General features: G+C 36.3%; 5 protein-coding genes, 1 long non-coding RNA gene and 1 pseudogene across 13 annotated transcripts; 3 read left to right on the top strand and 4 right to left on the bottom strand.

The window, feature by feature from the left end:
- Positions 1-19,923: 19,923 nt before the first annotated feature.
- dnai1.2 (dynein, axonemal, intermediate chain 1, paralog 2) lies at positions 19,924-44,357 on the bottom strand. Its single transcript, XM_056446580.1, has 18 exons — positions 44,166-44,357; positions 43,899-43,964; positions 43,716-43,811; positions 43,509-43,589; positions 43,173-43,421; positions 42,939-42,998; positions 42,685-42,813; positions 42,438-42,522; positions 42,241-42,358; positions 42,110-42,153; positions 40,798-41,045; positions 39,125-39,214; positions 38,959-39,040; positions 38,401-38,477; positions 36,371-36,519; positions 34,846-34,945; positions 29,428-29,610; positions 19,924-20,285 (listed from the first exon to the last, which is right to left on the bottom strand). Exons 1-18 carry the CDS (start codon positions 44,205-44,207, stop codon positions 20,205-20,207), a joined length of 1,980 nt encoding a protein of 659 aa, XP_056302555.1. The 5' UTR covers positions 44,208-44,357; the 3' UTR covers positions 19,924-20,204.
- Positions 44,358-44,567: 210 nt separating this feature from the next.
- Positions 44,568-56,485, top strand: stx2a (syntaxin 2a). The gene is made up of 9 exons (XM_056446581.1): positions 44,568-44,817; positions 45,090-45,152; positions 45,874-45,973; positions 46,223-46,297; positions 47,116-47,189; positions 47,282-47,390; positions 47,969-48,042; positions 48,133-48,270; positions 55,048-56,485. The coding sequence occupies exons 1-9, from the start codon at positions 44,788-44,790 to the stop codon at positions 55,231-55,233; spliced, it is 849 nt and encodes a 282-aa protein (XP_056302556.1). The 5' UTR covers positions 44,568-44,787; the 3' UTR covers positions 55,234-56,485.
- A 30,830-nt stretch (positions 56,486-87,315) lies between these two features.
- Positions 87,316-107,571, bottom strand: LOC130215046 (retinoic acid receptor RXR-alpha-A-like; annotated as a pseudogene).
- Positions 107,572-116,479: 8,908 nt separating this feature from the next.
- Positions 116,480-143,528, top strand: LOC130215259 (uncharacterized). Its single transcript, XR_008835680.1, has 3 exons — positions 116,480-116,553; positions 139,562-139,695; positions 143,217-143,528. It is a non-coding gene; the product is annotated as an uncharacterized LOC130215259 (long non-coding RNA).
- LOC130215257 (retinoic acid receptor RXR-alpha-A) lies at positions 121,548-423,513 on the bottom strand. Of its 4 annotated transcripts, none has more exons than XM_056447175.1 (12): positions 423,276-423,513; positions 409,565-409,687; positions 250,652-250,762; positions 186,775-187,013; positions 157,604-157,754; positions 155,160-155,339; positions 148,484-148,668; positions 135,311-135,440; positions 132,399-132,531; positions 127,710-127,801; positions 125,329-125,434; positions 121,548-122,687 (listed from the first exon to the last, which is right to left on the bottom strand). In XM_056447175.1, exons 2-12 carry the CDS (start codon positions 409,593-409,595, stop codon positions 122,540-122,542), a joined length of 1,506 nt encoding a protein of 501 aa, XP_056303150.1. In that variant the 5' UTR covers positions 409,596-409,687; positions 423,276-423,513; the 3' UTR covers positions 121,548-122,539. The 4 variants fall into 4 exon arrangements, with proteins under 4 accessions (XP_056303150.1, XP_056303154.1, XP_056303151.1 ...); XM_056447179.1 differs by having other exon boundaries at positions 148,484-148,653; positions 423,276-423,511; XM_056447176.1 differs by lacking the exon at positions 423,276-423,513 and having other exon boundaries at positions 409,565-409,811.
- Positions 423,514-480,516: 57,003 nt separating this feature from the next.
- Positions 480,517-506,503, top strand: gsna (gelsolin a). 2 transcript variants are annotated; one of them, XM_056446343.1, is made up of 17 exons: positions 480,517-480,625; positions 491,030-491,227; positions 491,371-491,525; positions 493,434-493,595; positions 493,683-493,832; positions 493,912-494,001; positions 496,330-496,462; positions 496,550-496,854; positions 496,946-497,079; positions 497,173-497,263; positions 498,248-498,274; positions 500,322-500,492; positions 501,559-501,733; positions 502,263-502,384; positions 502,489-502,566; positions 505,583-505,643; positions 506,005-506,503. In XM_056446343.1, the coding sequence occupies exons 2-17, from the start codon at positions 491,035-491,037 to the stop codon at positions 506,172-506,174; spliced, it is 2,217 nt and encodes a 738-aa protein (XP_056302318.1). In that variant the 5' UTR covers positions 480,517-480,625; positions 491,030-491,034; the 3' UTR covers positions 506,175-506,503. The 2 variants fall into 2 exon arrangements, with proteins under 2 accessions (XP_056302318.1, XP_056302319.1); XM_056446344.1 differs by lacking the exon at positions 498,248-498,274.
- A 4,032-nt stretch (positions 506,504-510,535) lies between these two features.
- Positions 510,536-532,461, bottom strand: stom (stomatin). Of its 4 annotated transcripts, XM_056446345.1 has the most exons (9): positions 532,265-532,461; positions 531,856-531,885; positions 529,115-529,147; positions 528,684-528,793; positions 526,193-526,265; positions 523,060-523,142; positions 521,373-521,576; positions 518,335-518,469; positions 510,536-512,279 (listed from the first exon to the last, which is right to left on the bottom strand). In XM_056446345.1, the coding sequence occupies exons 1-9, from the start codon at positions 532,323-532,325 to the stop codon at positions 512,091-512,093; spliced, it is 918 nt and encodes a 305-aa protein (XP_056302320.1). In that variant the 5' UTR covers positions 532,326-532,461; the 3' UTR covers positions 510,536-512,090. The 4 variants fall into 4 exon arrangements, with proteins under 4 accessions (XP_056302320.1, XP_056302321.1, XP_056302322.1 ...); XM_056446346.1 differs by lacking the exon at positions 531,856-531,885; XM_056446347.1 differs by lacking the exon at positions 529,115-529,147.
- Positions 532,462-576,716: the final 44,255 nt, after the last annotated feature.

Below are 576,716 nucleotides of genomic sequence, written 5' to 3' on the forward strand. Positions count from 1 at the left end.
TCTTAGCCCTTGTGCACTGTGCAAATGTACTAACCTTTCGTTATATTCAGGATGAATCATCCGCTAAATTAATCTGCTGTAAAAATGCATCAGATCAATATTTTGGCATAAATCTGTTAATCAACCTCAGTCCTGATCAAAACTACTAAATGTTGTTTTGTTTTTTAAATTAGAGGATTTTAACTTTTTAATTTCCAAATTCATAAATGATGTCACTGATTTGGTGAAAAAGTCCAAATCATTATAGGGGTCTGACTCCCCTAATTAACACTTGATCTCTAACACACACACACACACACCCAAAAGTACATCAAAACAAGTTGTATGGGGGTCTGCCCTTTAATAGTTCAACATTTCACCACCCTTATACTGGTTCATACCATTGTAAATGTATGTATAAATATTAATTCATTGGTTTGAAACCAGCAAATCTAGAGCACCAACACAGTGTAAGAGTTCACAAAACATGTTTGTTCAAAAAAAACCTTTGTAGGTGTCTGTAAAACTAGACGCATAGTTTGTATTTTATTATATACTGGCTCGCACAAGTTCAACAGTAAGATAAAAATATGTCCAGTCTTTCATAGTCATCCATTAGTAGGTGCAGGAAAGCGGACCTGTCACTTATTTAATAGCACAGATGTCATTGAGAACCACCAGTTTCATTAATACATTAGATGTAATTGAATTAAACATATCAATTTGGTTCATTGACACATATTACCGAACATAACCGAAAAACCTGACCCCCAATCCCCCCTAATTTTGTAAACAATTTAGTAGTTTTAAACAGGACTGAGGGTGATTAACATTTATGCAAAAATTAAAGACAAAAAAAATTATCTGATGTATTTTTCTCCCCAGAGTGGATGATAACATCTCCAACTGTACATAAGGGTTAAAATTTTGCTCCACCAGTTTTTCTCATATTTTGATGGGTTAACTCAGCTAATAACTCAGCAAATATTGTACAAAGTGATATCCGGACGCTGTATGCTATAAAAACTTCACCGTCTCCGTTTTGCGCGCTAATCATAGAAAGTGCCTTGCGTATTGTTGACATCATTAAAGAGCGAACGGCTACATTTAGGCACGGACGCTGCTGTATCGCACACTATTCGACAACAATTACTCTCTTCACAGTGATGTAGAGTTTGGTGATTGCGGTCATTTGTATCACTAACAGCGATCTATTTTTATCGTAGAGTGTTGAGTCTTCCAATCGCTTTCTCCGTATCGCCTCATGCGTCCTGTGTTTGGAGATCCGCGCGCGTCACTGAAGCAGGAGCTCATGTCATCTCCTCAGCTTCTGCTGCTGGTGTCTCACTCTCATTGACCATCACATCCAGACAGCTGCTGGACCCCCTGTAGCCCTGTCAACGTCGCGTCTGTGTGTCGGTGAGTGTTTAAAGTGCTTATTTCCAGCATAATGGACGGAGTTTTAATGTGAACTGAGGGGGAGTCTCGAATGCTTTGACCAGCTTTTTGGGGGTAATGTATTTGCGCATTTTTGTCTTGCATTATAATATCGTTTTAAAAGGTTCGCTATAAAGGTCATTTTATTCCCAACTCAACTAAAAAAGTGTAAACCGACATGCGTTTTGAATATGCATATTCATTTTTGTATTTGAGAAAATAAATCAATCAGTGGCGGTATTCAAAACCTAGTTGGCTGTCTATTTAGGGTACATTCAAAGGGCTCGTTCTGTCTGCGTTTTTTCTGTTATTTGTCTTGTATACTGTAGCTATCCGTGTCTCATCTTTGCGTCGCCTCTCGCGCGCCATAAGCATGGCGTTTTAAAGTACTTAAACTTGGGTCTTGAGACTGTTGTGTTCAGTTCCAACACTGTGTGCAGGTCTAGCTGATTTTAAACGCAAGAACTCATCCACTATGCACGTTTGCCAGATGACATATTTGGGGGTCCTCGGGCACGCCTCAAAATATGCTTTTGCGGTTTACTTGTCCTTGTGCAGACTTATGTATGTATTTGATCTAACTTTTTCAGCAACACACAATGATAGTTAAATATTTTTATATTGTTCCTTCAATGAAAGTCAATTTGGTTCATTTTTACTTCTTATCATGGTTTGGCAAAAATACATTGAAATGTATTTTAAAAGAAAATACCAAATACCTTATAGGTTTAAGTGCATCAAAATAAACTACAAAATAAAGCAGTCGCACAATGTATCAAAATAAAAGAGTGTTTTTGTATTTTAAAAATACTTTCATAAAGGAGCACGACATCAGTCCCTTTACCATTAAACTGACTCTTAAACACTGATCATTTCTGAAAACTTAAACATACTTATGTATACTTACACATGTGTATAATGAATTACAGCAATTCACTTCAGATTCACTTCATCAGCACAGCCGCATGTCAGAACAATTGTAAAAGAAGACGCTTCAATCTCGGTTTGTGGACATTAAATCAGGTTTATTTTGTACATTAACATAACAGATATCCATACAGCAGTGGATATTAACCTGTATCCTGTCACATTTGCATGTGTAAAAAGAGTGCAAAGCTAAACGGGCGCTCTGTCTGTCTGTGTGTGTGCGTGTCCGTGCTGTGTGTGTGTGTGTGCGTGTGCGTGTGCGTGTGTGTGCGTGTGCGTGTGCGTGTGTGTGTGTGTATCTGTGTGTGTGCATGAACTTTGCAACGACATTGTGTGTGACTCATCATTGCAACAAAAATGCATCAAATACTCATTGGTAAAGTTCTTACTGTTGGATTTCTCACAAACGTTACGTGAGATCTGCTTCCTTCATGTCTGTCTGTCTGATGGGTGTTTTGAGCTGAAACTTTACAGACACATTCTGGAGACACAAAAGACTTAAACCTGGAAAAAGGGGTAACCTAGGTGCCCATTAAAACTGTCAATGAAGTATTGCAGGAATTGCCACTGTAGGACTCGTTTTTATGTAGTTTGTTTTAAAGACAAACATTTGGCATCAGCAATCCATCCAGAACTACTTTTATTTGACTACACTCTTTCTCCAAATATTTAATATACTTTTTTTGGTTATTCTTTTAATGTAAGGGTTAATAATGTCCAAAGCCCCAATCAGAGGGTGCATTTATATGATGCCATCATGTAGACTTCTGACAAAGTATTTTAAAAATACAAGACACTAAAGTATTTTGATAAAATAATGAGCCATTTCCATCAACCGGATCAAATACAAATGACTAAACACTATTTTGCATTTAAAATACAGATTTGAAATAGATGTATCATAAATACTGCTCATCCCTGATTATTATTATAAATCTGACAGTTTACCAAAAATGACAATTTGCTGTTAAAGTGACCAAAAATCTAAATATTCTCGCTTACATTCAAGTGGTTCCAAAAATGTAATGGTTTCTTTCTTCTGGTGAACACAATATTTTGAACAAAGCTGAAAACTGGTAACCGTTGACTTTAATAGTAAAGAAAACAAATACCATAAAAGTCAATGGTTTCAGGTTTCCAGCTTTCCCCAGAATATCTTCTTTTGTGTTCAGCAGAAGAAATTCAACCAGTTTGTGAGGAGTGAAGGGTGAGTAAATGATGACAGGATTTTCAGTTGTTGAACTATCTCTGTAAACAAACTTGTTATATGGTGCCTCAGGCCATCAAATATGTAGATCAGGGGTGCTCAACGCTGTTCCTGGAGATCGACCTTCCTGCAGAGTTCAGCTCCAACCCTGATTAAACACACCTGAACCAATTAATTAAGACCTCAACAGCACTTGATAATTACAGGCAGGTGTGTTTGATATGGGTTGGAACTGAAATCTGCAGGAAGGAAGCTGTAGATAATGGCTGTTTCTCAATTCGACGAACGCAGAGAACAGACTTGCGTTCTTTAGAAGACTGGTCTTGCTAGGTTACCTCGGAAGAACGAACTCGGGAGACCGCGAAAACACCGAACGCATCCTCTGAAAAATTAGTTTTTACTGATGGTCATGTCACCTTCACGTATTTTTAATGGGAAATGATTTAAATGTTACAGCATTCATACACAGATCTATTGTTTTTTTCTCTTTTCAGTATATATAAGATGCACTAAAGCCTTACGAATAACGTTGCACAATACAAATCAAAGTTCAGCAAATGAACACCCCTAATTTGTTTATGCCTTTATTAAGATTTTCATGGTAATGTTTACTTTCACCGTCTCATTTCGAGAATAAATAAGTAATATCTCTGAACTTTAATAATAAATCTATATTAAATGCTGTGCTTCCCACCTTGTTTATTCAGCCACAATGACTTCTGGGACTTCTCGAGTGAGTTTTGCTCTCAAGTCTGCATCAGTGCGTCCTCGATACAAAGAACACATCCGGGAACTTTCACGCGTCCTCCGTTCTTGCGGCCTTGAGTTTCGGAACTGAACTTTGGCAGTTGATGATGACGTTACATGAGAACACAAGGACGCAAGAGCACTAGAATATTGAGAAACAGCCCATGACTTTCAGATTTACTTCAGAAGAACATATGCACGCACACACACACACACACACAACTAAATTAATTGGCTTCTGGCATTTTATGAAGTGAAACAATCTGTCTAGATGCCACAATCTACAGTATTTAAGAAGTGTGATTATTTCCATATAGCGTATCAGAATATCTGGAGATGCTGTTTGAAAAGCTCTGCTCTGATTCACAGTCCCTCGATTGAGCCTCTGAGACTGCTGTCTGTGTTCAGAGCACAATTAATAAACCCAGCTCCTCTAAAGCGGCTCTCAGAAAGCTGCTAGGGGACCTGACTTTTATCGCCGCCACCCATGAGGCTCTGCCACCAAAACAGAACGTGTGGGTTACCAGGGAACAATAGTGATATGATGTGGCATTTCGATGCGGTTCATCACTCTACGTTTAATGCCACGCTTTGGCCTTTCCTCACTTTGGTTCCCATTTGCTTGATCTTCATGTCAGTTCCTCTTTCTAAATGTCAGGACTCGTTTACTAATTGCAATAGTCTCACTGATGACCATGACAGCAGGGATGTGTGTGTTTTTGTGTGAATCTCAGGCTATACTGGAATAAATCATCTGTTGTTATTTGTTAAGAAAACATTCATTAGTAATACAATTGATCACTTGAGCGGGAATGTGACGTTTGTGTTGAAAACAAAACAACATTTCACACTCATTTCAGGGGAGGAGCATAATAATGTATGCCGGTTACGTTATCAATCACATAAATGTAAAAAATCTGCATAATGGAACCTATTAGGATAACTTTAAACAGAACTCATCAGTGACGTCCACATTTAGGAAGTTCTTTCATTATGATCTCCACTATAAATGAAGTAAAGCATCATCTACATCTAGCCAATAAAGCCCTACATGCTGATCAGACTGAAGGGATTCATTCTGCTAAAACAACCACCTAGATGTACATTATCACAGTTATTACATGGCTGCTTGCCACAAAACTAAACACTTAGAGGAAAAACATTTGAGTTGTAATAATTTATAAAGCATTTAATTAAATGTAAAGCTGACAGAAGCAAAAATGGTCGAATGCAGCCTACACTGACTAAACTACTTCATATTCAGCTGCAAGATGATGCCAAACAGTCAAGAACAGCAGTGTAAAAGATACAGTAAGCTGTATATATTTAAACGATGAGTTAAAGCACTCGGTGGAGCCTGTGTTATTACTTTCAGCAGTTGTTATCTGGGATTAACATCCCTTGGAATGTCTTGATTGACCAATTAGTATCCAATATTCCAGAGAGCCATGTAATAATAACACTTAATGACTATACATGTTAGTATAGTCCAGCTCTAAATGACAGTCTCTACACTGTCATCATCCTGGTTTATCACTCATAAAGCTGTGGTTACACTAGAGTTTGAGCATGCGATATTCTGTCATATGGTGCTGCAAAATGAGGCAGGATAAAACAAGATGATTCGACATTGATAAAGCAAGCGATTGCTCCATATTTAAAAACTCTGTACAGAGAGCTCATATTTTGATCTTTTCGGTCTCACACAATCACGTGATGAGATATTGCAGGTCAGAGTTTCCCAAGCTTGAACTTTGGAAAACATGCAAAACTTGTCACACGAGCTGGTGTTTCCAGTCTGTCTCATTTGCGTGCTTATGAATGGAAGTCTGTGAGGCAAAAAGTGCAGTGTGACCGCAGCTTTACACATGCCATTTACTTAAATCAGCAGCTACTACAGTGCACATACATTCAAAGGCCACTTTATTAGGTACACCTTACTAGTACCGGCTTGGACCACCTTTTGCCTTCAGAATTTCCTTAATCTTTCATGGCATAGATTCAATAAGGTGCTGGAAATATTTGGTCCATATTGACATGGTAGCATCATGCAGTTGCTGCAGATTTGTCAGCTGCACATTCATGATGAAAATCTCCCATTCTACCACACCCCAAAGGTGCTCTATTGGATTGAGATCTGGTGGCTGTGGAGGCCTCGGATGTAATGAGTGGTTATTTGAGTTACTGTTGCCTTTCTATCAGCTTGAACCAGTCTGGCCTGCAAAACCTACCGCTCACTAGATATTTTCTATTTTTTGGACCATTCTCTGTAAACCCTAGAGATGGTTGTGCGTGAAAATCCCAGTAGATCAGCAGTTTCTGAAATACTCCGACCAGCCCATCTGGCACCAACAACCAAGCCACGTTCAAAGTCACTTAAATCACCTTTCTTTCCCCATTCTGATGCTCGCTTTGAACTGCAGCAGATGGTCTTGATCATAATTGCATGCCTAAATGAATGTATAATTGCTGCCATGTAATTGGCTAATTAGACATTTGCTTTAACGAGCAGTTGGGCAGGTGTACCTAATAAAGTGGCCGGTGAGTGTATATATTTAAATCCCCCTATATGATTGATTGCAAATACAGGAGACCATTTTTTGTTTACATGCATGTATTTTGTACTGCATGTACAGTACACATAGTCAAGCCCGATATTAGTAGCCGAGGCAAATTCGGACTTACTGTTACTTTAATTTGTTCATCAAGTTTTTTTTAAGGAAATGACACAGGCTTCTCCAAACATATAAGATGACAATGAACAAGCGGCATCATTGTGGAGAAAAAAATCTGAGCTTTAAGTCAGTCTAAACTATTTACCTTTAAGTCAGAATTTGCCAGGGTTATGAATAATTCCGGGCTTGACTGTATAAATTATGCATGTCGATTGATTTAAAAAATGTTTACACATTAATTGCTAATGTTGCCTGATTATTCTAGAATAATTAAAAAATGTAAATATATGATTTCCCTGTAAATATCCAGTGTTATAAAAAATGCATGGCAGTATAGTTTAAGGAAACTTATCTGCTAGTTTTATTATCTTGATATTCTTATAGCACATTAGTTTTTAACAGGCCCAAGGAGAATAATGCAGATGTCAGTGGTTATCGGTTAGCTGTGCTGTTACACTGAGGTAGTTTTAGTTACTTACTCATGTCCAGTGGTCTCCAGTAAGTGCAATGGAAGTGACTTATGCAAACTGACTCTTTTTTTTAGCTTTTCCAGTACTGTACTATTCATGTATTATTGAACAAATGTTCCTGTCGATCGTAACTGATATGGTCCTGAAAAACGTTGATAAGTCTGCAGTCAGTGGTGATCGTTTTAGTGATGGAATGAGTTTGTTTAGCAGTTGCTGTTGCACTCATCCGTGCTATAATGTGCATGACTGGTTTACTCTGCCATGGCACTGGCATTTTGCTAACGTCTGCAGAAATATGTTGGACCTGAAGATGGTACTTCAAACTTGTTGTGCTTTGGTGGAAGGACAGTTCATCACTACAATAAGTTTACACAACCTCCATCTGGAAGCTTTTTATAATGATTCTTGCCATTCAGCATTGTGTCTTGAATCTTCATTATCATATTATCCTTCACACAATGATATGGCTGCAATGATGGCAAGAATCCGGGGTCAATCCTTATCAAACAATTCATTTGAGTTAAAGAAATAATAACATGTGCTAATGCCTTAACACTGACAGCTCTAATACAGATGCATGTATGTTGCACTGTACAGAGGTTTATTGCTCAGATGGTCAATGGTGGCTGGAGGGTTGATGTTAGTCCCTGAATATGGGTGCCAATCCCACGTCTGTTCGGATCTGTGTGTCCTATGAGAGGAGAAATCAGGGATCAGGCCTAGCAGCACAGGGTGACTGACTCATCTGAAAATCATCTCAGTTGGATGACCACCCAGTCATGCATTGAGATCTGAATGAGCCACTCTGCTTCTCCCACACGGCTGAATGTAATGGCAGAGCTACAGTAAATCCCAGTGGTCAGAGGGATGGACGGTGAATGGTTGTATTGGTGAGGTGGTTTGTTTGTTTATTCAGTGACTCGGGTTCACAAGTTGATGTTTTTCTTCAATTCATCATGTTTTGATTCTCTGTCTTGCACCAGCAGCACTGGGTGTTCTGCATCTTCTTGAATTATTACTGAATCAACACATGAGTGGTCTCCTGATAACTGCATTAAGCAGCTAGTATTGCATTCATTTGCATTGATGCAGTGAGTTCAGTAAGTCATGTTGCCTTCTAATGAATTCATTACTCGTAATTCAGCAAAATGTCTAATATCTGGAGCTCTTGTAGCCCTGAGCAGTTCATTCCAGGATTTCTGTTAATGACATGCCACACACAAGCTCATTTCACATTGCTTAAGAGACACGTGTGGTGGTAAAATGTCAGGAAGACTGAAGCAAGTTCTCTTCATTGTGACCTCTAATTCAAGCAGTGCAGGTGAAATGATTAGAAGAGCTCCCGATTTCCAGTAGACAGTTCCAACCCGTCTCTTATGGCTTTACTATGAGCTATAATAACAATCAAGGGGAAGCACGCCTCATGAGGTGCACAAATACTGACAGTTATATTATACACCACGGCTGTGCTGTACGTCATGATAACAATAGGGTCCAGATGAATGGCTGCATACTGTAGGAAGCCTTTACATGCTTCATGTGTAAGTTCATTGTAATGTAAGGCATTATTTTTAAAGCTTTGTTTGATTTCTCACATACTCACACACACACACACACCACTATGCCCGTGGCAATTTCCATCTGGCTTTGGAGAGATGGCATTCTGGGTAGCAATCTGTGTGCATTTGTGTTCCTCTACTAAGGGACATCTAATTCCTGTTCTGCAGTCATTCAGACTCTGGTTTGTTTTTCCATTTGGATTATAATAGTGATTTAGCATATCCTTACTAGAGGTTGTCCACACAAATGCCATTGACACTTGTGTTATTTCTGTATTTATTTTTGAATTCAAATGTTTTCCCAAAATGTTGCTAATCATTCAACAGTTTAATCCCTTAAAATAAAATCAAACAATTCCATTTATGTTTTGCAAAATAATTTGCTATACAACAGATATTTAGACACATATTAAATAACAGTTATTCTTTTTTTTTTGTTTGTTTGTTTAAAAAAAAAAATAAAAATTTAGCTGCGTTCCAAATGGCAGACTATACATTATGCACTACGTACTTATGCATTTACACACTCAACAGCATAGCATATGAATGCAGTGTCGTCTCAAATTGAACACTAAAGGTTTTTTTACTAAGCCGAAATTCAAACCGTTTCCTAGATGATGTTTGACGGTTGCCAAAGTAGTGAAATAAGTTACCAAAATACCAAATATACCATGAGTATAACTAGATTGGCCATTGGGCGGCGCTATAATGACTGTCGTAGGAGAATTTTGCTTTCACAATTTAAATTAAATGAAGTAATCCAACATCAGTGCAATAAAGTAAATAAAGTGCACTTATTATTGCACTTACTACTCAAAATTGAGTAGAGTAGTGCATAAGTCAGACCCCCTAGTTTTTCACAATTTCTTTTGTGAATTAATTTTTTTTGTGAAAAAAATGACTGATTTTGTGGTGGTGTGTGTATATATATATATATAATTCTAAGAAAACTATAAGTGTTTTATCTTTATTGCTTTTCTGTCTGTTCCATTGCTCCGTTTGTTAGATGCTTGCTTCCTCTTTCTTTTGCAGTCTGAAGTGCGCCAAATGCACAAAACGCTCAATTCGCGCCGTGTTATTCACTCGATTTGCACCACAGGATGTCTAATCGATCGTATCTTTGCATTGACTTCACAAGTAAATCACTCGTGCTTCATCGGCCAACTGCATTATTATTTTTTTTGCATTTAAGTAAAAAAATTGTGACTTTTTGTTGATTTTGCCTTGGATTTAGCAATCCAGGAATCGTGAAAAACTAGGGGGTCTGATAAGTATGTGATTTGGGATGCATCTTTAGTTTTTTTATGAAATTCATTCCATTGTACAATAGTAGCCTATTTCTGTCACCGTTTCTTCAAATGAAACTGAACTTTTTTCTGACAGGTTGTTGTGAAAACACTTGAGTTTCAGTGTGTGCAGTAAACACAGCTGTAGGGGTTTTTTCCTGTTGGAAAATGCTTGTTCATAAAGTTCATATATGTGTTTATGTCCTCAGTGAGATAAAAGCCACCAGGAAACTGCTCATGTTTGTACATTATAGTTTATAGTATATTAGTATATTAAAATGCTAGATTGGCAGTTTAGTATCCACTTGTTAAGTCGTGACACATGGAATACTGTTTCTGGATCCAAGCCGCTACTCATTTGAATTGAGAAAATATTCAGTTATATTAATATATTATATTATTATGTTAATATTCATTCTTTTAAGTCGTATCACACATTAAAGTCAATTTCATATAAAATCATGGTGTACACAACATTCTCTTGACTTCCTGCATCTCAGACACCAATATTTGAACAGTTTATAAAAATGAAACAGTTTCTGGCCATCAGATATTAGACATAGAAATATTTATATTGCGATTGTGATTTTCAAAAGTTATAAAGCGCTTTGTAAATGTTTATTACCACCATTTGTTAAGTTTCCCCATACAGTTTGATAGAGCGCTTGGACGTGGAAGCAGCTTCGTGTGACATCACACTTAACAAGCAAATTGAAAGACTGTAGTCCATTTCACAGTTTGATTAAGTATGCAGTGCTCTTCCTGATTCATTCATCCAAAATTAGTAAAACTGTGATGTTCTGTTCTACTGTAAATAGAACATGTTTGTGTTTTTGTGTCATGAAATCATGGGGGTCTATAAATTTGAATTTGCCGACCCTTGGCTACTGGTTACCGATCCCTTCTGGAGAGCCTCTGCTTTAGACTCTGGCTAAAAATGATCACAGTTGCAAAAAATGCATCCATGAAGAATTTCATCTGATATCATCTCATGCGCACCAGTTACCCAATAAGCACATCAACATAAAGTGAGCCGAAATGCTCAAATTGACTTTGCTTCTTTTTAATGAGTCTACATTTACAGTCTGACATTCACTCATGTGTTAGTAATGTCAATTGTTCACTGAACTGCAGGTCATTTTTATCTACTGTATGCTTCCTTTTATTAAACCATAGCCAAATATGTTAGAAGTGTGTCAAAAAAAGGTTTAAAATAAAAAAGTATTGTCATTTATTAGACAAATAAAAAATGCAAATAACTAAATACTTAAAGCGGTGGTCCAGAGTGTATTTTTAAAGCTTGGATGTGTTTATAAGATGCAAAGCAATGTGTGCTCATGCTTCAAATCTATGTTACTTTTTTTAAACTTTAATTATATACAGCTACTCAGCTAACATAAAAACAACTGTCATATTTCCTAGTTCTATTTCCTAGTTGGCAGTTCCAAAAGGCCGCCCTCAAGAGGCTCTGATTGGTCAGCTAACATAATGTGGAAAAGCTTCACCCCTCTAATAGCATGCTCAGTGCTTCTGCTGTGTATACTGTCAGTCAGAGTAGCTGTTAGCCGTTTCAGTTTGAGCCTGAATCAGAGAGAAAATAAAGAGCACACAGCTGAACCTCATGCCTGCTCTCTAAAATAAAATCTGACAAGTGTCGTTCATATATATTCAGAATAAGCATGTGTAAGTAGTATGAAGCGTTCACATGTGTTTTGCGAGTTGGTTATTTGAGATGTAGAACGCAGGGAAAGCGGCTGCATAAAGAGACACTGCAGCATTGCTGATAACTGTGGCCGTTTACAGGGGTTTATTGGATAAATATGAATTCATAGCAAAATTGTTAACGGTGCCAAACAGCATTTCCCGTTGTTTACATTCTTGTTTACGTCCTTGCTACAACATACAGTTAACGCTAGACACTATGCATGTAATAGATCAACATCAGCATCTTCTATTATGGTTGGAGCTGGTCCTTCTTTGAGGAGATTTTAGCTGAATCAGCACTGAACTAAGAGAGATTCTGGAAGCTCTTCTTTGTCAAATGTTAGCTATATATGTTTTATAATTCTCTGGAAAATAATTCAAATTAAACTGTAAGCACTTCTCTCTTTGTGTCGTGTCCTTTGGAAGCCCAAATACAGAAACAGAAGCAGCTCTGTGGGAGTAGCATTTGGACAGCATTTTAGCTTTCTCTGCTATAACATTACTGCGCCTCTGGCTGTGCTCCTTCACTGCGCGGGTTGTCTTCGCATGGTGAATGCGCGTAACCTGAAGCATTTGTGATCACTATCCAGGATGTATTTTTTTGTAGTCCCCAAATTCGTTTGCTGTAGGCTTTACTAAGCTAACTGTGTAAAAGCCAATGAGCATATTACATTCAGAGATGTTTATGTTCACACAGCTACATTACACATCAACTAAAGTTTAAAATATCATATCGTAGTGGACCACCCCGTTAAGAATTAATTTTTAAAGCCAAATTTGAGCTGCTACATTCAGCTTCTCTCAGACGTCAGAAATTAATCAAGCAAAACAATCTGCCATTAAAACTTAATTTAAAGTTTCTGTTAAGGGCTACACTGAGCAGCATCTCTCACAGTGCAGGTATGTTTTACATTGTAAAACAGCATCATCCCGCTTAATCTGTTTGATTTCAGCAAACAAACCCCTATGATAAGAGCGCTAAAGGAAGTTAAGCGCACCTTTCATATTTAGTGACTTGAGGCAATTTGAGAAATATTAATAAATAAACACTCCGCACGGAGACCCTTAGGAGGTTTGCACAGTTATTGTGGAAGCCACCCACCACTTCCAGAAAGAAATGAGTTCAGGATAACACACTGGCAGCACACACACACATTTCCGCTCAAATGACACCCAGAATAGTACTGCTATTCCCTCGAAGCATCTCAGTTTTAATATGCTGGCTGAGAGTGTGTGTGTGAGGCATGTCGAGGGTGGGTTTATGGCTAAAAGTCATTGTGTACGGCTGACAAGCACTTTTGTAACAGACTCGTTATGGGGCCTGTGTAATTACACACTGTACGTTACATTCGCCCCTGACAGCTTTTTAGCATGACCCCTCCTTCCCTTTCTCTTCCTCCTTGTCTGGAAACGAGACCTCCAGCATCCCCCCATTATTTCCCTACAGCGACGCAGCAAAGCCTCCTTGTGGCATTGTAAACAAACACAGGCAGATGATTCATGGCTGTCTCAAAACCAATCTGGGATGATTAAAGGGAAGGTAGAGCTCTGTTGTTCTGATTGGGAGGATAAAAGCTACGTGTTGTCGGAAGCATTTTGACATTTGCTTGTGTCAAAAACAGCAGACATTGGCGGGTCTCCACCCCTTCTGTTGGGACCTTGCTGTTGTTTTCTTTGCTCACGGCCGGAAGGTTGACTCAGTTTAGTTGGATTTGGGTCTTGTGAAAAAGTATGCTAATCTTTTGAGTGTCCCCTATTTAGACACACTTCCATCTGAGATGGGCTCGCTGGGGCATGAAGGGAAGCATGAGCTGTATCAGTCTTGACTTCCGTGTGGGTGTTTGTGTGTATTTACATTTAGTCATTTAGCAGACGCTTTTATCCAAAGCAACTTACAAATGAGGACAAGGAAGCAATTTACACAACTATAAGAGCAGCAGTGAACAAGTGCTATAGACAAGTTTCAGGTGTGTAAAGTCTAAGAAGCAAAGCATTAGAATTTTTTATTTTTTATTTTTATTTTTTGAGAGAGAGTACAGTTAGTGGTATAGCCAGAGAGGCAGTTACAGATTAGGAGGGAAAGTGGAGACTAAACAGTTGAGTTTTTAGTCGTTTCTTGAAGACAGCAAGTGACTCTGCCGTTCTGATGCAGTTAGGGAGTTCATTCCACCAACTGGGCAGATTGAATGCGAGAGTTCGGGAAAGTGATTTCTTCCCTCTTAGAGATGGAACCACGAGGCGACGTTCATTCACAGAACGCAAGTTTCTGGAGGGCACATAAATCTGCAGAAGTGAGAGCAGATACGAAGGAGCAAAGCCAGAGGTCGCTTTGTAAGCAAACATCAGAGCTTTGAATTTGATGCGGGCAGCAATTGGCAGCCAGTGCAAACGGGTGAGTAGCGGAGTGATGTGCTCTTTTGGGTTCATCAAAGACCACTCGTGCTGCTGCGTTCTGAAGCAGCTGAAGAGGTTTGATAGAATTAGCTGGAAGCCCGGCTAGTAGAGAGTTGCAATAATCCAGTTTGGAGAGAACAAGAGCTTGAACAATAACTTGAGCTGCATGTTCAGATAGGAAGGGTCGGACCTTTCTGATGTTATAGAGTGCGAGTCTGCAAGATCGAGCAGTTCTAGAAATGTGGTCAGAGAAGTTTAGTTGGTCATCAATCGTTACTCCAAGGCTTTTTACCATTTTGGATGCAGTAATGGTTGCCCCATCCATCTGGATTGAAAAGTTATGGTGTAGAGTCGGGTTGGCAGAAACTTCAAGCATTTCCGTTTTCGCGAGGTTAAGCTGAAGATGATGATCTTTCATCCAGTGTGAAATGTCTGACAGGCAGGCTGAATTGCGAGCTGGAACCGAGGGATCATCAGGGTGAAAAGAGAGGTATAGCTGTGTATCATCAGCATAGCAGTGGTAGGAAAATCCATGTTTCCGGATGACTGTTCCTAAAGATGTTGTGTAATTTAAGGGACAGTTCTCCCAAAACTGGAAATTCTGTCTTCATTTACTGTAATGTGTATTTATATAGCACATTTATCGTGTATGGTCAAACACCCAAAGCGCTTTACAATCATGAGGGGGAGCTGCACACCACCACCACTGTGCAGCATCCACTTGGATGCTGTGATGGCAGCCACAGGACAACAGCGCAAGTGCACTTACTACACACCAGCTATAGCTGAAGTGCAGAGACAGTAGCCCTTTTCACACAGTAATAACGATAAATATCCTGAAAATTACCAGAATGACTTTACTGGTAAATTCAAAAAAGTGCTGTTCACACAGGCGAGGACATTCTGTCATTTTTCCGCAAAGGACTGTTCACACATCTATTCCAAATTACAGGTCAATTCTGACATCATTAACTAGAAATGGCCTCGAAACGGATGTGCTTCGATGAAAACATATGAAAGAACACTTTCGCGTGTCATGCACTTGTGTCAAGTAACTGAAGCAGAGCTAGAAGGTAAACAAACAGCGGTTTATCATAAGCATTTTATCGATCATTTTTTACACAGTTGGCATTAAAAAGGAACACAGAAGCTGACTAACATCTAGCAGCTAAATGTGTCTGGAAAAATATTCAAAGGCTTTTATTTTCATAAACAGCGCGGATGTGAATGCGTCTGAATGTTCTGATTGGCTGGATGAGACGTCTCTAAACGTGAACGTGCTCTTTCCGTCTATTTTCCTTCTGCGTTCACCCAGAGCAGCATTCCGGCAAATTACTGGTAATGTTACAACTTCTCTTTCCGGAAAATTGCCGGAACGAATTTACCAGTATTTTTGAAAAGGGCCTGTTCACACACACAGACCTTTCCGGAAAACTGCCCGTAATTTTCCGGAAAGGTCTGTATGTGTGAAAGGGGCTATTGATAGAACCAATTCGGTGGATGGGGATGATTGGGAGGCCATGATGGGTAAGGGCCAATAGAGGAAATTTGTCTCCAACAGTACAGAATGCGTTCAGCTTGCCAAATTTAGATGAATCTTCACACACTAGCAGTGTGACTCTGAAGTGCTGTACTGTATTTTTGCAAGTTTTCTCCCCAACAAACACCACAATGTCAATGAAATATTCTGCACCCTCAAAGGCACCTACAGTAGCACTCAAAAGGCAGAGGAAAATGCTAACCATCGCACAAAAAGTTGGACATGCCAAAGGAAGGTAAAAGTTATGTGGCTGTAGGGTGCCATTACGGAATGAATCTTCAGTTTGTTCTCTAATAATCTCTAATAATTGAAAAAATAAAGCTGACTACTTTGCGGATTTCGCCTATTGCAGGTTATTTACGTAAATCCTGTAATTAAAGGGGGGCCACTGTACAGATTAAAATATTTATAATTTAATTTTTCAGTTTTAAAAATGTATCATTTATGTGATATCTATAGAAGTACAATTATTTTCTGCATGATTAATGTCAAATCAACACTGACATTGGCCCTGTGGAGCCTCACACAATACAGTATGTTATACTAGGTCCCCAGTAACATTGCAAAACATTGTCTGTTTTGTTCCATGGGAGAAATAAAAACGGTCTAGAAAGAGACGAGAGTGAGTAAACCCTGACAGAATTTTCATTACTTTGACAATAACATTATTTTGATATAATACTTCTTATTGTTTTCAGAGTGCTTAAAGTGAAGGGAATGAATTATTCATGTAACTGCATGTGTGTAAATGTGCTTGTGGAGGAGGAGCCCCTCTTCAGAGACACACAGTGCACAGTTCTGTGGCCCTCTCTACACAGCTGAACTGTGGAGGAGTGGGCCTGCTAGGACTTCCCACTTCAATGTATCAGCAGCACAGAAGAGAAATCATTTCCAGGCTCAACGCATCCTCTCGTATGTTATTTGTTATTTCATCAGGACTGACTTGAGAATGAGTTTTTCAAGTAGAGCATGAGCATGTATTCTTTGTGTGCGTGTGCGTGTGTGTGTCTGCATGCGATGCTAAATCCATTGTGCATTCAGACGGGAGTTTCGGAGAGAGACAGTAACCAGGCAGAGGCTTGTGAAGGCTTCATTGAGCACACCAGGAAAGGAATGAGATTTTTAGGCAGTTTCTTTCTCGCGCCACTGACTCCTTTGTGAATAATACCACCTCTAATAGAAACCTGGACCAAAATCAAAACGCTGAGGACTTCAGTGTGTGTGTGTGTGTGTGTGCGTTTGGCACATAAAGCACTTTCATCCTGCAAGTTTTATGAAATACAGTATTGTGATACCTGTTTAAATGTCCTTGTTCTCTCTTTCAGATAAGAAAAATGAATGTCAGTGACAAAATTCAAGACCTCATCCACAAGAAAAACACCCTGCTGTCCATTGTCACCTACTTCTCAGAACAAAAACCAAGGAAATAGCAAAAAAGAAAAGGAAAAAAAGTCCACAAGGGAACGACAGCTATGTTGAACAGTTGTTAAAAGTAAGAGCTGTTCAAACTGTTCAGGCTTCACTCTTAATCCATCTTCAGAACAGTTTCAAAGTCTTCTGAACCACAGCACGTCCTTGATGTGTGAACATAAGAGATGTGAAAAGTAGGACACACTTGTTCACACAGGATCAGCCGATCAGCAGGACCCCTGGGAGACTAATAATGACAGCAGACTGATGGTGACAACAACAAGCTGAGCTTCACAGGTCACAGATCAGAACGGTGTGTGACAGCTGATCTGAGGGTGGCTGTCTCTGTGTCAGCGATGCAGCTATGTGACCATGAAGACTCCGTCTCTGCCACTGGACTGTCCACCGCCGCAGTGGTGGCAATAGTGTGCAACATCCTGGTAGCTCTGCTCATACTAGTACTCATATTGATCCTCTGCAAAGCATGCAAGGTTCCCTCCAGCCAGGAGAGCGTCCCGGTGTTGACTTTAGAGAATGCACGGCAGAGCAATGAGCAGAGGTACTTGCTGACGGCATGAAGGCAAAAAAAAAAAACTGGAATTTTGTCATGAATTAGTATTGTTTTGAAAACATGATTTGATGGACGTGTCTTTGCTATTCATAGAGGCCCGTGTAATTGGGGCGGCATGTAAAAAATAACCAGAGGATGAGGAGAGAGTTGGCTGAGCGTGGGCTGCCGGGACTCTACCTGAGCTCTCTTGTACTGTACCACTCTGCCTGAGTGTTTTATGTAAAGGTAAAGAGACTCTCCATGCCCTCTTCACAGTCATTGAGTAGTGCCATGACAGCATTGGTGAAACCCCACACCTGCAGCTAACCAACTAGTAATCAGCACTATGCTAATTAGCATGCACAAACAAACAAAAGCTCAAGTGCAGGAATGAAATTTTAATAAGAGCACAATTGTGCTGCTTTGTGTCTGAAGGAGGAGTTTAAATATGGAATGCATGTTTTATTGTGCTGGTTTGCATATGCAACAGGCCAGAGGGATCAGTCAACTAATAACATGCTAGCATCTTTTCCTGAGAACATCAGAGGACATTAAATGGTAGATGATTAATAAATATACTGAAATATCCATACCAAGTCTTGGTTTTTTCTTTTCTTTTAATTTTCCTTTATTGTGACAGGACAGTATGTAGATAGGAAGTGAAGCTGGAGAGAGAGGGCGGTGATTGGGAAAGATCCGTGAGCCAGGACTTAACTTGTGATGTCTCAAGCACACTGCCCATGAGGCTATTAGCATCAACATCTTGGTCTTTTTAAATGTGTAATAAAATTATGATCAACTTGATTGGTATTTTTGGCTACTCTCACAATTCAGACAATTTTAAAGGAATTGTTCCCACAGAAATGATCATTTTGTCATCATTACTCACTCTTGACCAGTTTGTGATTTCTTTTTGTTCTGTTTAGCACAAAAGGAGATACTCTATCTGGAAGAATGTTGTAAACCTGTAACCATTGACAGCCATAGTAGAAATAAAAAATAATATGGAAGTCAACGCTTACAGCATTCTTCAGCGTCTGCTTTTGTGTTCGACAGAAAAAGAAAAAACAAACCTCAAAATGGTTTTAAACAATTCAAGGATGAGTAAGTAGCTATGTTTCCATTCAGCTATTTTTATGCACATATTGGACATGCGCATAAAAAAACAGTTGATGGAAATTCCAAGATGCACATCAATTTTTAAAAATGCGCATAAAAAAAACGTATATGCATAACTTGATAGGATGAACTTTTTATTTGATTAGAAAATAAACTACGATGAAAACACTTTTACCGAATAAATTCCAGTGTGCGCATTAAAAAGGACATGTGATTTTGTTATAAGAGATCATGTGGTGATAAAAATATGTGCGAATGGACAAGCCAGCAGGCTGAGCACACTGTAAAACATCTGAAATGTTGTTTTGGTCATTCTAAAACGGCTTAATTTTAGTATTAGTGTTATTACATTATTAATTACTTACAGGAGTGTAAAGAGTGTCTGTGCTCCACGTCTCACGCCTTCAAATGTGTTCATTACATGTCGGCATCTTCTTCTGAGATGCAAATCATTTATTAAATAAAGAAAAGATTCATGCAGATTCTCCTACTGCAGCAAATTCTGGTTTTACTGTTGATATTTGGCACCAGTTAATCAGGAATTGACGATTTTGTTCTCTGTGACTGTTTAAATGGAAACACTGCTTCATTCGCATGTCTTTTATGCGAAAATTCCCACACGGAATCTGCGCGTGCAGAATTCCGCAGATTTTTAGCCCATCATTGATTCCGTTTATTTACGTGTGTAAATGTGTCTAAACTTATATTCATTCAGTTTTTTAATTAATTTCAGTGATATTATTGACTAATATGAAAAAATTCAAATGATTTATTTACAATACAGTGTGTAAAGTAATATTTTCTGTCTTTTAGCAGATATTTTATATTGCTTTGTTTACCAAATAAAGTGGATCTAATTGGATTTTCATTGTAAACATTAAATAAAAGTGAAAAAGGTTAGTTATGATTCTCCCAAAATCATTCCACATAAATCCGCAGATTTTTAACACAATTCTGCGCAGAAATAGCAAAAAAAATGTCCGCAGATTCCATCTGGCCCTAGTGATAATCCAGTTTTGCTCATAAATTTAATTGCCATTTTTGAATGGAAACATAGCTAATGATGGCAGGATTCTCATTTTTGAGTGAACTATCCATTTAAAATCCAGGCCATGATGAATATTGTATATTGACTGTTTTTAGTGAATTTGTGCAGTGGTCCTGGTCTTACTGTGCCTCAGTCAGCTGTCTGTACCCAGGCTATCTCAGCGAGCTCAAGAGTTGCTCCATCTTCGCTATCTCCACCTCCGGCCCCTTCGGAAGCTCCTGACCCTTCTTCTCCTGCAGAGCCAAAGAGAGAAATGGAGAGAAGGAGATGAGTCACCGCTGCTAGAGAGAGGACTGACCTAGGGGTGCCACTAACAATCACAAACACTTCTCGGTGTGAAGCTCCCATTTAAACGGCTCCATCTCCACTGACGGAGGTAATGAGAAAGGTGTTAGCAAGCCGTTATTTCCTCTCTGTGCTGCGGTGGAACAAAACCGCCAATGTCACCGTCAGAGACTCTAATCTCACATGACATTTGTTTGAGATGATTACACTGACACATTGTTTCCTCCAGGGAGAATAGCCAAAGATCACTATGGTTACTGACCGTACTGATGCTGTAATCAACTAAACCAGACCAGACAAACTTCTCAGCAGAAAAACTCACTTGCACCAATTAAACACTCCACTGTTCCTGTCAATCATTAGACAGATTCATGAGTCTGGTAATCGCTCAGAGAACATCTGCTAAATGTGCTCAGCAGAATGCTAATGTTCAGATATCCACAAAGCTGCAGCGGAGGATTCTTCAATCAGCTCTAATAAGTAGCTCAAGGTTACAGCTATTCATAGAATCCCAACCAGGGAGTGCAGCTAGGGAAATAAATTTGGAAGAGCGAGAAATGTCAATCAAAGGGATTTATAAACAATTCAATTTCACCTCTTTAAAATCAAATGCTGGTTTTTGCCTTTTAGTTTGGCTTAAAAAAAAAAACCTTCAGATAATCTCTATTAGCTTTATTACGTAGCTTGGACAATTCAAACCCTTAAGGCAGGGGTGTCCAAACTCGGTCCTGAAGGGCCGATGTCCTGGAGAGTTTAGCTCCAACCCTAATCAAACACACCTGAATCAGCTAATCAAGCTCTTACTAGACGAGCTCAACTCAGTAGGACACTGGACCTGCAGGACCGAGTTTGGACACCCCTGCCTTAAAGGGACCTAATTTGCAAAATTAACTTATATAAGGAAAGTAATTTTTACATGTAAAAAATTAGTCTATGATACTAAAAAGTCACCTAGTTCATTTTTATAATCCCCAGAAATCATAAATAGTCTTTCCAAATACCCTGGCTATGACCAGTGATAATCACTTAAGTTAACAGAAACCGCTGCAGCAGCTAAAGATTGACTGTGACTACGTTTACATGGACATTAGTAATCTAATTATTTGCCTTAATCTGAATAAGACAATAATATGATTGAGCTTGAATGTTCCCTGGCATGTTCCCTTTTTACACGTTATAGCACATAGATCGATTAACGTCATTGCATTGCGTCACCAGGCTATCCAACGTTTCCTCCGGAGTTTCATGTAATTACGGGTGTTTCATTTTCAATGTTTTGACAGTTTCAATGTTTGCAGTTTGGCAGTTTCACTTTCATTCAGGAACATTTCATTCATGCCACCTTGACAAACTGAGGTATCGGATGTGATTGCGGGTATGAAGTAAGAACTGGTGGAAGAGTGTTGTTATAATTAATTTGGTACCCGCACGCCAAATGGAAACAAATTTGGAATGTGTGTCTGTGGTCCTTTACTGACTCGATATGTGCAGATAATTGTGTTAATAGTGTCAACAAACAGCCGTGTGTGTATGAAATATCCTGTCGCCAACTATGGCGAAAAGTCCTATATGATGGTAATAGTCTGATTAAGATGTTTACATGTCTGCACTTGGCATGGGACGATAACTGTTTTCAAAGTTTACCATGGTTTGGAAAAGTCAAGGTTTTAAAACTGGCAAAATGTTCTGCTATACAGTTCCTACGGTATATGTAAGATTTTTGTTTTTAGGACAAGAGTATCTTTAGCTGAAAAGATCTCCAAAGATGCAGTTTTAAATTGTAAAGAAATCTGTGTTTTTGAAACTAATGAAGACAGCAGAAGTCAATGATTGATTTGAATTATTTAGCCTGATATGTTTACTGCTTCAAAACACTTTAAATGTTTTTCAAAATAACATATATTGTGTTCTACGGGGGAATTTGTTTTTGTTTTTTTACCCAGACATTTAAAAAGAATATATTTCACAATACTGTGAAACCATGATATTTTATCCAAGGTTATCATATCGTCAGAATCATATACCGGCCCATGCCTAGTCTATACTGCACTTCAGTAATGTGAAGTGAACTCCACATGTCTTAATTCGATTTCTGTTTAGTTTGATTATGACTTTAGCCGCATTAAGGTAATCAAAAATCATTGTTTACATGGTGAACTTTTAATCAGAGTATTGTCTTAATCATATTAAAATCTGAGAATTGGTGTCCTTGTAAACACGCGCAGTGTGTACACCCCAACCCCCCCCCCCCCCCCCCCCCATCCCCCCCCCCCCCCCCCCCCAACCCCCCCGCCCGCCCGCCGCCAAAAAAAAAAAAAAAAAAAATTGTGCTCAGCTTATATAAGTACACCACTCACAAATCTATCTTTTAAATTCATAATTTTAATAGGAAGCTTTACAATATTATATTTGTGCAAATACATTAGATTAGGCAGTACAAAAAGCAAAATCTGGAGCTTATCTAACTAAACTTACAATACCGGTCCAAAAACTAGTACACTCAAATTTATTCATTTGTTATAGAAAAATATTAAATACAAATTTAAAAAGAGAAGAAAAAAATCAAGAGAAGAAAAAAAAAGGAAAAATTTTGTTGAAATTTTGTAGGTTGTAATTGTTTTTTTGCAATATTATGCTGAGCGCTGTATGTACCTTTGTAGACTTTTGACATGCGAGCTACAGAGAACACCATCTTTTAATGTTATTTCAGTAGAAAATGTGCTGAAGTGCTGTACATTTGTACAATATATATATATATAATGTCATGCAGAGAATGTACAGATTGTCATGGAGCGAGGACGGCTGAAGTATGCTGAATGGCTGGTCTTTTTTTTTTTAAATGATTGGCATTTTATCACGACATTTGGGACACTATGTAGGCATACAGCTCTATAATATTTCAAATACAGCACAAAATGAGTTCTGAAGTTATGCAAAGTCTCATTTCCTAACGTCTGCAGTAGATGACTGTGAATCAGCAGAAAGTTCTTACGTAAGTGAAGAGGAAGATTTTAATGCGTTTAAAGTGGCTCCCTTGCCAAGAGGACTTTTAATGTTTCTTGTAATTGCGATCGGTGTTGTGTTGTTTATTTGAGAAGTTGCTGACTGTTGAGAATGATATAACTTATAATGAAATAGATGACAAAATAAATCAGCTGCTGAGGTGGCAAACCGAGGGCTCGGGAAAGAAAGTGGACCCGACTGTTCATGCAGTGAATCTAAAAGAGTCAGTAAAAAGAGGACCGGCTACGGGATTAATATGGAAGGCGTGATTGATGAGTCACAGGCACAGAGAGACCGGCTGGAAGTTAAAAAGCATTTTAAAGGCTCACGGGAGGTGAGATGTGTGTCGGTGTCATGTCCCAAGCTTGAAAACCGCTGACCGTTTCTATTGAGTTTGGAACATGCTGTTTTCAGACGCCACCCCATGGGTCCCACAGCTTTAATATATAACTCTAGACAGGTACATGTCTGCTTTCAGCCTGCATTGACGTACACTCACTTTAGCACAACTGGAAACCTGCAAAGGTCAAGCACTTGATCCAAAATCAATGTAATCCTAGTTCTTCATAAAGGTCTGTATTATAGAAGCTGTTGTTGATTCCATTGCTTTGTTATGCTGTTTTGAAATATCTGAAGTAATGCTGTAAATAATGAGCTTGCCGTCTAAAGACTGCTTCACTATTATCTTGTTAAGTGACTTCCCTCGCATCACTAAGTGGTTCCACTAGAGCACCGTGCTTTGATTCTTCTAACAAATGACATATTCAGAATACATTTTTTACATGTAAAGAATCAAAGTAGATTGTACTACAAGTTAATAAATATGGAAACAAATATTCAGTAAACAGAACTTGATGGCTACCAATGCTTTAGAGAGAATGGGTAAATAATGTGTATAATGAAGGTACAGTTTTATGCAAAAGTTTGGGCACCCCTGATGATTTTCAGAATTGCAAGCCATAGCCTGCTGGCCTTTCAGATGAGCAATTTCATTTGAATATATTTCATACCCTAGGGAAAAAGCAACATTTCGGCTCTGACATAACATTTATTTTATCAACAGATGCAGTGCAATTTATATCATAACAAAACAGAAAGGTGTAAAAATTTGGGCACCCCAACAGAATAATACTATTTTTCACTTTTTGCTGAAATAACAGCCTGTATATGCTTTTTATAAGTCCCTAAATGTTTACTGAAGACATTTAGGACCATTCTTCCTTGCAAAATGTCTCCAGTTCAGTCACATTTGATAGGTGCAGAGTGTGAATGACCTTTTTCCAAATCAATCCATAGATTTTCAATGATGTCTGGGGATTGCCATTTTAGAACATTGTATCATGTCTGAGCATGAATTCCTTGGTAGATCTGGAACTGTGGTCTGGGTCATTGTCCTGCTGAAACATCCAACCCTGTCATAACTTTTCTTGACTAATTCCTGAACATTGTTCTTCAGAATATGCTGACATTGAAAGAAATCCATGCCACCTTTAACTCTGACAAGGTTTCCAGTACCTGTGTTTGCTACACATCTCCACAGCATGATAGACCCTCCACTTTTTTAATAGTAGGTGATCTATGGTTAGATGGTGACCATTCTAACCATTATTCGCCTTTGCCTTTCAGAAATTTTTCTTGGCCTACCATATCTTTCCTTCACCAGAACTGTTCCTGTGGCCATCCATTTCCTTACTATATTTCTGACTGTGAAGATAGAGACTTTGTGATAGCTTTTTGCATCCTTCTCCTAAATCATGTTGGTTAATTATCCTAGTTTTTAGGTCAGTAGGAAGTTTTTTTTTAGGTTCCCATGTTGCTACTTTCTAGTTCACAATAAAGAGAAGCACAACTAGCAATCAGCTATCTTAAATATCCTTTGTTGTGATTGGTTGCACCTGTGTTGGGATTGTTAAGGTTCACTGAGTCATTCAAATCAATTTTGTGTTGTAATCAATCAGCATTACAGTAAGTGAATACAGGTTTTGAAATCCACACAAAAAGAGGGAGCCCAAACTTTTGCACAGCCTATTTTTCAGTTTCAATTTAACTTCACACATCTCAATACTGCTACACTGCGTATTTCTGTCTGAAAAACATAACATCATCTAGCTTTCACTAGAAACCAAATGGCATTTCACAGTGATCTCTTATGAAGAAAGAGCACAATAATATGCGGCCACAGAGGGGTCCCCAAACTTCTGCATAAAACTGTATTACCATTTGTAAATTGGTAGGAAACAGAGTAGTTTGTCTGAACAATGGAAAAACTGATTGCAAAAAAAGCATGATTTTTGCAGTAAAAAGAACATGACATTTTTTAATAGCCTCATTTAATATCCTCATCAGTAAAACCATTGAGTTTTATTGTCTTTGAGTCCATTCAGCTGACCGGGAGCACTTTAGCTTAGCTTAGCATAGATCACTGAATCAGATTAGACCATTAGCATCTCACTAAAAATTATTAAAGAGCCATGGTAAAGCAGCAAATTCCTTAATTATTTCGTCGGAATGAAAGCCTAGTTCCTAGCCAAATTAGCCTGGGAAATACCAACTTTTAATTTTACATCTGTCTTAGTACATGACGATGTAACTACAGAAGAGTCAAGCCTTAAAAAATAGCAGAATGATCAAAACTCTTCTGTAATTTTTGAGCAAGATGCTAATGGTTTAATCCGTTTTAATTGAATAATAAACTTTAACTGCATAACTCCAGGGCAGTTGTCTAGGGGAACCTATTTTTTTTAAAAAAAGTGGACTGTTCCTTTAAATTCTGTGCAAAAACTCACACCTTTTTAATGAATATAAGGTGCAAACACCCCACTCGATGAGGCAAACCAGGAAGCTATGTTAGTTTTAAATTGATTAGCCACTGCATCAGGAGAGTAAGTGTGCTCTTTCAGAGATAATAATGACATTAGATTGTGGAACGCTTGTGATTAATGACTTGAGGAGACAGTGAATGTGTTGCATTGCTGACTCTCATCAGTCATATTAAAACCCATTACACTACAGCAGTTTTCTTCTTCTCCTTCTCTCTAAGGTAAACAGCCACAGCTGCAATAACACAGCTTCTTGCTAATCAAAAGCATTAGTGGACACAGTGGCTCAACCTGTGACACTATGCGTCATAAGATTCAGTCAATCAGATATAATGACTATCACCAACATAATGTGTCCACACTGAGCAATGGCATCCACTGAGATCTCCAAACAACAACTTCACCATTTCACAAGTCCAGCTGTAAAAGACAGCAACTTGTCTGTGAGGCCAAGAGGTTTTAATTATGTGCTGCCATTGTTATTTACTACCTGACCGTAAACGAAGGGCTTGATACATAATCAATCAGTGGGCTGGTTTCTCAAGATGCAGAAAGAAAAGTTTAATACTGATTGCCATTAACAAGATTAACAAAAGGAAAACCTTATAAAGCACTGACTAATTCAAATCATGTGAATAGATATTAAGAAAAATAAAGCATGCATAACAGGGTTTCTGCGGGGTCTTAAAAAGTCTCAGAATGTCTTCATGGTTTACGATACGTTCATTCGTCAATTGCAGGGCACCCCACCAAAATTCATCCCGCCACGGCAACATTACAGCTTCTCATTCAAAACATTTAGTCGTTTTTTTAAAATAGTGGGTTATAATCGCACCAAAACGCATTAAAAAGTAAGTGAATTATAACAGAGCAAACTTTTCTGTAATCGTAGTAGTGCTGTGCGTCATTTGTTTAACCCTTTAAGGTGATGTGCTGACAAACTGACTGATAGGGCTGTGTGATGCATGAGGCTACCAAACACGACGTAGCTTTTAGTTAAGCTGTACAGTTTCCATAATTATATTTTATTTATAGATAAAAGTCTGTGGCTCTGCATACAATGACTTTATCTTGCTGGAGTTTATAGCCATTTCACTTTACTTCAGGACGCATTAATGCTGCTCTGTAGGTCTATTGGAGACATTCATAAATATTCATAGCAAATCTAATAAATGTTGGAAACATACTCGTTTCATAAACGCGCAAAATCGCACTTCAGCAGCTTTATTTGAGAGCGCACAAGAAAATCTGCACTTGAGCAGCGTGTATTTGAGGGCGTGCAAGAAGTTTTGTGCACGAGCAGAGGAAATTGGTGCTCGAGCACAGAGATTGACATGCTCGTAGGCTATTACACGAATGCGATCTCGACTTAATACTGCACTCAATGAAATAACGCCACATGTATTTGGTAGATCTGTGTAAAATGCCCAACAGAGTCTGCCGCCACAGCTGGAAAACATCCTAGAGGAAACACTGGTCTTAATTCCAAAATCCAAATTTTAGGCCTTAAAAGGGCTTAAATCTACTGAAATAGTGTTGTAGGTCATAAATCTTTTTTAAACGGGTCTTAATTTTCCCTTGTTCATGTATTGCTACCCAATCTGGCCAAAACCCATACAATCACCAACAATCCATCTCAATACAACTTTAAACTTTTATTTGAAAAGGTAATTTTTAACTATTTATCATAATGATTTAATTATTTTCCTTACAATAACATTTGTTTAAAGTGCTTCATGTATTTACTGCTGGAGGACCAACCTGGACAGATTGTTGTGTGTAGATTCATTTTATTATAGTTTTTAAAACTTTTAAAACATTTGTTCATTATTTTTATGTTCATAAGTTTATGTTGAAAAAAAAGTGTATGGATACAAGTAGAGCTTGCTTGTTTATACACACTATTTAAAATATTTTGCTAAGAAAGATCTAAAATATTTTAATTGGTTATTATTAATTTATTATTGTATTATTAAATGTGTTAAATTATAATAAATTGTTTGATTGGGCAAATGAAAATCTTTTCCATCTAAGCCATTTGAAAAATTCCTTAGCCCTTTATGAGTCTAAAATTTCACTCAAAATGGTTTAAAAATGTCTTTAAACCTGCAAAAAAAAACCTGCATAAGGATGCTACAGTGTTTTACAGTGAATTTTAAAAAGTCTTCTTTCAAAACATTATAGGCAATTATTCAGTCATGCCATGCAACTGATGAATCACAAAACTTTACAAAATTGATTAACTGATTTGAAGTATATGAAAATTGTACAAAATAAATGGGTACAAAATTGTGAAATAATCACTGTGTATTAAAAAATCTACATTCACTAAAGCTAAAGCTTCCTTTTGATGGTTGGTGAGATTATTTTGTTGCAATTTATGCTAACAGATGGGTTCAACAAAAGCATATGCAATCAATTAACAATCTCATAGCTCATAACTGTCTTTAAAGGTTTAGCAGTTGTGTTGAAATGAAATGTTTTTCATTTTTCCTTTCAGAAGCACACTGACACAGTGTACATTTAAAATCTCTAATTCAGCCAGTGCTGCTAGTGCTACTGGTTTTAGGCCATCAAATTAATAACTGTAAATGGACAAAAGCTAGCATTACCAGATACAAAAAACCCATTGAGATCAAGATCACATTTACAAGGGTGGCCTGGCCAAGAGGTCCGCAGCACACAACTTATGTAAAATAATAATAAATAAAAAGTAAAGATAATTGAAAATACAGTTTAGTTATGAAGCTATACCACATTACAATATATTAAAAAATCTATTTCGGTAGTAAAACCCAAGCTAACTCTCAATTTGCTAACCAAATTTGCTACATTTGCCACCATTTCGCCCCTTCAGAATTAGTATGCGAACCTAAATTGTACACAAAATTTGACACTTTGGAAGAACTTCAAGTTCCTTCAGTCTTGTCATTTGTTACTCAGCATCAGCTTCTTCTGAACGCACATTTCCACTGCTTTATGTCTTAAAATGATTGTTTTAATATGCAGAAAGAAAAATCCCATTTACATTCAATATTCTACGTTAATGTGTTAGCAAGACATTTTCATCCAGTGTCACTTAGCTAAATTGAGGCGTTCGATAACTGACAACAAATGCAGTGGGATCTGTGTGCTGTAAATTCGCAAAGATGCCGATGCAGCAGTGGAACACATGAAGTATGGAGCAGCTCAGTGGCTGAAACAGTGCTGATCAATGAAGCATGTGATTTTACTGGAGGCCTGTACAGAACAGAAGTACATCTCTCACCTTAGGCTTCTTGCGGAGGTTGGGTGAGAGCTTGAGGCTGATGACACGGCCGCGGTCGTCGCCCACGATGATGATGGGATGGACAGGGTTGAATTCAATATGCAAAAGCCTGGTCTTCTTGGACACTACTTTTTGCTGGCAAAGAGCCTCATATTTGTTGATGCTGAGGTCAAACACGTGAACCTGAGAGAGAAAAGAAGTTTTAGTCAGTCATTATTCTGTTTTGCAGAAGTTTTGATGTTTTCAGTGTAAAGGAGACTTTAGCCCCACTGTAATGTCTTCTTCTGCTTTGTCTCTGAGTGTTAGTAAGCCTAAGATTCATTTGTGTTTGTATCTTTGTGCACTTGCATTTCAATATATTCAAATGTATGAGCACAAGAATGCATGTGACTGTGGAGGTGTAGGAATTCAGACCATCTGCTAGCGAGGATTGTATCATTTTAGAAATCTACAGCAAGTTTGTATGCAGTATGTATTTTAGTACAGATCAACTTAACACACCTTATAACAGTCTTATGCAAAAGTGTGGGCACCCCTGATAATTTTCATAATTGCAAGCCATAGCCTGCTGGCCTTTTAGATCAGCAATTTCATTTAGATTTGTGTTATTCCCTTGGGAAAAAGCAACATTTCGATTGTGACATAACATTTATTTAATCAACAGGTGCAATGCAAATTAAGTCTAAACAAAACCGGACAGGTGCAAAAATTTGGGCACCCCTACAGAATAATGACATCAGTCTTAAAGCGAGTGAAAAGGCGTACAGCCACCTTTTGCTGAAATTACAGCCTGTAGATGCTACAGCCAAGGATAAGTTCCTGAATTCTTGCTGAAGGCATTTTGGGCCATTCTTCTTTCTCCAGTTCAATTTCTCCAGTTCAGTCAGGTTTGATGGGTGCCAAGCGTGAACGACCCTTTTTAAATAAATCCATATATATTTTTTATTGATGTTCAAGTCTGGGGACTGGGATGGCCATTCCTTGGTAGATTTGGAACTGTGGTTTGAGTCATTGTCCTGCCGAAACATCCAACGCTGTCATAACTTTAGCTTCTAGACTGATTTCTTGTTCTGGTTGTGGCATCTGTCCACGGTATATTTTTCCAAAATGATTCAAGCTTGTCCAGATGAGCCTTACCTCAAATGACTCTTCTCATTGCCAGAATGCAGAAAAGGCTTCATCTGCATCACCTTCCATTAAGCTGTTCTTTGTGAAGAATGCACTGGACTGTGGAACGATGTACAATGACATTATTAGCAGCAAGATGTTCCTGGTGCTCTTTGAAGGTGGTCTGTGGTTTGTCTGTTACCATTCTAAACATTGTTCGCCTTTGCCTTTCAGATATTTTTCTTGGTCTAGCACATCTTTTCTTCAACAGAACTGTTCCTGTGACCTTCCATTTTCTTACTATATTTCTGACTGTGGAGATAGAGACTTTAAATCTTTGTCATAGCGTTTGCCATCCTTCTCCTAATTCATGTTGATGAATTATCCTAGTTTTTAGGTCACTATGGAGTTCTTTTGAGGTTCCCATGTTGCTACTTTCTGGTTCACAATAAGGAGAAGCACAACTAGCAATCATCTATCTTAAATATCCTTTATCGTGATTGGTTGCACCTGTGTTGGGATTGTTAAGGTTCACTGAGTCATTTAAATCAATTTTGTGTTGTAATCAATCAGCATTACAGTAAGTGACTACAGGTTTTGAAATACACACTAAAAAGGGTGCCCAAACATTTGCATAGCCTTTTTTAGTTTCAATTTAATTTTCAATTTAATATAATTAATCTTAATACTGCTACACTGCAGATATCTGTCTGAAAAACATGACATTATCTAGCTTTCCCTAGAAACCAAATGGCATTTCACTGTGATCTTCTCTTCTAAGGAAAAAGCATATTATTGTGCATCCACAGAGGGGTGCCCAAATTTTTGCATAAAACTGTATATATACAGTTTGTGGATAATTTGAATTGTGTTTAAGTGCCTGTCAGAAACACAGATTAAGAATGAGTCTCTCTGAGAATGACAGAGCCCAGGGCGACAGATTTTCAGTTTGTGGATGACAGTATTTCATCTACTGCATTCAGTCGGAAAAATCCAAATGATACAGCAGGAGAGAGGAGTGAGGGATGGGTGATTATAATTCCCATCATCCTCATTGTCATTCATGCTGCCCACCTAAGCATGGTCTCTGCTTTGACAGATGAAAGACAGAGATGGAAGATGGGAGACACAGGATACAGGCTTGGATAGTCATTAGTAAATATTTGTCAAGCAGCACGGCTCATAATTAGTCAGCGAGTGTGAATCTATCTTAACAGACCGATGATATTCTGGGCAGCTGACGCAGCGATGCACCACGTCAGGACTAATGATGCCATCTGTAACTGCAGGAGTAACACCACATGTAACACAACATCTTTAGAGCTCAAAAGCTTGACGGAAGGAAGTCCCTTTAATTAGGATTAGCAATTGAGCAGTTTTGTCTATCTGCTTTTATTTTTGTGGGTTTGTCTGCAATGAATTTCTTCGTGGCATTTAGAAATAGCTGAGGCAGCCAAGCTGGCAGCAGAGAGAGACCTGGACACAATCCAACCAATTGGAGTGCAATACTGGTACACATCAAATCACGTTGTGTCCCCCGTTTACTGAGATACTAAAGCAAGCCACATTGAGTATGGTGATCTTTATGGTTGATGTCAGACAATTTTTCAAGACATTTATAACGAGCTTTGTGCAATCAGGAAATCACGTCATGTCATTTGTGATATACTAAGATTTTCACATAACCATATCTAGGATTTTCAGAGAATGATCCTAGAAATATTGCCAGTGATCCCAGCTCTGTTCTGATCCACATGGTTCCCACTCAAAGCAAAACAATAAATTACCAGATTGTCTATAAATTCCACTGTCTAAAAAGACATTTCCATGACTGAAAACAGCCCATAGTTGTGCTTTGCATATTAAAATGGTTTTAGCTTGAATATAATTTTGCAGCACTTTAATAGCCACTATAATGACATGGATAATTTACCGCAAATCTAGGGTACTTACAATTTTTGTGGCTACTATGTGCTCTCTTTAAAAGCTCCTAAAATGTATATTATCCTGAGATGTCAGACTTAGTTAAGAGATAAAGTGTGGTGACTGCATTTGACTTAAAGAGCACCTATGATAATAATCAACTTTTGTAAGCTGTATAGACAGAACTTTGTGTAGTTATAGTGTGTCCACTGTCATACTGGAGTGATAGAAACATAAGTCTCTTTTTTTTTATTTCTTTTTAGGATCCAAATTCCTCCCATTTTGAGGCCCACGACAACGTGACGTAGGAGTGCGGTTTTCCCGCCCACCGAATTGATTGACAGACGCGTATTAACATGTCTCCGTAGTTATGAGTATAATCATATCAACAAGACAGGACGTGTGCAGTAACTGGGATTAAAAGATCTGTTCAGCTCTCTCTACAGTTACGAAAGAAGACGCTTCAATCCTGGTTTGTGGACTTTGATCTGTCCACAAACACAAACCGTCCACAGATTTGTTTTGTACATTAGCATAACTGATATCTATACAGCAGTGGATATTAACGTGTATCCTGTCACATTTGCAGTGCAAAAACAGTGCAAAGGCTTAACCTGTGCGTGCGTGCGTGCGTGCGTGCGTGTGTGTAACGACATTATGTGTGACTCATCATTGCAGAAAGGCTCAATTTAACTTCACACCAAATTTAACAAATAATCATTGGGAAAAATCTTACTGTAGTAAGGGAGATCTGTTTCACTGTTGTCTGTCACTGTGCTGTTTGTCTATGTGAAGGCTACGTCTTTGACAGGCACGTGGGAATGGTGGGCGAGGAGAACCAGCTCATTCGCATTAAAGGCACAGGCTACAAAAACAGCTACAATGTTCCAGATTTATTTAATGTTCCAGAATAAACAGCTCAAATTTTCCAGATTTAAAAAGGTAATAATAAATAATCTGATGTGTATATTGAGCTAAAACTTTACAGACACATTCTGGAGACACAAAAGATTTCTATTAATTATTGAAAAAAGATTAAAATAGGTGCCCTTTACAGACAATTGATTATCGGATGAAAGGAATAAAATGGAGCTAGAAATGGGCTAATCTTAACACCAGACATGAACCAATTTAATAAAAAATGGAATAGAAAGCATTCCATTTTATGAAAAATTAATGCTAAAATTGAGAGCGGCAAAAAAATCCCTGATATTCCATGATTTGTACAAAAATATTGACTTTAAATTTCTGGAATATACCTTTTAAAACTCCATCATATTTCAGAAATTCACTGACCCTGTGGGAACCCTAGTTCCAGTTCAAAAATACCTTGTTGATGCTAGAAGTGAAGGTTTGAGCTGATAGAAAGGCAACTCAAAATACAGTGCTTACAGAAGAGCATCTCTGAAAATGCAACAGGTCAAACCTTGAAGCAGATGAACTACAGCAACAGAAGAACACTCCTGTCAACTGAGAACAGCAAACTGAGGCTTCAATTCACACAGGCTCAAACAATCGACAGCAGAAAATTGGAAGTAAGTTGCCTTTCTGTAGTGACATTTGTAAAAAGAATCTAAAGAGTTGTTTGGTTTTGTTAGAGAATAGAGTGTGGTCTTTATTGGATCACACTGTAATGGTTTCCTGTAAAGAGCAGGTGTAATTTAGCTTGTCAGAGTTACGGTGTTAGCAAATAACAGCAATAGCTGCCACTGCACGACAGTTCAAACTGACTGAAACTGCAAGACTGACAGGTGATGCCTAAAGCAGCCTTAGACAAGTGCTTGAGACCAGCTGTGTGATTTGAAACTAATCTCTAACGACGGGCCACAGGATGGATGTCATAGCTCTTGACTTGAGGAGAAAGTGAGTTTGTATTTGTGTGTGTGTGTGTGTGTGTGTGTTTCTGCAGCTTACAGGTGCAATCAAACACTGCTGGAAAGACGTCCTGCTGTCTGGCAGCTACTGTGTTTCATTAGCAATCATTACACTGTTCATAAGGGTGTATGTGTGTGTGTCTATTTGTGGCTTTGTGCATGTGTGTTTAAATATATGGTGTGTGTGAATCATACTCCAAAACATACACCAAGGTTGATTGTTGACTTTCATGCACAAAAGACAATTAGTGGACTGTGTGTCATGACAGTTGCTATGTTTAATGCAGCCGCGAGCAGCAGCTCTTGATTGTTTACTCGCTGAAGCTCAGAGCGCCTGCTGAAATAGGTTGTAGCTGGAGGAGGTGTTGTTGAAAGGACCGTTCAATAATTATTATAATTACGAAAATGAGTTTGAAAAATGTATGGATGGATAATTATTACTTTTTGTTATTATTATGAAAATAGACTTTGAAGCCACTTCCTTAAAGAGAAAGAAGAGTAAAAATCTGTTTACCTTTCCATCAGCAGTGACAGCAGCAAACACAGTGGAGGAATATGGAGACCAGGCTACATCCGTCACAGAGGATTTCAGCTCAAAGGTGAATACTGCAGAGCTTTGAGAGACACACATTGTATACTTGTATATTAGTATTATTTCATTCAAAACATCTAATCTGGGCACTTCCATGTTTTCTCTTTATCGTCACATTTAATATATTTTCTGAGGTAGAGTAAGAACATTGAAAACAATACACATTTAATCCCTGCAACATCTTGCCCAAAACTGTAAACATAACATGATTTTACAAGCTCAGGCAGAACTTAAAACTGTTTTCAGTTAAAAGCATGGTTTTATGTAATTACAACTCATTACACGAACACATTTCTTATTTTGCCGTTACAGATCCGTCAATTTTTTTAAGGAGGTAAAGCTACAAGGCAGGAAACCAACTCTGCAGAGAGATCTACCTTATAAGACCTGTTGCAAAGCACAAGAGCTCTCTGCTGGCGGTGTAAGGATACTGCGTCTATAAACACTACTTAACGCATCACTACTAGCACACACACACACTGAAAATGTCCAGTGACAAATTAATTCATTACTATTTACCCAAGGGTGTCTTTTTTGTAGCATAGAGACAGCCTAATTGATTTGTCAAACAAATGCACTGACAAGCCAATTGTGCTTATTTTAATTGGAAGAGAAATGCATGTAGAAATAAATGAAGATAACCAGAGTTATCGCAGATGTTTTACATCATTTTGTTCATTACTATAATAGTATAAAATGTTCATTTTGTTGATGTGCTCATTTTGTTCATATTTTTTTTAATGCTATGAAATGGACAAGATTAATGTTTAGAAAAGAAAGAGCCAACCCAACACTGGGTGTAGCAAGAGCTGCAACCCAACACTGGGAAAATTCCAATGTTTTGAAATGGTATAAAATGTTGAAATCATGCTAGAATCAGAAAGAAAATCGCATCAAACGGATATTGTTATACTATATTATGGTACACTGTTGGTAAAAAAAAAATGGCAGCTGTGGTTATGGGAATTTTACAGTGAAAAATACAGTAAGTTACTATTTTTCATTGGGTTTTTTTTTTGTCATACACCAATGTTTTGAAGTACTAACATCTACATAACGTAGCAATGTTACAGATAAAAACACAATCATAAGCATGTACAGTATGGATGAGAAAGTCATATGCGAACCAATGCTCATCACAAACAACTTTATGGATTTGTACTGTAGCATCTTTCTTTTTCTTTTTTTTTTTACCTTCAAAATCAATGACATTTTTACAGTGTATATTATGTAATTATTAATTAAAATAAGAACTCACTGAATTAGAACCTAAACACATTCCTCAGCTACATGATTTTTCAAGTACACACTTTATCTGTCCGTTCATAACCATTTTAATATAATTCCTCTCAAGCCCTGCAAGCTGAAGAATAAGTAAGAGTGTGCTTTTTTTAGAACCTGGAAAAGGTTGCTCTGGATATTGCGCTGTAGGAAATGGTGGTCATACTTAATTGTGTGATCCCAAATTTTGACCATCCAGTCCCAGCCACAGGAGATGAAGACATTGGGATGGAAGGGATTCCACCTAACACGGCTGACAGTCATGAAGTGGGCATCATACATCTCTAAGAACTTGCTCGAATAGTATTTGGAGCCCTGTCAAACACAAGCATAGACCCGTTAATGGTTACATTTAGCAAAACAGCACTCTTAATCCTTTTTATAATGCTTCATATTTACTGGAGTTTGTAAATAACATTCGAAGATGCAGACATGTAAACATTCCTCTCAAAAAGATCCACACAATTTGTCTGGTTTTGTTTGCCTCGTGCAGCTTAGGAGAATTGTTTGATGGATCGAATTTCTTGTTCTCTGGGCAGCGCATCATAAACAGAAGGGCTTTGAGTTTAATCTGAGAGATGAATCTAAAGACACAGAGCTCAGAGTCGGCTGTCAGTCTTTAGGGAGACTGGGGCCATTTTTTATCCAGCAGTATGTTTTCTAGCCTTCTGCATTAAATGAGCCTCAAACACAGCTGCACAACATCTTTACAGATATGTCAGAGCAGGGTAGGCTTTGCATTTTGTGTAGTTTACCTTGAATAAGCCTATTACAGCAAGAGAAAATGGGCTACTATACATTTAGTAAAATATGCCTAAAACAGAGCAATTATCCGTCTCATCATGACACTTGGACAGCTTGATGTTGTAAAAGTTAGATGCTTTCCTTGAGTCATTCACGATTCTTGATTAAACAGTTTGTTTTAGGTCAAGAAGCATAGGCAATGTGATAACGTGTGATAGAGCTGTCTGCTTCCAGACGGGCAGGTCTGCTAATATCAGCCAGGAGATAAAAGCATCAATTCTGCAGCATCTGTTTCGCTTTACGGGCTGTTCCATAAGCATGGCACATAGATGCTCATAGATCATTTTGGCACATGCCAAATGCCTGTTTTGATAAGAGGAATTAACAGTGCTGTGTGTATGTGTAGTATACTTAAATGTTTTAACTGGTTTGTGCACAGAAGTGAGCTAAATCTGTCAAAACCATCCTCATTTCTAAATACAGTGTTAAAATTTAATTAAATTAAATTAGGGCAGCATAGTGGCTAAGTGGTTAGCCCTGTCACCTCACAGCAACAAGGTCACTGGTTTAAGTCCCGGCTGGGTCAATTGGCATTTCTATGTGGAGTTTGCATGTTCTCCCTGTGTTCACGTGGGTTTCCTCCGGGTGCTCCGGTTTCCCCCACAGTCCAAAGACATGCACTATAGGTGAATTGAATAAACTAAATTGGCTGTAGTGTATGTGTGTGAATGTAAGAGTGTATGGGTGTTTCCCATACAGTACTGGGTTGCAGCTGGAAGGACAATGGGAGGAAATTAAATTAAATTAATCCTTTAAAAAACTTGTAATAAACGAACAAATGCAGATTGTTTTTTTTTTAATTAGGGAGCTGGTTAAAAATAATTTCTGTAATTTATAAGTAATTGTGCATGCATGCAATGAAAAGTATGCAGGATGTCTTTTTAGATAGATTAGTAAACTTGTGTTTTGTATAATTGGAGGGGTGTTGAAATGAGCATTTAAAAAGAGAGCCTGTGTTTATACGTGAATATGTCATTTAGAACAAAACAAAGTAAAGCACAGCAGCATACAGATGAGAAACAAAACTAAGAGTGGTCTGTCAAAATGAATGGTTTGAATGCTAGTGAACCCCTGGCTGGCGGAATAAAAAGGTAAATAAAGAAAGGGTGAAGGAATATCATTAGCTGATGCTACCTTGTGCTCCTGTGATAGCAGTGCAGACAGTTAATAAGAAGACTTCCTCTCTGTTTGATGGCAAGGATATTATATAAACAGAGACAACCTCCGCAGACACAACAAGATATCACTGCCAGATTCAAACACAAGAATAATACGATGACTCAAGACTGCAGATCTTCAGACAGCAGGATGTTCACAAGGCATGTGTTGATGGATTTTAAGACTGGCCTTTGGGTAAAGTGATCATCTTGGCTGTGAAAGTACATGACTGACCTTGTGAATCTTTCCAGCTTCAGTGCCAACCAGAAAATGGTGGTCCTTTTGTTTATGAAAATCCAAAGATGTTCCAGCTAGATCCATAGGGAAAGTGCTATCAGTGAGTATAATATATATTAATATATTAAAGCATGCAATTATCTACACCTCTGAAAGGTTTATTCACTTTTATAGTACATTATAACTCTTTCTGTCTGATTTCTGTTGTGTGATTTCTGAACAAAATAATTGAAATTGATCAGATCCCTTGAGAAGCATACATGACAATAAACCTGACCATTAAAAGCATAATTTGTGTTGAATCGCAATAGAATCTCTTCAATAAATCACAATAAATCATAATCCTAGAAACAGCTGAGGCCTAATAAGTACATGAACTTCAGCAGTTAAAACATTTTTACTATCTTTTACTTATCTATAATATATTCATAAATTATAAGCACAGTATTTTTGGTTAAATTATTGGAAATTAATATTTTACGCACCATATTGTAAATATAGTCACAGCTGAAAGGGATAAATGTACAAAACACATCAAAGTGGTTCATACAGTACCTGTTGCAACTACATTCTTAAGGTCATCAGGTACTTTGTCCACTGGTGGGAGCTTAATGATGTCTGTGAAGACTATTTCATGCTGAAATCCAGATGATTGACATTGGTTAACCTCATACAATAATGACTTTCTTTACAATTGACCACTAAATATTTCCTTTTGTACCTTCACCAGAGTCCAAGACACCACTCGTCCATCAGCGGACACAGAGAAGAAGTTGTGATTACTGTCCAAATCATCTTTTTGCCACTTCACCTGTAACAAACACAATGAACACGCAAAACATAAATAACTTGAATACTACATAAAAATCTGTTTCATTTGAAGTACACTATTATATATATATATTTTTTTTAATGAGGTTTGTAAAATATTTTATTGTAGAAAGAAAGCTCTATGCTTTTGGTTGCATTTATTCTATAAAAAATATGGCAAAATGTTTATACTGTTAAACATTTTTATACTGTATGTAAATAGCTATTAATAGAATTACTTAAATTTTCCATGTTACATTATTTTTCTTTTACATAACTATATCTAGTATAGTTCACTCAAAACTGAAAATTCTGACTCACCCCTCACTCATCACAAACCTGTTTGAGTTCTTGTTTTTGTTCTTTTGAACAAAAAAGGAAGATATTTTGAAACCACTGGAGACTGAGTAAATTGTAAGTACATTTTCATTTTAGTGTGAACTAAATCATTCTAGCTAAATCATTTTAATATGCTGATTTGGATATCAAGAATCATTTCTCATCATAATCGATGTTGGAAACACTTAGTTGTGAAACTACGTATTTTTTCTCAAATTGTTTATTTTATTTATTTTATTTTATACATAAAACAAATGATGTTTAACAGAGCAAGGACATTTTCACAGTTTGTCAGACAATATTTTTTCTTCTGGAGAATTATTATTTGTTTTATTATAAGCTAGAATAAAAGAAGGTTTTATTTTTTAAAAAGCAGGTCAAAATTATTAGCCCCTTTAAGCTATATATTTTTTCAATTTTTTCTACAGAACAAACCCTCGTTATACAATAACTTGCCTAATTACCCTAACCTGCCTAGTTAACCTAATTAACCTTTAAATGTCACTTTAAGCTGTATGGAAGTGTGTTGAAAAATATCTAGCAAAATATTATTTACTGTCATTAGGGCAAAGATAAAACAAATCAGTTATTAGAGATGAGTTATTAAAACTATTATGTTCAGAAATGGGTTGATTAAAATAAATAAACGAGGGGGGGGGGTAATAATTCTGACTTCAACTGTGTGTGTGTGTGTGTGTGTGTGTGTGTGTGTGTGTGTATATATATATATATATATATATATATATATATATATATATATATATATATAGATAGATAGATAGATAGATAGATAGATAGATAGATAGATAGATAGATAGATAGATAGATAGATAGATAGATAGATAGATAGATAGATAGATAGATAGGGCTCAGCATATATAAGTACACTCCTTACAAATCTGTTTTAAATTCATGTTTTTAATAGGAAGCTGTACAATATTATATTTGTGCATATACATTAGTTTAGTTAGTACTGAAGCCAGATCTGGAGCTTATCTAATAAAATAACTTATGATAACGGTCCAAAAACTAGTACACCTAAATGTATATGTCATAGAAAAATATTAAATACAAATTTAAAAAAGAGGAAAAATCAAGAGAAGAAAAATTTATTTGAAATTTTGTAGGTTGTAATTTTTTTGCAATATTTTGCTTGAATTGAATTGAATAAAAATATCTGTTTAATAAATCTATTTTGTTTAAATGCATTAAAATAAATCATCATGGTCACATCGTCACCCATACCTGCCACACAGCGCCTGTGTGTTTCCCAGAGCTGGCTATGCTGTTATAAACGGGCTGCTCGCTCTTTTTCCTCAGGTCATAAACGGACACACAGCCATCATATAAACCCACAGCCACCAGGTAGGACAGCTGTTCATGAATATCCACGCACATTACACCTGATTCTGTGTTGAAGATGAATTCAGGAAAGCTGGGATTTTTTAGGGTGTAAAAGAGAAGCATGCCACGCTCCTGTTGAGTAAATTCATCTAGAGGGGTAAGATGAATCACATTGTTAGAATCATAAACTGTGGTCATTGTTAGAATGAACTTACAAGCAATTCCATATATATATAGTTTTCTTTCATAGTAAATTTAGCAATTTAGCATGGCACATAGATGCTTATTTCTATCATTTAGGCACATGCCAAATGCCGGTTTTGAAAGGAGAAATTAACAGTGCTGTGTGTCTGTGTATATAATTAATCATATAGACAGGTTTGTGCCCAGAAGTGAGCTAAATCTGACAAAATCATATTTGGAGACATCATTATTTAAAAAAAAAAAAAAACTATATAAAAGTCTATGTAAATAGTCTCTATTTTAGAGGAATGAACCGCCAACTTATCCAGCATATGTTTTACACAGCAGATGCCCTTCCAGTAGCAACCCAATACTGGAAAACACCCATACACACTCATTCATACACACACACACACACACACACACACACACACACACACACACACACACACACACACACTCATACACTACGGCCAATTTAGTTTATCCAATTCACCTATAGTGCATGTCTTTGGACTGTGGGGGAAAGAGGAAACCCACACTAACATGGGGAGAACATACAAACTCCACACAGACTCGAACCAGCAACCTACTTGCTGTGAGATGACAATGCTAACCACTGAGCCACCGTGCTGCCCCTAGGTTAGTATATATAATTAAGTGTACATGCAAACAATAGAAGTGTAAAGAATGTATATTTAGATAGCCAAGTAAATCTGTGTGTGTTTTTGTATAAGTTAACAAGTGTCAGACTGAAAATTAAAAAAAAAAGAGCCTGTGTTTGCATGAGATATCTGTAATTAAGAACAAAACAAATCAGGCAAAGCACAGCATACAGATGAGAAACTAAACCATGAGTGGCCTGTCAAAATTAATAGATTGAATGGTAGTCAGCCCAATTCTGGCAGAATAAAAGAAGGAGGGAATGTCACTAGCTGATGCCGCCCTGTGTTCTTGAGATAGATGTGCACACACAGACAGTTAAAAAGATGTATAAAGTTTTCTTTGAGAGTAAATATAGTAAACTTACACGACCCAAGACCAACAGCAAACAAATCACTGTATATATGATTCCTAGAAATACACAAGTGTGATTGTCATTATTATTTACTCAAAGAAAGTAAATAAATGTATTTTACTGTAGTCCAGTGTGAGACTCACCAGCAGAGGGCAGTCACAGACAGACCTTTAGCTTTATCATACTGGAATTTCCACAGTGGGAGAAGAGTCCCCTTCTCTCCTCGAAATTCATCTGCTGCATCCTCAAAGTACATGAAATCTGAGGTTTGGAAATAAAGGTGGTTACACATCTTTTTGATGAAAAAGAGCAAAAATTGATCATTTTGGCAAAAAATTACCTTGTGCAACTTCATCAAATATGTTTTGGTTCACCATACGTTCAATGATCTTGGCCGGCTTAGCTAGCTGGGATATGTCATCACTCTATAAGCACATAAGAAGATTTTTTTTTACCATTAACTGCATTAACTTGCTTTCTTTTTTTTTTAACCTAACCCCTTTTGAACTAATTAATTGCACTTTTGTAAATAGGATAATAGTGTCTGGAGTCATTTACAATGTGCACCAGATTTGTTTTCTAGCCACCTGAGTCTCTGCTTGAACCATCTTTTTCTTGTATTTGTCCTCCTCTTTATTTGGGAATTGGCTTTCTTGCTTCTCCTTGCTTTTCTCTCGCCTCTGAAGTTCCTCTACATAAAAGTCATAGATCTCCCACTGTAGAAAGAGTACAGTTTCCTAACATCGTACATATATTCCTTATAATCCGAGCATTATGTGGATTAATAGTGCCAAAATGTTAATCAAAATAATTTAAAGAAAAAAGACTAAAATCATCTTACCTGATTGGCTGTAGCTGAGAAGTTTGCACGAGGGGGTGGCTCAGTTTGACAACTAATTTCCTGCAAAACATTGTTTAGTTGAAAAATAAAATGAAATAATGTGGATAAGTCATGAAATGTGCAAAAAACCTACAAAAGCATTTGTGCAATCACTGTCAATTATTGTTTATTTTTAATGAATAATAAATACATGAGATATAAAGGTTCAGTAATGTAATCCATAGATCTTCTCACTCTTGGAAGGTTGTTTAATGTTTGTGAGGCTCTATCAATGAAGTTGAACTGGTTGGTGACTTTCTGTTCTCTCTTTCCAGTTTTGATCGCCACATTTTCTAATCTCTCATCTCCGCCACCATCTTCCCTTTCAGTATGTTTAGCCATCAGTCTTCGCCCTTCATCTGATTCCTTGTGCACAAGATTCCCTTCTAGTTCAAAGTGAATAGCCATCTGATCCACAAAGACAATAGTTTTATAGCAGCCCTCCTGAAAAGACAAATTAGTTTTAGTGATTTAAATCATCCTCATTAAGGAGCATCATTTTGATAAGCTATAGAGTTCTTTTTTTTTTACTTTGAAACTGTATCTGACAACATTCTGAGGAGCATTTGGGTTGTTTGCTGTTAATACTCTGGTAATCTCTTCCTTCAGCTCCTTTTGAACAGAAGACATAGAAAAAATATATATAATCAAAATTAAAAATATAATCATCCCAGCATCATTATAATGTGACAAGATAAATGCAGAGTCAGATCACAGCTTCTATCCAGGTTTACACACTTCTTCAGTTAAGTCCAGCTGGTCTGGAGGCTTCACAAGGGTTTTTCCTTGCATCCATTCTTCTCCGTCAGCTGTGTCTATCCCTTCCTCTTCATCCTATGTGACAAAAAATGCCTTTTGAAATATCTGACAAAGAATTAATTAATTATGAATATGAAAAGTCGTGTTGAACGCTAACATTACCTTCTTCTTTCCAGTAGTTTTGACACCTTTTACCACAGGAGCCTTTGGCTGGATGTTAACAGGAGCCTTAATTGAGAAAATAAGAATACTTGCCAGCAGTGCATTACAATCATTAGGTAAATTAATGTTCGTTAAATTAACATTGGCTAATCAGAAAGCAAAAGTCACTAAAACCATAGGTGCCAAAACGTGTTAGATAACGTTAGTTAGAAATTATTAATTTACGATTGTATTAATTCTGCGTTCGTTCTAATGTTATTTACATACCTGTTTACTTTTCACTGTCCCAACTTTATAAGAAACTGACATTTTAACGCTTTGAAAAAAACGTTAATGCAACTTTCTTTGAGTGTCTCCTCTCTTTGCAACTGCTCTCACAGTGTTTGTGCGTTTTAGACGTTGTCATGGCAGCGGCACCCGTCGGACTGGCGAGACATTACCGCGCATGCGCGTGGTTGGAGTCCCTCACCTGTTCCTCCTCGCTGCACAATATATATAAAGACATGTTTTGTGTTGGGAAAAGTAACTTCTGCTCACGCTAATTTAAATTTAGTTAACCTTAACGTTTTGTGAAAACAAATATGCAAGCACGTACAATAAAAAACAGAATGACGATGTTTGTTTATGGTGTCTGAATTTACGGAAGTAAGACGGCGCGGCTTTGTTTTATGTCCTTGATAGTGTTGGAAAGTCCGAGTCATTTTACAGCGAGTCGGTTCTTTTGAATAGTACCTATCTATACATATCAACGTTTTCAAATGAGCTGTTCATACCGATATTGATTCATCAAAAAGATTCAACTCAAAGGGCGGTTTGTTCAGGTTATTGTTTAACCGACTCATTCTGTAATATTGTAGTGTAGCGGGTGAGAAACTTACCTAGAGCTAAAATGAAGGATCGTCTGGGCGAATTATCAACCGTAAGACAACATTATCTTCCTAATTTATGTTATTTAGGCGTAAAAATATTGATAATGATTTCGGTTTTAGTACAGATAAGATAACGTTACCTGCTTTCACTATAGACAAGAACATTTGCCTTAATGCTTTTTACTTACTCAGTATTGCCTTGCTATCTTGTTTACTGATAATACAAAGTTTTCTGTTTTATTCAAGCTGTTTATAAAGATTTCAGTGACTGCTTTTTTATTATCAGTATTTGTTTTGACTAACCTTGGCTTTCCCCGATCAGCACTGCAATGACATCACCATCCTTGTTGAGTCCGACGCTTTCCTAGAGGGGTTCCTGCCCAAGGTTTGTGTACTTATACCGTATTGTTTGAACATCTACTTGTTTTGTTTATTTTGTAAAACGGTCTCTATTCTACATTAATCTTACAAAAGAGAAGTATACTTTTGTTAATTTATGTGTAGGCTACTTGAAAGTTCAAGTATAATTTAAGTATACTTTACTGTTTTTTTTAGCTGTAGGCTATACTATAGTAATTTACCATTTCAATACTACTGGCTTGTGTCAAGTTAGCCCTTTTAGTTCTTCTTTTTTATTTCATTATAGTGCATGTGAACATTTATAGCTTAAACTTGTAGCCATTTTTAGCTTAAAAGTAGACATTGTAGGCTATTCTCTTAGCTTGTAGTTTTTATTTTGCAAACAAACTTAAAAATATTTTGTAAATATAACTTTTAACAGCTATTTATATTTAATCAACTAAGTTATTAATTTTATAAGTATGTTATGTGGAAGTATATAAAACTACGTGGGAACAATATTTAATAGGCTACTCAATTTCATGCAAAATACGTATACACGTAACTTCAACAAAAGATTGGGTAAGAATAGGCAGACTTCTGTGAGTGTAAGTACACAAAGTGTTATTTTAAGTGTAGTTTATGTAAGTCACTTTTCAGACAAAGTATTGTTTTTTTCTTCTAGTTTTAAAAAGTATACTTTCTGTTAGGATATAACTGAAAACCAAATAATTTCTATCGTCGTGCATGTTACTGTATATGTACAGGTTGATGAGGCTCAAAAACTTTTAGAAAGACTTTCCTTCCTTGTGGAAGAAGTGAAGCTGAGACATAGTACAATTTTGACAGAAATCAACCCACAGGCCTGTGAGTATGTTGCATTTTGTGTTTTAGCAGTCTTGTCTGCATTAAGCACCTGTGGTACAAATATTGAACAAAAAATATAAATTAATTTGAAGAAATACTAATCCATTAAGCATGAAAGTTATGGAAATAGACTGTTTAAATGGTGCGAGGAGCCTGAATACTTTCAATAATAAACAAAGTTGTTTTGTGCAGGCACTTCTCTTTTTCTTTGTTCTTCTCTACCATGTTTGTGTCTGTTTTTACTAAAAGATGTGAGAGATGAACTTGAGCTGTTTGGCAATGACATCAAGCAGGTAGCAGATGCAATCAGAGTTAAACTAAAAGGTAAGTGAATTAAAATGTGTTTATTTATTGTTAGTTTATATATATATATATATATATATATATATATATATATATATATATATATATATATATATATACACACACACATACATACATACATACTGGTTCATTCCTGATAGGAGAAAAACATAGTCACTTTTCTACAGATTCTTTTTCTAGTTTTTTTCATTTTTCATCAAAGCCAGTCTTGATGTGGAGGACAATTTGTTTTAGTACAATGTATAAACAAATAAGATACTAAACAAATTCTAGGTCTAATTCTAATAATAATTTCAAAGACAAAAGCTAATATTTTTAAATGTAGTTACTCTTACCATTTTCATTTCTGCATCCTAGCTCACAACCAGTTTTTATACTGTCAAACATGGATTCATTTATGCTGTAATATATTAATTCTGCATTTACAGTATATTCAATATTATAATTTGTACAGACAGGAAAACATGGACAGGCTACACTATATTTGTCCAGTGCTGAGTGTCAGCCCAGTCCAGCTCCACAATTGAGGAATAAAAGGGATGATTTGACTTGCAAATAGAGATGTTTGTCTGTGCCAGTTTGTAGTGGAAATTAATTTTTTTTTAACTAGGAAATGTGTCCCTAGTAAATTCTCAGCTTTATCCTTTTCAATAAACTTTCTTCTAAATGTGGCTTTATATCTGCCTGGAAAAAAATAACCTCAACTTTGGTATACAATGTCTCCAACACTGTAAATGTCAACATTTTTGTCACAACTTTTGACATTTACAATCTTTTGTGTTACGTTTAAAAGCTTTAGTGTTTGATTGTTAATACAGATATGGAAGAACATTTTTCACAATATGGGAATGCAAACAGCAGCTCGGTGTACTGCCGTATACACACTACTCAGGTAAGAATCACCCTCTGCTCTATATATTCAATGCTGTTCTTTAGATGCTAGTTTTAGTATTTCTTCCTTTGTCTTTCTGTGTTGTTCCATAGCACACAGTTCTTTCACTGAGGTTTGCAGAAATAATAAGTTTGTACAACCAAGAGCTGTTATATTTTCGTGCAAAGAGTAAAGAGCGGATACAAAGACAGCTGGAGATCAGTAAGTGAACTAATACGTTTATTAACACATCATGGTAAAATGTCTTTGACCACCACTGCCTATTGTTATTAGTATTTGCCTTCTGTAATTGCACAGTAGTCTGTAGAATTGCTGTCATCTTGAGGATGATTATAAGTTAATGGGAAAGTTCATCCAAAAAGGAAAATTTGCAGTTAATTTATTCACCCTCAGGCAGTAGGAACAGTAGGTGACTATTTTCAATAGATCATTAAAGAACATTTTTAGCTGAAACCTTAGTACGTCTTGGTGATTTTATTAAAAAACACACACAGGCTAAACAAAATGAATCCTTGTAGCTCCTGAGGATATGCTTAGGTCTGAAGTGAAGTAAAAGAAAATGAACGTTATTACCTATCATTACCTTTAATCAGCAGCCTCTGCAAACATTTCTGAGTGCATTCACCATAGCAGTAAATTAACAGCAAACTTTTAGTTTTGGGTGAACTAAACTTCTTTTCTTAAAGTTGACAAAAGTAAATTAAATCATATTTACCATATTACATTATAATGTAGAATCAAACACTATTGGAAGATCAAGGATATTTTTTCTATTTAAGGTGGCAATGTAATGACTGAAGAGGAGACAGAGGATTTACTACAAAATAAAAGTCCTGCTGTTTTTACCTCAAATGTAAGTTTCAATGTTTACAGAAAGCTTCATTCTTTCCCACATAAAGTCCAGTAAGCTTCCTGAAATGTTAAGATACGTTTTTGTGTGTAGGTCAGCTCTGGCTCCAGCATCACAGGGCAAGCGTTGAATGAGATTGAGTCACGACACAAGGACATTCTCTGTCTGGAGGCCAGCATTCGAGAGCTGCATAACATGTTTACGGATATCACCATGCTAGTCAACAGTCAGGTACTACACGCTCGCTAGAAAGTTCAGTGAATAGACAGGAATAAATGGTGAAGCTTTAATATAGAGTTTGTAAAATTAATGATTTGGTCCATTATCTAATATGAGTAAACGAAAAAAAAAGTTTAGTTGATCAGTTGAAAAAGTCAATAAACCCACTGCCTTAAAATGATTAATTAAAGTTAATGATTTATTTGCAAAATTATACAAAATTACTTGAACTTACGTTAATGGGTTTACTGACTTTAATGGGTCACAACTTGTACAGTCAGCTTGTCGCTTTAAAGGCAGGGGCTGCGTCCGAAACCGCCTACTACTCAGTAGGTACTGCATTAGAATTTAAACGTACTACTCAACCATTAGAAAAGTAAAATCTATACAGTATAAATGTGAGACGTATGAATGGATTCGGACGTACTACATCCACCATTTTGTCATGGTCACGTGACCTACCTGCATCAGTTGTGTCACTTCAGTCCCATTCATGAATTCTCTCATGGGGCATCATGGTATAGTGCAGCGTGCATGGGATACGCACTTCAGAATCTCGCTGGAAATAGTCGGTCATACGGGTAGTTCTTGCATACTGATTTTTGAATTCTACGAATTCGGACATACTACTCAGCTCCCATACTGATTTTAGCCTACTATATAGTATGGAAGTATGCGGTTTCGGACGCAACCAGCATGTTTACTCACATTTATAGGGGAGTTAAAAAAAACAAACATTTTTAACTAATTGTTTTTTACAGTGTGTTTGAATGCTTCAAGTGTATTATAGTCGTTATAAATTTGGTTTGATGGATGTTGTTTTAATAATTCAGTGTATTTTTATTTTATTTTTGTAAAACTTTGAGATGCATACTTTAAAGGGCACCTGTGAGGAAAATCATCTTTTTGAAGCTGTTTGGACAGAACTTTGTGTAGGTATAGTGTGTCCACTGTCATATTGGAGTGATAGAAAGACAATAAGTCTCTTTTTTTAATTTCCTGATGTCAAAATCCAAATCCCTCCCATTTTGAGGCCCACTGTAACGTGATGTAGGAGTGTTGTTTCCCCGCCCACCAAATTGATTGACGGTGAAGTCTTGATCGGATACGAGGCCGGCTGGAAGTGCAATATGCACATTAATATAGCAGCATTTTTTAATGACACTGTATAACAATTATGAATATTTTTACAGTACTGTGACGGTTGGGTTTAGGGGTGGGGGTAAGCTTTGAAAAATACAATTTATTGGTATCAGGTTTATTTTGCACATTAGCATAATGGATATTCAATTTAATTCAATTCATCTTTATTTGTATAGCGCTTATACAATGTAGATTGTGTCAAAGCAGCTTCACATAAAAGATCACAGTAAATAGGAACAGTGTAGTTCAGTTTGTAGTATTTAAGTTCAGTTCAGTTGAGCTCAGTTCAGTGTGGTTTAATAATCACTACTGAGAGTCCAAATATTGAAGGGCAAATCCAACGATGCGCAGCTCTACAGATCCCGAACCATGCAAGCCAGTGGCGACAGCGGAGAGGGAAAAAAAACTTCACTAATGGCGGAAGTGAAGGAAAAAACCTTGAGAGAACCATGCTCAATTGGGCACGACCATTTTAATTTCTCCGCTGGCCAAACGTCTTTTGCAGAGCTGCAGTCTCAGTGGCGGAGGCTGGAAGCTGGCCTCAGCGAAGACTTGTCTGTCTCTGGAGCGTCACAGGAATCAGTCTCATGTTCTCCACTCTTCCATGACCATCACAGTAGCTGCTCAGGATTCAGCCAGGTCCAGGATATGGAAACCTTGGGATCATCTCGTCGTTGGTCTTGGATCGAATCAGTGACTCTGCATAGTCTGAGGGCCTCGGGAAGAGTATCCCCAGGTGGAAATGGAGAATAAAGAAAATAATTAGCGTAGCTGATGTTCACAGTGTATATCAACAAGACGCATAACCTGTGTGGAAGCCCCCTAAGTGGTGCACTAAGTGTATGCTTTACTGAACAGATAGGTCTTTAATCTAGTTTTGAATTGGGAGAGTGTGTCTGAGCCTCGGACGTTATCAGGAAGGCTATTCCAGAGTTTAGGAGCTATAAATGAGAAGGCTCGACCTCCTTTACTCGACTTTGCTATTTTAGGTACTACCAGAAGCCCTGAGTTTTGAGACCTTAAAGAGCGAGTTGGATTGTAGCGAGACAGAAGATTGGTTAGATAAACAGGAGCTAGATTATTTAAAGCTTTATATGTAAGAAGCAATATTTTAAATTCAATACGAAACTTAACAGGCAGCCAGTGTAAGGAGGATAAAATTGGGGTGATGTGATCAAATTTTCTAGACCTGGTAAGAACTCTGGCAGCTGCATTTTGTACTAATTGAAGTTTGTTAATAGTGGATGCTGGGCAGCCAGCAAACAGTGCATTACAGTAGTCCAGCCTAGAAGTCATAAAAGCATGGACTAGCTTTTCTGCATCTGAGATGGATAGAATACTTCGTAACTTAGCGATATTTCTCAGATGAAAGAAAGCAGTTTTTGTGACATGGGATATATGATTTTTTAAAGTTAAATTGCTGTCTAATATGACACCCAGATCTTTTATAGTAGAGCTAACGCTAACTTTGTATCCCTCTAATTGTAGGTCGAGTTGTGAGATCTGCTGTGTACAGGATTTAGGCCCAATAAGTAATAATTCTGTTTTGTCTGAGTTTAAGAGAAGATAATTGTTGGTCATCCAGTCTTTAACATCTTTAATACACTCAGTTAGCTTGGACAGATTAGACGTCTCGTCAGGTTTAGATGAAATATATAATTGAGTATCATCTGCATAGCAGTGAAAGCTGATCCCATGTCTTCTAATAATGTCTCCCAGGGGTAGCATGTATATTGTAAACAGCAAAGGGCCTAGAACTGATCCTTGAGGCACCCCGTATTTTACTGGGCTGATTTGTGAAGGCTGTCTATTAATATTCACAAACTGGTAACGGTCAGATAAGTATGACTTAAACCATTGTAGGGCCTGTCCCTGGACACCTGTAGACTTTAAGCGATTAATAAGGATACCATGGTCAATGGTGTCAAATGCCGCACTAAGATCGAGTAGAACTAATAGCGAGATGCACCCTTGGTCAGCAGCTAAGAGTAAATCGTTGGTTATTTTCACTAATGCAGTTTCTGTACTGTGATGAGCTCTGAAACCTGACTGAAACACTTCGAAAACATTGTTGGTCTGCAGAAAAGAGCATAATTGAGCAGAAACAACTTTTTCTAGTATTTTAGATATAAATGGAAGGTTTGAAATAGGCCTATAATTAGCTAAGTTGCTGGGGTCCAGTTGTGGTTTCCTAATAATAGGTTTAATAACAGCTAACTTGTAAGGATTTGGAACATGGCCTAAAGATAAAGAAGAGTTGATAATGTTAAGAAGAGGTTCTCCTATAACAGGTAGCAATTCTTTCAGTAACTTTGTTGGAATTGGGTCCAATATACACGTAGCTGATTTAGAGCTATTTATAATTTTGTCTAGCTCTTCCTGTTCTATGATTTTAAAGCACTGTAGGTTATTTAGATTCAGAGGCGTGTTTACTGGATCTGAAGTATAAGGCGGTGCAGAAAGTTTAATATCTCCTATTTTCTGTCTAAAGCCTTCTATTTTATCACTGAAAAAATTCATGAAGTCATCACTACTATTTTGCGGTGGAACGTTTTGTTCCAAAGATGACCGATTATTTGTTCATTTAGCAATGGTGTTAAATAAGAATCTAGGATTGTTATGATTATTTTCTATCAGTTTGCGGAGGTGCTCAGCCCTGGCAGATTTTAAAGCCCTCCTATAGCTGGACATACTGTCTTTGAATGCAATTCTAAAGACTTCTAAATTAGTTTTCTTCCATTTACGTTCCAGGGCACGGGTTGCTGTTTTGAGAGCGCGGGTATGACTATTATACCATGGTGTAGTTTTATTCTCTCTAGCCTTTTTTAGTTTGATGGGTGCCACAGTATTTAGAGTGCTAGTAAAGATGGCATCCATACTGCTGGTTACTACATCAAGGTCATTTGCGTTTGCGGGTGCATTTCGAAGTAGAGAAAGATCAGGTAAGTTATTTATAAATTCATCTTTAGTGGATGGAACAATAGTTCTACTAGGGCGATATATCGGAGCGGATCTGCTAATTTCAGGTAAACACAGCTTATATAGTAAGAGGTAGTGGTCTGTAATATCATCACTTTGTGGTATAATGTCTACATCAATGACCTCAATTCCATAAGACAGAATTAGAACTAGTGTATGCTTTAGGCGATGGGTTGGACCAATAACATTTTGCTTTATTCCTAGTGAGACCAGCAAGTCCATAAACGCGAGCCCTAATGTGTTGTTAGCGTCATCTATGTGGATGTTAAAGTCTCCTACAATTAGTATTTTATCAGTTTTAACTAGTAAGTCAGAGATAAAATCAGAAAACTCTTTTAGAAAATTGACATAGGGTCCTGGGGGTCTATATAGGGTGATTAGAGCGAGAGATAACAGGTTTTTGCATAGTGTTTGGAAGGACAACATTAAGCGCTAGTACTTCAAAGGAGCTAAACATAAGTCCGTTTCTCTGATTAACATTAAGAATATCACTAAAGATTGACGCGACTCCACCACCACGACCAGTTTGACGAGCCTCATGCTTATATAAGAATCCTGGAGGAGTTGCCTCATTTAAACTAATATAGTCATTTTGTTTCAGCCAGGTTTTAGTGAGACAGAGTGCATTAAGATTGTTATCTGTTATTATTTCATTTATGATAGGTGCGTTAGGTGCTAGTGACCTGATGTTTAGGAGACCAAGCTTCATGAAATTTGTATTTTCACTTTTTAGTGTTTTTTCTGGTTTAATTCTTAATAGATTATTTCTGGAGCACACAGTACGTTTGTTTCTTGATCTAATAGTGTGAGGAACAGACACAGTCTCTATGGGGTAAGCTAGGTATGCATTACTGTTATTTATGTGGGACGAATAGGACTCTGTATGGCTAAATTGTGAATTTTGTGAGTTTTTACTTACTAGTCAGATAGAGTGAAGTATTCTGGAGATGTTGTCTGACAGGAGTTCAGCTCCAGCTCGACTGGGGTGCAGCCCGTCAGCGCGGAAAAGCCTAGGACGCTCCCAGAAAAGATTCCAGTTATTGGCAAAGAGCAATTTCTGTTCTTCACACCATGTTAATAGCCATTCATTCAGAGCAAAAAGTCTACTGAACCTTTCATTTCCTCGGCGGTAGGTAGGAAGCGGTCCAGAAACAATGATCTGCGTGGCGGGCGAGGTGCGTCGAACCGTCTTGATCAGGCTCCTGAAGTCCTTCTTTAGGATCTCCGTCTGCCGGAGCCCGGTGTCGTTCGTCCCCACGTGGAGGACGATGGCACCGAGGCTCTCGGCAGCGCTCAGGATAGTAGGTATCTGTGCAGAAATATTCTTAACTCGGGCACCAGGGAAGCAGAACGTGCATACTTTGTTACCTTTGGAGGAAGTGGAGCGGACGTGGCGCACGATTGAGTCGCCAATGATGGCAACATCGCGACCCGTCTTGTGGAGAGGGGCGAAGCGGTTCTCCGTGGGGATCTCGAACACCGGAGGAGGAGACGTTCTGGCCCGGGAACTGGTAAGCACCTTACGCGGCTGCACCCAGGGGCCGTGGTAGCCGGGAGTCTGCGTGAACGACGCCTGGGTGAACCGCGTCCTCGGTGCGCTGGGCCTGGACAGAGAAGCACACGGGGTTGAGGAAGCAGGGAGATTGTCGTTGTATCGAACACTTACCTCAGACGAGCGAGTACGGGTTAAGAGCTTAGCCCTGATGCCCTCTCGCTTCGTCTCCAGCGAGCGAATCTGGGACTCCACCGCTTCCAGCTCCAGCGCCTCCATCGATGGCTCTCCTGCACTCAAGGACAGACACGCAAGCGACATTGTACAAGGTGAAGAGCAAAGCCAGAAAGTGAGAAAATAAGTGAGTGAAAGAGGTTGGTAGCTTTAGCTGACCAGCGGTGCTAGCAGGCTAAAGCTACAAACACCAAGCAGATGCTCGAAAGACAGAACGTTTAAAAGTAGATTTGTTTGTATGAGTGTGTTAAGGGATTGTTCACCCGAAGTAGGAGAGATAAATATTTAGTGAATGAGGAGGTATTTTATGATAAAAATGTATATTGCGAATCTAAACTCCAAACAAACGCAGCGAAGCTACCGTCCGGTGACAGTGACAGTGACGTCACTCGAGCATGCGCCTGGGGTTATCAATACAGTAGTGCATATTAACGTGTATCCTGTCACATTTGGCATGAAAAAACTGTGCAAAGTTAAACGTGCACCGTGTGTGTGTGCATCCGTGAACTTCGTGGGAAAGTTCTTACTGTAGTGTTTCTATGTTACGTGAGATCGGCTTCCTTCATGTCTGTCACTGTGCTGTTTATCTGATGCAGCCAAGGTGGAGATTGAAGCACACTCTGACAGGCACGTGGGAACGGTGGGCGGGGAGAACTAGCATTAAGGCACAGGCAACAAAAACAGCTGGTGTCCGGAGCAAAAAATTCCAATATTCTGAAAGGTATAATAAATAATCTGATGGATGTTTTGAGCTGAAACTTTACAGACACTTTCTGGACACACAAATAACTTATCTTAAATCTTGAAAAAGGGGTAAAATAGGTGCCCTTTAAAGCTATTATAAAAAGTTCATTATTATTGCGACATAAGTTTACATGAAAGTGCAATGAGACTTCTAAAATAACCATTATTTAAAAGGTGTTTCCTTTTTTGTTTTATAGGGTGAAATGGCAAACAACATAGCAAAGACTGTAATGAAAACTGGGAACTATGTAGATCAAGGGAAAGAGAACATCAAACATGCTATTGAATATAAGAAATCCTGGCGGATTAGACTACCTCCCTTGCCTTCATTCATGCGCAAAGCAAAGCCAGTAACCAAAGAGGGGCTCTTGAATGAATCTTGAATATTAAACATATTCTACTTTAAGGTGTTTTTTTTTTTTTTGCGGTCTGTGAAATTGATGGATTTGTGAATATGCCGGTTGACACTGATCTGTCTATTGGGTTTTCTCAATCCATTTACAAACATACACTTCTCATTTGTGTCTGCTTCCATGTTTAATGGTTAAGCTTGCTCTCAGATAGGCAGCACGGCAGCATTTTCTGTTGTAACATGACAAATCAGGTATCTTGTGAGTATCAGTGAATGTTTATATGCACTAATTTTCATTATTTAAAACGAAGCCAGCAAGCATTTTTTGACAGACATGTCAAGCAGCTAAAGCCCAACTTTATTTTTATTTTTTTTAAATAATCAAAAAGGATTGTAGCTTGCCAGACTGCACAAGCATAATGTCACACTTTACGATTTCCGATGTCATTTCAGACTAAACGACAATCAAGCCGCGCCAACACAGATATGCAAGAAAACTCACGTGGGGTTTGACTTTGTCCATCCATGACACATTTGTTTGTACAATTTTTTTAATACCTCAAAGCAAATGTAAATAATCTGTAGTGTTATTTTGTGCACAACATGCTTTACTAATAAACTCAGAAAAAAAAAACTGTTTTGATATTTCCCCACGGTGGTTTGAAGTTGTCTCGCTGATTGCATCATTAGTAGATTCTCCTCTTGGTTCTTGGTTTGACGTTCATCGTAGCTGAAGTTGCACTGCAGAAAATTGCCTCAAGTCAGAGGGCAAATTTGATCACAACAGTCATTAAGACAAATCATACTACAAAATCATGGCTGAAATTGTAGTGTAAACAGGGTTTAACATTAAGACCAAGGTTTAACATTAAGACCAAGACATCTAACAATTGTAGAAAAATAGACTTACATTAATGACTACACATTTGTCTGACAACTTGTCTATTTTCAGACTATTATTAGATGTCTATTAGAATTCATTTTAAAATGTTAAAAATTACAGACTTGTCTGACTGACCTAGAGAACTGCACTCACAGAACTTGATGAATCCAGGACAAGATTTCATAAGTAAGATAATACTTATAATGAGAAGTAGCTGGTGGGGGAGTTACCTTGCTTAAAATAATCAATGAAACTCCTGTGAAATGGATATGTAAAGATAATAGAATATAAAATAAACTGGTATTTATCTAGCTCAAAGAACCAACAAGGAAACAACCCATTAGAATGAATGCACTGAGACCTTGTTAAGCACTTTATATTTGACAAATGGCTGACTAAAATGTGGAACAAGTGATTCCCTGAATTTAAATTACATATAAAATAAAGACATTATATTGCAATGTGTTGTAGTTGTGTTTTCATTAAGGGTCCAAAGAACATATACAATATTAAAGGCAGAATTCATTTAAGTTAGATGCAGTTTCAGGTTTTGTTTTAGGCTTGGTAATGTCCTGCATTGTCACACAAAGAAAGCATATTGTGCAGACTAGTCAGTCTGGGCAATAATGGGGTGCCGCAACATTTTTTCTTTGCTGTTTTAAACAGGCAGTCATCCCCGAATTGTTCGAGATGCATAAAATGCTATTTTTACAAAAATGCTCTAAAGGTGCTCTAAAGGACGGACAACAATAACTTGGGCTCAAACAATTGTGATTTATTTACAAGTGGTGATGGTGAAACAGTGAGTGAGTTATTTACAAATTTAAAACAATGAACAGAACTTTTAGAAGGACTGGCTATGGGTGGCACTAAGGAGAAGAACCAATCAGAACCAAAACAGTCTTACTAATTTTCAAGAATAATCCCCTCTAATCTAATCTAGTAAACAATATATATGAAAAATAAATCTTCAACGTCAATGACGTCCTACCGCATCTACAATAACTACAATGTTACAACAACTAACTTGACCAAAAATACAAGGGTTGGCGCACACCCTCTTACCTAATGTATCTAGACAGCTGTAAACCTACCTGTTGAGATTTATGTCATGTGACTTAGCCTTTCTAACCTCTCTGACACACATGAGGGTAGGAAAGGAATGGAAACACAAGGGTATATGAACAGACAGCAACAAAATTCAAACAACAACAACACAGTAAAAAATAAATTAAGATGAAAATTATCAACAAATGGGGATACCAAAGCTAGCAAAAACACAAAAAAGTGGTCATTAATGGTCTGTGGTCATTAAAAATCCCATGGAACTTCTCGTAAAGAGTAGGGGTGTAGCCCCGGTGTCTTAGTCAAATTCCATCTCGGCCTTAACCATCATGGCCTCCCAATCATCCCCATTCACTGAATTGGCTCTATCACTGTCTATCCACTCCACCTATAGCTGGTGTGTGGTAAGTGCACTTGTGCCGTTGACCTGTGGCTGCCGTCACATCATCCAAGTTCACATCATAACCCACCACCCCCCAGCCCCCCATAATTGTGAAGCGCTTTGGTTGTATGGCCATACACGATACATGCGCTATATAAATACACACATTATATTTTTTATGTTGAAGGGGCCTTCATAACCTCCTCCTTCCAACTGATGCCAGTTCTCTGCATGCAGACTATTACAGACTGCACCATGGGCACATAACTAGTCAGTTCCACCCAGAGTGTTGCACTGGAGCTAGGATCCAATCAGACATAAAGGCCAATCAGCCACACATTTTTTGTTTAATTTTATATCAAAAACAGTAAAAAATAATTATTGTCATTTTTTGGCAGCTTAGGGTGTGCCCTCTGTCCCACCCACCACAACCTTAGAGGACACACCCTAATCCTATCTCCAGCTGTTTACCAGGGGTGAAACGACAGTCGTTCCCATATTATACAGATGGCCAAGGTACACAATTACAGAGTTTCCTTTTGAGCCTTTGATAGTCATCCAGTCAAGAAAGAAATGCCCCAACATTTTACTGTCTTACATGAACAGTCATATCCTGATTGTTCAGTTGCTTGCAGGTTTTTTTAGTTGCACAATATAACAAACTGCACAAAGGGCACACAACTACTCATTCTGGGCAATAATGCAGTGCCACAACATTTCTTTCTTTGCTGTTTTGAACAGGCAGTCATCCCCTGATTGTTCAGGATGCATAATATGCTACGGAATGGAAGTTTTACAGTGTTGGTCCATGGCATTTGTGTCTTTTGACAGTCATCCTGCATAAATGCAGTGCCATAACTTTCCTTTTTCCATGTTGAAGGGGCCTTCATAACCTGATCCTTCCGACTGATGCCAGTTCTCTGCATGCAGACTATTACAGACTGCACCAAGGGCACATAACTAGTCAGTTCCACCCAGAGTGTTGCACTGGAGCTAGGATCCAATCAGACATAATGGCCAGTCAGCCATACATTTTTTGTTTAATTTTATATCAAAAACAGTAAAAAATAACTATTGTCATTTTTTGGCAGCTTAGGGTGTGCCCTCTGTCCCACCCACCGCAGCCTTAGAGGACACACCCTAATCCTATCTCCAGCTGTTTACCAGGGGTGAAACGACAGTCGTTCCCATATTGTCCAGATGGCCAAGGTACACAATTACAGAGTTTCCTCTTGAGCCCTTGATAGTCATCCAGTTTAGAAAGAAATGCCCTAACATTTTAGTGTCTTACATGAACAGTCATATCCTGATTGTTCAGTTGCTTGCAGGTTTTTTTAGTTGCACAATATAACAAACTGCACAAAGGGCACACAACTACTCATTCTGGGCAATAATGCAGTGCCACAACATTTCTTTCTTTGCTGTTTTGAACAGGCAGTCATCCCCTGATTGTTCAGGATGCATAATATGCTACAGAATGGAAATTTTACAATGTTGGTCCATGGCATTTGTGTCTTTTGACAGTTCTCCTGCATAAATGCAATGCCATAACTTTCCTTTTTCCATGTTGAAGGGGCCTTCATAACCTGATCCTTCCGACTGATGCCAGTTCTCTGCATGCAGACTATTACATACTGCACCATGGGCACATAACTAGTCAGTTCCACCCAGAGTGTTGCACTGGAGCTAGGATCCAATCAGACATAAAGGCCAGTCAGCCATACATTTTTTGTTTCATTTTATATCAAAAACAGTAAAAAATAATTATTGTCATTTTTTGGCAGCTTAGGGTGTGCCCTCTGTCCCACCCACCGCAGCCTTCGAGGACACACCCTAATCCTATCTCCAGCTGTTTACCAGGGGTGAAACAACAGCCGTTCCCATATTATACAGATGGCCAAGGTACACAATTACAGAGTTTCCTTTTGAGCCTTTGATAGTCATCCAGTCAAGAAAGAAATGCCCTAACATTTTACTGTCTTACATGAACAGTCATATCCTGATTGTTCAGTTGCTTGCAGGTTTTTTTAGTTGCACAATATAACAAACTGCACAAAGGGCACACAACTACTCATTCTGGGCAATAATGCAGTGCCACAACATTTCTTTCTTTGCTGTTTTGAACAGGCAGTCATCCCCTGATTGTTCAGGATGCATAATATGCTACGGAATGGAAATTTTACAATGTTGGTCCATGGCATTTGTGTCTTTTGACAGTCATCCTGCATAAATGCAGTGCCATAACTTTCCTTTTTCCATGTTGAAGGGGCCTTCATAACCTCATACTTCCGACTGATGCCAGTTCTCTGCATGCAGACTATTACAGACTGCACCATGGGCACATAACTAGTCAGTTCCACCCAGAGTGTTGCACTGGAGCTAGGATCCAATCAGACATAAAGGCCAATCAGCCACACATTTTTTGTTTAATTTTATATCAAAAACAGTAAAAAATAATTATTGTCATTTTTTGGCAGCTTAGGGTGTGCCCTCTGTCCCACCCACCGCAGCCTTAGAGGACACACCCTAATCCTATCTCCAGCTGTTTACCAGGGGTGAAACGACAGTCGTTCCCATATTATACAGATGGCCAAGGTACACAATTACAGAGTTTCCTTTTGAGCCTTTGATAGTCATCCAGTCAAGAAAGAAATGCCCCAACATTTTACTGTCTTACATGAACAGTCATATCCTGATTGTTCAGTTGCTTGCAGGTTTTTTTAGTTGCACAATATAACAAACTGCACAAAGGGCACACAACTACTCATTCTGGGCAATAATGCAGTGCCACAACATTTCTTTCTTTGCTGTTTTGAACAGGCAGTCATCCCCTGATTGTTCAGGATGCATAATGTGCTACGGAATGGAAGTTTTACAATGTTGGTCCATGGCATTTGTGTCTTTTGACAGTCATCCTGCATAAATGCAGTGCCATAACTTTCCTTTTTCCATGTTGAAGGGGCCTTCATAACCTGATACTTCCGACTGATGCCAGTTCTCTGCATGCAGACTATTACAGACTGCACCATGGGCACATAACTAGTCAGTTCCACCCAGAGTGTTGCACTGGAGCTAGGATCCAATCAGACATAAAGGCCAATCAGCCACACATTTTTTGTTTATTTTTATATCAAAAACAGTAAAAAATAATTGTTGTCATTTTTTGGCAGCTTAGGGGGCGCCCTCTGTCCCACCCACCGCAGCCTTAGAGGACACACCCTAATCCTATCTCCAGCTGTTTACCAGGGGTGAAACGACAGACGTTCCCATATTGTCCAGATGGCCAAGGTACGCAATAACAGAGTTTCCTTTTGAGCCTTTGATAGTCATCCAGTCAAGAAAGAAATGCCCCAACATTTTACTGTCTTACATGAACAGTCATATCCTGATTGTTCAGTTGCTTGCAGGTTTTTTTAGTTGCACAATATAACAAACTGCACAAAGGGCACACAACTACTCATTCTGGGCAATAATGCAGTGTCACAACATTTCTTTCTTTGCTGTTTTGAACAGGCAGTCATCCCCTGATTGTTCAGGATGCATAATGTGCTACGGAATGGAAGTTTTACAATGTTGGTCCATGGCATTTGTGTCTTTTGACAGTCATCCTGCATAAATGCAGTGCCATAACTTTCCTTTTTCCATGTTGAAGGGGCTTTCATAACCTGATACTTCCGACTGATGCCAGTTCTCTGCATGCAGACTATTACATTCTGCACCATGGGCACATAACTAGTCAGTTCCACCCAGAGTGCTGCACTGGAGCTAGGATCCAATCAGACATAAAGGCCAATCAGCCACACATTTTTTGTTTAATTTAATATCAAAAACAGTAAAAAATAATTAGTGTCATTTTTTGGCAGCTTAGGGTGTGCCCTCTGTCCCACCCACCGCAGCCTTAGAGGACACACCCTAATCCTATCTCCAGCTGTTTACCAGGGGTGAAACGACAGTCGTTCCCATATTGTCCAGATGGCCAAGGTACACAATTACGGAGTTTCCTTTTGAGCCTTTGATAGTCATCCAGTCAAGAAAGAAATGCCCTAACATTTTACTGTCTTACATGGACAGTCATATCCTGATTGATTAGTTGCTTGCAGGTTTTTTTAGTTGCACAATATAACAAACTGCACAAAGGGCACACAACTACTCATTCTGGGCAATAATGCAGTGCCACAACATTTCTTTCTTTGCTGTTTTGAACAGGCAGTCATCCCCTGATTGTTCAGGATGCATAATATGCTACGGAATGGAAGTTTTACAATGTTGGTCCATGGCATTTGTGTCTTTTGACAGTCATCCTGCATAAATGCAGTGCCATAACTTTCCTTTTTCCATGTTGAAGGGGCCTTCATAACCTGATACTTCCGACTGATGCCAGTTCTCTGCATGCAGACTATTACAGACTGCACCATGGGCACATAACTAGTCAGTTCCACCCAGAGTGTTGCACTGGAGCTAGGATCCAATCAGACATAAAGGCCAATCAGCCACACATTTTTTGTTTATTTTTATATCAAAAACAGTAAAAAATAATTGTTGTCATTTTTTGGCAGCTTAGGGGGCGCCCTCTGTCCCACCCACCGCAGCCTTAGAGGACACACCCTAATCCTATCTCCAGCTGTTTACCAGGGGTGAAACGACAGTCGTTCCCATATTGTCCAGATGGCCAAGGTACGCAATAACAGAGTTTCCTTTTGAGCCTTTGATAGTCATCCAGTCAAGAAAGAAATGCCCTAACATTTTACTGTCTTACATGAACAGTCATATCCTGATTGTTCAGTTGCTTGCAGGTTTTTTAGTTGCACAATATAACAAACTGCACAAAGGGCACACAACTACTCATTCTGGGCAATAATGCAGTGCCACAACATTTCTTTCTTTGCTGTTTTGAACAGGCAGTCATCCCCTGATTGTTCAGGATGCATAATATGCTACGGAATGGAAATTTTACAATGTTGGTCCATGGCATTTGTGTCTTTTGACAGTTACCTGCATAAATGCAGTGCCATAACTTTCCTTTTTCCATGTTGAAGGGGCTTTCATAACCTCATACTTCCGACTGATGCCAGTTCTCTGCATGCAGACTATTACATTCTGCACCATGGGCACATAACTAGTCAGTTCCACCCAGAGTGTTGCACTGGAGCTAGGATCCAATCAGACAAAAAGGCCAGTCAGCCATACATTTTTTGTTTAATTTTATATCAAAAACAGTAAAAAATAACTATTGTCATTTTTTGGCAGCTTAGGGTGTGCCCTCTGTCCCACCCACCACAGCCTTAGAGGACACACCCTAATCCTATCTCCAGCTGTTTACCAGGGGTGAAACGACAGTCGTTCCCATATTGTCCAGATGGCCAAGGTACACAATTACAGAGTTTCCTTTTGAGCCTTTGATAGTCATCCAGTCAAGAAAGAAATGCCCTAACATTTTACTGTCTTACATGGACAGTCATATCCTGATTGATTAGTTGCTTGCAGGTTTTTTTAGTTGCACAATATAACAAACTGCACAAAGGGCAAACAACTAGTCATTCTGGGCAATAATGCAGTGCCACAACATTTCTTTCTTTGCTGTTTTGAACAGGCAGTCATCCCCTGATTGTTCAGGATGCATAATATGCTACGGAATGGAAGTTTTACAATGTTGGTCCATGGCATTTGTGTCTTTTGACAGTCATCCTGCATAAATGCAGTGCCATAACTTTCCTTTTTCTATGTTGAAGGGGCCTTCATAACCTGATCCTTCCGACTGATGCCAGTTCTCTGCATGCAGACTATTACAGACTGCACCAAGGGCACATAACTAGTCAGTTCCACCCAGAGTGTTGCACTGGAGCTAGGATCCAATCAGACATAAAGGCCAGTCAGCCATACATTTTTTGTTTAATTTTATATCAAAAACAGTAAAAAATAACTATTGTCATTTTTTGGCAGCTTAGGGTGTGCCCTCTGTCCCACCCACCGCAGCCTTAGAGGACACACCCTAATCCTATCTCCAGCTGTTTACCAGGAGTGAAACGACAGTCGTTCCCATATTGTCCAGATGGCCAAGGTACACAATTACAGAGTTTCCTCTTGAGCCCTTGATAGTCATCCAGTCAAGAAAGAAATGCCCCAACATTTTACTGTCTTACATAAACAGTCATATCCTGATTGTTCAGTTGCTTGCAGGTTTTTTAGTTGCACAATATAACAAACTGCACAAAGGGCACACAACTAGTCATTCTGGGCAATAATGCAGTGCCACAACATTTCTTTCTTTGCTGTTTTGAACAGGCAGTCATCCCCTGATTGTTCAGGATGCATAATATGCTACGGAATGGAAGTTTTACAATGTTGGTCCATGGCATTTGTGTCTTTTGACAGTCATCCTGCATAAATGCAGTGCCATAACTTTCCTTTTTCCATGTTGAAGGGGCTTTCATAACCTCATACTTCCGACTGATGCCAGTTCTCTGCATGCAGACTATTACAGACTGCACCATGGGCACATAACTAGTCAGTTCCACCTAGAGAGTTGCACTGGAGCTAGGATCCAATCAGACATAAAGGCCAATCAGCCACACATTTTTTTTGTTTAATTTTATATCATAAACAGTAAAAAATAATTATTGTCATTTTTTGGCAACTTAGGGTGTGCCCTCTGTCCCACCCACCGCAGCCTTAGAGAACACACCCTAATCCTATCTCCAGCTGTTTACCAGGGGTGAAACGACAGTTGTTCCCATATTGTCCAGATGGCCAAGGTACACAATAACAGTTTCCTCTTGAGCCCTTGATAGTCATCCAGTCAAGAAAGAAATGCCCCAACATTTTACTGTCTTACATGAACAGTCATATCCTGATTGTTCAGTTGCTTGCTGGTTTTTTAGTTGCAAAATATAACAAACTCCACAAAGGCCACACAACTAGTCATTTTGGGCAATAATGCAGTGCCACAACATTTCTTTCTTTGCTGTTTTGAACAGGCAGTCATCCCCTGATTATTCAGGATGCATAATATGCTATGGAATGGAAAGTTTTACAATGTTGGTCCATGGCATTTGTGTCTTTTGACAGTCATCCTGCATAAATGCAGTGCCATAACTTTCCTTTTTCCATGTTGAAGGGGCCTTCATAACCTGATACTTCCGACTGATGCCAGTTCTCTGCATGCAGACTATTACAGACTGCACCATGGGCACATAACTAGTCAGTTCCACCCAGAGTGTTGCACTGGAGCTAGGATCCAATCAGACATAAAGGCCAATCAGCCACACATTTTTTGTTTAATTTTATATCAAAAACAGTAAAAAATAATTATTGTCATTTTTTGGCAACTTAGGGTGTGCCCTCTGTCCCACCCACCGCAGCCTTAGAGGACACACCCTAATCCTATCTCCAGCTGTTTACCAGGGGTGAAACTACAGTCGTTCCCATATTGTCCTGATGGCCAAGGTACACAATAACAGAGTTTCCTCTTGAGCCCTTGATAGTCATCCAGTCAAGAAAGAAATGCCCCAACATTTTACTGTCTTACATGAACAGTCATATCCTGATTGTTCAGTTGCTTGCTGGTTTTTTAGTTGCAAAATATAACAAACTCCACAAAGGCCACACAACTAGTCATTCTGGGCAATAATGCAGTGCCACAACATTTCTTTCTTTGCTGTTTTGAACAGGCAGTCATCCCCTGATTATTCAGGATGCATAATATGCTATGGAATGGAAAGTTTTACAATGTTGGTCCATGGCATTTGTGTCTTTTGACAGTCATCCTGCATAAATGCAGTGCCATAACTTTCCTTTTTCCATGTTGAAGGGGCCTTCATAACCTGATACTTCCGACTGATGCCAGTTCTCTGCATGCAGACTATTACAGACTGCACCATGGGCACATAACTAGTCAGTTCCACCCAGAGTGTTGCACTGGAGCTAGAATCCAATCAGACATAAAGGCCAATCAGCCACACATTTTTTGTTTAATTTTATATCAAAAACAGTAAAAAATAATTATTGTCATTTTTTGGCAACTTAGGGTGTGCCCTCTGTCCCACCCACCGCAGCCTTAGAGGACACACCCTAATCCTATCTCCAGCTGTTTACCAGGGTTGAAACGACAGTCGTTCCCATATTGTCCAGATGGCCAAGGTACACAATTACAGAGTTTCCTCTTGAGCCCTTGATAGTCATCCAGTCAAGAAAGAAATGCCCCAACATTTTACTGTCTTACATAAACAGTCATATCCTGATTGTTCAGTTGCTTGCAGGTTTTTTAGTTGCACAATATAACAAACTGCACAAAGGGCACACAACTAGTCATTCTGGGCAATAATGCAGTGCCACAACATTTCTTTCTTTGCTGTTTTGAACAGGCAGTCATCCCCTGATTGTTCAGGATGCATAATATGCTACGGAATGGAAGTTTTACAATGTTGGTCCATGGCATTTGTGTCTTTTGACAGTCATCCTGCATAAATGCAGTGCCATAACTTTCCTTTTTCCATGTTGAAGGGGCTTTCATAACCTCATACTTCCGACTGATGCCAGTTCTCTGCATGCAGACTATTACAGACTGCACCATGGGCACATAACTAGTCAGTTCCACCTAGAGAGTTGCACTGGAGCTAGGATCCAATCAGACATCAAGGCCAATCAGCCACACATTTTTTTTGTTTAATTTTATATCAAAAACAGTAAAAAATAATTATTGTCATTTTTTGGCAACTTAGGGTGTGCCCTCTGTCCCACCCACCGCAGCCTTAGAGAACACACCCTAATCCTATCTCCAGCTGTTTACCAGGGGTGAAACGACAGTTGTTCCCATATTGTCCAGATGGCCAAGGTACACAATAACAGTTTCCTCTTGAGCCCTTGATAGTCATCCAGTCAAGAAAGAAATGCCCCAACATTTTACTGTCTTACATGAACAGTCATATCCTGATTGTTCAGTTGCTTGCTGGTTTTTTAGTTGCAAAATATAACAAACTCCACAAAGGCCACACAACTAGTCATTCTGGGCAATAATGCAGTGCCACAACATTTCTTTCTTTGCTGTTTTGAACAGGCAGTCATCCCCTGATTATTCAGGATGCATAATATGCTATGGAATGGAAAGTTTTACAATGTTGGTCCATGGCATTTGTGTCTTTTGACAGTCATCCTGCATAAATGCAGTGCCATAACTTTCCTTTTTCCATGTTGAAGGGGCCTTCATAACCTGATACTTCCGACTGATGCCAGTTCTCTGCATGCAGACTATTACAGACTGCACCATGGGCACATAACTAGTCAGTTCCACCCAGAGTGTTGCACTGGAGCTAGGATCCAATCAGACATAAAGGCCAATCAGCCACACATTTTTTGTTTAATTTTATATCAAAAACAGTAAAAAATAATTATTGTCATTTTTTGGCAACTTAGGGTGTGCCCTCTGTCCCACCCACCGCAGCCTTAGAGGACACACCCTAATCCTATCTCCAGCTGTTTACCAGGGGTGAAACTACAGTCGTTCCCATATTGTCCTGATGGCCAAGGTACACAATAACAGAGTTTCCTCTTGAGCCCTTGATAGTCATCCAGTCAAGAAAGAAATGCCCCAACATTTTACTGTCTTACATGAACAGTCATATCCTGATTGTTCAGTTGCTTGCTGGTTTTTTAGTTGCAAAATATAACAAACTCCACAAAGGCCACACAACTAGTCATTCTGGGCAATAATGCAGTGCCACAACATTTCTTTCTTTGCTGTTTTGAACAGGCAGTCATCCCCTGATTATTCAGGATGCATAATATGCTATGGAATGGAAAGTTTTACAATGTTGGTCCATGGCATTTGTGTCTTTTGACAGTCATCCTGCATAAATGCAGTGCCATAACTTTCCTTTTTCCATGTTGAAGGGGCCTTCATAACCTGATACTTCCGACTGATGCCAGTTCTCTGCATGCAGACTATTACAGACTGCACCATGGGCACATAACTAGTCAGTTCCACCCAGAGTGTTGCACTGGAGCTAGAATCCAATCAGACATAAAGGCCAATCAGCCACACATTTTTTGTTTAATTTTATATCAAAAACAGTAAAAAATAATTATTGTCATTTTTTGGCAACTTAGGGTGTGCCCTCTGTCCCACCCACCGCAGCCTTAGAGGACACACCCTAATCCTATCTCCAGCTGTTTACCAGGGTTGAAACGACAGTCGTTCCCATATTGTCCAGATGGCCAAGGTACACAATTACAGAGTTTCCTCTTGAGCCCTTGATAGTCATCCAGTCAAGAAAGAAATGCCCCAACATTTTACTGTCTTACATAAACAGTCATATCCTGATTGTTCAGTTGCTTGCAGGTTTTTTAGTTGCACAATATAACAAACTGCACAAAGGGCACACAACTAGTCATTCTGGGCAATAATGCAGTGCCACAACATTTCTTTCTTTGCTGTTTTGAACAGGCAGTCATCCCCTGATTGTTCAGGATGCATAATATGCTACGGAATGGAAGTTTTACAATGTTGGTCCATGGCATTTGTGTCTTTTGACAGTCATCCTGCATAAATGCAGTGCCATAACTTTCCTTTTTCCATGTTGAAGGGGCCTTCATAACCTCATACCTCAGACTGATGCCAGTTCTCTGCATGCAGACTATTACATTCTGCACCATGGGCACATAACTAGTCAGTTCCACCCAGAGTGTTGCACTGGAGCTAGGATCCAATCAGACATAAAGGCCAATCAGCCACACATTTTTTTTGTTTAATTTTATATCAAAAACAGTAAAAAATAACTATTGTCATTTTTTGGCAACTTAGGGTGTGCCCTCTTTCCCACCCACCGCAGCCTTAGAGGACACACCCTAATCCTATCTCCAGCTGTTTACCAGGGGTGAAACGACAGTCGTTCCCATATTGTCCAGATGGCCAAGGTACACAATTACAGAGTTTCCTTTTGAGCCTTTGATAGTCATCCAGTCAAGAAAGAAATGCCCTAACATTTTACTGTCTTACATGGACAGTCATATCCTGATTGTTTAGTTGCTTGCTGGTTTTTTAGTTGCACAATATAACAAACTGCACAAAGGGCACACAACTACTCATTCTGGGCAATAATGCAGTGCCACAACATTTCTTTCTTTGCTGTTTTGAACAGGCAGTCATCCCCTGATTGTTCAGGATGCATAATATGCTACAGAATGGAAATTTTACAATGTTGGTCCATGGCATTTGTGTCTTTTGACAGTCATCCTGCATAAATGCAGTGCCATAACTTTCCTTTTTCCATGTTGAAGGGGCTTTCATAACCTCATACTTCCGACTGATGCCAGTTCTCTGCATGCAGACTATTACATTCTGCACCATGGGCACATAACTAGTCAGTTCCACCCAGAGTGTTGCACTGGAGCTAGGATCCAATCAGACATAAAGGCCAATCAGCCACACATTTTTTGTTTATTTTTATATCAAAAACAGTAAAAAATAATTGTTGTCATTTTTTGGCAGCTTAGGGGGCGCCCTCTGTCCCACCCACCGCAGCCTTAGAGGACACACCCTAATCCTATCTCCAGCTGTTTACCAGGGGTGAAACGACAGTCGTTCCCATATTGTCCAGATGGCCAAGGTACGCAATAACAGAGTTTCCTTTTGAGCCTTTGATAGTCATCCAGTCAAGAAAGAAATGCCCTAACATTTTACTGTCTTACATGAACAGTCATATCCTGATTGTTCAGTTGCTTGCAGGTTTTTTAGTTGCACAATATAACAAACTGCACAAAGGGCACACAACTACTCATTCTTGGCAATAATGCAGTGCCACAACATTTCTTTCTTTGCTGTTTTGAACAGGCAGTCATCCCCTGATTGTTCAGGATGCATAATATGCTACGGAATGGAAATTTTACAATGTTGGTCCATGGCATTTGTGTCTTTTGACAGTCATCCTGCATAAATGCAGTGCCATAACTTTCCTTTTTCCATGTTGAAGGGGCCTTCATAACCTGATCCTTCCGACTGATGCCAGTTCTCTGCATGCAGACTATTACATACTGCACCATGGGCACATAACTAGTCAGTTCCACCCAGAGTGTTGCACTGGAGCTAGGATCCAATCAGACATAAAGGCCAATCAGCCACACATTTTTTGTTTAATTTTATATCAAAAACAGTAAAAAATAATTATTGTCATTTTTTGGCAGCTTAGGGTGTGCCCTCTGTCCCACCCACCGCAGCCTTAGAGGACACACCCTAATCCTATCTCCAGCTGTTTACCAGGGGTGAAACGACAGTCGTTCCCATATTGTCCAGATGGCCAAGGTACACAATTACAGAGTTTCCTCTTGAGCCCTTGATAGTCATCCAGTCAAGAAAGAAATGCCCCAACATTTTACTGTCTTACATAAACAGTCATATCCTGATTGTTCAGTTGCTTGCAGGTTTTTTAGTTGCACAATATAACAAACTGCACAAAGGGCACACAACTAGTCATTCTGGGCAATAATGCAGTGCCACAACATTTCTTTCTTTGCTGTTTTGAACAGGCAGTCATCCCCTGATTGTTCAGGATGCATAATATGCTACGGAATGGAAGTTTTACAATGTTGGTCCATGGCATTTGTGTCTTTTGACAGTCATCCTGCATAAATGCAGTGCCATAACTTTCCTTTTTCCATGTTGAAGGGGCCTTCATAACCTCATACTTCAGACTGATGCCAGTTCTCTGCATGCAGACTATTACATTCTGCACCATGGGCACATAACTAGTCAGTTCCACCCAGAGTGTTGCACTGGAGCTAGGATCCAATCAGACATAAAGGCCAATCAGCCACACATTTTTTTGTTTAATTTTATATCAAAAACAGTAAAAAATAACTATTGTCATTTTTTGGCAACTTAGGGTGTGCCCTCTGTCCCACCCACCGCAGCCTTAGAGGACACACCCTAATCCTATCTCCAGCTGTTTACCAAGGGTGAAACGACAGTCGTTCCCATATTGTCCAGATGGCCAAGGTACACAATTACAGAGTTTCCTTTTGAGCCTTTGATAGTCATCCAGTCAAGAAAGAAATGCCCCAACATTTTACTGTCTTACATGGACAGTCATATCCTGATTGTTTAGTTGCTTGCTGGTTTTTTAGTTGCACAATATAACAAACTGCACAAAGGGCACACAACTAGTCATTCTGGGCAATAATGCAGTGCAACAACATTTCTTTCTTTGCTGTTTTGAACAGGCAGTCATCCCCTGATTGTTCAGGATGCATAATATGCTACGGAATGGAAATTTTACAATGTTGGTCCATGGCATTTGTGTCTTTTGACAGTTACCTGCATAAATGCAGTGCCATAACTTTCCTTTTTCCATGTTGAAGGGGCTTTCATAACCTCATACTTCCGACTGATGCCAGTTCTCTGCATGCAGACTATTACATTCTGCACCATGGGCACATAACTAGTCAGTTCCACCCAGAGTGTTGCACTGGAGCTAGGATCCAATCAGACATAAAGGCCAATCAGCCACACATTTTTTGTTTATTTTTATATCAAAAACAGTAAAAAATAATTGTTGTCATTTTTTGGCAGCTTAGGGGGCGCCCTCTGTCCCACCCACCGCAGCCTTAGAGGACACACCCTAATCCTATCTCCAGCTGTTTACCAGGGGTGAAACGACAGTTGTTCCCATATTGTCCAGATGGCCAAGGTACGCAATAACAGAGTTTCCTTTTGAGCCTTTGATAGTCATCCAGTCAAGAAAGAAATGCCCTAACATTTTACTGTCTTACATGAACAGTCATATCCTGATTGTTCAGTTGCTTGCAGGTTTTTTAGTTGCACAATATAACAAACTGCACAAAGGGCACACAACTACTCATTCTGGGCAATAATGCAGTGCCACAACATTTCTTTCTTTGCTGTTTTGAACAGGCAGTCATCCCCTGATTATTCAGGATGCATAATATGCTATGGAATGGAAAGTTTTACAATGTTGGTCCATGGCATTTGTGTCTTTTGACAGTCATCCTGCATAAATGCAGTGCCATAACTTTCCTTTTTCCATGTTGAAGGGGCCTTCATAACCTGATACTTCCGACTGATGCCAGTTCTCTGCATGCAGACTATTACAGACTGCACCATGGGCACATAACTGATCAGTTCCACCCAGAGTGTTGCACTGGAGCTAGGATCCAATCAGACATAAAGGCCAATCAGCCACACATTTTTTGTTTAATTTTATATCAAAAACAGTAAAAAATAATTATTGTCATTTTTTGGCAACTTAGGGTGTGCCCTCTGTCCCACCCACCGCAGCCTTAGAGGACACACCCTAATCCTATCTCCAGCTGTTTACCAGGGGTGAAACGACAGTCGTTCCCATATTGTCCAGATGGCCAAGGTACACAATTACAGAGTTTCCTCTTGAGCCCTTGATAGTCATCCAGTCAAGAAAGAAATGCCCCAACATTTTACTGTCTTACATAAACAGTCATATCCTGATTGTTCAGTTGCTTGCAGGTTTTTTAGTTGCACAATATAACAAACTGCACAAAGGGCACACAACTAGTCATTCTGGGCAATAATGCAGTGCCACAACATTTCTTTCTTTGCTGTTTTGAACAGGCAGTCATCCCCTGATTGTTCAGGATGCATAATATGCTACGGAATGGAAGTTTTACAATGTTGGTCCATGGCATTTGTGTCTTTTGACAGTCATCCTGCATAAATGCAGTGCCATAACTTTCCTTTTTCCATGTTGAAGGGGCCTTCATAACCTCATACTTCAGACTGATGCCAGTTCTCTGCATGCAGACTATTACATTCTGCACCATGGGCACATAACTAGTCAGTTCCACCCAGAGTGTTGCACTGGAGCTAGGATCCAATCAGACATAAAGGCCAATCAGCCACACATTTTTTGTTTAATTTTATATCAAAAACAGTAAAAAATAACTATTGTCATTTTTTGGCAGCTTAGGGTGTGCCCTCTGTCCCACCCACCGCAGCCTTAGAGGACACACCCTAATCCTATCTCCAGCTGTTTACCAGGAGTGAAACGACAGTCGTTCCCATATTGTCCAGATGGCCAAGGTACACAATTACAGAGTTTCCTCTTGAGCCCTTGATAGTCATCCAGTCAAGAAAGAAATGCCCCAACATTTTACTGTCTTACATAAACAGTCATATCCTGATTGTTCAGTTGCTTGCAGGTTTTTTAGTTGCACAATATAACAAACTGCACAAAGGGCACACAACTAGTCATTCTGGGCAATAATGCAGTGCCACAACATTTCTTTCTTTGCTGTTTTGAACAGGCAGTCATCCCCTGATTGTTCAGGATGCATAATATGCTACGGAATGGAAGTTTTACAATGTTGGTCCATGGCATTTGTGTCTTTTGACAGTCATCCTGCATAAATGCAGTGCCATAACTTTCCTTTTTCCATGTTGAAGGGGCCTTCATAACCTCATACTTCAGACTGATGCCAGTTCTCTGCATGCAGACTATTACATTCTGCACCATGGGCACATAACTAGTCAGTTCCACCCAGAGTGTTGCACTGGAGCTAGGATCCAATCAGACATAAAGGCCAATCAGCCACACATTTTTTTGTTTAATTTTATATCAAAAACAGTAAAAAATAACTATTGTCATTTTTTGGCAACTTAGGGTGTGCCCTCTGTCCCACCCACCGCAGCCTTAGAGGACACACCCTAATCCTATCTCCAGCTGTTTACCAAGGGTGAAACGACAGTCGTTCCCATATTATACAGATGGCCAAGGTACACAATTACAGAGTTTCCTTTTGAGCCTTTGATAGTCATCCAGTCAAGAAAGAAATGCCCCAACATTTTACTGTCTTACATGGACAGTCATATCCTGATTGTTTAGTTGCTTGCTGGTTTTTTAGTTGCACAATATAACAAACTGCACAAAGGGCACACAACTAGTCATTCTGGGCAATAATGCAGTGCCACAACATTTCTTTCTTTGCTGTTTTGAACAGGCAGTCATCCCCTGATTGTTCAGGATGCATAATATGCTACGGAATGGAAATTTTACAATGTTGGTCCATGGCATTTGTGTCTTTTGACAGTCATCCTGCATAAATGCAGTGCCATAACTTTCCTTTTTCCATGTTGAAGGGGCTTTCATAACCTCATACTTCCGACTGATGCCAGTTCTCTGCATGCAGACTATTACATTCTGCACCATGGGCACATAACTAGTCAGTTCCACCCAGAGTGTTGCACTGGAGCTAGGATCCAATCAGACATAAAGGCCAATCAGCCACACATTTTTTGTTTATTTTTATATCAAAAACAGTAAAAAATAATTGTTGTCATTTTTTGGCAGCTTAGGGGGCGCCCTCTGTCCCACCCACCGCAGCCTTAGAGGACACACCTTAATCCTATCTCCAGCTGTTTACCAGGGGTGAAACGACAGTCGTTCCCATATTGTCCAGATGGCCAAGGTACGCAATAACAGAGTTTCCTTTTGAGCCTTTGATAGTCATCCAGTCAAGAAAGAAATGCCCTAACATTTTACTGTCTTACATGAACAGTCATATCCTGATTGTTCAGTTGCTTGCAGGTTGTTTAGTTGCACAATATAACAAACTGCACAAAGGGCACACAACTACTCATTCTGGGCAATAATGCAGTGCCACAACATTTCTTTCTTTGCTGTTTTGAACAGGCAGTCATCCCCTGATTGTTCAGGATGCATAATATGCTACGGAATGGAAGTTTTACAATGTTGGTCCATGGCATTTGTGTCTTTTGACAGTCATCCTGCATAAATGCAGTGCCATAACTTTCCTTTTTCCATGTTGAAGGGGCCTTCATAACCTCATACTTCAGACTGATGCCAGTTCTCTGCATGCAGACTATTACATTCTGCACCATGGGCACATAACTAGTCAGTTCCACCCAGAGTGTTGCACTGGAGCTAGGATCCAATCAGACATAAAGGCCAATCAGCCACACATTTTTTTTTGTTTAATTTTATATCAAAAACAGTAAAAAATAACTATTGTCATTTTTTGGCAACTTAGGGTGTGCCCTCTTTCCCACCCACCGCAGCCTTAGAGGACACACCCTAATCCTATCTCCAGCTGTTTACCAGGGGTGAAACGACAGTCGTTCCCATATTGTCCAGATGGCCAAGGTACACAATTACAGAGTTTCCTTTTGAGCCTTTGATAGTCATCCAGTCAAGAAAGAAATGCCCTAACATTTTACTGTCTTACATGGACAGTCATATCCTGATTGTTTAGTTGCTTGCTGGTTTTTTAGTTGCACAATATAACAAACTGCACAAAGGGCACACAACTACTCATTCTGGGCAATAATGCAGTGCCACAACATTTCTTTCTTTGCTGTTTTGAACAGGCAGTCATCCCCTGATTATTCAGGATGCATAATATGCTACGGAATGGAAGTTTTACAATGTTGGTCCATGGCATTTGTGTCTTTTGACAGTCATCCTGCATAAATGCAGTGCCATAACTTTCCTTTTTCCATGTTGAAGGGGCCTTCATAACCTCATACTTCAGACTGATGCCAGTTCTCTGCATGCAGACTATTACATTCTGCACCATGGGCACATAACTAGTCAGTTCCACCCAGAGTGTTGCACTGGAGCTAGGATCCAATCAGACATAAAGGCCAATCAGCCACACATTTTTTTTTGTTTAATTTTATATCAAAAACAGTAAAAAATAACTATTGTCATTTTTTGGCAACTTAGGGTGTGCCCTCTTTCCCACCCACCGCAGCCTTAGAGGACACACCCTAATCCTATCTCCAGCTGTTTACCAGGGGTGAAACGACAGTCGTTCCCATATTGTCCAGATGGCCAAGGTACACAATTACAGAGTTTCCTTTTGAGCCTTTGATAGTCATCCAGTCAAGAAAGAAATGCCCTAACATTTTACTGTCTTACATGGACAGTCATATCCTGATTGTTTAGTTGCTTGCTGGTTTTTTAGTTGCACAATATAACAAACTGCACAAAGGGCACACAACTACTCATTCTGGGCAATAATGCAGTGCCACAACATTTCTTTCTTTGCTGTTTTGAACAGGCAGTCATCCCCTGATTATTCAGGATGCATAATATGCTACGGAATGGAAGTTTTACAATGTTGGTCCATGGCATTTGTGTCTTTTGACAGTCATCCTGCATAAATGCAGTGCCATAACTTTCCTTTTTCCATGTTGAAGGGGCCTTCATAACCTCATACTTCAGACTGATGCCAGTTCTCTGCATGCAGACTATTACATTCTGCACCATGGGCACATAACTAGTCAGTTCCACCCAGAGTGTTGCACTGGAGCTAGGATCCAATCAGACATAAAGGCCAATCAGCCACACATTTTTTGTTTAATTTTATATCAAAAACAGTAAAAAATAATTGTTGTCATTTTTTGGCAGCTTAGGGGGCGCCCTCTGTCCCACCCACCGCAGCCTTAGAGGACACACCCTAATCCTATCTCCAGCTGTTTACCAGGGGTGAAACAACAGTCGTTCCCATATTGTCCAGATGGCCAAGGTACGCAATAACAGAGTTTCCTTTTGAGCCTTTGATAGTCATCCAGTCAAGAAAGAAATGCCCTAACATTTTACTGTCTTACATGGACAGTCATATCCTTATTGTTTAGTTGCTTGCTGGTTTTTTAGTTGCACAATATAACAAACTGCACAAAGGGCACACAACTACTCATTCTGGGCAATAATGCAGTGCCACAATATTTCTTTCTTTGCTGTTTTGAACAGGCAGTCATCCCCTGATTGTTCAGGATGCATAATATGCTACGGAATGGAAGTTTTAGAATGTTGGTCCATGGCATTTGTGTCTTTTGACAGTTACCTGCATAAATGCAGTGCCATAACTTTCCTTTTTCCATGTTGAAGGGGCTTTCATAACCTCATACTTCCGACTGATGCCAGTTCTCTGCATGCAGACTATTACAGACTGCACCATGGGCACATAACTAGTCAGTTCCACCCAGAGTGTTGCACTGGAGCTAGGATCCAATCAGACATAAAGGCCAGTCAGCCATACATTTTTTGTTTAATTTTATATCAAAAACAGTAAAAAATAACTATTGTCATTTTTTGGCAGCTTAGGGTGTGCCCTCTGTCCCACCCACCACAGCCTTAGAGGACACACCCTAATCCTATCTCCAGCTGTTTACCAGGGGTGAAACGACAGTCGTTCCCATATTGTCCAGATGGCCAAGGTACACAATTACAGAGTTTCCTTTTGAGCCTTTGATAGTCATCCAGTCAAGAAAGAAATGCCCTAACATTTTACTGTCTTACATGGACAGTCATATCCTGATTGATTAGTTGCTTGCAGGTTTTTTTAGTTGCACAATATAACAAACTGCACAAAGGGCACACAACTAGTCATTCTGGGCAATAATGCAGTGCCACAACATTTCTTTCTTTGCTGTTTTGAACAGGCAGTCATCCCCTGATTGTTCAGGATGCATAATATGCTACAGAATGGTAGTTTTACAATGTTGGTCCATGGCATTTGTGTCTTTTGACAGTCATCCTGCATAAATGCAGTGCCATAACTTTCCTTTTTCCATGTTGAAGGGGCCTTCATAACCTGATACTTCCGACTGATGCCAGTTCTCTGCATGCAGACTATTACAGACTGCACCATGGGCACATAACTAGTCAGTTCCACCCAGAGTGTTGCACTGGAGCTAGGATCCAATCAGACATAAAGGCCAATCAGCCACACATTTTTTGTTTAATTTTATATCAAAAACAGTAAAAAATAATTGTTGTCATTTTTTGGCAGCTTAGGGGGCGCCCTCTGTCCCACCCACCGCAGCCTTAGAGGACACACCCTAATCCTATCTCCAGCTGTTTACCAGGGGTGAAACAACAGTCGTTCCCATATTGTCCAGATGGCCAAGGTACGCAATAACAGAGTTTCCTTTTGAGCCTTTGATAGTCATCCAGTCAAGAAAGAAATGCCCTAACATTTTACTGTCTTACATGGACAGTCATATCCTTATTGTTTAGTTGCTTGCTGGTTTTTTAGTTGCACAATATAACAAACTGCACAAAGGGCACACAACTACTCATTCTGGGCAATAATGCAGTGCCACAATATTTCTTTCTTTGCTGTTTTGAACAGGCAGTCATCCCCTGATTGTTCAGGATGCATAATATGCTACAGAATGGAAGTTTTAGAATGTTGGTCCATGGCATTTGTGTCTTTTGACAGTTACCTGCATAAATGCAGTGCCATAACTTTCCTTTTTCCATGTTGAAGGGGCTTTCATAACCTCATACTTCCGACTGATGCCAGTTCTCTGCATGCAGACTATTACAGACTGCACCATGGGCACATAACTAGTCAGTTCCACCCAGAGTGTTGCACTGGAGCTAGGATCCAATCAGACATAAAGGCCAATCAGCCACACATTTTTTTTGTTTAATTTTATATCAAAAACAGTAAAAAATAATTATTGTCATTTTTTGGCAACTTAGGGTGTGCCCTCTGTCTCACCCACCGCAGCCTTAGAGAACACACCCTAATCCTATCTCCAGCTGTTTACCAGGGGTGAAACGACAGTTGTTCCCATATTGTCCAGATGGCCAAGGTACACAATAACAGAGTTTCCACTTGAGCCCTTGATAGTCATCCAGTCAAGAAAGAAATGCCCCAACATTTTACTGTCTTACATGAACAGTCATATCCTGATTGTTCAGTTGCTTGCTGGTTTTTTAGTTGCAAAATATAACAAACTCCACAAAGGCCACACAACTAGTCATTCTGGGCAATAATGCAGTGCCACAACATTTCTTTCTTTGCTGTTTTGAACAGGCAGTCATCCCCTGATTATTCAGGATGCATAATATGCTATGGAATGGAAAGTTTTACAATGTTGGTCCATGGCATTTGTGTCTTTTGACAGTCATCCTGCATAAATGCAGTGCCATAACTTTCCTTTTCCATGTTGAAGGGGCCTTCATAACCTGATACTTCCGACTGATGCCAGTTCTCTGCATGCAGACTATTACAGACTGCACCATGGGCACATAACTGATCAGTTCCACCCAGAGTGTTGCACTGGAGCTAGGATCCAATCAGACATAAAGGCCAATCAGCCACACATTTTTTGTTTAATTTTATATCAAAAACAGTAAAAAATAATTATTGTCATTTTTTGGCAACTTAGGGTGTGCCCTCTGTCCCACCCACCGCAGCCTTAGAGGACACACCCTAATCCTATCTCCAGCTGTTTACCAGGGGTGAAACGACAGTCGTTCCCATATTGTCCAGATGGCCAAGGTACACAATTACAGAGTTTCCTCTTGAGCCCTTGATAGTCATCCAGTCAAGAAAGAAATGCCCCAACATTTTACTGTCTTACATAAACAGTCATATCCTGATTGTTCAGTTGCTTGCAGGTTTTTTAGTTGCACAATATAACAAACTGCACAAAGGGCACACAACTAGTCATTCTGGGCAATAATGCAGTGCCACAACATTTCTTTCTTTGCTGTTTTGAACAGGCAGTCATCCCCTGATTGTTCAGGATGCATAATATGCTACGGAATGGAAGTTTTACAATGTTGGTCCATGGCATTTGTGTCTTTTGACAGTCATCCTGCATAAATGCAGTGCCATAACTTTCCTTTTTCCATGTTGAAGGGGCCTTCATAACCTCATACTTCAGACTGATGCCAGTTCTCTGCATGCAGACTATTACATTCTGCACCATGGGCACATAACTAGTCAGTTCCACCCAGAGTGTTGCACTGGAGCTAGGATCCAATCAGACATAAAGGCCAATCAGCCACACATTTTTTTGTTTAATTTTATTTTAAAAAACAGTAAAAAATAACTATTGTCATTTTTTGGCAACTTAGGGTGTGCCCTCTGTCCCACCCACCGCAGCCTTAGAGGACACACCCTAATCCTATCTCCAGCTGTTTACCAGGGGTGAAACGACAGTCGTTCCCATATTGTCCAGATGGCCAAGGTACACAATTACAGAGTTTCCTTTTGAGCCTTTGATAGTCATCCAGTCAAGAAAGAAATGCCCTAACATTTTACTGTCTTACATGGACAGTCATATCCTGATTGTTTAGTTGCTTGCTGGTTTTTTAGTTGCACAATATAACAAACTGCACAAAGGGCACACAACTACTCATTCTGGGCAATAATGCAGTGCCACAACATTTCTTTCTTTGCTGTTTTGAACAGGCAGTCATCCCCTGATTGTTCAGGATGCATAATATGCTACGGAATGGAAATTTTACAATGTTGGTCCATGGCATTTGTGTCTTTTGACAGTCATCCTGCATAAATGCAGTGCCATAACTTTCCTTTTTCCATGTTGAAGGGGCCTTCATAACCTGATCCTTCCGACTGATGCCAGTTCTCTGCATGCAGACTATTACAGACTGCACCATGGGCACATAACTAGTCAGTTCCACCTAGAGAGTTGCACTGGAGCTAGGATCCAATCAGACATAAAGGCCAATCAGCCACACATTTTTTGTTTAATTTTATATCAAAAACAGTAAAAAATAATTGTTGTCATTTTTTGGCAGCTTAGGGTGTGCCCTCTGTCCCACCCACCGCAGCCTTAGAGAACACACCCTAATCCTATCTCCAGCTGTTTACCAGGGGTGAAACGACAGTTGTTCCCATATTGTCCAGATGGCCAAGGTACGCAATAACAGAGTTTCCTCTTGAGCCCTTGATAGTCATCCAGTCAAGAAAGAAATGCCCCAACATTTTACTGTCTTACATGAACAGTCATATCCTGATTGTTCAGTTGCTTGCTGGTTTTTTAGTTGCAAAATATAACAAACTCCACAAAGGCCACACAACTAGTCATTTTGGGCAATAATGCAGTGCCACAACATTTCTTTCTTTGCTGTTTTGAACAGGCAGTCATCCCCTGATTATTCAGGATGCATAATATGTTATGGAATGGAAAGTTTTACAATGTTGGTCCATGGCATTTGTGTCTTTTGACAGTCATCCTGCATAAATGCAGTGCCATAACTTTCCTTTTTCCATGTTGAAGGGGCCTTCATAACCTGATCCTTCCGACTGATGCCAGTTCTCTGGATGCAGACTATTACAGACTGCACCATGGGCACATAACTAGTCAGTTCCACCCAGAGTGTTGCACTGGAGCTAGGATCCAATCAGACATAAAGGCCAATCAGCCACACATTTTTTTGTTTAATTTTATATCAAAAACAGTAAAAAATAATTATTGTCATTTTTTGGCAGCTTAGGGTGTGCCCTCTGTCCCACCCACCTCAGCCTTAGAGGACACACCCTAATCCTATCTCCAGCTGTTTACCAGGGGTGAAGCGACTGTCGTTCCCATATTGTCCAGATGGCCAAGGTACGTAATAACAGAGTATCCTCTTCAGCCCTTGATAGTCATCCAGTCAAGAAAGAAGTGCCCCAACATTTTACCGTCTTACATGGACAGTCATATGCTGATTGTTCAGCTGCTTGCCAATATAAATGCGATATAGATGTTTTTTATGCTTTTTGACATCAACTAGTTGCGCTGTGCAGATCACGTGTTTTTTTTTTCTTTTTTTTTACCTAAACTAAATGCCAGCCTTACACGAATCTGCTCTCGGATTATTGAAATTAATTTGAATGTTATTTTTTCTATGTCAGCGTCAATGATTCACATGAAGTTTAATTCGTCACACAGGTGTCAGCCAGATTAGATCAGATTGCACAATGCACCTACCCTCAAGCAGATGCTAGCCAATCACATTTACACAACACTAGAAAATTAATGTGATTGGTTGTTGTACACTGTGATGCGTTGACGATGACATGTCTTGTGAATGATTCGTGCAGTGCAAAAAAAAAAAAAGAACAAGTGTGGCAAATTTCATGTGTACATATCATCTCAGGTGCACAGTGAAGATTCACGCCTTGAGAGGAGATTCTGAAAACAAAGATGAGCAGTAACAATGAAAAATGCCTGACTTGAGCAAGATTTTGAGCATCTTTTCGACCCGCACTGTTATAGCATTAAAATCTGCATCTTATCAAGACTCTGACAGAGTCTGCTTATAGCCTGTCTTTCCTGCATTATGTTGTTATGAAATAACTTTCCATGAATTTGGTTTTCGATGTGTGTACTGTGTTCTGACAATGTATTTTAGGTATTCTGACAATTACTTTTGCACTACACATATCTGTTATTGTAACATTCTTAGTAGTACAAGCAATGATCAATGTATAGACTGCATTTGTAACCTGTGCTAATGTTGCTTAATTAATGAAATGAACAGTTATTGTTTTGCTGTAAAAGAACAAAATTAGTCATATTAGTCATAGTTTCATAAGGTAATGTTGCGTTGTTGTATTTTTGAGCTGTCAAACGGCATGTGTATAATTTTTCCTGAACATAAATAGCAAATTTGGCCGTGTTGCAAAACATTTGCATCATGTGTTTTATTGATGATGTCATCAGCGACTAGTCAACTCGACTTTAATAACATAAAGCTTGACTTTAAAAAATCTAAAGTCATTCAAGCCCTGAAGAATAGTATGTGCTTTTCAACTTAATTCATCTTTGTAAATAAAAACAAGACGTTGTCTGACAACTGTACCAATTAATTACAATCATGATTGTACTTTAAAATAGTTTAACATCTTACCTGTTGGTGACTTCTGGCATAGGTGTAGTTTCTTTCTTCTAAAGATGCTCACATGCATGAAGAAATCTTGTCTTGATATGTAATTTCACATTTTCTACTTACCTGAAGTCATCAGAGCTATGCAGCATTTCACAACAGATTAGATTAGCTTTTGCTGTTTATTTGATATTGTAACTTCTGCAATTTAGCTTTGCATATTTTATAATGTGTTTGTCAGTTTGTAATATATAATGCTCACCTGTGGTCTAACTATTGAGCATCTAGCTTAATGAAGCACCAAGTTGCTTATGATGCTTTGAGAATTTTATTAAGGAGATCTAGATGGAATTTTATGCATTAATTGATCTCCTGAATTAATGCTTCCAACAACAAGATTATTGTGGGATTATCAAACATAGAGGTTAGTAGTACATGCTATCAATCAGAGCTGTGAAGACATTGTTGCTGTATTTTGCAAATTATTTGATTTCTTATGTTATGGAATATGTTTTTTTATTTATTGAACTTTGAGTATGTAATAAATGAATATAATGTAAACATATTTTAATGTACATGTAATAGTGTGCATGTAGGTAAACAAATGTGTGTGTGTGTGTGCGTGCGTGCGTGCGTGCGTGCGTGTGTGTGTGTGTGACAGGAGTATGTGCAAAGTTAGTTTAAATTCATACAGGGCTTCACAATTAATTCACTTTGAAAATAATGTAGAATCTGTCTGAAAAGGTATTAGCATTCATTTAAACCAGAGGCGGTTCTAGGATTTTTATTCTTTGAGGGGCTTAGTCTTGAAAGGTTTTGAAAAAAAAAAAAACATTTGCTGCAATGTGTGGTAGTATATTGTCAATATACTACATAACATATATTTAATACTATATCATTTAAATTCATATGTTTAAATCTCATTTTCTTTTAATGATTCAAAAAACGCGTACGAAGATTTCATGTTTAATTACTAGATGATTTTTTTTTTAAGAATTAGATTGTCAGTGACACATTTAGATGGTTGTTTGTCGCCACTTTTTGGCGTAATTTCTACAACCGTCATTTGAAGCATTAAGTGTCTTTGCATAAAGACATTGTATTTGATTGTTTGTGACTCAAATGATTACACTGGTTAAAGACTATACTAATCGAGATCATTTAGTAAAAAGCGAGATCGCCATTTCAGTTAAACAAAACACAAAAATGATTACGACTTGATAGTTTTGACGTTCATTCTTTTACGACAGTCTAAAAGGTGGGGGGATTCTAAAACCGCTCCTGGTTTAAGCTTTTAACTTTTGTGTTTGTGATTTAGCTTGTGCTGTTACTTGTTGTTGACTCCTCCGGCATCTGTCATGGCTTCTTTTTATCGAAATTCAGAATATGCTGCAGAAATCTGTCCCTGGTGCTGTAAAGCTTAAACTGTAAAAGCTCGACTTTTCTCTCTTTTTCCCCTTCAGCTCTGCTTCTTCCAGCCCAGGTTTAAATGGAACGCAATCTAAATGGAAGGATGAGGTTCCATGATGTCATCAAGGGTGGATTCATCTGATTGGCTGTGAGTGTCAAACGGCTGAATTTACATTATAATGTACAAAGTATGTTAGTTTTTGTTTTTTGACTGATGATTTTTTCATGTAATACAAATTTATTCCTAAACATTTGGAATTATGGCCTGTTAAAACATGTACTGCACGTTTCCACCATCTTTTAGTGGCTTTTTTTCCATTGACTGTTGTTGCTCACTGATTCTCAGTGTGTAAATACATATGAACTTTCCGTTTAAATCATCCCCGACTCTACACTAACCCAACACAGTAGATTCTCTTAGCTCTGTTTGATTGTGTTTTTGTCTGTTTTCCACTAGAGAGCGCAATAGATCTGTACAAGACAGAGGTGCCCAAACTTTTTCTTACCCCTTTGACTCGCTCTACGAAGTAGTTGACCTTGTTAACTTGTAGCCTATTATTGTCGGCTAAGTGAACGAGGCGTTCATAACAGAGATTTATTCACAAACGAATCACTCCATCCGTTAGAATGAGAAGTGAAAGCGCGAGAGAGGGTGTGTTTCAGGACACGGATTAGATCAAATTTTACAGGGAGGGAGGATCCATTTTCATGCACACAAACACATCTTTGTCGGCGGTCACTTATCCATAAATATAGAAAAGTGATGTAAAATTATAACCCTGCTGAAAAATCCATCTTAAACCAACCTAGGCTGGTTGGCTGGATTTAGCTGTTTGACCAGCCTTTTAGAGGGGTTTTGACCATTTCCAGGCTGGTTTTCCCCCCCACCCCCGGTTGCTAAGCCCCTGCCGTCGAGTGACAGTGTTTAGTTTAAAAAATCAGATTCATTTACAACCTTTAACTGAAACATTTAATTTCAGTTTGCCTTTGTGTAGCTCAGCAATAAAACTAACAAAAAGATTACGTCAAATAAGAAATGATTATCTCTTGTTTAAGTCATTCACCAAAACCCTCCATCATTCTCTCCTCTCAGATGAGACGGTGGACCAAATCAAACGGGCCAACTTTGGCCCACGTGGCCTTTGGGCATCTATGCTCTAAAATAATAAACCTGACTGTACTTATATCGACCTCTACGCATAAAAAAAATGTATAACCAAAATAAGTTAAGCAAATACAAAAATATATGCATAAAATGGACAAAATGAGTAGAAATAGAGGCTAATAAATGTATAAAATCCCATTGCTAAAATAGGATATCTATGGTAAATGAAAAGAACTGGCATTTACATTTAAAAAGCTAAGGCTAAGCTCTGACATTTCTTTATTAACATTGCAAAACGTATACAAACGTGTGCAGGAATTAATAAAAAAATTGAATATTTACAGTAATGCAGATGCAGGCGCCCCATGAAGTAATATGCAATAATAATAATAATAATCATGCTTTTAGTACACCTCTCCAAACCCAAGGTCATGTAGGAAAGAAAACAAGGAGGATAAAAACACATGCAACTCAAAGAATAAACAAGGTTTAGAAACCAACAGCTGTTCAGTTTTTTACCTGGACAAATTATTATAGGATCAAGATTTATTATGACAATGTGGATCTGATTTGAATTGAACAGAAGTTTCATATATTGACATGGCCCTAGTTATTTGTAGTTAGTTGAATGTGTATATTCTTAGCTTAATATTTATTTGCTTACATTTTTATCTTCAGAACAACAGAACATTCTGGAGCTGATATTTGCCTACATAAACACAATACTTTATTGGTAAAAGTGAATCTACTGCTTATTGCAAATTATTTGAATACCGTTTAAAAAATTACATAATTTTCTGGCAAAAACTAGTAAAATCACCAATCTTTTAGGTATTACATTTCAGGTGCTCTGCCGTAGCACTGATATGATTTGAGAAAAAAGAAAATAGTATTTATTATAACATCTATTGCTAATATACACAGAGCTCCTGTGGTATGACATTCGAAAGAGTAAAAAGTGCGCACACATTTTAAGTGATTTCATTATCTTCCATATTGACAGCAGCTTCCCCATAACTGCACATTACAGGACTACACAATATTATTATATTATATGCACAGTAACCTGCATCTCAGACAAATGGGAAAATCTGTCATTATGCCAATGACAATGCTAATTCACAATACATCATCTTATAAAAATGATGCTAAAAGCACAAAATTTCAATTCTAATATTGTAACAAATGAGCCAAATCACTCAAATAATTTTTGTCATAAAACACATTCAGGTCAATTCACATTTCAAACATGTACACTACTTGACAAAAGTCTTGTTGTTGATCCCAGTTGTAAGAGCAACAAATAATAACTTGACTTCTAGTTGATCATTTGGAAAAGTGGCAGGAGATCGATTTTTCTGATGAATCATCTGTTGAACTGCATCCCAATCATTACAAATACTGCAGAAGACCAATTGGAACCCACATGGACCCAAGATTCTCATTGAAATCAGTCAAGTTTGGTAAAGGAAAAATTATAATTTGGGGTTACATTCAATATGGGGCATGTGGGAGATCTGCAGAGTGGATGGCAACCCCTGTCATGACAAACCATAGGAGAGGGCAAATTCTTCAGCAGGATAGTGCTCCTTATACTTCAGCCGCAACATCAAAGTTCCTGAAAGTAAAGAAGTTCAAGGTTCTCTAGGATAGGACAGCCCAGTCACCAAACAAGAACATTATTGAGCATGTCTGGGGTAAGATGGAGGAGGCATTGAAAATGAATCCAACAAATCTTGATGATTTCTGGGAGTCCTGCAAGAATGCTTTCCCTGCCATTTCAGATGACTTTATTAATAAGTTATTTGAGTCATTGCAGAGATGTATGGATGCAGTCCTCCAAGCTTATGGGAGTCGTACACAATATTAATTCTTTTTTTTACCGCACCAGGACTATATTCTATACTGTATGCTATTTCTGTTAAGTGACAAGACTTTTGTCTGAGCAAAGTCAGACCTTACTGTCCTAATTAAATAATTAAAAATCAAGACATGATCATATTTTATTTTGGTCAAATAAGCGTAACCTAGAGGCCTTTGCCTTTTTATATAAGCCACTTCTGATACCAAATGATCCACTAGAAGTCAAGTTATTATTTGCTGTTCCTAAAACTTGCATAGACGACAATACTCCACAACACATACTCTCAACAGCCTTAGAATTGAATTGGGCTATAGTTTTAATATCTCAGCACTGCAATATATTAACTTTAATTCATTTGTCTACATCAATTACATTTGCTGTTTTTATTTTTTGCAAAACTGTAAATGTTGTTCCAAGTAGTTAAATGAAGACACAACACATATCATATTTTGAATTAGACGTTTAATTTGATTGAAAGACAAAACATCAAAGAACAACCCACAAAGTAGAACAGATGACTTCTTTTTTTTTTTCCATTTCCTTAAAAATAAAACAAAATATGATTAAAGGACAATCCTTCTCTTTGAGACGGCAAAGTGGAGTTTGACAGGGTTCAGGTGTGGATGCTGACATCCTCCCCTTTAGAAGCTCCACTACCAATGCTCTGATTTGAACTTTTCCACTTCAAACCAACAGTTACACAATGTCTACAACAGCCCACAGAAAGATGAAGGAAGGGAGGATATAATAAGCAAGGGATAAATTACATTTGTACAAAAATAGATTTCTCCTATTATTTTCTAAACATTTTTTAAAGGTCCTGTGTCTGTGATGACCCTGTGCCAGAGTCAAAGTTGATCTTCACTAGTTTAAAGGGGAGAAAAAGGTGGTTACGTTTCTTTAGGTCTATTCACTAAGCAGACACTGAGGTTTTGTAAATGAAAAACAAACGATCGATCGGTCGAGGAGCTGGTGTACTGTATTGTCTTAGGGCTCTGAACTGCTGGTATCGATCTATAAATTTAGCTTTTTCAATATTTTTTTCAAGGCTGAACACAAAAGCTTCAGCAATTAAAAACATTTCTAGTATCTGAGAATGTAACAGTGCAATTAGGCCTGGTTTAGTCAATTAAAAAAAACTCCTTTACTAACATTGTGTGGAAACATTTAAAGAATGGATTTATATACTTTCATATTTAGAAATATACACACATTTACATATAGACAAAATAGAGCTTTATGTTATAAAGCATTTGTTTATGTATTAATTCTACCTAGTTTTTCATTTCTGCTCCATTTGCTTCAGGAGAAAGTTTTTTCCTTTTCATTTTGATCTCATGAACCTGCATATGGCTTCAAAACACCAGTGATTCATCTGGTGAAGCCAATAAAATTCATTTGCCATGCAAAGAACATGAGGGTAAGAGGACGAAAAGCTGATTTTCACAAACGCAGTCATAGAGAGGCATCATCATTAACAGCATTGACTGAAGCTGTTGCAGCTATAAACCATCTCCAATGATCTTAATCATACTACTGCCAAAGAGCCTTGTGAGACTGCACTCAAACAAAAACAAACATTCATAATATTTCACGTAAAAGTGCCATTTTTTCATCCGATTAAATACTTGTACAAAATTCAAGTAATGTTGCAGTGCTGCATCTCCACCACTAGGTGGAAGTCTCAGCTCTCCCACTGCCTCAGTACTGCTCCACTCTCCTAATATCTCTCTAACGGCTGCTGGACGCCTCAATCTTGGTCCTGGTGGTCTAAACTTGATCAAATGCGGTCTTTATATTTTACTGCCAGAGTTAAACAAAAAAAAAAAATTAAAATCAACCTCACTATGGACAGTCTTTGGGAAAAAAATGCTAAATGCATAGTTCAGCAGCAGCAGCAGCAAACAGAGAGAGAAAAATGCTGAAGATGGCAAATTACACACTCGAAAACAGATGACAGCTTTAAAAAAAGGCCCCAAAATCTCTCAATATAACACAACAGTGGGACTTGAAACATGAGGTTAAGTGCTTAGAAACATCCTAATGATAATGCACACTTGCGAGACTTGACTGCATGACACGGCTTGTGCGAACAGGAGTGAACGGGGATACATTTAATAGCAAAAGTGACTGAAAGAGAGGTAACGGCACACGTTTGGAAAAAAAATCATTCAAAAAAATAAAGGATACCAATACTGAATTGGTTGTAATAAACTGTACAAGTGTCGCGCTCGCTTGGAAAACCACTTGAGGTGAATTGGTATACAGACGAGTCGCACAATGGAACAAATGCGGGTGGTATACAGATGGCTGGATGTCCACTAGAAGACTCCTTAGTTCACGTTTCAGCATCATGGGCTCATTAAGAACAGGCAGATTGGATTTGTAAAAGCTGATGAAAAAGTGTAAATGATCATAATCCAAACCTCCGACAGCGACCTCAGACGTCCTGTGTCCTAATCCTGAAGTTACGTCCATATTGTGTCTCCAAGCCACCGCTGATGATGATGGTGAGTTGGGAGAATCAGCATGGTTGTTCGTAATTACAGGAACATTCTATCAGGAACAGCTCACTTGAGGTGGAGGGGGAGAAATGGTAATTGCAGCAGGATTGTAATCGCAAAAAGTCCCATCAAGGGCTGAAAACACAATGTTTGTGTTAGAACCCCGAATCATTACCCGCATTATCATCTCCCAAATAAGTCTTTATGCGCTCAGACATGCCAGCCCAGCCTTAATCCTGAATGCAAGACTAGTAAAGTCGGCCCATCCGTCAGCCACATGAGGCCGATTACAGCTCTGGATCCCTCCCACAAGACCCATTATATCCCAACGTACAACACATTCCTGCAATTACTGGACCTCCAACAAATCTTTTTTTTTTTTCAAAATATATACCCATTGCAGGATAGTTTGGTACACCCGTGTTGTTCACTGTTGTCTGGGCGCGTGAAGTCTGTTGTCTCTCTTTTTTAATGTGTTTTATATATATATATATATTTTATATATATTTATATCTTTATACAAAGTATAAACAGACCCATGGACGCCATGACTGAATTGGAAATGCTGAGTTGAGTGGCAGTTCTGAACGTCTCTCTGCTCTGGCAAATGGTGTCAGAAAGGATCTTTGTGGTGGCCGACCCTTCTTTCCCCGTCCCGGAGACAGGAGGTCGTTGTGTCATTATGTCATTTGGTGTGGAGCTTCTAGCATCTCCATGAGGAAGGTGTCGATGGGTGTGTCGCCTATGAGCTTGAAGAAGAACAGATGCTCCAAACACTTGAGTCCGATCGAGCGCAGTGCAGGGAGCCGCAGCAACAGCTTCGCAAACCTGCACACAACATCACAAAATCAAGTCACATCTACAGCTAACCCATCGCTCTTGATATGGCTCTCTGACAACCTTTGAAGTCAGGCATGACCGGAGACGTGTGAAGCTATGAGTTTAGTTTTCTTTTCTTCTTTTTAAAAAAGTAAACCTCTTTTTGATCTTATCTCAAATATAATTACCGGCCACTTTATTAGGTACATGTTTAACTCCATGTTAGTGCAAATATATACATTGCATCAATCAAGCAGTGACATCAGCTCAATGCAGTTAGTCATGTATAGTAGATACAGTGTGATAAAGATGATCTGCTGAAGTTCAAACCAACCATCAGAATGGGGAAGAAATGGGGTTTAAGAGACTTTAGCTGTATCTAGTGTTGCCAGATATAGCAGACTTTTTCCAGCCAAAAAAATGGCCAAAATATTCGAATAATATTTAATTAATTTTGGTTGATTTAAGTCGAAATTAACCTAGTTACTTTAACTGTATAACTTTTAACCATACACCAACACCAGCAGTGACAGAACCATAACATAACTGGATCACTTCCAAATCCCCCTCTCACCCACACACTGCACTTATTGTTGTGTAGATTACACTACCTATTAGAGTATGTTTTACTTTCAAAATGGGGTATAAACTCGCCCCATTTGGCGATTTAAATTCTTTTGAACATAATTAGGTGCTGCTTGTCAATCAGGCAATGCTTCTATGTTTGTTTTGCGGGATTGTGGGAAAAAAAAAAATCTATAAAAGTGTCATATTAAACCAGTGTGAGTTTAACTGCAGGCGCTGTGTGATGTGCATGCACGCGAAGGGGAGTCAGTACGAGTCAGATTTGTCTGGGGAGTCAGATTTTGATCCTACAACATTCCTTTACATCCTCTTGTGGATAGGCCCACACGTTTTGCACTATGCAGTGGTCACTACTAAATAAATGAAGCAGGAGCACACAGTTAGTTTTATTAGATAAGCTGCATATAAAATTTACATTTCAAAACCGGCCGACCTTGCCAATACCATTTTTTTACCTGCAAAATCAATTCAAAACCACCCAATTGTGCTGAAAAACCGTCCAATCTGGCAACACTGGCTGCATCCAAAATAGCCCCCTATACCCTCATTCACTATTCCTTATACATTAATACAGTCCACTTGAAAAAGTGAATGAAACTGAGTGAGTGGTTTGGAGCCCTAAGTTTTGTTTGTGCTTTGCTTGGTGATGAATCTCTCAGATGGATTAGATTATTACATCTTGACCAGGACCCTGTGATAATTATGTAACACTTTGTAAGTTGTATATTAGTAATCAAACCAAGTACTTTAATTTCTGTCATGTATACAAATGTTAATTTAACGGTTTAATAATACTTTAATTAGAAAATCACATAGGATTCTGCCATCTTTTGGTCAGAAACTGAAATTCATTCATCGTGTGAACTTACTGTGCATTATGGGTATTTTCTAGATGTTCAGTTTACACTCATTATGTTGAATTGTGGGATTGACTGAGAGCACTTCAGAACTTCCACTATGGTTTCAGAAACCACAAGAAATGTCTGCTCCCACAATTAGTGGTTAAATAATATTTAAGTGTATATGGGGCGATTTCGGATACAGCCTTTGGATTTCGCTTGGCTGAGTATTTTAGAAGCTGATGATCTACTAAGATTTTTGTGGAAAAAATATCTGGAAAATACCTAGTGAGCACTGAGTGGCAGGGAAAACAAACTCATTCATTCATTTTCCTTCGGTTTAGTCCCTATTCATCAGGGGGAGCCACAGCAGAATGAACAGTCAACTAATCCGGCATATGTTTACACAGCGGATAACCTTTCAGCTGCAACCCAGTGTTGGGAAACACCTATACAATCGCACATCCACACACATTCATACACTTCTGCCTATTTAGCTTATCCAATTCACCTATACGCATGTCTTTGAACTGTGGTGGAAACCATGGTTCAGACTGCTAGTCATTTAAATGTGTGAGGAATATTTTTTGGCATATCCAGAAATATTTAGCAATTTTTCTTGGCCTCCTTAATACCAGCTGACCATTGTTAAGTATTGTTGCTTACCACATCAATCCCTTTATGACCACAGTGTGTCCCTCTAACAGTATGATGGCTGCTCCCAGCAGAATAACACATCATGTCACAAAGCTTAAACCTTCTCAAGCTGATTTCCTTAACATGACAGTTCACTAACTTAAATAGCCTCTGCAGCCACTACTGTAGATTTCAATCCAATAGGAGACCTTTGGAATGTGATGAAACTGGATATTTGCATCATGTGGATATGTTCTTCTGACAAATCTGCAGCAATTACATTTTTAACATGTCAAAGAACAAATCTGTATGTAATCTTACCAGCATCTTGCTGAGCATATGCTGAAAAGTCCTAAGGCAGTTTGTTAAAAAATGTAAAGCGTTGTCAAGGTGTATCTAATTAAGTGGACCGTGAATGAACTCGCATATACTGACATTCGCTGACAAAAAAAAAGAACTAAAAAATAACTAAAACAGTGTAAGAAAATTGTTATCAGCGACTCGTGAAAGTACAAAATGTGCTGTCATTTTGCAATCAGGTCATTACTGCAGTGGTGTAAAAACACGGAGTGGTTCCTGTACCTTCCAGTTGTTCAGGGTACTTATGTTTGCAGTAAGCTTCCAGAGAGGCGTAGACCTTCTCTCTCAGTGCTTCCACTTCACCAGGGTTTGACAGGCCTTTGGAGTCTGAAACAGTAGAAGATGCATAACAGAATTAAGTTTTAGAGTAGGAACTGTTCCATCCTGCTCCAGCACATCCTCAGGGCATACAAAGTCCCCAACAGAACAAGAAATGTTAATAAAACCCTAGCAATGTTCAAAAAAAAAAAGTGAGCTGTTTTAAATAAGCAACGGTTCTTGATTCTCAACACTAATCCTCTCTCATCTCAATCTGCTAAGTTTACAGGCTTCTGAGAGCCTCTAATTGGGGAAAATGAGAGTAGCCTCCCCCCCACTGTCTGTAATGTGAAGGGAACAGAAGAGAGGTCTGTCCTCTGAGAAAGAGCTGGACTCTTCCTCATTAATGATGGGACACGCTTTGTGCCAGTGATTGGGGTTACATTTACTCTGGGGTACAAAGGCCAGTGTTCAGAAAAACCTAAAACCATGGAAAGAGATTGTGAGTGGGAATTGTTAAGTGGAGAGAGAGGAAATGGGATCAAAAATCATTGCAGACTGGACACTGTTTGGACGCTGTTCCTTGCTTACGAAACTAATTTCAACAACATTAAGTTATGTTATGTTCACTTCTTTAGGCATTGTTATGGAAGTTGTGATAATGTTTTTTGCCTATTCTCACATATATCTCAGTGAATTGACTTCTCACACAAGACAAACACAACATCAGAGAAATATGCAGTTTGAAGTAAGAGAAAATCAAATTTTTGCCATGTTTGTTTTAAGTTGGGCTGTAGAGCTCAGTTCTCTGCTTTAGTGTAATTATAAGTATATTATAAAATGATGTAATTATAAATATGTATATGTATTGTTATGGACGACTATGTGTGTTTTGTTAGAGCACCCTGAGAATTTATAAGTATGTGTATGGTAGTGTTTTTTAATTGTTCCTGCACAAAAACTATAAAGCATCAAAATATATTTTTATAATCATTGAATAAGATTAATAATTTTAAAAAGGCAGCGTACATTTTTGTGAACAGAAATATAGCATATTAAAAACTGCATATATACAACAACAGTGGCATTATGTTAACATGCTATACTGTGTTTTAAAGGGTTAAAATATGTTAAATAAAATAAAAATAAAAAGTTAGAAGTTATCACCAGGACTGATGATGATAAAATCTATATCAGTAAAATAAAACAAAAACACACACACATGCAACACTCACTCACCGGCCACTTTATTAGTTACACCTGTCCAACTGCACGTTAACACAAATTCTAATCAGCCAATCTCATGGCAGCAACTCAATGCATTAGGCATGTAGACATGGTCAAGATGATGTGCTGCAGTTCAAACAGAGCATCAGAATGAGGAAGAAAGGTGATTTAAGTGACTTTGAACGTGACATGGTTGTTGGTGCCCGATAGGCTGGTCTGAGTATTTCAGGAACTGCTGATCTACTGGGATTTTCACACACAACCATCTCCAGAGTTTAGAGAGAATGGCCAGAAAAAGAGAAAAAGTCCAGTGAGCAGCAGTTCTGTGGGTGCAAATTCCCTTGTTGATTGCAAAGGTCAGAGGAGAATAGCAGACTGGTTGAGCTGATAGAAAGGCAAACGTAACCAAATAACCACTCGCCAGAGCAACCTGTGCTCTCACTGCCTTCGGTGTGAATGCATAGTAATGGTGTGGAGGATATTTTCCTGGCACACTTTGGACCCATTAGTAATCAATTAGCATTGTGTCAATGCCACAGCATACCTGAGTATTGTTGCTGACCATGTCCATCCCTTTATGACCACAGTATAGTCATCTTTGATGGCTAATTCCAGCAGGATAAAGCGCCATGTCATAAAGGGCAAATCAGCTTAGACTGGTTTCTTGAACATGACAATGAGTTCACTGTACTAAATGGCCTCCACAGTACCAGAAACTAAATCCAATAGCACCTTTGAGATGTGGTGGAATGGGAGATTAGCATCATGGATGTGCAGCCGACAAATCTGCAGCAACTGTGTGTTGCTCTACCATGTCAATAGGGACCAAAATCTCTGAGGAACATTTCCAGTAACTTGTTGAATCTATGACATGAATGATTAAGCAGTTCTGAAGGCAAAAGTGGGTCCAAACCGGGTACTAGTAAGGGGTACCTAATAAAGTGGCCGGTGAGTGTATATATAACAATACATATGTTTTTAGACACATTTTTGCCCTCTATGGACTTGAGGGTTTACAAGAAAAATCAGAAGTGCAAGACATAAGCCACAATTACTTTTTTATTTTTGCATTAAAAAGCTTCTATAAAAATGAAAATACCAAGTGTTACCTGGGTTGAATAGTACAATGGCTCGAAGACACCCAAGCTCTGTTTATATCCATCTGCATGTCTCTCATCTTTGATACCAACTTCCGTCAGCACTCTGCATATAAGAGAAAACACAGAGGTAAAGACAAAAAGCCACAATAGATCTTTATAAATGAAACACACTCCTAACACAATCAGCTGTTGGGAAAGTGGCAAGATATTACTCCATTCAGGCTTTGATGTGCATCAACTGTCAAAATCAATAAAACATCTCCACTGGCATCACTTCCTCTGATCTAGAGGGTAACATCGCCTCTGACTGTGTTGGCCTTTGCATGACCGGGTGACGACATACACACACACAACATGGTTCCCACTCTTAACGCACTGTAATTGAATTGGCCTGCTGGAACAATAATAGGAGGGGTGTGGAACTTCAGCTCAGTGTTTAAGTCCACCATCCACTTCATTTGTAGCGCGGCTGTCACTTATAGAAGACCTGATAAAGAACATTATCAGTGCAGTGCATCTTAATGCAAGCGGCATTAACACTGAGGCTCATTCTTCCATTCTGCGTATTCTAATCGCTGAAGCCTTCGGGCGGTGAGAGTGGAGTGGAGACTTGATCTTGAACCATGAAGCTGTAGGTTTAAGTGAATCAGGTGGCACTGCTGCTGGGGAAGGTAATGCCCCAATTAAACTTAATACAGTTTTTTAAAATCAGTTGTGACTTTCTTAATCAGCATTTCTGTCTTGGGTTATTTTGTGCAATTATTCTGGAGAGTTCATCAAAAAAAAAGAATATTTGATTTTTTTAATTCAGTTTCTTTTATTCTATAAGCATTAAATTTATATATATATTAAAAAATCCTGGCATTTTCAAAATTATTTCTTTTGTTTTGAGCAAACCTAAATACATAGGATGATGTCAGTTTTTTGAACACACCATGTTAAGCATGAATAAAAAACATATTTTCAATAACAGACTATAACTATTTTTAAGGCGACGCAGTGGCGCAGTAGGTAGTGCTGTCACCTCACAGCAAGAAGGCCGCTGGTTCGAGCCTCGGCTGGGTCAGTTGGCGTTTCTGTGTGGAGTTTGCATGCTCCCCCTGCGTTTGCGTGGGTTTCCTCCGGTGCTCTGGTTTCCCCCACAGTCCAAGTACATGCGGCACAGATAAATTGGGTAGGTTTAATTGTCCGTAGTGTATGAGTGTGAATGAGTGTGCATGGATGTTTCCCAGAGATGGGTTGCGGCTGGAAAGACATCTGCTGCATAAAACATGTGCTGGATAAGTTGGCGGTTCATTCCACTGTGGCGACCCTGGATTAATAAAGGGACTAAGCCGAAAAGAAAATGAATGAATGAATAACTATTTAAATTTTTTTAAAACATACATATAGTAGAATTTAGCGTATTTTAATTATTTTAATATCGGCATGTTTTAAAAATCTACAAAATATATTATATAAACATTTTACATTACATTCAAACTTTTAAAAGCTTTTTAAGTTATTCTATATTTTTAAAAACATTTCCTTATTAAAAATGCATTATATTGCCTTTAGTTTTTACAATACTTCAATGGGCTAGTTGCTCAAGATGGCACCTATGAGCTTCCCAGACGCAAGTGTGTGCGCATTTACTTCGGGTTGTATAGAACCATGAAGGAAGAGGTGAAGATTTCCAAATTTTCGTTACCAAAAATGAGTATGTTTAATATAAAAACAAAGTAGTTTATCAGCGACAGGAGAGAACATCTTCACAACATTGCTGCATACCTCAGTGCACTTTTGCTTTCATTTTTTCCCTGTTGGTGCTAAAGTTCCTGCTCAGTGGTTACTCAAATACCGTTGGGAACATGTCTTTTTTTGTAGCAAGTTGTTTCTCTGCGTTGTGTTCTAATTATTCTTTTTTAATTATTAAAAGTAGTTCCACACAAATATGGTAATGCTAAGGTGATTTTATTTTGCTTCTGCATAACACTATCTGTAAATATGAGTTTTTTTTAACCCTCTTCTCTCAACAGACATAAGTCAAGAGCACAAGCTCTCAATATACACTCACACTTTACAACATACATACATATGATGTTTAATATATCACAGATTGCAATCAGAAATAATAGTAATATAGTAATAATACAATAAATAATATTCCAGAGATATCAATGGAGCATCTGTGTCGATGATCCCAAACTCTCGGTGTGGGAAGAGTATAGTTGTTCCATGCAAAAGACTTTTCTCAGTCCATCAGGTGTCAAAACAATATTATCTTTAGGATGTACACTACACACTAGTAGTTTTTGTATCACTGAAGTGATTCCAACTGACTTTGAGTAACCACTGAGCACAAACTTTAGCATAGACAGTGAAATAATGAAAGCAAAAGTGCACTGAGGTAAGCAGCAATGTAGTGAGACTGTTTATTTCCTGTCACTAATAAACTACTTTGTTGTTTTTGAACATGCTCATTTTTGGTAACAGAAATGAGAAATCTTCTCTTCTTCCTTCATAGTTCTATACAATCGGAAGTAAATGCGCACACACGTTGCGTCTCGAAAGCTCACGGCTGCCATCTTGTGCTACTAACCCATGCTATTCTTAAATGATTCTTTTCTGTTAAAGTCTTCCTCAAAACACTTGACAACCAACAAGGCTCTCTTCAACCCTTATTCTGACTAAGATCTGGACAAAGAAAATTAAAATGTTGGCAGCTTTATTGCACATTGTTCTAGCTTGTGAAGCCTTTGGCGACATTAGCTGTATCAGCCATATTTTTTGATTCCATCATAAATGACACACAAATGGATTTCCTTTAACATTTTCTGTCTGAACACCCGACCACTTCTGCATGACCTCTGTTTCTAGCACGGCTGCATATTTAATGAATATTGATGTAAATCGATAGAACGCTCGCTCCTCCCTGTCTTTGCCTCAGAGTTGGGCTGGCAGAAATGTCAAGGTTCCTCTTCTACCCTTGAAATGCCCATGAAAATCTTCCATATTGTATAAGCCTCTAAATTATATTGTACATAGAAAGAAAGTGTATCAAAACACATTTTATACATTATGATTTTTAAAAACCTATTTCATTAATTTTTATTTGTATGTAAGGGATCGTACAGATCAAAGACAAGCCATCCTAATTTTGTGTCTGCATCAAATTACATTTAGAAGTGATTTTGTATACATAGAAAGCATTTTAAATGCAAGTTAAGCATCTACATTTGTATTTCAATTGACTTGTAAAAATACAGTGCCAAATAAAGGGTTAAATGAAGTTTCATCAACATGAGACAGACATGTAGAAATGAAACAACAAACTTATTTTGTTTTATTTGTACTTTACCTGTAGAAATTAAAACATATCAAAGAAAAGAGCCATCACAAAACTTTATTGTTCTTTAAATTATTAAAATATACTTGATGACAAATGAATACACTCACTGGCCACTTTATTAGGTACACTTTTCTAGTACTGGGTAGGACTCATTTTTGCCTTCAGAATTGCCTTAATCCTTTGTACTGGATTACTACTATGTATAATTCAACATAGTACTGGAAATGTTCCTTAGAGATTTTGGCCCATATTGACTTGATAGCATCACGCAGTTGCTGCAGATTTGTCGGCTGCACATCCGTGATGCAAATCTCCTGTTACACCACATCCCATTACTTTATTGGATTGAGTTCTGGTGACAGTGAAGGCCGTTTGAGTATAGTAAACTTATTGTCATATTCAAGAAACCAGTCTGAGATGATTCGCAAATTATGACATGGCGCGTAATCCTGCTGCAATTAGCCATCAGAAGATGACTATACTGTAGTCATATAGGGATGGACATGGTAAGCAACCAATACTCAAGTAGGCTGTGGCGTTAACACAATGCTCAATTGGTACTAACGGGCCCAAAATGTGTCAAGAAAATATCCCCCACACCATTACACCACCACCACTAGCCTGAACTGTTGATACAAGATAGGATGGATCCATACTTTCATGTTGTTGATGCCAAACTCTCACCCTACCATCCGAATGTTGCAGCAGAAATCGAGATTCATCAGACCAGGCAACGTTTTTCCAATCTTCTATTGTCAAATTTTGGTGAGCCTGTGCAAATTGTAGCCTCAGTTTCCTGATCTTGATGACAGGAGTGGCCTAATAATAGTACCTAATAGTAATAGTACCTAATAAAGTGGCCGGTGAGTTTATGTACTATCTATATGAAAGATATTGGCAAAATATAAAACATATCATACACAATGTTATTAGTATTTTTTGTAGCATAATACTTTTTATTCAAATGATTATTCTTCTAATTTAGGTTAACTTTAACTAATTTTAGTAGTTTTTATTCAGTAAATCATGGTAAAAATGTGTGGCAGAAAAAAATGCTCTTGATTGACCCCTTCCTGTCTCTGACGCATCGATAAACACAAAATTTGTATATTATATTTTCTAAAGTAAACACACACACATAAGTATTTTATTATTATTATTATTATATATTATTATTATAGTATAATTATTATAAAACGAATATATTCTGTTATATTATATATAATTATTAAACATTATATATTTGTATCCCTTAAAAGTTTCAGTCAAACTGAAATAGTTTGGTACCCCAATTTTCATTGTACCAAATTCATTAAAAAAAATAAATAAATAAAAATGTTCACCCTGTCAAATATGGCTCCTACTCCGGCACTGTGGGCGCTGTTTCGGTGCACATGTAATCCTGTGGCCAACAGTATTCCATCTTTCACTGCTATGGATCGGTGCGAAAATGACGCAATGAGGAGCTCATTCCATCCTGAAAGAGATGGACAAAATCACCATACCTCATTGCACACAGTGAGGGGAAATTAAGCAAGCGTGTGAGTGACAGGGCTCCTTTAACTAGTCTGCCTAGCAACTACCCCTCATTTCCCCAGAGTTGAGCTTGGAAAAACTGAGATGCTTTCATCTGTGAGACAGCAGAACTAAAGCGGTTATTTATAGACAACCTGAGAGCTCGCCGAGAAGGCCCTCTCCAAATGCTCTTCAGCTTCTTCTGAGAACATCAGAACATCTTGCTAATGCAATGAGCCACGCAGGAAATTAAAAAAAACTGTTTGTTTGTAAAATGCTGGTCTACAGAGCATCTTTCTATAGGAGTCAAACTTGGTCAACTTCTAAAAAACTCACTTATAAATCTGATGTTGTAAATATAAACGATTGTGTCAAAACGTTCTTTTCTACTGCCATTTCATAACTAGTGAGGACACAACACACATTTCAGCAACTATAATATTGACCATGGACACCATATTTTACATTTATAAGTCCGCCGCCTCCTCCCACACCAGTCTAGGCATGGGCCTTTATATGGTTCTGACAGTATGATAACCTTGGAAAAAAATATTGTGGTTTTACGGTATTGTGATTACTGCTCTAAAATATATTCTCTTAAAATGTCTGGGTAAAAAAAACTAAATCTTTTCCCCTTTGAACACAATATATGTTATTTTAAGAAACATTTAAAGTATTTTGGAGCAGTAAACACGTCAAGCTAAATAATTTTCCAAACCGCTGTATACCTTAAAACGGTTATTGTCCCATGCCTATACTAGTCATGTTAATCACCTCAACAATGTCTCAAAACCATTCAAATATCCAATAAGTGATCTGGGGTTCTGTCGATAATTGTATTCACAAGGTAAAGATTAAGGGTGCTTTCACACTAGCACTTTTTGTTTGCACCCGAGTTCGGTTGATCATTCAGAGTTTGGTACGTTTAGCTAGTGTGAACGTTGTCTTCTGAACTCTGGTGCGCACCTGTGAACTGTACCTGAGTCTGCCTGAAAGAGGTGGTCTGGGGTACGGTTCACGCAAACTCTGTACCTTGATGACAAGCGGGACTGAGCCAGGGCAAACACAGTGATAATGTCTGCCTGTCTCCTCCAAAAACAGCTTCTGCAGACATCGTGTTATGTTCATTTACAATATTTTTTTGGGGCAGATGGACGCGAGTTGCTTTTTGTATGTTACCAAAATGAAAAGATTCAGTTAAAAGCAGAACGATCGCGATGTGGTCGGAAGACACAGTTGTATTTATTAACAAACCATTTGAGTAACAAATAAGGTTGTATTAGCAAATAATTTGAATTAATGCAAAAAGATACATAAGTTCAGAAGCTCAGAACTTTCAACATGTCTTTTTTAAAAGTAAATAATTTTGGTAAGATTTTGTTCTGTTTTCGTCCAAAAGTGGAAAATTAGTTAATTAACAATAATGAGCCTAATAAGGGGCTATGCTACACCACTATGCTATGCTACAGTGTTCAGTATGCTGGTTTCACTCTCTCTCCAGCGCTAATCACTACACAGTCTGAAATGGCTTTCACACTTAATGTGGAACATGCACTGTCAACTAGCTGGCAAGCATGTCACAGTCACAGTTCAAATAGCTTAACAATCCATCTACCCATATGCTGGTACACTGTCAATAAATGTTACAGTCAATAAAATGTGGTTATTATATTCAACTGTATTTTTTAATTAGCACATTTTAAGATTTTTTTAAATGGAAAGTTATTTACAATTACTTTATTAAATAAAATAACATATAATTATTACAAAGTATTTTCAGTTTTGATTTATGCCAAGTGCATCGAGCATTTTAAATTTTCGGCTCAGAATATACATTGCAGTGCATAACTATATTTTGTTCATCAGTTTTAAAACCTAGAAGCCCTTGTAAGGACAATGTTTATTTACTTGTATTTATTTATTTGTTTGGGAGTGACATTACTTGGGGAGATTTGTGCATTTTAGAGTTCAAATATACATGTGAATTACAGCTGCAGGATATTGGAAAAGTCTGACATTGCGATATTTTGTTTCTCTGCGATATATATTGAGATATGAAAACAATTTCACCAGATGGCTTGAATCGCTCTATTTGTAAAAAAAAAAAAAAATCTTGAATTTAGCTTGATTAGGGTGATTTTGTAAGAGTGTGAATTGTGTATAAATATAATAAACAAATTGCAAGCAAGAATAATTACAATAGAGCAACGGAAAAAGGAAAAAAATGGGAGAATTAAACAGTATTCAGGTACAGAAATTGAATAATGAAGTGTAAAATACCACTGTATAGAATTCATTGTAGTAATTCAGTAAAATTATTCTTCATTAAAGTAACAAATGTTCTACTTTTTTGTGCACGAATGCTTTAAACGCTATTGAAATGCCTTTAAAACACATTCGAATGATAAGTTATAGTTATACTTTGCACAAATCTTGTGTATTCTAAATTGTTGATCAACTATAAACCCAACTCAACCATGCATATCCTGCAATATGACTATTGCAGACACACATGCTGCGATATCAATACTGAAACGATATATTGTGCAGCCCTAATGTGAAACTTTGCATTTTTTTGGTTTTGAGATGCCTCTAATAATAGTAACAGCCACATTACTTTAATATAAACACTCTTGCTTCTGAGTTTTACATATAAATTAACTGGTCCTGTTTCTAGCTGAGCAATCTGTCTTATAGGAGTGCATCTGTCTGGTTGTGCTCTTAAACTCACCTGCTCGTAGTAGAATGACCTGGTCGTCAAGCGGGAGCTCAGAAAAGTGTGGAATCCTCTTCGCCCACTCCACCAGAGTAAAGAGCTGCTTGTCTGCGGCCTGACAAATGTTGGTGACTGGATCATTGGGCTGTGGAGAAAACAAGAACACAGCTGTTATACATGCTCTCAGTCCAAACATCTAGCAAGTTTGAACACAGTGCTGTTTTGAAATGTGTAAGAACACAGTCCAAGTACACACTATAATAACTGGTGACATTCACACCGGGCAGTTACAGAAACTCAGTTATAAGACCTTATCATCAGGTTGGCTCCTCATGAAAACTAAATTCCTAACTAATTTAGACCTCTAAAATATTTCCTAGAACTAAAACTATTCCCAGTCCTTACTATGTGAACACACCAAAATCGGGGTACTAGTTTAGGAAGTGGGTAAGATCTCCCGAGGAGCAAAAGCACCCTATAGTCAGCTTGAACATAGCCTGTGTTTGTTTCCAGTGAGTTTCCCCTATTGTTCAGATCATAATATGCTACGGAATGGAAGTTTTTAGAATGTTGGTCCATGGCATTTGTGTCTTTTGACAGTTACCTGCATAAATGCAGTGCCATAACTTTTCTTTTTCCATGTTGAAGGGGCTTCATAACCTCATACTTCAGACTGATGCCGTTCTCTGCATGCAGACTATTACAGACTGCACCATGGGCACATAACTAGTCAGTTCCACCCAGAGTGTTGCACTGGAGCTAGGATCCAATCAGACATAAAGGCCAGTCGCCATACAATTTTTTTGTTTAATTTTATATCAAAAACAGTAAAAATAACTATTGTCATTTTTTGGCACTTAGGGTGTGCCCTCTGTCCCACCCACCGCAGCCTTAGAGACACCCCTAATCCTATCTCCAGCTGTTTACCAGGTGAAACGACAGTCGTTCCCATATTGTCCAGATGGCCAAGGTACACAATTACAGAGTTTCCTCTTGAGCCTTTGATAGTCCATCCAGTCAAGAAAGAAATGCCCCAACATTTTACTGTCTTACATAAACAGTCATATCCTGATTGTTCAGTTTGCTTGCAGGTTTTTGTTGCACAATATAACAAACTGCACAAAGGGCACACAACTAGTCATTCTGGGCAATAATGCAGTGCCACAACATTTCTTTCTTTGCTGTTTTGAACAGTCATCCCCTGATTGTTCAGGATGCATATATGCTACGGAATGGAAATTTTACAATGTTGGTCCATGGCATTTGTGTCTTTTGACAGTCATCCTGCATAAATGCAGTGCCATAACTTTCCTTTTTCCATGTTGAAGGGGCTTTCATACCTCATACTTCCGACTGATGCCAGTTCTCTGCATGCAGACTATTACATTGCACCATGGGCACATAACTAGTCAGTTCCACCCAGAGTGTTGCACTGGAGCTAGGATCCAATCAGACATAAAGGCCAATCAGCCACACATTTTTTGTTTTTTTATATCAAAACAGTAAAAAATAATTGTTGTCATTTTTTGGCAGCTTAGGGGGCGCCCTCTGTCCCACCCACCGCAGCCTTAGAGGACACACCCTAATCCTAGCTCCAGCTGTTTACCAGGGGTGAAACGACAGTCGTTCCCATATTGTCCAGATGGCCAAGGTACGCAATAACAGAGTTTCCTTTTGAGCCTTTGATAGTCATCCAGTCAAGAAAAAATGCCCTAACATTTTACTGTCTTACATGAACAGTCATATCCTGATTGTTCAGTTGCTTGCAGGTTTTTTAGTTGCACAATATAACAAACTGCACAAAGGCACACAACTACTCATTCTGGGCAATAATGCAGTGCCACAACATTTCTTTCTTTGCTGTTTTGAACAGGCAGTCATCCCCTGATTGTTCAGGATGCATAATATGCTACGGAATGGAAATTTTACAATGTTGGTCCATGGCATTTGTGTCTTTTGACAGTCATCCTGCATAAATGCAGTGCCATACTTTCCTTTTTTCCATGTTGAAGGGGCCTTCATAACCTGATCACTTCCGACTGATGCCAGTTCTCTGCATGCAGAGACTATTACATACTGCACCATGGGCACATAACTAGTCAGTTCCACCCAGAGTGTTGCACTGGAGCTAGGATCCAATCAGACATAAAGGCCAATCAGCCATACATTTTTTGTTTAATTTTATATCAAAACAGTAAAAAATAACTATTGTCATTTTTTGGCAGCTTAGGGTGTGCCCTCTGTCCCACCCCACCGCAGCCTTAGAGGACACACCCTAATCCTATCTCCAGCTGTTTACCAGGGGTGAAACGACAGTCGTTCCCATATTGTCCAGATGGCCAAAGTACACAATTACAGAGTTTCCTCTTGAGCCCTTGATAGTCATCCAGTCAAGAAAGAAATGCCCAACATTTTACTGTCTTACATAAACAGTCATATCCTGATTGTTCAGTTGCTTGCAGGTTTTTTAGTTGCACAATATAACAAACTGCACAAAGGGCACACAACTACTCATTCTGGGCAATAATGCAGTGCCACAACATTTCTTTCTTTGCTGTTTTGAACAGGCAGTCATCCCCTGATTGTTCAGGATGCATATAGCTACGGAATGGAAGTTTTACAATGTTGGTCCATGGCATTTGTGTCTTTTGACAGTCATCCTGCATAAATGCAGTGCCATAACTTTCCTTTTTCCATGTTGAAGGGGCCTTCATAACCTGATCTTCAGACTGATGCCAGTTCTCTGCATGCAGACTATTACATTCTGCACCATGGGCACATAACTAGTCAGTTCCACCCAGAGTGTTGCACTGGAGCTAGGATCCAATCAGACATAAAGGCCAATCAGCCACACATTTTTTGTTTAATTTTATATCAAAAACAGTAAAAAATAATTATTGTCATTTTTTGGCAGCTTAGGGTGTGCCCTCTGTCCCACCCACCGCAGCCTTAGAGGACACACCCTAATCCTATCTCCAGCTGTTTACCAGGGTGAAACGACAGTCGTTCCCATATTGTCCAGATGGCCAAGGTACACAATTACAGAGTTTCCTTTGAGCCTTGATAGTCATCCAGTCAAGAAGAAATGCCCAACATTTTACTGTCTTACATGGACAGTCATATCCTTATTGTTTAGTTGCTTGCTGGTTTTTTAGTTGCACAATATAACAAACTCACAAAGGGCACACAACTAGTCATTTGGGCAATAATGCAGTGCCACAACATTTCTTTCTTTCTTTCTGTTTTGAACAGGCAGTCATCCCCTGATTAGGATGCATAATATGCTATGGAATGGAAAGTTTTACAATGTTGGTCCATGGCATTTGTGTCTTTTGACAATCATCCTGCATAAATGCAGTGCCATAACTTTCCTTTTTCCATGTTGAAGGGGCCTTCATAACCTCATACTTCCGACTGATGCCAGTTCTCTGCATGCAGACTATTACAGACTGCACCATGGGCACATAACTAGTCAGTTCCACCCAGAGTGTTGCACTGGAGCTAGGATCCAATCAGACATAAAGGCCAGTCAGCCACACATTTTTTGTTTAATTTTATATCAAAAACAGTAAAAAATAACTATTGTCATTTTTTGGCAGCTTAGGGTGTGCCCTCTGTCCCACCCACCACAGCCTTAGAGGACACACCCTAATCCTATCTCCAGCTGTTTACCAGGGGTGAAACGACAGTCGTTCCCATATTGTCCAGATGGCCAAGGTACACAATTACAGAGTTTCCTTTTGAGCCTTTGATAGTCATCCAGTCAAGAAAGAAATGCCCTAACATTTTACTGTCTTACATGGACAGTCATATCCTGATTGTTAGTTGCTTTGGTTTTTTAGTTGCACAATATACAAACTGCACAAAGGGCACACAACTAGTCATTCTGGGCAATAATGCAGTGCCACAACATTTCTTTCTTTGCTGTTTTGAACAGGCAGTCATCCCCTGATTGTTCAGGATGCATAATATGCTACAGAATGGAATTTTACAATGTTGGTCCATGGCATTTGTGTCTTTTGACAGTCATCCTGCATAAATGCAGTGCCATAACTTTCCTTTTTCCATGTTGAAGGGGCCTTCATAACCTGATACTTCCGACTGATGCCAGTTCTCTGCATGCAGACTATTACAGACTGCACCATGGGCACATAACTAGTCAGTTCCACCCAGAGTGTTGCACTGGAGCTAGGATCCAATCAGACATAAAGGCCAATCAGCCACACATTTTTTTTGTTTAATTTTATATCAAAACAGTAAAAAATAATTATTGTCATTTTTGGCAACTTAGGTGTGCCCTCTGTCCCACCCACCGCAGCCTTAGAGGACACACCCTAATCCTATCTCCAGCTGTTTACCAGGGGTGAAACGACAGTCGTTCCCATATTGTCCAGATGGCCAAGGTACCAATAACAGAGTTTCCTTGAGCCCTTGATAGTCATCCAGTCAAGAAAGAAATGCCCCAACATTTTACTGTCTTACATGAACAGTCATATCCTGATTGTTCAGTTGCTTGCTGGTTTTTTAGTTGCAAATATAACAAACTGCACAAAGGGCCACACAACTATCATTCTGGGCAATAATGCAGTGCCACACATTTCTTTCTTTGCTGTTTTGAACAGGCAGTCATCCCCTGATTATTCAGGATGCATAATATGCTACGGAATGGAAGTTTTACAATGTTGGTCCATGGCATTTGTGTCTTTTGACAGTCATCCTGCATAAATGCAGTGCCATAACTTTCCTTTTTCCATGTTGAAGGGGCCTTCATAACCTGATACTTCCGACTGATGCCAGTTCTCTGCATGCAGACTATTACAGACTGCACCATGGGCACATAACTGATCAGTTCCACCCAGAGTGTTGCACTGGAGCTAGGATCCAATCAGACATAAAGGCCAATCAGCCACACATTTTTTTGTTTAATTTTATATCAAAACAGTAAAAAATAATTATTGTCATTTTTTGGCAACTTAGGGTGTGCCCTCTGTCCCACCCACCGCAGCCTTAGAGGACACACCCTAATCCTATCTCCAGCTGTTTACCAGGGGTGAAACGACAGTCGTTCCCATATTGTCCAGATGGCCAAGGTACACAATTACAGAGTTTCCTTTTGAGCCTTTGATAGTCATTCCGTCAAGAGAAATGCCCTAACATTTTACTGTCTTACATGGACAGTCATATCCTGATTGTTTGTTGCTTGCTGGTTTTTTAGTTGCACAATATAACAAACTGCACAAAGGGCACACAACTAGTCATTCTGGGCAATAATGCAGTGCCACAACATTTCTTTCTTTGCTGTTTTGAACAGGCAGTCATCCCCTGATTATTCAGGATGCATAATATGCTACGGAATGGAAGTTTTACAATGTTGGTCCATGGCATTTGTGTCTTTTGACAGTCATCCTGCATAAATGCAGTGCCATAACTTTCCTTTTTCCATGTTGAAGGGGCCTTCATAACCTCATACTTCAGACTGATGCCAGTTCTCTGCATGCAGACTATTACATTCTGCACCATGGGCACATAACTATCAGTTCCCCCAGAGTGTTGCACTGGAGCTAGGATCCAATCAGACATAAAGGCCAATCAGCCACACATTTTTTTGTTTAATTTTATATCAAAAACAGTAAAAAATAACTATTGTCATTTTTTGGCAACTTAGGGTGTGCCCTCTTCCCACCCACCGCAGCCTTAGAGGACACACCCTAATCCTATCTCCAGCTGTTTACCAGGGGTGAAACGACAGTCGTTCCCATATTGTCCAGATGGCCAAGGTACACAATTACAGAGTTTCCTTTGAGCCTTTAGTCATCCAGTCAAGAAAGAAATGCCCTAACATTTTACTGTCTTACATACAGTCATATCCTGATGTTTAGTTGCTTGCTGGTTTTTTAGTTGCACAATATAACAAACTGCACAAAGGGCACACAACTACTCATTCTGGGCAATAATGCAGTGCCACAACATTTCTTTCTTTGCTGTTTTGAACAGGCAGTCATCCCCTGATTATTCAGGATGCATAATATGCTACGGAATGGAAAGTTTTACAATGTTGGTCCATGGCATTTGTGTCTTTTGACAGTCATCCTGCATAAATGCAGTGCCATAACTTTCCTTTTTCCATGTTGAAGGGGCCTTCATAACCTCATACTTCAGACTGATGCCAGTTCTCTGCATGCAGACTATTACATTCGCACCATGGGCACATAACTATCAGTTCCACCCAGAGTGTTGCACTGGAGCTAGGATCCAATCAGACATAAAGGCCAATCAGCCACACATTTTTTTTTTAATTTTATATCAAAAACAGTAAAAATAATTGTTGTCATTTTTTGGCAACTTAGGGGGCGCCTCTGTCCCACCCACCGCAGCCTTAGAGGACACACCCTAATCCTATCTCCAGCTGTTTACCAGGGGTGAAACACAGTCGTTCCCATATTGTCCAGATGGCCAAGGTACGCAATAACAGAGTTTCCTTTGAGCCTTGATAGTCATCCAGTCAAGAAAGAAATGCCCTAACATTTTACTGTCTTACATACAGTCATATCCTTTTTTTAGTTGTTGCTTGCAGGTTTTTTAGTTGCACAATATAACAAACTGCACAAAGGGCACACAACTACTCATTCTGGGCAATAATGCAGTGCCACAATATTTCTTTCTTTGCTGTTTTGAACAGGCAGTCATCCCCTGATTGTTCAGGATGCATAATATGCTACGGAATGGAAGTTTTAGAATGTTGGTCCATGGCATTTGTGTCTTTTGACAGTTCCTGCATAAATGCAGTGCCATAACTTTCCTTTTTCCATGTTGAAGGGGCTTTCATAACCTCATACTTCCGACTGATGCCAGTTCTCTGCATGCAGACTATTACACTGCACCATGGGCACATAACTAGTCAGTTCCACCCAGAGTGTTGCACTGGAGCTAGGATCCAATCAGACATAAAGGCCAGTCAGCCATACATTTTTTGTTTATTTTATATCAAAAACAGTAAAAAATATATTGTCATTTTTTGGCAGCTTAGGGGGCCCTCTGTCCCACCCACCACAGCCTTAGAGGACACACCCTAATCCTATCTCCAGCTGTTTACCAGGGGTGAAACGACAGTCGTTCCCATATTGTCCAGATGGCCAAGGTACACAATACAGAGTTTCCTTTTGAGCCTTTGATAGTCATCCAGTCAAGAAAGAAATGCCCTAACATTTTACTGTCTTACATGGACAGTCATATCCTTATTGTTAGTTGCTTGCAGGTTTTTTAGTTGCACAATATAACAAACTCACAAAGGCACACAACTAGTCATTTGGGCAATAATGCAGTGCCACAACATTTCTTTCTTTGCTGTTTTGAACAGGCAGTCATCCCCTGATTGTTCAGGATGCATAATATGCTATGAATGGAGTTTTACAATGTTGGTCCATGGCATTTGTGTCTTTTGACAATCATCCTGCATAAATGCAGTGCCATAACTTTCCTTTTTCCATGTTGAAGGGGCCTTCATAACCTGATACTTTCCGACTGATGCCAGTTCTCTGCATGCAGACTATTACAGACTGCACCATGGGCACATAACTAGTCAGTTCCACCCAGAGTGTTGCACTGGAGCTAGGATCCAATCAGACATAAAGGCCAGTCAGCCACACATTTTTTGTTTAATTTTATATCAAAAACAGTAAAAAATAATTGTTGTCATTTTTTGGCAGCTTAGGGTGTGCCCTCTGTCCCACCCACCGCAGCCTTAGAGGACACACCCTAATCCTATCTCCAGCTGTTTACCAGGGGTGAAACACAGTCGTTCCCATATTGTCCAGATGGCCAAGGTACGCAATACAGAGTTTCCTTTTGAGCCTTTGATAGTCATCCAGTCAAGAAAGAAATGCCCTAACATTTTACTGTCTTACATGGACAGTCATATCCTGATTGTTAGTTGCTTGCTGGTTTTTTAGTTGCACAATATAACAAACTGCACAAAGGGCACACAACTAGTCATTCTGGGCAATAATGCAGTGCCACATTTCTTTCTTTGCTGTTTTGAACAGGCAGTCATCCCCTGATTGTTCAGGATGCATAATATGCTACAGAATGGAAGTTTTACAATGTTGGTCCATGGCATTTGTGTCTTTTGACAGTTACCTGCATAAATGCAGTGCCATAACTTTCCTTTTTCCATGTTGAAGGGGCTTCATAACCTGATACTTCCGACTGATGCCAGTTCTCTGCATGCAGACTATTACAGACTGCACCATGGGCACATAACTAGTCAGTTCCACCCAGAGTGTTGCACTGGAGCTAGGATCCAATCAGACATAAAGGCCAATCAGCCACACATTTTTTTTGTTTAATTTTATATCAAAAACAGTAAAAATAATTATTGTCATTTTTTGGCAACTTAGGGTGTGCCCTCTGTCCACCCACCGCAGCCTTAGAGAACACACCCTAATCCTATCTCCAGCTGTTTACCAGGGGTGAAACGACAGTTGTTCCCATATTGTCCAGATGGCCAAGGTACACAATAACAGAGTTTCCACTTGAGCCCTTGATAGTCATCCAGTCAAGAAAGAAATGCCCCAACATTTTACTGTCTTACATGAACAGTCATATCCTGATTGTTCAGTTGCTTGCTGGTTTTTTAGTTGCAAAATAAACAACTCCACAAAGGCCACACAACTAGTCATTCTGGGCAATAATGCAGTGCCACAACATTTCTTTCTTTGCTGTTTTGAACAGGCAGTCATCCCCTGATTATTCAGGATGCATAATATGCTATGGAATGGAAAGTTTTACAATGTTGGTCCATGGCATTTGTGTCTTTTGACAGTCATCCTGCATAAATGCAGTGCCATAACTTTCCTTTTTCCATGTTGAAGGGGCCTTCATAACCTGATACTTCCGACTGATGCCAGTTCTCTGCATGCAGACTATTACAGACTGCACCATGGGCACATAACTGATCAGTTCCACCCAGAGTGTTGCACTGGAGCTAGGATCCAATCAGACATAAAGGCCAATCAGCCACACATTTTTTGTTTAATTTTATATCAAAAACAGTAAAAAAATAATTATTGTCATTTTTTGGCAACTTAGGGTGTGCCCTCTGTCCCACCCACCGCAGCCTTAGAGGACACACCCTAATCCTATCTCCAGCTGTTTACCAGGAGTGAAACGACAGTCGTTCCCATATTGTCCAGATGGCCAAGGTACACAATTACAGAGTTTCCTCTTGAGCCCTTGATAGTCATCCAGTCAAGAAAGAAATGCCCCAACATTTTACTGTCTTACATAAACAGTCATATCCTGATTGTTCAGTTGCTTGCAGGATTTTAGTTGCACAATATAACAAACTGCACAAAGGGCACACAACTAGTCATTCTGGGCAATAATGCAGTGCCACAACATTTCTTTCTTTGCTGTTTTGAACAGGCAGTCATCCCCTGATTGTTCAGGATGCATAATATGCTACGGAATGGAAGTTTTACAATGTTGGTCCATGGCATTTGTGTCTTTTGACAGTCATCCTGCATAAATGCAGTGCCATAACTTTCCTTTTTCCATGTTGAAGGGGCCTTCATAACCTCATACTTCAGACTGATGCCAGTTCTCTGCATGCAGACTATTACATTCTGCACCATGGGCACATAACTAGTCAGTTCCACCCAGAGTGTTGCACTGGAGCTAGGATCCAATCAGACATAAAGGCCAATCAGCCACACATTTTTTTGTTTAATTTTATTTTAAAAAACAGTAAAAAATAACTATTGTCATTTTTTGGCAACTTAGGGTGTGCCCTCTGTCCCACCCACCGCAGCCTTAGAGGACACACCCTAATCCTATCTCCAGCTGTTTACCAGGGGTGAAACGACAGTCGTTCCCATATTGTCCAGATGGCCAAGGTACACAATTACAGAGTTTCCTTTTGAGCCTTTGATAGTCATCCAGTCAAGAAAGAATGCCCTAACATTTTACTGTCTTACATGGACAGTCATATCCTGATTGTTTAGTTGCTTGCTGGTTTTTTAGTTGCACAATATAACAAACTGCACAAAGGGCACACAACTACTCATTCTGGGCAATAATGCAGTGCCACAACATTTCTTTCTTTGCTGTTTTGAACAGGCAGTCATCCCCTGATTGTTCAGGATGCATAATATGCTACGGAATGGAAATTTTACACATGTTGGTCCATGGCATTTGTGTCTTTTGACAGTCATCCTGCATAAATGCAGTGCCATAACTTTCCTTTTTCCATGTTGAAGGGGCCTTCATAACCTGATCCTTCCGACTGATGCCAGTTCTCTGCATGCAGACTATTACAGACTGCACCATGGGCACATAACTAGTCAGTTCCACCTAGAGAGTTGCACTGGAGCTAGGATCCAATCAGACATAAAGGCCAATCAGCCACACATTTTTTGTTTAATTTTATATCAAAAACAGTAAAAAATAATTGTTGTCATTTTTTGGCAGCTTAGGGGTGTGCCCTCTGTCCCACCCACCGCAGCCTTAGAGAACACACCCTAATCCTATCTCCAGCTGTTTACCAGGGGTGAAACGACAGTTGTTCCCATATTGTCCAGATGGCCAAGGTACGCAATAACAGAGTTTCCTCTTGAGCCCTTGATAGTCATCCAGTCAAGAAAGAAATGCCCCAACATTTTTACTGTCTTACATGAACAGTCATATCCTGATTGTTCAGTTGCTTGCTGGTTTTTTAGTTGCCAAAATATAACAAACTCCACAAAGGCCACACAACTAGTCATTTTGGGCAATAATGCAGTGCCACAACATTTCTTTCTTTGCTGTTTTGAACAGGCAGTCATCCCCTGATTATTCAGGATGCATAATATGTTATGGAATGGAAAGTTTTACAATGTTGGTCCATGGCATTTGTGTCTTTTGACAGTCATCCTGCATAAATGCAGTGCCATAACTTTCCTTTTTCCATGTGAAGGGGCCTTCATAACCTGATCCTTCCGACTGATTGCCAGTTCTCTGGATGCAGACTATTACAGAACTGCACCATGGGCACATAACTAGTCAGTTCCACCCAGAGTGTTGCCACTGGAGCTAGGATCCAATCAGACATAAAGGCCAATCAGCCCACACTATTTTTTGTTTAATTTTTATATCAAAAACAGTAAAAAAATAATTATTGTCATTTTTGGCAGCTTAGGGGTGTGCCCTCTGTCCCACCCACCTCAGCCTTAGAGGACACACCCTAATCCTATCTCCAGCTGTTTACCAGGGGTGAAGCGACTGTCCGTTCCCATATTGTCCAGATGGCCAAGGTACGTAATAAACAGAGTATCCTCTTCAGCCCGTTGATAGGTCATCCAGTCAAGAAAGAAGTGCCCCAACATTTTACCGTCTTACATGGGACAGTCCATATGCTGATTGTTCAGCTGCTTGCCAATATAAATGCGATATAGATGTTTTTATGCTTTTTGACATCAACTAGTTGCGCTGTGCAGATCACGTGTTTTTTTTTTCTTTTTTTTTACCTAACTAAATGCCAGCCTTACACGAATCTGCTCTCGGATTAGTGAAATTAATTTGAATGTTATTTTTTCTATGTCAGCGTCAATGATTCACATGAAGTTTAATTCGTCACACAGGTGTCAGCCAGATTAGATCAGATTGCACAATGCACCTACCCTCAAGCAGATGCTAGCCAATCACATTTACACAACACTAGAAAATTAATGTGATTGGTTGTTGTACACTGTGATGCCGTTGACGATGACATGTCTTGTGAATGATTCGTGCAGTGCAAAAAAAAAAAAGAACAAGTGTGGCAAATTTCATGTGTACATATCATCTCAGGTGCACAGTGAAGATTCCACGCCTTGAGAGGAGATTCTGAAAACAAAGATGAGCAGTAACAATGAAAAATGCCGGACTTGAGCAAGATTTTGAGCATCTTTTCGACCCGCACTGTTATAGCATTAAAATCTGCATCTTATCAAGACTCTGACAGAGTCTGCTTATAGCCTGTCTTCCTGCATATGTTGTTATGAAATAACTTTCCATGAATTTGGTTTTCGATGTGTGTACTGTGTTCTGACAATGTATTTTAGGTATTCTGACAATTACTTTTGCACTACACATATCTGTTATTGTAACATTCTTAGTAGTACAAGCAATGATCAATGTATAGACTGCATTTGTAACCTGTGCTAATGTTGCTTAATTAATGAAATGAACAGTTATTGTTTTGCTGTAAAAAGAACAAAATTAGTCATATTAGTCATAGTTTCATAAGGTAATGTTGCGTTGTTGTATTTTTGAGCTGTCAAACGGCATGTGTATAATTTTTCCTGAACATAAATAGCAAATTTGGCCGTGTTGCAAAACATTTGCATCATGTGTTTTATTGATGATGTCATCAGCGGACTAGTCAACTCGACTTTAATAACATAAAGCTTGACTTTAAAAAAATCTAAAGTCATTCAAGCCCTGAAGAATAGTATGTGCTTTTCAACTTAATTCATCTTTGTAAATAAAAACAAGACGTTGTCTGACAACTGTACCAATTAATTACAATCATGATTGTACTTTAAAATAGTTTAAACATCTTACCTGTTGGTGACTTCTGGCATAGGTGTAGTTTCTTTCTTCTAAAGATGCTCACATGCATGAAGAAATCTTGTCTTGATATGTAATTTCACATTTTCTACTTACCTGAAGTCATCAGAGCTATGCAGCATTTCACAACAGATTAGATTAGCTTTTGCTGTTTATTTGATATTGTAACTTCTGCAATTTAGCTTTGCATATTTTATAATGTGTTTGTCAGTTTGTAATATATAATGCTCACCTGTGGTCTAACTATTGAGCATCTAGCTTAATGAAGCACCAAGTTGCTTATGATGCTTTGAGAATTTTATTAAGGAGATCTAGATGGAATTTTATGCATTAATTGATCTCCTGAATTAATGCTTCCAACAACAAGATTATTGTGGGATTATCAAACATAGAGGTTAGTAGTACATGCTATCAATCAGAGCTGTGAAGACATTGTTGCTGTATTTTGCAAATTATTTGATTTCTTATGTTATGGAATATGTTTTTTTTATTTATTGAACTTTGAGTATGTAATAAATGAATATAATGTAAACATATTTAATGTACATGTAATAGTGTGCATGTAGGTAAAACAAATAGTGTGTGTGTGTGTGCGTGCGTGCGTGCGTGCGTGCGTGTGTGTGTGTGTGACAGGAGTATGTGCAAAGTTAGTTTAAATTCATACAGGGCTTCACAATTAATTCACTTGAAAATAATGTAGAATCTGTCTGAAAAGGTATTAGCATTCATTTAAACCAGAGGCGGTTTCTAGGATTTTATTCTTGAGGGGCTTAGTCTTGAAAGGTTTTGAAAAAAAAAAAACATTTGCTGCAATGTGTGGTAGTATATTGTCAATATACTACATAACATATATTTAATACTATATCATTTAAATTCATATGTTTAAATCTCATTTTCTTTTAATGATTCAGAAAACGCGTACGAAGATTTCATGTTTAATTACTAGATGATTTTTTTTTTTAAGAATTAGATTGTCAGTGACACATTTAGATGGTTGTTTGTCGCCACTTTTTGGCGGAATTTCTACAACCGTCATTGGAAGCATTAAGTGGTCTTTGCATAAAGACATTGTATTTGATTGTTTGTGACTCAAATGATTACACTGGTTAAAGACTATACTAATCGAGATCATTTAGTAAAAAGCGAGATCGCCATTTCAGTTAAACAAAACACAAAAATGATTACGACTTGATAGTTTTGACGTTCATTCTTTTACGACAGTCTAAAAGGTGGGGGGATTCTAAAACCGCTCCTGGTTTAAGCTTTTAACTTTTGTGTTTGTGATTTAGCTTGTGCTGTTACTTGTTGTTGACTCCTCCGGCATCTGTCATGGCTTCTTTTTATCGAAATTCAGAATATGCTGCAGAAATCTGTCCCTGGTGCTGTAAAGCTTAAACTGTAAAAGCTCGACTTTTCTCTCTTTTTCCCCTTCAGCTCTGCTTCTTCCAGCCCAGGTTTAAATGGAACGCAATCTAAATGGAAGGATGAGGTTCCATGATGTCATCAAGGGTGGATTCATCTGATTGGCTGTGAGTGTCAAACGGCTGAATTTACATTATAATGTACAAAGTATGTTAGTTTTTGTTTTTTGACTGATGATTTTTTCATGTAATACAAATTTATTCCTAAACATTTGGAATTATGGCCTGTTAAAACATGTACTGCACGTTTCCACCATCTTTTAGTGGCTTTTTTTCCCATTGACTGTTGTTGCTCACTGATTCTCAGTGTGTAAATACATATGAACTTTCCGTTTAAATCATCCCCGACTCTACACTAACCCAACACAGTAGATTCTCTTAGCTCTGTTTGATTGTGTTTTTGTCTGTTTTCCACTAGAGAGCGCAATAGATCTGTACAAGACAGAGGTGCCCAAACTTTTTCTTACCCCTTTGACTCGCTCTACGAAGTAGTTGACCTTGTTAACTTGTAGCCTATTATTGTCGGCTAAGTGAACGAGGCGTTCATAACAGAGATTTATTCACAAACGAATCACTCCATCCGTTAGAATGAGAAGTGAAAGCGCGAGAGAGGGTGTGTTTCAGGACACGGATTAGATCAAATTTTACAGGGAGGGAGGATCCATTTTCATGCACACAAACACATCTTTGTCGGCGGTCACTTATCCATAAATATAGAAAAGTGATGTAAAATTATAACCCTGCTGAAAAATCCATCTTAAACCAACCTAGGCTGGTTGGCTGGATTTAGCTGTTTGACCAGCCTTTTAGAGGGGTTTTGACCATTTCCAGGCTGGTTTTCCCCCCCACCCCCGGTTGCTAAGCCCCTGCCGTCGAGTGACAGTGTTTAGTTTAAAAAATCAGATTCATTTACAACCTTTAACTGAAACATTTAATTTCAGTTTGCCTTTGTGTAGCTCAGCAATAAAACTAACAAAAAAGATTACGTCAAATAAGAAATGATTATCTCTTTGTTTAAGTCATTCACCAAAACCCTCCATCATTCTCTCCTCTCAGATGAGACGGTGGACCAAATCAAACGGGCCAACTTTGGCCCACGTGGCCTTTGGGCATCTATGCTCTAAAATAATAAACCTGACTGTACTTATATCGACCTCTACGCATAAAAAAAATGTATAACCAAAATAAGTTAAGCAAATACAAAAATATATGCATAAAATGGACAAAATGAGTAGAAATAGAGGCTAATAAATGTATAAAATCCCATTGCTAAAATAGGATATCTATGGTAAATGAAAAGAACTGGCATTTACATTTAAAAAGCTAAGGCTAAGCTCTGACATTTCTTTATTAACATTGCAAAACGTATACAAACGTGTGCAGGAATTAATAAAAAAATTGAATATTTACAGTAATGCAGATGCAGGCGCCCCATGAAGTAATATGCATAATATAATAATAATCATGCTTTTAGTACACCTCTCCAAACCCAAGGTCATGTAGGAAAGAAAACAAGGAGGATAAAACACATGCAACTCAAAGAATAAACAAGGTTTAGAAACCACAGCTGTTCAGTTTTTTACCTGGACAAATTATTATAGGATCAAGATTTATTATGACAATGTGGATCTGATTTGAATTGAACAGAAGTTTCATATTGACATGGCCCTAGTTATTTGTAGTTAGTTGAATGTGTATATTCTTAGCTTAATATTTATTTGCTTACATTTTTATCTTCAGAACAACAGAACATTCTGGAGCTGATATTTGCCTACATAAACACAATACTTTATTGGTAAAAGTGAATCTACTGCTTATTGCAAATTATTTGAATACCGTTTAAAAAATTACATAATTTTCTGGCAAAAACTAGTAAAATCACCAATCTTTTAGGTATTACATTTCAGGTGCTCTGCCGTAGCACTGATATGATTTGAGAAAAAGAAAATAGTATTTATTATAACATCTATTGCTAATATACACAGAGCTCCTGTGGTATGACATTCGAAAGAGTAAAAAGTGCGCACACATTTTAAGTGATTTCATTATCTTCCATAATGACAGCAGCTTCCCCATAACTGCACATTACAGGACTACACAATATTATATTATATGCACAGTAACCTGCATCTCAGACAAATGGGAAAATCTGTCATTATGCCAATGACAATGCTAATTCACAATACATCATCTTATAAAAATGATGCTAAAAGCACAAAATTTCAATTCTAATATTGTAACAAATGAGCCAAATCACTCAAATAATTTTTGTCATAAAACACATTCAGGTCAATTCACATTTCAAACATGTACACTACTTGACAAAAGTCTTGTTGTTGATCCCAGTTGTAAGAGCAACAAATAATAACTTGACTTCTAGTTGATCATTTGGAAAAGTGGCAGGAGATCGATTTTTCTGATGAATCATCTGTTGAACTGCATCCCAATCATTACAAATACTGCAGAAGACCAATTGGAACCCACATGGACCCAAGATTCTCATTGAAATCAGTCAAGTTTGGTAAAGGAAAAATTATAATTTGGGGTTACATTCAATATGGGGCATGTGGGAGATCTGCAGAGTGGATGGCAACCCCTGTCATGACAAACCATAGGAGAGGGCAAATTCTTCAGCAGGATAGTGCTCCTTATACTTCAGCCGCAACATCAAAGTTCCTGAAAGTAAAGAAGTTCAAGGTTCTCTAGGATAGGACAGCCCAGTCACCAAACAAGAACATTATTGAGCATGTCTGGGGTAAGATGGAGGAGGCATTGAAAATGAATCCAACAAATCTTGATGATTTCTGGGAGTCCTGCAAGAATGCTTTCCCTGCCATTTCAGATGACTTTATTAATAAGTTATTTGAGTCATTGCAGAGATGTATGGATGCAGTCCTCCAAGCTTATGGGAGTCGTACACAATATTAATTCTTTTTTTTACCGCACCAGGACTATATTCTATACTGTATGCTATTTGTGTTAAGTGACAAGACTTTTGTCTGAGCAAAGTCAGACCTTACTGTCCTAATTAAATAATTAAAAATCAAGACATGATCATATTTTATTTTGGTCAAATAAGCGTAACCTAGAGGCCTTTGCCTTTTTATATAAGCCACTTCTGATACCAAATGATCCACTAGAAGTCAAGTTATTATTGCTGTTCCTAAAACTTGCATAGACGACAATACTCCACAACACATACTCTCAACAGCCTTAGAATTGAATTGGGCTATAGTTTTAATATCTCAGCACTGCAATATATTAACTTTAATTCATTTGTCTACATCAATTACATTTGCTGTTTTTATTTTTTGCAAAACTGTAAATGTTGTTCCAAGTAGTTAAATGAAGACACAACACATATCATATTTTGAATTAGACGTTTAATTTGATTGAAAGACAAAACATCAAAGAACAACCCACAAAGTAGAACAGATGACTTCTTTTTTTTTTCCATTTCCTTAAAAATAAAACAAAATATGATTAAAGGACAATCCTTCTCTTTGAGACGGCAAAGTGGAGTTTGACAGGGTTCAGGTGTGGATGCTGACATCCTCCCCTTTAGAAGCTCCACTACCAATGCTCTGATTTGAACTTTTCCCACTTCAAACCAACAGTTACACAATGTCTACAACAGCCCACAGAAAGATGAAGGAAGGGAGGATATATAAGCAAGGGATAAAATTACATTTGTACAAAAATAGATTTCTCCTATTATTTTCTAAACATTTTTTAAAGGTCCTGTGTCTGTGATGACCCTGTGCCAGAGTCAAAGTTGATCTTCACTAGTTTAAAGGGGAGAAAAGGTGGTTACGTTTCTTTAGGTCTATTCACTAAGCAGACACTGAGGTTTTGTAAATGAAAAACAAACGATCGATCGGTCGAGGAGCTGGTGTACTGTATTGTCTTAGGGCTCTGAACTGCTGGTATCGATCTATAAATTTAGCTTTTTCAATATTTTTTTCAAGGCTGAACACAAAAGCTTCAGCAATTAAAACACTTCTAGTATCTGAGAATGTAACAGTGCAATTAGGCCTGGTTTAGGCAATTAAAAAAAAATCCTTTACTAACATTGTGTGAAACATTTAAAGAATGGATTTATATACTTTCATATTTAGAAATATACACACATTTACATATAGACAAAATAGAGCTTTATGTTATAAAGCATTGTTTATGTATTAATTCTACCTAGTTTTCATTTCTGCTCCATTTGCTTCAGGAGAAAGTTTTTTCCTTTTCATTTTGATCTCATGAACCTGCATATGGCTTCAAAACACCAGTGGATTCATCTGGTGAAGCCAATAAAATTCATTGCCATGCAAAGAACATGAGGGTAAGAGGACGAAAAGCTGATTTTCACAACGCAGTCATAGAGAGGCATCATCATTACCAGCATTGACTGAAGCTGTTGCAGCTATAAACCATCTCCAATGATCTTAATCATACTACTGACCAAAGAGCCTTGTGAGACTGCACTCAAACAAAAACAACATTCATAATATTTCACGTAAAGTGCCATTTTTTCATCCGATTAAATACTTGTACAAAATTCAAGTAATGTTGCAGTGCTGCATCTCCACCACTAGGTGGAAGTCTCAGCTCTCCCACTGCCTCAGTACTGCTCCACTCTCCTAATATCTCTCTAACGGCTGCTGGAAGCCTCAATCTTGGTCCTGTGGTCTAAACTTGATCAAATGCGGTCTTTATATTTTACTGCCAGAGGTTAAACAAAAAAAAAAAATTAAAATCAACCTCACTATGGACCAGTCTTTGGGAAAAAATGCTAAATGCATAGTTCAGCAGCAGCAGCAGCAAACAGAGAGAGAAAACTGCTGAAGATGGCAAATTACACACTCGAAAACGATGACAGCTTTAAAAAAAAGGCCCAAAATCTCTCATATAACACAACAGTGGGACTTGAAACATGAGGTTAAGTGCTTAGAAAACATCCTAATGATAATGCACACTTGCGAGACTTGACTGCATGACACGGCTTGTGCGAACAGGAGTGAACGGGGATACATTTAATAGCAAAAGTGACTGAAAGAGAGGTAACGGCACACGTTTGGAAAAAAAATCATTCAAAAAATAAGGATACCAATACTGAATTGGTTGTAATAAACTGTACAAGTGTCGCGCTCGCTTGGAAAACCACTTGAGGTGAATTGGTATACAGACGAGTCGCACAATGGAACAAATGCGGGTGGTATACAGATGGCTGGATGTCCACTAGAAGACTCCTTAGTTCACGTTTCAGCATCATGGGCTCATTAAGAACAGGCAGATTGGATTTGTAAAAGCTGATGAAAAAGTGTAAATGATCATAATCCAAACCTCCGACAGCGACCTCAGACGTCCTGTGTCCTAATCCTGAAGTTACGTCCATATTGTGTCTCCAAGCCACCGCTGATGATGATGGTGAGTTGGGAGAATCAGCATGGTTGTTCGTAATTACAGGAACATTCTATCAGGAACAGCTCACTTGAGGTGGAGGGGGAGAAATGGTAATTGCAGCAGGATTGTAATCGCAAAAAGTCCCATCAAGGGCTGAAAACACAATGTTTGTGTTAGAACCCCGAATCATTACCCGCATTATCATCTCCCAAATAAGTCTTTATGCGCTCAGACATGCCAGCCCAGCCTTAATCCTGAATGCAAGACTAGTAAAGTCGGCCCATCCGTCAGCCACATGAGGCCGATTACAGCTCTGGATCCCTCCCACAAGACCCATTATATCCCAACGTACAACACATTCCTGCAATTACTGGACCTCCAACAAATCTTTTTTTTTTTCAAAATATATACCCATTGCAGGATAGTTTGGTACACCCGTGTTGTTCACTGTTGTCTGGGCGCGTGAAGTCTGTTGTCTCTCTTTTTTAATGTGTTTTATATATATATATATATTTTATATATATTTATATCTTTATACAAAGTATAAACAGACCCATGGACGCCATGACTGAATTGGAAATGCTGAGTTGAGTGGCAGTTCTGAACGTCTCTCTGCTCTGGCAAATGGTGTCAGAAAGGATCTTTGTGGTGGCCGACCCTTCTTTCCCCGTCCCGGAGACAGGAGGTCGTTGTGTCATTATGTCATTTGGTGTGGAGCTTCTAGCATCTCCATGAGGAAGGTGTCGATGGGTGTGTCGCCTATGAGCTTGAAGAAGAACAGATGCTCCAAACACTTGAGTCCGATCGAGCGCAGTGCAGGGAGCCGCAGCAACAGCTTCGCAAACCTGCACACAACATCACAAAATCAAGTCACATCTACAGCTAAACCCATCGCTCTTGATATGGCTCTCTGACAACCTTTGAAGTCAGGCATGACCGGAGACGTGTGAAGCTATGAGTTTTAGTTTTCTTTTCTTCTTTTTTAAAAAAGTAAACCTCTTTTTGATCTTATCTCAAATATAATTACCGGCCACTTTATTAGGTACATGTTTAACTCCATGTTAGTGCAAATATATACATTGCATCAATCAAGCAGTGACATCAGCTCAATGCAGTTAGTCATGTATAGTAGATACAGTGTGATAAAGATGATCTGCTGAAGTTCAAACCAACCATCAGAATGGGGAAGAAATGGGTTTTAAGAGACTTTAGCTGTATCTAGTGTTGCCAGATATAGCAGACTTTTTCCAGCCAAAAAAATGGCCAAAATATTCGAATAATATTTAATTAATTTTGGTTGATTTAAGTCGAAATTAACCTAGTTACTTTAACTGTAATAACTTTTAACCATACACCAACACCAGCAGTGACAGAACCATAACATAACTGGATCACTTCCAAATCCCCCTCTCACCCACACACTGCACTTATTGTTGTGTAGATTACACTACCTATTAGAGTATGTTTTACTTTCAAAATGGGGTATAAACTCGCCCCATTTGGCGATTTAAATTCTTTTGAACATAATTAGGTGCTGCTTGTCAATCAGGCAATGCTTCTATGTTTGTTTTGCGGGATTGTGGGAAAAAAAAAATCTATAAAAGTGTCATATTAAACCAGTGTGAGTTTAACTGCAGGCGCTGTGTGATGTGCATGCACGCGAAGGGGAGTCAGTACGAGTCAGATTTGTCTGGGGAGTCAGATTTTGATCCTACAACATTCCTTTACATCCTCTTGTGGATAGGCCCACACGTTTTGCACTATGCAGTGGTCACTACTAAATAAATGAAGCAGGAGCACACAGTTAAGTTTTATTAGATAAGCTGCATATAAAATTTACATTTCAAAACCGGCCGACCTTGCCAATACCATTTTTTTACCTGCAAAATCAAATTCAAAACCACCCAATTGTGCTGAAAACCGTCCAATCTGGCAACACTGGCTGCATCCAAAATAGCCCCCTATACCCTCATTCACTATTCCTTATACATTAATACAGTCCACTTGAAAAAGTGAATGAAACTGAGTGAGTGGTTTGGAGCCCTAAGTTTTGTTTGTGCTTTGCTTGGTGATGAATCTCTCAGATGGATTAGATTATTACATCTTGACCAGACCCTGTGATAATTATGTAACACTTTGTAAGTTGTATATTAGTAATCAAACCAAGTACTTTAATTTCTGTCATGTATACAAATGTTAATTTAACGGTTTAATAATACTTTAATTAGAAAATCACATAGGATTCTGCCATCTTTTGGTCAGAAACTGAAATTCATTCATCGTGTGAACTTACTGTGCATTATGGGTATTTTCTAGATGTTCAGTTTACACTCATTATGTTGAATTGTGGGATTGACTGAGAGCACTTCAGAACTTCCACTATGGTTTCAGAAACCACAAGAAATGTCTGCTCCCACAATTAGTGGTTAAATAATATTTAAGTGTATATGGGGCGATTTCGGATACAGCCTTTGGATTTCGCTTGGCTGAGTATTTTAGAAGCTGATGATCTACTAAGATTTTTGTGGAAAAAAATATCTGGAAAATACCTAGTGAGCACTGAGTGGCAGGGAAAACAAACTCATTCATTCATTTTCCTTCGGTTTAGTCCCTTATTCATCAGGGGGAGCCACAGCAGAATGAACAGTCAACTAATCCGGCATATGTTTTACACAGCGGATAACCTTTCAGCTGCAACCCAGTGTTGGGAAACACCTATACAATCGCACATCCACACACATTCATACACTTCTGCCTATTTAGCTTATCCAATTCACCTATACGCATGTCTTTGAACTGTGGTGGAAACCATGGTTCAGACTGCTAGTCATTTAAATGTGTGAGGAATATTTTTTGGCATATCCAGAAATATTTAGCAATTTTTCTTGGCCTCCTTAATACCAGCTGACCATTGTTAAGTATTGTTGCTTACCACATCAATCCCTTTATGACCACAGTGTGTCCCTCTAACAGTATGATGGCTGCTCCCAGCAGAATAACACATCATGTCACAAAGCTTAAACCTTCTCAAGCTGATTTCCTTAACATGACAGTTCACTAACTTAAATAGCCTCTGCAGCCACTACTGTAGATTTCAATCCAATAGGAGACCTTTGGAATGTGATGAAACTGGATATTTGCATCATGTGGATATGTGCTTCTGACAAATCTGCAGCAATTACATTTTTAACATGTCAAAGAAACAAATCTGTATGTAATCTTACCAGCATCTTGCTGAGCATATGCTGAAAAGTCCTAAGGCAGTTTGTTAAAAAATGTAAAGCGTTGTCAAGGTGTATCTAATTAAGTGGACCGTGAATGAACTCGCATATACTGACATTCGCTGACAAAAAAAAAGAACTAAAAAATAACTAAAACAGTGTAAGAAAATTGTTATCAGCGACTCGTGAAAGTACAAAAATGTGCTGTCATTTTGCAATCAGGTCATTACTGCAGTGGTGTAAAAACACGGAGTGGTTCCTGTACCTTCCAGGTTGTTCAGGGTACTTATGTTTGCAGTAAGCTTCCAGAGAGGCGTAGACCTTCTCTCTCAGTGCTTCCACTTCACCAGGGTTTGACAGGCCTTTGGAGTCTGAAACAGTAGAAGATGCATAACAGAATTAAGTTTTAGAGTAGGAACTGTTCCATCCTGCTCCAGCACATCCTCAGGGCATACAAAGTCCCAACAGAACAAGAACTGTTAATAAAACCCTAGCAATGTTCAAAAAAAAAAAGTGAGCTGTTTTAAATAAGCAACGGTTCTTGATTCTCAACACTAATCCTCTCTCATCTCAATCTGCTAAGTTTACAGGCTTCTGAGAGCCTCTAATTGGGGAAAATGAGAGTAGCCTCCCCCCCACTGTCTGTAATGTGAAGGGAACAGAAGAGAGGTCTGTCCTCTGAGAAAGAGCTGGACTCTTCCTCATTAATGAATGGGACACGCTTTGTGCCAGTGATTGGGGTTACATTTACTCTGGGGTACAAAGGCCAGTGTTCAGAAAAACCTAAAACATTGGAAAGAGATTGTGAGTGGGAATTGTTAAGTGGAGAGAGAGGAAATGGGATCAAAAATCATTGCAGACTTGGACACTGTTTGGACGCTGTTCCTTGCTTACGAAACTAATTTCAACAACATTAAGTTATGTTATGTTCACTTCTTTAGGCATGTTATGGAAGTTGTGATAATGTTTTTGCCTATTCTCACATATATCTCAGTGAATTGACTTCTCACACAAGACAAACACAACATCAGAGAAATATGCAGTTTGAAGTAAGAGAAAAATCAAATTTTTGCCATGTTTGTTTTTAAGTTTGGGCTGTAGAGCTCAGTTCTCTGCTTTAGTGTAATTATAAGTATATTATAAAATGATGTAATTATAAATATGTATATGTATTGTATGGACGACTATGTGTGTTTTGTTAGAGCACCCTGAGAATTTATAAGTATGTGTATGGTAGTGTTTTTTAATTGTTCCTGCACAAAAACTAATAAAGCATCAAAATATATTTTTATAATCATTGAATAAGATTAATAATTTTAAAAAGGCAGCGTACATTTTTGTGAACAGAAAATAATAGCATATTAAAAACTGCATATATACAACAACAGTGGCATTATGTTAACATGCTATACTGTGTTTTAAAGGGTTAAAATATGTTAAATAAAATAAAAATAAAAAGTTAGAAGTTATCACCAGGACTGATGATGATAAAATCTATATCAGTAAAATAAAAACAAAAACACACACACATGCACACACTCACTCACCGGCCACTTTATTAGTTACACCTGTCCAACTGCACGTTAACACAAATTTCTAATCAGCCAATCTCATGGCAGCAACTCAATGCATTTAGGCATGTAGACATGGTCAAGATGATGTGCTGCAGTTCAAACAGAGCATCAGAATGAGGAAGAAAGGTGATTTAAGTGACTTTGAACGTGACATGGTTGTTGGTGCCCGATAGGCTGGTCTGAGTATTTCAGGAACTGCTGATCTACTGGGATTTTCACACACAACCATCTCCAGAGTTTAGAGAGAATGGCCAGAAAAAGAGAAAAAGTCCAGTGAGCAGCAGTTCTGTGGGTGCAAATTCCTTGTTGATGCAAAGGTCAGAGGAGAATAGCCAGACTGGTTTGAGCTGATAGAAAGGCAACAGTAACCAAATAACCACTCGCCAGAGCAACCTGTGCTCTCACTGCCTTCGGTGTGAATGCATAGTAATGGTGTGGAGGATATTTTCCTGGCACACTTTGGACCCATTAGTATCAATTAAGCATTGTGTCAATGCCACAGCATACCTGAGTATTGTTGCTGACCATGTCCATCCCTTTATGACCACAGTATAGTCATCTTTTGATGGCTAATTCCAGCAGGATAAAGCGCCATGTCATAAAGGGCAAATCATCTTAGACTGGTTTCTTGAACATGACAATGAGTTCACTGTACTAAAATGGCCTCCACAGTTACCAGAACTAAATCCAATAGCACCTTTGAGATGTGGTGGAATGGGAGATTAGCATCATGGATGTGCAGCCGACAAATCTGCAGCAACTGTGTGTTGCTACCATGTCAATATGGACCAAAATCTCTGAGGAACATTTCCAGTAACTTGTTGAATCTATGACATGAATGATTAAGCAGTTCTGAAGGCAAAAGTGGGTCCAACCGGGTACTAGTAAGGTGTACCTAATAAAGTGGCCGGTGAGTGTATATATACAATACATATGTTTTTAGACACATTTTTGCCCTCTATGGACTTGAGGGTTTACAAGAAAAATCAGAAGTGCAAGACATAAAGCCACAATTACTTTTTTATTTTTGCATTAAAAAGCTTCTATAAAAATGAAAATACACAAGTGTTACCTGGGTTGAATAGTACAATGGCTCGAAGACACCCAAGCTCTGTTTTATCCATCTGCATGTCTCTCATCTTTGATACCAACTCCGTCAGCACTCTGCATATAAGAGAAAACACAGAGGTAAAGACAAAAAAGCCACAATAGATCTTTATAAATGAAACACACTCCTAACACAATCAGCTGTTGGGAAAGTGGCAAGATATTACTCCATTCAGGCTTTGATGTGCATCAACTGTCAAATATCAATAAAACATCTCCACTGGCATCACTTCCTCTGATCTAGAGGGTAACATCGCCTCTGACTGTGTTGGCCTTTGCATGACCGGGTGACGACATACACACACACAACATGGTTCCCACTCTTAACGCACTGTAATTGAATTGGCCTGCTGGAACAATAATAGGAGGGGTGTGGAACTTCAGCTCAGTGTTTAAGTCCACCATCCACTTCATTTGTAGCGCGGCTGTCACTTATAGAAGACCTGATAAAGAAACATTATCAGTGCAGTGCATCTTAATGCAAGCGGCATTAACACTGAGGCTCATTCTTCCATTCTGCGTATTCTAATCGCTGAAGCCTTCGGGCGGTGAGAGTGGAGTGGAGACTTGATCTTGAACCATGAAGCTGTAGGTTTAAGTGAATCAGGTGGCACTGCTGCTGGGGAAGGTAATGCCCCAATTAAACTTAATACAGTTTTTTAAAATCAGTTGTGACTTTCTTAATCAGCATTTCTGTCTTGGGTTATTTTGTGCAATTATTCTGGAGAGTTCATCAAAAAAAAGAATATTTGATTTTTTTAATTCAGTTTCTTTTATTCTATAAGCATTAAATTTATATATATATTAAAAAATCCTGGCATTTTCAAAATTATTTCTTTTGTTTTGAGCAAACCTAAATACATAGGATGATGTCAGTTTTTTGAACACACCATGTTAAGCATGAATAAAAAAACATATTTTCAATAACAGACTATAACTATTTTTAAGGCGACGCAGTGGCGCAGTAGGTAGTGCTGTCACCTCACAGCAAGAAGGCCGCTGGTTCGAGCCTCGGCTGGGTCAGTTGGCGTTTCTGTGTGGAGTTTGCATGCTCCCCCTGCGTTTGCGTGGGTTTCCTCCGGGTGCTCTGGTTTCCCCCACAGTCCAAGTACATGCGGCACAGATAAATTGGGTAGGTTTAATTGTCCGTAGTGTATGAGTGTGAATGAGTGTGCATGGATGTTTCCCAGAGATGGGTTGCGGCTGGAAAGACATCTGCTGCATAAAACATGTGCTGGATAAGTTGGCGGTTCATTCCACTGTGGCGACCCTGGATTAATAAAGGGACTAAGCCGAAAAGAAAATGAATGAATGAATAACTATTTAAATTTTTTTTAAAACATACATATAGTAGAATTTAGCGTATTTTAATTATTTTAATATCGGCATGTTTTAAAAATCTACAAAATATATTATATAAACATTTTACATTACATTCAAACTTTTAAAAGCTTTTTAAGTTATTCTATATTTTTAAAAACATTTCCTTATTAAAAATGCATTATATTGCCTTTAGTTTTTACAATACTTCAATGGGCTAGTTGCTCAAGATGGCACCTATGAGCTTCCCAGACGCAAGTGTGTGCGCATTTACTTCGGGTTGTATAGAACCATGAAGGAAGAGGTGAAGATTTCCAAATTTTCGTTACCAAAAATGAGTATGTTTAATATAAAATACAAAGTAGTTTATCAGCGACAGGAGAGAACATCTTCACAACATTGCTGCATACCTCAGTGCACTTTTGCTTTCATTTTTTCCCTGTTGGTGCTAAAGTTCCTGCTCAGTGGTTACTCAAATACCGTTGGGAACATGTCTTTTTTTGTAGCAAGTTGTTTCTCTGCGTTGTGTTCTAATTATTCTTTTTTTAATTATTAAAAAGTAGTTCCACACAAATATGGTAATGCTAAGGTGATTTTATTTTGCTTCTGCATAACACTATCTGTAAATATGAGTTTTTTTTAACCCTCTTCTCTCAACAGACATAAGTCAAGAGCACAAGCTCTCAATATACACTCACACTTTACAACATACATACATATGATGTTTAATATATCACAGATTGCAATCAGAAATAATAGTAATATAGTAATAATACAATAAATAATATTCCAGAGATATCAATGGAGCATCTGTGTCGATGATCCCAAACTCTCGGTGTGGGAAGAGTATAGTTGTTCCATGCAAAAGACTTTTCTCAGTCCATCAGGTGTCAAAACAATATTATCTTTAGGATGTACACTACACACTAGTAGTTTTTGTATCACTGAAGTGATTCCAACTGACTTTGAGTAACCACTGAGCACAAACTTTAGCATAGACAGTGAAATAATGAAAGCAAAAGTGCACTGAGGTAAGCAGCAATGTAGTGAGACTGTTTATTTCCTGTCACTAATAAACTACTTTGTTGTTTTTGAACATGCTCATTTTTGGTAACAGAAATGAGAAATCTTCTCTTCTTCCTTCATAGTTCTATACAATCGGAAGTAAATGCGCACACACGTGCGTCTCGAAAGCTCACGGCTGCCATCTTGTGCTACTAACCCATGCTATTCTTAAATGATTCTTTTCTGTTAAAGTCTTCCTCAAAACACTTGACAACCAACAAGGCTCTCTTCAACCCTTATTCTGACTAAGATCTGGACAAAGAAAATTAAAATGTTGGCAGCTTTATTGCACATTGTTCTAGCTTGTGAAGCCTTTGGCGACATTAGCTGTATCAGCCATATTTTTTGATTCCATCATAAATGACACACAAATGGATTTCCTTTAACATTTTCTGTCTGAACACCCGACCACTTCTGCATGACCTCTGTTTCTAGCACGGCTGCATATTTAATGAATATTGATGTAAATCGATAGAACGCTCGCTCCTCCCTGTCTTTGCCTCAGAGTTGGGCTGGCAGAAATGTCAAGGTTCCTCTTCTACCCTTGAAATGCCCATGAAAATCTTCCATATTGTATAAGCCTCTAAATTATATTGTACATAGAAAGAAAGTGTATCAAAACACATTTTATACATTTATGATTTTTAAAAACCTATTTCATTAATTTTTATATTTGTATGTAAGGGATCGTACAGATCAAAGACAAGCCATCCTAATTTTGTGTCTGCATCAAATTACATTTAGAAGTGATTTTGTATACATAGAAAGCATTTTAAATGCAAGTTAAGCATCTACATTTGTATTTCAATTGACTTGTAAAAATACAGTGCCAAATAAAGGGTTAAATGAAGTTTCATCAACATGAGACAGACATGTAGAAATGAAACAACAAACTTATTTTGTTTTATTTGTACTTTACCTGTAGAAATTAAAACATATCAAAGAAAAGAGCCATCACAAAACACTTTATTGTTCTTTAAATTATTAAAATATACTTGATGACAAATGAATACACTCACTGGCCACTTTATTAGGTACACTTTTCTAGTACTGGGTAGGACTCATTTTTGCCTTCAGAATTGCCTTAATCCTTTGTACTGGATTACTACTATGTATAATTCAACATAGTACTGGAAATGTTCCTTAGAGATTTTGGCCCATATTGACTTGATAGCATCACGCAGTTGCTGCAGATTTGTCGGCTGCACATCCGTGATGCAAATCTCCTGTTACACCACATCCCATTACTTTATTGGATTGAGTTCTGGTGACAGTGAAGGCCGTTTGAGTATAGTAAACTTATTGTCATATTCAAGAAAACCAGTCTGAGATGATTCGCAAATTATGACATGGCGCGTAATCCTGCTGCAATTAGCCATCAGAAGATGACTATACTGTAGTCATATAGGGATGGACATGGTAAGCAACCAATACTCAAGTAGGCTGTGGCGTTAACACAATGCTCAATTGGTACTAACGGGCCCAAAATGTGTCAAGAAAATATCCCCCACACCATTACACCACCACCACTAGCCTGAACTGTTGATACAAGATAGGATGGATCCATACTTTCATGTTGTTGATGCCAAACTCTCACCCTACCATCCGAATGTTGCAGCAGAAATCGAGATTCATCAGACCAGGCAACGTTTTTTCCAATCTTCTATTGTCAAATTTTGGTGAGCCTGTGCAAATTGTAGCCTCAGTTTCCTGATCTTGATGACAGGAGTGGCCTAATAATAGTACCTAATAGTAATAGTACCTAATAAAGTGGCCGGTGAGTTTATGTACTATCTATATGAAAGATATTGGCAAAATATAAATAACATATCATACACAATGTTATTAGTATTTTTTGTAGCATAATACTTTTTATTCAAATGATTATTCTTCTAATTTAGGTTAACTTTAACTAATTTTAGTAGTTTTTATTCAGTAAATCATGGTAAAAATGTGTGGCAGAAAAAAATGCTCTTGATTGACCCCTTCCTGTCTCTGACGCATCGATAAATAACACAAAATTTGTATATTATATATTTCTAAAGTAAACACACACACATAAGTATTTTATTATTATTATTATTATTATTATTATTATTATTAGTATAATTATTATAAAACGAATATATTCTGTTATATTATATATAATTATTAAACATTATATATTTGTATCCCTTAAAAGTTTCAGTCAAACTGAAATAGTTTGGTACCCCAATTTTCATTGTACCAAAATTCATTAAAAAAAATAAATAAATAAAAATGTTCACACCTGTCAAATATGGCTCCTACTCCGGCACTGTGGGCGCTGTTTCGGTGCACATGTAATCCTGTGGCCAACAGTATTCCATCTTTCACTGCTATGGATCGGTGCGAAAATGACGCAATGAGGAGCTCATTCCATCCTGAAAGAGATGGACAAAATCACCATACCTCATTGCACACAGTGAGGGGAAATTAAGCAAGCGTGTGAGTGACAGGGCTCCTTTAACTAGTCTGCCTAGCAACTACCCCTCATTTCCCCAGAGTTGAGCTTGGAAAAACTGAGATGCTTTCATCTGTGAGACAGCAGAACTAAAGCGGTTATTTATAGACAACCTGAGAGCTCGCCGAGAAGGCCCTCTCCAAATGCTCTTCAGCTTCTTCTGAGAACATCAGAACATCTTGCTAATGCAATGAGCCACGCAGGAAATTAAAAGCAAAACTGTTTGTTTGTAAAATGCTGGTCTACAGAGCATCTTTCTATAGGAGTCAAACTTGGTCAACTTCTAAAAAACTCACTTATAAATCTGATGTTGTAAATATAAACGATTGTGTCAAAACGTTCTTTTCTACTGCCATTTCATAACTAGTGAGGACACAACACACATTTCAGCAACTATAATATTGACCATGGACACCATATTTTACATTTATAAGTCCGCCGCCTCCTCCCACACCAGTCTAGGCATGGGCCTTTATATGGTTCTGACAGTATGATAACCTTGGAAAAAAATATTGTGGTTTTACGGTATTGTGATTACTGCTCTAAAATATATTCTCTTAAAATGTCTGGGTAAAAAAAACTAAATCTTTTCCCCTTTGAACACAATATATGTTATTTTAAGAAACATTTAAAGTATTTTGGAGCAGTAAACACGTCAAGCTAAATAATTTTCCAAAACCGCTGTATACCTTAAAACGGTTATTGTCCCATGCCTATACTAGTCATGTTAATCACCTCAACAATGTCTCAAAACCATTCAAATATCCAATAAGTGATCTGGGGTTCTGTCGATAATTGTATTCACAAGGTAAAGATTAAGGGTGCTTTCACACTAGCACTTTTTGTTTGCACCCGAGTTCGGTTGATCATTCAGAGTTTGGTACGTTTAGCTAGTGTGAACGTTGTCTTCTGAACTCTGGTGCGCACCTGTGAACTGTACCTGAGTCTGCCTGAAAGAGGTGGTCTGGGGTACGGTTCACGCAAACTCTGTACCTTGATGACAAGCGGGACTGAGCCAGGGCAAACACAGTGATAATGTCTGCCTGTCTCCTCCAAAAACAGCTTCTGCAGACATCGTGTTATGTTCATTTACAATATTTTTTTGGGGCAGATGGACGCGAGTTGCTTTTTGTATGTTACCAAAATGAAAAGATTCAGTTAAAAGCAGAACGATCGCGATGTGGTCGGAAGACACAGTTGTATTTATTAACAAACCATTTGAGTAACAAATAAGGTTGTATTAGCAAATAATTTGAATTAATGCAAAAAGATACATAAGTTCAGAAGCTCAGAACTTTCAACATGTCTTTTTTTAAAAGTAAATAATTTTGGTAAGATTTTGTTCTGTTTTCGTCCAAAAGTGGAAAATTAGTTAATTAACAATAATGAGCCTAATAAGGGGCTATGCTACACCACTATGCTATGCTACAGTGTTCAGTATGCTGGTTTCACTCTCTCTCCAGCGCTAATCACTACACAGTCTGAAATGGCTTTCACACTTAATGTGGAACATGCACTGTCAACTAGCTGGCAAGCATGTCACAGTCACAGTTCAAAATAGCTTAACAATCCATCTACCCATATGCTGGTACACTGTCAATAAAATGTTACAGTCAATAAAATGTGGTTATTATATTCAACTGTATTTTTTAATTAGCACATTTTAAGATTTTTTTAAATGGAAAGTTATTTACAATTACTTTATTAAATAAAATAACATATAATTATTACAAAGTATTTTCAGTTTTGATTTATGCCAAGTGCATCGAGCATTTTAAATTTTCGGCTCAGAATATACATTGCAGTGCATAACTATATTTTGTTCATAGGCGGTTTTAAAACCTAGAAGCCCTTGTAAGGACAATGTTTATTTACTTGTATTTATTTATTTGTTTGGGAGTGACATTACTTGGGGAGATTTGTGCATTTTAGAGTTCAAATATACATGTGAATTACAGCTGCAGGATATTGGAAAAGTCTGACATTGCGATATTTTGTTTCTCTGCGATATATATTGAGATATGAAAACAATTTCACCAGATGGCTTGAATCGCTCTATTTGTAAAAAAAAAAAAAAATCTTGAATTTAGCTTGATTAGGGTGATTTTGTAAGAGTGTGAATTGTGTATAAATATAATAAACAAATTGCAAGCAAGAATAATTACAATAGAGCAACGGAAAAAGGAAAAAAATGGGAGAATTAAACAGTATTCAGGTACAGAAATTGAATAATGAAGTGTAAAATACCACTGTATAGAATTCATTGTAGTAATTCAGTAAAATTATTCTTCATTAAAGTAACAAATGTTCTACTTTTTTGTGCACGAATGCTTTAAACGCTATTGAAATGCCTTTAAAACACATTCAAATGATGAAGTTATAGTTATACTTTGCACAAATCTTGTGTATTCTAAATTGTTGATCAACTATAAACCCAACTCAACCATGCATATCCTGCAATGTGACTATTGCAGACACACATGCTGCGATATCAATACTGAAACGATATATTGTGCAGCCCTAATGTGAAACTTTGCATTTTTTAGGTTTTGAGATGCCTCTAATAATAGTAACAGCCACATTACTTTAATATAAACACTCTTGCTTCTGAGTTTTACATATAAATGAACTGGTCCTGTTTCTAGCTGAGCAATCTGTCTTATAGGAGTGCATCTGTCTGGTTGTGCTCTTAAACTCACCTGCTCGTAGTAGAATGACCTGGTCGTCAAGCGGGAGCTCAGAAAAGTGTGGAATCCTCTTCGCCCACTCCACCAGAGTAAAGAGCTGCTTGTCTGCGGCCTGACAAATGTTGGTGACTGGATCATTGGGCTGTTGGAGAAAACAAGAACACAGCTGTTATACATGCTCTCAGTCCAAACATCTAGCAAGTTTGAACACAGTGCTGTTTTGAAAAATGCAAGGACACAGTTCACACCAAGTACACACTATAATAACTGGTGACATTCACATCGGGCAGTTACAGAAACTCAGTTATAAGACCTTATCATCAGGTTGGCTCCTCATGAAAACTAAATTCCTAACTAATTTAGACCCCTAAAATATCATTCCTAGAACTAAAACTATTCCCAGTCCTTACTATGTGAACACACCAAAATCTGGCTACTAGTTTTAGGAAGTGGGTAAGATCTCCCGAGGAGCAAAAGCACCCTATAGTCAGCTTGAACATAGCCTGTGTTTGTTTCCAGTGAGTTTTGTGTTCAGGTCAACTTCTAGGGCATGGTTAGTTAAAGTTTACTAAGCTGTTGACAAGTTTATAGCTGGCTGAATTATAACCCAGAGAAAGACATCTGAGAGCAACCTTATCACCATCTTGAACACTTGAGGTTTGATTAGCCCCACACAAAAGCGAACAGGAAGGCAAAACAAACAGTGTTTTTGCCCCGGCCTGTCGAGGAAATACCTGCAGAGATCTGGTGCTAAAAAATGACTCTTTTCCAAGCAGGCGTTTCCTGCAGGAAGCTCCCTAGAATGAATTTCACTTTGACATATTTGCTCATTCCCAAACATTTACAGAATAGCGCTAAACATTTAAAGGAGCCAGAGAAGGACGTGTAATTAACTGTCTGACAATGTGTTGTGTTCAAAACACGCATGCATTGTTCTTGGAAATGCTTTTGTGTTGAACGTCACATGTGGGGTAGAGTGTGCTTTAAACAGCTCCTGGAGAATTGAGTCTATTAGCATGTCTCAATGCGTAACGCTCCGACTCCATCAAAGAGACAGGACAAATGAAAGAAAACTGATAAATGGCCTGGATGACTCCAGCTTCACGTCGCGTGACGCCAGGGGATGGACAGATATGCAGCTTTGTTTTATTAGATGAAAGAGCGAGTCTGTGGAGTTCAGGAGAGAGAGGGAGAATGAACTCATGGAAGCAGCAGGAGCGGGGTTTATGAAAGGACGAGGACAAATAGACACTGAGTACCGTTTTTCAACTTGAGTGTCAAAAAGGAGAATTATTAGAAAACATCAACAGTTCATGCAATGGGTGAAAGGACAAATAGTTTTTAAGAAAACAAACAGAGGGGGAGAACAATCTAATTCGTATTTATCGAAATTATGGGTGGGAGGGGGGTGTGCATTCCTGGAAAATCTTGACCTCACTTTGGCAGCCTGCTAGATGGTGCAATGCAGGAAGTTTATTAATAGGTTTGACATAATGACACCAAAATTATGAGTCAAGAGCTTTGGAAATGGTCAATATTTCAGCCACAGTCACTGAAGCAGCCCCTTATAACAGTCCATTAAGTAACGCATTCACTCAAATAACACTTGTAATGCATTGGAGAAATATGAGTAAATTCAAAAGGTCACCTTGTTTTTTTAGAAAGTAACTCAATTTTGCAAATGTTTTAAAATGCTTTTCCCCCCAAACTAAAAAAATAATAAAAATTCTATAATGATTTAAACATATTAAAAAAAGTGATTTAAAAAAAATCTTTGTCATTTTGGATTTGGGTATGTATGGATCATTACATGTCAAAAATACTTCTAAACTTAAAACTATCAATAAAGATATTTCTGTGTCAAAACACTTGTAAAACATGTTTAGCTATTTCCTTATGTCTAATACACTTATTTTCTACAATATGCTGTAAAGCGCTTTGGATAAAAGTGTCTGCTTTGGGCTATACATCTTATGCTATAAATGAAAATGAATTGAATAACATTAAAATCAATGTAATACTGGTAAATCAAATTAAAAATTTGTGTAATTTTGTCAAATAAAAAATAGGAAACAATGATAAATTCATATTTATCATATATTTATACTTATCAGAATCAGAATCGTTTTATTGCCATGTTTGCTTTACATACACAAGGAATTTGTTTTGGCTACAGAAGCTTCCAGCATACATAAAGTCACAAGTACAACACAGAAAAAAAAATGCATTAAAAAATATGAGAAAAGATGGCAAATGTTGCATCTGACAGATATGCAATTAGAAAAAAGAGCTCTGGATGATGAATTGTATTTATAGATTTGTTATAAATATACAAGTTATAAGGTGCTGTGTACAAATGCGCACAAGAAGTTTTGCATTATATATTGATATAAGGTGCTGTGTACAGTGTATGTGTACATATGGCATTACTACTAAAAAAAGTGGCAAATGCAGTAATAACATGGTAAAACTGATAAGACTGCTGAACAGATAATAATGCATATGTTAAAAAAATACATATGTAAAACATATTTAGGCATGAATAGACTGCAACAAACACAGATGAACAGACTTTTAGACTTTAAAATGTAAACCCTGAGCAAAATATTTTACAGTTAAAACAAATCAAAATTATATATATATATACACACACAGTTGAAGTCAGAATTATTAGCCCCCCCTTTGAATTTTTTTTCTTTTTTCTTATTACAAGCCAGAAACAACTCCACACTTGGGGAAATGACTGATGACAGAAAAACAGCACTCTCTTCCGTGACTTTTACATCGGGACACAGGAACTCTCAGGAGAATCTTGTGAAAGTGTTGAACGTTTCCCCTCTCCGGTATTTAGGAGTCTGTTTAAAACTGCACTGACAACAGCAGCAGATCAAAGGCAGAAGCTGGAGATGGCAAACTGTTAGCCATCTCTCAGCTTATGAATATTTCTGCGGCGGATCGCATATGCAGACGATCCTCCTCGGTGCAACACTTTCTGCCATGTTCTTTAACAAATACATAAACAAACAGATCATTAATTCACAAAACAACAATATAAAGGAGAGCGAAGTGCTGTAGAAAACCTCTGACGCTCCTCGCCAGAATACAAGTCCCGGAGTTCTCGTTAAACATGGTAACACTCATGAATGATGAATAGCTTCTTTCTGTTTACAATGACCTTATTTCATCTACAAAAACAACCCAAAATGACCAAAAATACTTAAAAAGTGCAGAAACAAATGTTTCTATTTGGAAGAAACCAAAAAGGGCTACAACAGATTGATCAAAATAAACATACACCCGAAAGTATTTCTTCAATTCTTCAAAATATCTTAAAAAGTCATAGAGATGAGAAAATGTGAATTAATTAATATGCATAAAATACAATATTAAAATATAGCTGCAAGCAGCAACTACCAGGGTTCAATAATAAAAACAAATAATTTGTATAATTAACATTAAATTAAGTACAATTAAAAAATCATTCATTATAATTATTTTAGCCAGGTACAGTGAATTGCCATATTTTGCAGGCTTATGTGCAATCACATTTATGTGTATTTTTTGATAATCACAATAATTTATCAATTACAGGCATTTTGGCAACCCCCATTTTCCAAATGACAATATTATATATTATATTATAGCAATCCAAAGGGGAAAGCCGAACTTTTATTTTTATAATTATTGACCTAAAGAGAGTCCAGACAGTTGTGCTTCAGTAGATTTACAGTGTGAATTCAATTCAATACAATATATATTTTATGTATATAAGTTTTCTAAACAATTTTCTTTCCAAAGCATCTTTACAAAAGGTACACATTATTACAAAATGTTGTGCAGTCTACAGCAGCTTATACACTAGTAAAATGCTGTATGTTGTAATGATGATTTCTTTTCAGATTTCTCACTAAGTACATAAGTCAAACTCTCTCTCTCTCTCTCTCTCTCTCTCTATATATATATATATTTTTTTTTTTTTTTAATATTATTTTTTGTTATTCATACTCCAGATTATCTAATTATGCCACTTTGGTTCTGGTCAGGCAAAATACCTAGGCTTGTTCACAAAAGTAGGTTTTTAAAAATATCTAAATATTTGAAAATTTCACCAGGGTAGCAACTGGGTTTGATGTATGGCAAGAAGTTTAGGAGTTATGAGTAGGGATAACTTAAGGTTTGGTCCTTAAGTTAAAGTTAAAAAGTAAATATTTATTTGTCTCTCCCATTAATTAAACACATTTCTTTTCTTTTTTCCTTTTTTAGGGATTTTTCACCTTTAATTGGAAAGGACAGTGGACAAACAGGAAAGTATTGGGAGAAGAAAGAGGAGAAGGGTCGGCAAAGGACCTCGAGCTAGGAATCGAACTCGGGTCGCCGTGAGGACTATGGTGCTATATGTCAGTGCACTTAACCTATCACGCTTGGGCTCTCGCAGAAAAGATCGCAGGAATTATCAAACACGTAGATTTATTTACAAACACTCACTTGGAAGACATAAGAAACAAAGGAGACTCAGGAACGACAAGAGGTGTAGACAAGCATAACGTAGAATATCAGACAATGACTAAACAACACAGGATTATAAATACACAGGACATGATGGCTAGAATCACACACAGGGGATGAACACAGGTGAAACTGATGAACATAGGCTACGTTTACACTACAGCCAAATGTGGCCCGAATCTGATTTTTTTGCCCACATGTGTCTCAGGTGATGACAGTGTGAACAGCCCAAACCGCATGGAATCTGATCTTTTCAGGTCAGATCTGTTTTAAATCAGACACAGATCAGATGTTTTGCAATGCGACTGCAGTGTGAATGGTTATGTCGGATTTCATGTGAATTTTCCATAATCTTTGAGCGACATGCGTCCTCATTCTGTGCTGCAAACATCATCTACTCCTCAGTATCACAGTAGAAAGGCACATGATTGGGGCATGGGTTGATCGCGAAGCTGAAGAGCGTCATGCATGTTGCGAATAGGGGATCCGTGTGCAAAGGAGGGAGAACTTTCTCTCCGAGAGAAAAAAGGGCAGGTGCTCCAGCACTTAAACCCTGTTTCTGTACGTGTCTGCTGTTTATAACGAAGTAAAATTTAATAACAAACAGAGATAAAACAACTCCTTCACAAGCCTTCACAGTTCAGTCTGCGGCTGCTCATTAACCCTTGATGAGTTCACTACACCGGTGGTCAAACAAACGCTCACCATGGTCATAAATCACAAATGATCAGTGTTTTCAATCACAGGTGACTTATTTTAGATTTCAAATGCCGAAATACACACAAGTAGTAGCAGAACAATCATTTACAGTTCTTAAAATACACCACGGTTGTCTATGAAAATGGCAATAATCATATAAGCATGATCTGACAACGTGCTTACTTCATACAGTATCACATGTGCATAATTAGACATTTTGTGCTGTCCGAAACTATACTTTTGCACATGCAGGTCAGTTTAGGACTATGATCTGTTCACACTGCCAATCTGATATTGGCCACATTTATAAGGGCAGTGTGAACAGCCATGCAAAAAATTCAGATCTGAGAAAAAAAATTGATTTGAGCACTAAGCCTGGCAGTGTGAACGTAGCCATAATGAAATGGTGGGAAACAGAACAAAGGAGCACATGGGAAAGGTCACATGACAAAAACACAGGGGCCTGACATAACTACTACGCTATTTGCGCCGCTGCCGACATTAAAATACATTTCTAAATATAATCTAATATTAATAAATACAATTAGAATGTACAAATATGTAACCGTGTACATATCAATGATTATTTTAATGGAAATTCAAAATGTATTTTTTAAATTATTTTAATTCCTCAAACAAATATAATTTATAATCGAACTATATTGAAAACTAAACTGAAAAACCAAAATGACAAAAAAAGCATAAAAGTATATTCAAGTTATGCCAAGCTTTAAATTGCAACATGAAAACCGAGAGTTACCCCTTAAAGAATGATCTAGATTGAAATGTCTCCAAGTGGCATAAAATAAGCAATTGATGGAGCAGATCTGAAAAAAATGTCCATGAATGATTAGTTTAGTGTGAACGCAGCTAGCCATATGATTTGCTTGTGTTCGGTCGGCGCGGGGCGAATGCTTGCCGGGGGCCACAAATGATGACGACTTTATAATATTCGAGGAGACGCTTTGATAAAACTCTCTTCATGACCATCACAAAACAACGGCTGTTTTTGTTCCTGCTGAATGGAAAGCATTGGGCCTGCATTATTCACAGCGGATCCTGGGCTGGCAGAAACGCCATGCTTGCATATCGCGCTATGAAATTTTTATCACTCGAGGAGGAGAGATGAGAGACATTTAAATTTTTCATTGTCTGCTTAAACTATATTATTGTTGCGTGACAACAGAGAGGAAAAAAGCTGTCTGGATTTATAGTGGTGCATGACAAACGAGACGTCTGCAAACTCACGTGACACATTCATGTCTTAAAAGCACCTCTGTGTGTTACTGAAACTAGGCTAGTGTTGCACAACAAATCAGTTTCAGCATCACAGGGTGGCTATCGTAGTCGTGGATAATCATTTGAAATTTTTTTATAGAATTCAGTGTAATTATTGTGTGTAACTTTGTTGTGCTTTTGATTTTAGGTTTAGATTTTTTATGTTGTTTTTGTATTTATAATATTACAAATAAGTATTAAGCAAATTTATTTCAATAAAATAAAATATTTGGACAAATATGCATCTAATTTTATCCGATGCGGTGGCTCAGTGGTTAGCATTATCCCTTCACAGCAAGAAGAGCTTTCGCTGCATAAAACATGTGACAGGGTAACTGGCGGTTCATTCAGCTGTGGTGACCCCTGATGGAGCAGGTACTATGCTGAGAAAAAAAAGACCTTTTTGCTTATAACAATATAATAATTATTGAAAATTGTTATTAGTAAGGCTACATGATATATCATTTCACCATCAATATTGCAATGTGCACGTTTGCAATATATTTACATCATAGAATCTGCAATTTCATGTTGGGATTATAACTAACTAGAGACCACAGTTCAACACACCTGATTTTGTGGTGACATTGCAAAATTGAACTGTAATTTAATAAAAAAGTTAATTTATAATACAATAAAGTATGAAGATTAACAACTTTAATTAATTGTGTTTAATTATTCAATACAAAAAATACTATATTTCAAATATTGTGCAGCCCTAGTTATCAGTATTTGTCAGAATGTTTAAATATCACCGCATATGTCTTAGAAAGTACACAGCCTTATGCAAAACAATTACTTTTGGCTAATATATACTTTTAAAGCAGTTTATTTAATCTTGATCAGACTATTAAGCATAATCAGTGCACAATGAATAAACTCAGGTTGTTTAAAGCGATACAGTAGGTGTTTCTTCAGTTAACACAAAAATAAGTTGTGGATGGATGGATGGATGGATGGATGGATGGATGGATGGATGGATGGATGGATGGATGGATGGATGGATGGATGGATGGATGGATGGATGGATGGATGGATGGATGGATGGATGGATGGATGGATGGATGGATGGATGGATGGATGGATGGATGGATGGATGGATAGATAGATAGATAGATAGATAGATAGATAGATAGATAGATAGATAGATTTTTCAACTTTAAAAAGTTATAGCAAATTTTGTTATTAGCAACATTTCACAAAATACTCGAGGGTGAATATATGGTGAGTAAATTCCCATTTTTGGGTGAAGCATAAATTTACATTAGAAGTGATGATAAATAATTATAACCAAAGAAGAGAAACAAAACCCCCAAACAATTAAGAGGGAAAATGCCATCAAAACGAGTGTAAAAGGAGCAAGCGTGAGCATGTTCTCCAGCTTCCCTGCCTAACTGGAGGCCTGTTACTAACGCCTGTTTAACTTCTGTTCTAGGTCACCATGAGATAAACACACTTCATTCAGCTTGGCCAAACCCCAGCCATTAAGCAGCAGCGGCAGGCCATTCATGAGCTGCTCTCACGGGCCAAACTCCTCTGATGAATTAACACACGGAGCAGTGATTTCCAAAAGAGTGCAGACAGAAGGAGAGCTGCGGGACAGCAGGAGGAGACCATATCGCTGACAGACGGCCAGTGAAGATCTGCACTGTCGCATTATTTGCTTTAATATCATGTATTAAAGTATCATCTGCAGCCAGCAGGACGAGTTAGACTAAAGTTTCGTATGGTTAAAAAAGGTTTCCGAAAAAAGTGTTCTAACAACATTTTCCTTTGGTTCAGTCCCTTATTTATCAGGGGTCGCCACAGCGAAATGAACCGCTAACTACCTTCCAGCCTGGGAAACACCCATATGCTCTTGCATTCACACATATACTCATTCACTACAGTCAATTTAGTTCAACAAATAACCGTAGGATTTAGACAAGTTCAGATTAAGTAAGAATAAATAAATAAAATAAGAATATTATTGTAGGTGGTGCAGTGGACTGATTAATAAAGGGACTAAGCTGAAAAAATGAATGAATGAGAACACTATTGAGGACATAGGAGAAACAAATCAGCCCAGGAATAAGACGCTGTTTCAAAAATATTTGTAAGATTTTACTTTTAAAATAATAAATACAACTAAATGTATAGCTAGCTACATTTTTTTAAAGTAGTCTCTAAAGTAAACTCTAAAGTAGTCTGGTTTTTGTGGGGGGTTTAGATTTAAAAAACTATAATTGAAATGCTACAAGTTAAACGTAAAATAAATCTGGCAAATATTTATTAAATAAATAAATAATTTTCAAAACTTTATAAAGGATTTACATGTAATAAGCCCCACACATCTGCATATTTTAAAGAAAAATGGGAAAAGGAATGTAATCTCATTATTTCGGATGAAGAATGGTTGGACGTGTGTAGATTTACATCAAAATATACTAACTCACATGTGTGGCGAGAATTTGAATGGAAATGATATTTTTCATCACACCAAAACAATGAGCATACACCACAGGAAAGGATACAAAGTGCTGGAGACCATGTGGGTCTCAGAAACCTAATGACAGGCACATTTTTTGGGAATGTCCAGTAATAAAACAATTTTGGGTAGAAGTACATAACAATAATATTAATAATGATTCCTTACTTCTAATTTATATAGCGTTTTTCTGGACACTCAAAAGGATTTACACATTGGGGGAATCTATTCATCTACCACCAGTGTGCAGCATCCACCTGGATGACGCAACGGCAGCCATATTGTGCCAGACCGTGGAGGAGAGTGATGAAGCCAATTATGATATGGGGATGCTTAGGAGTTCATGATGGACAGAGGCCAGGGGACAAATTTGACAAGGATGTCAGGGTTAAACCCCCTTTTTTTTCGAAAGACATCTTGGGATTCTTAACGACCACAGTGAGTCAGTTTAAAGTCTCATCTGAAAAATGCCGCTCACAGAGCAGGACTCTGTTACTATACTGGGGCATTACGACCCACACAGACCACAGGTCACACTAACACCACTACCGGCAGCAACCCAGATTTCCCATGTGGTCTCCCATCTAGGTACTGACCCGGCGCAGCTCTGCTTAGCTTCACTGGGCAACCATGTTAGAGTTGCAGAGAGTTAGTTGCCGACATGAAGTAATAGAAAAAATACTTCATATTACGCTACCCTTTCAATTTCTGGCTATTTATTTTGGAAGCTTTGATTTCCAAATAAGTAAATCTGAAAAATACTTACTAGATATTTTAATAACTGCAGTCAAAAAAGCAAGACACTGGTTACTTCCTGAATCCCCAACAATCCAAGAATGGCAAGAAATATATATGATACTTATGTGATGGAAAAAAATTACACTCTCCCTTCGACTCCAAATTAATGTATTTGGAAATATCTGGTCCAAGTGGACTTAATACATTAGGTTGCTCCATCCAATCTTCGTTGAAATATAAAAATATTACTACCTCATTCCCATCCACAGAACAAACATTTTTCAAGTTATGACCTACTGCACTCCCCCTCTTTATCCTCTCTTTAGATTAGGAATTTACAGCTGATAATAAATAAACTAAAGCTGAGCGAATAAATAAAGATTCGACCCTCTCTGACCTATGTATATTTATTATTGATATTGTTGTTGTTGTTGTTACTGTTGTTTACATATATTTTATTTTATGAAACTTTTCTTTTGTATTGTGTTCTGTTACTTTATAGTTTGCAAAAAAGAAAAAATGTTTAGCAATGGGAAATGTGCACTCTCTTAAGTGAAATTACTGTCCTGTGTATATTGCTACTATAAATACAATTTTTAGAAAATAAATAAATAAAACACAAATAAATTAATACTGTAAAACAATAACCTTGCTTCACCCCTTGCTCTTACAAAAAAAAAATATAAGGGCCCCCTACTGGAGATCTAGCGTGACGCAAGACAAGCAAATCAGAGACTGAGTGCTTTCTAATGTAAAGCCTGGCAGCTTCTCCCTCATGACAGGCCTTACACTCTCCCTCGTCTTGCTACCTTACCCCCAAACGTCGCTCCTCTGTTCCCACACATCTTCATCTTCCCAAAATAACCCCCATTTACTCACATAACAGTTTCCAGAACATTTTCGCTCTGGTACAGAACAGTCCCTAAAGAAACACTCAAGCGGCCAAACTCTCTCTTTCTCTTTCTCTCTCCCCCTGTCTGTTGTCCTCCATCCTCCCCTGTAGCAGAAAACTCTCCTCGCAGGCTAACGGCGGGACTGAAAGCTCTCTGGGACTGTCAGAGTGTTTCATTATTCAAACAATGCTGGAAAGCGGAGCCAATGATCGCTTTGGTGGAGCTGATTTGTCACAGTGACTAGAGGAGAGAGAGAGACTTCAGTGAGCACAGGTAAACTCAACAACTTTATCTCACTCTGTGCTCTCAGGGAATTACCAGCCAGAACTCCATTAAAACTGATTAGGAAGTTGGATGCGTAGCGTAGTGGGTATCGGACATGCTAGGACATATTAAGCCTAGCAGTTAACACACATTTTAACATTATGTGAGGCAAAACATTGGACTGATGAGTACACATGCAATAGTAAACTGACCTGCAAGAAGGTGGACCTTTTGGCCTAGTGATTAGCACTGCGGTGCTTTCACAATATCACAGTTCTACAACATGATTATTTTTTTTTAATAATGAATATTACATTTAATCTACACCCTGCGCTGACTGGAAATCAGCTTTTTCTGTCATCAGCCAATATTAATGGCCTGTTTCCACTGAGTGGTACGGTATAGTACGGTTCGGTATGCTCTTATGGCTGTTTCCATTGTCAAACGGTACCAAAAAGCGAACCATAACATACCACTTTTTTAGCATGACAAAAGGGTACCAAAAATTGAAGTGCTTCTGACATCCAATCCTTTCATGAATGGACAAATGCGAGAATGAAATGCGGTAAAACAAAAGAGCAAATGAGCAACCTAAAACATGAACAAACTGCATTGTTCAACTATTATCATTGCCTTTTGGACTATTATGAACTGGAAATGACCGAATTACTTTCTGACAAGAGGTTACATGTGGTGGTGAAGACTAAAGATACAGATGAGAGGTTTGCACTGACTGTAGGCTATATATTTAGTGTTGTTTTTGAACCCAAATAAGGACTAAATGTATGCTGTGTGTAGTTTTTCTGTAATTGGTAACATATCTGAGACTTTAAGGGCCTGTATGTGGTCATATATGTTGCATTTATAATTGTAATTTACAGTAGGGTATTTCGCATTGATCATTGATCTGCAGTTATAATCAAAACATGTTCATAGAAAGGTTATTAATCAACATTTATACACAAGTATTTATGTGTATAAAGCATCTGTTTTGTGAGAAGTGTTTCTCATATGATGTGTGAACGACCTGTAAAGCTTTACTTTGAGCAAGATTTCCTCGAGTGAGAATGACGTCGACTGAAACTTTGTCGTACACCACGCCCACCAAAAGAGTACCATTGGTACCCTGATAAAGGTGACCCGTACCGACCCGTACTGTACCAGTCAGTGGAAATGGGCCATAAGAGTGTGCAATAGTTATTGTCCAGTAAACTATCGTAATTATGATTTTAACCATTAGTGAGGTAACAAGCATGCTTATTATATTTAAAAGCATTCGCTGTTTGATGAGGCTTATTATAACACTGTACCATACAAATTAAGTTAGTTCCAAAATACAACATTACAACAAACAGTACGCTATTCTTAATATTATTAGAAGTTATTATTTAGACGAGATTTTTAGTTCCAAGTACTATTGTATGCTGAAGTATTATCTGTATACTTCACTGTTCATCAGTGTTCAGTGCACTGACAACTTTCACATCGGACGTGGAAAGTGCTGCGCTATGAAACCCATTCATTTCAATGGCTTGTCCTGTACAAGGGTTATAACAGGACATTTCTATATAGTATACTTGTTCTAGCTGTCATGGTAATGCTGGTAAAATAATAACTCTCTACTTTTGTTTATTTCATTGGCTACTCTTTTTTTTATCAGTGTAATTTAAGTTATTAAGTAAAATTTAAAGTCTCACAACATTATAATATTTATCAAACTAATCAATAGTAAAATCAAAGCATTTACAATTTTAGTGCATCCAGAATTTTTGGCTATGGCCTGGGATTGTGTGTGTGTATGTTTTGACAATCACCACTTCGTAATTCAGAAGGATGCTGACAGGTGAACAATAGCATCTCAATAAACAGAAGTGATAGGTGAACAGCAATAATGAAGTACTTTACACTGCAGTAATCAGACAAAGCAGAGTCTTTTCTGGGAGATGTGCTCTATGACATCGCACTTGTCCAAATGCGGCCTACACCAAGCTGATTCACTTACTTAAAAGCAAAACAAGCAGCGCTTCTGAACAGGCAACAGAGCATATGTCTGAAGACATCTTCGCTTTGGGGGATCTTCAGTGTCTTAAGTTGTTCTTGTAACTAAACCCACACTAAATTTACCCACACAGACTATACAGGACTAGAGCATCCAATGCTCTTCCTCGTCAATTCATGAATGTATGATTAGTAAATGTGTTTGATACTCTTTTTTGACAGAAACAAAAATATAAAGCGCATTAAAAGACAACATATGAGTCCTACAGTAACTCCTGCAAGAATGTAAAACTATACTTCAGTGCATCATGAAATCAGGTATGAGGAAATAAGGTCACTTACTGAATTTGACGGCATAGGTACATTGGTCTCAATGTAAGTCTCCGTCTTGGGCTCTACGGCAAGCTCTGCCTCCAGTATCTTCTCCACGGGCATGTCTTCATTGGCGCTGCTGGTCGACTCCACTTCATTCTCACTGCGTTCCTTGGCTCGCTGGCGCTCCTCCTGGACGGCTGTATGTAATAATACTAGTCACGGTCACTACAGTTACTCAAAGTCATCAACACACACATCATACATTCTGACCACCCATATGTATTAGCATGTAACTCTCTTCATAAATGATACAAGTTAGTGAGTATTTGTAAGTAAAACAAAAATAAACATTGATGCTATGCGGGACAGTAGAATCAATGAAAATCTGCCTTATATAATCTGTAAAAAAATACAGTTTATATTTATGGTTTATAGTAATGTGTACTTTTTTGGTTTATTTTGTAAACAATGACATTTCTTCCCAATTTAAATAAAGATGCTGTTATGCAGACGCAGATTGCTTTTTTTTTATAAAATAGCTAAAAGGTGCAATGTTTTATACCTGTTTATATTTATTTTTAGACAACATATGTTTTACCAATGTTCTTAATTCTCACAGGAGATAAGAATCAATTCGGTGAAGGAAAAAAATGCTGTAAATGACACAATATTAATATTTGAAACTTGGAAGAAAGTGTTATCGTATAAATAAAACAAATATTACAGTAACATTGTACTTACTGTAAACATATTTTGTAAATATATGCATTTTCAAGTGGTCTCTTTGTTTTTTATATAGCTATATAGTGAGAGCAAATTATTATGTGAAAACTTTTACCATATTTTTGTTTTTGAATTATATTTATTTTGCTCGCGTTGTATATGAAAATACATTCACAAAGAAAACATATTAGCATAATCTAATATTTAATACAAATGTAATAACAATTTATTATATAGTGGGCCCTCGCTAAAATGTGGATCACTCTTTGAGGTCTGACATTTTCGCGGATTTTTTAATGCTTTTTTTCGACGTCACATTATGTTCTGTGTCCTGATTGGCTGTAGACCATTGTCAATCAATCTCCTCCGTACCGTTCCTCCTACAGTACAGAAAGCATTCAGCTTGCCAAACTGACATAAATCTTTGATCACTAGCAGTGTGACTCTGAAGTGCTGTACTGCATGTTTGCAAGTTTTCTCCCCAACAAACCCTATAATGTTGAAGAAACATTCTGCACCATCAAAAGTACTCACGGTAGCACCCAAAAGGGAAAGGAAGATGCTAACCATCGCACAAAAAGTTAGACTTCTGGACATGACAAAGGAAGGTAGAAGTTACGGGAGTGTTTAAAATGTTACCCAGCACTCACTTTTGGGGATTTACAAGAGAGAAAAGTGTAAAAATGTTAATTCCTGTCTGAGAAAAGTGTATAAAAGCATACCTGCCAACATTTGGGAAGTGGGGGAAGGAGGGTGATGATGGGTGATAGCTTGGTGTTGGGGGTGAGGTGTCTGAATAACACAGCTGAGAACCCGGTAAGTAACTGTACTATGCACTGGGTTTCGAGCATACGCTGCGATCAGATACTATACCAAAGTTGGCGACGGGGTGTGGGGTGGTTGGTAGACTGTACCAAAAAGCTTGGGATGTGAAATTATGGGAGTTTTTCGGGAGAAATAACAAAACGGGATGGTGGCAGGAGATGGGTCTGAAATACAAGAGACTCCTGGCAAAAACAGGAGTGTTGTCAGGTATGGTATAAAGTGTGTAGTGAGATGTTTTACAGCCTTAAAACATCTATAATAATTGTAAAAAGTAAAGCTGACTACTTCCTGGATTTCACCTACTGCAGGCTATTTTGAAAACGTAACTCCCGCCATTAACAATGGACTACTGTACAGTGATTCAAAGCTGAATTTTTAAGATCATTCCAGTCTTCAGTGTCACGGTTGTTCATAAATAATTGTAATATGCTGATTTGGAGTTCAAAAAACATTTTTAATGTTTTTATATTTTTAAGAAAAAAAAAAATCCAAAGCAACATATAAAAAGTGTCATATTTCCTTAAAAAAATCCTTTTTTAATTAAGAAGACCTTAAAATGATCAAAAGTGTCATTAAAGACACTTCAAATGCTGCAAAATACTTAAATTAACACCATTATTATGAACTTTCTATTCAACAAAAAATCTCGAGAAGGTAAAATCCATCATGAAGCATCAAAAAAAAAAAAAAGTTTTCAACATTGTTGATGATAATTACAACTATTAAAAATCACCAGTAATTATTGATCATGTCAGAGCGGCAACTTAGAATATTAGAATGATTTCAAAAGGCTCATTTCAGACTGAAGGTTAGCGTATTCACGGTTATAATACAGTATTCAATTACAGAATGTATAAAAAATTAATTCAGTCAGTTTAAATATAAACAGCATATCAAAATATTTCAGCTTTTTATTGCCTATATCAATTAAATATTCCCTTGAAGATAAGAAGAGACTTCTTTTGACTATCATAGGAGGTTTTAGATACTTGAGAGGAAGAGCATATCCTAAAATTCTCACGAAATATTACAAAGAAAAGCATTATTATTGTTTCCCTTAATATAAGGTGCACTGATGAAAATCACGCGCTTTAAAACAGGATTATGTTGACTTGATTAACTAAGCTGATTCAATTTCCAACTTTGTTGCACGACAGAATGTGATGTCGTAACATGTTTCTCATCTCTGTGGGTTCCTTCGACAGATTTGAACAGATCAGACATTTGATCGGCTCAGAGAAACAGGAAGTGGTTAGTGTTGAACAGTCACTCAGTCTCACTGCGGCCAAAGTGCCATTAACCACAATCCAGGCCCCTGCGGTTAAGAGTGTGTATGTGCCGAGCGCAGTTCATCCAAAAGACTCCAAACCCGCTCCCTATTCACAGCACTCTCAAACACACAAACTCTAAATCTTCTCCTTTCCCGGACCCCTCGATGTTTTCCTCAGCGGCGAATCACAGAGGTACTGTGGTGGTGGAGGGGTTCAGAAACAGGGGGATTCTTGCTTTACGGAAAGCGGCGTCTGGAGGTCAGCCCAAGGGTAAAATACTTCTCCAGGAGTCAGAGAGAGGTGAGAGGGGCTGAAATCACGTTAGCTTTATTTCCCCTGGAGAGGACGAGAGCATAAATTCATTTAATCCTGTTTTTCTGCAGATTCGCTCAGCTCTTTTTTTTGGGGCGAGCGTGGCCCAGCTCTCTTGTGCCTCGGGGTACGACGCGAGCTTATGGGATACAGAAACAGGCGAACGCAAGCAAATGATCATATCCTTGAAAGAAGCCGCGATGGTATAAATAAAGGAGACAAAAGGTTGGGCTGAGGTCACAGACAGTGGGTGCAAGAGCAAGATGTCGTCTGTTTAAGATCGCAGTGCTTTCTTTTCTTTTTTTTTCACATAAAACAAGACCTAGAAAGATCCTCTTTGGCAGATGGGGACTGGAAGTTGGCTATGCAATCTACAGCTACAAATATTTAATTTATATGGCCAAACTTGACTGACTGCAGTGACTCTGACCTGAGTTCAGCATAGTGTTGTTTTAAACATTTTTATAAAAGTTTCAGCTTGGAGACATTTCATAGATTCATTTTATTTTAATGTATGCTATATAAATAACATTATATGTAAAAACAAGGCCATTGTCTGAAATGATTAGATACCCTTTTCATAAAAAATGGTCTGTATGCAGAAAATTAAGTATATCAGGCCTTAAAGGGATAGTACAGCAAAATTCATTCAATTCTCAAGATATAGGTGACTTTTTTCTCTTCAGATTTTTAACTGAAACTGTGGTTGTCAGTGGCTCATAAAATGCAAGTCAACAACTACTGGCACTTTGAAATTCAAACAAACAAACAAAAACAAACATTTACATGCAAAACAAATGTAATACCTGTGTCTTTTGATGACACATTGAGGTCTTATGAAGTGGAACCATCAATATGTATTAATCCACAGCCTCTGGACTCAAAGGAGTTCATCAATTACAAATTAAGTTATAATTATTAGCCCCCCTTTGAATTTTCCTTTTTAAATCTTTCCCAAATTATGTATAACAGAGCAAGGAAAATTTCACAGTATGTCTAATAGTATTTTTTCTTCTGGAGAAAGTCTTATTTGTTTTATTTTGGCTAGAATAAAAGCAGTTTTTAATTAAAAAAAAAACATTTTAAGGTCAAAATTATTAGCCCCTTTAAGCTATTTTTTACCAATAGAGTTCAGAGGAACCATCGTTATACAATTACTAATTACCCTAACCCCCTTAATTAACCTAAATAACCTAGTTAAACCTTAAAATGTCACTTTAAGCTGTCTAGAAGTGTCTTAAAAATATCTAGTAAAATATTATTTAATGTCATCATGGATCAAAGATAAAATAAATCAGTTATTAGAAATGAGTTATTAAAGCTATTATGTTTAGAAATGTGTTGAAAAAAAATCTTCTCTCCGTTAAACAGAAATTGAGGAAAATTTTTTAAAAAGGGTGGGGGTGGGGGGCTATTAATTCTGACTTCAACTGTAAGTTTTAAAAACTGAAGAAAAGTCTCTAAAGATACACTGAAAAAACCTGATACCTCATAAATCCAGTATTAGGGGCGATTCACACAGAACACTTCTTTACGTGTAAAAAAATTGAGATGCATCACTGAGGAATGTTTTTTTTTTAAAGCGCAGCATAGAGCATGAGGGTATTCGGACACAGCCACTGAGTGTCTGTAAACAGAAACCTGCAGCATTTGCCCTGCCTCTGAATTCCTAGTCCACTGCTTTGGAGCTGACACTGAGCAGTGGTCCTGCATGTAAAAGTTGAAGTTTGTTAACTTAAAGGACACCTGTGATGAAAATCATCTTTTGTAAGCTGTTTGAACAGAACTGTGTGTAGGTGTAGTGTGTCCACGGTCATTTAGGTGTGATATAGAGACCGTAAGTCTTTATATCACCACAACATAACGTCGGTGTGCAGTTTCCCCGCTCACCGAATTTATTGACAGCCGCGCATTATCATATCTGCATAGTAATGCGTATAATCATATCGACAAGACAGGACGTGCGCAAAGCAACTGGGATTAAAAGATTTGTTCAGCTCTCTGTGATCATCAATCATCATCAAATGTGAACAAGAAGGAGTTTTACAAGTTTAAAACATTTTTACTACAGTGTGTGTTTGTAATGAATTACAGCGATTTTACTGTCTTTATCACCACAGCTGCATGTCAGTACAATTATAAAAGTAGATGATTCAATTCTGGTTTGTGGACGTTAGATTTAGGTTTATTTTGTTCAATAACATAACGAATATTCATACAGCAGTGGATATTAACGTGTATCCTGTCACATTTGCCAAGCAAAAACAGTGCAAAATTAAATGCGCATGCTGTGTGTGTGTGTGTGTGTGTGTGTGTGTGTGTGCGTGTGTGTGTGTGAACTGTGTAACAACTTTGTGTGACTCATCTTTGCTGAAATACATCAAGTAATCACTGGAAAAGTTTTTACTGTAGTATTTCTCACAAACGTTATGTGAGATCTGCTTCCATCATGTCTGTCACTGTGCTGTTTATCTGACGCAGCCGGAGACTGAGGCTCACTCTGACAGGCATGTGGGAACAATGGGCAGGGAGATGTCACACAGAGGTGACATTATGTCTAATAGCAAAAGGGTATGGAGTGCATTAAAGGCACAGGCAACAAAAACAGCTACATTGTGTTCAGAGCAGAACATTCCAATATTCTGAAAGCTATAATAAAAAATCTGATGGGTGTTTTGTGCTGAAACTTTACACACACATTCTGGAGTCACAAAATACTTATATTAAATCTTGTAAAAGGGGTAAAATAGGTGCCCTTTAAGTTGCCATCAAAAAAAAATGCAATGCTAATGTGTTTCAAAAGACGTGAGCATAACAATCATTCATGTCCATTAAGCAAGCGTTTCCACCGAAAAACAATGGAAAAGTAGAGCATTGGAATGGAAAAAATTCATTCTGTGTGAATAAGCCCTTTTTCTCCCTAAGCAGCAAAATATAGTCTCTTCGATCAATACTCCAACCAGTACTTTCATGTCTGTATTTTTTGTGTGCAAAAAGTGCTAATGCCCTCCTTTTCTTCAGTATGATAACCAACCCTTCACCTCTTCCACTCTTTCATCACTCTGTGCCTCAGGTGATGATTTGGAAGACAAGATGGTCTTCTATATTAAGCAAAAAAGGGCCTATTTAAGCAAAAAAAAAAAAACACACCATCCTGTATCAACCATCCATTTTCATGCCTTTCCTTCGTATATTGAGAGTACACTACCTGCTCACTATGCCCAGAATACACTTGTTGACTGAAGTCTCAATATGATCAGATTGGCAGACAGAATGTCTACATGAGCACTAATTAAGTGATGACCTGTAGTCTTGACTATTTAATGGGTGATTAGAGTAATAGGAATGTTTCTTCTCCAGTCACACAGAGGTGACATTATGTCTAATAGCAAAAGGGCATGGAGTGCATTAAAAGTTTTTTATGTACTTCAGCTAGCCTAAGTGAATGCTAAAGGGGTGTTTACGTAGCATTGAAAGTCATTCATTTTAATGAGATATAGAGGAGTGAGTGAAACTTTAACATTTCAAAGGGAAAAAGCAGAATCTTCTATCCTCAACTTCATGTGCTGTACCTTCTCTCTTCATGCCCATGGCCAAACACTTCTGATAGCGGCAGTACTGGCAGCGGTTGCGCTGGCGTTTGTCTATAACACAGTCCTTATTGTCTCGACAGGTGTAGGTCAGGTCTTTACGCACTGTCCTCTTGAAGAAACCCTTGCATCCCTCGCAGCTGTACACACCGTAGTGTTTACCTGAGCAAAGACAAAAAGCACAAACAGAAGCCTAAGGAGTTACATTTAGGTTTGCAATGGTAATAATTTATGGATTATAGCTTCTGAGATTTGAAGCAAAAACATTGACCAACAGATTTTTTTATGTCGGATCTTAATATCCCGAAACAACATTTATGTATTCAGTAGTGGAGTAAACAGATGTAAACACTGCATCATTTACATTTTTACACTAAGCTGAAGCTTGTATCCAAAGCTATACTTACAAGTGAGGATAAAAGAGGTACTTCAATCATTAATGCTATGGCCAAGTCAGTTTAGATATTTTTTTCTCAGCATATAGAGAGGAGAGAGTGGGTCCTACATGTAGTTTGTCAATTCCACTCACCTTCGTGGAGCACACATGTAATTGCTTATGTTGGTATGGGGTGCTTATAAGAAGATGTCTGGTGCATATGGAAAGCAGAGAGTGTGTCAACTACAGGTGGTTTATCAAGCCCACTCACCTGCACGAAACGCTAAGAATTGAACAGCATTTACAGAAATATTAAGTGTTGATAAGAAAGGGTCATTTCTAGATTTTTGTTATCCTAGTTGAGATAATTGAAGTTCAAAACTGGTTTAAACTGCTTTTATTTGTATGATTTACACTGTTTAGCACAGGGGTGCCCAAACTCAGTCCTGGAGGGCCGGTGTCCTGCAGATTTTAGCTCCAACTTCCCTCAACACACCTGCATGGATGTTTCTAGAAAGCCTAGTAAGAGCTTGATTAGCTAGCCCAGGTGTGTCTGATTGGGGTTGGAACTAAACTTTGCAGGACACACAGGTTCTGCATCTTGTTTATATACACTATGAACAGCAGCTACGCTAATTATTCTCTTTATTCTCCATTTCCACCTGGGGATACTCTTTCCGAGGCCCTCAGACTATGCAGAGTCACTGATTTGATCCAAGACCAACGACGAGATGATCCCAAGGTTTCCATATCCTGGACCAGGCCGTATCCTGAGCAGCTACTGTGGTGGTCATGGAGGAGTGGAACATGAGACTGATTCCTGTGACGCTCCAGAGACAGACGAGTCTTCGCTGAGGCCAGCTTCCAGCCTCCGCCGCTGAGACTGCAGCTCTGCACAAGACATTGGCCAGCGGAGAAATTAAAATGGTCGTACCCAACTGAGCCTGGTTTCTCTCAAGGTTTTTTTTCTTCACTTTCACCAATTAGTGAAGTTTTTTTTCCCTCTCCGCTGTCGCCACTGGCTTGCATCGTTCAGGATCTGTAGAGCTGCGCATCGTTGGATTTGCTCTTCAGTGTTTGGACTCTCAGTAGTGATTATTAAACCACACTGAACTGAGCTAAACTGAACTGAATTTAAACACTAAAAACTGAACTACACTGTTCCAATTTACTATGACCTTTTATGTGAAGCTGCTTTGACACAATCTACATTGTATAAGCGCTATACAAATAAAGGTGAATTGAATTGAATTGACACCGGCCCTCCAGGATCGAGTTTGGGCACTCCTGGTTTAGCAGATGAACCAATTGAAAAATGTCCCAAAACCCTGTAAACTCACCAAACAGACCTTCTTGACAGAGCTAAAAGACCAGCTAATACAAGTAAACCAACTTAAACTTGTTTTTAAGCTGCTGTTTAACATTCCAACAAGCCTTACTAGCCGAACAGTGTTTGTTTGTGGCCAGAGCGGCCATTTTTTTTTACTGGTGTAGGCTGCATTTTACTGGCTTAAGCTGCTCTTTCACACTGATTTAGCTTGTTCAGCCATTTGAGTTCAGAAACTGATCTAAAATCAAAAGTGTATGTTGGAGAAAGACTGTAAATCTGTACATATAAAAAAATAAAAATAAAAAGGTTGTTGTTGCTGCTTTAAGCTGGTCTACTAGCTGACTAAAATAGCGTCAAAAGCCATTTAAAACCACCCAAAAGACCATGAACAGGCTAGAAAACCAGCTTAAACCAGATTTAATTTAGAACTTTTTTTTTTAATTAACAATGGCCTAAAATTGTATACTCTGGGCTACATTTTTTATATAAATAAACCAAGCTTCGCTGATGTCCCAGACTTATTTGACTTGTTTAGCTTAATGTTCAATTGGAAAGTGGCAAAACCCATCCAAAACGAACCAACAGATCATCTTGTCTAGACTAAAAGTTTCTAAATTCAGAAAACCAACTTTTTTGATAAACCTAACAACCCCTGCACAGTAACACTGTCAAAACAGTGTGTTTAATTCTGGCCAATCATCTTGTAGTTATGTTTGGTACCTGAGGAGCGGTCGCCACAGATGGCACAGATGTGTTTGGTGAGAGAGAGTGGGGTGCCCGAGGGCTGGGCTGGAACCTTCATCACACCGTTAAGGCCTAAGGGCGGCTTAATATCTTCTGAGCTGCTGACAGAGTTCATGGGCGAGTTCAACTGCAAAATACACACAAACAAACAAACACACTTCATTTAGACACACATCAACATAGCGGCTCCAAGGGCCTAGGTGAAAGTGAACCAGAGTTCCAGAAGGCCCTGACTTTTCTGTCAGTTGTTTCAGAATGGTGCCCGACTTGACCCTACGGGGCGGCATTGAGATTTCAGATTGATTTTGTGCCGTGAGACTGAACTTCTCTCATCTGATTACTTTCTCTCTCTCTCTCTCTCTTCCTTCCTCTCAATGTAAGTACAAGAAATGGATTCTGAGTCTGTCCCTAGGCTCATTTTTTTATATCCAGCAACAGCAGTGCACATGTTCTATGCTAGAATGGTGCCAATAAAATATTTAGTGGGACAGAGGATTAAAGACGTGCTTCTCTCTTACTCGGCAAGCTAAAATGTGTCTGGCGGGCCTCATCCAGACATTTATTTGCACTCACTTTTGAATGAGAAGCACAGCGATACTTAAATTCCTGTGGAGACCACAGCTACATAAAAAAAAAAACTAATTTCATAACAAATGCGTCTTAATCAATGTAAGCCTATGTTTTACAAGCTGATGACGTCATAGTCATGCAATCACAATAACAGGCTTTGTCTCGTTTCAATTACATACTTTAATACAAATTTTATCGATCACACCAGAGTTTTGAGTAAATGAATGTTGCAGATGGGTTGAAACAATGCCTAAGGGTTAAACAGGCTCATCTAAAATAAAAAAGCAACACACACACAAAAAAACAAACAAACAGATCTTGTCTTTGGGAAGTGAGAAAGTCAGTGAAAAGTCTTGTGATAAGAAGTGTGGTCGCTCATGGTAAATGTGTCACAAGCATTCGACTTCCTTTTACAATTTCTTTTATTTATGTTACAGTACAAGTTTGACAAGTGACCAGCTTTTTTTTTTTTTTTTTTTTTTGGAGAGCCCTTAAAAGCATGACACAAATTTAGTAATGGCCTTGGGACAGTGCACGGTTTTGGCCATGAGACAGAAACACTCATGTGAAATGCGTCTTGTTTTCATTCTGCATCTCATGCTGAAGCCAGAATATAGCTAGCAGTCAAACTAGCAAGACAGGCCTGATAAAGATCCCATTTAGACTAAAAGGCGCATCGTCACTTCCCAATTCACACCATGGCTATGTGTTGACGTGAGGATGTGAGACATGCAGACTTGCTAGACGTCTGCAGAGTGCCATGTAGCCAGAGGACACTGGACACAGACAGTCCACTGTAGCTTTGCTGCCACTTAAATGTCATTTATAACAAATATATTGTGTTTAGCAGTATATAAAGGTCATTTCCAAGATTGGATTTCACGTACATTAAATATATACTACATACACATATATTTAATACACACATTTCAATTTGTCTGTGCATAATTTAACAAAAATTGTAACAATTAAACAAGAATTGTTTGTTTTTAATGACATATTATATTTTAAATTATAATTTTTTATAGACTAAGAAGTTCATTCTTACTCACAAAAACACTTAGAAATGTCACTTTTGTTAGGCTATGATATATTTTTAATAATAAACAAATATTTTATTAAAGTGACATTCATATTTTTGAATATTTTACATTTAAAAAACATTAATATTTGCAAATATAATTAATATTTGTAATATTTAATCAATATTTTTTTAAACACCAACAAGATGTCAAAACAGCATACAATGTTTAAACGTTTAGAGTGGAGAGGGGCAATAACTGTAGAGGTTAGCTTATCTTATTTAAAAAAAAAACTAATATTGCATATTCATTACATTTCTACTGTAGTTTTAGTTTGTTTTATGCACATTTAAATACATTTTGTCATTAAAACAAGTGTTTATTACAGTTTGGGCGTTTTTATTAACTTGTTTGGCATGTGTTTGTCATGTTCTGACAATCAAGAATAGTTTAAAATGATGACTGACTTCCTGGTTTCACTGTCTGCCTTTTTGAAAATTTAAATAAATAAAAAAACAGATATGTATCATGCTAATTATCAACGCTAACTTGACTAGACACTGTACTACAACCGGTTTCAAGGTTTACTGTGGTTTGGAAAAGTCAAGGTTTTAAAACCACAAACATTTTGTGTTCTACCGTTCCTAAGGTATATGTATGCTTTTTCTCTTTTATGACTATTTAATTTCATTTTTTTAGGGCAACAGTATCTCCAGCAAAAAGACCCCCTAAATAAAAAACTACTGGTCAGCCCACGATTCAGCAAACATCGGAAAAACAAGTCGCTTATACACCAACATCCAGCATGTCAATCATAGACCTGAACAGTGGGTTAATTTATATACAATGAAAGATATCTAAAGATGCCTTCTCAAGTTGTAAAGAAATCTGTGTTTTTGATAATGGAGATCAGAAGTCAATGATTTGTTTTAATTATTTAGCCTGACAAGTTTATAAAGGCAAAAATATTTAAAATGTTTTTTAAAATTAAATATATTGTGTACAATGGGGGAAAAGTTTTTTCAAATACTTATTTTAGAGCAGTAAATACAATACTGTGCTACTGTGAAATAGTATTTTTTTTTATCCAAGATTATCATACCATCAGAATCTTATACCAGACCATGCCTAGACTCTTGACATGAAAAACAAAACATTTCATTTTAAAACATGTTTGTTTTTATGGGGGGCAGGTAATTCTTTAACCCTGCTTTTACCCCAACCAATTAAAAAAAAAAAAAATTGTAATAAGAAATGTCTAAATTGTTCATCAAAATCTAAAAGTATCCAAATCTGATGAATCACCAAACATGTGTAAAGTTAACCACCCTTACAAATGAACATGACAGCATCATTCCAGAACATGTGCAAATATTGACACGAGCCTGATGCTCATGCATGTACACACACAGTAAAGACACTGCCATGGCCAAAACATGCACTGTATACAACGACTGAATGCTGAAACAAGCAGATTGACAAACCAAACAAACAAAAACTCACAAAGCTTATGAATCTCTGTCAAGAACATCATTAACACTTGTGAAAATAGCTTCACTTTCATTGAGTATGATGATTAATTCCATCAGTCAGAAAACTAACAGGCAAAACGCTGTGGACAAAAGCCCCTGTACTTCCGCTCGGGCTGATTTATGATGTCAGAAATGCTCATTGTCCTTGAGAAATGCTGAAGGCACTCAAGGCTGTGGGGGCTGTAACAGAACGGCCCGTTCTGATGGAGAGAGGTGTTCATGAAGAGAAATAATGGCTAAATTACTCATGCCATACTATATTCTGAGGCTGTCAGTTTACGAGAAAGAAAACCCCTTTTGTTTTGAATTTCTGTCAGTGAATCTCCAATGAGAACCTTAAACGTTCATGTTACCAACATACTCTATAAATACCCCTGGGGAGAATTCTCCAAGAATGAATTGAGTCTGCTGATGGACCACATACTACCCGCATTAATGCCCAATTCACTAAGAGAATTATGCAAATCAGTTACCGTGGAAATATGCCTATAAAATTTCTGCTAAACACTTTTTAATAGGCTGTGATCACAAGGTTGTGTACTTTACTTTGATTTGTGCAATCTCACTCAGCTTGCTAACATTAAATAAAAGAAATGTAGAGAAATAAACATTAAAGAAAGATAACACAAGGTCATGGGTTTGACTTCTATAAAATGCATCAACTGATGAAATCTGCTTTTGAAATGAAGAATTAAAAAGCTTTTAATGAAAGTGTCTGCTAAATGAATACTTGCTAAATGTCACTATTAAACAACATAAATATATAGGAAATTGAGTTTGTTGTCTACAGAGATTAATCTAAAACTGGGTGAAAAATTAAAGGGGTAAAAAAGCATAAAAATTAGGGATGTCCAGATTCGATCACGTGGTTTCAGACTCGATCGAAATCGACGTTACCTCCCAATCAGTATATATATATATATATATATATATATATATATATATATATATATATATATATATATGTTATTTTTTTACACAACTACAGTTATGTGGTGGCACAGAGTTAGACCTCTTTCTTGACTTCACATAGAAACAGCAACGCGTGTGGCATGACAACCCTTTGTTGCAGAGACGCTATTCCTTAAATGCCAGTAAAGTAGAACACGGAAGCAGTTTGAAGTGAAAAGCACGAGTATGTGGTAAAGTCTTGATAGGATACAGCTGCAGATACGGACATCAATAAAGCAGCATTTTTTATGACAGTGTATAACAATAATTAATATTTTTACAGTACTGTGACAGTTGGGTTTAGGGTTGGGGTAGGGATAGATGTTAAAAACTAATTGTATTGGGTAATTTAATAAATAACTTAAGCAATACTCGTTACAACTACTGTTTTAAATTACTGTGACGATTGTGTTTAGGGTTGGGGTAGACGTTAATAAAATACAATAAATAGGAAATTTAATAAATAATGTAAATAATTCTTGTTAACTTCCGGCTGCAACCGTGTCTGATCTAGCAACAACCTGAGTATGTCTGTGGTCTGGAGGTAATATAAAGTTGATTACAACAACATTGCCATAGCAAACTGTGAGATATATAAACTTGGGATTGCAAGAAGTGAAGAATTTGTGTTATTTATTACTTCATTGTTCAAGCTACCTCACAGAAGTGCTCTGTTTGTTAACAGAGTTGTTGAATGTTAAAATAAGGTGAATTAAATAAAAAATAAGGAGAATCCTGGATCTGTTTCTTCGCTCTTCTTTATTCTTTTTTTTTGTATTAAAGAAGCATCAGATTGGTTTTTTTGGTATCGATAGATTTTGTTATACGAGATCATGTGGCATTAAAAATGTTTGTGAATGGATAAACCAGCAGGCTGACTGCATTGGAAAACATCTGAAATGTTGTTTTGGTCATTCTAAAACTCCCTAATCATTTCAGCATTAGTGTTATTATATTATTAATTACTTACAGAACTGTCAAGAGCACCTGTGCTCTGTGTCTCATGTTTTTAAACAAGACCATGCGTTCATTGCGCATCAACATGCTGTCGTCTGAGGCACAAGTAATTTTTTAAATGAAGAAAAGATTCACGCAGCTTCTTCTACCACAGCAAACTTACTGTTGATATTTGGTACCAGTTAATCAGGAAGTGACGATTTGGTTCTCTTTGACTCATTGGATGTAAACGCTGCCTTATTCGCACATTTTTTAAGCGATATTCCAGTTTTGCAATCTCATTTCAATTTAAAGCGACAGTCTCCAAAACAACACAATTTGGATCGAACTCTAAAAGGGTTATAAAAATACTCGTAGAATTTTTTTGAGCCGAAACTTCACATACACACTCTAAGATTATCAGAGATTCATTTTACATCTTGTAAAAAAGGTCAGGTCCCCTTTAAAATAACGAAGTTTATAGGCTATACTGCATTTTGCCACCAGGGGTAGTCCTGTAGTTTGTTTTAGTTTATGAATGCAACGACCAATCAGATGCTTTTTCAATTAGCCGCCATTGAAAACTCACCCTACACAATAAACTCTGTATAGTTGAGATGCAAAATATTCATTTCAACACATCCAGTGCTTATAATGAGCATAATGAGCAATATGATTGTCTGCATAGCTAGATAATGATGTACTTTTTCTCCATAAACATGTTCATATGTATTCCAATCAACACTAACAATCATTATTTTGTCACAATACTGCAGCCCTACCATGTAAAGAGTTTGTGTACACTTTATATATTATTTACAGAGTAATAATGACAGGAAGAAAAGTAAGAGAGGGACATTCATGTTATATCGAAATTACTTTATTGCTTTAATATTAATTATTATTATTATCATTTATTAATGAATATATAATTAATTATGAGGCTTTGCCTTGCAAAACAAATCAACAGAAAAAGGAAATACATAATTAAAGGTTTCAAATGTGACAAGTACTTCTTATCCAAAATCAAACAAAATCTAAAATAAAAGATATTATAAAGCTGTTAATATACAAGCGTCCTGTAGTTCTGACATTAGACAATCATGGGTTTGATTTCAGAGAAAATCATGAACTTCAATGCAATGAAAAATGTTTGCTAGGTGCATACATTTTAATCAATATATATGTGCACGTGTGTTTGTTTATTTAAAGTTTTGCACAGAAGTGCAAAAACCACTAAAAAGATTGACCATGACAATGGTGCTTAGTAAGATTAGATAAACTTCATGCAAAACTGGTGCAGCTGTATGAACACAATTGTGGTATATTCATACTCAACTCATGCACACACGCACATGTAGTATTTGTTCACATGCAAAACAGTTGTAAAAATACCTCTGTTTCTGGACCTCTTAAGTTTGTCTCTATCAGATGGAGAGTTGCAGTATCAGAGGGCTCTATCACTGTATGGCTATTTTCAAAGTGCAACTCAATCTGCCCAAACTCCCCCTCAATGCTGTATTTGTATGCGTGTGTGCTACAGAAGGATTAAAGGGTCTCAGTTCTGTGACTGTAAATAGAATAATCCTCCCTCCCATACATGATCACACAGTCTTCTTTGAGGGGTAGGGTGTCAGACAAGTGCCCCGAGTAAGAACAGCATGATCAGCCAGCCGTGCTGTGACACTTAAGCTGGACAGAGAGGAGGGGGCGTCGCAAAACTTAAGACACAACATGCACAAAGGTTATGTTTCTATCCACCTACTGCGCATTTTACAAAAAAAATAAAAATAAGCTTAATGGAAATGTGCATACATTTTGAAAATGCACATAATAACTACTATTGAAACACATTTACCGAATAAATTCCAACATGCGCATCAAAAAAAGTCATGTGATGTTAGTTTTAACAAAAATGGGAGGGATGGGATGGCATTAATAAACGAACTAGTGCACTGACCACAATGTAAAACAATTGAAATGCTTTGGTCATTCGAAAATCCAATTTAAAGTCATCTCCATCATCACTATCATCACCATACCTGTCAACCCTCATGTTTTTCCTGGGATTTTCCTGTATTTTACAGTTCTATCCCGCTTTCATCCTGTAAAGGTATTTTTCCATATTTCTCCCATACTCTTAATCTCTCTGTGATCATTAAACAAACATTAAAGAGCTGTTCCTTCCTATACACAACCCATACCGCCGAATCACCAGGGGACACCCCTTGCTTTAATTGTGAATCTGTTCAGTGCTTTCATTTTATTTAGGCATGAAAACAGTTTGAAATAAACATAAAAACGACAGGATTCCCTTCCTCATCATTACAGGCGCCGTTGCCCCAATGCAATCCTAAAAACAGTCGGTTCATGTAGGAGTGCGTGACTGTCAGTCGCTCTCTATGTTGATAAAGAGATGCTGTTTCCCAAACGGATTCTGTACACGGGATTTGAAGTGGAGCTAAAGTGGAGACTCTGGGTTTTTGGGTGCATGTTTAAACAGACATATAATAATAATAATAATAATAATAATAATAATAATAATAATAACAACAACAACAGCTTCAACAACATCTAAATGTGTTGATCTTGGTGGGTTTTCTTTTAAACACAACAAACTTTGTCTTAAATGAGCATAAAAAGTTAGGAAAGCAATCAAATGCTTTAATTATAGATTTGCGCATTTTTAAAGTAACACCTCTGTTATTTTTAATAGGCTAAACTAAGCTTTTTCTAATATATACTATTTATTCTATCCTTTGTAAATAATAATAATAATAAACATATTACTGACTGCTTCAGCTGTTTATTTACAATGTAACAGATCCAGATGTACATATTTAGTAATTTGGGAAATTTTCTTTTCAGGGTAGGGGTGTATCCCTTATTTTCACATCCCAATGTTGACAGGTATGATCATCACAGTGGTTGAGTATTATTCAGCCTGATCTGACGAGGAAACATAACTATTTTATTTTTTGTCAGTTTAGTGGCTAATTTGTGGTCGTACGAACATTTACGATTTCAAAAGGAGGCATGGCTCCCAACCCCGCCCCTAAACCCAACCTTCATTGGGTGATGAGCAAATCATACTAAATTATACGAATGAGATCGTACGCATTCATACGAATTAGCCACTAAATCAAAAAGTTCCGAATTGCCATAAGATTGTGTTGGTATTATTACCTCCTAGATCTGTCTTAAGTGTCTGCTCTTCCAAAGATTGGTCTCGCACCTTCAAAAGCCACTGCACATTCAATGCTTTTAGTCTTCATCTGAGGTGCAAGTAATTTATTATATAAGAAAGAAGGCCCACAGTGGCTCTCCAACCACAGCAAACTATTTGATATTTGGTTTATCAGGAAGTGATGATTTTGTTCTCTTTGACTGATCAGGTGAAAATGTTTTATTTGCAAATGAAATTTAAAGGCACATGCAATATTCCAGTTTTGCACATAAGCCTAATTCGCTTGGATGAAAACATAGCTAAAAACACACACACGGACTGTGAAGAGAGACCTTTGAAATGACTGTTGGTATGGGTCATTTACATTTACACTTTTAGCAGATGTCTGTTTCCACTATTACTTACATTGCATTCAAGCTATAGCAATTGATCTGTTTTTGCTTTACCTGAAGACTGAACACATTATTTTCGAGCTACAGGAAGGAATACTTATTTAAGAGTCAGATTGCATGGTTCTTAAAAAAACTTAAACTAAAACAAAATTGGTATAAAATTATTTTGTATTGAAAAAAAAAATAAATAAATAAAATAAATAAATAAATAAATAAATAAATAAATATATATATATATATATATATATATATATATATATATATATATATATATAAATATATAAATATATATATATATATATATATATATATATATATATATATATATATATATATATATATATATATAAATATATATATAAATATATATATATATATATATATATATATATATATATATATATATATATATATGGGTTATTTTTATGTTTATTCTTTTTCTTTTTGGCTAAGTGCCTTTATTAATTAGGGGTCACCACAGCGGAATGAACCGGCAACTTATCCAGCATATGTTTTATGCTGCGGATGCCCTTCCAGCTGCAACCCAGTACTGGGAAAATTCTTATGTTCATGTTGTATATAAAAACACATTGGTACTGAGATGGGATATAATTAGGCACAGGACATGTTTAGTTTTATTGTTAGGATCAAAGCTCACAGTATAGCATCAGCATGTAAGTAAAACCACAATCTGAAATATTTTTTAATACAATACAAATGAGAAGTTAATATAGAGTGAGTTGCATTTTAGACACAATACTGTAATTTTTCCTCCATAAATCTTGCTTAATTTCTTAATGTGTAAGCTGTTTTGAATGAATGATTCAGAAAATAAATGTGTTGTTAAATGAATCCTTTGATTCAGTAATCCATAATAAACACAACCACTTTATTTCTAAATAAATCAAGAGTTTTGAATAAACTGAATGAATGAATGATTCAATGAAACGCTCATTTACACTTGCCACAACCTATTGTCGGCTTTGCACTGTAATGCGATGCAATATTGCGACACATGATATCTTTTCCATCTTAAACTGAGTTTTTGCCCTAACCATTCATGATGATAATACGCAAAAATTCTATTTTAAAAACGGTTTCTATTTTTGCACTGTCACGCTTAAACAACAGCATAAACAACAATGAGAACGACCACCTCAGGTACTGATTATGTGCTTTATATATGCTCATTTTCTGACAATGATTTAGATGAAAATAAACAACAAATAAACAGTTTAATTCCCAGAATCTTAGGACACAGCATGTGTCTTTTTATACACGACAGGCAAAGTTCACAGCAAAGTGTAAATTATCAATATAAAAAATAAATAAATAAACAGCAAAACATCATTTTTGGCAGTATCGCACAACAATAACATGCTGACTTTTCCAATGAACTAATCATGAACTACACTTTTAATTCATCACATGTATGCCATGCCGTGTTTTATCAAAAGCACCTAAGACGCTGAGGAAACGAGAGGGAGACAAGCTGTCAGTGCCTCTAGATCTGTATATCTGTGGTGAAACACATAACAGGGTCAGAGACTGTTGACTCAGGAGTAAAAACAGGAGCCTTGACCTTAAAAACTCACTAACAAAAGGAAGTCATGGCAGATCTGAGTGTCAGATACCGCCCGACTTATCTCACTAACATTGTACATCCACCAGTCTTTGTGCGAGTGTGCTGTAGATGTTGACACTTCAGGATGTCTCATAAAAGCCAGACAGAAAAGAGCGGTGCTGTCACGAATTGTGTCTCTATTTTAACAATAGTCAAGAAATCTGTCACTCAGAGTGATATAGACTGAAGGGCCGTTCACATAGTATGCTCTTGCATTCAGGTAACAAAAAGGAAATGCAGGTTTTTAACTGTTTTAATGTTTTGAACTTGACTCTACATTTCAAAAATACCATGCTCATTCTGTGAGTTGCTAAAATAATAGCCATTAGCAGTTTTACCATATTAAACGAGAGCAATTTAACGTCACTTTCACTTTCAATTAGAATTTCAGCTTTGAGTTGCAGTGTTTAATGTTTTCACTCATGGATGTCTGACCTTTACAGAAAGCACTGCAGGATATTTCCATGTGAAAGAAGGTGGAGCTTCAGAACCACAGCTACATATTACAGAATATCACAGACCAAGGAAGCTCAGCAAGTAGAAAGCTTCACTTTTTTTAATTGAAATTTATGTTTTTATTAAATCTCTTAGACTGGTTAAAAACAAGAAAAGTGATTCATTCTTGGATTATTATTATTATCATCATGGATACATACCGATATGGCTACTCAGGAAGCGCGAGTGATCTAAAGTGGTGTTGCACCTTACTGCGATAATGCGTGACAAAGCACAACATGGTCTAACACAAGAAAGACATGACCAGCAGGGGGCAGTTATGTAACATAGTGAACATTTCAGGAGGCATGGCTTTGTACGACAGGGGAGGGATTGTATTTGAAAGATATTATGCTAACCGGTTAGCATTTAGGCAGATCACCTACTGCACCGTTTATTTCCAGTGCAACTGAAAGAGAGGTGTCATTTCAAAAAGCCGAATTTTTTTAGCTAGTTTTGTTTACATTGCAGCTCGACCAAAGCTCTTAAGTTAAAGCCACATTTTATAGCTTATGACAGCCACAGTCTAATAGTAATATAATCTTCTCCATATTGCTTTTAAATAAACTGTTCTGTGTAGAGTTCAGATGGGTCCAATACATTTTGTGGTTTGTGCCGACTCATATTTGATCCGATCTGTACTGTTGTGTCTCCGAACTGGAAAAATCTGTGCATTGTTGAGGGTCATGCAAAGTAAAACCAGCCTTCATTCACCACAATGGAAAGCATATTTATACTGTCTGAATCATTTATCCCTTATATAGTGCACTATGCGCTGTTTACTAAACTTAAAACCATAATTGTGTGAATTCTTAGCCAACATCAGCCAAAGCTTTTGGATTTTGTTGTGTATAGGTGGAACATTACAGATTTTAGATTGCATTTGATTGGATTAAAAAAATGTATTATAATCGGATGAGATGCACAGAGTGATGTAATCGAAGATGCCTACTGGCAGATGTGACAGCAAGTTTTGAATGCATATATCTCCTGATATTAATTGTGTTATTGTTTTGGAGTATACCAGCTGATAGACAACCTTAAGCTTAACATATTCATAATAAAAGCCAAAAATGTCAGTTGTTTACACATGGATTAATTAAGTGTTTTGACCAATTCTTTATGGGTGGAAAGCTCAAGTTTTGCCTTTATGAGCCAAAAGTTCATTTTGCAACTTCAGACTTGGTTCAGAACTCTCATCTTTGTAAAATAACAAACAAAATAAACTTTCTTTTATGTTTCAGACTTGAATGCAGCTTAAGGAAACATTTATGCTCCCACCAATGATGACCTGGTAAGTCAATGCACATCACACAAAAATCTGGAACCTTAAAGAAGCTTAGCTGATCTTACCAAGCTGAAAAACAGACTTCCCTCCAAAGGACACTTCAAAGGGTGCCTCAAATCCTGCAGTAGACACCTTTAACACACGTTCACTTCTCACAACCAGAATCAAACTTCATTGTGTTGAGAACTGAAGTGCACTCGGCTTGAGTAACTTTACTGTTTCTGTATGTGTGATGATGTGTTTTTTGATTTTAGGTTGCCTTTTAAAATCTGGCAGGGGGCAACAGATGAAAATTAGCCCCCGTGGCTAACTCTGGCTTATTTACAGTCTCACTGTTTAATAATGAGCATTGTCCCTGTTAAATTAATAAATTACAAAGTAAACTTCAAATAAAACAAATGGTGACACTTTGCTGCCACTCTGTTTGGCATATTCCACTGTAATACATATGCATGAAACAGAGCCATGCACTGGACACAGCAAAAATTCCAGTAATGTTCAATAATGTACATGGTGTTTTTGCTGTAGTATGAGCTCTTACAGAGGAGAGGACCTTATAAAAAAATTATTACAATAATTTTTAAAAATTTTGAAAAAATTCATGAGCTGTCAGCTTGGATTTATGAGATGTGTGCACTTAAACAAGCCAATCTGGCAAAGCACTGTATTTGAAGTTGACCAATCATTTTCTGAATTCACACCAAATTATATATTTATTCAAGTACTTACATAGTTGTTCAAATGAATCTTTATTACTATTTGTATATTTTATTTTTTAGCTACGAGGTGGTGTGGTAGCTCAGTGGTTAGCACTGTCGCCTTATAGCAAGAAGGCCACTGGTTCGAGCTCCGGCTAGGCCAGTTGGCTTTTCTGTGTGGAGTTTGTATGTTCTCCCCGTGTTCGTGTGGGATTTTCTTTTGCTAAAATTGTAGTAATGTTGTTGTTTTGTCATTTTTGACTATTTATTCTTAAATAAATCATAATTATTTAATATTACTTTTAGATTTTATAACTAGTCTATTTCATTATATATATTTATAAATAAATATATTCATTTCATTGTATCAAGTTAAACTAAATGAAAATCAGAAATATTTCCTAGGAAACTAACAGAAATGACTAACTGAAATTAAGATAATCTTATTTCAGTTAACGTTTATTTTTATTTAAATGGAAAAAAGGATCTTCGTGTCAGTGTTTTTGTCAACTATAACGACCCTGATTAGATCCAACGTATATAATATTGTATAAGTGCTAGCAAGCTATACAAATAACATTATTATTATCATTAGTGTTAGTTTATTTTACATGGACTTTACAAAGAACTCATCCACTCAGAGTCAGAAGTGTCCACCTAGAGTCTAAAGCCCCGGTCAGATCACATGATTTTTATTGTCAGTCACGAAAGTCACTATGTCAGATTATGCGATTTTTTTTTTCTTGATAAAATCTTGATTTGTTGTGGGTAACAAATGTGCCAGACTACACGTTCCTTCACAATCAGTCATCCCAGGACGTCTATATTAAGTGTTGATATAACAATATTTCATATCTCAATTAAATTTTTTTTTAAAATCTTATTTCAATTTAAATAAACCTGACCGGTATAATAAACTGCAGCACCCACTGAGATAACCGAGAAATGATGTGCTCCTATTGCACAGTGTCATCCATCTCATTGACGGCACTCGTCGGGAAGAACGAGAAAAAAATTAAACATGCTAGACTTTCTGTGATGGTGTCATGAGGCGTCGCCGGCATGGTATTGGTTGTCGTGAACTATGCCATGTTACACAAGAACAAATAATTGAATCTTGTTTCACAACACCCATTTGTCGTTTACGAATGCCCACGACATCCTATGAAGGAAATCGTGCCGAAATCCTGACAAATTCGTGTGATCTGACCGGGGCTTAAGGGTGTACTCACACTAGGTCCAGTTGCCCTGAACCGTGATGAAGCATGCTTGTCCCCCTTCCCCTCCCCACCAAGGCTCAGCACAGATATGTTGTTTTGTATTATTTTTAGTCTTTTGGGATGCAGTGACACGCAGTCAAATATTTTGCCGAACAGATCCACAACTTTTGTCGCTCCTAAATTATCATAAAAATCCTCGTGCTGCACATATTAGGAGGTTTGCTGAAGGTGCAGCTGTGGTGCAGCGAGGATTTTGCGTCCTTAAGAAACTACAACATTTTGTGTTTATTGAAAAGTAAGAATGATTAATAAATCCATATTAAACTCTCTTAAAAGTGATGTTGCGTCTGCAGTTTCGGGCTCAGGCAGGCTTTAAACACAACTACAAGTGTACCATGCGAAAGTGCAACCAAATCGTGCACCGGCACACCTCTTCCAACTGGGCCAGGGCCGACCAACTAAACCACACCTGAGCCCATCTCAGAGCACTCACACTTGTCAAACAAACAGCCAAACGTGCCCAGGCACGGTTCGAATAGCATAGTGTGAGTGCACCCTAAAAGTCAAGCTGTCGTCAGTCCGCACTTGTCTGTAATGTGTAGATGAGCAGATGCAGAAGCAGAGCTGATAACACTGACCTCCTGCTGATCTGTGTTCACTGTAGGCCACAACCCGATGCCTCCGCCTGATAAACCCTCTCTACATCTGACCTCTGACCTGTCGCACTCATCCCTCACCCTCAGTGTGAGCTCAAACAGGCTTCTGTCAGCAGCGTTGAGTGTGAGAGAGACTCCCTGAGGACACGAGCCAGACCTGTATGCTTTCAGCCCCAAAAGAGAGCGTGGTGTCCTTTGGGTTCTTGGAGAGAAACACTTCTTGACAGGCTGTTCAGGTCTCAAATATGCATCATTAAGCTGAGTTTAGTAAAACCCTTTTTGGAAGCCCGAAGTCTGAGCTCATTAGAGCACATCATAATGCACATGCTGCAAAAATCCTTTTCTACAAAAAACAAAACAAAACAAAAAAAAAACAACAGTATTATTATTTTTAGTATAAATTAAGAATGGATCAAGAAGTCAAGAACGCTCACTACTGTATATATAAATGTTTACTGTTGTATAAACAGTGCTGAGGATAATTGATTCACCTCATTTTGAAAAAGAAACATTTTTATATTCATTTTTTCATATTCACTCAGTGAATATAGGTGATGTATTTTGGTGCATTTAAACAAAACAGATTTATTAAACAGATATTTATTAAAATAATATTTTAGTCATCAAGCATATTTAGAAATTGAGAGATAATACAATTAAATTCAAGCAAAATATTGCAAAATAATTACAACCTCAAAATTTCAACTAAATTTTTCTTTCTTTTTTTTGCTTCTCTTGATTTTTCCTCTTTTTAAAATTTATATTTAATATATTTCTATTACATATAAATTTAGCTGTACTAGTTTTTGGATCATTATCGTAAGTTATTTTATTAGATTAGCTTCAGATTTGGCTTATATGCACAAATATAATATTGTTTAGCTTATACAATCCTAATAAAAATATGTATTTAAAAGATAGATTTGTGAGGGGTTTACTTATATATGCTGAGCACTGTCTACTGTAAGATCAGTAAAAGAGCCTAATAATCAATTTCAAATTATTAATATTGTTTTTTTTCCCACACATTGTTTATTATATTTGTATTTTTTAATGGGAAACAATAACTAATAAATAAATGTTTACTTTCATTTTTACCTAAATCTTAAACCTGTATTTGATTATACTATTTTATATGTTTTATATTAATTTGCGCAAATAATAACTATAGCCAATTCATTAAATATTGTTAAGGGAATACTGTTTTCGGGATAATTGTTTTTTAATGTTTTAACCATTAATGTAACAACATTTACTATATTTGATTACAAATAAACATCAAAGCTTATACACTGTAACAAAATTATATGATCAATAAGTCAAGACAACGTATGTTTTAGTGCATTTTAACTCATTAAACCAGGTTAATCTTGTTCCAACTTTATAACTTCATAAGTTACACAAGCTGTTTTAAGACTGTTTAGTTTAATATAACCTCAAATGACTCATAAGATTAATTTGATTCAGCTTAAAAGTTTAAGGCAACCGGTTTTTGTTTACAGTGTAGATACAGAGTTATAAACATGTATTACTACATATATAAATCCAGTCTTCTTCTTTTCCTTATTATTCTTTTTATTATTGTGTTGGACAAAACTTGATTGCTAAAAGAAAAGAAAAAGGAATCAATTAATAAAAAAATGATTCTGTTGACTTGTTTACTATTTGCTTATAAAATGTTATGAATAATGTGAGATAATCACAATAAATTCCTTCTCTTTTATTAATCCTCAGCATGTGCAATATGCTCACTTGAATCCTCAAGTAAGCTTTCTATACATCACATCTGGTTCAGAGAGCTGTTCTCTCCTGTCAAAACCAAGCAGCATCATCATCATCGTCATCATCTTCTCCATGACCGAATGTACATGATCTGCAGAGCACTGAAAACAGCACGACTATCCTGCAGCTCTGGGTGAAGACGTGCTCCATCTGCCTCCTGCGCTGAACATCATGACTCTGTTTGTGTTTGCTAGACTCTGCCGAGGCCAAGACAGATTAGAAGCGTAGAGCCGTTTCCTCTGAAGAAATGCTGTTTGCTAGAATAATTGCCTGGAGCTGAAACAGCTGTCAGCATCCAGAGCTAATCTCGCAGTGTGGATAATCATCAGTGCTGCGCCGTGTTCACAACAATCGCCACGTGGCTGCATTGTTAAAGCCAGAATGAAACAGGGAGGACTGTAAACGGTCAAATGAATGAATAAAAAATCAAATAAATAAATAAAATAGCCAAAACCCAAACAAGAAAAAATGCTAAAAAAACAAAACAAAACATAAAAAATAATTTGTGTATTATTTTTTATGTTTTGTTTTGTTTTTTGTTTTTTTAGCATTTTTTGCTTGTGTGGTTTTAGCTATTTTATTTTTGTATTCATTTATTGATCAGAGACATACATACAGTTTTTACACTGACTTCAATCTCACAGCACAAACCCACACAAAAAACAAAAACAAAACAATAAACGATCTAAAATCAGATAAAAAATAAAAAAAGAATAACATTACAAAGCTAAACTAGTCAACAAACTATATAAAAAGAACTTAGTTATAACTTTACAAGCACAAACTAAAAAATAAAAAAAATAAAAATAAAAAAATTCAATAGAAGGACAATAGAAGCAAAACAACAACAACAAAAACTCAAGCTTCAGTCTGCAACTTGTGATAACCCACTCAAAAAAAAAAAAAAACAAGCATTCAAAGCAAACAAAACATGAAGAAAAGCAGCTGTCCTTGAGCTCGCCAAATAATACCTCCACTAATTTCAAGGTTTTACTGCTGTGTAAAATATCATCAGCTTTTATTTGACTATCTAGGTTGCAAAGAACCAATTAACAAGCTAAATCTGCATAGACGTCTGAGGACACTGACAGAGAGAGAGAGAGAGAGAGAGAGAGAGAGAGAGAGAGAGAGAGAGAGAGAGAGAGAGAGAGAGAGAGAGAGAGAGAGAGAGAGAGAGAGAAAGTGAGAGATAACTGTTATGGCAAAGTACAGTACATGTGCATTGTGTGTATCTCTCCATACTCAGCAAACAATAGTTGTAGAGCAACATTAAAATCCCATTTTCTGCTTCTTTAGAAAATCCTCTGCAAGCTGAGCCCCTTTGAGAGCATTTCAAACAACTGTTATTAAAAGTGCTGCTTCTCCAAGTTTGTTTTACTCCATTCACCTTTTTTCTCCATGTGACTACTGCGTTTTAAATTATGGGCTGCGTTTCCACTTATCAAGCTTTCATTCAAAAGTACTAAGACAAATAATGTCAATGATCCAAATGCATAGTAAAAACTTGAGTGAGAGGTACACTCACCGGCCACTTACTAGTACCGGGTTGGACCTCCTTTTCCCTTCAGAACTGCCTTAAACCTTAATACATTCAACTAGATACTGGAAATATTCCACAGAAATTTTGGTCCATATTGACATGATAGCATCGCAAATTGCTGAAGATTTGTCGGCTGCAAATCCACAATGCAAATCTCCTGTTTCACCACATCCCAAAGGTACTCTATTGGATTGAGTTCTGGTGACTGTGGAGGCCATTTGAGTACACTGAAATCATTTTCATGTTCAAGAAACCAGTCTAAGATGATTTGCGCTTTATGACATGGTGTGTTAAAAAATATCCTCAACACCATTACACCAGCCTGAACTGCTGATACAAGGCAGGATGGATCCATGCTTTCATGTTGTAGACGCCAAATTCTGGCCCTACCATCCTAATGTCACAGCAGAAATGTTCTTCTGCAAACCTCAGTTGTAACGAGTGGTTATTTAAGTTACTGTTGCCTTCCTATCAGCTGGAACTAGTCTGGCCATTCTCCTCTGACCTCTGGCATCAACAAGGCATTTGAACCCACAGAACTACCGCTCACTGGATATTTTCTTGCTTTCGGACCATTCTCTGTAAACCCTAGAGACGGTTGTGCATAAAAGACCCAGTACATCAGCAGTTTCTAAAATACTCAAACCAGCCCATCGGGCACCAACAACCATGTCACGTTCAAAGTCAGCTAAATCATCTTTCTTCCCCATTCTGATGCTCCATTTGAACTGCAGCAGATCGTCTTGACCATGTCTACATGCCTAAATGCATTGAGTTGCTGCCATGTGATTGGCTGATTAGAATCTTTGTGTTAAAGAGCAGTTGGACAGGTGTAACTGATAAAATGTCCGGTTAGTTAATACTCGACTTTGGGCTTTATTTTTATCCATCATGAAATGAATGTTTGGCGAGACAGGTAAGTTTTAGGTGTTTGGGGTTATTCATTGGTTGCTGAAAGTTATTTGTAATACATTTTATTTTAATATATTTAATTGAAGAACTGTAAGGAGAGAAATGACATTTTTGTTTTGTTTTTAAATCTTTGCTGAATGTTTTCATTCTTAAATAAGTTACACCCATAATTCATGTAAAGCATCATAGGGCAAAGGGAAAAGTAAGGATAGAGCGATTAATTTCTGCTTTTCTAAAATGAAGTGTCACAGTTGCAGTTGCATTCTCCACTAATTCTCATAGTTAGGTTGTTCTTTTGGCACATAAAGCCTATTAACAACAGTTGCCAAGATAAGGGTTTCAGGTTGCTAATGTGATGTTTGTGTTTTGTATTGCATAAATATATCAGTTTGGAACTAAACTTTTGTTGAACTTTCTTTAATAGGGGCTAATTGTTTTAGAGACTGAGCTTTATTGTAAACGCGCTTCAGTGCCAAGCAAACCAGTCGCTCAGACAGCATGATGGATAATATGATTGTTATTTGGCGGGGAACAGATGTTCAGTATGGAGTTTAGTAAAAAAGATTCTTGTTTTTGTGAGTTAATAATGAGTAAATAAATAAATAAAATAGATAAAAAGACACTCTGTGAATCTAGATATCAGAATACAACATAGACTCGTTTGAAGAAATGAAGTGAAAACCTAAAACGTCCTACTAACTGCTAATAATAACCACTCCAAACATTAGAAACTTACATTACTCAAATAGAAATAACACATATAAAACAAAAGCTAAATTAGAATGACAGAGACTAAAATAAAATATATTTTTAATTTAAAATAATGAAAATTATACTTGAAGTTAAAATAACTCAAATAAAATAACTCCATACCCAGAAATCAAAGAGACTGAGCTTCAAAATAATTATTAAAACCTCTCTAAACATCTTAAAAACGGTGTAGCAATGTCTTAGTCAGCACCCACAGCCCCTAGAAATATAACAACATCTTCTGCACAGCATGCCACAACCACTCATACTTTCTATAGAAATGTTCGATTGTACTTGATCCTCTACTTGATCTATCAGGAGAATGGGAAGAAACTGAGATCTTTTCACTGGAACTGAAGTCAAAGTCATTTCAAAAATCTTGAAGTGAATAAAACTGAAACAAGAAACGTAATCAGTTGCTTTAATACTTTTGTTCTCTCCTCACCCTCTTCTCACAAATACTAGGAGCACATCTGAATGTGAAATAACAAAAGAGACATATTTTTCTTATTAGAGCTCAGTGAAAGCATCTCAGTCAAGGCCAGGGTTTGTACTCTCTCCTGCAGGCTTCAGAGAGCTCAGCAAATACTTGCCTGAAGAGGTGTTCATTCCTTCAGGACTCACAGGGACATTATTTCTCGGTATGTTCTTAACGGTAACCATTGCCTACATGTGTAATGTAGCCTTGAAAGGTTTAATACAAGTTAAGCTCTGCCAGAAGGATTTGTGAAATGCTGCTGATTAACGACGAACTCATTCAAACTCATACCTCTGATAAATAATTCTGAGAATGTGTTTAGCAAATAAACAACAAACTAAATAGACAAGAATGCACAGACAGAAATGTACTTTCAATAGAAAAGTATAAATATTAGTACGTTTTTTTCACAGTATGTATTTTTTACTTATTTTAGCCCAAGTTGTTCAATAAATGAGTAGAGTCCATCCAGCTGATTGGAGAGCCTGAGAGCAGGGTCACGACCTCCAGCACAGACTGACGGGTCGGCACCACTGGGGTCACAAGATCAAGTACTTGCTGCTATTTAATGAATCACAGAACAACAGTGAAGGAGAGATGACAGGTCCTTAGCACTGGACAACAAGTAAACTTGGATCGAGGGCCGAAGCAGCCCCTTTTCAAACTGAAAATGTGTGAACATAATGCAAGCCGACAAATATTAAAAAACTATTTTGCAGCTAAATTATTTGATTTAAAGACCAGATTTTGGGCATTCTATTCATGGTCGAAAAAGGCATAGACACACAACCCAGGCTCACTCTAAAAACGTACCTCTATATACATTTCTGGAGAGTGCCAAATACATCCCAGGAGCAACGTTTGTTGCAGTTTTGTTTTCGCAAATCCATCAGAGGTCGCTGTGTAGATTTTTTGAGATCTCAAATTTCTCTTGAACGTGCCATTCGTGCCTGATGTTCTCGCTTAGATCCACCACAGGCCGCTGTCGGCTGACCGTTTTACTGACTGAATGACTGACTGACCGACCCACATTCCTTCTTCCCTAAACCCAACCAATTGTATTGATTAACCCACCCCCACCCACTTCCCAAAACCCAACCAACAATTTTCAAAAGCAATCTAGAAAAAGAAAACCCCTCGTCTGATTTTTACCACTTTTTCACCCTGTTATTTACTTTATTTTTTTATTATTAAATTGATTTTATTTTTTTTAAGTTGTGTTTTTGTCTTGCTCGCTTTCTGGAACCGTTCTTCACCAGACTTGAACCCCATTGTCGTGTTCAACTCCTCTCTGCATCTCAAGTCCGCCAAAGTACATAGCGAGCTACCGGACAAACTGGTAAAAGCTGTATAGCCGTCCATCTGGAGGTAAGTGGTCAGCTGGTAAGCGCAAAAAGGAACGGCGTCATACTGCCCTGTGGCGTTCATTTTAAAAATGAAATGCAGCCAAACAGTACGTAGCTCTAACATATATAGGGCTACGTTTTCAGAATGATTCTATGTTGGGTACACACTATTAGGTATTTACACACTATTAGGTATTTACACACTATTAGGTGATGAAAATGGCAAACAGAGACCACAATTCAAACCGGCTGAGAGGTGTCATTTTATTAGTGCTGCATTTTTTGAGTGGACAGTCCAAGCAGAGGTGCACATAATGCCGAGTTCAGACTGCACGATTTTAGCCCCGATTTTGACTTGCCGACATGTTTTGAGAAATCTCAGACAAACAACCAAAATCATAGGCAAATTGGTGCTCGTTCACATAAGTAACAATCACACACTGTGAACTATCAAAGACACGATCTGAGAGAATCACTGATGAGTCACCGACACCCGTGACATATTTGGCATGCTAAATATCTGGACCTGTCTGCAATTCAAATCATGTGGTGTGAAATGTGTTCTGATTGAAAATAATATCGGCGATTACAGACAGCCAATGAGAGAGCAATATCACAACCAGCTCGAAAAAGAAAAAAAAGTTGAAGAGAAAACACTAATTCGCTTTAAAGCCAGGTGGGCAAAATAAGTACATTTCTATCCCATTAAAGACTTCTTTCTCATTATGTAGTTAATAATAAAAGATATACTAGGTGACCTCGTGTTGTTTCCATGTCACTTCTCACAGGTTGTGAGACGAAGTTTGTGGACCAAGACAAAATTGTCTGTGATTCTTCATATTGTAAAGTCATGCAGTGTGAAACCTCCTGTCGCTGATCCATCTTGCAGTGTAAACACAGCAGAGAGGAAATGCTACCCCAGATAGTCATGCAGTGTGAAAACATCTGGGACACGACTAATTTAAAAATCAGTCTGCACTCAGCATAAGCGGAATATCCACAGAGCAGAATATTTAATTATTTTTAATTGACCGTACACACACATCCAGCATAGACTTTATTTTTCCCTTTGGAATGAAAACCAAAATGTAATCCCAAGTTTTCATGTCATACTTCAGGCAGTGTACTCAAGTATTGTTGTAGACTAGGGGTCACCAATCTCGTTCCTGGAGGTCCGGTGCGCTGCAGGGTTTAGCTCCAACTTGCCTCAACACACCTGCCTGGGTGTTTCAAGTATACCCAGTAAGACCTTGATTAGCTTGTTCAGGTGTGTTTGATTAGGGTTGGAGCTAAAATCTGCAGGACACCAGACCTCCAGGAACAAGTTTGGTGATCCCTGTTGTAGACCATATCCATCTTATTATGACCTTAGTGTAATCTAATGATATATACTTCCCTCATGATAACACACCATGTCAAAAGTTCATACAAAACTGGATTCTTGAACATGAATATGATTTCACTAAGCTTAAATGGCCTCCACAGTCACCAGATCTCAACCCAATAGAGCACCATTAGGAAATATGAAATTTTAAAAATGGATGTGGCCAACAAATCTGCAGTAACTCTGTAATGCTAACCTAGTATAAACCAAAATGAATGTTTCTAGCACACTTATTAAATTAATGTCAAGGAGAATTAATTGACACTAGCAAAGTGTATCTAATAAAGTGTCCAATAAGTGTACTCATCTACCCAGTTTCCTCAACTATTACAACAACCTTCAAGTAACCGTTTCCAAGTCTTCCAGTACAGTACACGGTGGACCATTGTAAGCCATTTAGGCTGGATGGAGAGCTAGCAAATGCTCAGGGATTTTTCAAAGCAGACAGAGCTGTAAACTGAACCGCAATGTGCCTAATGTGTCTCAGCTGCTGGGAGACGGCAGGGTCCGTGCTGTGCCGGGGCTGGTGGGATTGAGTCTACAGGCAGCTGACAGCATTTGTTTGAGACTGAGCCACTGCAGCGATCGCTGTGGGTCGTCTCTGTCAAAACCAACCTCCCCGAGTGAACATTTCAAAAGAAGAGAACAAAAGAAAGGAATCCATGAAAGCCACAATCCAACTCAAACAAACGTGGATTGTAAATGCTTTCCAGCTCCATGTGAGGGTGGATGCTGGTTTAAAAAGGTGGATGCTGCTTGATGTGAAACTGTACACAGACTAAACCCAGATGCACTGAACCAGACAAACAAAAACATACCGATTACTTGGTAGGTGCAAAACAATGGGCAGCACCACACAAATTTGAGGCAAACCCAAAGGTGCCTGCATACTGTAACATATACAAACAATAATAACAAAAAATAGATCAAATCAAATAAAAAGAGCATCTACTGTATTTTACAGATTATAAATTCTGCAAACCATGCCAAGTATGAACATATTTGAATCTGTGCAAAATAAAGAGAGGAATGAGAGCATCTGAACTATGCATTTCTCACATTCCATGCTTTTGATACATTTGTTTAGACTTGACCTTTAAAATAATGTTGTTTTTTTAGTGAATTTTTATTGATTGATCCTTATATTGCTAAACAATTTTTTTCTGTTCTAAATACTGTAACATTTAAAGGATTTGCTTTAGAGTAAAAATACTTAACATATTTACGAAGCTTACAAAGACTTTTTTATGGCCATTTTTGATTATTTTATTATATTTTAAATTATTAAATGTTACTTACTGTATACACCAATGCAACTTATAATATTTTTTCTTTAAAAATGCAATTTAGAATTTGTTGAAAATATTATTAAAATGTACATTCCATTTGCCTAGGCAATACAATCGGTATTGGTATTTATTGACCAAACACCATTGTCAATAACGATAAAAAAAAAAGTTCGGTACGAAGTTTCGGTATGAAGCACTATAGTTTTATTAAAGTAACGGCAGACTAATTACACACCGCATCCAAACACTGCAGTTCTTTTTCGGAGCTGCAGCAATGGTTTGTCTGTTTGTCATTCTCTGAGAAAACAATTGATGATCGCCTAGTTACGAGAGACGCCAGAGAAAATGCTGATGAAAACCACGTGCTCGCGCTTGTCACTTCAGGTCAGAATCACAACATATGCGAAAATGAGTGCCGTGTAGCAGCAGTGAAGAGACTGTAAATAGAAAAGGATGTAAGGATGTTGCCACAGTGGCTTTTTGGTTTCTTTTCTTGTGCATCCCAGCCACTAGCTCCCTATCCGAAAGATTTTTAGCATAGGGGTAATGTAGTCATTCAACTTCACAATTTGTAATGTTGCAGCATGTATTTGAATAATGATGGTTAGTTCCTTTACTTAAAGGCTCAGATTTATTTATCATAATTTGTTTTGTTGACAGAGTTTGGGGTTTACTGTATCCTTATTATTGACACCTTACAGATGTTAATCTATCCTTGCCATTGCACACACTTTGTAACATTTTAGTTATCAAGTTTAAGAGTCTCTTTAACACTTTTGTATATTTTATTATAAAGAGTTCAGATACTTTGCTTAAATATTTTTGGTTTTTGACTATTAAAACTATTTGCCATTAGTAATATTGGTCAATAAAAAAAAGTAACAAAAAAACCCTGATATTTCTAAATGTATTGTTAAAAGATATTCAATAATTATCAATACCGAATGATATGAAACATATCAAACAGCCCTAATATGCCATGAGGAAAAATGACCTAATAATAAGTATAACATTAATTAAGTTAGTAAACATTATCGTTAGTTTCTGTAAGTGCAGTTCCATTCAAAATATGTACGAATTTATTACCAAAAACAAAAATTGTAATTGTTAATATTAAGATTAACATTAGTTAAAATTAATAAAAGCTTCATGCTAAACAAAGATAGCAAATGAAACAATATTTATTCAGTAAATTTGGTCATAATACATGGAAACTTTAAGCAATGCAACATAAAAACGATAGTGATTCCTATATTTCCTTTACACTATCATAAAAGAGTTCAAGAGGGGAGACCTGTGGGTGTTAAACCTTCAAAATAAACATTTCGGGAACAAACTGACGATTGATCTTGACGCTGGCTTTGGTTAGTATGTTGAATGCTGTGGAATTGTGCTGTGTGTTGCTGGGTGGTTGGAGCCAGTGGGGAGCCTGTTCCAGATCCGCTGAGGTTAAATACAGAGGGACCGAGTCGCAACCCCGTTCCACCCGGCTGGGCCTGAAAACAGCCAGTCAGCCGAATGCTAAACATAAGTGACAAATGCCGTCTGACTCAAATCACCTTCCATCAGACCCCATGACTGCCTCCCACTCAGAGAGAGAGAGAGAGAGAGAGAAATAAATGCATAGGAACAGTGCTGTGTGAAGATAGAACACTTTCTCTAAGCGCTGCAAACTACTGTAAGTCAATGCAATAACTTTCTGTGTCAATGTAGTTGTAGCTCAAAGAATTGAACCTTCAAACATGGATGTGCTTGATCATGGCTGACTCACTGGAAAATATGTAAGATGTGAGCTAATGTATTAAAAGAATGCATTAAATATATTTGCTGTACATATTACAGGACTTTGGTAATGGTTACAACCAACAGTATGCTTTTTTCCTATGTCGATGCATTTTTGCATGTTTTTGTTCATTTTTTTCTGTGCTTGTTCTGTTTATTTATTTTTTTGAACAAAATTAATACATATAAAGACTATCTTTTTATTTCTGCATATTAGCTGTTATTTAATAATTGTTTATGATACCATTTAGAAGCGAATGAGTGAAGTGTTTTGAAATGTTAGCATACAAATAATCAAGCTAACATTAATAATACAGTCTACAAAACTCGAATATATTGATTTTATGGGATCACAACCTGGACCGAGCATTATTTGAGCTGATATACAGCTCAAAATGAAACAGCAAGTTCTGTATTCACTTTCATTTTTGCTGAAATAAAACAATCCACTTTGAAATTCCTTTACAGTAATGTAACTTTAATTTAAAATCAGCAAAAAAGCTGATTGTAAAACCACAGAACAGCTATCACTGTGAAAAGGGGCCAGCACATTCAAACATGTGTGTGAATTCAAGAAGCATTTTACTCATGTGGATCAAGGCTTTCAAAGAAAACTAGGCCACTGCCAGCTTTGATGTCTTAATTGTGAGCCTTTCTTAAAAATGACAAAGAGATGTGCAGGCCTATTTATGGAACAAAAGACAGATTGAGCCAGAGTATTGGAAAGAGGCAGAGAGCATAGTAGAATGATTTGTGACAATGTTTAATTGTGAAACAAATAAGATTTCTGAATGCAAGCGTTTCTTTAACATTGAAACTGTCAGGAGTCATTGTATACCTAACTTTGCAGGAGTCATAAAATGGTGTCTTCAACAATGATGCTGAGCAATTCCAGGTCACACCAATTACTGTTGACACCACCTTTGATAAAGCCATCACTCAATGCATTTAATCGTAAGTTTACTAGGCGACTAGTTTTATGCATATATAGTTTTTTTTTTCATTTTCCGCAAGCAATTGTCCAATTATATTGTAAAATAATATATGATACTTTCAAATATGTGTAAGAATATGCACTGCATCATTTGAACGGCTTAATAATGATCATATTGTTTGATCTATGATGAGTGATGCACTGCTGTGGAATATGGAGCCAGATCAGTCTCAAAAATAAAATATTTACAAAATAAAATTCATACATGTAGAGCATAATTCACAAAATGCAATTTGTTACCGACCGCTCCCGCGTTTTATTCAGAAATTTATTCCCGTGCCGCATGAAATCTGGTCGGGTCACACGACAATGCACAGGTACAGCCGCGGGAATGCAGACCTATATCTAGAAGTATCGCTGTAACAGCCAAGAGTAAACGAGAGGGGAGGAAAAGTCACGCCAGCAGCAGAGAGGAAAAGAGAGGGGAGGAAAAGTTTCTGCGTTTTTAAGTAGTTGGCGCCTGGAGTGTTGTAAATACCCGTACTCACCTCCCTCGCGACAGAGCGCATATGAGATAAATGACGTCAGTACATAATAACCGGTTATGATTATTACTGAACCGATACCTAATTATCCGCGTCTGCATCGTGGTGCACCGAAGAAACAATTCATTTTGACACCCCTAATTTATAAATTGTGCTTTTTTTTTATTTACGAATTGGATTTGTGTATTTACAAATTGTTTTGAACTCACAAATTGTTTTTTTTAAAATGTGAATTGTGCTGCGATTTTATTTTGTAAATGTATAATTTTTTTAGACTGATTGATTGATTGATTGATTGATTGATTGATTGATTGATTGATTTTGACAATTCTAACAAAAATATACAAACAAGTCCAGTTAGACCAATCCATACAATAGTTTAAAAACTGTCGAGGATAAAGTACACAAAAAATCCACAGGCTTATTTCCATTGTGATTCTCGATATTCTTAAAAAATGAACGAGCAAATCATAAATGGAATGCAAACATCATCAGCTCAGCAACTCAGCACAACAAAATCCTCAACTTCAACTGTAAAACAACCACTTTTTAATTTCCCTTTTAAAAACACTCTCAATTTGAATCTCTTTAAAAATTGTGGGCAAAACATTCCAAGCAGCAGAGCTAGTACACAAAAATGAATTTCTACCTGATTCACTCTTAAATTTATATGGGTAAAAATCTCTGCTACGTGCTCTTGTAGAATGACAATGTCCCTCACTAACTAAAAAATTATGATTAAGAAAATATTTTGGGACCATTTTCTTTAAAATATTACAAAGCATCACTAATTTTTAAAAACTTTACACTATTCTCAACTTTTAAAACATTACTTTGATTATAATGTTCATTATTTAAATGTGTCAGTGGAGGTACTTTCATAACAATTCTACACAACTCACTTTTGGGCTGTCTGCATTTTATTTTTAATTTTTTTAGAACTACCGCTGTACCAAAAAGCTGCAGCATAGTCAAAGTATGGCTGCACTAATGCACTTGCTAAAATTTATAAAATTTGGATATCTAGGAGCTCTGCCTGTCTTGCTAAAAACTTAATTTTAGAACACATTTTTTAATGGACAATAACAGCCATCTTTTCACCTGTCAAATTACTATCTAAAATGCAACCCATATATTTCACTTCCTGTTTTGGAGTAATAATTTGATCCCCTACTTTTATCTCTGACCCGACACATTTTCTTAGTTTCGCAGCTGAACCAAATAAAATAAATTCAGTTTTACCAAAATGTAAGGACAATTTATTAAGGCAAAACCATTCAGAGACTTCCTCAATTTGTTAACTCATTTCATTTTCAATAAATTACCTCCTCTCATGAGACACAATTATTGCTGCATCATCCGCATAACAAAAGTTTATTTGAACAAGCCATTTTCAAATCATTAATGATCTGGCTTCATATGGAGAGATTAGAGCTGTTAGATTTACAACATATTAATTCATCAACTTCTCCTAAAACATATGTAAGAAAGTGGCTGCTTAACTGGCAGATAAATGGAGTAAATGTTCAAGTAACATAAACAATATGTATCTGATGTGCACCAACACTAAAAAAATAAGTGACACAAAAATAAAGGCATTATATAGACAAGTTTGGCCTGCTGCTGCTTACAGGTGTAAATGAGCCATTTTGGTCATTTTTAATCTCAACTGTTAACAACAACGGGTTATAGATAACATGATTTTAGTCAAAGATATTTAATTGAAAATCTGTTATAAATTAAAAAAAAAAAAACAGTTGTGGGTTCATTAACCTCGTGGTGGTTCTAATGTGAAATACTGATATTAATAGAGCCTCTAAGAGTGCAGGCCTACCTGAGGGCTGATGCTGGGGCCGTAACCCACTCCAGGAGATGACATTGAATGAGGGCCCATAGGCGAGCTGATGACGGAGAAGGGAGAGCCCAGGCCATTCATGGGTGAGCTCAGAGTGCTGATGGGGGAGTGCAGGGACCCCGAGGGGCCTAATGATGTTGGACTCAGCAGGGATGGGTGCATCCCTCGGTGGGACGTGGGTGAGCTGAGAGGAGAGGACGTCAACTGTCCGGTGCAGTCTGTGGGGAGGAAAGCAGAAAGAAGCGGTGAGAACATTTACTTTAAGTCTGAAGCAATTTGGCCCGCCAAAAAACAAATCTTGTATAATGACATAAAAGCAGGAACTATGAGACCACACACCAAAAACAGGCTCATTTCACCCACTTACTGAACGTCTCGTTGCATGATTATTTTGAGAAAGAAACAAAAGACAGATGGTCACATGGGTGCACTGCACTTCTTTATCTACCGCAGGTCACAAGTTAGAGCAGTGAATCATTTACCATAAATTAATATAATTACAAACATTTCTCCTCCATATGGAGAAGCTGAGCTGGAGGATTTTATGTTTTTCCCCGTGTGTTTTCTCCTTGTGAATCATTATACTGCAAATACATTTACATCTTTACTGGAACAGTTACAAACAAATAATGTAAAATACATTTGAATGTACAGTATTTTAGCAATTTTGAGTGGAGTTTTTTTAATAATTGCTCACATTCAGTCATTCATTCATTTTCAACTTAATCCCTTTATTAATCTGGGGTCACCACAGCGGAATGAACCGCCAATTTATCCAGCAAATGTTTTATGGAGCGGATGCCCTTAATTCCGGCTGCAACTAATTGCTCACAAGTGGTTTGTAAATCCACCATACATCAAATACTTCCACAGTTGTATTATAAAAATCATAATAAAATGAATTTAAATGAATAAAATAAATGAATAAAATGTATTTCAGGAATTATACGCAATTTTTATTAAAATGTTACACAAAGATTTGCAATTATAAACCAAAGGCTTGTAAATCCACAAAATAAATTCACTCTAAAATATGTAACCAAACATGTAAATAAATTCCAAGACATTATGAAGAGCTTTCTAGAGTGTACTTGTACAACATAGGTTGCTCACTAGTTTCAGGAAAAACAGGAGATGACTCCTGAAATGGTGCCCTTTTTTGGCATTTAGGATTGTTCAGATCCTTGTGGAAAAGGACAAATCTTCTTGAATGTAAACTTCTTGAACGTAAACCGAATGGCTCTAATCTAGTGCATGTTTACGGGCTTTGTGAACGCTCCAGAAAACACAGAGAGAGACTGAGAGTGAGATTACAAGGTCAAGGGCCCCTAAGGATGCCTTCTGATTATCTCATTTTCTGCTTGCGTACTCTTCCTCTCTTCTCAGCCCATTCTGCGCTCTCCGGTTCTCCTTGAACCTGTCCGTCATGCTGTCAGCTGTCATCCAGAGACGATGGAGGTACATCTGTCAGTCTTGCTTGGGTGACAAGGCCGTATTTCCAGTGTCCATGACAGCATGATTTCCCTCTCTCTAACCTTGTCCTGATCTCCTTGTACTTGACACTCTTTCATCTAGTTCTTACTTCCTTTACACTCCTCCTTTCTTCCTCTCTGCCTTCCCAAACCTGCAGGCTTTATATTCATGAATCTTCCTGCATTTCATTACAGTAATTCTTTTCTTTAATATTTTGAATGGGAATAAAAATTTAAAGCAATACCACAATTTGTACTGACACACATGTATACTATATAGTATGCATTATTATTTCAATTTACATAAAACATTTTTCTGTTCTTCAGAATTCTTTGGATGCCCATTTAAACTTTTTTTTTAATTATATGTTACGTCCTTTTAGTTGTTAATATTAAACTAAGGGTGTTTTGACATAACATAATAGTTTAATAGTGTGTGTGTGTGTGTGTGTGTGTGTGTGTGTGTGTGTGTGTGCGTGCGTGCGTGCGTGCGTGCGTGCGTGCCCAATGGATCGAGAAAGAATTGAACAAGTGAAAAATATTATACAGTGAAAGAAACATTTACAATAAATAAATGATAATTTACCTGTTGGAGAGTAGGTAGTTAGAGGTGCTTAAATCAAATAAATAAATATAACAAAACATACTAACTGTATTAAACAAACTAAGCTAAATATCAAAAGAAAAACATGAACAATTGAATATCTTCAATCTATCAATGTATCCTGAACCTAATGAAATAATACAAAAATGAATCTGAGTGTTGCACATGTATTTCACGTGATTTGGTCACTTTTACACCCTCTCCGAGGTATTACTCAAAAAGTATTAGTTAACTGGATGAGTTCATGAACAAACACATTGCAATCTCAATAGATTTTGGACAAGAGCATTAATCACAAATCAAACGATATTGCGGATATTCATGCGCAGTTTTATCTTGGCTCAGCACATCTCAACCCACTCTTGGGCTTCTATCTGCATGATTGCCAGGCGGACCTTCAGCGTTGCACCACCCCCAGACTCAATTGAAGTCGGGGGAAGCGGATAGAGGGGCGATGAGCCTGTCTGTCAAGGTGTCCACCATGGCATCCTCACTCGTCTCCTTCTCCGTATCCACTAAATTACCAGGACTATTTTCTACAGCCATTGCACCAACCTCATTGCCAACCACATTTTGTTTTCAACCAGGTGCTTTAAAATCTTTAATAAGGCGCTTCAGAGATTGCCTCACCGCAGGAATGCAATAGTGTTCCCCTTTCTGCAACAATTCAGCTTTCCTACATCGCTCAAAAACTTCCAATGTTGGATTAGCGACAAATGTTTTTAAATCAAAAGTAGTCATTGTCTAAATTCTCACAAATACTCACAAGAGACCAAATCGCAAAGGGAGAAAATGATACTTTGTTTCACTTGGTCACAGTTTTGAGTCAACTGAGTACGCACACACACAAAACTATTATCCAGGACAAAATTAAGAGTCTTGAATCATTTTAATATATCCCGGACGAGCCCCCAACTATTGAAGAGATTTATATCTTACTATTTGAAGATAAAATTGAGCAATTCTGAATTTTTTCATTGAGATTTGTGTGTTAATATATCACAATTCTGAGTATTTTCTTTTAATCTCAACCTTTCCATACAACTATAAGTAAAACATCAATTATATTTCAAAATTCTTATTTTATTGTCAGTATTGTGAGATATAAACCTATGAACAAAAAGTGGGAATTGTAAGGTGTAAAATTTGGAACTCAATGCTTTATGACACACAAGCAATTAAAAAAGGGTCAAATTTGTTAGCTATAACTAATAAACGCCAGAAACTGAAAACAAACAAGAAAAAACACTGACTATTAATAAAACCTTTTCCAAATAATCACTGAAGAAAGAGCAAAAAAAAACTCATGTATTTCCTGAATTCACACAAATACGTAAGCGGCCGAGACTCACACCAGGCTAGCTTCATAAAGGAGCTGCACAGAATAAGGATGATGTATTACTCAATTAGGTGACAGTTGAGAAAAACAGCATGTCCAGTCTGTGTTTTCCAGGAGCTCTGTGTCTCCACTTGCCCGATGTCACTTCACAGTATCTTGTGATGGATTCCAGGCCAAAAGGCACTCGAGAGGGCGGACGAAGTATATAAAAGAGTGAGCTTGTCAGCGGGGTTTGCTAGCGGCTGCCTGCCTGCCAGATCCGCCACGCAAAAACACTTCCCCTACATCCTGCCCTCCTCCAGAGCACTTCCTGCAAACAGCCCCAAATCAGCTGCTTCTGTCGCTGTATTCATATACTTGTTCACACCCGCCGACTGCCAAAAAAAAGACATTAATTAATTCTCCAATGTCACGGTGTCACATAAACAGGAAAACACGCTTTCCCGGCACATGCAAGCATAACACGATCATTATTCTGTCTAATGAGGGTTTTATGTTGAGGTGATAAGACCCCCAGAGATGGTGGTCCTGCTTCTGCTGCAGAAACACTTTGATGACTATCTGTCAGCGGGCAGATGCAATGCACTAGGGACACAAAGCTGATTCAGGGTCAGTGACAGAGTCTGATGCCATATCCTCACCAGGTGTAAAGAGTCAGCTTTTGAAGATCCAGCTGTTTTTGTTTTTAATTATAGAACATTTATATAAAATATGTAGCGTTTAATTTAATTTTTTAAAACTTTTTGAACCTGTCCAACCGCTGGTTAATGCAAATTTCTAATCAGCTAAAACACATGGCAGCAACTCAATGCATTTAGGCATATAGACATGGTCAAGACGAACTGCTGCAGTTCAAACTGAGCATCAGAATGGGGAAGAAAGGTGATTTAAGTCACTTTAAATGTGGCATGGTTGTTGGTGCCAGACAGGCTGGTCTGAGTATTTCAGAAACTGCTGATCTATTGGGACTTTCACGCACAACCATCTCAAGGGTTTACAGAGGATGTTCCAAAACAGAGAAGCGGCAGTTCTGGGGGCACAAATGCCTTGTTGATGCCAGAGGTCAGAGGAGAATGGGCAGAGTGGTTCAAGCTGACAAAAAGGCAACAGTGACATAAATAACCACAACCAAGGTATGCAGAAGAGCATCTCTAAATGCACAACATGTCAAACCTTGAGGCGGATGAGCTACAGCAGCAGAAGACTACACCGGGTGCCACTCCTGTCAGCTAAAAAAAGGAAACTGAGGCTACAATTCACACTTTCAGCAGGATAACACACCATGTCGTAAAGCGTGAATTATCTCAGACTGGTTTCTTGAACATGACAATGAGTTCACTGTACTCAAATGGCCTCCACAGTCACCATACTCAATCCAAAAGAGCACCTTTGAAATGTGGTGGAATGGGAGATTACCATCATGGATGTGCAGCCGACAAATCTGCAGCAACTGCATGATGCTATCATGTCCATATAGACCAAAATCTTAGATGCATATTTCCAGTACCCTGTTAAATCTATGCCATGAAGGATTACAGCAGTTCTGAAGGCAAAAGGGGGTCCAACCTGGTACTAGAAACATGAACCTAATAAAGTGGCTGGTGAGTATATATATTATAGAAAATATCTTTATAAAAAAATATAGTAAAAGTAATGATAAAAATCATATTTATTTTAAATTGAAATATGAAACATACAATTTGCAATAAAATGGAAAATGAAAAAGTATAAATAAACAAAATAGCAAATAAAATGCATACATAAATATGCATTTTAAACCACACACATATTAAGTTTGTGAATAGATTTATATTTTGTCATTTTATTTTTTAATGCAAATAGCACATTTACTATTTGTATTAAACAAAATATCCAATATATTTACATTTTCATTTGGTCTCCTAATAGTTTATATAAAACAAAATCTATATGTAAAAAATATAATCATAATGTATGATATTAAATATTATATTTTTTGTTGTAATATTTCTGTAGTACACAAGCATGCATGTGTATGTGCACACATTATATATACTGTGCTGCCAGTTGGTGGTGTGTTCCTCTCTATGAAGGCCAGGGTTGCCAGATCAGGATTACAGACGGATAAAAGGGGCTCTTACTTAATCCGCCCCAGAGAGGGGCACAGCTGGTGGAAAACAGGATAGAGAGAGAAGAAAAATGGACAGACAAAAAAAGAACAGACTTCCATCCACACTGACATTATACTGAAAGCTGCTTCAAGCATAAATTAATCATTTAAAAACAAGGCTGCTGGTCTGAACAACATTTATTAAAACAGCAAATAACTAACAGGGATAGTTCGCCCCAAAATTGTACTCAAGATTTACACACCCTCAGATTATTATTAGATCATTTGTTTTTCATTTGTAGTTCTTTTGAATAATGTTGGCAAATTGTAGTCATTGGTTTTTATAGCAGGGAAACAATACTACAAAATTCAATGGCTATCAGTTTACATAATTTGTCTGAAACAGATCTCTAAAATAACTATGATACTATAAAACTATGTTAACAAAAGAACTTTTGCTTTAAAAACAGCTGTAAGTCTGTTAAATGGAAAATGATAAGCTATACTCGTCAACCTCATTGACCTCACTGATCTACCTTATTTAAACCTAATGACACTGCATCCATTTCTGTCTTTCCTGTCTCTTGCAAATCTTTCACCTATTTCCCATTATCTCTCATCGTCTGAACCTGTTTGGTTGTAAAGAGAAGCATGTTTTATCTGAGAAAGCGTCTGTATAATCATCGGGGTGTCGTGCTACCTGAAGCTCAGCGGATAAATATGCTTGCTAGATTAGATAAGAGCAGGTAAGACAGAAAGCAGAGCCCTGGCAGCGTCTGAATAAGAGTGGCAGCCCTCCAAACATCACCCTGTGCCAACACGGCTGTCATCTGCTGCCGATCACCTCCGAGGCATCTGACAGGTACAAACCAGCAAATAAATCAGCACGAATCACGATCATTATTTCAATCCGCATGCACCAGGATGTATTGCAGAAAGGTGCACTGCATGATGCAGAAGTTGTAAATAAATGATGCAATACATGTCATATTTTAGAAGATCAGAATCAGAATCAGAAAGAGCTTTATTGCCAGGTATGCTCACACATACGAGGAATTTGTTTTCGTGACAAAGCTTCTACAGTGCAACAGGATTACAGAGACAGGACAAAAAACAGATAATAAATATATAAAAAAAAAAAAAAAAAAAAAAATTTAACATTATAAGATTTTAACATTATAAATTATAAATTTATATTTATAAATTTTTAAAATGTATTTATATAAAAAAAGTTTATAATTTATAATGTTAAATTATAAGTTATATAATTATAAATTATAACTAAACAGACCCCCTAGTTTTTCATGATTTTTGTGATAAAATGATGTCACAAATGGTAATTCTCATGGGTGGTAATTCACAGACATTTGCGGACAATTTTGCAATTAAAAAAATAAATAAATAAAAATAATTATATATATATATATATATATATATATATATATATATATATATATATATATATATATATATATATATATATATATATATACATAAAATACATAAAATGTACCTCACATATAGGAATATGTAATACACCTAAAACACGAATTGCCGTAAAACTCATCAATGACAGGGAAGCGTTTTCTCTCGTCAACGGCACGGAAAGAGTAAAGCGAAATCATTTATCAATTTTACGCACACCACAAGACCAGCCATACATGTAAAGCACAAATAACGTCCTTCAATTCGGTCAAGTCCAGCGGCCGTTATCCTTCAATGAATCTCCATCATTGTAAGCTGCTTGCTTTTCTGTCTGTTCACTGCTCCATTTGTTAGATGTTTGCTCCAACTTTCTTTTGCAGTCTGAAGTGCGTCAAACGCATAAAACGATCAATACACGCCACAGGATGTCTAATCCAATCTTTGCATTGACTTCACCTGTAAATCACTCACACTTCACCCGTCTCTGCTAACTGCACAGGCTGCAAAACAATTCCCCCCACCCTCATGAAATGTGGATTGTGAGGGTGCAGGTGAGACGTCCTTTTTCGAGAGACACAAGCACATCAAGTGCGCTGCATATGCAATGTCTATAAGTCATGTAAAACAATTAATTGCTAATTGAAATAAATATAACTTGATTATATGATTTGGAATTAGATGTTTTATGAGATTATTAATATTTTTTGCGATTATTTTAATTAAGAATTTAACAGGATCGCAAAAATTTGGGACTTTTTATTGACTTTGCGTTGGATTCAGCGATCGTATAATCGCAAAAAACTAGAGGGTCTGACTAAAAGTAGATGTATATAGTACACAAATCGACTCTCTCCCTCTGTTCAAATCCAGACTTAAAACTCTGCTGTTCATATTAACTTACTCTTTATAGCTGAACTACTACATTTTGTATTTTTCTTCGTATTTTATTATTATCTTTTATATTTTATACTGTTGGTTTTTTTTTAATTATTGAATTATATATGTTGTACAGTTTTAAATTATTGAATTGTGTATATAATATGTTGTACAATGACCTTGGGTTTCTTAAAAGGCACTTTAAATAAAATGTATTATTATTATTATTATTATTAATGATAATAATAATAATAATAGAATTTTTTCAAATTAAAAAAAAAATCTTTGAAATTTTTATTTCAAAACAGATGTTGAACATGGGTGTTTCAATCATTTATAAAAGATTTGGACGTTTCATATTTTCAAAATATAGTCAGATAGATTCTAGAGCTGCTCAACCACTAGACAAGGTGCTTGGAAGATAATACGCATCAGAAAAAAGCTCTGCACTACCTTTATTTAAAAATAATTAACGATTTATTAAAGGCAAAATCTTAAATACATTTTTTTCCAATGGTACAAGTAGTGTTGAAATTCTCATTTTTCCCATTTTCAAAATATCAATATACTTCGATAATACAATAATAATTATAAAAATATATTTTTTAGACTTTTTTTGTTGTTGTAATGTTTTATAAAATTGTTAGGACAGATCAATTAATCCAGCAAATATATAGTATGTGTGTTTTCAAAATTCAGATTTATGTTTTACTACTCTTTTTTTACCTATATAAAATCATAGATCATCCACTTTGCATGAATACGAAGTGAATGTAATGTAAATTCTAGTGCTCTACTCGACCTTTGTAGGGAATGAAGGGATACAGTGAAGGTGAAAGGAAAGAAAGAGATCTCCTGTTCACCGTCACATGATACCTAAAGACCTCTCTCTCACACACACACACAGACGTCTGCACACTATCATGTTGGGTCTGCTGGTGCGATGACTGCATGACTAATGTTTGCACTTGAAAGGAGCTGAATGGGTGTGATTGGTCGAGAGAGCCTCTCTTGTATTCTTCTGATCTCCGCTTCACAGGTTTGCTGTGACAGGCGCTTTAACCACAGTTTCATATTCATTCCACTTATTGCTCTGGGCCGGTTACATCACTGCTCGAGAACAAAGCGAGCATGCATTCCTGTAGCAAGATAAACAGATCCATAAATGACTGCCACGGCTAGCTGTAATTCGTCAGGAAAATATACGGGTGGGAAAAGACCCTACAGGTGGGTGTTGAACCAGATAAATATGCAAAATTGCATTTGTGAAGAAAAGGGTGTTTTGAACAATGCCTTCTGTTCACTGTATGAACAGAAACTTTTTTCAAATATCTTTGTGTTTCACAAAACAATGAAAATTATACATTATGTTTGGACAATATAAAGGTGAATTAATGACCAGATCTCTTTATAGAGGTCATGAACAAAATTGTTAGAACGTTATACTTACTAGTACCAGGTTGGACCCCATTTTCCCATCAGAACTGCCTTAATCCTTCATGGCATAGATTAAATAAGGTACTGGAAATATTCCTTAGAGATTTTGGTCGATATTGACATGATAGCATCACACAGTTGCTACAGATTTGTCAGCTGCACATCCATAATGTGAATCCTCCATTTCACCACATTCCAAAGGTGCTCTATTGAATTGAGACTGGTGACTGTGGAGGCCATTTGAGTACAGTGAACTCATTGTCTTGTTCAAGAAACCAGTCTGAGATAATTCACGCTACAGTATATGACATACTGTGTTATCCTGCTAGAAGAAGCCATCAGATGATGGGTACACTGTGGTCATAAAGGGATGGACATGGTCAGCAACAATACTCAGGTAGGCTGTGGAGTTGACACGATGCTCAATTGGTACTAATGAGCCCAAAATGTGCCAAGAAAATATCCCCCACATCATTACACCACCACCACCTGCCTGAACCATTGATACAAGGATGGATGGATCCATGCTTTCATGTTGTTGATGCCAAGTTCTGACCCTAACATCCAAATGTTCCTTCAGAAATTGAGGCTCATCAGACCAGGCAATGTTTTTTCAATCTTCTATTGTTCAATTTTGGTGAGCCTGAGCGAATTATAGGCTCAGCGTCCTTTTCTTAGCTGACTGCAGTGGCACCCGGTGAGGACTTCTGGTGCTGTAGCCCATCTGCCTCAAGGTTTAATGTGTTTGACGTGCATACCTCGGTTGTAACGATTGGTTATTTGAGTTACTGTTGCCAACAAAAGCGGCATATGGAAGTACAATAATAAAAATGCAAATATTCAAAACTATAAGCAAATCAAACCAGTGGGCGTTTACTTCTCAGTGCCAAATGGCAATTGAATCAGTGTGTTCTAAGGAGGGTGTTCAGAACAAGACCAAAAATAATCCATTACAGCACTTATAAACTGTGTTTTTTATAATTATTTTTAGGGATTTTTCACCTTTATTGATAGGACAGTGAGGATTTACAGACAGGAAAGTATGGGGAGCAGAGATAGGGGAAGGATCGGCAAAGGACCTCGAGCCGGGAATCGAACTCAGGTCGCCACAAGCACCTGGGTGCTATGTGTCGACGCACTAACCTCTAGGCTATCTGCGCTGACTAAACAGTGTTTTTAATGTAAACAACTTTGAGAACAGTACAAAAAGGCAGTATACAACCCCAGAATTATCTTCTTTTTCAGGCCTGCGTAGACTAAATTTTAGCCTCACAACAGAAGTTCAAGACTTCTTTGCAGTTTCTATCAAAAGAAAATAGTCACAGTTAAAAATCAGCAATGTTCTTACAGTAACAGACCTGTGTGTCAAATTTTTTGACATATTTTTAAAGAATTGTTTGAAAACCCAGCATTTATCGAATTATGATAAGATATATTCTTCAATATCAGGTGGTTTGTTTTAAGACAGACTGTTAAAGAACGCAATACACTGCAATCCTACTGAACTCGTCAACTTAGATGACAACCTCAAAACTCCTGAAGTGTTTCCAATCTGCTGTTATATGGATTGACTTTCATCCAGTAGTCCATGGGTGTGATGTTTGCGGCTGAGAATATTGCTTTCCTCACTGTCTGAATTCGACTGGTCCAGGAATGTCCTGTTGGTGCTAAAAGCTAGCAGGCATCAGCAACAGCAGCGTTTGCATTATGAATGGAAAACAGGAGCAGAGCTGCAGAGGGCTGAGAGCCTGCAACAGATGTTCATCTCTATAATTCATCCTCTAACGCCAGAGAAGAGGACGGAGATCATGAGAGGGAAAACTTCAGGTCTGAACAGTCGTCGTCACAGGTGGCTGTCAACTAATGGAGGGGTTTAACAAAAAAAATCAACTAGTCTGTGGCAGGCTGAATGTCTTGTCAACTTTAAAGGATTCAGTGCTCAGCATATATGAGAACACTAGAGGTGCAATGGTTCTACTCATGCGTCTACTCACAATCTACTCACAGTTCGATATGTATCACAGTTTTAGGGTCACGGTTTCGGAACGGGACGGTTTGTGCTATGCTTAAAATAATGCCTACAGAACGATTCAAAGAACAATAAACATATTTATTGGGTAACAAACACCTGACAATGCAACAGCTTCACACATATGACTGTAAATTTGCATGTTCTCACATTAATTAAATAAAAGTAGGGCATTTTGAAAATTTTATGTTCAAATAAATTATGAAAATAAGCTTAGATTTACCCTTTTTCTATTTTACATCTTGACTCAACAGACTCAACCAATTATGCAGACAATAATTGTGTCAACACATCTTAATAATTGAGCACTTGTAAAGTATTGATTACTTCTGTTTACAATGAGCCTGCATTACCGAGGCAACAACGCATTTTTATTTATGATTTCTATATAATTTTATTATGATTCTAGAGAGCTCCGTTTCACTTATCAGCACCATTGTAGTAAATGAAACAAGCAAAGAGAGAGCATTCGGCTCTTCTCTCTTAATTCAGCGGGAACAGTCCAACAGAGTCTGTAAACAAAGTAAATTGTGGGAGTGATCGGGTGCGGAAGAACACCCAACAGGAGTGAAACTGTATGTATGTTCGCATCCATATGGGACGCTTCTGGGTCTGGTCACGGACCTCGATCCACCTTTTAGTGACCACTGATCTAGGCTATGTTTGCAACAACAACAAAAAACGGCATTCGTTATGTTTTTGTGTCTGTCTGAATTTATACTGAGTGTCTGTTGAAACACCGACAGCAATGTGCCTCCCTGCGCATTTGTGCTTTATCCCCATCGTTTGGCATGCTCAAACACAGAATTTCCACATGCACACACTGACACGTGAGGAAACGTGATGTCAACAACAGATTTACATACTACTAGGTGATTGGACAGGTCTTCGCATGTGCAATGGATGGGAAAGGTAATCAGAAGCGTACAAAGGCGGAACTTTGTTGAAGTTGTTTTTATTAACAAACTAATATTAATAATGCATATTCTGAACCGCGGATCACAGGGCAAACGGAACTGTGGGAGAACAATGGGACGATACTTTTTTTTACCAAGAACAGTTGCATCCCTAGAGTACCCCCACAGCTAGTCGGAGCGCAATTGATCCACTGCAGGTTGTACCACAGGCCATGGATGATGATGCATATGGAATACAAATTTGCTAACACTTCAGGAGACAAAACCAAAACAAAACAAAAAAACAAAGCGTTCGTGAGGCCAAAACCCCTCACAGGCAAAGGTAAAACGAGACAAGTCAGTTATCAACAAACTTCATGCTGTCCAATCATGTGTGACTGTGTGAACATAAAAGAGAGTACTTTAAACATCCTTGATGCCCAAATAAAATTAGACCCCAGTGACTTTCTTATTATGGGCAAAACATTTTCAAAACATCTGTGCTCAGTTGTACTTGGAATGGAAAGCTGCTACCTTGCAGTAACAGCATTTTAATACCCACAAGTTCTACTAGTTAAACGTGGGTCCTTCAAAGCCTGCCTGACGTTAAAACAATGCCCAATGGATTCATCATAACAAGTGATTGAACTAAGCCCAACATGCAAAGCACTGATCCCCTCCTAGCTTTTCCCTATACTATACTTGAGGGAATTCTCCTCTCATGCTCCGCAGCCAATCTCCAGCACTTTTCCAGGAAAATCCTGGTCACTGCACGTCTCCCTTGACGACAACTACAAAAGACGCAAATAAACCTCTCCCAACACGTCCACCCAACAGAGACTTTCAACTAATACACAAAAAATGTTGAGAGTTTTAGAGCCTTTGAGAAGAAAAAAAAATGTTTTGTTTTGTTTTTTTATTATTTTTTTATTATTTTTTAGAAGTGACACACACAATCTATTATTCATAAAGATGTTTGGCACTGGCTGCCGTGTCTTTTTGAAGCCCACAGATTGTGGGCGCTCTGACGGCAGGATGAAACGGATATCATTTGCATCTCTCTGAAAATGCTCAGGTTCGAAGGTAAGGACGAGCGAGAGGAAGGGGAGGGAGGGGGGGAGAGAAACACAGCAACTTCCTGAGGAACTTTCAAGCCGGAGCTTGAATTAATGCAGCGACTAAAAATACGAATTGGCAACGGGAGAAAATGGAGACTCTATTCTGGAGGGTTTGACTTGCTCTGGTGAAAAACAGCAGACTAGTGATGAGCAAACAGCCGTCTTGGCATCCATCGCTGTAGAGAAAGACAAGACATAGCAAATAACAAGCTACATACAGTATTTACAGTATATCGCGCCTCTTTGACAGTCATCATTAGTGTTATTCTCATCATCGCTGCTTAAACTGCAGCTGCTGTTTATTGTTGTGGATGCACAATAATCTGTGTTTACTGTGTGGAAATTTTTCAGCGTGTGAACGCAAAGACATAAGGTCTAGCGTGGGCATTAATCAGACTTTTTTTTCTGTGCGTGTTTGTATAAACAGGTTAATCTGCCGCGCGCTGTGTAAGCAATGGAAGTAAATAGAGCTGGCTGATGTGTTTACTCTGACTCTGGGAGTGCTGGCGGTCAGGACGGGAAGCAGAGCCAAGAAGAACACAAAAAGCGGCGGTGCTGAAGGAGGCCCCTGTTCCTGCATGGGGCTCCTTCACACCCCGGCCTGGAGATGCCCTCACCTGTCAGCATACCGTGACGGAGGACAGTGTGAAGCCACTGCAAGATTGCCTCTGCAGAAAGGCATGCCGGGTAGGGCACGGTGGGCAGTCACTTTCAGACCTTTTCAACTTTTCCCACCCAGAAGGAGACTATCTCGCACAGCTGAAATGAGCCACAATTTGGGCATTTTCAAGCACATACAGTTTGTGGTGTTTCTTCAACTTTGGGTGTATTTATGTTTTGCTTGGGAACATTTATGTATTTTTTTCCCTTTGTCACAATTATATTGGCCTCTATTTTAACGATCTAGGTAAGATAAGTCTAAAGCGCATGGCGCAAAAGCATTTAGGGCCTGTCTGAATCCACTTTTGCTATTTTAATGATGGAAAAATATGATCTGCGTCCTGGTGTATGGTCTAACAGGGTTGTGGTTATTCTCTTAAAGAGTTATGGGTGTGTTTTGAGAATAAACCAATCAGAGTCTCATCTCACCTTACCTTTAAGAGTCAGTTGCATCACGCAATAGTGTATTTGCTATTTACATGCCGGACTTTGCAAGTGGTGAAACTAAACGCTTCACTAGTGCGAAAACAGTTAAACAGACCATCTGCGGCGCAAGGATAAAGAACAAGCCTCCTCCATTCAGCCTCTTTACTTTACTTTAACTCTTTACTTTACTCCTTTACCTTCATGGATAAGGAAACAGTGTTGTATGCACTCCACCAAAGACATCCATTAGCCTACATATTTAATTTCATTTGTTAAGCGCAAAGATTTGTTTTAAAACTATTTCCAAATTCAGTTCTAATTTCAGTTGTAATTGAAAAAAGCCCCCTGGGATGAGGCATGGAGGCAGTGGTTTTTATATTTGAGTTGAAATATTTTTGTAACATTTTAATCTTTAAATTTTTTTAATATGTAAAGATATTTGTGTATTGCTGTACATCCTGTGTGTACTAAGCAATGTGTAAGCGTTTGGACCTAAATAGGCCCATAACTCGAATTTAGACTTGCTTTTAGTTGGTAAATTTTTGGTCTATTTTAGGTCATTAAAATAGCAATGCGCCAACAATGCACCTTAACACACCTGCTTTTTACACCGGCACAACCATGAGTCCACAAAATAGCACAAATGGATTTGCTATTTAAGCAACGTGGCACAAAACATGAAAATTAGGGATGCGCTGGTCTGAAAACAGCAACAAAATCGCACCAAACATGTCTTGTGCCTTATTGCTCCAGGTGTATGATAGGGCCATCATGTTTAATGATAAACTATTCAAATTCATAATAAAAAGTATATGTAACATATTTGATATGATTATCATAGCCAACATTAAGTAATTGTATAAACAGACATGGTGGAAAAATAGGTCATATTTAATAGGTATAGAACTTGTATCAGTTTTCCATGTTTTTGCTTTTTATTTCCTCACGTTTATGCTTTTGAATTACATTATGGGAACTTGATCTTTCTTCCAACTTTTTCACCAATTTTTAAATATTAAATTTAATAGTTTAAAGTGATATATTGTCTGGGTTGGTGTTTTAGTAAACTGCCGGTACATTTTCTGTTATTTTACAGATTTATTTCTCTATATATCATTTCTTGAACTAGAAAAATGTCAATAAAAGTCACTTTATTAAACTGTAGAGCTGAATTTATAACATTAAAAGTCAACAGAGCAGAGATCAACATGCCATAATGCAATTCACAACCATAAATAAATGGAAAACACTTTGGAATAATGTAAAATTAATTACAATAAGGAAACGGGTAATTAACAGATTTGTTAGTGTATATAAATTATTCTCTTTCTATTTTTATTATTATTATTATTATTATTATTATTATTATATAAATACATTTATTTTGTGCTATAATACATACTTAATTAATGTATTTTGCTAGACATAAATTGTGCCTTAGAAAAACTAGAGTGTCAGGCAATTTATTTTTATTGAAGAAAAAACATTTATTTATAGCTTTCTTAAAAAAAGTCCTGCAACTAGATAAATATTGTTATTAGATAAATTACACTAGTAAAATTCCATACTGTAAGAAGGAAAGCCCACAGACACAAGGCCTTTAAGTTTCATCATATGCGTATGGTTACAGGACGAGATGCAAGCTGACAGCGGAACCGTGAGTGTACTGGGACCCGAGAGCAGTTTGAACAGTGATTCCTCTGTTTCTACTCCAAATGATGAATTTGCCAGGGCCCCCAAATCAACAAGCATTAAGACACACAAAACAACAGCACATAAAAATGAAAAGAAAAACAAAATAATGAATGTTGGAGAAATCTTCAGTGGAAAAAGCCCTGGACTGCCCATGAGGATATCGCCGAGTGTGGTAAACTGCCACCCGCAGTTTGATGGATCTAACATCTTATTTTAACAGATCTCCTTGTAGAACTGCCGTCATTAAGAGCTTAACTCTGCTGTCAGGCTCTCACTTTTCATCTTTTTCTGATGTACTGTGCAAGTGAAAGACTTTTATTTGATATATTTTAGATATTTATTTTTATTTTATTTATTCAATCTTATTTATTTGATCTTTATAACTTCTTCTCTTCTCTCCTCTATCTGTATGTTTGTTCTTCATTTTGTTCTGTTTAATGAAACCTTGTTCTGTACACACTTTTATTTGATATGTTTTGGATATTTATTTTTATTTTATTTATACAATCTTTTTTGTCTTTATAGATTAAAACACATTATCATTCCCCTCAATACCTAATAAATTCATACAGTGAAACTTCAAGATATGTTCAAACGGTAGTATTACACATTTTAATATATTTTTAGTATTATAGACTATACATGAGATTTTTTTTATCCATTGTGTCTTTTCCAAAAAATAATGACTATTAATATTTATATCAATACATTTAACCTGAAGCTCGTCATTCATTTCTTATTAAACAAATAAATGGAATATACAAATAATATATCTATTAATTTTGCCAGAATTATGAGAATGACAAAAAAATAACATCATGATAAAATTATGTTTTAAATCAATTTATGATAACTTTTTGGACTAGATCTTCATCATTTTAAACACAATCAATATATTTATTGTCTGTCCTTGTTTCATCAACACATTTTTCTATTCTATTTTACTCTAATCTACTCTATTCTACTCTATTCTACTCTATTCTACTCTATTCTACTCTATTCTACTCTATTCTACTCTATTCTACTCTATTCTACTCTATTCTACTCTATTCTACTCTATTCTACTCTATTCTACTCTTCTCTTTTCTTCTCTTCTATATCTATCTGTATGTTTGTTCTTCTTTTTGTTTTGTTTAATTAAACCTTAAGTACACACTTAAATTTGATATATTTTGGATCGTTTTGTTTATTTGATTTATACAACCTTATTTATTTGATCTTTATAAATTAAAACACATTAACATTTCATTTAAAACCAATACATTCATACAATCTAGAGAAACTTCAAGATTTTTTCAAAAGGTAGTATTATACATTTATATATTTTATACTCTATTATACAGTATTACACATTACATTTTTTTAAATTATTGTGTCTTTTCCCAAAAATAACGTCACACTTTATTTTGATGGTTCGTTTGTTGAATTTAAGTTACATTGCATCTACATGCCAACTAATTCTCATTAGATTATAAGTAGACTGTTGGGTTGGGGTTAGGGTTAATGTAAGTTGACATGTTTCTTATAGTCAGTTAAATGTCTGTTGAAGAAGCAGTATCAACAGATATTAAGCAGGCAGTCTACTAATACTCAAATGGACCATCAAAATAAAGTGTTACCAAAAATAATGACTATTAATATTTATAAACACATTTAATCTCAAGCTCATTATTCATTTCTTATTAAACAAATAAATGGAATATACAAATAATATATCTATTAATTTTGCCAGAATTATGAGAATGACAATAGAAATAACATAATAATCAGATTAACAGTAACAATGAATGTTGTTTTAAAACAATTTCTGATAACTTTTTGAATTAGATCTTCATCATTTAAACACAATCAATTCATTTATTGTCAGTCTTTGTTTTATCAACACTTGATGATCTGACACAAGACTTTTTTATTATATTCTATTCATCTCTTCTATTCTAATCTAATATCTTATATTCTATTCTCTTCTGTTCTTTTCTAATCATCTCTTATTCTATTCTATTCTATTCATCTCTTCTCTTCTCTCGGTATGGTTGTTTTTTATTTTGTTATGTTTAAGAAAAAAACCTTGTTTTGTACATACTGCTAACTACCCTTTTTTCCTCTTATTTTTAAAGATGAAAGCATCTTCTAAATGAATAAATGTAAATGTAAAAGTGAAACAACAAAACTAAACATATCTGCAAGCAAAGTCTCACAGAATGTTATTTTTGATCGACCTAACATTTTGTTTCCCCAGATCTTCTTGTAGAAGTGGCATCATTAGGAGCTGAACTGCTGTCAGGCTCTCGGTTTTCACGTTTTCTCCATGTACTCTACAAGCGAGAGAGATGTTGTTTACCTAGAGGAGAGGAGAGAAAGCGGAGGAGATGCACTTGGCTGAGTATGAGGGCAGATAAGAGGAGATTACAGTTGCTATCTCTCCTCTCGTCCCGCTGCAAACATCAAGCTGCTCTGATACGGCCTAATTGTTCTCTTTAACTGTGAGGTGATATGAGTCTCTCCGTAAACCAACCCACGCTGGAGAACGAGCAAAAACCCGTTCGCGCACACACTTTTGTCTAAACAACTAAACACGCCGCTTACGGCCTCGCCTTTATGAACACAGCGCTAATTCTCATAGAATGTTATTTTTACTTTTTCGCTAAAGCCGGCTTGATTTAATGGTCTACTGTGGAAGGAAGCCAACTGTGCAAGAGGGAGTTCAAACACAAAAACATCAGAAACTTTGATGTAGCTCCATTCCTGCTTTCTTTAGAAGTAATCATTTTGGGAGGGTGGGGAACGGGATGATAATTCATTTGCAAAACAATGCCGCTGAATTGTTTAAAAAATATGCAGCCCGAAACACGGCGCAGCTCCGGATGACTTGTTATAGTTTATGTAATTCTGATTTCACAGATAACATTTACAGTACATATCATTAAAAAGACCCCAAAAAATGGTGATCACGTCATACGAACACATCGTTGCATTGAATTATCTTTGCAAAGTAATCTATATCAGCTGTTCAAAAGCAAATTACATACAATATAAATATAAAATGCATTATTTAGTGACTACAATGATGCCAAGTGGATATAAAATAATAAATATATTAGATGTACAGTATAATAGTTATATGCACTACATTAAATTGTGAGAAAATAATGTTTTTGTTGTAGGTTTTTATTGAACACAAAGATTTAGGAAAAGCATTCTGTTTTATACATGTTTTCCACATATTACATAAGCAAAGAAAGAGAAAAAAATAAATAAAATGAACAGTGATGGGAAAAACAGTGCTATAAATAAATGCCGTTTTTCAGTAACAAGCAACTCTGCCACTAAAGGAGGAGATGAAGCCATGAGGTCAAAGCAAATAAAACTTCAATTTTCTCTACCGCAAAAACTTGTTACTCAGACAGAATTAAACAAAGTAATATCTAGTTATATAGATATAGACTATTTATCTAGATATTACTATACTGATATAACTATTCTGTTGATGTCTTTCACATTGTCCCACAACAAGCTTAAAATAGTTTACTTTAGTGTACAATTTTTTATATTTATTTTATAGCCATCTGACAAATTTTATTTTCTTTTTAAAGTAAGACAATAGTTACTTTCCCTGGTAATAATTTACTTTTATAATTATGTAACTCAGTTACTAACACAGTTACTAATTGTGAGAAGTAACTAGTAACTATATTTAATTACTTTTTAAAGGATTGTGCCCAACACAGAAAATAAAATAAAAAATAAAATGAATAAAAACCTACTCGCATAGAATGCCATTCCTAAAAACTTGAAAAGACCTGTTTGAACAACAGAGTATAATGAAAAGGATTACATAAAATGAAGCATTAGTCTACAAGGTTTTTGTCAAGGTAACAGGATGCCAGATTTGATCAAATTGCTCAAGTTTTCTTTTCAAACATTACCTAATTCGCTACAAATGTAACGTAGAATCATTTCTCCAAGCCACTGTTTATGTAGAATATTCAAAGCCATATATAACCAAAAAACATTTTGAATTAAAATTACAAGTAAAATTAATGCTGCAAGCAGCGATGAAAGGGACCTCGCACACGGGCTCACCACCGCCCGGTGGCCTTAGGATGACAGAAAACAGTGGATAATAATAATTTAAGCTGATTAATATAAAAAACCTGAGAAAAATTACAGATTTTTGCCAAACTTCCTTCTGTCAGCAGGTGGCGCTATGGCTATAACTTAATATTTGCATGTTCAGTAGATGTCATCAATAGAAAAATCTCATCGAACAAGTGAAAATTCAGGCAGATCGGATATTGTTTAGCTGAGTTAAAAGTACTTCCTCTTCCATGGCGAAAACATTGAACTTTGTCAGTCCACCACGAACATTCTTTAATAAAAGGAGTATTAGATTTATAAGTGTACATTCTTATGCATCAAAAATGCGCTCCAAGCTTTTTCTTGATTAAGACATGTTGAATTCTTCTTTCATCATTTGCAGTGTTTCCAAACTGCATTGTTAGTAAATTTTCTTACGAATTATATTAGTTCCTACAGCGGTTCATTCTGCTGTGGTGACCCTGGATAAATATGAGACTAAGCAGAAGTAAAATGAATGACTGAATTTATTCTCTTTGGTCAGGTAAGATCTTCTCTTAAGGTTCATACTTAGAGGAAAAATGTGCTTAACGCATTATAAAGCTTGAAGCATTAGAATCGGTATTAGCCAATCACCATGATAAGGAATCGGTACTCAGTATCGGCAGCAAAAATCCTGATTGGAGCGTCCCTAATTTTTTATATATTTAAATTATAGATTCACAGACTTTATTTTTGACACATTATTTAAAATATGTGGCTAAGAAATAGACATTAACAGATTTTTTGGTGGGGACAGTGAAATTATGTGCCATAAGTACGTGCCATTAGAAAAAATCCTCAGTGTTGGTCAATCCTGTAGGTCAATCAGATATGATTAACACCCGTTTTCTTCTTAGTGATTGGACCGGAGAGACGCTTTTAAGAAAAAAGATGAGCTAGTTCGGGGAGAGAGAGAAAAGCCAGAAACAAGACACAGAACGTGTGTTGATCTGCCGTATCTACTTTAATCACTTGAATCGTAGACTCTGCTTTATTACAATGGCAATAACATTTGAGAGGAGACTTTCAAGACCATAAAAAGTTGTGCAGACCTCAAACATGCATCTATAACAATAAATCTTTGTTTTAGCTCAAAATCCTGATTACTTAGTCACTATTGCGAACGATTTTCATCAGTCCGTTTGATCCCTCCTGTCACACCATTAGCCTGACTAACAACTACATTCACACACAACCTTGATCCACCTCAAACCGTCTAGGACTTACTGAAAAAAAAAAAAAATCCTCCATTATTACAACTTGCCTCGTCCCCCACAGATCTGCTTCCCTTTGTACCTTTGTGCCACAGCAAAGACACATTTCAAGTCTTTGCATAAAGCTGAAAATAATCAAATGAGTGTAGCGGGAAGCTTATTTAAAAGGCAGCGAGTTGTGCTGGTGCTGGCCGGAAACTCCTCAGGAGAGTCTTGGAACAGTCGAGGACATGATTAGAGCGGGACGGGACATGACAGCGAGGGTAATTATGCGCTAACGCCCCTTAGCATCTCTTCCCTGGAGAGCCGGAGCGAGACTCCCAACACTCCTCTGCCATCCCGCTTCTCTGTGACAGCAGAAAGAGAGAAGTAAAATCTACACAATCCTCGCATCGCACAAAAAAGGACAGACAGCCGGGGTCCCTGTGTGAAAACGCTAGCGAAAAGCTAATCCACAAATGAATTAGCGCTAATGCCTGGTCCTGTGGCGCTGGCTTTAATGCTAGCAGAATGGCCCGCTGAGGTAAAAGGCAGGGTTTTATTAAAATGGAGGGATTTGTTAAGAGATCTGTGCTGCTCCGGGTTTGTTGGTCAGACTTGTTGTCGCCACAGAGAAACAGGAAGTGTAGGTTTAACAGTTCTTCCGCTTGCTCACAAGATTGCGCAAATTGAAGAGATTGAATCAAAGCAGGCGTGCAGTGGATGATTTTATCAGGCCGAACCACACACGGAGAGAAAGCGTACATTTGATTGCTAACTTTAGACAAAGGGGTTTCACCGAGTTGAACAGGTTTTTTTTTACTTTCTAGATTCATAATATTCTATCAGCCATAAAAATTCCCTTCAGACTCATTTATGCTGAATGAAAAAATGCTAAATGTGATATTTTAAAGCTTTTAGATAAACTGAAATAATTTTATAATTTATGATGTTTGCAAAATTGAAACTGTTATAAAACCGAAAACATAACTGGACTAAATTGAGATTGATTATATGAATAATATCATTTTATTTAATCTATAAATAAAAAAGTTTAATTGTTATGTACTGAAATAAATGATCAAAAAGGTTAAATGCTTACTTTTTATTAAGAAATTTAGGATTTTATTTAAAAAAATGTATTATTAAACATGTTTGATTATTTTAAGACATTTTTTTTTATTTAAAAACTATGAAATTATAATAAAAAATAACAAACAAATATTATAAAAGTGCAACATAGTACACTACCTGCAAAAGTCTTGTCACCTATCCAAGTTTTAGAGACAACAAATTATAACTTGACTTCATTTGGTATCAGAAGTGGCTTATATGAAAGGCAAAGGGCTGTAGATGCATGCCATGCCTTGATTTTTAATTATTTAATTAGGACAGTAAGATCTGGCTTTGCTTAGACAAAAGTCTTGTCACTTAATAGAAATAATGTCCAGTATAGAATATAAAGTCATGGTGCAGTGGAAAAAGAATTAATATTGTATATGACTCCCATGAGCTTGTGCGACTGCATCCATACATCTCTGCAACTACTCAAATAACTTTTTAATAAAGTCATCTGAAATGGCAAGGAAAGCATGCTTGCAGGACTCCCAGAGCTCATCAAGATTCTTTGAATTCATCTTCAATGCCTCCTCCCTCATCTTATCCCAGACATACTCAATAATGTTCATGTCTGATGAGTGGGCAGACCAATCCTGGAGCACCTTGACCTTCTTTGCTTTCAGGAACTTTGATGTGGAGGCTGAAGTATGAGAAGGAGGGCTATCCTGCTGAAGAATTTGCCCTCTCCTGTGGTTTGTAATGTAAGGGGCAGCACAAATGTCTTGATACTTCAGGCTGTTGATGTTGCGATTCACTCCGCAGATCTCTCGCACGTCTCAAACTGAATGTAACCCTAAAACATGATTTTTCCTTCACCAAACTTGACTGATTTCTGGGAGAATCTTGGGTGCAAGCGGGTTCCAATAGGTCTTCTGCAGTATGTGTGATGATTGAGATGCAGTTCAACAGATGATTCAACTAAAAAAAAAATCGACCTCCTGCCACTTTTCCAAAAGATCAACTTGAAGTCAAGTTATTATTTGTTGCTCTTACAACTGGCATCAACGACAATATACATAGATAACATTTTGAATCAGTAATAATACTTTACATATAAAATTTGATTTTGTTTTGGCTACCTAAATATTTGTCAAATAGATATATATATATATATATATATATATATATATATATATATATATATATATATATATATATATATATATATATAATAAATTTATTAAAGTATTATTAATGTATTAAAATATATATCAAGACAAACTTTGACAAAAATATTTTTATAGCTTTCTATTTTAGAAAAAGAGTCCATGTAAACAAGTTCTTGATATCAATAAGACTAAATACTCCGACACATAAAAAAGTGTCCTGTTTCTCCCACAACACCCGTCATGCACCTCTCTGGTTTCTGTGAACACAATAACAGACATTAAATGTCTTCTAAAGCACTATATTACCTTACTAAAGGTACAAGAACTCCATAAAAACTAACTGAAATGGCATGCGTCCAGGTCCAGGCGGGTTGGTTTTCCAGTGCTGGAAGCAGTGGGTCGCCTTTATGGGGCTTGAGGGGAGTCTAGTGGTCTGGCGCTTGGATTTTACACATCCCAGAAGCCCTCACTGCAACAACACCAGCTTCTTTGAGCGCACGTGTGGATACATAAACTTGAGCCAATTAAAAAAGGGAAACAAAACCAGACGACGGAGGAAGGAACAATAAAGTGTTATACGCAACTTAGTGGGTCTTAGTCTGGATTTGAGGGGGGTTTCAGCCAATCAGAAAGCTATGATTCAATTTGATGGTTATTACATGAAGTGAGGCTGCTGAGCTGATGGCGGAGCGCTGTGGAATTTGTCACTTCTCCTCTGTGTGTGTGTGGCTGTGGGCAAAAGGCTATTTCAAGACAGACACTGCATTCACTTTCTGTTCTGCAGTGTATCGAGACAACAGGACTCGAAAATTCATGTAAATCTTCCAGAGCACTGCCCGCTGTGGGTGTTTTGTGCAAGAGTGTTACGCTTGGCACAGAAGCCTGTTTCAGTGATAAGTGGCAAAAATGTGCGAGCAAAAACAATTGGATGCAAGTGTGTTTTTGAAGAAAAAAAAGCGAAGCAAGGAAAACTACATCTTTCTAGTTTCCGCCTTGAATTGATTTTCAGGTGCATGTTTTACTTTTATATGGGCAAATTATTAATTGTATAAATTATAATTTATGTATACTGTTACATTTGTTTGATTATCACAGACTAATAGTGTAGAATAATATGGTTAAAGACTGTAGGGTTGATACCAGTCAACTTTTTACAAAATGAAGACATGAAGCTATTCATCAAAGAATCAGTATTTAGATTGAGGAATGTAGCTGTCTTTGAGGAATGATGATTAGGAATGAATCATCGACTCATCTGATTTGTTAAACTACAAATTCAGGGACTAAAACACTTATTTAATGAATCTAGAATTTTTACTTTAAATTAAACCAGAAATTAGCAGCAAGTCACTGCCTTTTATGGCCAACTGCTGAGAGGTCCATTGAAACAAAGAAAAAGCATGTCATGGGACCTGCAATGTATTTGCATCAATTCCAGCCCAGGATCATTGCTTTTATCCATATTGTGGAACTGTGCTTCACCAGAATCCAACCTGAGTGCCTGAATCACAAGTACAAAATCGTATAAGGTGAGCTACTGAGCAAACTGACTGAAAAGTTATGATAGATAGGTGAGCTAAACTATCATATTAGGCATATTTGTTTACAAATCAAGTTATTTTGAGGTATTTATTTGCCATTGCATTGCATGAAAAAATTATTTTATTCATTTAACAACATGTCCATGTAAATTTCATTTAATTTTATACACAAACTGCAGTCAAACATATGTTTAAGTATATTTTTCGCATTTTCACAGAAATTTAGGGTGGAGAACATATTTCCAATGAGCCTGTTTTTGTCAATACACTTTAATTCACAAGTCCTTTCCAATGGGAAAGCAAAGTGTTCATTGCAATCTAACCATTAGGTTACCAGGCGTTTTGTGGTAGAATGTTGTGTCAGGTAGAATATTGTGTCTAAATTTTGTTACCTAATATCATCTTGACCATTAACTATTGCATAGCTTCCACTGGAAAAGTTTCAATTGTGATGATCTTTTTTTATAGACGACAAAGGACCAACCGACTCAAGCCTTAAAACCAAAATGATGACCACGCAAAATGATCCACTGCAGCGTCCCACAACAGAGGTTTCTCTATCCATCCACATACAGGACTGCTCTGGGAAGATGATAATATGCTCCATGAATAAACTCATTTTTTTTGTATCACACAAAACCAGATATGCCATTGGTGTTCGCATCAGAAAAAAACTCAAAGGAACTGCTTCCCATTTCAGACATGCTTCCTGGAAAAGCCGGAATTTATTGACCACATTACAAGGCTTTGAAATCTTTTCTCTTTCTATTTTATGATCTTTTGTCCTCTGTTCTGCTTGGGTCCCGTTAATGAAACACAAATGGGGAGTGATTGGGTTTTGGCGAGCTGTGGAGGTCTCTATGGTGGGACGTTCACCTCCTCCTCCCAAACAGTTGTGCAGACCCCCGGGGTGAAAGCAGGGAGGAGGGTCTGCTCTGGGAAACTATGCATCTACGTGAGGCAGGAAGAGGCCTTGCCGGCCGGGGGGAATGTGTTACGCTGTACCAGAGGAGACTGCACACGTGTTTGTGTGTGTGTGTGTGTGTGTGTCTTTATGGAAGTGCGCTACATGTCTCATGGGGAAAGTGTGGTTGCGATCTTCTCCCACCAGTCTCCCTTCTGCTTGCAACAAACAAACAAACAACAACACTGAACCCAGCAGGCTGCTCTTCCAAGACAAACGAGCAACATTAGAGAGGAAAGTATGTTCTTTATGAATAATGAGAGTCCCACCCTGAACACACATTCGCTACCAGCCAGGCAAACACATACATATTCTCTACACCTCATAGAGGGGCAAAAAAATGCTAATATAATTTCTTTCTCTCCCTCTCTCTGGTCTTTTGGAATAAAATTATTTCTTTAATAACTTTTTCAGCAATTTTTTTTAATTAAAAGTGAAAATTTTCTTCATTTGAATAACTAACAATTAATAAAATATAAATAATACATTACATTATAATAAATGTATACAAAAAAAATATACACATATATTTACAGTGGTCCCTCAATTGCTGGGAGTTACGTTCTAAAAGTAACCCGCAACAGTAGTCAGTTTTATTTTTTACAATTATTATTAGATTATTATTATTAGAGGTTTTAAGGCTGTAAAACCCTTACTACACACTCTATACACTACAAGACATTAACATTTTCACGGCTTTCTCTCTTGTTTAAACCCACTCAAAGTCCATTATTATAGAATGAAACCAAAAATCCAAACCTGTTGTCAGGCACAAACATTCATCGCTGTCAGCAAAAGGTTCATAAAGCGTTTTAGCTTTTGTGGAGATAATTTTGGCATCCAGCGTAATGTTCTTTTTCCAGCAGTCACTGATCCACAAAGCTAAAGCAGACCCCATGCTTAAGGGGGTCGCACATCGGATGTGCCGCACATGTGACTGTTGGAAGTAACACACATCGCATGAGAACATTCACATGTTATTTAAAATGAAATTATTCAGATGGTGCTCTGTGGTGCGGCAGAAATATGAACAATGTCGACTCGCAGCTGTAACAAACAGGACTGACAACCACTCATGCAGCCAGCAGAGAGAGCCCTCACCTGATTTCTGACTGCCAGTTCTTTGTTGATTACTTCCTGTTTGGTGGCCATATTAACTTGGGTTAAGTGCGAAGTATTGCCAGTATCTGCTGCCTTACTGAGCGTTTTCTCACTGTTTTGTTCTGCCTTACCGTTATGACCTCTGAGCCTGTTTTTTGACTACTGATTTTTGGATTACTATTTTTGCCTTGGTTGCCTTGGAGGACTTTCTGATTGTTACTCTGAACTTGCATTCTTACCGACTCTGATTTAGCCTGGTGATTTGGATTTGTTTGCTGAGAACTATTAAACTTCTTGCACTTGGATCTAATCTGCTTCCATGTCGTCACCACCGTCATTGTCACAGCCGGTGTGTGTACCCTGATTTAAGCCTATCTTTACAATTCTAAAATGCATGGCGCTGCATGGTGTGGAGCATCCGGTGTGCGACTACCTTTACGATGTTCTTGCTGTGGACAGTTACAACCAGTGCTTGACAATAACTTTTTAGATCACCAGCCACTGAGGCTAGTAGTATTTAAACATTACTAGCCACCCACCATTTTTACTAGCCACAATTTTGTTGTTGGAAAAATGCATATTTAATACATAAATTTGACATGTTAAAATTACTTGATTTAGATTGTGTGTCATGTCCACATGCCGCCTCATTCTTTGAACTTTTTTCGTGGGTTGTGTATGACCTTGCTCACTGTGCAGGAACAAATAGGTTGTGGTTTCAATGCAATTCTTTGCAATTAGTTCTTATTTCACATGACTTTTCAGGACTCAACATTAAGGATTTACCAATTTTTTTCTCTGGCTACACTGAAAAATAAATAAACAAATAACTAATTATTTCTTAGCTACAAATTTTAACTAATTAAGAAAATTAAAAACAAGCTAATTATAGCTGTATACATGCACTTTTTATTCAACAAAACCTTTCTTAAAAAAAAAAAAAAGACATTTTAAAAATACATTACTCGAGCTCTTGAGTAGCAGGACTGTGGGAGCATGAGCATCACTTTTTGTCCAGTCTATTTCAAAGATAATCGATCGAACAAGTCGCGTTTGCAGGCACGGTTTCTTCTTGCAAGGAAACAGGAGTGTGCAAGCACTCGCGCGCATCACATAATCTGCGTGCTATAATAAAACCCTCATCAGTGAGTGAAGAAAGCCTTCAACTCACCGTGCATGTGATCTTGCTCTCATTCAGTATTCAACTGCTTTCTTTTGCTCATGCAAATGGTTCTTTTGTCAGTCGTGCTCACTCTCAATGAATTACAATTTAAAAATCATTTTCAACCAGGCAAAGTGGCTAGTGGGAGCGGCTCTCTAACCCGCCACAGCTGAAATCTACCCGCATTTGGCGGGCTGGTGGGTGTTAATGTCAAACCCTGGTTACAACCCTTTTTGCATCCTTGTTGGAACTCGCACTGCTAGTGATCGAAAACTTATGTTAATTTGGCAAGCTGAAAGCATTCTGTACTATACAGGGGACACGGAGAGGATCGATTGACAATGGTCTACAGCCAATCAGGATGCATAGCGGAATGCACTGTAAATAAAAAGCATGTCAAATTGCACAAAAAAAATCTGCGAAACTGCGAAAAGTGAACTGTGTTATAGCGAGGTCTCACTGTATATTCAAATGTACAAATACTTTTGTGTTGCATTTATTAGTTAGTGACTTTTAGTTAGGTTGTCAACAATCTGTCAAAAAATCTTGTCAAAAATCCATTAATACACCATAAAGTATATCAACTGTGGATCACCAATATAAAAAAAACGAACTCTTATAAAAATTAACTCTCGCAATTCTTAGAAATGTGAACCATCATTACCACTTAGAGTCTGTTAGTTCCTTTCTTCTCAAAATAAATGAAAAAAAAAAAAGAAAGCAGTGAGAGTTTTGACTTTACTATCAGGAATTCATTCTCTCCCTCTCTCATTCTCATCAGAGCGAGTCCCCTGAGGCTCAGGATAAACTGGGTTCAGAGAGACTCTTTTATTCGGAGCGATGTGAGGTGAATACTGACTCCAGCTTCTATGCGTTTTTCATTGTAAAACACTTCATGTCCAATTAGCTTTGTCTCTTGACACCTATCACAGCCGTGCCGTGGACGCAAACAAACCACTGTTATCGTAACTCCAGGCAGACGGTCTCCAAAAAAAGCACCACTTCAAACGTTTCTCCCCTCTTACGGCTAATCAACCTCAGGGCGACTTTAAAAGGGATCTGTTGGTCCCTTCTGTAAAAAAAGTCTTTGAGTGCATAGACCGTGAGAGTAATAAACGGCAGCTTTTGTCACACAGATGAAACCAAATGCACATTTGATCAAGTGCAGACAGGAAAGCGGAGAGCCCAGTCCACGCCATGTCAAAAGAAGTACATGTGCCTAAAAGCTCAACCTGTCCAAGTGAATTACACTCGTCACCTGCCCGAGAGGGACATCAGATGTCCTCTTTATTCTTAAAGGACAAGCGAAATGAGAGACAAAGAGTTAGCTGCATATATAAGCACATTTCAACATGCGTGTTTGTAGGCCCACGGCAACTGTTTTTAGATCTACTAGAAAGACTGTCATTTGTTTCTCTCAGGCGACACTTTAAAACCCTTTTTTTCTTTAAACACTGTAAATGTTTTTGAATTCCATGAGTCATATTTTCATTTCTCTCTACAGAACAATGACTTCTCAGTGTTATTGACTGCTGTTTTTCCAAACAGGAACATTAGTGTTTCATGATGTAACGCAGCCTGTTCGCTTTTCAGAACCGCTTTTCGCAATTGAATTCATATTTCATGCTGCTTCTGGGCCCACTGTGCCCAATTTATAACTGGCTAACTGATGTAAAGCCACCGTATGAGGTGTTGTGATTGGCACCTGGGGAAATTTTTGAGAAAGCAGGTGTTTTTCATTGGCTCGCTCAAATATGCCCATAAATCCTGAGCCTTGATTGGCTCTGGAAGGACCTAGGGACTGGGAAACATCAATGCCAGGTGAGTGTGGGCAAGGACACACACCTTCAGAAACTCTCACCACCGGACCACCTGAAGCTTCTCAAACACCTCAGCAAAAGCGAGGTCCGATGGCTGCACTCGGCAAACACAAGCTTTGCTGACTTGTTCCTCCCTCCATTTTTTCTGGACAGAGGCCAAAAGACACAAAAAGAAGCTGAAAAGGACATTAAAGGGAAGCTTTCGCCAGGGTTTTTCCACCAGTTGGGAGAGCTTTTACCGCTCTGGCTTACAGTAAGACGGCAGATTAAAAGAACGATTCCGACACATGACTCAGAAGAAAAGGATGAACCTCTCGCATTACATGCCTTCTCTTGTAGCTGAAATGAACGACTTGACATTGTAATATAGAAAATTACACGCTTCTGTGATGTGAGAGGCAGAACATCGTCTCCCATGTTCACGAGCCAAAAATACCATTAAAAGAAAAGATGGGAAATCTGCTGGCGCTGTGCTAAATCTTTCACTTGAAGTGTTCACATGGTTACAGATAAACACCTTAAAAGCTGTGCTGATTCGCAAAAACAAAAGAACTAAATATACAGTGAAACATATACAGTTGAAGTCAGAATTATTAGCCCCTCTTTTATTTATTTATTTATTTTATAATATTTCCCCAATGGTGTTTAACACAGCAAGGAAATTTTCACAGTATGTCTGATAATATTTTTTCTTCTGGAGATAGTCTTATTTGTTTTATTTCGGCTAGAATAAAAGCAGGTTTTAATTTAAACTTTGAACTTTTAATTTAAGGTCATAATTTTTAGCCGCTTTAAGCTATATTTTTTCAATTGTCTACAGAACAAACCATCGTTATACAATAACTTGCCTAATTACCCTAACCTGCCTAGTTAACCTAATTAACCTAGTTAAGCCTTTAAATGTTACTTTAAGCTGTATAGAAGTGTGTTGAAAAATATCTAGTAAAATATTATTTACTGTCATCATGGCAAAGATAAAATAAATCAGTTATTAGACATGAATTATTAAAACTACTATGTTTAGAAATGTGTTAAAAAATATATTCTCTCCATTAAACAGAAATTGGGGGAAAAATAAACAGGGGGGCTAATGATTCAGGGGGGGCTAATAATTCTGACTTCAACTCTATATATTAATTATTAAAGAGAGGGCTCTATGTCAGTAAGTCAGTAAATGTCTTATCATCTAAATTTGTACATTTTTGATGTGGAAAAGTTAGGTCAGACTGTGTGAATTAATTCTGTTTGCCGAAAAAAATGAATGACTCAGTTATACTGACAGATTGACAGAAGGAAAGAGACATAAAAGCAGACAGATATACAGCTAACATGTATTAGCACACAGTAAGTTTCAAGCACACTCCTAACATTATTTAACACTTGGCTCTTCAGGGTTTATTTTAAATTTAATGTTTTAATAAATTTGTGTTTAGTCATTTGTATTAGTTTAATAATAAATAAATAGACTAAATGGTAGACCTGGGCGATTTGGCCTATAATCTAAATTTCTATTAGCTGAACGCCTTAACTCGATTTCGATTAATGAACGATTATTTTATTTATTTATATAACAAGTTTTGTAGAGTAAATATGCTCAAATATTACAAGTGAGAGATTTTTGAATGAAGGGTGCATTACTTGGTATTTAAATAATTGAAGGAGACACACACTCTTTACTATCTATGATTATTTATTGAACATCAACGTTGAACAACTGAAATTAAAACACACATTGCCTAAAACAAACAGTCAATTTTTCTAATAAAAAAGTGAAAATAAATAACTTGCACTTTTGGAAAGAAAACTAATTATTTTCAATGTTAAATTTTCCATATTAAAAGTAGAAAATAAGCAGCATTTCTTCTAAATAAAATAACTCTTGTATATCCTGTAAATCATAATATTTTAAACAGTGCATTTAATGAATCTTCTGTAAACAAATGTTTTAATGTAAATAATAATTTTATTGTAACAGAAAATATGCTGTCTCTGGCGCAGCTTCTGATCATCATCTATGATGTGCAAACTTATATATAATTACATAATTATAAAATTACATCTGTTGAGAGGTACATAGGTATGCACATGAAGGCTGCATACATTTCGATTAATTGCCCAGCCCTTCTAAATTGTTAGTTATTTTTCACTAATTTTAACTACATACATCAAGGTAGTCTAGTTTTAGGAACTGCACACACACACAGCGCACTTAATAAGCAGAGATTATATAGCACAGCTGACCTGACATGACAGTATTTCCGGACTCAATGAACTCACTCACTCCCTCTCACACTGTGCTAATGAACACAGCAATACTCTAACTGACACATCATAAACAAACTCTTATCGAAAAACAGAGACCCCCCTCAGCCCCCTATACAAACAGGCAAGTATGTGCAGACACGTGTATGTGTGTGTGTGCAAATCCCAGGCCTTGCAGACGCAGCTGAGGTTCTGGAGCCGAGGAGGACAGGTCTCCCCCCACGGTCACTCACCGCCTGTCCTGATAAGACACATTAGCTTCCAGCATATCCCTTCCCACCCACAGCGTCTGTATTAACTTGCCAATTAGGCCAGCAAACATCATCACGCCTCAGGCTATCGCAATACCAAAAATACAACCACGTGCACAAACATGCAAAAATAAATAAATAAATAACCACACACACAAAAGGTTGCACAAGACTAAATCCATTTCATCCACACTTTCACCCTTACTCTATGCACCTTTATGCAAACTCTAAGGCCCAATCCCAATTCTATTTTTGTACCCCCACCCTTCCCCCAAAATTTACCCCTAAGAAATGAGACACCACTACAACACCTGCACACATCATCATATGTCATCCCGAGCTCTTGCATCATATGAGATTGATGGCCGCGACTGCTGTAGTGATTCCAGATGTGTTATTCTTTTGGTGTTTATCTTCAGGAAATGACTGAAGGCAACGCTATCACGTTATCATATCGATATAATGTGGCAATAAGATCGTAACTGTATTGTGCATTTAAACCGTGGCCATATTCATCTGTAAACATACAAAAACAACATTAACATTATACCAGACACTGTAAAAAGCTCATTCCCAGCCACTAGACTTTTATGACAGGGGATTCAAGTGTCATTAAGTGTCAGAATGTTGTGGGACTGCTGGTAGCTGGTGTATTCTGGGAAATTTTCATACCCCTTGGATTCGAGTGTGGTCCTGAAAAATCTCTGTTTCAAGTGGTATCAAGCAGCCTTTCCCCTTAGCCCTACGCCTTCAAGCTGAAGAGAACTGGGTAAGGGGCATATATATGCACATACACAGTGACAGATTTAACAGAATTCCATTTAATTTTAATCAATTTTAAATAAATTTTACAATGTAACATCTCTCTTTGTCTCATCATAATTTTACCCCCCCCCCCTTATTTATTTAGTCTCTTATATTTTGTTTTTATGTGTAATAGGCCCACATACATGTACGCCCGTAGTATTTGTTTTATGTCCTGTCATGTAACAAAAGAAATAAAAATAGAAAAACTTGAATTGCAAAAGACAAAAAATATTTTACAGATAAATATACTTAATTAGTAATAACTACACCTGATATATAGGACATTTTATACTATATATTTAGAAATATATTATTAAAATAAAAATTAGAAATTAGAAGTCGATTCATTTGTTATTATTATTATTATTATTATTATTATTATTATTATTATTATTATGGTGTCGCAGTGGTCAGCACGATCGCCTCACAGCAAGAAGGTCGCTGGTTTGAGCCCTGAATGAGTCAGTTGGCATTTCTGTGTGTAGTTTGCATGTTCTCCAAGGGTTTCCTCCGGGTGCTCCGATTTCCCCTAAAGTCCAAAGACATGTGGTATAGGTGAATTTAATAAGTTAAACTGGCCGTAGAGTATGAGTGTGAATGCAAGAGTGTATAGGTGTTTCCCATTATTGGGTTGCGGCTGGAAGGGCATCTGCTGTGTAAAACATATGCTGGATAAGTTAGAGCTTCATTCCACTGTGGCGACCCCAGATTAATAAAGGGACTAAGCCGAAAAGAAAATGAATGAATGAATGAATGAATTATTATTAATATTATTATTAATATTATTATAAATATTGTTGCTGTTTTTATTATCATTAATACTATTAAATAAAAAAAGAAGTTAAATATGTAATAAAATTAGGTAAAGTCTGCATGGTTTTATGTAATTAATAATCAGTAATTACATTATTTTTTATGAAACAAATACACTTTTTAATGCAAAATATTATATAAACATGCATAGAAATAACACACCATACACATCACAACAAAGAAAAACAGACATTACAGACATAAAATAATCACATTAAAACCTAAACCCCATATGCCCTCCAACATAGACACATATGGTCACTAAACTGTTTCGATTTCAAGCCAATCTGACGCTACAATGTAAAGAGGGGCTGTGAGTGAGTCAGTGAGTCCCAGGCTGAGCTCTGAGCACGACGGGTGACACTGACTGATGGCTGCTTAGCGGTTTGTGTGGGGCACGGAGAGTTTAATCACCCATAACCTCAATTACAGACATCCACTCAGACTCATAAAGCAGCAAAACAAGATCAGCTCCTGCTCCAAATTCCAGTAAAGGCTTGGCACACACACACAAAACCCTCTCTCTCTCTTACACACACACACACACACACACACACATATACACAAACAGATGCAGGCCTTCATTGGGAGTGTTTAGTGACAACAACGCTCAGGATACCTCAGACCACACACAGCTCAAAAGCAAAGAAATGGGAAATGAGACTAATAATATAGAAAGTTTAAAGATGACATTTTATGCTTCTTTTTATAAGATGTAAAACTAATCTCTCCTGTTTCCCTATAATTTGTCTAAGAAATTTCAGCTTAAAATACCCTACTAGATCATTGATTATTAGCTTCTCAAATTTGCCCCTATTTGGGTGTGACATCTTTTGTGTGTATGTCTTTAAATTCAAATGAGTTGCTGCTTTCCAGAAGAGAGCAGAACCGTTACACACTATTCTGACACTCCAGAAACAACAAAACCAATGGAACTCACACAGACAAAATGTCAAAAATGACCAGTAGTAGATAAAAGCCTTACTTAGTCAAACTAGAGCTGGACGATTTCTCAAAATTCAATATTGTGATTTAGCAGAAGCTGCGATTCTCATGCACATCTTGTCAAGGAAGCACAGCTCTGTCATCAGAAGTAAATTACAACATAGCTCAAAGGTCTCATTTCTAAATCTTTGAATGTAAAAGTGAACATAATCCAGAATACATTTAAGTTTATTTATTAATGATTATGGATAATTTGATTTAAAGTGGTTCCATTAAGCCAGTAAGTTAAATGTGTGCTTACAGTTTACTTAAATGAGCAGCACTCATTCTCCTATCATTCTCCCATTTTTTTCATCATAAATTTTGCATTGTAAGAGAACAGGGGTCTCATTTATAAATGTGGCGTACTCACAAAGGATTGATGGAAACATGTGTAAGCCTGTTTCAATGATGAATTTTTGTTGTGCAATACACAGAAATTGTTGCATTAAGTGATATTATTGTCATATTGAGCTCATTTTATGCCATTAAATTATATAATTATTATACAACAGCATATTAATGTAAATAACCATAAACACTTTCAAGAGGCACAACTCCATTATTAAGATTATTTAGAGTCTGAAATTTGATGTTAAAAAGCTATAAGTATGTTAAAAAGGTTGATGTTATAATGTTCTACCGGTCAAAGGTTAGGGGTTGTTTTTTTTTTAAGAAAATGATTCTGTTCATCAAGGTGGCATTTATAAAAATGTAAAAGAAAAAATATATACAAGTTAAATTGTTAAAATTTTTATTTATTAAATATTTATTTATAACTTATTGTATGTATTTTGAAATGAAATTATTATTCCAGTCATTATTGCTTTTATTACTCTTACCAAAATAATAACAATAATAATAATAATAATAATAATAATAATAATAATAATAATAATAATAATAATAATAATAATAATTAATATTAGAGTAATCTCTAAAGGATCATGTGACTGAAGACTGGAGTAACAAAGCTGAAAATTCATCATTAAAATTACTGGAATGAACGATAAAATGAAATTATAAACTACTTTTGAACAGTTATTTTATAGTGCAATAACATTTCACAATTTGTACTGTATTTTGATTAAATAAATGCAGCCTTGGTGAGCAGGATAAGTTTATTTTAAAACATTTAAAAATCCTACTGACCCCAAACTTTTGACCGGTAGTGTATGCACACTATTAAATATTCTATTAGGTATACAGTGTGTCCAATTATATACCTTGACACCAGCAAGGTAGAATATAAATGCAATTGTAAAATGGCTTTAAGGTTATTTGTGAATTTGTAAAAATTATTAAACACCAATTATTGAGGTCATGTCCAAGTATTGCACGATAAGTTGATATATTGATTATTGTGACAGGCCTAATAAATGAGACCCTTGATCTCTGCGAATACAATCACAGACAACAGTATAATGTCAACAATAGCATTCAGAAACAAAATTTGAAAACATTCTCAAATATGTGACATGGATATGAAGTTGAATCCAACCCATAATGTTAAACTGACCATCGCTGTTGAAGCATTCTGGAGGAAAATATATTTTGCCCAAAATATCTCACTTGACATACTTTCTTCATCACATTTCCTTCAAAAATTTCATTCGACCACAATGTCCTCAGTTTGGATGTTGCTGGTTCAATGAAGACTTTGTTGTCTGTTGGTTGATTCAATAATTTTGACCTTAAAATGTTTTTTAAAAAATTTAAAAACTGCTTTTATTTTAGTTGAATTAAAACAAATAAAACTTTCGCCAGTAGAAAAAATATTATCAGACATACTGTGAAAATTTACTTGCTCTGTAAAACATAATTTGGAAAATATTTAAAAAAGGAGAAAAAAAAAGGTCATAGGGGGGCTAATAATTCTGACTTCAACTGTATATAAGATCTCATTCCTATGTCACTAGGGGTGTGAAACCTGAACAGCTTACTAAATCAAAGTTGCTAGTTTGTCCTTTTTCATGTTTTCTGGGTTGGTAGACACACTGGGGACCCAATTATGACACTCAAACATGAGAAAAAAAAGCTAGAGTTTCACAATATGTCCCCTTCATAACACCTGAACTATTCAGAAATATCCAGAAAACAGACTCAAACGCAACTGATTCCTAATGATCACAAAAGGTTTGTCTGAGAGCCGCGGTCTCACATACAAACCAGCTTTACACAGGATTAAGCTCTAGCCTTTATCGCCGAGTTCCCACAATCCTCAGTAGACTATCGGAGTCTCCTCCCAAGCCCCCTTTCTAGCTCCCTTTTTCTCATTTCTTCCACTTTAAACAGGAAAATGAGAAGACTAAGGCGATGAGTTGAGAGAGCCAGGTCAGTGCTTCTGAACGAGACACAAGCAGCGAGGACTGTTGGGCTTCACGCTGTCAGCGCTGAACTGAGCGACAGAGGTTTAAGGGTCGTGGCCCCTCAGCGACCCTCGTCTGATGTCTCAGGAGGGCTGAGAGGGCTAAACGTTGAGTCATTCAGTCAGGCATGCAGCAGGAGACCTCCGTGTTGACGAGGCCAAGCAGCGAGACCTCAGAGAGCCAAATGTCATCATTAGCTGCACAGTCATTTCCCTGTTTACAGCTCTTCATGCGGAGCTAAATAAGGGCTTACAGCCGAAAATACTCTCTTCCATTATTTATAAAATGTTTCAGCACAATAATACAAAATGTCTGTTAACGCACACGCACACAGTAGTAGACAGACTCATTTATATTTCTGATTTATTATTTGCATTAATATTTAAATCAACTTAAATGGTATATTAATACTGATACTTACATTTTAAAGCAAAATTATCAATAAATATCTTAACAATTTTAATTGTTTATGCATTTTAAGCATTTTAATTTTTAAAAATAAAAACAATTTACAGTAAATGGTGTAACTGACATTAAAAATTGATAAACAGGTTGATCTTAGGTGAGCTAAATTAGTATTCAAAAAGGATTAAATGCCATTTTAAAATTAAATTATTTAAACAAATACATACATGCTTTAACATTTTTGCTGCTAGTTCAAAGTACTTATTTAAAATGATCTGAAACAACACATTTCTGGAGATTTTTGAACAACTTTATGTTCAATCCAATCCAAATTTGTTATGTTAACTTAATCGATTTGTGTTGGAACAACCTGAATGAATTGTATGGAACCCTGAATTTTTTACAGTGTACATACAGTGGGGGAAATAAGTACTGAACTCATCATTTTTTTCAAAAAAAAAAAAACATATTTCTAAAGGTGCTGTTGACTTGAAATGTGCCCCAGATGTTGGTAACGACCAAAGGAATCCATATATGCAAAGAAAACAATAGTAACCCGTTTACAAATTGTTATGTGTAATAAAATGAAAAGACACAGGGAAAAAGTATGGAACACATGAAGAAAGGGAGATGTAAAAAGGCAGTGAAAGACCAGACAGCAGCTGAAATCTCTCAGTGGTTATTCAGCAACCCTCCGCCCTTCGTCATTGTAAATGAATATCAGCTGCTTCAGCCCAACATCTACATTAGCAGGAGGATGAAAATGAAACCAGCCAAGCAGCCAAGAAAACTATCAAATGCTTTCAGAAAAAGAAAATCAAGCTGTAGAATGGCCCAGGAAATCACCTGACTTGAATTCAATAGAAAATACAAATTAAAGATTTGATAGACGATAGTCGCAGAACCATCAAGATTTTTACCCTCCGTTGAAGTCTGTGAAAAAATAAACAAATAAATAAAAAATTCACACCTGAGCAATGCATGTGACTTCATTCTTCATATGAGAGGCGTCTATAAGCTGCCATCACCAAAAAAGCCTTTTACATAAAGTATTAAATACGTTTCAGTAGTTCAGTACTTTCTCCTTGTCAATTCATTGTTATTACACATAACTTACTTTTTAGATTTTTTGTTTTTTGTTTTGTTTTATTTTTTATGTTTGTATTTTTTGGGCTTTTACCAAAATCTGGTTCAGTCCCATGTCAACAGCTCCTTTATAATAATATTCCTAGAAATATTATTCAGAGAAAAAAAAACATTGCGTGTTCAATACTTGTATCCCCAACTGTACATACATCAAATTACATAGAGTTTAATATATTTACTTACATTTGTTATTTAGTTTGTGTAAAGCAATATTTAATAACAAAAAGCATGTAATGTTTAACTAATACATCATATTTTTTAATAATAAAATCAAGAAAAATGTGAAATCTCTAATAAATGTTTATAGCTAAAATGTATGTTTTTTTCATATAAATTATCATACATAAAAACTCATCTACAACACCCATTTTAATAACAAATATTGTTTTTCAGTAAAAGATGTTGCACATTTAAAACATTTGTTCCTTGCTCCACGAGTTCAATAGACAGCTCTGACAAACGAGCTCAAGTACATGTGCACAAATACACGGATATATGCACTGACAGCAGAATCTTAAATGGCTAATGCGTCCTATTTAACTTGACGGATTACTTGTCTAAGTGAAAATAATTTGTTGATTCACAGCGCTGTCATGGTGACTTGAGTCCCACAAATCATTTTTAATTGACAGTATTAAAAGCAGGTGAAGGGAAAAAAAACTGCCTTGGAGAACATAAAACAAACATCTCTCAGTGTTGCGAGGGAACTTAACCACCTGCCACTAAAAGAAGCAATTAGAGAATAATCGAAAAAACTGCTTATAAAGATGAAGCGTGTCACATTTTGATGCTTAAACACCTTCTCCCACAGTTTAAAGCACACTGCCGACTATGAGGGAGCCATTTGTAGGTTGAATTTAAAGACAATCAACTACAAACGGTTAGATTTTTCAATTTATAATTTAGTAAAAATATCATTGATAGTTACAGACATTATGGCCAAAAACACAATGATAAAAAAGTATGTTTCAGTAATTCAGGACAAGGATTTCTTTCTTTTTTTAACACATAACTACAGTGTTCAGCATCATGCATCTCTTGCATGAAACGTAGGTCTATAATCAGAATCAGAATCTGGCCCGAAAGAACTGAATTTACACTATAAAGGTCTTTGCACAGTGAGTTTAAATTTGTTTTCATATTCATTATCCTAAAAATGTATAATGCTCATAAAACTTGCACAGTCTGAGTCAGATGCGTATTATGCGTACTTGTGTACTTCCTCTCTCTTTAAAAAAACAAAAAGAAGAGAAAATATTGTGTCCATTAAATTTAAATGATCCTGAACCAAGACTGGCAGTTTTTCAAAAGTATGGACACACACATCAAATAGTGACATGGAAAAAGTGTGTGGCATGTGCCAGGTATTAACACTTGCATAAAATAGGCAAAAGCAATAATTCTCACTACGCCACAATCTATCTTTATATTCTGCACTTTGTTTGTCCACAAACTGTATTCATTTACCAGACGCCATTCTAAATTTTTGTTTCTGTTTGTATGGTAACTGCGAATTGCCAAAACAAATCGCAAAACACTTGCTACGGATGTAGAAAAACAAAAAGAAAAAATCCAACCCAATCTGTTCTTTATTTTATTAGACACTAGAGATGTAACGATTCACCGTGAGGTGGTTGAAAATCGATTCAAATATGTTAGGATTCAAACCAGTTGAAATGTTTAATGAATCGCGATACATTTTTTTGAACAAAGGGGGCGATGCTTTACCTGCACATAAGTGGCGAGCAAGAGGTGGGGCGGCAGAGTAAAATGACAGTGGTGAAGTGCGCCAGATAATAGATTTTTAACCAAGGTGTTTTTTTACATGCATTTTTTATTTCTCTTTGCTATTTGGGCTATTTGGGCTTATTAGAACCTAATTAGAATAAAAACCTAAGTATCATCTTTTGATACAATGTACTTTTAGAGAAAAATGATGTCCACATATGTAGACTCGTGGTCCAAATTTACATAAAAAACACTTTTCCTGAATTATTTTTAAATGTCTTTGGGACATTTAATTTGCTGCAGAACAGTTGCAGGATGACACTGAATGTCTGTAATGTAAAATATAAAACATTCAAAGTATTTTAAATTGCCACTTAAGAGCTAAAATGTGCTGTCCACGTATGTGGCCACTCAAGTCCTAGGAGGTTATTGTGCGAAAATATCATACTCCATGTGCAATGAACATAACATGGAATGTAAGGGAATTGGCGAATTTCAGATGAAAAAAAAAAAAAAAAAAAAAAAAATTTGAAGACCTGTACATTTAATACACTTTTAATAAAGATCTGTGTCTGTGAATAGAAAACAACAAAAAGACAATAGTTTGCATGTCATGGTAAGCTATTGAATGATCATACACTGACAGAAGCTTGAATATGACATCCTGTCACAATAAAAGTTGGTTTAACAAAGAAATGATGACAGACTATTACTGTAGGCCTATAATTATTGTATAGCTTATTTTTTTAATTTAATATAATAAATTAAAACTTTGTGGCATGATGGCTCAGTGGTTAACACTATTGCCTCACAGCAAGAAGGTCGCTGGTTCAACTCCCAGATAGGCCAGTTGGCATTTCTGTGTGGATTTTGTATGTTCCCCCTGTGTGGAGTTTGTATGCTCACGTGGGTTTCCTCCTGGAGTCAAAAAATAATGAGTGAATGAAAATGAATCTACTTTATTTTGCATGTTTTAATTTTTTAAAATTTGTTTTCAGTTTAACAGGACAAAAATCTATGCTACATATGATATGCTATGTTTTAACCTTTTCATTATCAAGAACTAGGAGTCCTAAAATGCTAAAACAGTTTAGCACTTCCAACTTCCTCTATTTAAATAGAAGCACGTCGGCCCAGAGCAATGAAATGATGAAGGCTTGACAACAGAAGGAATCAGCCTGTGTTGTTTGTGGAGCGTGAGTCAGTGTCTCTCTCGCGTCCCCATTACTACTGCAAGCTCAGCCAATCAACTGCACAATGAAGCAAGATAAATGGGAATTACCCGCAAGGCAAAGGTTAATGTCTTTTCAACCGATCTGCACTCATTCTATCAACAAAAGGAGGAGATCAAAAAGCCTGAAGCATCTCTATTGACTCAGTGGACCAGAGCGACTGAGGTGTGTTATTTGTAGGTTGAGAACGCTTTTTTCTGTTGCCTTATGCTTGTAAGTGGAAGTGTACGATGGAGAGACTTTAAAAACCTGTTTCACATTTTCCTCCATCTCTTCCTTCAAGCAATGAGCAACGGCACCAACAATTGTGACATCTGTTCTGCAGAAAAGGCCCGACGGATTACATGTCAATTACAACAAAGAGCCCCGAGTACTGATAAATGACAGCCTGCAGAGCTCCTTTATGGTAAAGAAGAAAAAGTGAACGTTTAATGGCTTTTTCTGTATTCACATGTATTTGGAAACAGATGTGAAAATGGTTAAGAAAGAGCACGAGTTTGATTGTAAATAGGGCAGATGAGACTGAAGCAATTATCTAGAGGCAATAAATGCACTTCTTTACACAGATGAGAAGTCAAAATGTAGGATTGTTGGTTTGTTTGCGTTTGAGGCAGAATCACTGATGAATGTGGGGAAATTAAGGATGAAAAGCGTTTAATTATCATCATTATGTTTCTTTTTGTTGTTCTTTTCATTATTGTTAATGAAGTTAACAAAAATCTGATGTTCAAAAACGCTGCCAAAATGTTACTTTAACACTTTAAAGTAAACATATATTAAAGGGCACCTATTTTACACCCTTTTTCCAGATTTATCTTTTGTCTTTTGTGTCTCCAGAATGTGTCTGTAACGTTTCATCACAAAACACGCTTCAGATTATTTATTATACCTTTCAGGAGTTTGGTATTTTCTGCTTTGAACACAATGTAGCTGTTTTTGTTGCCTGTGCCTTTAATGCTAGTTCTCCCCATCCACCGTTCCCACATGCCTGTCAGAGTTTACCTCAATCTTCGCCTCAGCTGTGTCAGATAAACAGCACAGTGACAGACATGAAGGAAGCAGATCTCACGTAACATTCGTGTGAAATACTACAGTAAGAACTTTCCCTATGATTATTTGATGTATTTGTTGTGGGGTTAATTCAAACCATTGTGTGTGACGATGAGTCACACACAATGTCATTACAAAGTTCATGCAGATACACAGTGTGCATGTTTAACTTTGCAGTTTTTCATGGCAAATGTGACAGGATAGATGTTAATATCCACTGCTGTATGGATATCCACTATGTTAATGTGCAAAATAAACTAGATTTAATGTTGAAGCTTCTTCTTTTATAATAGTACTGATATGCGGCTGTGGTGATAAAGACGGTAAAAATCGCTGTAATTCATTACAAACATGCACTGCATTAAAAAGTTTTGAACTTGTAAAACTCCTTCTTGATCACATTTGATGATGATTGATGATCACAGAGAACTGAACATATCTTTTAATCCCAGTTACTTTGTGCACATCCTGTCTTGTTGATATGATTATACACGTTACTACGGAGACATGTTAAAACCGCACTCCTACGTCACGTTGCAGTGGACCTTAAAATGGGAGGGATTTGGATCCTATTTTAACATCAGGAAATTAAAAAAAGAGACTTATTGTCTTTACATCACCCTAATATGTCTGTACACACACTATACCTACACACAGTTCTGTCCAAAAAGCTTACAAAAGATGATTTTCATTATAGGTGCCCTTTAAATAATATTAATTGACATTTGTTTGTGTTGTGGTGTGTTGGTAGATTTAAGCAGAGAATTTATAATCGGTGTTAACATTTTTAGTAACATTACTTACAAAACAAATATTATTTTAATTAAGAAAAAAAAGTATTATAAAAATGATAAAACATGTATTCTTGTATATTACATTTGATAAAATATTTTAAGACAAAAAAAAGAGGAATCAAAAGGGACTAAACATTTTCAAAATAAAAATGACTAGTTACTAACATAGATTTTTTTTTCATCTTTCAAGGCTTTTTATTATTATTGTAAAGTAATTTTTAAAAATTGAGGAAGAAAAGATTCTGGCATTTTGAGTGTGTTTACATTGACAGCACACAACTTTTCACACATTATTGTTAACATGAATGATGAAAATGTTTGTTTACATTAGAAAGTTTATATTTGTGTTACTGTTACTCAAATAGAAATTCTGATTAGGTGAATCAGAAAACTATTTTACCTAAAATATAATGTAAAAGATAGCATGAAACGAAAACATAATGAACAATGTGAACAAAAACTGATCATTTTTTTCCAAAATTGATGATGAAATAATGTTTTGATACAACATTTTTAAATCTTTTTCATCTTGTTTGGATTTTTTAAGATATGGTGCATCATGAAACAAAAACGTACTAAACAAAATATAAAAAAACATGCTGAAAACAACAAATTTTTAGAAGTAAATATTAATATAGTATGATATAGTATATAGTATAAAATATATAAAATCATATATTATACAGTCCCATTTAACAACCCCAGTGTATGAATTTGCATTAGCTGTTAATGACAGACATAATGAAGCAAGGCCTGCATGTGGGTGTGTTTATCACGTTTGTGTCTGCTTTAACTTCTCAGGCTTTTCCTTTCACTCTCTGCACAAACAGGAAGTCTCTAGGCTCTCTTCCTGGAGAGAAGCACAGTGGGACATGCACACACACTAACAAATGCAGGTTTAATGAGAACAATATGAGAACAAAGATCTTGACAGCGGTCCTGTTCCTTCAAACTTTTACACATGCACACATAAAATCTTGCTTGAAAAGCCTTGATAAGGCTTCTATAGTGAGACGATGGGGAAAAAAATGTGCTCAAAGACGCAAACGCAAAACAATGTTCTGATGTATTCCTGCAAACTGAGGGAAAACACATGCTCAAAACATCCTTTTTACAAATGTGCTTCTGTCCGAGGGGCGGATGAGAAACATTTATGACCACTTCAAATTCTCTGCACATGAAGCACACTTTTTGAACTGCATTAAATTGAAGCTGTTGCTGTCGTTATTTAGTTTGATTGAATTCAAAGAACAACACACAGTAGAGAAGTGAAATGTTCAAAATCCTCTTTTGACCTGAAGTGTCTGTGACTGCTACATGCTAAATTTACCAAAATACTCCTAGAAAATCCAGTTTACATCTGTAACTAGTCTTTGTTGCTATCCTAAGATGGTCTACCAGCTTTTAAACATGTAATTATCATCCCGAACCACATTCTGACCAACTGTTACAGCTAAAAACTATTAGGACAAGCTAACTTTAATTGTTTGTTGAGAGATTACAAGATACAACACACAATTAAATACATATTTTGCAAACTACAGAAAACGAGGCAACAATTTTAAATTACACTTACATGTTATGATCCAGAGGAAGAAGAAACTGGTCCATATGATCTGTAACTGACAAAGTCCCTGTCAAAGTCTAACAAAGTTCCATACGTAATAGTCTCTGTTGCTCCTTCCTTTAATAGCAAACAGCCGAGAAATTGCGCGTTGCACGGTAGGTTAATCAACAGAAAAATGACAGGAACAAACACAGCACTAGGTTGGTTATATTGTGGTATTGAAAATGAACTTTAACTCTTTACTCCCCACAGCCGAATCTCTATCTGTCAGTGATTGTCATCTTCGTGTCATGATCAGTCCTACAAACCCCCGTGCTCCGCTAGTGTCTGAAGGGAAAGGCACGTTCACGTTTTACCGGATCCAGCACTTCGTATTTGGTGATGTACTGTATCGACATCGACGCGTTCATGCTAAAGATCCAAACCCAACACGATTCATTTTTTCGACTCTGAGTCAACTAACAAACAACAAACAGGCAAAATACAAAAACAGTTCAAATAGTTTTTTTGTCTTAAAATGTTCTTCAAATGACCCCTAAATGCAAAGACTACAGGCGTCTCTAATTACAAAAACAACAACAGCAATTATATAACAAAAACAAGCGCATTATTTTACATGGCTAACAACACATATTTGACATATTTGAATATGTATGTAATAATTATCTTACTAATGATGCATGGGAAAATACCTGATTTAGCAATTGTGCTACTTGGGTAACCAGGTTTCGAAATGGCAACAGTGTTGATAGATAGGGCCAGACAGAATCTGTGGACAGGTTTGCTATTTCTGTGGAGAATTTTGTAAAAAAAATAAATAAATAAAAAAATCTGTGGATTTATGTGGAAAGATTTTGGGAGTATTGTAACTAAAAACTTAATATCTGAAATAAAAAATAATAACTTTTTACTTTTATTGAATGTTTACAATGCAAATCCATCTAGATCCACTTATTTGGTAAACAAAGCAAGTCTAACATATATCGATTAAAAAACTGAAAATATTACTTTACAAACTGTATTGTAAATAAATCAAATGAACATTTTGATATTAGTCAATATCATTACTTAAATTAATTTAAAAACTGAATAAACATAAATTTGCACACATTTACACATAAGTAAATAAATACACTCAATGATGGGCTGGAAATCTGCGGATTTCTGCGCCTGCAGATTCTGTGTGGGCCTACTGATAGGCAAAAGCACTTCTATAACACTGTATCTGGTCAGCATTGTTTATTTCAATCACGCATGCACATCTGCATACTAGTTATGTGCACCTCTGCTAATAAGGTACTGGTAGCTAGTTTGTTGGCTGGTTTAAGATGGTCAGATAATGAACAACTTAGCTAGAAGCTAGAAACCTGCATTTATGTTCCAGAACACCGCTGCTAGTTGAAGACAGACTTCCAATCGCTGTCCAATTCTGTAATTGGGGGGAAAAGGTGCAATGTTGGGTGAAAACGTTCCATGATCCATAATTTACGAGTTTCGCCTTATCAATTTAATCAGGAGACGACATGTTGTTTGCAACTCTGACCCACAATTAGCTGAAAGCATGTAATCTGGTTACTTGCGTGCGAGGTGATAAGTCACAGCTTACACTGGGTTTATTTCACTCTGGTGCACAGGTAGCACAGAGGACATTAAAAGGCATAAAATAACAAAAAGCTTTTTATATAAGCTGCAAGACAAACAGGATCTGGCCAGAAAAGAGCAGACCTGAGAAAAAGGTTTTTAATTTTAGCCTGGTAATCTTCATTTGAATCAATGCAAGGAGGAACTAAGAGTGACTTTGACGGATTGCAAGCAGAGGAAACTAAAGGACACCGACTGCACGTCCTCAATCATCCCAACCTTGAGGACACTGTCATTCTTTTGTGAATTCTGCTTCGTTTTATCACCTGTTAAAGATTGAAAATTATTCCAGTTGTGACGTTTGAAACCTGTCCGCCACAGATAAGCAAAACTGACAGGAACGAAAGAGAAATTGACTCTCACAAACACAAAAAAGTCCCATAACTCAGTTAATCCCCTCGGCATAAACACACCGAGAGTACTCACAACCTGACAGACCTTCAGATGGATGAGCAAAGCAGACCAGCTCCTGATGGCCAAATAATCTCCTGTGATTGTTTGTAGTGTAAACGTCGTGTGGAGTTTTGTATTACAGTAACCGATTGCTTACCAGGCGTCCAATCCAGATGCAAGTCTGTTATTGATCTGCGCTAAATTGGAAAGTCCTGGATGGCTGGCATCTCTAACCATATCATATGAGTGCCTGGGTTTTGAATAATTGAGCTGAGAGCGAGCGAGAGTGTCGGGTGAATTAGTGCTATATAAAGTGAGTCGCAAGGCTTGCTTTTGTGTAATCATGATGATCTTCCACATACGTGTCTGCCGCGTATCACAATATAATAGGCCAGATGGCAGGAGAGGCGTTAAATAAACAGCGATGTGCGCACATTAACAGCTTGGGTTACACGCAGCTGCCTTATTGGCCATTTCTGATCGGAGTATTATCGGAAAAGCGAGAGCTGGGGGAACGCTGATGATCTGCATCGGCGGAGAGATAGAATACACATGATGTGAGCAACGCACACATCTCTCCATGTTGAGGACACGGCCACGGGTGTCCAGAGGCTTGTACTGTAATCAAACGCACAGTAAAACTGCAGGAACATTATCGGCACAGCTGGAGTAACAGTTGTCCACTCTCGGATGGAGATTAAAAGACATAATCAAGGCTGCGAGTACACACACATATACATGAAGGAGTGTAATCCAGAAAAAGGGAAAGCACTGCAGAGGTGTCTCTTTACACTAATCTCCACTTTAAATCCTGATTGTTTCCTCTGCGTTCGGACATCTTCGCTTGAAGAGCATTAGCAGATAGGGACACAGTGTTCTGAGAAAGTCAGGCAGCTTTCATAAGCATTAAAACAGCCCTCGCAACAGTCACGTACACATGGTTAACCCTTTGTCGGGAGCGACTTCTTCTCCTTAAGAACAGTAGGAGAGAAGTAAATAAGAGTTAGATGACCAGCTCAGCTGGAAGTGAAATGTGAACCATTCACTCAGACGACACAACAGGAAAGTATCTCTCCTGACTAGAGTGAGTTATGCACAGCAATCCCTCCCTGTAGGCCATCCAGAAGAAATATTTCTTTGCGACTAAACAGGTGCATCACATATATTCTCCTTAAATCATAAGAAAAAGTTTATTAGGAACCATTTTTAATACAGCAGTCAATATCTGACATGGTTAAAAAAAACGGCCTTAGACAAGAATAAAAGACAAGACAAAAGACAAGAAGTTTGATGAAAAGTTTAGATCCAATTCAAATGTAGACTAGTGTTTATAAGATTAAATCTTCTAAACCGTAACAGGTTTGCCACGATACTGGAATTTGGTACCAATCGGTATTAAAATTTTTAAAACGTCAATTTCCTGTGAATATTTATGAGCTGTTGAGCGCTTTCTTATGCTGCGTTCACACCAGACGCAAAAGAAGCGGCAAGAGATTTACATGTTAAGTCAACGCAAAGACGCGAATAGACATTCTGCAGAACGATACGTGCGAATGAAGTAGCGCGAGTTGAGTGTTTTGCACGATTAATGCACTTAAAGCGCGTATCACATGTTTAGCTTAAGTTGGAAAAACTCAACTTCAGTGGACATTCGCGCCATGTTAACCAATCAGAAGCAGTCTCTTGTAGCATCATGATTATGACGTATCGCATGTTGTTGGTGTCCTGGGGGAAGTCCTTTTGTCGACACGTATGGTGTGAACACCGCATTAAACACTGCTGATTTGCCATTGTGTTCACATGCTCAACAGTAATGACTGTGATTGGCCATGAAGGTCATCCGTTCACCAAACTCACCAAATGCACCACAGATACAGGAATACTGGAGCATTTTAAAGCCGCGATTGTTCAGCGGATTGCTAGCATGTCAGCTTATAGACAAACCAGCTTATTGACGTTACTTTTAAACGCTCCAGTGTCCCTGTATCTGTGTTTATGTTTTTTTTAATTGGTACCAAACTCAGGTCTCTTGACAACCCTAAACCCTCATAAATGTGTTTGGAGGAAAAATAAATGCATTTGTAATTAACAGAAAAAAACAAGGAGGCCATAAAACCTTTAGATTTAGCTGAATATTTTGTAGGTTGTAAACATTTTTCTAACAGCTTATTTTTAAGATGTTGGGTGAATACGCTCTTAAATGAAGGAATATAAATGTTTAATGCAACTGATTTGCAAAACTGCAGCAGTATATATTTTTCAGGAGATACTCATTCTACTCCTTTATGCTGGACATTGTATTTATCCAGTAGATATCCGTTTCTGAGACACAAAACTGCTCAAAAAAACTATTTTGTCCAAACTAATAATCAGACTTCCCATCATGGGTCTCTGATCATATCAAAATAAAATACAACATTTAATATACATAAACTACAACCACTCCAAATATGTAAAATCTACAAAACAAGTCTAGCTAGAGTTGACACTATTCCTCACACTGACAGCAAAACCCTGTCAATCATCACTGATGGCATGTTGTTAGATTTTGAGTTTCATATATTTGTTATAACATGGCCACATCAGTCAATTAGCTCAATGTCACAGGCTGTAATGGACTTGTGGACATGATGCCCCTGTGGCGTTTGTTTCGCTCGCTGTCACACATGCTCTGCTCTCTCTCTCATATACACAGCAGCATTGACTGAACTGTGTGTGTGTGTGTGTGTGTGTCCAGTAAAAGGTCAAATTTCTGCAAGAATTCCTCTGGAATAGCCCAGAGTGTAGCCCAATCTAAATGGATAACATGAAAAAAATGGGAACAATTTAGTCTAAAACAATAGACTTTAATTCAAGTTAAATTTCAAAGAAATATCTATCAGTGTAGCAAATAACAAAAAATAATTTCTAAAGCCCTCTAAAAAATAACAACAAAGTGTGTGTGTGTGTGTTTTAAAACCAAAGTCACAACTGTGCGTCCCTGAACAGCGGTGCGCCAAAACAAGACATTTCCATTAGCTGTAAAAGTCCCAAACATTTCCTTCTAGTGCAAACATGGCCAACAAGTAACACCTTTATCCCATTCTGACTGCATCCCAGCATGCTTTGCAACAAATTAGCACACTCAGTTGACATTGTAAGGCCGCAGTCTCCTGTCCTTCAGTGACCTCTTTGACCAAAAGTTGGCGAGGATGGCAACACTGACCTTGCCCTTCATGAGATCAGCTCTGGTGGCATTCGGATCAAACAGTCACTCCAGCTGCCTGCGCCCCCCCTCTGTCTGCACGCCGGGTATAATGCCAAGTGTGTCTAATCGTTTTAGCGTCAAAATGCTGTCAGGACCCCATCGACGACCTCCCGTATTAGTCCCCCTGCCCTCTCAGGCTCATAGCGGTCACCCTCAGGGAAAGAGACTTTCTTGTGGATGGAGCAAACGGACCATGCTCTTTCCAAAAGGTGAGCTTAATTACAACTGTTAAGCCTGAGGCACAGCCCAGTTAACAAACAGCCAATCCACAGACATATGGCAAAATCCGATATGTGTGGTGAAATCTGAGTATTAGCAATGCAACATCTGTTATAAACCTGTTATCTGACTTGAGTCGAATAATGATAATGTGCATAGATATATTTTCTATAACATTTATAAAAATATTATTATGAGGAAAAGGTTTGAGTCAAATGCGAACATTTGCATTTAACTAAAAATGCCTAAAACCATTTCTTCCAACTATAGTGAGATTGGCAAATGTTTTAATTGTTGTGACTTTTAAAATAAAGCTTTTTCCACCCCATATTGATTGAAAGTATTTTACGGTGTTGTTATTGTTAAACATGGATGAAAACAACTATTTTGTGCAAACAAAAAATCTCTAAAAATACATTTTCATTTTAAATTTAGGGAAAATAGGTTTTACTCAAACACATAACTATAAATTGTAAACTCAGAAATTCTTAAAATCTTACATTTTTAAATAGCTGTTTATTACATATGTAACCCACCAGTCCTTCTGCACTCAAGCTGGTCTGAGCTGGGATTGAACTGGTGATTCTTTGCATCGGAGTCGGATGCTCTGACAAGGAGACTAAAGACCATGGCCCCTAGCGTCTGTCACTAGAGCACCTTTTGGGATCAACGGAGTGAGGTTTACCTGCATTGCACTTCACTCTCTAGCCTCTATTACACTCAACCCCCTAAACCTCAATTCTCTCCCGGACGAGCCCCCACATGTAACCCACCGGTCCTACTCCGCTCAACCTCATCTGAGCTGGGATCGAACCGGTGATTCTTTGCATTGGAGTAAGTTGCTCTAACAAGGAGGCTAAAGACTATGGCCCCTAGTGTCTGTCACTAGAGCACCTTTTGAGGTCAGAGAAGTGAGGTTTACCTACACAGCGCTTCACTGGCTGGCCTCCGTTACATACTTTTTTACATACTTTTTTACAAAATGTGTACTGTATTAGACTAACTGAGAATTGTAATAGCACAGTTTGTCGTTCTTTTGTTGTTTTGATATTGTAAGTCACTTTAAATGAAAGAGTCTGCCAAATTATTCAGTTTAAATGTCTGAAAGATTGTGACAACATCGCATTAATACATTACGCTTTTAAATAAACATCAAAATAGAAAACAGTTATTTTAATGTGCAATAATATTTATCAATTTATCATATTTATTCATTTATATTTGTTTATATTTTACAGTTCTCTATTTAAAATAAATTCAGTCATGGAAAAGATCGTGTCAATAAAACCTTTAGAATCAAACTCAAAATGTGTTTCTAGGTCAAAATGATTGATTTTATGCACATAATTTGAACTATTTTTGCATTCGATTCCTAACCAAACTCAGACTTTCCCCCATCCATCCCAAAGGAGCATGAAAGATCAGCACTGAAGAATGTCAGTACTTCATGTTTGTAAAATCAGCGTGCACAGTGAACCTATGTGTGTCTGATCCAAAGCATCCTGTTGTCCCTGGCAGGATGGACCTCATGCATATTGGAATCAGATGACTTCAGTAGAGGCGTTCATCCAAACAACACTTGGAGCTCATCTTCCATAACACACACACACGTACACACGCACACACAAGCATACACACACGCACACACACGCACGCACGCACACACACACACACACACACACACAAGAATATTACACACAAACAGCTAGTGTGCTGCTTTCTGAACGGCCTATATATTTTTCAGTCACAGATAAGTGAGAAGCTCTGGGCAGAACTAGTGTAATTTATGTGCAGACAGCCGCGCACTTTCGTCCGGAAGAAAACCAGGATCAATAAATAAATCACCCAGATTGGCCCATTTCTTCGGAAGGGCCTCACTGAATGGCTTGCAGTTGTAGGACTTCAAATGTGAAACAATATCTTGTTGCGCAAGCAGAAAAGCAAAAAGAATGTGGCGCCGCTATATATCAAATGCGCAATTGTTTTTAATATGTCACCCTAAGTGTGATCCTAAAACAATGGCTGGTGCAAACAAATAATGGTGTATTTATTTGTGATATTTTACTGCGGTTGGAAAGACCGTGTCACCTCAGTCCATTTCCAGCGGTCAACTGCACTGTAAACACATCTAAACTTAGAGAAAGGCTTAAACAAAACTCTGCCGTGTTTTTTTAAGAAAACAGCCTATTGTTTTCATTTCTAACTCACTCAATATCAAGATTCTATCAGAGGAACACAAGAAATAAAACAGATGGAAATGCCATCTGGTGTGTGTGTGTGAATTGCTTGTGTTTAAAGGAACAACCTTGAATTTGTAGCGCCGATTAAACAAAGATAGTTTGCTAGCGCATTCAAGAAGCTCATTTTGTGTATCATGGTGCTAGGTTTAAATCCCAGGGAATTCATGAATAGAAATGATAAAACAGGTAGCCTAAAGCATTTTTTAAATGTGCAAATGCGTTCAATCATATTAGCAGTCAACATGAAACTTTGCAAACCATAACAACCATCATCTGAGCAGTTTCTGAGAGAAATAAGATTGAGATTGGCAGAAAAAAGGTTGAACTTGATTTTGGCCATGTCCAAAATCCACCGAGGCCCATTCTAAAAATGTACCTCTATATACATTTCTATATTTCTATTCTATATACAGAGACCGCCAAAGACATCCCAAGAGCTATATTTTTTTTGTTGTTTTTGTTTTTACGAATCCACCAGAGGCCACTGCGTTCATTTTTTGAGATCTCAAATTTCTCTCACGAGTGCCATACATGCCTTCTGTTCTCATGTAAACCCAACAGACTGACTGACTGACTGACTGACCGATCGACTCACCCTCCTCCTTCCCTAAATTGTATTGATTAAACCCAACCAACAATTTTCAAAAGCAATCCAGAAAAAGAAAAATCCTTGTCTGATTTTTACCACGTTTTCAGATTTTACCACATTCTCACTCTGTTATTTACTTGTTTATTTTATTTTTTGGATTCTGTTTTTGTCTTACGCGCTTTCTGGAACCGTTCTCGTCCCGTCATTGTGGTCAACTCCTCTCTGCATCTCAAGTCCGCCGATGTACATGGCGAGCTAACGGGACATACTGGTAACAGCGGGAAAGCAGTCCATACGGAGGTACACGGTCAGCTGGTAAGTGCGAAAAGGAATGGCGTCCCACCGCCCTGTAGGGTTCATTTTAAAAATTAAATGCAGCCATATGTATCTCTGACTACATAATTCGCGATCTCCAGAAACGTATATTGGACTACGTTTTAATATAGAGCCTATGTTGTCCAAAATACACAGGTATTTTTATAAACAAATTAACATATAAACATAATATAAACATATAGACAGTTTTCCCCGCTTTCTTAAAAAAATTAAATAAATCTCTGTCCACATGAAAATATAAAAACGCAATGTGATGCATATTAAAGGCACCTTGAACCAACAGGTGGAGATACTGACACTTCTATGCTGTGTTTTCGAAAGTCAATGCAAGCGTGAGAAGAGAGGCAGATTATCATTCAACAGGTTAATATATGATGCGTTTGCTGCAAATGTGCAGAATCACGTTCATTTGCATCTTCCGTACTTGGTGTGGACCAAATGTTGGTGAATCAGAAAGAAGAAAAAAGCATGTACACTGATACTATTAGGCAAAACTTTGGTTGTAGTGTTCAAACGACCACACTGTGCTCAGAGTTTTGGACATGAGTCCAAAAAAACTCTGGCTGGAGTTTTCAAAAAGTTTCGATTTCAGTCACCTGATATTTTTATGTGGACAAACTGTGAAACAAAAAAAAACAGTTTTGAAAATACCTATCGGGTACCTGTCGGGTGGATGGGGCCTAAAAATAAAAATAATAATAAAAACATTTAAATGACATGCACCAAATGTCAGCAAATGAGCTCAATTTTGATTTCTTTTTTACTTTAAACATGAGCTAGAGCCATAATCACCATAAAAAAAAAAAAAAATCAATCCCTAACGACAAAACTAAACTAAAGTAATAAAACATAATAGAAGCGAAATTACACACAGCAATTACTCATTACCAGATAAATCAGGCTAATTTAGAATTTTGAAACTTTTAACATGAATGAACACATGCTGATAAAAACGAGCGAGAAGGCCAGGGAAAAGATGTGTCTCCCAGAGGGCAGTGAGGCGCGGCGTTGTTGCCCACCACCCCCTCGGTCAGCTGTGACAATGAGATAGGATTTCACTGTGATGGTGGCACAGAGAGATTAAGAGCTCAAAGATTTATCAAAGGCTTAGTCGTTCTGATTTTTTTCCCTGACCCAGACACAACGAGCGGCTGCTGTCTCACTGTGCCAATGTTAGCTCCACTTCCTTTTTTCCTTCTTGGTTTCTTTTGAGTTTTGGCATCTCTTGATTTTGTTTCAAATATGCTCGTTCTGGCTCTGATTGGGTGGCTTGTAATTACATGTTCATGAATGTCAGCTGGGCTCGTCTACTGAGGAAGTCACTACTGAATCAAGTAGTTTGATGCACACAAACGAACACAGATCCCTGCATGAGTCTATTTTTACAAACACTCAAAAACTGACCAATCCATACTGTCTAAGCTCTAAGCCTATTTTAGGCCACGGCATGTTGTCCTGCAGCCATTTGTTGTTCAAGCGAGGCTGTGTTTGTATTGAAAGCCTAAGACAAATTGTACATCATTTACTTCCATTTTGTCATAAAAGTACATGTCAAAATAAAACGTGTCACATATTTTTATATATATAGCATAAAAAGAATTGTATTAATAATGTATTTAAATATCCATATATTCAATCATTTGCTTTTCAGTTTAGACTATTAATCTGGGGTCGCCACAGTGGAATGAACCACCTACTTATCAAGCAAAGTAAAGTTTTTTACGCAACGGAATCCCTTCCAGCTGCAGTATTTAAATATTATTAATAAAAAAATAAATCAATATTAATAATAATAATCATCAAAATCATGTTTTTTATCATATCATTATTATTACTATTAGGGGTGTCAAAATTAATTGATTCTTCGGTGCACCGCGATACAGACGTTGACAATTTGGTATCGGTTCAGTAACAAATTCACACCGGTTATTACGTACTGACGCCATTTATCTCATATGCGCTATGTGGCGGTAGAAAACTATGGCGAGGGAGGTGAGCGCGAGTAAATACTCTGCCCAATTCACTGCATGTGTTTGCTGGACAGTCATTCACTGACACTGAAGTTACAGCAGAAGTCCCATTTCACTCCAATGGAGAAAATGAAAGTAAACTCCGTTTCTCTCTTCTATCACTGTGGTCCCTTTTACCTGCTGATGGGACGTTTCCTCTCCTCTGGGCTGTTATAGCGATACTTGTGGATCCAGACACGAGCGTGTCTGCATAGTGAGTTTTCTCAATCCCGTTTATCATGGATCAGCTGTGATTGCGTCTGTTTATGAGTGTCACTAATTGGTAAACAGCACCAGCACGTTAGAGCCAATCGCAGCCTTTTCTGTTGAGCACGTGACCAATCATAGCCGTTTAACAACTCTCTCGACAACTCTCAAAAAGCAAGCGGGATAATATTTATATTAATTTATTTGCTTTAAATGCTCATGTTGTTCTGGGCATGTACTTGAGTTTGGTTTGTTGCAGAGTGTTTTTTTAAAGCAGGTAAAATTAAAGGTACAGTACATATATCTGACTGCTTGTATTAAAGGACAAGATTGTATTACAAATACATATAAAATGTATTTTATGTAAAGGATACATTTTAATTAGTAACATATTAAATTGTGTATGGAAAGCATCGTCAATGCACTGTGATATTGAATTGAACCTTATCAATGGAATGATAATCGTAACCGAACTGAACCGTGAGAGCAGTGTAGGTTCACACCTCTAATTACTATTATTATAATTATACTGAAGACTGAACGAAAGATTATTAATAATAGGTATAAAAACTACATCTGACCAAACCAATCTCTGTTTCACATCAATATTTACACTAAAGAACATGAAAGTTCATAAAGTTAATAAAAGTTTCTCTTATCCAGAGTGAACTATTTAAAAATGCTATATTCCAGATCAATGCTAACAGCTCTAGACAAGCCTGTTCAATGGCCTGCAATACATTGTCTTTTGACAGACACACTGCTCTCTCCCTCTCTGCTAATAGATCAGTGCCTGACATCTCTGATCCCTTCCAAAAAATCCATTTAAAGCCAATAACACAGATGTGTCCTCCATCATTTTCATTTCAAGAAGCATGGGCATCGTAACACTGGACATGAAAGCAAGCTGCTTCCAATTAGCTGGCAGATTAGCACAAAAAGTGCTTGACAGTGTCATGTGGAAAAATCCATCACAATGAGCCGCTCGCCTCCCACTTCGCTCCCACTGTTTACACGGGCCTGATGAGGGAATAAAGTAAAACGGCTCTCCCAGATGAGATCACTCTGATCAAACTTCTCTTTTCGCTGCTCCTTATTAGAGACCCAATGTAAGGAATGTGCTCTCTGGTGCGGAAACTGAGGGTGGCTGGAGTTTTTAGGAGCTCTGCCAGGTCTTTATCAAATAGCTGATGAAAATGAACTTCGAAATCCAATTAGCCCAAACCCTTTTGGCAGCTACGACCCAAATAATGACAGACTGCAGGCCCACTGTGAGAATATAAACCAACATGAGTACATGTGACATGAAGACATGTTAAAAAATGGCCGGCGGACTTATTTCTGCACCGGGTTACTTTTGAAGCGCAGTTTAAATAAATAACACCATTAAAACAGTCGGTGCGCTGGCTAGTGATGGATTTGAGAGTGAGGAAAAGGCCCGACACTATAATCAACAAGCTGGAGTTTCCAGACCCCTTTTGGTCGGCCCTGGGCCAACAGGAAGTGGCGAGGGTGTGCATGGACGCCAACCAGAGCCAATTAAAAAAAGAGGATCGCAGAGCATGTCGCAGCTAACGAGCTGCTTTCCTTGACCTCGCTCCCCTTTTGACCCCACAGTGCCCCTTCCCCTTCCCATGCTACCACAAGGTCTACAAACACATGCTTTGGTCTCGGGAAGCCTGACCACATTCCCTTTTTGTCTCTCTGTAGGCTGATGGCGATGCTCCACCAAGCTCAAACACACCCACCGCAAGTAAAACGAGTAATTTATGGGGTTAATTCCACCACCACTTGCCGTAATGGGGCCGCAAGAGTTCTTTCCAAGAACTTGGGACAATAAATAGCCTCCAAATTAATTGGGAGAATTTATGAAGCCGTGAGATGCACCACGACCCAACCAATATAATTAAGCGTGGCCAGAAGTAATAAGGCCTGGCCTTGGGGCGTAACTTTGCTTAAGTTAAGTGATGCCAATAAAAGCGAATAATTAAAGACGAAAACACACACACACACACACACACACACACACACACACACCTGAAGGAAAAAGTGGAACTAAAATGAGCCCGACCTCGTCCTCAGCCAACCCTAACAAAACAACAAAAGACTGAGACAGCGATCGTATCCTCCTGCCCGCAACAGAAGTGCTCCTGTCATTGGGACTCTCCAAACATAGACCATATGTGAGTTCAGCGTTGGCAATCAGACTCCATTATGAAGCAGGCGGCTGAGTTCATCAGGAAAAAATTAGCCCGCCACTCGGTTGAGCTCTCCCATTGGCTGGTCACGCGGAGCGCAGCGTTTGAGGGCACCCCAGACATTCCTGTGGATAATCTTTTCCATTCCTCTCCTCGCTGCAGCAAGAAGAGCCCAGATCGCAGCACAAGGACGGCATTGTAAGGCCGTTTTTTAAGTGCTCCCTCTTGCGCACTTCATACGGGCGCTTTTCTTCTAAAAAATAATATTAATAAAAAAACGGAGGGCCTTTGAAATGAAGTTGGAACCGAATAAGAACGCTGTGTTTCTTACGGTCCCCTTCCAGTAAAAACGCAAAACAATGTAAAACCACTGGAAGCCGAAGTGCTGCCACATCAGGGATTCAGAGGTAATGCTTGTTTGACTGCTTCATTCGCCAACAAACTCATGTCATGTTCCTCACTCTGCACACTAAAAAAAGATGATTCTTTGAAGGTTTCAAACACATATTCTTAAATGGTTCTTTGTGTTACAGTTTAGTTTCTTTATTTACCTCCTCTCTGTTTTTTTAAGTCAGTAACGGTCAAAGCATCTCATTATTGCTTTTCTACAGTCTGTCGACACTCTCTCAACACCTAAAGAAATTCTTACTTAAAATATTTATTCTAACTATTAAATTGTAACCTGTACCATAGCAGTCATATGTAATATAATAGCCTATAGTAATATAAAAAAATTTACCTATATTAACCAAAAAATATGAAATTGATCATATTTTTAACAGCAGAAATGACTCACATATTGTCCATTTTCACCCAGTTTAGCTTTCATAATCACACTTTCTTTTACATAGACAGAGACACACTATGGCTTTAAACTTAATTTACAAAAAACATACATACATAATGTCCAAAAAGATATCATTAACAGTCAAGGTTGTTCACTTTTTTCCAGTTTTCACTGGAACTTGGTCTTTTGTTAGTATTTTTTGTATTCAGCTAATAATTAAGCATTGTCATTTTTGCTACAAGTTCACATCAGTAATCAAAAAACACTTGTCAGAAAATATACTGATAAAAGAATATTTAAATAACACATACAATTGATTAATAATGCTAATATGAATAAAATAAACACACTAATGAATATATAAAAAAACTATTTTAGTCCCAAATTTCACTTTCAAAGAATGGGTCCTTTATTGAAGGGTTCTATTTAGCACCAAACTTGTTCTGCTATCGTTACAACCCAAATTACAGATCTGCATTCCCGTGGGACCCGACTTCATGAGCCGCGGGACCCAACCAGAATTCTTGCAGCGTGGGAATAAATTTCCGAATAAAACGCAGTAGCGATTGGTAACACTGGTGTAATTTGAACGGAAGCGGGCAGTCTAACAATATAGCGCTCATCATTCTTATTGCGCACCGGTACAGACTGTGCTCACGAATGTTACACATGACGAACGCATGATCAGTGCTTTCTGCACATGCTTTTTTTTTTTTTTTTTTTGCACAGTCTGTGCGCACATTATCTGCATAACAGTCCTCAGAGCGGGCTTTACCAATATGGGAGAGCAAAGTGAAGATGCGCTGTCCTTCAGCTTGCATTAGAAAATGGTCAGTTTACTGTCTGATGTATGGGAGTCTTTTTCATGCATAATAGACCCTTTGCGCGATGTGTAATACCTCAACGTTTTACCCTTTAGCAGTCACTAGACTGGAACTTTAGGTTTTAGGTGGCACTCATGTCTCATCACAAAGAGGCAAACAAAACTGACATTAAGCCTACAATCCTTGCACAACCTACACTTTTATCTGTTATCTCTCTACTTTGGTAGTACCCAATTTAAACGTGAGACTTTGAAAACCAGATCTAAATTTAGCGGGAATGGTTGGGTCAGGTAGAAAAAGGGGCGAGTCGGGCAGTGGGTGAACAAAGGCTGATTATACGGGGGGAGCGGTTGGGTGCAGAATAAAACTTTGCAGGAGCAGGCGGGAGCGGGAATAAAAAAATAGTCCAGCACAGATCTCCAACCCAAATAACCTTAATTGGGTCCTGTTTAGAGCCATTTCTCCTAAGAGTGGGATTTGTGTGTGATTTGATCATCACTGTACAAAAAACAAGCTACGACTGAAACACATCCTCTCACTCTGAAGAAACACATTCCCTAATTAGAAACATGGCTATTACGACTGCTATAAACGAGCGACTCCAGTTAGGCGAGCCACCACACCAGACCACAGGGTTTCCAATGTAACCATTTCACCGCGGACCGACAGCTGAGCACCATGCAGGGTTTTAAAGACTGGTTCTCCACAAGCTCCATTATGGGTTCTGGAAACGACAATATGTAGACAGAAATCATTTTTATAGGCAAACTCATTTATGTTGCCGATGCATCCAAGACCACCACGCCAGCTTTTGGAAATATTTAACATTTTTACAAACAGAATGGCTAGGATGCCAATATCTCCAAGTAAACCATATGCAGAAAGGATTCTTTGGCTTAGTTGATGTATAAAAGTAGCCCTTTGTTGCGAGCTATGCTTGTGGATTGTCTGTAGTAACTATTTAAATGCTTGCCATGCCTTTCAGGGTTGAGAGAATACAAAACATGCATTCAATCAATCGCATGAGTACAAGAGGGATAAAAGAGACTTCAACTCGAGTTTCTGAACAAATGCTGAACCCTTTGGGGTTTTTGTCAAATAGATTTAATAAAAACAATAATACACCAAGATGTGACTTGTCAAATCCAATACTACTTTAAAGGAAAAATCTAAATGTTTTTTCTTTTTAAATGGTATGTATATGGATGAGGTCTCCCACAATGCACCTGGCACATGTGTAGGGTCACAGAAATGACTCACTCACAGCAGAGTAGCCAAAAATCAATGGTTCTCATAAATGGCTGCCATAAATGTGTTTCAAGTTTGCTTTAATGGAGAAAATTTCATGCTAAAAGCAAATTATTAAACTATATATTCATGCATACCCAGCGTATTCACTTTTTACAATCTTTTAAACTTTTAAAATCATCAAAACATATGTTTGGTTGCTGACACCAAGGTCATTAAACTTACAGTATCAGCAAATTAATTAGTCAGTTAGTAGAATTTAACCCAACATTGTACATATCCATATTTGACCCAGCACTGTACTAGAAATTATTTTAGCATTGTGTTCAGTCATTCCTTAAGGCACAATATACAATCTTAAGTGATAAGTGATACAATCATAAGTCTTCAGAACTGATTAGCCAAGATGTGAACTGATACACTTTATTACACTTCAAAAAAAGTAATTAAAATTTAATTGAAAAAAATGACCCAATGTTGTTTATATCCATATTTGACCCCGGACTGTGTTAAAACAACCCAGAATTTTCTAGTGTGTACTAAGAATAATTTTTGCACTGTGTTCAATCATTACTTGATGCACAGTTTACAAACTAACTTTAAAACTGAAGGATTCAGAATTGATTCTTAAGTGATTCATGAGTCATCTGAACTGATTCATCAAGGTGTGAACTGATATACTTTATAACACTCCAAAAAAAAAATGTAATTCAAATTTAATTGAAAATAAACCCAACGTTGTATTATCCATATTTGACCCAGCACTGTACTAGGAATAATTTTAGCACTGTGTACAGTCATTACTTAATGCACAATATACAATCTAACTTTAAAACTGAAAGATTTAAAATTGATTCTTAAGTGATTCATGAGTCTTCTGAACTGATATACTTTATTACACTGCAAAAAAGTAATTAAAAAAATTTTTGAAAAAAAAAAAAAAAAATCAATAAAAAATGAACCCAATGTTGTATATATCCATATTTGACCCAGGACTGTGTTAAAACAACCCAGCATTTTCTAGAGTGTACTAAGAATAATTTTAGCACCGTGTTCAGACATTACTTGATACAATCGAATATACACAATCTAACTTTAAAACTGTAGGATTTAGAACTGATTCTTAAGTGATTCATAAGTCTTCTGAACTGATTCGCCAAGATGTGAACTGACACACTTTATTACGCTCCAAAAAAGTAATTCAAATTTAATTAAAAATATGAACCCAACGTTGTATACAGTACAGTATTTCCATATTTGACCCAGCACTGTGTTAAAACAACCCAGAATTGTCTAGAGTGTACTAAGAATAATTTTAGCACCGTGTTCAGTCATTACTTGATGCACAATTTACAATCTAACTTTAAAACTGAAGGATTCAAATTTGATTCTTAAGTGATTCATGAAACTTCTAAACTGATTCGCCAAGATGTGAACTGATACACTTTATTACACTCCAAAAAAAGTCACTCAAACTGAAAAAAATAAAATAAAATCTACCCAATGTTGTATATACAGTATACATATTTTACCCAGCACTGTGTTAAAACAACCCAGAATTTTCTAGAGTGTACTAAGAATAATTTTAGCACTGTGTTCAGTCATTACTTGATGCACAATATACAATCTAACTTTAAAACGAAAGGATTCAGAATTGCTTCTTAAGTGATTCATGAGTCATTTGAACTGATTTGCCAGAGTCATTCATTCACAAACTAAGCTATAAAGGTTGCACTATATGTTTGCAGTGAAAATGTAATATGATGCATGTAACAAAACAGGCTTACATGCAAGCAAGCAGTAATTCATTCTCCACATACCACAGAGTCACATCTGGAATGAGCAGTACCACTGCCCTTAAAGATCACTTAGAGAAGAGCGATTGCTAACATGTCCATCAGCCATTTAAACCAGCATAACAAACTGTAAATCACAGACTGTAGCACTGCAGAAACATATGCAGGGTGCCAGACACTCTTTCACATTAGAAGCTGTATTTGTATGTGTACACATGTGGTGCATGATGTGTCTTGTTTCTTGCAGACGCAGACATATTACAAGACCAGACATATTTGGCATGAGTTATAGCCAAGCACAGTGGAAAGCAGTTTAGGGCTCTAAATATGACTTCAGTGCATTGATTTATGCATGTATTTTGTTCTTCAAAGTAAGAACCATGGGGTTTCATGGGAACAGTTGAGGCACACACACACAAAAAGGCAAACTTATTTTGTGGTAGAGCTGCAAAGCTGCCAAAAGTGGAGTTACTGTCGGACGCTGTGGAGAATGTTTCTGAATATTCATACTGTATGTTACCTGTAGAAAGCCTGCGTTGATGAAGAGCACACATTCCGCTGAAACACGTACATGCTTCTCCTCGTCCTCTCTGAGGTGGCGGCGGTAGCGAGCACTGGGGCTTCAGGAACCCTATGGAAAAAACACACAAGAATGAATGTTACTATATTTGGATTACATAATGACAAAATCAATACACAAGATTCAAGTCAACATAATTGATGTGAAGTAAATATTGAAAAATATTTAAACAATGTTAAAATAATTACACACACCAGCAATAAGATAATAGATTTGATGTTTTTTTATTCAATGTATTGTTATTTAACTTTCACATCAATAATTTACAGAATCATTTAAATACAGATGAAAACATTCTTTTCTAACCACCCTCCACCCCTTTCCCACCCTCACAAGACACTTAAATGGACATTATTGTGAGACATCGAGCTGATGTGTAAAATAAGCGGAAATAAACAAGTAAACAAACAATGATGACAAATAAAAGATTAAAGCAATGAAGAGTCATACTTTTCCATCAGCATTTTCAGTCAATGTAACATCCAAGTTATTCAGATATTCAAAAAATTTGCCCCAAGGCTTTTCAAACATTGATGAGTTTTTTTTTAAGATTAAACATTGTTTTTTCAACAGGAACATAAGCTGAAAGCTCTCTAAGCCATACAATATGACTTTGTGGTTCTACTGATTTCCATTGTATAGCTTTGCTGCTATCAGAGCCATTTTAATCAAACATAATTTATTTCTTTGATCGAGCAGAGGAAGTAATTCATCCCCCAGTAACATAAATCTTGGATCAGATGGAAGGTTAATATTAGCAATTTTGCTAATAGTTTGTATTATATTTCTCCAATAGGTTTTAAATTTGGAACATGTCCAAAACCTATGAAATATTGTACCAACCTCGATTTTAAATCTAGAACAACATCCTAAATATGAATCACTTATCTTGAGCAAACGTTCAGGTGTATAATATACCCTGTGTAAAATATTAAACTGTATTAATCTATGTCTACTAATTAATGAAAATGTTAAGGCACTTTTAATGTTTAACAAAACTATTAAAGCAAAATTGAACTTAAAGCTACTTGCAAGTCGGAATGTTCAAGTTGAGCTGTAAATTTTGTCCATTATACATACAGAAATGCCAAATACTTTACTTATATATCACTTACTATATATTAAGACACTGTCACGTTATCATATTTACAAGCTTTTTGCACTATATACTGTTTTGCATTATACTGTACTTTTTGCACTACTGTTTCTGCATCTGCACAACTCTGGTTTGCACTCCTTGCCATGTGCCCTTAAGTGTAACTGTATTGTTTACAACGTTTACTTTTACTTATATTTTTAGAATATACGTGTAATTGTATTTTTTGTAATTTCTTTTAAAAATTCTACTTTTTGCATTAGTATTATATGTTAGGCACCTAGGGTCTAAGAGTAATGCAATTTCGATTCTCTGTATGTCCTGTACATGTGGCTGCATTGACAATAAAGCTGACTTGACTTATTCTTTACTTTTAAGCATGTATGTATGTGCAGTATGAATGATTGTATGCATAATTTCAATTACGGACAAAAAATTGACTTCTAAAGATCCAATAAGTTAAAACCACCCTGATTTGAGGACCATGACATATTTGGAAGTGAAAAACTAGACTTTTTATTATAATTATTTGCCAGAACTACAGTCTATGAGAGAATGATCTAACATGTATTTTATCACAGAATATGGATTTAATTCACCATAAAAAATAGGAAGAGAAAATCAGAAAGCTTAAAGGAAACTACACAATCACTACAATAAAAACAACACAATATGCTTTGAATATCTACAATATATTCAAAGAGTGCGACAGGATCCAAACAGATCAAAAGCAACAAACATACACACACAGTTTGGTCCCTTTGTATAGATCTATACATATACATACACACATATTTACCCAGCAAGCATTTATTGTTTTTTAAAAGATGTCAAATAGATGTCTAATAGACGTCTAAACATAGTCGTCTTGGCTAAAACAAGGCTAAATTCGGGCAGTCAGTGAAACAGACATCCAAGCATAGGCCAAAACTAGACTAGTCATCAAATAAACAGAAATAAATGACTACATATATAAAGTCTGTCTAATCTGTCTATTTAACGACAAGTCTAGTTTTGGGCTATTCTTAGGTGTCTATTAGATTTTCATTGACAGTCCAAGTTTAGCCTTGTTTTAGCCAAGCTGTCTATGTTTAGATGTCTATTAGACGTCTATTAAACACAAAATTGTTTGCTGGGTATTTTCATTCCCCCCAATGTAATGATCTTTTTTTGGATTCTCAACCTAAAATCAAGTAAAGTACATTTTTCACCCCCTTCTAGTGTAAAAGACACACATCTGATTGTCCACTTCAATATCAGCCTGGCAGACCTGTCAGATCACAGGCTTATTTGCCCTTTATATTCGAAATTGATCTTCTAAATAAGCAATGTCCTTTGACTCATGCTGTCTTGCTCATTGCCCCACTATCTGCCATGGTGAGCCCAGACGACCCCTCACATTTCCAATTTTGCCCACTTCTCCGACTCACAACCCCAGAGGCTGCTGGACAGGCGGGTCGGGGTGGAAGGGGCTAAAAAACGCCAGGGGGGAGTTAAGGAAGGATCAGGGGTGAGATGAGAGGCAGATGACTCAGAATAGGCAAAAGGCCAGATGATACAGGCATGCCTGCAGGGGTCGGGCTAAAACTCCATGCTGTGCCTCTCAGGGCTTTCCAGTCATTCCTCACACTGGGACCTTTTCTCTGGTACAATGGGTTAACTGATATCATCACCCACATGGCGAGAGATCACAGACTGAAACCTGCAAGGGGTTTGCTGTCAATCAACATTTAAGACCATCTTAAAGTGACAGCTTCACCCACAAATGAACATTACTCGCTCGATTGCTACACATCTGTGTGGCTTTTTGTTTAAGAGAATGGGAAATGTCTTCTGTTTCTATATAACAGTGCTGTCAATATGATGTAACAAATGCAGAATTGACTTCTTTTTCACATTTCTTGCACAGCTTCTAAAAAAATACACATCTTGGTGAGCCATTATATAGCCCATTTGAGGAAGAAATCAGATGCGTATCCCTATATTGTTCCCGTGCATTTGGTCTTAAATTTACAGTAGCCTAATGAAGCTACTACTGTGTCAATATAATGCAGCAAGGATAATGTCACACATGGAACATGTCTTTGCTTCTAAAAATGCAAAACACAGGTCTCAGGTATGGGTTTATAAAGACTAATATTATGATGTAATAACGACAATAAAAGACTCATTAGAAATATGGAAAAATATGTTATGATAAACACTTGAAGATATATCATATAACTCAGAATATCAGCACAAAGCCACAACGAATCCATAATTTAAGAGTAAATTCAATATTAAACCTACATCAGTTGTGTTGACTTGAATTACGTGTATTGTTCATTGATCACTAAAGAATAACATTCATTCTCATGGCAGCTAGCTCTCTGCAACTCTCACATGGTCACCCAAGCTAAGCAGAGCTGTGCCCGGTCAGTACCTGTATGGGAGACCACATGGGAAATCTAGGTTGTTGACGGAAGTGGTGTTAGTGAGACCAGCATGCGGTGCTCAACCTGTGGTTTGTGTGGGTCTTAACGCCCCAGTATATTGATGGGGACTCTATACCGCACAGTCTTTCGGATGAGGCCTTAGACTGAGGCTCTGACTCTGTGGTTGTTAAAAATCCCAGGAAGTCGGCGCCAATAGCCTAGAGGTTAGTGCGTAGACACATAGCACCAAGGTGCTCGCGCCGACCCGAGTTCGATTCCCGGCTCAAGGTCCTTTGCCGATCCTTGCACTATCTCTGCTCCCAACACTTTCGTGTCAATAAAATCTCCACTGTCCCATTCCAATAAAGGTGAAAACCCCTTAAAAAAATCCCAGGATGTCCTTAGAAAAAGAGTAGGGGTTTAACCCTGGCATCCTGGCCAAATTTGCCTGGCCTCTGTCCACAATGGCCTCATAACCATCCCATCCAAACATCCAAAACAAAATCATCATGCCAAATTTCTACAATAACCAGAAACTCGCAATGGTTGCCCCGCCTCTGTGGACTTCTGATTGGTCCAACTGCTACTGGACCTGATGATGATGATAAGATTTTTCAACTTGACACCGTCTTAAAAGTGACAGCATATTAAATAATATAAAAATACAATTACTTACTAATATTGCTAAGTATAGAATTATAGAACTACATAGAACTGTATTTCAATTGTTTAAACACAACCATTCTAAATAATAAATGCAGAAGATTCAGTTCACAATCTTTTTTTACATTTTTGCTTTGTTTTGATTGTGAAAGTACAGTATAGACTGAGAGAGTAGAAAAGAGAGAGTCATGGGATCAGGAAAGGTCCTCAAATTGGGAAATGAACTAAAGTTGCCCATGGAAAGCCCGGGAAAGCTAACCAATTTTAAGAAAATTGCTCCTTTAAATCCTTTTTTTTTTAAAGAGACAAACAAATCACAAAATGTCAAAATAATATGCGTTACGCTGTTTAAACAAATCACAAAACTGTGAGCAGCAAATAAACACTTTACGCTAGTAGACAGACTGACATTTGAGGATCTAAGTTTTGCCGTAGTCTACTTTCACAATTCAGCTAAGGATGCGTGATGACTCACAAAGCCAATGAGAGCTAGGATGAGCGAGCTTGTGCCGAATGTGCAGCGAATGATCTTAAAAAGCTCGTAGACCTTTCGGATAGGAGCGAACACGAAGAGCGAAGGGCAGCCGCATCCCCCCGGTCTGCTCCCTGCTCAATAAAGCGCCTTTACTTCCACCATGAAAAACATGTCATTCCAGATGAGCTCAGCCAATGACATTTAAAACAGGCGCAGAGATATTGAATTAGTTCCCCATGATAAGCTGGCTGGGATGCTGATGCTCTGGTCAGAGGAGGGGGGGAAGGGGACAGGAAACAAACGCCTGCTGCAGCTGTTTGATTAAAATGACAAAAAACTTGGAAATGTCAGAGAGAGAAAAGCAGCCTTCAAGATCATACTAAGGTAAGGTAAGGATAAAGACATGATGAAACCAGGGAAAAAGAACAGCAACAAGCAAAGTTTTGTTTTTAAAAGCATTTAAGAGAATTATGTGACCATAAAAATTTCAATTCATTCAAGTTACTCTCATTCAAATCAAACTTTCCCATAAAAGTAGCCTTTAACATAAAACCACAGCAGCCAAATCACAGTCACTGATTAGAACTTGAGATCGGAATCAGTTCAATGTCATGGATGGACCATTACATTGAGCCAGTTCAATATAAATGAACAGACTCTGATCTTGTTAACAAATAGAGCTAAATAAATTGTCCATGAATCAGTGTAATCTGGTTCTCTAGTTTAGCTCACTGACTCAATGATCTGAAGCAATTCCTGTTAACAGTTTATTGGAGGGGAAGATGAACAGTTAACTTAAATTTCCTCACCCAAGTAACATCTGAATCTAAATATAGTACTTGAGTGGTAGAATATTTCTTTGTGGTGCTTTTTGTCATCCTTTTTTGTTCATTATGAACTTTTTTATTCATTAAATACATTATAAAGCAAATGAGGTCCTATGAAATCTGTTTAGGTATTGACTGTTAATTTGTACTTAAAAAAACACATTCTGCATGATCTTATTCTACATCCCTAATTCTAATCGAAGTATGTGTGATATCAAACTTTACAATGTTTATTTTGCTAGTGCACACTGTTATTCTTTAGATGAACAATTAATCCATGAATTAGTTATCAGTTAATCTACAAAAAAAAAAAAAAAAAAAATCAAAGGCAAAGTCTGACCAATTTATTCTGCGTTTGGAGTGGCAGATTTTTCAGTTGATGTCAGTTTGACGGCTTCAGCCACAATATTGTTATAAGGAAATGCTAAATGAAAGCCCCATATCCTACCCAATATACAGCTTCAGTTGAACATACATCAACATACTGAAATAAAAGCCTTGGCAACTTCCGATTCACATGGATTTTAATAACTATTAATAAGCAGCAAATTATGAGTTTATTAAGACAAAAGTCAAAGTTAATTTATAATAGAGAATTGTACCTTAAAATAAAGTTTGACCTAAAAATGTTTAACCATTTCTTCTATAGTATTACTTTGAAACTTACATTCTACAGTAACAGTAGGTATTTGTTATATTTTCTTTATGTTTCTTAAAATTTCATAAAAAGTCTTAAAAACGACTTTATGTACACATTTTTTTCTGTGTACATAATATGATCATAGTTTTTTTTAATAACTCTTTTTTATTAATTAAAAAAAAATAATCATAATTTATAGGGCTTACAATCCCATTGGTCCCATCTTCTTCAGAAATAAACTAGGGAATGAAGTATAATCATTAGAACCAGGAGCAAAAAATAAAAATAAATAAATAAAATAAAAAGGGGTTGTATATGGTACTGCAGATACAAGTTTAAAAATGCTCATTAAATAACTCGCATATTGTGCAAAGTAATATTCTCATGAAGTGATTCTCATCAGCTCTGGAGATTAAGGGGCCGTTCACACCAAACACTCTTTATGCGTAGAGAGGAGATTTACTAATGGCCGCAAACATTTGGCACCCTGTTTATGTTTTATGCCTTGCGTTTCTGGCCTTGTTCGCTGTGCGCTCGCAGTTGAAAAAAAAAGTCAATTCTGAGCAGAAAAAGCCCATTATGTCACTCGCATCTTTTTCATTCTCCAATCAAAGGTAAGCAGGGGTGGGGTTCAGTTGAAGCGCCAGCAGTGTTTGTGTTGTCAAGACAACTATACCTTTGAAGATGGGGGAGAGACTTGTGGTTGCTGTTTTGAATTATCTGGAGCTATATGACTTCACAAATCTAGAATATCATAATATTATAAAATTTTTTAATTCTATTAATATCAACAGCAACACTCTCGCATAATACCCAGTTGATTATCTAGCGACATAATAAAGCACACTGCGCTTCTTTTTTTCTTGTCAGCAAAAAGGCATTGTAGTGCGCCTCGTGTTTTTGGAACGTAAAGGCGCCTAAATTCATAAGGCCCCCCAAAAAATTAATATAGAAATATTAAAGAAATATAAAGAATTGCAGACAGTGCAAAAACAACAACAGAGAGTTAAAAACGTAGACCTGTGCCAGTGGTGTAAAGCAATAAATTACAAATACTCAAATTACTGTAATTAAGTAGTTTTTCGCAGAAATTTGATATACAGCAAACTGTTTAGAAGCATTAAAAATTTCCAAGAAGATATTGTGAATGACTGTCACTGATGAGAAGATGATGGATGTTTACAGTATGATGACCGAAATGGCCTTGAACAATAACTAAATGCACTACAGAGCATTTAAACGCATAGATGATTTAACTTTAAGAAAATGCTTAACATTATACAACCATTTAAATGAAACAAACAGGCCGTTTTTTTTCTCAAAAGAGCCAAATCAGCATCATGTGAAAACCAGAAAAGATTATAGGAAACTGAGCATAAGTCTGATTATAAATCAGGTGATTAGTCATTGCTTATTGAGGAATTTGTACAGATTAAAGTCCAAGCCAATTTCTAAAAAAAAATTCTAAAAGTCTGATGGATGCAGTGAAAAGGTATTAGGGCCTCTCAGGCTTCTGCTTTCTAAGACAAACTTCATCCAGCGTGTAAAAACAGCAGACAAATCCAGCTTGTGCAAACTAAATTAAGCATGTAATACAAGGCATGAACATGGCTGAAATAAATTGGCGGTAATCAGCGACGGTCATCAGAATGAATTTAGGCCATTGGGGACACGTCTCCCCGTGGCGTATCCCTCCTTCCCTGGCTCGACTGGTCAGCAGGGCCCATTAGCTCTTGCCTAAAACCCCGACAGAGTGAATCACCTTCATTTCAGCACAACACATTCCGTATTGTATAACCAGTGAAGGGCGGACAATGACACATCCCCGCTTGCTCTGAGCGATGTCACTGAAAATTACCACTTTAACACATGAGCTAAGGCTCCCAGTCAACCTCGGCTTTTCCAAAAACACGAGTAATGCGTAAGGACAGGAACTACCACCACACACAAAAAAAAGAAAAAAGGAAAAGGAGAGCGGAAGTTCTCAATCACACTCCCAAAGAATTCTGATACAATGAAAACAAACGCTCTTTGAAATGCTCCAATTCTGCCAGCATATGCTTGACCGCTTATTGCTTCATAATGGATTCAATTAAAATCATATTTCCTGTAATATTACAGCACTTACAGTTTAATTTCTTAATTAGAAGCCGCAGACGCACGAGCTGTTTTACCTTTTATTTATGGGTTTTAATCAGAGATGCGTGTAAACATCCCGCCGTGTGAGCGTTCAATTGTGTTTTAAGCAGGCTTGATGAATATTAAGATCAAGTAATCGGTCTCTTAACGGCTCCTCTGGACTTCGGCTTTATGTCTTGGCTCCAATCAATGATTAGTCAAGTTTATTGTCTTTTCTCATGGTTCGGAATCTTGAATCAGTAGCCTGTCTATACAGGGTAAATATATCGTACAACAGATTGGCTCATTAATACATTGTTTCCATGACCATGGTGTTTATAAAAACAGGTTACATCAAAAAGTAAAATTTTAAAGCGCAGCGTCATTGAAGTAAGCAATGAAGTACAGTCATTATGATTAAGTAAATGCCTGCAGAGTAATGAGGACTCCGGTACAAAGAGGAGATGCTGGGGAATGTCATCATTGTCTTAGAAGACATTACTGGATAGACTTAAAGAAAATTCCCTATCATACCTTTCAGCATGGAAAAGAGACCTTCAAGTAGCTATTACTGTTGAGGAATGGAAATATGCATGTCTTTTAGCTCAAACTCAAACCATTAATACCAGATGTCGAATACTGAAATACAAATGTATGATTAACCCTAATATTCCCCTAATAAGATGGAACTTTGTTTCACTGTATGTGGGAGTATGGAGACCTGCAGTTGTTTTGGAAGAAAGCTTGGTGTGGTCTGTGAAATGGCTGGAGAAAATGTTCCTTTGGAACCAAAACTTTGTTTATTAACATATACAGTTAGGTCCATAAATACAATGATTTGCCATCATTAGGGTGAAAAAACAAAAACCCATCAGAGAGATAGCAAAACATTAGGTGTGGCCAAAACAACTGTTAAACAAGAAACAACTCTTAAAAAGAAAGAACGCACCAGTGAGTTCAGCAACACCAAAAGACCCGGAAGACCACAGAAACAACTGTGGTGGATGACCAAAGAATTATTTATCTGATGAAGAAAACATCCTTCACAACAGTTGGCCAGATCAAGAACACTCTCCAGGAGGTAGGTGTATGTGTGTCAATGTCAACAATCAAGAGAAGACTTTACCAGAGTGAATACAGAGGGTTTACCACAAGATGTAAACCATTGGTGAGCCTTAAAAAACAGGAAGGCCAGATAAAAGTTCTAAAAAAGCCTTCACAGTGCTGGAACAGCATCCTATGGACAGATGAGATCAAGATCTACTTATACCAGAGTGATGGGAAGAGAGGAGTAAGGAGAATGAAGGGAACTGCACATGATGCTAAGCAGTGAAGCACGGTGGTAGTAGTGACATGGTGTGGGCATGTACGGCTGTCAATGGAACTGGTTCTCTTCTATTTAATGATCATGTGACTGCTGACAAAAGCAGCAGGATGAATTCAGAAGTGTTTCAGGTAATATTTTCTGCTCATATGAAGCCAAATGCTTCAGAACTCATTGGACGGCACTTCACAGTGCAGATGGAGAATGACCCAAAGCATACTGCAAAAGCAACCAAAGTGTTTTTGAAGGGAAAGAAGTGGAATGTTATGCATATGCAGTGGCCAAGTCAATCACTTGACCTGAGTCCGACTGAGCATGCATTTCACTTGTTGAAGACAAAACTGGAAGGAAAATGCTCCAAGAATAAGCAGGAACTGAAGACAGTTGCTGTAGAGGCCTGGCAGAGAACCACCAGAAATGAAACCCTGCGTGTGGTGATGTCTATGCTTTCCAGACTTCAGAATGTAATTGACTGCAAAGGATTTGCAACCAAGTATTAAAAATCTAAAGTTTGATTTGATTGTTATTACTGTTGTAATCCCGACAGCGTTCACCTGATATGGATTTAAATACCCTCAAATTAAAGCTGACAGTCTGAAGTTAAAGCACATCTTGTTTGTTTCATTTCAAATCCATTGCGTTAATGTATAGAGCTAAAAATGTTAGAATTGTGTCGATGTCCAAATATTAATCGACCTAACTGTATATCCTGAAAATGTGTCAGTAAATGCAAACAAAATGAAACTTTAAATTATAGATTTCAGCTTTATACAAGCCAAACGTGTTATAGCTTTGGTATGGAAAAATACCCAAAGACTTGTTCTTGCACAACGGATAAAGGAAATGTCTGATAATCTTGCTCCTGAAAAATTAACATACATAATCAGACGTAAAGCAGAGACTTTTAAAAAAAGTGTGGTCTCCTTTCAGTCGCTTTATAAATGGATAGATAAAAATTTAATGTCTTTGAAAAGATGATTGTATTATAAAATGCAATGTAATAATGTTTTTTTTTTAACATTGTATTTATATTTTATTTTTTATAGTATTGTATTTTATTCTATTTTATAATTTATTTTAAATGATGGAGTGGGAAAGTACATTCTGAAATATCATATAAATTAATATTCTGCACTGTTTGCAGGGTTTTGTAATATAATTAAAATCAATGAAAACTAGGTTGATAAAAAAAAAAAGGAGATGCTGTTTTATTATGCAAAAAGAAAAGGACGGTGCATGAGGCATGAAAGAAGCAGTAGCCAGATATTAATCCCACAGTATCTGATTGATCAGAATCATGTACTAATATATTAATGTTAAGATCATCTACTATGATCATGTACTAATATATTAATGTTAAGATCATCTAAGCCGTGGATTAGAGTTGAATATACAATCTCCCTGGTTTTTGAGCCATGATGCTCATGAAGGACACCTTGCTTTGAATCTCTGGTTTCTACTTCGTCAGCTTAAAATAATTCAGATTTTGTTCAGACTACAGGGACAAAAGAGGGTCTTAAGGCCACAGTATGGGATGAGAGCTGCTACTCTGTTTTACAGCTGTCTTACAAAACTCTGCTTGTAAACTGCTTCAATCTTTTTCTGAGGAAACATTGCTCAATGTCAAATTGTTATTTAGCAATGGTAGATATATGGTTCTTACTAGAAATATACTTCTTACTTGTTCTTTTTAGGCCTTAAGTCTGACGAGTGGTCCTCAACCACCGGGCCGCAGATCAGTACCGGTCCATGGATCAATTGTTACTGGGCCGCACAAGAAACCTTTAATTATTTTCATTTTATTTATTATCTGAGTCTGAATGATCTTTTATTTTGAAAAGTCTTTTATTTTGAAAAATGACCGTATTCTCTCACTTACATCTTGGTCACTTGAGTGCCCAAAGTTAACCCACAAGCAGAAAAATGAGTAAGCAACAGACGTCTTTGGAAAGCTTCTTTGCTAAGGAGAAAAGGCCCAGTAAAGGACCCCCATTTGTCAACAAATCCGGTAAATCCACCATGGCTGTGCAAGAAGGTCAACTGATGGGGATCCCAAATGACGGTGGCCTTTTAGGGGCTGTTCACATATTGCGTCTTTTCTAGAGTTCGTTGTTTCCAAAAGAGGTGCATGGTTTGCGCACACCAAAACGGCGTGACGCGTTAGCGCCTTCCAGACCAGACGCAACCAGTTGAATGAATCCCTTGAGTGCACCACGAGTCACATGACAAGAATTGACCAATAAGCTTCAGCTTGTAAAGAATACAAAATTTCAGTAAGACTATTTATCTCAGACAAACGCAGATCACCCAAGCACTGCAAAGTTTTGTCAGCTGGTCTTCCTCTGAGAAAACGGTTGATGGTCGCCTAGCAACCTACGAAACTGTAAAATTGTCAAGCGGTAAAATTGTCACGCCTTGACTGGTCTGCCATGATAAAAAGGTTGAGAACCACTGTTATAAACCACCATTTTGAAACACACACACACACAAATGCACACTATATTAATAAGTTCTAACGATTTATTCATTGACCAAGCTATATTTAGTCTTTCCAGGCTTTTCTTTTTTTCATACTTTTTTCAATTCATCTTTATAACGCACAACTGACGCACTCTGACTTTAGTTTCAACAATTCAGGGCTGTTTAATTCAGAAGACAGTGCTGAAAAAGTAAGCAAAATGTATATAATGAAGATTAATTTAGATGAAGATTCATTTTTAATTATCTGCTACACTACATGCATGCCCATCTGATTATTGACTGAATTTTGTAAACACACTTGACATGGTCCTTTTTTCCAGGGCTCAATAAACAGCCTTGAGAGCTCAGAGAAGCAGGGGCGTAGCGCATTCCTCACGTCCTTGAAAAGCCTATTGTGTTGTCTCTCCAGTATTAGCGGCGAGTGACGTTAAGCAGATTGCCTCATCCTTGAAAGTGGAAACATTCGAAGGAGAGCAGTTTCAATCAAATGCTAAGAACAACGAGAATTTTTAAACAACTCTTGAACTGATGAACCAATAACCCTTTCAAAACACAATGTCTCTGTGGATGCACGTGTTTTAATAACCATGTTCCCCTGTACCAATGTCCAAAAGCAAACTTCAGATGTTTGCTTTCCACTTACAGGAATAATCAGGCAGAGAAGCCTCTCATTAGATTCAATTATCGTACTGACAGTTATGCTACATCAGACGAACGCAACCTCCATGGCGCTTTAATCAAAGCCCATCATAAAGACAGCCTGACTTTGTTGGGTCTCCTGGTTAAAGTCCAAAAGCTACTCACTCTGATGTCTCTGGGAATCAATGACGCACAGGCCCAATCGCTCTTTCACTGGAGAGCAAACGTCTTGGAAGCTGATCAGCATGAAGGAAATGTCAAACCTTTGCTCAGCAAACTGTCCGTTTCAACAGGAAAACTTCTTTCTCTGCTCACTCATCACTCGCCTGTGTGACGCCTAAGGTTTTAACTTTACATTTAATCAGCGGGAAAATGATTGGGAAGAAGAAGATGTCCAGAGATCAAGATGAAAGCAAGCGGTATAAAACACACTAATATACAAAGTAAACTTAGCAAGACTTATTATAATTATTACACATTTCATTTCAGCTTAATTTAGGCAACTGCAAAATTCATGGTGAAACCAATGAAATCAAATTTAATTTGAATTTTCTTGCCAACTTAAAAACTGAACATTCACTGTAAAAAAATGATTGCTTCATAACATTTTTAGTTGAACCAAAAAAAATTTCTAATCACTTAAATCTGTCACACTATCTAAAAACTAAAAATGTTTTTGTTGAAAGCAGAATAACTTACTAAAATATATTGTAGTAACTACGGTTGGGTTGATAGATGATGCCATCGTCCATTGCCGATAGACATCATGATGCCGAGCCGTCTTCGCGTTCTTCTTCCCATCGCAGCAGCAACCCCTCGTGTGAAAAATACACACTTAGACCCCATTTACACTAATACGTCTTAGTTTTAAAATGCCATTTTAGAACGAAAATGATCCACGTACACACTGGCGTTTTATCTAGCATTACTAAAGAGATCTCTGTCCACACTATACCGCTGAAAACGCACATCACATGACACGTGTCGGACCATTTAACAAGGATGTACCGCTGGATCGCGTCTCACTACAGTTGTTAAAGGTGATATTTAATTATTCCTGTCTCTATGTAACGACTCTTCAGGTCTTTTGAGGTAATCAGGTAATGTGTTACAGCGTCAGTACACTGCTTCAATCTTTCGCTTTTACGCTTATACACTTAGTAATTTTAGCGAAAACCTCAGATACTGTTAGTTGGTTCCTCTTGGTTGTTCACCTTTTTTACCAACCAAGTTTGTCAACGCCATTATAACAACACAGATCACTCTGCCTATTCATGCTAGAGTCCTGTAGAAAAATTGATTGACAGGTGGTAATTTGTGTGTAACATCTTTATTTATGATTAAAAAAGAGCCCATGGGGGTCAGGTAGTTGAAACAGTGGGCTACAAATTCATAAATAATTAATTCACCGCCGCCTACGACGACGATCCCATTGTGATGTTTCACATTAGACATCGTACGACGGCAAATTGGTCTTTACCCTAGTAGTAAACTCTTGTTTGACTAGATAGCTGTAATTACTTAATTTGGACAAGCAGAAGGCGACACAGTGGCGCAGTAGGTAGTTCTGTGGCCTCAGAGCAAAAAGGTCGCTGGTTCGAGCCTCGGCTGAGTCAGTTGGCGTTTCTGTGTGGAGTTTGCATGTTCTCCCTGTGTTTGCGTGGGTTTCCTCCGGGTGCTCGGGTTTCCCCCACAGTCCAAAGACATGGCATTCAGGTGAATTGGGTAGGCTAAATTGTCCTTAGTGTATGAGTGTGAGTGAGTGTGTATGGATGCTTCCCAGAGATGGGTTGCAGCTCGAAGGGCATCCGCTATGTAGAACATGTACTGGATAAGTTGGCGGTTCATTCCGCTGTGGCGACCCCAGATTAATAAAGGGACTAAGCCGAAAAGAAAATGAATGAATGAATCCAACAAGCAAAACGTTAACTATTGCAGTTCAAACCCATTTAACATAGAGACTGGACATATGAAAAGGACTATTCTATTGACCAGCAGTTAATATTGAGTGAAGCAGTGATCATTGTTATGAATAAATCCATCAACCTAAACTAAATAAACTTCTACTTTAAGTAAAAACTTTGTAACTATTTAAGTAAAAACTCTATAGAAATCCTAAGTGCCTTAAGTAAATATTAAGACTTATTATAACAAGTCATCATCTTTGCTTGAAACACTTAGGATTATACTTACTTTCAACAGTTTTACAGCTTAATGCAATCACATGCAAAGCATTCTGGGAACTTCACATTCCCTACTCTATTAATACTCTAAAACTATTCATGTACACCCAATACAAAAATAAAGTAATTATTATTATTATTACAAAATTAAGTGGATTAGACACAACATTTGCAGCAAAATGTATTTTTTAATGCAGAGAAGACTTGAGAAGCTTTGCATTTTACGTCAAGTTTTAACACATTCGGTCTCTTTCTTGCAGTGAAGGTCCCCACAGGAGGCGTAACTTTACCTCGCTCTGAAATTCCAGCCTTTACAAGGCCACTGCTGAGACCACAGGTGTCCCGGCTTCAACAATCAAAAAAAAAAAAGAAAGAAAAGAAAAGCGGGACAGGTCACACGGACTGACACCAGGTCTGCCTGCTGGCCTCACGCTGAGCGCTGTGGTTTTAAGTGTCAAGTCAAAGGCCACTATCAGACCCCACTAAGCTGATATCATCAGGTGCTCTCGCTGCTTTAAACTAAATACCACTGCCACCCCCTGCCTCCCAAACTGACCATGAGCCTAAAACCAGCAGCCTTCCTGTGTCAGTGCTTTTACACCACACCGCATGCTCAGCTGGGCTTATCACATCTAAATATATTACACACATTTGACCTGGACTGATCACAATGGTCAATTACAAAACAGTTAATCCATTAATCACTTGAATTAATTAATTTTTAATACTACAATTAGCACATCGTAGAAATATATAAAAATGAAATGAAGTTAGTAAAAAAAGTAAATAGCAAATATTACAAACCATGAAATGGTAATGCAGCTCATATACACTTAAATATTATAAAATGAGAAAATATACTTAATAATAAATACCATTTTAAACAAAAATAATCTAAAAATAATATATATTATATATTTCATAACATATTATAATATATATTATTATATAATAATAAATATTACAAAACAGAAGATGCCACCCATTCATGGCTAAAATAATCAAAATCAGTTATAACAAATGTAAAAGCAGTTAAAAATTCACAATTATCAATATGGGATATTAGTAAATATTGCTCACCAGTTCCATTCTGTTTTCTAGCACCGGATCATTTAACACAAGCACAAAAGAAAAATCCCTAAATACTCCCTTAACACTCAAAACAAGCCTTATTGATCAGTTGTTAATGTCTTCTGGTTCAACTAGTCATTCAGTTACAGTAAACAACCAGCTGTGTGATTTTAAAATATCTAGAGTTTCACATCTACACTGCAACTTTCTTCTGCTTAAAGAAACAGTTCACCCAAATATAAACATTTACTAACCAATTTGCTCACCAAAACTTTATGAGTTTCTGTTTTCTTCTTTTGAGCACAGAAGATATTTTTAAGGACGCTTTCACACCTAGACTTTTGTTTCGAAACCCGGCACGCTTCCCCATGTTAGCGCGTTTCATTTGGCATATGTGAATCCACCAATAGCGCTCGGATCCGTGCCAAAACAATCAGTCCGAGATCACCTGAACGAGGTGGTCTCAGCTCGATTGAAACAAACTCTGGAGCGGATCGATTGTAGTGAGAAAGCAATAAGATCCGATCCAGGCTATATCGCAATGTATTAAGGATATTTAATAGGCATATATGCGGCTTTATGAAGAGAGAATTATGAGTAGGGCAGGATGTCATTCCTACCGGTAAATGTGTTTCATGCCTAATACGAAAATGAAAGAATGTCAACTATTAAGGAGAACTGTTTATCCGTAAAGAAAACTGACCGAACAGCAGTCTTGGTTTATCTGTTATTTCTCTCTATAATGTAAAGCCTATAAGCCAACGGCTTGTATGAGAAAGTCTTACCTCTGATTTATATCTAGTGACAATGTCTGTGGGTGTCACCATTCAAAATGAAAGCGCAGCTTATCGCTTTTAATGTCTTATTGCTCATCGTCATAAATTAAAATAAGGATGGATGACAGCAGAGCGGGACTCTGCAAAAAAACCCTGAAACTCTGACCATTAAAAGGAGAGTTTACTGGCACATGACTTATTTTAGCTCTTTTTGACCATTTAGAAACTTTGCCGTGTGAAGGCGAACCACACCAAGAACAAAGTGCAACAATGTAACAATTTTATCCCTGTTTCGAAACAAAAGAATCAATCCACAGGAGTGAAAGTACCCTAAGAATACTGGAAACCGGTAGCATTTACATCCATAGTAGGTAAAAAGACTAAGGAAATCAACAGTCAATCTCCAACAGATGAAATAAACTCAAATATGGTGAGTAAACGATAACAGAACTTTAATTTTGGGTGAACAGTCCCCTTAAGTGCAGAGGCGGATGCAAAGATTCTTGAAAACCAGTCTTCAGTTGGCAGAAATGATGCGTTTTCTCAGTGCCAGCACCTTCCTATTTTCAAGATGACAAAGTGTGTGTTTGACTGTGGTTGTGTGTGGGTCTGAAAGAGTTGTGCCAACGACAGTTGAGACCACAGACGTTTCTCTCGGTCTCACATTGACGGTTTATAGTGAACAGGCCCCAGACACCCTCCAGACCACAGACACACACGCTACTTCTGACTGTTGCTGTTCACCATGCTGTAGGTATACACATGTGGTTATACATCTAACTTATTTTATCATTTTGCAGTGCTAGTTTAATAATAATAGCAATAATAGTTTAACTCATATTTTAAGTGATGTTTTATTAACAAATTTCAGGAGGAGCATGCGCAGATGTTTCAACAATTCTAACACATAACTGACAATAATTCTATTATTCAATCAGCATTAAACCAAACCACTATAAATACCAAACTCATCCTACCTGCATTATCTCATGACTTTAGCATCCCTCCACCACCCCGACACCTCACCTCTTAAACACTATCTACCCGGGGGGAGCGTTCTGGGGCCAGGGGGCTAGACACTTCACTCAGACCCCAACGTCTCTCACTTTCCTGACAAGGGGAATAACACGATTGAGGTGTCTTTCCCGAGCTCAGAGCCCTCTATCTGGACAGCACGCCAAATATGCTTTATTCTTCAAACATCTTTAAGTATGAAAATAAACATGACTAATTGCTAAAATGCTATACTGTTGTATAAATTAAAAAAACACTACAAACTAATTATTTTAACAAATATTTATTTATAATATTCATAGTAATAATATATAACATTTAAGATATTATTTTATAATTAAATAAATACTTAATATATGACATATCTTTAAACTTTATTTATACAAGTTGATTTTAAACTAGTTAATACATAACATAAATTATAAATGTAAATATAAAAAATAAACTACTTTACTACCATAATATCCATTTAAAAATGGTTTTACACCCCTACAATTAATAAATTAGTTGTAAAATGATACAAGTACTCTAATTATACTAAATAGAAACTAAAATTAATATACTCTAAAATATGCACATCACACATTAAATTTTTTGTTATACGACTACTAATACTTAATATAAAGTACAGCGCTCAGCATTAAAACATTTACAATAATTTTGAAAAATAATATTTGTATAAATTTTCAGTGAATATAGCCAATAATCTTTGGTGCACTGAAACAAAAGATTTATTAAACAGTTATAATTATTAAAATAAGATTTTAGTCAACCAAACATCATTAGAAATAGAAAAATAATACATTTAAATGCAAATGAGTTATTGTAACAATATTAATGTGGGTGTGCTATTTGTTTTGTTTTTTTGTTAGATTAGTTCCAGTTTTGCCTTTGGTACTGACAAATCTAACGTATATGCACAAATATATTATTGTAAAGCATATATAGAAAATATGAATTTAAATGAGGCATCTGTGAGGGGTGTAGTCATACATGCTGAGCATTGTCACAATAGCACAAACACACTCTATACTAAATACAAAGTCATTACACTATAAATATTTATCAAAACAAAGTATTACATTTTATTAGAGATGCACGATACCATTTTTTTTGAAACCGATCCAACCTGGATACCAAAATTCTGAGTATCGACCGATACTGATCTGATCCCGATACTGTGACATTCTTGTTTTTTTTTTCCTTGTTGCAGATCAAAATGAACCAATTTAATGCAAAACTAAATGCATTTCTCCATTAAGTATTTAAACTAATAGGAACAAATAGTCTTTGAGAGTTTTCGTGTTATCATAAACGAACGCGACACGCAGTTTGAATTGCGAATGAATAGAGAATGATTGACAGGTGCATTGGAGGAAAGCGCTGAAGTCAACATGATTTAAGCACTTGAATATTCAGCTGTTCTTCGCATTAAACTACTGTATCCAATGGCTTCAGAACATTTGTGATATAGTAGGCCTACATGACAACTTTCTAGTGCCTTATAATTGGCTACCTTTATGGCTTTTGTTGGCTTATAAATTCCACAGAATATAGCGCACATGCAAGATCGAATTTGGATCGGTACCAGCTGGCTGATACCCGATCCAGCAAAAATATGCACTATTGAACCAATATCCGATCCCAGTATTAGATCGGTGCATCCCTACATTTTATACTACTATATACTACCTAATTAAAATGTACCTAATTAAAAAAGATTGAATAGTACAAAACACTTACAGATATACACACACCTATTATAAAGTTCTAAAAACATCATATGCTACCCCAGCCTGGTATATATTCAAAAAGATCATTTCTGATTGGATCAGTCATTAAAAACAGGTGGAGGGACGCTATTAGAAGAAAGACAGAGAGCAAAGGTGGAGGCTCAGACGGTAGGTGGAGGTTCATGAAGGAAGGAGGAGACTCTGATAATGAGGTTAAGAGGGGAAATGTTAGAGCTGGCTTCAACACACAGCAGGCCAGACCCGCTGCGGGCCACATGCTGGATACAAGGCCCTCACTCTCTGCACAGCCTCTCTAAAAAGTTCCTTGGGCAAACAGCATAATCGAATTTGTGTGATTGCACTCAGGGAAGAGAGAGCTTTCTTTGATGAGAGCGGAGACAAGGAAGCGTTTAAAATCCTGCCACCCGACTCACATCTGCACTGTTGCGAACACATGATCGTAGTCTGATCTGGAGCAAAGAGAGATGAGCATAAAGGTGCATTTATTCGCATTTGACATGTCCAAAGCGACTCTAATTTGATTCCAAATGAACGGCTGATAAAAAGCAGAAAGTATTCTTCGGAGTGAGCTGAGGTTACTGAGGATGACCTGTGCTCTGCAAGTACATCCTGTTACATCTCTAAACGGGCTTAGCTGCTGCGTGCTGCATTATTAGACAAAACAATAACCACACCGCTACCTAGACGCATGGGTAAAATCCCTCTGAAATCACTACTGTTTTGCGAGTGTATCACTATGTCAACATTAACGTTATCTAACACAAAGACAAAATTCATATTTAGAAGATTTAAGCATTCAAAACTTGTGGTTTCTCAGTTCTGCTCATATAGATCAATCATTTTTATGACATCAAAACCTAAAGTTATTAAAATAGTGCTTAATATACAGTTGAAGTCAGAATTAGTAGCCCCCCTGAATAATTAGCCCCCCTGTTTATTTTCTCCCCAGTGTCTGATTAACACATTTCTAAACATGATAGTTTAACAACTCATTTCTAATAATTGACTTATTTTATCTTTGCCATGTTGACATTAACATGGCAAACACTTCTATACAGCTTAAAGTGACATTTAAAGGCTTAACTGGGTTAATTAGGTTAGCTAGGCAGCTTAGGGTAATTATTATAACGATTGGTATAGGTTATTGTATAACGATGGTTTGTTCTGTAGACTATCGAATAAACATTTTTTAAAACTCTAAACTTCTTTTATTTTAGCCAGAAAAAAACAAGTAGGCTGAGACTTTCTCCAAAAGAAAAAAATATTTTGGAAATACTGTGAAAATTTCATTGCTCTGTTTATAAAATATTTTAAAAAGATTCAAAGGGGGGCTAATAATTCTGACTTCAACTGTAGTTAATTATTTTTAATTATACAGTAACTACAAAATGTAATCATGCATTTAACACTATCATACACCTCGCGCAATGTGGCGCAAGGCGCAACGCAATTGTTGTTAGCTAGTTTCAGCTTGGCGCAAGAGTAGTTTTGACGTTTTGCGCCACGCTGTTTAAATAGCAAATGCATTTGCGCTCATATGTGCGCCCATAGGTGTTCTGATCTAAAAAAGGAGGTGCATTGCTGGCGCGTTGCTATTTTGAGAAACTATAATAGTCTGTTCTATAGACCAGAACAAAGCCGGTCTATTGTCCAGCGCAGAGCGCGTTAGTTGTGCGCCTCGCTTACACATTGTTTAATACAGACAGGATGTAGGCTACAGCAATACGCAAATATCTTTACATATGAAAAAGAATTAAAATATTAAGGATATATATATATATAGGATATAATAAGGATATATATAGGATATAAAGGATTAAAATACTACAAAACATATTTTCTAGCCTACATAAATTTAAAAAACATACTTTCATGCCTTCCTCATCTCAGGGGGCTTTTTCAGTTCATTCATGACAATTTGCTTTTGTATAATGTTATTATTATTAGCTGTATTATTTATTATATGCATATTGATATTTGTTTATTAAAAACAAGCTTAGATTTGCCCACCTGTCAGGTTTTAGACCATATGGGGCATAGCATGTGTATTAGGATATAACTCAGGTTTTTGAACACACTTCTTTATTATTGTTCATTTATTCATTTGCTGGAAATTAGAACTGAATTTAGAAATAGTTTTGAAACAAATATTTGTGCTTAACAAACGAAATTAATTATTTGTAGGCTAATTGATGTTTGTGCGTACAAGGTTTCCCTATCCACGAGAGCGAAAGTGAAAGTTAATAATGAGGAGGCTTATCTCTCTTCTCATGCTGTAGATGCTCTGTTTAACTGTGCTCAGTTTTTCCACTTACACTTACTTTACGTTTTGTAAATAGCTAATGCGCTGCAGCGCGACGCAACTGACTCTTAAAGGGAATGGGAGATGAGACTCTGATTGGTTTATTCTCAAAACACACCTATAACTCATTAAGAAAACAAGTTCAACCCTTTTAGACCATGCGCCATGGCGCAAAGTGAATTTTTTCGTCCTTAAATTAGCAAAAGTGGATTCTGACAATCCCTTAATGCGTTTGCGCTTTGCACTTTGCGCATGGATCGTCAAAATTGAGCCCTAGAACTAGAGGAAGTCATTTCAAGTCACTGTTTTGGAGTTTTGTCATTTAATAACTTACCCTATATAATTATAGTAGCCTGACTTTTTCTAAATGTGTGTGTATTTCATTCTAACATTGTTATTGTGTTACAATTATGATACACAAAAGAGTTCTGAGTATTTCTACCTTGAATTGGCTCAACAGTCAAATCGACTATGACATGTATTTCAGAATACACCTTCTCCTGCGCCCTTGAATATGCATATCTCTGTTGCCTAGCAACTTTCTGCTAACAAAAACATAACTTTAGTTTAAAAAAAACTTGTTTGCTTTCATGAGCAGTCTGGTTATTTGAAGACAATTATAGGCTATATTACAAAAAAGATTTTAGGGTAATGACTTCATAAAGTATGATGACAGATGCTTAAAGCTTAATTCAAATCAATTTAACTACACCAATTTAAATATGAAATCACAACAATTCAATTCGGAATGAATGCTATGGCCATTCTAATAGTTATAAGCGCCTTTCACACAGTGATACATGTAAATATCCAGAAAATTACCAGAACGACTTTACTGGAAAATTCCAAAAGAGTTGTTCACAAAAGAAAGGGACTTTCCAGAATTTTTCCAGAAAAGACCATTGACACATTCATTCCAAAATCCCGCTCACCGGCTGCTTCATGTGCACACGCATCAACCGAAGCAGATCTTGAAGGTAAACAAACATTGATTTATTATAAGCATTTTATCGATAATATTTTACACAGTGGCATTAAGAAAGAACAGAAATGGGTTTTGACTAACATCTAGCAGCTAAATGTGTCTGGAAAAATACTCAAAGGTTTTTATTTTCATAAACAGCGCGGATGTGAATGCGTCTGAATGTTCTGATTGGCTGGATGAGACGTCTCTAAATGTGAATGTGCTCTTTCAGGCAGTTTTCCTTTTGCGTTTACACAGAGCGGCATTCCGGCAAATTACCAGTAATGTTACAACTTCTCTTTCCGGAAAATTGCCAGAACGAATTTACCGGTATTTTCAAAAAGGGCCTGCTCACACCTAATTTTCCAAAAAGGTCTGTATGTGTGAAAGGGGCGATAGAGTCCTGGTAGTTCCAGCGTTAGACTAATAAATATTAATCAGTTAAAAATCAGCCTTGAAAATTCTCAGTTTTCATGATTTATTGAGTATAGGCTAAGAAATTGTTTAACCTGTTATCTTATAAAGGAATAAAGCTTTGTAATTGTATGGCATTTCTGGCAGAAAATGACAGTTGGTCAAAATAACAAAAGTTCTGATTTGTTCAAATGAGGGATTTTTAGGAATATACACATACAAACGTGATATATTAAAAAAATAATAATAATACTGTATGTACTGTGTTATACTCTCATAAAAAAATTACCTTACAAATCCTACGTATACAACTAGATCTCTTGGCCTACTCATATACTCGATGCTTAAATCTCAGAATATCAACAGGCCACCTGTGTCCACATTTCTCATATGACGGCAAACACGCAATTATGCAAACATAAAGAAATCAGAGCGTTTGCACTGCACACGAGTCGCTGTTTTCACAATGAGAGCGAAACTCACCCGGCAGGTCAAGTAGGCAAGATTACCATCCAGACGACAATTGCAAACAGTTTGCTGAGCAAACACTCCAGCTTTGAAATGACAAACGAGGAGAAGAGCTCATGTGGAGCTCATAAGTGAAGATGCGAATCACTTCCTGGAGTGACTAATAAGAAAGTGCCAGTCGGTGTGTGTATTTCATAGCATTTTGACTGTGAGATACAATAAAACGTGCTTTGGAATCAATGAGGGCTTTCAACCACTATTAGAAGCATGTTTTTCAGTTTTACAGACCAAGCAGATGTGCAAGTCTGGATGAAATAGCTGACGCAAGCCTGCTACGGTCTTTATTATTTTTCTCCATCTGCATCTCGCAGGCATCTAAAAACATGAACATTAGTGGGCAAAGTAAATAGAGTTGTGATTACAAAAGTACGCAGGTTGCCAGTGCTACAGTGGCTGCCTGTGATTGAATTGAACGCACTTGGATGATGAATGAAGGCGCACGCTGTTTTAATGTATGTGGTAATGACAGCAAATCCATTTTGTTGTAAAAATAAAGTGATTATAGGTCTTTGTAACCTGAAGTGCAACAAAAGTGACTCAATAGACTTGTAAAATATCAAATATACTGCAAGACTGGAAATAGTCTAATCAAATTAAATATTAAAATTATTAAAGAAAAATGTAAAATGAAACAAAACCCATAATATAGGATAAAAAAATACCAAAAAAGCAAATAAAAACTTAATAAAATATAGATAAACGAAATATTAAAAAAAATAAATAAAAAAAGCAGAAAATATAATATAAAATTTTTGAAGTGAAATTTAGTCTACAAACAAAAGTAAACAAGTGTATACATATATATATATATATATATATATATATATATTTATTATTATTATGATGATGGTTTGTTCTGTAGACTCTCGAAAAAAATATATAGCTTAAAGGGGCTAATAATTCTGCCCTTAAAATGGTATTTAAAAAATGTAAAACTGCTTTTAGCCAAAATAAAACAAATAAGACTTTCTCCAGAAGAAAAAATATTATCAGACCTACAGTGAAAATGTCCTTGCTCTGTTAAACATCATTTGGGGGAAAAAAAATTCAAAATTCAAATCATTCTGACTTCAACTATATTTGTATGTATGTATGTAAGAAAATAATTGCCTACAAATAAAATAATAAACTTTTTTCTTTACAATAAATTGTATTATTATTATTTAAATTTTTTTCTTATCAGATTATTATTATTATTAGTTATATAATAATAATAATAATAATAATAATAATAATAATAATAATTATTATTATTATTATTATTATTCCTTTAAATATCCCACCAAAAAAAATGTTTGGATTGCATTTCTTAACTCCTAATGTCGCTAGTTAACACACTTAATGCATTTTTTTTCAACACATCTCATAATTTCTAAAATATCAGCCTCTACCAAAAGGTTGATGTGTCTGTTTATGGTAAAAGTACCATAATTAATACATAAACTATACTTAAAACAGTCAAAACATGGTCAACCATTTGGTAGAGGGGCAGTCAAAGGGTTATTAATATTCACAAAACCAAAAAAATTTGGTTTCACATAAAAAAAAAAATACTAAATACAAATAAAATAAAAAATAAAATAAAATAAAAAAACAATAAAAATATTTTCTGCTGACCCTGTGGGAAGGACATGACCCCAAACCACCCTCATTATACAGAAATTGAGTTCGTCACAGATCAGCTTATTCAGACAGCTTGATAATGTTGTATTTTTGCCCATCCCTAAGATACAGACTAAATAATTGTTTCTTTTTCATGGAGGCTCAAGAAAAGCAAAGGAAGAAGCGGAATGGAGGGAGAACTGAAGGAGGATGGAATTTGGAGAGAAGGAAAACTAGGTCAAGTCACATGACTGAGCGATCAACTGTAGGCAGGATTACATTTCTACAGCATGTGCCCATTTACAAAACAAATGTTGACTGCAGCTTTATCTGTGTTTTGTGAGGGGCTGAGCAGAGAATGGAGGTGCGAGAGACTCAGCGATGTGTGCTAAACAGTGGTCAGAAACAGTGGCATCCTCTCAGACAGAAGAGAACAGGAAGACAAAGTCAAAACTGAACTGCACAATTTCTGCCTTCTGCACTGCGTGTTTAGCTTTGGGGTTATTTTGGGTGGTCTGAATAAATAAATATTGTAGATATAAACGCTGAAGTGATGTTCCTGTTTAACGCTGAAGTGACATTTTTGCACCGCTCAGAATCGAGGGGAAATCACTTCAACTGCTTTCGCGTCAACGTATGTTAAAAAACAATAAATATGAATAGAAATAAGCAGCAATGTTAGAACTATAGATACGATGATGATCACATTTCAAAACAGACCTCTGTAGGAGGGTTGCCAAGTCTGTGGTTTTTCTGTGGAATTGAGCTACTTTTAAATTGTTGCCGTGGGTTGATATTTTCCACTGGTGGTTAAAGGTTTGTTATATTGCACACAATGAGTTGTGTGAGGTAATGAAGGTGCATCTAGACCTTTACCAACCGTGTATGATTTTTAACATATTGTGTTATTTACACTTACTACCATATAGGATACCATTGTCAGGTAAAGTTGTGATTGAACATTTGATAATGTTTATTAAATGTAAATCACAACTATTTAACATAACTGCTGTAAAGTTCACAAAACAAATATCTTCTTTTATATATTGCAATATTATATTATATTATATTATATTATATTATATTATATTATATTATATTATATTATATTATATTATATTATACAATACCATATTATTTTATATTGTATTACACTATATATTATTATATTATATTACATTATATTACATTATATTCTATTTTATTGTATTGTGTTATGTTATGTTATTTAATATATTATATTATATTATATTATATTATATTGTATTATATTATATTATATATTGTACTATTATTATATTATATTACATTACATTACATTATATTATATTATATTATATTATATTATTTAATATTATACTATATTATTTTTATATTGTATTATACTATATATTATTATATTATATTATATTATATTACATTATATTTTTATTGTATTTTATTGTATTGTGTTATGTTATGTTATATTATTTAATATTATATTATGTTTTACTATACTATATTATATTATTTAATATTATATTATTTAATATTATATTATATTGTATTGTATTGTATTGTATTGTATTATATTATATAATATTATATTATATTATATTGTATTGTATTTTATTATGTTATGTTGTTATGTTATATTACATTTTAGTATATTATACTATATTGTACTATTATTATATTATATTATATTATACTGTATTGTACTATTATTAGATTATAGATATATAATATATATTATATGTATTATATTATATTACATTATATTATATTATTATGATTTTTTAGACTTCAGTTCAAAGGGATAGTTCCCAAAAATTATAGTTCTCAAGTGGTTATAAACGCTTTCAATGAATAAGATTTGAAGGGCTCTTATTTTGTAATTACGAATAAACCAGACCCGAAAATCCTGTTATTTTGGTGCTCACCTTTGTTATTTGTTTAGTTATTATTTAACATTTCATCATCAGACAATGTGTGGCTGTGATATATAATGACAAAATGCATTTGCGATAGTGGTATTTGTGTTCAGATCAGTTCTCTACCGTTATATGCAGTTTATGAGCGACCAAATAAATAGCATTTGCTAGAATGACTGCAGTAACGTCACCACTCAACTGTAACACTTTTTTTTATAGAGACAGTGATAATCCAGATGAGAATTTCTTTCAGATATCGGCTGAAGCTAATAAAGCATCCACAACCCGTCTCCAAACACGGTGGTATTGCCGTGCATTTGAGTTGCTTCGCTGGTCTTTAAACTTCAGCTAAAATCAGCTATAGTTTTCTCTCTGTCCAATGACAGTGCACATTTCATTTACAAGTGAGAGAGGGTTTAGCTCGACTTGAGGCGAAAGTTGATTGGTTGGTGTTCAATGGCATTTTTTAACTTGATTTATTTTCAACTCGACAAATGCACGTAGCAAAAGGAAAAGAAATAAAAGTAGCAAATAGAGAGAGAAAAGCATTTGTCAAATGCCTTTTTAAAAAGCTTTTTAAATTGTGCATTTAAAGGCATTTTAAATGATTTATTCATTCACCTTTTTATTGTTTGATTAATCAGCATTTTAAAACATGAATTAAATAAACATTATAAAATGTTTTGTTTATTTGTACATTTTAAAAGTTCTTATAAATGCATTGTTTTATTGCTTCATTAAATGACATTTAAAAACACAATTTAAATAAACAATTTTAATTATGTCTATTGATTTGTCCATTAATTGTGATTTATTTATACACATTTTAATGCTTTAATTATTAAATTGATCATTTGATTCTTCATTTTATTTCTAACTGGCACTCCTGGTCTTCCATAGAAAACATGTAACCACTGGCACCCATAAAACGAAAAACAAATACTATGAACGTCAAGAGTTGCAGGTTTCCAGCTTTCTTTAAAATTTCCTACATTGTGGTCAACAGAAGAAAGAGATTTAAACAGATTTTCTACAAATGAAGGGTGAGTAAACGATGACAGACTTTTCGTTTTTGGGTGAACAATCCCTTTAACAATTATATAGTTAAAATCAGAATTATTAAACCCCCTTTGACTTTTTTTCTTTTTAAAATATTTCCCAAATGATGTTTAACAGAGCATGGAATTTTCACAGTATGTCTGATAATATTTTTTCTTCTGGAGAAAGTCTTATTTGTTTTATTTCGGCTAGAATAAAAGCAGTTTTTAATTTTTTAAAAAACATTTTAAAGACAAAATTATTAGCCCCTTTATGATATATATTTTTTCGTTAACAATCGTTATACAATAACTTGCCTAATTACCCTAACCTGCCTAGTTAACCTAATTAACCTAGTTAAGCCTTTGAATGTTACTTTAAGCTGTATAGAAGTGTCTTGAAAAATATCTAGTCAAATATTATTTACTGTCATCATGGCAAAGATAATATAAATCAGTTATTAGAAATGAGATAATAAAACTATTATGTTTAGAAATGTGTTGAGAAAATCTTCTCTCTGTTAAACAGAAATTGGGGAAAAAATAAACAGGGGGCTAATAATTCAGGGAGTTTAATAATTAAGATTTCAACTGTATATTTAAAATTAATATATATTAATATTTAAACAGATATCTAAAAATATATAATAGTTAATCATATTTATCAGGCTTAATAAAATAGCGTAACTAGGCTTGTTTTGGGTTATTTTTGATTGGCGGTTGGGCTTGGTTTGTTTCAAAGACCTGGAAACCCTACACTTTTTATTATGATTGGATGAATCTGAAAACATACTTAAATTTAAGTTCTTTTACATCATTGTACTTTTCATTGTGATTTTAAACTATTTAAACATCAGAATAAAATGACCTTTCACAAGAAACTGCCACAGAAAAATGCCGTTTTAAAGCTTTTTCAGAGCAAACATGCTTCCTTTTTATTTTACAAAACGTCTTTTTTTGAGCATAAATCAAGACAAGGTGACAGAATGCGTTGTAAAGGAAAGAGAAAAAAACTAGCAGCATAGAAGCGTAGTTAATGCGGTGTGACATCTTACGAGAGGCAAATGTCATGGGTCTAAGCTGACAACAGAATGAAAAAAAGGTGTGTGACTGCCAATAAAACACACATCACACTTTCATCCAATCAGAAGACTTGATAGTGATCCGAAGCTCCACCCACAGCTTGCAAATCATTCAACCAAAATCAGTGATTGATGATGATCTCTCCAGTAACCCTAATTTAATGTTTTTAAATGCATATTTGAAATGTGGATATCTTAAAATGATAGTTGACCCAAAAAATAACAAGTATCTCCTCACTTTCTACTTGTTGCAAACCTAACAAAAAAAGAAGGTATTTTGAAGAATGTTGGAAACCAGTAGCCAATGACATCCATTTTGTTTTAAGCTTTATCATTAAGTTTTGGAAACACATTAGGGTACATTATGAGTAAATTTTGCTTTTAATTTTTAATTAACTCTCCCTTTAATTTTATAGATGCCTTATTGTCCTTGTGCAAAATCAGAAAAACTTGATTTATACTGAAGCACAGACCAATATATAAACAGAAAAAACAGCCTAGAAAAGCACCCCAAAAGTCAAAAACCAAGCAAAAGTGACAGTCATTTATGTTCAGGAACAAAATCTGAACAAATGTAGGTACCTCCAATCATGTATTTAAATACAACACAAGGGGCCACTTCTCTTTTTAATCAATAGACATTGTTCAAGAACCACCGACTTTGCCTAAAAGCGCTCTGGAAGCGAGTAAGGAAGTGTGCATTCGGTTCAGTTCAGGGCAGCGACTGTTGATACACGCCGTGCCCGTCGAGTTCTAGGAAAACTGATAGAAAAATCCTGATTTGTGCTGCGCTGGAGGACGTGGAGGGGTGTGTGCAACGAGGACTGGGAATTAAATAATGTAGAGAGGCAACACACACACACACACTGGATGATGATGTGCATCAGCCTCTCCCTGCTGTTCCCGATGCAGTCAGGCAGAAAGATCTAGGCCATCTGCACAGCAACACAGAGAAAATAGCTCCGCGCGCAGACAGAGGGGGACACGATTAACCAACTGCCTGCGTTTTTTTTCTCTCTCTCTCTTTCTGAGACGAGACGGAGTAAGAGACAGATAGAATTGAAATGGGCTTTTAGAAATAAAAACACACTTCTTTAGACGTCCGTCATGAGCAGGCAGCGGAGAGAGTGACAGTGCAAGAAATCGGGATGTCAGAGAAAAAGTGCCCACCTAATGAGGTGTGACAGTTGCGAGTCGGAAAGGTAAAGGAAAATATATGGCTTTAAAGCCCAGTAAGTGACATAGCAGTCATAACTAGACCTGCTGAAACAGTGGCGCTTAATTTTATTGAACAAAAAGACCCCTCTTGTTCAAGATTTGTTCTAGACATTTGTGAAAAGAAAAAGATTACATTTTTATTTATTTTTTACATCGGCACTTGTACCTGATAAAGCATTTCTGTTTGTATGTTAATTATAAAAATGTGTATTTATTGAAATATATTAAAAGGCAGTGCTTACTATGGGTTTTAAATGTACTTGCAGTGGTAGCCGGATTAAAACACACTATTTACCTTCATCACCTAAATAGTTAATATGCGTCAAACAAAACAAATGAATTTTTAACAATAATTTTATTTATCATGACACTGTTTTACACAGTTTCTTTTTAATGGGTTAAAGTAAAAAAAGACTGTTAAAATAAAAAAGCAATCCACTATTTCTGTTACTTTTATGCTATTCAGAAGCTATCCTCTCTCTCTTTCAAGTTCAGAGCAAACTTGAATGCCAAAGCATTTTAAAAACGTATATAAAATAGCCCATGTAATACATTAACATAATCAAATTAATAAAATAATCAGCAGAAAATAAATGACAGAAAAGGGAATAAAAACAGACAATATGTATTAAAAAAACATAATTACAAGATTATAACTTGTAGATTATTTAAATAAGGCAAATGTGTTCATTAACCACTAATGGTGTACATATATTTTGCAGCCTTAGATCAGTCATTTCATTCTTTCCGAGTATATAGTAAAATTTTTCTGAATCGTTTAGATCAGGAGTGCCCAAACTTTTACCCATAAAGGGCCAAAACCCAAACTTGATTGAGGGCTGTGGGCCGAATGTATACCAAACCATATTACATTAAATTTGCCAAGGAGAATTACCTAATTTATTCAGTAATATTTAAAAAAAAAATAGAAAACATTGCTTTGAATAATATATAATATCTAATTCAGTCTCATCTTTAAAATTTTATTATGAACTTATTAAAGTAAAAACATAATTGCATTTATAACACAACGGAGTTCAATGCTGAATAATCGAGCTGCATCTGCCTTTACCTTGATATGCTTGTACATGTCAGAAGTACTGTACATCAAGTGACAGTATTTACATTTTAAATGTCTGATTCATTTAAAACATTTAATTGAATCTTTTAATTTCAGTTGCCTTTTGTAGCTCATCAATAAAACTAAAAACAAAAGATTACGTTAAATTCAAAATTTAAATTGACGATTTCTGTCAAATGCATTTGCCCCAACCACCAACATTCTTCCTCTCTTTTCAGATGGGATGGCAAAGTAGGGCCCGCGGGCCAAAGTTGGCTCACGGTAACCTTTGATTTGGCCTGCGGGCCCTACTTTGGACATCTCTGGTTTAGATTAAAGAATCTATTATTTACTTTTTTCTTGGTCTTGCGGCTGTGCACGCTGTCAGCTGTGAAGCAAGTGGAAATTAGTCTTTAATAAAAGAGTAATACAAAAACGCATATGAGCTTTAAAAAGCGAAAGCAAAAGTAGAATCCCGGAAATTTTAGGAGATTTAGAAACCAGGGCCGGACAAACTTTTTAAGTCCCAAAAAGGTGCGTCTCTGTGGGTCTGCTAAGCAAATGGGACTGTTTGTGGGAGTGCTGACAGGTCTTGCGCACACAGAACGAAACGAATAATGAGAGAAGAGTTTCCACTAAATCGATCATGGATGTTTGGTTATATTGGGCAGATACAAAAAAAAAAAAGTGTAAAAAAATAATAATAGTAAAAAAAAAAAAAACTGTCACCAAATATACTTGGTAAATAATATACCTGGTCTAGTAAAGTAAAGTCTATGTGTGGGAAGCACTGAAAAGTTTAAATATTTTGTTCATTCTTTCTTTCATGACTTTTCAAGGTTTAGACATCTTATTCATGTTCCTTGTTTATAAAGATTTTCAGTTAAATATATCAATAAAACGGTCTTTAAAGGGGGGATTACTGGATTCATTTTTATTGTAAGCTCTTCGTGACTGACTGTATAAAGATTAGAGGTGTGAGCCTACACTGGTCTCATGGTTTGGTTCGGTTACGATTATCAAGCCATTGATTCGGTTCAATTCGATATCTCGGTGCATTGATGATGCTTTCCATACACAGTTTTATATTTTCTTCACAACACAGCAATTCTTGTATTAAAATGTATAAATATTTTGTCCTTTAATACAGTCAGGTATATAAACTGTACCTTTAAAAACTCAAGTACATGCATAGAACAACATGAGCATTTATAGCAAATAAAAAAATATAAATATCCCGCTCGCTTTGAGCCTTGTCTAGCAAGTTCTTTCACCCCTTTGATTGGTCACGCGCTCAACACAAAAGGCTGCGATTGGCTCTAATGCTCTGGCGCTGTTCACCGACTAGTGACACTGATAAACGGCAGCGGCGATCACAGCTGATCCATGATAGATGCAGTGGAGAAAATTCTGTCTGCAGACACGCGCTCATGTCTGTATGCAGAAAAAATGCTGTAACAGCTGAGAGGAGAGGAAAGGTCACGCCAGCAGGTCAAATGAGCCACAGTGAGAGAGAGAAATGGAGTTTACTTTCAGTTTCTCAATCGCAGTGAAATAGGGGCTTCTGCTGTAAGTGTCAGTGAAAGACTGTCCAGCAAACACACACGCAGTGAGTTGTGTAGTTTCTGCATTTTAAGTAGTTGGAGCATTGTAAATACTCACGCTCGCCTCCCTCACCATAGTAAGCTACACCAACATACTGTGGCGCATGAGATGAATGATGTCAGTACGTAATAACCGGTTATGATTATTACTCAACCGATAACGAATTGTCCGCATCACGGTGCACCGAAGAAACAAATAATTGTGACACCCCTAATAAAGATTACCTTTTAAAACATTTCCGTGATCATGATAAAAAATGATATAAAGCAGTTGTGAATAGGGTTAGGTAACCATTATTTAAGAATAATTAATAATTTTTAAACATTCATTCATAATATTCAAGAATTGAGAAGATTTTAGGTCATATACATAAACATTCTGGCAAAACTAGAAATGAACACCAAAATTAACCAATTAATCTCTGAAATTCTTGATTCTGATCAGTCAGTTGCTGCATTCTGAATAATGACCAATATCATTTGTTTGATAATTTGATATACCCTCTCTCTCTATTCACTTTTTGTCTCTTAATAAACTAATTTACCTCAAATTTACAATTTATGCTCATTCATTTATTTGGCAATTAGCCATTTCACTGGCCATTTCACTGACTGTGTTCATTCTTATCAACCATTCAACATGGCAATGAATTAGTCCAATTACTAAAAATCGTTCTTAAACAGCGAACAAATCCTCCGCGATAGCAAAAGCATGTACTATACGAGGGACTGTGATAACATGCGCTGTCGTTCTCGGTCTACAAAGATGAAATAATCTGACGTCTGCCAGTCCGGCACGAGATGTCAATACTAAAGTGAAAACTGCAGCCTCATGCGGATGCGGATGCAAACTCAATCCACTGAAGCCTTTTAAAAGAGAATTTTAATTCCTAACCCAAGAGAGGTTCAGCTCAGGCAAGGTTACCATCATACATCAAAGCTGCTTTCAACATATAAAAAAAGCTGACAATTAAGTCTGGGATTTATGTTTGAGATTTGATTTATAAGCAGGTTTACATTAGGCTTTCAAGAGAAACTCTGCTAATTGCGGTAGTTAAACACAGCGGCACATGGTTCTTTAAGACGGAGATTATGTCATGTCACAAGTACCTCATATATAGGACATGTGTGACTCTGTGAACAAACTTTGTTGTGTGGTTTGTGCATCTGTATGGCACATTGAGTTATACATTTACACATTTATTCAACATGTATTCATCTTCAAATGGTTTAAAGTTGTGTGAGTTTCTATGTTCTGTTTAGGAAAAGAAGATATTTTGAAGAATATGGAAACCAGTAGCCACAGACATAGAAAGCTAATGGGTACAGGTTTCCAACAATCTTTGAACAATCAAACATATAGTTAAATAATAGTAAGCAACAATAGTAGAAATGGCTAAATATGTAGGCTTCATTATGCACAATAATGAAGAATAATATACTATGATAGAAATAATAACAATAATTCTATAAAAATAATAGAATTTGTTTTTGATTTAATTTGAAATTGTGGGCTTAAATGAGTCCCATACAGTTTCATGAGAATCACCCCCAATAAAATGGCACTTTTCCAGCCAGGTTTAGTGGCTGTTGTTGTGGTTGATAGTGTTACGAACGGACGGCCGTCTCGCTGGAGGTTTATGGAGAGTTGAGTTTCACTGGTGCTCGCTCTCCCTCTCTCACCTCAGTGTCACTTAATTAGCCCGCCTGCACAAAGGAAAACCAGGCACAGGAGCCCAATTTAGACCACAATAAAGTCTGGAATGACTCGACCCGCTCTGTAATAGGAGTCCCACCCCCCTTCATTTACGGGCCAGAGACGTTCCTGAAACTTTGAAGACGCCGAAAACTGAGCAGAGGGGGAGAAACTAGCTAAATCAAAGGAGGTCCCCTTAAATTCCATGCGATTCCTCCAGATGTTTCAGAAAATATTTGCCGAAGCATTCCAGATGTGCTACCACTCAGCTCCACTTAACTAGAAAGAAAGTAAAAGGCAAGACAGCAGCAAAGTTGTTTTGATCAGGTTTTTTGAGGCTGATAACTGACTTCTGGAAGCAAATATCAGTTGATTTAAATTTGAAGCCCTCATTTCATATGAAAGCATTATTTATAGGCATGATCCTCCTCTTTCATTATCTTTTTATATTCATTAGAAGCATCAATATAGTCATTTAATTACAAATTAATGTATACACAGTGTCCCATTGATTTTTATAGAGCATCCCATAAATTACATACAGGACCCCTCTAGGGAATGTTGAAAAATTCACATTTGCCATTACTGGAAAAAATTATCTTAAAGGAGTAGTTCACCCAAAACTGAAAATTATTTCATCATTTAATCATCCTATTTGTTCCAAACCTATTTGACTTTTTCTTTAAGAGTGAGTGAGGAAGATATGACAATAAGATATGTTGAAGAAATCTGGAAACCTGTAACATTGGACTTCCACAATATTTGATTTTCCTAAAGTGGAGGTCAATGGTTACAGGTTTTCAGCTTTCTTCAAATTATTTTCTTCCGTGTTTAAAAGAATAAATAAAAAAAATTAAAATGTTTGAAACCACTTGAGTGTGGACAATAGCATCATCTTTCAACCCAACCCTACTTCACAATATAAATTTTAATGCATTTCTGATCAAATAAACACAGCATTGGTGAGTAGAAATGACTTGTTTCGTGAATATACAATGTTTAGGCTAGATTACAAACTTCTAAACAGTAGTATAGTGTTATTAGCAGTGTATGAAATGGTGTGTGTAAAAAGCGGCAATGTCTGCTCAGTTATTTATAGTGTTTTGGGAAAGGAAAACGTTACATTAGTGTGCTTTTCTGGTGAAATCTGGCAACATTACTCCAGAACAATTCAAACAGATAGAAATCAGAAGAGAGGATGATTGTATGTTTGCAGAGTGAAGAACTGCTGCTGTTAACACAGACTGGTCAAGAGTTAGTTAATAAGGATGACTTATACCTCGCTGTGTAATAATGAGCAATATTATTATTTTAAATGCTGCAAGGAGAGTTTGCGACAGCACTGCTGCAAGTATGTCTCATCTGCCATGAGTATTAAGGTGTGATTATCAGCTGAATGTGATTGGTAGCAGATCAACAGCTCAACTTTCTAGGATTTGCCTTTTTGTCAGTGCACAGAAACTCAACTACAACACTGATGCTCCATAATTGATGAGGAAAAAGAAGACTAGGACCAGAAAATATCTTGTTTGAGTCTGAGACCTGTGAGATGAATTTGTTTGAGAAACTGCAGCATGCTACAATGTTGACTTCTGTGCCAGCACTGTGCTCTTCCCACAGGCTGCGACCCAGCCATGACCCCTGACCTCATGTCTTCAGCACACAAGCGCTCTGTGCTTATTGTTTCTGCTTTAATCGCTGCTTTTAAAAGGAGTTATCTCATTCAAACATTGCCAAAGCGTTTCACACACACACACACACACACACACCTGTGCAAAAACCAACCAACCTCCAGCCGCTGATCTGGTTTTCATAATGCGAAACGTTCTCATGTTACGTATTCGAGTTTGAAACAGAAGAAACCATCCTAAATGTGACACTTGAACTTGCCGGGTGCCGTTTCTGCAGGCGTTGGAATGTAAGCCTTCTGGTATGCAACAAATTGACATGACAGAAGCTGCCAGCGCCTGCCCGTCTGCCGATCTGTCCGACTGTCTTCCTGTCTGCAGAAGATTGTGCCACAGGCGCTCACGAACTCCACCGTAAACACGTTTCTCAGCCCAGACCGCTGCCTAACAAATGCTGAGTGGAAGTCGAACTTGCATTTCCAATGCAAACAACTACTCGGGGATGACTGCCAAACCACAATTACCTCCCACAATGCAGTAAGAGCTAAAATACTTTGCCTATCCAGAATGAAAAGAACAGCCTACGTCACACACACACACACACACACACACATATATATACATATACATATATATACATATACATATATATACATATATACATTTACATTTATATACATATACATATACATATACATATATACATATACATATACATATACATATATACATATACATATATATATATATACATATACATATATATATATATATATATATATATATATATATATATATATATATATATTTGGAAAGATAGATTTGTTTTTTATAATGATATTAGAGTATTATAACAATAAAATTATTATTTAATCAGTATTGCATAAATAATAAATGAATCAGATGCTACTGATAATGCTTTACAAAAAAGAAAGTCAATGCCAGTCTGTATGCAAACAGTGATCACACAGACACACACTCTCTCTCTCTCTCTCCCTGGAGTGATAGGAAGTAACTGGCTCGCACACCTCCAAGATTAAAAGGCCTCTCAGCTGGAGTGAGCCGCAGCTCAACAGCCACTTGACAAATAGCAGCGGCGCTTGCAGCAAATGGGTAATAAGAGGCACACTCTTCTGCTGAAGCCAGGGAGAGGAAGGCGGCGGAGGTCAGAAGGCACCCGTTCTCTATGTGAAACTGACACATTCCATGACTTTTGTAAACATCGAGTGCCCTTACATCCACATTCTGAACTCAAATATACTTAATAAGGTGACAATGCACATAATTATGTAAACATATTTACCAATTTTCCTTCATCGGATAAGGCCAGCATAAACCCTTCATCACAGCTATATGTTGTTGCCCCTTATACGGTTTTCGCCAGGCATGTAAACACATTTACAATGTTCACAATGTGTGTGATATGTGACAGGAAGGCATACTTAGTGCGAATTTAAACACATTCAGAGAGAGCAAACGTTTTGCAGTAAGAGAGAAATATAAAAACTCAAGATTCTTTCTTGACCCAAAAAATTGCTGTTTGAGTAGAAGTGGTACAATCAAAATGCTATATTTTAAGAGGATCACGCAGCCGTAAGTATCCCACTGACATGTCGCAATGCTCTTCTCTGCTTTTTAATGATGTATTGAACATGACAACTGACATAACAAATGAAATCCTTGGAGTTAGATCCACAATTTATTAACTTTTGACGTCACTACTGGGAAATAAACTCAATTATTAATAAAGTCTTTGAAAAAAAAAAAAAAGTGACTTACTTACGTTGCTGGGTTATTATTAGCTTGCATGGGAAATGGGATAATACGTAAGCTGATTTTAGCGATTTATCAGTAAATAGGTAAAGTGCTCAGTCAGAAATTAAACCATACTCCCTCCACCATCAGCTTATACCTCACACTGTAAAAAAATTGCTACTTTTTTGTTGCATACTTTCTTTATTTGTACTAACTTTTCCAGTCATCTCAACTTACATCAATCAAACTGTGTAAAAATATTAGGTTAAACTTTGTATAACTTAAAAAATTAAGATGAAACCTGATTAACTTACTAAAATAAGTTTAAGCAACATAAAAATATATGCTGTCTTTACTATTTGTCATTACATTTTTTACAGTCCATGAAGACATACTGAGCTGTGGCAGGCAGATACCAGAATCTTCTACGTGTTTCCAAACACATTTGAAACCTAGGTGAGAGTCTGCGGTTGACGTGAATGAACAGTAAATCACTCCTGAAGCCCATCGGTCAAAAAAGAGGCAAAATGTGGATTGTGAGATCAAAAATCTAGCTTAGCCCATACACTGATGTGGAAAAGAACAGCATTCATGCTGCTGTAGTAGAGCTGCCCTTTACTTCCATGCAAATCCCTTCATCTTATCTTTGTCATCGTATTTTGGTTGGTGTAACAGATATGGATTATCATAATTGCAATCATGGTCCTTAATCTGCTGGGTTGATTTAAGCTCTCCAGTGTAAGCTGTGGCATTAGTGGACAGAGCCCATCGCACACGCTCCAACACACAGACCACAACTCCACAGCTCAGTGATTTCATTTTTGCCTGTCATGATTGATACTTGTCAGATTATGTGACAAGAGCTCAGGAATGTGGAATAAATGCAGCACAATACTCATTTTAGGACTTAAGCATCATTTTGATCTTGTTCTAACATTCAAAACATGATTATTATTGTGCGCTGAAAAACATCAAACTAAACCTTTTTTACTTAAAATGTTTTTTTTTTTTTTTTTGCAATTGGGAGATTTAAATGAGCAATTGTAAGGTATAAACTCACTTTTTAAAGAAAAAAATTCATGAACAGGACCGTGAGCAATAAAGTCAGATTTGTGTGAAAGCCTATTTATTCACAACAGCGAGACACAAAGTTGCAATACTGGAAAAAAATAATAAATCTGAACGTATAAACGTCAAATTCAAAATGATCTTATGAGGCAACACTGACTTTTTCTTAGAATGATGAAAAATGCAAAGTTGTGAGATGAACTCACCCTTCAGAGCTACAGAATAATGTCAGAATTGCGAATGACACTATAAATTAGCAACACAGAAAAACAACGCAGGCTGACAGGAAATATTGCAACACTGAATAAAGAAAAATATGTTGCTTCAGGTACATTTTGTTGCATGTTTCAGATGACAAATCCACTAGAGGGCTCTGTCTACTTTTTGCAAATCTGATATGCACTATTTAGGTTTTTTGTATACTTTTCAGATACACATCCTTCTTGTACACATCCACAAGAAGGCACACTGCGAACCACTGACCTAAACCCAACCAATAGCATTTTTATAAGCAATTTTAAAAGAAAACTGCCTGCAACTAGAGATGTGCGATTTGGGAAAAATATGTAAATTACAATTTTTTTAATTGCGACTGCAATTTGATTTACGATTTTAATTTTGTAGTCAATCTTCAGCTCAATAACCTGTAAGCCATGGCAACAATTCTGCGACAGCGCTTAAAAATGACCAGTTTTTGTTCTGTGTCTGTGACTTTGAAACCAAAATTCCCATATTACAATCGCTGTTTTTCTTTGATATTAATTTGTCTATTAATGCTTCTGAAGTGTCAGACGCCATAATCCCACTTGTCAGCCCTTTCCTATTTGTTTTCTTTAATTGTGGGTGTTGTTCATTTGCACAATTCTGATTGGGCAAGACAAAAGTGTTCTCCCTCAATTGGCTAGTAAGACTGTCACACACAGCCGACAGTCACGCATTTGCTCTGAAATTAAATAATACATATACACTTTCATATTGCAGCCTCATACGATTGACTAATCGCTACATTTAAAATTGCGATTACGATTCCATTTCAATTAATCGGGCAGCCCTACCTGCAGCCATGTTGATTTACCTTGATATTGCATTGTTTTTATCTCTTTCGTGAAACCGAGTTTCCCTGGACTCAAACCTGAGCGATCTGCATAGGAAGTGTTCATATGGAGATGGATAGGTGAGGCAAATTTAGCGGATTAGAAATTACAGACACTCTTAGGTTGTTTTTTGACATTTATTTAGCATTGTAAAAAGAATTGCTCAAGATATATATTTCATTTGTCAATAATATGTCCCTGTAACTGTCAATAATGTGAAAATGAAAAAAAGTTGTGGTCATAACCATTAATTTAATCTAGAATTTGCAGTCAGACATATGTTGAAGTACGTTTTTGCAATTTCAGAAAAATGCATGCATTTCCAATGGGCCTGTGTTGCAGAAAACTTTAAGAAGTAAATTCAGAAGTTTGAGAAAAACGTTTGCTCAATTTTGATTTCATGTGTTGTAATTATAATTTTCTCTCTACAATTCAGAGAAGCTCAATATTGTGAGATCTTTCAGAGAAAAGACTTTCATTTCAATCAGGCTAAAAAATGATAGCGTTTGTAGCTCAGAATGTACAATGGCAATCCATCTCGAAAGCAGAACAGCCACAGACGTCTTCACACAAAGAAACCTATAAAGTCATTAGAGTGATTTAAAACGATCTAAGCCATGTGTCGCTCCGCCTTCAGAGAGATAGAAGCCCCCTTCATATTTCTGTCAGTGCATTTTAATTAACGCCTGTCTGATAAAGGCTAATGTCACTACACTATGATATGAATTCTATGAATATGAATTCTACACATTAGAGCTGCTAATGGTTAATGTCCTGCAGTTCTGACACACAAGGTGCAGGATTAGTCCCAAATAGCTTCGATCTCACTGAACCAAAATCTCATTTTACATTACAGCACATTAAAAGTCACACAGGTTGTGAATGGCCATGTTTGTCTTGTACAGCATTTAGACTATCAATGTGAACAGAGATTTCACTTGAAATTTTTCGATTAAAAAAAAAGCACCTGGTAAATAGCAAAAAAAATGCAACCGAGAGGCACCAGATGCAATTTTAATTCATTTGCTGAAACCTTCCCTAAAGTGTGCATGCAAAACCTCACACAAGTTTGCAGCAAATAAATATATAAAAATGATTTCCTGTGAAGCCACAACATGCATTTTGGCACTGACCATCACTGGCTAGCACATAGCGAGGTGTCAAACAGCACTCCATCTACCCCAGAGCTGTTGTCTCATAAAAAATGTGCAGTTTAGATTAAAATGTCAAGTCAAAAGAAAGACTTTTTATGCTCATGAAGGCTTCATTTATTTAAAGAAAACAGAGTAAAACTATATAAAAAGTAGAAACTATTGTGAAATATTGCAATTTATAGTATTTTAATCTACTTAAATGTCTTCCTGTGATGCAAAGATGATTTTTCAGCCCAATTTTTGCAAACATCACACATTCTTTAAGAAATCATTTTACATTGATTATTTAGTGCTCAACAACTAACAATTCTGATTATCACTGTTGAAAACAGTTGTGGTGTCTAAAATTTTTGTGGAAATTGTGATGTATTTTGTTTGTTTCTTTGATAAATTGAAAATATATACAAAAACTTTTTTTTAAATCTAACAGACTCCAAATTGCATTTAAAAAATAAATAAATTATTTTAGTATACAGCAAATTTACAAATGTACAAAACAGTATGTTGTTCAACAGATTCACAGCGTAAAATAAATAAATAAATATATATTATATATATATATATATATATATATATATATATATATATATATATATATATATATATATATATATATATATATATATATATATATATATATATATATATATATATATATAAAATAATGAATAATAATAATAATAATAATAATAATAAAACAAAATAAAATAAAATAAGTGAAGTTTATTTATAAACTAATTTTGAGAGGATCACATGCTTATAATTGTACACAGCTGGTCCTGCATTAGCCAATCCGATTCACCAATCAAGCGATTTCTAAGTCACCAAAAGTAACCTAAGATCCATATTACAGCCATCTTCGTTTTGAAGAATACCCATTCCACCACTACTCCTCCTTACCTAAATGGGTGGCACGGTGGCCCAGTGGTTAGCACTGTTGCCTCATAGCAGGAACAACGTTTCTGTGCAGAGTTTGCACATGTTCTCCCTGTGCTCGCGTGGGTTTCCCCCGGGTCCCCTAGTTTCCTCCCACAGTCCAAAAACATGCAACTTAAGTTTATTGACTAATCCAAATCGACACCACAGACATGCTCCTATAAGTAGTTATCTCTTCATAGCAATCCCTATTTTTTCAGCAAGGAAGCTTCGAGATCTACCTGAGATCAAACTCCCCTCTCACCCTGCAATGGAAGGGAGCCCCGGGCTCAAGGATCCTATGAGCTCAGGGCTCTCTCTGGTCAGCATGCAAGTGTGAAGTCTTGAAAATAAAATAAAAAATACAATGGATAAATCAAGTAAGTTAAAGTAAGCTTTTTTGGAAAGTCTGAATGAACTTTACTAACTCAGAGCTGATTTGACAAAACAAAATAATGCTTATCCTCTCTCATCAGTTACTTTTACATAATCAGTGGTGCACCACCATTTCAGTCCTATCAGACCACGATAAAAGCATAAGGAAGGGCTGGCAGTATAATGTCCGTATTAGTTTATCATTGGTCGTAACATTGTGAAAACTCAATTCTAGAAGTCCAAAGCAAATCCTTCAGCTGATAAAACATACGCGGAGCACAGGTCAAGGTCTGAGGATCAGAGTCCACAGCTCCCCTTAAAGATAAAACACCAGCAACAGTTGGGGGCTGAAAACTCACAAATTATTAACAAGGGTTTGACGCATGGATACCATAAACAGCTGTTTTAAAGCTGCATTTCTTTACACAGCAATAACACAATTGTCAAACGCTCAATCATGTTTGAATTAAATCTCATCCCTGGACTGATCATCATTGAGCAGCCACTGACATCTTTTTATAGGAGAAAAAAATGAGTAAAAATGTAAAGAAAAAAGTCACAATCCTGAGAACTGAGGTTTGTTTCATGCTATTTCTAATTCACAGAATTTTTACACATTTTTAATAAATTATCTAATCCTTGCGATATTGATGCTCAAATGATATTACTCAGCCCTAATCAGAAGTCGCTCAAATCTTAAGACTTTTATGTCTAGCAGTTAAACCAAGCTTTTGTCAACCAATTCTAATACTGCATTGTTTATATCAGACTATTTTTAAGTTTTCCTCAGAATTGAAAGAAAGAACATGCCAACGTTGTGATATTTAATCTGGAATCTTTAAATCAGATTTTTTATTCAAAAATAAAACCATATTTATGGTTTAATGTCTCAGCAAATGACTTTTTTCTCAGAATTATGAGTTTATATCTAACAATTAGTACATTTTAAAATTCAAAACTGCAAGTAAAAGGTCAGATCTGGCTTTGAGTTTTGGAAAAAGAGTGCAAAAAGCGAAAATATAATGTTCAAACTGAAATTTACAAGGGAAAAAATGTTAAATTGTGAGACAAATTGTATTTTTTTGATAGGACGACTGTGAATCACCACATTTGAACTTCTCTGTAAAGTCAGTGGACGTCAACAAAAGATCCAGTGGTAAATGGCCTTGTGAGCTCTTTCCCTTTAAGCCATTAACATTCTCTATAAAACCTCAACAGTAAAAATGACAGCTGCAGCCCGCTCACAAAAGGGGGCAAAAAGCATCCGGCGAGAAACCTAAAACTGCCCTGCCATAAAAAGAAAAGAAAAAATACAACTTGTATGGTTTTAAGAGGTAAACAGCCCACCCAGCCCCCCAATCAAAGCTCTTAAATCCGTACCCACGCCCAGCACCACCTTTGTTCCTGAATTACGGCCGACACAGGAATGCACCCCCTTCAACTATGAATGTCACTTTCTCATCAAGACCATGAACTTCATGATGGGGGCGGAGAAAAGAAACACACCTCCTGTCACTCAAAGCACCTCCTTCTGACCCTTACAAAAATCAGAACTGAACTGAATGTGGTTTACTCATTTACAGCAAATGGTCCCTAAAAATCGTTCAACACCACACATTACAATCAACAGAGACATTTCAGAATGCTTCCACAACGTCTGCTGTTATGATGTGATACAAGCTTTTAGTCTCTAGTACTTTCCTCTGTGATTTCCATAAAAGGGTTCATTAAATCTGTGTAGGCAAAAATAGACAAATATGAGGTATTTAGCACCTGTGCCTAGGGCTGGATATAAAAAAAAGTAATAAACCCAACCTGTTCAGCATACTGTGGAAAAGAAAAAACAAAACAAAAACATTATGAATATATCTAGAGCTGTTTTCTGAAACCCTGCTTCATTACCTTCACAAAAGTATTCATAAATGCAAATAATCATTCTGGTTTAAATGATTTTGTGTCAGAATTGATCAGGTCAGTGCTGTGCATCTGCTCTACGACACTCAACACATACTGCAGACAGCAGGAAATAGCACTCTGTTTGCAAGCGCACACATGTTTAATGAGTTAGAGATCTCGAGGTAATGATTTTTGGAGCTTTTATGATGAGCTTTGGTATATATTATTAGCAAAACTGAAAATTATATATATAGTAAGCCACACATCATTTAATAAACTTTTGGTGAGTTCAATGTAAATTGTAATGATTAATTATAATGTTATTATGGGAAGGATATATTAGTTGATCTTAGTTAATGTATTAATTAATGCATTCGTATATGAGCAATTACATGCAAATGTCAACCTTGCAATGAAAATAAATTAAGTTTTCTCATATATATATATATATATATATATATATGTGTATGTATATATACACACACTCACACACACACATATATATATATATATATGTGTGTGTGCGTGTGTGTGTGTGTGTGTACATCCATATATATATATATATATATATATATATATATATATATATATATATATATATATATATATATATATATATATATATATATATATATATATATATATATATATATATATACATATATATACATACATACATACATACATACATACATATATATATATATATTAATATATATTATATATTAATATATATTAATCTGGATATTAATTATGACTTTTTTGTAATCTGGATTCTCAGAATAAAAAGCTAGATAAAAATAATTATTAAAATTATTTACTGTACCATTAAGGGCTGTTTGGCCTAAAATAAAATTCTTGATTAAATGAACTTTTAAACTTTATTACAAAGTCTTTTAAAAAACTCTCTTTTAAAAAAGAGACAATATATCAGCGTATATTTCAGAGAGGGTTCAATAAGTTTTGTTCACGAACAGAGGAAATCAGCACGTGAGCAAAGATATTTGCATGCTCATATTACATGAATGCGCTCTTAAATTGTAATAATGGAATTATGACATTTGTCAGTGAAATATTGCCATAGAGATCAGATCTGGCTGCAAAGTGCTGAACATTTTTCAGTTTAGCGGGGTCACGTGACTCGGTAGGGAAAGTGAAAAAAAAAAAATCGACCTGGAAAAATTACAGCTATTATAGGGCCTCAATATGGATTTCGATTACTTTTCGATTAATCACTCAGCCCTAGTGCCATACAAAGCATATTTAAGACAAAATAGCGCTTCCAATATAATTAAAACAGGTCCGAAAAGTAGTTTGAAGTTAAATGTAAAATATATGATGATGAATAATCATAAATTTAATTACAAATTATTAATAAAATGACTTAATTTACTAATAAAAATACTTTTAAATACCTTGAAAGTTTTAGATTTTGATTATTTTTATAAAATGCAAGTCAATCATTGGTTATTAAGTCAATAATCATGGTTATTAAAACTATAATATTTTTACCAAAAGCTGTTCAAAGAGCAACAATGATTAATTAATCCTATAGCGCATATCATATGAACTAAATAGCACACTTCTTTATAACCAAACCCTTGTCTAAAAGTAATAAAACACGTGCCTACAGAAAAGTAAAAATAGAAGTATTTACATCCGGACTTCCCAGCATAAGAAGCTGCATATGCAAAGCCCAAACACACCTTCACAACTAGTCTATAATGCCGCTTAGCTTTGTGGTTTCTCTGGTACAGTGCTGGGAATATTCGGGGGTTTCGGGAAGCCCTGCATTCCTGCTGTCTCTCATCTCAGTGAACCGGTGGGGTGATGATGTATGTCAAGGTGTAACACGACTCCTGCATGAAAGAGCTACAGACACAATAACGCTCCTGCCTATACTGTAGCTCCTCAGTGAGCATGGTGGTTATTCTAGCTCACTTACAATACGCAAAGTAAACCATGTGTGAACTTCTCCATGCATGGCAACTAATCTCCTATGCATAAAAGAGTAATGTGTATCATTTATTAAAGAGCATGTTCGTGTACAAACCACATCCCTGCATGCATATGACATTAAAGACAAATATTTAGACACGAAATTGCTTTGCATTCAGGTTATTAATTATTTTGAGGTGTTATATATTATGTTATCTAAAACTCCTGCCTATTAGTCTATTTTATACATCGCTCGCTGATATCACATTATCTCTACTGCTGCAACATTGCACAATGATTTCATAATCACACACTGACCGTTGGAATTTGAGATGCTCTGATCTTTTCAGAAAACTGAAAAGAACATTTTTCATAAAAATCATATAGATATTGCTTTAAATATATTTTACAAACTAAAATGTTGTGTCATTCTAAACTCACATGATTTTATTTTATTTTTTATATATTTATTTAATATCAAGACATGTTTGAACAAAATTGATTGAGGACGCTTGCTATCCAATTTGAAAATGACAACGAAAGCTCTATAAAAGAGGAGATTTCTGCAGTATTACAAGACTTCTGAAGCTCTTTAATATTAGAGTTAGTGTTAGTTTAGCCATACAGATGGATTTTATGTCATTACTGACATCTTTCCCAGCTGTCTTTGCAACTTTCATGAGTTTTTTTGAGAGAAGTAGCTATCAGGGTGCAAATTACAGGGGTGTTTACATTAATGCTTGATCCCCCCTGATAAACATCATAACAAGATGTTCAGTTGAAGTCAGAATTATTAGCCCCCCTGAATTATTAGCCGCCCCGTTTATTTTTTTTCCCCAGTTTCTGTTTAACAGAGAGAAGATTTTTTCAACACATTTCTAAACATAATAGTTTTAATAACTCATCTCTAATAACTGATTTATTTTATCTTTGTCATGATGACAGTAAATAATATTTTACTAGATATTTTTCAAGACACTTCTATACAGCTTAAAGTGAAATTTAAAGGCTTGACTAGGTTAATTAGGTTAACTAGGCAGGTTAGGGTAATTAGGCAAGTTATTGTATAACGATGGATTGCTCTGTCGACTATCGAAAAAAATGTATAGCGTAAAGGGGTTAATAATTTTGACCTTAAAATGGTTTTTAAAAAATTAAAAACTGCTTTTATTCTAGCCGAAATAAAACAAATAAGACTTTCTCCAGAAGAAAAAAATATTATCAGACATACTATGAAAATTCCCTTTGCTCTGTTAAACATAATTTGGGAAATATTTAAAAAAGAAAAAAAACAAAAACAAAGGGGGTTTAATAATTCTGATTTCAACATATATGGGGGGTCAGCCCTCTAAATAGTGAGAAATACTTTGCTCTGATCTGTATCTTAAATACTAATTTTAATAATTAAACTAATAAAACATATAAATGTACATTTGACCACTCCTATAACGGATTACAGCATTGTGAATTTATAATCAGTCTACATCGATAAACATGGTAAGCATTTACAAGACACTTTTCTTGTAAAAAAAGGTGTTAGTTTCTACATACAGCCTACAAGTAAAGTAAAATTAGATGCATAGTTTGTATAGTTTGACCTACAGGAACCTCTGAAATAGCTAATCAGAATATACTGTAGGTCAGAATACACAAATATATCCCACAAAACACAGACAACATAAACGTTTTATTAATAAAACAGATGTTATTTAAATAAATACATACTTTTCACTAAAGGATGTACTAGCCGAAAAAGTTGACCCCCCTGGTAGCAATGATCCAGTTTGCAAAACTAGACAGCATTTCAGTAATTCGGTCGCAATACATACAACTTCACTCTGTTTACAAGTATTTGAAAACAGCATATGGTTGTTTTTAGGAAATCTCAATGGTGCTTATCTGGATATTGACATCCTTTCATCACATTCATTGTTTTACTGATAAGAACCTGCAGAAGATTCTTTCAAAGATTCATCTTTTGCGTTACACAAACACATGCAGGATTAGTAATTGTAACAAATAATTTCTTTTTGGTGAACTATTCCTTTAATATGATGGGCTAACATCATATGGAAACCACACCTACATTTCGCCTCAGCCATGGATAAAAAAAGATTTTTGAAACAGAAGTTTGTTCCTCAAACACGAAGATATTTTATTATCAAACACATATCAAATACCATTGATGGATTTGAGATGAAGTCGTCTCGCTCTGTAGTGTTGTCACTTCATTCAGTAAACTTCTCCCCTTCTCAAAAAATAAAAACGCCAAAGTTTGTCCAAGTTCACTTCACTCAAGCGAGGCTCTCTCGTACACAAACTGAACTCGCGGCACTATTTAAGACCAAATCGCAAAGAAAGTTGATGAAATGTGTTATTTCCGCGAGTAAAAGTAGTCTGTGTATAAAAAATCGCTCTAAAACAAACATCGCAAGGTTATTTTTCGTTCAGTATCACTGAGAAGAAATCTGAATCATAGTGATTTCTTGCACACGTCCGACGCTTTGAAAGGCAAACAAATGCACATTTCATCCGCTGAATGTTTTACTGACGCGCGATGCAGTTCCTTTGAGATTATATACACGAAAATCCTCCACACACACACTCACTATACATTCTTTTAATTCCAGTCAGAAAAGTGATCTAAATGATGCGCTTGAATCCAACATCAGCGCGCACAACATCGCATAAGCTTACCGCACGACACTACCGATGTGTCAAATGATAGCTCATATCAATAATATAACTAAGAGTAAGCGCAAGACTGAATGAGGTGTCACTGTCCGAGCGCGTGCCAGCGCGGTTGCACGCCCAACTTTTGTGTTTACCTTTAGTTTGATTTTCAAACTAATATCCTGATTCACACCGTGCACTTGACCGCTGTGCATTATCCTTGCATTAATTTCCATTCTCCTCGAATGCACTCGTCTAATACATCAGCCCGAGTCGATATAGTGAGCGAACTAAAGCGATCTTTATTATTAGCGTGCGTGTTTTCTCCCCTCGTGCTAGACTCCAACTCGTTCGCATACCAAACAAACTGTAGAGAAAGAATAAATATCATTCAGTAGTCTGGGGGTAAACTTACCCAATGACAAGAAAGGTTTGGTTTCCATGTCTGGTGGGTTAGCTCATGCCAGCTGAGGCGCGAGCGGGTTACGAGCTGTCGGCGTCTCTCTCTGATGACACTACAAGACGGATCCACGCGGTAAAAGTCAAAAGCTCTGCGATAGTGTCAAATGTTCACTTTATGGCACTACTTCTGTTTGTTCACGCTTCTGCTCGGCTCTGTCTACAACTCTCCAATCCACACTACTGCAAAGGGACCCGGTGAAGGGGACTCCCACTGACGCTCACGCGGGCACATTTAGCATCGACGCGTGAGGGGAGCGTTAACCCCTCCTGCGCCGCTACATATACTGAGGGAGCGCGAAAGTAAAAAAAATGCAATGTTCATTTGAAGAAAGAGCACCGCGTGCACACGTGGTTAAACAAAGAGAGTTCAAAGTGACCATGTTTCCACTAATGAATTACCAATCTGTCATTAATAGCAACTGAGACAAAGAAAAAAAGATGGAATTACCCCAACCCTACACCTAACCCTAACAGGAAACTGTGCTGTTTTACTTTCTGAAAAACACAATCTGTAAGATTAATGAGCCTTTTAAAAAATGGTGACATCAGCAATGTCCTCATAATTCACCTAATCCTTGTAATACCAGTGTCATTCCCATGTCATCATACACATTGTGTCCTGATATGTCATATAAAACATGCAGACACAGAAGTCAATAAAGTGAACAATAAAAAAGTAACATATTTATTATTTGGAAGAAAAGCTATTATTGTTATTGGTATAAACAGTGAAGTGTATATTATAATGCTTTTTAAAAAGATTTTATTATAGTGTACATATTAAAAAGCAAAGTGGTAAAATTGTATCTATTTAATTATGCACACACATATGTGGATATGTATTTACAATTTTTAAAATGTATTTTATGTATTTTATGGGGCATGATATATGTAATATCTATCATTTTATACATGATATATATATATTAATAAAATATATAATAATTAATATTAATAATAATTATTATTATTTAGGCGACACAGTGGTGCAGAGGGTAGCGCTGTCGCCTCACAGCAAGAAGGTCGCTGATTCGAGCCTCGGCTGGGTCAGTTGGCGTTTCTGTGTGGAGTTTGCATGTTCTCCCCGTCTTCACGTGGGTTTCCTCCAGGTGTTCCAGTTTCCCCCACAGTTCAAAGATATTCACTATAGGTAATAAAATTGCCGTAGTATGTAAATGAGTGTGTATGGGTGTTTCCCAGTGATGAGTTGCAGCTGGAAGGGCATCCGCTGCGTAAAACATATGCTGGATAAGTTGGCGATTCATTTAGCTGTGGCGACCCCTGATGAATAAAGGTACTAAACTGAAAAGAAAATGAATGAATGAATGAATTATGGTGACGCGGTGGCGCAGTAGGTCATGTGTCGCCTCACAGCAAGAAGGTCGCTGGTTCCAGCCTCAGCTGGGTCAGTTGGCGTTTCCGTGTGGAGTTTGCATGTTCTCCCCGTCTTCACGTGGGTTTCATCCAGGTGTTCCAGTTTCCCCCACAGTCCAAAGAAATTCACTATAGGTAATAAAATTGCTGTAGTATGTAAATGAGTGTGTATGGGTGTTTCCCAGTGATGAGTTGCAGCTGGAAGGGCATCCGCTGCGTAAAACATATGCTGGATAAGTTGGCGATTCATTTAGCTGTGGCGACCCCTGATGAATAAAGGTACTAAACTGAAAAGAAAATGAATGGATGAATGAATTATGGTGACGCGGTGGCGCAGTAGGTCATGTGTCGCCTCACAGCAAGAAGGTCGCTGGTTCGAGCCTCAGCTGGGTCAGTTGGTGTGTCCGTGTAAAGTTTGCATGTTCTCCCTGCGCCCACGTGGGTTTCCTCCTCGTGCTCCAGTTTCCCCCACAGTCCAAAGACATGCGGTACAGGTAAATTGGGTAGGCTAAATTGTCCGTAGATTATCAGTGTGAATGAGTGTGTATGGATGTTTCCAAGAGATAGGTTGCAGCTGGAAGGGCATCCGCTGCATAAAACATGTGCTGGATAAGTTGGTGGTTCATTCCACTGTGGTGACCCCGGATTATTAAAGGGCTTCAGCCGAAAAGAAAATGAATGAATGAATGAATTAATTATTTACTTTTTCTGTTTCCTTGCAACAACGTGACTATAATTATTAACTATTTACTTACTATATAGTTACGGTTAGGATGAGGGTTAGGATTAAGATCAGTTGCATGTAATTATGCATAATTTATTTTGATAATATTTTATTTTAAGTGTTGTTGTTACATGTACTTACTATAATAATTCCAATTAATTATGCATTCATTACATGCAACTATCCTTAAACATAAGCTGCATTCTATCCCTAACCATATAGTAAGTACATATAATTAATATAACTCATTAATTAAACAAATAGTTACAATAAATAAAAATAAAGTGCCACAATAAAGTGCATTCTCAACTAGCCTCAAAATAAAGTGCATTCCTTATAGTACAGTACACAGAAGATGTATAACAAGGACACCCAAAATAAAGTGCATTCTTTATAGTAAGTACACAGAAGATGTGTAAGAAGGACACCCAGAATTAAGTGTTACCTAAAAATGTATGTATATAATTGTGACATTACTTAAGAATTCAGTGAATGTGACATATCAGTGAGGTTTCTTTTTTGCTGCATCACTTTCATCTACCATATGGTTGTTATTTAAATCTTTGGTCTTTAATCTGTAGCCTGGGATTATATGATTATTCCAGTTGTTCATACTTGGAGATGAATTAAAAGTTGCTGATAATATGCAAACAGGCCATGAATAACATACAATGTTATCTTCATACCTGATCAAAGCTGTGTTGGCCTTGTTTTCTTGAAGAAGAGAGAATTTATAAAGCAACATTGCTGCAACCGCTGCTCTGGATGTACAATACACAGCTCACACAACCTTATAGCGTTCCCTTTTAATCCTGTCATTCAGATCCATACATTTTCTGTGATACCTAAAAAACCAAATGAATGTATCTGTTGCTGGCGAGGAACAGGCCTTGCAGCCAGTTTTCCAACATTGGCACTGCAGGATCCATATTAGCCCAGAGAGAACTAGGTCATTCTCCAATATTACACCCCAGTCAATTGGATGTCGTCGCGCAGCTTTATCGTTGCTTCACATGGCTGTCTCAGCTTGCCGTGGATCTGTCCACCGAGTTGCGAATAGCGCACGCATGGAAGAGGCTTTTGGTGATGTATTTGAGAATTCCTAGCAGCATGAGTAACCGTGGGCTAAGAAGAGATGTTGGCGGCCGTCCAGAAGCAGAATTCTTCAGAGGCGCAGCACAAGTTTTTTTGCAAAGCTCTCTTATTTTGTTCATGCAGATAAATGTATATATACATGCAGTCCTGGAGCCATCCTGGGGGCCTACGAAAACACTGCATCGCTCGCTGAGTGTTTGAAGGTGTTCGCCGCAGTTCGACTGGGGGAATGATTCATAATTAATGCAGCGCACTGCGCATTAGAGATCAAAGCCGTTTGTCTATGCTGTGCAATAAACCTAAAGCAGCCGTGACTGGGCTCAGATGAGTGTACGTGGATGTGAGGGACACTATGGTGTGTGTTTTTTCCTCTTTCACACCCTCCAGGTGTCACACAGAATAACAGTCTCACTGCCGGGTAGTCCAACCAGTATTGGCAGTTTTTCTTCTGAGGAGACTTACACATTCACTGTGGTGCTTGGACTTCAAAAAAACATGGCTTACTAAACTCTCAGAAGGGCTTTTCTCGCTTCAAAAAGTGAACCTTAGGTCATTTGAAAAGACAAGTAAATGTTATGTTGGTTTATGTCACTATGATCTTGGACTATGAAAAACGCATGATAGCCCAGGGTTAACAATTAATACTCGGACATTTCTACATTTCAAAAGAGAGACAATCCCAAAGAGAAAAAGTAATATTGGAGGGGAAAAGGCTTACAATCAGGCAAGGCTTGAAAGATTTTCAATGCTGGAGAGATGTTAGGGAACGGAAAGGCCTGTAAATGGCAACAGAGATTGCAGTTCCTGCTTGACACATTGGTATTGATGTTTCACAAAACCAAAATATAGCTGCTGTAATATTGTCTATGGGTGGTATGTTGCCAGAAGTGGGTAGCGCTGTCGCCTCACAGCAAGAAGGTCACTGGTTCCAGCCCCGGCTGGGTCAGTTGGCATTTCTGTGTGGAGTTTGCATGTTCTCTCTGTGTTCACGTGGGTTTCTTTCGGTGCTCCGGTTTCCCCCACAAGTGTAAAGACATGTGCTATAAGTGAATTAGGCAAGCTAATTTGTCCGTAGTGTATGTGTGTATGTCCTGGTCCTTCAGGTTGAGGGTTGAGTGTTGAGCTAATGACCCACCTCGTAAAAAATTGATGTTACAAAACACCAACATGGTGTGGCTAAATATCAACTTCAATATGAACGGCCCTGGGAGTGAGAGAAAGTAAGTAATATTGTCTATAGTCATTTTTGTAAGCTGTCTAATACACCAGCTGTCAGTCGTATGTATGCATATGCCACATTTGACCACTCTGGACATGTCACCATATCTGTCTTGAAACAGTCATTTTGTTGTTATTTAGAGTGATGTCAAAGTGTTGAGATTTTGTGGACTGCTACCAAACCACCTAAACAAACAGCACCTATTTGGGCTTAATGTGCATTCATATACACTACCTGACAAAAATCTTGTCTCCTGTCCAAGTTTTAGGAACAACAAATAATAACTTGACTTCTAGTTGATCATTTGGTATCAGAAGTGCCTTATTTGTAAGGCAAAACCCCAAACCATATTTTATTCTTCACCAGACTTGACAGATTTTTTTGAGAATCTTGGGTCCATGCAGGTTCCAATAAATGCTCTGCAGTTTTTGTGATGATTGAGATGCAGTTCAACAGATGATTCATCGAAAAAAGTTCTGCCACTTTTCCAAATGATCCACTAGAAGTCAAGTTATTATTTGTTGCTCTTACAACTAGGATCCACGACAAGACTTTTGTCAGGTAGTGTATACGGCCTGTGTTGCATGTTTGTGAATTTAGGAATGGGAGCGATGAAAGGATGGGTGTGTTTAGGTGTAAATTTCAAATATCAACAGTGTCTTATAAAAGTAGGTAAAAGCATACTTTACGACCACTGCTTAAAATTTCAATGTAATCCGAATTTACTAAATTTTAAGTTGTCCTTGTAGTAATTTTGTCAACCTTTTGAATTCAGGCTTAATTATTTTGTCACATAATGTTTTTCACCTACTATTTGGAACAGAATTTGCTACTTCAGATGCAGCCAGTATTTTTCAGACATCGCTCAGAAATCGCTTTCCAAGTTGTAATTAGTTCTACAAGAACATTAACTTTTTACATTCTTGTAATTACAGTAATCACATTATGGTGTAAATGAACCTGTTGCTGACTGCTATCAAATTATTCTCCTACATGATAATTTCCGAGTTTAAAGGTTGTCTCTTCTTTCCTTCACGTTTAAACATTTTCCTTTATCATTTTAAAACACAATGTTTCAGTGACTGTCCAAAGCATTGAAATATGAAGCAGATTATTGGCTCTCGATTGCTAAGCAACCAGCAGTAACATCCTAACATCACATCATTACACACTGTTCACATTTGGCACCATAATGAGGATTTAACAGTGTAAATGCTGCGCTAAAATCTGGTCTTGTTCAGAGACATGACCACACATAGCAAGGAACAATTTCACATTAACTTGCTATATGCTTATGCTGATATTTCTGATTACTGTATGTCAACGTAAAATAGGAGTGAAATATTAGTAATAACATTCACTGGTCAGTCTCAAGCTTCCACGCTCTCTTTCTGGAGTGGTATTATTCAAAAATCAACTCCCTGCTGCGCTTTCATCTCAAATGGTATTACTGTGGAAAGTAATTGGTCTACATTTTTAAGTAGAGCACATATGCATACGCATCCTGTACTATATGTTTGTGGCATGGTTTGTAGCTTAAGCAAAAGAAACCCAACCAATAAGGCATCTACAGCAAGTGTATATCTATAATCTGTGTTGCAAACAGCTTCTATCAATCCCTATAGACCATTTCAATGTGGTGATGTGGCCCATGAACATCATATCTGTAACAAGAGGTGATTCAATCATAACTTGTTGTTATAACAGCTATCATAACATTATTTATCAATACGTGGAACTTTTTGGGCTCTCGGAAGCTACGGAAATGTATAATGTAAAACCGAAAATTTGTTAGGACCATTGTTTACATCCCTCAATGGATTATAGGATTATATAAAAGCTCCATAATGAACACTCCTTTACGGTGTTTAAAAGGAAACACTACAGGCAAAATCTTGCATTCATCTCGCACCCCCCCTCTTCTAATGTAGGGCTAGGCAATAAAATTGGTATCAATAATCAATGAGCGACCAACATTGTCAATATCGATAAAAAAAGATGTATGAAGCCTATAGTTTTATTGAAATGTGGCTGCTGAGCGCATGCCTTCGAAGCAATGCCAATAAGCTTAGGGTATAAGACTGTCATTTCCAATAGAGGCACGCTACTTGCACGACGTGCATATGGGAGCGACATGCACATGTTGTGCAAGTGGCATGCATGTGAACGCCATGCATTTTCCAGCCGCACCTAGTTGAAAACATTTGAACTTTTCTGATTGCTGCGAGTGCACCATGATTCATCTAAGTGGAACTAACCAATTTCCTTCACACTTTGTATGGAATATGTACATTTCTGTAATAACGGCAGACTAATTACCTCAGACAAACACAGCACACTCAAACACTACAGTGCTTTTTACTTTTCTCCATAAACTTGTATCAGAGCTGCAGCAATGGTTTGCCCATTTGTCACTCTCTGAGAAAACGCTTGATTGTCACCTAGTTACAAGAGACCCAGGGAAGCGTGTGCACGAGCGCAAAGTCCATTGTAAATGGTCAAGAAATCCACGCACACGCAATTGTCACTTCAGGTCAGAAAAACAACACATACAATAAACAGTGCCTTATAGCAGCAGCGAGGAGATTGTAAATAAAAAAGGATATAAGGATGTCGCCAGAGTGGCTTTTTGGTTTCTTTTCTTGTGCATCCTAGCCACTGGTTCCCCATCTGAAAGATTTTTTAGCACAGGGGTAATGTAGTCTTCCAACTTTGTAATGTTGCAATATGTATTTGAATAATAATGGTTAGTTCCTTTACTTGAAAGCTCAGATTTGATGATAACAATTTGTGTTTTTGACAGAGTTTGATGTTTACTGTATCATTATCGTTCACACCTTAAAGTTTGCTTTGATTATTCAGCATTTGCACTTTACCATTGCGCACACTTTGTAACATTTTATTTATTATGTTTAAGAGTGTCTTTAACACTTATGTTTATTTTATTATAAAGAGATCATTCATTCATTCATTCATTCATTTTCTTTTCGGCTTAGTCCCTTTATTAATCTGGGGTCGCCACAGCGGAATGAGCCGCCAACTTATCCAGCATATGTTTTACGCAGCGGATGCCCTTCCAGCTGCAACCCGTCTCTGAGAAACATCCATAGACACTCATTCACACTCATACACTACAGACAATTTAGCCTTCCCAATTCACCTGTACCGCATGTCTTTGGACTGTGGGGGAAACCGGAGCACCCGGGGGAAACCCACGCGAACGCAGGGAGAACATACAAACTCCACACAGAAACGCCAACTGACCCAGCCGAGGCTCAAACCAGCAACCTTCTTGCTGTGAGGCGACAGCAGTACCTACTGCGCCACTGCGTCGCCTTATGAAGAGATCAGTTTTGTTTAAATATTTTTTGTTTTTGACTATTAAAACTATTTGCCTGAGTAATGTTGGTAAATTAAAAAAGGTGGTTAATAACAAGAAACCATAGTAATCCTAAATGTATTGTTAAAAAACTTTCAATAATTATCAATATCGAATGATTTGAAATATGTTATTGTGATAAACACAAACAAACAAAAAATAAATAAAACATTACACTTGAATTTTTTGGGTGAACTATCCCTTTAATGAGCAGCACAGCACCAGAACAATCTATAGTAGGAAAACAAGCAATATGCCAGTAGTTATGGTGACTCTGTACTGTACAAATGACACATGTTATTGTCCATGTTGATGTATGTTATGGCACGAAGGCCATGTACGTTTCCGGATACCAGCTGAACCTATAAATCAATGACTGTGCGTGATGACATAAGCCACAAGCCATGGTACAAACATATACAGATCTATATGTGCTCTAAATACAAATGTTTAAGCTAACCTGAAGCTGAACAAAGGCTTAGATAAAGTTTATTATGTAAAGACTTTTCTCAGCGATATAACGACCTATAAAGACACAGCAGGAGGCTGATTTCTGTGTAAAACCACTCCAGAAACAGTGAGAGAAACCTCAAGACTGACCAGTGAATGCTATTACTAATATTTCATTTTTATTTTATAAGGCTGTAAGAGAGATAATCAACAATGTCATGGAAATATCAGCGAGAACATTGCAAGCAAATGTGAAATTGATCCTTGCTATGTGTGATCATGTCTCTGAACAAGACCTGATTGAAACCACCTCCTGTGCATCACACAGCTCCAATGATGAAACACACAATGACATGAAAAATATTTGGACACGTAAGCTTCGCCTCAAAACATTAAAAATATCAATGTGAGAGATAAAATATGTCAAAGCAGGTGATATTTGTTTAAAAAAATAAAATAAAATACATCTACATTTACAACTATCTAAAATACAATTATTAAATATATTATTTAAATATAAAATATAATATTATTTAAATAATATTTAAATACCTATCTATTTATCTATCTATCTATCTATCTATCTATCTATCTATCTATCTATCTATCTATCTATCTATCTATCTATCTATCTATCTATCTATCTATCTATCTATCTATCTATACTCACCGGCCACTATATTAGGTACACCTTACTAGTACCGAGCTGGACTCCCTTTTGCCTTCAGAACTGCTCTAATCTTTAAATGATTAAAGCACGATTATCATTCATGGAATAGATTCAACAAGGTACTGGAACTATTCCTCAGACAATCTTCTATTGTCCAATTTTGGTGAGCCTGTGCAAGTTTTAGCCTCAGTTTTCTGTTCTTAGCTGACAGGAGTGGCACCTCTTGGCACCACACGTCCTCTGTTGCTGTAGCTCATCCGTCTCAAGGTTTGACGTGTTGTGCATTCAGAGATGCTCTTCTGCATACCTCGGTTGTACTGTTGCCTTTCTATCAGATCGAACCATCAATGCAACTGAATGCATTGAGTTGCTGCCATGTGATTGGCTGATTATAAATTTGAATTAATGAGTAGTTGGACAAGTGTACCTCATAAAGTGGCCAGAGGGTCTATCTATGTATCTATCTGTCTGTCTGTCTGTCTGTCTGTCTGTCCATCCATCTGTCCGTCCGTCCGTCCAATCAACTGAATGCATTGAGTTGCTGCCATGTGATTGGCTGATTAGAATTTTTAATTAACGAGTAGTTGGACATGTTGGACATGTGGCCGGAGGGTCTGTCTGTCTGTCTGTCTGTCTGTCTGTCTGTCTGTCTATCTATCTATCTTAAATAAAACAAATTGTTTATACATAAATACATATTATATTTAAGATACACGCGTATGCAATATACAGAGGGTAAAATAAATATAGAACATAACATGATTTTTTTCCTGGCAAATTTATGTCTAAAGGAGCTGTCATCAAACAAAAAAAAGTTACAAAAATAACTGTGTAATAACAATGGAATGACAAAATGAGAAACTACTGAAATATATTTAATTCTTGGTATAAAAGGATTTTTTGGTAATGATTTTTCCCCTCAGACTTTCCCCAGTACAAAAATCTTGATGATTCTGTGTGTTTCTTTTCTCAACTCTGACTGTTAGCTCTTATGTGGTACAGTACGGTAAGGTACAGGTCTCCTTGATCAGGCTTGCGTTTCCACTGCTAAAAGGGTACCCTTTTGGGGGGTGTAGTGTACGACAGAAGGTTTCAGACGACGTCATTTTCACTTGAGGAAATGTCTACAGTAAAGCTGTACAGGTCATTCACATATCATATGAGAAGCACTTCTCACAAAACAGATGCTTTAAACACATAAATACTTCTCTATAAATGATTATTGCTAACTTTTCTATGAACAGTATTTGGTTATAACTGCAAATCAATGACATTACCTACTGTAACGTCTGCAATTATATAAAATAAATAAATAAATAAATACAACATAAATGAACACATACAGACCCTTACAGTTTATTATATGTTACCAATTACAGAAAAACTATACACAGCATACATTTAGACCTTATTTGTGTTCAAAAACAACACAAAATATAGCCCACAGTCAGTGCAAACCTCTCATCTGTGTCTTTAATCTTCAGCAGCACGTGTAGCCTCTCCTTAGAAAGTAATTCCGTCATTTCGAGTTCATAATAGTCCAAAAACTGATGATAATAGTTAAACATGGCAGTTTGTTCATGTTTTAGGTTGCAGATGCATCATTTGCTACTGTTTTTTCCGGCTTCTCCATCGGATATCAAAGCGATTCAATGATCACACGCACGTTATCAATATGAGCTCAAAAAAGTTCATTATTTCAAATATAGACGAGTTCGCGAGCTCTCTGGACAAAGTGAAACAGCTCGCACTTTTAGACGGGCTCGTAAAACAACAACAGGGCACAGCAGATTCTGTTCTTCTGAGCAAATGACGTATCTCTGTAAACCAATAGCGTTCAGCTACGCGTCTAGCTCCGCCTTTTGGGACCCTTGGTACCCTTTGTGCCGAAAAAGTTGTACGGTTCGGTTCGGTATGCTTTTATGGCCGTTTCCACTGTCAAAAGGCGTACCGAACCGTACCGTACTGTACCACTCAGTGGAAATGGGCCATTATTTTCTATTGGTTTTAGGTCAGGTGATTGGCTGGGTCATTCTAGCAGCTTTATTTTCTTTTTCTGAAACTGAGAGTGTCCTTGGCTGTGTTTGGGATCACTGCCTTGCTGAAATGTCCACCCTGGTTTCATCTTCATCATTCTGGTGATGTAGGTGTTATGACGGAAACAGCAAATATTCATTTGCACTGTCAAGGGGAAGGGCTTCCAAAAAACTGCTGAGATTTCAGTCTGGGCTTTCCATGTCTTTTCACACCTCCCTTTCTTCATGTGTTCAATACTTTTTCCAGTGTCATTTTATTTTATTATACATTGCTTAAATTCAAAACAAATTATTTTTCTTTCCTTTGTATATAACAAACATCTAGTAAAAAAATCAGGTCAACAGCACCTTAAGAAATAATATAAATCCAAAAATGTCTTTTTTTGAGGCTGCTACAGTTTAGAAAGGACATGTAATTCCTGCAACCAAAATGCACAAAAATCCTAAAAATAGATCTTATTAAACAGTTTTCCTAAACAGCATCACCACGGCCTCTGCTGTGATGTATGACTGACCACTGTAGAGCTCCTCTGGCCTGCTGATTATAGAGTAAGCACTTTGCCGTGGTTCAGATGGATGTTTAGCCTACGGCTTGCGCTCTGTAATCTAAGACAGACACAACACACTCTTAAACGCCTCAATCAGCCGCTCTCTCATCTGCCCGCAAGACCTGGCTATTTAATCCTTTTCTTTGGCCTTGATTAATGGCTGCTTGACCCCTGACCTTGCCGCATATAAATCTCCAAAAGGGTGTTTTGGGTCTCACTTCAAGACCAATCCTCGCTCAGCATCTTCATGTGCAAGTGTTTCTCTATTGGATTGAATAATGCTCTTAGACCTTCAGGGGACACCGGCGTGACGACCTCCGCCGAGGAAACAGCGACAGTTTCTCTTTCAGGTCTCAAAAGCGAGGTGATAAATGGAAAACGCTTCTTTCTGTTGCCTTTGTGTTTGAGAGTTTACAACACGCTCATCTATTATGGCTGTTTGTGCTGATGCTATTCTGTCAGTACTATGATCAGACCTGATTACTCATAGTGGCAGATTTAGAAGAAGTAGAAATATTTAATATAAGAAATAGAAATGTTTTCACAACCTACATACAGCCTGAATGGTGATGTTGGATTAGAAATTAATTAGCATGAATTCCGATTATTGAGTGATTAAGAATTTACTGGTATCAGATTTTCTTGTTGTGTTCATTTAAACAGCTTTTAGCATGATTTTGACATAAACTGCAAAAAAGGGTTGCTTTAATAAGTATGAATGAGTGTAGTTAACTCAAAATGTACTGAAAGTTAATTCTACTCATTTAAAAAAGTTTTGAACTCAGTGTTGAAGGTAATGAGTTAAATAAATACCTCATTACTTCAACTTAAATGGAGTAAGTTCACAGAACTCATTAGGATTCGTTTTTTGACTCAAATGGTTTGTTGCAATCGGTTTCCTCAAATGGTTTGAGTTGACTTAACTTATTGGGTTTTACAGTACGCAGCTGGTTTGAGTTCTCTTCATTTATTGGGTTTTACTGTGCTCAAATTGCTTCGTTTACTCAAATGGATTAAGTTCACAGTACTCATTAGGATCAGTTTTTGAACTTAAATGGTTTGTTGCAATCGGTTTCTTAAAACGGTTTGAGTTACCTTAACTCTTTGGGTTTTACAGTGTATATAAATAAACAATTTCTCATCATTTTCTCATCTTCAAATTTTTCCAAACCTGTTTGAATTTCTTTTTTCTGTTGAACACAAAGAAAGATATGCTGAGGAACGTTGGGGAAAAAACAGCCATTGACTTCCATTGTATTTTTTGTATGTCAATGGCTGCTGGATTCCAACATTCTTCAGAATATCTGGTTTTGTGTTCAACAGAAGGAAAAAAAATCATTAAAGTTTGGAAATCTTTAGGGGATCTATCCCTCTAAATTACTAAAGAATTATAATGTATAATGGGTAAGACTTTACAACATAGTCACTTTAGTAAATGTTAATGAATGGGTTCACATCAACAGTAACAGCTACATTTGTTACAAAAGCTATTATATTATATTACATTATATTATATTATATTATATTATATTATATTATATTATATTATATTATATTATATTATATTATATTATATTATATTATATTATATTATATTATATTATATTATATTATATTATATTATATTATATTGGCGGTTTATTCCGCTGTGGTGATCCCTAAGTACTAAAGGGACTAAGCCGAAAAGAAAATGAATATTATATTATATCATATCATATCATATCATATCATATCATATCATATTATACTATACTATACTATACTATACTATACTATACTATACTATACTTTACTAAACTAAACTAAACTAAACTAAACTAAACTGTATTGTATTGTATTGTATTGTATTGTATTGTATTGTATTGTATTGTATTATATTATATTATATACAACAGTTCTGTCTGGTTCTCGAATCTGATAGGCTGATAGCCACGGATATTCTGCAATATCAGAACTCGTACAGCCCCTTCACTCTTGTAAAATAACCCACTTTTGACATTTGATTTCAATGAGTTAATAAACATTAAACAAAGAATTTAACATCACCTAAAATTAATAACAACTTTTTTTATTTTCGTTTAATGTACAAATGTTGACAAAGAGACTTAAATAGGCCTGTAAAAAAACAGAACATTTTAAATCAATATCTTGGACATTTTACAGACCAGATTAACATCTTGAAAATGCCTATCAAGTCTTCAGTTCTATGATGAACACCACTACGACTTCAACAATCTGATATTCTTGAAAGGCATTCTTTTCTATTTAATTAATTTTCACAGTTTCTTAAAGTAGCCATTAAAATACATATATAACGCATGTTCTTTATAACAATTCAATGCAATATTGAGTATCAGTATAGAAATTCAATCCAATGCATTCAATCCAACAAAACGCATGGCAAAGGGGGCAAAAGGAAGAGCCTGGAGGCCTCGTAAAACAGAAGAAGGGTGCAAAACTGGACTTTCAGCCTGAGGGATGATCTGTGGTCAGCAACAAAGCAGAATGGGTCAAATTCCTCACATTCAGGGGTCAAAGTGCTTTCTGAAGACACAAGCTGACTTCCTCTTCAGACTGCCTCATGCCAAACAACAGAAAACGTGACATGTGCAACAGATATCTGAGCCATTAAAATGTGTGCATGAACTTTATTGCATTACATATCAGAATTTCAGTCTATCAAATTTAATTTATTCATGTTTTAATATATTTTTAAAATTCTAACTTTTTAAAAATACTTTAATGTCACATGATCCTTCAGAAATTATTTTAATATGATGATTTTGGTGCATATTATTATACATTTTTTAAAAAGTTGTGCTGCCAAATATGTTTGTGCTAATTATTAATACTTTCTTTTTTAAGATTCTTCAATATAAAGAATAATCTTTTTTTACATTATTTAAAAGTCCTTAGTGCTGTGTTTAATTGATCTAATTGGTGAAAAAAAAATGTATACAAATATTCTAAAGCCCACAACTAAATTGGACATTTGGTTGAAATTAATGAGTTTATAGTGCTCAGCATTGAGTACACCCCATTTAGAAATTTAATACTTTTAAAAAATTTTCAGTGAATATAGGCAATGTATTTTGGTGCAATTAAACAAAACAGATTTATTAAACAGACATATTTATTAAAATAATATTTTAGTCACCAAACATATTTAGAAATTGAAAGATAATACAATTAAATTCAAGCAAAATATTGCAAAAACAAATTACAACCTACAAAATTTCAACTAAATTTTTCAATTTCTTTTTTTTTTTTTTTTGCTTCTTTTGATTTTTCCTATTTTTTTTTAAACTTGTATTTAACATTTTCTATAACATAAATTTTGATGTACTAGTTTTTGGACCGTTATCGAAAGTTATTTTGTTAGATAAGCTCCAGATCTGGCTTCAGTACTGACAAATCTAACGTATATGCACAAATATAATATTGTATAACTTCCTATTAAAATAAAGATTTGTGAGGGCTGTACATATATACTGAACACTGTATGAAGTGTTATCTATTATAGTTTATTATTATTGTTTTTTTACTTTTATTTTAGTTTTAAAAGCAAAACTCACATTGAAAGTTCAGTAAAGGGAATTGAAGTCTTGGATTCAATATTAAACTCAGTGGGTTTTATAAAAAAATAGCAAAAAGATATTACAAAAAAATTCAGGTTTTAAATTATTTAAACAATAAACTCACTGTCAAAATGTTTGCAGATGCCACTTTGGTTTGATATTTTGATCTGATGCAATGAAAGTCATACATTTTTAAACATGAAGTATACAAACCCTTTCTGTGGGCAGTGTACAAATACAGCACAGAGGGAAAAAAAATGTTTAAAACTCAGAGTATGATCTCACATTTTAAACATACAGGCTTTTCATATTAGATCACACATTAAAGCACATCTAAATGACTGTCAAGCACATGCAGCATCCAATATGTGGTCAGAGAATCAATAAGCTGATGAAAAGATCTTGCATGTGGAAAAATCCCCAGATTGCTCTAATACCACTGAAAGCGCTTGCCCGCGATGGGGGCTTTCATTCAAACTGGAATCGGTTTGAAACGGTGGATTTATCTCTCCGAGATGACAAGACGACGGAAAGCAGCTGAATTGAGAGGAGAAGAGATGAAATGACGGCCCTACAGCTCAATATTTTCATAGGCAATTAGAGTCCGGTGCTCTGAGGGCAGTTATCAATATTGAGGCATTACATCACGATCGCTCTGCTGGAGCTTCACTGCAGGGATTCACCCAAACGCTGGCATACATCAAGCTTTAAATCCCATTACACAGATATTGGCTACATTCAAATTGGCACCATGATAAATATCTGACATCTCAGTTTATTGCCAAGGCAAAGAAATGGGAATCATTTTCTCCTCAGAGTCCGATACTCACCAACCTGAGGAGATTCTATTTTCACTCAGAAAGAAGAAAAAGTCTCACTGGAAGTCAAGCAATGGGGATCTGAGCACTCAGAATGTTGACAACAGCAAGATATATATATAAAGTGGGGCTGTACGATACTGTGGAAATATGCAATATGCAATACTGTTGTTGAGTGTAATAAAATCATGATATTTCTTTCAAAATTATATTTTAGCATTAATTTAAAAATAAATTTATCTATGCAATGATCATACTAAACTGAACAGGTAATAGATAGTTGTCTAAGTTAATTAAATCTTAAAAGAAAAACTATGTCATGGTGCAAACATTTAGGGCTCTATTTTAACAATCTAGGCGCAGTTTAAAGCGCATGACGCAAAAGCTTTAAGGGCGTGTCCGAATCCACTTTTGATATTTTAAGGACGGACAAATACAGTTTGCGCCCTGGCACATGGTCTAACAGGGTTGTGCTTATTCTCTTAATAATTTATGAGTGTGTTTTGAGCATAACGTCCATTAAAACAGAGTCTCATGTCCCATTCCCTTTAAGAGTCAATTGTGTCGTGCCATGGCACATTTGCTACTTTGTAAGTAGAACTGAACGCTTCACTAGCGAGAAAACAGATAAACAGACCATCTGCATGAGGATTAAGAACGAGCCTCCTCCATTCAGCTTCTTTACTTTCTCTTTACTTTACTTTTACTCTTTATTTAACTCCTTTACTTTCGTGGATAAGGAAACGGTGATGTACTCACTCCACTGAAGACATCCATCAGCCTATATATACAATTTCGCTTGTTAAGCGCAAACATTTTTTTAAAATTCTGTTCTAATTTCCAGCAAATGAATAAATGAACAATAATAACTAAGTGTTTCAAAAAACTGAGTGATCTCCAAAGACACCTCCTATTCTTCTGCCTCATATGATGCAGACATCTCTAAATATAAATATGCAGAAGTTAAATAATACTGCTAATAATAATAACAACATTATACAAATGCAAATTATTATAAATAAACTGAAAAAAGTCCCCTTAGATGAAGAAGGTATAGAGGCAGTGTTTTTTATACTTACGTAGAAAATAATAATATTAATCCTTTATTTTTTTCATATGTAAAGATATTTGTGTATTGCTGTACATCCTGTGTGTAATAAGCAATGTGTAAGCGCCTGGACCTGCATAGGCACATAACTAATATGCTCTGCTCTGGACTTTAGACCAGCTTTTAGTTGGTCAATGGTGCAGTCTATTTCAGTTTGTCAAAATAGCAACGCGCCAACAATGCGTCTTAACACACCTCCTTTGTAGTCCAGAACACCTATGAGTCCATAAAGTGGATGCAAAACAAGAAAATTAGAGTTGTGCTGGTCTGAAAATAGCAACATAAACTGTATATATATATATATATATATATATATATATATATATATATATATATATATATATATATATATATATATATATATATATATATATATATATATATATATATATATATATTGCCATCTAACATTGCGATATTCTTTTATTCTGTGATTGCGAATACAATTTCACTAGATGCACTCAAAAAATTACGTTTGCTGTTTGTTGAAAGTAATTATTTAAATTGAGCTGAAACAACACAATTCTGGAAATTTTTTTAGACAACTTAATTGTTTTATGTTCAACCCACAAAAAATAACTTAATTTAATTAAATTTAATTTAATTTAACTTAACTTAATTCCTTCATGTTATCCGAACACAAATCGATTGTGTGGAACCCAGCATTTTTACAGAGTGAGCTGAATAACTGTTTGGAAAGAATTTATGATTTTAGATTGATTGGGATGATTCTGTAAGGGAATGTATAAAACATAAGAAACAACCTACAAGCATAGATAATTTCAATAGAAAAAAAGATACTAATTTAATAAACAGCGTTGTATTGTTTTCAGAGGAAGTCGAAATGTATTCAGGTATGCAGTAATTGAATAACTAAATGCAAAATAATACTGCATAGTCTTCGTTTTATAAACAATTAAATAAATGAATCTTTTAATGCCTCAAAGTTACAAATGGAACAATTTCTTATGCCTGAATGCTTTTAAAACCTTTAAACAGTCATAGGCCTAAAAAAACACAGCAAAATTATCAATTATAATCCAGACTCAACATTGTGTATACCTGCGACAAGACTATTGCAAATGATCACATTGTGATTTCCTGCTGAAACAATATATTGTGCAGCCCTACTTCAGAGAATGTGAAATTTCACAGTTTTCAATACCAAAGCAGAATTTGTCAAAATAATCAAAAAATGGATCTGTGGTTTAAGCATAGACTTCCCTGTAAGAATTAAACTTTTGGTTTCTTATTAAAGCTTTTGTTTCTGATTCAGTCAAGAGCACTGAATGTTTTTTCTCCTTGTCTTTTGTTATTTGATTAATAATGATAAACAAAGAGTCTGCCATGTCTTGACAGATTTTTGCATGTATTTGACCATTTATGCTTTTAAAAATATGAATGAATACACTTTAATAAACGAAGGACATCCAATCCTACAAATGCCATATTACATGATTTCACCGATTTGCTAAGGAACAAATGCAGGCTACTGAAAAGGGGACAGGATATAAAGTAATAATCATTTTATCTCAATTAATCTATGGTCACAATCGTTGGAGGCCAAAATCAAAGTTCGATTAATTGCACAACCCTAAAATGGCAGTGAATTGTCCATAAATGCACAAAGAGGGACAGACTATAAGACCCTTTAAAGGGATGCAGACAACATACGTTTTCCCTGAATGATTTATTTTGGTCTGTGCTGGGGGAGAACTAAGCTCTGCTGGACTTCAGCTGGAAAAACACAAACCACAGAGAGCGGCGTTCTTGAGTACACAATGGTCACATCATTGAATCACTATGGGGTTCATTGCAAATGGGCTTCCCTGGGCGACAGAGCCAGAGAGTGATGATGTAATTAAAGGATTTCGAACAACTACCGCTGAATTCTCAAGAAGAGTTTCATTATAAATAAATTGGTAATGCTTTTCAATAACGTTTCATTAGTTAATGTTAGGTAATGCATTTACTAACATTAACAAACAATACATTTATTACTGTATTTATTCATCTTTGTTTGTTAGTCCTTGTTAAATCACATTAAAAACTGATGATTTTAATAAAGCACTAGTAAATGTTGAAAATAACATACCATTTAATTACAATTATATCTAAATGCTATATAAAAGCATTGTTCATTATTTGGTCATGTCAGTGAATACATTAACTTACATTAACTAATGGAACGAATGGAAGTCTTTGATTTGTATCCAACTAGATGTCTATTTTTGAATGATCTTTTTTATGCACAACTATTTTAGTCTTTCTCTTTAAAATGTCACATTCAATTCAACATGTTTCTTGCCAATTATTTGTGAAATGTTTTACTGATTTCTGAGTGAAACCAAATGTATTGGGGTGCATTTATAATTTAACCAGTCATTGCTCTAAAACTGTTATCATCTGTGAATGTGGGGGTGGGGGTGGGGGTGGGGGTTGGGGGGTAAGACTGGCTGTGTGTACGTCTCAAGCCACTTTCCTATTCTGATTTATAGCTCTTCACTGCCTGTTCACTCTTGTTAAGTCTCACTCACTCTCTCTATCTGCTTCTGGTCAATGGCCACAGTGAAAGCAGCTGCCATGGCCAAATCTTGAAGCCATAAATCTGGACACTTCCTTCCACTGTCTCCTACTTCAAGGGGAAGCCTGAACTGTTGCAAACACCATTAACCCCTTTCCTCTCTATCCGCAAGCCAATGCCCCGTCCAACACTTGAAAAACACCCCGCAGAAAAGAGCTGGACAGACAGTAGATGAGTGAGGAAAAGAGAACAGAGGTTTTCTCGAACCCCTCCCTTCAGTTCTTTCCATAGAAGAAACTTCAGATCCAAGAGAAGCAGGACGCCAGATAATTTCCCATATTTTGTTTCCTGAATACCACGAATGACGCAATTCTTTAAGAATGTGAACTTACACACCCCTTGATCACCTTCCCAGGATAAGACAAGAAGTCAACATGAAATCTAAATTTTGTATTATTATTTTTATTTTAAATCTGCTATTCTTTAATGTTGAATGTGATTTTATTAAACATCTATAAAATTATAGTTCATAGTAAAAAATGGATTGTGATTTTCAGTGCTGGGGTAACGCATTACAAGTAACATGAGTTAAGTTTTATTTTTTAAGTAACTGTCACAATCAATTGCAAATCACTGTCAACTAATCCTTGCAGATCACTGGTAAAAACACAGATTGCTAAAGTACTACAAATCCCAACCCTGGCTCATTCTGAAAACGTACCTCTATAAAAAAATTTTGAGACCGCGAAATACTTCCTAGGAGGTATGTTTTTTTTTTTTTGCAGTTTTTGTTTTCGCAAATGCACGAGAGGCCGCTGTGTACACTTTTTGAGATCTTAAATTTCTCTCGCGAATGCCATTTGCACCTGCTGTTCTTGCGTAAATCCACCAGAGACCGCTGTTGACTGAATGACTGACCAACCAATCGACTGACCCACCCTCCTCCTTTCCTAAACCCAACCAACAATTTTCAAAAGCAATCCAGAAAAAGAAAAGCCCTTGTCTGATTTTTACCACCTTTCAGATTTTACCACATTCTCACCTTGCTATGTACTTGTTTATTTTATTTTTTGCCTTCTGTTTTTGTCTGACCTGCTTTCTCGGACTGTTTAGAACCCCGTCGTCGGTGGTCAAATCCTATCTGTGTCTCAAGTCCGCCGATGTACATGGCGAGCTAACAGGACAAACTGGTCACAGCTTCTTTAAAAACGTAACGCGAGTCTTTTTTTTTTATTAATTAGCTTTTAAAAAAAATTTATCACTGAATTAAAATTAATATAGTTACACTGAATCATGCACTCAATACGAGAATGCCTTCATTATTTTGATCGCATGGAAGAACAGGAAAAGGGATTGTCTCAATGGACAGTGATTTTATGTAATAAGAAAAAAGTACTAAAGAAGCAAACAAATTCTTCTGAACTTTCACTAATCAATATATATATATATATATATATATATACAGCATGTTTAGCTCTGGGTCAGGAAGTTCTCAGAAGATAACATTATCCTAAATTATTGTGTTCATGTTTTTTTAAAGGTAATTGAAGGTGTATGTTATACAATGTGCTGTAAATTGCAGAGCACCACTATTTAAAAAAAGAAGAAAAAACTCTGCAAGTTTAAGTCAAGATTAGGGAAAAGTAATGCAAAAGTAATGTAATGCATTATGATGGAACCTATAATGAAAATCAACTTTTGTACGCTGTTTGGACAGAACTGTGGGTAGGTATAGTGTGTCCACACTCATATTAGGGTGATATAAAGACAATAGGTCTCTTTTTCTTTTATTTCCTGACGTTAAAATAGGATTCAAATGCCTCCCATTTTGAGGCCCACCTCAGCGTGACGTAAGAGTGCAGTTTCCCCACCCACTGAATTGATTGAGAGATGCGAATTAACATGCGAAATTTATAACAGCATTGTGTGTGACTCATCGTTGCAGAAAGGCTGAATTAACTCCACAACAAATACATCAAATAAAGTCCTTACTGAGATCTGCTTCACTCTTGTCTGTCACTGTGCTTTTTATCTACGTGAAGGCTACACGCATGAGAGAAAGACTGAGAGATCTCTGTGGCTTTGACACACATGAGAGCGGTGAGAACAAAAACAGCTACAATTGACACGGTCACACAATGAAGACAAGGTAGGTTCTCTTTTCATCAATTTATTCAAACACAGTGGATTTTTCAACAGAAGCAGGTACGTGATATTCTCAGATGGAGAGCAGATGAGTATATTGTTCTCTACGTAAACAAGGATCATCATTCAACCATCAGTTTACAAAGTCACTTCCCTTAATCACAGTGTGTGCGTCCACAGGTTAGGAGAAACATTCCAGAAGAGAAAGGGAACGTCCATGGAAGAAGGCGAGCCAGAGAGGAGGTTAGGTGAACCATCTGACTTCGATTCCAGCCGTTGTACAGCTGGAAACGGAAAGGCTTTATAGGGGACTGAGATTGCTGGTGCAGTTGAGTGTAATTAATATTCAGGTGAATGTGCTCGGGTGTGATGAGAGGTGGCTGGTGAAGGAGAGGGATGATTGGAGCTAAGGGAACGAGATGGTGAGGGAGAATGGTGATTGGAGCAGCAGGAATGATCCAGGGATGTGACAACAATGCCCTAACAGCTCAAATTTCCAAGATTTAAAAAGGTATATTAAATAATCTGATGGGTGTTTTGAGCTGTAACTTTACAGACACATTCTGGAGAACAAAAGACTTATCCTAAAGGACCACAAAACACCAAAACACATTTATTGAGCAGTTGACAGTTACATATGTGTCCCACGCTGCTAAAAACACTATTAGGACACATATATTACACAAAAAAGGGAAAATTGGTTGTTTTTGCATTATTTCGAGCAAATTCGTTCTTCCGGTTTGAAATGAAGTTTTGAAGCTGCGTCATGGCCATGAAATCTTAGCGTGTATTCCAGTGTGTAGACTGGCTGTCTGTACCTGGTAGTACTATGTGACGTCTCTGAGTGTGCTGCATTCATTCATGAGAAAGACTCATTCAAACCAATCAGCACGCTCTATATTGTGTATGCAGTGCAACTTCATTGATATGCATGATAGCTTCGAAGACTTTGTACCTGTACAGTGTTCATATGGCAGAGAGACACCACGTTGTGTTGCCAAAACAAGTGGGAGAAGAATTGTTTGGAGATACTGGTTGTCAGTGCTGCTTTCATAATTTGCTGCATCAAAGGTTTTGTTTTCATTTTCTAGCTATGAGAGCGCAGCTGGACTCACGTGTGGATTACAGTGCACGCAACACGCGACAGAAATACATGTCTAAGGAACATTTTTTTACCCGAGAGCTTCTCGCATCTGGAAATGGTGAAATCCTGATTTACCCAAGTCAAATGATTTCTAAGTTACTAAAGTTTACAGTACGTTAATATCACTACAATGTTATGGACTGAAAGATCCGCTGTAAACGCTGCTTTCCGAGTGTAAACATGTAAGCACCACAGTCAAACTATTTCCGTCATGTAGGATTTTACCACATTTTGTGACAGGAATAACACACACGGCTTTCTGCCACTACCTACCGAGTGCATCTAAGTTACCGAGACATGCGGAGGGTTTTTTTCTCTCATTTGCCATGCGGTAACAAACATTGCATTAAAAATACACGCTTCCAGCAGCTCCTCGAATCAAATATCTCGTTTGTCACGAGAGACATGAATGAAATTCCTGAATGAAAGCCAAACTGCAGGTAAAGTCCACCATTTAATAATTTGGCAAATAATTCGATTACTGATGTTCATGTAAACACAGTCACTGTCTTTCTCCCCTGCGTCTGTGTGTTTGTTTTGCCTCTGTGAAAATCAGCGTGTGCCCAAACCGACACTCCCATTTTTATGCAAATTTTTATGCACCTTCCCTCTTTCCCTCCTCTGACACTGCCCCCTAAACCGAGCTGGACACGCCCACTTTCCTGACTTTTTCCAAAGTAGAGGTGTGAAAAACCCCTGCTGAAACAGGTTTTTTTTATGGCCCTTTAAATCCTGAAAAGGGGGTAAAAAGGTGCCCTGTAAATAGTAACTCAACAAGTTACATTTTTAGGGAGTAACTCAATATTGTAATGCATTAATTTCAAAAGTAACTTTCCCCAACACTGAGTATTTTATTAAGTAAGAAATGTAGATGTTACATATTAAAATTGCAAGATAAAATTGGGCTCCAAATGGCGTTTCCTAGAGTAATGAATATTTTTTCTTATTCCAGTTTAATAAGAAGAGACGATCCAATTTTTGTAGGTTGGTTTTCTTCAAAAGTGCAACTACTCTGCTGTTTAATTCATGAAAGAATCCGAGTTTCTGAATAAATTGGTTAAATGATTCATTCAATGACTCAGCACTCAGAATGACACCAACTGATCTAATGATGCAACCAAGAGAAAGAGTAAATCAATGCACATATCTTTTTGAGTGTGTGTATGTGAACAGAATCAAAAGATTTGAGTCACTTGAATGAATGAATCTGTGTTGAACTATACAAGTTCTAATAATAACTTAGTGAGAAGAACATGATAACCAAAGAACCATTGTAATGGCTAAATTGAAGATCAAGGAAAAACTATATGTTCACTATAGGGCTGTCAAAAAATAAAACCGTTTTATTTTTTAAAATTTTTAATATTTGTTGAATTTATTTTTTAAAAGACCCAATTTTTGCTGTGTCAGGAGCCACAAGACATGTTGACGTCTTAATTGATGTGCTTTCTTTTTTGTTGTTTTTGTGTTTTTGTTACAGACAACTTGTAATTGGGAGATTTTCTACTTCCTATTTGAAAACAATTATAAAAGAAGACGTTTCTTACTGTAATGTCTTGAATGGTGCTAGAATTCAGATATCCAAGCAATATGCGTCATTTGACATCATTTCACAGATGAAGGCTAGTTCTGCTTCATCGAGATTTGCGCAGAACTACATATAAATAATATAATGCTGTGTTCCAGAAACTGTCCGAGGTGTAAAAGTATCCCACTTGCATCTTCAATGCATCAAATTCACATTTTCACCATGTGAGATGTAAATATTTCATAACATTTAATGTTATTATGGTCTAGACTTTATTTCTAAAGCAGAAAGAATAGATAATCCTAGATGTCCTACGAATACAGCTGACGAAAAACAAAAGGAACATTATATATTGCATTATAAATGTCTCATCTCAGAAACAGCTTTCGTTAGTACTTATTAGTGGTTCGCACTTATTTTGTGCTTCAAACATACCTGTAAATTTATTTATGTTTAGTGTAAGTTAGATCACACTAATCTGTGTTTTTGACCAACATTAGATGTGTAGTGACTGTGAGAAGGTTGATTCTGAATGTCAGTTCATTGGTATTACAATGTCTGTCAAAACATGTTTTCTTGGGTTATTGATGCCCTTAGTTTTACTTGATTCCTAATTTCCCTTACAATCAAATTAAGGAAATTATATTTAATTTAAGAACAGTTGTTTGAAAGGTTATGTACTTTCAAAAGAGAGTGTCATTTCATTTCAATATTGCAATGTTTGCTTGTGATGCTTAATCTGGTTTTTATTTGCTTATTGTGCAGACAATGCAGGTTTTTTATGTAATATTAAGTATTGATTTCATTCAATCACTTTTTTTCTGGCTTAGTCCCTTTATTCATTAAGAGTCGCCACAGCAGAATGAACCGCCAACTTATTTAGCATATGTTTTACGCAGCAGATGCCCTTCCAGCTACAACACATCACTGGGAAATAAGTATTGATTTCATAATTCAAATCTAATTAGAATATTATATATTTTCAAAAGAGGTTTTCAGCCATATTGACAATCCTATGGGCCACAGTGTACTTTACTTGTACATTTTGCACCATTGGTTGGGTTTAAAACACCATTGGTTGGAATTAGGGAAGGATTAGTCAGTGATTCACCGTTAGGTGATCTATATGACAAGCCCTGCCTTCTGTGGTGTGTACAAAGAAATGACACTTTAAAACATGCTGGGTTGCTGTATCCTAATGTTGGGTCATATATGGGTAAACCCAATGTTTTCTCAAGGTTACATTTTTTCTAGAAATTTACAACAAAATGTAGCCTAAGTAATGTATTTCAGATTTGCAAACATGTAGACAGCCCCCTCTAGGGGATTTGTCATCTGAAATGTGCAACAAAACGTAACCAAAGCAGTTGGTTTGGCGAAAATGCATTGCTGAGGCATGAAATTCCAATCAAAGAATAACCTGTTTAATCAACAAATGACAGTTTATGGTACACTTTTGAAAACAAATACCTACTTTGTATAATGCTGCTAACTTGTCAATACTCTTTTAAAGTTGTTTTAACTTGAATAAAGATTCAGAAGACTTTAAAGAGTGTGTTGATATGTAAATTTGTATATTTTTTATTCAAAATATACATATCACACAAGTGTTTGTGTTAATTTAGTTTTCAAGAGTTTTGTGTGTGAAATTGAGTATGATAAGGGTAGCACTTTTTTTACATATATACTTATAACAGTCATTACATAAGCTGGGTAATAACTAAATACTATCCCATTGCTGGACCTAACCTGTGCATCAATGGTACAGAAATATCAGCACAAGAGAAGCAAATAGTGTTTTGGTTAAGAGTTTGATGCACATATATCCAGTTTGTTTTATTATTTAGCTCTCAGTATGATTTTCTTCATTAAAGTAACACTAATCACAAATCTGGAATTCTGTGCTGTTGGTGGTGCTAGAGTGGTTTAGAAGATCTCCAAATTTGCTTTGGTTAATGTTATGGTTGAGATGGTTCTCTATCATTAAAGGGCTTCGGTTTTGGCATTTTTACAAAATCTAAAGTAAGCAGATTGTGAAAAATGTTGTGCCATGTGCCTTTAAATGAAAATGAGCTGGTTCCCCCCACTTACTCTCGGGGTATTTCTTTTCAGAGAAGGATAACCAGGGTAGGATGTTAGGATAAACACAGAAAAATCAAAAACAAATGTTAAACCATTACAGCTAAGTTACTCTACAAAATAATCCTGATTAAACCTCCTCAAACTGGGACGCCTGTGGTGTGATTGAAGCATCCTCGTTTATAATTGTGTACACTATGCAGCTGTGATAATTCCAATGGTTATGAATTGAAAAGTATAGTTCAAAATGCTATAAAAATACAACGTTATACCACTAACTGCTTCTTTAAGTGCAGTTGAATCACAAAAAAATGGGAATAGATTATTTAATCTGAGTTTCTTAACAAATCCTGTCTTATGAACATGATTTTAAGGGTTTCTATAGAGACATGTTAATACACAACTGTCGTTCAATATTGGTTTGTGGGAAAACCGCACTGCTATGTCACATTGTGTAGGGCCTCATGATCGCTGGGATTAGGGTCCTATTTTAACGTCAGGAAATTCATAAATAGAGACTTTTGTCTTTATATCATTCCAATATGACTGTGGACACACTATACCTACACACATTCCTGTCCAAACAGCTCCTAAAAGTCGAATGTAAAAATGCAGAACTAATATTGGCAGGTCATTCTAATCTAAATAATCAGATATCAGTATTGTTAAAGAAATGTAACATTGGTTTATCCCTAATGTTTATAATTAACCAACCACACTGAAATCCTCATGCTGTTAAAAAGAATCTACATAGTGATAAAAAGTAATTCAAGTTAACAATGTCACAAAACATGAATTGCATTGCTTTGGGACATTATCAAACGAACATCTCAAAAGACGTCTGCTGGCCATATCAAAATGGGTGACATTAAACAGCAACTCCATAAGGCATTGGCCCGAATGAGCGCATTTCTTCTGAAACGAACGTGCCTTTCTTTACAATGGCAGAGGGAAAACTTTTCAAAGCCTTTCCATGCACAGACGACTCCTGGCTGAGTGAAATAACTGTCCCAGAATGCCAATTTGCAGCTTGAGGAGCATATTTAGATGGGGAGGAGGTGTGTGCCTGAGAGGCTTGGAATAAAGATGTGTTGTCATTGAAACGCCCAAATGCATCTGTGAAATCTGAGATGAAAGGAAAGAGGAGCTGTCAATCACACCCCAGTCCTGCCATGAACTTGAACAGATCTCTTCAGAAAACCCCAGCCTTCAACCTCTCGTATTTTTTTTTTATTCCGGATATTCTTGATCTCATTTGGGTCATTTAAGAATTCATGCAGCCAGAAAAGGTTTTCTGAGGTAATTTCAACATCTCGGTGCAGGAGAATACAGCAAATAGTAAATAGCCAAAAGGACTAGCTATTGCATAACCATATGATGATTTACCATACTCACACGTCTCCATCTATAATGAGAGAAGCGTATCACCTCAAATATGCCCATCTGAGCTCATAAACCGAGGCTTCCAGTTTAAACATATGATAAATTATACTACATAAATACTCTCCCTCAAGACATTCTCTGACAGATGCTTTTCAGCTTCTGCTCTATGGTTTGGATCCTAAAGCAAATAAAGCCAGCCCCAATTGCTGAAAATCTGCATGTTTAAGGTCTCGGCAGCAGAAAGGCTGTCATCCCATCAGAGAACTTGATCGGGTGACATTCAGCAGGGTCTGTGAAGTTGTTTCTGTCACCTTGCGTTTGCTGAAACCAAAACAATGATGTCATGTTTGTTCCAGCTATTCTTGCAAGCATGCTGGGGAAAAACTGGCCTGACTTCATGGTTTCCTGGCGGTTCTCTCACCCAAAACTGTCTTCGGAGGTGCCTGCGGTCATTACTTCACACAAACAGACTTTAACTCAAAACATTACTGGTAGCGGCACCTGTAAATACGGTTTAATAACGCAGTCTGAGCCCAATGGGAACGCGACCCAGAAAGAGAAAGATAAACAAGCTCACAAAAAAAATAAATGACAAGCAGGAGAAAAAAAGACAAAATAAAGCTCCTCATTCAAATCATATTTAACATGGATCTTATGTCTCGACACGCTTGCTTAACAGAGAGGAGCTGAGCTTCTAAAGCAAGTGACAGCGAGATGGCTTAATATGACTGATTCCCTCTGTTGTGTTAATGTGATTCGGCTCTGGCTTGCCAGCGAGCACAAAAGGAAGAGTGAAAACGCTAAGGCGATGTAGAGTTTCCCTCATGCCGATCACAAACTAGCTTGGCTGTTCATTGAGCTGATAAAGAGACCAGCATGGCTGAGAAATGAGAAGCTGTGGCAAAGAGGATAGCTTATGCAATAATGAAAATTATGACATTATTTACCTGTTTTACATGTGGTAATTAATAACATTAGATGAGGTTTTTACCATTTTCTGTTTTTTGTCAATACAAAAACAGGCACGGTCAAGACGATCTGCTGCAGTTCAAACCAAGCATCAGAATGGGGAGAAAAGGTGATTTAAGTGACTTTGAACATGGCATGTTTGTTGGTGCCAATGGGTTGGTCTGAGTATTTCAGAAACTGCTGATCTACTGGGATTTTCATGCACAACCATCTCTAGGGTTTACAGAGAATGGTCTGAAAAATAGAAAATATCCAGTGAGCAGCAGTTCTGTGGGTGCAAATGCCTTGTTGATGCCAGAGGTCAGAGGAGAATGGTCAGACTGGTTCCAGCTGATAGAAAGGCAACAGTAACTCAAATAACCACACGTTACAACCGAGGTAATGCACAACATGTCGAACCTTGAGGCGGATGGGCTACAGCAGCAGAAGACAGAGACTACAATTCACACAGGCTCACCAAAATTGGACAATACACTGTAAAAAATGCACACATCCACACAATTCATTCATGTTGACCCAACACAAATTGATTAAGTTAGCTTAACACTTTTAACAAATTTATGTGGATTGAACATAAAAAATTAAGCTGTTACAATGAAATCTCAAGAATTATGTTGTTTCAGCTCATTTTAAATAAGTAGTTTGAACAAGCAAAAAAAAAACGCAATTTTTTTGAGTGTAGAAGATTGGAAAAATGTTGCCTGGTCTGATGAGTCTCGATTTCTGCTGCGACATTCGGATGGTAGGGTCAGAATTTGGTGTCAACAACATGAAAGCATGGATCCATCCTGCCTTGTATCAACGGTTCAGGCTGGTGATGGTTGTGTAATGGTGTGGGGGATATTTTCTTTTGCACATTTTGGGCCCATTAGCACCAATTGAGCATTTTGTCAACGCCACAGCCTACCTGAGTATTATTGCTGACCATGCCAAACCCGTTTATGACCACAGTATACCATCTTCTGATGGCTACTTCCAGCAGGATAACGTGCCATGTCATAAAGAGCGAATGATCTCAGAGTGGTTTCTTGAACATGATAATGAGTTCACTGTACTCAAATGGCCTCCACAGTCACCAGTTCATAATCCAACAGAGCACCTTTGGGATGTGGTGGAACCGGAGATTTTCATCATGGATGTGCAGTCAAAAATTTTCAGCAACTGCATGATGCTATCATGTCAATATGGACCAAAATCTCTAAGGAATATTTCCAGTAACTTGTTGAATCTATACTACGAAGGATTAAGGCAGTTCTGAAGGTAAAAGGGAGTCCAATCCGCTACTAGTAAGGTGTACCTAATAAAGTGCCCGGTGAGTGTAAATGAAGATATTTCTAATGAAATTCAAGAGATTTCGGTTGACCTCAAATTCTAAAGCCTTAAAATGTTCAAAAGAAGAGCATAAAATTCTATACTAATAAATCCAAATCGGCATCACAGTGGCACAGTGGGTAGCATGATTGCCTCACAGCAAGAAGGTCGCTGGTTTGAGCCCTGCCTGGGTCGTCAGCTGGCATTTCTGTGTGGATTTTGCATGTTCTCCCTGATTTCATGTGGGTTTCCTCTGAGTTCTCCGATTTCCCCCTCAGTCCAAAGATATGTGGCATAGGTGAACTGAATAAACTAAATTGGCTGTAGTGTATGTGTGTGAGTGTATGGGTGTTTCCCAGTGTTGGATTGTGGCTGGAAGGGAATCCGCTGCGTAAAACATATGTTGAATAAGTTGGCGGTTCATTTCGCTGTGGCGACCCCTGATTAATATAGGGGCTAAGCTGAAAAGAAAATGAATGAATGAATAATCAATCCAAATCTTCTGAAGACAGGGTTCCTTTATATGATGAGCAGATTTCATTTTGGGATTTATTCATAGAGAAACAGAAGCTGTTTTCGTTTTTAAACCTATATGTTTTTGACCAGCAAAAATAAAGCATTTTGAAAGTGCTAAAGGCCCATTTTTTGTTTGTAAATGCTGGTGTTTGTTTCAGTGTAGATGGACTGAAATGTTCCTTTTTGAAAACATGCTTTCCACAATCACTCTCAGACTAGTCTTCTGGACTACTGGGTATTGTGTATAGTTCCCTGATTCGTCAATCCTCTTTAATATGTACATTACACAAGTGGTATTAAAAGTACAGATGCTAGCAAAATATGTGTATACCTAGTGAGTGTAATTGGTCACGTATTATGTGTTTTAGGTTGTATTTTGTGGATGGATCATTTTCTAAAACGCAATACAATCGCCAGTGTGAACAAGGAGTGTTTTCATTCTAAAATGCCATTTTAATAAGTGTGTAAATTAAATCTCCTCATTCTCCTCACAAAACTTCTGCTCAGTTAAAATCTTCTTTTGATTGCTTTAGTGACAGACTTTCAATAGAGAGAATTCTAAATATGACTACAAATTGTGTTCAGATGTGTTGGGAACAACATGAGTGTGAGTTTTCATTTTGAGTGAACTAACCCTCTAATATTGTGCTTATTTGACTAACCATGTGTGTGTAATTGTTTATCAGCAGGGGTGTTGTCTCAATGAGCAGTGCCAATCTGAGTTCCCCATGTCAACAGATGCAGCAGGCCATGTGCACATTAAAGCAGGTGTGTGTGTGTCTGATGGTGAAGAGTGACGAGCGGGATGGATGAGAGTGACACAATAACAGCGCAAACTCCACCTGCCACTGCAGATCGCTGCATCTGCTTTACATTAGCATCTCCCTGAGCTCCTACTGCCTTCTGGAGAGAACAGGGGAACTTCTCAAGATGTGAAGACACTGAAGCATGCATAAATATCAATACAAACACATTCCTCCTGGAAATCTATTCCAAATCACTACTCTGCCTTTGGATTGGAACAAAAACAAACGCTAAACGAAATGTTTAACAGATGGCAAAGCTAAAGGCTTAACATACCCCAAAACATAAGTCTCAAAATAAAAGTTGTTTTAAAAAAACAAGCAAATCTGCCAGCAAAAACATGAAATGTTTGGTAGAAGCAGAACAAAAAGTGCTAACAAAAACAGTAAATTGTTAGTAGATGGTGAAATCAAAATTGATGACATTGCTTGACCGACAGCAAATTGAAAAATGGAACAACACCCTCAGAAAAAAAACGTCTTTAGAAACTGCAAAAATAACCTTCAAACTCACAAAGCATCAAACAGATGCAAAATATTTTGCAGAAATTGTGCAAAACAGCAAATCGTTACAAAATGTTTAAGATTCAAGGCAGAACACAAACAAAAAAGTTGACTAAAAGTGTCTTAACAGACTGCATAATAAGAATAAAGCCTGCAGAAATACAAATTGCATTCATTTATTTTCTTCTCAGCTTAGTCCTTTTATTCATCAGGGGTCGCCATAGTGGAATGAACTGACAACTTATCCAGCATTTGTTTTACACAGCGGATGCCCTTCCAGCTGTAACTTAGTACTGGGAAACACCAAGCGGCAACCTCCCACTCTCCCTCATGAAGCCAATACGGAAAGTATCTGAAACTGCAATTCATCGACTGGCCTTTGGGGGCTGGCTCCAAGAAGTCCAGATGTTCACTGACAGCAATGCTAAATTGCGCAGTTTTACAGCCGATAAAAACATGTTTACAGCCTGGTACAAAAAATGGTTTTGTTTCATATAGCTAATATTACCCTTCATTACAACTGTGAGTTTTTTTTATTAAGTTATAATAAGTCTGCATAATTAAGGGCCACTTGAGTGACAGCTAGGTCTCGCTGCTCACCATCCCGTCACCTCAGCTGATTCCAGCTTATTATCTATTGAACTTGTCATATACATCGCATTTTTGTTTTGTTTTATGTGGCTTTACACAGTCAACTACCTTTTGGAATTATTTTCTACAATTATCAGATAATATGGCATGCTGTGTGCACTTAATTCGCCGCTGTCGCCACTAGCTTGCATGGTTAGGGATCTGTACAGCTGCGCATCGATGGATTTACTCTTCAGTGTTTGGACTCTCAGTAGTGATTTATTAAACCACACTGAACTGAGCTAAACTGAACTGAACTAAACTGAACTGAACTAAATTTTGAAAAGTGAACTACACCATTTCAATTTACTATGATCTTGTATGTGAAGCTCCTTTGACACAATCTACATTGTAAAAGCGCTATACAAATAATGGTGAATTGAATTAATTGTGCTCACAAACCAATCAAGTGGCCTCCATTTCCCAAGTGAGTGAAATTATATACATATATACCATCTCTATACTGTAAATGTATTTGTTTTACCTAAGACAATTGATCATTTATAATTTTCTTTAGAACTTTAAAGCTCTCCAGAAGATTGATTAGCTGTAGTCTATAGAACAGTCATCTGAAACACTGTCACATAGTGTTATGCCTGGATTTCATCAATAGCCTTGCATTTGCTAACACAAACTATATTTGAAGTATTTGAGAGTTATTTGCTTTTTCTTCCTGTAAAAGTCATAAAAACAGTGCTTAGTGGCTTAATGTATTACAACAGTTGTTTTTAAAAAACTAAACTCTTTATTGATTAAGTATACAACCAAGCACACACAACAGAACACAGAACACAAACGAGTCGCAGGTAATGAAGTATTAAGCGATTCTCCCAAAGAAAAGCCCTTTCTTAGCAAGATGCTAGCAGGCATCTGTAGCTCCACTGACACTCCACCTCTTTGCCCTTTTTTTCATTTTGCCCCTGGCCGGTGCGATGATGCGCGAACAAAATGGTGACGGCTGGCCATGCCTACTTGTAGCTTCATTTGGGCTCTTTAGAAACCTATGGGTAACGTAACAAATACTTCATCCATATACACTTTTACAGTCTATGGGAAACACACTCATTCACAAACACTACGGCCAATTTAGTTTATTCAATTCACCTGTACCGCATGTCTTTGGACTGTGGGGGAAACCGGAGCACCCGGAGGAAACCCCCACCAAAACGGGGAGAACATGCATCCACAAACTCAGCCGGGGCTCAAACCAGCGATCTTCTTGCTGTGAGGCAACAGCGCTATTGCTTGACATATTGTAGCAAAAACAATAAATCTTAAAAATATATATAATTTTTAAAAAAGATTAAAACGTTTAAATCCAACAAAATTAGATACATTACGAGTTAAAATCGTCATTGCACTCATAACACATAAGCTTTTTATTGCTTCTTATAAGAAGCCTGGTATGCTGTGACTTGCTTCAGCTCCAGCGAGAGAACAAGAGCCACGACTTCAAAGAGAGCTCATCCGTCAGCCTTCCTGAAGTCGACACATACCTGCACTTTACGGACAGCGGATGTCTTTTACATAACAGCGCCAGCTGAAATTCAAAAGGCAAAAGACTTCAAAAAAGCTGCCAATGATTCTTTTTTCATCAATCTCTCTATCTCTCTTTCTGTTTTTCAATAAATAAAAGACTAGTATTTTATCTGATGCTCCTTTAGAGGGGCCCCTGTGCTTTTTCATATTCACTCTCTCCATCTCTTTTTCTGGGGTTCTGTCATTTTATCAGACTTGTAGAGGGAGTCACTAGCAGGCTAACTGCTTAACGCTGTGGGTCAGGGGCAGGTCAGTCTATAGAAAACCCCCATGATGATCATCCAGTGGAAGAAGAACCCCTTCAGTCCAGCCAAAGCCCCTTCTGCTCTGCCAATGCTGGCCTTTCTGCTCTCCCGGCTCCAGGGGTCAAGCCTCTATTGGTGGAGACACTTGGCCCACCACAGGGGGTCAGCTATCCCTTACAAGGAGTCTTAACATGGGCCTGGTGACTAATAGACTGACCTCACTGACAAGAACTGATGTCACCCCTGAGGCCGGGCGATCTAATAAGGCTTGCTCAGCTTCACTTTGTTTACACCCACCTATATTTAGGAATTTGCATTAAAAAACTGCTGGAAGGAAATGACAAGATGACAAACATTTTTAAAAATGTGCATGAAAACAAACACAACCGAATAAATTCATTGATGCACATCAGTAATGTCATGTGATTTTGCCATGTGCCATGTGATTGGATAACTAGACTAACTGGTCCACTGATTTTATCTCGTTTCATCCCAAATGTTGTATGGATAATTCTTTAAACATCTGAGAAGAAAAAGTGTATCCTCAATATGTTTGTATAGGTATTTCCTACAACTGTTTTCACAAATATTTGGCACTGCTCCAAATGCAGAGTAAAATGAAAGAGATTGTTATAGTGTTTATCGTCTTTTTAGGGGGTTTTCATCTTTAATTGGAAAGGAAAGTGGAGGTTACAGACAGGAAAGTATTAGGAGCAGAAACATAGTGAAGGGTCGGCAAAGGTGCTCGATCCGGGAAATGAACTCGATGAGTACCATGGTGCTATATGTTGCCGCACTTAACCACTAGGCTATTGACGCCAACACCGTATTTATTCACTTGATTATACAGAGGGGGCCTTTACAAATACGCATCTCAGGAAACAGAATGCCATGACTAACCTTGGTTAGCCGCAGTACTCAGGGAAATTCTCTGACTCAGGAAATATATTACCAGTAGGGGGCAATCAAGCTTCATTCTCAGTAGTGGTTAATTCTGAAGGCGGAGGACTCGATGCCGCGGGTGCCTGTTTTTCTGTGGAAGGTGGAGGTGTTTTGTTCGTATTTGCTAAAATCAAATACAATGCTGCACCTGAGATAATTGTGTTTATTGTTTTCTTATAAGAGATATAGTTACATTTTAGGCACACTATTGCCGACTCACCACAGCCATGGCTCTAATATTACATTTTTGACTGTAGGCCTACATACAAAACTTAGGCTAATTATCAATAAACTGTTAAAGCCAAATAATGGTAAAATACAGGTTGTAATTTAATTTAATAGTGTAAATTAAAAAAAAAAGATTTTTTTATGGCAGGCGTTGCGGTGGCGCAGTGGGTAGCGCTGTCGCCTCACAGTAAGAAGGTCGCTGATTCAAGCCTCGGAATTTGCATGTTCTCCCCGTGTTAAGCTAAAACTGTCCGTAGTGTATGAGTGTGAATGGGAGTTTATGGGTGTTTCCCAGTGATAAGTTACGGCTGGAAGGGCATCCGCTGTGTAAAAATATGCTAGATAAGTTGGCGGTTCATTGGCGGTTCACTGGTGACCCCAGATTATTAAAGGGACTAAACCGAAAAGAAAATGAAAGAATGCATGAATAATTTAATAGCCCATATAGGCTAAATAAATATAACATGTACAGTGGAGTTTGATGTTCGGTGCGCCACCTGGTGGATGTTCTGTGAAGCACAACACATTTATTTTAATTTCAAGAAGAGTTCGACAGCACGCCGTGGCTGGCCGCAGAATTAAATGAGGCGAGCCGTGGTAAAAATGGCCCCATCTGTATAAAATGAAAACTGATTAATTCGCAAAAGTTTTATGTGACATTTCAATTTAGCCTATAATGTAAATTTGCAGCTTGAATAGAAACATAGCTAATGGCACTGTAATGTCAAACCTCCGAGGCTGCAGGTGACTTGAGATACAAGAAAAATTGCTTAGGATTAGCATAAACATGCTCTGACAAAAAGGGGCAGGTCGTTTTAGCTTGTCTTTTGAAATACCTCAGCTCCCGCCATGCCCAGTGCAGATTCCCATTACTCAACGCATGAACAAAAAGACACATGGTGAATGGGCAGAAATACCCCTGATAAAACATTAACAAGACTGACGTTCCTGCTGAGGGGGGATTTTGTTCTCACAAAGACACAGTGATCAGGATCGATCTAGCCTTCAATTAATCTTACAGGGATTTCAAATAACTACTGTGGTATGACACTGAAGACATTCCCACACTAAGAGACTAAAAGAGGCAGCAGGGACACTCACTGTTCAGACAAAGAATCGGGATATAGAGTCAGCAGTCCGGGACTCCAGATTAACATTTGAGATCTACAGATGGTGGCATCAGCACCTGATTTGGTAGCGCCACAGATGTCATACGTTTTGTCTCTGAGAAATTGACATTTCACACAAGCTCGAGTAGAGAGTAGAAGAGTGAGAGTTGGGATCAGATGGAAATTTGATGTACCATCTAAAATATTGTAAATAGTAACACAACTAAAATGAATCTTCATTTTATGCACTGTAAAAAATATCTCTTAAGTCACATCTCTGCTCTGTTGACTTTTGATGTTGAAAATTCAACTCTACGTTTGAACAAAGTGACTTTTACTTACATTTTAGTTGGAAATAAAAGGATGTATACAAAATAATATAGAGAGAAATAATAAAATAACAGAAAAGGTACTGCCAGTTTATTACAAGTTTTTGTAGCATAATATACAACAACAACCCAGACAATACATCACTTTAAACTAGGGCTGCACTATTCTGGCTAAAATTAAATAATTTAAAATGAAGATCACAATTTTCTCATGATATTGTAAATGTAAAATAAAGGTTAATATGAGTAGGCTTTTATTATTCTTATTTCTCAAACATTTGGTAAAACAACAGTAATGATATAAGGCCTATATGCAGGTCTACTTTTGGTTAAAATGCTAAATTTTGTATAGACTTGCAAAAGTGGACTTTAATAGAGTTTAAATATGTCCTGTTGCTAATTCACAGTAAAGCGATGACATCAGAATACAACTATTCATAATTCTAAAGTTGAATTATTATGTTTGAGACATATGATTATCATTTGTCATTGACAGCATTATTAGACCATTTTTTCACTGGTAAAATTAGACATTTGTCATTGTCTTGCATTATATTTAACGTTGTATAGTTATAGTAGTTATACTGACCCAGTAAACCTATATTTTCATGCTCAACACTTTGTGTTCGCTATGAAAGAAAAAAACGTATCAAATGCTTGCCCTAATCATAACTCTAAAATGTGATATGATAATTTAAATGATGTTTGTGTTTTCGGTTTCACTTTCACTGCTGAGTACGGCTCATGTCATGGTCGCCGTCACATTGAAAAAAAAAAACATATGCAAATCATACTTCCCGCGCGGCTACCAAACGATCGCTCTGTGCAACAATCTGAACGTTATTTACTGTACAACTTTATTACCTGTTATTCACAGCCCATGCAGGTTCTGTTCACTAAAAAAAAGCAAAGACTATATTGCGGGGTGGGCACGCGTCCTCTCGGTATTAAAAAACAGTGCATCAGCTCATGTGTGATTTCGCAGCCGCGAATATATCAATACATTAAGACAGAAATTACATTTTGGGGTGAATTATACCTTATAAATACAGTGTGTGACTCTTCCACCACCATTTTGAGATGCCCATGTTGCATTGAATATAAAACAATGTGAAGACTTGTGCTTTTGCCTTTATGCTTCTCTCCTGACCTTGAAAATAGAAAAAAGATCAAGGTCACATAATGCCATTCAAAAGCATAACGGAAAAAAACATGACTCTGGAAAACTGTTAATTTACAGATATTTTTTTTACATGATCAGATATTTGTCATGAATTGTCACTAAAATCTAAAGATATTAGTACAAATTCAAATGCAATTTTTTTAACATTATTTTTAATATAATACAAATATCCCACATTTGCCAATGATTCATATTCATGTTCCTGCTTTCCACCTCAGGGTTATGGAAGATGATGGGTGATGGTTCATTTATTATCAGAGTTTGTATTGAGGATCTCTGCTGTGCTTAGAGGAAACTACTAAATAGTTGGCCCCATGAAATGCATTCGCTCTACAGTCTTTTCTTTAGAACAGAACCGATAAATGGATCTGCTTTTGGTGCATTCAGTAATGTGTTTTAACAGAATATCATTACTTATCAATTTAGCAAATTGGTGACACCAATACATCCTGTAAAAAATGTAATTGCACTGGCGGGTCAAAAATTGTGACAATTTAGTTGCAAAGCGGAGCTCTGCAGTCAGTAGATGATCTGTAGATAGGGCATTTATTTACAGAGCGATGGGGGAAAAACTTAATGCCATTTAACTGCAGAGTACAGACGGAAATATGTGGAACTGAGGATCAAATACACTGAAACTCATTAAAAGAAAGCTAAACTTACATCTAAACTTGTTATAACTTGTTCACAGAGAGCTAAATCTAAGATATTAAAGGTGAGAAACGGGTATGATTTATCTGGAGTAACTATGTTCTACCACTCATGAGGAAAAAAATTGGACCACAGTCATCAAACAAATAGGATTTGCCCTGCAGCAATGGAAATCAAAGCAGCAGAGAACCAGGCTAATAGATACATAATGATCAAACGTAGAAAGTAGGAGTATTATTTTCAGAAACGCTTTGGGAGAACACTAAAGGTGTTTCGAAACCAATGGATTTTGTGATTAATGTTCAAATTGGCCTGGAACTTCCAAGAGACATTTCACCATTTGACAACATGCACAACTGTTCCTAACATAATGTAATGTTTATAGAAAGCCATGTGCAATTACTACAAATACAGAATAACCCTAGCGAATACATAAACATGTAGGCTTAAAATTAAAGGGTTAGTTCAGGGGTTTCCAAACTTTTCAGCCCGCGACCCCTAAAATAACATTAGAATAACTTTTTTTAATGCATAACTAAACAAGAAGTTTGAAATTTCACAACTTTTCTTAGGTTGAAATGATTATTAGGCTTCAAAATATTGTGAAACCATAAAAAAATGTGTATTCCCATCAGATTCTAGCCTGAAAAACGCACAAAAAATCCCTTTTATGTAAAAGTGACAATTCAGCTCTATAGGTTTCTCTTGATCACAGCTTCAAACTGCGGCCGTCTTAACTGTTGTCATTCAGAGAACAAAGAATGCAGCTCTACCACATCTTTTGTTTAATATATAATATCGTAAAGCTCTATAACATGATTCTTGGATCTTTTGTCTTCAAAGCAAATAAATAAATAGGACGAAATGGAAACGTGATACATGCAGAGGCTTAGCCATCATACAAAGAGGCGATAATGTATGCTGTGGGATTTTAGGACAAAAGTAATCACATTCACCACAGTTGGGCAGAAAAGCAGACCAGAGGAATTTCTATCCAGTGTCCCTTTCGCTTTGTTCATGACTCAATTGAATGTGGGGCTGTTTGAAGGGCAAAGCATATAGAGCTGTTCCATTTACATTCACTCTGTCACTTGGGCTTTTTGTTTTCAACTGGTCTATTGTTTCTGGCCGAGTTGCACGCAGCACAAATTATAAAGCATGGAGGAGAAATAATTCCATGTGATTTCTAGAGGAGGAGTAGAGGAGGCTTTCTGTTTAAGTTGTACAGTATATCCTCAGGGATCATTTGCTAAAGTGCAAAATCACACGTACACACAGAATATTCCATCCTGGTGTTACAAAGTCCACAAAAAAAGTGTGTATCATATGCATGAGTTGTTCATGTACAGCAGGCTCATCGCAGTGGGAGAAACAGATCAGCCAGATTCAGACGGCTTACAGCCACATCACTAAAGTGTGAGAAAGTTTACACTAAAAGGACAAGATACACATTGGGGTGGCAAAGCAAATCTAGAACATAAAACTGGGCATTTACTCTGGCACATGAGTAATTTATTAAATTTTGAGATCCTCATTTAAAGGAATAGTTGACTAAAAAATAAAAACTGTCATTACTTAATCATGCCATTTTAAACCTTCGGGATTCGGGAAAATGTGGGTAACACTTCAGTTCAGGTCACAATTCGTGCTATTAACTACTTATTACCTGCCTATTATTAAGATATTAACTGTTTATTACTAGTTTAAAAGTATGAGCTTATTTGGCAACCCTAAATCTACCCAAAACCCAAACTCAACTTGTACTTTACTAACTATTAATAAGCAGTTTATTAGTAGTTTATTAAGCTAGTAGAGTTAGTTAATGGTTTATTAATACCGTGAATTGTGACCTAAACTAAAGTGTTACCAAAATGTGTAGACTTGAGTGGCAGACAAGATGTATGGACCAATCGCAAAGCCTCGATGTATTTTTTTTTTTACATTAACCAAACATTCAGAGTCATCCCTTCATGGTGAAAAGATTTTAGTTAGATTGAAGCTAAAGTCATGGTTACACCTGATATTAAGCTGTGTTTTTGTCTAAAAACTAATACTAATATATACTAATACTAATATATACTAATACCAATATATACATGGTCTAAAATGTTTAGAGTTTTTCTGCTTTAACCATTTCCAGGGTTTGAAGACGCATTTGACCAGACCAGTATGAACATTTGTCATCACAATGTCATCAAATTTGTTGAAACAACTACATAAAAGGAGCCCTGTTGAGAATAAAAAAAGGTTCCATTAATTCAAGACATAAATTAATCCAATTTAAAGTTTTCCATTGCCTTAATTTCTCTAAAACTAGATTAAGTCAAATATTTCACTCTGTATCTCCTAAATGCAACAGATGTTGTGGGGCAGAAAGGACATTGGCACATTTATTTTGGTTTTGTCCTGTTCTTTGTAAGTTTTGGTCCAGCATTTTTGAATTGTTTTCCAGTGCTTATGGAACCAATATCCAACCTTACTACAATTTGGATATTGGTTATTTTTGGATATTCTAATATGATGGACACCTCATCATTATCCCAACAGCAAGCCCTGATGGTTGGCATGATTAGAGCTAAAAAGATGATCTTACTTAATTGGAAATCTTCAAAGGCTCCCTGTTGTAAGAGATGGTTTTATCAGGGTATATGCAGGATTCCTAAAGGTAATTTCAAAACCTTTTCAAGACTTTTTAAAGACCTTCTCAGAATATTTTAAAACCTCATCACCACATCAAGTTCTAATCAGTATCAAACCTTTAACTTAATAAACAGTGGTTAATAAACAGTTGTAGTTAAATAAATCAATAGAGCACAACCATGAAACTAAACTCAGATAAGCTTGAAAAAAAAAAAACTTGAAAGAATAAATTACAAGGTTGTTTTCAGTGACAGGTTTCAGCCACTGTTTAAACTCGTATTTCTCCAACCAGGAGTACGCAAACTTACATTTTCCCATTTTGCCATCTGTTTCACTCTATGGTTTCATTACATGTGGAGAGCGTGACATCACATTACGCGTTTGTCGCAAATTACGTGATATCACCCAGACAGAGGAGCTTGGCCGGGTGAACCAGTCGCGTGGATCGAGCATTGCGTTGTTAATATAAGAAGGAAAATAAATTTATTTATGCTTTTTTGTAGTCAAAAACTTTGGACAAAGCTTGAACAAAATTTAAGACCTTGTAAAAATGCAATTAAGGACTTAATTTTCTCATAATTGATTTATCAACTTTTAATACTTTTTAAGACCCCACGGACACCCTGTTTATGTCATTCAGTTAGAACAACTATGTCCTGAAACTTTAGCATTTTAAATTTGTAAACTTTCACTGGCTTTGTAAAAATGTGAATATTGTCATCTTTTGTTTATATGTTTATGCTACATATTGTGTGTACATACATACATATACATACATATATATATATATATATATATATATATATATATATATATATATATATATATATATATATATATATATATATATATATGGTAACTGAGACAATTATTAATTTTTTTCTGGGGAGGGGGGGGGGGTTAATGCCAATTAGTCTGTACGATTTTTTCTTTTTTTATTGGTATTGTACTGTTTTTGTTAAATATCTTATACATTTTAAATAAAAACACCTACTCTCCAAACAAATGATCATGTACATGCACACACGTGATCAAAATTGTAGTTCACATCCAAATTATTTTCATTCCCTGCTTGCTTGTAACATAAAACTGGGCATTCACTCTGGCACATGAGTAATTCATTACATTCTGAGATCCTCATTAAAAGATATAGTTGACTTAAAAATAAAAACTGTCATTACAGTATTGTACTGTTTTTGTTAAATATCTTATAAATTTTAAATGAAAAACACTTACTCTCCAAACAAATGATCATGTACATGCACACATGTGATCAAAATTGCAGTTCACATCCAAATTATTTTCATTCCCTGCTTGCTTGTAAGCTGTGTAGTATGATATGATTCATTTAGTTTTGCAGCAATTGTTCTTAACATTGAGCGTTCCTATAATTCCCATGACAAAATACTGTAAGAGAAAAGGATCTTGTTGAAATTCAACAAGATATGCAATTGAATGCATGTTAATATCAGGTGGAAACTAGGGCAAGTAATCTGAATGTGCTATTAAAGGGATATTTCACCGCCCAAAAAACATTTACTTCTTCAAAAAAATCTTCTCTTGAGTTCAGTGGAAGAAAGAAACAGGTTTGTAATGAGTGGTGAGTAAAAAAAATAATTTAATTTAATTGTCTGCCTTTTTTAATAAAAAATTGTAATGATCAGCATATTTAAGCGAAATTTCTGAACAATCAATACGTATATATATACTGTATTGTGTCAATGGTTACAGATTACAACAAAAATAAACTGATGGAAATATTTAAGATCATGCGACTGCTGAGTATGGCTTTGAAGGGGCGAGGGCTCTCCATGGGGGGCTTTCATGGTCCTTCTATTTCTTTATTTGCCCTTGGCTGGCAAACTCCAGAACTGAAAAAAGCAACAAAAAGGGACCATAAAAGTCATCAGAACTCATGTGCTGTATCCCAAGTCTTCTGAAGTAGTATAACAGTTTTATGTGAGGAAAATGTATTTCGTTCCCTATTTTTCCTCTTATTTAAATGTCATTTCTGTCCTCTCAAGTTGAAATGTATTTACCCAGAGTTCCAAAAAAGTTCTGAACAGCATTGTAAATAAATGATTAATAAATAAATAAAGCATGATATCATTTGTATAGTTTCCCAGTGCTGGGATGTGGCTGGAAGGACATCTACTGCGTAAAACATATGCTGGAATAGTTGGCGGTTTATTTTGCTGTGGCGACCGCTGATCAAGGAAAATGAATGAATGAATCATTTGTATGAGTGAAGAATTTCTTTAAGTAGAATTTACTATTTCAATCGTCTACATCTAAATATAAAAAACTCCCCACACGCTCAACTGACAACGAAATACTGGTTAAATCATCTGGTGGCGCTATAACCAGTTAAGTGCTGCTCTGTTGATTTTCTAACTCTGCATTGAATGAATTACATCACATCAGTTGCTTTTCAGACCTGGCAATATCAGAAGCAATAAATCATTCACAGTTTCCTTCTTCCATCCATCTAGCAGCCTGAAAAAGAGTCAATGTCGTCAGTTTTAGTACTGCAGAGTGCCTCTTAATGACCATGTCCATTTACCATCCTCCACTGTGAATTACACAAGCACAACTTGTTGTGGAAGAGGAGGTGTTGGGCGGCCATAATTCACCAGACTCTGGCCCCTCCAACCTTGCTCAGCAGGAAGAATGACAGCAACTGGGTTTGTCAGTGGTTCTATGCATAATTACCGCTAAGATTAATGGTTTACTCACGTCTTCGCCGTAATGCCCAGATCAATTTTTCTCCATGATGAACGGCGCTTGCGATGGCACCCTGTCATCATCGGTATGCCTAAAGACAGGGGCTGTAAATCTCTCGCTCAAAGTCACCCTATGATTTCACAAAGCGTGGAACCAATGTTCGATACAGGCTAGTCCTGGCACTCCCATAATGCCCCAGGGCACAGCTACCAGTCCTCTTGGGGACCTGCAATTAGGAGGAACCCATTTCCTTTATCACTAAGGGATTAAAGACATCTGCAAATTGGAGAGCCTGTCAAATATTTTTAAAAGCACAACTCGAGACACAGCTGTCCAAATGGGCCTCCTCTTCCTTTAATGCTTCACTGTTAAGTGAAAAAGCTAACACTTTACTTGAAGGGGTATTGTCATGAATGTGAATGAGCCTTCATGCATGCTTATGACAACTGTCACAAAGTTTCATTCGCTCAGTTGCCTCATTTTAGATAGATCAAATCCGGTCTATGTGATGACATTCTGAAATTACAGAGACAACAAAACTTGTCATAAATCTGTCATAAACATGATTGTCTTTAGGACATTATAATTGTGTCATTAATATTTTTTTCTGATCACCTTTCAGCAGAACTAACAGTATTTGTCACTAAAATGTCTTATTTCTTTACTCTGTCAAATAATTTTATATTTATTATTTAATGACATTTTATTGACAATCTCAGCTTGCACCACTGTAGTTAAGATCAAAAAATATATTAATCAACTGTTATAAAATTCATGAGATAATTCTAATGGCTTCATGACAATCATGTTTATGACAGATTTATGACAAGTTTAGTTGTCTTGGTAATGTCAAGACAAAAACAGGTTGTGATGCATTTATGTTGTTAAGTTGTCATACAAACAAAGTCATCTTTACATTTAAAATAATATAATAATGGGTGAATGACACTTAATGGCATGCAAGAAGCATGCATATAATCTGATTCACATTTATGACGTGATTAAGTTTTTGCAACAGTATTGTGAACACCCCTTCAAGAAAAAAATTACCAAAACTTCACACCAAGGCATGGCTAACTATCCCAATGCCTTCTTACTACAACCTGTTTTTAAAACATCTTTTTTAACCTACCTATATAAGCTCTGCTTGTGCCCAATGCCCTCTTTGGTTTCACAAACAAAGAAAGACACCCTCATATCATTCCCGCAAAGTCATATGGAAGACAAAATGAAAGGTTTGGTATAGTGAACTTGTCAATACTTTCACTGCGCTTAAATTAAACTGGAGCTTTCAGGCTTGAAAATACACAAAAGCATAACCTTGAACAATACTCCAGATCATTTAAAGTCATACAATAGCTTCGCTTGACAAAACTGACAAATCTTTTTACTTAAAAGTGAACCATATGCCTGAATCACTGAGAGATCTGAACTACAAGACTGCATAAACCATTCTTAAAAGGTTGGTTTAACCAAATATGAATATTCTGTTATTAATTATGCACCTTTGTGTTGTTCCAATCCACTGAGACTTTCATTGCAACATTGGCTCATTCTGAAAATGTAGCCCTATACATTTCTGGAGATCGTAAATTATGTAGCCAGAAGTACGTATTACTGCATTTTGGTCTTTAAAACGAACGCTACGGGACGGTATGACGCTTTTCCTTTTCGTGCTTGCAGCTGATCAATCAGTGCTTTTAAAAACAATCGTGGTTGGGTTTAGGAAAGAGGATGGGTGGAGGGATCAGTCGGTTGGTCAGTCAGTCAGTTGACAGTGGCATCTGGAGGATTTATGCGAGACGATCAGGTGCGAATGGCACTCGCGAGAGAAGTTTCAGAATTCAAAAAGCATACACAGCGGCCTGTGGTGAATTTGTGAAAACAAAAACTGCAAAAAATGTACCCCCTAGGATGTATTTAGTGCTCTCCAGAAATGTATATAGGGCTACGTTTTCAGAATAAGCCTGGGTTGCCTTCATTCATATTCAGAACACAAATTAAGATATTATAGAAATTCCTCAGCCTCCACAGACAGCAATGGTCCTGAGATGTTCAGAAAAGTCCAGAAAAGGAACCAACAATATTTGTTAAAAACAGAAGAAGCTCCAAGAACACTTTTTTGAAAAGTATAAACGACTGTTGTCTATATCTTCCTAATCAGATCAGGATATGCGTTTACTACGAGTATCTGAAGCTTGCATTTTGCATTGCTGACTTTTCTAATAGCCAATGTTGTAGTGCCCATAGTAAACACATACTGTGACCTAATGCAGGAGAGAAGATATATTGTAGCCAAACAGTGTAATTTTTACAGTTTTTATTTCAGGGGAATGTGAACCCCATGAGGATGAGTAATTCATAACACAATTTTCATTTTTGAGTGAACTTTTTAGAAAGGAAAAAACTATAACATACAATATAGAAATAAGTAAAATCTTTTAAATATTGCCAATGAAGTCCTCACTTTAGTCAGTGCTCTGAAACGTGCTTGTGACTGCAGATGTGAATTGGCTGAATCAATTCATGGGGTTTAATGCTATTTGTTTATATAGAACGAGTTTTATAGAAAGTTCATGTCAGATTTAACTGTTATGTATGTGTATGAAATATTATTTTGGCATGTAATCCTTTTAGATTTACCCATTCAGGTATACAGGAGTCAATCTTGCATGCCTGAAATAGCTGGCTGGAGGCTTGCAAATATGATTGTTGAATGAACTGACTTTTCCAAGAAAGGAGTCTCAGTCTTAAACTTCGCATCGATGTATCAAACTTCAACAGTCTGCCTGGAAGCAAAACCATTAAAGGGACAGTTCACCCCAAAAAGAAAACTCTGACATTATTTCATTCATTTTCTTTTCAGCTTGGTCCCTTTAATTATCAGGGGTCGCCACAGTAGAATAAACCACCAACATATCCAGCATATGTTTTAAGCAGTGAATGCCCTTCTACCTGCAACCCAACACTGGGAAACACCCATACACACTCTTTCACGCACATACACTACGGCCAGCCTAGTTTATTCAATTCACCTATAGCGCATGTCTTTGGACTGTGGGGGAAACTGGAGCACTCGGAGGAAACCCACGCGAACACAGGGAGAACATGCAAACTCCACACAGAAATGCCAACTGGCCCAGTCGGGGCTCGAACCAGCAACCTTCTTACTGTGAGGCGATCGTGCTACCCACTGCATCACCGTGATGCCTTCTGACATTATTTAATCATCCAAATTACACTCATCCATATTACACATTATTTACTGATAAACAAAATATATTTAAAAAAAAAAGTCAGAAACTGATAGCCACCCCATGTTTTGGGGGTTTATTTGACTTTGGAGGTTAACGGTTTCAGATTTGCATCATTCTTAAAAAAAATTTAATTTCTTCAACAGAAAAAGAAACCCATAAATGTCTGAATCCATCTTGAGTGTGACTAAATGTTGAGTAAATTTAAATTTTTGGGTGAACAGTGCCTTTAAGGGAACTATCCCTCCTTATGGAAAACACCAGACTAGTATTGTAAACTGGATCACATAATTCACAAAAACAATTTTTGACTCAAAAGGATTTCTTTATGAATCAGACAACTTTACTAGTGAATGCAAATATATTCACTTTACATTTATTCATGACAAAATAGCTAAACAGACAATGGAATGAGTAATTCACTGAAAGCTGGCCATGAGTCACTGTTCTATCTGCCATCTCTGATGTAATCAGCCTGATTTTCTGTACATTAGCACTGTTCAGAGAAGCAAAATCAGGTTTAAAAATAGAATTTTCCACCTATTAAGGTACAGGCTACTTACACCATTGTAGATGTTCAGTATGATGAACCCCCAACTCTTAAGATTGTCAGTGCGACATGAGTTATGTTTATTATCCAATTATGCATGCACTTTAGCAATTCATTTCAATATTTCGAGTTCAATATTTTAAGATTTAAAAAAAAATACTCCCATGTAATAAACAAAATAATGCACATAACACATTGTTTTTCTGCTTTTTTGTTGTTGTTGTTTTGTTGGTGTCTTACTAATGATGACTTGAGATCAGATTTGGCGTGCGTACACATGGGAAGGGGATGTGCTGTTGTAATGTTGTCAATACAATGCGCTTTCCTGTGGATGTTCTTTAGATCCAAAGGTACAGAAATCCTTCCCTCCCCTCTCTAAAGCCTCATTCCTTTTCTCCTCCCATCACATCTCCTCCAATCTCTGCTTCACTTCTTAAGAAATCACCCTTGCGCAGTCCCAAAGGACTGAGATAAAACCCTCGTCGGGCCCTCGGCAATGAAAGCAAGCGTAACGCTCCTCTTTTTCTCAGCTTTAGGCTCCGGGAGGAAACCTCGCTCTCTCTCTCTCACCCTCCTACTCTTAACGGGAAGTATGCAATGTGTGAAGAGCTGGCAAACGCATATGTGTGTGCGTTTCTATACATCCCCATTTCATGCCCTTTAAATGCTCTGAAATGAAGAGGAAAAAAAAAGCTGCGCTGGCATATTTGGAGGCATGGAGGTGGGCTATTAACTGCACGCCCGATCACTATTTGTTTATTCACACATATGCAAATGTTTGAAAAAATGCTGTGAAAATGATTAAACGAGGAGCTGGTTTGGATTAGCGTTAGGCATGGTGGTACACGTCAGGATGAAAACCATAGCGGGGTCGTTCCCCGGCCCCGCGGCTTCTGCGGGACGGATGGGAGCTGTTTGTTTAACCTTATCTGTGGTTGTAATTTTAGCCCTGTCTGCTGTATGGATTTCCAGGCGGAAACCACTTTTATTGGCTTCTTGTGGGGAGCTACCTTAATAAAATAACATCTAATTATATCTACCAGAGCTGATCCCCAAACATGGAAAACAAAGCAGCCATTGTTCAAGGTTTCGAGCCAAGACGTAGGCTCTGAAACAGTAGCTTATGGTGTCAAAGTTTTTGTTTTGGATTAAACATTATATCTGCTTTGAAGAGCAGGAGATCCTGAAGTGGTTATCCGGGATGATCAGTGGCACTACATACAGAATACAATCCTTTCTAAAGATTAAAATCCTTCATTAATCAATTGTGCCAGATGTTTCTATGCAATACTATTGTTATTGAATAGGACAATTTGTTAATATATGCCTGTACTATACTTCTATTTTTTGTAAAACAGGTCGCATCACTTCGGGTTCAGGTGTTTAGTATGTTTTGTTAAATATGGAGCTCCTTTACTCAACAGTCCTTTTAAATGAGCTCTGAAAGATCTGTTCATCATATAAGCAGCTGACAACAAAACATTCTGTAATATTCAGATATTGAAATAAAAAAATGGGTGGCGCAGTGGTGCAGTAGGTAGTGCTGTCGCCTCACAGCAAGAAGGCCACTGGTTCGAGCCTCGGCTGGTTCAGTTGGCGTTTCTGTGTGGAGTTTGCATGTTCTCCCAGCGTTCGCGCGGGTTTCCTCCGGGTGCACCGATTTCCCCCACAGTCCAAAGACATGCGGTACAGGTGAATTGGGTAGGCTAAATTGTCCGTAGTGTATGTGTGTGTGAATAAGTGTGTATGTGTTTCCCAGTGATGGGTTGCAGCTGGAAAGGCATCCGCTGTATAAAACAAATCCTGGATAAGTTGGCGGTTTATTCCGCTGTGGCGACCCCAGATTAATAAAGGGACTAAGCCGAAAAGAAAATGAATGAATGAATGAAATAAAAATCTAAAGTGTCAGTGCTGTTTTCAACAGTTTCTCTGACAAGCAAAAGCAATGACAATGAAAAAATATGCCTGTAAAACAAATAAACGCTTAAAGCAATATCTTTTATGTCTGAATAGTGAATTGTACAAAACATTGACAATCTATAATGTTAAAAGAGAATAGCAGATATGTGATGTTTATGGAATCCATTACTGCCTGAGGATATTAATGTTAACACTATTGCACAAGGACACACAATCAATAAACCAATACAATTCAAACCAGTGAGCTAACATACTACATGTAAACTTTTTTGTTCACACTATACATGAATATATAGTACATATCCCCATTAAAATAAATAGTTTTTTACTATTAATAATTTTTATGTGAAAAACGCCAAAAGGGTATCTTTAAAGTAATCTAAAGTAAAAAGGTCACACTTTATTTTGATGTCCCGTTTGTTGAATTTAAGTTACATTGCATCTACATGCCAACTAATTCTCATTAGATTATAAGTAGACTGTTAGGTTGGGGTTAGTGTTAGTGTAAGTTTACATGTACTTGCAAAGTTTCTTATAGTCAGTTAAATGTCTGTTGAAGGAGCAGTATTAACAGATATTAATTACTCAAATGGACCATCAAAATAAAGTGTTACCAGTAAAAACTTTGGTTGTGTTCACAATATATGGATTTAATGCAATTATTTCATTCTCTCGAAGATAAAATGTTCATCTAATCATTGCATGTGGTTCAAATATATAGGATGATGCTTGTCTGTTGATCTATGCATGCTGCAACATACACTGACAATCTCTGATGTTTTGCAGATTGTAAAAATATGTATGACTGCTGTAAACAAAATGAATCACTATAGAGTCAGTTTCATACAATGGTCAGCTTACTGTATTTATGAGGTGTATTTTACCCATTAAGGGCGATGCGGTAGCACAGTGGGTAGCATGATCGCCTCACAGCAAGAAGGTCGCTGGTTCGAGCCTCGGCTGGGTCAGTTGGCACTTCTGTGTGGAGTTCTCCCCGTGTTTGCGTGGGTTTCCTCCGGTTTCCCCCGCAAGTCCAAAGACATTCGCTATAGGTGAATTGGGGGAAGCTAAATTGTCCGTAGCGTTTTCATGTGAATGAGAATGTATGGGTGTTTTTCCAGTGATGGGTTGCAGCTGGAAGGGCATCCGTTGCGTAAAAGATATGCTGAAAAAGTTGGCGGTTTATTCCGTTGTGACGACCCCTGATTAATAAAGGGACTAAGCCGAAAAGAAAACTAATGAATGGATGAATTCACCCATTACCCAGTCAATGTACTTACCTTCTTATCATTTCCTGTGAGCTGAACAAAGTAAACCAAAACCATCTTTGAAGTATTTGATGTTGGCTAAAACACACAGTGTCTAAGTTTCCACATATTCCAAGATCTGCAGATAATTTTTATTAATGTTGGTTCACAAAATTAATAAACTAATAATGAATGAAAGACTATCCGATATAAATTCAGAAAAATGTATGTGTGTGTGTGTGTGTGTGTGTGTGTGTGTGTTTATAGATCAGGGGTGTCCAACCCTAATCAAACACACCTGAACCAGCTAATTAAGCTCTAATCAAGATATACTAGAAACGTCCAGACAAGTGTGTTGAAGCAAGTTGGAGCTAAACTCAGCAAGACACCGTTTGTACAGCGCTGGTATACTGTAGATATTTAACATAATATAACATCACTATAGGATTACAAGAACATGGAAATAGATCATATAAAACAAAGACCTTGTGAATTATTATTTTTTATTTCATATTTTTTACTTATACAACAAATACTTAAAAAAAGGAACAAAGAAAAAAAATAGAGATCAGACTATAGGGGGATAACTCAACATGTTACCTTGAATTACAATCATTTAGATTTTTCCCCTTCATATTATTTGAGTCTCAGAAAATGTTAGTTCAGTTTTGAATACTACATTAGGTTTATTTTTTACACTATTGTTTGTGTATAGAAAATATTCCACATATAAGCATTAGGCTAACATTTTTCCAAACGTTTGCTCTTATACAATATGAACAAATTTACATATTATTATATACTATTCACATTTACAAATTATATATTATACACATTTACATATTATTATATTTTGTACATTTTTTATTATAAATTATTCATTAGATATTTATATACATTATATTTTTATATATAATATATTTTATTTATACATTATGCGCTGTTAAACATATCCTATTTTTTCTTTCTGTGTTTCTATTTTGTGTGTGTTTTTTCAAATATTAGAAATTCAATGTCAAGATTGGTTAAATAAAGTAATGTGTCTTTAAAAAATGAATGAATAAATAAATCACATAACACATCCTCCTTGTCCATGTAAAACAATGAAACACATATTGGCTGACCTGGGTGTCTGGTCTCTTTGGCTTTCCAAAACTGTCTTTAAAGAACTTCCTACTGTATAAATAGAATGAAGCACTCATAAAAGAAGTGACAATAGTATTCAGCAGGTATCACTGTGCTCATACAGTATGATCATTTGCTCGCTCATGGTACTGAGCCAGTTATTATAGCCTGAGAGTTGAAGCTGACAAACAGAGAGAGCGACGTGAGAAGTCTTGAGTGTTTCTGACTCCTCCAGGCTTATCATATCAAGAGAGAAGACCTTGCTCTGAACACATTTGACAATTACTGGACAGAGGCCAGAGCCGGGCTATAACCTCTCTGACAACACAACAACACAATACTGGTGTCATTGTGTTTTCATTGTTCTGATCACAACACAAGCCATTTGTAAAAGTATTCAGAATTGCAGTTTTTTTTTTTGCTATCAGTATTTATAAAATATGAAATTTCTTTTTTTAAAAGTAATTTAAAAATTTTTGGACAAAAAGAAAGTTTTTACAATAAATATTAAACTTTAAATTAAACTATAAATGATTTTATTTTACTTTAAAGTTCCACTACAATTTGAAGCATCCATGTAAACTATATTAAATAAGTTTTTTTTTAAATACAGCATATGCTTCTTTTATTTATTTTTCCTGATCCCAAACTTTTCACCTATAAGGTAAAATCAGGGGTTCCCAAACTTTTCAGCTCGCGACTCCCAAAATAACAATACCAGTGACTAGCGACCCACACTATCCTTGAAGGTGGTTGTAAACGTACAAACATTGCACACAACGGTGAAAACACATTAGTAGGAACTGTATAAATGAGCTTATTGACAACACAAAAAGTGTAACAGTCTAACAACCATATAATGTTTTATAGTGATCATTCATTTGTTTATTGAATACTAATTGTAACGGTGGCAATGTTCAATTCAATATAAGTCATTAATTTGGGTAAACAAAGAAGAAAAAAGAAAAAAATCTCACTTACCCTGCTGGTTTTAGCTGGTTTTGGCCATTTCCAGGCTGGTTTTAGCCATTTCTAGCCTGATCTTAGCTGATCAGGCTGGGAAATGACCAGTTAAAATCAGCTTGGCCTACCTGGTTTAAGCCGGACCAAGTTGGTTTTGGCTGGGCTCCCAGTCTGGCTTGGCTGGTCAAGCTGGTTTTAGCTCGTCATTTCCAAATAGCTAAAACTAGCCTGGAAATGGCCCAAACCACCTCTAAACCTAGCTGGTCGACCAGCTAAAACCAGCCAACCAGCTTAGACTGGTTTAGGATGTTTTTCCCAGCAGGGTAATGAGAATAGTGGACAATGTTTAAAGCACAAGACTATTCTTGATTTAATTTTGGAAACACCACTTGGAGATCATCCTCTATGTTCAGTCGTGGCCTAAATGACCAACTAAAACCAGCTTGGTCAACCTGGTTTAAGTTGGACCTAGCTGGTTTTGGCTGAGCTCCCAGTCTGGCTTGGCTGGTTAAGCTGGTTTTGGAGATCGTCCTCTATGTTCAGTCATGGCCTTTATTTTTAATGTACATGAGTGTCGTAAAGGTGTCAAAGTTTAACATTGTGCCAGAAAGTCAATCTGCTGAAACTAACACTATTGTTGTGTCATTAATCTAGAGTAATAACCCCAGGGCTCATAATCCAATGGAAAAATAATTGTAAGGCTGATGGCTTTTTATTTGCATGTTGTTTTTTTTATGTAACTATTAAATACTATTTTATCTTCTACAGGTTATGGATAAAATATGGCTAATATAATAGTTTAATAACATATATGATATTTTTGGAAATTCCCAAGCGACCCCCTTTCACTGTCTCAGGACCCCCACTTTGGGAACCACTGGTATAAATTAGGCATATTAACAAACTAGAAGCAAAAAGCAGTGACAGTTCAAGAGAACAAACAATATTTATTGAAAAACAGAATTTCCCTTTTTTCTTTCTGACACACAGGGAGAGAAAATGATGGTTTAAAAATGCCGCTGGGTTAAAGGAGACAGAAAAACCGCATGGTGACAATTCACTTATTTTGAATAGAGAACTTCCAGCCGGTCTATATTTAGCTCTTAAGCGCTCTATAATCACTAAGGAGGTTTTAAACCACATAAAGGATGGTAAGTTCCTGAAAGAAACCAGCGCTGGTAAATCCTGCTGCTTCACTTCTGTTTAACCTTTGACCTCTCATGAACTTAGGCATCCACTACATACAAAAACAACACCGTATGTCCATTTACTAGCTTTTCACTGCCTCATTCATAAAAGCAGGAGTCTTTCCTCCTTCACCTTTCCTCCGGATATTCCTGCAGTTCTGAAAATATACAACCACACCTTATGAAAAGCCCAGAATGGGTCAACAGTTGACTGTAAAAACATTCAAGCAAAAGGACAGACGTGTTTGTCCGGGACTTCGCATTATACATTCACAACCTTTGTCTCACCACAGAAATCATAACTATGACTGCTGCTAATGTTTAGACGTACTAAAAGTAGTAGTATGATGGCAGCTTAGCCATTTTAAAAAAGTGGAGCTTTTCCAGTCATGACAAAAATATTCAACCCAATGAGAAAATACAAGCCCAGGGCTACATATTTCACGAACCTTGAAATATATTCCTCCGGCAATGTTTGGTTGCAGCTTTTTTGACAAATCCACTAGAGGCCACTGTGTACATTTCGGCAAATTTAAAATATGTTACTGGGATATGCTTTCCAATACATGCGAATTGCATGTCTTTATCGTAAATTCACTAGAGGCCGCCGTGTATATTTCTGTCAATCTCAAATATGTTACTGGGCTCCATTTTCTATTACTTGCCATTTATATGTCTTTCTCATAAATCCACTAGAGGCTGATGTGTATATTTCTGTCAATCTCAAATATGTTACTGGGCTACGTTCTCTCATTTGTGCCATTTACAAGTCCTTTTCAAGCATGTCCATGAGAAGCGATTATTTGACTGACCCACTCCCTTTCCAAACCCAACCAATGCTGTTTTCAATAGCAAACAAGAAGAGAATAGTGCATCATGGCAGCATACTTTTATCACGTTTTCACAATTTGGTTTCAGACTTGAACCTGGTCCACTCCACATTTTAAGTACGACAATGTACAAGGCGAGCTACTGAGCAAACTTACTGCTCTAGAAAAGCTGTCCATATGGAGATAAGCGGGTGAGATGAACACAATCAATTATAGACCACAGTCATATTTAAGTTGTTTATGCATTGATATGTACCAGTAAGTGTTCCACACTGTAGTTTGAAAAGTATCACAAGTTGTTGGCATCATTCTGCCCTGTAGAAATTGTTTTACCCATAACATGGAAACTGCTTCAAATACTTCATGTCAGTCATACAGAATTAGGTCAGTTAAAACTCAAGGCTTGGATGAGCACTGTGCACTCTTGAAGAATTAAATCAAGGGAGCATTTTGGAAAAGCTGAAGAGGCCATTTTCATTCTAAAACGCTGCTGTTCCGTCTTAGTTTGGATGGGGGAAAACGGAGACATCTGAAAACGGAGGCATGGCTGCAGACATTTGTCTCTCTGATTGGGGCTTTTCCTCAATATTAAGTAGCCTACACACAGTTCAGTCCTGCATCCTCCCCTTGTAAGTTCAGACTTCGCAAGTTTGATATGGAAAACAGACTCCCGAGGACATGTCGGCTAAATCTTCAAAGGGAACAGTGTACTTTATAACCTTATGCACATCATCCTGGATACGTACGTTGTTTCACTATCTTGACAATAAAATGAAAACATGATATAAGAACTGCTATTTTCATTTTGATATTAGCAACTTAATAGACAGCAGAAATGTTGAGGTGTCGTGCTGCATATATGACTGTCATCTTCACTGTATGCACAGCTCTCATCTGGCTAGATATGCTGCAGTGCATGCCAGAGTGTGTGTGTGGTCACGTGATGTGCGTTTTCAGTGGTTTGATGTAGACGACACCACCCAGAAACGCTGGATGAAACGCAAGTGTGGACGCTGATCGTTTTCATTCTAAAACGCCATTTTAAAACTAAAACGTACTAGTGTAAACGGGCCTTAATCTTGCCTCAGAGAGGGGCGGCGGGAGCGAATGCTCATTAGCATTTAAAGAGACGTGAATTTAAACAGCTCACAGAGGTGAATTTGATAGGTTAAAATGAGTATTTACACTACCATTGAGAAATTTAGGCAAAGTAAGCTACAGACTTTTCATTAAGATCCTAAAGAATCATACCAACTTGTTTAAAATGGACTTTCGGTGTCACCTTTAAGGATGTAATATAACTTAAATATAATCAGATACAATTTCAAATAAATAATGCAATTTTTATAAATTATATAATGCTGTAGTTTAGTTTGATACATGTCAGTAGATTTTAAAATAAAATAAACATATTATTCCTTGTATTTTTTCTAGATAATGCTTTTAAAATTGACTTTCAACTAAAAACAATATAAAAAAATATCCAATTATATAAATTAGGGAATGTAAACATCATATCTTTAAACAACATACCTATAATAAAGCATAAGTATGGCTGCCTGTAGATGAAGATATTTTGTATTTTAAAAGGCAGGTCCATTGCAAGTGGATCATAACCCAGGCCATCACCATTAAAAAGAAAAAAAGCTCACGGCTATACTAAGTAACTCCAGCAGAACAATAAAAAAAAGTAAAAGTAGCTCTTAGCCTAGTAAGCTACAATTCAAAACAGCTTCCACAACACTCCTGATTGTGAGCGTGAAACCAAATGTAGCACATGCGACGCAAAGTGGAAACAATTTTATAACCCCGCCGTTTTTTTATGAGCGCCATTCAGTGAGCACAAAGACTTCTCATCTTAAAAGAGAGCCCAGATTTTGTACACATTTGTTTCCAGGCCTGTTCACCTCGGCCTGTGAGATTAAACCATGGCTGTGGGTGTGGGAAACAGTATGAGTGACTTAGCATAAAACAACAAGACAGCTTTTGACAGAGTACGGCGAAATAAACATCACAGCGAGGCCAATGTTTCAACTCAGCATATTGACTTTTGCTATGTAAAGCAACAGTATACCCAAAGGAGCTTCAAAGAAATGCTGACACTCTATATTGTTCGGTCACAGCATGATGTAAATCATGGGGTGAATTTTCCCTATTGTGCTGGGATGCGATCCAGAAACAACCGGGCTACGACAAAGAGGGCTCCACTAATCAAAAGAGCAAGAAAATAAACAATGGCCCACGAAACAAATGCTGGATTGGAAATGATCCCCTGATAAAATCTCAGGGTCGTGTATTTCCAGAGGAAGCGCAACTGACAAATGTTGATCTTGCAGCTTGACAGTTTCATCAGCGACTGTTGTCTTAGGCCAGCATCCCATCTTATTTATTTTCTCATTGTTTGGAATCCAAACTTTCCGGCTGCTCTGGTTTTATTGTCCTCAGCGATTTTTATACAAGCATTCAATGTCACCGAATTGGCACGAGCCGAGACGAGCGAGTCTCAAGAGTGTTTAGTGTTAAATGGGAGTTTGTTGACTGATGCCTTTTATCTTTTCCTTTCTTGGAAGCACAGATGACATGCCCTCAGCAGAACCACGGCTCCATCTTACCAAATCAGCCCTTTTTTCCTCGTGCAAGTTCATGACAAGCGTATCAACAATCTCAGCAGATAAAATCTCACTTGAAGCAGCAGTATTTATTTTTCTTTTCCTCGAGAGTCGCTAACTTTTTCTTCCGGTCTTCATTATGCTTTTTGCGAAACTGTGTGGGCTTTCAACAAGTGTGTAGTCAGCTGGGTGGACTGGATGTGCCCAGAGTTTTTATAGGTCAACAGGAATGCTGGAGAAAACTAATTCTTTTATTGCAAAAGAGTGGTCAAACCGCTGATGATGGTGGTTTCACTTCAACCCTACAGTGAGAAGAAACAGAGATAGGCTGACTCATACCGCTGCCAATTTAAAGGTTTACAAAGAGATGATTCTCAAAAACCTACTCAAATTATCTGTAATCTGCTTAATCATCACTTTATGTGGCTTTTCTCACGTTGAATATGTGCAACTGAACGAGCACCTGCCCATTCTAAGCTCAATTGTATGATTGTCATTTTGATTAGAAACACTCATTTGACCTGGATTTGCAAAATTTTCAGAATGATATGACAATGTAACTAGTCTGATAAAAATGTTTTGAATACTAAGGGCTCTATTTTAACAATCTAGGGGCTCAGTCTAAAGCGCATGGTGCAGAAGTATCCACTTTTGCTATTTTAAAGGCGGAAAAACATGCTTTGCGCCGCAGCGCATGGTCTAACAGTGTTGTGCTTATTCTCTTAATGAGTTATACCTGTAGATGTGTTTTGAGCATAAAGTGCATTAAACCAATCTGAGTCTCATCTCCCATTGCCTTTAAGCAGGGGTCACCAATCTTGGTCCAGGAGGGCCGGTGTCCCTGCAGGGTTTAGCTCCAACTTGACTCAACACAGCTGCCTGGGTGTTTCAAATATACCTAGTAAGACCTTGACTAGCTTGTTCAGGTGTGTTTGATTAGGGTTGGAGCTAAAATCTGCAGGACACCGGCCCTCCAGGAACAAGTTTGGTGACCCCTGCCTTTAAGAGTCAGCTTTACATTGCCTTTAAGTAACGCTTTACTAGCGAGAAAACTGCTAAACAGACCATCTGCACAAAGATAAAGAATGAGCCTCCTCCATTCAGCCTCTTTACTTTCCTTTTACTCTTCACTTTACTCCTTTACTTTCATGGCAAAGGAAACGGTGTTGTACGCTCTCCACTGAAGACATCCATCAGCCTACATATATAATTCACTTGTTAAGCACAAAGATTTGTTTCAAAAATATTTCTAAATTCACTTCTAATTTCCAGCAAACAAATAAATGAACAATAATAGCATAGTGCGGTCAAAAAACTGAGTTATATCCAAACACAAGTCCTATTCTTACGCCCCGTATGGTGATGCAGACGTTTCCAAAACCCAACAGGTGAACAAATCTAAACCTGTTTTTATTAAAACAAATATAAATATGCATATAATAAATAATAATACAACTAATAATAATAACATTATAATAAATATGCAAATTGTCATGAATGACCTGAAAAAAGCCCCCCAGACATTAAGAAGGCATGGAGGCAGTGGTTTTTATATTTATATAGTAAATAATAATTTTAGTAACATTTTAATTCTTTTTTTTTTCATATGTAAAGATATTTGTGTGTTGCTGTACATCCTGTGTATATTAAGCATTTGAACCTGCAAAGGTGCATAACTATGGAAGGTAAATCCTGCCAATTTTAAATAAATCAAATAAACATTAGAAATTAAGATGAAAATCAGACTAACAATTTCATTTTAAAACACTGTTCGCAAAATATCTGCCAAAATTGAAAATGAATTGAAATTCTGTCAAATCGATAATTAAAATTTCCGATTTAACATTTCATTTTCACTGCATTTACGCATCAAGACTGCTGATATTAAAATGAAAAGCCAAACTGAAAAATAAAATGCAAACACAATTTTTTACAAAGCTTGTTATTAATGTTCACGCAATAATAGTGACACAATTCAAACTAAAATATAAATGTAAGCTTTCCTTTTATTGTCACCTTTTTATTTGAGCTTTCATTTTCAACTTCAACCTGTATGCAAAGCCTATGCTAATCAGTGGGAGGGGCTTATTCAAGTGACGTCCAGCGCTTTCACAGAGCCCAAGGGCAGAAGCACGGTTTTGATGGATGGACAGCGTGAGTTACTAATGTATATAACAGAAGTAAAATGGCAAAATTTGTTAGTCAGCTTTTACGTGAAGCAGCTGCTGCATTGGTACAGCAAGAGGAACAGAGGACACAGGATAACCAACCGTCAAACATCCGTCCCGCACCAGCAGTCGCGGGTTTCTTCGATGGGCAGAGAAACTGCAGCTTAAGTAAGTTACGGTAGGCCTTGTGATGAAGTCGTATAGTGTACTGTATTAGGTCTTGTGAGGTTAACAATTTGTTAGTACTAAAATCTTTGAAAGACAGCTAAATTAGCTCGATAAAGTTTGTTTTAGGTTTGATATTCGCCGGACATTCATGCAGGCAGTTTTAGGGATCATCTGCGAATTACATTAGATTACATTAATTAGGATCAGCAACGTTTTAAAGGTTATTTCTTTCAAACAGTTCAGCCAAATATAAAAAGGAAATCATCATTTATTCAATCCCAAGTGTTTTCAAAACTTCATGAGTTTCTTTATCTCCTGTTGAACAAAATAGAATATATTTTGAAGAATGTTGAAAATTCATAACAACTGGAAGTCAATGGCTACAAATTTACAACATTCCTCTAAATATATTCTATTTTGTTCAACAGACAAAAACCTAAACTCATTCATTTTCCTTCAGCTTAGTTTCTATTTCAAAGGTCACCACAGCAAAATGAACAGCCAATTATTACAGCATATGTTTTACACAGTGGATGCCCTTCCATCCACAACCCAGTATTGGGAAAGGCCCATACACACGCACTTATACACTATGGCTAATTTGGTTTATTCGCTTTACTTGTTCACCATGCCTTTGGACTGTGGGGGAAACCACAGTCCCAGAGGAAACCCACGCGAACACGAAGAGAACATGCAAACTCCACACAGAAATGCCAACTGGCCCAGCCAAGACTCAAACCAGTGATCTTCTTGCTGTAAGGCCACAATGCTAACCACTGAACCACCATGCCAACCCAAAAACTAAACTACACTAAAATAAAATAAAACACTCAAAGAACAAGTGGGGAGTCAGAATGTCCTGACAGAATTCTTTTATTTTTGGGTGAACTAACCCTTTAATTTTCTCCAAATTGAGATAATTAAAAAATCAATCAAGATAAAAACAGCACCTGTACCCAATTAAAAATCTTCACATATTGGCTCTTTTTCCATCAGGGTATATTTGCACCAAGTAGACATTAACAGAAACAACAGTCTACCCAGTCGGCTGGCCAACTTCCTGTGCTCTGCGGTGAGGCTCTTCAAGGGTTGGGTATCAGAGGCAAGGCATAGGAATTTTTTTTTCTTTACATGACAACTTACATGAAAGCTTAGCAGAGGCAAAGGTGAAGAGAAGGGGCTTTGGCACAAGCACAAATACGCAACAAGCCATTTTAAAAGCAAGCAGGTGGTTTGCACAATCTAGGGGCAACCTGTGGTAAAATGAGTCTTTCCCCCCCCCTGTACACAGCAGATTCACACTCTCTCCTCAATCAATATGCTATTCCGTTTTATTTACCACCCGCTGAGCCAGACATAAGATTCAGTTGGACAGAGACAGCGAGAGTCTGGGCCTGCTGTCTCCTCCTCTCTATGTGAATCAAAGAGCCAGAGACATGAAAAATTCTTCTTTCTATGCACAGTCACATTCGCTTGTGCCAGTGACGATTCTCTGCAGCCTCGCTCGCTTTCTGTAGCGCTTCTTCTGTCTTCTACAGAGCCTACAGCTCGATCCGCGAACAGTTCTCATGAACTTTCTACCTCTGCACGTCTGCATGGCAGGCTGGAATATTTGTTATAATGAATGATGTGCTATCAAACATTTCCCGCTTGTACGTCAAAAAGAAATGGAAGTATTTGACAAGAATTCTGTGCAAACATGGGAGAAAAACAGAGAAGATACATAGAGTTGAAGACAAAATGATCAGCCTTTGAAATGTTTAATAGTTTTCAAATATTTACAAAATGATGTTTAACATTGTTTTCACAGTATTTCCTATTATACTTTTTCTTCTGGAGAATAAAAAAATGGCAGAAATAAAAAATATAACTGCTAAAGACAATATAAGATTTTTCTTTTCTCGATTGCCTAAAGAACCTAACCTAGTTGAGCCTTTAAATTGCAGTTCACAGTTTTTTTCAGTCGCTAACAAGCGTTTGTCCAACCAGTTGTCACATTTTCAAAACTCTGAACACAGGATCAGCACAGGATCAATCTTTTGTGGCCATACCATTGACACACTTAATGTCGTTTTCACCCAATATTCAGTCAGTGAACACATTTCCACAACGCTTACATTTTCTTAACAGACAAGCTATACCTCAAAACAAAATTATGGATTGTTTTTTCAGTATTTACGAAAGTTAACACACAACATCCCACAATAGCAAAAACAACATTAGAAAATTTTAGATACAGTAGAAAAAAATCTGCTTCTGCAATGATATCAGTTACATAAAAATATCAATATCAAATATATATCTCAGCTGATAATAAATGAACAACTGAATACAGTTTTTTCCAACTGCTTACACACAAAATCTTTTCATGTCACACAATTTTTGAAACCTGTCACTCAAGATGCAAAACTACACATCAAATCTCCAAAACCATAAGCTATGTCTTAGTCTTCAACTTTATTTTCAATTGAATAAAACACTTTATTCAAAACACTACACACATTCTCTACCTAAAACACAAAAATCTAACAGGAACAACAATTGCCCTATATCTGTTAGCTGTAAAATGCTCTTTCAGCTAGAAAAGGATGCCTCGGCGTGGCACGAGCGGCGTCTTTATACAACACTGATTGTAATTGATGCCAGCTGTGCACGCTGATGCTGCCAACTCATTGGCATTTCATTGGCCCGTTTTTATACTCTTTCAGATGACTGAATTCTGATGAAATTCCCATAGTTGAGGTTTTCCACATTGTATTGAAGTTTCCCCCTCAATGGGGAACAGTAATCTTGTTCCCCCTTTTTATCTGTTTTTTTTTTTTTGCTTTTGTTGTTTTGTTCAGAATTCTCGTGTGTGTTTAATGGATATATTTTCACTGTAAGCAATACTGTAAAACCTTTTCCGTTCTATCAAACCATGTTTCTACTGTACCTCCTGTAGAACAGTAAAGAAAAAAAATGATTAGCTTTTTATTGGAATGCTTTTGAATGTGAACATTACTGTACATGTGGACATACAGTTCCCATACAAGAAATTTAGTGTCAAACAGTGGATTGCATGTTTTGCTTGCAAATAGCTGTAAAACTGAAACATAAAAGTCTCTGCAGTTTTTGTATTGTAAGCAATAGCCAGCATTTTGAAACCTGGTGTACTTTGATTGACTGCATGTACCTTGTAAAGTGAAAACTAATGTTATTCTTTGACAAAATCATTTAATTTTGAGTCCGATTTTCCAGTGTTTTGGTAAAGTTAGTCTGTGCAGAGAAAGATGTGTTCCATTTCGAAATGAAGAGTTAGTATATTTTTAACAAACTATACTTTTGAGAGGAAAATTATCCATTTGGCCAACTGTGTTTTGTACTGTAGGTGTGAGTCTGTGTTAGGAGTTTTAAAAACGTATCTGAAGTATGGGTAAGCGCTTGTTAGCGATGGAAAAAAACTGGGTAACACTTTATTTTGATGGTCCAGTTGAGTATTAGTAGACTGTCTGCTCAATATCTGTTGATACTGCTCCTTCAACAGACATTTACAGTTTGATTGCTTTGATGCAGTTGAACTGAAACTCCACATTTTCAAAACAGTTAACACACAGGCCTAAACAGCGGCACTCATGGTCAAAATGACACATTTTGCTTGCAAAAGGTTCCAAACGTGCCAAAACATTTAAAATATGCAACAAAAGCTAATTTTTCCTTCAAACAAAACAACTTGCAAACAAGTATATGAGCTCTTTTAATCAATCATTACACAATGGAAAACAAAATACAAAATACACAACTCAGTGTGAATCAGAGCACCATTTCTTAACATTGTAGCCTATTACCAGTGCTGTTTGTTGACTTTCTATGTAGGCTGTGACAAATTTGCCTTTTTGCAAAGAATTGGATCCAGAATATGAAATGCTTTGATTAAAATTTTATTGAATCCATGACATTTTTACAAATTGTGGCTGAAAACTGAAATACTCTAGAAAACAAAACAAAAAGAACCCAATTAAATACTGTAAATATTACAGAAAACACAAATCTAGAGTCAAATCTATTTGGAGTATAAGACAGCCACTATTGACCTCCTCCATCCATGCTGGTAAAGAACAACATAGACCTGCCACCTTTTTTATGAGGTTTGCAGACTGATTGCTAATTGAAGATTTGTATGAAGGAGTGTCAAACCGGTGCTTCAGAGATTTCATACTGGACTGCTTGAATGACATCTGTGTTAACTGTATTGAAAAATGTTGGGGAAAATGTATCAATCCAATGAGAAATGGTGTACACATTTGCAAGACATAGCTTCTGCTCTGCTGGGATAGTGATAAGGTAAATGGAGTGGATCCTAGTTTCTTTAACCAGGTCAAAGCAAATTGCAAAAACAACTGTGACCATAAGACACTTTGCAAGTACATGTCAACTTACACTAACCCTTACCCTAACCCCAACCTAACAGTCTACTTTTAATCTAATGAGAATAAGTTGACATGTAAATGCAATATAACAAATGGACCATCAAAATAAAGTGTGACCAAAAACTTTAAGTTGAATATTAATGTATTTCAAAATAACTAGTGAAATTATATGTACTGTCATCTGTCAAAGACATAAAATATGAGTTATTAGAAATGAGTTATTAAAACTATTATGTTCACTTTCCACAGAGCGTTAAAATGTCGTCTACAGCTGTATAAACAGTAGTCGCAAACTTGAGCTTTTCTAAATTTGAGTGTTATGCTTATGAGAGTTATAGATGTACTGTTGCATTTCAGTAAAATACTGTTAATGTTCTTTAAGTATTTCTATGTTATATATTTATTAAATATATGTTATGGGTGTATTTTTATTTTGGGAAATGTTTGCTACCTCGCAAAGCATAATATTGTATTTTTCACTGTACTACATATTGTCATTCCTCCTTATTTTGAACTGAACAAATCATCAGCTGCTCAGGGATGTGATAGTGGGGTTTGATTTGCGAATGAGCTGATTGTTTTCAGTTGACCTGTTAAATTAGTTTGCAAATCACTCTAAATGATTTATTGTTGATCTGTTTGCATCTGTTCTCGATTTAACGAGTGATCTCTAGTTTTGAATTCACTGACTAAAAGTAATGTCAGACATCTTTTCTGCTGCCTTAACAAAAATAAATTAATGATGAATATAAACATAATAAATATAAAAGTAGCATCTTTGCATTGTCTTAAAATGGTAACTTTGCCCTCTGTGATGTCTTTTTTTCATCTTTGTCTACACATATCTACACATTTAGTTTTAACATTTTTATACACTAAGCTATGTGGTAAATTTTGTTTTGTTTCACTTGTTTTTGCACCCATGAATTACTTTTAATTAACTATTAATTATTAATTTGTTAACATGGTAACAAACATTTTAGTGCTAAATAAGTAAGCAACAATCAATCAGTACTAATTTTATTTAATTTAGATACTTAATTACATAAAAAGTCACTTTTAGACGTTTGTAAAACAAATGAAATAATAATTTATACTTTAACTGGAGTAATATTTTATTAGAATATCTATATGTATTTAGTGTACTTCATTCATCACAGTCCCTTTTCATAAAACCTAAAACGTTATACTTTGAAACAAATTGCATATTTTAAAATACAAATACTGTATTTTTTTACAACTAAAAATTGTCTCTCAAAGTGTAATTTATCTTTGGCTCAAACTTTAAATTTAAAGTAACATAAATTAATAAAATAAATAAATTCACACAAAAAGATATTGTTTACTTTAGAGACCTTTATTTTATAATTTTTTTTTTTTGGTAAATCACAATTGTTTGTACATCAATTATTGTTTGTTCTTACTTTGGAGAACAATTTTCTTTAAGTTTCTGTTTTAACCAAGTCCTCAATCCAAGTGTGCAACCCCACTCGCTTAGACTACCCAAGTGTTTGTAACAAATGTAAATTAAAGAAAAACTGTTTAACCTTACAAAGTATAATTATAATTCCTCAAATTATAGTTTTGAATTGGTTGATGTTAAAAATGTATTTCATATTATTCTAAATATTTTTTCTGTCCAAGACAAAAAAAAGCATTTATTTTTTTACATTCACTCAAAGGTAAAATGTTGTTTTAATGAATTAATTTAATTAATAAACGTTTTATTTTTTACTAATATACATTTATATTTTACTATATAAATTTTATATATTTATATTATATTTTATATTTCAATATGATCTTTTACTAAAAACAAAGTAAAGTTGTACTTTGGATAAAACTAAATATACAGTTGAAATCAGAATTATTAGCCCCCCTTTGAATTTTTTGTTCTTTTTAAAATATTTCTCAAATAATGTTTAACAGAGCAAAGAAATTTTCACAGTATGTCTGATAATATTTTTTCTTCTAGAGAAAGTCTTATTTGTTTTATTTCGGTTATTGTTTAAATCAGTTTTTATTTTTTAAAAACCATTTTAAGGTCAAAATTATTAGCCCCTTTAAGCTATATATTTTTCCAATAGTCTACAGAACAAACCATCCTTATACAATAACTTGCCTAATAACCCTGACCTGCCTAGTTAACCAAATTAACCTAGTTAAGCCTTTAAATATCACTTTAAACTGAATACAAGTGTCTTGATAATATCTTGTAAAAGAAAATTCACTGTCATCTTGGCAAAGAAAAAATAAATCAGTTATTAGAAATGAGCTATTAAAACTATTATGTTTAGAAATGTGTTGAGAAAAATCTTCTCTCCGTTAAACAGAAATTGGGAAAAAAATAAACAGGGGGGCTAATAATTCTGACTTCAACTGTACATACTATGCTATGGCTTGTTTTTTATTTTATTTTCAAGATCTGAGGTAAAGTATCTTTCAGAATGCCTATAAATGATGGTTATTAGAAATAATAAAACTGAAAATGAAAAAGGAAATATGAAAACTGCTGCTTTAACTACTTTAACTAATTAAAATGAATGCTTGCCTTTATTGCTTTAAGGCAAATTGAATAAAGCAGGTTAAAATTAGAAACCTTACTTTATCACTTAATCCAATATAAAAATGTACTTTGAATGAAAGACACAGTAGTTTCACCTTTTTCGGTGTAGACCCTTTAGACATACTTTGAAATCTAAAAAAAACATTTCTGTTAATGGTTCACTTGAAAAGTATTTCTGTGCTATGTACATTATACATACATATTTTTAAGTGTGCTTAAAGTGTACCATTCTTGTGTACCGCTATATCCCCAACCTAAACCTCTGACACAATGTTTAGCTAATGCTCGAAATACCACCATGTAAGGCCAGACCTCTCACTGTGGTTGTCAGCACTGTTGTGGTACAGTATACGAATGTCGTTTTTCCATTGAACTTTGCAAGAAGTTGTGCCACTTCCTGCCATGTTGTAATTATAGAATTTGATACAGATGGCAAACACATATAGCAATCATAGCGAATCAACCGCACTCCAACATTACCAACGTGTTACAACCATATTTTGATGAAATATAAAGTCCTGCCATAAGCCTCTGAGCACACGAAAAGCCATCCAGGAGACCGAGAGGGAAAATAAATTAGAGCGACTGCCTTTGGGACACAAAATAGTGGTGAATTTATCACAGCAGATGTGATGGAGTGCATGGAAAGTGACAGGTGCTAAAGAGAATGAACTAGAAGCCGAGCGCGGCACTATCACAGTCAATACGGATGTCACAGCCTGGTGACAACATGACAGGCTGATTATTGTAGAAAATCTGTCCTCACTACGCTCCCAGACACAAACTCAATGCATTCATGACCAAGGATCTTGTCTGCAACTGAATAAGTGCTCCCCGCTGCTCAATACAGTGCGGATTTAGAGAGAATAGAAAAAAGAAAGTTCACAGAAGCCTACAGAAATAGGGGTCTCATTATGTACACTGTAAAAAATGCAGGGTTCCACATAATTCATTCATGCTGTCTCAACACAAATCAATTGAGTGAACAAATTAAAGGTGATTGAACATTAACAATCCAGCTGTCCCCTGAATTGTGTTGTTTCAGCTTATTTTACATGAGTAGTTTGAACAAGCTGAACAAATTAACATTTTTGAGTGTATAAAGGATACACAATTCATCTTTATTTTCTATAGCACTTTTACAATGTAGACTGTGTCAAAGCTGCTTAACATAGAAGTTCTAGTAAGATAAAACTGTCAGTCGTTTTCAGAGTTGAAGTTCAGTTTAGTTCAGTTCAGTGTGGTTTAATTTGCACTGCTGAAAGTGCAAACACTGAAGAGCAAATCCAACGATGTGCAGCTCCACAAGTGGCAAGGAACAAACTTCACTAATTGACCAAAGTTAAAAAAAAAAAAAAAAAAACGAGAGAAACCAGGCTCAGTTAGGCACAATCATTTCTCCTCTGAATGTCCATCGTGGTGAAGCTGCAGGCGAGTAGGTCACCGACCTACTGAATAAAAATTATTTATATGTTTTTAAAATTTATTTATTTTAAATAATTATTTTTTATTTTTCACAAATCAATCACATCAGACAATAAACATCCACTAATATGTAGATGAAAATAGTAAGGAATAAAAAGAATTTGTAAAATAGATCTCTTATTTATTTTGTTTATTTTATTGCAATACGGTTACAACTTGATACAACATGTAATATCATACATCCAATTCAAAAAATACAAGCACAAAAAATAGATAGCGTCAGTTTCGCAATTCTCATATCATTAACACAAAATCTACATCAGTTAAAAATAAAGATATATATATATATTTTAAAATATATATATATTTTAAATAACTTCTTTCTTATTGTATGTAGTTTCAAATTAAATTATTACTCCAATCACTGCTTTTAATGCTATTATTATTATTAATAATAATAATAATAATAATAATAATAATAATAATAATAATAATAATAATAATAATAATTAATATTAGAGTGATTTCTGAAGGATCATGTGACGGAGAGTAGTAATGAAGCTGAAAATTAATCTTAAAATCACTGCAATAAATTGTTAAATTAAATTATAAACTACTTTTGAACAGATATTTTACAGTGCAATAACATTTCACAATTTTACAATTTGCACTGTATTTTTGATGAAATGCAGCCTTGGTGAGCAGAATAAGCTTATTTTAAAACATTTAAAAATCATACTGAGCCCAAACTTTTGAATGGAAGTGTAGAAAGAAAGAAAGAAAGAAAGAAAAAGAAAGCAAGAAAGAAAGAAAGAAAGAAAGAAAGAAAGAAAAAGAAAGCAAGAAAGAAAGAAAGAAAGAAAGAAAGAAAGAAAGAAAGAAAGAAAGAAAGAAAAAAAATAAAAGAAAGAAAGAAAGAAAGAAAGAAAGAAAGAAAGAAAGAAAGAAAGAAAGAAAGAAAGAAAGAAAGAAAAAAAGAAAGAAAGAAAGAAAAGAAAGAAAAAGAAAGAAAGAAAGAAAAAGAAAGAAAGAAAGAAAGAAAGAAAGAAAGAAGAAAGAAAGAAAAAGAAAGAAAGAAAGAAAGAAAGAAAGAAAGAAAGAAAGAAAGAAAGAAAGAAAGAAAGAAAAAAAAGAAAGAAAGAAAGAAAAGAAAGAAAAAGAAAGAAAGAAAGAAAGAAAAAGAAAGAAAGAAAGAAAGAAAGAAAGAAAAAGAAAGAAAGATGATGAAATGAAAAACAAACATGTAATTAAAGCAGAAAAAGAAAGAAATGTTAAAAAGAATGAATAATTGATTAAAAGGAAAATCAAATATAGAGTGAAAAGCAAAAATAAGGAACAATAAAACGAAAGAAAGAAAGAAAGAAAAAAAGAAAGAAAGAAAGAAAGAAAGCAAGAAAGAAAGAAAGAAAGAAAGCAAGAAAGCAAGAAAGAAAGAAAGAAAGAAAGAAAGAAAGAAAGAAAGAAAGAAAGAAAGAAAGAAAGAAAGAAAGAAAGAAAGAAAGAAAGAAAGAAAGAAAGAAAGAACAAAACCATAAGGAAAAAAATAAAAAACGAAAGAAAGAAGCATGGAATTAAAGCGAAAATAAGGAAGAAAAACAAAAGGAATGAATGATTCAACTAAAGCAAAAAAAGGAAGAAAGAGTGAAAAAAGAAAGAACAATAAAATTTAAATTTATTGTCAGCAATAAAATAAAGTTGTAGAGCGCTTCCTCTTTACCCAGTGCTGTCCTCAAAACCCTCACTACTCTCCAGAAAGCCAGTGGAAAGTCAGCATTAGTAGATTGGCCTTGAGCTTTGTGTATTCAACAGACTGACAGAAACAGTCTCTCTCTAATCTCCATCACATCACAAGCAGGACAGATGGAGGAGCTACAAACTCATCTCAATATTCCACTGAGTCCATCCAACAGATTCAAAACAAGCTACAAGGGTCAAAAACAGTGAGCTCTAACCAAAATAGATGAGTATGATAGTTGCATAACGACAATAGTTTATTGCAAACTCTTTCCACAGTGTCCCCTGATTCTGTAATAATACAATGCTTCTGAATGGGACTGGAATTAAGTGTTTTGCTGGTACCTGTTGCTGGTGTGAAATGAATGTGTGTCTAAGTGAGTCATTGGTTGATTTAACCCTCAGACTGGCCCCTGAACATCTGCCACCCACATGTCTGTTCACCTACTGACTCCTCCACATGGCCTCACACTTTCTGACTCACTGTTAACAATATAAAGGTGAAATTAAACACATTTACAAAGATTTTACCTTAACGATTGAGGAGTCAAACAGAACAACACTGAGAGGTGGTTGACTGGGTTTATTATTTCTATACAAAACATACACACAGGCATCCTGTACTGTATGTAGCATTTTGCAATACGTACATGTGTTTTGAGAGTGAAGTAAGAGATTGGGTAGGTTAAAGTTTAATGTCTTAATGATTTTTGTAAACTACTAATGACTTTTCCTTCAAAATGTTAAAAGCAAAAATTATTTGTTTATTTTTACTTTATATGACAATTTGTCTAAATAAAAATGTACACACATATATATACACACACATATATATATAGACATATATATATAGACATATATATATATATATATATATATATATATATATATATATATATATATATATATATATATATATATATATATATATATATATATATATATATATATATATATATATATGTGTGTGTGTGTGTGTGTATATATATATATATATATATATATATATATATATATATATATATATATATATATATATATATATATATATATATATATATATATATATATATATATATATATATATATATATATATATATCAATAACAACATGCTGTATGGCATTATCTGTTATTCTGACCAATATCCTCTTTAAATAAAAAAGAAAGAAGAATAAGACCTTTATGTAATCAGCCAAATATTATTCAAACCCATTACTAATAAATATCACAATATTACTCAAACCTATTCTTTCAATTGATGTCTTGTGCAAGCCACACAATCAAGCCAAAAGTGAAAGTGGACATAAAGAAATTCTGAGAAATGGCAATATATCCAAATCACATATTTAAAATACAAATTCACATTTAGATTTTAAATATCTAAAAATAAACGTCAACAGTTATGTGCAACTATGCAACTATATATATATATATATATATATATATATATATATATATATATATATATATATATATATATATATATATATATATATATATATATATATATATATATATATATACTGTAAAACCCAAAAAGTTAAGGTAACTCAAATTACTTGGGGAAACCGCGATTGCAAAAAAACTATTAAATTCAAAAACTAAATATGAGTACTGTGGACTTACTCCATTTAAGTTAAAGTAATGAGGTATTTACTTAACTCATTACCTTCAACACTGACTTTAAAACTCTTTTTTTAAATGAGTAGAATTAACTTTTAGTACATTTTGAGCTATCTACACTCATTTCATTTGATAGTTTACTGTTAGTTTTTACAGTGTATATATGCCTGAAATTATTCATACCCCTGGCAAATTCTATACATGAGCAATATGACACGAGTAGCAGTGCGATATGGCTGTTTATCGGCACTGATGGGGGACGTGCATCGTGTCTTAGTGTCCCACTAGGGATGATAAACAGCCATATCGCACTGCTACAAGTGTGATATTGTGTTTATACAACAGTTCTACTGCATATTTGTGAATGTAAAAAAGAAAATTAAACACGAAGAGTCTAAAAATCCTTCAGCCATTCCTTCACATCGGCAGCTGATGTTAGAACAGCAGAAACTGTAGTATTTGAATGATTATCTAGCGTAATACCCAAAGTCATGACAAAACAGGCCATTTTGCCAACATTTTAAGATTATAAGGCTGAACGACATGAAATGTCATCAGTCTACAGAGATTTCCCTGTATTTCTCTGTTGCGATCAGGATATCACAATAATTAACCCCGAAAAAGCCAAAGCGAAGCAAACACTACCAGATACCATGATATACATACAGCACTACAGAGATCGACTTAGTGTCACTCACCAGTTTTATAATGATTTGATCAGCTGTAGTTTGAAATTACGCTGAGTTTTTCTCCTCTAAGGGTTTATAAAGCATCTCTGTCGCCATCTTGTGGCAGAACGTCAACCGTCTTTGCTCTGCTCAGTATGACAGGCTGATGGATGCTGACGTGCTGTATCTCTAAAATTATAAATATTTAAAATAGGCACTATCCTTTTAAATGAACTGCATAGTTGCAATCTAAACAACTACATTATCACCTAAAAAGCCTCAAAAACACATTATGTTGTCTAACAGCTGCAATATTTCCAAACTGTATTGAGTTTATTGATCTGCTGTTACTATTTGTGGGCGGAATAATACAAAAGGGTAAGGAGGCTGCATGAGTGCTTATACTGCAGAATATCGCACAGGTATCAGCCAATCAGATTAAAGAACCAGACAGAACTGTGTGTATATATATATATATATATATATATATATATATACACACACACATATACACACATATATATATATATATATATATATATATATATATATATATATATATATATATATATATATATATATATATATATATATATATATATATATATATATATATATATATACACACACACATATACATATATATATATATATATATATACACACACACACATATACAAATATATATATACACACAGACACACATACACATATATATATACACACATAAATACATATATATATATATACACACATATATACACACACATCTGTCAGATGTATTTATATATTCTTTTGACACTTTATCAGTTTAATATCAAAACAGACCCAAATAAGTGTGTGTTTGTTTTGATATTAAACTGATAAAGTGTCAAACAAATAAATAAATAAACCTGAAATAAATTTCGAGAGTGTCTTTAATCCTTTATTTCTGTACCTTCTTCCTATTCAAATTCACCATGACGTTTTCTCTGACTGAATCTAAATCTATCCCCTTCACAAAGACACGAGGACCACAGTGTCTGGTAAATTTAGAATTTCATTTTAAGGCTCTCAAGATGTTCGTCAGGTCTGTGCCTCGCTGCCTTTGGTCACTGAATTTGTGTGACGGTCCTCTTGGTACATGCGGACCTAGAACTAAGCATCAGATGGGAGAAGAGAAAATATGCACTTACATATATATCCAATATTCATGCCCTGAGTGTCTCAGCTTCTCTCAGTCATTAGTGCACTTACACTGTCTCTGACAGGCCTGTCTCAGACTCATCAGACGGGCCTTCTGAAGTCATGTTCCTCTGCAAAAATCATGAGCCTGTCACCAGCCGACTGCCTCCCACACATAGAAATGTCTCCATTTCAGTTTTTTTTCTCTTTCTCTTGCACCATTTTTTTTTTGGTTACGACTGTAACCATATTCAAAATATGAAAGTCTACCGAGGTAAATGTGATGTTAACAGACAGGTGATATTATTCTGTCATGAATAAAATATTGAAGAAAATATTAGAGTTGATGTCTAGGCTTGGTAAGAATTTGTTTATTTGTTTTTTACTGTAAATGGATAAAATAATGGAGTCTTCTTTATATACATTATTTAAGTTGATCTATTTTGAATTTAGTTTTTGGTCTTGCTTTAAATGTGTTTATATATCTGGAGAAGATAATAAAGAAAAGTGCCTCACTGGCTTTTCAAATGTATTAAAGGTGTGGTCCACTACGATATGATATTTCAAACTATAGTTGATGTGTAATGTAGCTGTGTGACCACAAACAACATCTCTGAATGTAATACGCTCAAAGTTCAATGCAAAGGTAGATATTGGCCTTTACAGAGTTAGTTTAGCAAAGCCTACAGTGAACGAAGTTTGGGGACTACAAAAAAATACATCCGGGTTAGTGAGATCACAAACACTTCAAGGTATGTGCATTCACCACGCACATTCACCACGCACAGCCAAGGGGTGTGGCCAGATCCGCTGTAATGTTATAGCAAAGAAAGTTAAAATGCTGTCCAAATGCTACTCCCACAGAGCTTCTTCTGTTTTTGTACTTGGGCTTCCAACGGACACGACACAAAGAGAGAATCGCTTACAGTTTAATTTTAATTATTTTCCAGAGAATTATAATAAATACATAGCTAGCATTTGACAAAGGAGAGCTTCCAGAATCTCTCCCAGTTCAGTGCTGGATACGGTTAAAACTCCTAAAGAAGGAGCAGCTCCAACCATAATAGAAGAAGCTGCGGATTGTGAGCCACAATCTTTAGGTGTTTTATTTGTTAAAATTTATGTTTTAGTACATAGTGTTTATCATTAACGGTGTGTTGTAGCAAGGACATAAACAACAATGGGAAATGCTGTTTGGCATGGCTAACAATTCAGCTACAAATTCATATTTATCCATCAAACCCCTGTAAACGGCCACAATCTTCAGCAGTGCTGCAGTGTCTCTCTATGTGGCCACTTTCCCTGCATTTTACATCTCAAATAACAAACTCGCAAAAGATATGTGAACATTTCATATTACATACACATGCTTATAATCCAAATAAATGTGAAAGACACTTGTCAGGTGTTATTTTAGAGAGCAGGCATAAGGTTCAGCTGTGTCCTTTTCTGTTTCTGTCGAATTCAGGCTCAAACTGATCCGGCTAAAAGATACTCTGACTGACAGATATTACACAGCTGAGGTAGAGCGCATGCTGTTAGAGGCATGATGCTTTTCCTGGTGATGTGGGGCCGATCCGGGAATCACAGCACATTATATTAGCTGACCAGTCAAAGTTTCTTGAGGGTGGGCTCAGTCGTTTTCATATTAGCTGAGTAGCTGTATATAATTAGAGTAAGATACATAAAAATAATAACGTGCTTTTTTACAAATGAAGCATGAGCACACATTGCTTTGCATCTTATAAACACAACCAAGCCTTAAAAATACACTCTGAACCACCTCTTTAAGAAACAACAAACTGGTTAAATATAGTAGTGTTTCCAATCTTTCCAGCAAGAGATGTTAAAAAAGATCATGTAAACTACTTATTTCGAAGAAAAGAGCATTGGTGATTGTAGGCATAATGAAGTTCGAAAACTGCTCGTATACACTTGTAATATGTGAAAGAAAAAGAAAGAAAATTGATTGAGGCTTCATTCACACAACTTAACAGAACTTCACAAAAACTTAAGATCAATATTCAATTACCTCCATACAAAAATTGACAAAGCCAGCTGTACTTTAGAACAGAAATCTCAGAACAGAAGTCAGTTACTCACTCTGACTGAATGTACTAGTGTGGAAAAAGTCTTCGCTTTTTATATAGTACAGTCAATCTACTTTTAAAGTGCGATGTCTTATTAAAATGAGTTACATCACAGATTACACAAAAAGAAAATACTACTTAACCATGAGAATAAAAGATCAAAGAATAAACTAGAAATGTGAAATTGAGTTAAAGCATCTCATTTCTGACTTATATATGCTCAGAAGAACAGAGTTTTGTTTTGGCAGCATGTTTTGCTCAAGTTTTCACTAAAAATGTATCCAAAATTCATGTACTGTATATACATCCAGAATAGGAAAACATTTTTGTCGTTTTTTTAAGTAATAAAAAAAATAATTTGTTATCAGTTTTCAAACAGGTGGTGTGTCCGAATACTGATTTAACTCATGCATTAACTACTATGGTATGATGTATTGCTGGAGAGACTAACAAGTCACAATAATTCATAATGCATGTAATGCAGGCAAACTCTCAAGTGTATGATTCAAGTTCATGTGTGATACACCTGGAATTTTGTGTGTGGGTGTGCACACAAACAGCGGAGCCCTTTCTTTAGTCACAAGGCATTATATGTTGACAGTAAAAGTAAAAGAAGGCTACAGGTTCATAGGATACCTTTTTTCTACATTAATCCGGATACATTTGAAAATGCTATGATTAAGGTGTTACTGTTTTCAAGTGTTTTTTGTTCAGAATCTCCTTATCCACACTAAAATGTCTTAAAAAAACATTTACATCCCTGAATTGAGAGTGAGCAAATTGCCAGACACTTAAATCAGTGTAATTTGCAAACTATTTCGCCTCTTTAAAATGTCAACACAATGTCAAGGAAAGGCAGTTTTATAAAAGGACAGATACTGAAAGGGTGATACAAGTGCATAAATGATGCAAAAGTATGAAAATCTTAAACCTACACTAAATTTATATACTAAGAATAGAAAAATCAGTCAGTTATTGAACTACATTGCTAATGACAGAACATGTGACCATTTCTCATGATGCTTTTAGGAAATAAACTCCTGCAGAGTTGAGCTCACTTGTCCTGACTTTGAATAGCTGGTTAATAGGGCTGCACTATTAATCGAAAAAAAGATCGCAATCTCGATTCGACCCTACACTCTCAGAAATAAAGGTGCATGAGCTGTCACTTGGGGTACCTTTTCAAAAGCTACACATTTGTAATTAAATGGTCCATATTGGTACCTCAAAAGTATATATTAGTACCTAAAAATTATAAGAGTTAGACTTTTGTACTTTTTAGGTATTAACATGTACCCTTGAGGTATTAATATGGAGCTTTTAGGTACCAATTTGTACATTTTGAAAAGGTACCACCCCAGTGACAGCTCACATACCTTTATTTATGAAAGTGTAGACACGATCTTAATTCAGCTTTTCTACACTGTAAAAACCAACAGTCAACTTTATCAAATGAAATGAGTGTAGTTAACTCAAAATTTCTGACAGTTAATTCTAATCATTTGAAAAGAGTTTTAACTCAGTGTTGAAGGTAATGTTTTAATTAAATACCTCATTACTTCAAATGGAGTAAGTTCACAGTACTCCTATAGATTAGTTGTTTTTTTAACTCAAAAGCTTTGCTGCAATTGGTTTCCTCAAACGGTTTGAGTTGACTTAACTTATTGAGATTTACAGTACTCAGTTGGTGTGAGTCGTGTACTCAAATGGATTGAGTTCACATTACTCATTTGAATTAGTTTTTGAACTTAAATGGTTTGCTACAATCGGTTTCCTCAAATGGTTTGAGTAACCTTAACTTTTTGGGTTTTACAGTGTACGATTCGGCCAATTATATTTTCACGGTCAGGACAGAAGCGTAAAGGTGGTTGCACAAGTCTTTACATTGTTTTATAAACGTTGCTCATCAACATGGACACCCCCAATGATGTTAAAAGTGTCACATACTGTATTTATAACGTATAATTCCCCCCAAAATGTCATTTCAGTCCTAATGTAATGACGTATTCGCTGCCGCCAAATCACACGCACTGTTTGTTTACTACAGAGAGGACATGTGCGTGCCTACCAATGATGTCTGCTTAAGTGAACAGAACTGGCATAGGCTGTGCAAATAAAGTTGCAAACAAATTACGTTCAGTTTGTTGCAAACTGATCTTAAAGTGACGACAGCCATGACACAAGCCACACTCCCAAAACCACACACATTTAAATGATCCTATCAGTTATGATTACGACAAGCTATGTTTTTTTCTTTCATAGCGAACACAAAGTGTTGTGCATTAAAATAATTGTTTAACAGTGTCACTATAACTACTTTAGCCTATATAACGTTGAATATACTGCAGGAGGGAATCAGATAATGACAAATGTTTACTAGTGGAAAAAAAGGTCTAATAATGTCAATGACAAATGACAAGCATATGTCTCAAACCTAATAATTCAACTTTAGAATTATGAATAATTATATGCTGATGTCATCACTACTGTGAATTAACAACCATGATGTATTTAAAGTCATTCTAAAAAAAGTCTATACAAAATTTTGCATTTTACCCACAGTAGACCTACACATAGGCCTAATATTATTATTGTTGTTTTACCATATGTTTGAGAAATAATAACAGCCTACTCATATTAACCTTTATTTTACATTTACAAAGAAAACTGGTTAGGTGTTTAATTAGACTTGAACATAAACTATGTAAGACAGCGGCCATGAAGAAGGTTTGGACATTCTTGGCTTTAAAAAGTGTATTCCATCAATATATTTCAGTCTTTTTTAAACAAGCTAAGTTTCCCCAACCTACAGTAGATAGATCATTCGTAATAACCTTGAAAACCAGGCAGGCTGGGACACTCACTTTCTTTATTTTTCTACCCTGAAATTTTCCCTGCCTGAAGCATTTTTTCTGATCATTCTGTGACTCCTCCTTTTCTGGACTCTTCAAACTGTGAAGTGAAACTTTTTTTAGGGTCTTTTCATGCCAGTAACCAAATGAGTTACAAAGTGCATCGCTCAAAATGAAAAAGTCTGTACGAAGAAGAATCACAGGTCTGGTTTTCTTCAACCAGACAGCGCTCACCTTTCTCTTTTGTTCGCTTTAAATCAGATAATGACATCTTGTTCACATAAAGACATTTTATTTTAAAAAATCTAGGAACCATGATTTCAAAGAAATGAACGTGAAGGCCAAGTTGAGGTGCAACAGCTTGGTTTATGACCCAAGAAGGAAGTTTCCCTCTGATGCGCGTGTGTCCTTTAGGCCAAAAGGCGTCCAGGGGCACCATTTGTCTCTATAACCTAGAGACGTAAACAATAAGTTGGTCCACCTGCTCTAGCCATTATCAGGCCCAGAAAGGGATGACGATCTCATCGGCCCTAACAGGACTACCCACTGGGGAGGAGGCAATTAGGGCCTAGGGGAGAGCAATAAATCTCCATAAACATCACCCAGATGCTCTGCCTCAGTACTGAGTTAATGCACAACAGCTTCCCTGCTCGGCTCTCTAGGGAGCGTGCAGCACAACAAGGAAAGCTTGCCTTTTATCACAAATCCCACTAGAAAGAGTTGAAACGCCTGAAGAGAACAGACGAGGAAACCTCAAAGAGAGGAGAAACTTCCCCACGGCCCACAAAGGAGTTACTAGCAAAGCCCTTCGCCTGAAGAAGCAAAGTTTATCTCTCTGGTGTGTTTGCACTGACACAGAACAGGATTAGTCCTTGACCAAACAGCGATCGTGGCCATTCAAACAGGTGTCTTCAGCCTGAGCACATCGGATCGAGAAGAGGATCCAGCTCCTGCTGAGCGTGCCCTGCATGCCGTTGTGTCTTTCATTATGACCATCAATTCCATGAATGAATCTCACGACCTCATTAGTTAAACTGCTACCGGCGTCGTTTGGCTGCAGGCCTGGTTCCCCTTTCTCACACATCACAGGGGACGTTCACCAGGCACATCCTTCCTGTTGAGGAAACGCCTGTTTCCTTTTTTGTCAGATGTTAAATAACACAAATGCCTCCGTCAGCTTGATGAGAACTAAACGAACATTTCTGGACAAACAAGAATGCGCTTGATGCCGCCTTCCAGTTATCAGCCAGATCTGAAAAGCAAATCACAATGACAAATACAGGCCGCTTATAGTCATTCAACAATAGTCATTCAACAGCCATAGTCGACCTGTCAAGAAATTCCAGTCACATGACATGTGAGATTTTGGCTTAGTCTATCTTCAGGGTGTCTGCCACTGTCGCTATATCTACAAACACCTCCTACACATGTGCAAACGCTGGAAAGGAAGTTCCCCGTCCTTCGCTGACACACACCTTCCTATCTTTTACCAGTTTAGACACATGAAGAGGTGGCGAAGGCCTTTTTTAAGTCTACCTCTGTGGCGTGATATCACTTTACTGGGTCACCAGATTTCTCAGTGTCATTGTGGGGACACATTGCTCACCTCTTGACTTCTTTACCTCTTGAACTGGCAGAAATTCTCCCTTGATACCAGCCGTGACTGCCAGCTGTCATTTTCTCCTCCGACTTAATAGGAAAAAGAGAAAAAGCGAGCTGCAGGAGAAGGGCTGGTGCGGCTGAAAGCAAGAGTTGGAAAGCGATAAGCATCTCGGCTTATTTGTAGAGTCCCTCATCAAAGTTGAATGACTGAGTAATTGGTTTGTAACAGTAACACTTACTTGGCCATCAATAATGGCCACGCAAGCTTGGGTAGAATTACTTCGCTCAGGGGGACCGTTGTCAGGTTTCAGACTCATTATTATCTGAAGGGCCACGATTATGTTGGACAAATATTTATGCAGTGTCGGGTTACCTGGAACATCCTAACGAGAGAACACAAGAATAGGCGAGGTGATTGAGAAGTCAAATACACATGTCCAACATTATTATCTAATCTTAAGATCTCAGAGCAAAACAGTAATGATAAGATTGTAAGAATAAGCTTTAAGATAAGAGATGGGGATCGCAAAAGGGTTTCAGTTGCAATTCCGTTTCTTTAATGATTATGATTTTTCCATCAGCATTTATGCCTAGAATAAAATGCAATGGGATCCAACCTGATGATAAGATCAATTGGGTAACTCTTTAAATTTGGTGGCATATACCTAATATAATAATTTAATTCACTTTCAAACCATTGAAATCTTTAACTAGAAATTTTCATTTATAATAAGCGATTAAAAAAGGTGCAAATATACACATTCAAATTTAAGCTATAGGTTGTTTTCAATCACATGGTGATATGTGAAATTCAGATGGAGCGCAGAAAGTAAAAAACTGAATGGGAGACAGAGGAAAGTCCGTATTTTTGGGATTTATACCAATTTATAGGATTTATAGGAGATATAAATAGAAAATAACCACATATGCTGGACATCATCCTTTTATTATGAAGAGGGCAGAGTTTTCTACTGAACTAAAATCTATTTGCCTGTCATTGAGGCGGTAGATACTGTATAAACTATTACGTTACATGAAAAAATAAATACTATAGTGTTTGGAAGCATACTATAGATAATTACTTAAATAAAACTGTTGTAGTAATTCTATTGTTGCTGTGGCACAACACAACTGTAGTAAGTATATTCTTCAATAGGCTTCAGTTATTATACACCATCACAATGCACTACTATTACAGTATTTATTACAGTTTATCAGCTTACTATGCTACAGTATTCAGTAGCATTCAATAATAAAGAGTTGTTGTTCTGGTTTGTAGTTGTTTTAGTTTTTTTTTCTTTGTGTATTTATTTTTCTCACCCTCTCTGCTTCTTACTCAACCCTTAGGTTTCTTATTGGTTAAGCATCTGTCTATCATCATTATGACGTGTCGGTTCCACCAATCCCCAGACGAGCCGCAAGCATTTAAAGCCCCGACAGACCAGTGTGTGGTGTGCGCTCTGCCTCGGCGTACCTTTTGTGCTCCACGCAATTTGTTTTTGATATGCTTAGGTTGTGTAGTGATTTATCATCTCAGTTAACTGTCGTAATTCGAGACTTGTTAAACTTCGTTGGCTTTAAGTAAAATAATTTGATGATTGTTGTAGTTTAGATGGACTTTTGTTGGATTGGTTTGAGTGTTTTGCCGCCTGTGTAATTTTGAGTTTTGTAGTTTAATTAGTTTAGTTCGGTGTCTTGTAAACTAAAGATCTTGGTTTTTATTTTTATTATTTCTTTTTGTCGCCTAGTTCAGACTTTAGATTTAAGGATTGTTCTGTTTTGTTAATTTAATTGATTTGGCTTACACTCATTGTTTTAGGTTAAAGAGAATAATTGTAAATGTTTATTATTTATTATTGTTACATTTATTATTGTTACATATTGTTTAAACCATTGAGTAAAAAAAAGCTTAAATAGAGAATTGATTGTTGCCTCATCCTTGATCTGTTGCACACATTACACCTGTCTCACCTAAATGTTACAGCATCCCACTTAAACATCTTAAACTCGTAACAGTTGTACACATTATACATTTCACTCAGTGGTTCAAAAACATGTTTATTAAAAATTACTACAGTTTTTCTCCGTGCGGATATCTTCCAGACGTCATGAAATAACAGATGAAAGCATACAAAAGCGTGGACACATAGACAACATTATTATTTATTTATTTTTGTAAGGGGGAATAAGTGCTCCACAATAACCGTCTAGTTTTGTCACAAGGGTTGCATTTCTTTTTTATTCTGTCGATGAACTTACCATCACAAACATTCACTGCTGATGAGCATCTCGATGTTCAGGTTACGGTTGTTTATTCCACCAAAACGCCAACAAGATGAAGATTTCATTACAGCGATTACATAGCAGGGTACGTTATTTATATTCTCCTGGATTTTGTCAAAGTGTAGTGGTGTTTGTATCTGATTTTTATAAAACACATGAACATATTTCTACACATAGCTAGGCCTGTATATAAACCTTATCGGTGCTGTCAAATGAATTATCGCATTCAAAAAAAGTTTGTACACATGTATTTATTGAATGAATGTTTATGCTGCCTTTTCTTCCACTTTTCAGCCAGTTTCTTGAACTTTACCTGCTTTATGAGCAAAAACCTTTAGAAGTCTATAAAGGCTGTTCAGTATTTCTTAATTTAAACAATTATAGACAACATAAAACAGCAACATTTTGATGTTCTGAAAAACGATTCCTATGTAGAAGAATCACTTCCTACCCTCCATCTATAGTCTCACGAGTCATCAATGACGTCATGTGAAAACAACCTATAGACTAAAAATAAACAGTCTGAATAATAAGACATGACAACATATTTTTATTTAGTTTTTTAAATAAACTTCCTTTAACATACTGAAAATTAAAAAGTTTGATTCACAGAAAAACTGATGGTCATAGTACGTCTTTTTGAATCAATAAAAATAGCAGCACAAGAGTCGTTCATTTTGGAATCAGACTAAATTGTTGTGTTGTGCTGTTTGTCTTTGTATCATTAAAAAGAACCAACACAGACTCAAGTCTCAACAACATGATCTTGATTATGGATGATGAATGCACTGCAAATTCTTCAAACTTGTGCAATATATTGCACACATAATCCAGAGAGACCTTTTCAAAAGCTCAACAGTCAGAAAAAGTATATGAATCATGTAAAACACAAGGTCACTCTCAACTTTATTACCCTAAATTTAACTTCTTGAGATTCTTAGCCTAAATCTAAACCCCACAGCTACTCAGATCCACTCAAAAACTATGCTTGTTTTCTGTGTAATATGGTTCCCCCTTCCAGTCCTGCTCCCTCCTTTTGCTCTTTCCCCAGTGCAACAGAACACTGAAGATGATGTCATCTCAAAAGTTAATTCCACACAGCATCACATCAAAACAGATCTCTGAGGGTTTCGACACACGAGCTCTGAATTAAGATGTGATTCGACATTTGCAACTGGAAAAAGTTGTCACGGCTCTAAAAAACAGAAGGTGGAATGAAAGCGGAGCTCAATGAATTGCTTAGACTCAGGCACACTGGTGTGGCCATATGTCCGCATCCTCTCTGGTTTCTCATAAGCCCCTCCTTACCTCCCCAGAGATGCACAGCTGTGGGACCTCTGTTTGAACCCCCAGCTGGGGGTTGAACAATGATTCCCTCCAAAACACACACACACACACACACACTTTTGCGAGTAATCATAGCCTCATACAAGGCCAAACTTTAAAGCTGGGGATCACTTCCCTGTGGTCGCTGCCCAGGCAGTAAACAGATCCAGTGGGCAGCTCACCTGAGAGAGCTAATGCGAACCCTATCAGGCCTTCTCAGATGTCCAGCCCTTTCCACTGCCACTCGGGCAAGGCTATGAGGGCAGAGACAGGGGCCTGCGAAGAGGGATCATGGTGATACCCAATCAAACGTGGTAAATCCTCTCTGCACACAGGCACAGTGATACTCTTTCATTCGCTAATGGCTTGAAACTAACTACGTCCTCTTCGCACATGAAGCAGGTGACAAATATAAGTCCACTGACTCACAGAAAGCAATAACATATGCTCCGCGCAGGGAGGAGATCACACTACTTCTTGAAGCATAATATCAAAACAAACAATGAGAGGTTGGGATCCGTCTGGGCTCAGACACAAGGGAGTCTTGGGATTAATTACCCAGCAGTGACTAATCATTCCTCTGCAGCTCTGAATGGGAAACTTCATTCGGAAATTAGAAGTCTCTTCTCACTGTAATTCTCCACTAGTGCAAACTTTTCTGTAGGAAATGTTTCTAGTTTGCTGTTTTTAAATAGATTGTAAAGCTGCAACGTAAGCATCTAGCAAAAACACAATGTATGGAAAAATATTAGCCTGCAGAATGTAGTTATATGGTCCTAAAATTCCAAATATTAGCACAAAAATTCCTTATATGAGATTTTGTGTCAGATTTTTATCATATGATATAATTAAGCAATATTTCTCAAGCCACAAGTCAGATATCAAAAAGTGGCTGTTTTTGACCCAAACAGCACACATACAGATGTGTTATTCATTCTACACTACAGTTCTGTTCATATTCTGCTATATTTAGCTTTGGAAGAAAGTTTTGAAATAAAAAACTTCTGAACTGTTGTGCATTTCTGATCAACACATGATGACTTTTTGAATAAATCTGCACTTTAAATGAATAGTAAGCCAATGATAATACTCTTGGCTGACATTTACTGTCATCTAGCAGTTTCAGTTTTGCTAATTTAGTTTTTTCCCTAATTCACTTAATGAATAATCAATGAATGAATAAAGGATGTTCACCCAAAAACTAAAACTTTGTTATCATTTACTCACCTTTCTGTCTTTTCAAACCTGAATCAATATATTATTTTACAGAACATTAAAATAATGTGAAAGAATTTTATTAACTACAGTTGGAGCAGCATTTATTGTCTGTATGTTTAATTTGTGACACAAACGAAAGATAAGTTATGGAAAAAAAAAAAAAAAACATTTCCTTTTAAAAGCATATTTTGCCTGTAATAATTTCTATACTAAATGCTTAGAAAATACTATTTATGCTTTAAATATTGTATGCTTTTCACATTTAACACAACAAAGACTTTCTTCTTGGGGTAATCTCTCTGTCCAATGTATATTGTGTTATTATAACTTTATTATCAATTAGATTAAACATTTTGAGATATATATAAATTATTCATTAAACTAAAAATATTAATTATTAATTATTAATTTACAGTATTCATTCATTTTCCTTCAGCTTAGTCTTAGTCACAATCCTTCAGCTTAGTTCCTTCCAGCAGATGTTGCCACAGTGGAATAATCCGTTGCCTTATCCAGCATATGCTTTACACAGCGGATGCCCAGCTGCAACCCAGTGCTAGGAAACACCCATACACACTCACAATCGCACACACTATGGCCAATTTAGTTTATTCAATTCACCTACACTGCATGTCTTTGGACTGGGGGAAATGGGAGCACCCGGAGAAAACCCACACCAACACGGGAAGAACATGCAAACTCCACACAGAAACGTCAACTGGCCCAACAGGGGCTCAAACCAGCAACCTTCTTGCTGTGAGGCAACGGTGCTAACCTCTGCACCACTGTGCCGACCTTAATATTAATTATTAAATTGTTTATTAAATAAATATTCACACCTTCAGGCTTGACTGTATATTTATATATACAAACACAGTCATTTGTGTATAACCACAGCTATAGCTCATTAGCCATTTTACATATATATTCAGATGAATTTCTGAGAAATGACTTGATTTTATCCATCAGGAATGGGTCCATCATGAAATTAATATTATATTTCAAAATGTTGCCATTGGGAGAGCTTGGTAAGTAAGAGAGGTTTGTAACCTCAACACAAAAAGGGCACATTGAGCTATTCATTGTGGTTATAATGAATACAAAAAATTCGTTTATTTCCATTTTGGAACAACAAGCAATGATGAATCCAGACAATAAAACCAGAAACATAGGCTGAGGTTATATTCTCATTTGTTACCTCAACCTCATGCTAAATTAATAAATTAATGAATATATTTCAATTAAATTCTGAAAACGGACAGCGAAAATGATGACTAGATAGCCAACAGCACAAGAAATATTCTTTTCCTTTTATACATTCATACACATTTTACTTAAAACAGATCAATCTCTTCATGAATAAGTCCCAGTGGTCCAAGCTCACCTCCAGTGGATAAAAAAAGCATTGCGCTGCTTATTATCACAGCAGGCAAAGACCCCAAAAAAAAAGCATTGTACTGGAAACTTTACTAAAGTAGTAGTTTTTGTAGAGGTTACAGTACATCTCATCTGAAGCTGGCTTTTCTATTTGGAAAAAAATGAAGACATTTCATGCTACCCTAAACTGCTTTGTTTAGCAGGGCTTTACTTTATTAAAGAGACAGACCTTTGAACAAGCCTCCTTATGTTTCCATTCCCTGTCTTTGCTTATTTGTCTCTGTTAGGTCAGGGCCAGACAACAGCATCACTATTATTATCATTGATCTGAAGCAGTAATGATTGATTTTCTCTCACCCATCATCCTTAGGTCATTTTTGTTGGTCAAGGGCCTGAGGTTTTCCAAAATTCAGATGTGTATTTTTGTTAAATAAACAGAAAATAAATGTGTTTTTATGACCTCCTTGATTCCTCGTCTTTAATTAGATTTTATTTAACATTAAGACATTCATTGGAGAGTACTAATTTTTGCACAATGATTATTTTGTAAGAAAAGTTATAATTTTGCCTTTGAGTAATCTAATACAATATTAAGGTCCTAAGATTTTCACAAACAGATTTTAATGTTTATAGTAGAGATTGTCACAAAATTTGGTGCATGTTGGATTAAATAGTTTACAAAACCCATTTAAACTCATTTATGAATGCCTGTTCTTTGCCATGGTTTTATTAATTGACCAATAAAATAACCAAAGAGCATTTTCTTTTTGAGTGATGATGATGTAAGGTGTGTAAATGTGCTATATTTATATACACCGATACAAAGTTAAAAAATAATCAAAGCCAATCTAAGACTTTAAAGGCTCTAAAACTGAAAAATCTGTCTGTAAATGCTAAAACAAGCAGTACACTAACCATTTCTATAAATCAGCACAGCAATTTTTTGCAAGTGTTGTCAACACTCAATCGATTGCACAAGAAAGATCACCTACGATGACCACCTGTAGTCAAAAACACCCAGCTAAAACAAGGAAAAGCTACAAGGAATGAATTTATCCTTACAATTTACTATAGCAAGTAGTTTACAGTAGCATTCACACAAGCGAGACATGATTTTGTGGAAGATTGTGTGTTCAAAGGCTGACTTTCCATTGAAGAAAATTAAGAAGTTGCATCTATTACATATATTACACTGCAAACAGGGAGGATCGTTCCCTCAAAATGAAAGCAAACTTCATCAAACCAACTTAACTCAAATCTTTGAACTTATGAACTAACCAAACAATGAACTAATATGTACAGTATGTTAACCTTACTGTATGTTTAAAACACATACCCAATATTAACCAAGATTTATAAATACTTTATATGACGATCATTTACTTTGCTGATGCATGAAATCTAATGAACTGAAGATTCGAACATATGAAAGCCATACTGAACAAGATCAGTGGGAAGAAAATATTATTGATATAAGGGCTGGGCCGATAAACGATATTTTATGGAATCGCGATAAAATTTATGTCAATAACAATAATAAGCTCTGGATTTTTTTTTACTCTATATTGATCTTAAAGCCAATTAAAGAGCATAAATGTGCAATGGGAATCTGAAAGTGTGTTGATATTACAGATGTACTGAATTTTTGGCCACCAAAAATTAATTGGCTGAAAATATGTTTTGCCATTTAATGGACCCTCTTATTTTTGTGGCTTCAATCATTGTTGGGGTACTCTTTTAAATCTGAAAGCAATAACAACTTATATCTAAATATATTGATATCGTTCAATATGGAAAATAATCATCGATATGCATCAATTGATATGCCTATGATATTCAGGCATTTTAAACATTGTTAAGTAATAATTTTTTTGTTTCAAATATAATCATTTAAAACTAATAAAATACTGATAAATTGCTTAACTTTCATGATTTAAATAGATTATAAATGCATTCTAAATACAGATTATTTGATTACAATAATAAAACTTATAATACATAATATTATTACCTGATTATAATTACTAACTTACACTCACCGGCCACTTTATTAATTTATGTCCAACTGCTCGTTAACGCAAATTTCTAATCAGCAAATCCCATGGCAGCATCTCAATGCATTTAGGCATGTAGACATGGTCATGACGATCTGCTGCAATTCAAACTGAGCATCAGAATGGGGAGGAAAGGTGATTTAAGTGACTTTGAACGTGGCATATTGATGCCAGATGAGCTGGTTTGAGTATTTCAGAAACTGCTGATCTACTGAGATTTTCATGCACAACCATCTCTAGAGTTTACAGAGAATGGTCTGAAAAAGAGAAAATATCCAGTAAGCAGCAGTTTTGTGGGCGCAAATGCCTTGCTGATGCTAGAGGTCAGAGGAGAATGGCCAGACAACTGAGGTATGCAGAACAGCATCTCTGAATGCTAAACACATCTAACCTTGAGGGAGATGGGCTACAGCAGCAGAAGACCACACCGAGTGCCGTTTCTGTCAGCCAAGAACAGAAAACAGGCTAAAATTCGCACAGGCTCACCAAAATTGGACAATACAAGATTGGAAAAATAACATTTGTATGTATTTTTTATTAATTAAAAAAGGAATTTGGGAAAAAATAAAACAGAATTTACTGGGAAAAAAAACGATTTCAAAACCAATAAACCAGTTTATCACAAATATCTCCTAACTCTCCTAACTAAGAAATCTGTCTATATAAAAGACTTATTTTAAGCAAAAAAAATCTTCCTGGGTGAGTATCAGATGAAAAATGCACAGGACTTATGCCACTAACAACCAATGACTGACAGTGTTTTGGCATTTAGTGTGACGTTCATAATGTTGTTTCCTGTGTATTACCATTTGTAAATGTTGTACAAAAACAATTCTGAGGCTGGTTGATTAATTTCATTGACAAGCTCAACTTATCTTAATACATGAATTTGTCCAGTCTTAAAAGGCAGCAGCCGCCACTGATCTAATCAGAGGCTGTGGTTTCCCATGCTGCTGTGCATCGTGTCCAGACGCTGTGCGCCATGATTCATAAAGTGGAAATAATACAGAACTTTATGCCTGAATCTTACTAAGTGATAAAGTGATAAGTGAGCCACAGATTTACCACATGAGTTCTGATATCTCTCTATGCGCTTACTCAAGTCGAAGAAGAAACGCTCTATGCTCTTCACTGGCTGCCTGCAGGCCTAACAGACGCTCTGCTTTTCACATTAACCAAGCTCACCAGCTCACTGTAACAACACACAGGACTACATTACTTTACAGCAGATAAAATCTTACTGTAATGAAAACGAGAGGTCACAAAGTGAAAACGCACATCATTATTCATTTCAAAGCCATTCAATCTAAATAAGCTAGTGAAAGGGTGTAATGTAAGACTATCTAGATCTTTCTTGGGAAAGAAAATATTATAGCTAAAATATCAGAATATACTCATAAAGCTAAAATATCTTCTTTACCACTGTGCTTCAATGACAAGTCTTAAAATGTACTCTTGTAAATAGTAACTTGAGGTACTTACAGACCACCAGTGCATTATGGGAGAAAACACATTCAGACATTTACAAAGGAACATTACAGATCAATATATTGACAAATGTGAAAGCATTACATCTAGCAACTAGTGGACTGTAGTGTAAAGAACAAACATAAAGAACTGCATAAAGAAAAAACCCTGAAAATTAGTCTAAAATGGTTTGCTACTTTTAACAGTTAGCTGGATATAGACCATTAATTAGTCAAAGACCAGCTTGACCAGGATGGCAAATGATTTAAGAAAAACCAAAAACTTTAAACCATCCTAAGATGTTCTGCTAGTCTTAACTTCCAATTAGCTACAAGACAGACCTGCTGAAGAACAGCTTTAACTAGTTAACTAGTTGATAGGGCTAGGCGATATTGCAATATCATGTTTCATATCATTTCGTTTTGATAAATATTAAATATTTTTTAACAATCCATTTAGGAATATTAGGATTTTTTGTTATTTAACCAATTTTTTTAATTTACCAACATTACTAAGGTAAATAGTTTTAATAGTCAAAACAAAAATATTTAAACAAAATGTTAAAGTGTTAAAGAGACTCTTAAACTCAATAAATAAAATGTTACAAAGTGTGTGCAATGGTAATGTGTAAATGCTGAATAATCAAAGCAAACTATAAGATGTTAAAGCTCTAAAATGTCAAAAATATTCGTGTCTATCCGATCTCTCAAACTATCTGAACGTGACCAATCAGGAGGACAAACTCACTAAACAGTGAGAGCAGTACCATGATAGAAAGAGATGATAGTTTACAGTAGACAAGCTTATTATACACATTAGAATTCACACACATTGGGTGACCGTGGAAGAGAGAGGGAGGCTCTTAAAGCAATAAAAGCAGTGTTCTCCTCTGTCCATGTTTTGTCGTGGAATTTCATGCTTTGGAATTTGCAAGGGCCTAAAATCGTTTTTTATTTATCGTTTTGATATTTGAATAAATGCATTTGTGATGTTTGTGTGGTCATACATTTTTGGGTACCCTTTCCAAAGGTTTTTTTTATATCATTACAGAAGTTACAGTACATTAGGCTATATTGCTATCATTAATCCATAGTTATAATCAAATCGTGTTCATCTAAAGGTTAGCAATGAAAATTTATAAAGAAGTATTTATGTGTTTAAAGCATCTGTTTTGTGAGAAGTGCTTCTCATATGATATGTGAACGACCTGAACAGCTTTGACATTTTCTTGAGCGAGAATAACATCGACTGAAACTTTCTGTTGTACACTATGCCCACCAAAATTTGGCAATGGAGACACAAGCCTGATAAAGGTGACCTGTAGCAAGCCATACCGTACCATACCGTACCACTCAGTGGAAACGGGCCATAAGTAGATTATTCAAATGTGAATGTGCAAATTACATTAAGTAACAATTAGTTTATTTTTAAAGATAAAAATAATCTTGACAGACAATAGAAATGGAAGCTCAAGTATTATGGGTTATAGCAACACAATCTCACGGCAATTCGTAACTCTTTGATTTAGTGGCTAATTCTTATGAATTTGTACGATCTAATTCGTACATTTTTGTACGATTTGCTCATCCCCCAATGACGGTTGGGTTTAGGGGTGGGGTTAGGTGACACGCCTCCTTTTTAAAATCGTACAATTTCGTACAACTGAACTCAACTGAATTCGAACGAATTAGCCACTAAACTGACAAAACGTAAAATACTTACATTTTCTCGTGAGATCAGGCTGGTTATAGCAGTATTTCACAATGTACTCTCTGATCATAAAAATTTTTGTAGTATTTCATGTATTCAAAATGATACTTTGTTTAGTCCACATCGCAACAAATATGGTATGTTTCATGCTATGGTAGTATGCTATTTTGAGCACAGCTACTGTCTCCCCAACAGTACAAGCCCATGGAGAATCTGAAATGCCCTTCTCTGACTGTGGAGCACTGCATGTACTCTCACGTCCTTCCTTACAGTGGTTTCCCATCTTACCATATCCAATCCCAGCACTACAGAGCCAGCTAACCTTCCCAGAGAGCAGCCGTCCTTGCTGTCATGGCACTTGGCAAGTGCTGAGTGTGAATTAGACATGACAGGGTCTCAACCCTCAAGAGGAAACAGCCAGACTACAGAATACAATTTGATACAAACATAAACACAAATGTCAATTTGTCTATCAGACTTCCTGTCTTTATACTGTTTGTCCATGTTTGATGCAGAAAACCAGTCACATGGTCAATGTATTTATTTTTAATGCATTTTTTTTATAAAGAGTCAATCAAAAAACGATTTTATTAATATTATTTTACAAGTTCAGCTTAAAAACAATTGCTGAATATAGAATAGGGCTGCACAATATATTATTTCAGCATTGATATCGTAATGTGCGCATTCCCAAAAGTCACATTGCAAAGATATGCAATGTCAATTCTGAATTATAGTCAACAAGGAACTACAGAATTGTATTTATTCATCGTATTTATATGGATTTTATATGATTTATGCAAAAAAACAACAAAAAAAACATTTCTTACTTAAAATCTTTGTCTTGTTTAGTCCAAATATCTACATTTCAAAGTGAAAACAAGATTATTTCACTTACCCCACAGGCTGATAATTCCTTAAAACAAGTAAAAAGCTCTTATTTTTAACTTATTTGTTCTGACGATGAAAACTATATTTTTCCTTGGTCTAAGGATTTTAGAAACAAGACAAAACAAACTAAGAAAAGTATTTATTTGTGTTTTGATTATTCAATTTCTGTACCCGAATACTATTCGAGTCCCCCAAAAAAGATAAAATAGCGCTATTCAAACTATCTTCTGAAACTGTTTTCATATCACAATATTTATCGCAGGAAAATAAAATATCACAACATCAGATTTTTCCTATATCATGCAGCCCTAATATGGAATAAACAGACAACAAACTATTTAAAAGAATAAGTAATTCAATTTCTGCCAAAAGTTTTAAGTTGAATCTAAATCCAAAAACATCCAAAAACAATTGGATGTGCCAAAACTTTCTTCAGTTAAACAAAGAGAAAACTGAAGTCATTGCGTTTGGGAACAGAGATGAGGTTCTCAAGGTGAATGCGTACCTTGGCTCTAAGGGTCAAACAACAAAAAATAAGGTCAAGAATCTTGGTGTGACTCTGGAGTCAGATCTGAGTTTCAATAGTCATATCAAAGCAGTTAGTAAATCAGCATACTATCATCTCAAAAACATTGCAAGAATTAGATGCTTTGTTTCCAGTGAAGACTTAGAGAAACTTGTTCATGCTTTTATCAGCAGCAGGGTGGATTACTGTAATGGCCTCCTCACTGGCCTTCCCAAAAATACAGTCAGACAGTTGCAGCTCATCCAGAACGCTGCGGCCAGAATTCTGACCAGAACCAGGAAATCAGAGCACATCACACCTGTCCTCAGGTCTTTACACTGGCTCCCAGTCACATTTAGAATAGATTTTAAAGTATTATTACTGGTCTATAAACCACTAAATGGCCTAGGACCTCAATACATTATAGATATGCTCACTGAATACAAACCTAACAGATCACTCAGATCTTTAGGATCAAATAGATTAGAAATCCCAAGAGTTCAGTCAAAGCAGGGTGAATCGGCTTTCAGCTACTACGCCCCTCGCTGCTGGAATCAGCTTCCAGAAATGATCAGATGTGCTCCAACATTAGGCACATTCAAATCAAGACTGAAAACACATCTGTTTAGCTGTGCCTTTACTGAATGAGCACTGTGCTACGTCCGACAGATCGAACTACTATGTTTTTCTCTTCTTTTTAACTCTTTTATAACACATTTTATCAGCTTTTATTTTATTTTATTTTTATTCTTACCATTTTTATGTTTGTTTTTATTTCTCTTATAATTGTTTCTTTTATTCCTGTTTATGTAAAGCACTTTGAATTGCCACTGTGTATGAAATGTGCTATATAAATAAACTTGCCTTGCCTAAAATAAACTTGCCTAAATAACTTAACAAATCAGTTTTACGACTAAAACATCAAGTGAAATCTTGTAAAAAAAAGTAACAAAGTAACTTTAAATGTAATAATTATGAAAATATTAATTAAAATATTTAATAGTTATATTAATATGTAAATATATATATATATATATATATATATATATATATATATATATATATATATATATATATATATATATATATATATATTAATTTAATGAAAATATCAAATTTAACACTTACGTTTTATTTATGTAAAAAGTTATTCATTTATTCATTCAATTTCCTTCGGCTTAGACTCATTTTTATCATAGATTACTACAGCAGAATGAACTGCCAACTATTCCGGCATATGTTTTACAAAGTGGATGCCCTTCTAGCCACAACCCAGTACTGGGAAACAACCATACAATTTAGTCAATTTATTTTTATCAATTCACCTACAGTGCACGTCTTTGCGCTACATGCAAACTCTGCACAGAAATGCCAACTGGCTCAGCCGGGACTCAAACCAGCGACCTTCTTGCTGTGAGATGACAGTGCTAACCACTGAGCCACCATCTTAAAAAGTGATGCTCTGATCTATTACTATTGCGTGTTATACTTTTCAGTGTTTCTACAGCAAAAAAGTGCAGACAAACAACTGCAGGCATTTTTTTCATTGCAGGTTTTTAATTTTAAAACAAATCTTTCAATCTTCATAGTTTTAAGAGAAATTATTGAATAAAGTCAGAGATAGGGTGGAGTTTGGAGGGTCGCCAGATTATTTTTAAGGTTTAAAGAAGGGCGATCGAAATAGTTTGAGATCCACTGGGCTAAAATGGGATGAGAAATAGTTTCTGTGGTAATAACACAAGCTTCACTTGTTGAAGCTGTACTGAACACAAAATATTCTTATAACATTTATATTTCGAGTAACATGAATGCAACAGCCTTCATGTTTCAGTCAGAAGGACATGTGCACAGATATATTACTGAATTCAAATGCAGTGGCCTCGTTTTCTGTCTGCAGTCTATTTCAAAACAGACCACATAATATATGTAGCATTAAGCACTGGTCTGTAATTTAATTTCCCCTTAAATTTGGCAGCACTGAAGCATTAGTTCACTACAATAAATATAAAGATGTCTGCACTGAAAATATTTTTTTTGCTCTCTTCATTTGGAATTACATCATGCAGGAACATTAAAGTAAATTGTAGATAGATCCTGTTTCATTATTTATTGTTTCATAGACAGTAATTACTGTCAGGCGACTTTGATGTGGTGAAAGCACTGCTCATTCCCTTCCTGTTTCCCTTCCTTGCAAGACGCTCATTCTATAATTATTTCAAAAGAATAACGATGATTAATTCGATTAAACTCTGTATGCAAAAAGAGACACATACATTTTCAGTCATATGGTTTGCTCTAACTGCAGTCCGTTTTCACCCACTGCGGTTAAACGCCAGTCTTCACTTCTTCTCCTTGAATAATATTATGTCTTGTCTTTAAATAGGACATTTCTGCGGTATGCCACAGTACCTATTCAACTCTGGTAGACCCCATGAGTGCATTCAAACAAAGCACATTTGGAAATCATTATGATTTAGCCACTGAATGGAGCTAATGGATGGGAAACAGGGTTTAGGGGGTTTATAGGGAAGCTGATGAACATATTCAGAGAAGTCAGTTCATTAGTCTTGGCTGAAAGCAGCAAGCAGACTCGCACAATCATGCTTCACTCTAGGCGCACATCCTAAATGTGGTGTACCGCGCCAAACCAGAGAGTTTACACAACCCTAAAAGAGCAATCTAAAACACCACCTCTCTGAATTGAAAGCTTGTTCTGATGATAGTAAAGGCAACCGCAGTGTACACGCACAGGAGGAGTTTGACTTTGAGCTTGGGGAAACAAAAGCCGCATCTGAAGCAAGAAAATATATACCATGGGAAGGTGTATTTACACACTGAGGTGCAACAATTGGCTGCTTAGCGCAGCTGCTGGTGGTCACTGTTGATGTGCAAAACTGTATAAAGCACATTTCTAGTAAATCAAAAGAGCAGTTAGCTTTATGCTAAGCATACACTAACTGACAAAAGTCTTGTATAAATAATAACTTGACTTCTAGTTGATCATTTGTTATCAGAAATGGCTTATATGAAAGGCAAAGGCCTCTAGATAATGCTTATTTTACCAAAATAAAATATGATCATCATTTTTAATTATTTAATTAGGAAAGTAAGGTCTGACTTTGCTTAGACAAAAGTCTTGTCGCTTAACAGAAATAAGGTACAGTATAGAATAAAAAGTCATGGTGCAGTGGAAAAAGAATGTATGACTCCCATGAGCTACCATGAGGACAACTGCATCCAAACATCTCTGCAACGACTCAAATAACTTATTAATAAAGTCATCTGGAATGGCAAAGACAGTGTACTTGCAGGACTCCCAAAGTTCATCAGGATTCTCTGGATTCATCTTCAATGCCTCCTCCTTCCTCTTACCCCAGACATGCTCAATAATGTTCATGTTTGGTGACTAGGATAGCCAATTCTGGAGCACCTTGACATTCTTAGCTTTCAGGAACTTTGATGTGGAGGCTGAAGTATGAGAAGGAGCGCTATTCTGCTGAAGAATTTGCCCTCTCCTGTGGTTTGTAACATAATGGGCAGTACAAATGTCTTGATATTTCAGGCTGTTGATGTTGCGATCCACTCTGTAGATCTCTAGCACGCCCTCATATTGAATGTAACCCCAAACTATGATTTTTCCTTCACCAAACTTGACTGATTTCTGTGAGAATCTTTTTTTTTTTAATTATATATTTTTTATTTTGTTTTTTAAAAAGTTAACAATACAGTACATCAAAACTAAGCAACAAACAAACTAAAGTAACACATACACAGTATATGAAATAAAATAAATAAGTAAAATAAAATAAATAAATATAAAGGGAGGAGATACAGTATAAACCAGTGGAAAAAACTATTTTGTCAAATCAAATCAAATCAAATCATGTGGTATTATTTTAATATAATTCAAAAATGGATTCTAAATCTTTTTAAATAATTCACCCTTTGCTCTCAAAGAATATGTGATCTTCTCCAATGGTATACAGTAGCAAACTTCTGAGATCCACAGTCCAATTGGTACATCACTGTCTGTTTTCCATTTTAAAGCAATGCATTTTTTAGCTATTGTCAGCAACATTTCAGTAAGTTTAATAGCATAATTATGCTGGAGGTTAGAATTTGTATAATTGCCCAATTAACATATCTCTGGATCCAATGGAAAATCAATTTCATGAATCTGTGATATGATATTGCATACTTGTACCCACAACACTTTCACTTTAGGGCACAGCCATGTAGAATGCAAAAATGTACCCTCTTCATCTGAAGCAGAGGGGAGAAATACTGTTTTTAAATTTGTGTAATCTGGATGGAGTATAATAAAGCTGGTGTAAGTGATTTCTGTGAGAATCTAAAGCCCATGCAGCTTCCAATAGGCCTTCTGCAGTATTTGTGATGATTGGGATTCAGTTTAACAGATGATTCATCAGAAAAATCTACCTTTTGTGACTTTTCAAAATGATGAACTAGAAGTCAAGTTATTAATTTTTGCTTTTACAACTGGGATTGACGACAAGACTTTTGTCAAGTAGTGTACAGCTGATGATTTTATATTTGGTAACCTGTTGCAAACTGCAAATTGAAGTAGCTATTTTTTTTTTTTACTAAACCTGGAAAATACTATCACAATTTAAAGTAATTACAATTGTAAAATATAAAAAATGTATGGCAAAGCTGAGGAAATAAAAGTTAAAGGGAACATGGTTTATTTGGATTATTTATCAATTCATTATCAATATTTTGTCTCTTTTAATAGGGTTCCTGCATTCTGAATAAAAAAAAATATTAATACATATATTTATAGAAATTGTGAAGGGCCTTCCAAAAAAGTATAAGAAGGTTATATGCAGTGCTGACTTTAAAGAAGAACTTTCATAATTAATGGTCATGTGACCAAAGTCCTTGTGTTTCATTTGACCCAAAAAATTTATGTCTGTCATAATGTCTTCAAACCTATTTGATTTTCTTTCTTCTATCAGACACAAAAGATTTTGAAGAATGCTGGTTGGCGGTCCTATTGACTTCAATATATATTTTTCCATTCTATGGAAGTGCCTATCGGATATCCCTTTAAAAGCTAGAGATCAGAACTAACATTGGCTTTCTGAAAATGTATCTATGTTTGTGGAGATCGCAAATGATGTAGCCAGAGCTATGTATGGCTGCATATCATCTTTAAAATGAACGCTACAGGGGAGGTATGATGCCGTTCCTTTTCTCGCTTACCAGCTGATCGCTTACTTGCATGCAGACGTTTTTTCCGCTGTTACCAGATGCAGAGTGTTAACCGTGACAGCGGAGTTCAGGTCAGGTGAAGAATGATTCCAGAAAGCAGGTAAGACAATAATAAGAGCAAAAAATAAAATAAAAAAGTAAATAACAGGGTTAGAATGTGGTAAATTCTGAAAATGTGGTAAAAATCATAGGGCTTTTCTTTATCTGGATTGCTTTTCAAAACACTGTGGTTGGGTTTAGGGAAGTGGGTTGGCGCTGGCCAATCAGTGCTTTTTAAAATACTATTGGTTGGGTTTAGGGAAGAGGGAGGGTGGGGGTTCAGTTGGTTGGTGAGTCAGTCAGTCAGTTAGTCAACGGCGGCCTCTGGTGGATTTACATGATAACAACAGGCGTGAATGGCACTCGAGAGAAATTTGAGATCTGAAAAAGCGTACACAGCGGCCTCTGGTGGAGTCAAGAAAACAAAACTGCAAAAATGGGTCGCATTTTGCTCTCTCCAGAAATGTATATGGGGTACAATCTGGGTTGATCAGAACAGTTCAAGTAAACTAAACAATGTTTATTTGTTATGTTTCTGACTAAACTATCTATTTATCATACATGTCGTATAAATTATTAATAAGCTTCATCGGTACAGTAAGTCAATCACTAACCCTGCCTTCTTGACGACATTGTGTATATCATTAAAGACAGACAACAACGATTGGTCAGGAAGCAAAGCGTAATCTACCCTTTTTTCGACAAAAAGTAAAAAAACTGCAGAATATCTAAACTAAAATATTGCGTAGATGGAAGCTCAGCATAAATCAAATTTGCCATATTTCCTCCACGCAGAATCCATCTACTCTTCGCCCAGTTTCAGGTGATGTCAGATATGTGTCCTGCAGTATGGAGGATGGGCATCCATGCATGAAGGATGGTTTGAGCTTTGCTGGCGTGATCTTCTGCCCCATGGATTGGATGCATGACTCTCTCTTCCCAGCTCAGCGCAAGCTTGCATGGTGAGCTGTCAAAGTTTATTACAGTCACACACTTCCACAATCAATAGAGCTCCTTCCCGAGACGTACAGGGAGATGGAGGGATGGTGAGAGGAGGAGAAGTACACAGGAAAAGGGCACATGGGGCTACGAGAGATACGAAGGGTATGTGGATGTGGTGATAATTTGTCCATGCCCTTTTTTTCAGCATGCATTAAACCGCTATGCAATCTAGTGTATAGAAAAGCCAAGTCAGCCAAACTGTCAGCGGTTCATGCAGACATATTAATGAACCATTAAGAACAGTGTTCTAATATGCTGCAGCCAAATCATGCGGATGATGTTTAATCGAACTAGAGAGAGACTAAATGACTTTTTATTATTATTTTAGATTACACCCAATGGCATAAACATGAGGATGAAATCTGCTCTGCATTTATGACAAAAAAAGTCAGCTTTTGATGCCAAACAGAGCAACAATCTTTCCACAAGCACTGGCAGAGAGACAATCTTTCTAGCTTTCTAAAGCATGAAAAGGTCCAAGGGTGTGCCGAAACTTCCACACGCCTTCAACTGGGGTTTTGTTTAGTTGATTCTTTTGGCAGATGACTGTGTCACTTATGAGACAGCAGGATTTGTGTGGCTATGAGGCAGATGGAGGGATTCACAGAGCCGCTAGGAAAATGAGCTGACAAAGCATGTTGAAGTCAAGCCCAGTCTAGACTGCAATCAACAAATCTTTGTGAAATTATAGCCTGCTAATTCTTTCGCACATGACATGCGATAGCCAATGAGGATGATGAAAAGTGTAGAGAAATATATGACTGAATATATTTGCATATTTATGTACTGATAAGAATATTTTGTAACATTATAAACGTCTTCACTGTCAACTTTGAACAATTTAACACATTTGTGCTGAATCAAAGTATTAATATTTATTACAAAACCTTTTTAAAAAAATAGCAAAGCATGGTTTCTGCACTAAATATATACTTCTTAAATCTTCAGAAGATAAAACATTGGCAAAATGTTTCTGTTATTTTATGCCGAATAAATGACAACATTTTTAGTTTAAATTTGGAGTCATGTCATTAGTAATTTACAGAATAAAACAAAAATTACATTTTACTCAAACCAATAATAATAAATCTTAAATCAAGAGAAACTGAAGCTTCTTGGAAGGTACTTGGAATCCACTAAATGGCACCTATTTGACCTCTTTTACAGGATGTAAGATAAGCCTTTGGTGTCTCCAGAGTGTGTCTGTAAATTTTCAGCTTCAAGCCTGTGGCTTTAAATGCAAATGAGCTGCTTCTCCTCGCCCACTGTTTCAACGTGCATGTCTGCTTCTCATCATCCATTACATCAGATAAACAGCACAGTGATAGATACAGACTCGAATGAAGCTAAAATAAATCTCATTGGTCAAAAATACCAAGTAAGTTTATTTGATGTATTTGTGGTGGAGTTTATTCAAGCCTTCCTGAAATGATGAGTCTAGTAAATTTATTCAGCCCTAAACAGAACCACACAGTTGGCAAATTATTTATCACTAAAACAATTAAAAGAAAAGCACATTCTTTATAAATATATCCTCTCTGTGATCATGACCTAGAAATAGAAAAAGGCAGACATAAAAAATCCTGAACAGAGAATATGTAAACAGTGTGACACAAACCAAATAGAGAATGAGATACACTTCCTTCTGTTTTGCCCCAAATACACCACAACTAGAGAAATATTTTTCCCCCAATTTGAAACATTGACTAATTCATTTTTTAATTTAAATGACTTAATAATAAAAAACTTTACCAAATACTCAGAGAGAATGAATTGACATATAGGCTAGCTGCAAAATATGTATACACCCTACACACAATAAGAAATGGTTAATGTAAATTCATGTATCTTATTTAAATAATCTAGACTTTTTATTATTATATTTGTTTTATTTATCAAATATATTATCTGTTTGTTTGTTTGTCATTTATGTCTTATTTACTGTATATATATATATATATATATATATATATATATATATATATATATATATATATATATATATATATATATATATATATTTTATTTTTATTTTTTTAATTATTATTATTTAATGATTTTAATATACTATATACTTGAAGTGCTTTGGCAATACTGTATTGAATGTCATGCCAATAAAGCAACTTGAACTTGAACTTGAGTTTCACACAAAGGCTGTTTGCAGTGCATACACAAACACACATATTAGCGTTTACTGACACCATCCAGCCGTGGTGATTATAGTGGTTAAGAATTAAAATTGTTTTAAACTTATCAAAATCATAGAGAGTTGTAACAAATATTTTAAATACAGTTTATTTGCAAAAATATGTGTATCATGTGGACGTGTATCAGTCAACGTGGTGGGCGAGGAAAACCGCACTCCTACGTCACATTGCGGTGGGCCTCAAAAATCACTGAGATTTGGGTCCTATTTTAACATCAAGAAATTTTAAAAAAGAGACTTGTTGGTTTATATCACTGCAGTATGACTGTGGACACACTATACCTACACACAGTTCTGTCCAAACAGCTTACAAAAGATGATCTTCATCATAGGTGCCCTTTAACATTATATAAAAAATAAAAAAATAAGCATTTATCAGATGATGAAGATATGTCTGCTGATATTGTTCAAAAATAAATAAACAAATAAAGAATAAGATATAGTAAAAAATACTAATTGCTATTTATATATGCAATACAACAGGTGCCAAGTGTTTCTATATTTTTTCTGTTAAGTTTCATGTCAAAACATCCCACCGATCATTTATGATGCTGTCAATGGCACTTTTTAAGTCGAAGCAAAAATATTTATTTGAATACAATTGAGCCACTCTCCTCCCCTTTTTTCAGAAGAAGGTATAGTCTTTACATCTTGTGCCTCTTATACTCTGTCAACAAATAATAATTTGCATGCATTATAAAGTCGTGTCAGTTTAAACTCCTGATATACAGTTTTCTGAACATGCAGATGGAAACACACACAGAAAGCTAGCTGTTACACATTGTCATGTGACACTTTCAACTGTCAAACGCACAAAGTTACGTCAAAAGAACATATACACAAAAATACCAGTTCACATATTACTTATGTTTTTAACAACTGGGAAAGAAACCGCATGTGTGATATTATATTAAATCCATGAAACAGTATCTCTTGAATATAAAGACAACACCATTACCATAATACCAGGCCTTGTCATTTAGAAATTATCAAATTAAGAATATTATGTCGTTTCCATTCCTGCAGAAAACTACAACCATGGAGTTCGGGGAGTTTATTAACAGTGCTTTCTGATGTATAGAATAACTCCCTTTGGATAGAACTTTGCCTTTTGTAACTTTTTAAAACTTTTTAATGCAACATTATGCATTTAATGATGTTTTTAAATGTAAAAAAAAATCATTGGACCTTTTTAAAACATTATTATTTTTTATATTATTATATTTAGTCTTATTTTTAGAATTGATTCGTTTCCCAAAGATGCTGACCAAACCTACACACACACCCACACATTCCATCCAGGCTTTGGCATATACTGACATGTGTGTCTATAGGCCACAAATAATTATTTTCTCCTACTGGATCACTGCTCCCACATCGTATGTCTGGTCAATTATTCAGCCAGAGACTAGTGTTTTTTTTCTTGCATCTGAGATGTTGCAAGACGACCTGAATGTATCTGCATCAGCAGTCTGACAATCCACATCTCATCACGCAGTACAGCCCCCTGAACAAACCCCCTCCAATGTCCAAAAACAGATCCAACAACAACTTTTGAAAATGCAACCATAATAAAGTAAAAGTTAAGCATTTGGATGTTTTTAAAGGTGCCATATGCTGCCTTAGTTTAGTAAGTTAAATTGTTCTCTGATATCTACATAGTAGGATTATGGCTTTGGTAAGTTAAAAAAAATCTACATAAATGGTTTAATAAGCTCATTTATTACTCCATAAAATACCCATAGAACCAGAAGGTCCATGATTGACCATATATGGTTGGTGCCGCAAATATTAATGAGCTCCGCATTGTGTTGCGCTGTATTTTGAAGCTATGGTCAAAGAAAACACAGCTAAGACTTAGTACCAACCTCTGCATGAACAGTTGCGCTAAGTGATTTGACACGATTCAGCAGTATACGTGTGTTTGTTGAAGCATATGCATAAAGTTTCACAATAAACATGATAAATTAATAAAATATGTAACTAAACATACCTTGTGCCTCTTCGGAATGGAAATACATAAATGTGTAATCTGTAAATCTTGCAGCTTGTGCCCTGAGGTGTGTTTGAAACATGCCTTGTGCTGTCATTGCCCTGCAATTTTGGGCTCGTGTTTTCAAAATAAAAGTCCCACATACATGGTAAGTAAAGTATATGTCTACAATAACTAAGGGAGGCAAATTATCCCTGTTGTCTCACTAGAAAATGTTTGGCTTATCAAACGCAGCCCAAGACATGCATATTAATGATCTCAGAGCTGCATTTAAGTCATGTTCCTCTTGATGAAATCAGCTGCTCATCAGGTCTGGATGAATGACCTAAAGTAGGCATACATGCAAATGCGAAGGGCATGGACTGTGAGTCTCGTCACAGTTTGTTTTGTCCTCTGATTGTCCACCGAGGTTTTACACATGTGTAATTTACATGAGAAAGAGGAGGCTCACAGTGTGGACATTTCCATACTGATCTCATATTATTCTACTATGCCTTGGTATACCTAGATTTTCATTATAGGGCACCTTTAAAGTCAATTACTGTGCTTACATCTGGATTTGCAGCATTCAGGGACTAGAAACAACAATATGTGTAGCTTTAACAAAGATAAACTGTATTCAGTGTAAACAGTGAAGGCCATAGTGTCATTACATATAAGATTATTTAAATTCTATAAACCTGGATACTGTAACCGTCCCAAGAAAAAACAGCAAGCACTATTTGTGTCATTTGTATCTTTGTTCTAATGAATTTATCTATGCTTGTCATTTGTTTAATATATTTTTATATTGATACACCCCGAACACACACACAAAACCATCCCGATCTTTCTAAAATAATGAATTCTTTCCAAATAGAGCTATTCAAGTCATAGTTAAACTGTCTTTATATTGTAATACATCAGATGCGTTGTCAGCTTTAGTTCAGTGCGCAGCCCTAATTATTAAGCACTATAAACCAATTTCCACATTTAGAGTTATAAATGTTTCTTGAGAATCAAAATCTGTTTATTAGAATAATTTCAGAGGATTGACACAGCACTGAAGACTGCAATAATAGGATAAGAGCAAATACATTATAGTTAACTGTTAAATTAAATGATTAAAAATATATTTAAAAAAAGTCTGATCACTAAGGAAGTACCCGCAAACCTTCCCAGAGGTTACATTAACTCCTCAATGTATAATATGCACCCTTAACATCCTAGGGCTTAGTGGCCACATACCTGGACATCACATTTTAGCTCTTAAGTGGCTATTTAAAATACTTTGAATGTTTTATATTTTGTTCCAGACATACAGTGTCATCCTGCAACTGTTTTGCAGCATTTGAAATGTCCCAACTACTATTTTAACTATCCAAAATGGGATTTTTTTTTTGTTTTTACTCTCTGGTAGTCAAAACATGTTCAACAAAATGTATATATCATACAAGCATTAAAAAACGGTCAGGAAAAAGTGTTTTATGTAAATTCAGATCATGAGTCCACATATATGGACATCATTTTTCTCTAAAAGTACATCATATCAAAAGATGACACTTAGGTTTTTCTAATTAGGTTCCAATAAGCCCAAATAGCAAAGAGAAATAAAAAATGCATGTAAAAAAAACACCTTGGGCCTTATGAGGTTAAAGCACTAATATGTAGACTTAAGAGGCTTAGGACATCTGGCAGCACTAATGGCACTAATGTGTAAAGATGCATTTTGACGGTGTAAAAAGAGCTGTGTCAGTTTGCAGAAAATACACGGCAATAGAGCAAATTCGATTACTGAAAGCTCTTGAAGGCTAATGTTTTTACCTCTGTATTCATTCAATGCACCATCCCCATTAAAATCAATGGTTTCATAGTGTTCCCTGTAAAGACGTTAAAAGGTCTAAATGTGGTGTCCATCTGACATACAGCAGCTCAGGGTTGATAGTGAAGCGACTTGCAGAAAACACTCTCCGGCTTTTGCAACAGCAGTGGCCTACATTCCAAAGCGGCGTGCCAGCCCTGTTGCAAAATCAATACTCTTAACAAACACTCCGGCTCTTCCCAGTGGTATGAGAGCTCCGCTCCCTGCCAAACCTCTGTCAGACTCATATTTATGCGCTAAGATTGAATTCAGCATTTTCTTCGCTCTCTATTTTCTCTTTCTTTTCGTCCTGATGGATGAAATCTGTGGCTTTCGAGTGGTAGCAGAGCCAAACAACTCGGCCTGCGGTCCAGTCTTTACAAAAAAACAAAAAAACAGTAAAGATCAGCCTGTCCACCCTTAAAATGTGGTTATTTAGATGGCTACACACAAAACACTGCTATTCTGACTCAAACCAGCTCATTTCAGGGAACATAAATGAATAAGAGCATGCATTCATTGCTTAAAAGAGCAGCCAACTAATATAGAGTCCAAGACATTGCATTCATGACTCCTGCCGAGAATGAAACCTGCGCAGAAAGATTTAGTATGCCAGAAGAATGACCTTTACTAAATCCACGTAAAAAAAAACAGTTCAGTCATCGTCCAGTAGCATAACCAACTTTAAATAATGCCAACAATCACTTGCCTGAAAATACATCAGGAGCATGAAGTTTTGTCAAAAGGACTGCACATTTTTTTTGATGAATCAGAACGATTCCAAGAAGCACTTTGATCCAGTTGCAATTATGGCAAATATCCACACATTTAGAGTGCAACGACGTGCTTAATGATATGATTAAACGCAGATGTTATAATTACGACGGAAGAGTTATAACAGCAACAACCAATATTTTTACTCCTTCCAGTTTTATCCAAGTACAAACCTACTATTGTAGGAATATTCTGGGTTAAATACAAGTTATGGTCAAGAGAAAGCATTTGTGGCATTACGTTGGCACAACTACCCAGCTAACAAGGGAACGCTTTCAGAATTCTGGCTAAAGTTCTGGCTAAGGTTCTCTCAAAGTTATGAAACATTCTTCCAGTATAATAATGTCTGTATATCTTTATACTACATATTATTCATGAGATGTGTTATTCGGATATACATCAAATGTGGCAAAAAAAAAAGGTTTGAAATAATTTTTGCACACATTTCCTCATAAATAAATGGTACATCACAAGACTTACAATGAATGTACTGTAAATGCTAACGTTCTCTCAAAGTTATGAAACATCTTCCAGTAAAATGTTCTGATAATATTGACTGTATATCTGTATACTGTATATCATTCCTGAGATGTATTATTTGGATATACATCAAATGCTGCAAAAAAAAAAGTTTTGAAATGTTTTTACATAAATGGTACATCATAAGACTTACAAAGAAAGTAAATGGGGACAGCATGCAGATAATTAAAAATAGTAATATGAATATTTTTATGCAAAATTATGCACTTTTTAAGTTTTCAAGTTTTTAAGTGCAAAAATCATCATTAAACCTTTTAAAAATATTATTATTATTATTATTATTATTATTATTATTTGTATTATATTAGTGTATTAAATATAATTTGATCCCCAAAAAAGCTGAACAAACCTACACACACCCTACCACAGTTTATCCAGACTTTAGCATATTATTTGAGTTGAATTGTGTAAAACTGCATACGCAAAAATGAATAAAAATATATTCAAGCATTTGTGGCATTACGTTGGCACAACAACCCAGCTAACAAGGGAACGCTTTCAGAATTCCGGCTAATGTTCTGGCTTAGGTTCTTTCAAAGTTATGAAACATTCTTCCAGTAAAATGTTCTTATAATAACTCCTGTATATTTGTATACTGTATATCATTCCTGAGATGTATTATTGAGATATACATCAAATGTTGCAAAGAATAAAAGTTTTCAAATGTTTCACAAACATTTCTTTACAACATAAATGGTACAGCATTAGACTTACAAGGAAAAGAAACGGGGAAAGCATACAGATAATTAAAGTTGAGTTGAATTGTGTAAAACCGCATACACAAAAAAGGTTAACAAATAATATTTTCACAATAACATAATTTTAACACATTACAACTGTTTATATTTTTGAAACAGTAGCTACACTAAAAAAAATTCCTGTAGAATTTACAGTAACTTACTGGCAGCAGTTCACCAGTAACTTACTGTAAATCTAATTGTACTATAAATACTGTATGTCTATTTACAGCAAATAAAAAAAATACTGTATTTTAATGGCGCCAAGGGGATATGTCCCACAATGCAAAGTTAAAATACAGTACTATACTGTATAACTGTTTATACAGTAAAATACAGTTCATTTTACAGTTAAATACTATGTAATATACAGAAATTGTTAACAGTGTATGTTTCCATCCAAGAATGTGAATTAAATGTATGCGTAAATCCTGAATATTGCGAATAAAGCAGCTTTTTCCATCCAACGAGTCAAACAGAACAAAATCATCACTTCCTGACTAACTGGCACCAAATATCAACAGTAATAACTGAATTTGCTGTGGTAGGAGAAGCTGCGTCAATCTTCTCAATTCAATTCAATTCACCTTTATTTGTATAGCGCTTATACAATGTAGATTGTGTCAAAGCAGCTTCACATAAAAGGTCATAGTAAATTGGAACAGTGTAGTTCAGTTTGTAGTGTTTAAGTTCAGTTCAGTTTAGCTCAGTTCAGTGTGGTTTAATAATCACTACTGAGAGTCCAAATATTGAAGAGCAAATCCAACGATGCGCAGCTCTATAGATCCCGAACCATGCAAGCCAGTGGCGACAGCGGAGAGGCAAAAAAAAAATCTCCTTATTTAATAAATGACTTGTCTCTCAGAAGATGATGCTGACACACAATGAACACGTGGTGACATTTGAAAGCATGAGACGTGGAGCACAGATGCTCTTAATAATTAACACTAATACTAAAACAGTTAGGACATTTTAGAATGACCAAAACAACATTTCAGATGTTTTACAATGTGCTCAGCCTGCTGGTTTGTCCATTCACAGTTTTCACACACATTTTTTTACATCACATGATCTCTTATAACAAAATCACGACTTTTTTTAATGCGCATACTGGAATTTGTTCGCAAAAAGTGTTTCCATCATAGTTTAATCACATTTTTCTTATTGGATAAAAAGTTTATCCTACTCAGTTATGCACATACATTTTTTATGCACATCTTGGCGTTTTCATCAACATTTCCAAAATGTGCATAAAAATAGGTGGATGGAAACATGTTTAGTGACTATTTTAATGTTTACCAAATGGGCCCTTTCACTTCCATTACAGGTGCCTCGCTGTATACTAAATGTTTCCTTTTTAAAATGTGCATTAAATGACTCCCACAAAATACATTCATAAAAACATGACGACACAAAGTGAGCTGAACTCCTAACCCAGAAATGTTTCTCTTCAGGCTTTGTCAGGATAATTAAACACAATAACATCGCTAAAAATCCTAACAGCATCACAGCCTTTGAGACTCACCCATGTGGATATCAAGGCAGAAGGGATCCATGAGGAACAGCCAGAGCTCACAGACGTGTGGTCTGAAAGATGAAGGGAGCTCCGCCAGCCTGCAGTGATCTTTTCTCTCCTCCTGACATGTACCTAAGACAAAACAAAAGGTTTCTTTTGAGGCTCCTCTTAGAAACACACGTCCATGAAGTACCTTACTCTCCCCCCCTGCGAGCGGTCATTGAAAGAATAGACTGTCCCCTGCTGCCGATCAATCTGTTAAGAACTCTCCATTCTCTCTGAATTAGGAAATCCTGGCTTTCTTCCACTGGAAAGCTATCGAGAGTGAGCACTGCAGGATGGATTTCCAAAACAAGACTTTCTCATGCCAAGTGGCACCTCTGTGTACAATTGAATTCCAGTAAGGTTTGTTTCTCTGTTTGTTTTAGATCCATGCAATTGAGCTGCATGTCTATGCCTCGCGAGCTATGATTTCAAGAGCAGGAAATATGATTAAATCAGACATGCTTGTGCCATTTAAACTGCTTTTTAATTACTACGAAAACAAAATGTATCTCAAACTACAATGGTGTGAAGAATTTGGGAGTAAATATGTATATATTTAGCATATAAACAAGAAGAATGGGAACTGGATAGGTCGAAAATACCACTAAGAGACGCATTCTAGTTCTGTAATAAACTATATTTAAATGGTTAGCTTCACCTGAAATTGCCCTTTTGTCATTATTTACTCAGACTCATGTTGTTTTACTTTCATAGAAGTGTATTAATCTTAAAGAGCCTCTATTATGGGTTTTTGGAAATGACTTTCCATACAGTTCGTAACACAGCACTAAGTGAATGAAAACATCCAGTTGAGGTTTAAATCTGAAAGTGCAACTTGTCTAAAACTATTGATTATTCAACAAAATAGGTGACTCAGAGTCAAATAAATGAATTGTGTTGGGTTTGGATCTTTTGCTTGAACGAATTGACGTCGACACGGTACATCACCAAAAATGTAGCACCAGTTCTGGTAAAACATGAACGCGTCTTTCCCTTAACACACTAGCGGAGTTTGGGGGAACACGGGATTGATCATGACATTAAAATGACGATTACTGACAGGTGAAGATTCGGCTGTGGAGAATAAAGGGTTAAAGTTTTTTAACAACAATACCACAGTATAGCCAACCTAATGCTGTGTTTGTTCCTGTCATTTTTCTGATGATTAATACAATAACCTTTATTGCAACATGGGATTCGCTGGCCAATTGCTATTAAAGGAAGGAGCAGCAGAGACTATTTTGTATGGGACTTTATCAGACTTTGACAGGGACTTTGTCAGTTCACATTTACCAGTTTCTTCTTTCTCTGGATAATAAGTGTTATTAAAATGGTTGCCTCGTTTTGTGTAGTTTGCAAAATATGTATTTAATTGTGTTTTGTAACTTGTAATCACTTATCTTTTATAGATCAGTGCTTGTACCGTATTTCTCAGGTTAAATCTTTATGGGGCTATTTACATATTGTGTTCAAAACCACGCTGAACAAATTATATGTGAGTAGTTGGGAAAATTAGGTAAAAATAAATGCATATTATAAGACAATGAAAGAGTTTTTTTGACCTTGCATGCATATCAGCCCAAAAACCAAAATATGACCTTTATTACCTTATTCCATTGATGTATGTTCATGATGCTTCAAAACGTCCATATGCATTTAAAAAAAAAAACTTTTCAATTGTAGGCTTTCAATTGAGAACAATCAAACCAGTCACACACATATAGATTTAGGTTCTATAGAAATATATGAATAATATTAAAATACAAATAAATAATAATATTAAGTAAAAGATAAAAGAAAAGAAAAATAAGGAAAACTTCTACTCTTCTAAAATAACTGAAGGGTCCATCTTCTTTATGTGATCTAAAGCAGGTTGCCAGGTGAGAAAAAACATATTGCAGTACAACCTCTTACAGTATCGTATTTTTTCAAAGGTCAAGTGGAGTAAAAGTTCCGTAAGTCGTTCCTTAAAGGTTGGCAGCAAATGGCTAATGGGAACATACATAACTTCCTCTATACTTAGTTCTATACTCCTTCTATCGGCTTGTTAAGTGTGACGTCACGCGAAGCGGCTTCCGGGTCCAAGCGCTATATCAAACTGTATGGGGGGACTCATTAAATGATAATAATAAAAGTTTACAAAGCGATGTAATCCTTCCGAAAATTACGATTGCAATGTATATATCCATGCCTAATATCTGATGGCCAGAAAGTGATTCTTTTTTTTATAAATTGTTACAATTTTGGTATTTGTGATGCAGCAAGCCCAGAGATTGTTGTGTACGCTATGACTTTATATAAACTTATCTTTAAAGTGTGATAGGACTAAAAAGCAGTCATAAACAAATATTTTCTCAATTCAAATGAATGGCGGCTTGGATCCGGAAACAGTATTACAGACGTCACCAACACGTCACCACTTTACAAGCGGATACTATAAGTTTAACGATAATATTCCAGATACCTGTAATAAAGTGTAATGAGGTAAGAGGTACACTGTACCACTGTATATGGGAATGTGTGGAAGTGAAACCCTTTTGGCAAGATATTACAGAAATGATTGACCAAATTTTATCAAAGAGATTACCATTGGATCCTAAGATTTTTATCCTGGGTATATATCCTGTCAGCCCTCTCTTACAAAGCAAAGAGGTCCGATTCATAGAAATGTGTATTTTACAAGCTAAACGTATTATTGCTCTTAATTGGAAAAATATAAATGAACCTAAAACTGGAAAGTGGATTAAAAAAAATTGTGTCACAAAAGGTGTGAAGCACAATTGAGTACAGCCCATTTTGACAATTAATATTTCTATCCATTTCTCAGTGAATATAGGAAATGTATTTTGGTGCAAATAAACAAAACAGACTTATTAAACAGACATATTTATTAAAATAATATTTTAGTTACCAAGCATATTTAGAAATTGAAAGATAATACAATTAAATTCAAGCAAAACATTGCAAAAAAAAAAATTACTACCTACAAAATTTCAAATAAATTTTTACATTTTTTTATTTTTTGTTTTGCTTCTCTTGATTTTTCCTCTTTTTTAAATTCCTATTTAATATTTTTCTATAACATAAATTTGGGTGTACTAGTTTTTGGACTGTTACCTTAAGTTATTTTGTTAGATAAGCTTCTGATTTGGCTTCAGTACTGACTAATTTAACGTATATGCACAAATATAATATTGTAAAGCTTCCTTTTAAAAATATAAATTTAAAAGATAGATTTGTGTCAATGGAAAAGATCAGATACATTGTCAAAAAGAAATAAAATGTGTTTGAAGATATCTTGAGACCTTTTAATAACTTCCTAAAGTACAATGTAAATGTTGGCAGTCTGCTACAACAAGAACAAGCTCTGAAGAAGTAGGGTAGTATCATGGTCTAAACTTGGCAAACACTCTTTGCCTGATTTTAACAAATCCCCTTTTTGTTAGGTAACGGGTTGATGGGAGGGAGAAAAGGGTGTAAAATGTTTGCTGTGTCCACATGATTATTATTCTGTAATTGTGTAATCTGTTGTGAGATGCAAAATAAAAAAGTAATAAATATAAAGTACAAAGCAAAAGGTTGGCGGAAATTTTTCCTTCCATTTGAGCAAAATGAACCATCGAAACCCATCAGATTTGAATATAATTATTTGGTATACATATTGTTTTCTGTATGAATTAAAGTCTTTAAAGTTACATGAGGGTGAGCCAAGGATGACTAAAATTTTCTTTTTGGGGTTATCCAACATTTTAAATCAATGCCAATCGCAAGGTTCTTTTTTTTATGAACAGCTGAAATGTTGCTCTATTCATCAAAAATTGTATTTAAGCACACTGGAAAAAATTATGTCTGCAAAATTGTTGCAAACAATTTATATGTGTTAAATTTAAACAAACAAATAAAATTTAGTAATGTTCAACTTAATTTGTTTGTTTAAATTCAACCCAAATGGAAAGGCCCTCATGATCTTTCTGTTAAGCACTGGTTGCCTCCAGTATTGTAAATACTGTATCTGGAACTGTCATCAGTAAGGATCAACCATGCTAAACTGGACATTCTGATGGTGTGGAAAATCTATACAGTATAGGCGACGTCAAAGAAATCTTGGTCACTTGACCCTCATCTGATACTACGAATCTCAAATTTAAGATAATTTATCTAATAGCTTGGTCTACATTCTCAGAAATAAAGGTACAGGAGCTGTCACTGGGTGCATATTTGTACCTAAAGAGTCCATAATGGTACCTCAAAGGTACTTTTTAGGTAAATTTGGGCACTGATATGCACCTTTGAGGTACCACTGTGGACTCTTTGGGTACAAATAAGTATCTGTTGAAAAGGTACTGCCCCAGTGACAGCTCCTGTACCTTTATTTCTGAGAGTGTACAGTTATTCTGTGTATCCTGATGTGCATATAACGGAGTGGGGGATGGGGTATATAGGGGGTAATAGCTGTTGGGGGTTTTCTTGGGTTGAAAAGTATTTTTCCATCTGATTGCAAAAATTATATATTTTAATTTTTGGAAATAAAAACTGAATAAAAAAAAAAATAAAAATAAATTCAACCCAAATAAATAGTTTACAACCACTTAAAAAATGTAAATCCAAGGAATCATCTTTGAATAATCTTTCAATGCATATATTAAACTGTAAAAAGTAGATCATAAAATAATCAGTAATCAGGCTTTTTTGTCATTTGGATATAATTAGTAAAACAAGACTTTAATAATCTAAAGTTTGTCTAATAAAAATGCATATAGCACCAGTACTATATTTATTAAAAAAAGGAAAGAGATATTCCTATAAAGACTTGACAATGATAAAAAAAAATTGCCAAATAGACACACAAATGACCAAAAAATAAAAAATAAAGAGATTGAGAAGAAAATCAATTCTATGAAAGCCATGAATCCAGAAAAGCACTCAAAAATGGCCATAACGGAGTACATTTGCTGCATAATATTTCAGCCTCCAAATGAGGCAATTAACTAAATCGCCTTGTCTTGACAACGTAATAAGGCAAGTGGGAGGAATGGCACAGCAAAGATGCTCACGGCCGGCTTGACCTGCTCTATTCACAAGAGCACCGATTGACCGCATTCACCAACGCAGACGACAAATGAGCTACTTTAATAACTAGAAATCATTCAGTTAGATGGAAAAAAAGACACATTCAACACTCCATCATCACCGAGCCAAGGAAAATCAGGATTTGTGCAAGTTATTCTATTCTATAGTTAAAGGAAAAGAAAACCGTAATCTCAATGTACAGTTGAAGTCAGAATAATTAGCCTCTGTTTGAATGTTTTTTCTTTTTTAAACATTTCCCAAATTAAGTTTAACAGAGCAAGGGAATTTTCACAGTATCTCTGATAATATTTTTTCTTCTGGAGAAAGTCTTAATTGTTGTATTTTTTTGTCTAGAATAAAAGCAGTTTTAATTTTTTAAAAGTCATTTTAAGGACAAAATTATTAGCCCCTTTAAGCTATATATATATATATATATATATTTTTTTTTTCTGATTGCCTACAGAACAAACCATCATTATACAATAACTTGCCTAATTATCCTTTCCTGCCTAGTTAACCTAATTAACCTAGTTAACCTAGCCTTTAAATGTCACTTTAAGCTGTATAGAACTGTCTTGAAAAATATCTAGTAAAAGATATGGGGGGAGGGGCTTCGGGTGGTTCAGAAGACCCACCACTCACTGACAAAGGTCCAGAATTTACCCCATACATGATTAAAAATAACCCATTGAAAAAGGCTTTAAAACCAAGTAGAATTGGCTGTCGCTTCGGTGTGACTTTAGCTAATCAGTTTTGGCCAATGCTAACAAATATTTTAATTTCCCAAACTTAAGAGAAGTCTTCTTTAGCTACTGTATTGTTTTTAAACAAAGAAAACATTTTACAGGTAACTTTTATCTTAAATCTTGGACCTTATTCTTGAAACAAAAAATGAGCAATAAAAAGGTGTGAAGCACCTCCAGGACCATATTAAACTATTTTGGCTATATTGTTGTTATCCATGAATTTTTTTTACAAGAGAGGAAAGAAAAAGTGTGAAGCTCTACGTTGTTGTTGTTGTTGTTGTTATTATTATTAAAAAAAATAATTTATTCAAATGGCCTAATTCTGACTAAGGAAAGTTGAATGAGCTATTTGTTATTTGCCTAATAAATGACAGTAGCCAACAGTTTTTAATTTAAAACTTTAACAGATTCCAATTTTTTTGTAATGATATATGATGTAATAAATATGTATTTTAAAATTAAGTATTATTTCACATTTCTTTATTATAAATCTTTATAAAATATAATTTTTAGTATATGTGCCACCGTAGCGAGCACGCTACGGGTTTTGTTCAAGATTGAGGAAAAATTGAACGTGAGATTGACAGGCGGTGCAGCAGCAGCAGTAATGCGGTCGATGTATCGGTCCATAGTGGTTAAGGAGGAGCTGAGCCGAAAGCTCTCGATTTACCACTCAATCTACGTTCCAACTCTCACCTATGGTCATAAGCTTTGGATCATGACCGAAAGGACAATATCTTGGATACAAGTGGCCGAAATGAGTTTCCTTCGCAGAGTGGCAGGGTGCACCCTTATAGATAGGGTTATGAGCTCTGTCATTTTTTCTTTTTAAGAAAAAAAAAACCCTTTCTCCAGGCTGGCTACGGGCCTGTAAAGAAATCAGGTTTTCACATGATCAACACTTTGATTCTGACTTATTCTGCTTCATCACTGTGCAATTACAGCTTATCTTTGGTTCCAGATGGAATCTGTAGGTTTTTTTAGCCTTTTCTCCTATAACTTTGAAAGAAAATTCATAATTCACCTTTACTGACAAAGCTCCAGATGTGTTTTCCTAAAGCCAAGGACACAGAGGTGCTCGTATGTCACCTGAAGGATGTGTATGTACAGTATCCATCAGTGCCATCTGTTGTCAGCCATAACCTGACAAGACAAACAGGGTCAGTAAACAATCACAAATGACCATCGTGTTCCTTCAGGACTTCAAAATTCTTCTTTAGCATTGCCTTATTTGTTTCTTGGCTAGAACATGACATTCTGCTTTTCGTTCGGTTAAAGAGGTCCATTAGAGATATTTCAGTATCTTAAGAGGTTTGTTGACATCGTTTGCAGTTCTAAACTTTAATGGTTGGGCCACATAATTTAAGGATTTAATTTAAGAATCAATGGAGCTGCATTTACAGTATGAGGACTAAAGTAATGGAAAAGAAAAAAGTCTCATTTGTTGACTGCTGCCTGCAATCGCTCTCAGTTTTAAGAGGGTTGAAAATGGACAGAATTACACAAGACTCTCTGAGGGCTTCATGGAGCACAAAAAGCAAATGTTCCTGTTTGAGCAGAACAAGCTAAAATAAGGAGGTATGTGCTAATGCACTGTGTGTTAGTCAACTATAGTCCAACATAAGTACATGATGCACAAAACGGAGCTAACAATTTGATGTGTTTTCAGTCGGACTAAAGCATTTTAATGACTTGAAAAATATAATTTGCTGTCTCGTTGTTGTTCTTAAACCCCATTCAGAATTTGTATACAATCCTCATATTGTTTTTGTTGAACAGCCATGATATGTATTTTTATATCTTTTAATTATTCATCTGATATACAGTAGTCAACATCTGAAGTGATTCAAACCATTTTATCAAAGTTGTCCAAAAACTACTGAACAACCCTCATTCTTAGGAACATTTTGAAAACCTTTTTTACTATATACCATGAGGGAAAAATTATTTAACATGACACCATTTTTCTCAGAAAACATATTTATAAAGATGACTCATGTAGAGAGTGAAGTCACATGCATTGCTCAGGTGTGAGTGTAAAAATCTATCAAATCTGATCTTTATTTTGTATTTTAGATTGGATTTAAGTCAGGTGGTTGGCTGGGCCATTCTACGGCTTGATTTTCTTTCTCTGAAAGTATTTGAGATTTCCTTGGCTGTGTTTTGGATCACTGTCTTGGTGAAATGTCGACCAAGATTTCATCTTCATCACCCTGGTAATGTAGAGGTTAGACTGAAGCAGATAATATTAATTCACAATGATAAAGGGAAGAGGGTTGTGAAGAACTACTGAGAGATTTCAGCTGCTGTCTGGGCTTTATTGCCTTTTTACACCTCCCTTTCTTTATGTATTCAATACTTTTTTCCTGTGTTATTTCATTTTATTACACATAACTTAATTTGTAAGCTAATTAGATTAGTTTACTTTTCATATATGTATTTTATTGGTTGTTTTCAACATCTGGTAAAATTTTCAAGCCAACAGCACACTTAGAAATAGGCTTTCTTAGAAAAATGGTGATGTGTTGAATACTTATTTCTCCCACTGTACACTACCTGACAAAAATCGTGTCGCCTGTCCAAGTTTTAGGAACAACAAATAATAACTTGACTTCTAGTTGATCGTTTGGTATCAGAAGTGGCTGATATGAAAGGCATAGACCTCTAGTTTACGCTTAATTTACCAAAATATAATTACAGTTTTTATTATTTAATACGTACAGTAAGGACTGACTTTGCTTAGACAAAAGTCTTGTCACTTAACAGAAATAATGTACAATATAGAATATAAAGTCATGGTGCAGTGAAAAAATATATATATTGTGCATGACTCCCATGAGCTTGGATGACTGCATACATACATCTTTGCAATGACTCAAATAACTTACTAATAAACTCATCTGAAATGGCAAAGCGTTCCCCCAGGACTCCCAGAGCTCATCAAGATTCTTTGGATTCATCTTTAATGCCTCCTCCTTCATCTTACCCCAGACATGCTCAATAATGTTCATTTTTGGTGACTGGGCTGGCCAATCCTGGAGCACCATGACCTCCTTGCTTTCAGGAACTTTGATGTGGAGGCTGAAGTATGAGAAGGAGCACTATCCTGCTTAATAATTTGCCCTCTCCTGTGGTTTGTAATGTAATGGGCAGCACAAATGTCTTAATACCTCAGGCTGATGATGTTGCCATCCACTCTGCAGATCTCTCGCACGCCCCATACTGAATGTAACCCCAAACCATGATTTTTCCTTCACCTAACTTGACTGATTTCTGTCAGAATCTTGAGTCCATGTGGGTTCCAATAGGTCTTCTGCAGTATTTGTGATGATTAGAATGCATTTCAGGAGATGATTCATCTGAAAAATCGACCTTCTGCCACTTTTCCAAATGATCAACTAGAAGTCAAGTTATTATTTATTGCTCTTACAACTGGCATCGACAACAAGACTTTTATCAGGTAGTGTATATCTCAGATATATATCATCAGCCACTTCCAATTAAGGATTACTGAGTAACTATATTACTACTGCATTTATTTCAATACTGGAAGTGTAATTTTAGTGATTTTATAACTGAAGTGGACGTAATCATACAGAAAGAAACAGATCGGTCAGAGGTTTCTGTTTGTGTCAGGAGGTGTGAAGTTGGAGATGCTCCAACATTGATTAAAACTCTTACAGGGGAGCTCTGTTAGGTGCCCCTGTGAGACCCCGGGCACATGAGCTCTGAGGTAGAAGATATATGAGCCTGTGTAAACAAATCCCATAGCAAAAAATAAATAAATAAAAATCACATCACAACTAATGTTGTTGGGTTATTTTATGCTCTACAGGTATTTTTTTTCCTCCATTAGAAGTCTCTAACACTGCTAAGGTGAAATAAATGAGCAGAAAGGCTTGTTTTTGAACAATGTTCAGGATTTTTCATCCAACAAAATGGGAAAGTGTGACTGATTGCCACAGCCTGAGCTGGAGCACGGTGGTCCAGCATTCAAAGTGAGTTTTTTTGACTTTGTGATAAATGATTTAATGTGTGTACATTGGCGTTTGGAGTTCCATCAAGCATATTTGAACAGATCGAACTGAAGATAATCAGATGTGAAAATCGTGCAGCTTCGGGGGGTCGTTTTGCTTTGGTGTTGCGTTTCGTTTCTGCTGCAGGGCAGACATTTCGACCTCGTCACTCTGAAGCTATTGCCTGGAGAAAAGCACATTCTTTTCTGTTTACACTTCATATGTTTTCTACAACATATTTAGATGACAAAGGAGGAGGCCTGGTCAGATGTGGCCTCCTGGAGAGCCGGATGTTTGAGAAAGACAATATCATGAGCCTTGTGATGGAAGGCTGCCTCATCAGAAAGCGAGAAGTGAAGAAACCACATCTGTTTTCACTCAAAACAATCAGGATCAACACCGCAAGCAGCTCTCCAAAGCCTGCCGAGGGATGGAGCGGAGCAGAATATTTAGACATTCTTTGCTTGAGTTTTAACACAGAGTGAATGTAATGCATACAGACACGGAATCCCAATCAGTCAAGATACCCAAACCAAAGTGGATCTCACTGTGGGACACGTAAGGGTTATCGAATGGAGCACAGCTTGATGGATTCGAAAATGAAGATCGAATTTCAGACTACAAATGTAAAAATAAAAAATCCAAAATATATATATTACACAGGGGGTAAAAACTTTTGCACAGTATGAAGATGTCCACATTTTTCTTATTTTGTTGAAATATCTTTTTTCCCCAAAACCTTGCATGTTTCCTGGAGAACAAAATAAGTCAAATTAAAAAAAAGTTTCATTCCTTGGCTCTTAATGCATGAAATCTCCATCTGGAGCATCAGTGAGTATTTGAACCTTTTTTGATAGTTGTGTTAGAGTCCCTCAGTTGTCCTCAGTGAGAAAAGATGGATCTCAAAGTCATACAGTTACTGCTGGAAAGGGTTCAAATATGCTGGAAAACTAAAGAATCTGCAGGACCTGGAGGACTTTTTCTTTTAAGAAATCCAACTGTTCAGGACAAACAAGGGACTCATGAACAACCATCACAAAGAGGAAAAAAAAAATAGTTGTAGATCATGCACAGGGTTTCTGTAGGTTTATTCAAATGAAATGTACTTTTAAAGACCCTTTAAGACCATTATGAATGAAATTTAGACTTATACAGGGCTAAATACTATAGTTTTTTTTTTTTTCGAATGGCCCGGTAAATTCTGTAAATAGTTTTTGTATTCATGAAAGATCATGTAAAGCCATGTGTTGCTTTAGTTTTCTTTCCCTGATTAGACACTTTTCCCTGATAATTTAATTTAGTAGAATTCGCTATAAAAATGTCTAACAGTTGTTGCAAATTGTATCTCTTTGTAAAAAAAAAAAGTTTTGAGATGGATTATAAGTGACAGATTGGGTAGCTTTACTCGGACATAGGTAAATTAAGACCTTTTTAAAATGATTGAAGACCTACAACACATTATTTCAGTGAATTTAGGACTTTTTAAGACCCCACGAACACCCTGCATCGAGGAAACCACACACTGTACTAAAAAGCAAGGGTTCACAACTTTTGCAGGGTGTTATTTCAATAATTTTTTTCTTGTAAAATATCTATCTTTCTATTATATTTCCGTATATATTTAATGAAAAAAGTTGCTAATGAGATACTTAAGAAAAACATGTCTGTTTCTTTATTCTATATTTTATGTTAACATTAATATTATTAATATTATTATCTCTCTCTCTCTCTCTATATATATATATATATATATATATATATATATATATATATATATATATATATATATATATATATATATATATATATATATATATATATATATATCTGATATCTATCTATCTATCTATCATATTTAGATAGATAATTGCGGACAACTTGCTGATGAGATACTTAAAAACATTATTTCTGTATTTATGTTAAGTTAAAATTATTATTATTTGAAATTAATATTAATTTATAGAGAGAGGAAGATATTAAATGTTTTACATTCATACAAAAACAAAACAAAAAAAACAATTACAATATATATCTATATCATTGTTTATGGAAGTGTCCTGTGGTTGAACATTTTTTGGAGAAATTTCTAAACTTTTTATCTATAGTATTAAAACAGGATATACCCAAATGTCCAAAACTGTGTATTGTAAATATTTTTTCTATTATAAGCACTTTTACTAGTTCAGATAAGAAACTGTTAACTTTCTGTTCATTACATGCAAAACTTAAAATAGTTCGTTTTCTGAAAAATACAGAAAGCCTGGATTTTGGACAATGGTTATGGGTTGTGGGAATTCAATTCTGATCTGAGAAATCTACCAAAGTGATTGAGAAAAACTGTAAGAAGTTTTTCTCAGTCACTTTGGTCCATCTCTCAGATCAAAACTGAAGTTCTCAAAACTACCTGTTCAATTTTCACATCATCGTGTCACATGTGCACATCAAATAAGCAGTTTCTCATTCCTTTGAATAAGTTACAAACGCTTTTGTACATTCAAGCAAATGATTATGTGCAATTCTCCAATGTTTTCTACATTATCAGTTGCTTATGTCAAGTTGATCACAACTTATTATTTTGGTCTCTGTTGAATAATCTCAAATTGTCATAATATTGTGTCATAATGCATTTTTCTAGACATTTTCATTAGACCTTTTTTTCTAAATTTGTCTATAATTGGTAAATTTCTCCCAAGTGAATTTAGATTTTTTTCTAATGAAGGTGCATTTCAAAGGAGATTGTGCCATATATATGTTCACATTTCTACTTTTGTTTTGTTTTTTTCTTTGCGCTGTACAGTGCTGTCCTTTTCTTTCTGTATCACAATGACATGATCTGGCAACAAATTACAGTAAATACAGCGAAAAAGTAGACAACATGACTAAGTCTTATCCATAGACAATGACAGTAGGACTTGTCATTCTGATGGCACTGACATGTTCATTGATACCGAAGTTTAGTTTTGAGAAATGAACTAAGGATTTTGAGCGAGACGTGGTTTTGCAGTTAATCAATGGTGTTTTGCTATTTGTATGCAGTGTTTTGAGAAATGCACTTACTATTTTGTCAATTTCAATTCTGATTTGAGAAATGTACCAAAGCGACTGAGAAAAACAGTTTTGTTTGGCTTTAGAAAAATTTACTTATATAGTCAAGAGAAAACCTGAAAGGTTTTTCAAAATTTGGGATCCTTTTGTAGGTTTCCTGAAGGAAGCTGATACAAATTTTTTTCTCTGTATAAGTTGTATTACCTGCAATTGATATACCGTTGTTGTTATATGATGTACCTTTATATTTTATGTGTAAGTATGCATTTACTTATATGTTTGTTTATTTTTATTATTATTTAGATTTTTTATTGCTTTACTTTTTATTTATTATTATTTTGTATGTTTGGTTTTGCTTTATCTTGTACATGTTAAAAGCTACTAAAATCAATAAAGGCAGTGTTAAAAAAACAATTACAAACCTGCATTGTCATTTACATTATAGCCAACCTCACTAATTTCTCATACAAAAAGGCTTTACTTGATTAAATATTCAGTTATCAGATATTAAATCCCTGTCATCTTTTTTCTCTTATAGCTTTACATACAGTGCTCAAAAGTCTATTATATATTTAATCATAATATGTCCATTTGTAATTCACTGCATGGCACAAGCTGAAAGCAGCCAAGACAACCATCAAACTCACAGGCACTGCATCATTTAGTAAAGAAGCTGTACTCACAGAATAAGAAACCTACTTTTAAGCTAATACTGTATAGACTACTGGAAGATTCTGCTGAGCCGCAGCCTTTTAAATTATTTGAGGAACACTCGCTCTTTAAAGCTGAATTATTTACCCCTATTTTATGAAGAATCCAGCCAGCTGGTCTTCCATTAGTCGACTCATTCCACGGACCTCCATGAATGTGAGTGAGCGTGTGTGTGTTGACTTCGGTCCTCACACTGCCCACTTCAATTAAGTCAGCCGTGGGCTCGTGTTGGGAGAGGAATGAGGGCTGGATGTCCTTATGCAGAGGTGGAACACTTGTCAGCCGCTGCACGTGTTTGGGCCTTCGCTGAGATGACAGAGATCCAGGCCTGACCAGGAGGAACAGCCTGCTCCCTCAAAACAACACCTGCTGGGAGAGAATTGAGATGAAGAACTCAACTTCAAACACACCATGACTGATTATTACAGTAGCATACAGATAAGCACTGAAGCATATGGAAAAGTGAGTTGACATGAAACACATCTTTCTTAAAGTTTTATATTTTTAAACTTTTAAAAAAGTTTAAATTGAATATAAAAAGTCTAGGCTTAAAAAAGTGTTTGACAGGAAATAAATAAACAACTGCGTAAATATATTTTATATTAAATATATTTATATTTCTAAATAGTATTAAATATATTTAAATATGCATAAATATAAAAAAAATCTGAATATTAAATAATAAAGATTAAGTAAAATATAGTACTGTAATAAAATACATTCAGCAGATGCTTTTGTCCAAAGCTACTTACAATAAAGCATTCAGCTATCAAACAAGCAGAGGCAATACACAAGTGCTATATGCAAAGTAACTTGTTTGTGATCAGATAATTTAGTGCTAGAGTAAGAGTGCTTTAATTATCTAAGTAAGAGAGATTTAAATATCTATCTATCTATCTATCTATCTATCTATCTATCTATCTATCTATCTATCTATCTATCTATCTATCTATCTATCTATCTATCAATCTATCTATCCATCCATCTATCTATCCGTCCATCTATCCGTCCATCTATCCATCTATCTATCTATCTATCTATCTATCTATCTATCTATCTATCTATCTATCTATCTATCTATCTATCTATCTATCTATCTATCACAGCTCCCCTGTTAAGAAGATTTTTTCAACACATTTGTAAACATAATAGTTTTAATAACTCATTTCTAATAACTGATCTATTTTATCTTTGCCATGATGACAGTAAATAATATTTTACTAGATATTGTTCAAGACACTTCTATACAGCTTAAAGTAAAATTTAAAGGCTTAACAAGGCTAATTGGGTTAACTAGGCAGGTTAGGGTAATTAGGCAAGTTATTGTATAATGATGGTTTGTTCTGTAGACTATCGAAAAAAAAATATAGCTTAAAGGGGCTAATAATTATGACCTTAAAATGTTTTTTTTTTTATTCAAAACTGCTTTCATTCTAGCCGAAATAAAAAAAAACAAATAAGACTTTCTCCAGAAAAAATTAAAAATAAAAAAATAAAAAATAATCAAAGGGGGATAATAATTCTGACTTTACTGTGTGTGTGTATATATATAAATATAGTTGAATAGATAGATATTAGATATATAATAAATTAACAGACAGATAAGCACTGAAATACATGGAAAAGTGAGTTGAAATGAAACACATCTTTAATAGATTTTTATATTTTAGAAGCTATTATTTGTACATTTTCTGTTTTACATATTACAAAACAACTGTATTATTATTTTCAATATGCAATATATTTAGCAAATAAACTGAAAAAATGTTTCAAGCCTTTTCAAGTTTGACTGCTGAGAGTGCAGGCAGCTAGGGACACCGGCCCTCGCAGCCAAAAAACGGACTGGCCCACTGGGAATATTCAATTCAATTCAATTCACCTTTATTTGTATAGCGATTTTACAATGTAGATTGTGTCAAAGCAGCTTCACGTAAAAGGTCATAGTAAATAGGAACAGTGTAGTTCAGTTTGTAGTGTTTAAGTTCAGTTCAGTTTAGCTCAGTTCAGTGTGGTTTTATAATCACTACTGAGAGTCCAACACTGAAGAGCAAATCCAACGATGCACAGCTCTACAGATCCCAAACCTATCTGGGAATACTACCGGTCCTCCTGATTAGCCAATCCGGGCCTGGGGTGGGGATTATGGAAATAGTTCAAAAATGTTAAATGGTCCTGAAAAAAAAAAAAAACAAGCACACTTGAACTGGTTGTGGTAAAAGACATACTAAAACATATGGAAATTTTTTTATTAACTTTCATAAGAATAACCTTACTCCTATTTTTGTTTGTTTTAAAACATTTTAGTATCTTCTTTAGAAAGAGATCAAAGTCTCCATTATTTTCAACAGTTTAAATTAGACTGAAAAAGTGTTTGACAGGTAATAAATAAACAATTGCATAAATGTAATTTATATTAAATATAATTCATTCATTCAATTTCTATTTAGCTTAGTCCCTTTATTCACTAGGGGTCGCCACAGCGGAATGAACCGCCAACATATCCAGCATATGTTTTACGCAGCAGATGCCCTTTCAACCCCAACACAACGATGGGACCACACCAATACACTCTTACATTCACACTCATACACTACAACTAATTTAGCTTATTCAATTCACTTATAGCACATGTTTTTGGACTGTGGGGGAAACCGGAGCACCCAGAGAAAACCCACGAAAACATGCAAACTCCACACAGAAATGCCATCTGGCCCAGCCGGGGCTCGAACCAGCGACATTCTTGCTGTGCGACGAGCATGCTACCCACTGCGCCACCGCGACCCCTAAATTTAATTATATTAAATGAAAAAATATATATATACTAAAAATACTAAACATTAATTAATAAAGAATTAAGTAAAATATAGTGCTTTAATTAATAATATAATATTTAGAGAAATATGAGTCTATAATAAATACATACATTAACAAATATATAAAACATTTGGATGTATTTTAACAATCGAATTGTTTTCATAATCAAGACAGTAATAAATTAATTCATTAAAATTATATTTAAGCAAATCAATTAAACAGATGCAAATGCTAAATGCCAAAATTCATCAGGCTTATGATTTCTTAAAATTATAAACATAATGAATAAGATTGATTGATCTTGATTATAATTATATATTAATAAAAAAATACCCTGCAATTAACTGTGAGCTATTGAATTACACAAAATAAAACACATTTCCAAACAGATATTGCTTTTGTGTCAAAGCAATACATTAGCAACAATCTATTTGCCAATTTTTCTAGTACTGATTGTTTTTTTAATGACCTTCTCACATGCAGTTCTGTCTTTGTATTTAAAACTTTGTTTTAAACAATGTTGGTGTTGTCTTACAGTGCAGCATATGAAGGTCCCTCGCTAGCTTATGGAAAAAGCTAAATAAACCACAGCTGTGCAATTCGTCTTCAGCTCAGTTGGTGCCCATGAAGCCCAATGACAGTCTCTTGCAGATTAACATTAACAAACAGATGCATGTTTTTCTCATTTACTGCGTAGCTGCATGTGAATGAAAGACAGTGTCTATGGGCAGCATGAGTAACCCCTGCTTTTCCAAACAGAGCTGCTGTTATTGTATAAAACACAGTAAAAACTGGAAAATATGAATCCTATTTTAGTGAAAGTGAAATATATCCTAACAATTAGTGAATAAAATAATAGTTCTTATTCACTAATGTTAACAGATTATTTAATTTATTAACAAAACCATTGTTACATAACTTTAGTACTGTAAATGGATGTACAAATATTAACAAAAAAGACATGTTTAGTGTTAGCAAAATATTTACAGCTACATTTTCACTAGTCATTGATTTTAGGCAGCATGAGGACACCATAACCCCTAATTTAGTTGAAACCCCTGATGTAAGATGAATTGGTTCATAGATTATAGCTAATATTATTATTTATAGATTATAGCAAAAACACGACCTTCGACTCCAGCCACCTAAGCTATAGACTTTTCTCTCTGCTACCCTCAGGCAGACGGTTCCGCAGGCTGATGAACACTTCACACACCTCACACAAACTCTTTCCATACCCCTCACTGCACACCATCAAGATGTAGCATGCATTGCACTTTAACCAATACTTAAAACAATACTGCCTACAACTATGTGTACACCTATTCATTGTCTTCTACGTATTGCTGTCAACATTGCCAATTGCACACTGTTTTTTTGGAAGTATGCTGTTGTATGTTGCTGTATTTTGCACTGTCTGTATTTTGTACTGTCTGGAGCCAGCACCTAAGCTTTTCACTCATCATAGCACACGTGCTGCTGATGATGTGATAATAAAAGTGATTGGACTTTGATTAACCTCTAATATTGCCCACACCACATTACACGTTGAACGTGAATTTGATTAGAACCACAAACGCGAGTGTAAATAAACTACAAACATGGTGGATGCGTGAGACCAACCGTCAAGTACAGAGGCTTCGGTAAAAATGTTTGATGACTGATAATTAATATCTAGCCCACTGGAACATATTTAAACTGCATTTTCAATGTTATATTTCATATGCAACAACAATGTGAACTTATATAAAGATATGCTTGGACATTAACGTCTGAATGAATAATTATCCAAAGACCTAAGGAGATTTCTCTACATGAAAGACTCATGAATGGCAGATTATCCTGCTGTTGTTTCTCCAAGAAGGTAGCAAATTAAACATGACAGAAATGTGAATGGTGTATGGATGATTGACTGGTCTCGAAACTAAGCAACATAACGATCTGTTAACGAGGAAGAAGTATGTCCCAAAGCTTGCATAATCTTCTGTTACACACTCAAAAGCAAGGGTGGACTTAACCAATAAGCGAGGTAAGCAGCTGCTTAGGGCCCCAGGGAATTAGGGGCCACCGACCAATGGCAAGAACCCTATATTAATCATATAGCTCTTTTATACATTTGCAATCGTTTGTTGTAAATTCAAACTATAACAGTTACAATTTTAACGTTATTAATTTTTTTGAAAACCGGGGGCCCCCATGAATAATGGAACATTCCTTCCATACTGCACATGCACGAGGAGTGAGCACAGCGCTTCAAATACACTGCCAGTAAGCAAACCTAGTTTTCAGCCCCCCATCACCAAATTTTCAAAAAAGTGACCAGTGAATGTCTTTAGGTGTAACTGGAGATTTTTAGAGACTCTCATGTGTCCGTGCCGTTCCTAACGTTACTCTTCGCGATGAGCTGCAGGTGATGCTGTCGGTTTCTCCCCTGCCTCAGAGCACTCAAGGAGGCACAGTGCCACACAGTCGTCTATCACAACTGCAGCATTGAGAGCAGATCATTCCTCTGCATACCGACAGAAAATAATTTAGCACCGCGAACGTGAGGTATTTAGTATAGTCAAACCGATCTGCTTCTTCTCGGTTTTAAATGCAGGCCCGGATTGGCTAATCGGGAGGACCGAGAGAGTTCCCGGTGGACCGGTCCGTTTTTTGGCCGCGAGGGCCGGTGTTCCTAGCTGCTTGCACTCACAGGAGTCACACTTTTTATTTTTTTTACCGCAGCCTCTCTCTTTTTCCACCAAACCACCACTCATGTTTATGTATCGAACAGTTTCTTGTACTGTAGCTCTTCAGCAGCAGCAGCCTCTAGTCCAGTCTACTAACAGTGATGAGCCAGGCCCCGTAACCTTACCAAGCACCAAAGAGCCCAACACACTACAATGGGCAGGTAGGACTGTCACTGAGTGCATATAAGAATTCGAATAAGTAATATTAATGTATATTACAACTGCTCAATAAAAAATGCACTGAGACAGTTAATGAAATCAGATAATTCACTACATTAATAAACATGACTTAACTTGATCAGAAATCTAGAAAAATGGGGAAAAAAAGATGAAGCCATCATTAGAAAGTAATACTATGGTTAGAAAAGTGTGTCAGATAACAGTGCATACTTGTTTTATTCTTTATTTGTGTTTTAGAACTGGATATCTGTGAACAATTTTGCACGACATTGTGATCTTTTAAAGAATAGTGTTGGAGATTTAGCAACCCTTTAATGTTCTCATATTTATGAAAAATATATAAAGTTATAAAGCAGCTGTTTCCTTGAAAAAGATGTGATAGTGTCATTGGAAAGTTCAATATATTTTATCTACATAGGCTTAGGGCTGGGCGATAATTCGATAACGATAATTATCACGGTATATATTTTTTTGATAAAACGATAATGACAATTTGATGATTGTTCAATAATATTTATGCACTATGCGTAACGCTGCGCAGGCAGCCCTTCCGTGTGCCACACCCAATACAAGTGTACAGCCATACAGTGTTAGTTGCACTTGGAGGAGTAAGAAAAAAGTAAGGTAAAAAATGTCATAGTCACAGACGTTGTTGACAAGAAACGCCACTAGACTTTAGTAGTCTGGAGCTACTTAGTTTTTTGCAATCCGACACAAAACAGAGCAATGTGACAGAGCAAACTGTAGACGACTCGTGTCATCAAAAGCAGGCAACACCACAAACCTGTTTCATCATTTAAAACAATACCACCCATATGAAGATGCTCAGAAATTACAGACTCAAACAAGTGTTGGTAAACCAGCGCAACTACCCGGCAGAGTCTCATGTCATCATTTTCGAAAGCCGTGCCTTAAGGGAAAAAACCCTGAAAAGACACGAAAAATATGAGACAACACAATCTCAAACACATCTCAATGAACACTTGATACTGCTGTAAAGTACAGGCTGCATTATTAGAGGGCATTTGTTCCGACATTGATAGGAACTTTTGTTGTCAAGCTTATGTTTCCTTTTTAATATTAAGATATTTTCTTTGAAAACTGTTATACCACTATTGTCCCTCATCGACAGTAAAAGAACCAGCCTTTATGAAGGACATAATCACCAAAGAGAAATCAGATGCTCAAGACAAAATCTTTAAAATAATGACATATTAAAAATGCAGCAAATCTATGACCGATGTTTCCAACAGTAGTGGATCATTATTTAAATCTTTATTTTAAACAGAGCGAAGCACCATTCACTGCAGTTGTTTAAGATGGGCATGAACTAAAAATATATACACTTTATAAGTTTATCTTTTTACAACGAATTTCGTTTTGCCTATGCGTCCCGCAATATGCAATGTCAAGAGTGTGACTGCATAAGTAAGGTAAACCGCACACACTTGATGTAATGTGTGGACGCGTCTCGCAGTGCAAAGCATAACTAAACCTTTAAATGTCCATGCTTAATCAGTCACTGGTGTATCAATTAAAGGGTTATTGACAATCAATCGATCATCAAGTAATCGTTAGCATACCTAAATAAAATATATTAAAGGATATTTCACCCTAAATTCACCATACCCACCATTAAAAGGACAGTTCAACCTAAACTGAACATTCTGCGATTAATAACTCACCTTTTACTTGTTCCAAACCTGCTTTATTTTTTTTCTTTCTGATGTTGAACAATAATATACAATAACTTGTTGGTAATATCTTTGGTTGATGAAAACTTGAACAGTAAATACTAAATTAAGATGATTCTTTTGTTTATTATTATTTATATTGTCAGACAGCTGAAACATCGTGATAATTTTTTTTCCATATCGCCCAGCCCTACATAGGCTACATACATTATATTGTATTCATTTGATTTTTTTTTCTTTTCAAGGTTTGGATATTTATGAGTACTTATTCTTACAGAAAATAGATTCTGATACTGTTAAACATTGCATTGTGTTAACTGTTCAGATAAATCTTTACTGTGAAGCAACACTTGGGCTACTGTATTTGCACTGAATTGGAAATGATGCTATTTTAATATAGTCAGTCATGAACTAAAGTGGGCCGGTCCAAAGCTTGCAACTCCAGGGCTGAAAAGGACTGCCACTCCGGCCCTGTTTAAATGTAATAATTTAAATGGGCCGTTTATTCTTTTCTTGCTGTTGTTCACAATCAAAGAGATTTTACTGATAGCAGTCGGCCAGCAATTATAGTAGAGGTAGGTAAAGTGTGCAAGAGTAGTCGGTGCCAATGGCGTTGTGGAAAATGCACCGACACATGCACTCCGGTGTTCATGGCGACCCGAGTTAGATTCCTGCCTTGAGGTCCTATGATAATCCTTCCCCCTCTCTCTGCTCCCCACACTTTCCTGTCAATTCTCTCTACTGTCCTGTCCAATAAAGGTGAAATGCCCTAAAAAAATGTTATTTAAAAAAAAGTGCAAGAGGGAGAATTTTGAGATGCATTTGGGGAAAAAAAAAGTAGAAATACGACAAATAATGAAACGCAGCTTCCTCTGCGATCCTGCTGTCTGGCCGAAACATTATTTGTAAATGTATTGCCTTTAATTGTACATTAGGAAGATAAAGGATCGTAAATATATAAAATATACTTGCTGGTGTTTAAGTGTAAAAAATTTGCTATAATCTATCAACCATTTTATCTTGTATTGACTGTTTTTTTCTCATTGATCTTCTCAAAATGCATTATAGTATTGTTCTTTCTAATGTTGCCTTTAAATTTTGCCAATGTTTTTTTTAATCTTGTTACTGTCGTCCTGCTGCCCATGAAGGTCCCTCGCTAGCTCAGATCAGAGCTAAATGCACCACAGCTGTAGCGTCCATCTTGAGCTCAGTTTGTGCCCATGAAGAAAAGCCAGATTAACACTAACAAATAGGTGTATGTTTTTCTCATTTACTGTGTATCTGGCGTTTGAATGAAAGAACGTGTGTATGGGCAGCATGAGGACACTTTAGCCCCCGCTGAGAGCGTCCCGTCACTGCAACACGGCTAGTTTAGCCGCTAGTTTAGCTCCGCTGGCAGAAAAGCCAATGAGACGAATGGACAGAACAGATCAAAGGCACCCCGGCTGTGGCACTGAAATCCACTTTACTGTAAGGCATTTCAGTAAAATAGGATTCATATTTTCCACAAGGCCCTGGTTTTTCCTTGCTCTCCTCCCACTGAAGAGAAAAAGAGGTGAAGACCAAACGCAGAATTGAAAGTGGACGAGCGTCTGAGAGAGAGAGGACTAGAACTGCGCAAACACATTCTTTCACACATCATTTCTTGTAATTGATTAGGAATTCGCTCATCTGTTCTGTTTTCAATTTCACAGCAAATCTATGAGACAGCTGAACCAGTCTGAGCCATTATCATTTTCATTTTTCACTTTAATCACGCCGGCAACTGCAAACTCGAAGCGAAAAACGTCTGCAGAAGAATTTCCATATTTACTGTTGCTCCCAATCACAGGTGGAGATCATTTGTTACCAGTCATTGCCCTGTACAAATCACTTTGCACAATTGGAATGTCATATTTTTATATTAGAAACACACACAGGGGGTGGGAGACACCGTGTGTGTCCAAAAGGACCAAAATCAATGGTCGGTGAAAATGTACTAGCAATAAATATTTTGGAAACACTAAAAATGTGTTTTTAGCTAATATTAGTTCATGTATTTAAAGTACTTATGCTATCTAAAAATAGACAATGCTTTTTAGAAACCTGTAAACATTAGTGAATAATTATAATATAAAAATATTTATTTTTTAACTAACTGTTTGCATATGTTTGCTCAGGTTCATGAAATATATAAAAAAATACACTTTTGGCTATAATTGACTATACATATACATACATACACATATATTTATTTATATATTTATTTATATATTTATTTATTATTATATTTATATATATTAGGAAAATTAAGACCTGTTGAAAATGATTAAGTCCTACAAGACAATATCATATTTTGTATAATACATTTAGACAATATAAAAAGTAACAAAACACAATGTAAAAAATTAAACAAACAAAGTCAATAGGCCTGCATGATTAATCGATTTTAAACCGAAAACACGTTTTGAAAAGATTCAATTTTCAAAACGCTAAATCTGCGATTATTTTGATTATTCCTATGGCAAGGGAGGCGATCGCAAGAAAGCAGACAACTGTTACAGCAAAACCCACTGTTTCACTGCTGTGGAGTTTGAATGAAAGCTGTGAACTCCATCTCTGCTCTGCTTCTGTGTATATGTATGTGGACCTTTGACCTGCTTGTGTGACGTAACGTTTCCTCTCAGCTTTTACAGCGATTCTTGATAACCGCACATTATAGACTGTATCCTCAGCCGTTTATTTGCATTGGTGCCACTCATCTGTGAATAACACCCAAGCCGGGCTAACCGTTACAGCCAATCACAGCCCTTTCTGTTGAGTGCTGGAACACACGTTTAAGAACTCGCTTGACAACACTCAAAAAGCAAGTGGGATAATACAGTTATTTAAAAATACATTTATTTATTTGCTAAAAATGGTCTGTTGTTCTGTGTATGTACTTTAGTTTTTTTGATATGTTCATGATATGTTCAAAAAGAGTTTTCTTTGAGAAGGTAAAATTAAAGGTACATCTGACTGCTTGTATTAAATTACAAAATTGTATTACAAATAATATGTAAATATAAACGTATTTATAAATTATACATTTAAATATAAGAATTTGTGTGCTGTGAAGCAGCACAAGGAAAGCATGTCAATGGAAAGCAAGTATGTAAAGCATTGTCAGTGCACCATGAATGTCATGAAATCAATATGAAAATGTAATACCATCTAAATTGTACGTGTTTTAAAGGTTTTATATATCTATATATAAGATTTTATACACAATTTAATTAGTTGATTTTAAAATACTGTCATTATTTTCTTAATTTGTCATGACAACTGAAAACTTTGTTGGAAAAACAGGTTTTAAATAAACAGTAGCATAGTGTAGAGTACTTTGTGATTTTGCTTGGTCTTTCTTTGGTGCTGTTAAAACCACCACATCAAACCTGCAGATCTTTTATGAAATTATAGTGAATCGCATTTTAAATCACAATTTTGATCTGATAAATTGTAATTAATTTTTTTCTCTAAATCATGCAGCCCTAGTAAACAACAATAAAATAAACAATATTAACACTAATTACACAATTATAGGATTGTCAAATATACACTTAATAGACAAACTCTGTATTAAATAATAATAAATAAGCTCTTAGTCTAAAGAGGAGACTGTGAGAGAAAGCTTACTTTATTAAATTAAAAAATGCATACTTTGCAGATTAAGACCAAGCATATTTTATGCTTCCACAAAATCTGTATAGAGTAACCTTACATATTCAGTCCATTTGGTCCAGATATTTCTGAATACATTCATTTGAAGGCAAAGAGAAAATTTAACTTTTCCATAACATAAATGTCGTATACAATTTCCAACCACTCTTGGATTGTAGGGGTTTCAGGAAGTAACCAGTGCCTTGTGATTGCTTTTTGGCTGCAGTTATCAATATGTCAGAGTAATATTTCTCAGGCCTAAAAATAAAGCCGTAATTGAAAGGTAACATTAAATATTCTTTCCATTACTTTCCATTACTCACCCAGAAATGTTTTAGCACTCCCAAAATATGTGCCAGGCTTCTTAGAACCCACGCTGTCTCCAGAATTAATGCATGTTTTATTGTTAGTTCAGATTCACAAATGTACTGTAGTTTACCAAATTTTACCAAATGGAACCTTATTGGAAAGTACTAAAAATATCTATTTAACTATTTTATATAATTTGTCTATGTTTTTACACTACCGGTCAAAGGTCTGGAACATTCATATTTTAGCTCACCTATGGCTGCATTTATTCAATTAAAAATACAATTTTAAAAATAATAAAAAGCAAAGTAATATTGGGAAAATTTTCAGCATCAAAACTTCATTCATTCATTCATTCATTCATTCATTCATTCATTTTCTTTTCGGCTTAGTCCCTTTATTAATCTGGGGTCGCCACAGCGGAATGAACCGCCAACTTATCCAGCATTTGTTTTATGCAGCGGATGCCCTTCCAGCTGCAATCCATCACTGGGAAACACATACACACTTATTCACACAAGCATACACTACGGACAATTTAGCTTACCCGATTCACCTATACCGAATGTCTTTGGACTGTGGGGGAAACCGGAGCACCCGGAGGAAACCCACGCAAACACAGGGAGAACATGCAAACTCCACACAGAAACGCCAACTGACCCAGCCGAGGCTTGAACCAGTGGCCTTCTTGCTGTGAGATGACAGCACTACCTACTGCGCCACTGCATCGCCACATCAAAGACTTCAGTCTTTAATACCATAAACTCCATATAAATTTGTATCTATTAATTGTATTATTTTGAAAATGCATAATTTGTTGGTATATATTTATATATATTTTTTAAATAAAGAGCAAAACATATTGTGAAACTAGTTTTTACTCACACTTTGGGCTTGCAGACTCTTAATTTTGGCTGAAGGCTGTTTTTAAACCTTCCCCCCACCTTGTGAAAATCACTTTGCTTGAGACTGATTGCACTACCTTGCACTGCCATGACACCTCAAACTTATCTCCCATTGGCTGAGTAACTCGTCTCAAAGTGACAGATGCGTCAGACTCAAGGACGGACTTCTGATGACAGCCAAAACACACCCACCTCCTCTGTCCCACCCGGACACATCAGATTCACAGTATGAGTGATGTGGACAGCGCTGCATTGAATTCACAAAATAGCACTTAAAGGCTGCTGTGTGCAGTGACGCACCTTGAGTAGGCCATTCATCATGCCTGATATTGACACCAAAGCCATATGTTTATCACTCATCTCCACACCAACAGCTGCCCTCGAGTCCTTGATTACCTACAGCAAACACAAAACTTCAATTTATTTCTTTAAAGCCTGAGACAATATCTCAAATGCACTTCCTAAGAGTTATTAATAACGCATTCATTAAGTATCAGTGGTAGCATTATACCTTTTAACAAATGATTTTGTCATTTTTAACACTGAAAAAAATGTTAATGAGCCTTTATTACGGGTTTTTGAAAATGACCTTCCATGCAGTGTGCAACATAGCTCTAAGTGAAGTGAAATATCCAGCTAAGGCTTAAATTTGAAAGTGCACCGTGTTTAAAACTATTGATTCATCTATTAAGGAGTCGACTCATAGTGGTTCGAATGGATCATCGCTATAACGAGTCCTTAGCCGTGCCGGCGTGATGTCAATTCTGAACTCAAGCCCCACCCATTTGTTGCATGCGCAGACCTGGGAAAATTTAAACCCCCCAGCCCCGCCCACAAACACTGTAGAAAGAAAAAGAGGAAGACAAACATTGTAGCAGATCCCTGTTGAATCATGTCGTGAAGACGCTGTGCTCTGAAGTGTGAGGGAAAGTTAGTGTTATTTTCCGTACCCAAAGACGCGGCTGTAAAGAGTCAGTGGTTAAAGTTTATTTTTTCAAAAACACCTCAGCATCATAGCCCCAGCCTTGTGCTGTGTTCCCCTCATTTTTCTGATGAGTGCTTCAGCAATCTACACGCTTACAATGGGGGATTTGTCTGCCGTTTGTTAAAGGAAGGATCAGAAAAGACTATTGATGTATGGGACTTTGTCAGAGCTTGACAGGAACTTTACAGTACACAGTTCATGGACCAGTTTCTTCATCCATTTCACAAGTAAGTCTGATTAAAATGGTCGACTCCTTGTTTTCTTTAGCTTGCAAAATATGTATTCAATAGTGTAATTGCTTTTCTGTATCTGGTAACACTTTGTATTCTCATTCCGCGTCTAAAGCCACGTTGAAAACGCGACATGTGCCACTTTGTTTATTGATTTAAATGCATTTGTTAGCTCGCAATCCTCTGCCGTTTGTCATTGCTATGGCCATCATCAGCTTTTCCCACACGTTTAAAGGTCAAGTTCAGCTTTTGCCACTGTGTGGAATAATACAGAATGTGTGTCACTGTTTGTACTTATGGTTATGAATAGAGCAATATGCTGATGTTAAACTGCATGGCTTTAATGCACTTCTGCATTAACCGTACTCTCTGCACTACTTGTTGATAAGCCATGCTGGGCATTTCTCTCACTATCACGCTAAACACAGTCAACCAATCACAACAGACTGGGTCATCGGACAAATAAACGCAGATTAGCATCATGCTAAAGCCTGGTTTAGATTTCTGCGGCAAGTGATCGGTCCGATCGGAGTGATGCGCATAGTCGTGCATTTATACTTCTACGCACTATTTGCGCTCCTCTGCAACATCACTTCCAAAACGCTAGCTGGCAGTAGGTGTTTATGTTCCTCTGTGTCGAGTTTCTTCACTGGTGTTTTGTTTTTTTCTGAATGCTATCCTAATATACATGTGGCCTCAAACTCGCTCATTTTGAGGCGGGAATCGGCAGACGTGCAACAACTTTAATCATAAGGTAAACACAAAACAACAGTTTTCATCTAGAGCTCCTTCACGAGACTCCACACTTGTAAACACTCGCTCCATCTGGTTCATGCAGCAAGCCGACCAATCACAGAGCTTACGCTGCGCATTGTTTGCAATGTGGAGTTAAATTTTTTGAGAGGTGTGCGTCAGCATCGCCGATGGCCACAGCGAGGGCTATGCGACCACCCGTAGGCTGCGCCGGCACATACTTGACACACACTGAAAAAATGAGGCCAGCAAAACTGTTGCAAACAATTTATCTGTATTAAATTTAAACAAGCAAATTAAATTAAATTAAATGCAATAATGTTCAACTTAATTTGTTTAAATTCAGCCCAAATAAATTGTTTACAACCACTTAAAGTAAATTTTTTTTTGTAAATTCAAGGAATCATCTTTGAATATTTTTTTTTCAGTGCAGAAGTATAAATCAGCCTTAAGGAGGGGTTTGGGAACAAATGAATCACTGAACGAATCATATGGGAGTCGTTGGGATATTTAGGTAAAAATAAATGCATATTATAAGACAATGAAAGTGTTTTTTTGACCTTGCATGCTTATCAGACTGTTGTTGGAGACCCCCAAAACCAAAATATGACCCTTTATAAAGCAAAATAGAAGCTCTTTAAATGTTCACCAAAAACCTTTAAATAATTAACTTTTCAAATGTAATATTAATTTGATCAAATAAATGCAATAACAACATCTCCTAAAACCCTTTTTTTTTACTGACACCAGCCTTTTGAACAGTGGTGTATTTTTGTGCAATTAACATATCATAGAATATAAAAGCAAAGCAAGAAAGCAAAGAAGAAAAGAAAAGTCAAGGTCTTTGCGGATGATGGTGGTTTTATTAGGACAGTTAATCCTGAATAGCATTCTATTGCTTATCTTGCTATCTTAAATTCCAGACTGCCAAAAAGCAGCATGTCTTTTCTCAACATCATGACTTTTATTAGAGTCATGGGCTGTTTGCTGCTTAGTCACAGTTTATTAAATGCAAGAAACAAAAGTATCCAGCAAAGAAAAGTACTGTCTGAAAAGGCAATAACAAGGCTTATTTTATTGTAGTAGTTTTAATCACTGATGACCTATTTTCTTCTGAAAAAAAACTATAAACGTTTGCATCTGTGATTTTAAGAAATATGAATGAATAATGCCTAAATGCAATATTAAAATGCAACCTTTCTATCCATCCGCTATATTAAAAACACACACACACAGGACTTTTGAGGCCATGTAATCCATTTGCTTGGGTCCTGATCTAACCTCAGCTGTGAAGCGATCTTTGCACTTTCTCTCTGATGCCATGGGTAATAGATGTCTAGAGTCTTTTTTTTATAAAACTTTAACAGCTGACAAAGTGCAGTTAATCTTTCATTTCCCTTCGAGGCACATCACCAACAGTCTATTGGACGTCAGCTTTAGAAAAGATATAATGAGATACAAATGAGCCTCTGGACACTCTCCTTTCTAGCTCTGCAGGTGTCTTGTTTGAAGGCCAAAGACTGACAAATGGATATGCAGAAAAAGTATTAACAAAAATTCAAGAATACATCCTACGAGAATAAATTGCAGTTGACTGTAAAATAGTAAAATGCTCATGTGTAATAAATTGGAAATTCAACAGTATGTTGGGCAAAGTCTTTATTTGTGATATCCATTTTGTACAATTATTATAACTAATTTCTTTAAGATATAATTTCATAAAAGATAGACAAACAGTGAAAGACGAGCTGTGTGTGTGGCAGTCATCCATTAGCTGCTTTACTGTTGTGTTTAATTTTCAATAGTCAAGTTTAAGTATTCGCAGATTATGCCTATTAATTCCTAGACTATGCTCTGTTAAAGACAGACAGATAGATGGATAGATAAAATCAATAAAGAAAAGAATAAATGAACGACACTTGGACTTAACAAGTTACAATGATAATAAAGCGTGTTAACAAGTTTTTAATTATTAATCAAGGAATTGTTATGCTTTGTTTCATTATTTCATCTTCATTTATAAGTAGCAGGGTATTTAAAGCTACTGCATTCTGTCCATTCGCATCCCGTCCCTTCGTGCCCCCTGGCGTCACAGTCGCAAACTGCTCTTACACCTAAAAACACATTATTAATCCCTTATTGCCGCCGCGGCACCACACACAGTGGTAATGGTCCTTTTGAAATGTGTCACCCACTGTACTGTAGACAGATAAACTGAGAATAAATAGTAGACATACAGACAGACAGGCAAGCAGATAAAGTTGAGGTCAAAATTATTATCCCCTCTTTGAATTTTTTTTCTTTTTAAAGGGCACCTATGGTAAAAGATCTATTTTTCAAGCTGTTTGGACAGACATATGTGCATGTATGGTGTATAAACCGTCATATTGGGGTGATATAAACGCACCCAGTCCTTTTTTTTTTTTCAATTTAACAACACAAAAACGGTGGACCAATTGGAGCGGTTTTCAGACTGACCGCAACTTGACGTAGGAGTGCGGTCCCCCCGCCCACCGAATTGATAGACAGCTATTAACATGTCTCCGTAGTAACGCGTATAATCATATCAACAAGACAGGATGTGCAAACGTTCTAAAACAGTGCATGTTAATGAATTACAGCGATTTACTTCAGATTCACTTTATCAGCATAGCCGCGTGTCAGAACAATTATAAAAGAAGACGCTTCAATCCCGGTTTGTGGACGTTAAATCAGGTTTATTTTGTACATTAACATAACAGATATCCATATAGCAGTGGATATTAACCTGTATCCTGTCACATTTGCATGCAAAAAGAGTGCAAAGCTAAACGCGCATGCTATCTGTTTGTGTGTTCACGCTGTGTGTGTGTGCATCTGTGTGTGTGCGTGAACTTTGTAACGACATTGTTGACTCATCGTTGCAACTCTACAACAAATGCATCAAATACTCATTGGTAAAGTTCTTACTGTAGTATTTCTCACAAATGTTATGTGAAATATTCTTCCTTTAAGTCTGTCTGTTGTCTGAGGCAGCCGAGGGAGGAGATTAAGGCACGCTGAAAGGCACATAGAAACGGTGGGCGGGGAGGACTAGGCTTAAAGGCGCGGTACTAAAAAAACGCCACCTGGTGCTTAGAGTTATAAAATAGAAACTTATAAAAGGTATAATAAATAATCTGATGGGTGTTTTGAGCTGAAACTTTACAGACACATTCTGGAGACACAAAAGACTTTTATCAAATCTGGAAAAAGGGGTAACCTAGGTGCCCTTTAAATAATTCTCAAATGATGTTTAACAGAGCAAGTACATTATTACAGTATGTCTGATAATAATTTTTCTTCAGGAGACAGTCTTATTTGTTTTATTTCAGCTATAATAAAAGCAGTTTTTAATTTGTAAAAAAAACATTTTAAGGTCAAAATTATTAGCCCCTTTAAACTATATATTTTTAGATAGTCTACAGAACAAACCATCGTTACACAATAACTTGCCTAAATACCCTAACATGCCGAGTTAACCTAATTAACCTAGTTAAGCCTTTAATTGTCCCTTTAAGCTGTATAGAAGTGTCTTGAAAAATATCTAGTAAAATATTATTTATTGTCATCATGACAAAGATAAAAGAAATCAGTTATTAGAAATGAGTTATTAAAACTATTATGATTAGAAATGTGTTTGATTTAATTTAATATGATTTATTTATTTTCAAACAAAATATCATACATAAAATATAATTAACAAAAAATACATTTCAACATGGTCGAAAATGGAGTGGGATGAAGCACAAGCTTAGAAAGACAGATGGATAGACAGATATATAGATTGATGCAGTAGATAGACAGACTGACAGGCAGACAGACAGAGATAAAGTAGACAGACAGACAGACAGACAGATAGACAGATAGACAGATAGACAGATAGACAGATAGATAGATAGATAGATAGATAGATAGATAGATAGATAGATAGATAGATAGATAGATAGATAGATAGATAGATAGATAGATAGATAGATAGATAGATAGATAGATGCCATGCACAAGGCATGGCACTCATTTCATTTTATAGGAATTCCTTCACAGGTTTTTGAGTTTAGAAATCTCTTCAAGTTATATATTATGACATAATTCTCTGCTGTTTATTATGTGCTTGTATATCAGCAGAATTACACAAAATGATGGAAAGCAACATGACTCATGTTCTCAAATTCCCACCCTTTGTCACGAACGATTGAGCTTTTGCTCCCTGACGGAAAACTGCAGGGCGGATGGGGATGGGGGTCTGAATTACAGGTTTCTTTTGTGAACAAGTTTGAAACCCCTCTGTATTAGACAACAGCGCTGAAAACCCATCTGTCATTGAGCAGAATTCCATTGTGTGAAATTACTGCTCTGAATTTAGTTTTTTTTTTGTTTAAACCTTCAGAGGAGAGCAGCTCCACCAAATGCTGAACAAATCAAGCACTTCTCTGAGTCCCCGGGCCCTCAGCGGCTCCCTGTTACCAGGAGTCTGAATCAATCTAACAAGGAGAACAGCAGACCGAAATACATAACTACTTCTTCATTTTTATTTTGTATGAAAAGGGAAAGGATTTCACTGCTGAGAAAAGGGGAAATGAGAAAGGCGTGATTTAGAATAATGAGATGCTGAAATATGGGGAGAATTGTGGGGGAATTAAAGATGAAGTGTGAGTGGGTACACAAAAAGAATGAGAAAATGCTTTAAAAAAATTAAGAAGGGGAGAGAAATGGGGGGAGAGGGGCCCCAGACAGGCTGGAGCAGGCCAGCGCAGGAAAGGCTGCTTTTGCTGAAAGGGAGGAGAGAACTTGCCAAGAATAACCTTCTTTGCTGTCATGCAGCCATTCAAGAGCGGCACAGGGAGCGAGAGAGAGTGGAGAAAGAGGGAGAGAAATGCCTTAGGAGCTTAAAGAAAAAAAAAAAAAAAAAAAAAAAAAAATCACATGGGTGCCAGCACTCTCTCTCTTTCTTATTTCTTTTCTATCCCCTATTGATTTACCCACCCATTTCTATCTTTCCACACTCTGCAGTGTCATCAGACCAAAAATGAAAAAAGAGAGAGAATCTGTCTGTACAAGCACTAATCATTTCAGATTATTTCAGTGGCATCTATAGGGGAAAAAAGCATGTCAGGTGAATATTAAAAATGTGTGAAGTTTTGTTGAAAGTTTAGTTCAAAACTTTTTCAAATTGTCATCACAAAAAAAGAAATGCTGAAGAATGTAATAGCCATTCTTAGCAAAATAAAAAGTTTTCACACTCAAAGACTTCTTAAAGAGATAGTTCGCCCCTCCAAAAAAAAAAAACTAATTTAAAAAAATCTCGCCCAAGTGGTTCCAAACTTTTACTTTCTGTTATTGACATATTGTAAACCAGCTTCCATTAACATCTTTAGTAGGAACAAAAACTACACTGTAAAACCTGATAAGTCCAGTTAACTCAAACTATTTTAGGAAACCGATTGCAGTAAACCATTTAAGTTTTGAAACAATATGGTTTGAGTACTTAAAACTATATGACTACGACTATATATAGAGTCATTTACACATATTGTGTTGATAATTTGTGTTGTCAAACTTTCAGAGTATTAGTAACCTAAACATTTTAATTTCAGTAATTTTACAACTTTGTTTAAGTTAACACAAAAAATATAATGAATTCATTTATAACACATTCTTTTTGAGTTCTGCTTATTATAATTAATTCTTAAGTTAAAATAACTCTTTTTAATTGAGTCCAAAAATTATAAGTTAAACAAACTTATTATTGTAAGTTATTATGACTGTCAGGTTGTACAGTGTATATATGGAAGTCAATGGCTACCAGTTCCATACAGATATTTCTAAATAACCTGCATGTGAAAAAACAGGTGATTTTAAATTTTATTCACTAATTTCGTGTCAATTTAGCCAAAAACGTTTAAGGCTGAAATTGGATACTGCAAAAATATTGTATACATTCAGAACTCACACAAATCCTATATTGCTCCTAGTTGAATATGAATGATGTCTATATTTGTTAGAGATTAAATAGCAGGTTAAAATGCCTCTTGAGTTCCTATTACCGATTACGTACTGACGTCATTTATCACATATGCGTTATATGGCGGTTGCTTACTGTGGCGAGGGAGGAGACCACGAGTAATTAAAACGCTCCAACTACTTAAAAAGCAGATAACTGCACAGTTCACTGCATGTAAGTTTGCTTGGAGTTTTAATAAATGAGTTATTAAAACTATTATGTTTAGAAATGTGTTGAAAAAAATCTTCTCTCCGTTATATATATATATATTCTGTACATTAGGGCTCTCACGACATCTATATTTTGCTGATTTACGTGATTCCACTATTTGAAATATTTGCCCGTTGATTAAATACACTACGCAATATAATGTCAGTTTTGTTAGGCTTATCTCTAGTCAGCCCTCATTTCACAATTTAGACAGCATGCTGTGAATTATTCTCAAAGGGAAGCAAACAGCTGGTGTGAAACATCCGCACTGAACAGACCAGATCAAAAGAACTGATAGAGAGAGAGAGAAAGAAAGAGAGATGTCAAGGAGAGACAGAGAGACTGAGCAAATCCCACAGGCCTTTAACGCAACACACCAACACAACACGTCTGCCTTCTAAATCAGCACCTCTCGCTCTCGTTGCTCCATCCACTGGCAGCCTTTGAAGAAGTTACTTTGTCATTCATTTCCCCGACATCCAGCACGCTGCTTCTCCAGCTCTCTAAATGTTTGATTTTTATTCACCGAGCTGCAGAAGTGACATTCACCTCAGACAGGTTTGGAGGTCCTTTGAGAAACGCGTTGCATTTGAGACCCCAGTGCAGGACGGACAGAATAATTACAAATCTCTGCACAAAACACATGTCTGTTCTATAGATCTCCATGACTGTAGGGGGGAAATCATCCAAATGTGATGTTGTTTTGACTGGATAATGAGGACATGAGTTGACAATTGGTAAATTAAATGATGAATGAGAGTTCAGATGCAAAAACCGCTAAGTGCCATCTGAAATTTTTTTCTAAAATTAGTATTTTTCTTAGCCTCCTACAGTATGTTCATGGTCAGCTATTTCACTTTAAAGGCAATGAAAATAATCTGTCTTTGCCAAAAAAAATGTGAAGAAAAACTCAGACGGCACTTGCATCTGAATCTGGACAAGTTTTGTCTTTGTACATTTATATCCCTTATGTACTGTTGGGGATGTTTTCATCCACTCTGGGGTAATTTTGAGTCTTAATATGGTCATAACTTTGTGTTTCAGCTAGCGAAATGATTTTTGGTGAAAAATCTTATTTTGATACATATTTTGAGAAAATGCTTTGAATATATTTTTTAAAAACTCAGCAATACACAGGCAAATGTACTGTCCTTTAGTTATGTTCGGGATGAAAACATCCACTGAATTAAACTGCTGTAAAAATGAATCAGGTAAACATTTTTTTCAATATTTTTTGCATAAATCTGTTAATTAACCTCCGTCCTGGTCAAAAATACTAAATTGCTTAGAAAATTAAAGGATTTTAATAATTTAATTGCCAAATTCATAAATAATGGCATTGATTTGGTGAAAAAAAAAAAACACACACAATGACATATTTTCAATATAAAAATAATTGTGGACTGTTCTTTTTAACCTTTTATCAAAGTCTTGGACATGTGAAACAACATTGCTTTTGATACAATGTTTTTGATTAATTTTCATTTTTTTCTCTCTGATTTACTGTTGGTGGCTGTTTTTTTTCCCATTGACTTCCATTTTAACTACATTTTATTGATTGCAAAGCCATGACACCATATAATCAAGCATTTTTTTTGATTATTTGATGTTGATCATCAGTTGGCATCATTAACCCTTTAGATAGGCCTGTGCAAAAAAAAAAAAGCTTAGTTTCTGGATTTTTTATGGAGTATAACTTAAAGTGTTAGTATGTGTGTGAGTGACATTTACGCTCTTACTTTGATGTGTCTGAGAAAATCTAAATATGCATCTCAGCTCTCAGAACTACATGGAGTAAACATTAACAAAGACTGTGTATTTATGCAACATCAAATGTGGTTATAATGGAAGTCAATGGGGCAAAAACAGCCACCAACAGTAAATTAGAGAGAAAAAATTTAAATCTAACAATGCATCAAAGAAAATGTTGTTACTAATAGTTCACATGTCCAAGACTGTAATAAGATATTAAAAATATGTCATTTTGTGTATGTTTTTTCACCAAATCAGTGACCTCATTTGTGAACTTGGCAATTAATGAGTTAAAATCCTGTAATTTTCTAAACAATTTAGTAGCTTTGATCAAGACTGAGGTTGATTAACAGATTTATGCATAAAAAAATTATAATAATCTCATGCATTTTTACAGCAGTTTAATTCAGTGGATGTTTTCATACCTAACATAACGAAATCGTAGTAAATTTGAACAGTGCAAAAGGGTTGAATAAAAGGTATCAAAAAGGTTAACCGTGTTTCAACTTTTGAAAATTATACAAGCTGCTCTACGTCAAGCATAAAGCATTTAACATAATGCAGCGTTTCCCTTAGTATTGTATTGGCGGCCTCCCGTCCTCCCAATGGCACCCCTCTTGAATGTCAAGTTATTTCACTTTATTTTCTTTATATAGCAGCAGGTCACAACAGAAATCAAATGATGAATAGAAGTTCTTTCCTACAGAACAGGTATGTACTTTGTTCTTTTACTAAACAAAAGAGTCTCATGTTATTCATCTTATTTACATAACGGCATGTTATTTCTGTCTGATCACTGTATATTGCATAATTTCTTGCACACACTCACAAAATTGAGCAGATCACTCCCACCAGCCGAGAGAGAAAGTTCATCGTAAAATATGTTGCGACTTCCAGATGAAAATCAACTGAAAATAAATCCCGCTTTTATGCTGGGTTCACACCAAATACAGAATTAAGTATTTGCATTAGTTAATTACATAAAAATCAATACAAACACACAAATAGAGGCTAGTTATCATTATTAGTTTAGGCTACGTGAAACATCAGACTCTTTAATGGCTCAAATCTGATTTATAGTGAGAATACAGACAAATAAGCAGCTCAGTTTGACTTATATAGAAATTTGGTGTACAAATGCAAAAGAATTCTATTTCCATAATAGTATATAAGCGGTTCATTCCACAGTGGCGACCCCTGATAAATAAAGGGACTAAGCAGAAGAAAAATGAAAGAACGAATGAATAATCATTCATTTATAATCATAAATGAATAAATAACACTATACATATAGAATACATATAAATAGGATGTATTGCTCCAAATGTCTCAAATAAACTGTTTTTAAAAACATGTTGCAAATATTGATGCAAATTGAGAAAATATGCCATAAAAAAATTGTCATTTTAGGCCCTGTAATGCAAGTTAAAATTTAACTTTACACAAATTTAACACAGCCACAACAGTTGGAAACCAACTACCATTGACTTCATAGTATTTTTGTTTGTTTGTTTCTTCCATGGATGGGAATGGCTACTGGTTTCCAACATTCTTCAAAATATATTCTTTTTATAGACAGAAAAAAATAATAAAGGTTTGTAACCACCTGAAGGTAAGTAAATGGGGAATAAATTTTCATTTTTGAGTCGCCTATCCCTTTTTAATTTTCATTTTTAAAATGTTAATTTATAAAGCATCCTATTACAACAGTAGTGATTTTATTTATTCATGTTCGTTTCAATTTCATTTTTAAGTGCCACTCGTCTTCCAAAAAAAAATTCCCATAAAGGATGTGTGGAAAAACCTTTTCTGCCAGTTTCAAAGAGCTCCAAAAACGTCACTGACTACTTTAAATGTATCTGCTTTTTCTCAGCTGTCAGCACAAATATATTGTGGCTAAAATCCTTTTATGTAAAAAGCCACTTCATGCAGGCTTCTAAATTTTATCAATAATTACAGAGTGCATTACCAATAGAATTTTTAATGGGTAATGGGAGTATATTTTTTGGAAGGTACAATACTTTCTTCTTACCCAAGCCCAATGTGAAAAGCCAACTTTGGCTTATTTGAGTGTTACATCCAATCCAACACTGGACAAAGAAATGCCCAGCAAACTTTTTCATACATATATATATATATATATATATATATATATATATATATATATATATATATATATATATATATATATATATTAAAAATTTTAAATATATATATGTATAAATATATATATGTATATATATATATATGTATATATATATATATATATATGTATATATATATATATATATGTATATATATATATATATATATATATATATATATATATATATATATATATATATATATATATATATGTATATATATATATATATATATATGTATATATATATATGTATATATATATATGTATATATATATATATATATATATATATATATATATGTATATATATATATATATATATATATATATATATATATATATATATATATATATATATATATATATATATATATATATATATATATATAAATATAAATAAATAAATATATATATATATATATATGTACAAATGAATATTTTCAGAAACAAAGCAATTAGTAACAGTGTACAAAAAATAGTAATGTTTTAACATTTTCAAAATTGCATCTGGTTTAATTTAGTGTAAATCATGTTTAAAAAGCAATGAAAATCTAAAATCTACCCAACATGCTGGGTAATGGTCAATTTGGAATGAAAAAAATATACTGTATATAATAAATACATAAAAAAATATATATATATTTTTTAAATATAACAAAAAAAATAAAAATAAATAAATAAATAAATAAATAAATAATCAAAATACAAAAGTAAAAATAGTTAGCAACAACATGTTAAAAAATAACAAAATATTTAAATCAGTTTAATTAACTTTTTAAATAATCTGCAAAATAAACTTGGGCTGCACAATATATCATTTCACCATCAATGTTCACATCCGCAATAGACACATCATGAAATATGCCATGTTGAGTCTGAATTACAGTTGACCAGAAGCCACAGAACTGTATTTAATTACTGTACTTATACAGAATATATACGATTTATGCTAAAAAAAAAACTATTTCTGACTAAGATTTTTGTCTTGTTTCTAGCCCAAATCTACATTTCAGCTGTGGTGCATTCCACCTAATTACCTTGACTATATCTTTCAGTTTGTGTTCCCCTGTTGTTTTTGTTGCTCCTATGATGTCTATGTTTCCTGGTTTGTTTTGCCTTGTTTAAGTTTTGTCTTGTTATAGTTTTTTTTTATTTTTTATTTTTTTTTTTTATTAAATGTTTAAACGCTGCGTTTGTATCCGCTGTTTTTTCTCCTGTTCACTTCACACTGGAATATGACAACTTACCTCACTGGCAAATCATTTTGCTTGCTTTAAGGAAAAACTCTTAATTTTGACTTATTTCTTAAGTTGAAAACAAACATTTTTTTACTTGATTTAAGATTTTTTTTAAGATTTGCACTAGAAACAAGCCGATTGATTCAAAGTTAGAAAATCATTTTTGCAATGTGATTACATTTCTGTACCTGAATACTATTAAACTTCACAGAAAACCATCAAATAGAGCCATTCAAACTTGTCTCTTGTAAAACCGAATTTATATCGCAATATTTATCACAGAAAAATAAAATATAGCAATGTCAGATTTTTCCAATATCATTCAGCCATAAAATAAACCATTAATAACTGGTAAACCAATAATTACTGGTAAATGCAAGAGTAGAATTCTGTGCTCAAAATATACTTTAAAAAGATGCTCTTCAGATCAAAATTGTATGTAAAAGTTGCATTTTAAAACCTCCACGAAAGACGAGAAAATATTTAGTTGACACAACACAAAGCAAGTATTTTTTCATCATAAAAATAAAAATGTTCAATTAAAAAATTATTAAACTGTATTAAAATTTTTACTTTTATTTTTTGTCACTTTCAATGAAATAAAATAACCAAAACTAAGCCTCTGACCTATGCTTATAGAGTATAATGAAATTGTAAAAAGGTCAAATATGGTCATTTTATTTCTCAAAATAAAATAAATATATAAAGATAAATAAATAAAGTTATGATGAATCCCAGAGAATTGACACACTACATCTTTGAGTCCTGTATCAGTTGCACTGAACTCCAAATTAAACAACTACTGAGTTCATTCTCAGAAACTGGGGACATCTCTCTATTTGAAATAAGAGCTGGAGAGACACTGTCACATACCTAATCTTTGTGCAGGAACACAGACTCCTTATGGTGCTGTCACCCACCTGCTGAGAGAAAGAGAGATAAAGAGAGGAGTTAGAGAGCCCTTGTTGACACAGAAAACACTATGAAATTTGAAGCACATCAGCATCTATTATTCCATGTTGCATATTTAGTGAAGCCTTTTGTGCTAATCATCCCCATCCTCATCTACTCAAACCTGCACCCAGATGACCTTCCCATCTGCCTACAGCAAAATCAGTTCATCTTAAGAGTCACAGTATACATACAGCCTGCACATTTTCCCTGAAATGCTGGTTAATGGAATAATTTTACAGCTTAAGTCCATTAGCTATTTTAAGAGTTTACAGAAGACTATTACATTTGTAGTTTGTCTCTTATTCTGGTTCCCAAAAGCTGTAAGTAGTAGACCAAACACAACAGACCGGGCTAACTTACCAATCAGAGCAAAGTATGGTTTTGAGAAGAGTCACTCTTCAGAAATGTTTTTAAATTATTTTATATTTGATGTAAAATGTATAGAAAACCAATTCTGTCACCAATTCTGTTTATAGTTTTTATGGACAGAATTTCTGTTCAGCCACAGATGATGTTGCTCACAGATGATGTTGTTCTGTTGGCATCATCGAACATGGATCTTCAGCATGCATTGGGACAGTTTGCTGCTGAGGGTGACGTGGTTGGGATGAGAATCAGTACCTCCAAGTCCAATGTCATGGTGCTCCGATGGGAAAAGGTGGCTTTCCATCTACAGGTTGGGGGAAAGTCCTTACCCCAAGTGGAGTTGTTCAAGTATCTTGGGGTTTTGTTCACGAGTGAGAGAAGGATGGAACATGAGATTGACAATCGGATGGGTAAAGCAGCAGCAGTAATGTGGTTGATGTACCGGTCTGTTGTGGTAAAGAAGGAGCCAAGCCAAAAGGGTAGAGTTCCTACTCTCACCTATGGTCCTAAGCATTGGGTTGACCAAAAGGACAAGATGTCAGATACAAGTGGCCGAAATGAGTTTCCTTCACAGGGTGGCAAGGCGCACACTTAAGCTTCACTCACACTACAATCGACTCACTTCGGCAAAGCAACAAGTGGCAATTAATTTCAACAGAAATTGAGCGACTTCCAGCGATCTTCCAGTGAGCGACATCGACTGTTGGCCGTGTCGAATGACGTGACAAAGTTGACAATCGTTCAACTTTATGCAAATGAAGAGCGACTTTCTTGAGCGACAGCCAGTAGGAGCAACAGTAGAGCTCACTTGATCCTCTGTCAGCTCACTCAGAGGCCGGTTGTATTTGCACTGTATATACCTACACACCCCTGCGTTTGCAGCAGGTAGCTATCCAGAGCGACAGGCAGCTACAAAGTCACTGCTAGTCTGAATGAGTCATTATAGATATGGTGAGGAGCTCTGTCTCCTGGGAGGAGCTCGGAGTAGAGTCGCTGCTCCTCCACATCAACAGAAGACAGCTGAGGTGGTTTGGGCATCTGTTTCGGATGCCTCCTGCACGCCTACCTGCTGGAGGAACTATGTCTCTTGGCTGGCCTGGGAACGCATCCAGATCCCCCCAGAAGAGCTGAAGGAAGTGTCTGGGGAGAGGGAAGCTTTGCGACTCGGCCCCAGAAAAGTGGAAGAAAATGAATGAATGAATAAACGAATGAATGAATAGGAGAAAGTGAAAGTGTTTATTTTTTTACATTGAATGCATGTAAACCTACAATCGGACACTTAAAAATAGGAACACATTAAAAAAAGTTAAGTTTGTGGTTCGTAAAGTTTTGTAGTATAAAATACAGAGCACGGTGGCTTGTTGGTATTTATAATTTGTGAGAATGTGCTGTTAAATAAAGATAATAAGAGAGATGGAAAGAAAGAGAAAGAGAGAGGTTAAACAATGTACAAAATAAATGTAGATTAAGAAATGGTTAGATAAATCTTAAAGTTATTCTAAAAGGTTGAATCTTATTTGTTAAATGTGATCACTGAAGCTGAATTAATAATGGCTTTTGAGATTGATCACAGTGTTGGAAATATTACTTGGGAAACATGGCAACCGATTTTAGTGCTCAACACAAATACCTTCTCAAAGAGTTATTGTTCACTACCAGTAAAAAAGCAATAACTAGGAAATGGCATGCTACCAAACAAGAGTGGATGGTGATTGTAAAAGATATACTGTATTTGATACAGAGAAAATGACTTTTTCTCTTAGACACTCTATAATCAAAATGGTTATCGCATACAAGTAAATGTAGTGTAAAAAACTGTTTTTGTTATGTTTAACCATGTGTTTGCAATGTTTTCTGTTTCCCCAAGTACAATATGTGAGGCATTTTCCGAGCTTTTTGGACTTACTGTATATCTGCTGTATACACTCCCTTTTAATTTTATTAATTAATTTATTTTTTTGCTGCTGGTCCTAATTATTATACTTCATTCCCACTGTTCTTTCTGAAGGAGAAGGGACCAATGTGATTGTAAGCCATATAAAGAATGTAACTATATAACTATCATAAAACAATATATTTGTGTAAGAATTATGTAAACTCCTGTTTATTCTGTTCTTTATTTATTTTATTTATTTGACTTATTTATGCATTTCATGTAAAAAAAAAAACTAAATTTGTGTTGCTTCAATTTGAATAGTACATGGCGTTTTCTCAGGAAAAACTATAATGTTATTAGTGCAAGTAAAAATTAGAATTGACTTAACGTAGCAGGATCTGCTCTCTCATGCATGTACATATAAAAGCATGACGCAAGCGCTCTCTCTGATGTGCCTGACTTCTTGATGGCTTTTGGCACTCGTCTAGAAAACTTGCAGAACTGTAAATTACAGCTGCAATTTCAGAGTAAAACATTTGGTCTCTCTCAGAAGCGGATCAGTGTTACACTGCACAGATGCAGTCAATATACAATAAGAAGTCTGAGACGACACTGTAAAGTTGGGATTCTAAACATTATTTAAAAAACATAGTTCAGACTAGGAATTCTGAAATTATTTACCTAGCATTCACTTGTTCCTTTTTTCCTTTTCTTTTTTCTATGAAAGTCAATGGTTACAGGTTTCTAACATTTATCTAAATATATTTTTTGTGTTCAAAAGAAAAAAAGAAACTCGTAACTTTTTGAAACCACTTGAGGGCGAGTAAATAGTGAGCAGTAGTGGAAAGAGTACTGAAAAATCCCTCAAGTAAAAGTACCATTACTTGCCCAACAACAGCGCAAGTAGAATAAAAGTATCTGCTGAAAATATTACTCAAAGTATGAGTAAAAAGTGGCCCTTTTAAAAGAACTCAAGAGTAGTGAGTATTGAGTAAAAAAAGCTGATGCATTTACATGCAATTTGTGCATGTGTCTGGGTTTAAACATAACATTCTGTTGTCCATTTAGCCATTTGCAGATTTCAGTCTGCATGCAGTAAGTATTCGCCATCTTCTCATCAGCGATAAGCAGTCTAAATAGTCTCTCGGTCATTGTGTGGTAGGATTTTGGACATCTTCTTGGACGGGACACTTTTGATGCTTGCAAATGGTTTGCTGCATTTATAAAGGGCCTATGTCTTGAGGTAGTTCAGTATGATGGGATTTACTTTCTATGAGTGATTTGATTGGACAGGAATCACAAGGTCACCAATAACCAATTAACCAATAAATAAATAAAGTTACACACAAATTACCACCTGTAAATCTCTTTTTTCATGGGACATGAATAGGCAGAGTCATCTGTGTCATTATAATAGAGTCAACAAACTTGGTTTGTAAAAAAGGTGCACATCAACAGTATCTGAGGTTTTCGCTAAAATGACAAGTGTGAAAGCGAAAGATTGAATTGGTGTACTGACCCTGTGACACGTTACCTGATTAATTAAATGTCACCTTTAAGAAATACAGTGAGCTGCCTGGAGCTCAGACGAGCGCATGACAGTGTGTGTGTGTGTGTGTGGTCACTTGATGTGCGTTTTCAGCAGTATAGTGTGGATGGAGGGCTGTTCAGAAATGCTAGATGAAACGCCAGTGTAACTCTAAAATGCGATATGATCATTTAAATGATGTGCGCGCTTTCGGTTTCATTTTCACTAAGTGCTGTTCATACTTCGCGCGTGGCTCTCAAACGATCACTCTGTGCCACAAACTGAAGATTATTTACAGCTTTTTAAATTAGATTTTTTTCTTTAGCGTTAAAAAATGTCTACAATAGCTTTAGTTAATTTGTGTTTGACAAATGAAATTGTGCCTCAAACTTTTGTTGTGTAATTCAACATCATAAGATTTAACATATTTAATTCACTTACTGTTGCAATGCTTAGTTAATCCTTAATCACAAAGAGAATACAAGCTTCACATTCACATCTTCTTAATAAAGAAGTGTTCAAGCATCAACTGTAAACTACTGTATATAAGCCAGTCTTTTAAAGTAAATGTTTGTCAATACCAAACACTAACAGTGTGAACATAACCCAAGACATTCTGAAATATTTATTTCCATATAAAATGCTAGAAAAACACTTGAACCAAATAGAAGCATTTTCTCTGCTGTATCGTTTTCAGCATTGGCTTTTCTGCACAGCAACAGAGAGGCTTGTGCACTCATGGTCAGATAGAATAACCAAATAACACGAATATTTGAAAACAATGGCTTCCTGACTTCTCCCTGAACCCTCACCTTATCCTTCTAAGGTCGCAAAGCCTAAACTTGACCCCCCCCAAATGATACAAGGCATGCAGTCATCTCTGTTTCACATTGAACTCTGCCTCAGAGGGGGAGAACAAGCTCTAAACCAAGTCCAGCTGTGGCAGACTAACAATTCTGTCCTAGACTAAGTTTTAGTGAGCTGCCTTTGTATGGTATGTTTACATGAAATTTAAGCACTAAAAACTATTCAGATTTCCCTTTGTGTCCCGCATACAGATGACAATGCTGTCAAAACCATTCAAATAGACTGTTAGAATGACTAAAAACACTATATATCGTGTATAACAGGTCAGAAGCTGCCGATGTCACTCTCAGAAATAAAGGTACAAGAGCAGTCACTGGGGTGGAACCTTTTCAAAAAGTACATATTTGTACTTAAAGGGTATACTGTATATTAGCAGTGTTGGGCAATAGCGCGTTACTAGTAATGCGTTACTGTAACAGCATTACTTTTGATGATAATTAATATTTATTTTTCAAATATTTTAACTCCGTTACCGTTACAATATGACGCATTTGTCTGTTACTTAGTAAATTAATTAATTTTGGCTGCAGTCTATAGCCTACATCTTCCTGTTTACAGCAGCGACACATTATCAGATTGATTAGTGCCAACCAACCACCGTAAAGAAGACGCATTGTGTACGAGGTGCCAGACTGGACAAAAGTAAAATGAAAGTAGAGAGACCAAATGCATGCGAGAGAGATCATGAGACTATTAATGTTACTATTATTAATTACTACTACTACTACTATGTTTGTTGTTTCAAATAAATAAGCATTCATTTGTTATCTGTATAACAGAATTTATAAGTTTAGTAGACGCAGCGACACATTTCTGCTATATTTCAGAACACATTATTGTTGTATTGCTCAGAAAAATGCTGTGTTTTTTATTGTTAAACATATTTTTATAGCTGTTATACAACAGCAGATTTTGCACCTTGAATATACAAAGCTTACTTTCTATAGTTTGTTGACATACTACGTTTAAAGTGTATGGTTGTCTTTAATAGTAGTTTTTTGGTGCTGAGTTTCACCAAATTGATTCTGAAAGATAATTCAGATTACTTTAATTTACTTATTTCATAAATGCTTTAAAATTTCATTCATTCATTCATTTTCTTTATGGCTGAGTGCCTTTATTAATTTGGGGTCGCCACAGCGGAATGAACCGCCAACTTATCCAGCATATGTTTTACACAGCAGATGCACTTCCAGCTGCAACCCATCACTGGGAAACATCCATACACACTCATTCACACACATACACTATGGACAATTTAGCTTATCCAATTCACCTATATCACATGTCTTTGGACTGTGGGGGAAACCGGAGCACACGGAGGAAACCGGAGCACACGGAGGAAACCTCGCAAACACGGGGAGAACATGTAAACTCCACACAGAAACGCCAACTGACCCAGCCGAGGCTCGAACCAGCGACCTCCTTGCTGTGAGGCGAACGTGCTCCCCACTGTGCCACCTTGCAGCCCATAAAAATGTAATGATCAAGTGTAAAATGTTTAGACATAATCAAATAAACAATTCAATACTTATCTAATAGTTAAATACTAATAACTAATCTTTTTTAAAGCAATGAATATTATAATTTCTTGGGTCTGAATGCTTTAGAAAATGCTTTAGCTGATTGAAAGACAACAGTCACTCAAATAACCATGGTTGCAACTGAGGTATGTTGTAGAGCATCTCTGAACGCACAACATGTCGAACCTTGAGGCGAAAGGGCTACAGCACCAGAAGACCACACCGGGTGCCACTCCTGTCAGCTATGAACAGGAAACTGAGGCTACATTTCACACAGGCTCACCAAAATTGGACAATAGAAGATTGGAAAAACGTTGCCTGGTCTGTCAACAGATGCTATCATGTCAACACCACAGCCTACCTGAGTATTGTTGCTTACCACGTTCATCCCTTTATGTTCACAGTGTACCCATCTTCTGATGTCTACTTCCAGCAGGATAACGCACCATGTCATAATGCATGAATCTTTTTAGACTGGTTTCTTGAACATGACAATGAGTTCACTGTACTTAAATGGCCTCCACAGTCACAAGATCTCAATCCAACAGAGCACCATGGATGTGCAGCAGACAAATCTGCAGCAACTGCGTGATGCTATCATGCTATCATATGGACCAAAATCTCTGAGGAATATTTCCAGTACCTTGTTAAATCTATGCCATGATTGCATAGATTATGGCACTTCTTAAGGAAAAAGGGGGTCTAATCTGGTACTAGTGAGGTGTACCTAATAAAATGGCAGATGAGTGTATATTGTGCAGTCCTACAATGCACAACAAAAAATCTAATTATTAATAAATTCCTCACCACCTCTCCAAACATCAATAATTGTATATAAAAAAGTAACCACAGCAAAGAAGTCGATATTCTTGGTATGCTGCAAACCAGTTTCAAATTTCAGCAATTATTTTGTTTGTTTACAATGTCCTGCTTGTGCTGACCTGCACTGAGATGTTTAAAACTATGGAGTACACAATACATTTCACATGCAAGCTGCTGATACATCACACGCACAGTCAGGTTTAACAATAATTAGAAAAATAACAGCTATATTGCTTACAGGTTACCAGTTTAAAACGTAGCCTATTTAATTTAATCACATAAAGATGTTTCCTGCACCTCTGATTAGTTTAGACACAAAAATATTGCCCCAAAACATTACTATTACTATGACGCAGCAAGCAATAGTTTAGCCTGTGCACTGTTTCAAATAAGTCACATCTCAAGGTTTTATTTTTAAGACAGCTCATTAGGTTTTGAAACCCATTAGGTTTGAGTCCCAGAGTACTCGCAACCAACTTTCAAGTACCTTTTAAGGTACTCTGTCTTGCATTAAAGTCCTTTTCTGGACTTCCATTACTCCACTTATCAAACTGGTTGTCTTTATTGAGTGTTATGCACTAGCGTTTACAAGAACCATTATCGCAAAAAATAACTACCGCCTAGATAATAAGTATAGGAGATTAAATAGGTCTAAATGCCCTAAGGCAACAAGATGGGTTTTAAGAAAGTAAGTCTATGAAACATCACTTGCTTAATTGATGTAGGTCCATAAAATAAAAACACTCATCCTGTGTCCTATTAGCCAAGGAAAAAAGAAAAAAAGACTAGAGCCGCCATCCTTATGCACTAATTCTGGAAAGGACACAATGATTTATTATACTCTATGGTTTCGGATTGGGGCAATGTTTGTGTGTACTGACGGGAAACACAACATTTAGTGAGGGCTTTCAAAACAGCATTACCGCAGAGTCCAGGCCAAGACAAAATGCCACCCACATTTAGAAGCTGTTTCTTGTACTGGTCTAACAACCATGGCAACAAAACATCAGATAGCCATATGCATTTAGTGAGCCATTGCTAAAATACAAGTGTTAAGAATACCATGATTCAATTTCTTTTGAGGTCACATTGACAAACCCTAAACGTAAGCACTTGAAAGCAGGACAATGACTCATGTAAAACCTTACAGTTTAAAAGATTAACTTGGTTTATGTGCAAATGAAACTGATGTCTAATAAATGCTATCTATGCAAATCATGTCTTTTCAGTAAATGTGTTTACGATTTGCCCAAGCATCTCAGTCCCAGCAAAAGGAGGACAATAGACCCCTCTCGGTTCAATCTCAGACATATGGAACTGTTCAAGAGCACAATAATCGCCTTTTCTCAAAGCAACACTATTTTTACGTAATTGCATAAACATTTACAGATAGACAACAGACTGCATTCCTAATGTAATGAAAGGCAATTAATCTCTTGTTATACACATTTTATATCTTAAAACTGCAATTTGGGAGAGCCCAATAACCATGCTGAAAAAAAAACCAGTCTGAACTAGGGCTGGGCCGATAAACGATATTACATCGAGTCGCGATCAAATGTATCTCAATAACAATGATAAGCTCTGAACTTTTTTTAGTCTATATTGATCCAAGAGCCAAACACACAGCAGAAATGTGCAATGGGATTTTAAAAGTGTGTTGATATTATATTGAGATGAACCAAATTTTCTGCCACCAAAAATTTATTGCCGGAAAATGTTATGCCATTTAATAGACCCTCTAATTTTTGTGGGTTCAGTCATTGTTGGGGTACTCTTAAATCGGGAAACATTAACAACTTACAATGAAATATATAATGTTATTGTTCAATATGGAAAATAATTATCGAGATAGCATTTTTGCCATATCGCCAAGCCCTAGTCTAAACTGATTTGCAGATCTTGACGTTGGATTGACATTTTTTAATTACATTTTTTTCACCATCTATTTTTGAAATGCATGTTACTGACCTTATTGTGAACAATTCAGCATGCATATGATTCACTTAAACAAAAAGTCAACTTAGGAACTGCGTTTACACTTTACACTTCGTGCATACTGCCGTTTTTACAGCATTTCAGAAAAACAATCTTCGTCTAGACCAGGGGTGTCCAAACTCGGTCCTGGAGGGCTGGTGTCCTGCAGATTTTAGCTCCAACTTGCCTCAACACACCTGCACGGATGTTTCTAGAAAGCCTAGTAAGTGCTTGATTAGCTAGCCCAGGTGTGTCTGATTGGGGTTGGAACTAAACTTTGCAGGACACCGGCCCTCCAGGACCGAGCTTGGACATGCCTGGTCTAGACTATCCAACCTAAATGCATGATACATGATCATTCATGCATGCATATCTTGCCGGCATACTGTAAATAACTGCTGTCCAGTGGCATAATGATCATATGAGAAGGGCTTGATAGTCGAAAAGACCAATCAGCGCAACCTTTCAAAAGTCTGCATTTTGGCGCATCTACTAAAATGCAACACCAGCATTTTCTCATGTTCAAGATGGCGTTATAGTGTTGCCATGTGTATCTGCAACAAAATGTAAGCATTTTAAATGAAAATGCACAGTGCAAATCGCGTCTTAATACTGGTAAGCCAATTAGGCATCAGATGATAACTGTTTTCAAAAGTCAAGGTTTTAAAATCACCACAAAAATTTTTATACCGTTCCTAAGGTATGTGTAAGAGTGTTTATTTACATTTTTATTTCATGTTTTTGGACAACAGTATCTCCAACATAAAAGATATCCAAATATGCTGTTTTAAATTGTAAAGAAATTTGTGTTTTTGAAACAAATATGGACAGCAGAAGTTTAGCCTGACATGTTTACTGTTCTAAAATACTTTAAATGCTTCTCAAAATAAAATATATTGTGTTCAAAGCGGAAAAAGTTTTTGTTTATTTACCCATTATTTAAAAATAATACATTTAGAGCAGTAATCACAATAGGGTAAAACCGTGATATTTTTATCCAATGTTATCATACCGTCAGAATCTTATACTGGCCCGTGTCTTAAGCCAATAGATGTCTTAGTTCCTGTGTCAATGTTTTTTGCAGTTGCCCATAATATTATAGATTAAAAGATACTGTATGTCAGCACATCTGTTACAACAAAACTAAATGGTTTATGCTGTTTTTAACATAGGTTTTCTTGAGGTGTACTATTTCAAGCCATTTATCAATGAAAAACCTAACCTGACTAGTCACGTTCTAAAACATAAGTTAACGCAAGTCAATTAGAACTGTCATTAGTGCCATTATTTAGATGGTGGTGGGAAAACCTCTGCTAATTAAAATGCCTAAGACCAAAACTAATTTTAGATTAATAACTAAGACATCTAAAGACTGATTCATTATTTTTGTTCTGTTTTTTTTATTTTTTGCAGGTTCCCTACTTTACTTCACAATGCTTTGATTCTTCAAACTGTGTCTTGATTCTCATAATAAACTAAAAGGCAATGCAAAAACAATGTTTCTAGGTTCTAACCTCAGATTAGGAGCTGTAGCTCGGGCCACGTTTGCATTGCTGTTTACAAATGTTTATTGGAATTGAATTCAAGATACACATTATTTTTTGTGTTGGTAACAGAACTTGTGATCTTGAAAAATACATCAACTGTGACCTGCTGAAAAGTCCCCAAAATAAGGCTGTAATGTAATTAAAAAATGTCAAGCCAACGTTAAGACCTGCAAATCAGTTTAGACTACAGCTTGGCGATATGGCATAAATGCAGTCTCGATGATTATTTTCTATATTGAACGATAACGATATATTTCGATAAAAGTTGTTAATGCTTCCAGATTTAAGAGAACGACAACAATGACTGAAGCCACAAAAATAAGAGGGTCCATTAAATGGCATCACATATTTTCAACCAATAAATTTGGTGGCCGCAAAGTCGATACATCTCTAATATCAACACAGGTTTAGATTCGTATTGATACACATTTCTGCTGCGCAATTGGCTTTTACATCAATATAGAGTAAAAAAGTCCAGAGCTTATCATTGTTACTGACATAAATTATCACAATTCGATATAATATCGTTTATCGGCCCAGTCCTACCCCAAAACCCCTCTAAAAACAGTTTCAGACCAGACTGAAATATTAAGTCAACTAGGTAGTTTTCTTTAATAGGGAAGGCAAAAGAAGGCCAAACCAAAAATAGTCTCTTGAGTTCTACATTGTGAAGCAGTCTTGCATATAGTATGCTGACTCACAATAAATGCCTTAACACAAGGCTGCCTTGAATTTGCAATGCAAGTGCAAAGAAAAGATGTGATGAAACAGAACAAGCTGTCATTCTGTGGTGCTAAGCGCTGGCACTGTTTGACAGTGCTAAACTGAACCTCCATCCATAGGGCCTTTCGTTATGCTGATGCTGATTATGGCCGAGGAAAGAACAGGGAGGAAGGGATGAAGATGTGGAAGGAAGGAAGGAAGGAGGAGGGGTATAAAGATCCTGCGGGAAATGATTATTTATTCATTGTGAATGGTGATGTATGTTAATGCCTCATACTTAGCTTGTGTTTGGACTCGTCCGTTTTTTTCTTTGAGAATCTACAGCCCAGATCTTCTCTAAGCTGGCTGTATTGAACGTTAAGCCGTTGTTTATTTGATTGCGTCATCTCTGAATGTGTCAGTGGCTATCGTCAACCTTCATTAATCTCCCTTTCATCTCTATAGCTCTGCAATGCTGAGACAGATTTTCACAAAGGAGGTTCTCTCCTTCCACAGAGGCTTTGATCTGATCCTCCCTACCTTCTCTGGCGGATAACAGAATGAGATGGATTGGAGTCGTAATAGGGCCAGAAAAACCAATGAAACATGCTTTACAGTTGCGGCCCATGTGTGCACACGGTCTTTTGCCATCAATGATCAGAACAGGGAGATGCAAGATGTAGATTTCAAGCTGATTTTACGATCCAACGGTGAGTGGCAAGTGTCAGAAAAGGTTCTCGGTTATGCGACCGTTCCTGTCTATATTTAATGGACTGAATATCTGCTCCTCCGAGAGTGATGGCAGACAGACATTCAGAGAGAGAGAGAGAGAGAGGAAGAAACACTTTCTTTGATGAAGTGGGGCAGGTCCCATCATTAGTAGCCGTCCTGTGTGCGAAGCTCCATGCCGCGGGGACGTGATTAAATCAGTCCCTGTAAGACAGCTTTAAAAAGGCATGAACAAGCAGCTGCTTTCTAACATAGTAAACATTCAGCATATATTGAAAGAAATTAGTACTATGTCGTCTCTCTCTGATTAGTCTGTTCACTTATAGCCCAGCTGAGCTGCTCTGCTTCATTATGTTTTGTGGTTTGGATATGTATTCGACATGCATTTTTAATTTTACTTAGCATTTGTGCAATGACACACGCCAGCACTTGTTTAAAAGGCCAACAAACAAACAGACTGAACATTTACTACAGTATGGTCACAAAATGACTATCATCAAGCTAAATCTTTGTTGGAAAAAGCCCACAGTTGAGCCCAAAAAAAGCACTGGCAACTGAAATTTGCGTAAACAGGTTTGAGCGTTGCGTACAGATTGAGCAGCCATTACACAGAACAAATTAGCTGCATGAAAACTGTGCCGTCTGAATGCATCAACACAACCGGTGATGTGGGATGCAAATCATATGTCTTACTGCACTTTGAAGGGAAATGGAGCCCTTGGTGGAAACGCAGTCTACCATAATCCTTTCTTTATGACGCCAAGTGAAGTAATGCAACCACCAGTCTGCACAATGACTCCACACAGCCCTGCACATTTATGAAACCATAAACTGAACATTCATAAAAGAAACATTGGGAAATTCTGGGCCTCTGAAGCAAGCGTGTCCCTCGTCAAATGGAGTTGAGAAAGCAGTTGGGCAATTGTGTGTTTACACATGTGTATAAACTAATCACTTTCTGCAAACCTTTCTGATGTTGATAGTTTGATCCCTTAAAGTCCTGATGCAGATTAAAGGGAAGAAAAGGACGATTGTTGAATTATGAGTTACTTTATGCTTCATTTCGGAGCCCATCCGGAAATGGAATTACGGGAAGAACATCATGAAACTCTAAGAGCTTCAAACTCAACCGCAAAACCACTTCAAAATTGGAGCCAGGACTAACAGCAAACCCTGGGGTTGGTATTGAGAACTGTGGGAAAAAGAGACAAGGGGAGGCAAAGTACATTTAAGGTGGATTTGAAAGTCTTGTTGTGCTTAAACATATACAATAAAGTGAATTGAAATAACTGTCCACAAAGCACATAGACCTTTTAGAGTAAAAGCAATTGAGCTGCTCCTTTGAGTCTGCTTTCTGTTGGCAGTAGCAGTGAACTTAGATTGTCCTGATGCCTGAAAACTATCACAGATGAATTGCCTAATCCTCAGTCTACCCCTCACATGTGTTGTTAAATCATTGCGGACCAGTTTGTCAAGACAATGGAATGAAGAAAGATATTAGAGCTAGCAATCAGTCATTTTTATACATGCTTGTCTGTGCTACAGGTGGGCTTTCCTTATTTAATCTAACAGTGACATTGACAAAAATTCTTTAAACATAAATAACAATAAAAAAAACAAATATTCGTAAATCTAGTGGCAATCCAGGCAGGAATATTGGTGTATGGGGAATAGAGCTGCAAGATATTGAGAAAAAAAATTAAATAAATATATATTTTTTAAATAATACATTTAAAATAAAAAAAAAAATCGGATATTTTGTTATTCTGCAACTTATTTTGCGATATACTTTGTTATACTTGGAAAGAATTTTTGTTCACACTTTATTTTAAGGTTCAGTAATGGCTCTTTGCAATTTAGCATTTTAACTTTTGCTTCAATAAACTCCTAATTTGCTCATTATTAATAGTTATTAAGGTAGTTTAGGCATTGGGTAGAAGTATAAATGTAGAATAAGATCATCCAGAACATGTGCTTTATAAGTACTAATAAGCAGCCAATTTCTCAATAACATGCATGCTAATAAGCAACTAGTTAATAGTAAGAATTGGTCCCTAAAGTGTTACCAAATGTATTAATTTTGATTGACTGGGATGATTCTGTAGGGTAGTGAATCATGGCTAACATGTAATAAACAAATTACAAGCATAGATAAATGCAACAAAGCAAAGATAAAGGTGAAATAAACAGTGCATGCATTATGGTTTTGTATGTAGTAAAAATTACACTGCAAAGTCAACTCAACATTACATATCTTTGCGATTTTACTATTGCAGATGAACACATTGCGATATCGATGCTAAAACGATTTATTGTGCAGCCCTAATAGGGAATGTGACTGTCAAAAACTGTGAATCAAACAAAAATGTTTGCTGCAGCAGCTAGTATTTTGGCACACAAATGTGCTGTCAAAACTGATGAATGCAGTATTTGAGAAGACCTTGTCAAATACAGAGCAAAAACCTAGCTATGGTGGGTTAACATGGGGAAAAATGACCACCTTCAGAAAAGTGTGCACTAACTTTTTTTTTTTAAACTGCTCCACATCTTCAAAGTAGTGCTCCACTCCACATTAACTGCTCCAAATATTCAAGAAATGAGTACTTTTATCCAGAAAGGTTCATTAAATTGAGATTAAATATTTGATACTCTAAGACTACATTTAAATGCATGATACATGACCGGGCTGCAATACATCATTTTAGCATCAGTATTGAAATGTGTGCATTCGCAATAGTCACATCGAAAGATCTGCAATGTGAAGTCAGAGTTATAGTTGACCAGTAGCCAAAGTTGTAAAAAACACGTGATTTATGGTTACACTTTGCAGTGACCCCACAATGCTACTAAAAATGTTATCATTTGCATGCATTCTTAAGACATTTAAGAATGTAAGCCATGTAAACATTTTCAGCCAGTTTAAAGAATCTGGGCACACCAAAATTTTAGCGTTTGCAAATTTTAAGAAAGACTAATTGTATTTATGTATAGTTGAAATCAGAATTATTAGCCTCCTTGAATTATTAGCCCCCCTGTTTATTTTTTCCCCAATTTCTGTTTAACGGAGAGAAGTTTTTTTCAACACATTTCTAAACATATTAGTTTTAATAACTCATTTATAATAACTGATTTATTTTATCTTTGCCATGATGACAGTAAATATTATTTTTCTAGACATTTTTCAAGACACTTCTATACAGCTTAAAGTGAAATATAAAGGCTTAACTAGGTTAATTAGGTTAACCAGGCAGGTTAGGGTAATTAGGCAAGTTATTGTATAACGATGGTTTGTTCTATAGTCTATCGAACAAAATATACAGCTTAAAAGGGCTAATAATTTTGTCCTTAAAATGGTGTTTAAAAAAATTACAAACTGCTTTTATTCTAGCCAAAACAAGACTTTCTCCAGAAGAAAAAATATTATCAGACATACTGTGAAAATTCCCATGCTCTGTTAAACATAATTTGGGAAATATTTAAAAAAGATAAATCAAAGAGGAGCTAATAATTCTGACTTCAACTGTATATATGATGAAGACTATCATGTTATTTTTTATTGATTATTAAATTTGTGTACATGAATACTGCTAGACTCCCAGAAAACTATAAAGCACTGTTTATTTTTAGTATCTTTGCTCTACTGTATTTATCAATGCTTGTTATTGGTTTATTATAGTTTATGCATTTGATCTACAAAAGCATCCTGAAAGAATTACTCAATTACTCTGAAAGAATGACTTATATCCAAATCAAGCCATTCAAGTCATTCATTCATTCATTCATTTTCTTTTCGGCTTAGTCCCTTTATTAATCTGGGGTTGCCACAGCGGAATGAACCGCCAACTTATCCAGCATAGGTTTTATGCAGCGGATGCCCTTTCAGCTGCAACCCATCAATGGGAAGCATCCATAGACTCTCACATTTACAAACATACACTACGGACAAGTTAGCTTACCCAATTCACCTATACCACATGTCTTTGGACTTTGGAAAGCGGAGCACCCAGAGGAAACCCACGTGAACACGGGGAGAAACATGCAAACTCCACACAGAAATGCCAACTGACCCAGCCGGGGCTTGAACCAGCGACCTTCTTGCTGTGAGGTGATTGTGCTTCCCACTGCGCCACTATGCTGCCCACCATTCAAGTCATCTGCTAAAATTATACTCAAAATCACTATGTGCATCACAGAAAAAAACATATTGTAATGTCAATTTTTTGTTATATTGTGCAGCCCTATATATTGCTCAAACTTTTTCTTATGAAGAGCTTTTTCTTATGAAAAGCAAACTTGATTGAGTGGTATAGTTGCCATGGGCAAATCCCTAATTTATTTAATAATATTTAAAAATGACTAGAAAACATTGCTTTATATTAACTAATACAGTATTTTTTTTTACATTTTATAATGAACTTATTACAGTAAAAACAAATCATTTATATTTATAACAGAATTACACTAGTTTTTGCCTGGACTTGCTCACCAATGTCTTCTGAATAGTCCTCTATCTGTTGAATGACAGTATTTATATATATATTTTAAATCAGATTCATTTACAAAATGTAATTATTTAATTTAAGTTTGCTTTTCTTGTAGCTCAGCAATAAAACTAACAAATTTAAGCTGCAATCAGCGATGAAAGAGACCTTGTACTAACAAAAAATGTTACAACAAATTAGAAATGACAATCTCTGCGTTAAAGGCATTCGCCCCAATCCTCTGCATCATTCTCACTATCCTCTAAGTTGGGATGGTGGGCAAAATCAAAGGTTACAATGGGCAAACTTTGGCCCGCGGGCCATACCTGGGCATCTCTGCTATAGATGATCCTTTTTGCTTTCCCTTTATAACATTTGGCATACAGATAATAATGCAATCGAAATAACCCTTCTTTAGACAGATCTGCAAGAACAAAAAAATAAAAATAAATTGTATGCATGTCAACTATACAGAGAAACAATAATGGTATCGTTTTCAAAAACCAATTTAAAAACTAAACTTCCAGGCTCCCAAAAGGCCACAGTAATAATGAACCTTTCATTTTTTGTTGTTGAAGAAGTTGGCAGGTAAACACCTCCAAGGATTCTAGTATTTCAAAGTCAAGCATCCAATCAGCATATTAGAATGATTTAAGAAGGATTATATGACAATGAAGATTAAAGTAACGGCTGCTAAACAGATTTTTACAGAATATAACCTGTCCTTTATTATTAAGCTAAATCACGAAATATTTGTGAAATGACTGTCCTGCATTCAAGTTCATTGGCAAAAACAACGACTTCTAAACTGCTGAGTCTTCTTAACTGCAAGGAAGTGCCAGCACACTTCATCAACACACAGTGTACTCCCACATTTCAGTCACGGCTACGTCTTTCATTTATCAAAGATGTGAGCAAGTTCTTATGAGGCTCTCCAATAGTTTGTGTTGGCGTTTCTTCAATACAGTTAATCTATTGAAAAACTGGAGATGCGGCATTGCTAGAAAAAATGTCGGAGAGTTTTGCAGTTCGCCAACTTTTTTCTTTGCCCTCCCTAAAAAGTCAAAGTCAAACCAGCTATTGAGAGATTTCTGACTGAAAGAAAAGGCTTTGAAGTGGAGTGAAAGCGTTTTCTTTTGATCTGTGTTGAAATGCTAAATACGTGTCAGTGTGGACATTTGTTCTAACACGCTGGAGATCCAAACAGAGATGAGCCTGTTGAAAGAGAATTAAAACACACACACACACACACACACACACACACACACAATCCTTTCTGGAAAAACCGAGAGTTTTCTCCACATCTCTCTGCATGCACTGCCATAAGACCCCATACATCACTGACGTTTGTGATTACAGGGAAAAACGATACATCAAGAATAAAGCTGGCTTTTGTTTTAAAGTATGTGTGACTTGAAGGAACTGTCTCAACAGTAATAATAAACAGAAACGTTTCAGTCATGGACTCGCTTTCTTAACTGTACCAGAGACAGTGACCGAGTTCAAGACAAAGGGAGAGAGAAAGAGTTGGGCAAGAAATCAGAGGGATGGAAAGGATACTCTCCATCCCACAGGACAAAAGATAATGAGTTCCTTTCTACACGGTTAGTTTTCCTAATTTCATAAACATGTTTAATTGATTAATCGCTCCTGCGACATGCAGACAATATTTCATTATGGTCATGCGGACATGTGCTGTAAAGGTTAAAGTAGACTGTTCTGCCAATAACTGAATCAGCCAGCAGAGATAAGCCTCTGTTTGGGTCCACAGTCGTCTGTCTTAATTTAGCAGGAAGACGCTTAAGAACATTTGGAGAAGCAACAAGTGATGAAAAGATTATCTTGAAAGTTGTGTAGCCATGAAAGAAATTACCTCAAATTCAGTGTGTAACTTTTTGAAAAAGGGGCCAGTAACTTAAATGTTGTTTAGAAGCAGAATCATGACCCGGTGGCTCAGTGGTTAGCACTGTCACCGCACAGCAAGAAGGTTGCTGGTTTGACCTCCGGCTGGGCCAGTTGGCATTTCTTTGTGAATAGTTTTCCCAGTTGACTAGTTCGAAAACATGTGGTGTAAGTGAATTTGATAAACTAAATTGGCCGTAGTGTAGGGCTGGGCGATTAATCGAAAAGTACATGAAATCGACAATTAGAACGTATAATCAATACCATTTTTCCAGGTCAATTTTTTTAATTACTTTTTCTACCGTGTTTGGAGTCACGTGATGCCGCTCTGTTTACACTTCTGCATCGAGCGCAGCATACGGTCTGGCGCAGCCTTCACACATTAACATACCCTTCACCGTGACTGACGTCGACATTGACCTCTCAAAAAAACGCATAGAGCACATACCTGTCAACCCTCCCATTTTTCCCCCGATTCTCCCATATTTTACAGTTCTATCCCGCTTTCATCCTGTAAAGGTATTTTCCTGTATTTCTACATGTGAATTCTACATTCTGTTCTGTGCTTTCATTTTATTTAGGCATGAAAACACTGTAAAATAAATTTAAAAATGGCACAATTTCCTTCCTTTTCCTGACAGGCACTGTTGCCCCTCCTATGCAATCCTCAAAAGTTCATGTAGTGCTGTGTGACTGTCAGACACGCTCCATATTGAATAATAGACACTGTTTCCCAAATTGATTCTGTATACGCGATTTGAAATGGAGTAAACACTCTGGGTTTTGGGTGCGTGTTTGAACAGACATACACATAATAATAATAATAATAATAATAATAATAATAATAATAATAATAATAATAATAATATCTAAACATGTCGCTCTTGGTGGGTTTTCTTTTAAACACAACAAATTTTGTCTTAAATGAGCATAAAAAGTTAGGAAGGCGAATGTTTTCATTATTGTTCTGTGCATTTTTAAAGTGACACTTCCAGTTCTAAATAAGAGATTTATTTGCTGCTCGTTATTCAGATTGTTTAAATTATAAAGTGAAGAAAAGGTTAATGAGATTTGATCATTTGATTCTATTTCTTTATAATAGCTATTAATTGTAATAAGCTAAACAGTTTGCTAATTTATTTGCAGTTTTTCTAATGTATACTATTTATTATATCCTGTGTAAATAATAATAATAATAATAATAATAATAATAATAATAAACATATTACTGACCGTTTCAGCCGTTTATTTACAATGAAACAGCTCCAGATAAACATATTTTGGAATTTGGGGATTTTTTTATGTTTTCCATTATTTTTACATCCCAATGTTGACAGGTATGATAGAGCAAGCTCTGTGATTGGTCGGCTGGATAGCGTAGACGAGTGTGGGTGTTGTGGAGAGGGCAAAGAAAATCAATCAATAAAAGAATCGTCCATTAATCATAATTGAGTTAAAATGTTCAATTAATCGAGATTTTGATTTTAAGCCAAATTGCCCAGTCCTACCGTAGTGTACGAGTGTGTGAATGAGAGATTACTGGGTTGCGGCTGGAAAGGGCATCCGCTGTATAAAACAGAGTAGTTGGTGGTTCATTCCTCTGTAATAAATCAGGGACTACGGCCAAGAAAAATGAATGAATTATTCTCTAAGGGATATTACATACAAGAAAAATAGATGAGAGAAAATAGTGAGCTAGTTTGTTACTATATACAACAAGAACCAACTATTAAACACTAAAAAAAAACACTATTGACCAGTCCTGTCATTGAAATTGTGCTCACCCACTTTTCAGCAGCACTGCTAACAAAAGTATTTTAGGAATAGCATTTTTTAAATAGGGATTTTAAATGACTACATTATACATGTTACAAGTCATGAACCAAACCAACCAGTTACAGAGAACTCACAAAATCACAAACTTTAAAATGAAGCAAATAATTATCTATCAAAAAAAAAAAAAAAAAACAAGGTAGAAGATTGTAATGTCTTAAAATAAATTACTACAATCCAATGAAGCATGGCTAATGATACAGTTAAATGTAAATGAGTGAAATGTAAAAGCATTATTTTAAATTGTTGATTGTATCTAAAAATTTACTTCATGGGAGTGGAAGGGGCAAAAAAAGATGGCACACTTTGCTATATTTTCTGCACAGCATCATGGGAAATGTATTTTTTTCTGTACAAATCCTGCTACAATAAATCACCTAAATTAATGCAAACAAATTGGTTTAGCAAAAAGCTTAAAACAACCTCAAAACAAAAATTAAGTCTTTACTTCAGGAACCTGACTGTTGTGTTTTAGTGAGCATTTTTCAATTGAATGTCCATATGCATTTTAAGGAAATATTTGAAAATGTAGTATTTTTAAGAGCAGATCTATTAATTTAGAGTAATCTTATCATTTAATATTAAATATATTCTGGTTAAATATTATGCTTGTCTCAATTATTATGATTTACAACCTTAAAGGTCCCATAAAATGTATATAAAGTTTTTTTTAGATATTACTATCAGTACTATTTACTTTTAGGATATCTTAGGGCTACTGTGCCCTAAAACAGTGACAAAAATCGCATTTAGAAGACATAACACTGACATAAACATATAAAGCTTGTTGTTTGTCACTTCCGCCCAAATGGACCAACGGCTTTAATCCCCTCAACTCACACTACATTTTCTCATCACATCATAACCAATCAAATGCTCTCTAGTATCTGACATGCCCCGCCCCCTTCAAGACACTTCTCATTTGCTTTTCATTTGATGCACTTGACTTGAGCTCAACCATTCTCACTGCCAAGCTGTGATAAAACAAAACACTACAGGCTGGTTTTTTTTAAGGGGAGGAGCTACTCTATGTCTCTCATCGTGTATTGGTTGAGATTACATCAAACATTGAATAAAAATGCATATTTCAAAGCACTTCACGGGACCTTTAACCGTTTTTAAAACTTTGTATCATTTAACAGGGTGTCCGCGGGGTCTTAAAAAGTATTAAAAGTTGATAAATCAATTATGAGAAAATTAAGGCCCTTAAAAGGTATTAAAAAGTCTTAATCATGTTTTAAATTTTGTTCAAGCGTTCTCCAAACTGTTTGACTCCAAAAAAGCAAAAATATATTTATTTTCCTCCTAATATTAACAACGGCATACTGAATCCACGCCATTGGTTTGGGCTGGGGTGTGTCCGGCCAAGCTCCTCCGTATGGGTGATGTCACGTAATTTGTGACACATGCGGGAAGATGATGTGACGCTCTCCAATTGTAGCGAAACCATAGAGTGAAACAGACGAAGAAAAATCTAAGTTTGCGTACTCCTGGCAGGAAAAAGATGAGTTTAAACAGTGGCTGAAGGCTGTTGAACACATAAAAACATAATTTATTTTTTCAAGCTTTGTTTCTTCCAAGTTTATCTGAGTTTTGTTGCATGGTTGTGCTCCATTGATTTATTTAACTACAACTGTAACTGTTTATTAAGTCAAAGGTTTAATACTGATTAGAACTTTAAGTGGCGATGAAGTCTTAAAATATTCTGAGAACGTCTTTATAAAGTCTCAAAAGGATATTGAAATTACCTTTAGGATTCCAGCATATACCCTGTTCAACTATTAATTTAAAGAAATACTCAATAAAATTCTTAGCAGTGTAAAAAGTAACTCTAAATATGTTCGCTAACCATCACTTTTAGCATTTTTTGAACATGATTTTTTCCTAAATTCAAATCATTCAAGGAAACCGATCATTCTTATAGGATGCTCAATACAGCTTCTGCAGATGTAACCAATGAGACAAAGCTTATCAAACTGTCAACTGTTCACATGCAAAAATGTACACAGTGCAAACATCGTCAAAGTCACTTCAAATGTGTAAAAGTAATAAATTATGTCCTTAAACAAACCACATAAAGCTCCAAACAGCCATAACTTTATCTGACAGGCCACACTTGAATCAATTGTTTTTAAATAACACAAACCTGAAGTTATCCGTTCCTCAACGTAAACACAGCCAGCCTCTGTGAGGTATTTCTTGGAGCGCAACAAAGAGCTTTCTGTGTAACCTCAAGTGCCAAAAGCAATATTTTCATGTGGAAGCCATACCTGTCCTCTGATTTCCTGTCTTATGTAAGATATCCTTATGCACAAGATAAGACTGGTCTATGGCTGTGCTGTCGAAAAAGAGAGAGAACGATGATTTAGAGCAGTCTGATCTAGCTGACTGAGAAGCTCCTTTAAAAAAGTTTTGATAGTGAAAGATTGGCATACTTATGCTATGAAAGAAACTACTGTACAGTCATACAGTACATACATACACAAATAAAGGGGGCCTTTCAAAGGGGTCCTTAAATAAGACTACTTATAGACTCTCCAACGTACACAGAACTTTTCTAGAGCATATAAATCTATACTGCTCTTCTGGTCTGTTCTTCTCATTATAGATAGGCCACAGACAGGCTATTAAGACTTTAGTGAAGCATTACTGCTCCCTTGAGAACTGAAAACAGAGGGTGGAGACTCAAAGACTAATCACATCATACTTCCCTTCTCCTACGAATGAAATCGGCAAATCTGATAGGCAATAAGGCGACAGCAGCGCTGCATTTCACAAAGAGGCTCTTTCAGATCCCCTTCATTCTCCCGCGGTTTTCAACAGCACTTTTGACGCTGTCTGTCATGACTTTGGCGCCACAGTCCGGTAACTGGAGCCAGAGCTTTATAGGAGAAGAACACAATGTCTAAATAATTATACACCGAACTAAACGCAAAATGAATTCAGCAGGACCAGGAGTTAACGATAATACATATCTATAATCTTTTATAGCCTCTTCTTTAAATACTTTACCCATATGTCTTTGCGGTTCATATTATTTATTGGCTCAACTCAAGTTGGGTCGGTTGAATGAAAATGAATTACAATAAAATAATAATTAAAAAAAACTTTCGACTACAAGATATTATTTGTTACTATATAGGTAAAACTGATATACCAGAGAATTACATTATTCACTTTTTTATTTTGTATAGAAAAAGTTTTATTCACAAACAAAAATTCTACAATTTAGAGCCTTCTTTTCCACATTATTTAATTGTAATTGATGTTTTTATTAAACCTCTGGTTAACAAAAACCTGACTGGTTAACAAAAAGCAGTGGTAGATTATTATGATAACTATTTTGGAAATATCACGGATACATAAGTCCTTCTTTTCTCTTGCTGTATTTGTGTTATGTATGTCTGTTTAATTTTTTATCTTTAGTCTTTTGTTGTTGTTGTTGTTTTTACTGTATTATATGCGTTTATAATATTATTTAACCTGATCTGTTAAGTTATTATCATTGTTACTATTATTGTCTTTTCTGTGTAAAAAAGAAAAAAAGAAAAGAAAAATAATAATAAAAAATGTACACTACCGGCCAAATGTTTAGGGTAAGTTTTTTTTATGTTTTTTTTAAAGAAAATTATTCTGTTCATCAAGGCGGCATTTATTAAATGTAAAGAAATTGTTCAATTGTTAAATATTTATTAAAAATGTAAATAACTGCTTTCTTATTGTATGTAGTTTCAAATGAAATTATTACTCCAGTCATTATTGCTTTTATTACCATTAATAATAATAATAATAATAATATTCTGAAGAATCATGTGACTCTGAAGATGGAGTAATAAAGCTGAAAATTGTAATAAATTATTAAATTAAATGAGAAAGTACTTTTTGAAATATTATTTTATAGTGCAATAACATTTCACAATTTGTACGGTATTTGTGATGAAATAAATGCTGCCTTGTGAGCAGGATAAGCTTATTTTAAAACATTTTGACCTGTAGTGACCCCAAACTTTTGACCTGTAGTGTATATTTTTGAAAGAACTAGGTCTCATACATGTAACATACCCAACATAGTTTGAGAAGTAGGCCACATTTATGAATGTATACACCCAAATTCACGTATCTAAAATTTAAATTTAGTAATAATTTTCACTTAAGTCAAAAAAAATCTTCTTTATTGGCCCAAATGTCCAAGAATTTTGGTTTTATCAATCTAAATTTAGGAAACATGATATTATTAGTTATTTTCTCATAGAAGATTTATACAAATGATTTATTTAAAATGTTCTTCATGACTGTCTGAATGCTAAAATAAAGTCTAATTCTGAGTCTCTATGCCAAACATTTGATTGAATATTAATTCAATTAATTGTCTTATTGTTTTTGTATATTGTATGTGTCTTTGTATATTAGTTACTGTACTTTATTATTTTCTTTTTTATTACAAAAAATGTTTATAATCCATGTATCCTACACAACTGCTCAAAACATACTGTTTTATACTTATTTTATTTGTGTATCTTATTTATGTGTTATCTTATTTGTTTATCTTTTTTCAACCATTGCTGTTCATAATCAAGGTTTATTAGCTTATTTATTTATAAAAGTTTTAGTGTCATTTGATATGTCACTGATTCTCCTAATAAAAGTAGGGTGGCAATTTATATTTTATATTTTAAAAAGTCTAACATTTAAGAAATTAAAAAAAAAAAAATGTTCCAATACATTTTTATTTACTCAAATCACTTTTAATTTGTGTTAATCTTTAATGTGTATACAGTACTGTCATACATTTTGTGTATACTGTCATACAATATTATTCAGAATCATATTTATTAATAAGCTCCTCGGTTAAAAACACATTTCGGGGCTGAATAATTAATTTGTTGACTCCAGGAACGCTCTGAAAGAGTCGTTACATGAATCATTTAGCCACTTTATTTTAAGATTCGGTCCATAATATGATTCATAACAGTGTGACACAGTCATAGTTCGCAGTTATTTTTGACAATCAAAATCTCCTGAGTAATACATAGACTATAAGTGACTTTTGCTAAGAGAACTGGCGTACATTAGACTAGATTTGATGTCCCATTCAACGTCAAACAGAAACGAAAGACATTCATGCTAGTCGGGTTCATAGCCAAGGTCGGGGATCAAAAGTTCAGGCAAACTCAGATTTGACAGAAAAACATCAGTGAACGTCCCCATCTAGTGGCTAAACACAAAACAACAACACTGAACAAAATGTCTGACCGATTACTTTAATTCATACAATTAATAATAAAAAGTATCCATTAAGCATTATTGCATAATTGCAACCACAGCAGATATAAAAGTTGCTGAGTTTTTAAATTACTCTCTCTATTAATATATTATTGATAAGCTGTTCTCCCCCAAACTACCGCCACAGGGAGACTATATGAATATTGGAAAAGATATTCATATCAATAATACAAAATACAAGGTGTATTGGACTGGTTCCAACATCCTTATAAATCCTTTCCTCAAATGCTTTTTCTTTGATCAATAACTTGGATTAGCATAAAATTTCACTGGTGTTCTCCCAACAACCTTTATGGTGGAGGTGAATCTGAAATTGTCAATATTCAATATTATAATACAATACACACTAGGGCTACACAATATATTGTTTCATCATCGATATCGCTGTGATCATTTACAATAGTCACATCGTAGAATATGCAATGTTGAGTTTGTATCACAATTTATCATTGGTAGATGTTTTTGATGCCTGTAATTCTATAATGATGTTAAAAGCATTCAGGTGTAAGAAATTGTACCATTTGTGACCTTAACTATGATTAATTTTATTGAATTATTTTTATTTTAATTATTCAGTTACTGTACTTGAATACTGTTAGACTCGAGAAATGATAAAAGACTTTATTTCAATTGTATCTTTTTTTGTTGTATTTATAGATAGTTATGCATGAAAATACAAAACATGCAAGTGTAGAAACGCACTGCAAATAGCACAGACCACAACCAAAATGCATCGGGGGACCCCAAAAGGTTTATAGATTGTTTATTAGATTTTATGGAGATCCACTCCAGCTACAAAATCATCCCAATCGATTCAACATTATAAATTCTTTCCAAATCTGTCATATGGTGAAATTGTATTCATATCACAATTATTTATCGCAATGTTAGATTTTTTTAATATCGTACTCCTATAATACACACATCATGGACTGCTGTTTTAGGTACACCTGTTCAACTACTTGTTAACACTATAATCTTATTAGCCAAGCACATGTCAGCAATTCACTTTTTTAAGGTTTGCAGACATTGTTAGGACAATATACATCAGAATGGGGAAGAAATGTGATTTAAAAGAATTGATGTTTGTTGTTGCCAGACAGGTTAGACTGATTATTTCAGAAACTGCAGATTTATTGGGATTTCCATGCACAAACATCTCCACAGATCCACAGATAATGGTCAGAAAAAGAAAAAAAAACCGTTAAGCACCATTTCTCTAACGAAAATGTCTCATTTATACCAAGGGTCAGAAAAGAATGGCCACTCTGGTTTGAGACGATAGAAAGGCAACAGTAACTCATATAACCACTTGCTGCAACTGAGGTCTAAAAATAATCATCTCCGATTATTTAACAAACACCGAAGCAGGAGAGCTAAACAGCAGCAAAATCCCGTGAGCTCCAACCAGAAAACTGAGGTTATAGTAAACAGATTTACCAGAGCCAAACAACAGAAGATTGGACAAAGCCTGGTCTCTAGTTTCATTGAATTCTGCATGACAAGATCAGAATTACAACACAAAACTATGGACCATTCCTACCTTGTATAAATGTTTCAGGCTGCTGGTAGTGTAATGTGTGGAAGATATACTTCTAGGCACACAACTGGCCTCCTTAGTACCAAATTTGCATCGTTCAAACCAGTTACCAGCAAAACACTGCCACCTAGTGAGCCACGTGGATACTATGATCAGTACTTTCCACCTGTTTAGCATGGTTACCGTAGCTTCCTCCAAAATACAAGTTATTACAGATATTATTATTGCAGTAACACAATTTTTATTGTTCACTTGAATGTGCGTGTTACTTTACAGTCTGTTTTGTTTTGTTTTTTTTTCAATCATTTTCAGTGATTCAGTCTTTTGTGAAATCTGGTATCACAACATTGCTGGTGGTGAAATGATGTGGGGATATTTTTTTCCTAATACACTTTGGGTTCCTAGTAACAATTGTGAATCTTTTAAATGGTGGGAGTCTACCTGGATAATGTTGTTGGCCCTGTCTATATCATTTTAAGAGCTTAAAATTTTAAGATTTTATGATTGCAATACTTCAATACAATAATTCATTCATTTTCTTTTTGGCTTAGTCCCTTAATTAATCTGGGGTCGTTACAGCGGAATGAACCGCCAACTTATCCAGCATATTTTTTATGCAGCGGATGCCCTTTCAGCTACAACCCATCCCTAGGAAACACCCAAAACTTTTATTCACACACATTTATTAAACAGCCTGACTACAGACAGTTTAGCTTGCCCAATTTACCTTCACTCTAAAAAACGTTCAGTTAATTATTTAACCCAATGGTTGAGTTAAAAATATTAGGTGCTTTGTTGGGTTATTTTTAACCTTTATTGGATTATTTAATAATAACTCAACCAGTTGGGTTAAATATTTGGTGCTTTGTTGGGTTATTTTTTTAACTTTTCTGGGTTATTTATTTAATAACTCAACTAGTTGGGTTAAAATTTTTGAATTTCAACATTCAACTGATTTAACTGACACAGAACAGATGTATTATTATGCGTACATAATGTTGTTTCGCATTATAAAGTTTATTTAAGCTCTAACACAATAATGTTGTTGTTTTTTTATTAAATTACCTCTCCGTGTCGTGTTTTCATATCTGTTTCACCAGCATTTTTAATTGTTGATGATACAAACGCACACTTCATAGCAAATCTATATTAAAAAGATGAAAATGTTTAAGTGTCTGGAACTTAAAATGTAATGGAAATAAAGCATTTTCAATATTTTTGATAACTGTATGTTATTTATTTACACAGTCATAATTTTAAAATTAATAGTACTACTAATATAAGTTGCAATACCAGAATGGAAAAAAAATTACATTTAGTCAAAATAACCCAATACATTAGGTTAAATTTTATAACTCACTGCACTGGGTTAAATAACCCATATAGTTGGGAAGGTGCTATAATAACCTATAGTTGGGTTATATGTTAGGGTATTTTAAACCCAAGTATTTTAACTGAGTACTGTACAGCGCATGTCTTTGGACTTGTGGCGGAAACTGGAGAACCCGGAGGAAACCCACGCAAACACAGGGAGGACAACTCCACACAGAACTGCCAACTGACCCAGCCAAAGCTTGAACCAGTGACCTTCTTGCTGTGAGGCGATCGTGCTACCCACTGCATCACCGTGATGCCCATGTGCCAAGTCACAAAGCTCAAATCATCTAAAACTGGTTTCTATGATATGACAATGAATTCAATGGCTTAAATGCTCTCCATAGTCACCAAATCTCGTTTCAATAGACTTTGGAATGTGACTTATCTGCACAATTGTATGACATTCAATCAAGTCAATATGGATGCTTCCTGAGGAATGTATTGAATGTACAAGTTCAGTGTATCTGACAAAGTGGCTGGTGAGCAGCGTTGGAGGTAATGCATTACAAGTAAAAGTTTAAAACTAAGTAATACTATTCGAGTTCCCCTTTTAAAAATGTAATGAGAGACATTTTTTAGTTTAATAAATTAGCTTTTAAAATTGCTAAATTAATATTAATGTGGTCACATTGAATTACACACTCAATGAGAGAATTTGGTCATTGCTGGAACAGGCCAGAGCTTTACATTTCTGCGATGGAAGTATTTTCTCATTATTTTGAACACATTGAAAAAAAGAAAAGGAGATTTTCTCAATGTACAGTGATTTTACTTAACTAAAAAGAAAAAATGTACAAAAGTATCAAATGCATTGCTCTAACTTTCATTAATCCGTATATACGGCATCTATAGCTCTGGGGTCAGCAGCACATTCTCAGAAGATAAAATTATTCTAATTTACTGTTTTTATATGCTTTTTAAAGGTGAAAGATTAAGGTGTAGGTTATACAGTGTGTTAATCGCAGAGTAACTCAAAAGCACTCAAAGCGAAAGTAACTTAAAAGTAACATAAAACCATAAAAAAGTAACTAATAAAAAAGTAACCATAAAAAGTAACTAAGTAAAGCAACTAGTTACTTTTCTGTGGAGTAACTCAATATTGTAATTCATTACTTTCAAAAGTAACTTTCCCCAACAGTGCTTCATGGTAAGCATATATTTACACTATACACTGTTGAAAAAAAAACAGCATATGCTGGTTAGGTAGGTTTTGAATGATTGCTGCTGATTTAAATTGGCTTAAGCTGGTTCTTTGCTGTTTATGTTCTGGTTCTAAGATGGTCCTATCCAGAAATTAACCTGCTTAAATCAGCTACAATGTTTTAAAATCTACCCAGCAAATGCTGTCCTTGTCAACAGTCTAAATAATAAATAAGTCCCCTATAACTATATACACTTCCCGGACACCTGTCCAACTGCTAATTAACGCAAATGTCTAATCAGCCAGTGACATGGCAGCAACTCAATGCATTTACGCATGTAAAGTAGAAATGGCCAAGACGATCTGCTGCAGTTCAAACCGAGCATCAGAATGGGGTAGTAAGGTGATTTACACTAAGTGACTTTGAACGTGGCATGGTTGTTGGTGCCAAACGGGCGGAGTATCAGAAACTGCTGATGAGAATGGCCAGACTGGTTAGAGCTGACAGAAAGACAACAGTAACTTCAAAAAGCCACTCGTTACAACCAAGGTATGCAGAAGAGGATCTTTTAACGCACAACACGGCCAAACCTTGAGGATGATGGGCAACAGCAGCAGAAGACCACACCGGGTACCACTCCTATTGCAGCAACTGCGTGATGCTATCATGTCAATATGGACCAAAATCTCTGATGAATATTTCCAGTATCTTGTTGAATGTATGCCACAAAGGATTAAGCCAGTTCTGAAGGCAAAAGGGGGTCCAACTCGGTACTAGTATGGTGTATTTAATAAATTGGCCGGTGAGTGTTTTTTTAAAAAGGTAAGCTGTGTACAGTAGTAGCCTATAAATTATCTCGATTATCTGCCGTATAGCCTGGTGTACTGTTTAGGTTGGAAAATATTATTTAAATTAGTTATTTATTTTGTAGCTATGACATTATTTAGTTACATTAATAATAACTATGAATGTATCATGTTGCCAGACATCACACGAGAACTGAATCACTGAAAATGACAGAAAAAACAAGACTGCAAAATGACACCCACATACAAGTGAGTAATAAATAGTTACAGCAATAACAACAACTTGTTTTTGAAGGAAGCTATGGTTACCCTGCTAAAGTTTAGAGAAGTTCTGAGCGTAGTATCCACGCAGCGCAGTAGGTGGCAGTGATTTGCCTTGTCCCGTTGTTAGATGGGAGTGGTTTAAATGTCCAGCAGGATCCCCCCCTGATTGAGGATTATTTGAGCAGCCTGTCTCAAACAGAGGGGTGTTGCCCTGTCTACACGAAACATTCTGCATTTGATTTTTAGACAGACTCCAGTAATTCAACTAAAGGTAAGTCTGTTATATTTTACATCTATTTTACATTCAAACAACCAACAAAATTTCCAAGTCAGCAATAACGTGACGGTTTACCTCACTGTAAACAACACTGAAGTGTTACTTTCCACAAGCGTCTCTTTGTGCCTAATGTTTCCACAGGAGTGACACTTTCTAACGGGACACGCCAAGAACTCAAACTAAAACCGTTCCAGTATGTGTAGGTCGTGCATTATTATTGAATAATTTTTACAAAGCTGCTCTCTTCGTATTAAGAATTGAAACAAAGCCATATATGGAAAGATTCGGAATATCTGGATGCGCCGTTTAATAATGCGGTAAAACGGGATGTCTGGAAGTGCGCAGTGTGCAGGATTGATCTGTCACGTGCATTAAGAAGAGCAGGCCTATGTTATTGATTTTTGGATCGATTTCTCCTTATCCTCAACCTATCCTTTTTAATGTTATTCTCAAAACACTTTATATGATGATATAACTAAAGCAGATGTTAAGACATTTATTTTTTACATTTATTTTTTATTATTTACATGCTGTGGCCATTAGAGAAACTTGTATATTTTGAATGGTACTGTATGTCATGTGGTGTGTATTTCTACTTTTGATTACTCATCCTCAGCCCCTTGTGCATAATTATCACTTGTTACCATAGAAACACACACAACTGAGACAAACATGGTTTGTGGTAAAGATGCTGTAAAGAAAGAGGAAGCGACACAAGAAACACCTTCCGTGTTTGTTAAAAAACTGCCGCAACCTTAGTTAAATAATGACAGAAATCATGTTGATTTTGTATATTATACTTGTATATATTTTATTAATGCACAAAACAAATCAGTGTTGTTGTTGTTGTTTTCTTTCATTTATAAATAGAAAAATCCTTTTTTTTCATAAAATGCCATCCAAACACACCTTTACACATAGATACACACATAATGATAACATACTGGCATTTTTTCATGGGTCTTCTAATCCAAACACACCCACACACACATGCACGCACACACACACATACTAATAACATACTAGCATTTCCTCATGGTTGTTTTAATCCAAACACACCTATATATGCACAGACCTATGATTACAAGAATTACAGAGTCCAGTGAGAGTACTATTTACTTTGTTTCTGTTGGAAGGAGAGAAACTATTCTTTAAAACACTTTGTGTTATATTTATTGTCATGCAAATTGGTGTCACGGTGGCTCAGTGGTAAGCACTGTTGTCTCACAGCAATAAGGTTGCTGGTTTGAGTCCCTGCTGGGCCAGCTGGCATTTCTGTGTGGAATTCTTCCCGTGTGGGTTTCCTCCAGGTGCTCTGGTTTCCCCCACAGTCCAAAGACATTCGGTATAGGTGAACTGAATAAACTAAATTGACCGTTGTGTATGAGACCGTGTATGGTTTTTTCCAGTATTGGGTTGCGGCTGGAAGGGCATCCGCTGCGTAAAACATATGCCAAAATAGTTGTTGGTTCATTCTGCTCTGGTGACCTTTAATGTATGGAATGTCATGCAGATAATACAGTTGAAGTCAGAATTAGTAGCCCTCCTGTTCAATTTTAATTATTTTATATTTTTTCCCAAGTTCTGTTTAATTGAGAGAAGATTTTTTTTAAAGAAGACATTTTTAAACATAATAATTTTGAATAACTGATTTATTTTATCTTTGCCATGATGACAGTATATAATATTTTACTAGATATTTTTCAAAATACTTGTATTCAGACTAAAGTGCATTTGTTTTAAAGACCTCAGAATTATTAAACCTCCTTTGAATAATTTTTAAAAAATATTTTCCAAATGATGTTTAACAGAACAAGGAAATTTTCACATTATGTCTGATAATATTTTTTCTTCTGAAGAATTATTATTTGTTTTATTTCGGCTAGAAGAAAAGCAGTTTTTCATTTTTAAAAAACAATATTATTAGCCCCTTTAAGCTATATTTTTTTACTTGATAGTCTACAGAACAAACCATCATTATACAATTGCCTAATTACCTTATCCTGCCTAGTTAACCTAATTAACCTAGTAAGGCCTTTAACAAACTATTATGCTTAGAAATGTGTTGAAAAAATCTTCTCTCCGTTAAACAGAAATTGGGGAAAAAATATATTATAAATATATTATAAAAAAAATACAGTGAAAATATCCTTGCTCCGTTAAATATCGCTTAAAAAATATTTGAAAAAGAACAAAAAATATTGCACATGAGAGCTAGTAATAGCACTCATATGTACAGATTCTGGTATTAATTACTCACTGTCATTTCGATCCGATCCCTGAGACCTTCATTCATCTTTAGAACACAAAAGAAGATATTTTAGATTAAATCTGTGCATCTGACCTTCCATAAACAGCAAGAGTCCTGATATGTTCAAAGTCTAGAAAAGGAGCCAAAATCACTGAAGTCAGATGGAATGTTTTAACTGTGTTTGTTTTTCCTCAACATCTCATGACCCTTGCTTTTTATGAAGATTCTGATTTAATCTAAAATATAATCAGTTTGTGTTTCGATAATAAACAAAGGTTTTTTCATTATGCTGAAGTTTGCATGCGTCACCATTAAATTAAACAAGGAAGTTTCAGCCATAACAATGTGAGAGAAACAGTCTGACAATCTTTATAGCTCAGACTTTGAACTCTTGCATGTTCTTCTTTACACAAAATTGCAGTTCTCAAGTTCTGTGATTTCATACAGGGCTCGACTAGGAAACATTACAAGTGCAGTCACTGGTTAAGCTGTTTTCGTTTTGGGTAAACACAGGGTGCAGTCAAGGGCTTGGACAATGCTTTGAATCAGTGGAGACTCCATGCTAAGATATTATCTCAGGAGCTTTGGTGCTTGGTAAAAGGTGTAGGAAGAAATGCATATATGGAAAGTTGGAGTCATCCCAGTAGTTCCTTCACCTCAGGCATTTCTCCAGGAAAAAAGGAAGATGATTTAGTCTGCTCTTCCAGACTGAGGATTATGTCAAAACACATGAATTACTTTATAATACACAGTTGTTAAGTTAAATTCACGTTGGAAGCACAGGCTAAGCATTTAGCAGATTTAGGACCTATCCAGTTAAGAGGGAACATTCTCAAAATTTATGAACATTTCCAGTAACATTAACAGAACATTTTAACTGAAGTTTCATATTTACCACAAAAACATAATTTACAGATTAACATTGTTTTCCTGAAATGTTTTGTCTCATGTTTTTTTTTTTTTTTTTTTTTTTATTCAGACAACATGAAATGGTAAAATTGAGTGTTCCATTAAAGGGCCATGAAACCTCCCTCTTTCAGATCAAGGCTACCTCAGAATTAAAAAAAAATGCTTCATGATAGGCGTAGAGTGCTGTGAGCTGAGGGAGGAGTGGGCGTGGTCAGCAGAGCAGGGGAAAAAGGGGGAGCGAACAACTGTCAGCTGGCTCACAAAATGAGACACAAACAGTGAGGAGACCCATGATTTTATAGTTTACAAAGTTAAAATGCAAAGAAATAAATAGTATGTAATTTAATGCCCTGCTACATGTGTTATTCGTAATTTCTTATACACATAACCACAATTTGTTATATCATCATAAAGATAATCATTTTTATATAAACACTATAAATGAGGAGGACTTCTCTCCTCCTCTATCCCTGGGTCTGAATGCGGACACAGTGGAACCGTGCAGCAGGTCTCTTGCCCTATCAATTTCAACCATTAGCCCTTCTGCTAATTTGAAGGATTTTAAACATACTGTAGGTAAACACAGCAGCACATACAGGCGATGTGTCTGAATGGTAACAAACTCAACTGATAATTGAGTTTCTCTGATCCTCATACAGCTCTCTCGACAGAAATGCTTGCTGCAAACCAATGGCTTTGCTGTATCGGCCCTGACAGCATCGCAGGAAAAAAATAAACAAAGCCTGTGGATCATGGAAACAAACACATACCATGCGTGGAAGCGGTCTCACAGCTTGGCAGGTCTGCCTTGCTTTCAGAAAGCATGTGTAGTCATGAATAATTGAGAAGCAGGGTCTTCTCATAGGATAAGAAAACTCCGCTATGAATAATAATGAGAAACCAACACGTCATCAATGGACAGGCAGATCCGTGCTACATCATGAATTTTGATCCCGCTCTAAAAAATTATTCAGTTTTCCCCACAATTAAAGCTGACAGGTGCTAATGTTGTCTTAACTGATGCTCAACACACATAAATCTGTTAAAATCCTAAAGTACTCAAGGGTGTCTTGAACCTTTAATGTTTGCATAACCATATTGTTTTTAAATGAAACTGTAATGCTCTATGTAAGTCTCTCTACTGACATATCTTTTAGCTTTGTTGGTGGCATGTTAAAACTACTAATGTTGAATGTAATTTTTCCCAAAACCATACAATTGAGGTAATATTGAGGTTTAATATTTAATGGTTTGTAAATTATTATTATTATTATTCATTAATTTTCCTTTGGCTTAGTCCCTTTATTTATCAGGGTATTTATCCCAGTACTGGGAAACCCATACATTCTCATATTCACACTCAAACACTACGGACAGTTTAGTTTATTCAATTAGTTTGTCTTTGGACTGTGGGGCAAACCGGAGCACCGGGAGGAAACCCACACAAACACAGGGAAAACATGCAAACTCCACACAGACATGCCAACTGACCCAGCCGGGACTCGAACCAGCAACCTTCTTGCTGTGAGGGAATTAGTAATACTTTTTCAAAACGTTCTAAACTTTTTGTACAAGCTGGGAATGCATGTGTTCAAATTTTATGTGACTTTTGAAACAGAATAAAATATGTCAAGGACTTTGTGTCTTCTTTGCTGTGATAACGTCAGTTGTTGAAGTTGGTTTGTTGTCAGTGGTCCTTGTTAGAATGTAAGTTTCAAAAGTTTTGCTTGTAAAGTTTTAGATCATAGGGCGACGCAGTGGCGCAGTAGGTAGTGCTGTCGCCTCACAGCACGAAGGACGCTGGTTCGAGCCTCGGCTGGGTCAGTTGGCGTTTCTGTGTGGAGTTTGCATGTTCTCCCTACATTCACGTGGGTTTCCTCTGGAAAACCCACGTGACATGCAGTACAGGTGAATTGGGTATAGGCTAAATTGTCCGTAGTGTATGATTGTGAATGAGTGTGTATGGATGTTTCCCAGAGATGGATTGCAGCTGGAAGGACATCCGCTGCATAAAACATATGCTGGATAAGTTGGGGGTTCATTCTGCTGTGGTGAGCCCAGACTAATAAAGGGACTACGCCGGGAAGAAAATGAATGAATGAGTTTTAGATCACTTTTAAAATGCAATTTATAATGTCTGTATAAAAACAAATAAATATACGCATGGATGTATTATGAACAACATGCATTTAGAAAATGCACACTTAGGAATCTCAGAAGATGCAAGATATTAATACAGTAAATATTTAGCAGTCATCCATCCTACAAACTCTATTAAGGCCTATTCAGTGACTGTACACAGGCTCTTCCCAGAAACCTCTCCCTCCCTTTTTGACCCGTAAGCAAATGTCACATGACCTAGGCTATTTATAGTCCCCTGTGGGCCAGCAGACAGGCAGCAACCTCATCAGTACTGTACATCCACAAGATGATGATGGTGTGTGTTTAGTTCAGAATAGCCTGATGTATGCTAAATATTTCATGCAAGTCTCGAGAGATTAAACTGGGGCAATAAATAACAGACAGTGTTCTGTTTAATTAGCCTTTCTGTCACACTAAAGCTTGTGTTCAAAAGAGCTTTCAGATGATTCCATATCCCTTTATGTACTTGGGTAGATCTTTGGAAATCAGTTCCAGATCACAAGGCATCCACTTTAGTGTACATGCTGATAGCACAACAGCTGAAGTGGAGCAAATGAAAGCGGGATGTTTGTTCAATATCGGGTTCTTTATCAACACTTGTTTCGCAGCGTGCCTGTGTCTGGCTTAAAATAGTTGCCTGATTGTGAAGCATATGTTGTCTGGGAGCAGTTTGGTCTAATATAGGAGGTGTCGGGGAATATGTGGTGACAACTGAAGTGCTTCTGCAGTGTTTAAATAGCAAGCATGGTATGTTATCTTGTATTGTGTCATAAGTGTACAAAGAAAAAAACCTTAGCATCATGATTTTAAAATGTGGTTAATTTTATTTTTGTTCAATTCAAGTTTATTTGTATAGCATTTTCCAAAGCAGCTATACAAAATGTGCACATTATTATAGATCCAGCCTGATCTTATGAGGAAATGTAACTATTTTACGTTTTGTCAGTTTAGTGGCGAGTTCCAACATATAATAATGTACGATTTTAAAAATGTACAATTTTAATAATGTACGATTTTAAAAAGAAGGCGTGGCAGCAAACCCCACCCCTAAATGCAACTGTCATTGGGGGATAAGCAAATTATACTAAACTGTACGAATGATATCGTACCAATTCACACGAATTAGCCACTAAATCAAAAAGTTACGAATTGCCATGAGATTATGTTGGATTGGTCGATTTTATTCATGATTTAGCTGTTCAATGTTAGTAATCAATCAGTTTAATGACTGTATATACTGTACTGTATATCAACTATTTATAAGACCTGTAAAGAGATCATGCCAACCATCAAAGACTTCAAGAACAACACATACACTTAATACGCAAAAACAATTCATTGAACATGTTCATAATGGCATCACCAGTATACAATATTACTGCAGGATAACTGCTTGTACACTGAAAAAAATTATTCTAAGATGATTCCTTGGATTTACTAAATTTTTTTACGTTAAGTGGTTGTAAACAATTTATTTGGGCTGAATTTAAACAAACAAATTAAGTTGAACATTGCTCAATTTAAATTGTTTGTTTAAATTCAACACAAATAAATTGTTTGCAACAGTTTTGCATGCAACACTTTTTTTCAGTGCATAAAATATCTTTAAATTTTAAAAGCTATTAGTTAATTGTTAGTTAGTATTTAGTAATTAGCAACTAATAAAGTTATGGTAATTAATAACTTAACGTTTCCGATTTTGGTAATACAATAATGTGCACCTTCTGTAAAGCTGCTTTGAAACATTAACTGTTGTGAAAAACACTTTACAAATAAGCTTGAATTGAACATATAATTTAATGTCCCCTAATTAATCTATTTTGAAAACCTGGATCTGTATTAATTCATCAAGGCTGGATTTATTTGATAAATATTACAGTGGATTAAATGCGGTAAAATAAAGTAGTTTTTAGGTATAGTCATTTAAATTAACTGTTTTCTGTTATTAAAAAATCTGTTTTATATTTAAAAATTTTAAAGCTGAATTTTTTGCAACCATTGGTCTTTGGTGTCACATGATCCTTCAGATCCTTTTGTGCTTAAAAAAACATTTATTGCATTGAAAACAGTTTAGGTAATTGTTAGTAATTGTAATTGTAACAGATTAGTAATTGTGTGCAAATTATAAATAAGTTTAGTTTCGTTTCTAAATAAGAAAATTGTTTTCTTGTTTAATTAAATTAAGTTTAGTTTTTAATTCCTACTAGGGGTGTAATGGATCACAGTTGACGGTTCGGAACACACGTGGTCCACAGATTAATCCTTTTTTTTTTTGGCTTGTAATCCTAAATTTCTAACGATCGCAGAGAGATCGCCTCTCGTGTCATTCAAATCACATGTATGAAAGCATTTAGGCTTTCCTGTAAAATATAATGATCAATAATGAAGTTGTGGTGGGTTATTTGGGATGTGGTGGGTTTTTTAGGCTATTAAAGAGTTTTCTGTCACTACTTGTTTGGCCTGCATTAAAGGTAAGCTGCACAATTATTCATTAAAATTAAATACATTAAAAACACCCACGCAACATAAATGATAAATGATGGTGATTTGCATATGTTTATTAATCCTTCGAATCGCTGCATTCAAATCTGTGTTGGAGAAACAAAAATCTAGAAAGAGATTCAGTCTTAAGTCTTTTGAGTTAGTTATGAAGTTACAAACAGTCAAATAACACAGAAGTACTGGGATAACAGTTTATTAGTTTAGATAAAACCACTAATGTTTATGGGAAAGATTAAAATCACTGTCATATTCATTTAATAAAACTCAAAAATTAAAGTTGTAGGCAGCAATTACATTATTAAACCAATAAATGGGGACAACCAGCCATCAAAAATATGCCACTGAATAATTCTTCAAAAATGACACATCTAGCTATGAAACAGTGAGTGAATAACTGAATCATTTATTTAAAAAATGAGATTAAAAATAAATTGGGGTTGTACAAATTATAATAGATTTCTGCATTTAGCGTTATCAGCAACAGTAGTAGTAACAGCAAATTTTTCACAGAACTGAATATTTTACAGTTTATTTTTATTCAGCTGATTATTTCTTCATTTTATTTTTAATAAAATGACAGGTTCTAAGTTCAGTTTGTTAAAACCAAAAGTTTCTTGTAGTACTGTTTTTGTAAAAATGGAAAGCAAATTACAGTGTCTTCTCCCCTTTTTTTGGTTGATCCAAAAAATGGTCTAATCCATGAATAAAAAACCATAATGTGATCCTAACCATGAGATTTGTCATCCATTACACCCCTAATTCTTACACACCCCAAACTTGAATGGTACTAATTTATCTTTTACATTTCATTCAAACAGATCATTAAATTGGTAGAGTAGAATGTAGATCACCATATTTGGAATTGTATGTAGTTTTCATCCTTTCTTAGACTAATAAAAAGACCACTCTTTTTAGATTGTTTGAGTTTAGAGACTGTTTCTCTCCTCCAGTTTGCTGTTTCGTAATGTTAATAAATACTAAACCACAGCTACTCTAAGTTAATTGTGATGGATGAATAGTGAATATTGATCCTTTCTCAAACACAGCTGCCTTCTTGAATGAACACCATTTTTTTTCTCTCTGTGGAATGTTTTGTGGTACGTGAAAAAAACTCACAAGGCTACCATTTCATTTCTGAATGACTCATGTCTAAACCATTCCAAACTTCATCATGTCTCACCCCAAAAGTGGGTGTTCAGCTCAGCTGACATGCTCACCCTCTTTTAGGCCCTCGCCACATTAAGAGCTGGCAAGTGTTTATATGCGAGGGCCGGTGGTATGAAGGATCCAGTCAGGCTGTGTCCACGGTTGGCACTGTCACTCCAACAGCATTAGTCACAGCGCTTCCTTTTCCTGCATCCAACCCAATTGTCCATCACCACAAAAGGAAACTCCCAACCACTGGATTTTTATAGTCAAGTTCACTGGGTGTATTATGCAGTCAAATGTGCATTTCAAGTATATATTTGGATTTGGAATGTGAAAATAAAATTATGAGAGAAGCTGCATCCAAGAAGTCACAGGGTAAAATTGAACTACTGCATCGCTTGGATCAATTGGGAGATTGAGGATATTACAATATATCTTTAATATATTTTGAAGAAATAAACCTGTAATTGTTGACTTCCATAGTAGGAATAACAAATACTGTGGAAGTTGATGGTTTCAGGTTTCTAGCTTTCTTCAAGAGATCTTCTTTAGTGTTCAAAGGATCCTAATAGTTTGGAAGCACTTGAGGGTGAGTAAATCCAGAGTAAGTTTTCATTTTAGGGGGAACTATCCCTTTAAAATACTATGCAAATGATTAGGTCTCACTCTTGTCTGTACAACCTAAAATAGCAAAGTTTAAGGGTCTACATTAGTGTATGCTCATAATAACAACAAAATATGCATTTGTAAAATAAAGATAACAAGCATTGTGCACTTTCTGCTGCCTCTTTTTCTGTGAACTTCTTTCCGGAATGGATTTTTATGACAAGAGCAGACATGAATTGTGTGTTTTCCCCAGGCAGTCTGTGTGTCTGGTCTTTACATTTTCAAGTCCCATGGGAAGAGAATCTTTTCTCTTTATTTTTTAGGTCCACTAATATTCTTCTGCTACACTCTGTGGTTGGTGGATGTCAAAAATATCAGCACTACGATTAGTCAATTCAAATCACCTGTCAGTCAAAGTTAGTTCTTTGGATACTAAAAAATACACATTGTGCTTTTATTTGTACTGTTGTTGTTGTTGTTGTTTTGACAGGAAAATATCAGATGTTAGCAAAAAATTTCAGTTAAAGTGAAAAAAGTGTTTTAGTCTTACAGTACATAACCTATTGGAGTCTATTAAAACATGTAAATTACAGTGTTTTATTATATAATCTCTTAATCTGCATTTGTCCAGTTAGTGAAACTGTTGCAACAAGTATGAAAATAAAGACATTAACTCAAATTACAGACTGGATCAGCACTACATGATTATACCGTATTAGCTGGTGTTATCCCTCAGCACTAGACTAATATGAGTGGCGTGAGATGTGAAGAAAACCCAGCATCCTTTGGCCTGGTGTTAAAAATGACTCCAGAATGAACTGTTTGTTTTGTTTCTCTAGACATTATGGTGTACCACCCTGAGTTTGAGCGAGCAGGCAAGGAGCCTGGCCTCCAGGTGTGGAGAATTGAGAAGTTTGATTTGGTTGCAGTTCCTGAGAATCTCTATGGAGGGTTTTACACTGGCGACGCTTATGTTGTCCTCAAAACTATCAAGCAAACTTCTGGCAACCTACAGTATGACCTCCACTTTTGGCTGGGTAAGAGATCAGTTCCTTGTTAAAGAGATTCAGAATTCTGCGCATTTATTTTACTGCCATTCTTACTCATTTCCAGCGAGAGGGTTGAGATATTGAATGCTTCACCTACTGTATACTGTAAAGTGTTTTCTGTCCACTGGCAGGTGACTACTGTACGCAAGATGAGAGTGGGTCGGCTGCCATTTTCACTGTGCAAATGGATGACTATTTGGGTGGAAAGCCCATTCAGTACCGTGAAGTTCAAGGCCATGAGTCTAAAGCTTTCCTGGGATATTTTAAGAAAGGGCTGCAGTACATGGTGAGTGATTCAGTGGTTGGCAGGACAAATGGAAAGTGACTCTGAAGTTTGCAAATAATGACAAATAAAGGTGTTCACAATGTAAAACAGTAGAACTCATGGCAATATATGTTTATGTTAGTTTAACGCCTTAAAAAACAAAAAGTGTAACCATCTTTCATCTATTTTTTTTCGTAAATATACGATTCAGCTTGATTTTTTTTATTCTGAATATTTACTCTGTTTTAATTGACTATTTACTCTCTTTTGAGCGGTTTCAAACGTTTATGAGTTTCTTTCTTTTGTTGAACACAAAAGAAGATATGTTAAAATATGAAAACCTGTAAGCTTTGACTTTCATAGTAGGAAAACTAAATCCTTTAGGAGTCAATTGTTTTTCAAAGTCCACAGGTTTTCAGCTTTCTTCAAAATATTTTTTGTGTTTACCAGAAGATAGTTGAACAGGTTTGGAACAAGTAAAGGGCAAGGAAATGATAACAGAATTTTCAGTTACCTGAACTGTTCCTTTTAGCCAGTTCAATGTGACTTAGGGCCTACTCACACTATGCTATCCAAACGGTGCCCATGCGCATCTCCCGGTTTGTTTGACAAGTGTGAGTGCTCCGAATCAAGCTCAGGTGTGGTTCAGTTGGCCAGCCCTGGCTTGGTTGGAAGAGGTGTGCCTGAGCAAGGTTTGGTTGGGCTTTGGCACGTTACGCTTTCGTGTGAGTGCAAAGCATGCCTGAACCCGACACTGAAGAAGCGATGTCACTTTAAGGGACTGTTTGATATGGGTTTAATCATTCTTACTTTTCAATGAACACAAACTGTCATAGTTTATGTAAGGTGTATTTATATAGCGCATTTATTGTGTATGGCGATACACCCAAAGTGCTTCACAATCATGAGAGAGGTCTCTCCACTCCACCACCAGTGTGCAGCATCCACCTGGATGATGCGATGGCAGCCACAGGACAACAGCGCCAGTGCTCTCATCACACACCAGCTGTAGGTGGAGTGAAGAGACAGTGATAGAGCCAATTTGGTGGATGGGGATGATTGGGAGGCCATGATCGTAGGGCCTGATTGAGGGACATTGGCCAGGACACCGGGGTTACACCCCTACTTTTACAAGAAGTGCCATGGGACATTTAATGACCACAGAGTCAGGACCTCAGTTTAACGTCTCATCCGAAAGACGCCACCCACTGACAGTATAGTGTTCCCTTCATAGTGTTCAATCTTCTCTTACCAGTCCTTATTCAAAGCCACATCATTTGCCATAGTATAATTGGCTATCAGAGCAGAAATGAAAGCTGCTGCTCATTATATTGTTTTACATTGTCTCATTTTGTGTTCAATATAACTTGTGCAAACCTATTCCATAATATTTCATTGAAAGATCAGAATAAGCCCTTTCATACTTCACCTTTATGAAGACTTGAAGAGATGATGCCAACCATCTGAGATCAACAACCACTTAATACACAAATACACAGCATTGAACATGTATTATACACGTAGAGTTCAATTTTTGGAAGTACACTATAAACTGTATAATTGCAGGTTAACTATGTTTATACTGTCCACTACTTTGACCAATTAGTTTGATTAATATTGTAATAATCTGCACCTTTTGTAAAGCTGCTTTGGAATGATAATTATTGTGAAAGGCGATATTGAAGTAAACTTGACTTTAAAATTAATTTGATAGACCCTCTGCTCAGAGAAATCAGGAAAATGGACAAAAGAAACAGATTTAAACAATTTGGTGTAAACAGCGATGTGTATTCCTTCATTTAGTTAAGGTATTCAAAAATCTTAAATCCAGTTGTAAAAAGAAAATGTAATAAATTAAATGGTAATATTTCTGAACGTTAAATTACACATTTTATCTTTTAAATTATAACATTATCTGTTGTTTTACAGCAAGGTGGAGTTGCATCTGGATTCAAGCATGTGGTCACCAATGAAGTTGTAATGCAGCGAGTGCTACAAGTCAAAGGCCGGCGAGTTGTCAGAGCTACAGAAGTGCCAGTCAGCTGGGACAGCTTTAACCAGGGAGACTGCTTCATTCTGGACTTGGGCAATGTGTGTATAATGTGTAAAGGCTGTGAAAGAAATCTAAAAAGGTCCAAATCTCCAAAATAATCTTGTTTGCTCTGGGTGTTTTTAAAGGAAATCTACCAGTGGTGTGGTTCTAAGAGTAACCGCTTTGAGAAGCTGAAAGCTACTCAGCTTGCAAAGGGCATTCGAGACAACGAACGCAGTGGACGTGCCCGTGTGTATGTTTGTGATGAAGGAGTGGAACGTGAGAAGATGTTGGAGGTAAGAACACCAGAAATCAATAGTGTTTAACATCAGCTTAGGCATATACTGAAAACATGGTTTATCTATGTGATTGTAGGTTCTGGGAGAAAAACCAGACCTGCCTGAAGGAGCATCTGATGATGTCAAGGCTGATGCCTCCAACAGAAAGATGGCCAAACTCTACAAGGTACCTGCTGGAGCTTAATCAGACTAATGTGGTAAAAGGACTATGCTCGCAGTAAATGCATTACATCATTAAATGTTTCGAACTGTATAAAGGAAAAGTAATGTTAGTGAATGTCAACCCTGTTTATTTATTTAACAAATGTTCTTGCTGTTTGAGTTTGTGCACCATTCTAAGTATATTATATTATTCTCAGTATATTTACCTCAAAGAGTCAAGCATATGGACTGAGTAGAGTAGATGGTAGATATTTGGTAGGTGAGTAGGAGTAAACTCAGGTGTTAAAATAGTCATGGGCATAGACCAGTAGTCAAGATAGTTTTTTTTTTATTTTATTATTCATTTTTTTACAGTGTAATAAATTACAGTGAATTGCCTGAGAATTCATGTTTCTTGCTACATTGTACAATAAATTTCCATTTGTTTTCACAAAACCCTTGTATACCTGCAGAACACTTGGTACAGTACACAGTGCTTCCCACGCATAGACTATACTTGGGTGGGCCATTTTTTGGGCGGGCCATTTTTTTTTGTATCTGCCCAAGAAAGCTAAACATTCACCATCGATTAACCAGTGGTTCTCTCGCTCTGCATGTTTCCTACTGCTGGTTCTGTGTGCGTGTGAGAACAGTCAACACTCACTCAATCTCACGTGCTTTGCAGACCCACAGAGACGCACCTTTTGTGCCAAGATGTGTCCAACCGTAGTTTTTGAATCTCCTAAAATGTCTGGGATTGGGCTTTTGCTTTCTAAAGTTGCTGTTCTTTGTATGCGTTTTTGCATTACCTTTTCGCAGCTAACTGCGCATGCACATCCGTGAGAGAAACATTAAATGATGAATTATTTGATAAATGACTCAAGTTAACTTTACCATATACTCGGAGAGGACAAAATGACATCTATACTGGCTGCTAAATATTTGTACACCATTAGAAATGGGCAATTATTTAATTTGCCTTATTTGAATAATCTACACTTTTAATCTTGTAATTATAATTTTTAGCAATATTGTCTGTTTTCATTCCTTTTTTCCTGTCATTTATTTTCATTTGCTGTATATTTTATTATATTAATGGTGTTAATATATTACATACTTTATATATACAGTTGAAGTCAGAATTATTAGCCCCTCTTTGAATTTTTACTTCTCTTTTAAATATTTCCCAAATGATGTTTAACAGAGCAAGGAAATTTTCACAGTATGTCTGATAATATTTTTTCTTCTGGAGAAAGTCTTATTTTATTTTGGCAAGAATAAAAGCAGTTTTTAAAAACCCTTTTATGGTCAAAATTATTAGCCCCTTAAAGCTACATTTTTTCGATAGTCTACAGAACAAACCATCATTATACAATAACTTGCCTAATTACCCTAACCTGCCTAGTTAACCTAATTAACCTAGTTAAGCCTTTGAATGTCACTTGAGGCTGTATAAAAGTGTCTTGAAAAACATCTAGTAAAATATTATTTACTGTCATCGTGGCAAAGGTAAAAGAAATCAGTTATTAGAAATTAGGTATTAATACTATTATGTTTAGAAATGTGTTGAGAAAATCTTCTCTCCGTTAAACAAAAATTGGGGGAAAAAATAAACAGGGACTAATAATTCTGACTTATAACTGTGAATATATAAAATGCTTTGGCAATACTAAACAAAATGCCAATAAAGCAATTTTAGAGAGAGAGCAGCCTCTACCTGTCAGTGGGTGCACATGGCTCCTAAATAGGATAAAAGTAAAAGAAATAGCAAAGGCTTTTTACTTAACAACTTTAACCCATTGAAAAGAAAATGTTTATAACAGTGTCGTAATAAAATCACATTTTTCTGTTTGTCATCTGTAGTTAACTATTTATGTGACATGGGTAAAAGGTGTGTTTCAATTCGCCTGCTACCACAAGTATATTTCAAACCTGTGGGAAGCACTGGTACATATTGCACATTTTACATCCATATTTCATCATACAGTGGTATTTTTCTTTTTTTTTAAATGCTTTGATTTTTTTTTAAGCTTATTGGTTGCTTTATTGTCATTATAGATAAAATACAACAAAATTGTAGAGATTTTATTTAAGGTGACACAAATGTTTACATGGTATTAAATGACTACAAGAATAAGGAGAATGTGATACTATAGAAACTATTTATTGTAAAATATTATTTAATGGAAAAGAATGGTTTGTGAATAAATTCTTGTGTATTTACTGCTATTGCATGAATGGTCAAGCAGGACGTTTTTTGGTACAAGATTAGTGAAGGTCATATAACATTAGGAACACCAGGGTAAATAAATGATGATGCTGTTTTAATTATTGTGTGAAATGTACTTTTAAGGTCTCCGACGCCAGCGGAGACATGGCGATTGCCCTGGTGGCCGCTGAAAACCCCTTCACCCAGAGTGCACTAGAATCAAGTGACTGTTTCATCCTGGATCATGGCTCAGATGGCAAGATCTTTGTTTGGAAAGGTAAATCCCATTAACCAATACAAACAAAAGCCTTTTTCCTTTTTTTTTTTTTAGGCTTTTTTTGACATGCCATTGTTTATCTTAAAGGCAAGGATGCCAATATGGAAGAGAGAAAGGCCGCCATGAAGGCAGCAGATGAGTTCATCAAAAAAATGGGCTACCCCAAACACACACAGGTTCAGATTCTTCCAGAAATGGGTGAAACACCTCTATTTAAACAATTCTTCAAAAACTGGCGTGATGTGGACCAGACAGAGGGCATGGGTGTAGCATACGTCTCAAACAGCATTGCTAAGATTGAAAAGGTGCCATTTGACGCTTCAACTCTGCACGATTCACCAGCAATGGCCGCCCAACATGGAATGATCGACGATGGCAATGGAGAAAAACAGGTCAGTTAGTAAAGCACACACACACTGCATGTGACCTGAAGTTATGTATACAAATGCAATGAGGGTATTAATATGTCACCTGACATTTTAGATCTGGCGTATTGAAGGTTCAGACAAAGTTCCAGTTGACCCATCTACTTACGGCCAGTTTTATGGTGGAGACAGTTACATTATCCTATACAATTACCGTCATGGTGGCAGACAGGGTCACATTATCTACATCTGGTACATCTTAGCTACATATTTTCATTTAACTATTTAATTATTATTGTTTAGGTTTTTTTTTTTTTGACTGTTGACGTATGGTATCTCTCACAGGCAGGGGGCAGACTCTACACAAGATGAGATCGGGGCATCTGCTATCTTGGGTGCCCAGCTGGATGATGAGCTTGGAGGTGGACCTGTGCAGGTAATGCTTATGAACAAACCACTTGATCCACTTATGTATGTGTACAGATTCGTATATGTTACGTCATGCTGAATTTGTTATTGAGAGCTCATTACATTAAAAGTAGTCTTGCAGTTCTGTTATTTAAGTTGAAGCCATCATGAAACACTACAGTAGTCAACATGTGGATCAAAATACTTGTCCTATGAAAAGAATGAGTATTGTTCAGTAGTTTTAGGACAACTTTGATCAAAGGTTTTGAACCACAACAAATGTTGACTACTGTATTTACAGTCTGTTTTAGATCTTACATAAGTAAAGTGTAAATAAATGCAGGACAATACTACACTAGATACATAGTGTACTACATTGTATAGCTTCATTTGTGCCATCGCTTAACATTCACTTAATCTATAGAAACATCAGTAATATCAATGTTAAAAGCTTTTTTAATAATGTAATGCTGTAATTATCTAAATTCACTTTTAGCGTTTGAAGGTATTAATTTAAGTTTTTAGATGCTTATTTATTTTTGACAAAATAGTACAGTATATACAGTAGCTTTAAATTTTCTTGGTTATCAGCCATATGAAATAGAAATCATTATTAGTTGAATTGGAAGGTAAATTTGCACAACAGCTAAGTACTTAACAAAAAAGATTCACATTATTAAAGTGTTGTCAAATTAGCACAAGTTTTAATCTAAGTTTATCTCTAATTTTGATGAAATATTATTTGATAAACAATTATTTTGATGTTTGAGTTACTTACAGTACACTAATGTGCACAGTAAATAAAGTGAATAAAGCTTTTAATTTTATATTGACCAAGTTCAAGCTTCATTCCTCCTGTACAGGTTCCTCCTGTTGCTTCACATAGCTTGCCTTCATTCTGCCATAATTGCCTTTTGCAATGACCTTCGCTGATTTTTCCATCTGTTAAACCAACATCCACTTCTATGTCTTTCCTTCCTGTCATTTATTCATATCCAACATCCTGCTGTAGATGGCTGGTGCTCCCCTTACTACTCAGGTATCAATATCTCAGGATAGCATGCTCCTGTACAGAGCCTGAAATTTTCTCCACAGAATAATATAAAATATAAAAATAATGGGGGAATGTATTCTCATTTTACTTCATGATGTAACAACATCATGTAGAACTAAACTTTATTAAATTCATTACAGACTGTAGTTAAATTCATGATTTTACTGTTGTGTGCATAATCAGTATGTAAAAAAGAGAATTGTTTTCTGTAAGGCTCTGTACACTGACACGCACACTATCCCTGTTTATGCCTTGTATTTGTGTCTGTTTTGTGTTTATGTTGTTATTTCATAGTTTGTGCACAAGAAACTAACTGTCTTCCACATTTCCAGATTTCCAGAGTGAGCATGTGAACATTAACAGAAATGCTCCATTGTGCATTCACAGTTATGTTTTGAACTAGTTGATGTGTAATGTTTATTTTTGTGACTGGATTTATGCATGCTGTCATTTACAGTTCTACCGTGGAAATGAAAGTTTTGTAGAAATGAAGGGGGGAAAGCATATTTAGCATGTGAATGTAGTTGGGGTGGTCAATATCTAGGGAATGGTTTGGTCCAGTATACAATAGCATACAAAGTTTGGGTTACATTATTTTTACATTTATTTGTATTTTTAAAATAAATAAATGCTTTTATTAAAGGTTTAATTAAAGTTCAAAGTGACAGTAAGGCCCACTTCCAATTTTACCCCTTAGCCCTTCCCCTTACCCCTACGCCTCGTTTTGCACATTCACGTGAAGGGGTAGGGGTGTCCCAATTCTCTAGCTTGAAGGCGCAGGGTTAAGGGAAAGGGCTAAATACCCCTCTTAACCGAAATTTTTCAGGACCACACTTGGGGTAAGAAAATTTCCCAGAATAACACCAGCTACAATAGCAGCATGGCTGCTGACGGAAGTCAGGAGATGCGCAAATTATTATTTTTTTGTCATCATTATGAATTTTTGCAACAAACAAGCATGTTTTAATACATTCATAACCGCGTTCGTGTTTTACCGTCATGCTTTAAAAAAAAAAAGCTAAATTTCGCTATCTATAATCCCTAATAATAACTCCTATATAGCGGTCCCACAACATTCAGTCACTTGATGACACTCGAATACCCTGTCAAAAAAGTCTAGTGGCTGAGAATGAGCTTTTTACAGTGTCAGGTATAATGTTAATGGTATTTTTGTGTGTTTATATAGATGAATATGGCCACGGTGTAAATGCACAGTACAGTTACTACATTGCCGCATTATATGGTTATGATAATATGATATATGCCTTCAGTGATTTCCTGAAGATAAACACCTCAAAATAATGCAACTGGAATCACTACAGCAGTCTCGATCCTTGGTCTCATATGAAGCAAGAGATCTTGATGACATACTATGATGACGTGTGCAGGTGCTGTAGTGATGTCCCATTTCTTAGGGGTACATTTTAAAGCCCTTCCCCTTTACACTCTATTTCAAGGGGTAGGGGTACAAAAAATAGAATTTGGATTGGGCCTAATTATTTTTATTATTTTTATTTATTTTTTTGGTCACAAAAAGTTTTAATTTTAATTTTAGATTTCCCATCACAGATAAATCACATCATATGTTGCTAAAGAAAATGTCAAATTGTATTAATATTTCACAATTTTACTCTTATTTACTTGCTACTCTTATCGTACTTATAACACAAAGAGCAAATGTTAGATTTAAATCTGTACAACAATGTAATCAGCAGATAATAACAAAGCCTAAATGTTTGGAGAGTTTGGGTCATAAAATGTAAAAGTACCATTTTGTTGATGACTAATGCCCACTCATATCATGCTAACCACAAAGGATGCTGGGAATGTGGCATTGGTCCCACATTCCACACAGTGAGCGCAACACTGCCACCTTGTGGAATTAAATGCAATCCTCAAACAAAGCCTCTTTAATATCCAGTTGTGTCAATATGGTTTCCATGATTTATGTACTATATATCAGTATAATCTGTAAAAGTTTTGTGTAAGCATTGACATCCTGTTATCCTCCATTTAATGTACATCCATCCAGGTACGTGTGGTCCAGGGTAAAGAACCTGCTCACCTCATGAGTCTGTTCGGTGGACAACCTATGGTGGTACACAAGGGTGGCACCTCCAGAGAAGGTGGTCAGACAGCGCCAGCTGAGACTCGACTGTTTCAAGTGCGCTCAAATTCAGCAGGGTGCACTCGGGCGGTGGAGGTCAGTGTCTAATATTAAGGGGCAAGTTTTAAAGGGGTCATGACATGGATTTTTTAAATTATGTCAGTATGGTTAACTTACAATGTTAATAATGTCTTTAACATAAAAGAGCAAGTACATTTGCTGAAAAACTATTGTTTCCAGTACTACTATTATTATTTTCAAACTACTATTACCATTTTTGTGAAAAGGTCTGGTTTTAAGGGGCGGGTTTTTTAAAGTTTGGACAATGTTTTTATTGGCTAATGTCATTGCATAAGAAACAGCATCAACACTTCTTTATGTTTCACTATGTTGTATTGCAGTAACTGATTTGACTTATCAACATTATCCACATAAAATCATAATTCGTAGACAAAGAATTCTGAAATTATTAGCATACATATCAGGTGCAGTGGCTGTGACTTGCTAAACATCTGACTGCTTTGTCTTTTAACAAAATTTTCTTGGTCTTAAAACAATCTGCAGTCAAATGTTCTGCAAAAAGCATGTAAACATCAGAAATGCAATGCACATCTGTAAAGCAATGTGTCTGATTATAAGCACTTCTGTTAGCTTTTGATGTAACACTTGCATCCAGTGTAGGCAGTGAGAGTCAGTGAGTACATGCTTTGTTTATAATGAGGTTGATGTTTTAATCATTGAATTTTTTATGATATTTTAGAGGGATAGTTCTCCAAAAAAATGAAACTCATAGTATTATTTACTCACCTTTATCTTGTTTAAAATGTGATTTTTTTTTTCTTCTGTTGAACACAAAATAAGGTAATTTGAAAAATGTTGGGACTCAAATCGACATCCATCAATTTCTGTTTGCTTCTATGGAGGTCAGTGAGTACCAGCAACCAGCATGCTTCAAATTACCTTATTTTGTGTTAAAACAGAAGATAGAAACTCATAAAGGTTTAAAACCACATGATGGAGAGTAAATCATGAGGTAATTTGTTTGATATTTGGGTGAACCATCCCTTTAATGGAACAAGGATCTCTTTTAAGTCAAGAGATCAACGCACGTTGGCTTTCATGTCATGATGATACTTTCTGATTTTGACCACTGTTCCTTCAGATTGACGCTGTATCTTCTAATCTGAATTCCAATGATGCCTTTGTCCTGGTGACCCCAGCTGCCTCTTTCATATGGATTGGTCAAGGAGCAAGTGACATAGAGAAACGTGGCGCACAGCAGCTCTGTGACATCCTTGGAGTGTCTCCCTCTGAGTTGAGTGAAGGAGGAGAGGATGGTGAGAACATCTTTAAAGGATTAGTTCATTAAAGCTCTTTCTTAGTTTACAATATCATTGTGTCATACCAAACATGTATTATTTTATTTCTATCATGGAACACAGAAGAACTTTTGAAGATGAAATTTACATATTTTTTGGGACTGAAGCTTTTAAAGTGCCTGGTTATGCTTTTTAAATATAAATTATATATAAGTAAACCCTCTAGGAGACCTCCAAAATTCAATTAGGGATCGTGAAAATGGCATAAATGGGACACTTTAATGTTTAATTAATGTATAATGTTAGTGCATGTGACTTATGATGTAGTTTAATTTTTTTTGTTAAATATTCAGTTTAACTAATTAAAAAAATTAATAATAAAACAATGGAATGCAAATAAAAAAAATAGTGGTCATTTTTAATACAATATAATATTTTAATTGCATTATTTAGTTATTAGTAGTAATTATTTAGTTTTTTTTTTGTTGTTGTTTGTTTGTACATCTGTGATCCTCATAATTAAACTCTATATATACTTCTACTTCAGGTGGCTTCTGGGATGCTCTGGGAGGAAAGGCTGATTATCGCACATCCTCCAGGCTTAAGAACAAAATGAATGCCCACCCACCACGACTGTTTGCCTGCTCGAACAAAACTGGCCGTTTTATTGTGAGTAACACCTGGACATTTGACTGATTATCGTGTCGGTGTTGTGTGAGATATAGATAAGTTTGAGAGAGTCAGCCAATACAGATGTGTTGCTGTTCATGCAGATTGAAGAAGTACCTGGAGAGATGACCCAAGAAGACCTGGCTACAGATGATGTCATGATCCTTGACACCTGGGATCAGGTAAACCCACTACATTAACAGAGTTTCTCTACTTTACATAGTGTTCAAACATTAGCAGAGAGAAATCTGCTCACATTCACATCAGTGGAAGCACATGACCTAGAAACAGTTCAGTGTAGCTTGCAAAAATGTTTTTGTATCACAAATGCAGTTTTAAATGACTGCCTGTGATGAAACATGATTGTGTAGTTGTGTGAATCTGCCTACATAGATTACGGTAACTATAGAAGCTATCCTGGCAACTCCTGAATCTCATTTGATTCAATACTGTTTCCAAATGGAAGAAGAATCAGTGCAAAAACTATTTATGATATTCATCAATATTTAGGCTGCATTTACACTAGTGCATTTAAGTTTTAAATGGCATTCAAGAGTTCACACTTAGCTGATTATTGACAATAAAGCTTGTTTAGCATGCTGTCCTCTGAGAAAGCCCTGAGCTTATAAGATCCTTGAGCCCTGGGCTCCCTCCCATTAGCAGTGCGAAAGGGGAGTTTGAGCTCAGGTAGATCTCGATGAACTCCCCCGACTTGTTTATGGATAATGACAGATTATAGGGATAGCTATACTGCTTACTAAGAGCTCGTCTATAGTGCCAATTTGGTATGGTCAAATTACTTAAATTGTGGAAACCAGGGAACCTGTGGGAAACCCCCACAAGCACAGGGGAGAACATGCAAACTACACACAGAAATGTCGACTGGTCCAGTAAGGACTTTAACCCAGTGACAATCTTGCTGTGAGGCAACAGTGCTAAACCACTGGGCCGCCATGTCGCCCAATCTAGAAAAAAGGAGGGAGGAGTAGGGGTGGGAGGGGGGATTCTTCAAGACATAGATACTAGGTAAGAAACTCGGGTTATTTATAGTGGGACCAGCTCTGGACCCATCATAAGCACATGATCCTCTCAAAATTAGTTTATAAATAAACTTCCCTTGTTGTTTTTACAGCGTTTCAGAACAATGACCTCCATTAACACCATACAGTGTCAAATGCATCAAACATGACTATTGACGCTCACTGGGCATGCGTGTATTTTGCTGGCATCCATACTTGCCATCTACCACTTGTATAATGATCATATGAGAGGAAAATGAATGAATCAGGAAACAATACACAGTCGTCTGGATGACCAATCAGAGAGTGATTATGGATTGCTGTGCATCTGTATTTAAATATCTGCATTTCAGTCTATCTAAACTGAAACCCAACATCAGCAATTTCAAAGTAAGAAGGCTCTTCAGCTTTTTCAAAACACAGTGTTTTAGCTAGCCAAAGATGCCATAGTAGTGTGAAATCCCAGACATAACTTATGAACTTTTCATTAATTTATTTTCCTTCAGCTTAGTCCCTTTATTCATCAAGGGTCCCCACAGTGAAATGAACTGCCAACTTATTCAGCATATGTTTAACACAGCAAATGCCCTTCCAGCTGCAACCCTGTACTGGGAAACACCCATATACACTCACATGCACACATATACACCACAGCCAATTTAGTTTATTCAGTTCTCCTATACCACATGTCTTTGGACGTGGGGGAAACGGAGCACCTGGAGGAAACCCACAGCAACACGGGCAGAACATGCAAACTCCTCACAGAAACACCAACTAACTCAGTCGGGACTCGAACCAGCGACCATCTTGCTGTGAGGCGACACCACTGAGCCACCGTGCCGCCCTTATGAACTTTTAAAATGTTTTAAAACTCAAGGATTTAAAAATAATGCACTAGTGTAAACGGCAATCAAGCCAAAACAAGCATGATACTAATGTGCAGTTTACACTAGTGTTTTTATTTTAAAACACATTTGGTTCTGGTTATGCCTGGTGTTCACACTACTATGGCGTTTTTAACCTGTGAAAATGGTGCATTTTGAAAATACTAAAAACCCCATTTTAGTTAAAAACAGAACACCACTATTTTCAGTGTATAGAAGGACTGAAATGCAAACGTTTAATGCATGACTATTCACAATCTCTCTCTGATTAGTCTTCTGGACTATTGCATAATGTTCCCTGATTCGTCAAGCCCATCTCGTATGACCATTATATAAGGGCAGGCTGTAAGAATGGATGCTGGCAAAATATGCAGATACTCAGTGAGCGTGAATAGTCACGTATCAAGCATTTTAGACAGAGAAAAATTCTCTAGTGTAATGTAACACGTGGATGACAGAGACAATGTTAGGATCCAAGTGCAGGTTTATTCGGTAGTCAGGCAAGCAAGGGTCAACACGGGTACAAACAGATGAATAAAGGCAAATCCAGAATCATAGTCACTACAACAGGCGAGAGGTCGGAAGGCAGGCAGTGAACAGGGACAAACAGACAAACTTGGCAAACAAGGCTAAGGTCAAAGACACAGAGAAACAAGAACAAGACAACGCGTTGAAATGCCACTTTACAGATAACAAGACTCGGCAAGGAAGTGAGTGTGTGTGCTGCTAAAGTAGTGTGTGTGATTAGTCCAGAAGCAGCATCAGCTGTGGGAGTCCAATCAGTGGAGACTTGGAGCAGGTGTGTGTGTGGCCTGACTGAATTTGTAGTTTAGAAGATGTAGTCCATGTGAAAGTGAGTTCTTACCAGCGACCTCTGGTGGTTAGAGATCGCTGGTAATCATGACATGTAAATGGCACTTTAGACTTTAACATCTTTTAAATACAGAATCTTGAAAATTCCCAGAAGGCAAATCATGTTAATTGAAAACATAAAATTGACATAAAACAAACTAATAAAAAACAGATCAAATAATCAAATCAAACCTAATATCCAGTAATTATAAAGGTTATCAAATGCAGGGACAAGGTTAATTTTGGAAATGAAGGAAAGGTGTATTCAGCAAGTTAACAAACATAAACGTTATAAGCAGTGAGGACAGATCTTGGAAGAAATTGCCATCCAAACTGAATTCAAAATGATGTTATGCATTACCTTGATCAAGTCTTGGCAAATATGTGATGTCAGTTTGATATCATGGTACCTGCTGGGTAACAAATTTTAATGTGTTTTGCAGGTGTTTGTTTGGATTGGTAATGAAGCTCATGATGAGGAGAAAACTGAGGCAATGACTTCAGGTGAGGCTCATTATACTGAATCACCATCACCAGTATGCACTGTATAATGCCTAAATCTAATTTAGCTCTACTGATTCAATTACTATTATAGATTCGATTTCTTCTGCAGTATATAAGTGAGCAACATAACAGAATATTTTACACAACATTAATCTGAGTTTAATGTACAAAATAGACCTTATTTCTTGATTTGGTTGTGTGTTTATTACAGTAGTGTACTTTGCCATTGTTTTTTTTTTTCTTATTAATTAATAGTGTTATTCATGCCACAGTCCACCAGGTGGCAGTAAAGAAAAAAAACAAGAAAAATGTTTGAGCTTGTTTATGTATTTTCTAAATCTGAATCGATTTTCCTCTCCAGCTGCCCGATACATCGAGAGCGACCCAGCCAACCGTGACCCACGCACAGCTATAGTGAAGATTAAACAGGGCTTTGAGCCTCCCACCTTCACCGGCTGGTTCCTGGGTTGGGACCACGACTACTGGAGCACTGACCCTCTGGAGCGGGCCATGGCGGAGTTGGAAATCTGAACTTTAACCTCTCAACCCCACTGCCTTACTGCAAGTCAATCAGAGTCGCCCTTAGACACCTATGAGACTCCAGTTTGATGCTTTTGAGGGTTTAATCGTGGATTCGGAAAGAAAAGCTGGTCCTGGGTCAGTTCAAAAAAGCACCTTACTGCCCTGAGCTTCAATCACCAAACTTTAAAGCAACTCCATTCATTTGTCACCTTGTTACTTTGTATTTATATGTTTCAACATTTTTTTTAAAGCTTTCAGATTGTCTGCGCCTTTTGTCTGAAGCGCATGAGTTTGTTTCAAAAATACACAAGGATTTCCTTGTTTAAATCTGCCAGAAACTTTTTTGTTTTGTCTTCTTTTTCTATGAACTGTTTTTTATGTAAGCAGTTTTAAGAGTTTTACTTCTAGCACTACTTTAGTATTTTAAATTTCTGTATTTATGATGAAACCGTAGATTATTTTTATCTTGCTGCCAAAATACTAGGTGTTTTTCTCTTCATTTGGATGTTCCATCCTACAATGCCATTTAGATTTAGTCATTGTCTGTGTTTGGAATAGCACACTAGCAAACTTTTATGTCATAGAAAACATAAAATAAATTAAAATTAGAAATGATAGAAAACAAGAAAAAAGAGGGAGAAGAATACTGGCTGGTAATAAAACTAAAAGGACATTTTAATCAAAGTCTAGATTCTAATATTCATAATTAACAATTTCTGAATTTACCTAAAAAATCTACAGTGTTTCATTTATCTTTTGAAAATTAATATAAAATAGCTAAGTGAATTAATTATCAGTTTATATTTTATTTGGAGATAAATCAAAGCAAGAATAGGCAAGTTAGGTCAAATGTAATCTTAAAGTAATCTAGCACTCCACATGTAATCCAAAGGTAGTCTGGTAATCTCGAAAAAACAAAACAAACAAAAAAAGAATCTAGATTAAATTACTGGCTATGTGTAATCAGCAAAAGACTAAAAATCGAATATGTGTAAGTAACATATCCATGGCTGAAAGTAAACCAGTAATCCAAACACAGCTGGTCATGCTTAGTATACAATGACATCGTTTTACAGAGAAAGGGCGCGGTCTCACTTTATAAGAAGTGGCCTTAACTACTATGTACTTGTGGTGCTCTTAGGTGGGATACAGGTAGATTTAGGGACAGGTTTGGTGGTGGGTTAAAGTGTAAAGCATGGTCAACAGTAATTACTGATGTAATTACATGCAGGTGTTTAATCACGCATAAGTACATTGTAAAAGCATGTATTTGCACAATAACTACATTGTAATAAATTGTTAATTTCAGTGTAAATAGATATTAGTTAAGGCCACTTAATATAAAGTGGGACAGAGGGCACTTCAAGACTTTTTGAGCAGCATAGTATTTCTCAGTCCATTCATAGTCAATTTGCCATTACAATTTTATACGTTCCAGTGTACCATATCTATTAAAGGTGACTTTCATTTTCATAATCAGAATGTTTGAGTGGAATCTGGTTGCTGAAGGCCTCAAAATTAACTTCTGATTGAATGGAAAAAGCAACCTTGCTGTTTATTTTGAAGAGCTCAATTAAAGAATTATTAACATATGAACTTAAAAGTATAATATTATTATTTTAAGTCAAACAACTACAAAGATTCATCATTGTTGAGTATTTCTGTCTTGTATGTCTATTCATAAAATAGATTAGTGTGTATCTTTTCATCCTCTCACTGTTTTATTTGTCATATTTTCAGTAGTAAATGTCTTGTTTCTTTTCAAATTACACTGTAATAGTGATGGGTAACACACGACAACATGAAAGAATTAAGTTATCTTATTAGTTTTTACAAATTTAAGTGGATTGAACAAAACAATTAAGTTGAACCCAACCCAAAAAAAGGAAGAATTGTGTTGTTTCAGCTCATTTTAAATAAGTAGTCTGAACAAACAGCAAACATCATTTCTTGAGTGTATAAAACTATGGTTACAGCCCAAATTATACACTCAAAAAATGTATGTTTGCTTTTTGTTCAAACTACTTATTTAAAATGCGCTGAATCAATACAATTCTTGACATTTAGGGGGACAACTTAATTGTTTTATGTTCAATCCACTTAAATTTGCAAAAACAATTAAGCTAAGTTAATCAATTTGTGTTGGGACAACAGGAAGGACTTGTGGAACCCAGCATTTTTACAGTGTACTTCATGTTTGTGTCCTATACTCTACATATGGCCCCTTACATCCAGTAAATATCAGTTAATGTTTTAAAATCCTCATCATGCAATGGTTGCCTTTGAAAATTGCTGACAACATGTGTAACAACGTATTTAAAAGGGTTATTCCAAACTTTTGCTGCTTTCACAAATCCTTCAGTACCTGAAATAAGAATAAATAAATACAAATTCAAAAAGTTTTACATCTTATAACCACAATCACAAAAGCTTTCCAGCTTCACAGATCAAGAACTGCAACAACAACATTAACAGCTTTGTTTAAAGTTTATGTATTTTTATGTAACGACATCACACGTTATGATTTAGTGACAGGAATGGGACAGTCAAATATATGACAGGCATAAAAATACAGTACAAACTGTAAAAAAAAAAAACATTCAATGTCACCATGTACATAAAAGTGAGTTGGCAAAACATCAGGTGTTATTTCACATCCATCAGTTACAATAAGACAGAAGAAAGATATTTTATATACGTATAGAATTGTGACAGACTGATGAGAGAATACAAACATATGGAAAATCACTGAAACAATAAACAGTCCTAAGCAGCACTGCAATTCATTCACATCTTTGAAAAGTTCATAATCCCATACGTGGAAATTTAAAACAGCACAAACATTGACCTCTATAGCCTTCATTTTGTTTTCGGCAAGTAAAAACATTAGATTGCATGTATTAAAATGTCTCGCATGAAATGTTAAGATCAAAACCAAGTGATAAACAGGATGTTATTTATGGTTTTAAATATCAACCGTCATGATGTAAACCTGTAAATATTGATGGAGTAATTGAAGTTGATATGGCTTAAGGCTTTTGCATTGACAGTCAGCGTTAATAAAGGTTTGTGAAAGTGAACCTGTAGGCACAATAAGCGTTGCTGTCAGTTTCGTCCCGTGACACCCGATACTATTCATATATATTTTTCAGACGGTTTGTTATCTATTTGGCAATCAAGCAGGTTAGGTTACATATGCTGAAAACACACGCATACACGCACACACACCTGCACATGCACTCATATGCACAGGAGGTGTTTAATTAACTATCAAACAAAAAAGAAAGATTTTTTTTGCATTATTCATCATTTCAAATATCAATCAGCTCTGGTCTGAATCCCACTATTACCATTATGACAACCAGAGATCTTTTGTTTATAATTTTGAATTATATGGTGTGGAGTTTGTCAGATTATATCACAATTTGGAGTCAGAATTGCTAAAAGATTTACCTGCAAGATTAACTCACAATTAAAAGAAATAAATACATTTTGGGAGTATAATTTCAAGTCTGAATTTGTCTATTTCCCAAATTTGGGTTTTGAGATGGTGGCCGAGAGAGTTTAACGTACTGCAATTTAAGAAAACACGTGTAGTTACAAAAAACGCCAGCAAATTAAGAAAAGATCTTCATTTGTTTGACAGCACCGATGCTGCAAATCCTCACAACATTTATAAATGTGCTACACTTTCACATAATGTAAACAAATTAGTAAAACACGCTGCATTTTTTCACAATGCAAACACTTAAAAAAATGCACTACATTTTCTCACAATGCAAACAAATTCAAAAAACGCATTGCATTTTCACACAATGCAAGCAATTTACGAAAACGCGCTGCATTTTCTCATAACACTTGCAAAAACATGGGAACCCGACGGAAATGTTTCACCCTAAAACGTGACGGACGCCGCTGTGCTGTGACTATTGCACAGTGAGGTTGTGATCTTCGAGAGGTGAGTTTTTTGTTTGTTTATTTTAACATGTTGAATCCCTAGTCTTATGTATTTTATTATCTTAAATAACCATAACCTAAATAGCCGGGTCTGTCATGTTTGAGGGTCTTCTTGAAACATTTCCGTTGTGTTCCGTGCTATTTGAAAGTGTTCACCTACAACTTCTCTGAGCAATAGTCATGGCATAGTCAGTTGCTTTTAGGTCCCCTTGAAACATTTTAGTCGTGTTGTGGAAAAATGCAGCGCGGTTTCGTAAATTCTTGGTGTTGTGAGAAAAAACAGCACGTTTTATTAATTTGTTTGTCTTGTGAGACAATGCAGTGTGTTTTATTAATGTGTTTGCATTGTGACGATTTGCAACACGTCCTGTCAAACGAATGAAGATCTTTTCTTAGTTTGCTAGTGTTTTTTTTTTTTGTAACTGCATGTGTTTTCTTAAATTGCTGCACATTAAGCTCTCTCGGCCACCGTAAGTTTCTCATAAATCTAGGTTCAGATAAAATGTCTAAATTGTGACAAATAAACTGAGAATTGTGAGGAAAAAATATGTGTTAATTGCTTTAAAAAAGTTTCCATATCGCAAATCACAACTTGCGAAATTTATAACAGCTGCAAAATGTGAGATTAAAACATCTGAATTGTTATTTGTAAACTTGAAATTGCAAGTAAAAAATGAATTGTGAAAAAAAGTATTAAAGTTTAAAATATGACAAGTTCTGTGTTTGGAAAAAAGAAAAAATTGTGAGAAGTAACAGTTACAAAAACATATATTTTTTTAATCCCATGGTCTTAGATCTGTATACTTTAAATCCAATTATTAGTATGAAACCCATGCTGAAAGTTTAAAACAAATGGCAGAAAATGTTGTGCAGTCAGTTTCTTATTTAATGGAGGATTTTTATGACTATCCTTCATATATTGTATCAAATTTCCTTCAGAAAAAGGGAGAAGGATTACACATCTAAATAAAGAGGGGGGTGTGGGTGTTTTACATGCACAGTGGAGTCCAAAAGTCTGAGACCACTAATGAAAACATGAAAAATATATTCAGAATGATGACTGGAGGAAAAAGGGTTAAACTGAATATACACTACCAGTCCAAAGTTTAGAATCTGCATCATTTATTATTGTTTAAAAAAAAAGCCTATTACTAAAAATAACTGATAATAAAACAGAATATTCCTTTTAATATGATTGTGAACAATTCTGTGACAATAATGATGCTAAAATTTCTACTTTAAAGCCCACTTCAATAGTAAGTTGCTGAGGCTTTTTATTTTAGTATGTTAATGTACTTTTAACTGAAACTGAATATTGAGTAGGAGGCGGGGCTTTCTTTTAGCGCATCATTCCCTCATAGCAAACTAATGGTAAGAGGGGCGTGGTTACAAATATTGTGGATGAAGCTGTCAGTTTGACGTCAACAGAGAAAGACCGCCACTTCAAATATGGAAGAAAATGGTCGGACTTTGATTGAAGATTACCAGAGTAAACTTTTCTTTTCAAGGGATTAACTTGCACAGATTATTTGTTCACCTTAAAACCAACAATGTGCGCTAGCAAAATGAACATCGTAAAATTGTATTGTACACAGGCTTTACATTTTAAACTACATTCAATACTATATTCCAATTTAAATTTGACAGGTTTTACTGTATTTTTGATCAAATAAATGCAGCCTTAGAAGGTTTAAAAGGTAGTGTACGTATATGAATTTCGGGATTTGACTTTTTGACCTCCGCCATTTTGTAAAGTCACATGATTAGCAATTCTTATATTCGATTAAAAACCAACAAACCTAATCTAATTACTAAATTTAGTGTCTCATTTTTCACCAAATCCAGGACACAGGATAGCAGACTCCTCAGACTTCTGGACCCCTGCAGTACATTATCCTCACACGAGTGCATGTTACATAACCTTCAGTCTGTTCATCTGTGCATGGCTGCGTCTGTGTGTGTAAGCGTTCAGTGCTTCAGGAAGGACTGCATCATGTCGATGGGCAGAGGGAAGATGATGGTGGAGTTCTTCTCAGCAGCGATGGTGTTGAGGGTCTGGAGGTATCGCAGCTGTAGAGCAGACGGAGACTCTGCGATCACCAGAGAGGCCTCCTTCAGAGCACGTGACGCATTCATTTCTCCTTCAGCAGCGATCACCTGCAGGGAAATGAGGCCAATTTAGAAAACCTCAGACACCACACAAAACTTCCAGAACATTACACTAGTTTCACATTGATGCCCTCTGTTTGTCTTTTTAAATTGTACCTTCACTGTAAGTGATCTAATGCTTTAGGAGGTAGATGTCTGGCCACAAAATAAATACATATATAAAACTGATGAATATTAGACTACTTTTTTGTGTTAGATAATCTGTGTACCTATTATGTGAGTTTTTCCACAAAAAAAAATAAAAAAAAAAACAGAAAAAAAAACAGGTTAAACAGCCAACATTTAAAAATAAGGAAAAAATATGTGGATTAAATTAGTTATCTACATTCTGTAGTCATCTTATACTGCATAGATATTAAGATCTAGATTAAGATCTAAGATATTTAGGCTATATAAAATACTGTTGCCTAAATTTGTTGAATCAAATCAACTTTTCTAGTCACCTCAACTAACAGATTAAATATACTAAGTATGAAGTGTTTGATTTATAGTTTAAACTGGATTAGCTTATTAAAATAATTTCATTAAGAATTTCATTATTTAGACAATAAACACTTATTGTCATGACATTTTGTCATAATTTTTTAGTGTAGAACTGGATTCTAAATATTTTTTCAATATTGAAGAACTGGCCTCCATTTTAGATTCTTTTTTCTGTTAATAATGAACGGTTCCTGACAAACAAAATAATAACAATAATAATAATAATAATTATTAAATAAATATAAACATTTTAAAAATTGCCTTAAATTCATAAAAAAGTCAAATAAATAAAACTTGTAAGATTTTATAATGAAGTCTCATTCTTAACTTAGATAATTATAATAATTAATACAAACTAATAATGAACTATGCTTCTATATTATTTAAAACCGGACAGAAACAAATGGATAAATTTTTGCCTATTTTGGTAAACTTGTTTAAATTTTTATTTTCTGTTGAATAATAACTGTATTTGGCTAACAAGCAAACAGATCAAAATAAAATCTAGCCAAAAATGTGTAGGGAAAAAAGAAAGAAAGAAGAAAAAGAAAGAAAGAAATAAAGAAAGAAAGAAAGAAAGAAAGAAAGAAAGAAAGAAAGAAAGAAAGAAAGAAAGAAAGAAAGAAAGAAAGAAAAGAAAAAATTACAACACTAACATAATATGTTAAAGGAGTGGTCCATTACGATATCATATTTTAAACTTTAGTTGATGTGTAACGTAACTGCGTGAACATAAACAACATTGGAGACATCAGCTTTTAAAGAGTTAGCTTAGCAAAGCCTACAGAGAACGAAGTTTGGGGACTACAAAAAAAATACATTCGGGTTAGTGAGATCACAAACACTTCAGGGTACGCGCATTCACCACATGCATACACCCCACGCAGCGAAGGGGCCTGGCCAGAGGTGCTGTATGTTATAGTACAAAAAGCTAAAATGCCTTCCAAGTGCTGCTATTTCCACAGAGCTTCTTCTGTTACTGCATTTGGACTCATGACACAAAGAGAGATGTGCTTACAGCTTAATTGTAATTATGTTCCAGAGAATTATAAAAAAATATAGCTAGCATTTGACAAAGGAGAGCTTCCAGAATCTCTCCTAGTTCAGTGCTGGATTCAGCTAAAAACTCCTCAAAGAAGGAGCAGCTCCAACCATAATAGAAGAAGCTGTGGATTGTGAGTCACAACCTGTAGGTATTTTTATTTGTTAAAATTGATCTATTACATGCATAGTTTCTATCATTAACGGTATGTTTAAGCAAGGATATAAACAAAGATTTAGACAAAAGGAAATGCTGTTTGGCAGCATTTTAATTTAGCTACAAATTCATATTTATCTGTCAAACCCCTTCAGCAGTGATGCAGTGTCTCTCTATGCGGCCGCTTTCCCTGCATTATACATCTCAAATAACCAACTCGCAAAAGACATGTGAACGTTTCATATTATTTACACGTTCTTATTTCGAATATATGTGAAAGACACTTGTCAGATTTTATTTTAGAGAGCAGGCATGAGTTTTCTGTCTGATTCAGGCTCAAACTGATACGGCTAAAAGATACTCTGACTGACAGAATTTACACAGTGCTTGTGGAGGCATGATGCTTTTCCTGGTGACGTGGAGCCGATACGCAAATCACAGCACATTATGTTAGCTGACCAATCAGAGCCTCTTGAGGACGGGTCTTTCAGAGGAACAAAGAAATATGATGTTTTTATGTTAGCAGAGTAGCTGTAGATAATCAAAGTAAGATATATGAAAAAAAAATAACATGATTTATTTACGAATGAAGCATGAGCACACATGGATTTGCATCTTATAAACACAACTAAGCCTTAAAAATACACTCTGGACCATCTCTTTAACATTGTAAACATTGGTTAAAATAAACTAACAAAGACATAATTCTACATTCCTTAATAAACTTAATTTACATGATCATTTCAACATTTTCAAATAATTAATTTATTAACAAACAATAGTGACGTTTATTTTTAGCTCATGCCATTGAATGTGTTAGCAGTCAAACCATTTAAAATTATTTCGCATAATTTATTACTTTATCTTACATTAATGCAATAAAACATTTTTAAAATGCGTAAATTTTGTAAATTTGGACAACAAGTGAAACTGTATCTGTATATAATCGAAGACATGTTTCATTTCTGTCTTGCTCCTTTTAGATTTTTTTTTCTTGCAGTGTTCTTTTTATCATGAAGTCATGCCACACACTAGCATCTGGCTAATCTTGCTTTGTGAATATATCCTGTATACAAAGCGACAGATGAATTTGTGCCAAAATACTGAAACCTTTGACATCAGAGAACGAATTCTTCATGCTGCATCTTATAAAACGTGGTAAACATCCACTTATTTAATGCAGTAAACCATCTATACTTAAACTAACCAAGTCAGTGGTTTCCTGCTTCTCTCAGTGTGGTTAATGTAAGCAGGGGCATTGCTTTCAACAAAACATTCTTCTTGTGTCTCTGAACGGAGCACTGAAGAATAATTGTGCACCAAAAATAAACTCATTAAACTTCCTTTCCCATGTTCTTCGGAGAGCATGTATGTATTTTTATGGGAAGCACAGAATCTTCAGCTGGAAATGTCAAAATACAGGCTCTCACATAAATCATCTGATAAATGAGAGGGAAATCCTATATAGAAACAGGAAAGGAGTTGTCACTTCCAGCTTCCAGAGAGAGTTTTTTGGTAGTATTGCCTCAGAAAACGCACGTATAACTTGGTCTATATGGTACATTTATATTATATATGTTATTATGTGATTTCTGCCAGCAAATATTGGTAAATCTATGGATATATGTTATCCCAAAGCATATGGTAAAATAAATAACAACATTTATTGTAAATAAAATGCTTTACTGTCACTTTTGTCCTAGTTAATATACCCTTGAAAAGATTACGCTTTCTAAATGGTACTTTTGAATGGTACTGCTGCAAAAAATGCATTTCTTGCTTCGAAATTTTTGCTTTTGTTTCTAGTCTAAATATCTAAAAATTCTTAAATCAAGAAGCATTTTCTAGACAAGCAAAACAATGTCATGTTTTCTAAAATAATATATCCAAATGAACTGAGTTTTCCTTTATAACAAGCTAAATAATCTGCCAATGGTTAAAGCGAAATAATCTTCTGTCAAAATGAAAAACAAAGATTAATTGCTTGTTTTAAGGAAAAAATCCCTTAATTTTGCATTTTATTACTGAAAAGAAGACATTATTTTTTGCTTGTCTAGAAAATGTGTCTCGATTTAAGAACTTTTAGATATTTAAAGTAGAAACAAGACAAAAATTGCATAATTTTGCGGTGCAATGGTAAAATCTCATGGTTTCCATGCTTTTTTTTTTTCATCAAAATTCATAAAGCAGCGATTCAGCTTCTTAGAATGATTTTTGAAGGATCATGTGACAACAAGTGTGTGTTTACATGCGTGTTTTTTAACCAATTATGCTTAATAGGCTGATATGTGTGTGTAGTGTCATGTAAATGTGTTACCCAGATTTCTTTTATTGATTTTTAAGGTCAAAAAACAACTTAAAATCAGATCAAAATCAGTAGTTTTTTGCCCAACATCGATTTCGCATTGCATGTAATTGCATTTATCAGCATTTATCAGCCATTTAGCAGTTTGTTTAGGTGTGCATGTCCAATTATGCATGCAAGATACACAATACACACGGAAGTAAAATTGTTATCCATGAATTCCATCAAGACTACACATTCCCATCAGTTCTTACTGCAGACACACAGCAGCTTGAGCAGGCTCTTTTAGACAGAGGAAGTGGTAATATTTTGTGTACACAGACTATTTCTTATCTTAATAAAGCATGAAATTATGTCGCCAAAACAAGCAAACAAAAAAGGGCTGAATTTGCAGGTTCCGTAAAGAGGTAATAACATCCATTAGAACAGCTGTTCATCTGGACAACTTTAAACGTTATTTTCTCTGTGAGTTGTTTATTTTTTGAACAGTCAGATTCCAGATTTTCACATTTTTACATCTCGCCCAAATATTGTCCTATCCTAAAAAGTACACATAAATGGAGATATTATTAATACAGCTTTTGAGTACTGTATAAATCTCAATTTCAAAAAAAAGGTGGTCCAGGGTAAAATACAGTTAAAGTAAAAATTATTAGCCCTGATGTAAAATTTTTATTCTTTAAAAAATCTTTGCCATAATATATAAATATTACAATATATAAATATTTCCACATATTAGTTTTAATAACTAATTTCTTTTTTTAAATTATTACTTATTTGTCATTTTACAATATAACAAACAGCACAATTAACAAAAAGAATATTCAGCATTAAGTAGCATCCGAGTATACAAATATAAAAACATGTACATCATCAAATCCAGTTCATGTTACTAGATTAAAACAGGTGTGTCAGTGTAATACCAATAGGTATTATGTAGACACAGGTCAAAGGGTTCATAAAAATGGTTTCTAAAAATATGTGTGTTTTGTTTTTTAGCTGTATGTTAAATATTCCAAGTGCAGTTCGTCATTTAGGATATTTTTATAAAATTCAAATGTTGGAGGGAGTTCCTGTTTCCAGTTTAACAGAATACATTTCCTAGATACATAAGAAACTCATTTAAGTTTACCCCAAAAAGATATATTAAAGGAGTCTTGTGATACTTCTTTTCCAGGACCATCAAAGAAAACTCATTTATTTTAGTTTTACAGTTCCAAAAAATATGCATAATGCATGTTTCTTACATCTGTTACATAAAGGCGATGCACCGGAATATATCCTACTGAGGCGAACTGGGGTCAAATATATTCTTTGTATAAATGAGTAATTTTGTTCAATTATTTTGTTACTAGAAAATGAAAAAGATACACATTTGTATACAACATCCTACATTACAACCAAGGTCTTTTTCACATTAGTTTTTTTAATGAGATTAAAGAAGAATCAGTGTGGTCTCTTAAGATTGCATACATCTCAGATATCTTTCCCTTCAACACTGAAGTATTCTCTAATAACTAATTCCTAATAACTAATTTCTTTGGTCTTTGCCATGATGACACTACATACCATTTTCCTCCTCGTTTTACAAGCTACTGGAATTCAGCTTAAATTTAATGCAATTTAAAGACTTAACTAGGTTAATTAGGTTAACTAAGCAAGATAGGCAAATTAGGCAAGCTATTGCATAACTGGGGTTTGTTCTGAAGCCAATCAAAGAAAAAAAATGAAGGGGGCTAATAATACTGACCATAAAAAAACTGACCATGCTTTTATTCCAGCCAAACTAATTGAAATAAGACTTTCTCCAGAAGAAAAAAAAAATTATAGAAAATACTGTGAAATTTTCCTTGGCCTGTTAAACATCATGTTAAATATTTGAAAGGATAAAAAAAATGTAACAGGAGGGCTAATAATTTTGACTTCCACTGTATGTAATCCATTCTCTTTCTGACTGCTAATAAATCATTAACCTGAAAAAAAACTAACTAGCTAATCTTTCTCAACCTATAATGAATATCAGCAGCGTTTAGTAAATGTCAAACGAAGCCCATTACCTTTGCTCTGGCCTCTCTGGACGCTTCAGCCTCGGCTGCCATTGCTCTCTGCAGCTGCAGGGGCAGTTTAACATCCTTAATCTCCACACGCTCCACCTTAATACCCCAGTCATCTGTGGCATCATCCAGTGTAGACTGAGGAAGAAAAAAAAACTGAGTCAAACCCTAACAGAGAATCCTCAAAGCCTCAAGCTCCACAAGTTTAAAGCACACTGCCAAGAGTGCCTGCCATAAACAATGTTCTCCACAGTTTTGTAAAGGATGTCAGAGCGAACGGCGGGCCACGTGTGAATTAGTACTGCAGTCGAGATGGATAAGTCGACATTTTGGCTGAGCTACTGTGAATCACTGCCTGAAGATATGAAATGTCTGCTGGAATAAGGTCTTGCCCAAAACCAACTTAATTCGAGATGAGGGTCTAACTTGAGTTTTAGGGTGATCCATTCCTTTAAATAACTCGCATTTGTATTGGGATGCAACCGATTAAAGGGTTAGTTTAAATCGATATTCCTTATCAATGGTTGAAAAGTTTATTTATTTATTTTTAATTAATTAATTAATTTATGTATTTATTCAGCATTGTCTATATTCAATGGCAAAACCATACTAATATATATACAGGCCCGTTATCAGCCTAGTAAAATGAGGGGGGGGGGGTCTTTTTCTCTAAAAGTTTTTTTTTGCATTTTTTACCCATATTTTATATGTGATTAAGAAGTTTAAATACAACATTTTATCAGTCCAAACACACACTACATGTTATTTTTTCATTTTTATGGGGACTTCCTGTAGGGGTTGACAAATGGCGAAATTCATTGCAATTTAATGCAGTGTGTTGTGATAATCAATATGCACATCATTGATGATAATTATTTTAACTTTTAGAGTACTTTTAAGATATAATCAGATTGTATTAGTAGTTGTTCATTCTTGCACCACATGCTTGAATATTTAATAGCTGATTTATATTCAAACAGGCTAATTTAGCACTTTATGTGTGTTTGGCTGTAAAAGCGCACCTACAGGTGTTTCTAAGCAGGCACAGGTCAGATTTTCTCCAGGTCATAATTTATATTATTTACATGAATTTTGTCTAAAAACTAATGATTAGACACATCCAGTTTCATCTGGAATGCGTCCCAGACCACCTTCTGACGTAGTCCAAGCGATTGGATTTATCTCGATCAGATTAAAATGAATGAAGTGACCCAGGTGTAAACAGCCTCAATAACACGGACATGACTGGGTTAGTGGCTTTTGCTGTGAAGTGACAGCTGACGGCTGAAGACTCTGCTTTGTAATAATGCCTTCATTGGACAGTTATTTTCCAAAAATATTATGGCAACAATAAGGAATGGGAAGTCATGGGACAAATCAATTATGCCCAATATACAGGACATCCCGGCTAATGCAGGCAGTTAGTCTAGAACCTCATGGTAAAGACAGATTGTAATCTGTTAGAAAGTATGTAACATTAGCCTTCCCCTGTTTGGCAGTCTTTTTGAACATATGTTCAATACTTTGCAACAATGACGCTGCTGTCTGCTTTCTCTTCTCTTTCTCTTTCTTTTAAATGACATAAAATAACTAAAAAGGACTTTTTAAAATAACTTTTGGCTGTGGGGGGTGGGTCATTCGAACCACCTGAACCCCCGTGGCTATATATATATTTTTTATTTATCAGGATCCCCAAGATTCTTCCTGGGGTCCTACATATATAACATACAATCATATCAGTTTCTTAATAAATATTCACTGTACATTGTTAATTCAAAAACAATAACAACACTGATAAGAATTACATACAATCTTTTAGTCTGATTAATGATATTCTAAAATTCCCCCAGAAGACACCTTTTAAAACATTTCCCTTAAAATATTTCGTGAATAAAACATTCTCTAATATAATGTAAAACTACACATTCTGTTAAAATATGTTTTATCGTCAAAATATTCTTACACAAGTCACAAATATTTTTTTTTACCCTTTCAATAAATATGAGTGTGTAAGATCTCCTGATCATATCCATTTACAAAATGCATAGTTGATGTATTGATGAAGCAATGATGTCACTAATATATGCAGTTTTGACACACATGAGGCTTACATGCAAAAATGTTCAGCAGATGCGAGAGAAAAGTGAAACCAACACTTACAAGTTTATTAAAAACTCTCCACTACTGTGCTTGGAGAAACAGAATGGGGCATCGATTTACTATGCAGCTTATGGTGTTGTGTTTTGCCACATCCTTTGTAGACAGCATTAGCAATTCTGACATAATTTTCGCACTCTTTACTTGCTTAAAACCTATTTGAGTTTCTTTCCTCTGTTGAACACAGTAGAAAATATTACAAAAAACATGCTGATAGCTGGCACCCAATGACTTATTTAGTTATTTTGTTTCCCTACTATGGAAATCAATGGGTGCCAGCAACCAGCATTCTTCAAAATCTCTTCTTTTGTGTTCAGCAGAACAAAGGAACTCATAAAGGTTTAAAACCACTGACCACTTGAGGGAGAATCAAGTTTAAGGTAATCTTACATTCACATAGTAGTCATTTAATCATTTAGCATAGTGGTCATTTAGTCATTTGGCAGACGCTTTTGTCCAAAGCATCTTACAATTAAGGAGGCATTCAGCGATTCAACAAGAGGAGGCAATACACATAAGAAGTGCTAATTTTATTAATGATGGAGATACATCTTGCATAAAAGAAGATATTTTGAAAGATGCTGTAAACTGGTAGACATTGACATCCATAGCAGAAACAAATTACAATGGAAGTCAATGGCTGCAGGTTTCCAACATTCTTCAAAACATCGTCTTTTGTGTTTAGCAGAAGAAATCAACTCAATCAACGGTTTAGAACAAGTAAAGGCTGAATAAATGATGACAGAATTTTCATGTTTGTGTGAACTATCCCTTGAATCTCAATGATTCATCAATTGATCATTAATTTAAAAGGTGATTCATTATTTGAATTTGTGTAAACTGTCATCTCTATTTGCATTGTTTGTGTGTGTTTAATGTGGTACCTGCATGCTGTGTGCGATCTCCTCACGGTCAGACAAGATCTCTGCCAGGTTCTTTGTTCCCAGCACATTCCTCAGAGTGGTTTGTGCCAGCAGACGAGTGGCCGCGTCAGCGTTGGTGATGTTGGCGACTGCCAGAGTTGCGTTTTGTACGCGGTAGTAAACCACGCCATCTACACTCACTGTCACAGAGTCCTTTGTCAACACCTGTGGGGATGAATCAAGGAAGATTATTTGATCAAGAACAACTGGGTTTCTGCAACAACAACAACAACAACAACAACAACAACAACAACAAACTAAAAGAGAACTACACCGGCAGACAAACATTTGGAATAATAACAAAAAATATGTGTTTTTTTATCTATTTTTCATATGATAACTAAGACTGAATTTATTTGATCAATAATACAGTAAAATAAAGAAAATAAATAACAATAAACTATTTGAAATAGCATACATGGAAAATATATACAATTATAACTTACATTAAACTGTCTGACAAACTTTTACCAGCCAATACCTTGAGTCTTTAGGGTCACATCATGCATTAGAAATAATTATAAATTCTCATTCATTTTTTATTGGGTGCTTAAGAAATTTTCATAATTTTTTTTCTTATTTATATTTAGATATAAAATATTTATGTAAATGATAATTTTTTTATATATGAACATTTAAACATATAACACAATTGTTTTGTATATTGTTGCTTTCATGTATGTGTGTGTATGTGTATTAGTGTATCACATATACATAATAAATAAATAAATAAATAAATAAATAAATAAATAAATAAATAAATAAATACACACATGCAGTTGAAGTCAGAATTATTAGCCCCGCTTTGAATTTCTTTTTCTTTTTTAAATATTTACAAGAAAATTTTAACAGTATTTACGATAATATTTTTTCTTCTTTTTTCTTATTTGTTTTAATTTCGGCTGGAAAAAAAAACAGTTTTTATTGCCTAATTACCCTATCCTGCCTAGTTAGCCTAATTAACCTAGTTAAGCCTTTAAATGTCACTTTAAGCTGAATAATAGTATCTTGAAAAATATCTAGTAAAATATTATTTACTGTCATCATGGCAAATATAAAATAAATCAGTTATTAGAAATGAGTTACTATTATAACTATTATGTTTAGAAATGTGTTGAAAAAAATCCATAAAACAGAAATTGGGGGGAAAATGAAGAGGGGGGGATATATTATGTCAAAACAAACTCTTATTTTGGATAAAATGAATCATGATTAATCTTTGCCCACATATAATGTGAAATCACTTTTTTTACAATAAAATACTACGAAACAATAAATGTCTTTGTAGCTCTGATTTTTATAAGAACCATTAATAATACATGAGTATGGTTAATAAATGAGCACCAAATCAGTATGTATGACTATAACAAAACATTTAAAGGGGCCATGTAAATTATGCACTACTAGTGACATGAAACAGCCCACCAAAACTTCTAAACCAGCTCACCAAACACTCCAACCACCTGCTTGCCCAAACTTGTTGGGATACAAGTCTACAGATGGCTTGTTTATACTCTCTGTACACTGTAGTCCTTGCACAACTATTTAGCAAATGTAATAACATCATAAAAATGATGTGCGTCTCCTTTCAGCTGATGCTATTCATGAGATAAAACTAAGGCTCATGTCAAGGAGTAGTGTTTCTCACCTCCTGAGGCGGGATATCAAATGTAATAGTGCGCATGTCCACATTGATAAAGCTGTCTGTGCACGGTAAGATGAAGAATAGACCTGTGTGAGACAAAATACACACACACAACAGAAGAATTAATGCAGATGAAAGAGCATCAGCAGCAGAAAGAGCATCATAATGATCAGGAGCTCTCAGAAACACAGAGCAGATCTTGAATAAGTGCACAACTGGCAACCGGCCAAATTCCAATCCACCACTAACTGGAATCATCTGACTGCATTCATGAGTGTAATGAATGATCACACTGACATCTGCTCTGATGAGCTACAGTAATGAACACTAACATCACTTTACAGGATTGGATTTTTTTTTGTTGCTACTGAATACTGAATTAGAAGAAAAAACGTACTACATTACGTTTTAATAAAATCAATTATATATTAAACATTTTATAAAATATACTTTAATATGAATTATTTTGTGTTCAGATAAAACTATTACAGTATTATATTACATAATAAGATTATTGCATCACCAAGGCTCAATCCCAATTCTATTTTTGTAGCAATATGCAAGAGAGCACGTCTTTGTGTGTGTGCCCATGTTTTAGTTGTAATTAATATCTTCCATTTGTCATCCTACACTTTCTAAACAAATCTGGGAGGTTTTCCAAAGAGCCATCAAGATTTGTTAGTCTTTCAGAGGTTTGTATACTCCACTGTGGAAAATTCCAGTCACATTCCAGCCCTAAATACAGCCGTGGAGGAGGGGTTCACTGCTAATTGTTTGCAGACCCCAGTTGCCTCAAAAGAAGACCAAGGAAACAAGCTTTCTTCTCAGACCCAAACTAAAGTATTACATTTATATTGAACTGCTTCAAAAAGTTACTGTAAAAAACACTGGGTTTTACACAATTCCTTTATGCTGTCCCAACCCAAATCCACTAAATTAACTTAACTGTTTTTATAAATTTATGTGGACCAAACATAAAACAAGTGAGTTGTACCAAAAACCACTTAAGAATTGTGTCAATTCAACTTATTTTAAATTAGTAGTTTAAACAAGCAGCAAAGGTCATTTTTTGAGTGCATTGAAAAGGTTTGCTAAAGAAAGCTTACAGTGATAAGCCTGTGTTGACATTGGGGTCATAGGAGGGATAAAGTCAGTGGAGTAACTCTAATAATAGACACAAGCCTCATCAGTTCATTTCAGGAGGGAAAGCCCTGCGGATTCATATTCCAAAACACAGCTAGGACAAGTACATACTAGAGACGCCACCTTTGTGACTGTTTGAATGGATTCAACCACATGAGTGTTTACATTATGAAGCAATCCGTTCAAAATGAATTGAAATGACCTCTGGAAGTCATAAGCGCTACACAAAGTTGAGACATTTTAATACTTTTTAAAAGGCATTTAATTTTTGTGACTACATGCATTTGTAGCTCCGAATCTATTTATTTGATAATTAAATGCAAATCTCCTCTCATAGTTGTGTAATATGTTGTGAGAAAGTTCACTTACTTGGACATGGCAATCGTGTCTTAGTAAGTTGTTCCAGTCTCTTATTTACTTCTACTGATTTTCAGCCCTACAAAGCAGGCATTATGCTGCTTCAAACTGCGATTTTCTTATCATATTATCAATGGATTGTCATAAACACATTAAGCACGTCATGATTTTGCCAAGTATGATGCGATCCTGGATTAACAGTTACGTTGATCCTGGAACATCATTTTTGTTTGAAAATCCATAGCTATTCCCTACCCCTAAACCCAACCATAACTGTAAATTATTTCCAAAATCAGAGAGGAATAATAGTGCATTACAATGAATAACATTCATGTAGAAGAGCATAAACCTAACCATAAGCATCAACTTAGACATATTCCTTAATTCTGATTGGCTAATTGGAATGTTGCTCCAGGATCAACATGGATGTTAATCCAGGACCATGTCCTACTTGGTGAAATCAGGTTGGCGAACACACTAATGCTGGGTTCCACACAATTCCTTATGTTGTCTTAATACGAATAGATTAAGTTAACTTAATCATTTTTACGAATTTGAAAAAAAAAAACATTAACTGAACATAAAACAATTAAGTTGTCCCCAAAAACCCTTAAGAATCCTGTTGTTTGACTTTGAATAAGTTGTTTAAACAAGCAGCAAAATCAGTTTGAGCATTGCACTAATAGTTTTATCGGTCATTATTTTACCCATACCAACAAATAAATAAATAAATATTTGGAGAAAAGAGCTTACTTGCATTACAAAATGAGTTGGATAAAGCCACAACAATCTTTCAACGAATGTTTTTCTAAAAACGCTTCATGGTCAGATCAGTTGAGAGAAATAAGAATAGGGAATTACGTCAAATTAACACAGGAATAAGGAACATGACTCAAGTAACTTAAGTTCTTTTAGATGTAATATCCATAAGAATAAATTGATCAACAAATCACAAAATCGCCCCGACAACCTGATACTAAATCCTCAACAAAATGTGTCCGAATGGTAAAAGGGCCACAAACAAAATGGATGGTTATAAAACATCTGATCTTTTTTTTTTTATAAGACTAGAATACTGATCTGGTTGTGAGGTTTGTGATTAACCTGACATTACAACCTAAGACACTAACACCTTTCTATATAACTTTTACTTTCTAACACGAAGACTAAGTTGTGCAAGTTTATGGTGTGCTAACGAACACCTGAAATAAAATGTGGCACTTTCAAGATACTATAATATTTTGCAAAAGACCAATATTTGAAATATAGTTCAGTTTCTATTCCATTTGAGCACGATTATTGTTTTTCGGAATGTACAGTAGCATGACTTTGAAAAAAATGTGGTTTATTCAGGTCAGCAGAAATGTAAAACAGATCACTTCTGTTTCTCCTCAGAGCAAGCTTTTTTATTTTTTGCCTTTGTCACAAGCAGGCATTGTGGTGAACAGCCACAAAACAAATGCAAACTAGGGGACTGGAAAAAGTATCACACTTAACCACACACATAACACCATCACAAGTGTGTTCACCGTTTACAAATAGCAGTGGGATAATGATGATGGTGATGATGATAATTTTTATCACATGATATCAGTGATTTAATCAGAACAATCAAATTATATTGATTTTCTTTTACCTGGTCCTTTGGCTCCTCCTCGTAAAATGCGTCCCAGGCGAAAGATAATTGCCCGTTCATATTCCTTCACTATCTGCAGAAACAAGAAGTATTTATATCTCATAAAAAGAGCTAGATTATACCTGTTTAACACAGTCGAAGGTAAAAAGACCACTCAATTACATACTTAAGATGTTGCGTGGCAACCGTTATCATGCTTTCGTCATCTTCTCTTTAAAGATAAAGATGATAAAGATAAGGCTTCAAATTTCCCAAGAAAATTTTTGATTTACAGATAAGGGAATGATTGGCACAACCAGGTGGATTTTTACAAATATGCATTCTAAAAAAAAGAAAATAATAATAATAATAAAAATAAATAAATTGTGCACTTATGAATTTCTCAGACATTTCTATATGATTAATAATTTTAAAGTTGTGCATTATTACATTTGTTTTGAAATGCACAATTTTTAGATGATATTGTTAGATATTTAATCTTACATGTTTACTTCAATTATATATAAAACATAAGTTCCTCAATAAAGCTAATAATTAAAATATTTTTAATATAATTTTTAATCGACTTTAAAACTAATATTTTGCACATAAAAAATGTGTGATGCTGACTAGATTGACTTGCAGTATTTAAGAGATCCCATTTAATTATATTTTGACTCAAAAACAACTATTTTTAAAGGTCCCGTGAAATTAAAATTAAAAAACATTAGATGTTAGTTTTAGTCTGTTAGTTTTAAGGATATCTATAAGCTAGTGTGTTCCAAAACAGAGACAAAATTCGCGTTTAGAAAATATAAAACTGATTTAAACATCCAAAGCTTGCAGTTTATCACGTTCGCCTAAATGGATAATAAATTTTTTACGTCACTTTATCCTTCATTTTCTTATCAAATCTTGACCAATCAAACGCTCTCTAGTATCTGGCATGCCCCACCCTCTTCAAGACACTTCTTATTTGCTTTTCATTTGATGAGCTTGACCCAAGCGGCAACCTCCCGCTCTTCCTTGTGAAGCCAATACGGAAGTAACTGAAACTGCAATTCATCGACTGGCCTTCGGGGGCTGGCTCCAGGAAGTCCAGATGTTCACTGACTGCAATGCTAAATTGGCCAATTTTACAGCTGATGAATACATGTTTACAGCCTGGTACAAAATATGGTTTTGGTGCATATAGCTAGTATTACCCTTCATGACAACTGTGAGGGTGGTGATTTTTTTTTATAACTCATCTGATTCATTTTTATTAAGTTATATTAAGTCTGCATAATTAAGGGTGTGGCCACTTGAGTGACAGCTAGGTCTCGCTGGTCGCCATCATTTCATTCCGGCTGATTAGCCGCTGAACTTGGCATATACATCGTATTTTTGTTTTGTTTTATGTGGCTTCACACAGTCAGTTGCCTTTTGGAATTATTTCCTACAATTCTCAGATAATATGCCATGCTGTGCACTTAATTGTGCTCACAAAACATTCAAGTGGCCTCCATTTCCCAGGTGATTGAAATTATATACATATATACCATCTCTATAAATGCATTTGTTTTACTTAAGATAATTGATCATTTATAATGTTCTTTAGAACTGTAATTCACTCAAGAATCTGACAGATTGATTAGCTGTAGGCTCTAGAACAGTCATCTGAAGCGTTGTCATACAGTGCTATGCCTGGATTTCATAAATAGCCTTGCATTTAACTAACAAAGACTATACTTGAAGTATTTGGAAGTCATTTGCGTTTTCCTCCTGTAGAAAAACAGCATAAGTAAAATGTTAAGTGGCTTAATGTATTACAAACGTTGTTTTTAAAAGTCTAAACACTTTATTGATATAGTATACAGCCAAGCCCAGGTGGTCAGAACACAAACGAGTCGCAGGTAATAATGTATTAAACGTTTCTCCCAAAGAAAAGCCCATCTAAGCAAAATGCCAGCATGTGTCTGTAGCTCCGCCTCTTTGCCCTTGTTTGGTATCCCCTGGTCTGTGCGATGACGCGCAAACAAAATGAGGGTTGGCCACGCCTACTTGTAGCTTCTTTTGCGTTCTTCAGAAACCTATGGTTGATGTCACGGATACTACATCCATATATTTTACAGTCTATGGCTTGACCTCAACCACTGTCAATGGTAGAGCATTGATAAAAACAAAATGATTTGGCTGTTTTTTAAAAGGGGAGGAGCTATTATATGTCCCACCCTCTTTTAATTTTTCATTTGAGATTATGTCAAACATCAAATAAAAAAATTTCAAAGCACTTTATGGGACCTTGAAGAATATATACATTTTAGATAATTTTTTTGGATGTATTTGACTAATTTGTAAATATATAAACACATTTCAAAGATTTTAATCATTTTCCATGACCACGGAAAACCCCATAGACAAAGGTTTAAAGAAAGAAATTCTTCTGGAGTTCTGGTGTACGTCCCCGGGTTAAACAGCACTTGACCATAAGCTGTATGACATCACACTAATTAAGACCACCCCTAAGTACCTTAATGCACATCCATATAGAGAGAGGAAGGGTCAGCAACGTGAGCAGGATGGAAAAAATCACCAGGACCCATCCACACAAACCAATGTCACTGTCTGTGTCCTCCAAGGCTGAAAAGCAAAACAAATATGTATATAAATACACACATTATACCGCCACAGAATAAAAAAAGATATAAAAAAAACGCAATTACCCTCATAAAACTGAAAGTTAAATGAGTTCAAAGATGCAAAAATCACAATATTTTAGCATCAAACTGAATTGCATGCATTAAAGTGCATTATCAGTATTGAAAAGATAAACTTAAGAAATCGTCATAATCACATTGATCAAATCAAGCCACGCAAGTGAATGCAAATGAATGCTTTCTTAGATTTCAAACAAATTTAACAAACAGAACTGCCATTTATTTGCTTTTAAATGTCACCTACCTTGAGAATCATCAACTGTGTGACACCATTGATCTATAGAGAAACGTAACTGTAAGCTACTGTGTGTGTGGCCTACAGTATAAGACCATTAGGCTACAAGCCCTTCTTCTCTAATCAGGGATAAGACATGACCATTGGCAGATGCAAATACATCAAGAACAAATTACATTACTGCTGTGACAGTCGAAGGAAAGTAAGATTGAATGCTAGGATATGATCATTGAACAGGACAATGATCACAGTAATTGTTGAATGATTAAATCATCTCTTCCTTGTACTGGCCTCACGGCTATTGCATTACAGATGAGATCTTTGACCACAAGCCACATGATCTGAACAAACTCCTGAACTGAATGCTTTTTGACAGAGTTCATTGCAAATCAAATCGCGTTCAAAAGCAGCACAACTATAAACAATACAGCTTACATTTATTTGCCATATTAGAATGTCTTGTTGAATTTATTAATTTATTTATTCATTTTGCCTGACCATGTCATGAATGTTTTTTTTTTTAAATATGATTTGTAAAATATGATTTGTATTTGTAAAATGCCATTCAGCACAACAATAGTTTATATACCAAATAATCATGACAGTCATATTTAGAATTAAAAACAATATTTTAAATATTAAATACTATACTTTTAAAAGACTCGTTTTACAGATTTAAAATATTAAATAATACATTCTAATTTAAAATCATTGTTTTATGCCATCAAACGATCAGGTTTTACCAATTTGTCAGCCATACTGTATATTTTCAAACACTTCAAATATAAAAACATGTAGTATTATTTTATAGGGCTGGGCGATTTGGCCTAAAATCAAAATCTCGATTAATTAAACATTTTAACTCGATTATGATTAATGAATGATTTTTTAATTTATTTATTTTATTTTTTGCCCTCATAGTTCACTGACAAGTTTTATACAGTAAATGTGCTCACATATTACAAGTGAGAGATGTTTGAATGAAGGGTGCATTACTTGATATTAAAATAAGTTTATTATACTATCTACTATCTATGATTATGTATTGAGCATCAACATTGAACAACTAAATTTAAAACACACATTGCCTAAAACGGTCACTTTTTTTTGTAAAAAAAGTGAAAATAATTAACTTAAATAATGTTTTTTCATATTAAAAGTACAAACTAAGCAGTATCTCTTCTAAATAAAATAACTCTTGTATATCCTGTAAATAATATTTTAAACAGTGCATTAACTGAATCTTCTGTAAACAAATATTTTCATGTAAATAGTAATTTTATTGTAATGGAAATATGCCGTCTCAAGGCATCTCTGGCGCAGCTTTCAATCATCGCCAATGTAATGCAAACGTGACTGCTTGAAGGCTGCGCCGGACCATACGCGTGCGCTCAACACAGAAATATAAATCAGCCGCAACAGAGCGCGGTCACGTGACCAAACATGGTAGGGAAAGTAATTGAAAAAATTGACCTGGACAAATTTGATCGATTATGAATGTCGATTTTGATTACATTTCGATAAATCGCCCAGCCCATTTCAATAAGTACAGGTCAGAATAATAATGTTGTTTAATTTTTAAATATATTGTAACATTGGAATTAGAATATGGTTCTAAATGAGAAAAAGGTTTTCTGTAACAACTTATATTGAGTGATTTTATTTATTAAATATGTATTCATTACATACAAATGATGTAGACACTAAATTGAGAAGTTTCGTCCTTCGTCTATAAATCAATCGATATATTTTGATTGCTTCAAAATTGTTGCAAATTTTTTGCATAAGGATAATATTTTATTCGGCACAAGTAATGTGAATTTACTATTATTACTATACCACACCTATCATACAATACCATACTACACTCCCATATAAAACAATACTATAGTTTTTTTGAACCCTAAAATGTAAACTGTATATTAGACAGCATATACAGTGTTCAATATATACGAGTAGACGCCTCACAAATCTCTCATTTAAATTAATATTTTCTATAGGATGCTTTACAATATTATATTTGTGCATATACGTTAGTTTAGTCAGTACTGAAGCCAAATCTGGAGCTTATCTAACAAAATAACTTACGATAACGGTCAACACACTAGTACAGCCAAATTTATGTTATAGAAAAATACTGAATACCAATTTTAAAAAAGAGGAAAAATCAAGATAAACAAAAATATTTATATAATTTTGTTGAAATTTTGTAGTTTGTGATTGTTTGTTGCAATATTTTGCATGAATTTAAATACATTTCTAAATACATTTATCTTTCCATTTCTAAAGGTTCTGTGACTAAAATATTATTCTAATAAATATATCTGTTTAATAAATCTGTTTTATTCAAATGCACAAATATATATTACCTGTATTCACTGAGAAATGGATAAAAATATTCATTTTCAAAATGGGGTTTACTCAATTATGCTGAGCACTGTATTATAGTATTTACAACTTGTTTCGACTACAATAAAAGGTTGGTGAAATGTTATATTATACCCTATAGATGGAAAAAAAACTACAGTACTCTGTCATTTGTTTATATTTCTATAATTGTATTACCATATCAACTATACAATCACCACAACTGATTAATTCAAGTACTTTACATTACTATAGTATTTTTTCATATGGGTAACTTACTACACACAATACCAAACAATACTGCACCACAATAAACTGCATTACTTCAAACATTAAACAACACTGTACTATATTATATTAAATATATTTTAAAATAATAATACCTTTATTATTTCTCGAGCTCAATTCAGAGTCTGGCAAAAACAAACAAAACACCAAATGATTGTTATAAATCCTTGTTGAATACCACAATGCTAGAATACTTTTTAAACCGTTGTCAGGGTAATATGAGCACTCGTTGTTGCTCAGATTGGCACAAAAGCATATGAAGACACACCCATGATGCACTACCAATAATAAAGGACCTTAATGAAAAAAACGGGCACCATTGACGCGCTTCTAATGTTTACATACTTTTAAATGCATTTTAAATCTCTTTAAATATATGTAATATATAGACATGTCTTGTATGGGTAAATCGTTTAACGTCAAATGAATGTAACGCATATGCAATGCACAAAACGGTGCAAACACGTGACATTAAATAATAACAATAGTTATACAGTAGCAGACCTATTTGTCGTTTCCTCCGTTCTTCCTCTCTCATCGCAGCTGTTTCCCTGCCATCTTCCATGGTCGGTGTAATCTTTGAGTTATTCGGGCTTGATTCGCAGCAGATCTTGAATGCACTTCCAAGCAGGAGATCTTCTCTTTAATGTTTTTTTTTCTACACGGGACAGATGATCGGGTTTCTGCGTGAAGAACAGCCCCCTTTCTCACTGGAAGAGGCAGGGCTGGAGTGGGAGGGCAATATTGTAGTCCATGACCTAGAAACGGAAGTGGGTATTTGCCTCAGAAATTCCAGTTCATTTTGTCCACGGGGGAGTTCATCTAAAAATAACTTTTAAGTTAAAGACCTTGTTGTTGTTAATCGATGGTGTGTGCTTTTGCTTAAAGGGATAGTTCACCCAAAAAATGAAATTGTTGTCATTTACTCAACCTCCACTTATCGAGTTTCACTGTCTGTTGAACACAAAGGAAGATACTTTGTAAAATGTTGGAAATCAGACTCCTAGCAGTATTTTTCTACTATGGAAGTCATTGACTAGCCTACCAATTTCCAATATTCCTCAGAATATAAAAAAAGGAGACTCATAAAGGTTTGTAACCACGTGAGGGCAAATACGTGGTAAGTTGAAGGTCAGTCTGGATTTTTTTTTCAATTTTTTAAATTAAAAAAAAAAAAAATATATATATATATATATATATATATATATATATATATATATATATATATATATATATATATATACACATATATAATTATTATTATTATTTTTTTTTTAACCGAGTATTATATCAGTACGGAAGCATGTTTGTAATGTTTTCTGCTTGAACGTGGACACTATAATAAATATCAATACATAGTGTAAGGTATTGGCTTGAGGCAACATGCATACTTGTGTGGTTTTTTTTAATTGATTAAATATACCAGAGATGTCCAAACTAGGGCCTGTGATCCAAAGTTAGCTCATGGTAACCTTTGATCTGGCCCGCCATCCCATCTGAGAAGAGAAGGAAAATGATGGGGATGGTTTAGAGGTTGTCATTTCAAATCTAATGTAACATTTTGTTTATTTTATTGCTAAAAGCTAACTGAAATTAAATGTTTCAATTAAATATTGTAAATTAATCAGATTTAGTTTAAAATGTACACACTGTCACCTGACGAATAGAGGACAATGCAGAGACTTTGGTTAGCAAATCAAGGCAAAGGCGCAATCTACTTGGCTAATTGTGTATTCAGCATTGAACTCCACTGTACAGTTATGTTTTTATTGGAATACGTTATAATTTCAAATATTATATTAAAATTATACACCATTAGTTAATACAATTTAATGCTTTTTTATTTAATTTTAAATATTAAGAAATAATTTAGGAAATTACCCATGGCAAATTTAATGTAATTTAGTTTGGCCCACCGCTCATAATTATATTTGGTTTTTGGCCCTTTACACGAAAAAGTTTAGCGAAACTACGAAAACTACACTACCCATGATTCTACTAAGACAGCTCTCCACCAATCAGAGAGTCGATTAAACCACGCGGCGTTAGCGTTACGTTAGCGCCCTCTCCTGAAGTAGAAAGTCTCATGAAGGTGAGGTGAAGTCAGTCTTTCTACGCTCTCAATTGTCTTATATAACGATGTATATATTGCAACACACGCAAAATGTGTAGTTTTTTATATACATATTTTAACATCTTCAAATCAATATTCCCATCCCATCGTTTTTCAACAATCCATCGGCCAAAACAGTGGCTTATTTTTACTGGGGTAAGGCAGTTTAAAATGTATTTGAATAATGGATTATAGCTCTAATACGAGGTTCAGCGTGTTTGAAGTGATATATTTAAGATATAAAATAATTTTCTCAGTTAGTGATATTAACTTCAGGATTTATTGTGGTTTAATGTGGCTCAATGAACTATTTGACGTTTTGAGCCTTATAGCGCCCCCTACATGAGGAAACCATTGAGAAAACAAATGATAGTCTGCTGTATTTGAATCAAAAGTTCCTATTGCCATCTAGTGCTGTGTTTCATGTAGCACCTCTATTCATGCCCTTTGAACTCTAATTCATTGTTTAGCAGATGCTTTAGGAGAGTGGACATTAAAGGAAAAGCTTACTCGGAAATTAATTAAATTAATTGCCATTATTTATGACAAAACAATGTATGTTCAGAACATCTTTACTGGTGACATTAAATTCGTGTCATTAATATTAACAGAGGTTTGTAAAGTCTGACATGAGCTTTTCATTTACAGCTAATGTTTAGGAAAACCACATTATAATGTTTTAATCCTTAAAAATATTGTTGACCAACAGAAGTTAGTCAAGTTAAGCGGTGGAATGTAGGCAATTGTTGCCCATATTTATTAGAATATTGATCAGTTTAAATCAGTTCTATAGAAAATTTGAACAGTGATATATAAAATCTAAGAATTAATATCAACAATTAAAATAAATTGGAAACCAATAGTTATGACAATTATCAAACCTAAATTTTTTTTTTGAAAATGCAGACATTCTCATAATAACATTTAAGACCACCTTGTAGTAATTTGCAAGAAATTTGTAATAGAACAAAAAGAAAAAGAGATTTAAAAAAAGTGAATTAAGTAAATCTTCAGTTTGTCAAAATTTGTAGTTTTGTGTGCTAGTGATCAATAATGTAATTGCCAGTCGTTAAAATGGATGTTTTATTTTTCTTGGAAAGTGTGTGTGTGTATGTGTGTTTGAAAGGGAGTGTTTTTAGTCTTTACACAAATCCTTGATTATCATTTGTTAATGGGCTTAAATTATCATGGTTATCTCAAATAATTGTGATTAGATCAAATAACCTCGCTTATCTGATTAATGAAATATTCAGTGTGACATGCTTTGACTATTGATTAATCATATTATAATTAAATGGCAAGCATGGGTCCACATATATACGTTTTTCATTGGAATTTTATGAATTTTCTTCATTATAATATTTAATGTATTATAGTTCCATTTGAAATGTTCCGTTTTGTGACTTCACTAGATAGGGACTGGGATGTGAGTAGTCAAATCTGTAGCTTTAATTCAAGATGTGGTAATGTGCATGCACAGTGTGTAGCTGAAAAAGTGGTTTTAAGTCAGTAGATGTAAAAAAGTGAAGTGTCTGCTCAAAGCTTTCAAATAATTTTACAAAAATTTCAAAATATGAGTGAAATAATGTTTATCATTCAGCATAACAGATATTTTTATGTACAAATGATCCAGCTTTCTTAGTCTAACCTAAATATGTTTAAAGTTATATCATATTTAATGTTTTATAGTTCCATTTAAAACTCTGAAAAGATGACCAAAGTATAAAGTTTTTCTCTTTGCTCCTATAAGTTTAATTTATAGTTAATTTAAAATTAGGGTTGGTGTATTGTGGTTGGGTATGGGACGATAACTGGTTTCAAGGTTTACCCTGGTTTGGAAAAGTCAAAGTTTTAAAACCGCTAAAATTTTTTGCTATACCTTTCCTAAGTAATGTAAGGTTTTTTAAAATGTGTTTTATGTGTTGGAAAGGAATCTGTGCTTTAAAAAACTAATGAAGACAGCAGAAGTAAATGATTTATTTTAATTATTTAGCCTTTAATTATTTAGCCTATGCTTCGATCGATCCTCCGGAGATCAGAATTAGCCGATAACAACATTTTATGACTCGATCGGTACTCACCAATCTGGCCAATCTCAAAAACTGATCGCAGGTGTTTGGTTACGAGCTTACACACAGAGAAACCAGTAAAATATTGGAATGATCTTGCATGTATTTAGGCCTTTTCACAAATATAAGAACTGAAAGTTTTGTGTTTTTGACAATATTGCAAGATTACTAAAATCTGGTCGAACATTTTAATGAAATAAAAAATGATAAAACTTAAATATTTAATAGTATACCTTTTTGTACTATACTCACTGCAATAAACAAATATGTATTTATAGGTGTGCATTTTAACTTCTTATGCATCAAATATGTGTTCCAAACTCTTTCTTCATTGAGACATGTTGAATTCTTCTTCAATCATTTGCAATGTTTCTAAATTGCTTTGTTAGTTGTTTTTCTTACCATTTAAAAAAAAAAATGTTTTATCTATTATTTTCTGCTTTAGGCTTGTGCCGGTATTCGGTAATGCGATAAATCACGGTAATGAATATGCACGATATTGTTATCGCGGGCACTTCAAAATACCGTGAAAAATAATAGATCCGAATTTAGAACGCGCCTTAGCTTATTTTCCATCAACCGCTTGAAGAAACACTGCGTATATGCTGCGCAGAACTGATGCGCACTCTGATGTAAACAATCCCCGCATGTAGAAGCCCTGTGTGCGCAGTGCGCGCCGCCGCTGCCACCGCACTATAATCCTCACACGCAGGCCATCTGGCAGACTGGGCACTTTCCCGGTGGGCCGACGTACTTTTTGGGCCGGGCTGATCATCGTCTTATGATCTGATCGGCCCATAAAAGGCTTAGCAGCCTATCGTTTTTTTCTGCCTTATTGATTGACGCTGCTGTGATCTGTGACTCTCTGAAAGTAGATGCTTTTTTCCCCGGACAGACAGACCGGGCCGGCCCATGTGACACCCTGCAGCCCATTGGCTCTTTTCGGTATTGACATTGGGCTGGCCCAATCACAAACTCCTATTTTGGACTCGTGTGAGCGTGCGTCGTCTGTGTGTATTTGTCAAAATAGTCGAGAGTCAGAGAGAAGAAACGCAAGGGAGGTGCAGAGAAATCGCGGGAAACACACCGGCGTTTCATTTAGCGATTCTGAAAAGTTCTCTGTTCATTCTAGTACACGGCTAAAAACACAAATCACGTGACCACACACTCTCTGCCCACAGCTGCAGCCACTAGTTCAGCGGGTAAGCATAAACCCCAGGTCAGAGTATAGTGCATGTCAGACAGTTCATCTGCTGGGTGATCTCATCTCACTATAGTTGTTAAACGTGATATTGAATTCATCTTGGTGTCTCTATCTAACAATTCTTATGTCTTTTGAATTACTTGTTCTCAGTTAACTGTTTTGGCTGAGTGCAAAGATAAGCTAATATATTAATTTATGTAACCACATACACTGATTCTGCACATTGACTGATTGCTTACCTTTATCGTTTAAATTTAATGTACGTTATACTATTATAATGGCCATTATTGGTTATTAAAACTGATATTCTGCAAAAGAGACAGGGTAAAATTCATTCTTTTCAATGGAAATGAAAGGAGACAGTTATATTTAAGCCCTGTTTTGTTATAAATATGCAGTGTGAAGATGATGCTCATAGAAATATGCAGCTACACGAGGCTGTTTGGTGTCTGTTAATCATAATATCAAAATGAAACAAATTTGACTTATATTATGTTTTCATTGTTTAGATAGTGAAACAGCAAGCAGGATGAGGTGAAAGGTTAAAATGTAACACTGTTCCCTTTGAAGATTTACCCATGCATTAGCAGGCAGTTTTTGTTATGTTTATTATTGAATATAGGCTGAGTCAATAGTGTATTGAATAAGCTAAGTTGGCTGTAGTGTATGAGTGAGTGTGTATGGGTGGTTTCCAATATTGGGTTGTGGCTGGAAAGGCATCTGCTGCATAAAACATGCTGGAATAGTTGGCAGTTCATTCCACTGTGGCAACCCCTGATAAATAAGGGACTTATGCGAAGAAAAATAAATGAATGAATAGTGTATTTTTTTAGAACTCAACAAATATCTTTATGGACAGTATACAGAAATTAAATTGAGATTAAAGTTTGTATTTATTTATTTATTTCATATATATGGCTTTTGTGTTTTATAGAATATGAGTTGATAAAAATATTGGACATGCATAGATAGATAGCATTTTGATTGAATTTAGTGGGCCGCTCTGGCCCAAAATGCCAGGGCCGATTTTTTGCCCCAGTCCAGCCCTGCTCACACGAAGAAGAAGCATGGCGTAAGGAGGAACGCTGCCGACAATTTATCCCCCTTCAAAAAGGTTAAAGTCAGAAGTTTGGAAATATTTTGGGTTCCAAAAAAAATGCAGAGGGATTACGAAGATGGTTTCCCTTTTGCACATTCACTTTGATATAATTGCTCAAGTTTACTTTTATATTGTGTATTGTTTTATTTATATTTATTTGTATTTAAATGTTTGAAGTACTTTTAGTTAATTAAAAAGTTATTAAAGTTTTGTTATTGAAGTTTTTTGTGTTTTTTTACCTGTTTCTCTAGTAAAATTACAATATCGTGATAATACCGTATACCGTGATAAAAGCTCAATCAATTAATCGCAGCATGAAAATGTGATACCGGCACATGCCTATTCTGCTTCTGATCATGACATGTGCACACAACTTTATGCAACAACCTTCATTTATTCTCTAACGTAAGGAGAGATGTCCACTTAGGTATCATACTTTGAGGGAAAATGTGCTTTATGCATTATAAAACTTGAAGCATCAGAATCGGTACTCAGTATCGGCCAATCACCATGACATGGAATTGGTACTTGCAAAAGATCCTGATAGAAGCATCCCTAATGTTTGCTGTTCCAAGATATTAAAAATGTTTCCTAAAATGAAATATATTGTGCTAAATAGGGTGCTAAAAACCTTATTTTATATAAGTAATTAAAATACTGTGAAATCATGAAAATTTTATCCAAAGTTATCATACAGGCAGAAGCTTATATCAGCCCATGTCTAATAGTGGTAATCAGTGTTGGGTGTAATTAGATTACAAAGTAACCACTGTAATTAGATTACTTTTCATCAAAAAAGTTATGGTTTAATTAATTAAAATATAGTTGCCTTAAATACTGTAAATAATTTCAAGAGTTCTGGATTATTCTGTTCATAGAAGCAGAGTTAAAGAATATAAAAATATTTTGCCAAACAATTCTACTTTTCAGCTAAAGAAAGTTTATCAAGATGATTAAATATGCTTAAGATACAATGAATTGAGTCAGAAATTAATGAAATTGTATGTACAGTGCTCAGCATATATAATTACACCCCTCTCAAATCTTTTAAATTCATATTTTTAATAGGAAGCTTTATAATAATATGTTTGTGCATATAAATTAGATTAGTCAGTACTGAAGCTAAATCTGGAGCTTATCTAACAAAATAACTTATGATAACGGTCCAAAAACTAATACACCCAAATTTATGTTATAAAAAATATTAAATACAAAATTGAAAAAGATGAAATATTTAGTTGAAAGTTTGTAGGTTGTAATTTTTTTGTTTATTATTTTAATAAATATGTCTGTTTAATAAATCTGTTTTGTTTAAATGCACCAAAATACATTGCCTATATTCACTGAGAAATGGATTCAAATATTTATTTTCAAAACGGGGTGTACTCAATTATGCTGAGCACTGTATGAATTATGGTGTCATTACATTGAAATGTTTTTTGTTTGATTGTTTTGATATAATATTCATTATTATTTAAGTATTAATTTTTTAATAAAGCAAAAAGGTCCTGCTTTAAGAGTTTATTTTCTATATTGTTTATGCATGTAGATTAATGGGGATTTATATATATTGTGTAAAATAATTCACTTACTGAGTGAGCAGTTGAGTTACTTTTCATACATAGTGATTTAAATACAATTTTAATTAAGTAATTAATTACTTTCAACACTGTAGGTAATGCATGTGTGTGTGGCTTTTTTCAATGGACATTCCAGATATGCTGCTATCTGTTTTTGAGTTAAATACTTTTGAAGGCAAATGGGTGTTAGTATATCAAGTAAAATGTAAGTTAACTAATGTGTTAATGAGTTTTTCTTTTTAAACTCCACTTAGCATTAATGGGCAACTATTTTACTCCCTTTTCCAGATTTAAGATAAGTCTTTGTGCCTCCAGAATGTGTGTGTAAAGTTTCAGCTCAAAACACCCTGCGTCAGATAAACAGCACAGTGACAGACATGAAGGAAGCAGATCTTACATAATGTTTGTGAGAAATACTACAGTAAAAACTTTCCCAATGGTTATTTGATGTGGAGTTTATTCAAGCCTTTCTGCCAAGTCATTACAAAGTTCATGCACACACACACACACACACACAGAGCGCACACGTTTAACTTTGCACGGCAAATGTGATAAGACACACGTTGATATCCAGTGCTGTATGAATACCCGTTATGTTAATGTACAAAATAAATCTGATTTAGCGTCCAAAAATTGGGATTGAAGCGTCTTCTTTTATAAGTACTGACATGCGGCTGTGGTGAAGACGGTAAAATCGCTGTAATTCATTACAAACATGCACGTGTTTTAAACTTGTAAAACTCATTCTTGATCACATTTGATGATGACTGATGATCACAGCGAGCTGAACAGATCTTTTAATCCCAGTTGCTTTGGTCACGTCCTGTCTTGTTGATATGATTATATGCATTACTACGAAGACATGTTAATACGCGACTGTCAATCAATTCGGCGGGTGGGGAAACTGCACTCCTACATCACATTGCCGTGGGCCCCAAAATGGGAAGGATTTGGATCATATTTTAAAATCAAGAAAAAAAAAAAAAGAGACTTCTTGCCTTCATATCACTCCAGTATGACTGTGAACACACTATACCTACACACAGTTCTGTCCAAACAGCTTCAAAAAGTTGATTTTCATCATAGGTGACCTTTAATGCAGTCCTTTGATGACAAGTCAAAGTACGCTCTAGATTCTCATGGTCAAAGTGACCGAATCTTGCAGTCATTCCTCTCACGCCCTTCGTTTTCTGGGCGTCAATCCAGACAGCCCCTCTTTCTCTCTCTCTCTCACCATTGCTGTCGTTCCTAGAGGTGCGATTATCCTGAGAAAGTAAGGGGAACGGATGCGCTGCTCGCTGGAGTGGTCTGGGACTCCATGGCGGCTAATCCTCTTTTAATTAGGCTAAGGAGAGAGGATATGGGACCCCCCTGGCTTAGTCACAGCACATTGACAAAGCACCAAGCTGGGAGAAGTGCACATCACTGACTGCTAGCAGCCTGTTAGGGCCTTACGCTGCCTTCTCATGTGTGAAAAAATGCTCTTCCCTCACCAGCGGCTACCTCGGATTTGACCTTTTCCTTCAGAGCTAAAGATTTTTCTTGAGCTCCATGTAGTCACGGAGGATGAGTTACAAAACACGCCTGCTCTCGGTTTCTCACTTGAGCTCTCTCCTTCTCTTTCTTCTTCAGTAAATCGCACATTCTCTCATGCGATCCTCTCTGTTTTTGTCTTGTACCGCCTTAATGATTGCTGACAGAATCCCTCCAAGGTTCTGAGGTCTATAAAAGCGCACAAATCAATTCCGGTGCATACCAAATCACCTGCTGTTCTGAACACGGTTCGCTGGAGACAACAGCAGCATCGTGCTCTTTCTATAGATGTTCTACACATTACACTGTGTTCCTATGTAGTACAAAATGCGATATCGCTTCCTAAGTACTCCTTTTAATGTTTTTTTTTCAGGCATCAGGAAGAATATTCAGGCCTGTGATGTTGATGTAAACAAAGCCCAATTGCATCATCACTCTTCGTGTGTTCTGCAATACCGAATATTCACCAATGGACAGACAGGTAAACTTGCAGGCAAAAGAGAGAATGGGTAGTGTTCTAATCAAACTGCAACTGCACTCTTAACACACAAGAGGGAGGTATTACTCCTCAGACGAATAAAGCTTGTTTCATCTTGAGGTCATTTGTGACTACTAGATATTGACTCAAACTTTGACTCGCATGTTTTTTACATGTAAAATCTCACAAATGTTTTAGTCGGATTTAAATAATTTTTTACATAAACCACAATCAATGAAATTACTCTTCAACTTGAAAGATGTTAGTTAGTTAGTTAGTTAGTTAGTTAGTTAGTTAGTTAGTTAGTTAGTTACTGTTACTGTGGGTGGAGGAAATTAAAAACTTAACTGCTTGGGGTATAAAATAAAATTTTGCCCTATTTCTTACACACCTGGGAACACTATATCGATGACCTGATGGTAACAAAAAAGGTGTTTGATGAAGGATGTCTCTCATCATTGACAATCATGAAAGCCTTATTTAGTACTCTTTCTTTGTATATACTATCAATGCTCTTTAGTTTTATTCCCAACAACTTACTGGCTGTTGTTACCACCTTCCCCAGTGACCTCTTCTGGGCCTCAGAAGCATTTCCATACCAACAGATCTCAAAAACTGTTGCAATACTTTCAATAAAAGCACTATAAAACATGATCAACAATGTGTTGTCAACATTAAAAAAACAGTAATTTCTTTAAGAAGTACATTCACTGTTGAAGATTTTTCCTTACACAGTCAGTCAGTACATCACACCTAAATGATTATAATTTGTTACTAACTGAATTTAATGTATTTTTTGTAATAATGTATTTGATGTAATAATTATTGGTTATTATAATTATACAAAAAAAAAAAATATATAAAAAATATATATATTTTAAAAGAATTATTTAAAAAGAAATAAATCATGTAGCTTATTTCAAAATATGTAACGTGTAAAGAGCAATTTTCAGCCAGAAAATGTATACGTAGAAAGCATATTAAATGCAAGTAAATCTTTCAAATAACTTTTATGAAAATAAAATATCAAAATATGAGTGAAATAATGTTTATCATTCAGCATAACAGATATTTTACGTACAAATGATTCAGATGTTTTATTCTAAATGTTTGTTTTAAAGAGTAAATAATCATAATAAACTGCATTATATTTTAAGATGTTAATAAGTGGGGAAAAAGGTGGTTTGAAGAAATTGTCAAAGTATAAAGATTAAAAAAATCTCATTACTTTGGTGGTGCACTTTGATACTTAAACGGAGTCTTTTAATATTTGATGTTAAAAGACTAAATGATTCTTGTTTCAAATATGCTTAAAGGATTTATATAAACTTTTTATTGAGTTATATTTTAGGATGTGCCTTCTGTAAATCATGGTAAAATGTGCTAATCATTATTTTTCCCTAATGTACATAGTACACATTCTAATGAACAGAAAAATTATTAGAGTTGGATTGCACTTTTATTGTTTTTATGCTTGAAAAGTATTAAAAACATTTTTCTGGATAAATGCATTTAATTTGAATATAGGGTTTAAAAATAGCTATAATTTATATTATATTTACAATAATTTCTTTTTTAAATAATATATATTTATTTGTTTTAATTTTTACAGTAATTAACAAAAAAAAACTTTCATCTTGCTTCAGAAAGTACACACAATCATGAAAAACAATTGCATTTTTCCTTGTACTTATTTTTTCATAATTGTGTGTGTACATTTTAAGTCAAGATAAATGTATTTTTTCTAGGTATATTCTGAATCGCCCTGCTCAAAATGTGTGCTGTCTGAATCTGGGCCCAGCACATTGTAAAATATTTCACAAATCCAGAGTCTCTGTTGACACAGATCAGATTTTCTGTTTATTATTCCAGTTATCTGGCTGTGTGCATGGTGCTGGCTGAGGTTTTTCGAAAGGCAGAGAGATCCGATTGTATCAGATCCCGCAGGTAGCATGGTTAAAAAAAAAAAAAACACTACATCCTGACCCGTCTCTTCCAGTGAAATGAGTTCTCTGTCAGTTGCAGAAGATCTAGGGCCCACACAGCTGTTCTCCCTTGAGCTGGCGTAGATGAAACATAAAAGCAGAGCCTATATGAAAAATGCACAGAGCTGTAAAAGACAATATGCTCATCAGGCTCAATATCATGCTGCTGTTGAAAAAAAAGAAAGGAAGAAAGGATGGAGAACGAGAGAGAGAGACCCGGTTGCCCCGGATAGATCCTCTTTTCAATGGAATGGGTTTGACGGCAGGTCTGGATGAATGCCTGTGCAAACATTTACACACGGTGCACCATCCACCGATTGCATTACAAAGATTGATAGTTCAGTCGCTATCTTACCGACTGCTGTTTCATTGGCCTGTGTGAAATCAAACGAAGCCTTGATACAGGAGAATCAGTGGAGAGAAGGAATTGCGCACTAGGGACAGCCAAACTTGCAATAAAGGACGACAGAGGACATGCGTCTTCCACTACAGGTCTTTGTTTTGGTGTGCTGATAAAATGGACGAAAAAACGAGTGATAATGTACACAGCGAGAGGGCAAAATAACTAACGGCTTCTCTTTTTCATTCAGTTTATACATCTTACACTCACAAAAAGTACAGTTGCTGCCGTGTTATTGGACATGTTTTAGTTGACTTTAAAGTACTGCCGCTGTGTTAGTGTCATTTTTTTAATGCTTTACTAATATTTAGATAATTAGTAAACCACAAATAAGCATACCAATCTATGTGATTCAGTTGTTCTGAGTGCATTGAAATACATTTGAAGCTGTGAGAGAGTACAGTATAAAAATATCTGTTAATTAACAGTGTTTTCTGTTTATTTAATTGCATTATGGGATGTTGATCTCTGCTCTGTTGTCTTTTGATGTTGAAAATTCAATTCTACTGTTTAACAAAGTGACTTTTTATTGATATTTTATTCACTTGAAATAATCAATCAATCAATCAATCAATCAATCAATTCATCTTGAATTGTACATATCTACTGCACATATAAATTTGTAATTATGTTCATATCTATCTGCATACCTCTGAATTTTAATAGCAACATGTACATACACTCCACTTTATTAGGTACACCTTACTTGTACCAGGTTGGACCCCCTTTTGCCCTCAGAACTGCCTTAATTCTCTGTGGCATATTCAACAAGGTACTGGAAATGTTTTTTCAGAGATTTTGGTCCATATTGACATGACAGCATCATACAGTTGCTGCAGATTTGTCGGCTGCACATCCGTGATGCAAATCTCCCATCCCACCACATCCCAAAGGTGCTCTATTGGATTGAGGTCTGGTGACTGTTGTCTTGAACTCATTGTCATGTTCAAGAAACCAGTCTGAGAAGATTTGCGCTTTATGACATGCCGCGTTATCTTGCTGGAAGTAGTCATCAGAAGATGGGTACACTATGGTCATAAAGGGATGGAAATGGTCAGCAACAATATTCAGACAGGCTGTGGTATTAACACAATGCTCAATTGGTACGAAGGGGCCCAAAGTGTGCCAAGAAAATATTCCCCACACTATTAAACCACCACCACTACCCTGAACCGTTGACACAAGGCAGCATGGATCCGTGCTTTCTTGTTGTTGATGCCAAATTCTGACCCTACCATCCGAATGCGAAATCGAGACTCATCAGACCAGGCAATAGTTTTCCAATCTTCAATTGTCCAATTAAGGTGAGCCTGTGTGAATTTTCGCCTCAGTTTCCTCTTCTTAGCTGACAGCAGTGGCACCCGGTGTGGTCTTTTGTTGGTGTAGCCCATCTACCTCAAGGTTGGACGTGTTGTGTGTTCAGAGATGCTCTTCTGCATACCTCGGTTGTAAAGAGTGGTTATTTGAGTTACTGTTGTCTTTCTATCAGGTCAAATCAGTCTGACCATTCTCCTCTCACTCAACAAGGCATTTGCACCCACAGAACTGCCACTTACTGATTATTTTCTGGTTCGGACCATTCTCTGCAAACCCTAGAGATTGTTGTGCATAAAATCCCATTAGATCAGCAGTTTCTGAAATACTCAGACCAGCCTGTCTGGCACCAACAACCATGGCACATTCAAAGTCAATTAAATCCCCTTTTTTTTCCCGGTCTGATGTTAGGTTTGAACTGCAGCAGATCGTCTTGATCATGTCTACATCTCTAAATTCATTGAGTTGCTGTCATTTGATTGGATGAATTTTGAATTAATGAGCAGTTGGACAGGTGAACCTAATAAAGTGGCCGGTGAGTTTATATTCATCTATTGTAAATCTCTTCATAGTTAATACAATATAGTGTCCATAGTACATTTAGTGTAAATATAACCATAGTTTTCTATAATTGCAATTTATAACTTTTATCCTGCACTTCCTGCTATTGCATTCCTGGTTAGACCTAAACTGCATTTCGTTGCTTTGTACTTGTACAGGTGTAATGACCCTAAAGTTAAATCTAATCTAAAAAAGCCAATGTGTCAGAAATAATATATTGAGAAATAAGTCTGTAAAATAACAGAACATGTACGTGAAGTTTACAAGGTTTTGTTGCATAATATACAACACAATATACAAAAAATAAAAAAGTGACTTAATTATCATTTTAAGTAGTGTAAAGTGATATTTTGGCAATATGTCACTTTACACTATTTAAAATGAAAATTAAAAGTCACCTTTTTTACTTTTTATGGTAAAAGTTGTTGGAAGAAAGATCAAGGTCCCATAGTCCGGGTATATGCAGGGTCTTACAAACTCTTAAAATGTCTAAAGTCTCAAAAGCTAAATTTTAGGCTTAAAAAGTCTTAAATCTGCTGAAATATTGTGTTGTCTTAAATCTTTTTTGATATGTATTAATTTTCCTTTGTCCACGTGTAGCTAACCAATCAGGTCATTAACACCTATACAATCAACAACAATCCTAATCTCAATAAAACTTTTAACTTTTTATTTAAAAATAGCATTTATTTACTGTACCTATACCTGACATATATTTTTTTATTATTATTATCGTAGACTGAAGTAATTGGCTTTTTTTGATAGGGCTAGTGTAAATCTTTCCTAATGGGGATGTTCGTAAAAAATCCTTAACATAAAGCCCTGTATAAGTCTAAAATTTTATTCATAATAGTCTTAAAATGTCTTAAATAGTCTTAAATTTAACTTAGTGAAACCTGCAGAAACCCTGCAAAGTGCAATTAATAAACAAAATTTACGAATATTTTTACAGTGTAGTAGTCATTTCCAGTGGGTTTTAGATGCATTTATTGGTGTTATGCTTGAAAATTGTACATTTTCAGGTCAGACATACACCTGATTTCTTTATTTTATGTATGCAGGTAGAAAATAAGGGTGTATTTGTTTGTTTTATTGTGTTATATGCAGGTCTCATGTCATATACTCAATCTGAATACTTCAAAGTTTATGATTCAATAAGAAGTCAAAGAGTGTGTTTTTTAAAAACCTTAATAATACCATATAGATGCTGTTTTTCAACATAGTGGCTCCCAAATTTAAAAAAATAGAAAGCTTTGGCTGCAAGGTGACCCAGAGCTTTTACCCCAAGCCTTCCAACCCACTAAACCAGCCACAACCAATCAATTCAGCCTATCTAAGTCCATGCAGAAACGACGAGCGGCATAAAAGACACTTGTGATTTTTCCATCAATATCTAAGCAGTGGATATTAAAAGATAGCTGAATGTAAGAGAGCGAGAACTGGTTGTAAAACGAAGCCGCTCAATCCAGATGCTGCAGAAGGGCAGAAGAGTATCTCGAGTGGAAACAAGCGTGTTGATGAGGGCCAGTGACCTCCGAAAGGAAGTGTCAGTGCACGGGAAGAAAACATGCCTTCCGCCTTCCCTCCATCCTCACAAATAATTTGATAAAACGCAACGGAGGAGCGCTCAAGTCATCATCAGATTAACCCCCGTTCGTCCGAATGCATTTCTCTTTCTCCGAAAGGTGCTCACGTCGTTAGCATTTAGATAGACGAGAGCAGCAAGGCCTGCGTAATAGGCTTCTCCCATCCCTCCTGCTCGAATCAGCTGAAGAGAGGAGGATTAAATGAAAAGAATAACAGTGATGATAGCAAGGGTGAGGGAATCAGAGAGACGAGGGAGGGCCGCGTGACGCTCCAACAGCCGTGAGCTCATTAACCGAGGCCTTGACAGAATTGATGTTAGAGGTGATTGGAGATTATCACATTTAGAGAAAGCTTCATCCTTCCATCACCCTCCGTTCCTCTCCTTCTCCGCTCTTTCTCTCCATTTCATCCAAGTCAGCTGGCCTGCGCTCAATTCCTGGCTCCGAGGAATCCTGTGGGAGAGGGCTTACGGATAGTATCAGCACGCGCCTGCCCGCTTGATCTCCTAATTCTGCTTCATTTAAACTTCATCAACTTTTCCACTGGACCGGAAGACAAGAAGAATAGAAACAGCTTGCGTCTGTGCTTTTTTTTTTCCACCTCCACTATCCTTTTGTTGTCAGATCTGATATTACGCCTTCACACCCCAGCGCTGCTCGCTTACACACACACACACACACACACACACACACACACACACACACACACACACACACACACACACACACACACACACTGAAACACCCCTTAACAGTATCACAAGATGGAAATGTCTATAGAATGGTTCAGGAGTACTAATCCCACGTAACCCTCAACCCCAAACCTCCACCCTCCCTTTCCAATGCAGTTACCACTTCATCTGCCACTGCACACAACACACACACACACACACATGTCAGTGAATTTGGTCACCCCTCTAACTGATGCAGAAAATGAGATTACTTTATTTAAATGACTATGATAATAGTGTTGTGTGCCTTTGGCCCGCTGTAAGAGGGGGATTTCTGCTCAACTCATTGTTAGCAATTTAGCTGAGCTGCCTCATCTGCACATACTAACAATGGCCATGTCATACGTACAGGTTTCTACCATCTCTCGTCCCTTATGATCCTATTTTTTTCTAATCCTGTCCCAGTGAGACACAGATGTGGGGATCTCTCTTTATTCTCGATTTACAGTCCATACGCAAGGTGGGCGATTTGCTTGCCAGGCCATACGGTGATGGGATACGCATATTGCATTTTAAATATACTAATCCCATCTATAAACAGAGTTTACAGCATGTCAAAAGGCTGAAGACGCCGTCATCTCAGATTAAGAGAACAGGTGTTCACTGAGAGCATGTCTGAAGTTTCTGTCTGCCATTTTTTTTTCTTAAATATGTTGACTTTACAAACTGATGTTGTATTCAGATTTGATTGTTCTGAACCTACTTTTGTCTACAGCATTCAAGCACTTGGCACAGACCTTCATCCTGTTATAACTTGATTAGCATTTTCCCCCTAACCAATTTGACTTATCTCCCTCAGAACTGTGTTTTGCTATGAATGACTATGGTAGTTTTTTATTTATTTATTTATTTATTTATTTATTTTTTATTGTTGAATTTAAGTTTTACCATATGCTTTTCCTTTATACAGGGTGGGCCATTTATATGGATACACCTTAATAAAATGGGAATGGTTGGTGATATTAATGTCCTGTTTATGGCACATTAGTATATGTGAGGGGACAAACTTTTCAAGATGGGTGGTGACCATAGTGACCATTTTGAAGTTGCCATCCTGGATCCAACTTTAGTTTTTTCAATAGGAAGAGTGTCAAGTGACACATCAATCTTATTGGGAAGTTCACAAGAAAAACAATGGCGTGCTTGATTTTAAAGTAACTTCATTTCATGAGCCCCCCCACAAATAATAATATGTCACAAACATGACGTTAATATCACCAACCATTCACATTTTATTAAGGTGTATCTATATAAATGACCCACCCTGTATTTTATCCTAGTGGACAAAACATACAAAAAATGTTTGTTTGTTTGTTTGTTTGTTTGCTTATTTATTTCATAAAACAACTACATATATTATATTCATTTCTTTGATTGTCAAATATATGGATTATATACAATCACCGACCACGGCTCGTAACCCAAATTTCTATTCAGCCAATAACATGGCAGTAACTTAATGCATTTAGGCATGACATAGATGTGGTCAAGATGATCTGCTGCAGTTCAAACAGAGCATCAGAATGGGGAAGAAAGGTGATTTAAGAGATTTTGGCATGGTTGTTGGAGCCAAACTTGATCTCACGCACAACCATCTCTAGGGTTTACAGAGAATGGTCCGAAAAAGAGAAAATATCCAGTGAGCAGCAGTTCTGTGGGCGTAAATGCCTTATTGATGCCAGAGGTCAGAGGAGAATGGCCAGAACTGGTTTGAGCTGATAGAAAGGTAACAGTAACTCAAATAACCACTCGTTACAACTGAGGTATGCAGAAGAGCACCTCTAAACGCACAACATGGCAAACCTTGAGGTGGATAGGCTACAGTAGCAGAAGACCTCACTGGATGCCACTCCTGTCATCTAAGAACAGGTAACTGAGGCTATAATTCGTACAGGCTCACCAAAATTGGACAATAGAAGATTGGAAAAACATTGCTTGGTCTGATGAGTCTTGATTTCGCTGCAACATTTGGATGGTAGGGTCAGAATTTGGCGTCAACAATGACTCATGACAATGAGTTCACTGTGCTCAAATGGCCTCCACAGTCACCAGAACTCAATCCAATAGAGTACCTTTGGGACAAGGTGTAACGGGAGATTCGCATAATGAATGTGCAGCTGACAAATCTGCAGCAACTGTGTGATGCTATCATGTCAATATGGACCAAAATCTCTGAGGAACATTTCTAGTACTTTGTTTAATCTATGCCATGAAGGATTAAGGCAGTTCTAAAGGCAAAAGTGGCTCCAACCCGGTACTAGTAAGGTATATCTAATAAAGTGGCCAGAGAGTGAATATTTTTAGACTATATTTCTCACAATGTTATTTTGTTTTTACATTTTATTTTAAACATAAACTTAATTGCTTTATTATTTCCTCCTTACAGGTGCTTTCATTATTTTGCCACCATTTTGGCAAATTCGTTGGGTGAAACGGATCCATTGTCTATTTTCAACAGCGCTGAAAGGTATGAAGAAAAACTCACATCAAGCCCACTTTCCAACAGTTTGTAAACAATTTAAAACCATTGCAAAGTCTGCATTGGAAAATGTTTGGTCATAAACAAATTCTTGATCCAGAGAAATCCCACTGAAATGTCTCTAAACAGTGGAAAATGAGTAAACATAGACATCTTGACTAAAATAAGGCTATCTTTGGTCTGTCTATGAAAATCTGATAGACATCTAACAATAGTCCAAAAAAAGACTAGTTGTGGTCACTCATTACTAGACCCACACAGAATCTACAGATTTCTGCAGATTTTTAGCCCATCATCGAGCCTATGTATTTACTTGTGTAAATTTATATTTATTCAGTTTTTAAATGATTAAATTCACAAAAATTATTGGGCTATAATATTAGTAATATTAAAATGTTCATTTGATGTCTTTTAGTAGATATATGATTTGAGACATGCATTGTTTACCAAATAAGTGGATCTAATTGGATTTGCATGGTAAACATTAAATAAAAGTTAAAAATGTATAATTTTTTATTCCATATATTAGGTTTTTTGTTACGATACTCCTAAAATCATAAATACGCACATTTTTTACAAAATTCTCAGCAGAAACAGCAAAACATGTCCGCAAATTCTGTCTGACCCTACTCATTACTATTATATACTACTATTTGATGACTAATCTATTTTTGACTAGTTTTATGTGTATATAGATTTTAACGGACAGCCCAAATTTAGCCTTGTTTTAGACAAGGCATCTATTAGATATATATTAAAACACAAAAAAATGCTTGCTGAGTTAAGATGGAACAGGTTTTATATACTCTTATAAATATTAATAAAGGTAATACATTTTTGAATCGTTGGTTCCACAAGAACATTTAACATTCATTGGACTAATAAATCTAATGAATAAGTCTTTATAGTGGAAAATTCTTCTTCAGATTATTAAAGCATTCTTCACACTAAGAAAAATCATTCCAGATTATTCAATGATATTTTTTTCTGTGGCATCATTTCAAAAGAAAAAAAAGAAAGAAAAAAAATTGGGGACCTTTATTTTTAAAACTGTACCCTGTGTAACTACTGTGCAAGACATTGGTAGCAATGCTTTTGTGTTGTTTTATTGCATCACATTTTGTGTGAATCACCCATTAGGCCCCAAAGGCCAAACAGAACGTCTCGCAGAGTTTCCATATCTCTCAAAGTCACAGTAGACAAGTCCTTGAAGATCCACCTTCAGTCAATGAATGCGCTACAGAAAGCCTCAGTGGACAACAGTGGCTCTCCCACAATATATGACCACAATATTCCCCATTAGCAAGAAACATGAGTAAATGATAAAAATGATCCACAGATATAGGGGAAACAGATATCTTCTTGCAATGCTTTATTTATGCATATTAAATATTTAGAGTACAGTGTGTGAGAAAGCGCAGGTCAACAAAACATAGTGGCGTAGCAAACGGCGGCGTCCGTAATGAAGCTGCATTAAGGCTGCGTGCAATGGCTGCTCTGATAGAGTGACTACCGAGTGCTGCTGTTTGTTCCACAGCACTTCATCATAGGTGGGTTTTTCTGCAGGCCCCTGCGTCCCATGTTCCCACTCTGCCTCCCTAGGCCCCCCGCCGCTTGCGTGATCTATTACCGTTCCGCAGCACGAGGAGCGATAAATCACCGTAATGCAGAGCGCTGATGATCAGGGCTGGGTGCGAGGAGACGAGATGAATCTACGTGAGCCGGGTGGGGCGGCCGTACAGTAGAGAATGCTGGTTACTGATGGGGTTTGTTGTTTCACAGTGTGGTACCTTGGCAGGGGTGGAGGCCCCTGGGTATTGAGAACAGCAACAAGATGCTCGCACTTTCGAGGGGACATGGATTGGGACAGGGTGCGTAGGGACATGTATCCGGACGTGTTGAGGAATGCGACTTTGCTAGGTCGGAATTAGCCTAACACTGATTAAGACACAATGCTGCTTGTTCTGGTCAGGGCAAAGCAGGGGACAGGAGAAAGATGTACTGCTTTACTGGAGTACAGAAATAGGGGGTGGAGGGAAAAAAAAGCTGCAAATATTTCCATTGGGAATAACTAATGCAGAATGCACGCAACATTCTGCAAGCGCAAACAATTAAAAACACATTTATATCAATAGCAGGATTTTAGCCTCATTTTAGCCTGAGCAGAAGCGTTGGTTTAGATAACTCCAGGCTCCAGACTGAATAAATGGTGGCAAATGCAACAAAAATAAATAAATAAACATTTGCGACAGTAATTTAACATCTAGTCATTAAAGAGTCGTTTGTTCGTAAAGTGGTTTCATGATTAGTGCTGTGTTCATTGCCTCTACTGGAAACACTGTCATGCAATTTAATGATGTAGTTAGATCAGTTTTTGTGTTGTGGTTCATTATTTAATTTAATTAATAATTTCAAATACTTTCAATCACAGAGACAAGGGAGGGCTGCATGACAGGCCAACAGTCGTGAACTCATTAACCGAGGCCTTGACACAATTGATGTTAGAGGTGATTGGAGATTATCACATTTCGAGAAAGCTTCATCCTACTGGAATCATTGTCATGCAATTCAATGATGTAGTTAGTCTGCATTTTCTATCTTTTTTCCATTTTTAAAGTGTACACAGAGTTCTCTGTATGCAACAATAAGCAAAAATGTGAGCCACAATGTCTGATTTATAGACAACTCTTATAAACCTTTCATTTTAAATGGAAAAAACAAAACCTAAGTAGCTTTAGACTTGCTTGCGAATTGTTTTTAGTGTGTCACTGAGTGGTAGTGTTGAGGAAAGTTTGAAAGTAATGCATTACAATATTAAGTTACTCCTTAGTTGTATTTTATGAAAAGTAAAGCATTACGTTCTGCTTTAAGTTACTTTTTGGTTACTTTTTTTTTTACCTGCCTAAGGCTTGATCTCGTTCAGAATTTGCAGTTTTGGTAACACTTTCTTTTGATGGTCCATTTGAGTATTAGTTGACTGCTTAATATCTGTTAATACTGCTCCTTCAACAGACATTTAACTGACTATAAGAAACTTTGCAAGTACATGTCAACTTACACTAACCCCAACCCTAACCCCAACCTAACAGTCTATTTATAATCTAATGAGAATTAGTTGGCATGTAGATGCAATGTAATTTAAATTCAACAAACAAACCATCAAAATAGTGTCCCCGCAGTTTGTTTTTCTTCTTAGTTTAAATAGAGGAGCTCTGTAAATAACAAAGCACTGTATAACCTTTATTTACCTTTAAAACGCCATCAAAAATTATATTTTAGGATAATGTTATCTTCTGAGAACTGACCCCAGAGCTATACATGCTGCATACACAGATTGCTAATTTTTTGTTATTAATTAAAAAATCAATTTATTTTTTAAAGCTAATTAATTAAACTAAAAGGTAACTCATGTTGCATTTTTTTCAAAAGTATCTCAAATAATATTATATGTATTTTTGTTACTTAGAAAAGTTGTATTATTATTTAAGTCACTTGTTACTTGTAATGCATTACCCAAACACTGTTTTAACAGCTTTGTGAGTGATTTAAAAGTAATAAATGGTTTGCAATGAATATTTTAGGAGAAAAAGTTATCTGCAATCAGCTGTTAAGGTACATACAAATTTTGTTAAAATAAATTTGAAATATTTGTTCAAAAAAATCAATTTAAATATAATTTTTAGCAGCGGTTCGTTCTGCTGTGGTGACCTCTGATAAATCAGAGACTAAGCTGAAGGAAAATAAATGAATGAATCATTTTTAGCATCATATAAGGTTGACTTATTATTATTATTAAAGACTATTAGATGAATACAACCATAATAACTACTATGATGGCATAATTTTGTGATCAAATATATTCTAAACGCAACTGTAAAATCAGTTGAAAGGCTGAAGAAGTAGACAGCTATGCTCTCAGTGAGCTGAAGCGCTGTGGAACAACCATCTTCATAGAGTGATTCTCCCAAGGAAAATCATTTGGCTCCTGAAAGTTTCATTTTTGGAGCCAATGGCTCCCTAGTCGTTTTCTTTTAGTCTAGATTCCTGGATAAGCAAGTGAAAAGACAACGCTCTGAGCTGACTTGTGAGCAGATTTCTTTGACACACCAAATACCTTTGTGATGTGTCACTACACAAATAAAAAAACAAGTCAGATGCTTCGAATGCAATAATGTCTCAATATAACTTCTCTTTAGTCCTGAAAACACCACCAAAATCATGACCGTAACCTCACGAAGAAGAAGATGAACTGCAAAACATAGCAGAGCTTGTCTGTTTAGTCTAGGTGCAGTTTCAGCGTGTTTCATCAGTGTGAAGGTGAGGAGTGGCGGCGAGGGCTTCTGTTGACATTAGTTTACACGCTGTTTGCTGCTTGTTGCACGTCTTGCGCCGGATGCCTCAAAGCTCACTTCATCAAATCAGACAGAGGCGCCACGTTGAGTTACAAAAAGAGGGGAAAATAAAGAGGGAGAGGTGTGTGTGGGGAGAGAAATCGAAGGTTTTGTTGGTGATGTAACACCTCAGGTCGAATTGAGATGCCTGAGGCGGATCTCAGGAGCTGCTTTAAACTTCTGCTTTTCGATTCCCACTCCCGTTACTCTGAAGGGTTCAACTCTCTCAGCACTTAAAGAGAAAACTTTATTTGTGAGAGAAATTAAGCCCTGAAATTAAGCTCATCTTGCCAAAGGGATCACTTCAGATCTTAATTCAGTTTGGGGATTGTCGCATATGCAATGGTAAATTATTCAAACAAAGATTGATTGAGATGAAATGCATTCTTTTTAACTTTGTTGTACTGGTAGTTTATTTGATCTGTTTTTTTAAACCAAATATTCTTTCAGTGCTGTAAACATGCTTGAAGTTGGATAAAATCACTGAGTATGATGTAACTCTGTGAGAAAATTATTATTAATGTTCAAACAAGCCTGTGGCACATGGGTCAAAATCAACACACTAAATACTAACCCCTTCATGATTTAAAAACAGCAGCTAAAGCAAAGGAAAAACCTCTATCCTGACAACATCCTGACAATTTTGTTACAATTAAGTTAATTTAATTTTTGTAGTGCTTTTTTGAGAGGTGAAGATTTATGAAACTCGTTGCAATACGACGCTGCACTGACTGTCTGGAATATTAGAGGAAAACATAGGTAAATACTTCTATTAACATTTGTACAAATTCCTAAAAATTATGTAAAATAAAAACAGCATGACCAGACTGCAATATAAATTATCTAAATTTAGCCACCATTAGTAAAAAGACAAAAATAAAATTCATTTTAGACCCAGATTTTGCATAGTTTAGGCTAGATTACAGCTATATAATCAAAGTCTTTTTTTTAACTATCAAAGTTTACAGAAAGTACATTGTCAGAGGTGTTTAGACTCAGTGTTTTCAATCTTTAAGCTGGCCTAATCTTGAGAGGTGGAACACCAGCTCATCCTGCTGTTTCCCCCTTTATCCCTTCATTGTGTCGCCTACTCCTGCCACCCCTCCTGGAGCGTGCTAATTCCCTTTTGATGAGGCGTGCTAAAGAAATCCTTTTTCCATGCTTTTAATTCCCCTCTGGCTCCCTAAGCAGCGATCGCGGTAACAGATTTCAGGCCCTCTGTGCCGTTTTCTTGGTCCTATAATAGAAGCCATCTCATTAGAAGACTCCGTTTCACCTACGCTGTCCACAGCACAGGTCAAAGCACAGAGAAGGACTTTCTGTTTAATACATACATCACAATAACTACCTTGCTTTCTTCTTGTGTTCTAGACTATCCGCTCCATTGTGCTTACAGTGTTTTACCAGGATGGTAAGTAGCTCGTCCATTTCTCTCTCTGCGCGTCTGCGGCAGGCCAGGTTATTAATGAGCAGCAGCTGGGACCAGTGCAGGTACACGCACAGCCAGACAAAGCCCAATATATAACCGTGAAGCTATAAAAAACGAGCTGATGTAAATGAGAAAGAGCCCAGGAAGGAGGTTGGGGCAGTTTTTAGAGCAGAGCAGGATGCTGTCGAGACTGAGGACGAGAGTCACAGGTCAGGTGAAATCGCCGGCACATAAAGGGCCGCTTAGCCGGCGGAGGGCGACCCGGACACTTCCCCCGTCGGCCACCAGGGTCAAGGGTCAGCCCTTGAGAGGTGTAGTGGTGCATCTATCAGATGGACTTTTCCCGCCTTGCGTGTGGCACTTAGCCAAAGGTGACAGCTGCGTGAGGAGCTGGGACGTGTTCAATCAAATGGGAGGGGGCTTCTAAGCCTCGGCGCCGTTCGGTTAAAGTGGCTGTATATCACAGCTAATCATGATTTCGGCTGCTACCTGAAGATTATTCAATCCTGATCGCAGCGTTCAGCCCCCTTATTCTTCTTCAGTCCGGCTGCGAATCATTTCAGACCACCCTTTGGGGTCGGAGAGAGAAAATGAGCATGGCGGCATAAACAAACGTGCACTTCGCAACTAGGTCAGCTGGCAACCTGTCTGCTACAGTACATCACTGCAGTCCAGACTTACCGATTCCAAGAGATATTCTGGCGGATCCCACAATGGCTCGGAAAGCGCTTGCGGTGCAGTTTATATAAGCAGGTGATGAAATGTACGGGAAGTTTAAGAAGGTAAACGATATTAAGATGCAGAGAGATGATGTCAGAGCAGGCAGAAGCTCATTTGTAGTGCAGGGGCGTCGTACGGGCTTACTCAGACACATGCTCCCAATTAGCTGGCCTTCCTCATGTAAATGCCCTATAAATTATCCCCCGTGCTACAGGATTAGGTGCTCATAAAGGGAGTTAGCATCTCAATAAAGAGACAGGTTTGCTGCAAGAGCAAATTAGTGGAACGGAGAGACAGAGGGTGGGAGGGAGATGCGGCAGAAAACAGTGCGAGTTTGTGTTGATTTGTGGTGTTTATGTTTATATTTGCATATCATCTGTTTTATTATAGATCAGTAACAGGAGGGGGTCACCCTCAAGTTAAGGTTTAGTCCGTGTGTGCGGGATTTCGTTCATGCGCATGAGATATAAACAAATGAACAATGTCATTAGCCCTGTAATACTGAGAAAACACTGAACGGCCAAACATGATGAATGAATAAACATGTCTAGGAAGGAACGGCTCAAGGATAAGGATCCGTGTATCCGGTTTTAAAAGTGCTGCCAGTTTTGGTGTAAGCGTAGACATGCGTGTTGGCATTCAGCAGCTCCGGGTGCAGAAATAGACACCTGACCTGGCAGTAAGGGGAGAGGTATGCCTCGTGTGTGGGGTAAACATCAATGCCCAGAACAGCCACTGGAGAACCACACACTGATATATTTATCTCACAGTAATCTCAGATATACAATCCCAAACGCTGGGTCATTCTGCTAAATGGGTGCTATTTGCATCCCTCATGTGTGCAAAATTTTGTTAAATAATTAATTGATGATGCCAACATGTAGTGTATATAATACTATATTGATTTTATTTTCTTTAATTTATTTTGCTTGCAAAATACTGTAAAATTTAACTACTTACTCTCAAAAAATAAGTTTGTATACACCCAACCTACCCCCAGGCTCTAGTCTTTAGCACATTAGGAATCTCCAATGCAGAAGAAACAGAAGTCCCTTTAAAAACAATCACAAGAGAACATTAAACATGAACAAATTTCCCCTTGATAATCTCCTTTAAAAACGCTCAAAATAACAATTAATTTCAACATTTCCTCATAGATTTGAAAGCAAAGTATGGTGAGAATTAGAAACTAACTTGACAAAATAGAAACCCATGTACAACCTGACAAAAGTCTTGTCGTCTATCCAAGTTTTAGGACCAACAAATAATAACTTGAATTAGTTGATCATTTGGTATCAGAAGTGGCTTATATGAAATGCAAAAACCTCTAGATTGCGCTTATTTTACCAAAATAAACATGATCATACCTTGACTTTTAATTGTAATTAGGACAATAAGGTCTGACTGTGCAGACAGAACTAATGTACAGTATAGAATATAAAGTCATGGTGCAGTGGAAAAATAATTAATATTGTGTATGACTCCCATGAGCTTGTGCGACTGCATCCATACATCTCTGCAGTGACTCAAATAACTTTACTCAAATAACAACAAAGTTCATATCCGAAGACTGGGCTGGCCAGTCCTGGAGCACCTTGACCTTTTTTGCTTTCAGGAACTTTGATGTGGAGGCTGAAGTATGAGAAGGAGTGCTATTCTGCTGAAGAATTCGCCATCTCCTGTGGTTTGTAATGCTATGGGCAGCAAGTGGCTTGACACCTCAGGCAGTTAATGTTGCCATCCACTCTGCAGATCTCTTGCATACCCCCATAATGAATGTAACCCCAAACCATAATTTTTTCTTCACCACACTTGACTGATTTCTGTGCGAATCTTGGGTATGTGCTGGTTCCAATAGGTCTTCTGCCTTATTTGGGATTATTGGGATGCAGTTCAACAGATGATTCATCTGAAAAATCTACCTTCTGACACTTTTCCAAAAGATCAACTAGACAACAAGTTACTATATTTTGCTCTTACAACTGGGATTGACGAGAAGACTTTTGTTAGGTAGTGAAGCATGCAAATTCTAGTAAATACTACAATTTTTACCGTTAAAAATAAGAAATTGTTATACATTGGAGAAAGTAAACTAATAATTAGTTTGGACATTAGTTAGGGTATACAGTGAATATGTAATATATTTAATTTATGTCCAAATTATTACAAATGGTCTGTTATTAACAGACAATATTCATTCTTATAAGACTATTACTTACCTATTATGACTTAAATAAAGGGTTGAAATATTAATAAAAAAACATTCAAAATAAAAATAATATATAATTATTCTATATAATTTTTTTACAGCATTGAAATAAATGCTTGTTTTTATATAAAATGCTTAAAGCAGAAAAACAGGCATTCACGCCAACAAAGAAATCTCTTGAAGTCTCCTGAAAGATTGACTAAGCATGCAATATGTTACCAAAACAGAGGCTGTCATACGTTAATTGACACAATGAGGCAGTGATTTATTAAATGCAGGGTATTATTAAGCTTGGCACTGGGCAGACAGTTAATCGGGACATGGGTTACATTGTTGTAGCTCATACACTGCCAAATATTTCAAAACATTGAAAAGAAACTGAAATCTTGCTTGGCTTCCTTTAGTGGCTAAATTAAATGAGGCAAAACATGCAGCAGACACACACACACATAAACATAAGACATTTAATAGGGATTTCCTCTTTAATTAGCCTATTGTTCCCTCGTAGCCACATAAAAATTTGCAGTCATCAGGCCCATCTACTTTAATTATGTTTTGTCTACTCACACACACACAGACACACACACACACACACACATAGAGACCTCCAAAGGGTTTATGAATAAACGAAAGGTGTGGATGGATTAAGTTAATGCCAGGCTCTATTTTTAAGATCTGCTGTGTCCAGATCAGGCAGCAGATGGCGCTGTGCTGGCAGTGCCAGGAGATAATGGGGACAGATCGGGCCGCATTACTGCCCATTATCTTCTAATTACTTGTGCGAGGAGCGCTGATCCTGGCGTTTGTGTAAGGAGAAGGCAGAGCCCGGATTACTCGCTCTCTCTCCTCGGGGACTGCAGAGATTCAGCCAGGCTGGTGGGCTACACTGAGATCTAAAAGAGAACAATCCTTCTCGCTTCCTCCCGCTTTCTTTCTTTCTCTCTCTCCATAGAAAAATACATCTCTCCATTCAAATGTCTTGGTGACAAGCAGAATCCTCAGTGAGTGATGCTATCATGCTTTCTCTGTCAGTCATGTACTGTAGTTTATAATCCAGTGATTCTCAACTGGTGGGTCGTGAAACAAAAAAGTGTCAAAGGTCTGTGAATTTGGCAGGGCAACAGTAAGGATGACCCAGAGGCAGAGGTTTGGGCCTGTTGATGGAGATTGATCAGTTGATCCTATATGTGAGTTTAAATGTCTTGTTAGGTTTTGATAAATGTGGGGATTTAATAATCTTGTCGTTATTGGTTAGAATGTGTTGGAAATGACCAAATAATTAGTAAATGTTTACATAATTGTAAACCTTTAAAACATTTGCAGGTTTATAATGGTATTACTAATTATAGTTAATATTAATAACATATATAACATAAACATTTTTACATAAAGAATTTAGTGTTTAATATATATATTTATTTATAGGTGTTATATGTAGCTGTATATTTTGTCACAAATAAATATGAAGAGTTGAGATGAAAAAAGCACTGTCTGAAGTTTTCTTCCAAAATGGGAATTTTTCTCATCTTCCTGTTTATATTCTGTTTGTTCACTTTAAAGGCAATGAAAATATTACTGAACCTACACACAGGATCCCGAGAAAAATAAAAACAATTTTAGAAGAAAATTCAGATGGCACTTAGAGACTTTTCTATCAGAATATATACTATAAATACATATGTATGTTGTTGTTTTTTCATATCACGTATATACAGTGTTAAGAATATATGAGTACACCCCCCACAAATTTCTCATTTAAATTAATATTTTCTATAGGACGCTTTACAGACCAAAAATGAACCCTATCCCTAAACCAACTTTATATGTTAGAGAAAAACATAAAATAAAATGTTCAAAAATCAAGAGAAACAAAAAATATATAAAAGTTTGTTAAAATGTTGTATTTATTTTTTGTATTTATATAAGAATATATGAGTACACCCCCCACAAATCTCTCATTTAAATTATTATTTTCTATAGGATGCTTTACAGTATTATATTTGTGCGTTTAGGTTAGATTAGTTAGTAATGAAGACAAATCTGGAGCTTATCAAAATAACCAACAATAATGCTTTAAAAATGAACCCTGAACCTAACCCAACTGAGAAAAACATAAAATACAATTTTCAAAAATAGCAAAAATCAAGAGAAACAAAAAATATATAAAATTTTGTTGAAATGTTGTATTTATTTTCTTGCAATATTTTGCATTAATTTAAATGCATTATCTTTCCATTTCTAAAGATGTTATGTGACTAAAATATTATTTTAATAAATATATCGGTTTAATAAATCTGTTTTGTTCAAATGCACCAATATATATATTACCCGTATTCGCTGAAAAATGGATAAAAATATTATTTTCAAAATGGGGTGTACTCTATGCTGAGCACTTTACATATCCAGGATTTAATGCATTTATTGCAGATGCTTTTGAGCAAATTGTTAATATTTGTTTTATTCCATAAAGGTCTGATAACTTTTCTTCCAAATTTCTAAGAAATATTGTCATTTAGAGCAGTTTGGTTTTCAGAAAATTACAATTGGTCATAAAAGATTAACATCAGATTGTTTTTCATAAAATCAGATTAATCTGCAAATTAATGATTTCTAAGGTGTAGTCTAACAATGTGTATGTAGAATAAAAGAAAAACTTGAATTTATTTTGTATATCTGTGATTTGATAGTGTTGTGTGCCTCTACACAGTGTAAAATATAAAACCTGTGTCCCAAAGCAAAACTAGTGCAGTAGACCACACTGAGCACCTGCTGTAGGCTGAACAAAAAACATCTCTTGATCATGACCTCTTGCTCCCTTACATCCCACATGAAACAGTCTAGAAAGCTAACAGAGCTGCTCACTATCAGAGGCCACTCTGACTACTCATACACTCGTTTAGCAGCACTCACTAATCAGATCCGAACCGTGGTGTAAAATCAGGTTGAAGGGCAGCTCATACATTTTAGGGGACTGAATCAGAGCAAAAGCATTACTCTAAAAATATAAGAGGAAAGGAAAAGCAAGCGAGCGCTGCCCGAGGCCTCCCAGAGGAGCCTGCTAACTGCTCAGAGGCATATGGCTAACCATGTGCTGGCTCCCCCACGCCTGCTCTTAAGCTCCACAAGAGCCCAAAGCTCTTCACTTCATTACCAGCGTTTTGTACTGCATCCACCATTTGTGCATATTAATATCTATCAGGCACGCAAACCCAAGAAACTGTACAGTCGGCTCTGCCAAAGTCTTAAAAAAACAGTTTCTTCAGGAAAAGCAACTCGATAAGAATCTCAGGGCACCATTTGTGGGTTTATTCAATGGTTTATGCGGGCAGATTGCAAATTATTGAGTCAGCTTGACTGGATTGGTTGCCGATCCTTAGAGTGGATGTGGAATGATGTGTATGTTCACGTCCAGAAAATGCAAACGAGAAAGAAAGGTGTTTGTGACCTTGACTGCATGTTTCATATAAATATTTAGTGTTTGTACTTTTAAAAATAAAGATTTCAAGCAGAGGATTTTCCAGCAGTGCCACAGAAGAACCTGTTTTGATGCCCAAAGAACCTTTAAATGCACTATTTTTTTTTTTTTGTAACACTGTACACTATTTGTAGTTATTTATTAGTTAATATGATATTATTTATTCGAATAACATGAACAAACAATGAACAATACATTTATTACAGTATTTATTGATATTTGTTGGTTAATGGAAAAAGTCATTCATTGTTAGTTTGTTAACTCACAGTGCATTGACTAATGTTACCAAGCATGAGTTTGGATTTTAATAATGCATTAGTAAATGTTGAACTGTGATTAATAAATTATGTACTAGTATTGTTCCTTATTAGTTCATGGTAGTAAATACATTAGCTAATGAAACCTTATTGCTAAGTCTGACCGTTTTTTCTTCTTAGGCTGAAGAACATTTTTTACTTTGACGAATCATTTGTGGAATAGAAATGCTCCATAAAAGGTTATTCATGGAAACACTGTATAAAAATTCTTAATTTTTCAAAAGCAGAGATGCCCAAACTAGGGCCCACAGCAATTCTAACCTTTGATTTGACCCACCATCCCATTTGAGCTGAGAGAAAGAATGATGGGGAGGTGGTTGGAGTATATCTTTGACAGAGAGTCGTTTTTAATTTAACGTAACCTTTTTTTTGTTTGTTTTGTTTGTAAATGAATCAGATCTTTTAAATAAATACTGTCACGCGATGGATAGAGGGCAATGCACAAGACATCGGCGAGCAAATCAAGGCAAAGGCAGCTTAGTGTATTCAGCGTTGAACTCCATTGTGTTATTAATGGTGTTTGTTTGTTTTTACTGTAATAAATTCATTATATTTTTTCTTCAAATATACTACATTAGTTATACAATTAGGAAATAAATACTCATGGAAACTTTGGTATAATACAGTTTGGTACAGTAGATTTAGCATGGGCCCACAGCACTCAATCAGGTTTGGTTTTTGGCCCTTCATAAGACTTTTTATTTTCTGCAGTATATAAAAGTATATATTTTCATCATATTTTTGTCTTTTTCTATAGCATTAGAAATTTCAACTACACTGAAAAAAATTATGTTTGCAAAACTGTTGCAATTTATTTGTATTGAATTTAAACTAATTATATTTATTACTATTCAACTTAATTTGTTTGTTTGAATTGAATTGTCAAAATGAATTGTTGCAATTTACAACAATTTAACGTAAAAAAAAAAAGAAGTAAATCCAAGGAATAATCTTTGAATAATTTTTTTTCAGCGTACTGAATGTTTTAAAACTGCATATTTGGAAGCTCAGCGATATCTGATTGACCTATCTGTTCTTTTGATTTAATCTTTTCAGTTGATCTAAAAGAAGATACAAATTTTAATTGAATTCAAAAATGGACAGTTCACTCAAATTCAAACTCTTTCAAAATGTTTCATTGTTTCAAAACTAGTTGACTTTGTTTGTAATCTCAATGAATAGATTCAAAATAACAATAATTATGGAGAAATTAGAAAAAAAATGAAAAATTGCACTTTTTTTGTTTTGCTGCTTGTTTAAACTACATATTAAAAATAAGTTGAAACAACACAATTCTTAAGGTTTTTTTGGGACTACTTAATTGTTTTATGTTCAGTCCACTTAAATTAGGAAAAAAACAATTGAGTTAACGTAATTGATTTGTGTTGAGACAACATGAAGGAATTGTGTGGAAGCCAGCATTTTTTAACAGTGTAATTCTCTATCAATTTTTCATTGATTGTGGGATTAATAGGGTGGAAATAACATGATCCACATTTGTTTTTTTTTTAATGAGCATAAAACTGGATCTGATAAGGAGACATTTGAATAAACACATTTTGAATAAATTCCTCAGTTCACAACAAAATATAATGTGAAAAACTAACCACAAATGACATCTGACATCTGTTTCAGTTATTCTGAAAAGCCTGTCTCAAAGTCTGTCATGAAAATGATTTGGTGTAATTAACACAAGACAACATGACAGCTTTTATTGCATTTCATTCTTTTCTTTCATTCTGAATCGAAACACAGATTCACAAAACATTTGATACAATATGTCAAATTTTCACAACGGTAAATAAATACGGCTGCATTTCTATAATCTCTTGTGTTCCACTGAAAGGAAGTCGGACAGATTTGGAATGACATGAGGTTGAGTACATGATGACAACATGTCATTTTTTGGTGAATTAAATGCGTTCACACATCATTTCAAATGTCTGCTTGTGTCTGTGTGTATATGTTCATGAAGATGGACTGCTTGCATTATATGCATACCTAGTTATGCACATGCATGAGTGTGAGTATGTGTGTGTGTGTGAGTGTGTGAGTGTGTGTGTGTGTGTGTGTATATGTGCCCATTGCGTCTGGTTCCTGCCTCCGACTGACATGTAATAAAACATGCCGCTGTGTTGTTGATCAATCTCAGCGGCTCGCCGGCCGCACAGCAAGGGCATGTACATGCAAATGAGAATAGCTAAATACCACTGAGGGGGTGGAAGAGAGAAGCAATCACTTCATCTGACAAACCACGGGGAAAGGAGGAGGGATGGGGGATATATAGAGAGAGGTATATGCAAAGTTGAGGGAATACAGAGAAGGACAGGCTGCTAACGAGCATATGCGCTTAATTACACAGGCCCGTATGGGGACCGTGGGTGCAAGCATGGGCCTTTTCTGAGCTCCTCAAAGGCACCGGGGGGAGTTCTGGAGTGTTTTTGTGGGACACTGAGGCCTTTGTGAGTTCATTGAGAAGGTTTGGATGAACTCTGCCACAGAGGGGCAGCAGAAAACCCTAAAGCGAAAACCATCAGGGTCATGTTAATGTTTGCTTGGGAGCAAGAAAGCGGGACAAAAAGTGTACGCTTTTGTTCGCATGTCTGAAACCACCCCAGTGACCATAAGGTCAGCTAATCTCAAACACTCTGACAATCCCAAATGTACACAAGTGGAATAAAGAGAAGAAGGTGGCAAGAAGATGGAGCTATGGGATGAGCGGGACGAGATGGAGATGAGCAGTCGACATGACAATGATGTGAGAACCGATTAATGGGTTCTTTCACTACTATGGGAACTAAAGGAAACTTTGACCCCTGGCTTTCAATCTTTAATCATCGATTCCTTATGAAGAGTCAATCCTAGTGGTTCTTTCTCTCTTTGCATGTCTAAGTGAGTCCATAGACACATTATTAAAATACAATAGGATCAATCCATGGGCTTTTGGCCCAAATAATCTACTTTTTAAAACCTGCAGCCGTTCCGCCCTTATCTCTTTTCTTCTTTTGTAGACTCTGTTTAACTTTAGGATAGAATGCACATTGGGCCTGTTGGCAAGTAAAGCTGGTGTTTGAGAGCAGGTGAACTGGGGAAGAAAGAAAAAGATGTGTAAAAAGAGGCCTGTGAGTTGATTTGCATTCAATTTAAACATATAAGTGATGGAGTGATAAGTGATATAAATGATTTCCAAAGTGTTCTATGAGAGAAAAAATAAATCAAGGCTTACCTGCAGCTTTGTTATGGGTTTTGGTGTCCTGCCTTAGTTTTTTTAATTTAACTAAACCAACGAAACTGCATTATTGTTCAAAATTACTGGTGTTTTAGCATGACAGGATGAAACAAATCATTGATATTGCTTCACTATTTTAAATCCAGATTTACTGTAGATTTATGAAGAACCACACGAAACTGGGCTGTCAGCTTATAAAATAAAGGCAAGGGTTAAAAAAAAAGAAAGTAAGGCAAACATGTTAATTTTGTCAGTATTTAGTCACCATTTAGTCACCATTTCCAAACTGAATGACTTTTTCCCCCTTAGAGCAGAAAAAATACATAACATTAAAAAAAAAATCAAGAAGGACTGTTGCTGTAGAGCTCTGGAAGAAAGCAAGATGAAAGTATTATCAAGTGGTTGTTGTGACTTTTTTTGTGAAATTATGAATCTTCCGTTGCTGTATGATGAAAATTATTTTCTGTATTCAGTCAATATTTTAATAATTCCTTTCAGAGGTCTTTAGAGAAGCAGCAATAATACCAAATTCCTTGTTTAAATCTGTCCTTTTCAATGAACCAGGAAGTCTAGTTAAAACAAACTATTTCAATTTCTTAGTGAATGTTCACAAAATGGACTAATTTGATTTACAAGTTTAGCTCACATCTAGTGAAAATTTTACAAAAGAAAGGAAAGCAAAGCAAACATGATGGTGAGTAAATGGTGACAAGTTTTTATTTTTGGATAAATTAGATACACTTTGAACGCTTTTTCCCTCATTTGACCACGTGTGTAAATCAGTGACCAGGACAGAAAGTTTAAAGCAGTGGACCTTATGGAAATAGGGTTGAACTCTATAAATCTGAAAAAATAAAACAAACAACCAAAAATAAGTAAAATTGCTATATGTTAACTCACTTTTTTCGGCTTAGTTGTGTCACCGTACCTTGCGTTCTTGCTCTCTTCTCCTACCATGCTTTACAGACTACCTCTTTCTACCTGTTTTTATTTGCAGTCACAGGAGCACCAGTCATTTCTGCTAATTCTTTCCACCTGCCTGTTATTCCCTTTTCCCCCTATTTATAGCACGTCATTTCCCTTCATGTTTGTCAGTATGTTGTCATTTGTGTGTCTGTGCGAAACACTCCGTTACTCACCTTGTGTTTGTGTCCAGGACTGCCATTGAGCGAGCATCCCGTTGTTCTGGGTTTTGTTCCTGACGCACCCTCAGCGTTCACCCAACTGGGTTAATTTGGTTTTGTACTTTCCTTGAGACTCGCTCCTTAAATAAAGACATTATTTCTTCTGCATTTGAGTTCACCTCTTCATTGCCCGTGACAGGAACATACTGACCAACATGGACTCAGCAGAAGACGCTGATATTCGCCGAGCGCTCGCCCAACAAGGCGCTTTGCTGGGGCGACAACAGGAGGAAATCGCGGCCTCCCACCAGGCATTCGCAGAGGTGTCCCAACAACTGGCTGCGCTCGCCGAGCGCCTTAATCAGCTGCAGCTTGCCCTCTCGAATCCTCCAGCAGCTCTCCCTAATCCTCCAGCGGCTCTTCCGGATCCTCCAGCGGCTGCATCGTCGGAACAGGCGATAACCTCTTCACGACAGGCAGAACCTCGACTCAACCCACCCGCCGCTTACTCTGGTGAGCCCGACACTTGTCGATCTTTTTTGTCCCAGTGTTCCCTCACCTTCTCGCTCCAGCCATCTTGCTTCCCCACAGAGACTTCCAAGGTTGCCTTTACTATAACTCTCTTGATTGGCCGGGCCAGAGAATGGGGCACGGCGATGTGGGACAACAAGAACGAATGCTGTACATCATTTAAAGCTTTCTCCGACGAACTCAAGAAAGTGTTCGACCGTTCCCCGCTGCAGACTGAGAATGCGAGAGCACTAGCGGCACTTCAACAGGCGGACCGATCAGTGGCGGATTATTCCATTGAGTTCCGCACCCTGGCGGCGAACAGCGGCTGGAATGCCAAGGCTCAATGGGACCACTTCCTTCACGGCTTGGCGGAGTACGTTAAGGACGAGATCTTCTCGCTCGAGCTGCCGTCCAGTCTCGATGGACTCGTCGATCTCGCCATCCGGGTCGACAACCGGCTCGCGCTCAGGGCGCGTCATCGCAGAGGCGGAGTCAACGAGTGTTCAGCTAGGAACACCGGCGCGCTGGATGTTCTCGTGGCACAACACCCCGAGTTTTCGGAGGAGGAGCCGATGCAAGTCGGAAGAGCTCGTTTGTCGGCGACGGAGCGACGCTTCCGCATTTCTAACATTTCTCTGCCTTTACTGCGGGGAGGCGGGGCATCAGGTGGCCTCGTGCCCTATCAGAGAGCGGCGTAAGCCATCTAAGGGCGGATTAACGGTGAGCACCGCGAACACACGTGCACTGCCTGGGGGTCGGGCGTCACTCCAGGCCTGGTTAAATATTAAGGGGTTTGTTAAGCAGGTGTCTGCCCTTATTGATTCCGGTGCTGAAGGGGACTTTATGGACTTAGACTTGGCTAAACGACTGGGGATTGCTATGGTCGCTCTGGATAACCCCATTTCAGCCAAAACTCTTTGTGGCTCTCACCTAGCTGTGATAACCCACTGCACTATTCCCCTCACACTCACACTGTCAGGCAATCACGTGGAGCAGTTACAGTTTCTCCTCATTCACTCTCCCACGGCCCCCTTAGTGTTGGGTCACACCTGGCTAGTCAAGCACAACCCTCATATTGATTGGGCTCTCAGCTCTGTATCTTCTTGGAGTCCCTATTGTTTGTCTCAATGTCTTGGCTCTGCATGTTCTCCCCTTTCTTCTCGTTCTATGTTACAGGAGGAGGTGAGCGTGACTGGCGTACCTGTCGTTTACCATGATTTGAGAGCGGTATTTAGTAAGTCCCGGGCTTCATCGCTTCCTCCGCACCGCCCGTACGACTGTGCTATCGACCTATTACCTGGCACTTCTCCACCTAGGGGGCGTCTATACTCTCTGACTAGACCCGAGAGGGAGGCCATGGAGAAGTACATCCACGATTCTCTAGCAGCAGGTATTATACGTCCTTCTTCCTCTCCAGCTGGGGCCGGGTTCTTTTTTGTGGAGAAAAAGGATGGATCTCTGCGCCCCTGCATTGATTATCGGGGGTTGAATGACATCACGGTAAAGAACCGTTATCCATTGCCACTGATGTCATCAGCCTTCGATCTCCTGCAGGGGGCAACCATCTTTACCAAATTAGATCTCCGCAACGCCTATCACCTAGTTCGGATTAGGCAGGGGGACGAATGGAAGACCGCCTTTAACACCCCCACTGGTCATTTCGAGTATCTTGTTATGCCTTTTGGGCTCTCCAATTCACCGGCGGTCTTCCAGGCACTCGTCAATGACGTGCTCCGGGACATGGTCAATAATTTTGTGTTCGTCTATCTTGATGACATTCTGATTTTTTCCCAGAATGAACAGGAGCATGTCCAGCACGTCAGGCGGGTGCTTCAGCGGCTGCTGGAGAATCGTTTATTCGCCAAGGTGGAGAAGTGTGACTTCCATACACAGTCGGTTTCGTTCCTGGGGTTTGTTCTGTCGCCTGACGGATTGCAAATGGATCCTGCCAAGGTAAAAGCAGTTGCGGATTGGCCCACCCCAGACAGTCGCAAGGCGGTCCAGCGGTTTCTGGGGTTTGCCAATTTTTACAGGCGATTCATACGCAATTTTAGCCAGGTTGCTCTACCTCTGATAAATCTCACCTCCATCCACAAACGATTTGAGTGGTCCCCTCAGGCCCAAACTGCCTTCTCTGAATTAAAGAGGCGCTTTATTTCCGCACCTATTTTGGTCAATCCAGACCCGTCCCGTCAGTTTGTGGTGGAGGTTGATGCATCAGAGGTGGGGGTAGGGGCCATTTTGTCCCAACGGTCACCATCTGACTACAGAATACACCCTTGTGCCTTCTTTTCCCACCGACTAACCCCTTCGGAACGAAACTATGACATCGGGAACAGGGAGTTACTGGCTGTCAGGTTGGCGTTGGGTGAGTGGCGTCACTGGCTTGAAGGATCGGGGGTTCCTTTCGTAGTCTGGACCGACCATAAGAATTTAGAATACATCAGATCTGCCAAACGACTTAATTCTCGTCAGGCTCGTTGGGCATTATTCTTTGGCCGGTTTGATTTCCACATCTCCTATCGCCCGGGGTCCAAGAACGGTAAAGCAGACGCCCTGTCACGTCTTAGTGAGGTTGAGCCCAAACCCACCTCTCCGGCTGCTGTTCTGCCACCCGAACGTGTGGTGGCAGGGGTAGCCTGGGGGGTGGAGTCTGTGGTTCTTAGAGCACTCCGCACCACCGTTACGCCCACTAAGTGCCCTAGTAACTTGCTATACGTGCCTGAGTCGGTCCGGACCAAGGTGTTACAATGGGGTCACTCATCCGAGCTAGCCTGCCACCCAGGAGTAGATCGCACCATTGGGTTAATTAAGCAACGGTTCTGGTGGCCCTCGTTAGTACGGGACACTCGTGAGTTTGTGTTGGCTTGTCCGGTCTGTGCGGTGGCTAAGAGTTCTAATCGACCCCCAGCAGGGCTTCTCCGGCCACTGCCTGTCCCTTCGCGACCCTGGTCACACATAGCGATGGACTTTGTCACGGGATTACCCCCATCCAGTGGCAACACTGTAGTCCTCACTGTGGTGGACAGATTCTCGAAGGCGGCACACTTTATTCCCCTCCCCAAATTACCTTCAGCGAGGGAGACAGCTGCCATTGTTGTAGACCACGTCTTCCGTATTCATGGCCTCCCGGTTGACGTGGTTTCAGACAGGGGTCCCCAATTTGTGTCCAGGTTTTGGGCAGAATTCTGCCGACAGCTGGGGGCGACTGCTAGCCTTTCTTCTGGGTACCACCCACAGACCAACGGCCAGGCCGAACGAACTAATCAGGACCTGGAAAGGGTCCTGCGTTGTGTGGCGTCAGGGGAACCGTCATCTTGGAGTTCCAGATTAACCATGGTCGAATACGCATATAACTCCCTCCCCGTTTCATCTACGGGGTTGTCTCCCTTCCAGTGCTGCCTAGGCTACCAGCCCCCTCTATTCCCTTCCCAAGAACCTGATGCCGTTGTTCCCTCCGTGCATTCGTTCATTAAAAGATGCCTCCAGACATGGAGAATCGCCAGAAAGGCCCTCATCCGCACTGGCGAGAGGAACAAGGCTTCTGCGGACCGCCACCGTTCCGTGCCCCCTCTTTACGTGTGTGGCCAGAAGGTTTGGTTGTCAGCCAAGGACATTCCCCTTAGACTTCCCTCACGTAAATTGGGACCCAAATTCATCGGACCTTTTCCCATTATTAAGGTGCTCAGTCCAGTGTCGGTTCGACTCAAATTAAGCCCTCAGTTTAGAAACATTCACCCGGTCTTTCATGTATCCAAGATCAAACCTGTTCTTCGCTCCCCCCTGCAGCCCTTAACCTCTGCTCCTCCGCCTCCCAGACTGGTTGAGGGTGCACTTACATACACTGTGCGCCGTCTCCTGGATGTGAGGAGGAGAGGTAGAGGCTATCAGTATCTGGTAGACTGGAAGGGGTATGGTCCGGAGGAAAGATGTTGGATCCCAGCTCGGGATATTCTGGACCGCTCTCTCATTAACCAGTTTCATCAGGTCCATGGTGAGTCTTCAGGGAACGCCAGGGGGCGTTCTTGAGTGGAGGGGTACTGTCACCGTACCTTGCGTTCTTGCTCTCTTCTCCTACCATGCTTTACAGACTACCTCTTTCTACCTGTTTTTATTTGCAGTCACAGGAGCACCAGTCATTTCTGCTAATTCTTTCCACCTGCCTGTTATTCCCTTTTCCCCCTATTTATAGCACGTCATTTCCCTTCATGTTTGTCAGTATGTTGTCATTTGTGTGTCTGTGCGAAACACTCCGTTACTCACCTTGTGTTTGTGTCCAGGACTGCCATTGAGCGAGCATCCCGTTGTTCTGGGTTTTGTTCCTGACGCACCCTCAGCGTTCACCCAACTGGGTTAATTTGGTTTTGTACTTTCCTTGAGACTCGCTCCTTAAATAAAGACATTATTTCTTCTGCATTTGAGTTCACCTCTTCATTGCCCGTGACAAGTTGCTGATTTATCAGGGGTCGAATATGACAGAAACCAAACAATACCAATAACTTTTAAAGAATATATGTGGTTTGTAGTCTCACCAAATATTAGTAGAAAACATACAGTTGAAGTCAGAATTATTAGCCCTCCTTTGAATTTTTTTAAATTGTGTGTAACAGCAAGGAAATTTTCACAGTATGTTGATAATATTTTTTCTCCTGGAGAAAGTCTTTGTTTTATTTCGGCTAAAATAAAAGCAGTTTTTTAAGCCATTTTTATGGTCAAAATTATTAGCCCCTTTAAGCTATATTTTTCGATAGTCTACAGAACAAACCATCGTTATACAATAACTTGCCTAATTACCTGCCTAGTTAACCTAATTAACCTAGTTAAGCCTTTAAATGTCACGTAAATAGTAAAATATTATTTACTGTCATCATGGCAAAGATAAAATAAATCAGTTATTAGAGACGAGTTATTAAAACTATTGTGTTTAGAAATGTTGAAAAAAAAAATCTTCTCTCCGTTAAACAGAAATTAGGGGAAAAAAAATAAACAGGGGGGCTAATAATTCAAGGGGGCTAAGAATTCTGACTTCAACTGTATATTTGCAAATTAACCCAAACACAACATAGCATGAGGCAAACATTTTGAGATAATCCTCAGAGTGGTATTACATATGGCTTTGATAAAGCTGACATGGAATTCATTTGCATGATGATGGTGCAGTCTTATAATGAAATATCTATCGGTAGCTCATTTACAGCTGGAACATGATTGAATTAAATTAATTGTTTGGTTTATAGAATAAAACCACACAACTGGATGGTTCATTTTATCAGGTTATTCTTTACTTCTTATTTATTCTTAAATATGTTTACTATGCAGGATTTTTCCTTTCCCCCACAATATTAGGTATTTTTCTCATTTGATTGTATCGTCTCTCAGTCTGAGTGAGCAAGTGCTGCTCGAGCTCTTATGCAGCCTCACCGCTATAAAGAAGAAGAAGCATAGCCATAATTCCTATGGTGTTTGACAACTTATGGTTGACACTTGGCATCAAAACACTGAATAATAGACTCAGACTACAATGGCTTTCACAGCACAAGGGTCCTAGATCAAATCAAATTTTCAACACTCAACTTTAAAAACTGCTTTATGTACTTTTTTGTCTACTGAACATTATTATTATTATTATTATATAAAAATATTTCATCAGAACAGTTAACGTTAAACAACAGTAAAATCATTGGCAACACTTTAATTCCTTCTCAGTATCATTTTCATACCTTTCATGGCACTTCTCTCACAAATGCCTGTACATGAAACATAGCAATCGGAAATGCCTTCTTTTTGATAAGTGTTTTTGTGACTGGTGCACTTTTGTCTAATTTCTTTCTACTGTTTTTTGGCTTTATTCTACTTTGTAAATCCATTCATCTCTGCTTTTTGCCTTTGATTAAATGTAAGTCCACCACTGAAGGAAACCATACAGTCTTGTTGCAGCCTGCAGGAATTCTGCCATTCTAATTCACAATGCTTTTTTTTAAACAAGCAATTCTGCATCCATGCCACCTCTCCTCCAATTAAATTAAAGAGATGGGTAATTGGCAAATGTCCTTCAGGCTAAATTCCCTCCTCGTAACTTACCGCAGCCCACCGGTGGCTTGGCTCTGGAAAGGGGCTTTACTTTCACGGCCGCCGACAACTTATCAGTTCCGCTGAACGCTGACACCTTGACGTCCTTGACAGTGCATTATTACTTTTTCATGACGCAACCAGATGCAATTACAGCAACATTCTTGCTGTGTATCCATCCCCAACTGTCAGAAATGAGCCCAGAGTGGAGAAATATCAGAGATAAGACATCAAGCCCACCCAGTTGTTAAGAAGCAGACAGGAGAAGACTGAAAGACAGTGACTCTCAGGACAGGGGGGTGGATTCATCTTTCCTCTGGGAAGCCAATTTTGTCCTTTTCACACCATGTGTCAAACGACCATGAAAATGCAAGTATTTTTGTTCATTTATTTGACTTGAAAAGGTATTTAAGACCAAATTGTCTAATAGCCAAATGGGTTAAATGGTCAGCGCCACCTAAACAAAGACGATACATTTCTCAGCGACGCTCTCAGAGGAGTCACTGACCTCAGGCCAGCAGCTGGCTCACTCCATCAGTGTGATAACCTGGGCCTGGCATCTGTGTGTCTCTCTCCGTCTGCTCGGAGAACTGCTTTAATGGACCAGCTCACCCACCTGACCTGCCCTGATCTAAATACCCTTCATTATATTGGATAAATAGCATTAAATGCAGAAATAATCACCTCAGACATGTATGCATAACATTCAAGCATTTAAACAGCTGTCAATTAGTGATACCGCTATATTGACAAGAGGCAAAAATGAAGCAATGGTTGGACCTGATAGCCTTGTGGGCAGCATTGCAATATGCAAGTTTGAGTCCCTGCTTTCTTTGCAATCCTGCCCCACTCTCTCTCTCCCACATCGCTTCCTGTATACTGTCATATGACAATAAAGTCAAAAATGGCAAAAACAAATCTAAAAAAAAACTTGCAGCAATGCGGCACCACACATCGATCTGGTGCACTGAATCTCTATATGATTCTATATTTCCTAATTTATCGTTATCATAATAAATAAATGCATCAACTTGAGTTTAGTGGATGAGTTTGATGCAATAGCTGATCATGAAGACCGTTACTCCAGTTACACATTGTTATAAATGAAATACTTAATCAGTATTTTGTCGTTATCCTGCATGATTAATTTTGAATGCATTTTTTAATTAGGTAAATTTACTTTATAAAATAAAAAGTAAACAATTTAAGTAATCAAAACAAGAGAACTTTGCTTAACCCTTTAACTTCCTGTTCTACCAAATGGTTGACCATATTGTGACTGTTTTAAATAATGACTGTTAAAGTTATTTAAATAATGGTTTACACACAGCATTGTTGGTTTACAAAAAAATCATAACATAATACTGTTGCACTACTACACTTGATTTTGGTTTTACTGTAAATAAAAAATAGAAGAAAACGTGTTAAATGAGAATCTGAAATATTTGATGGCATACTTCAAAAAATAAAGATGATTTAGTATTCAAACATGGTTTATTTTTTATTATGTTTTTAAATAAATTGGTCTTACACTTCGTATTTTCAGATTTTTCACAGTATATGTATTAATTATGGTACTTTTACCATAAATTGACATATCAACAGTTTGGTAAAGGCTGATATTTTAAAAATTTGTGTTAACTAGTGACATTAGGAGTTAAGAAATGCAATCCATTTTTTTTTATTAAAAAAGGGTTATTATTAAAGGGTTAGAAACTAAACACTTTAAAAGAAAATTGTAACTATGTTGTATTATAATACTTTCTGTGATGGCAAGGCTAAATTTTCAGCAGACTTTCCTTTAGTCTTTGGTGTCACACTGTTGTTTAGAAATCATTCTGATACAGAAACATTATTACTATTATTACTATTATTATTGTTGTTGTTGTTGTTGTTGTTGTTGTTGTTGTTGTTGTTGGTAGTAGTAGTAATATTATTCATTCATTAATTTTTTCCGGCTTAGTTCCTTTATTAATCAGGGGTCAAAACTGCCAACTTATCCAGCATATGTTTTACGCAGTGGATGCCCTTCCAGCCACAACCCAACACTGGGCACACCCATACACTCCAAAATTCACACACATACACTACAGCCAATATAGTTCATTCAATTCACCTATACCGCATGTCTTTGGACTGTGGGGGAAACCAGAGCCTTCTTACTGTGAGGCAATCATGCTACCCACTGCGCCATCGTGACGGCCATTATTATTATTATTATTATTATTAATAATATTATTATTATTATTATTATTATTATTATTAGTAGTAGTAGTAGTAGTAGTAGTAGTACTATTAAAGGGATAGTTCTCCTAAAACTGAAAGTATTTGACTATTTGAATATTTGA

The sequence above is a fragment of the Danio aesculapii genome, chromosome 21, assembly GCF_903798145.1.
Source record: "Danio aesculapii chromosome 21, fDanAes4.1, whole genome shotgun sequence".
Classification (NCBI taxonomy): Eukaryota; Metazoa; Chordata; class Actinopteri; order Cypriniformes; family Danionidae; genus Danio; species Danio aesculapii.

What these genes read in the sequence shown, in the direction of transcription:
- dnai1.2 (XM_056446580.1), bottom strand. Translation starts at nt 44,207, where the DNA reads ATGTCAGTTTCTTATAAAGTTGGGACAGTGAAAAGTAAACAG. An exon ending in AAACTACTGGAAAGAAGAAG is followed by an intron (nt 43,812 to 43,898) that starts GTAATGTTAGCG and finishes TTTGTCACATAG; the next exon opens with GATGAAGAGGAAGGGATAGA. An exon ending in TGCTGTTGGTCTTGGGTCGT is followed by an intron (nt 41,046 to 42,109) that starts GTAAGTTTACTA and finishes TTACCCCTCTAG; the next exon opens with ATGAATTTACTCAACAGGAG.
- stx2a (XM_056446581.1), top strand. Translation starts at nt 44,788, where the DNA reads ATGAAGGATCGTCTGGGCGAATTATCAACC. An exon ending in TAGAGGGGTTCCTGCCCAAG is followed by an intron (nt 45,153 to 45,873) that starts GTTTGTGTACTT and finishes GTATATGTACAG; the next exon opens with GTTGATGAGGCTCAAAAACT. An exon ending in AGAAATCAACCCACAGGCCT is followed by an intron (nt 45,974 to 46,222) that starts GTGAGTATGTTG and finishes TTTTACTAAAAG; the next exon opens with ATGTGAGAGATGAACTTGAG.
- LOC130215257 (XM_056447175.1), bottom strand. Translation starts at nt 409,595, where the DNA reads ATGGATCCCTTCTGCCTTGATATCCACATGG. An exon ending in CTGTGGCGACCGCTCCTCAG is followed by an intron (nt 155,340 to 157,603) that starts GTACCAAACATA and finishes GTCTTTGCTCAG; the next exon opens with GTAAACACTACGGTGTGTAC. An exon ending in GGTCATTCTACTACGAGCAG is followed by an intron (nt 132,532 to 135,310) that starts GTGAGTTTAAGA and finishes CATCTCTTTCAG; the next exon opens with GATGGAATGAGCTCCTCATT.
- gsna (XM_056446343.1), top strand. Translation starts at nt 491,035, where the DNA reads ATGGTGTACCACCCTGAGTTTGAGCGAGCAGGCAAGGAGCCTGGCCTC. An exon ending in ATGGCAATGGAGAAAAACAG is followed by an intron (nt 496,855 to 496,945) that starts GTCAGTTAGTAA and finishes CTGACATTTTAG; the next exon opens with ATCTGGCGTATTGAAGGTTC. An exon ending in TCCTTGACACCTGGGATCAG is followed by an intron (nt 502,567 to 505,582) that starts GTAAACCCACTA and finishes TGTGTTTTGCAG; the next exon opens with GTGTTTGTTTGGATTGGTAA.
- stom (XM_056446345.1), bottom strand. Translation starts at nt 532,325, where the DNA reads ATGGAAGATGGCAGGGAAACAGCTGCGATGAGAGAGGAAGAACGGAGG. An exon ending in CTATATGGATGTGCATTAAG is followed by an intron (nt 526,266 to 528,683) that starts GTACTTAGGGGT and finishes TTGTTTCTGCAG; the next exon opens with ATAGTGAAGGAATATGAACG. An exon ending in AGATCGCACACAGCATGCAG is followed by an intron (nt 518,470 to 521,372) that starts GTACCACATTAA and finishes TTTCTTCCTCAG; the next exon opens with TCTACACTGGATGATGCCAC.